The 576716-nt window shown below is 45.5% G+C and overlaps 4 protein-coding genes across 8 annotated transcripts; 3 read left to right on the plus strand and 1 right to left on the minus strand.

The window, feature by feature from the left end:
* The first annotated feature begins 5875 nt into the window (after nucleotides 1-5875).
* Nucleotides 5876-80663, plus strand: MAX (MYC associated factor X). The gene is made up of 4 exons (XM_077256980.1): nucleotides 5876-6461; nucleotides 39812-39919; nucleotides 58887-59010; nucleotides 79098-80663. Exons 1-4 carry the CDS (start codon nucleotides 6426-6428, stop codon nucleotides 79283-79285), a joined length of 456 nt encoding a protein of 151 aa, XP_077113095.1. The 5' UTR covers nucleotides 5876-6425; the 3' UTR covers nucleotides 79286-80663.
* ZFYVE26 (zinc finger FYVE-type containing 26) lies at nucleotides 72215-445256 on the plus strand. Of its 2 annotated transcripts, XM_077256962.1 has the most exons (42): nucleotides 72215-75119; nucleotides 242451-242626; nucleotides 247356-247431; nucleotides 248166-248255; nucleotides 255219-255723; nucleotides 257102-257229; nucleotides 277177-277338; nucleotides 283670-283758; nucleotides 289842-289993; nucleotides 293402-293593; nucleotides 299940-300524; nucleotides 302007-302087; nucleotides 302242-302292; nucleotides 302365-302516; nucleotides 302742-302934; nucleotides 328098-328361; nucleotides 343264-343383; nucleotides 363254-363409; nucleotides 363491-363718; nucleotides 364029-364134; nucleotides 384868-385610; nucleotides 385707-385903; nucleotides 386428-386532; nucleotides 387689-387811; nucleotides 387921-388097; nucleotides 398282-398528; nucleotides 406818-406916; nucleotides 407881-408047; nucleotides 411117-411253; nucleotides 417812-417849; nucleotides 418902-419029; nucleotides 419608-419828; nucleotides 419977-420124; nucleotides 420516-420725; nucleotides 433802-434020; nucleotides 434986-435183; nucleotides 437786-437985; nucleotides 438287-438428; nucleotides 438584-438643; nucleotides 441564-441746; nucleotides 442452-442496; nucleotides 442624-445256. In XM_077256962.1, exons 1-42 carry the CDS (start codon nucleotides 74889-74891, stop codon nucleotides 442831-442833), a joined length of 7734 nt encoding a protein of 2577 aa, XP_077113077.1. In that variant the 5' UTR covers nucleotides 72215-74888; the 3' UTR covers nucleotides 442834-445256. The 2 variants fall into 2 exon arrangements, with proteins under 2 accessions (XP_077113077.1, XP_077113084.1); XM_077256969.1 differs by lacking the exon at nucleotides 72215-75119 and having other exon boundaries at nucleotides 242270-242626.
* Nucleotides 138023-157265, minus strand: LOC143804746 (galectin-related protein-like). 4 transcript variants are annotated; one of them, XM_077283178.1, is made up of 5 exons: nucleotides 157076-157265; nucleotides 156429-156536; nucleotides 139528-139616; nucleotides 138886-139060; nucleotides 138023-138503 (listed from the first exon to the last, which is right to left on the minus strand). In XM_077283178.1, exons 2-5 carry the CDS (start codon nucleotides 156513-156515, stop codon nucleotides 138360-138362), a joined length of 495 nt encoding a protein of 164 aa, XP_077139293.1. In that variant the 5' UTR covers nucleotides 156516-156536; nucleotides 157076-157265; the 3' UTR covers nucleotides 138023-138359. The 4 variants fall into 4 exon arrangements, with proteins under 4 accessions (XP_077139293.1, XP_077139466.1, XP_077139557.1 ...); XM_077283351.1 differs by lacking the exon at nucleotides 156429-156536; XM_077283442.1 differs by lacking the exons at nucleotides 156429-156536; nucleotides 157076-157265 and adding an exon at nucleotides 144160-144235.
* A 23216-nt stretch (nucleotides 445257-468472) lies between the features above and the next one.
* LOC143768294 (stromelysin-2-like) lies at nucleotides 468473-482311 on the plus strand. The gene is made up of 8 exons (XM_077256990.1): nucleotides 468473-468773; nucleotides 470950-471100; nucleotides 471392-471573; nucleotides 472153-472387; nucleotides 477657-478022; nucleotides 478178-478344; nucleotides 480236-480407; nucleotides 481445-482311. The coding sequence occupies exons 1-8, from the start codon at nucleotides 468489-468491 to the stop codon at nucleotides 481690-481692; spliced, it is 1806 nt and encodes a 601-aa protein (XP_077113105.1). The 5' UTR covers nucleotides 468473-468488; the 3' UTR covers nucleotides 481693-482311.
* Nucleotides 482312-576716: the final 94405 nt, after the last annotated feature.

Here is a 576716-nt window from a genome sequence, read left to right on the forward strand (position 1 = left end):
TCCAACGAGCCTTACGAGGAGAAAGACATCTAGTGGATCTAAGGAACTCTAGATTGCGATGGTCAGTTAGCACTATGATCTGTTGTGCAGCTCCTTGCAGATGATGCCTCCATTCTTTGAAAGCCGCAATAATAGCCAGCAATTCCTTGTCTCCCACGTCGTAATTCTTCTCTGCTGAGGTTAGTCTACGGGAAAAAAAAGCACAAGGATGTAGCAGACCCTTCTTTCCAGTTCTTTGGGAGAGAATAGCCCCCAAAGCATTATCAGAATCGTCCACCTCCACAATGAAAGAAAGTGTTGGATCTGGGTGTATCAACAGATCTGAGGTGAAACAGATCTTAAGCCGTTCAAAAGCTTCTTGAGCCTGTGATGACCACTTAAAGGGCTTTTCCTTCTTTGTCAATGAAGTAATGGGACGGACAATACCAGAAAAATTTCGAATGAAGCGTCTGTAGAAATTTGCAAAACCAATAAAACGTTGGACCTCCTTAACGTTCTTGGGTACCGGCCAGTCAAGGATAGCCTGAATCTTACCAGATTCCATGTTCAGCCCCTGGGGAGAGATGATATAACCTAAGAACTGTATCTCAGAATGATGGAACTCGCATTTCTCCGGCTTAATATACAGATGGTTCTCTTTCAGACGTCTTAAAACAGTTTTGACATTTTCTTCATGTTCCTGTAGAGAGTCAGAAAAGATTAGTATATCGTCCAAATAGATCACCACAAATTGGTCCAACAAATCTCTGAAAATGTCATTAGCAAGGTGTTGAAACGTTGCAGTGGCGTTACAAAGCCCGAAGGGCATCACGAGATATTCAAAATGTCCATACCGGCATCTGAATGCCGTCTTCCACTCATCCCCTGGACGAATATGCACCAAATTATAAGCCCCACGAAGATCCAGTTTAGAGAACACCTTAGCATGGCGGACTCTTTCCAGTAATTTGGGAATCAGAGGCAAAGGGTAACGGTTTCGTATGGTTACCTTATTAAGTTCCCGATAGTCAACACAGGGTCTCAGGGTCCCATCCTTCTTTTTTACAAAAAATATAGGTGCCCCTGCTGGTGAGGAAGGACGTATGAAGCCTTTGGCCAGATTTTCATCAATATACTCCTTTAAGGCTTGAAGCTCAGGTGCCACCAAAGGGTATACGTTACCAAAAGGAATAGCTGCCCCAGGAAGCAGCTCAATGGGACAGTCATAATGCCTGTGTGGAGGAAGCTGATCTGCATTCTTCTCGTCACAGATGTCAGAGAACTCTTTATATGCTGAAGGTAAATACCTGTACATGTGGTTCCGTAGCCGTGGACTCAGGGACAGCTTCTGTGAACGCTGAGTTGCTCCTTGTTGGAAAGATAATCTCCCTGGTCTCCCAGTTGATAATTGGGTTCTGAAAACACAACCAAGGAATGCCTAAAATCACAAGAAAATGAGGAGAAGAAATTAGCAAGAAAGAAAGTTGCTCCTGATGATTAGGCTCCAACAAAATTTCAAGGGGTACGGTCTCCTGATCCAGAGGCCCAGAGATTAAAGGTGACCCATCCACTGTTTTTATGGTAATTGGAGAGGCTCTTTGCTGAATTTCAATACCATGTTCCATGGCAAATGCGATATCCATGAAATTGCCACCTGCAGCAGAGTCAATCATAGCTGCACTGGAAATCCACTGTCCTGAACAGAGGATCTTAATAGGGAGAGAACAGTGAGAGTTCGTCTCCTTCAGCTCCTTGGGGGGTGAAGTCATAGAAAGTGAATGGAATACAGCGTTTAAAGGCAGGCTACATTCAGAGATGTCAGATTCATCATCACAGTTGTCATATTCTCCTACCGCTGCTAGCACCTTGTTAGGCCGCTTGGGACACTTGGGATAGTTGATTAAAAAGTGGTCAGACTGACCGCAGTAGAAACAGACTTTCACGAAGGCGATGCTCCCGGCGCTCATTAATCTCGCGCCTCTGAACGGAATCAATTTGCATGGGCACCTCCTCCACCTCCCGAGAGGTTTTACCTGCAGGCTCTTTGGAAGGAAGGAAAAAGTTAGAAATACGGTTATATGCAGCAAACTTCTCCTGCCTACGCTCAGTAAGGCGAATGTCTATGCGCACACAATGCTGTATAAATGTCTCTAGCTCTTGTGGTGACTCAGAGCGAGCTAGTTCATCTTTTACAATACTAGACAGACCCCTTTTAAAAATAGGCAATTGTGCATAACTGTCCCAATTGGTATCTACCGCTAATCTCCTGAATTCAGTGGCATACTCAATAACAGAACGTTTAGCCTGGAGTAAAGACAATAAAGCAGATTCAGCGGTTGCACGGCGATTAGGATCATCAAACATTAATGCCATAGCGGCCAAGAAATCATCCAAGTTATTTAACCGTGGGTCACGAAACTCAATTATCGGATTCGCCCAGGCGAGCGCTCGTGAGGTCAGCAGCATTATTACACACAATACTTTAGATCTATCAGTAGTAAAACGGTCAGCATGCATATCAAAATATAGCATACATTGATTCACAAAGCCACTAAATTTGTCGCGATCACCATTAAATCTGAATGGGGGCAACTTAGGTGGGATAGCTGGTGGCGGTTGCCCAGAGGTTAAAGTCGCTTGTGCAGCTATTTGCGTGCTTATGTCCTGAAAAGCCCGTCCATACTGGGACTCTATGCCAGCAAGTTTGTTTTCCTGGGCTGCCACGTGGGTGCTTAATTCCTGCAAAGTTTGTCCAAACACTTGTTGATTGTGTTCAATGCTTCCAAACTTCTTTTGCAGACCTTCCACATCTTTCTGCAGTGATCTAATTATGGAAAACACCTGCTCTAATATGCTTTCTGCAGTCATTGTTCCAGCAGTCTCCTCTTTTCTGGCTAGAGTATCCTGTAATAATTATAGAGGATAACTCAGGAGACTCTTTGCGTGGAACAAGACAACTACAGGACACAGTTTTATAAGTTGTAAAGTCTATATTATCACACGGTGATTCAAACAGGTGCAGAGAGAAACTCAAGTCCACAACACTTGGTGTAAATATTAAACACAGCTTAGCAGTCTATAGGGAACTTGAGAGGAAAATGCAATCACGCAGAAAGTCTATGAAGCACAGTTATTCTTGAGGATACTTGACAACGAATAAGTCCTTGTTTTAGTCCAAACACAGATAGATATGCTTATAAGGCAGTTCAAGCAATGTCTTATCTCAACCAGGAAGGCCTGGGTGATAATCTCAGGTTTAAGCAGAGCAGCAACAGCTTACATGTCCAGCAAATGCAGATGGAAGTAAACACGAGCAGCAGATGAAGGAGGATTACTGGAAACTGGTGTATGCAGCAGGAACTCAGAGCAGAGTAGCAGGATCACCACACAGGTTCACAGGAGCAGGTATATAGCTAGGGAGTCACCAAAGTCAGGACCTGGATGCAAGGCAGAATACTCTAGCACAGACTGAAGGCTCGGGTGGAGTTTTATAGCAGGAAGACACAGTGCACATGAGACCAAAGACGCCATCTTGGAAAAGGGTAGTAATGCACAAAAGGTAATACAAATGTTCAGAGTCCTGACAGTTCCATTAGGAATTTGGTACTCCCATACTGCTTGCCTATACAATGAATGCAAGGCCTGCCCCAAATTTAGATGCATCCAAATACCTCTTTGAAGAGACGAACAGGAGTGCCTCCTGAAAGCAATGTTCCGATTATTACAAAGTTGGTCCTCCCATACTGTTTGCCTATGCATTGAATGCAAGATCTGCCCCAAATTTGGATGCACCCCAATACCCCTTTGAAGAGACGTACAGGAGGGCCACCTGAAAGCAATGTTCCCATTATTAGGAAGTTGGTACTCCAATACTGTTTGCCTATGCAGTGAATACAAGACCTGCCCCAATTTTGGACGCACCTCAATACCCCTTTAACGAGACATACAGGCGGGCCTCCGGAAAGCAATGTTCCCATTATTAGGAAGTGGTTCTCCCATACTTTTTGCCTTTGCAATGAGTGCATACACTTGTAATGCCCATGCACTAAGTGTATGGGCTGACAATTTACCCCTGGGGGGTATATATGAACATACTGTATAAAAGTTTTTGTTACAGGCATCATAAACACCTTTTAAAAAAATTATGCGGGTGTTACATCATGGACCACGTTCACCCTGGTGATATAGTAGTGGTGGATGATGAGGGATGAGGATAACAGCAAATAGCTAAAATCAGGAAGCGTATACCCATGTGTGGGTGTGAAGAGGTGCATGAGAATAGACCTCCCAAAAAAAACCACTGGATTTGAGTTTAGGTTACACTGCTATCATTCGTTGGTGTTGAGAAGTCTTGCCCAATCCAGCCCTTGTTCATTTTTATAAGAGTCAGCCTGTCAGCATTTTCAGTTGACAGGTGGATGCGCTTATCTGTTATAATTCCACCAGCGGCACTAAAAACCCGCACTGATAGAACACTAGCAGCAGGGAAGGCCAGGACATCCAAGGCGTACAGAGCCAGTTCATGCCACGTGTCCAGCTTGGATACCCAATTATTAAAAGGCACAGAGGAATCATGGAAGACGTTGGTACGGTCAGCAAGGTACTCCCTCAGCATCTTCCCAAACATTGCACTCCTTGTGAGAGTACCCCGCGTCTCAGGACCTGTGCGATGGGAGGGTCTGAGAAAACTGTCCTAGAATTTTGCCAGTGTTCCCCTGCGTCTCCTGGATTGGAGTTGTGTCCAATAGATGGAGCCTGTAGTGAGACATGTAGGTTTTCAGACTTCCCTCATCACTGGCGGGCACTAACAGAAAAGAGCACCAGTGCAAGAACAAGATCTGGGCCCCCTTACCTCTTGGGCCCCAATGTGGCCGTTCAGGTTGCAGGAATAGTATGTCCCCCCTTGGCCCTCATACTCTCACAGGTAGTGCAGTCCTATGGTGAATCCGTGCTGTTATTGATTAGTGGGCTCAGAAGAATGATTGAGCAGCAGTACACATGCTGGACCGTTGGGCCCTTCCTTCCCTATGGGGCCGCCGAGAGCTGCGTTTGGCCCCATAGAGAACGATTAGAGGCGTTCAGGCATCCGACCTGCTGGTAATAAGAGCCTAAGGCTGCTGTCACACACCAATTTTTTGCCATCAGTCACAATTTGTCGAATGTTTAAAAAAACGGAACCGTCGCAGATTGTGAAAACCTGATGCGATGGATCAAAAAAAATCGGAGCATGCTCAGTTAAAAAAAACCAGAATCCATCGCCGGATTCCGTCATTTGACGGATCCGGCACCATAGGCTTCCATTCTAGCAAACGACAGACAGCAACGGATCCGTCGCTGTCCGTTTTTTCAACGGACACAAAAAACGTTACTTCGTCCGTTGTCTCCGGCTGCCGGTAAAAATTTTCAGCGGATCTGGCGAAAAACAGATGAAACGTGAGGCCATCCGTCCTTAATACAAGTCTATGAGAAAAAAACGGATCTGGAAGCAACTTTTGCCGGATCAGTTTTTTCAAAATTCGCCAGATTGTGACAGATGGCGAAAAACTGATGTGTGAAAGTGGCCTTATTCTGATCAGTGACGATCCCAGTGGTCACCAACCAATCACTAGCCTGCGGATAACTTGTGCTGATCAGCCACCCCGTTACCACTAACGATCGCAGACCATGCCGGTAATCTGGCAGCAGAGCAGCGCTTACACACTCCATGGCAAACAGCTTGTAAGCCCTGCACTGCAGAAGGCCACTGCTGATAGGCGCCTGAGGAGCTGCTCTCACTCTTTTCATGGCATTTCTCCTCTGGGGCAGACTGCACAGGAAGCTGTCGCCATAAAACCACTTTAGGAAGTTGTTATGTAAGTGATTTCCTAATAAGAGTCATGTTGGCTAAGGAGAGGACACGAAGTGTTGGCGCATGCGTCACTTCTAGACTGAGCAGAGCACAGGAAGGCGGCAGCCCTTTATTGCAAGCAACCACCTCACGGGCCTGAGCACTGCCCAAAAACACTGCACCCAGCAGCCTCCACGTGTCTCCAGCTGTCTTCCGGGAAATCTTAGCAGTATCGACTACAACTCCCGGCGGCCAGTGCGGCGCATGCGTCATCACCTCTTTCCAATCCCCTGCGCGCTGTGGGATTTATAGTTGTGAGCTGCCACCTTCTGCATAGTACAGGGTGCTGACTGGACTACATTTCCCGTCATGCCCTGCGGGCGCCGTGTCGGAGGCGACAGTTCTGGCTAATGATCCCTAGCAGTGTCTGAGTCACGTGTGGCTTCCGCTGATCTGTTTTCCTGGGCACAGTGAGGGGCTCCCTCTGCCTCCGGTTTCCCTGTTTTGTGCCCCGGTCTTGTTTTTTTTTTTTTTTTTAGTTTTTTTCCTTTGCTTTTTCACCACGGATTTACCCTTTTACCACATCTGATCTCTCCGGGTCAAAGCTTCCTATGAAAGCATGAGCGATAACGATGACATCGAGGTGGAAAGCGACGTGAGTGCACATCCTACTTCCCGTCCATAGATGGTTCTCTGCTGGGGGCTGTGCTCTGCTCCTCACCGCCGCAGTTTAGTGTGTGTTCCCCTTTAAGGCCACAATCGTGGACGGATTGGGCCCCCGCGTTATATATAGGGCACCTTTACATCCTGATATTACAACCCGACACCCCAGGGGTCCTGGTGGAAAGCTGTCCTATCCCTTATTTATAAAAGGTTTTCTGTATAAGACCATCCTATGAGAAAATCCTCGAAATATCTGGTCGGACCAGTTGGGTCTTTTGGTATAATGAGGTCACGGCGGAGAGGTGAGCGGTGAGGTCACGGCGGAGAGGAGAGCGGTGAGGTCACGGCGGAGAGGTGAGCGGTGAGGTCACGGCGGAGAGGTGAGCGGTGAGGTCACGGCGGAGAGGTGAGCGGTGAGGTCACGGCGGAGAGGTGAGCGGTGAGGTCACTGCAGAGTGGAGAGCGGTGAGGTCACTGCGGAGAGGTGGGAGCGATGAGGTCACGGCGGAGAGGTGAGCGGTGAGGTCACGGCGGAGAGGTGAGCGGTGAGGTCACGGCGGAGAGGAGAGCGGTGAGGTCACTGCGGAGAGGTGGGAGCGATGAGGTCACTGCAGAGAGGAGAGCGGTGAGGTCACTGCGGAGAGGTGGGAGCGATGAGGTCACTGCGGAGAGGTGGGAGCGATGAGGTCACTGCAGAGAGGAGAGCGGTGAGGTCACTGCGGAGAGGTGAGCGGTGAGGTCACTGCGGAGTGGAGAGCGGTGAGGTCACTGCGGAGAGGTGGGAGCGATGAGGTCACTGCAGAGAGGAGAGCGGTGAGGTCACTGCGGAGAGGTGGGAGCGATGAGGTCACTGCAGAGAGGAGAGCGGTGAGGTCACGGCGGAGAGGAGAGGGACATGGCACCCGCTAATTATTCCAGCACATTTTACGTTCAAAAAGTCAAATGACGCTCCTTCCCTTTCAAGCCCTGCCATTCGTCCAAACAATAGTATTCCTCCACATATAGGGTATGGTCCTACTCAGGAGAAATTGCACAACAAATTGTATGGAGCAATTTCTCCTGTTACCCTTATGAAAATGCAAAATATGGAGCTAAAAAACATTCATCTGGGGAAAAATTAGATTTTTATTTTTATTTTCAAGGCTTAACGTTATAAACTTATGTAAAGCACCTGGGGATTCAAGGTGCTCAATACACGTCTAGATACATTCCGTGAAGGTTCTAGTTTCCAAAATGGGGTCACTTGTGGGCAGTTTTTACTGCTCAGGCACATCAGGAGCTCTCCAAACACGACATGGCATCCGCTAATTATTCCAGCAAATTTTACATTCAAAAAGTGAAATGGCGCTCCTTCCCTTCCGAGCCCTGCCATGTGCCCAAACTGTGGCTTTCCCCACTTGTGGGGTATCGGCATGCTCAGGAGACATTGCAGAACAAATTTTATGGTCCATTTTCTCCTGTTAACCTTGCGAAAGTAAAAAAAAAAGATCTAAAGGAAAATGTTTGTGAAACAAATGTATGTATGTTTTTTCCTTCCACATTCCAAAAATTCCTGTGAAGCACCTGAAGGGTTAATAATCTTCTTGAATGTGGTTTTGAGCACCCTGAGGGGTGAAGTTTTTAGAAAATACCCAAAAGTGACACCATTCTATCATATAGAAGTGACTTCAAGTGTGATGTGGTCCCTAAAAAAAAAAGGTGTTGTAAAAAAAAGAAATTGCTGGTCAACTTTTAACCCTTATAACTTCCTATCAAAAAAATTGATTCAAAAATTGTGCTGATGTAAAGTAGACATGTGGGAAATGTTGTTTATTAACTATTTTGTGCGATATGACTGTTTGATGTAAGGGCATAAAAAAATAAAAGTTAGAAAATTGTGAAATTTTCAAAATTTTTGCCAAATATCCGTTATTTTTACAAATAAACACAAGTCATATCAAATAAATGTTACCACTATCATGAAGTACAATATGTCACGAGAAAATAATGTCAGAATCACCAAGATCCGTTGAAGCGTTCCAGAGTTATAACCTCATAAAGGGACAGTGGTCAGAATTGTAAAATTTGGCCTGGTCAGGAAGGTGAAAACAGGCTCCGGGGCAAAAGGGGTTAATTTTTTCCTTCCACATTGCTTCAGTTCCTATGAAGCACCTGAAGGGTTAATAAACTTCTTGAATGTGGTTTTGAGCACCTTGAGGGGTGCAGTTTTTAGAATGGTGTCACTTTGGGCATTTTCGGTCATATAGACCCCTCAAATGTGATATGGTCCCTAAAAAATGGTTTTGTAAATTTTGATAGAAAAATTAGAAATCGTCAACTTTAATCTTTCTAACTACTTAACAAAAAAAAAAGCGTTTGAAAAATTGTGCTGATCTGAAATTGTTATTTATTAACTATTTTGTGTAACCTAACTCTGGTTTAAGGGCATAAAAATGAAAAGTTTGAAAATTGTCAAATTTTTGCCAAATTTTCAATATTTTCACAAATAAACGCAAGTCATTTTGAACAAATTTTGCCACTGTAATGAAGTACAATGCCATGAAAAAACAGTCTTAGAATTGAAAAAAATAGCCTGGCCAGGAGGGTAAAAATAGGTTGCACCCCTCAAACTGCTGAAAACCACATCCAAGAAGTTTATTCACCCTTCAGGTTCTTCACGGGAATTAAGGGAATGTGGAACATTTTTACTTTTTGAAACAAATGTTACTTTAGCCCCAAATATTTCATTTTCACAAGGGTAACAGGTGAACATGTTTGATACAATTAGTTGTGCAATTTCTCCTGAGCACGCAGATACCCAATATGTGGGGAAAACTACTGATGGGGTGCACGGCAGGGCTTGGAAAGGAATGAGCACCTTTTGAAATGCAGTGGTATCTGGAATCAATAGTGGATGCCATGTTGCATTTGGAGAGCCCCTGATGTGCCTAAACAGTGGAAACCCCCCACAAGTGACCCCATTTTGGAAACTAGACCCCACAAGGAACTTATCTAGATGTGTGGTGAGCACCTTGAAGCCCCAGGGGTTTCACAGAATTTTGAGCAGTAAAAATAAAAAAAATCACATTTTTTTTTCCAACAAAAATTCTGTTTTAGCCCCAATTTTTTTACTGTCACAAGGGTAACAGGAGAAAATGGATTATACAATTTGTTGTGCAATTTCTCCTGAGTACGCCGATATCCCGTATGTGGTGGAAAACTACTGTTTGGACGCACAGCAGAGCTCAGAAGGGAAGGAGCAGCAATTTGACTTTAGAAATGCAGAACTGGCTGGAATAGAGATCGGACACCATGTCGTGTTTGCAGAGCCCCTAATTTGCCTAAACAGTGGAAACCCCCCACATGTGACCCCATTATGTAAACTAAACCCCTTGAAGAATCCATCTGCTGGTGTGATGACCATCTTAGTACCGCAAATGCCTCGCTAAATTTTAAAGTATTGGGACGTGAGAATGCAGTTTTCCATTGTTTTCATGAAAGTTAATTATCCTCAAATTTTTCATTTTCACGAGGGTAAAAGGAGAATGCCGCAGTGGCAGAGCCCCTGATGTGCAAGAACAGCAGAACCCCCTATAAGAGACCCTATTTTACAACCTATTTCCGTGAATGAATTCATCCAGGGTTGTAGTGAACATTTTGACACCAAAGAGGTCATTGAATTTTATATTGTAGAGTGGTGATGACAAAATAATTACATTTTTCCCACTAAGGCTAAGTTCACACGTTGCAGAATTGCCGCGGAAATTTCCGCGGCAATTCTGCGCCTCCTGCCGTGGGTATATCGCATGCAGAATTAGCATGCATATACCCGCAGAAAACTAGCGTTTTGCAAGCATAATTAGCTTGCAGAATGCTAGAGTTTTCCAAGCGATCTGTAGCATCGCTTGGAAAACTGACTGACAGGTTGGTCACACTTGTCAAACATACTGTTTGACAAGTGTGACCAACTTTTTACTATAGATGCAGCTTATGCCACATCTATAGTAAAAGATAGAATGTTTAAAAATAATAAAAAAAATAAAAAACATGGTTATACTCACCTGCAGACCTCAGCGGCGTCCGTTCCTATAGCTGGAGTGCAGTGAAGGGCCTGCGATGACGTCACTGTCTTGTGATTGGTCGCGTGAGTCACATGAGCGGTCACGCGACCAATCACAAGACAGTGACGTCATCACAGGTCCTGAACCACATCATCTATAGGAACGGAAGAAAGATCATGCACCGGAGAGGCTGGAACACTTCGGGGGCCATCAGAGGGTGAGTATATCGCTATTTTTTATTTTAATTCTTTTTTTTTTTTTACCAAATACATGGTGCCCAGTCCGTGGAGGAGAGTCTCCTCTCCTCCACCCTGGGTACCAACCGCACATGATCTGCTTACTTCCCGCATGGTGTGCACAGCCCCGTGCGGGACGTAAGCAGATCAATGCACTCCTATAAGTGCAGAATCGCCGCAATTCCGCAATTTTAATGAACCATGCTGCGTTTTTTTCTGGAATGCGATTCCGCTCAGGAAAAAGATGCAGCATGTGCACAAAAAATGCGGAATGCATTCTATTACATAGGATGCTTAATGTAAGCGTTTTTTTCGCGGTTTTATAGCGTTTTTATAGCGAAAAAGCGCGAAAAAAACGCAAAAAATATGCTACGTGTGCACACAGCCTAAAACTTTGTTTTAACCCCATATTTTCCATTTTCTCTTGGGCAAATAGATAAAAGTGGCCTCTTAGTTTGGCTCGCAATTTTTGTAATATCCCATAGGTGGCTGTGCAGTACTGTTTGGCAACACAGCAGGGAAGGAGCGCTGTTTGACTATTCAACCACAGATTAGTTTGCTGATACCATTTGAAGAGTCTCTAAGGGTACCGTTACACAAAACGATTTACCAACGATCACGACCAGCGATACGACCTGGCCGTGATCGTTGGTAAGTCGTTGTGTGGTTGCTGGGGAGCTGTCACACAGACCGTTCTCCAGCGACCAACGATGCCAAAGTCCCCGGGTAACCAGGGCAAACATCGGGTTACTAAGCGCAGGGCCGCGCTTAGTAACCCGATGTTTACCCTGGTTACCATCGTAAATGTAAAAAAAAACAAACCGTAAAATTTCTTTGATATGACTTGTGTTTATTTGTGAAAAAAAAATGGAAATTTGAGGAAAACTTTGAAATATTCAAACTTTGAATTTTTATGCCCTTAAATTAGAGAGTCATATTGCACAAAATAGTTAATAAATAACATTTCCCACATGTCTACTTTCCAGCATCACAATTTTTGTAACATAATTTTTTTGTTAGGGCATTAAAGTTGGCCAGCAATTTCTAATTTTTACAACAACATTTACAAAACCATTTTTTTAGGGACCAAATCACCTTTGAAGTGAGTTTGAGGGGTGTATGTGACAGAAAATACCCAAAAGTGACACCATTCTAAAAACTGCATCAGTGGAGGTTCTCAAAACCACATTCAAGAACTTTATTCTTGCTTCACGTGGATAAATAATGTTGAAGGATAAAGTGAACATTTTCCTTTTTTGCACAAACATTTTCCTTTAAACCCAACTTTTTTTTTTACTTTCACAAGAGTAACAGAGAAAAATGTACCATATAATTAGTTGTGCACTTTCTCCTGAACATGAAGACACCCTATATGTGGTGGGAAAACCACTGTTTTGGAGCACGGCAGGGCTCGGAAGTGAAGGAACATCATTTGACTTTATTAATGCAAAGCTTGCTAGAATAATTAATGGACACCATGAGGTGCCTAAACGGTGGAAACCCCCCACAAGTGACAACATTTTGAAAACTAGACCCCTCAGGGAACATATCTAGATGTGTGGTGGGCACCTTGATCCCACAGGTGCTTCACGGAATTTTAGAATGTTGAGCCGTGAAAATAAAAAAATAAAGTTTTCCCTACAAAAATATTTCTTAGCCCCACATTTTGTGTTTTCCTAAGGATAACAGGATAAATTACACCATACAATTTATTGTGCAATTTCTCATGAGTACGCCAATACCGAATATGTGTAGGAAAACTGCTGTTTGGGTACAGGGCTCGGAAGGTAATGAACACCATTTCACTTAATGCAAAGTTTGCTGGAAAAATTAAACAGATGCCATGTCGCGTTTGGAGAGCCCCTGATGTGCCTTAACAGGGGAAACCGTCCACAAGTGACACCATTTTGAAAACTAGACCCTTCAGGGGACATACAAGTGCTTCTCACAAAATTAGAATATCATCAGTTAATTTATTTCAGTTCTTCAATACAAAAAGTGAAACTCATATATTGTATAGAGTCATTACAAACCGAGTGATCTATTTCACGTGTTTATTTCTGTTAATGTTGATGATTATGGCTTACAGCCAATGAAAACCCAAAAGTCATTATCTCAGTAAATTAGCACACTTTAGAACATCAGCTTGAAAAATTATTTTAAAATCCGAAATGTTGGCCTACTGAAATCTATGTTCAGTAAATGCACTCAATACTTGGTCGGGGCTCCTTGTCCATCAATTACTGCATCAATCCATAGTGGCATGGAGGCGATCAGTCTGTGGCACTACTGAGGCGTTATGGAAGCCCAGGTTGCTTTGATAGCGGCCTTCAGCTTGTTTGCATTGTTGGGTCTGGTGTTGTGAATTCTGCTTTTGGGCTCCCTCCGGTGGTTGTAGGTGGTAATGCAGTTGCCCCTGAGTTGCAGCCCTGGTCAGGTGTATCTGCTGATTGCAGATCTGACTGGGGTATTTAGGCGTGCAGGATTCATTAGTCCTTGCCAGTTGTCAATTGTTGTTGGGAGGTGTAGGACCTCTGCCTGGTTCCTCCTGCCTTTCTGCCAAATCAGCAAAGATAAGTGTCTGGTTCTTTTTCCCTGTGGCACACATGTTGTGTGCTTCACAATTCAGTGCTATTCTTTGTGTTTTCTTGTCCAGCTTAGATTGTGTCAGTATTTTCTCAGTCTTGCTGGATTCTCTGGAGTGGCAGATATACATTCCATGTCTTTAGTTAGATTGTGGAACTTTTTGTATTATCTGCTGTGGATATTTTTGGAAGGGTTTTAATACTGACCGCCTAGTTATGTCCTATCCTTTCCTATTTAGCTAGAGTGGCCTCTTCTGCTAAATCCTGTTTTCTACCTGCGTGTGTCTATTCTTCTCCTACTCACAGTCATTATTTGTGGGGGGCTGCCTATCCTTTGGGGGTCTGCTCTGAGGCAAGATAGCATTCCCATTTCCATCTATAGGGGTATTTAGTCCTCCGGCTGTGTCGAGGTGTCTAGGGAGTGTTAGGCACACCCCACGGCTACTTCTAGTTGCGGTGTTAGTTCAGGATTGCGGTCAATACAGGTTCCACCGTCTCCAGGGAAAGTTTCATGCGACTCCAAGGTCACCAGATCATAACAGTACAACTGGCCCATAATGAGTTAAATGCATCTCAGAAGAAGGGAAGAAAGGTGTTGAGCCATTTTTTTTTCTGCAGTCTGTTTTGTCTTTTTTTCCCTCTTTATTTATGGGTGGCTGAGGAGTCTTGTGCCAGCATGGATGTTCAGGAATTAGCTTCTCGTGTAGACCAGCTTGCTGCTAGGGTACAGGGTATTTCTGATTATATTGTTCAGACTCAAGCTTTAGAACCGAAGATTCCTACTCCTGATTTGTTTTTTGGTGATAGGTCCAAATTTTGGGGGTTTAAAAATAATTGTAAACTGTTTTTTGCTCTGAGACAGCGATCCTCCTGTGATTCCATTCAGCAGGTTAAAATTGTCATCTCCCTGCTGCGTGGTGATCCACAGGATTGGGCATTTTCCCTGGAATCTGGGAATCCGGCCTTGCTTAATGTAGATTCCTTTTTTCAGGCTTTAGGTTTATTATATGATGAACCTAATTCTGTGGATCAAGCGGAGAAAACCTTGTTGGCACTGTTTCAGGGTCAAGAGGCGGCAGAATTGTTTTGTCAGAAATTTAGAAAATGGTCTGTGTTGACTAAATGGAATGATGATGCTTTGGCGGCAATTTTCAGAAAGGATCTTTCTGAATCCGTTAAAGATGTTATGGTGGGGTTTCCCACGCCTTCCGGTCTGAGTGATTCTATGTCTCTGGCCATTTAGATTGATCGGCGCTTGCGGGAGCGTAGAACTGTGCGCGCTGTGGCGTCTTCCTCAGAGCCAATTCCTGAGCCAATGCAGTGTGATAGGATTTTGTCTAAAACGGAACGACAAGGATTCAGACGTCAGAATGGGTTGTGTTATTATTGTGGCGATGCTTCTCATGTCATTTCAGTCTGCCCTAAGCGGACAAAGAGGATCGCTACCATCAGTACTGTACAACCTAAATTTCTGTTATCGGTGTCCTTGATTTGCTCATTGTCATCATTCTCTGTCATGGCGTTTGTGGATTCAGGCGCCGCCTTGAACTTAATGGATTTTGAGTTTGCCAGGCGTAGTGGTTTTCCCTTGCAGCCTTTGCAGAACCCTATTCCTTTAAGGGGGATTGATGCTACACCTTTGGCTAAAAATAAGCCTCAGTTTTGGACACAGGTGACCATGCACATGACGCCAGCCCATCAGGAAGATTGTCGATTTCTGGTGTTGCATAATTTGCATGATGTTATCGTGCTGGGTTTCTCGTGGTTGCAGGTACATAATCCTGTATTGGATTGGAAATCTATGTCTGTGACTAGTTGGGGTTGTCAGGGGGTTCATAATGATGTTCCTTTGATGTCAATCTCCTCTCCTTCCTCTTCTGAAATTCCAGAGTTTTTGTCTGATTTTCAGGATGCATTCGATGAGCCCAAGTCCAGTTCCCTTCCACCGCACAGGGACTGTGATTGTGCTATTGACTTGATTCCAGGCAGTAAGTTTCCTAAGGGTCGACTTTTCAACCTGTCTGTGCCTGAACATACCGCCATGCGGAGTTATGTTAAGGAGTCTTTGGAGAAAGGGCATATTCGGCCATCTTCTTCACCGTTAGGAGCAGGTTTTTTTATTGTTGCTAAGGATGGCTCCTTGAGACCTTGTATTGATTATCGCCTCTTGAATAAGATCACGGTCAAGTTTCAATACCCTTTACCTTTGTTTTCTGATTTGTTTGCTAGGATTAAGGGGGCTAGTTGGTTTACGAAGATTGGCCTTCGGGGGGCATATAATCTTGTTCGTATTAAGCAGGGTGATGAATGGAAAACTGCGTTTAATACGCCCGAAGGCCATTTTGAATACCTTGTGATGCCATTCGGGCTCACTAACGCTCCATCTGTTTTTCAATCCTTCATGCATGATATCTTCCGGACTTATATTGATAAATTCTTGATTGTATATTTGGACGATATTTTTATTTTTTCCGATGATTGGAAGACTCATGTGGAACAGGTCAGGATGGTATTTCAGATCCTTCGTGACAATGCTTTGTTTGTGAAGGGGTCTAAGTGTCTCTTTGGGGTGCAGAAGGTTTCTTTTTTGGGCTTTATTTTTTCTCCTTCATCTATGGAGATGGATCCGGTTAAGGTTCAGGCCATTCATGATTGGATTCAACCCACATCTGTGAAGAGCCTTCAGAAATTTTTGGGTTTTGCAAATTTTTATCGCCGTTTCATTGCTAACTTCTCCAGCGTGGTTAAACCCTTGACTGATTTGACGAAAAAAGGCGCTGATGTGGCGAATTGGTCCTCTGCGGCTTTCTGCCTTTCAGGAGCTTAAACGCCGATTTACTTCTGCTCCGGTGTTGCACCAACCAGATGTTTCTCTTCCGTTTCAGGTTGAGATTGATGCTTCTGAGATTGGGGCAGGGGCCTTTTTGTCTCAGAGGGATTCTGTTGGTTCTTTGATGAAACCGTGTGCCTTCTTCTCCCGCAAGTTTTCGCCTGCTGAACGCAATTATGATGTCGGCAATCGGGAGTTGTTGGCTATGAAGTGGGCGTTTGAGGAGTGGCGACATTGGCTTGAGGGAGCTAAGCACCATATTGTGGTCCTGACCGATCATAAGAATTTGATTTACCTCGAGTCTGCCACACGGCTGAGTCCTAGACAGGCTCGATGGTCCTTGTTTTTTTCCCGTTTTGATTTCGTGGTTTCGTATCTTCCGGGTTCTAAGAATATTAAGGCTGATGCCCTTTCTAGGAGTTTTTTGCCTGATTCTCCTGAGGCCCTTGAACCGGTCGGCATTCTGAAAGAAGGAGTGGTCCTTTCTGCCATTTCCCCTGATTTACGGTGGGTTCTTCAGGAATTTCAGGCTGATAGACCTGACCGCTGTCCTGTGGGGAAATTGTTTGTTCCTGACAGATGGACTAGTAGAGTGATTTCTGAGGTTCACTGTTCTGAGGTGGCTGGTCATCCTGGTATTTTTGGTACCAGAGATTTGGTTGGTAGGTCCTTTTGGTGGCCTTCGTTGTCTCGTGATGTGCGTTCTTTTGTGCAGTCCTGTGGGACTTGTGCGCGGGCCAAGCCTTGTTGTTCCCGTGCTAGTGGGTTACTTTTGCCATTGCCGGTCCCTGAGAGGCCCTGGACGCATATTTCTATGGATTTTATTTCTGATCTTCCGGTTTCCCAGAGGATGTCGGTTATCTGGGTTGTTTGTGACCGGTTTTCTAAGATGGTTCATTTGGTGCCTTTGCCTAAATTGCCTTCCTCTTCAGAGTTGGTTCCGTTGTTTTTTCAGCATGTGGTTCGTTTGCATTGTATTCCTGAGAATATTATGTCCGACAGAGGTTGCCAGTTTGTTTCTAGGTTTTGGCGGGCCTTTTGTGCTAGGCTGGGCATTGATTTGTCTTTTTCTTCTGCATTCCATCCTCAGACAAATGGCCAGACCGAGCGAACTAATCAGACTTTGGAGACTTATTTGAGATTCTTTGTGTCTGCCGATCAGGATGATTGGGTGGCCTTTTTGCCATTGTCCGAGTTTGCCCTTAATAATCGGGCTAGTTCGGCTACTTTGGTTTCGCCTTTTTTTTTATGTCATTTTGGTTTTCATCCTCGTTTTTCTTCTGGGCAGGTTGAGCCTTCTGACTGTCCTGGTGTGGATTCTGTGGTTGACAGGTTGCAGCAGATTTAGGCTCATGTGGTGGACAATTTGGTGTTGTCTCAGGAGGAGGCTCAACGTTTTGCTAACCGTCGTCGGTGTGTTGGTTCCCGGCTTCGGGTTGGGGATTTGGTTTGGTTGTCTTCCCGTCATGTTCCTATGAAGGTCTCTTTCCCTAAGTTTAAGCCTCGGTTTATTGGTCCTTATAGGATTTCTGAGATTATTAATCCGGTGTCTTTTCGATTGGCGCTTCCGGCCTCTTTTGCTATCCATAATGTCTTCCATAGATCTTTATTGCGGAAATATGTGGTGCCCGTTGTTCCCTCTGTTGATCCTCCAGCCCCCATGTTGGTTGATGGGGAGTTGGAGTATGTGGTTGAGAAGATTTTGGATTCTCGTTTTTCGAGGCGGAGGCTTCAGTACCTTGTCAAATGGAAGGGTTTTGGCCAGGAGGATAATTCTTGGGTTTTTGCTTCTGATGTCCATGCTGCAAATTTGGTTCATGCTTTTCATCTGGCTGGTCCTGATCGGCCTGGGGGCTCTGGTGAGGGTTCGGTGACCCCTCCTCAGGGGGGGGGGGGGGGGTACTGTTGTGAATTCTGCTTTTGGGCTCCCTCCGGTGGTTGTAGGTGGTAATGCAGTTGCCCCTGAGTTGCAGTCCTGGTCAGGTGTATCTGCTGATTGCAGATCTGACTGGGGTATTTAGGCATGCAGGATTCATTAGTTCTTGCCAGTTGTCAATTGTTGTTGGGAGGTGTAGGACCTCTGCCTGGTTCCTCCTGCCTTTCTGCCAAATCAGCAAAGATAAGTGTCTGGTTATTTTTCCCTGTGGCACACATGTTGTGTGCTTCACAATTCAGTGCTATTCTTTGTGTTTTCTTGTCCAGCTTAGATTGTGTCAGTATTTTCTCAGTCTTGTTGGATTCTCTGGAGTGGCAGATATACATTCCATGTCTTTAGTTAGATTGTGGAACTTTTTGTATTATCTGTTGTGGATATTTTTGCAAGGGTTTTAATACTGACCGCCTAGTAATCTGTCCTATCCTTTTCCCTTCCCCATGACAGCACCGGTACATGAGAGATGGTCCCGCCCCCAAGAACAGGAAACCTGCATAGGAGATAAAAGATGGGGGCGGCACCTCTCTCCTCAGTTTGGTTTCCTGTTCTTGCGGGGAACCTGCGGTGCTGCATGGGGAGAGGTCTCCCTTGCTTTGCCGGTCTCTGACCGAGGTCCACGGTGGGAGCAGCGGTGGCGGCGTGTGCGCGTCGCCTCCATACCTGGAAAAAGCTGCAGATGCGTCTTTCCCACTGGGGACTCCCCGGCGTCCGCTCCTGGCCGGAGGCTGGGCCGAGGGAGAAAAAGTGAGCGTACCCATCACGACGCTGGCGCCGACTGAATGGGGGAACTTCCGGGATTGAACCGGAAGTGACGCTACACGCTGAGGAAGCGGTGTGCTGACACTCCCCGGGGGGGAGAAAGTTCAGAGACGCACACACTGCTTCCGGGCCGCCATATTTAAAACGGCAAGGCGGCAAGCTGGCGCTGGGAACAGTCTCCTGCAGGATGGCAGATCTGAAGGAATCGACGATCCCAGCTGAAATCCCACAGCCTGTCGTGGTACTAAGGGTCCGGTGGGTGAGTGCCTTTGTAAGGCAAAAAACATATCAGTGACACTGTGTTTTTGTGTATATGCAGGGAAGAAAAGTCACCTCTAAACAAAAGCATAAAGTATGTGCACTCTGTGATAGAAGCCTCCCCAAAACGTATGAAAAGCGTATGTGCCGCTCATGCATAGAAAAAACTGTGTCTGAAGAGTCATCATCTTTGCTTCAGAATATAAAAGATATTGTTAGAAGCGAAGTACAAAGCACTGTAAAGGAGCAGTTAAAACAACATGGGTTGCAGAGCTCCGTAAACCCGCCCTCTATGTCTGCCCAGGCATCTGATGTAGAATCCGAGGGTGAACTGGGTGAGCTTCCGCCCGACGAGGGTTCGGACCTGGACTCTTCAGATGAAGAGTGTGGCCGGCCTTATGTGTTATCAGAAGATGTGGGGAAGTTGCTAAAACTGGTCAGGTCCACCCTGGGGGTTGAGACGCCAAAAGAGAAGCAAACGGTTCAGGACTCTATGTTCAGTAATTTGGAGGATAAGAAACGAAAAGTTTTCCCGTTTCATGATAACATTCTAAATCTCATCAAAAAAGAATGGAAAAAACCGAATAAAAAGATTTCAGTTCCCCAGGCCTTAAAACGTAAATATCCCTTTAGTGAGGAAGTTTGCGAGAAATGGGAAAAGGCGCCTAGGTTGGACGCGGCGATCGCAAGTACCTCCAGGGGCATAGCACTTCCCTTCGAGGACATGGGGGCCCTAAAAGACCCCCTAGATAAAAAGGCAGATGCCTTTCTAAAATCAACCTGGGAGGCCTCAACTTGGGCGTTTAAACCTGGAGTAGCGGCTACTTGTACTGCCCGTGCCATGGTTAAATGGCTGGAGGAACTTAGCGACCAAATAAAAAACAAATGTCCAAGAGACAGACTTCTAGAAGTCATCCCTCCACTTCAAAATGCAGCGGGATTCCTGGCGGACGCGGCCATTGATTCTGTGCGGTTTGCTGCCCGGGCTAGTGCCCTTTCAAATTCAGGAAGAAGGGCGCTATGGTTAAAGAACTGGAATGCTGATTTCCAATCCAAAGTAAAGCTCTGTGCAGTCCCCTGTGAGGGCCAATATTTATTCGGCAGCGCTTTAGATGAGATTTTAGAAAAAGCGGCGGACAAGAAAAAACACTTCCCTCCACCTCCCTTCTTTAGACGACGTTGGTACGACAATCGTCGGTCCTTTCGAGGATCAGGTAGGGGCCGAGGCCGCCCAACGGATAAAACCACACGGGGGAAACCCTGGGGTGAGAAAAGAGAAAGAGGGTTTCTTTTCAATAAACCCCCAAAACCAGATCCTAAACAATGACGCCATATTCCAGGTGGGAGGAAGGTTACGGTTTTTTGTCCATCAGTGGGTAACCTTACAGCCGTCCCAATGGATAATCAACTTGTTATCAGACGGTCTGCGGTTAAATTTCATCTCCCTTCCTCCCCACCGAATAAAAGTTACTCGTGTGGCCAAAAAGAACCAGTTGGTTCTCGAAAAAGAAGTTCGTCTTCTTTTAGACAAAAAAGTCCTGGTAAGAGTACCTTCACAGGAAATTGGAAGGGGATTTTACAGCACCCTTTTCCTCACTCCAAAACCGGATGGATCTTTAAGAACTATTTTCAATCTAAAAGAATTAAACAAATTCATCCGAGTAGAAAAATTCAAAATGGAAACTCTGAGAACGGCGGTAAAACTGCTGTATCCAGGATGTTATATGGCAGTGATAGACCTTACCGATGCCTATTATCATGTGCCAATCAGCAGAGAGCATCAACAATTCCTGAGGTTGGTTGTGCAGCTGGGACAGGTCTACACCCATCTACAATACCAATGTCTCCCCTTTGGGGTATCGGTAGCTCCTCGTATTTTTACAAAAATAATTTCGGAAGTAGCATCCTTCGTAAGGAGAGAAAACATTCTGCTAGTGCCCTATTTAGACGATTTCCTCCTGATAGCAGACAATCAAGAAGATTGCATAAAAGCAGTTATAACAGTACGAGAGCTACTAACCAAACTAGGGTGGATAATAAACTTAAAAAAATCAAGATTGATTCCGGCCCAGATACAGGAGTTCCTGGGGATCCAATTAAATTCAATCAAACAGATCTGTATCCTTCCAGACAGGAAAATCGAGGTCATAAAACAAAGAATAACACAAATACAGGTAGCCCAATACGTCTCGGTGAGGGAAGCCATGTCCCTCCTAGGCATGCTTACTGCAACAATTCCGGCGGTCCAATGGGCACAACTTCATTCAAGGGACCTACAGTGGGAGATCCTGTCAGAACAAACAAGAATACCCTACAATCTAAACCGAAAAATCGTATTGTCACAACATGTCCGGGACTCTCTAAGCTGGTGGCTAGATTCCGGGAATCTAAAAAAAGGGGTCCCATGGTCAATCCAGAATCCGGTGATACTGACCACAGATGCGAGCCCATTAGGTTGGGGAGCACACCTGTCAGATCGGATCCTACAGGGTCTATGGAATCCACAGATGCAATCAGCCTCCTCAAACCTGAGGGAATTGACAGCAGTAAGGCAAGCAATTCTTCAATCAGAAGAAGATCTCAAAGGAAAACATTTAGTAGTATTGTCCGACAACAGCACAACGGTGTCGTATATAAATCGACAGGGAGGAACCAGATCAAGTTCCCTAATGGAAGAAGCAGGAAGACTATTTCTTTGGGCCGAAAACCACCTTTTATCCCTCACAAGTACACACTTAAAGGGGTCGGAAAACTTTGTCGCAGATTTTCTGAGTCGTCACGTCCTGCACCAGGGCGAGTGGTCGCTAAATCAAAGAATATTTGGAGAAATCTGTGCAGTCTGGGGGCTTCCTCAAGTGGATCTTTTTTCCACAAGGCAAAATCGGAAAGTAAAAAGGTTCTACTCTCTAAACCCCAAAGAGAACCCGGAAGGTGTAGATGCGTTACTACACCAATGGAAATTCCAACTAGCCTATGCGTTTCCCCCGATCCCATTGATCCCTACAGTCCTGAAGAAGATCCGAGAAGAGAAATCACGCATAATCTTAATCGCACCCTTCTGGCCAAAGAGAGCTTGGTTCACTTGGCTCAGACGTATGTCCATCTCGGACCCGTGGATACTTCCAGAGGTCCCAGACCTTCTGCACCAGGGTCCGGTGACACATCCTCAGGTTCACAGCCTACACCTCACTGCTTGGAACTTGAGAGGGGACTTCTGCTAGCAAAGGGATTCTCGGATCCGTTAATTACTACTCTACTGTCCAGTAGAAAAAAAGTCACAACTGATAAATACCAAAAGGTATGGGGAAAATTTTTAGAATTCTCAGGCCGAGGGATAACTGATACCGTTCAGAAGGTCCCTATATCTGAAATCCTAGAGTTTCTCCAAAAGGGTCTGGAGAGGGGATTATCTACCAGCACTCTAAAAGTGCAAGTCTCGGCGCTTGGCGCCTTGTTTGACCAAAAATTGGCTGATCACCCCTGGGTGTGTAGGTTCATTCGGGCCTCCTTTACAGCCAGGCCATTCAAACCTCGTCCAAAGGTCGCTCCCTGGGATTTAAATTTAGTTTTAAACGCCTTGACCTCCTCTCCCTTTGAGCCTCTTTCCTCCATATCGGAAAAAGCGCTAACTCTAAAAACAGTTCTCCTGATTGCCCTTACCTCAGCCAGACGCATTAGTGAGCTTCAGGCTATATCTATTGACCCTCCGTATACGGAAATTCTGGAGGATAGGGTAATTATAAAATCTGATCCGGCCTTCTTACCTAAGGTCAACTCGAAATTTCACAGGGACCAGGAGATAATCTTGCCTTCATTCTGTGCCAATCCAAAATCCCAGGGAGAAGAAACCTTCCATTGCTTGGACGTCAGACGTTGCCTTCTTCAATATATAGAAGTGACAAAACCATGGCGACAGTCTTCAGCCCTTTTTGTCTCCTTTCAGGGGGCAAACAGGGGAAAAAAGGCCACAAAATCGACTATTGCACGTTGGCTCCGTATGGCTATATCACTTTCCTATTCCTCTTCGGGACAGGTCCCTCCACCTGGTGTTACGGCCCACTCTACCAGGGCTATTTCCACATCTTGGGCAGAGAGGGCAAATGCATCGATAGAGCAAATCTGTAATGCAGCAGTATGGTCTTCACCCTCTACTTTCTTCCGCCATTATAGGTTGAATCTGGGGCTATCAGATCTTGCCTTTGGTAGGAAAGTACTATCTGCTGTTGTCCCACCCTAGAGGTTCCTTCTATTTCTTCCTCTCATGTACCGGTGCTGTCATGGGGAAGGGAAAAAATGATAATTACTTACGGGTAATTTGATTTTCCAGATCCATGACAGCACCGCTCTAGTTCCCGCCCTATCTTGGTGATGGTGTGTGATTCACAAAAAAAAAAAAAATTTTCATAAAAAAAAAAAAAAATCTCAAAAAAAAAAAAAAAAAAGACACAAATGAAAGATGGGGTAATAACCACTTAACATAACAATAGATAAATAGTCTTAGAGTTAAATATAAATTTTTATATGCCTAAAACTAACATAGCGGTTACCTTACATTCTCTGTAAACAAACTGAGGAGAGAGGTGCCGCCCCCATCTTTTATCTCCTATGCAGGTTTCCTGTTCTTGGGGGCGGGACCATCTCTCATGTACCGGTGCTGTCATGGATCTGGAAAATCAAATTACCCGTAAGTAATTATCATTTTTCCTATTTAGCTAGAGTGGCCTCTTCTGCTAAATCCTGTTTTCTACCTGCGTGTGTCTATTCTTCTCCTACTCACAGTCATTATTTGTGGGGGGCTGCCTATCCTTTGGGGGTCTGCTCTGAGGCAAGATAGCATTCCCATCTCCATCTATAGGGGTATTTAGTCCTCCGGCTGTGTCGAGGTGTCTAGGGAGTGTTAGGCACACCCCACGGCTACTTCTAGTTGCGGTGTTAGTTCAGGATTGCGGTCAGTACAGGTTCCACCGTCTCCAGAGAAAGTTTCATGCGGCTCCAAGGTCACCAGATCATAACAGTCTGGTGTCTCATCTTCCTATTGACAATATCCCATAGATTATCTATGGGGTTAAGGTCAGGTGAGTTTGCTGGCCAATCAAACACAGTGGTACTGTTGTTTGTAAACCAGGTATTGGTACTTTTGGCAGTATAGACAGGTGCCAAGTGCTGCTGGAGAATGAAGTTTCCGTCTCCAAAAAGCTTTTTGTTAGAGGGAAGGATAAAGTGCTCTAAAATATCCTGGTAGACGGATGCGCTGACTTTGGTCTTGATAAAACACAGTGGACATGTACCAGCAGATGACATGGTTCCCCAAACGATCACTGAATGTGGAACCTTCACACTAGACCTCAAGCAGCTTGGATTGAGTGCACCTCCACTCTTCCTCCATACTCTGGACCTTGATTTCCAAATGAATTGCAAAATTTACTTTCATCTGAAAACAACACCTTGGGCCACTGAGCAACAGTCCAGTTCTTGTTCTCCTTGGCCCAGGTAAGAGGCTTCTGGCGTTGTCTATTGGTCATAAGTGGCTTGACACAAGGAATGCGACACTTGTAACCCATGTCCTGGAGACATCTGTGTGTGGTGGCTCTTGAAGCAATGACTCCAGCAGCAGTCCTCTCCTTGTGAATCTCTCCCAAATTTTTGAATGACCTTTTCTTAACAATCCTTTCAAGGCTGTAGTTATCCCGGTTGCTTGTGCACCTTTTCTATCACACTTTTTTCTTTCCACTCAACTTTCTATTAATATGCTTGGATATAGCACTCTGTGAACAGCCATCTTTAGCAATGACCTTTTGTGGCTTACCCTCCTTGTGGAGTGTGTCAATGACTGCCTTCTGGACATCTGCTAAGTCAGCAGTCTTCCCCATGATTGTGGAGCTACTGAAACAGACTGAGACCTTTTTAAACGGTTAGGAAGTTAGGAAGCTTTGCAGGTGTTTTTTTGTTAATTATTCTAATTTACTGAGATAATGAATTTGGGGTTTTCATTGGCTAAAAGCCATAATCATTAACATTAACAGATATAAACACGTGAAATAGATCACTCTGTTTGCAATGACTCTATATAATATGAGTTTCACTTTTTGTATTGAAGAACTGAAATAAATTAACTTTTTGATGATCTTCTAATTTTGAGAGAAGTAACTGTATCTAGATGTGTGTTGAGCACCTTGAACCCCCAGGTGCTTCACAGAAGTTTATAACATTGAGCCATGAAACTAAAATAAAAAATCATTGGATTTGGGTGCACAGAATGTGTTGAATCTTTTTTGGGGGGAGAGGAGCCAATTTGCTTTTACGTAGCCTTTGTTCTACCGGTAACCTAAGTGGGAGCTTTCTTTTTTTTTTTTTTTTTTTTTTTTTTTTTTTGTGGATTGAGTTGAAGATTTTACTGGGAACATTTTACATAACATTTAGGATCACAGGTCCTATGTCCTCCAGTGTCTCCATCTGCCTCATTATAGGCAATCTTTTGCCGGGAGTTCCAGCTGAATGATGTATTTCAGAGATTTACACAGAAACCCCAGTGTAAGCGCTTAGTGTAGAGCGCAGGATAAATGTGCTCTGAGCCTTACTGCTATATTTGGGAGGCAGAATAAACAAATCAACAAAAGGTGAAGAATTGGTCTTATTTATTTATTTATTTTTTTTACGCCATTCCTCGTGCAGTATAAGTGATTAGACGACATTATTCTTCGAATCAGTGCGATTACCCCGATACCAGTGTTATATCGGGGTATCTATATATGTGGGGCTGCTGTCACACACTAAAATACGTTTTTCATTGCAAAAACTAGTTTTGCATCCCCATATTTAGACAGCTATCATTTTTCCATATTTCACCTTTTTTTGCATGACTTCTTTTCAGCGTGAGCCCGCGTGATCGAGAAGTATATGTACGGCTGTTTGCAGGAACGCAGCTCCTGCAGCTCTGTACATATATGGCTTATGTCAGGAAGGGGTTAAAGCGGTCAGTGAGGCATAAGACTGTTAATGATGGGCATTGTGGGCAATAATACCTGATGTCACTCCTAATTTCTCTCATGGTCCATACACAACACCTTCTCTGGGATTCGTTCTTGGTTCTACTGCTGAAATGAATGCAATAAAATGAGTGGGGCCAACATTTGCAAAACAATGTTGTATAAGGACCGCGTCACACTACTGAGTTTTACGGACGTATGAGTGCAGAAAATACGTCCGTAAAATACGCGTTACACACGGCCCAATGATTCTCTATGGGGCAGCTCTTATCAGCCGTATATTACGCATCGTTAATATACGGTATTGTACGGCCGTAGAAAATCGCAGCATGCTGCTTTTGGCAGCGTATTGCGCAAAAAATATGCCAATAAAAGTCTATGGGGGCGAGAAAAATACGGATTACACACAGACCAGCAGTGTGACTTGCGAGAAATACGCAGTGGTGTTCTATAGAAAAGTCGGTAATTCAATTGCCGGCTTTTCCTCTCTCCTTCACAAACCCGACAGGATATGAGACATGGTTTACATACAGTAAACCATCTCATATCCCTTTTTTTTTTTTTTTTGCATATTCCACACTGCTAATGTTAGTAGTGTGTATGTGCAAAATTTGAGCGCTGTAGCTTGAAAAATAAAGGGTTAAATCGTGGAAAAAATTGGCGTGGGCTCCAGATGTGCCTTTTCTGGGGTGGCTGGGGGCAGGTGTTTTTAGCCAGGGGGCCAATAACCATGGACCCTCTCCAGGCTATTAATATCTGCCCTCAGTCACTGGCTTTACCACTCTGGCAGAGAAAATTGCGCGGGAGCCCACGCCAATTTTTTCAGCGATTTAACCCTTTATTTTACAAGCTATAGCGCCCAAATTTTGCACATACACACTACTAACATTAGTAGTGCGGAATATGCAAAAAAAAGGGATTTGAGATGGATTACTGTATGTAAACCATGTCTCATATCCTGTCGGGTTTGTGAAGGAGATAAGAAAAGCCGGCAATTGAATTACCGGCTTTTGTGCTATCTCGCGCTAAAATATATATATATATATATATATATATATATATATATATATATATGTGTATATATATATATATATATATATATATATATATATATATATATATATCTATATATATCTATATATATATATATATATATATATATCTATATATATATATATATATCTATATATATATATCTATATATATATCTCTATATATATCTATCTCTGTATATATGTTTTAACGAACATTTGAGCCCATAAATCCATTAGATGTCGGTTTTGCAAGCCTGCGAGGAAATATCGCAATACGGATTACATACGGAGGATGCCATGCGCAAAATACGCTGACACACCCTGCCTAAGGATGACATATGGATCAGTATTTTGGGAACATCTCTGCGTATTACGGCCGTAAAAAACGGACCGTATTTTCATACGCTGAGTGTGACGCCAGCCTCACAGTGAGAAAAAGCCACACGGTGCAGAGTCAAGTTCACTGGGAGAATTTCACTGCTGTGAATTTGAACAGAGGTGAACCGCGGCTATCTTACCAGCATGGATGATTTCACCGCTGATTAAAAGTGGTGTTGCCGTGCTGTCATGCACATGACAGTGTGTCAAACACTGGATGGACACATCCAGGTGTCCGTCCATCTCTAGTAACTAATTGATCAATTTAACAAATTTGATCAAAAACTTGGAACTACTAATAAATTATCAGTAAAACAATTGCGATTAAGCCTAACCCTAAGGCTATGTGCACACGTTGCGGATTTGCTGCGGATCCGCAACGTTTTTTCCACGCGGAATTGCACCAAATCGGCAAAGGAGCGATCAAGCAATATTAATCAATGGGAAACCGGAATTGTTGTGCACATGCTGCTGAAAATTCTGCACTGATTTGCAGCGTTTTATTTTCCATAAAAGTATAAAGTATAGAACTCTAATGGCTATGTGCCAAAGTTTGAAAAATCCTCTTAGCTGAAGCCGCAGGCTTGGTGGAACCTCCAGTGAAAGGTCAACAGTGCCCAATGTATTTGAGATCTGGCCCTAAAAATTTACAGAACCTCTTTTCAAACATACATGTACATCCTTATAAATTTTTAGCAAAATCGGAGAAGGTCGAGTGGGGACCACTGGTCCACTTGACATGGAATGACCCAATAATAAACCAACATATACTCCCTGTCTGCTATAGTCCATTTAATAACTAGTGTCTCACGACAATCTCACGTGTAGAACAGTCACATCGGGAGCTTAATGCTAGGTTAATTATGTTAATGCTCCTACGTAGGCTTACAAATCTGCGCGGAATTTCAACTGTGTTTTCTGGCAGGAGAGACAGAATCTGCGCAGAATTATTACACAAGCAAATCTGCAATATGCACACATAGCCTAACAATTTATTTTAATTTTCCGAATATAAATATGTTATCAATAATCTAATTTATCTAATCAACTCATACTATAGTAAACACCTACCCTATCTAAGGCTACGTTCACATTTGCGTTGTGCGCCGCAGCGTCGGCGGCGCAACGCACAACGCAAACAAAAACGCAGCAAAACGCATGCACAACGCTGCGTTTTGCGACGCATGCGTCCTTTTTTTGGTTGATTTTGGACGCAGCAAAAATGCAACTTGCTGCGTCCTCTGCGCCCGGACGCGTGCGCCGCAGTGACGCATGCGTCGCAAAACGCAAGTGCAACGCATGTCCATGCGCCCCCATGTTAAATATAGGGGCGCATGACGCATGCGGCGCCCGACGCTGCGGCGCAGACCGCAAATGTGAACGTAGACTAACCCTGTATCTGAACTAATTGATGGGACTATCTGGGAAAGGGTGGAATTTATTGATTTGTGTGTGTTTTTAGAGTATGACAAGATCGCTGACTGACAGTTCTTGTCAAAAGCACTGGTCACACTGTTTCTCCTCTGATCCCTGACTGACAGCTCTTGTCAGAAGCACTGGTCACACTGTTTCTCCTCTGATCGCTGACTGCTGAGGGGAGAAAAAAATAAAAAAAGTCCTTAAATCTTCAGCTTAGCGAGTGTGAACGAGCTGAGTGTGATCTGAGCGTAAGTGTGACTTGTGATTCAGTGACTTTGGAATCAGGGAGTTTCCAAGGGAGGAATTGCGGTCTGTATTTTATTAATACTTTTGTATTTATTTTTATTTAACGCTTCTGTCTGGTGCAATCCCCATTAGGAAATGTGCTCCACTATTGTTAATGCCATCCAGTGCACATCTTGCCACATGTATGCAGTCCTTGATCAGCCGGTCGAGGGTGCATACTGCTGTGCGAGATATGAGCACGTTGTGCATATGGAAACCCAGATTCTGAATCTAAATGTGCAGCTGGCAACACTGAGATCCATAGACAATATGGAGAGGAGTCTTCTGCTCACTGAGCAGACGCTCAATGGGATAGATGAGGGGGGGATGATAGGATGGAGCTGCAGGACAGTGAGGTAGTTAGCTGGGTAACAGTTAGAAGGCGGGGTAGAGGGAAGAGTGCCAGGGAGGGTAGTCCTGATCTGGCACACCCCAATAAGTTTGCTAAGTTGGCAGATGAGGGGGGTGCCAGTACAGGGGTAGCACTGCTGCAGCCAGGCATGTCCTCTGAAAGCCGGAGGAGTGACTGCTCCAGTAAGGAGGGAAATAGGAGAGCAGGGCAGGCCAGACAGGTGCTGGTAGTGGGGGACTCAATTATTAGGGGAACAGATAGGGCAATCTGTCACAAATACAGGGATCGTCGGACGGTGTGCTGCCTACCTGGCGCTCGAGTCCGACACATCACTGATCGGGTGGACAGATTACTGGGAGGGGCTGGTGAGGACCCAGCGGTCATGGTGCACATTGGCACAAATGACAAAGTTAGAGGTAGGTGGAAGGTCCTTAAAGATGATTTCAGGGAATTGGGATGCAAGCTGAAAGCAAGGACCTCCAACGTGGTATTTTCTGAAATACTGCCTGTACCACGTGCCACGCCAGAGAGGCAACGGGAGATTAGGGAGGTTAATAAGTGGCTCAAGAATTGGTGTAGGTAGGAAGGGTTTGGGTTCCTGCAGAACTGGGCCGACTTCTCAGTGGGCTACAGGCTCTACGCTAGGGACGGGCTGCACCTCAATGGGGAAGGTGCAGCTGTGCTGGGGGAGAAAATGGTTAGAAGGTTGGAGGAGTGTTTAAACTAGGGATTGGGGGGGAGGGTATTCATTTTATAGGAGGGGAAGATAGTGCAGATAGAGAGCTGGGCACAAATAAGGAAGTTGGGGGTGGCGGTGGCATGGGGGGTGGGGTTAGAACAGTTAGTAATTTAAGAAAGAGGTACAGAGAGATACATAAAGTGCATGTATACTAATGCCAGAAGCCTCGCCAACAAAATGGACGAATTAGAATTAATAATAATAATAATAATAATCTTTATTTTTATATAGCGCTAACATATTCCGCAGCGCTTTACAGTTTAATGTTGTTGGAGCATAATTATGACATGGTGGGGATATCTGAGACGTGGCTGGATGAAAGCCATGACTGGGCTGTTAACTTACAGGGCTATAGTCTGTTCAGAAATGACCGAATGGATAGGCGAGAGGGAGGGGGTGTGTCTATATGTAAAATCATCCTTAAAACCCATCCGGCGTGATAATATAGGTGAATTTAATCAAAATGTAGAGTCCCTGTGGGTGGAGATAAGGGGAGGGGGAAAAAATAATAAATTACTGATAGGGGTTTGTTATAAATCTCCAAAAATAATGGAAGCAATGGAGAATATCCTCGTAAAGCAAATAGATGAAGCTGCGACTCAAGGAGAAGTCATTATTATGGGGGACTTCAACTACCCTGAAATAGATTGGGGAAAGGAAACCTGCAGTTCCAGCAAAGGTAATCGGTTTTTGACAACTATGAGAGACAATTACCTTTCACAACTGGTTCAGGACCCAACAAGAAGGGGGGCACTGCTAGACCTAATATTAACCAACAGGCCAGACCACATATCAAATATAAGGGTTGGGGGTCACTTGGGGAATAGTGATCACAAAATAATAAGTTTTCATGTATCCTTTAATAAGATGTGTAATAGAGGGGTGACAAGGACACTAAACTTCAGGAGGGCAAATTTCCAATGGATGAGAGAGGATCTTGGTGCAATTAACTGGGACGATATCCTGAGACCTAAAAATACACAAAATGGGAGACGTTTATTAGCATCCTGGATAGGACCTGTGCACAGTATATACCGTATGGGAATAAACATACTAGAAATAGGAGGAAACCAATATGGCTAAATAGAGCTGTAAGGGGTGCAATAAGTGACAAAAAGCATTTAGAGAATTAAAGGAAGTGGGTAGTGATGAGGCATTAAATAAATACAGAAAATTAAATAAATTCTGTAAAAAGCAAATCAAGGCAGCAAAAATTGAGACAGAGAGACTGATTACCAAAGAGAGTAAAAATAATCCCAAAATATTCTTTAACATAAATAGAAGGAAACTAAAAAATGATAGTGTTGGCCCCCTTAACCTTTTTCTGACATTAGACGTACTATCCCGTTGAGTTGGGGTGGGCCCGTATGACCACCGACAGGATAGTACGTCATATGCGATCAGCCGCGCTTACGGGGGATCGCGGCCGGGTGTCAGCTGACTATCGCAGCTGACATCCGGCACTATGTGCCAGGAGCAGTCACGGACCGCCCCCGGCACACTAACCCCCGACACACTGCGATCAAACACGATCGCAGTGTTCCGGCGGTATAGGGAAGCATCGCGCAGGGAGGGGGCTCCCTGCGTGCTTCCCTGAGACACCCGGAGCAACGCGATGAGATCGCGTTGCTCCGAGGGTCTCTTACCTCCTCCTCACTGCAGCAGGCCCGGATCCAAAATGGCCGCTGCTTCCGTGTCCTGCTGGGAGGTGGCTTCACAGCGCCTGCTCAGAGCAGGCGCCGGGAAGCCTCCAGGAGCTGTGCACGTCAGATCGCCGATCTGACACAGTGCACAGCAAAGTGTCAGATCGGTGATATTACACTATAACATGATGCCCCCCCCCCCGGGGCAATGTTATAGTGTAAAAAAAATATAAAAAAATTCACGTGTAAAAAAATAAATAAATTAAAAAATCCCCCAAAAAATTAAAAAAAAAAAAAAATTGTTCCTACAAATACATTTCTTTATCTAAATAAAAAAAAAAAATAAAAAAAAAAATAAAAGTACACATATTTAGTATCGCCGCGTCCGTAACGGCCTGACCTATAAAACTGTCCCACTAGTTAACCCCTTCATTGAACACCGTAAAAAAAATGAAAAAAAAAAAACGAGGCAAAAAAACGCTTTATTATCATACCGCCAAGCAAAAAGTGGAATAACACGCGATCAAAAGACAGATATAAATAACCATGGTACCGCTGAAAACGTCATCTTGTCCCGCAAAAAACGAGCCGCCATACAGCGTTATCAAAGAAAAAATAAAAAAGTTATAGTCCTCAGAATAAAGCGATGCAGAAATAATAATTTTTTTTCTATAAAATAGTTTTTATCGTATAAAAGCACAAAACATAAAAAAATGATATAAATGAGGTATCGCTGTAATCGTACTGACCCGAAGAATAAAACTGCTTTATCCATATTGCCAAACGTGGAACGGTATAAACGCCTCCCCCAAAAGAAATTCATGAATAGCTGGTTTTTGGTCATTCTGCTTCACAAAATTCAGAATAAAAAGCGATCAAAAAATGTCACGTTCCTTAAAATGTCACCAATAAAAACGTCAACTCGTCCCGCAAAAAACAAGACCTCACATGACTCTGTGGACCAAAAGATGGAAAAATTATAGCTGTCAAAATGTGGTAACGCAAAAAATATTTTTTGCAATAAAAAGCATCTTTCAGTGTGTGACGGCTGCCAATCATAAAAATCCGCTAAAAAACCCGCTATAAAAGTAAATCAAACCCACCTTCATCACCCCCTTAGTTAGCAAAAAATTAAAAAAATGTATTTATTTCCATTTTCCCATTAGGGCAAGGGTTAGGGCTAGGGTTAAGGCTACAGTTAGGGTTGGGGCTAAAGTTAGGGTTAGGGTTTGGATTACATTTACGGTTGGGATTAGGGTTAGGGGTGTGTCAGGGTTAGGGGTGTGGTTAGGGTTACCGTTGGGATTAGGGTTAGGGATGTGTTTGGATTAGAGTTTCAGTTATAATTGGGGGGTTTCCACTGTTTAGGCACGTCAGGGGCTCTCCAAACGCGACATGGTGTCCGATCTCAATTCCAGCCAATTCTGCGTTGAAAAAGTAAAACAGTGCTCCTTCCCTTCCGAGCTCTCCCGTGCGCCCAAATGGGTTTACCCCAACATATGGGGTATCAGCGTACTTAGGTACTCAGGACACATTGGACAACAACTTTTGGGGTCCAATTTCTCCTGTTACCCTTGGGAAAATACAAAACTGGGGGCTAAAAAATAATTTTTGTGGAAAAAAAAATAAAAAAATTTCACAGCTCTGCGTTATAAACTGTAGTGAAACACTTGGGGGTTCAGAGTTCTCACAACACATCTAGATAAGTTCCTTGGGGGGTCTAGTTTCCAATATGGGGTAACTTGTGGGGGATTTCTACTGTTTAGGTACATTAGGGGCTCTGCAAACGCAATGTGATGCCTGCAGACCAATCCATCTAAGTCTGCATTCCAAATGACGCTCCTTCCCTTCCGAGCTCTGCCATGCGCTCAAACGGTGGTTCCCCCCAACATATGGGGTATCAGCGTACTCAGGACAAATTGGACAACAACTTTTGGGGTCCAATTTCAACTGTTACCCTTGGAAAAATACAAAACTGGGGGCTAAAAAATAATTTTTGTGGAAAAAAATAATTTTTATTTTCACGGCTCTGCGTTATAAACTGTAGTGAAACACTTGGGGGTTCTAAGCTCTCACAACAAATCTAGATGCGTTCCTTAGGGGGGGTCTACTTTCCAAAATGGTGTCACTTGTGGGGGGTTTCAATGTTTAGGCACATCAGTGGCTCTCCAAACGCAACATAGCGTCCCATCTCAATTCCTGTCAATTTTGCATTGAAAAGTCAAATGGCGCTCCTTCGCTTCCGAGCTCTGCCATGCGCCCAAACAGTGGTTTACCCCCACATATGGGGTATCAGCGTACTCGGGACAAATTGTACAACAACTTTTGTGGTCCATTTTCTCCTATTACCCTTGGTAAAATAAAACAAATTGGAGCTGAAATAAATTTTTTGTGAAAAAAGTTAAATGTTTTTATTTAAACATTCCAAAAATTCCTGTGAAACACCTGAAGGGTTAATAAACTTCTTGAATGTGGTTTTGAGCACCTTGAGGGGTGCAGTTTTTAGAAAGGTGTCACACTTGGTTATTTTCAATCATATAGACCCCTCAAAATGACTTCAAATGAGATGTGGTCCCTAAAAAAAAAAATGGTGTTGTAAAAATGAGAAATTGCTGGTCAACTTTTAACCCTTATAACTCCCTACCAAAAATAATTTTGGTTCCAAAATTGTGCTGATGTAAAGTATACATGTGGGAAATGTTTCTTATTAAGTATTTTGTGTGACATATCTCTGTGATTTAATTGCATAAAAATTCAAAGTTGGAAAATTGCGAAATGTTTGCCAAATTTCCGTTTTTTTCACAAATAAACGCAGGTAATATCAAAGAAATTTTACCACTATCATGAAGTACAATATGTCATGAGAAAAGAGTGTCAGAATCACCAGGATCCGTTGAAGCGTTCCAGAGTTATAACCTCATAAAGGGACAGTGGTCAGAATTGTAAAAATTGGCCTGGTCATTAACGTGCAAACCACCCTTGGGGGTAAAGGGGTTAAAAATAGTCTGGGTCAAATGGTGGATGAGGAAAAAAGCCAATATGCTAAATGACTTTTTTTCATCAGTATTTACACAAGAAAATCCCATGGCAGACAATATGATCAGTGATAACAAAAATTCCCCATTAAGTGTCACCTGCTTAACCCAGCAGGAAGTACGGCGGCGTCTAAAAATAACTAAAATTGACAAATCTCCGGGCCCAGATGGGATACATCCCCGAGTACTGCAGGAATTAAGTACAGTCATTGATAGACCATTATTTTTAATCTTTAAAGACTCCATAATAACAGGGTCTGTACCACAGGACTGGCGTATAGCAAATGTGGTGCCAATATTCAAAAAGGCGACAAAAACTGAACTCGGTAATTATAGGCCAGTAAGCTTAACCTCTACTGTGGGTAAAATCCTGGAGGGCATTCTAAGGGATGCTATACTGGAGTATCTGAAGAGAAATAACCTCATGACCCAGTATCAGCACGGGTTTACTAGGGACCGATCATGTCAGACTAATTTGATCAGCTTCTATGAAGAGGTAAGTTCCTTACTGGACCAAGGGAATCCAGTGGACGTAGTGTATATGGACTTTTCAAAAGCTTTTGATACGGTGCCACACAAAAGGTTGATACATAAAATGAGAATAATGGGGATAGGGGAAAATATGTGTAAGTGGGTTGAGAGCTGGCTCAGGGATAGGAAACAAAGGGTGGTTATTAATGGAGCACACTCGGACTGGGTCACAGTTAGCAGTGGGATACCACAGGGGTCAGTATTGGACCCTCTTCTTTTTAACATATTTATTAATGACCTTGTAGGGGGCATTCAGCGTAGAATTTCAATATTTGCAGATGACACTAAACTCTGCAGGGTTATCAATACAGGGAGGACAATTTTATATTACAGGATGATTTATGTAAACTAGAAGCTTGGGCTGATAAATGGCAAATGAGCTTTAATGGGGATAAATGTAAGGTCATGCACTTGGGTAGAAGTAATAAGATGTATAACTATGTGCTTAATTCTAAAACTCTGGGCAAAACCGTCAATGAAAAAGACCTGGGTGGATGACAAACTCATATTCCGTGGCCAGTGTCAGGCAGCTGCTACAAAGGCAAATAAAATAATGGGATGCATTAAAAGAGGCATAGATGCTCATGAGGAGAACATAATTTTACCTCTATACAAGTCACTAGTTCGACCACACTTAGAATACTGTGCACAGTTCTGGTCTCCGGTGTATAAGAAAGACATAGCTGAACTGGAGCGGGTGCAGAGAAGAGCGACCAAGGTTATTAGAGGACTGGGGGGTCTGCAATACCAAGATAGGTTATTACACTTGGAGCTATTTAGTTTGGAAAAACGAAGGCTAAGGGGTGATCTTATTTTAATGTATAAATATATGAGGGGACAGTACAAAGACCTTTCGGATGATCTTTTTAATCATAGACCTGAGACAGGGACAAGGGGGCATCCTCTACGTCTGGAGGAAAGAAGGTTTACGCATAATAACAGACGCGGATTCTTTACTGTAGGAGCAGTGAGACTATGGAACTCTCTGCCGTATGATGTTGTAATGAGTGATTCATTAATTAAATTTAAGAGGGGACTGGATACCTTTCTGGAAAAGTATAATATTACAGGGTATACACTCACCGGCCACTTTATTAGGTACACCTGTCCAACTTCTTGTTAACACTTAATTTCTAATCAGCCAATCACATGGCGGCAACTCAGTGCATTTAGGCATGTAGACATGGTCAAGACAATCTCCTGCAGTTCAAACCGAGCATCAGTATGGGGAAGAAAGGTGATTTGAGTGCCTTTGAACGTGGCATGGTTGTTGGTGCCAGAAGGGCTGGTCTGAGTATTTCAGAAACTGCTGATCTACTGGGATTTTCACGCACAACCATCTCTAGGGTTTACAGAGAATGGTCCGAAAAAGAAAAAAAAATCCAGTGAGCGGCAGTTCTGTGGGCGGAAATGCCTTGTTGATGCCAGAGGTCAGAGGAGAATGGGCAGACTGGTTCGAGCTGATAGAAAGGCAACAGTGACTCAAATCGCCACCCGTTACAACCAAGGTAGGCCTAAGAGCATCTCTGAACGCACAGTGCGTCGAACTTTGAGGCAGATGGGCTACAGCAGCAGAAGACCACACCGGGTACCACTCCTTTCAGCTAAGAACAGGAAACTGAGGCTACAATTTGTACAAGCTCATCGAAATTGGACAGTAGAAGATTGGAAAAACGTTGCTTGGTCTGATGAGTCTCGATTTCTGCTGCGACATTCGGATGGTAGGGTCAGAATTTGGCGTAAACAACATGAAAGCATGGATCCATCCTGCCTTGTATGGAGCATCTTTGGGATGTGCAGCCGACAAATCTGCGGCAACTGTGTGATGCCATCATGTCAATATGGACCAAAATCTCTGAGGAATGCTTCCAGCACCTTGTTGAATCTATGCCACGAAGAATTGAGGCAGTTCTGAAGGCAAAAGGGGGTCCAACCCGTTACTAGCATGGTGTACCTAATAAAGTGGCCGGTGAGTGTATACACTAGATTCCTTGATAGGGCGTTGATCCAGGGAACTAGTCTGATTGCCGTATGTGGAGTCGGGAAGGAATTTTTTTCTCCAAGGTGGAGCTTACTCTTTGCCACATGGTTTTTTTTTTGCCTTCCTCTGGATCAACATGTTAGGGCATGTTAGGCTATGGGTTGAACTAGGTGAACTTAAAGTCTTCCTTCAACCTTATCAACTATGTAATAACTATGTAACTATGACTGACAGCTCTTGTCAGGAGCACTGGTCACACTGTTTCTCTGATCGCTGACTGACAGCTCTATTCAGAATCACTGGTTACACTGTTTCTCTGATCGCTGACTGACAGAAGATCAGAAGAGAAACAGTGTTTTACATGAGGCAAATTAAGTGGGAAAGTTTCTTACTACAACAAAATTTCCCAGGGATTGCTCTGACGGCAATGTCATTAGGACCTGAACCAACTGGGTCTTAATGAGGTCAGGGGTCACAGCCAGCGTTCTGCACCAGAATCCTGGTGTTTACTGGTACATGGGGATCCCGATCTATGCAAAAACACTGACTCTAGAGAAATGTCGGCATTGCACAAAGCACAGCAGGATCATTCCATCTAAGCTGCCTATATGGGTATGGAGGTCAAGAAGTTGAATAATTTGGTGTCTGTGGTCCGATGTTTTATTATAGAGAAATTATTTTTTTAATATATAAATGAGCTGTTAAGATCTATGGGTGTGACATACATTTGATCAGCTATTTTATATATTACAAAAAGCATTGATTTCTCTGGAATAAGATATCAGATCGCAGATATCAAGGTATCCCTTTTATTCAGCTTTCTCTGACCTACATGCCCATACAGATGGTTTAGGATGGCTGATCCTGCTGAGAGATTCCCTTTAAAGAAGCTGTACACATCACGATCCATTTTTTAATTTGTGGCAGCTCTGGTTCCACTCAGTTTAAAACTTTTTCTTTTGGACCATCGGGGGTTAATGTCAATTTCTTGCCCCCGCTGGCAATCTGATGTTACTGCAGTGCTGCTGGGTCAGCTGATGCAGGTGGTGACCACTCCCACCATCCTTTAAAAGGTCACCTGATGCATCAGCTGACTGGTCATAGTGATGGGTAGTCCGGCTCTTTTTGGTGATCCAGCTCTCATGGCTCCGCTCACCAAAAAGAGCCGACTCTTTCTGCTCACAAAACGCCTCTTTTTGGATCCTAAATGGATCCCCATTGAATGTGTGTTCAGGCCCCCGAAACCACGCCCTCCTACCGCAGAAACTCCGCCCACTTGCTAGGAACCGATTAAATTGATGAGTGGGTGGAGTTTTGCTCAGGTGGGTGGGGTTATGCCTGCAGAAGTCCGGGATTTTACACCCAGTGAGAGCCAATCAGGGATTTAGTGGCTCTCACTGGCGTGGCGGCTTCCATCGTTCCCAGCAGGGAGCCGGCTCTTTGTGTCGGATCGTTCACGAACGACACCTCACTAATAGAGTAATCTTCAGTGACCAAGCCTGAGTGAGGAGCTCTCTGGGTGCAGTGGTGCTTCTGCTGGGTTCATTATCCTGGTGCCTTTATTCTGATTCGCGGTGCTTTGCAGCAGAGAAAGCTAAGTGTTTATTTCCTCATCCCTTTCGTGTTTGTCTCTATCCCCGTATGGTAATATCTGCAGTGGTGCGGCTAGTGAACTAACCAGGGCAGAGTTAGGTGACAGCGATGAGGTATCCTGGCAGGGGGAAGGACCTGCATAGGGCATTAGGGGAGTGCAGGGGCAGGCTCAGGTGGTGACTATTCCCCATTGCCTGCAGGGTAGGGCCTTACTCTCACCTTTTCCATCTCGTTGTTTGTGAGTTGTGCCGTCCGTTGACGACCACCCGTTGGGTCGGTTCACACCGTGACCGTGCATTTATTTTTTAAAAAGTATATTTTTTAAAAAATATTGATCAGCCTTTGCAAATCTATAAATGATTCTGTATACTCCATGAGCTTATTTTTCTTCCTTATCTCTCAAACACCATGCTGAAAGTGCTGTTTTAACTGCCTAGATCATACTGCTTTGAATTGAGTATGGCTACAATGCTAGAGCCGCAAACATTCTCACTGCTTGTGAGCCTCTGCACACGGGGAGGTGGACTAAGGCACAGTTTAGAGGGAGAGGGGCTTTCTGAAAATGGAAAGACTCTTAAATTTTGTGTCTATTTTGTCTTTAAAACATTTTTTTTTTGTATGGTTTTGTTTCTTTTTCATGGATGACCAGTACCATTAGATCACCTTTTCGTATTGCTGGTAAAGCACAGAACATCTGAATTATGCTCAATATTTTATGTTCACAGGCAGACAAAAGAGCTCATCACAATGCACTGGAGCGCAAGCGCAGGGACCATATCAAGGACAGCTTTCACAGCCTAAGAGACTCCGTACCTTCACTCCAAGGCGAAAAGGTGAGATGAACATAATAAGGGTAACCGTTGTGCAAATCTCTGATTTCTGCAGCAAAAGTAGATTTCTGCCAATGATCCTCTTATAAAATGCAACTCTGACTTTTCATAGGCGATTTCTTGCTGTGTGAATATACTCTTACAGCTGCTAGTGACTCACTACTGGGGGTTGCACCACGTTGTTAAATTATCTTTTATCAGTAAGGTAGGAGATAATTTGCCAATCACTATGGATCCTTGATTAGAAGGAAAGAAAAGAACATTTGAATAAGAGACAAGGAGAAAACCGAATTTAAGAGCCCAAAATAGATGAGAAAATTATAACTTTATTAGTATTACAAAAACCGTTTAAAATGAGTTAAAGGTGGAAAAAACAACCAGTGAAAAAGCGCACGCAATACACAAGGGACAGAGGCAAATATTAATGAATATGTATTAATGTTAACAGAAAAATGGTTAGAAACATCATAGATTATCCTTTTGTAGAAACAAATTAGAAAGTGCATATTGCATAGTTATGAAATACAGGTGGTAAATTGCTGAGAAAGCAATTAATGTAGGGCAAGCATGTACAGCTACGTATTGTACAGGGAATCGAAAGAGAGGGCAATTAAAGTGCATGTACAATAGTGTCTAGAAAAAATCCAACAGCAGAAAATGTCAACTAAATCAGGAGAAAAAATAATATATAACTCACAGTGGTAGTAAGAAAGGGTAGATTCTTATTAGGGTGACATACTGCGATTGTGAGCAATGATGTAGGTATTACCTGATACAAATGAGGACTGTCCCTTGGATGCGTCCACCCCGACGCGCGTTCCGGTGTCTGCCTTCGTCAGGGGGTGGATTGTTCATGGTGACCCGATGTCATGGTGACATTCAGGTCACCTGAGCTAAAAAAAACTTGTTAAACCATGCTCAGAGCATCGTGTGCAGCACTGACAGTTTGTAAAGTATAGCAATGTTCGTCCATTGCTATGCTTTATAAGCTAGCAGACTGCAAAAAGTGAAAGTCCTATAGAGGGACTAAGTAAAAATAAAAAGTGAAAAAAATTGTAAAAATATTTTTAAAACCTCGCAAAATAATATATAATATTAGTACGCCTATATACTGGTAAATATTTTTATAAAAAACAAACAAAAATAGTGCACATTTTGCATTGCCGTGTCCGGAACGACCCTACCTCTAAAACTGTCCCACTAGTTAACCCCTTTAGTAAACGACGTAACAAAAAAAGGCAAAAATTGTGCTTTTTTAGAATACCTATGAACAAAAAGTGGAGTAAAACGCAATCAAAAAGATGAATGTAAATAAATATGGTATTCTAGGAAAATCTGCTCTTCAGTAGGTAAATACTGCTTAGTCCCTCCCAAGTCTTGCTGTATGGCTAAGCAGTAGTGCATAGGCACATTTGGGATATTTCTACATTCAGCAGAAATTGTTAGACACATTTTGGTGCCATTTTTACCCATTTCCCAGTGTGAAAATGTAAAATCTGGGGCTAAAACAAAATCTTGGTGGTAAAAATGTAATTATTTTTTCTTCACTGCCCAATGGTATAAAATTCTATGACTCACCTGTGGTGTCAATATGATCACTGTACACCTAGATGAACTCCGTGAGAGGTGTAGGTTGTAAAATGAGGTCTCCTATGGGGGGGGGGGGCTCTGCTGTTCTGGCACCTCAGGGGCTCTGCCAGTGCAAACTTTGGGGATAAAAATCATTTTTGTGGGGAAAATGTGTTGTTTTTTTTCCCTTCATGGCTCAACAGTACAAACAGTTAATAAACTTCTTGGATGTGGTTTTGAGCACCTTGAGGGGTGCAGTTTTTAGAATGGTGTCACCCCACCTTAAGTGACCCATTTTACAAACTACACTCTTTAATTAATTAATTAATCTAGGGTGCAATGATCATTTTGACATTACAGGTGTGTCACAGAATTTTATTCCATTGGGCAGTGAAGAAAAATTACCGTATTTTCCGGCGTACAAGACGACTTTTTAACCCCTGAAAATCTTCTTAAAAGTCGGGGGTCGTCTTGTACGCCGGGAATCGCCTTGTACGCCGGGTGTATATGGTGGGTGGGGGGGGGAGTGATCCTGATGACGACGAGGGGGCGTCTCACAGGAAAGTGAGTATCCCCCATTACCTTATCATAGCGCTGCAGCGTGGGGTCTCTGTGCTGGGAGCGGCGGCTGCTGTGCTGTGCTGTGCTGTGGCGGCTCCTCTTCTGCAGTGTGGGGCCTCTGGTGCTGTGGGGCGGTGGCAGCGGTGGCGTATCTTCATGCAGTCGGGGCTCCTCCGGCATCTCAAAGCCTAGAAGCCCCGCCGGCAACTCCATCGGTGTAATGCGCTGGCCTCCGGGAAAATGGCCGCTGCTTAGATTCAGATCTCGTGTCCCGAGATTTCGGGACGAGATCTGAATCTGAGCATGCACAGCCCCCAGCGGCCGGGCCACCGCATCGCACCTATTGAGCTGCCTCCGGGAAAATGGCCGCTGCTCAGATTCAGATCTCGTCTCCCGAGATCTCGGGACGAGATCTGAATCTGAGCAGCGGCCATTTTCCCGGAGGCCACCTGACCGCATTGTACCGATGGAGTTGCCGGCGGGGCTTCCAGGCTGAGATGCCGGAGGAGCCCCGACTGCATGAAGATACGCCGCCGCCACTGCCCCACAGCACCAGAGGCCCCACACTGCAGAAGAGGAGCCGCCACAGCACAGCAGCCGCCGCTCCCAGCACAGAGACCCCACGCTGCAGCGCTATGATAAGGTAATGGGGGATACTCACTTTCCTGTGAGACGCCCCCTCGTCCTCATCAGGATCACTCCCCCCCCCCCCCCCCAAAAGGCACATATTCACCGGCCCTATAAGACGACATACGGTGTATAAGAAGACCCCCAACTTTTAAGAAGATTTTATTTTTTAACTGGTAAAGTTGGGGGGTCGTCTTATACGCCCAGTCGTCTTATACGCCGGAAAATACGGTAATTTCATTTTTACCAAAATAAATATGTTTTAGCCCCAGATTTTTTATAAGGGGAAGTGCATCTGTTCCACCTTTTTGGAAGTGCATCTGAACAGCAAGGTGGATTGCTGTTGAGGGGAGATAGAGAGAGAAAAAAAAAATCTATAAATCTTCAGCACAGCGAGTGTGAGCGAGCTGAGTGTGACCTGAGCGTAAGTGTGAACGGCGGTAAGTGTGTGACTTGTGATTCAGTGAGGAGGTATTTGGAAGGCCTTTAACAAATACCTGTGTGAATTGGAGTGAGTTGCTGAATTGGGAGTAGCTGTATTCATAAGGAGTTAACTTAGGGTGGGGGCTCATAATTAAGGGGATATAAGGGGCAGCTGTTTGGGGCTCAAGTCCTTTTTGGAAGTGCATCTGAACAGCAAGGTGGATTGCTGTTGAGGGGAGATAGAGAGAAAAAAATAAATAAAAAAAATCTATAAATCTTCAGCACAGCGAGTGTGAGCGAGCTGAGTGTGACCTGAGCGTAAGTGTGAACGGCGGTAAGTGTGTGACTTGTGATTCAGTGAGGAGGTATTTGGAAGGCCTTTAACAAATACCTGTGTGAATTGGAGTGAGTTGCTGAATTGGGAGTAGCTGTATTCACAAGGAGTTAACTTAGGGTGGGGGCTCATAATTAAGGGGATATAAGGGGCAGCTGTTTGGGGCTCAAGTCCTTTTTGGAAGTGCATCTGAACAGCAAGGTGGATTGCTGTTGAGGGGAGATAGAGAGAAAAAAATAAATAAAAAAAATCTATAAATCTTCAGCACAGCGAGTGTGAGCGAGCTGAGTGTGACCTGAGCGTAAGTGTGAACGGCGGTAAGTGTGTGACTTGTGATTCAGTGAGGAGGTATTTGGAAGGCCTTTAACAAATACCTGTGTGAATTGGAGTGAGTTGCTGAATTGGGAGTAGCTATATTCATAAGGAGTTAACTTAGGGTGGGGGCTCATAATTAAGGGGATATAAGGGGCAGCTGTTTGGGGCTCAAGTCCTTTTTGGAAGTGCATCTGAACAGCAAGGTGGATTGCTGTTGAGGGGAGATAGAGAGAAAAAAATAAATAAAAAAAATCTATAAATCTTCAGCACAGCGAGTGTGAGCGAGCTGAGTGTGACCTGAGCGTAAGTGTGAACGGCGGTAAGTGTGTGACTTGTGATTCAGTGACTTTGGAATCAGGGAGTTTCCAAGGGAGGAATTGCTTCTGTTTTTTTTTTGTTTTTTTGGGTTTAATTAATACTTTGTATTTATTTTTAATTAACGTTTCTGTGTGGTGCAATCCCCATTAGGAAATGTGCTCCACAATTGTTAATGCCATCCAGTGTACATCTTGCCACATGTATGCAGTCCTTGACCAGCTGGTCGAGGGTGCATACTGCTGTGCGAGATGTGAGCACATTGTGCATTTGGAAACCCAGATACTGGATCTAAATGTGCAGCTGGCAACACTGAGATCCATAGACAATATGGAGAGGAGTCTTCTGCTCACAGAGCAGACGCTCAATGGGATAGATGAGGAGGGGGATGGTAGGATGGAGCTGCAGGACAGTGTGGCAGTTAGCTGGGTGACAGATAGAAGGCGGGGTAGAGGGAAGAGTGCCAGGGAGGCTAGTCCTGATCTGGCACACCCCAATAAGTTTGCTAAGTTGGCAGATGAGGGGGGTGCCAGTACAGGGGTAGCACTGCTGCAGCCAGGCATGTCCTCTGAAAGCCGGAGGAGTGCCTGCTCCAGTAAGGAGGGAAATAGGAGAGCAGGGCAGGCCAGACAGGTGCTGGTAGTGGGGGACTCAATTATTAGGGGAACAGATAGGGCAATCTGTCACAAAGACAGGGATCGTCGGACGGTGTGCTGCCTACCTGGCGCTCGAGTCCGACACATCGCTGATCGGGTGGACAGATTACTGGGAGGGGCTGGTGAGGACCCAGCAGTCATGGTGCACATTGGCACAAATGACAAAGTTAGAGGTAGGTGGAAGGTCCTTAAAGATGATTTCAGGGAATTAGGCTGCAAGCTGAAAGCAAGGACCTCCAACGTGGTATTTTCCGAAATACTGCCTGTACCACGTGCCACGCCAGAGAGGCAACGGGAGATTAGGGAGGTTAATAAGTGGCTCAAGAATTGGTGTAGGAAGGAGGGGTTTGGGTTCCTGCAGAACTGGGCCGACTTCTCAGTTGGCTACAGGCTCTACGCTAGGGACGGGCTGCACCTCAATGGGGAAGGTGCAGCTGTGCTGGGGGAGAAAATGGTTAGAAGGTTGGAGGAGTGTTTAAACTAGGGATTGGGGGGGAGGGTATTCATTTTATAGGAGGGGAAGATAGTGCAGATAGAGACCTGGGCACAAATAAGGAAGTTGGGGGTGGCGGTGGCATGGGGGGTGGGGTTAGAACAGTTAGTAATTTAAGAAAGAATAGAGGTACAGAGAGTAACATCAAGTGCATGTATACTAATGCCAGAAGCCTCGCCAACAAAATGGATGAATTAGAACTAATGTTGTTGGAGCATAATTATGACATGGTGGGGATATCTGAAACATGGCTGGATGAGAGCCATGACTGGGCTGTTAACTTGGAGGGCTATAGCCTTTTCAGAAATGACCGTACAGATAAGCGAGGGGGTGGGGTGTGTCTGTATGTAAAATCGACCTTAAAACCCATCCTGCGTGATAATATAGGTGAATCTAATGAAAATGTAGAGTCTCTGTGGGTGGAGATAAGGGGAGGGGGAAAAAATAATAAATTACTGATAGGGGTTTGTTATAAATCTCCAAAACTAATGGAAGCAATGGAGAATATCCTCGTAAAGCAAATAGATGAAGCTGCGACTCAAGGAGAAGTCATTATTATGGGGGACTTCAACTATCCTGAAATAGATTGGGGAACAGAAACCTGCAGTTCCAGCAAAGGTAATCGGTTTTTGACAACTATGAGAGACAATTACCTTTCACAACTGGTTCAGGACCCAACAAGGAGGGGGGCACTGCTAGACCTAATATTAACCAACAGGCCAGACCGCATATCAAATATAAGGGTTGGGGGTCACTTGGGGAATAGTGATCACAAAATAATAAGTTTTCATGTAACCTTTAATAAGATGGGTAGAAGGGGGGTGACAATGACACTAAACTTCAGGAGGGCAAATTTCCAACGGATGAGAGAGGATCTTGGTGCAATTAACTGGGACGATATCCTGAGACACAAAAATACACAAAGAAAATGGGAGACATTTATTAGCATCCTGGATAGGACCTGTGCACAGTATATACCGTATGGGAATAAACATACTAGAAATAGGAGGAAACCAATATGGCTAAATAGAGCTGTAAGGGGCGCAATAAGGGACAAAAAGAAAGCATTTAGAGAATTAAAGGAAGTAGGTAGTGAGGAGGCATTAAATAAATACAGAAAATTAAATACATTCTGTAAAAAGCAAATCAAGGCAGCAAAGATTGAGACAGAGAGACTCATTGCCAGAGAGAGTAAAAATAATCCCAAAATATTCTTTAACTATATAAATAGTAAGAAACTAAAAAATGACAGTGTTGGCCCCCTTAAAAATAGTCTGGGTGAAATGGTGGATGAGGATGAGGAAAAAGCCAATATGCTAAATGACTTTTTTTCATCAGTATTTACAAAAGAAAATCCCATGGCAGCCAATATGACTAGTGATAATAATTCCCCATTAAATGTCACCTGCTTAACCCAGCAGGAAGTACAGCGGCGTCTAAAAATCACTAAAATTGACAAATCTCCGGGCCCGGATGGGATACACCCCCGAGTACTGCAGGAACTAAGTACAGTCATTGATAGACCATTATTTTTAATCTTTAAAGACTCCATAATAACAGGGTCTGTACCACAGGACTGGCGTATAGCAAATGTGGTGCCAATATTCAAAAAAGGGGCAAAAACTGAACTCGGTAATTATAGGTCAGTAAGTTTAACCTCTACTGTGGGTAAAATCCTGGAGGGCATTCTAAGGGATGCTATGCTGGAGTATCTGAAGAGGAATAACCTCATGACCCAGTATCAGCACGGGTTTACTAGGGACCGTTCATGTCAGACTAATTTGATCAGCTTCTATGAAGAGGTAAGTTCCGGACTGGACCAAGGGAACCCAGTGGACGTAGTATATATGGACTTTTCCAAAGCTTTTGATACGGTGCCACACAAAAGGTTGTTACATAAAATGAGAGTAATGGGGATAGGGGAAAATATGTGTAAGTGGGTTGAGAGCTGGCTCAGGGATAGGAAACAAAGGGTGGTTATTAATGGAGCACACTCGGACTGGGTCACGGTTAGCAGTGGGGTACCACAGGGGTCAGTATTGGGCCCTCTTCTTTTTAACATATTTATTAATGACCTTGTAGGGGGCATTCAGAGTAGAATTTCAATATTTGCAGATGACGCTAAACTCTGCAGGGTAATCAATACAGGGGAGGACAATTTTATATTACAGGATGATTTATGTAAACTAGAAGCTTGGGCTGATAAATGGCAAATGAGCTTTAATGGGGATAAATGTAAGGTCATGCACTTGGGTAGAAGTAATAAGATGTATAACTATGTGCTTAATTCTAAAACTCTGGGCAAAACCGTCAATGAAAAAGACCTGGGTGTATGGGTGGATGACAAACTCATATTCAGTGGCCAGTGTCAGGCAGCTGCTACAAAGGCAAATAAAATAATGGGATGTATTAAAAGAGGCATAGATGCTCATGAGGAGAACATAATTTTACCTCTATACAAGTCACTAGTTCGACCACACTTAGAATACTGTGCACAGTTCTGGTCTCCGGTGTATAAGAAAGACATAGCTGAACTGGAGCGGGTGCAGAGAAGAGCGACCAAGGTTATTAGAGGACTGAGGGGTCTGCAATACCAAGATAGGTTATTACACTTGGGGCTATTTAGTTTGGAAAAACGAAGACTAAGGGGTGATCTTATGTTAATGTATAAATATATGAGGGGACAGTACAAAGACCTTTCTGATGATCTTTTTAATCATAGACCTGAGACAGGGACAAGGGGGCATCCTCTACGTCTGGAGGAAAGAAGGTTTAAGCATAATAACAGACGCGGATTCTTTACTGTAAGAGCAGTGAGACTATGGAACTCTCTGCCGTATGATGTTGTAATGAGTGATTCATTAATTAAATTTAAGAGGGGACTGGATACCTTTCTGGAAAAGTATAATGTTACAGGGTATATACACTAGATTCCTTGATAAGGCGTTGATCCAGGGAACTAGTCTGATTGCCGTATGTGGAGTCGGGAAGGAATTTTTTTCCCCATGGTGGAGTTACTCTTTGCCACATGGGGTTTTTTTGCCTTCCCCTGGATCAACATGTTAGGGCATGTTAGGTTAGGCTATGGGTTGAACTAGATGGACTTACAGTCTTCCTTCAACCTTAATAACTATGTAACTATGTAAGTGGGTAAAAATGGCAGCATATTTTGTCCCAATATTTCTACTAAATATAGAAATACCCTATATGTGGCTGTACAGTATTGCTTAGCTATACAGAGACTCGGGAGGGATGGAACTTGATTTGCCTGCTGCAGTGCACATTTTCCAAGAACAGTTTGCGGACTGCAAATTTATACACGCCTTTGGGAATTTATCTAGAGATGTAGTGACGATTTTGACTCCATGGGTGTTTTCCGGAAACATGCAGCAATGAATGTTGCGGAATGAAAATTGCAAACTGCTGTTGTAGTGACCAGTACGTTATAGTGACCAGTACATTATGCCCAATCCGTGCTTCTGGAGACAAGCGCCCGTAAATTAGGCAGGCTCTCATCACTACAGAAATGCCAAACATATGGGTGCTAAATATTGTTTAGGCACACTGGGGCTCAGAAGGGAGGGGGCATTTGGATTTGGGAGCGCAGAATTTGCTGAAAAAAATCAACAGCAGGTGAAGAATTGGTTTTATTTATTTTTTACACCGTTCCTCGTGCGGTGTGTATAGGTGACTTTATTCTCCGGGTCAGTGTGTTTTAACCCCTTCATGACCTTGGGATTTTCCGTTTTTCTGTGTTCTTTTTTCACTCCCCTCCTTCCCAGAGCCATAACTTTTTTATTTTTCCATCAATATGGCCATATGGCCATGTGAGGGCTTATTTTTTGCGGGACGAGTTGTACTTTTGAACGACATCATTAGTTTTACCATGTCGTGTACTAGAAAACGGGGAAAAAATTCCAAGTGCGGTGAAATTGCAAAAAAAGTGCAATCTCACACTTGTTTTTTGATTGGCTTTTACTAGGTTCACTAAATGCTAAAACTGACCTGCCATTATGATTCTCCGGGTCAGTACGAGTCCATAGACACCTAACATGACTAGGTTATTTTTTATCTAAGTGGTAAAAAAAAATTCCAAACTTTTGCTTTTAAAAAAAAAAAAAAAAAAAAAAATTGCGCCATTTTCCGATACCTGTAGTGTCTCCATTTTTCATGATCTGGGGACGGTTGAGGGCTTATTTTTTGCGTGCCGAGCTGGCGTTTTTAATGATAGCATTTTGGTGCAGATACGTTCCTTTGATCGCCCGTTATTGCATTTTAATGCAATGGCGCGGCGACCAAAAAAGCGTAATTCTCGCGTTTCAAATTTTTTTCTCGCTACGCCGTTTAGCGATCAGGTTAATCCTGTTTATTGATAGATCAGGCGATTCTGAATGCGGCGATACCAAATGTGTAGGTTTGATTTTTTTTTTTTTTTTAGTTGATTTATTTTGAATGGGGCGAAAGGGGGGTGATTTAAACATTTATATTTTTTCACATTTTTTTTTTTACTTTTTTTTTTTTTTTTTACTTTTGCCATGCTTCAATAACCTCCATGGGAGTCTAGAAGCTGGCACAACGCGATCGGCTCTGCTACGTAGCAGCGATCATCAGATCGCTGCTATGCAGCAGAAATGCAGGTGTGCTATGAGCGCCGACCACAGGGTGGCGCTCACAGCTGCCAGCGATCAGTAACCATAGAGGTCTCAAGGACCTCTATGGTTACTCTGCAGAAGCATCGCTGACCCCCGATCATGTGACGGGGGTCGGCGATGCGCTCATTTCCGGCCGGAAGCGCCGGTTAAATGCCGCTGACTGCGTTTGACAGCGGCATTTAACTAGTTAATAGCGACGGGTAAATCGCGATTTCACCCGCCGCTATTGCGGGCACATGTCAGCTGTTCAAAACAGCTGACATGTCCCTGCTTTGATGCGGGCTCACCGCCGGAGCCCTGCATCAAAGCGCGGTATCTGACCTCGGACGTACTATCCCGTCCGAGGTCAGAAAGAGGTTAAGCGACACCGGATTTATATCGGGTTTTTATGTTTGGCTGCTGTCACGCCCTAAAATACATTTTTTTTTCAATAACTAGTTTTTGCATCACCATATTTTGAGAGCTATCATTTTTTCATATTTCAGCCAACAGAGTCATGTGAGGTCTTGTTTTTTGCAGGACGAGCTATCGTTTTTATTGGTACCATTTTTAGGCACATGACATTTTTTGATCGCTTTCTATTCAGATTTTTGGGAGGCAGAATGAACAAAAACCAGCAATTCGGGATTTTTTTTTTTTATATATGCAGTTCCCCATGTGGTAAAATTGATAATGCAGCTTTACTCTACAGGTCAGTACGATTACAACGATAGCACATTTATATCAGTTTTGCGCTTTTGTATAATAAAACTATTTTATAGAAAAAATAATTATTTTTGCATCGCTTCATTCTGAGAGCTATCATTTTTTTATTTTTCTGCTGATGGAGCTGTATGGTGGAATAATTTTTTCGAGTCAAGATGACATTTTCAGCGGCACCATGTTAATTTATAATCGTCTTTTTTATCACGTTTTTATTCCACTTTTTGTTCTGTTAAAGAATTGTTTTTGCCTGTGTTTTTTTTTTTTTTTTTTTTTTTTATACGGTGTTCACTGTCGTGATTGGGTAGTAGGACAGTTTTAGAAGTTGTTAATTTAAAAACAAATGTGTGGGCTCCCATGTAATCTTAATAACCAGCAGAGGGAAAGCTGAGGGCTGATAATATTCCGGGAAGGAGCCAATAGCCATGAAGGTTCCCAGCTACTGGCTAGTTTACAGGGGGACCCCAGAAAAAAGTTGACATAGGGTCCCGCTATAAAATCTAATTTGTAAAGGCTAGGCAGATATCTGCGGGCTGATATTATTAGCCTAGGAAGGGGCCATGGATATTGGCCACCTCCCAGACTAAAAACATCAGCTCTCAGATGCCCTAGAAAAGGCACATCAATAAGATGCACCAAATCTGGCACTTAGCCTCGCTCTGCCCTGTAGAGGAGGCAAGTCAGGTAATGGTTGGGGGGGGTTGATGTCACCTTTGTATTGTCAGATGACATCAAGCCCACAGGTTAGTAGTGGAGAGGCGTCTATAAGATGCCTCAATTACTAACCCCATAGTCAGATTGTAAATAAAACACACACACCCAGAATAAAGTCCTTTATTTAAAATAATGACACAGAATCTTTTATTGAATCTAACTTAAACCATACTTACCGAACGCCTAATCCACTGAAGCCAACGTCTCCTGCAATAAAAATAAAATAAAACAGCACAATATTCATCAGTTGTCTGCAGTGATCTCCCTTACGGTACCACCACTGCATGAGAAAGTTCTCACGCAGCGGTGGTGCTCTAAGGGAGAGCACCGGAGCTCATCAGCTGATGAACTCCAGTGAACTCTCTCACGGCAGCTCAGTGCTATACCCTGCGGGAGCAATTACCTCCTGTCAGTGTATCGCCGGTTAGAGCAGTCACATCTCGCGATGTGACTGTTTGACACGTGAGATTGCCGTTGGACGCACTGGATTATGTGGACTATGGCAGACAGGTGAGTGTATGATGGTTTATTATTTTTTATAGGAGACATGGGCATCGGGGATTTGGTGTTAGATGAATATAATGTGTTTCTTATTTTTATTTAAAGGGAAGGTGCCATCAAAAAAATTTTTTCCCAGCGATTGAAAAAATGTCAAGAAATAATGTTTAAATTTCCTTAAAAAATATTATCATTTGTTTATAATTTAGTAAAATATGAAAAATAATTTTAAAAGGTTTGGCATTTCCACTTTTAAACACTAGGGGGAGCAGCTAATGAAATTTGACAAAAACCTAGTGTACAACTAGCTCACATTACTGCACTGCAGTAATTATGGGCGGAGTTTGCTGACATGGTGTGATGTCACTCCTCTCCTCCCCTTCTGGTGTTTGCTAGGGGATGAGAGAGGATAACATTCAGGAACCCAGTGAGCAGCCATTTTATTGGCGACTGCAGAGTTATACTGACAAGTAGACAGTCACCGAGGATGGCAGGCAGCAAGGATTTTGGGAGATATGTGGTGGAGGGAGCAGGGTGACAGCAGCACAGAGTATTTCAGGAGAGCAGTGTGCTGGTCTATGGGTGGGCCCCCTGTTTGGTGCGCGGAGCAGCCAGGGATGTCTTTTATACACATGGATGGACTGTCTGCTCCACAGAAATCCAGGAAACATTTCTGTGGATTGATGGCCTGTTCTGATCCAGACTTTGCATGCAAAGACCCCATTCCCCTCCTCAGATCCTGTCTTCTCCATCCTGTCCTGGCGATGTGTGAAAGTGAGACGACAGGCGCAGTCTGGGGTGACACTGAGAAGGAAATGTAGCTATATAGTAACGATAAAAATGAGACCCCTCTCTTCAGCTGCCTCACCAGCCCTCTCCTGACTGCACCTAACTGGAGGTCACGCTGCCCCTTCTATTACCCCAGACTCGCGTGCAGCTGCTCAACCAGAACCACCCTAGAATGGGTCCCCTTTATGAAGATAATACTGCCATAGTGTTCTCACATAATACCGCCATATATATCAAACATAATACTGTCCTATAGTTCTCACATAATACCATCATATAGATTGCAAATAACGATGCCATAGTGTTCTCACATAATACCAACATATAGATCACACATAATACCGCCATATAGATCACACATAATACCGCCATATAGATCACTCATAATACCGCCATATAGATCACTCATAATACCGCCATATACACTCACCGGCCACTTTATTAGGTACACCTGTCCAACTTCTTGTTAACACTTAATTTCTAATCAGCCAATCACATGGCGGCAACTCAGTGCATTTAGGCATGTAGACATGGTCAAGACAATCTCCTGCAGTTCAAACCGAGCATCAGTATGGGGAAGAAAGGTGATTTGAGTGCCTTTGAACGTGGCATGGTTGTTGGTGCCAGAAGGGCTGGTCTGAGTATTTCAGAAACTGCTGATCTACTGGGATTTTCACGCACAACCATCTCTAGGGTTTACAGAGAATGGTCCGAAAAAGAAAAAAAAATCCAGTGAGCGGCAGTTCTGTGGGCGGAAATGCCTTGTTGATGCCAGAGGTCAGAGGAGAATGGGCAGACTGGTTCGAGCTGATAGAAAGGCAACAGTGACTCAAATCGCCACCCGTTACAACCAAGGTAGGCCTAAGAGCATCTCTGAACGCACAGTGCGTCGAACTTTGAGGCAGATGGGCTACAGCAGCAGAAGACCACACCGGGTACCACTCCTTTCAGCTAAGAACAGGAAACTGAGGCTACAATTTGTACAAGCTCATCGAAATTGGACAGTAGAAGATTGGAAAAACGTTGCTTGGTCTGATGAGTCTCGATTTCTGCTGCGACATTCGGATGGTAGGGTCAGAATTTGGCGTAAACAACATGAAAGCATGGATCCATCCTGCCTTGTATGGAGCATCTTTGGGATGTGCAGCCGACAAATCTGCGGCAACTGTGTGATGCCATCATGTCAATATGGACCAAAATCTCTGAGGAATGCTTCCAGCACCTTGTTGAATCTATGCCACGAAGAATTGAGGCAGTTCTGAAGGCAAAAGGGGGTCCAACCCGTTACTAGCATGGTGTACCTAATAAAGTGGCCGGTGAGTGTAGATCACTCATAATACCGCCATATAGAGCACGCATAATACTGTCCTATAGTTCTCACATAATACCATCATATAGATCACACATAACGGGGGAGAGGAGTGCATAGGAGAGGATTAGATACACAGCTCAGCAGTCAGTATCACACCGGACAGTATTAGATACACAGCTCAGTGAGTATCATACAGGATAGCATTAGATACACAGCTCAGCAGTCAATAGCACACAGGGGAGGATTAGATACACATTTCAGCACAGTAACACACAGAATAGGATTAGATACATGGCTCAGCACACAGTATCACACAGGAGAGGATTAGATACAAGTCTCAGCACAGTATCACACAGGGTAGGATTAGATACACGGCTCAGCAGACAGTATCACACAGGATGGGATTAGATACACGGCTCAGCAAAGTATCACACAGGAGAGGATTAGATACACAGTCAGCACAGTATCACACAGGAGAGGATTAGATACAAGTCTCAGCAGACAGTATCACACAGGAGAGGATTAGATACACAGCTCAGCAGACAGTATCACACAGGAGAGGAGTAGATACACAGCTCAGTTAGTATCACACAGGATAGGATTAGATGCATGGCTCAGCAGACAGTATCACACAGGAGAGGATTACATACACAGTCAGCACAGTAACACACATGGGAGGAGATAACTGCTCAGTCAGCACCACAAAGGATAGGATTAGATTGCCTCTCCCCCACTGATACTTCATGGCTCCCTGCTGAGTCCTTTCTCCCTCCCGTCCTTGGTCTCCTCCTCCTCCTATAACTGCAGTGCTCCTGCGATTATCCTGGGAAGCTGGAGCTCACAGATGCACTGTGAGCTCTAGGAAGATGGCGCTGATCTCCTGCCTCTGCTGTGCTGTGGATGGCTCAGGGGGTGTGGCCAGATCACAGCAGGGAGCAGCTCAATGTAAACTATACGGTCAGACGCCGACCGCAGATCTCTATGCCCAGGGCTGCCGTATTTGCAGAGTGTAAGTGTCGTGCAACTACTAGTGTTGAGCATTCCGATACCGCAAGTATCGGGTATCGGCTGATACTTGCGGGTATCGGAATTCCGATACCGAGATCCGATACTTTTGTGGTATCGGGTATCGGTATCGAAACAACATTAATGTGTAAAAGAAAGAATTAAAATAAAAAATATTGCTATACTCACCTCTCCGACGCAGCCTGCACCTTACCGAGGGAACCGGCAGCGTTCTTTGCTTAAAATGCGCGCTTTTCCTTCCTTCCGTGACGTCACGGCTTCTGATTGGTCGCGCGCCGCCCATGTGGCTGCGACGCGACCAATGACAGCAAGCCGTGACGTAATTTTAGGTCCTTCAGTATTTTAAAATTACGTTCCGGCGTTGTGATTGGTCGCGTCGCGGTCACATGGGCGACGCGACCAATCACAACGCCGGAACGTAATTTTAAAATCCTGAAGGACCTGAAATTACGTCACGGCTTGCTGTGATTGGTTGCGTCGCGGTCACATGGGCGACGCGACCAATCACAACGCCGGAACGTAATTTTAAAATCCTGAAGGACCTAAAATTACGTCACGGCTTGCTGTGATTGGTCGCGTCGCGGCCACATGGGCGGCGCGCGACCAATCACAAGCCGGGACTTCACGTAAGGAAGTTAAAGCGCGAATTTTAAGCAAACAACGCTGCCGGTTCCCTCGGTAAGGTGCAGGCTGCGTCGGAGAGGTGAGTATAGGAATATTTTTTATTTTAATTCTTTATTTTACACATTAATATGGTTCCCAGGGCCTGAAGGAGAGTTTCCTCTCCTTCAGACCCTGGGAACCATCAGGAATACCGTCCGATACATGAGTCCCATTGACTTGTATTGGTATCGGGTATCGGTATCGGATTAGATCCGATACTTTGCCGGTATCGGCCGATACTTTCCGATACCGATACTTTCAAGTATCGGACGGTATCGCTCAACACTAGCAACTACACTTACACTCCTGCAAAGCAAAATGGCGGCGCCCAGTAGCTGAAAAAAAAAATTAATAATAAAAAAAAAAATGTTAAAGTTAGAAAATGTAAATTTGTATTAAAAATAATTGTTTATATAAACAATCATTTTTAATACAAAAAATAAAATGCGGCACCTTCCCTTCAAATATGTATTTAATTATTTTACATGTTTGTGTTTTTTTTTTTTTTTTTTTTTAAGTTTGAGTACAAGCGCCAGCTGACAAGACTACTTCTCCCATCGGAGGCTCCTGCTGTAACTATTATCAGTGACAGTGGCCTTAGCCTGATGGGAGTAGTAGTCTCATCAGCCCATGCCTGCTGACCTGTGGTAAGCGTTTTACCGCAGGTCACAGCTGCGTGTCAGAGTATGTCTGTGCGGTCAAGCAGACATCTGACAGAATGACCCCTCTGGTGCTCTGACCGACGTTATCACTGAACAGTACCACCAGTATCAGTATTCTTAGTGAATTAGCTGGCATAAGGATTCCATAGCGTCTTTGGCCTATTTCCTCGCTGCAAAAACACTGTGAAAATGCACCAAAAAGACACTGTGATAAGAGCTGTAAGGCTGTGTGCACACAGTTACAAATCATAGCCCTGATCATGATCTAACTAACTTTCTAGAGCCTGGTGACCTGGCTGTCATCATGATGACATGGGGTCTCCATTGCAACGATTGGCCCCTCGCGATGACATTGCGGGGGTGCCGATCATAGAACAGAGGGAGCCCCCTCCCTCTGCCTCCCTTCTAAATGCTGCGATTGATATAAACTGCCTGGAGTGGTGCGGGCATTGCTCCTGGCAGTGAGTGCTAGGTGTCAGCTGAACACCCAGCGGCATCGCAGTGACTTATCTATATGTCTAAGGTCGTTAAGTACTTATCAAACTGGATGTATAGATGCAGGGGTTAAGCTCTTCCCTTATTTTGTTGAAATCGCTTTCCTAAAGTTCCAGATTTTTACATTTCCCCTTTTAAATGTTTTATTGAATATTACATTGAAACGTATCATATCATGGTCACTGCTTCCCAAACGCTCCCTGACCTGTAGATCTGAGATTTTATCTGGTCTATGTGACAGGACCAGATCCAGCAGATTACCTCCCCTGGTCGGTTCATCTACCAGCTGAGAGGGAATTGTCCAGAATTGTGGATAAGAACTTGCAGCCTTTAGCACAACCAGAACCTTCTATGTCCTATTGAATGTCTGACTAGTTAAAATCCCCCATAATAAGGACCCTATTATGGTTTGCTGCCTTTTTAATTTGTTGCAGCATTTCGTCTTCTACCTGTATATTAGGAGACTTGTAGCAAACTCCAATTAGCAGCTTTCCATTATTGCCATCCCCATGTCCATTTACCCATAGCGACCCTACATTGTCACAGCGCCCCCAATGTCGTCACTGAGCACAGGGTTTAGGTTAGATTTTACGAATATACACACGCCTCCAGCTTTTCTGTCTTTCCTGTCCTTCCTAAATGTAGTATAGCCCACTGTTTGTTATCCAGTCATGGCTTTCATCCAGCCAGGTTTCTGTAATGCCCACCACATCGTATTCTGTGACGGTCATAAGAGTCTCCAGTTCATCCATTTTTGTTTTGTCTTGCATTTGCCAGCAGACATTCAATACTATTAACACATTAATTGCTTCTACTCTGCTCTCTGCTTTCCTTACATGTTCCAGACCCCTAAATCCTCATTAACCACTATTCTCGCTCTGTCTCCTCTATCTATCCCCTTGTTTGCACAACTACCCTCTCCTCCTCCAGTATTAAAGCTCCTCCATCCGTCTGACCATTTTTCCCCAGCACAGCTGCACCCTCCCTATTGAGGTAGAGCCTGTAGCTGACAGAGAAGTCGGCCCAGTTCTCCATGAACCCAAACCCTTCCTTCCTGCCCCAATTTCTGCGCCACTTATTTATCTCCCTAAGCGCCCACTGTCTTTCTAGTGACACTCGTGGCTCCGGCAGTATTCCTGAAAACCCCACCTTGGAGGTCCTGGACTTCAGCTTCTCTCCTAGTTCCATGTAATCATTTTTAAGGACCTTCCACCTCCCTGTAACTTTGTCATTGGTACGGATGTGCACCATGACCGCTGGGTTTTTCCCAGCCCCACCCAGCAATCTGTCTATCTGAGCACCCAGCAGACAACATACTGTTCGCCATTCACGGTATGGGGGCTCCACCGACATTTTGTGAAAGCCTGGAGCCCCTGTACTTTCATGGTTTGCTTTGCAGTGGACTGTGAGAGAATGTCGGCCGGGGCACATGCTCAGATGGAGAGCTCATCTCCCGAGATCTTGGTGCCGAGACCTCCATTTGTGCATGCGTTGCACCCAGACTCCACCGCAATGTAAACCATGGAAATGGGGGGTCTCGGACTTTCATAAAATGTCGGCGGAGCACCCGCACCACCAAACACCTGCAGTGTCGCACCTCCAAACACCCCCTTATCCCAGCCTGCAGCAACATGCCAGTCTTGCCTCCCCCAGCAGCGACCCTGGGACCCCGCTCCACTGCGGGCCAGTAAGGTATATTCGAATTTTAAGACGCACCCCCAAATTTTGGGGGAAAAAAGGGCATCTTATAATCCGTAAAATACGGTAATGCTTGGTTTATTGAACCTAACAAGGTTAGTTCAGTGTCACACTTTCTATTAAATTAAGATGTCTGATAATAAAATTGTGATCAAGTGTAATATACCCATAATCTTACCCTCAACCCACACAAGTTAAAACTGGTGTTGTCGTGCACATCAGCCTAATATGTCCAGGAACTGTTCTAGCTTTTATGTTCTGTAACTTGCCAGCCACTGGCTTTTAGATGGTGTTTCCTGTTTTATCAGCAATCTGCCAGCACTACAAGTGCTGGGGCTTCCGTTCTGTAAACATAGCAATAATTGACATAAAAGTGTTAGCTTGGTGTCAGTTTTCAATACCTTTTAATGACTGGTAATAAAATTGGTGATCAGGTGTAAACCATTTTACTTTCTCTCTCTTTTAGGCTTCACGGGCTCAAATACTGGACAAAGCTACAGAATATATACAGTATATGAGAAGGAAAAATCACACACATCAGCAAGACATCGATGACCTAAAGAGACAAAATGCTCTATTAGAACAACAAGGTATGACTGCATCTGAGTGTCCGCCTCTAGTAGACACACATGTCAGAAATGCTGCACATCAGAGCGCATGTTCACTCTGTGGGCACCATTAGAGTCTATGTTCTTTGGCGTACACGCCTGAATCCCATTTTGGGGGGTGGGGGTTCGGACGCAAACCCTGACAGGACCAACAAATGGGTGGTAAAAATTAAAGTTTCAAAAAATTATAAAAATATATATTTTTAAAATAATAAGCCAAAAAAGAATACAATGTTACACCAATAAATATGTATATTTATGTAAAAATAAACAAAGTACACACATTTGGTATTGTCGCATCCAGGACAACCCAAACTATAAAGCTCATGGTAGTTAACCCCTTTAATAAAAAAAAGTGACAAAGAACTATGGTTTTTCATCATACTGCCAAAGAATTGGAATAAAAAGAGAACAAAACGATGAAAGGAAATAAAAATTGTAAGGCCGGGATCACACACAGCGAGATACGGCCGAGTCTCGCAGGTTAAAACCCTGCTCTGGCACCGGCACTCCAGAGCGGAGCGTGCAGCTGCACAGCAATACATGGAGCTGCACGCTCCGCTCCGTAGTGCCATCGCCAGAGCTTGGTTTTAACCTGGGAGACTCGGCCGTATCTCGCTGTGTGTGATCCCGGCCTTACACTGAAAATGTTATCTTGTTGCAAAAAAAAAAAAAAAAAGCCCCATACAGCTCCATCAGCGGAGAAATAAAAGTTATAGCTCTCAGAATAAAGCGATGCAAAAATATGTTTCTATAACATTGTATTTATTGTGTAAAAGCGCCAAAACATAAAGTGTACATCTGGTATTTCTGTAATCATATTGACGCGAAGAATAAAGCCGTCTAATCAATTTTACCATATGGTGAACGGTATTAAACAAATAAGTCCTGAATTACCAGGTTTTGTTAATTCTGCCTCCCAAAAAATCAGAAAAGAAAGCAATCACAATATGTAATGTGCCCAAAAATGGTACCAATAAAAACGACAACTCGTCACGCCAAAAAAAGCCCTTATGTGACTCTGTGGTCCAAAATATGGAAAAATTATAGCTCTCGAAGTATGGAAATGCAAAACAACGTGTTTTTTATGTTGAGAGAGCATTTTTTTTAGTGTTAACAGCAGCCAAACATACAAAACCAATATAAATTGTATCGTTTTAATCGCACCGACAACGAAGAGTAAAGTCGTCTAATCACTTATACCACACCGCACTAGGAACTGCAGAAAAAATAAATAAAACCAATTCTTCACATGCTGTTGATTTTTTTTTCATTCTCCCTCCCAATGATCACAGTAAGGCTCGGCTCACATTTATCCTGCGCATTGCGCTGAGCGCTTACACCGTGGTTTTCCATTTAATTCTCTGACATACATGATTCATACGGAACCTCCTGCTGAAGATTCCCTATAATGAGGCAGATGGACACAATGTGGACGCTGTCTGACCTGTGATTTGGCGGTGTGTACAAAAGCGCGGTCCGCCACAGCTTTGAGGCCAAACGGAGTCCGGATTGCCTCTGCTGCATCGTTAGTGAATAGATTTATTGTGGGTCTGAACCCAGTGTTACAGAGATTTAGATAGAAGCCTCAGTATAAGTGCTCAACGTAGTGCTTGGGATAACTGTGAACTGATCCAAAATGTTCTTTAACCCAAATCGCCAGAAAAAAAAAATTCAACTCAACCCACAAAAATCGAGTCCCCAATCTTGTCCGTTACCTGTTAACATTAATGTAGGGGGTGTCCAAGTTACTGGTAGCACAAAGGCTCTGGAAAAGCAGTAAGGCTACCACTAAAGGAAATCCAGCGAAATCTGTTCTCCCAAATCCCAATGTCTTCCTCAGTTCTGAGTTTCACAATGGGCTTGAACCGTAGTTAGCATCCATATGTATGACATTAACGTAGTGAGGAGAGCCCAAGCTGGTCGCAATGTATGGGCACTACAGTTGCAGATTTGGAATTTTGACTCTGCAGCTTTCGCTAGGTGCTTATTTCTGTTAGATGCCCATAGAGTCAAAATCGTCACTGCACCCATAGGTGAATTCCCTGAGGGGTGTAAATTCAAATAAGGGCTTAGTTAAGGGGGGGTCATTGTTTAGGCTCATCGGTGGCTCTGTCATATAGCGCTTCCTTCCCTCCTGAGCCCTTCCATGTGGCTGAAACAGTACTGTACAGCCAGGTATGGGGTGTTGCCATGTTCAGGAGAAATTGTAACTAATTATTGGACTTTTTTTTACCTATTTTTCCCTCATGAAAATGAAAAAATTGGGAGTAAACAGTATTTCTTTCTCGCTTCATTGGGGGACACAGGTAACCATGGGTGTATGCTGTTGTCACTAGGAGGCTGACACTATGCAAATAAAGAAGTAACTCCTTCCCGGCTGTATACACCCTCCGACAGGCACCAGGCAACTCAGTTTTTGCTTAGTGTCTGTAGAAGGCGGACCTGGATCTAACCCCAGATCCGCATTTCTTTTACAGGGATTTGTTTTGTTTATTAACTTCTTTCCTTTCTTTTTCAGATTTTTCCTTCAGGTAACAGGGTGCAGTTTTCTCACCCTGATTTCCCCACTTTGAGCGACCGAGAGAGCAGTGTGGTATCACCGACATCGCACCCTCTCGGACCCGCTGGGCAGGACTTTGTCCCCTTTCGGGTGTTCAGGTTGACCCTTTTTCGGTGGCTAGTCCTGCCCGTTACCCCTCCTCATCCCTCTCCTCTGAGAGGAAGACGGCGGTCACTTCCAGTGACCCTCTCCCCCTGGTTAGGGGCCGACGCCGTCTTCTGCGCCGGAGAGTTCGTGGCGCGGGAAGGAGGACTTCTTCCAGGACCCTCTAGTCTACAAGGGATCCTGATGGTTCCTCATCTCCAGGTAAGGGATCTTCAATCAACAAAGCCCCCCCCGCTCCCCTTCCTTCCCTCACCCTGCCCGGCAGCTTTCTCCATATAGCTTACCAGGCTTCCCCTGTGATAGGAGAGAGGGTCGCTTTTTCTGGCGCTGGGACGCGCTAAACCGCGGGGAAAGGCTTCACATAAACGCCGGCATTCTTTCCCTCCTTTTTATTTAAACTTGCAGGCGCGCGCCCGCCATTTTTTTTCTGTCTCTCCCGGCTTTTCTCCTCCTTTGGCGCTTGATCGCCCTCTGGTGGCGGCCGGCATTTTTTTTACCGCTTCCTGCTCCCTGTCAGCGTCTGTTCACCGCGTGGGACGGAAGTTTTTCGGGGGAACACAGGCACCTGCGGCTGCCGCTGTCACTGTTTTTTTCGGCAGGCTCAGCGCTACTGCTCTCTCGGGGTCTACGCCTCCCGGCAGTACTTCTCCGCTCCAGGACAAGGTAATATCCACCTATGTCCGACCCCACCCCGGCCTTTGCCACTACGGCCATCCATTACGCCTGCGCTCACTGTAAGAAAAAGTGGGCCTCAGGTCAGCCGTCACCCTTCTGCCTATCCTGCGTTCCTCCCATCATGTCAGCCCCTCAAGAAGCTCCTAGGTCCCGGGATGAGTGCACCCCCCCTCCCCCGGAGTGGGCTGTTGCAATGTCTCAATCAGTGTCCGACCTGACTAAGGTTTCTCAGTCCCTGGTCCAGGCACTTGAACGTATCCCGCTTCTCTAATGCCACCAGTGCCACGAACGCCTCACACGGCGATTCGCTCGCACCTGTCCTAGACCCTCACAGAGGCAGACCGGACAAAAGAGACAGAAAACGGACCTTATCTAGATCCTCGTCCAGTTCCCTGGACGGGATTCCCCTATCTGCCCGTTCCCCCTCCTCGCAGGCGGACGTCAGGTCTGATCTATCCTCTCAGTCGCGGAATCTGACTCTGATGCATATCAGAATTCCGAAACACAGGAGATGGTTGATAGCCTTATTTCGGCTATCATTCAGACGCTTGATCTTAAGGAGGATAAAGCGAGCTCTCAGGATGTCTCCGTTGCATTTTAATGGATTAAACGTCCTTCTAGGTTTTTTCCTAATCACAGGGAGTTCAACAACACTACCTCTACACACTGGGAAAACCCTGGCAGGCGTTTCCCTGGCAGGAAACGGCTTGACGTGTTATACCCTTTTCACTCTGACCTTGTCTCCAAATGGTCCGAGTCTCCTAAGGTTGACCCGCCCGTCTCCAGGCTATCCTCGCAGACGGTTCTGTCTATCCCGGACACGGCTTCCCTTAAGGACCCCACGAACAGGCAAATCGAGGCATTAGCAAAATCGGCATTTGAGGCTTCCGGAGCCTCCCTTTGCCCTAGTTTCGCCTCGTCCTGGGTAGCCAATGCTGTGTCAGCCTGGGCCAAAACCCTGTGCAGGGGCATTTTGGCCTCTGCTCCTGCTGAGGAACTGTCTGATTTGGCGGATCAGATATCTCACGCAGGAAAATGCCTCCCTTGATGCAGCGGCCTGCTCCACCAGGGCTAACAGCAACATTGTGGCCATTCGCCGGATTCTCTGGCTAAAAGCGTAGAACGCAGATCCCGCTTCTAAAAAATCCCTCACTGGTCTGCTCTTCCAGGGTTCTAGACTCTTCGGCACACAGCTGGATCAAATGATCTCGGACGCTACGGGTGGTAAGAGTACCTCCTTACCCCAGTCCAAGCCTAAACGTCCCTTCAACAGGAGGGGCCCCCAGTCCTTTCGTCCCTTTCGGTCCTTCGCCTCCTCAGGAAACCCCAACCAGGACCGTTCTTCCTTACAAGGGGACCGAAGGAAACCTTCTTTCAGGCCTCCACCGCGCTGGAGAGCTAAGAGCCACCCCCGCAAGACCCATCTGGATCTCGGGGCCACAGGTTCTCTAATAAATGACGGGTCGCCCCCACCTGGAAATCCCTACAGGGTGGGAGGCCGACTTCTCCTGTTCTCAGAGGTGTGGCTATCGGTAGTCGACGACGCCTGGGTCAGGGAGATCGTCACTTCGGGCTGCAAGTTAAAATTTTCTTCGCCCCCAGGAAGACGTTTCCTGCTCTCTCGTCCTCCCAAACAGCCCTCCCACCTTTCAGGACTTCTCTAGGCCGTCGTGTCGCTCCTCGCCTCAGGAGTCGTAGTTCCGGTGCCTCATCGCGAGAGGTTTTTGGGTTTTTACTCAAACCTGTTCGTGGTTCCAAAAAAGGACGGTTCTCTCCGTCCAATTTTGGATCTCAAGCGGCTGAACCGCCATCTCCGGATTCGGCGTTTCAGGATGGAATCTCTACGCTCGGTGATCGCGTTCATGGAACCAGGAGAGTTTCTGTGTTCCGTGGATATCCGAGATGCGTACCTTCACGTCCCTATTTGCGTACGACATCAGAGATTCCTCCGGTTCGCGATCCAGGGTCATCACTATCAGTTCACGGCCCTCCCTTTTGGTCTGGCGTCTGCGCCCAGGGTCTTTACGAAGGTCATGGCAGCTGTCATGGCCATCCTACGTTCAAAGGGGATTCTGGTAATCCCATACCTCGACGACCTCTTGATCAAGGGTTCGTCCCGTCGGGATTGCAGCCAGAGCCTCCAGCTTACTCTGGACACACTTCTTCGCCTCGGCTGGATAATCAATTACCAGAAGTCTTCCCTGATTCCATCTAAGCGGCTGGAGTTCCTGGGCATGGAATTCGACACCTCTCCGGCTCAGGTCTTTCTTCCCAAAGAGAAGTTCCTTTCTCTTCGTCGGGCGGTCATGGCACTAAAGAGCCCGAATCCTCCGTCTCTCCGCCTTGCCATGAGGGTTCTGGGAAAAATGGTCGCCTCCTTGGAAGCGGTCCCCTATGCCCAGTTCCACTCTCGTCCCCTCCAGCTGGCCCTTCTGTCGGCCTGGGACAGGAATCCACTTTCCCTGGATCGCCTGTTTCGCCTCTCCCCCAGAGTGAAACAGTCTCTCTCTTGGTGGACACTGTCCACCTCCATTCTGCGTGGGAGGTCATTTCTCCCTCCCCGCTGGCAGGTGATCACCACGGACGCCAGTCTCCAAGGTTGGGGAGCAGTTTTTCTCCACCTCACGGCCCAGGGCCGCTGGACTGCTCAGGAGGCGCGCCTCCCTATCAACCTCTTGGAAATCAGAGCCATCTTCCTAGCCCTCATCCGCTGGGAGTCTCTCCTTTCAGGGCAACCGGTCCGCATTCAGTCGGACAACGCCACGGCCATGGCTTACATAAACCATCAGGGAGGGACTCACAGCACACAAGTCATGGCGGAAGTGGCAAAAATTCTGCGTTGGGCGGAGGATCACGTTCCCTCTCTGTCAGCCCTCCACATCCCAGGGGTGGACAATTGGGAAGCCGACTTTCTCAGTCGCCAGGGCATCGTGGCGGACGAGTGGTCTCTTCTTCCCGCAATCTTCAGCCAGATTTGCCAGCGGTGGGGCGTCCCAGACGTCGACTTGATGGCCTCCCGGGCAAACCACAAGGTTCCACAGTACGTCTCCAGATCTCGGGATCCGATGGCCGTCGGATGCGACGCACTCATGATCCCGTGGACTCAGTTCCAGATGCCCTATCTGTTCCCACCCCTCCCCTTGATCCCAAGGGTCGTAAAAAAGATCAAGACAGAAGGGGACCCCGCACTCTTAGTAGCTCCAGATTGGCCTCGCAGGGCCTGGTTTGCGGAACTGGTGAACATGCTATCGGACGTTCCGTGGAGGCTTTCGGATCGTCCAGACCTTCTTTCGCAGGGGCCCGTCTTCCACCCGAATTCTCGGTCTCTGAATTTAACGGTATGGCCGTTGAGGCCGCGGTCCTGAAAGACGCGGGTTTTTCTCATAGCGTCATCCAGACTATGATAAGGGTGAGAAAACCGGCTTCCTCGCATATTTATCACAGGTGTTGGAAGGCCTTTTTCCGGTGGTGTCAGGACAACAATCTGTTTCCTATGACCTTTTCCCTTCCATCTCTTCTCAGTTTCCTTCAAGTGGGTCTAGATTCGGGTCTTTCCCTTAGCACCTTGAAGGGTCAGATTTCCGCTCTGTCCATTCTATTTCAAAGAGACCTGGCCTCCCTGCCTCAGGTGCTAACCTTCATCCAGGGGGTCGCTCATATAGCTCCCCCTTATCGTCGTCCTGTCGAGCCTTGGGACCTCAACCTCGTTTTGGACGCCTCCAGCGTGCGCCCTTTGAACTGATTCAGGACATTTCCTTCTCGTTTCTATCCTGGAAGGTGGCCTTTTTGGTCACCATCATCTCCATTAGAAGAGTGTCGGAGCTGGCGGCCTTATCCTGTCTTTCTCATTTCTAGTCCTGCATCAGGACAAAGTGGTTCTTCATCCGGTTCCTTCCTTTCTACCAAAGGTGGTTTTGGCTTTTCACATCAATGAGGACATTGTCCTCCCTTCCTTGTGCCCTTCCCCAGTTCATCCCTTGGAGAAATCTCTTCACAAGTTGGATGTGGTCAGGGCTATCCAAATTTATCTCGCCAGAACTGCCTCTTTTCGTCGGGCCGATTCTCTATTCATCGTCTCGGAAGGGCGGCGAAAGGGGCTCCCCGCCTCCAAGTCCACAATTGCTTGTTGGATCTGTTCGGCGGTTCTGGAGGCATACCGTGTTTAAGACAAACGGCCTCCGTCGGGAGTGAGGGCTCACTCTACCCGGGCTGTGGGAGCTTCCTGGGCAGTTCGTCACCAAGCTTCAGCCTCGCAGGTTTGCAAGGCCGCAACGTGGTCATCCATTCACACCTTTGTCAAATTCTACAAGGTGCATACTCAGGCTTCTGCGGATGCGAGCCTGGGTAGGAGGATACTGCAGGCGGCGGTTTCTAACCGGCCGACCTAACTCCTCTTTTTTCTGCAAAATATCCCACCCTAGGGACTGCTTTTGGACGTCCCATGGTTACCTGTGTCCCCCAATGAAGCGAGAAAGAAAGAGGGATTTTTGGTTCTTACCGTAAAATCTCTTTCTTGGAGCCTTCATTGGGGGACACAGCACCCTCCCTTGAAGTTGTACCGTGTTGGCCAATTGGCCGTTGTTGTGGGTTGGTACATAGGTTGAGTTTTATATTACCTTTTCCTACTACTGCTTTTGCACCAACTGAGTTGCCTGGTGCCTGTCGGAGGGTGTATACTGCCGGGGAGGAGTTACTTTTTCTTTATTTGCATAGTGTCAGCCTCCTAGTGACAACAGCATACACCCATGGTTACCTGTGTCCCCCAATGAAGGCTCCAAGAAAGAGATTTTACGGTAAGAACCAAAAATCCCTCTTTTAGTGATAAAAATGTAATTATTTTTTCTTCACCACCCAATAGTATAGAATTTTGTGACATACCTGTGGTGTCAATATGATTGCAGTCCCAGATGAAGTAATTGAAGAGTTGTAGTTTGTAAAATGTTTATTTATGGGGGCTTATGCTGTTCTGGCATCTCCGAGGCTCTGCCAATGTGACATGGCATCCACAAATCATTATAGCAATGTTTGCACTCCATTATGGCACTTTTCCCTTTCCCCTATGACCGCACCATACGAGAGAGAGAGGATCCACCCATCAAGGATAGGAACCTACTGAATAGAATAGATTGAACCTCTCCCTTGCATCAGTTGGTTTCCTGTCCTTGAGGAAACCTGTATCTGAAGGCCAGGCGCGGAAAAGGAACAGAAGGAGGTTACCCAGAGCCGGCTTGGTTGCCTGGAAGAACGGCTCCTTTCCTGTAGCGCCAGTGTCTGGTCTTGGATGTGCTGTTGCTGGTCAAGTGGGGACTCATGCGGACACAAGTGACAAAGACTTTCCACGTGTCTGTCCGCCACTGTCGTCTCGGGTCTGCACATGCACGTGGTGCTCTGCAAGTGGCACACCATGATGATGAGCGAGCTGGTGACTTTTGACCCGAAGTGGTAGTTTCAGTTTTGGAGGTCTAGAGGAGGCAGGAGGAGATGCTGTGGCCGGTCCCTCATTTAAAAATGGGGTCTGACCGCTAAAGAGTGAGTTTGCTCCAGCTCTTTTCTCCTCTATAGTCATGGATGAACAGAAGCAGTTACAACTGCGTCAGAGTAGGCCCATCAGTAGCAGTCACCTGAGTGACAGAAGAAGTGACAATAAGGCCAGCCAGAGAAGCAGAGTGGATCATGGATCTTCTGCCTCATGGGGAAAACAATTGTATGATTTGATCCCAGCCTCTGAATCCCGTACCTTTACTAAGCAACTAAGTGGTGAGTGATCTTCGTGAATGTCCACCATGTTAATTGGGCCCTTTTTTCTAGTTATTTAATTACTAGGAAAGGCTGAAGAAATGCAGCGCAAAAGGTGAATGTGGATCTGATACTTCTTCCTCAACCTTTGATGGCAGTGCAGGGGGTAGGCTGTGCTTCCATGTAGAAGACACGGATGGATTGGTTAAGACTGTAAGGGCTGCTATGGGCATTATAGATGCTAAAAACCCCAAATCAATGCAAGATATTATGTTTGGAGGATTAGAGCAGAAGAAGAGGTGTACATTGTACATGATGATCTGTATGGAGAAACTGGGTGTCCAACTCAAGGATAATGTCTGAGGGAAAAGATCCTGTCCAATCTGCCATTGTTGCAGGGAGCCACAGCCTTTTTTGCAGATGCATCGGCAGACTCGGAAAGACTGGCAGCCAAGTCAGCGGGCTTCTCGAACGCGCTATGGCTCAAATGTTGTCAGAGGGATGTTCTGTCTAAGACCAAGCTATGTTTCATTCCTTGTGATGGAGAGTATCTTGTAGTATTTGGTCAGGTCCTGGACGACATCCTGGACAAGGCTTGTGATAAGAAGGGGTTCCCAAGTTTGTCCTTCCCTCAGTATAATAAGTCCTTTCGGAAAAATAGGCATGCCCGGAGAAATACTCCCAGGGGACCAATAGACATGGGAGGATAATAGAGGATGTATGTTGGCGGTTCCTCTTCTGGTGGAGAGGATGGGGAGGAAGTTTTCACAGTAACGCCATATTCCAGGTAGGAGCAAGGCCTTTCATCTTTCTCCCGGCCTGGACAAGAATTTTTATCCAATGGCTGGATTCTAGGTATAGTTTCAGCTCCTAGGTTCGAACCCTTGAGCCTATGTTTGGTTGTTGGCTCTATCCACTGAGCGACTGCAGACAAACCTTTTTATCTGTGTGTTTAAGCTGTTATTCTGGCTGTAGTCTGTTTAGCATAACACAGGTGTTTTCGTTTGTTTGCCCTATTACCTTCCTGATGCGGCTTTATATTCTTTTCCCCTGCTGACATCTCCTGCTGGTGATAGTCTCATTTGGATGTTCCTAAATCACTTGTAGTCTAAAGTAAGTCAGTGAAATTCCAGTTAGGGTTTATCGCTTTCCTGTTACTGTTCTTTTCTCTGCAACTATCTACTTTATCTTTTTTAGGGAGTAAGCGGCAGATTATCTAACAGTACGTACTTTATGTATTACGTGCTTTATTCTACTCACTCTGGGATCTTTCCTTTTTAGCACACTTTCCCGTTTTGTAGGTAATTTGCACTCTGCACTGCCCTTCGGTTCTTTAGGAGGAATGTGAAACACTTGACGGCCTTTCAGGCAGCGTAGGTCCGAGTAGACATCTTCTAGTCTGTGGTTAGGGGTATCTCTGTTCCTGCATTAACATCTAGGGGCGGAGGGGTCAGGATTTTTAGTCTGTACAGGAACCGGAGGGATCAGCTGCAGTATTTAGCTTTACCTATTATCCCAAGTGAGTTGCTATTCTAGCATAACACTAGTATTATCAGGCTTAAATTTTGAATTTCGAACTGTCTGTCCACAAACATTCACAATATCATCCCCTGAAAGTCTTGGGAGGAGCAATAAGCCCTCGAAGCAGTGCTATCGAATGTAGTTCAAAAACAAGTCCTCATAGAAGTACCAGTGCAAGAAGAAAAAGAGGATTCTATCCCCCCTTTTTTTGATAAAGAAGTCAGATGGCTCCTTCAGAACCATTGTCAATGTAAAGGATATCACGCAGTGATGGTCTTCGGTACGGTCTTGACAACCAGACAAGCTAAAGCGACAGCTGGTATTCTCAGGCGGGTAAGAGGCCTAATGGGGTAATATTTGTTAGGTTGATCTCACCTTTGTATTGTCAGGTGACATCAAGCCCTTGGGTTAGTATTGGAGAGGCATCTATAAGACCCCTATCCATTACTAATGCAATGGTAATATTGTAAACACACAGCCAAAATAAAGTCTTTTAATTGAAAGAATGACACAGGCTCTTTTAATGATTCTGAATTAAACCATACTCGCGTCAACGCCCATTCAACTGAATCACTCGTCTCCTGTAATAAAACAAAAATCAAAAACAACTTCCTGATTATAGGCATACATTTTTTTTTTTTAGATTCTCTCTCTCTCACAGGTGAAATGTACGTATGATAAAAATTACAGACATCTCCATTCTTTGTAGGTGGGAAAACTTGCAAAATCGTCAGTGTATCAAATACTTATTTTCCCCACTGTATCTTTGATTCAGTGAGTCAGATTTGTTTCCTACCAGAAGACATAATGCACAAAGTGGCAGCCTTGGTATTGGCAACAGTAAACAATACTACAATGACACTCTGGGAGGCAGTGTCATTGTTAAGGGACCCTAACCTTATGTATTACATCTGTACTATGGACCCAGTAGCATACCAGATATTTGCAGCAGGTGGAGGCAACAAGCAGTTCAGAGGGTGGAAGGAAAATTTGTTTTTATGCAATGACAAGCAATAATCACTGCACACATCAAACCTTTGAGCTGTGCATCGGGAAATGTGTTGGAGCAGCCATCATGGGAAACAGGCAGCTTGTAGGCAAATTCTGATGTTTACCTGCTGTACTCCTGACAATGACCGTACGGCGCCCACTTAAACCCATGCGCTCTTTCTGTGTGAGGGGCCTGGGTCTGGAACACCTGCAGTAGTTTGTGATCAGTGTCCACTTGGGCCGGTGCTGTGATAGTCTCCTCTGTCAAAAGGGGGGCTTCCCACACTTTCGGTCTACCTCTGACTGGTATATTGGCCATAGCAGTCTTACTTATTCCTTAGCCACCTGGTCAGCCAAGGCATTCCCTACTACAAAGGGAGTTTGTTCCCATGTGTGCGCCGATAGCTGCCCTTCAGGGAAGGGTGAGTGCTCTGAGTAGCTGCTCTATTGCCTCATAGGTTTGCCAGCAGAGTCCAGAAAATTACGGTTCTGCCAAATGGTGCCATAGTCATGTACAACCCTTTTCAAACATATCTCTAGTCCAAAAATACATTAATTTGTGTACCAATTCCCAGATAGCACGCTGCAGCGAGAGCCTTCAGCTCATCCTCTGGCGCAGAGCAGCCGGAGGTGATGGATGGTTCATATATTACTGGCTTACCATTGAGGACTACCGGTGATGAATCATTCTTGATCATTGTACCAAGATCTGGTACCACCTACAAAATAATCAGCAGAGGGGTTAGTGACATCAGTGACATCTAACAAGCCTTGTGTTTCTGCCTCCATCAATGCCGGACTGTCATGTTGATGTGTCAAAGTCAAACTCAGGTTCCTCATCTGCTAGTTTGAAGAACAGGGGAAGATCTTGACTCCCTCTCCCCATCCTGATATTCTTCTCCCTTTTCAAAATCCACTAATAGTCGTGTAGCTGGATTTAGAACATTACAGCGTTTGATAGTTATATGGGGGATTTTAAAAGGGGAGGTTATAGGAACAATAAGACCTCCGGTCTGGAGGCCTCTGACATTATCATGTATTGCTATATTCTGGACAGCACTTATAGGGTCGCGCTTTATACAGGGGTTTGGACAACTGGTTTAAGTTGTTTACTGTTATCGTGGGAATGGGTAGTTTTTCCAGATCAAGTTTGTGACGTGCCCACAGCTGGGTGGATATATTCTCGAGCCAGGTAGGTAGGGAATGGGGATCGGATCATGTACTGTCCAAGTCTGTGGGATTTATCAGTGACAAGAGACTACACGAGGTGTGTTCGTCTATGGGGGTAGTTATCTGAGGGCCATTTGGAGTGATTTTTATGCTCTCCAATTTTCTGCAACATGTCTGTCCCTAACAAATTACCGTAAAAGGTACATCAGGAGAAACTAAAACTTGAGTTACAATTGTCATTGAAACATGCAAATTCAGTCAGAGGGGCTGAGTCACTTGTAATTTAGTAGGTCACCCTCTACCTCTTCACAAGTTACATATTCAGGGGGGTTGTATGTCCTCCGAGATGTGTTCCTGCATTAATACTGTACGGCTGCTTCAATGTCTATCATGAATAAAACAGTTTGTCCCTCCCCAGAAAAATGGGGACAGTAAGTCTGGGTCCCTCGGGGGTGACAATTTGGCTCAGGGAGTCACCCTAGTAACAGTTAAGCATGGTGGAGGATCCATAATGCTGTGGGGTTGCTTTGCTGCGCCTGTTACTGGAGGCCTTGGCCATATCACAGGAATCATGAAATCGGAGAATTATCAAGAGATTTTAGAGAGAAATGTCCTACCAAGAATAAGAGAACCTGATTTGAGTCGAAGATCATGAGTCCTCGAGCAAGACACTGACTCCAAACACACATCCAAAAGTACACAGGAATGGTTGAAACAAAAAATCACTGTTTTAAAATGGCCTGCAATGAGTCCTGACCTCAGTCCCATTGGAAATCTTTGGGGTGAACTGAAATCTGCTATTGGGAAATAGAACACTGCAACATTGAAGAGCTTGAACACACTGCAAAGGAAGATGAAGAAGCTTATTGATGGCTACCAGAAACATTTAGAGACTGTCTTAAGTGTCAAAGGGTGTGCAAGCAAGTATTCATTAGGGGTGCCTTTATTGCTGCACATGCTGTTTATTCTGTTTCTTTGAAATTGTAACTTTTAAGTTAAAAAAACAATGTTCTATTTGTTGTATTTGGACCACTAAAGAAGAAATCCTAAGGATATAACTTTTACATTTTATTTCTGAAGATGTTGTGTAGTCTATGAAAAAAGTGAATGGGTGCCAATAATGGTGAGCAGCACTGTATTGGGGGGGTTCAATATAGTAGGTATTGATTTTGTAGGACATTTGGCCGAAAAATGTCCTTTTTGCCCTCAAGACCAACATTTACTTTGCTGCAGTCTCTATTTCTTCCTTGATGGTTACTTCCCTCTTTCCTTTCTGTGCTGCACGGTCCTAATTAACTCTTTCTTTGACATGCTTTCTAGTTCAGCACCCTGGGTTATTTGCTTCAGCTCAACCCATTGTATATTGCGCCACTTCGGGCCATTATTACATACTGCAGTCTGGACTATTGGTCTAAGGCCGTTCACAACCACTGCAGCAATAGTAAATAGGGGGTCACTGTAAAATGCTTGAGACTAGATCATCCCATGTGGCCTAATTATGTCTCCTCAGCATCTTGGAGACTCATTCTAAATATTAGTGGGTCCGGGAGCTGGATAACGAGAGCAATGAACTCTCTGGGGGGCCAGGGCCATTGCTATGCTATTGGCTAGACATGTGGCGGATCATGTACCAGGCAGCATGACTTTCTATCCTAGGAGGTAGACAGTGTATATGACTCATGGTCCTCCTGGGGAAAAAGAGGCACCTTGGGCATTCATGGACATGGGGACCCACAATACACAGTCATAATCCCCAGGGGATTCTGTTGGCCACAATATCTACAGTTCCTCCTTATCATTCCCGCATAATGCAGGGGTGTCAAAAAGGATGCAAGTTTTACATCAAGTACAGAGACTGCAGAGGTCTCTGCGTTTTTATACTGTCCTAGATTGCATACACAGTTCTATGTCTATTACCTCTCATTTATTTTCACTCATTGAGCAACTCTTTGACTGCTTCTAACTGCACCCTCAAGTCTGCTCTTGTCTATCGTTCAGCCATCCTTTACTATTGCAGATAACTTCTCCCATTCCTTCTCCGTCTTTCTACTACATCACATGCCGGCACAAGAGTGGTACCTCTGAGGTTTCTTGCTCTGTCCAGTTGCCAGTCCTCATGTCTGCAACTTTAATGCCCGCAGTTTTCCAAAGAACTAAAATGGTTCATAGAGTCCTTACCGCAGAAGGCTCTACTCTTCCCCCAGCACCAACTGCATGAAAGGGAAGGATATCAAATCCCAGAACCAAAATTTCTAGGAAATCTCAACATCAGGTAACCAGCCCTTTGTACCCATGCAACTTTGTCACACAACCAAATAACAACCCAAAAACTATGCTACCAATAGTTATTGAAATTTTCCTACACAACCTTTATCCACCTCCTCTGATTCAGAGTACATCTAGCACAAAAAAGGTGGGATTACCTAGATCCGAGCATAATGGCAGGTTTAGTTTAAAATTACTCAAGCAATGAGTTCTCTTCAAGATCTTGCAGGGGGCACAGCTTGGCAACTACATCTGTGTTATGTCTCCTCTCTGGCCATTGTTTCTCGGTGTGGATATACTGGCTAGATAAAGACTCTTATCATGACCTTTCCTCTCTTGAGTTCACACAGCCATCTTGCTAGAGAATCCACTGCATGAGCCCACTCCATACACGGATGTGAAGGGGTTAAAGTGCAGATTTCCGCCCTGGGAACATTGTATAACTGTGACTTAGCAGGAGATAGATGGATAACTAGATTTATTATGTTTTGTGATAGGTCTGGGCCAATCCTTGGTCCAAAAATTCCTCCTTGGGATCTGAACCTGTTTCTGGAGGCACTAACTAAACCCCCTTTAAAACTACCTTTTTTAACAGATGAGACCTATAATGGTTCAAAGACTGTAATTCTGGTGCCATTGACTTCTTCCCATAGAGTCAGTGATATCCAGGCATGGTCAGTTAATCCTCCATTTACACAGATTCTTGAAGATAGGGTTATTTTAATACAATATCCGGCCTGGCTTCCGAAAGTAGTCATGAAATTTCATAGGTGTCAGGAGATTGTTCTCCCTCCTTTTATGCTGATCCTAGTAATCCAAAGGAAGAAAGTTCTGCATGCTGGATGTTGGATCCTTATTAAGTTACATGTTCGTAACGAAACAATGGAGGTTGTTTGTTTCCTTCCAGGACTCTAGAGAAGGCCTTAAAGTCTCGAGGGGTACCTTAGCTAGATGGATTAGGGAAGCCATTAGGTTAGCCTATTCCTCTTGTATTGTATCAGTCCTAGAGAATATAAGAACTCATTCTACTCGGGCTGTTGGAAACTCTTGCACAGAGAAGGCGGAGGTGTCTATCAAACGAATATGTAAGTCTGCAACATGGCCCTCTCCTTCATCATTGTATAAGCAATATAGGCTTGATCTGTCCTCCTCTCCTGATCTAGCCTTTGGGAGAAGGTTTCTACAAGCGGTGGTCCCTCCATAAAGTGGATGTGGTTACTCTGTAAATCTCTCGTGTGGTGCTTTCATAGGGGGAAAGGAAAAAACTAAATTATCTACCTATAATGTTATTTTCCAGAGCCCATAATGGCAGCCTTATAATTTTCCTCCCTATCACTGGGTTTGGTCTGCACTATTTAAGTCTAGGTGTATAGTTTAAAAGGTATTTAATTTGTCTGGTGACAATATATTCATGTAACTGTCTAAGGCTACGTTCACATTTGCGTTGCTGGGCGCAGCGTCGGCGACTAACAACGCATGTACACAATGCAGCATTTTGCGACACATGCGTTGTCATAAGATCCTACAGATCGGGACTTTCGGCGCAGGGAAAACGCTACAAGTAGCGTCCCCTGCGCCCTGTCTTGTGCGTCTATATGACGCATGCTAAATATAGAAAAACTGACTGAACAGCCATCTAGTCTGAACTGGTGCATATATATGACGCATGCGTCGTAAAACGCAGTACAACGCATACCGGCGCATGTCCATGCGCGCCCCCCATGTTAAAGATAGGGGCGCATGACGTATGCGTCGACGAAGCTGCGCCCAACAACGCAAATGTGAACGTAGCCTTAGAGGTCATCTCATGCTGTGTAACCCACCTGATGTGGGAGGGGAGGTTCCACCTTTTTATTCAGTAGGTTACTGTCCTTGAAGGATGGATCCCATCTCTTTCGCTTGGTGCTGTAATGGGCTCTGAAAAATCCCATTACTGGTAAGTAATTTAGTTTTTTCCCTTCTGAGCTTCTCATTGTACCTAAAAACATGAAAGAAAAAAGCACATAAGGAACCAAAATGAAATAAAAATTGTATTTATCAAACCATTTAAAACACTATTTTAATAACAATAAAATTGCAGAGCAAGTTGGAGGGTAAACAGGCAGTGAAAGTCACCTTTAAAGTGGAACCACACGCCCGAGGCAAATGTATAAATCCAGTACCTCCAGTAAATCATAAATAGTTCCCCAGTGACTAGTAAGTAGTAAAAGTAAAGAAATGACACTGAGGGGAAAACAATATAAAGAAAGAAGACTTGGGAGTAGAGAATAATAACAATTGCCTCAGACCTGGGTGCCACAACCCCTACCCGCGTTTCGGCTTTGGGCCTTCTTCCAGTGTCTTTTGTTTACTTTTACTAGTCACTGGATATACATGGTAACTATTTATGATTTACTGGAGGTACTGGATTTATACATTTGCCTCGGACCTGTGGTTTCACTTTAATGGTGACTTTCATAGTCTGTTTTTCTCTTCATCTTGCTCTGCAATTTTATTATTTAAATAATGTTTTTTAAATGGTTTGATAAATACTATTTTTATTTCATTTTGGCTCCTTATGTGTTTTTTTCTTGTATGCTCTTACGCAGTATTGCACTGGACCTTCTAATGGTTTATTTCCCTTTAATGGACACATTTGGTTAGAACGTTCTGATACAGTGTCTTTGTTATCTTCCTTTATGTTCTCATTGTACCTAAAAAGTCGTTTCCAACCACACACAGGATTTGCAAACTCAGGAGTAATCACAGAACAAATTATGTAGTCCATTTTAACCTGTTTACTCTTTTGAAAATTGAAAACTATGGGGTAGAACAACATTTTGAGTGGAAAAAAATAAATTTTTTATTTCCACAGCCCAATGTTAAGCAATTATGTGAACTTTCTGTGGATTTAAAATGCCCACTACACCCCTAGATGATATCCTCAACAGGTGTGCTTTCTAAAATGGGGTCACATGTGGGGAGTTTCTGCAGTTTTGGCATCCTATCAGCTCTGCGAACACAACATGGCAACCACTATCTATTCCATCCAATTTGGCACACCAAAAGTCAAATTGTGCTTGTTCCCTTCCGAGCCCTGCCGTTCCCCTAAACAGTAGTTTTCCACCCCATATGAGGTATCTGTACTCAGGAGTAGTGATTAGCGAGCGTGCTCGAGTGCTAATAGAGCATTTTCAGCATGCTCTAATAGAGCATTTTTAGCATGCTCTAATACTGTTTGCGTTGCCGTGGCTGCATGTCTCGCGACTGTTAAGGTTAGTCACTCATCACTACGCAGGAGAAATTGCCCATCAAATTGTTTTTTGTTTTTTTTTGTTGGACAAGTTGTACTGCGGAATGACACCATTGATTTTACCATATAATATACTGTAAACAGGAAACCAAATTCTGCGTGCGGTGAAATAGCAAAAAAAAGTGCAATTTCACTTTTTTTTAACCATGTTCACTAATGGTGTCTTTCTAAAGTACAACTCGTCCCGCAAAAAATAAACCCTCACTAGTATCCACTAGTGATGAGCATGTTCGGGGCTCCTCCGAGTATTTTTTAGTGCTCCGAGATTTCGTTTTCCTCACCTCAGCTGAATGATTTACAGCTATTAGCCAGGTTGAGTACATGTGGGGGTCGCCTGGTTGCTAGGGAATCCCCACATGTAATCAAGCTGGCTAATAGCTGTAAATCATTCAGCTGCGGCAAGAAAAGCGAAATCACCGAGCACTAAAAAATACTCTGAGGAGCCCCGAGCGTGCTCGAGAAATCTTGCGTAACGAGTATATTTGCTCATCACTAGTATCCACCCACAGCTGTTAGAGGCACATGTCACCTGATCAGATCAGCTGTTATGTGCAGGGAAAGATGCAGACTTAGTGCTGAAGCCACATCAAATGCAGGGAGACTATTTTGGACGTACCTATACATCCAAGGTCGTAAAGGAGTTAAAGGGAATCTGTTACCTAATTTTTTTGCCCTATAAACTGCAGCCACCGGCATCAGGGGCTTATCTACAGCACTCTGACCTTTCCGTCACCTGCGCACTGCAGTACTTTGCTCTGCCCTCAACAGGGAAGACAAAGTACGCCTGCGCCGGAGCCGCGGCAGGAAGAAAAGAAATTGACGTCATCGTAAGAAGATGGGAGGCCCTGGACCCGGACCGCGACGCCCAACTGACCGGATTGCAGCGGGACCACCCCTGGGTGAGTATAATCTAACCTCTCTTTCTTACCTTTCAGGATACATGGGGGCTTATCTACAGCATTACAGAATGCTGAAGATAAGCCCCTGATGGCGGTGGCCGCAGTTTATAGGCCCAAAATTAGGTGACAGATTCCCTTTAATTGCTATGCAGCACCTAAAGGGTTAGTAAACTCCTTAAATGTTGTTTTGAGCACTTTCAGGGGTGCAGTTTTTAGAATGGTGTCACTTTCTGTCCCCCAAAGTCACTTCAAATGTGAGGTGGTCTCTAAAAATTGATTTTTGTAAATTTTGTCAGAAAAATTAGAAATCGCTGATAAACTTTTAACCTTCTAACTAAATAAGAGAAAAAAATGTTTCAATGTTGATGCAGATGTAGACACAGTGAATGTTATTTATTTAATTGTGTGGTATAATGTACAATGTGTCATAAAAAATAATCTATTACTGGGATATGTTGAATTGTTCCAGAGTTATGACCTCATATAGTGACACTGGTCCGAATTGTAGGTTTAAGATGGCAGGTGGATGGGCTTCCTGCAGGCACCATGCTGCCTACCAGTGCTTGCACACACCAGCAATTCCATGATCTGAGCTCGCTCCTGCCGCTGCTGCTACGGTAGGTTGGTGCCTGTGTAACACAGCTGGCATCTGCCGGGTGTGTTGCAGGCTCAGCTGTTGAGCTTGCTTCATACCTGTGGACCTGATGGGTTACTACTACAGGGGTCAAACCGAATTTAACTAAAATTAATTATTCTTAGAAATTTCCTTTTGTCCCATCTGGTATCCACTTGACGCTATCATTGATGCTCTGTAGCAAAATTTCCTAACCTGGCATCTGGTCTGTTTCCACAGTCCGTGCGCTGGAGAAAACAAGATCTAATTCTCGGCTTCAGTCAAACTACTCTTCCTCCGACAGCAGCCTTTACACCAATCCCAATGGCAGCACCATATCCGCCTTCGATGGAGGATCTGACTCTAGCTCCGAGTCCGAACCCGAGGAACCCCAAAGCAGAAAGAAGATCCGGATGGAAGCGAGTTAAGCAAACGCAAGCAATAAAACCAGCAACCTGTACCAAGCTTATCAACTTCAGACCCTCCATAGCCCTGTTCAGTTCCTGTAAGGACTTCTGCCTAATCTTATTGTTTGTCCACTCCCCCAATACTTTTTTTTGTTTTCTTTCCTATTCCCATAGAACAACTGGACTGCATCTTTTTCACTTATACATCTCCCCCTTCCTATATGTTATTTAAACCTCGTTAACCCATCCATGCTTGCGATAAAACAATTCTGCACTCAGCAAAAGTTCACTGTTGAGCTGTTACCCCATAGTCCCTGTCTACAGTTTGACATCTCTACGACAGGTATCACAAGGTGAACATGGCAGATTAGAACAACACACACAGACATTTTTCTTTTTACAGTTTTGGGGCAGTTAATGTGCCACATAAAAAATAACAGTCCAAGCACTTGACATTCTGAGGAGAAATAATTTGGCATAAATTCTGTAATTGCTAATTGTTTAATTTTACGTTATATAAATTGCAAAGTTAAAAAAAAATATATGTATATTTTTGCACTTGTTTTCACACCCATCAAACGTCTTCACCTATGGCTTTGTAATCAAATTGAGAAGGCATTCATGGTGTCTTCTCATAGTCTCTGGTTGGGATTCCTATTACTGATTATTTCCTCTGCCAGCTCTCGGATGTTAAATATGTGAATCTTCATCAGCCAAGAAGATCAAGATTGTTTTCCTCTCATATTCTCTGGTTTGGCATTTTCAATTTCGGTAACAGAATAGAGAGGGCAGAGGATATGGTAGAAAGTAAGAATTTCAACCAGAGACTCAGCAGTCTTTGTGTTCTTGGTAGATGAGGAGTCAGGTTACAGATCAGATGGAGTAATTAATCAAGACGAAGAATCCCAACCAGAGGTACTGAGATGACAAAAAATCTTGGCAGATGAAGATTCACCTTACAAATCGGTGTGGGCAGGGGAATTAATGTGAATCCTCATCTACCAAGAAGACCAAGATTGTTGTCGTCTTATAGTCTTTGGTTGGGATTCTCAATTTCAGGGTTGACAGGAAATAATTAAGACGAACAATCCCAACCAGAGACTACAGGAAAACAACAATCTGGGTCTTCTTGATCACTTTACTACTTCTGCTTACTATGATCTGTAATGTGAATCCTAATCCAACAAGACCAAGATTGCTGCCGTTTTGCATCAATAGGAACGCATCTCCTTGCTGAGCTTGCGCTATGGTGATGCTCAGGAAGATGCCCTCATATTTACAGATTGTTTTCCCAAGAACATCCTAACGGTATCTTACTACTACTTGCATTGAAAAAAAACAAATTGTGCGTGCGTGTTTCTGTATGTATTTTCCAAAATTAAATGTGTTTTATTTGACAGGTAGTCGTCTTGTGTAATGTTTCCATGTTGATTATGCCTGGTGCCTCCTCAATGAAAAGTCCTAGTTGCCTACCTGTTGTAGAAGAGCGGCTCTCCTTTGAGAATAGAACTTTGATCATTGTATCAAGGATCACTTAAGCTCTTGTCATGATTGGAGCAGCTCGATCACAGGGATCAAGTCACCATTGGTCTTTATTCTATAGTGTGAGATCGGAGGTGCTGTGTAGCCATTGAATTGATAGGTTAGGAGTATAATCTTCCTGCTCCTGTTTTCCAATCTTTAGAATTCATTAAGGGAGTGTTCTGTTAGTAATTGGCCAAGTCTACTTTTTTCCAGCTTTTCCCTTTTTTTTGTTGAGAATTTTTTTATTTTGATTTTAGCATTTTTCTATTTTTTTTTTTTTTTTTAAATTGTATTGTTTTTTGTATTTTAATACCGCCATTTAATGGAGTCAGTGAACCCTTCCTTTCTGGCAAAAAAAAAATTGCCATAATGTAGTCTGTAGTCCTGGATCACCTAAAACATAGAATAATAGCTCCAGGTACCATAGCGAATGTAAATCCTTGCATCGTCCAAATTATTCGGCAGGGGTGAGGGGTATGCTTCGTTATTCAGCACCCTATAGCCAAGCTAAATTTGCCACTTAGCAAGGTGACATTCCCTATGGATTTGTAGCGGTAGCACCAGATATGACTTTAATTTGCCTGCACATTTCTGTAGTAGTACCGTCTAGTAATCTCAATTAAAAATATATATATTTAATATGATTGTTTTATGTATAGGTGAATCTAATATCTTGTGGTATCAGGTGCACTGCGATTTTCGCACAATCAACTTCTACTGACTTTCAAATAATTTTCACTATTTAAAGGGGTTGTCCATGATCGAGAAAAAATGAGCCCTAAGAGGGTGGTGGGGGGGTATAAAATAGAAGAAAATTACCATTACTAACCAATGAAATCCAGCATTGCCGTGTTGGTGCTCTCCACCAGTCTTTATTTACCAGCAATTGAGTAGGAAAGTAATGCTTCTTTTAATATTTTACCCCTTCATCCATTGAGTTTTATTCCCTTGCAGATCAACAACCCCTTTAATTCCGCTATTATATAGCACATTCTATGAAATTGGTGGCAGCTATTTTCCATTGAGCGTCTGAGAAGGACGTCTTGGTTCGTGTGTCCTTACGTGTGCATGCAGGAGATAAATTAGATAGCCTTCAATATAAGGCATCATTAGGTTATGTATATGTCTAGTTGTCAATCATTCGCTTGTTGCAGGTTATACAATTTTTTATTTTTTTTTATAAATATTTTCTGCGACTGACACCACATCTGCCAGAGAGGTTCAGGATGGCCAAGCCTGTCACATAGCTTATATTATTATGGTTCAATGTTGGTGAATAGTAAATTATCATTTTCCTATTTTTATTATTTTTTTTTTATTTCTTTACATTTTTAAAAATTTGTGTGCTCAGTAAAATGAGATACTTTTTATGTTTTCTTCCCGCCTCCTCCCCATCCTCTTTGAAATACTAGGTATATTGTATATAAGTCTAATTGGCCATCTCAAAGTTATGTTCACCTTTACAATAAAACTATAAATAAAATCTTATTTTATCCTTAAAAGCCTTTGCTTGTTTTTTCTGAAAATTGTCATGGTCGGTTCAACCAACTTTTTACGTAAATTAATAGTACATGAAATTATAAGAAACTGGCGGCTCTTAATACGGCTTCCAATTACATACTTAACACTAGCCATTCCGTCTACCAGATCCAAGGAGTTACCCTGGCCTACAGGTATCTGTCTCACACAGGAACTCGTGGGTTGGGTCCAAGGTATTCCCGGTGGGACCGTCTGGCAATAAAGGCAAATCAATACCAGGAGGTCAGGGACAGAATTGTCAGGCTGAAAGGTAGTCAACAACGGGAATCAACTTGTCAGAACCAGAGGAGAAAAACTGAGCTGAACCAATAAAAACTATAACTGGCAACTACTGGGAGTTAAAGTAGAGTTTGGTGCTGTGCCACTGGCCACAGTAAGGAGCAGATTACTCCTGTTGGACAGCACACTCACACATGGGGTGTCATACAGATGTACAGTTGTGTGAAAAGGTGTTCACCCCTTCCTGATCTCCTATTCTTTTCCATGTTTTTCAACTTAAATGGGGGGTGGGGAACCCCAGGGCCATTTGCGGCCCTCGATGACCTTATATCAGGCCCCCGCGCAGACTCTCAGGGACCGCATTCTTGGGCAGGGAGTAGTATTTTGATTACAACTAGCTCATTAATATCTTCTTGCTCTGTTAGCACACACACGCAGTGTTCACTACAGAACACTGAAGGGCATGCAATGAAAGATTACGTCCTGAAACCAGTGCCAGAGTCAGGATGTACTTTGTGGGCAGAGTTTGTACGGCCCCCGAAGGATGGTATAAATATCCACATGGACCTAGGCAGAAAAAAGAGATTCCCCACTCCTGACTTAAATGTTCCAGATCACCAAACAAATGTAAATATTAGACAAAGATAACGCAAGTAATCACAAAATGCCGTTTTTAAATGAAGGTCTTTATTTTTAAGGAGAAAATAAATGGATGCGAATTACTGATCTCAATAGCCAATACAAGTCAATGTCCGATTTTAACTCACCCATCTCCTAGAAAACCCAACCTTTTATCAGCCGAGTACAGTAAAATCACAGCGTGACAAGTCAGAATAGAATAGATATAAATACATACAATACAAAGCTACAACTATATGCGTGACATACATAATTAGTACAGAGCTTGTGTAACTTACTGTACATTTATTTAACAAATCAATAAATTTCTGAAAAAAAATGTGGGGGTTCCCCAAAATATTGTTAACCAGCAGAGGGAAAGTGGCCAGCTGGGGGCTGATGTTTTATAGTCTGGGAAAGGGGTAATACCCATGGAGCTTCCCAGACTATTAATATCAGCTCACAGCTGTATACTTAACTTTTACTATTAAAATGGAGGACGCTCAAAAAATGATGTAGGGTCCCACTATAATTAAAAACCAGCAAAAAAAAACCCTGAATAAAGTATTTTTATTTAAATTTAGACAATGACACCTTTTTTTTTAATTAGAAATCTAAAAGCAGTTAATCACCTTCACGCCTTAAGGGTGTTTTTTTTTTTTTTAACAATATGACTATGGGGTTTGTAATGGGGCGTCATATAGACACATCTCCATTACTATCCCTTGAGCTTAATTTCAGCTGCCGTTACAAAGCTGACATTAACTCCAATTATATCACCCCCACTTGCCACCACACCAGGGCAAGTGGGAAGAGCGAGGCTGAGTGCCAGAATTGGTACTTCTTATGGATGCACCATTTCTGGGGTGGTTAAGAGCTGATGTTTTTAATCTTCTTATGCTATTAGTATCAGCCCGTAGCTGTCTGCCTAGCCTTTGTTGGTTATTATGTGGGACCCTACGTCATATTTTTTTTGGGGGGGTCCCTCATTTTAACCTCTTTCTGACCTCGGGCGGGATAGTACGTCCGAGGTCAGATACCGCGCTTTGATGCAGGGCTCCGGCGGTGAGCCCGCATCAAAGGCGGGACATGTCAGCTGTTTTGAACAGCTGACATGTGCCCGCAATAGCGGCGGGTGAAATCGCGATTCACCCGCCGCTATTAACTAGTTAAATGCCGCTGTCAAACGCAGTCAGCGGCATTTAACCGGCGCTTCCGGCCGGGTGGCTGGAAATGAGTGCATCGCCGACCCCCGTCACATGATCGGGGGTCAGCGATGCTTCCGCAGTGTAACCATAGAGGTCCTTGAGACCTCTATGGTTACTGATCCCCGGCAGCTGTGAGCGCCACCCTGTGGTCAGCGCTCACAGCACACCTGCATTTCTGCTGCATAGCAGCGATCTAATGATCGCTGCTATGTAGTAGAGCCGATCATGATGTGCCAGCTTCTAGCGTCCCATGGAGGCTATTGAAGCATGGCAAAAGTAAAAAAAAAAAAGTAAAAAAAAATGTGAAAAAAATAAAAAAATATAAAAGTTTAAATCACCCCCTTTCGCCCCATTCAAAATAAATCAATTAAAAAAAAAAAAAATCCAACCTACACATATTTGGTATCGCCACGTTCAGAATCGCCCGATCTATCAATAAAAAAAAGATTAACCTGATCGCTAAACGGCGTAGTGAGAAAAAAATTTGAAACGCCAGAATTAAGTTTTTTTGGGTCGCCGCGACATTGCATTAAAATGCAATAACGGGCGATCAAAAGAACGTATCTGCACCAAAATGCTATCATGAAAAACGCCAGCTCAGCACGCAAAAAATAAGCCCTCACCCAACACCAGATCATGAAAAATGGAGACGCTACAGGTATCGGAAAATGGCGCAATTATTATTTATTTTTTTTAGCCAAGTTTACCACTTAAATAAAAAATAACCTAGACATGTTAGGTGTCTATGAACTCGTAATGACCTGAAGAATCATAGTAGCAGGTCAGTTTTCGCATTTAGTGAACCTAGTAAAAAAGCCAATCAAAAAACAAGTGTGGGATTGCACTTTTTTTGCAATTTCACCGCACTTGGAATTTTTTTCCCATTTTCTAGTACATGACATGCTAAAACCAATGATGTCGTTCAAAAGTACAACTCATCCCGCAAAAAATAAGCCCTCACATGGCCATATTGATGGAAAAATAAAAAAGTTATGGCTCTGGGAAGAAGGAGCAAAAAACGAACACGGAAAATCCCAAGGTCATGAAGGGGTTAATAACCAGTAAAGGCTAAGTATACAGCTGTGATCTGACATTAATTGCCTGGGAAGCTCCATGTGTATTACGCCATTCCCAGGCTATAAACATCTGCCCTCAGCTGTCCGCTTTCCCTCTGCTGGTTAATGTTTTGACTCCACATAAGGCGAATGGAGGTGTAGTGGACTGATATGGGGCTGTGAGAATTCTTACCTCCATTTTCCTAGATGGAGAGCAGATGGACCATTTGCATACTCAGCATCCACAGACTTGAATGCAGCGTTGGTACAATTCAAACGTTGGTTTTATTAGAACCTGGATACAGCACAATACTTGTGGGTACAATGCAGTAACTTTCTCTGAAGTCATTGGCACAGGTTGCATTTTTTTGCTGATGTTTGGTGGTGGTCAGAGATTGCTTCTTTCACAAGCCTATTAAATGTGTGTCTTGTCTCACATCATGAAGAAAAGAAAATGGCTGCTGAGAGCAAGTGACCCATGAACTGCAGTGAAGACACACGCATATGAATGCTAAATTAGAATTGCAGATATAATGAGTAACACATATTGGCTAGCAGATGACACATATCGATGTGTCTATCAATAGTAATGCACCTAACTGGATGAAGCAATGCAAAACTTATACTGTAAAATATACATCAGCACATTTATAATATAAAGACATCTTCGGTCATGCTACATACATACTTCCCCTGACGAAGGACTGCGTGTCTGAAACGCGCGTCGGGGTGCACACTAATTAGCCGCTGGCAGCCTGGGGTCATTCCCTTACTCCACCATTGTAAGTAACTGGCATTTTTCCATAAGCACATAGCACTTTTTGGCCCTTTGGTCATTGTCTGGCACCTTATGTACTCCTAATGGTGGTTCAACTCTTGCACATAGCACTTATATATAAATTTTTGGTTCACTTTGATATTTGAGAGTGGATTGTTTGGGGTTTTTTTGTGATATCCTTATATCACTGGCACAAATTGATTTTTTTTACACATAACTTTTTTATATATATATTTTTAGTGTGTATATTGGGTTAATGTGCCATACATGATGAGGATTTGGCTTGCCCTATAAGTGTTGCGGCTTTTAGTGTGCACAATATTTATTTTTACTAATATATGTACTTTTATATTTAATCTTATGTTTATATATTTTTAATTAATGTTTGTCACTATTGTCACATAATAAAATAAATTAATTAATATTATCAATATTTCCTGTCCTGTTCTTATTGGTTCAGGTCCTTACGTCAGGAACTTTTGGTTTCCATTTTCTAGTGGTTTTCACTATAAATATCGCACACGTGGTGGTTCATCAATATATATATATATATATATATTTACATATTTATATAAATTTCTTATTATTATATTTTTATATTTTTATTTTTATATTCTGGTGTCATTAACTGTGCGGTTTTACTAATATATATACTGTGTTTTGCACAGGCCTTTCTGTCTTGGATATGGACTTTAGGACCAGGGAACAATCTTGGCAGGGACAAATTAATGCAGTGTTTGGCAATAGTGGTAATCTTATAACCTCTAATGGAGGTATACAATATGATGATTTCTTCTATACTATAAAGAACCTGACATATAAACGTACACGTTGCTGGTGGAACAGGGCGTTTTTGGAAAATTATGTCCAAAGGCAACTCATTCCTAGAGGCCTAAGGATTCAGGTTACACCATCATTTCCCGTTAATGACGAAGAATTCATCAGCCAATGGGAAACTACATGTAATGATACATCTAAAAAATTAATGGAGCTTCTTATACAGTTTAATCTAAAAAATTTGGCTGAGATTGATAAATCTCTGGAAGAAAACCTTATAAAGGCCAAGGGTAATCTTACCCCCGAACAGTTTGGCATGATTAATCCACAATTAGAAAAATTGGTGGATCAGTGGGCAAAGGATATACAGGTCAAACAGGCCAAAAAACTGATGAGAGATCAAAATGACCTGGCAAATGGAAGAATTTACAGATGGCGAAAAAATATGACCCGTGAACGCACGATATCTACAACATCAAATACTACTGGCGCTGATGTCTCCTGTGCCTCCTCTTCCGCCTCTACCTCAGTATCTATTATCTCTACTCCAAAACGCAAAAGAGAACCTCGTTACATATCAACCAAACGGAATTTTAGATATTCCCCTGAAAGGAATGAAAATAGTAACAAGGTAATTAACCTAAGTTCCCATACTTTTTCTCAAACAGAACTTGATGTGCTGAGTAAGGGACTAATGTTTTGTCCGACGGCCAATTTTGATAAATTTACTGCCATCAAAGATTTGCACTTGTTCGCAAGAAAGTTACTATTTAAACGACATTTCCATAATGAGGATATAAACTTGTTATTCCCCACAGAGGCGGAACAGGAGGCACTAGAGGCATTAGAAGAACTGGCACAAGAACACAACGGAACTGAGGGAGGTAAGATTCCGGATTCTATTAAACCACGTTCACATAGATTCCCACCCCTTTCCTCATGTCCAACCTTGGATATCTTTGTACAAACTGTTAGTAAGGAATTTGATAAAATCCCTCGATACCCTCACACTGTCAATCTTAGTAGGGAAGAGCGAAATAGTCTGACTAAAATACAGGGGATGCAGGACATCCTTGTTAAACCCGCAGACAAAGGGGGAAATATAGTGATCTGGCCTAAATCACTATATGAGGCAGAGTCATTTAGACAACTCAGGGTTGAGAATTGCTATAAAAAACTCACCTTTAACCCCTTAGATAAATTCTCAAAAGAACTACGAGCTATTCTTACGGTGGCGAGGGACAGTGGGGTAATAACCAAAGATTTATTTTTGGCTTTACAAGTAGTAGAACCAATGATACCCACTTTTTATTTATTACCCAAAATTCATAAAAATAAAACTGTACCACCGGGTAGGCCAATTATTTCGGGGTGTGGAAATTTCATGGAAAACATCAATAAATATGTAGACTCCAGATTACAACCTTTGGTTGAGATATTGCCATCATTTATTAAGGACACTAGTGACTTTTTAAAGAAAATAGATGGCCTACATATTAGTGGTGATACCCTATTGGTATCATGTGATGTGGAATCTTTATACACGAGTATACGCCATAATGATGGGTTACGGGCAGTGCGGTACTTTTTGGACTCTTCCTCAACACCTAGAGATTTAAATAATTTGACTTTGGAACTTTTGGAATTTTCCTTGTCACATAACTTTTTTCTATTCAGGGGGTCCTTCTACCTACAGCTCCAGGGCACCGCAATGGGTGCGTCATTTGCGCCTGCTTATGCAAACCTATTCCTGGGGCTGTGGGAGAGGGACCTCTTGATGTCAGACAGTGTGCCATCGATGGACCGTGTCCTCTTATGGATACGGTTTATCGATGACATATTCATTCTCTGGCAAGGTTCAGTAACATCTCTAGAGTCTTTCATGTCTCAGTTGAATCAGAATTCACTGAACATTCACTTAACATATAAATGGGACATGAACCAAATTGAATTTCTAGATGTAATAGTTAAAAGAGGTACGGATAATGTCCTTCAGACCGATTTATATCGGAAACCGACAGCGGTTAACTCATTTTTACACGCATCATCATCACATCCGAAGGCCATGATTAACTCCATACCGATAGGACAGTTCCTACGACTCCGGAGAGTATGCTCAAGTGAGGAGGACTTTGATAAACAGGCGAATATTCTGAAGGGTAGATTCTATGAACGTGGATATAGTAATAGGTCAGTTAAAAAAGCATATAACAGGGCCAAGTATACAACCAGACATGAGGCTCTATATACGGTCAAACCTCCGACCAGAAAACAACCCATCAGGTATATTACTCAGTTCCATGGTCAGACTGATTTAATGCGCTTTTATTTGACAAAATCATGGCCGATACTTCGGAGTGACCCAATATTATCTAAATACATTGGTGAACAACCAGCCATTACATTTAGACGTTCACCAAATCTTGGTAATTCTCTCGTTAAAAGCCACTATGTGAATGATCCATCAGTATGCTCTACATTTTTGAACAGGACTAAGCCACAACCCGGGTGTAAACCCTGTGGGAAGTGTGTGGCTTGCCCAAATATTTTGAGGTCACAATCATTCAAAGATAGTAAAGGTAGAAGAACATACCAGATTAAACATCTAATCACATGTACATCTTGTGCTGTAATATATTACGCCACATGTCCCTGTCCGCTCATCTATATAGGGATGACGACCCGTCAGTTGAAAGTACGCACAAGAGAACACGTACTGGGGATACAAGCAGCCAAGGAAATTGAGGACATCACAATGTTAAAAACTATCCCTAAACACTTCAAAATACACCATAACAGTGATGCCTCTCTTCTTAAAGTGGTAGGAATAGATATGATAAAGCATAATGAGAGGAATGGGAAGGTAAGTATACCCCTAGCACAACTTGAGACGAAATGGACATGGTTATTGGATACAGTGTCACCAAACGGCCTTAATGAAAATTTAAGCTTTGCTCCATTTTTATGATAAAAATTACTGTATAAATCTCCTATTGTTGTATACCTTTTTAGTGTATATTATATCTTTTAAATCATTTTTTAGATTTGTTCATTGTTTTTATCATTGGTTTGGTTAGTATTGTATATATATAAATAATTTATTTATGAATTTTTACATATATTTTTATAACGTGTTTGTATCATGACCAATATTGAAAAATGATGCATTTTATTTTGTACTAATTGCTGTGTTATACTATTTTAGGTAATTTGTAATAAAACGTACCTTTTTGTGGACATATATTATGTGTTGGATCCTCATGTGGAATCAGGAACCAGGGACCAGCCGTCTTCATCTGAGGTTTCCTCGTTGTTTCGGTCCTAATGAAACAAATCTTTGCCCACACTGGATCCATATGGACTAGATAAACAATAAATAATGTTATATATAGTATCTTTCCTGTTTAATGCTGATTATTATTAATTACTCTTTATTTAATTTTTTCCGTATCTTTATTTATATTTATTTTTATCTTCACTACTATTACTATTATTATTATTTTCTATTTATAATGTGTCCCTTGGGAACTCGGTGTAATTTATGAGATAATATATTGTACATGTCACACATTATGTTTTATTTTTATTTTTATATTTATATTTATTTTTATTATCATTCACTGATGTCACTCACATTTTTATTTATACACCTTATATGCATACTTGGCTTACATATATTTTCACTTTTTTCTTCTATTGTGGCTATCATCAGATAGCACTATGAATTATTGCCATCATTATATGGTAATAATTATCTATTTGCACATGCCATAGCAATTCATTACATCACATTATATCCTTAGATTGACGCTGAAGCGTCCTTTTTTATGTGCTATTACGGTACTTCACTTCATGTACATCGCTGTTAGTTCCCCTCTATGTGTCCATGTTGTTCCCGCTGTTGTGCGCATGGGCGCTCGGCGGTCTGGTGTCCGGGTCGCGGCGTCTCTGTGTCCTTGGTAACGCCATGATCTCACCATGTGCGTCCGGTCACGTGACGCGGCGTCCCGGACTTCCGGTCTGTTCGGGCGGCTCATGCGCCGCACAGGCGGCGGGGATTTACATCAGCACATTTATAATATAAAGACATCTTCGGTCATGCTACATACATACTTCCCCTGACGAAGGACTGCGTGTCTGAAACGCGCGTCGGGGTGCACACTAATTAGCCGCTGGCAGCCTGGGGTCATTCCCTTACTCCACCATTGTAAGTAACTGGCATTTTTCCATAAGCACATAGCACTTTTTGGCCCTTTGGTCATTGTCTGGCACCTTATGTACTCCTAATGGTGGTTCAACTCTTGCACATAGCACTTATATATAAATTTTTGGTTCACTTTGATATTTGAGAGTGGATTGTTTGGGGTTTTTTTGTGATATCCTTATATCACTGGCACAAATTGATTTTTTTTACACATAACTTTTTTATATATATATTTTTAGTGTGTATATTGGGTTAATGTGCCATACATGATGAGGATTTGGCTTGCCCTATAAGTGTTGCGGCTTTTAGTGTGCACAATATTTATTTTTACTAATATATGTACTTTTATATTTAATCTTATGTTTATATATTTTTAATTAATGTTTGTCACTATTGTCACATAATAAAATAAATTAATTAATATTATCAATATTTCCTGTCCTGTTCTTATTGGTTCAGGTCCTTACGTCAGGAACTTTTGGTTTCCATTTTCTAGTGGTTTTCACTATAAATATCGCACACGTGGTGGTTCATCAATATATATATATATATATATATTTACATATTTATATAAATTTCTTATTATTATATTTTTATATTTTTATTTTTATATTCTGGTGTCATTAACTGTGCGGTTTTACTAATATATATACTGTGTTTTGCACAGGCCTTTCTGTCTTGGATATGGACTTTAGGACCAGGGAACAATCTTGGCAGGGACAAATTAATGCAGTGTTTGGCAATAGTGGTAATCTTATAACCTCTAATGGAGGTATACAATATGATGATTTCTTCTATACTATAAAGAACCTGACATATAAACGTACACGTTGCTGGTGGAACAGGGCGTTTTTGGAAAATTATGTCCAAAGGCAACTCATTCCTAGAGGCCTAAGGATTCAGGTTACACCATCATTTCCCGTTAATGACGAAGAATTCATCAGCCAATGGGAAACTACATGTAATGATACATCTAAAAAATTAATGGAGCTTCTTATACAGTTTAATCTAAAAAATTTGGCTGAGATTGATAAATCTCTGGAAGAAAACCTTATAAAGGCCAAGGGTAATCTTACCCCCGAACAGTTTGGCATGATTAATCCACAATTAGAAAAATTGGTGGATCAGTGGGCAAAGGATATACAGGTCAAACAGGCCAAAAAACTGATGAGAGATCAAAATGACCTGGCAAATGGAAGAATTTACAGATGGCGAAAAAATATGACCCGTGAACGCACGATATCTACAACATCAAATACTACTGGCGCTGATGTCTCCTGTGCCTCCTCTTCCGCCTCTACCTCAGTATCTATTATCTCTACTCCAAAACGCAAAAGAGAACCTCGTTACATATCAACCAAACGGAATTTTAGATATTCCCCTGAAAGGAATGAAAATAGTAACAAGGTAATTAACCTAAGTTCCCATACTTTTTCTCAAACAGAACTTGATGTGCTGAGTAAGGGACTAATGTTTTGTCCGACGGCCAATTTTGATAAATTTACTGCCATCAAAGATTTGCACTTGTTCGCAAGAAAGTTACTATTTAAACGACATTTCCATAATGAGGATATAAACTTGTTATTCCCCACAGAGGCGGAACAGGAGGCACTAGAGGCATTAGAAGAACTGGCACAAGAACACAACGGAACTGAGGGAGGTAAGATTCCGGATTCTATTAAACCACGTTCACATAGATTCCCACCCCTTTCCTCATGTCCAACCTTGGATATCTTTGTACAAACTGTTAGTAAGGAATTTGATAAAATCCCTCGATACCCTCACACTGTCAATCTTAGTAGGGAAGAGCGAAATAGTCTGACTAAAATACAGGGGATGCAGGACATCCTTGTTAAACCCGCAGACAAAGGGGGAAATATAGTGATCTGGCCTAAATCACTATATGAGGCAGAGTCATTTAGACAACTCAGGGTTGAGAATTGCTATAAAAAACTCACCTTTAACCCCTTAGATAAATTCTCAAAAGAACTACGAGCTATTCTTACGGTGGCGAGGGACAGTGGGGTAATAACCAAAGATTTATTTTTGGCTTTACAAGTAGTAGAACCAATGATACCCACTTTTTATTTATTACCCAAAATTCATAAAAATAAAACTGTACCACCGGGTAGGCCAATTATTTCGGGGTGTGGAAATTTCATGGAAAACATCAATAAATATGTAGACTCCAGATTACAACCTTTGGTTGAGATATTGCCATCATTTATTAAGGACACTAGTGACTTTTTAAAGAAAATAGATGGCCTACATATTAGTGGTGATACCCTATTGGTATCATGTGATGTGGAATCTTTATACACGAGTATACGCCATAATGATGGGTTACGGGCAGTGCGGTACTTTTTGGACTCTTCCTCAACACCTAGAGATTTAAATAATTTGACTTTGGAACTTTTGGAATTTTCCTTGTCACATAACTTTTTTCTATTCAGGGGGTCCTTCTACCTACAGCTCCAGGGCACCGCAATGGGTGCGTCATTTGCGCCTGCTTATGCAAACCTATTCCTGGGGCTGTGGGAGAGGGACCTCTTGATGTCAGACAGTGTGCCATCGATGGACCGTGTCCTCTTATGGATACGGTTTATCGATGACATATTCATTCTCTGGCAAGGTTCAGTAACATCTCTAGAGTCTTTCATGTCTCAGTTGAATCAGAATTCACTGAACATTCACTTAACATATAAATGGGACATGAACCAAATTGAATTTCTAGATGTAATAGTTAAAAGAGGTACGGATAATGTCCTTCAGACCGATTTATATCGGAAACCGACAGCGGTTAACTCATTTTTACACGCATCATCATCACATCCGAAGGCCATGATTAACTCCATACCGATAGGACAGTTCCTACGACTCCGGAGAGTATGCTCAAGTGAGGAGGACTTTGATAAACAGGCGAATATTCTGAAGGGTAGATTCTATGAACGTGGATATAGTAATAGGTCAGTTAAAAAAGCATATAACAGGGCCAAGTATACAACCAGACATGAGGCTCTATATACGGTCAAACCTCCGACCAGAAAACAACCCATCAGGTATATTACTCAGTTCCATGGTCAGACTGATTTAATGCGCTTTTATTTGACAAAATCATGGCCGATACTTCGGAGTGACCCAATATTATCTAAATACATTGGTGAACAACCAGCCATTACATTTAGACGTTCACCAAATCTTGGTAATTCTCTCGTTAAAAGCCACTATGTGAATGATCCATCAGTATGCTCTACATTTTTGAACAGGACTAAGCCACAACCCGGGTGTAAACCCTGTGGGAAGTGTGTGGCTTGCCCAAATATTTTGAGGTCACAATCATTCAAAGATAGTAAAGGTAGAAGAACATACCAGATTAAACATCTAATCACATGTACATCTTGTGCTGTAATATATTACGCCACATGTCCCTGTCCGCTCATCTATATAGGGATGACGACCCGTCAGTTGAAAGTACGCACAAGAGAACACGTACTGGGGATACAAGCAGCCAAGGAAATTGAGGACATCACAATGTTAAAAACTATCCCTAAACACTTCAAAATACACCATAACAGTGATGCCTCTCTTCTTAAAGTGGTAGGAATAGATATGATAAAGCATAATGAGAGGAATGGGAAGGTAAGTATACCCCTAGCACAACTTGAGACGAAATGGACATGGTTATTGGATACAGTGTCACCAAACGGCCTTAATGAAAATTTAAGCTTTGCTCCATTTTTATGATAAAAATTACTGTATAAATCTCCTATTGTTGTATACCTTTTTAGTGTATATTATATCTTTTAAATCATTTTTTAGATTTGTTCATTGTTTTTATCATTGGTTTGGTTAGTATTGTATATATATAAATAATTTATTTATGAATTTTTACATATATTTTTATAACGTGTTTGTATCATGACCAATATTGAAAAATGATGCATTTTATTTTGTACTAATTGCTGTGTTATACTATTTTAGGTAATTTGTAATAAAACGTACCTTTTTGTGGACATATATTATGTGTTGGATCCTCATGTGGAATCAGGAACCAGGGACCAGCCGTCTTCATCTGAGGTTTCCTCGTTGTTTCGGTCCTAATGAAACAAATCTTTGCCCACACTGGATCCATATGGACTAGATAAACAATAAATAATGTTATATATAGTATCTTTCCTGTTTAATGCTGATTATTATTAATTACTCTTTATTTAATTTTTTCCGTATCTTTATTTATATTTATTTTTATCTTCACTACTATTACTATTATTATTATTTTCTATTTATAATGTGTCCCTTGGGAACTCGGTGTAATTTATGAGATAATATATTGTACATGTCACACATTATGTTTTATTTTTATTTTTATATTTATATTTATTTTTATTATCATTCACTGATGTCACTCACATTTTTATTTATACACCTTATATGCATACTTGGCTTACATATATTTTCACTTTTTTCTTCTATTGTGGCTATCATCAGATAGCACTATGAATTATTGCCATCATTATATGGTAATAATTATCTATTTGCACATGCCATAGCAATTCATTACATCACATTATATCCTTAGATTGACGCTGAAGCGTCCTTTTTTATGTGCTATTACGGTACTTCACTTCATGTACATCGCTGTTAGTTCCCCTCTATGTGTCCATGTTGTTCCCGCTGTTGTGCGCATGGGCGCTCGGCGGTCTGGTGTCCGGGTCGCGGCGTCTCTGTGTCCTTGGTAACGCCATGATCTCACCATGTGCGTCCGGTCACGTGACGCGGCGTCCCGGACTTCCGGTCTGTTCGGGCGGCTCATGCGCCGCACAGGCGGCGGGGATTTACATCAGCACATTTATAATATAAAGACATCTTCGGTCATGCTACATACATACTTCCCCTGACGAAGGACTGCGTGTCTGAAACGCGCGTCGGGGTGCACACTAATTAGCCGCTGGCAGCCTGGGGTCATTCCCTTACTCCACCATTGTAAGTAACTGGCATTTTTCCATAAGCACATAGCACTTTTTGGCCCTTTGGTCATTGTCTGGCACCTTATGTACTCCTAATGGTGGTTCAACTCTTGCACATAGCACTTATATATAAATTTTTGGTTCACTTTGATATTTGAGAGTGGATTGTTTGGGGTTTTTTTGTGATATCCTTATATCACTGGCACAAATTGATTTTTTTTACACATAACTTTTTTATATATATATTTTTAGTGTGTATATTGGGTTAATGTGCCATACATGATGAGGATTTGGCTTGCCCTATAAGTGTTGCGGCTTTTAGTGTGCACAATATTTATTTTTACTAATATATGTACTTTTATATTTAATCTTATGTTTATATATTTTTAATTAATGTTTGTCACTATTGTCACATAATAAAATAAATTAATTAATATTATCAATATTTCCTGTCCTGTTCTTATTGGTTCAGGTCCTTACGTCAGGAACTTTTGGTTTCCATTTTCTAGTGGTTTTCACTATAAATATCGCACACGTGGTGGTTCATCAATATATATATATATATATATATTTACATATTTATATAAATTTCTTATTATTATATTTTTATATTTTTATTTTTATATTCTGGTGTCATTAACTGTGCGGTTTTACTAAAATATACAAACTGAACGGCTGAATAGTAATTACAGTTGTGCCCCAGCAGAATTTTTGCTTTCTTGGCCTTTTTTCAGAGAATATGAATGGTAACATCAGAACGTTTTCTTCACTCATGGTTAGTGGTTGGGTAATGCCATTTATTGTCAAACTACTGTGTTTTCTCTTTTTAAATCATAATGACAACCCAAAACATCCAAATGACCCTGATCAAAAGTTCACATACCCTGGCCTGATAACATGCACAGAAGTTGACACAAATGGGTTTGAATGGCTAGCAAAGGTAGCATCCTCACCTGTGACCTTTTTGCTTGTAATCAGAGTGTGCACAAAAGCGGAATGAATTTCTGGGATCCAGACAGACTCTTGCATCTTTCATCCGGCCACTGATGTTTCTGGATTCTGAGTTATGAGGAAAGCAAAAGAACTGTCAATGGATCCACGAGAAACAGGAAAGGGATACAAAAAGATATCCAAGGAATTGATAATGCCAGTCAGCAGCGTTCAAACTGTGATTAACAAATGGAAAATCAGGGTCTCTGTAAAAACAGAGCCACGGTAAGGTAGACCAACAAAAATATTGTCTACAACTGCCAGGAACATTGTTCGGGATGCAAAGAAAAACCCTCAAATAACATCATCTGAAATATCACTCTCTGAAAACTAACAGTGTGGCTGTTTCAAGATGCACAATAAGGAGGCACTTCAAGAAAAATTAGCTGCATGGTTGAGTCGCCAGAAGAAAGCCATTACTGCACAAATGCCACAAAGTATCAAGCCTACAATACTCAAAACAGCACAGGGACAAGCCTCAAAATTTCTGGAACAAGGTAATTTGGAGTGATGAGACCAAAATTGAACTTTTTGGCCACAACCATAAACATTACATTGGAAAGAGGTCAACAAGGTCTATGATGAAAAGAACACCATTTCTACTGTAAAGCACGGAGATGGATCACTGATGTTTTGGGGATTTTGTGAGCTAGAAAGGCACAGGAAACTTGTCACAGTTGAAGGAAAGATGAATGAAGCACGGTATCAGCAAATACTGGAGGCAAATTTGCAATAATCAGCCCAGAAGCTGCACATGGGATGTACTTGGAGGTTCGAACATGACAATGATCCAAAACACAAGGCTAAGTCGACCTCATTGGTTACAGCAGAACAAAGTGAAGGTTCTGGAGTGGCCATTTCAGTCTCCAGACCTCAATATCATTGAGCCACTCTGGGGAGATCTCAAGCGTGCAGTTCATGCTAGACAGCCCAGGAACTGGAGGCTTTTTGCCAAGAAGAGTGGGCAGCTTTAACATCTGAGAAAATAACCTCTACCACAAAAGACTTCAAGCTGTCATTGGTGTTAAAGGGGGCAATACATGGTATTAAGAAATGGGGTATGTGAAGTTTTGATCAGGGTCATTTAGATGTTTGGGATGTCAGTATCATTTAAAACGAGAAAACATAGTAGTTTGACAATAAATGACTTCACCCAACCACTAACCATGAATGGAGAAAAAGTTTTTGGTGTTATCATTCATATTCTACGAAAAAAGGCCAAAGAAGCAAAAATTCTGCCATGGTATGTAAACTTTTGAGCACAACTGTATATCTGGGGAACAGCACACGCCCCATCTGAATTTCCATAAGGGATTTCACTATAGAACTAATGTACTTTGAAAATAATGTCCAACAACCTGTAATAACAAAAAAGGCATGTTAGCATGTGACAATAAAAATGTAAACGTATTGTCTTATTCTTTCCATTTGTGTAATAGGGAAGATCTTCAAATCAGCATCTGGTCTTATTCATCCTACCAGAACATCCTCGATTGGCAGTATCTGAGTTGTTAATGAGCCTCACAAGTGTTTATGCTCACCTTTTCTAAGGATTTTCAGCTCCACCTTCTGGACCTTACTGACTTTTACTAAGAAGAGACTTTGTAACTATTCCCATCGGCCAGTCAATCCTTTTGAATTTGTTTTTCCTTCAGCAACACGTCTCCTTCTCTTAAGCTTGGTTTTTCTTCTTCCTTGGAGAACCGCGAGATATTCCTTTCTCCGCCAGTTCCAGAAGTAATCTGCAAGGTATTGTACGCATTTCCACTGTTTCTAGTAGATGTTTACGTTCTATCACCTACTTGTGAACGGCACGGACACGCATGCAGGTGAATAGTATGGCCCGACATTTGCTGTTTGCATGGTCGACGCAAGTCCTGCATGCAGACACTATCCATGGCCCAAAGATGTCTAGGCCAGCGTAGGTAAAAGGTGGCTCGGTACTCAGTCTGTCTGCAGGCAGGTCAGCCATCTGCTGGTGTACCGGTTTTCCTCTGGTACTTGGAGGCTGCACGCAGCGGTGCAGTAACCTTGCTACATGTTTTTTTTTCATGCCTAGAATCCAAAATCCTGCAGACTGTAGCTTGCCCTCAGTGATTTGCCTGCCTTGGTGTTCAGTCTTTTCATGAAAATGTCGGATCAGGAAGTCAGTGATTTACTGGGAATGATGAGGGGATTTCTCTCTGAAAGCCCTAACTCGGCTTGGTTTAATTGACCACCGACCCTCAGCAAACCAAAGCTGTCCATAACTGGATTTAAATTGTCAATAGGGCTTTTCATTGGGATCTGCTGTTTGCGGTACAAGCAGTCCCATTCAGTATTAAATTCTACTGGACTTGACATATGAGATTCGCAGTGAGAAATGTCTTCAGCAGATAGCGGTTTGTGGCAGACACGACAATCTTTGTCCCTAAGTGAATTGTGATAGCATCTCACAATGTGCACTAACCTTGCGATAGTTCTAACGAGTTTCATCCAACTGGAGAAGCGTTGGAAGCGCTGGCAACTAAGGCTGGAGTTTCGTTTACTGTTCGTGACCAATACACTGACCTCGGAGTGGATTTCTGGATCATTATCCGGATCCTAGATGCTGAAAGCTTCCTGAATACGTTCACTGTTTCAGCAGAAACTTCGGACCATGGGTCCTCTTAAGTAAGACGATCGCCGCTTCTTCAGTAGGTAGAGATTTGAGTCCATCATCTACATAGAATTCTTTCTCTACAAAGTGGTGTCTGTTCCATATTCAGACTCTCCTTCTAGCTTCTAGGCCATAGCTCCCCACAGCAGGTGAAGGGCTGTTCCCGAAGACGTGCACCCCCATGTGATGCTCTACCATCTTCTTGTTGGTGTCATTTTCCTTGTGCCACAGAAACCAGAAGAAATTTCTGTGATCCTCTCTATGAAAAACAATGAAACATCTGTTTGATGTCGACAGTGATGGCCATGGGCTCTTTCCTAAATCTCATCAATACTCCTACTAGGTTGTTTGTCAGATAGGGACCTGTGAGGACATCATTGAGAGATACGTCTTGATGTTTAGCGCTTGAATTAAAAACTACTGTAATTGGCTTAGGTTTTCGAGGGTGATATACTCCAAATTAAGGTAGGTACCAGCACTCCTCGGTTTCCTTCAAGGGAGGATCTGGTTCTGCGTGGTTGTTACAGAATGTTTTTCCCATAAAGGTGATGATGGGTTCTTTCATGTCTGGTTTCTTGCTTAGGCTACTTTCACACTAGCGTCGTGCACTACACGTTGCAATGCGTCGTTGTGGATAAAAAACGCATCCTGCAAAGTTGTCTGCAGGATGCGTTTTTTCTCCGTAGACTTTTACTAGCGACGCATTGCGACGCAGTGCCACACGTCACAACCGTCGTGCAACGGTTGCATTGTGTTTTGGCGCACCGCCGCCACAAAAAGTTACATGTAATGTTTTTTTGTGCGTCGGGACCAACATTTTCGACCGCGCATGGGTGACCGAAACTCCGCCCCCTCCTCCCCGGACCTTACAATGAAGCAGCGGAAGCGTCTTAAGACTGCTTCCGCTGCCAACGTCGGGCATTTTCTTCACAGTATGCGTCAGTACGTCGGGCCGACGCAGCGAGACAGCCCCGTACCGACGCTAGTGTGAAAGTAGCCTTAGTGTGCGCTGGAGAGAGTTGAATCTGGACAATGCTTGATCTTGATTGGGAGCCTTACCCTGGTAGTTTGGAAGGGTCAGGGATTAGTTTCATCTTTATGGAACTCATTGTCCATTATCCTAAGGAATTCTCGATCTTCCACTGACAAGGCTACATTATTGCCATCCTTAGTTGTATGAAACACTGATCTTCCTAAGTTGTCTGCAAAGAGGAAAGGATGGCATCGAGCAGGTGTGTGGGATCTGGAGACTTCTCTTTCACCTCCTTATGATGAGGGGATCGCTTGCAGAAAGTTGAGTGTCCATCCTTGCGCACATAAGTCTTAAAGGAATCAACTCCTGGTCGATAGGGTTGAGAGAAACGGGTCGTTCATTTTCATAAGTCGCCGACTTTTAGCAAAGTCGGCGTCTCATGAAACCCGACCCGATCCCTGTGCGGGGTCGGCCATGCGGTACGCGATCTTGGCGCCAAAGTCGCGTTTCGTATGACGCGTTTAGCGCCATTTTTTCAGCCAATGAATGAGCGTGGGCAGAGTGATGACATAGGTCTTAGAGGAGTGAACGCCTTTCGTCATGTTATCGCTTGTGCGCAGTAGGGATTTGGAATGTGCAATACGAAATTTTCTGTGCTGGGACGGAGGGGGAGAGAGAGAGAGAGAATAAAAAAAAATAATAAATTTTCCTTCATTGGGTTTCGTGTTTCGGCCGAAACCCGACTTTTCACAGTGGTCGGCCGATTTCACTCGACTCGACTTTTAAGACAGTCGGGTTTCACAAATCCCGACTCGACCCTAAAAAACTAAAGGTCGCTCAACCCTACTGGTCGATCCAAGCATACATTTTTTATGACTACCCAACCCTAGTCCAGTCTTTGGGCATATGGGGCGTAGTCAGGACCGTTACACTGACGCACCTTGTGTATCCTTAAGTTGTCTCTGCCAAGTAGGAGTAAGATCTCGGCGTCCATATCCATTGGTGGGATAACGCTGGCTAGGTGCCTTAAGTGTGGTTGGTGATATGCAGCTTCTGGGGTAGGGATCTCATCCCTTTGGTCGGGTATTTACCAGCGTTATTAAGGGTCTTTCTTTGTCTCCATTGATAGAAGAAGCAATGAATCCTTCTGCCGCTAGTCTCTATGCAGCCCGAGCAAGTGTTCAGAGTGTAGGGCGTTTCTGGTCCCTTGATTTGAAAGGTTTCAAAGATCTTGGGTCCGGCTAAGGATCGATTGCTGATCGTCGATGATGGCATACATTTTTACTGCTTTTTCTTTTTGTCCTCCTGGATAGACTCTGATTAGGCATATCCTTGCACAGCATTTAACACTCTCGTTCTCCCCACATACTTCTAAGCATGAATAGGAAACAGCCGTGGTAGAATTTGTGTGATTCTGTGGCTCCTCACCATACCTTGTAGCGGGACTAGAGGTAACTTTGGCCGGTGAATTTCTAATGGCTGAGGGTGGATGCATGGCTGAAGTGTGTTTGTCACTACTGTACGACACTCTTCACAATTAAAGGCAGATTTGCTGTCTTTGGCCATGTGTTCTTATGAGGCGCCGCACTTGAAACATACCCCAAGTTCACTGAGGATTTTCTTGCGCTTCTGCATGGTTTTGGAACAGAAACCTCTGCACTTGTTCAGTGAGTGGGGTTTTTTTTATGAATGGGACATTCACAATTGAAAGACTTGTCACCCGACGACGTAGTATTCTGTTTATCGGTAGGTACTGCAGATGGTGGCAGGTTAGTCTTTTGTAATGCTTACACTGTTCCTATATGTGGCACTTTCATACCTTGATGACGATGTTGCTGGAGCTGCAGTGTTAGACTCCAGGAAGTTAAGGCTAGGGTCATTACTCATCTTGGCCTGTTCGTCAATGAACTTGCAGAACTGAATAAATGGGGGAAAGGTTACATCATGTGTTTTTTTGCATCTCAAGGCGCATGCTGCCTATTTCTCTTGCAAACTGTGTGGCAGTTTTGTGACTATTGGGTTCACTCCATGGGCAGTGTCCAGATAGCACAGTCTAGATAGACGAGGGTCTCTTTTTGCAAGTTCCAGTTCCATGAGCAGATCACCTAAGTCCAGAAGCTTGTGGACTTCCTTAAGGTTGATCCTTGGAACTGCAGTCTCTTGAACAGGGACTTTTCTATGGCTTCGTCACTGCCGTAGGTTCTTTCGAGTCTCTGCCAGTCAGCAGCAAGACCTGCTTCTGCTTGTCCTACATAGACAGTCCTAAGGGTACCGTCACACATTGAAATTTCCATCGCTGCGACGGCACGATTCGTGACGTCGCAGCGTCGTATAATCATCGCTCCAGCGTCGTAGACTGCGGTCACACGTTGCAATCACGGCGCTGGAGCGATGCCGAAGTCCCCGGGTAACCAGGGTAAACATCGGGTAACTAAGCGCAGGGCCGCGCTTAGTAACCCGATGTTTACCCTGGTTACCAGCGTAAACGTAAAAAAACAAACAGTACATGCTCACCCGTCGGTGTCCTTCAGGTCCCTTGCCGTCTGCTTCCTGCTCTGAGTGCAGCCGTACAGTGAGAGCAGAGCGCAGCACCGCTGTGATCTGCTCTCACTTTCCGGCCGGCACTCAGAGCAGGAAGCAGACGGCAAGGGACCTGAAGGACACCGACGGGTGAGTATGTACGGTTTGTTTTTTTACGTTTACGCTTGTAACCAGGGTAAACATCGGGTTACTAAGCGTGGCCCTGCGCTTAGTTACCCGATGTTTACCCTGGTTACAAGCGAAGACATCGCTGGATCGCTGTCACACACAACGATCCAGCGATGTCAGCGGGTGATCAAGCGACGAAAGAAAGTTCCAAACGATCTGCTACGACGTACGATTCTCAGCAGGGTGTCTGATCGCAGTAGCGTGTCAGACACAGCGATATCGTAACGATATCGCTAGAACGTCACAAATCGTAACGTCGTAGCGATGGAAATTTCAATGTGTGACGGTACCCTAAGACTCTTGATACAATTTGTGGATTCTGGGCCCAACCATTTGACCAAGAGATCGAGCTCCTGCTCTGCAGATAGATTGAGGTCAACAATGGCAGCGTTGAAGGTTGCTATCCAGGCTCTGTAGTTCTCTACACGGTTGTCAAATTTCGAGAGACTGGTGTTGATTAGCTCCCTGCTCACCATGAACCTGGCAAGCATCGATGTGTCTGATTTTCCACTCGTTACCCTTTCATCTTGTGGTGCCCCTTGGACGTATAAGCTGTCTGGCGTGAAGGGGTGAGCTGTTCCCAGGTAGAATGATGTTGCTGCAGGGTTGAGCTGTGGTTTAACTTCTCGAGATTTTGATGACTCCTGCTTGAGCTTTGAAAGCGGCCTGGAGAGCATCTTGTGGTCATTTTGCGGTAATAATTGCCCTTGAGAGGGCATATCTGGGTGTTGGTCTTGGGTTTTTGCAGGTACTGTGGACACGCATGCCCCCTCTGTAGACACACCCCCTGAAGAAGCAGTGCGAAAAGCACGCGTTGGGGCCAGGAGGCAGATGCTTTAAACATTCTTCCTACTGCTGCTGTTTATAAGTATTGTAAATATTTTTTTTCATGACCTATTGACATTTCTTCCCTGAACTTTTTTGCCATGACATTGGTTGCCATAGACATATGAAATTCGACTATTGATATAATAATATCTGTATAATAGTGGCTTTTGCAGGGAATAGTTCTGGAAAATTTTCTAAAATCTTGTCAATTAACACACACCTCAGGGCTCTTTTTCCTATGCACGTGCAGTTTAGTATTATGGTATGCTGGAGACATATAGTGGAAAATCGCCACAATAGCGCATAGTGACACTATAGGACTCAAAACATTTTCTTGTTATATGGTTATTTTTGTGAGTAATTTATGAATAACATTTTATTTTGCGTTTAGTATGCACCAGTACTTTTAAGTCAATTTTCAAATTACTCCATCAAATTACTCCATCCATCCATTGCTACTGAAATCCTGCATTTTGTTGTTAAAAAATCTTTATTTGATACCTTGCTGCCACGTTTTACTTTTGTTAGGCAAAAGTGCTTTCTTGAAATTTTAAAATGGTTTTATTTACAGTGGGGGAAATAAGTATTTGATCCCTTGCTGATTTTGCAAGTTTGCCCACTGACAAAGACATGAACAGTTGATAATTTTAGGGGAAGATTAATTTTAACATTGAGAGAGAGAATATCAAAAATAAAATCCAGAAAATCACATTGTATAAATTTATATAAATTTATTTGCATTTTGCAGTGAGAAATAAGTATTTGATCTCCTACCAACCATAAAGCGTTCTGGCTCCTACAGACCAGTTAGACGCTCCTAATCAACTCGTTACCTGCATTAAAGACAGCTGTCTTACATTTATAAAAAGACTCCTGTCCACAGACTCAATTAATCAGTCAGACTCTAACCTCTACAACATGGGCAAAACCAAAGAATTTTATAAGGCTGTCGGGGACAAGATCATAGACCTGCACAAAGCTGGAATGGGCTACAAAACCATAAGTAAGACACTGGGTGAGAAGGAGACAACTTTTGGTGCAATAGAAAGAAAATGGAAGAAATGCAAAATGACTGTCAATCGACATCAATATGGGGCACCATGCAAAATCACACCTCGTGAAGTATCCTTGATCATGAGGAAGGTGAGAGATCAGCCTAAAACTACACGGGGGAACTTGTTAATGATCTCAAGGCAGCTGGGACCACAGTCACCAAGAAAACCATTGGTAAGACATGCCGTAAAGGTTTAAAATCCTACAGTGCCCACAAGGTCCCCCTGCTCAAGAAGACACATGTGCAGGCCCATCTGAAGCTTGCCAATGAACACCTGGGATGACTCTGTGGGTGATTGGGAGAAGGTGCTGTGGTCAGGTGAGACAAAAATTGAGCTCTTTGGCATTAACTCAACTTGCTGTGTTTGGAGGAAGAGAAATGCTGCCTATGACCCAAAGAACACGGTCCCAACTGTCAAGCATGGAGGTGGAAACATTATGTTTTAGGGGTGTTTCTCTGCTAAGGGGGCAGGACTACTTCTGGGAGAATGGATGGAGCCATGTACTGTAAACTCCTGAGTGACAACCTCCTTCCCTCCACCAGGACACTTAAAATGCTTTGTTGCTGAGTCTTCCAGCCAAGGCAACAAAGGAGTGGCTCAAAAAGAAGCACATTAAGGTCATGGAGTGGCCTAACCAGTCTCCAGACCTTAATCCCATAGAAAACTTATGGAAGGAGTTGAAGCTCTGAGTTGCCATGAGACAGCCTCAAAATCTTAATGATTTAGAGATGATCTGCGAAGAGGAGTGGACCAAAATTCTTCCTGACATGTGCGCAAACCTCATCAACTACAAAAAATGTCTGACTGCTGTTCTTGCCAAGAAGGGTTTTGTCACCAAGTATTAAGTCTTGTTTGCCAGAGGAATAAAATACTTATTTCTCACTGCAAAATGCAAATAGATTTATATAATTCATACAATGTGATTTTCTGTATTTTATTTTTGATATTCTCTCAATGTTAAAATTAATCTTCCCTTAAAATTATCAACTGTTCATGTCTTTGTCAGTGGGCAAACTTACAAAATCAATGAGGAATCAAATACTTATTTCTCCCACTGTATAAACAAACGTTATGTTTTAAATTAACCCTTTGGTCACTTTGAATGTATGTTCCTAATAAGTCCTATGCTTTATTAAATTGTAAAGGAAGTACAGCTCACTAATTATGGGCAACTTGTGAATAATGATCTGTTTCAGCATGTAGTCACTGGTATGATCAGCTGGGTCGTCTTCTTCCTGTGGTGGTAGGCAAATTGGGTCAAGACTTTGCTTCAATGCTTGTTCAAGTACTTTTACCTCGACTAATGCGATTTCTTCTTCTGCTTCTGCTCTCTCTTTTTGCCCTAGCCTCTGCGTCTCCTTTCTCAACTTCTGCTTTCTTTTTAGTAAAGGAATTTCTTACTTTGGATCACTCCACATTTATGTGGCCTCTGTGCCTGCTTCTGCTTTCTTTTCTTCTGCCTCTTCTTATGCTTTCTTTTTTGTGAAGGAACATCTTACTTTTGATTGCTCTGCATTTATGTGGGCCTCTGGAATTATGTCACTCAGTGCTGAACTTCTTGAGCAAGATGCTCTGTATGAATGAGCAGAATGTTTAGATAAATCTAACCTATGCGGTCTGGTTTCTTGCAAATGAGTGATACGGAGTTCTGCTTTATCTTTGACGCCCTGCACCGTTGCGTCTCTTTTCCTTTCTGTTGAGTCTGCCTTGCTTAGCTCTGACAAGGCTTCATCGATATTGGAGTCTTTTAGAAAGGTAGCATAACAGCCTCTTGTATATTTCGTGAGCTGCGTCCAGACATTTCATAGTGTTCCATAAATTCACTGCATCATTTATGTAGCGTTGGACGCTTGACATGAGGGAGGCGTCTCGTTCCCATAGCTCTTCCAGGTTATCATGGAGCTCATCTTTTGTGGTATGGTAGTTTTCAATGGCCTTTGGTGTTGGTTTGAGAGAGTGTATTGGCTGTTAAATTTGGTCTGTTGCGGGTGTGGGCTCTGCTTCCTGCTCTTGATAATGTTCAGAGTTAGGATGCGCTTGCTGTATTTCAGCATCGGGGAATTGCTTGGGATGTTTCCCATTTTGATTTTTCAGTACAACTCTTGCAGACCTCCCAACCATCCGGGATCCAGCGGAGCAGTCCCGATTTTGAAAGTCTGGCCCGCTGTCACGGGCGGGATCATATTTTTCCCCGTACTGCAGAGCCACATACCTCCACCCGCAGAGCCGCACACCACATATAGCTGCTCTGTGCGCACAGGACCTGTGATGAGGTCACAGGAGGGGAGGAGTCAGGGGTCACATGATCAGGGGCCTCTGTGTATGCAGGACAGGACCTGTGATGAGGTCACAGGAGGGGAGGAGTCGGGGTCACATGATCAGGGGCCTCCATGTATGTAGGATAGGACTCTGCTGTGCTGTCATAGGGCTGGATGAGGGTAAGTTTATGTGTGGGGTCAGGAGGGGTTTACAGTGTGGACGTAGCAGAGCCGTGTGTGTACAAGGTGTACCGAGTGGAGCTGCATGTGTACGAGGTGTACGGAGTGGAGCTGGGTGTGTATGAGCTGTATGGAGCTGAGTCGGATGTGTATGAGGTGCATGGAACTGAGCTGCGTGTGTATGAGGTGTATGGAGCTGAGCTGCATGTGTGCGAGGTGTATGGAGCGGAGCCGCGTGTGTGCGAGGTGTATGGGAGGAGCCGCGTGTGTGCGAGGTGTATGGAGCGGAGCCGCGTGTGTGCGAGGTGTATGGAGCGGAGCCGTGTGTGTGCGAGGTGTATGGAGCGGAGCCGCGTGTGTGCGAGGTGTATGGAGCGGAGCTGCGTGTGTGCGAGGTGTATGGAGCGGAGCCGCGTGTGTGCGAGGTGTATGGAGCGGAGCCGCGTGTGTGCGAGGTGTATGGAGCAGAGCCGCGTGTGTGCGAGGTGTATGGAGCAGAGCCACGTGTGTGCGAGGTGTATGGAGCAGAGCCACGTGTGTGCGAGGTGTATGGAGCAGAGCCACGTGTGTGCGAGGTGTACGGAGCGGAGTCGCATGTGCATAACTCTCAACCGTCCCGGATCCAGCAGGACAGTCCCAATTTTGAGACTCTGTCCCGGCCGGGATCCTCCTCCCGCATGGCCTCAGGCCAAATGTACTGCCGCTTTAAACTGCTAGCGCGATCACTGCACAGGAGACACGGAGAGATCTTTATCAGTGGCATACCGGAGCTGCAGCGACGTGTGCAGTCAGCGGTGTGGCTGGATGACATCATTCAGCGCCGCGGGAGAGGAAGCTGCCAGCTGCTGCAAGGGAGCGCAGTGAGAGGTGTGTCTGTGTGTGTGTGTGTAGGTGTGTGTGTGTGGTGATGGAGAAGGCAATGATGTGGGTGGGGTAACTGTGTGGCCATTATACTGTACGCAGCATCATGTGGGGCCATTATACTGTACCCAGCATCATGTGGGGCCATTATACTGTACCCAGCATCATGTGGGGCCATTATACTGTACCCAGCATCTTGTGGAGTCATACAGTATGCAGCATCATGTGGGGCCATTATACAGTATGGAGCATCATGTGGGGCCATAATACTGTACAAAGCCTCATGTGGGGCCATTATACAGTATGGAGCATCGTGTGTGGCCATTATACAGTATGGAGCATCATGTGTGGCCATTATTCAGTATGGAGCACTGTATGGCAATAATACAGTGCTGAGCATCATGTGTGGCCATTATACAGTATTGAGCATCATGTGTGGCCATTATACAGTACTAAGCATCATGTGTGGCCATTATACAGTATGGAGCATCATGTGTGGCCATTATACAGTATGGAGCATCATGTGGAGCCATTATACAGTATGGAGCATCATGTGGGGCCATTATACAGTTTGGAGCACTGTGTGACCATTATACAGTATGGAGCATCATGTGGGGCCATTATACAGTATTGAGCATCATGTGGGGCCATTATACAGTATGGAGCACTGTGTGGCCATATTTTTTTGTTTATAATTATTGTTTATGAAACCGTGTGATCAGCAGAGCTAAATGGGTGTGGTTGGGGCGTGGATATGGGTGTGAATAGTTGTGAAATGGGTGTGGTCAGAGGCGTGGCCTAAAATTTGCCGCGACACTCTGTGCGTGCCGCAAAGTTTGTCCCTCTTTGCCTTCTTCAAAAGGTGGAAGGTATTCTCTTGTGACTCCAATAATATCTTGGGTGATTTCAGGGTTTCCAGTCTGGGTGACCGTTGCTATGTGGGAAGCGTTATAGCAGTCTAGTAAAATATGCAGAAAGTCTGTTTAAATGGTGTAATCTGAGGTGAAGCTGCACACATAAACTGTCCTTTGTGCAAGAAAAGAATTAATTCGGACCTGAAAACGGCTTGGTGAAGTTTGCAGAAGACTTATAGGAACGTGAAGATTATTGCAGACAGGCTTTGCTTCTCCTCAGGCTTGCCTATTGCTATGGAGATTCCTGTGTGAGGAGCCGCTGCAGTCTGGTGTGCAGGCATAGGGGAGACACCACAACTGTACTCTAAAGCAATTTCTGACTGTTCTGTCTCCACATAAGGCGAATGGAGGTGTAGTGGACTGATATGGGGCTGTGAGAATTCTTACCTCCGTTTTCCTAGATGGGGAGCAAACTGTACCATTTCCATACTCCGCTTCCGCAGACTTGAATGTAGAGCCACAGCATTGGTGCAATTTAGGCTACTTTCACACTGGCGTTAACTGCAATACGTCGCAATGCGTCGTTTTGCCGAAAAAACACATCCTGCAAAAGTGCTTGCAGGATGCGTTTTTTCTGCATTGACTAACATTAGCGACGCATTTGCAACGCATTGACACACGTCGCAACCGTCGTGCGACGGTTGCGCCGTGTTGTGGCGGACTGTCGGGAGCAAATAACGTTACATGTAACTTTTTTGCTCCCGACGGTCCGCTTTTTCCGACCGCGCATGCGCGGCCGGAACTCCGCCCCCACCTCCCCGCACTTCCCCGCACCTCACAATGGGGCAGCGGATGCGCTGGAAAAATGCATCCGCTGCCCCCGTTGTGCGGCGGAGACAACGCTAGCGTCGATGACCTCGGCCCGACGTACTGCGACGGGCCGCGCCCGACGCTAGTGTGACAATAGCCTTAAATCTTGGTTTTATTAGAACCTGGATACAGCACAATACTTGTGGGTACAATGCAGTAACTTTCTTTGAAGTCATTGGCACAGGTTGCATTTTTTTGCTGATGTTTGGTGGTGGTCAGAGATTGCTTCTTTCACAAGCCTATTAAATGTGTGTCTTGTCTCACAGCATGATGAAAAGAAAATGGCTGCTGAGAGCAAGTGACTAGTGATGAGCGAATATACTCGTTACTCGAGATTTCCCACGCACGCTCGGGGGTCCTCCGAGTATTTTTTAGTGCTCGGAGATTTAGTTTTTTTTGCTGCAGCTGTTAGGCTAGGTTCACATTGCGTCAAGTACATGGCGTTAAACGGATCCGTTAAACGCATGTACAGAAAAGGTTAAATTTTGTTGAAAAACCGGCATCACGTTAACACTTGCGTTAACGATTGTGACCGCGTTTTCCTCATTTGGATGTCCGTTCGCGATGTATCCGTTTGTCTGCGTTTGTCACAGTCAATAAAGTTTTTTGGTTTTTTTTCTCCTTCTGTCATCATCGGGGTGTGGGTGCAGACTCATTCTCCATTTTGAAAGCATTGATTGAACTTCTGCTAGCAAGATGTTTGTGTCTGAGCTCGTTAGATTTCGCTTGATGCGGTTGCGACTTCGCCAGAGAAAGCGTAGTTCGCAAAGGAGATATTGGATCCACGAAGTTAATTTCTTGCGGAGTACATATGGTGCCTTTCACACCCTGTATCTTCAGCTTCGGGATCACCCCTCCAAATTCCAACGCTATCTACGGATGTCCATTGAGACCTTTGATGTTCTGCTCTCACACGTGAAGGATGAGATACATCATCATCGCAGCACTTTCCGTGAAAGCATCTGTGCGGAGGAACGATTAGTAGTGACTGTGAGGTAATTATAAATTTTTTTTCTCATTCTAATGACAAAGACTAGCTGTAGGTATAGTGGGGCATAATGTTCATTTGAATATTCTATTGTATGTAGCCTTTTAGTTGTCCTTTAAAATCCTAAACAATTTCCTTTTTTTTTTTTCTTTTTTAATGCCGACAGATATCTGGCTACCGGAGAATCTTTTGCGTCACTGCATTATCAATTTAGACTGGGGAAGTCAACAATTTGCCAACTGGTTCGGGAAACTTGTGATGCCATTTGGAACAACTTGCAACCACTTGTGCTACCAACCCTGACATCAGAAATGTGGCTAGCGATTTCCCAACAGTTTGAGGATGTGGCTAATTTCCCCAATTGTATTGGTGCCGTGGACGGCAAGCACATTCGGATTCAGAAACCAGCGCATAGTGGATCCCTCTATAATAATTATAAGAAATACTTTTCTATTATATTGATGGCTATTGCGGATGCAAGATACCGTTATGTAGCTGTGGATATTGGTGCGTATGGCCGGACAAACGATTTCAGAGTCTTCAGAGACTCCAACATGGGGAGATGTTTGTACAGCAACAATTTTAACATACCCTCATCACGACCTCTACCGGGGACCGAAGAACCAAGTTTGCCCTTAGTTTTAGTTGGTGATGAGGCGTTCCAACTTGGACAAAATCTCCTCAAGCCGTACTCAAGCCGCAGTCTGAACTCCACCAAGCGCATTTTTAATTATCGCTTGAGCCGGGCAAGACGTTATGTGGAGTGCGCCTTTGGGATTTTGACATTAAAATGGCGAATTCTACTAACTTGCATGCAACTGCAACCAGAAAATGTGGACCGTGTAGTGAAGGCATGCATCTGTCTGCATAATTTTGTTGCCAGACATGAACCCCAGGTGGTTGACCCCGATGAATGTGAGTCGAACCTCATTAGCATTGAATCTACTGCAGTTCGGTCTACAGCTCAAATAATGAGGATTCGTGACCAATTTGCACACTACTTCACACATGAAGGGCATGGTCCATGGCAAGACAGACACGTGTGAAATTTATTTAAAGTCTGAAGCTGTGTCCTGATGTTTTGTGTTTGGGGTTTTTTTTGGTTTGTTTTATTTCCCACAACCTTATGTCTTGTAAAAAGTTATTCATGTTATTATGTTGTGCTCAAAGTTAAAGTCATACAAGAATCATGTATTTTAAACATTTTACTCAAGTTTCAGAATGTGTATGAAGGAACTGTTGCTACACATTTTAATATGATATCCCATAGGGATGTAAAAAAACACACATAACATTGTGTGCCAAAAAATTATTCACCAACAAAACGTGAAACGCAGTAGGATGCACCTGGCTGTGGACAGTGAGCAGTACTATAGACTCTGGTATTGTGCAGGCGTATTGTCTGCCCAACTGTATGATGGACTGCTACTTTGTCTCTGATGTTCCATGCTCGTTTCACCCCGGCCTCTATATTGAGGGTTGTAGGCCGGCATGTCTAGGCTTCTTGTTCTCGATGGAGCGGGTTCCTGGGGGCCCACAAATTCCTCAAGAAGGTCATTCAGTCTTTGCCTAAACAAAAGGTTTCTGTGTGCCGGGATATTTTGTGCAACAGGCACATAGGACAAAAAAAGTAGCTTCCACTCATTTGCAGAATAAACAGACTCGCGTGATTGCAAGTCAGTAATTTCCCGCCTCAGGTCTTTGAGTTCACTACGACACATGTCCTCAACCCATTGGAGTCCATCGACAATAATGGCATCAGCTTCATCTTTTTGTGATGCTCGTTTGCGTCCACGCTGCGATTGCAACCGGGCACTCACACCTGAAGCTACAGTGATTCTCTCCACAGATTGTGGCTCGCTGATGCCAGACACATCTTCAGCGCCCGTCTGCTGGCTTGGTTCCAGTGGAGATGGCTCCAGTTCCTCTGCCTGTCTAGGCGCGGCAGTACTGCATATCGTGCTGTAACCCCCAAACAAAATAAAATTATTTTGCTTGAATTAAACATTTTTGTCTCGCACACAGACTTATTTGTATTTACGAGCGCTGAGACACTGTTTTTTGCAGAAAGAGCAATTGCTCGTAATGCACATACGGGGTCACCCGTTTGGCACCTGATCCGCTTGGTGGATTTTGACTGTTCCGGTAGTCACGGACAAAGCGGTCCCTTATTGATTTCCAACGGGTATGGACCGCATCCGCTTTAAATTTTAAAAAAGAATAATTTTTTTTTTATAAATAGTAGATAGATACTTCTTATATTGATAGTTTTAAAATTGTGTATAGTTAGTTAAGATAGTTAATATATAGATAGTAGATAGATATAGATAGTAGATAGATAGTTGATAGATAGTAGTTATTAGATAGATGATAGAGAAATGGTTTAAGAAATAGTGTATAGATAGTTAGTTGAGAGTTGACACATAGATAGTAGACAATTTAACATCACCAATATTTACCAATGTAAGCCATAGTATATATCTTTTGGATGGAACTCTAATGCATCAGCAAAGTTATTTGTTACGTGGAGGAACCGTATCTACAGCAAGATTACCTTGCCCAGAGATTCACAATGATTTACTGATGATACGGGACGACTGTTTTTTCTTTGTTTTTTCTCTGTTTTCTCTGTTGTATATTATGTATGTGTTCCTCCCTGCAAGTTACCTGGCTGTGCGCATGCGTGCTGCTCCCGCTGTCTCCTTCTTCGGCCGCGGTGTCTTCAGGGCCTTTTGCCCGTGCGCGGTGACGTACGTCCCTGCGCGTGCGCATCTGTGCTTGACGCCGTTGGCCAGGATGGGACCTGCGGTTTGCGGTGCGCATGCGCCGCGAACGCCAATCCTATTGGTCACTTTACAGCATGTGACCGGCTCCATGTGACTCTGACTGGGGCATAAAAGGTCCTTGCCCAGACATAGAACTATCCCCTTGAAAAAGCTGGCACACTAAAGAGGCGAAACGTGCGTTGGGGCGTTCTTTGATCCAATTTGGTACCACCACCCGTCCATTTTAATATTCTGTTGACCCTTTCGGTAAGCTTTGCTCTAATATACTTATTTTGTTTATACAAACCACTTGGTCCGTATATAGGTGCATTATATGGTGAGCATGCTTGCCGCTATCTAGAGACTTGCTGTACGTATGGGGGGGTTGATGGTACCTGTGATCATACACATCATCCTTTTCTAATTTTATCTTTTGTATTGTATTTATGTCATTTGACAGATCTATTAATAAAGTATCTTTTTCTTAACCCTTTATACTCAACTCTCCTCCTGTTTTTCATAGATAGATACATAGAAAGATAGATAGATAAATACATAGATAGATAGATAGATAGATACATAGATAGATACATAGAAACATAGATAGATAGATACATAGATAGATACATAGAGAGATAGATAGAAAAAGCGAGAGAGCAAGATAGATAGTGGATAGATAGTTTATAGATATACAGATAGAAAGTGAATAGATATATTGTAGATAAATATTGGTTGGATATTTTCTTGTTTTATATTTACCACTGGCACTTGTGGCGACGACAGACGGCGAGGAACCTTCTTCCTCTTGTGTCCTCCGTGTGCCACAACCTATTGTGTATGTACATGAAAAAAAAAAATAAATTACATTTCTTGGATCAATAAATTTATGCTTGCTAAACTAAAAATGTTTGCCATGTACCTTTGTGGGTTTTGCCTGTTTTTTTGGGGGGGGGCCTAGCAGCCTCGGGCTCCGAAGACTCCTATTTGCAATAAAAACATGATTATAGACGTGCTCCAAACACTGGATTTTCTCGCAAATTTTAGTGGTTTTTTAAAGTGCAAGCCTACCGACTGAGAAGAAAAAACTGCAGACACGCTGCTGCTGCTGCTGCTTCCCTCACTATCCGACATCTGCAACAAAGCAATACATTTGTAGTACACACACATACGTTGGACAATACAGACTCCCATGATGTATACAGAGATATATATCTATATGTATATATATATATATATATATATATATATATATATATATATATATATATATATATATATATATATATATATATATAGATAGATACAAATGTACTTACATTTCCTGTGATCTCTTGCAAGACACTTTCTCACATGCAGCAGGCCTCAGGATGTGGGCTTGGGACATTAAAATGGTCGAAATCCTGCTTCCTGTCACATGACCACATGGACCTCCCTCAAACGCTATTAACCCCTTCCCGACCTTTGACGCCACGTAGGCGTCATGAAAACCCGTGCCAATCCGACCCATGACGCCTATGTGGCGCCATGGAAAGATCGCATCCCTGCAGATCAGGTGAAAGGGTTAACTCCATTTTCACCCGATCTGCAGAGACAGGGGGAGTGGTACTTCAGCCCAGGGGGGGTGGCTTCACCCCCCCGTGGCTACGATCGCTCTGATTGGCTGTTGAAAGTGAAACAGCCAATCAGAGCGATTTGTAATATTTCACCTATGAAAATGGTGAAATATTACAATCCAGCCATGGCCGATGCTGCAATAGCATCTGCCATGGCTGGAGACCCCGATCTGCCCCCCCCACCCCACCGATCGCCCCCCCAGTCGTCCTTTCTGCCCCGATCTCCTGTCCGCTCCCCTCCTCCCTCCTGTCCGCTCCCCGGTCCTCTTGTCCGCTCCCCCGGTCCTCCGATCCCCCCCCCGTGTTCCGATCCCACCCCCCCATACTTACCTAGCTTCGATGTCCCTCCCGGTGTCCGGCCGTCTTCTCCATGGGCGCCGCCATCTTGGAAAATGGCGGGCGCATGCGCAGTGCGCCCGCCGAATCTGCCAGCCGGCAGATTCATTACAAGTACATTTTGATCGCTGTGGTAGGTTCTATCGCAGCGATCAAAATAAAAAAATAATAAATAAACCCCCCCCCTTTATCACCCCCATAGGTAGGGACAATAATAAAATAAAGAAAATATATTTTTTTCTTTTTCCACTAGGGTTAGGGTTAGAACTAGGGTTAGAACTAGGGGTAGGGTTAGGTATAGGGGTAGGGTTAGGGTTACGGGTAGGGTTAGGGTTAGGGTTATGGCATGTGCACACAGTGCGGATTTGGCTGCGGATCCGCAGAGGTTGCGCAGCGGATCGGCCGCGGATCCGCAGCGGATCGGCTGCGGATCGGCAGCGGATCCGCAGCGGATCGGCAGCGGATCCGCAGCGGATCGGTCACGGATCCGCAGCGGATCGGCCGCGTATCCGCAGCGGGTTGGCCGCGGATCCGCAGCGGATTGGCAGCGGATCCGCAGCGGATTGGCCGCGGATCCGCAGCGGATTGGCCGCTGCGAATTCGAAGCAGTTTTCCATCAGGTTTACAGTACCATGTACACCTATGGAAAACCAAATCCGCTGTGCCCATGGTGCGGAAAATTCCATGCAGAAACGCTGCGTTGTATTTTCCGCAGCATGTCAATTCTTTGTGCGGATTCCGCAGCGTTTTACACCTGTTCCTCAATAGGAATCCGCAGGTGAAATCCGCACAAAAAAACACTAAAAATCTGCTGTAAATCCGCAGGTAAAACGCAGTGCCTTTTACCTGCAGATTTTTCAAAAATCGTGCGGAAAAATCTCACACGAATCCGCAACGTGGGCACATAGCCTTAGGGTTAGGGTTGGAATTAGAGTTAGGGTTGGAATTAGGGCTAGGGTTTGAAATAGGGTTAAGATTAGGCTTGTGGTTAGGGTTACGTATAGGGTTAGGGGTGTGTTGGGGTTACAGTTGTGGTTAGGGTTGGGATTAGGGTTACGGTTGGGATTAGGGTTAGGATTAGGGTTAGGGTTGGAATTAGGGTTACGGGTGTGTTGCGGTTAGGGTTGTGGTTAGGGGTGTGTTGGGGTTAGGGTTGTGATTAGGGTTATGGCTACAGTTGGGATTAGGATTAGGGGTGTGTTGGGGTTAGTGTTGAAGTTAGAATTGAGGGGTTTCCACTGTTTAGGCACATCAGGGGTCTCCAAACGCAACATGGCGCCACCATTGATTCCAGCCAATCTTGCGTTCAAAAACTCAAATGGTGCTCCCGCCCTTCCAAGCCCCGACGTGCGCCCAAACAGTGGTTTACCCCCACATTTGGGGTATCAGCGTACTCAGGAGAAACTGGACAACAACTTTTGGGGTCCAATTTCTCCTGTTACTCTTGCAAAAATAAAAAATTCTGGGCTAAAAAAATATTTTTGAGGAAAGGAAACACATTTTTTATTTTCACGGCTCTGCGTTATAAACTTCTGTGAAGCACTTGGGGGTTCAAAGTGTTCACTACATGTCTAGATAAGTTCCCTTGGGGGTCTAGTTTCCAAAATGGAGTCACTTGTAGGGAGTTCCTACTGTTTAGGCACATCAGGGGCTCTGCAAACGCAACCTGACGCCCGCAGAGCATTCCATCAAAGTCTGCATTTCAAAACGTCACTACTTCCCTTCCGAACCCCGACGTGTGCCAAAACAGTGGTTTACCCCCACATATGGGGTATCAGCGTACTCAGGAGAAACTGGACAACAACTTTTGGGGTCCAATTTCTCCTTGGGAATTACTCTTGGGAAAATAAAAATTTGTGGGCTAAAAAATCATTTTTGAGAAAAGAAAAATTATTTTTTATTTTCATGGCTCTGCGTTATAAACTTCTGTGAAGCACTTGGGGGTTCAAAGTGCTCACCACACATCTAGATTAGTTCCTTGGGAGGTCTAGTTTCCAAAATGGGGTCACTTATGCGGGAGCTCCAATGTTTAGGCACACAGGGGCTCTCCAAACGCGACATGGTGTCCGCTAATGATTGGAGCTAATTTTCCATTCAAAAAGCCAAATGGCGTGCCTTCCCTTCCGAGCCCTGCCGTGCGCCCAAACAGTGGTTTACCCCAACATATGGGGTATCATTGTACTCAGGACAAACTGGACAACAACATTTGGGGTCCAATTTCTCCTATTATCCTTGGGAAAATAAAAAATTCTGGGCTAAAAATCATTTTTGAGGAAAGAAAAATTATTTTTTTATTTTCACAGCTCTGCGTTATAAACTTCTGTGAAGCACCTGGGGGTTATAAGTGCTCACTATGCATCTAGATAAGTTCCTTGGGGGGTCTAGTTTCCAAAATGGGGTCACTTGTAGGGGAGCTCCAATGTTTAGGCACACAGGGGCTCTCCAAACGCGACATGGTGTCCGCTAACAATTGGAGCTAATTTTCCATTCAAAAAGTCAAATGGCACGCCTCCCCTTCCGAGCCTTGCCGTGCACCCAAACAGTGGTTTACCCCCACGTATGAGGTATTGGTGTACTCAGGAGAAATTGCCCAACAAATTTTAGGATCCATTTTATCCTGTTGCCCATGTGAAAATGAAAGAATTGAGGCTAAAAGAAATTTTGTGTGAAAAAAAAGTACTTTTTCATTTTTGCGGATCAATTTGTGAAGCACCTGGGGGTTTAAAGTGCTCACTATGCCTCTAGATGAGTTCCTTGGGGGGTCTAGTTTCCAAAATGGGGTCACTTGTGGGGGAGCTCCAATGTTTAGGCACACGGGGGCTCTCCAAACGCGACATGGTGTCCGCTAAAGATTGGAGCCAATTTTTCATTCAAAAAGTCAAATGGCGCTCCTTCCCTTCCGAGCCCTGCCGTGCGCCCAAACAGTGGTTTACCCCCACATATGAGGTATCAGCGTACTCAGGACAAATTGGACAACAACGTCCGTGGTCCAGTTTCTCCTTTTACCCTTGGAAAAATAAAATAATTGTTGCTAAAACATCATTTTTGTGACTAAAAAGTTAAATGTTCATTTTTTACTTCCATGTTGCTTCTGCTGCTGTGAAACACCTGAAGGGTTAATAAACTTCTTGAATGTGGTTTTGAGCACCTTGAGGGGTGCAGTTTTTAGAATGGTGTCACTTTTGGGTATTTTCAGCCATATAGAACCCTCAAAATGACTTCAAATGTGAGGTGGTCCCTAAAAAAAAATGGTTTTGTAAATTTTGTTGTAAAAATGAGAAATCACTGGTCAAATTTTAACCCTTATAACTTCCTAGCAAAAAAAAAAATTGTTTCCAAAATTGTGCTGATGTAAAGTAGACATGTGGGAAACGTTATTTATTAACTATTTTGTGTCACATAACTCTCTGGTTTAACAGAATAAAAATTCAAAATGTGAAAATTGCGAAATTTTCAAAATTTTTGCCAAATTTCCGTTTTTTTCACAAATAAACTCAGAAATTATCGACCTAAATTTACCACTAACATGAAGCCCAATATGTCACGAAAAAACAATCTCAGAATCGCTAGGATCCGTTGAAGCGTTCCTGAGTTATTACCCCATAAAGGGACACTGGTCAGAATTGCAAAAAACGGCAAGGTCATTAAGGCCAAAATAGGCTGGGTCATGAAGGGGTTAAAACGTATGGTTCTATTTGAAAATTTTACAAGATTTGCGTCTGGCTGCGTTTGCCATAGCCATCAATGGCAGAATTAACGCTTCCGTTAGTATTGCGTTAGCTTGGCCGCACCCGAAAACGCTGCAAACCGCGTTCCAAGGTCCATCAGAAAAAAACGTTATGTGACTAACGCATGCCAATTTTAGCATGCGTCACGATGCGTCAGACAATGCAAGTCTATGGGCGCGTTAGTATGTGCGTTATATTGCGTTTTGAGTACTTAAAAACGTGTCCGTTAGACGGACTCACCTAGCGCAATGTGAACCTAGCCTTAGGGTACCGTCACACATTGAAATTTCCATCGCTACGACGTTACGATTCGTGACGTTCTAGCGATATCGTTACGATATCGCTGTGTCTGACACGCTACTGCGATCAGACACCCTGCTGAGAATCGTACGTCGTAGCAGATCGTTTGGAACTTTCTTTCGTCGCTTGATCACCCGCTGACATCGCTGGATCGTTGTGTGTGACAGCGATCCAGCGATGTCTTCGCTTGTAACCAGGGTAAACATCGGGTAACTAAGCGCAGGGCCGCGCTTAGTAACCCGATGTTTACCCTGGTTACAAGCGTAAACGTAAAAAAACAAACCGTACATACTCACCCGTCGGTGTCCTTCAGGTCCCTTGCTGTCTGCTTCCTGCTCTGAGTGCCGGCCGGAAAGTGAGAGCAGAGCGCAGCGGTGCTGCGCTCTGCTCTCACTGTACGGCTGCACTCAGAGCAGGAAGCAGACGGCAAGGGACCTGAAGGACACCGACGGGTGAGTATGTACTGTTTGTTTTTTTACGTTTACGCTGGTAACCAGGGTAAACATCGGGTTACTAAGCGCGGCCCTGCGCTTAGTTACCCGATGTTTACCCTGGTTACCTGGGGACTTCGGCATCGCTCCAGCGCCGTGATTGCAACGTGTGACCGCAGTCTACGACGCTGGAGCGATGATCATACGACGCTGCGACGTCACGAATCGTGCCGTCGCAGCGATGAAAATTTCAATGTGTGACGGTACCCTTAGCCAGCTTGATTACATGTGGGGATTCCCTAGCAACCAGGCAACCCTCACATGTACTTATGCTGGCTAACAGTTGTAAATCATTCAGCTGCGGCAAGAAAAACTAAATCTCCGAGCACTAACAAATACTCGGAGGCAGGGGCGGACACTGACAGCTTAGGGCCCCTGTGCAAGAAATGTGTCTGGGCCCCCCTCCTTTATATAATATATATATATATTAGCTGAAGAGCCCAGCGTTGCCCGGGCATAGTAACTAATTGTGGTTAGTTATAAAACCTCACTTCTCTCATTTTCCCACTTACATTTCTCATTTTCCCCTCATATCTCTTTTTCCCATCACCCCTTTCATTTCCCCCCTCATATCTCTCATATTCCCATCATGCCTCTCATTTTCCTCCTCACATCTTTTTTCCCCTCACATCTCTCATTTTCCCCTCACTCCTCTCATTTTCCTCCTCACATCTCTCATTTCCCCTCACACCTCTCATTTCCCCTCACACCTCTCATTTCCCCCTCACTTCTCTCATTTTCCCCCTCACACCTCTCATTTTCCCCCTCAAGCCTCTTATTTTCCCTCCTAACCCCTGTCATTTTCCGATCACTCTAGTATTTCCCCTCACTCCTCTCATTTTCACCTTACACATCTCATTTTCCCCTCAGTATATACCTGTATGTCTTCTCCCCTGTATATAGTATATACCTAGGTGTCATCTCCTCCTAAATATAGTATATACCTGTATGTCATCTCCTCTGTATATAGTATATACCTGTATGTCATCTCCCCAGTATATACCTGTATGTCATCTCCCCTGTATATACCGGCATGTGATCTCCTCCTGTATATATCTGTATGTCATCTCGCCTGTATATAGTATGTACTTGTGTCATCTCCTCCTTTATATAGTAGATACCTGTGTCATCTCTTCCTGTATATAGTATGTACCTGTATGTCATCTCCCCTGTATATAGTATATAACTGTATGTCATCTCCCCTGTATATAGTATATAACTGTATGTAATCTGCTCCTGTATATAGTATGTACCTGTGTGTCATCCGCTCCTGTATATAGTATGTACCTGTGTCATCTCCCCTGTATATAGTATATAACTGTATGTAATCTGCTCCTGTATATAGTATGTACCTGTGTCATCTGCTGCTGTATATAGTATGTACCTGTGTGTCATCTGCTCCTGTATATAGTATGTACCTGTGTGTCATCTGCTCCTGTATATAGTATGTACCTGTGTGTCATCTCCTCCTGTATATAGTATGTACCTGTATGTCATCTCCTCCTGTATATAGTATATACCTGTATGTCATCTCCCCTGTATATAGTATATAACTATGTTATCTGCTCCTGTATATAGTATGTACCTGTATGTCATCTCCTTTATATAGTACATACCTGTATGTCATCTCCCCTGTATATAGTATATAACTGTATGTAATCTGTTTCTGTATATAGTATCGTGGCGAGGTTTGAGTGGTGACTTTTGTGTTTCGACTTTTATGTGGCGAGGTTGGTGTATGTGTGGTGAAATGTGTGCTGAGGGTGGTATATGTGTTCAAGCACGTGGTAGTGTGTGGCGCATTTTGTGTGTGTGTTCATATTCCCGTGTGTGGTGAGTATCCCATGTCGGGGACCCACCTTAGCTTGAGAAAGGCTCAGTGTGAGCCGAAACGTCGTATAGAGATGTGGGTCTGAAATAAACTTCACAGCTTTTTCACTTTTCCAAGAATTGGAGTGCTGCCTTCCTTTTTTCGCTTGGTATGGTATTTGGGTGGATGAGTGGACCGTCCTGCCCAGGAGGCTTGGCACCCATTGGTGAGCTTGTGCTGTTTTCATTTTTTCTACACTGTGTTCCAAATTATTATGCAAATTGGATTTAAGTGTCATAAAGATTTAATTGTTTTGTTTTTCAAATAAACTCGTGGATGGTATTGTGTCTCAGGGCTCAATGGATCATTGAAATCAATCTTAAACACATGTGATAATTGGTTTTCCAGGTGATTCTAATTAAAGGAAAACTACTTAAAAATGATGTTCCACATTATTAAGCAGGTCACAGTTTTCAAGTAACATGGGAAAGAAAAAGGATCTCTCTGCTGCTGAAAAGCATCAAATAGTGCAATGCCTTGGTGAAGGGATGAAAACATTAGAAATTTTCCAAAAACATAAGCGTGATCATCGTACTGTTAAGAGATTTGTGGCTGTATCTGAGCACAAATGTGTTTGTGCTGATAAAGGCATAATGAGGAAGATTTCTGCCAGGCAAGTTCATCGGATTAAGACAGCAGCTGCTAAAAAGCCATTACAAAGCAGCAAACAGATATTTGAAGCTGCTGGTGCCTCTGGAGTCCCTCGAACCTCAAGGTGTAGGCTCCTTCAAAGGCTTGCTGTGGTGCATAAACCTACTATTTGGCCACCCTTAAACAGTGTTCACAAGCAGAAATGGTTGTATTGGGCCCAGACATACATGAAGACTAATTTCCAAACAGTCTTGTTTACTGATAAGTGTTGAGCAACCCTGGATGGTCCAGATGGATGGAGTAGTGGATGGTTGGTGGATGGCCACCATGTCCCAACAAGGCTGCAACGTCAGCGAGGAGGTGGAGGAGTCATGTTTGGGCTGGAATCATGGGGAAACAGCTGGTAGGGCCCTTTAAGGTTCCTGAAGGTGTGAAAATGACCTCTGCAAAGTATATAGAGTTTCTGACTGACAACTTTCTTCTATGGTCTAAAAAGCAGAAACGTGCCTTCAGGAGCAAAATCATCTTCATGCTGACAATGCCCCATCTCATGCTGCAAAGAATACCTCTGAGTCATTGGCTGCTATGGGCATAAAAGGAGATAAACTCATGGTGTGGCCACCATCTTCCCCTGACCTCAACCCTATAGAGAACCTTTAGAGGATCATCAAGCAAAAGATCTATGAGGGTGGGAGGCAGTTCACATCAAAACAGCAGCTCTGGGAGGCTATTCCAACTTCATGCAAAGAAATACAAGCAGAAACTCTCCAAAAACTCACAAGTTCAATGGATGCAAGAATTGTGAAGGTGATATCAAAGAAGGGTTCCTATGTTAACATGTAACTTGGCCTGTTGGGATGTTTTGGCGTTAAATAGCTTTTTTGTTCAGTGAATGTGACCTCCTAATGCTGCAAATTTCACAAATGAGCATTTTCAGTTCTTTAAAACATATCAAATGTTTAGAAATTCTACTGTGCATAATGATTTGGAACAGTGCATTTTGAGTTTTTATTCATTTTGGAGATTATACTGTTATCATTGGGAGGTTTCTTCAATAAAATTTGATGTATAATCTAACGGGTGATGACTTTTATTAGACTGACTGTCATTTGCACCGACCATTTAGGAAAATCTGATAAAAATGTAATTTGCATAATAATTTGGAACATAGTGTATACCTATATATATATTACATATTATGTATGTTGCCATCCCTTATTATACAGTGCCCTCTCTTGTTATGTACAGTACCGTTCCTTACATGTTGAATTATATAGAGCCCTGTTTTTTTTATTCCAAACCGTCCTGTCTTGTTATATGTATAATGCAATGATGGCTGATGGAGCAGGGGAAAGCTTCTTTTCTAATGGAGGAGCTGATGAACTGGTCGCTGGTCACCGGCTCCTCTATCAGCAGTCATTTTATATCTAAAAGAGAGGGGACTATGTAATAAAAGAGGGCGCTGTGAAAATCAAAATTAACAAGAATACACTATGTAAGAGACAGCACTGTACATAACAGCAGAGGAAGCTATATAATAATGGATGGCACCATATATAACTAGAGAGGATGGTACGTAATAAGGGATGGTGTTATACATAATACAAGAGGAAACTATGTAACTAAGGATGGTGTTATACAGAATAAGTGAGCACACTATATACTAAGGAACTGTGTTAGACATAATAAGCAATAATAATGTCTTCCTCCACCTCCCCCTGTTCCTAAGTCCATTATAAGTCCCCCTTCCTCCCATCCCAATGCCCCGCCCGCATCCCATTATTGTCCTCTCCTCCAGCCCATCATCGCCCAATCCACCACCTCCATCATTTCTTCCTCCCCATTATTGTCCTTTCCACCACCACCATCATTGCCTTCTTCTCCACCACTTCCATCATTGTCTTTTCCACTACCACCATCTGTGCCTTCTCCCCCACTCCCATCATTGCCCTTTTCACCACCTCCATCATTTCCTCCTCCCCCTCCATCCCCATCATTGCCCTTTCCACCACCACCATCCTTGCCCGTTCAACCACCTCCATCATTTCCTCCATCTCCACCTCCATTATTGCCCTTTCTACCACTTTCATCATTTCCTCATCCACATCATTGCCCTCTGCTCCACCTACACAGCACCATTCACCACTCTGCACATTCCCCCTCAGCACTACGCGTGCACGCAAACACACATACATACAACAAAGCACACACACAGCACCTCTCACCTGTCCGCACGCTTTCCCGCAGCTGAAGCATCGTCGGCAGCTTCCTCTCTGGCACAGCCGGCCGCTGAATGAATATGTCATCCGGCAGTGCTGCTGTGTGCATGAGAGGAAGCGCAGGATGCAGGGCAGATCCCTGCAGCTCCGCTCCGCTGCCATTTTCTCTTGTAGACGGCGGAGCTGCAGGGATCTCTCCCTGCCCGCCGCACATGAGGGCAATCTGGCCAGGGGCCCCCCGAATCCTCAGGGCTGGCTAAACAGGCCAGATTGTCCTCATTAGCCACCCTGCAGGGGCCCCCCGGAGCCCGACGTGGGCAGCGGAAGCAGTCTTACGACGCTTCCGCTGCCCCATTGTAAGGTCCGGGGAGGAGGGGGCGGAGTTTCGGCCGCACATGCATGGTTGAAAATGGTGGACACGACGCGCAAAAAAAGTTACATGTAACTTTTTTTGTGCCGACGGTCCGCCAAAACACGACACAACCGTCACACGACGGTTGCGACGTGTGGAGATGCGTCACAATGCGTCGGTAATGTTAGTTCTCCTGAACGATGCATTGCGACGTATTGCAAACAACGCTAGTGTGAAAGTAGCCTTAGGGTACCGTCACACAGTGCAATTTTGATCGCTACGACGGTACGATTCGTGACGTTCTAGCGATATCGTTACGATATCGCAGTGTCTGACACGCAGCAGCGATCAGGGATCCTGCTGAGAATCGTACGTCGTAGCAGATCGTTTGGAACTTTCTTTCGTCGCTTGATCACCCGCTGACATCGCTGGATCGTTGTGTGTGACAGCGATCCAGCGATGCGTTCGCTGGTAACCAGGGTAAACATCGGGTAACTAAGCGCAGGGCCGCGCTTAGTAACCCGATGTTTACCGTGGTTACCAGCGTAAAAGTAAAAAAAAACAAACCGTACATGCTCACCATCTGATGTCCGTCCGGTCCCTTGCCGTCCGCTTCCCGCTCTGACTGTCTGCCGGCCGGAAAGTGAGAGCAGATCACAGCGGTGACGTCACCGCTGCACTCTGCTCTCACTGTATGGCCGGATCTGTCAGAGCAGGAAGCGGACGGCAAGGGACCGGACGGACATCAGATGGTGAGCATGTACGGTTTGTTTTTTTTTTACTTTTACGCTGGTAACCACGGTAAACATCGGGTTACTAAGCGCGGCCCTGCGCTTAGTTACCCGATGTTTACCCTGGTTACCCGGGGACTTCGGCATCGCTCCAGCGCCGTGATTGCAACGTGTGACCGCAGTCTACGACGCTGGAGCGATAATCATACGATCGCTGCGACGTCACGGATCGTGCCGTCGTAGCGATCAAAATTGCACTGTGTGACGGTACCCTTAATCTCATCTGCATCTCAAGCTCTCAGTCCATTGTACTCCCAGCCCTAGGCACATTTTGTGGTTGGGGATAGTAGACTTAGGGGAGCCGTCACCACAGGGGGCCTCACATGTCATCCTACTATCCTAGGTGATGGAATATGCTTCATTCTGTGAGCTAAAGGAAAATGTTTATGGGGTAGGGAGAAAAAGACACATGGGTTTAGTAAGGCAGATGTTGGAGTGACAGTGAAGAGAGTGGTTCGAGGATGACGTCCTGGAGGACATGGATGGATGATGATGTTTGGAGACCAGTTGCTGCTGGTCTGAACACACGTGCTACTATTGAGGGATTTGTCGTCTGGATTTCAGGAACTGTCCTACCTGGAACTGTTGCTGCTGGATACATGGACGTCGGTTGTGTTACCTGTTGTGAAATTGGATTCTGGGCTCCCCCGGTGGCCACTTGTGGAATTGTACTTGTGTGCATCATCCCCTCTGTTCACCTGCTCCTATCAGGATGTGGGAGTCGCTATATAACCTTGCTCCTCTGTCAGTTTCATGCCAGTCAACAATGTAATCAGAAGCCTTTCTGTGCATGTTCCTGCTACTAGACAACTCCCAGCTAAGTTGGACTTTTGTCCTTGTGTGTTTTTGCATTTTGTTCCTGTTCACAGCTGCTGTTTCGTTACTGTGTCTGGAAAGCTCTTGTGAGCGGAAATTGCCACTCTGGTGTTATGAGTTAATGCTAGAGTCTTAAAGTAATTTCTGGATGGTGTTTTGATAGGGTTTTCTGCTGACCATGAAAGTGCCCTTTCTGTCTTCTTGCTATCTAGTAAGCGGACCTCGATTTTTGCTAAACCTATTTTCATACTACGTTTGTCATTTCATCTAAAATCACCGCCAATATATGTGGGGGCCTCTGTCTGCCTTTTGGGAAAATTTCTCTAGAGGTGAGCCAGGACTGTCTTTTCCTCTGCTAGGATTAGGTAGTTCTCCGGCTGGCGCTGGGCATCTAGGGATAAAAAAACGTAGGCATGCTACCCGGCCACTTCTAGTTGTGCGGCAGGTTTAGTTCATGGTCAGTATAGTTTCCATCTTCCAAGAGCTAGTTCTCATATATGCTGGGCTATGTTCTCTCGCCATTGAGAATCATGACAGTTTGACCGGACCAAAAAAAGGGTTAATTTACTGGCTGAGAAAGGAGAGAAAAAAGAAGTCTGCTACAATTTTTTTTTTTTTTTTTTTCCTCTAGTTCTGAGTGTGCTCTTAATTGAATCACTTGCTAGTCTGCCTATACTGCAGCCTTCCTCTCTTTCTCTCCTTCTTATCCTTGAATGGCTCTGTGTTCACCTGTTTCAAATGGATCTTCAGAGTGTAGCTACAGGTTTGAATAATCTCCCCACAAAGGTACAAAATTTGCAAGATTTTGTTGTTCATGCACCTATGTCTGAGCCTAGAATTCCTTTGCCTGAATTCTTCTCGGGGAATAGATCTCACTTTCAAAATTTTAAAAATAATTGCAAATTGTTTTTGTCCCTGAAGTCTCGCTCTGCCGGAGACCCTGCACAGCAGGTCAGGATTGTAATTTCCTTGCTCCGGGGCGACCCTCAAGACTGGGCTTTTGCATTGGCACCAGGGGATCCTGCGTTGCTCAATGTGGATGCGTTTTTTCTGGCCTTGGGGTTGCTTTATGAGGAACCTCATTTAGAGCTTCAGGCGGAAAAGGCCTTGATGTCCTTGTCTCAGGGGCAAGATGAAGCTGAAATATACTGCCAAAAATTCCGCAAATGGTCTGTGCTTACTCAGTGGAATGAGTGCGCCCTGGCGGCGATTTTCAGAGAAGGTCTCTCTGATGCCATTAAGGATGTTATGGTGGGGTTCCCTGTGCCTGCGAGTCTGAATGAGTCCATGACGATGGCTATTCAGATCGATAGGCGTCTGCGGGAGCGCAAACCTGTGCACCATTTGGCGGTGTCTACTGAGAAAACGCCAGAAAATATGCAATGTGATAGAATTCTGTCCAGAAGCGAGCGGCAGAATTTTAGACGAAAAAATGGGTTGTGCTTCTATTGTGGTGATTCAACTCATGTTATATCAGCATGCTTTAAGCGTACTAAGAAGCCTGACAAGTCTGTTTCAATTAGCACTTTACAGTCTAAGTTTATTCTATCTGTGACCCTGATTTGTTCTTTGTCATCTATTACCGCGGACGCCTATGTCGACTCTGGCGCTGCTTTGAGTCTTATGGATTGGTCCTTTGCCAAACGCTGTGGGTATGATTTGGAGCCATTGGAGGCTCCGATACCTCTGAAAGGGATTGACTCCACCCCATTGGCTAGTAATAAACCACAATACTGGACACAAGTGACTATGCGTGTTAATCCGGATCACCAGGAGGTTATTCGCTTTCTGGTGCTGTATAATCTACATGATGTTTTGGTGCTGGGATTGCCATGGCTGCAATCTCATAACCCAGTCCTCGACTGGAGAGCTATGTCTGTGTTAAGCTGGGGATGTAAAGGAACTCATGGGGACGTACCTTTGGTTTCCATTTCATCATCTATTCCCTCTGAGATTCCTGAATTCTTGTCTGACTTTCGTGACGTTTTTGAAGAACCCAAGGTTGGTTCACTACCTCCGCACCGGGAGTGCGATTGTGCCATAGACTTGATCCCGGGTAGTAAATACCCTAAGGGTCATTTATTTAATCTGTCTGTGCCTGAACACGCGGCTATGCGAGAATATATAAAGGAGTCCTTGGAAAAGGGACATATTCGTCCTTCGTCATCTCCCTTAGGAGCCGGTTTTTTCTTTGTGTCTAAGAAAGACAGCTCTTTGAGGCCGTGTATTGATTATCGACTTTTGAATAAAATCACGGTTAAATATCAATATCCGTTACCACTGCTTACTGATTTGTTTGCTCGTATAAAAGGGGCCAAGTGGTTCTCTAAGATTGATCTCCGTGGGGCGTATAATTTGGTGCGAATCAAGCAGGGGGATGAGTGGAAAACCGCATTTAATACGCCCGAGGGCCATTTTGAGTATTTGGTGATGCCTTTTGGTCTTTCAAATGCCCCTTCAGTCTTCCAGTCCTTTATGCATGACATTTTCCGCGATTATTTGGACAAATTTATGATTGTGTATCTGGATGATATTCTGATTTTTTCGGATGACTGGGACTCTCATGTCCAGCAGGTCAGGAGGGTTTTTCAGGTTTTGCGGTCTAATTCCTTGTGTGTGAAGGGTTCTAAGTGTGTTTTTGGGGTTCAAAAGATTTCCTTCTTGGGATACATTTTTTCCCCCTCTTCCATCGAGATGGATCCTGTCAAGGTTCAGGCTATTGGTGATTGGACGCAACCCTCTTCTCTTAAGAGTCTTCAGAAATTTTTGGGCTTTGCTAACTTTTATCGTCGATTTATTGCTGGTTTTTCTGATGTTGTAAAACCATTGACTGATTTGACTAAGAAGGGTGCTGATGTTGCTGATTGGTCCCCTGATGCTGTGGAGGCCTTTCGGGAGCTCAAGCGCCGCTTTTCTTCCGCCCCAGTGTTGCGTCAGCCTGATGTTGCTCTTCCTTTTCAGGTTGAGGTCGACGCTTCTGAAATCGGAGCTGGGGCGGTGTTGTCGCAGAGAAGTTCCGACTGCTCCGTGATGAGACCTTGTGCTTTTTTTTCCCGTAAATTTTCGCCCGCCGAGCGGAATTATGATATTGGGAATCGGGAGCTTTTGGCCATGAAGTGGGCTTTTGAGGAGTGGCGTCACTGGCTTGAGGGGGCCAGACATCAGGTGGTGGTATTGACTGACCACAAAAATTTAATTTACCTTGAGTCTGCCAGGCGCCTGAATCCTAGACAGGCGCGCTGGTCGTTGTTTTTCTCTCGGTTTAATTTTGTGGTGTCTTACCTACCGGGTTCTAAGAATGTTAAGGCGGATGCCCTTTCTAGGAGTTTTGAGCCTGACTCCCCTGGTAATTCTGAGCCCACAGGTATCCTTAAAGATGGAGTGATATTGTCTGCCGTTTCTCCAGACCTGCGGCGGGCCTTGCAGGAGTTTCAGGCGGATAGACCTGATCGTTGCCCACCTGGTAGACTGTTTGTTCCTGATGATTGGACCAGTAGAGTCATCTCTGAGGTTCATTCTTCTGCGTTGGCAGGTCATCCTGGAATCTTTGGTACCAGGGATTTGGTGGCAAGGTCCTTCTGGTGGCCTTCCCTGTCACGAGATGTGCGAGGCTTTGTGCAGTCTTGTGACGTTTGTGCTCGGGCCAAGCCTTGTTGTTCTCGGGCTAGTGGATTGTTGTTACCCTTGCCTATCCCGAAGAGGCCTTGGACGCACATCTCGATGGATTTTATTTCGGATCTGCCTGTTTCTCATAAGATGTCTGTCATCTGGGTGGTGTGTGACCGTTTTTCTAAGATGGTCCATCTGGTTCCCTTGCCTAAGTTGCCTTCTTCTTCCAAGTTGGTTCCTCTGTTTTTTCAAAATGTTGTTCGTTTGCATGGTATTCCGGAGAATATCGTTTCTGACAGAGGGACCCAATTCGTGTCTAGATTTTGGCGGGCATTCTGTGCTAGGATGGGCATAGATTTGTCTTTTTCGTCTGCTTTCCATCCTCAGACTAATGGCCAGACCGAGCGGACTAATCAGACCTTGGAGACATATTTGAGGTGTTTTGTGTCTGCGGATCAGGATGATTGGGTTGCTTCTTTGCCTTTGGCGGAGTTCGCCCTCAATAATCGGGCCAGCTCTGCCACCTTGGTGTCCCCGTTTTTCTGTAATTCGGGGTTTCATCCTCGATTTTCCTCCGGTCAAGTGGAATCTTCGGATTGTCCTGGAGTGGATGCTGTGGTGGAGAGGTTGCATCAGATTTGGGGGCAGGTGGTGGACAATTTGAAGTTGTCCCAGGAGAAGACTCAGCTTTTTGCCAACCGCCGTCGTCGTGTTGGTCCTCGGCTTTGTGTTGGGGACTTGGTGTGGTTGTCTTCTCGTTTTGTCCCTATGAGGGTTTCTTCTCCTAAGTTTAAGCCTCGGTTCATCGGCCCGTACAAGATATTGGAGATTCTTAACCCTGTGTCCTTCCGTTTGGACCTCCCTGCATCCTTTTCGATTCATAATGTTTTTCATCGGTCATTGTTGCGCAGGTATGAGGTACCGGCTGTGCCTTCCGTTGAGCCTCCTGCTCCGGTGTTGGTTGAGGGTGAGTTGGAGTACGTTGTGGAAAAGATCTTGGACTCTCGTGTTTCCAGACGGAAACTCCAGTATCTGGTCAAATGGAAGGGATACGGTCAGGAGGATAATTCTTGGGTCACTGCCTCTGATGTTCATGCCTCCGATCTTGTCCGTGCCTTTCATAGGGCTCATCCTGATCGCCCTGGTGGTTCTGGTGAGGGTTCGGTGCCCCCTCCTTGAGGGGGGGGTACTGTTGTGAAATTGGATTCTGGGCTCCCCCGGTGGCCACTTGTGGAATTGTACTTGTGTGCATCATCCCCTCTGTTCACCTGCTCCTATCAGGATGTGGGAGTCGCTATATAACCTTGCTCCTCTGTCAGTTTCATGCCGGTCAACAATGTAATCAGAAGCCTTTCTGTGCATGTTCCTGCTACTAGACAACTCCCAGCTAAGTTGGACTTTTGTCCTTGTGTGTTTTTGCATTTTGTTCCTGTTCACAGCTGCTGTTTCGTTACTGTGTCTGGAAAGCTCTTGTGAGCGGAAATTGCCACTCTGGTGTTATGAGTTAATGCTAGAGTCTTAAAGTAATTTCTGGATGGTGTTTTGATAGGGTTTTCTGCTGACCATGAAAGTGCCCTTTCTGTCTTCTTGCTATCTAGTAAGCGGACCTCGATTTTTGCTAAACCTATTTTCATACTACGTTTGTCATTTCATCTAAAATCACCGCCAATATATGTGGGGGCCTCTGTCTGCCTTTTGGGAAAATTTCTCTAGAGGTGAGCCAGGACTGTCTTTTCCTCTGCTAGGATTAGGTAGTTCTCCGGCTGGCGCTGGGCATCTAGGGATAAAAAAACGTAGGCATGCTACCCGGCCACTTCTAGTTGTGCGGCAGGTTTAGTTCATGGTCAGTATAGTTTCCATCTTCCAAGAGCTAGTTCTCATATATGCTGGGCTATGTTCTCTCGCCATTGAGAATCATGACAGTTACCTGTCATTTGGAGGAGACTGCACTGTGACTACGGATTATCGAAATCTGTGGACCAACCAAGAGTTGGGAGACAGTGGGTATCGCCTGGTACGGGGGCAGTGGGACTACTGGCCCCAGGTAGGGGATCTTTTGGACTGAGGACATTGTATTTTGGCCATTTACCTGTTGTAAAACCATGGACGTATGGAATAAAAAATAGTTGCATCGGTAACCTGCCTAGGTGATTATTACAACCCACAACCTCAGATCTTCACACTGTCTATCTAATCTATATATCAGTATATACGTATTCAAGAATATTTCCTTTAAAAACTATCTTTAATGACAGTCATTCTCTCTGTAAAAGCTGATGTTAAAATCGCATTGCATACGGATTGCATTCGCATGTCACTCTTATGCTAGGTGATAAAATCATATTGATATTGTACTCGCATGAAAATTGCCACTTGCCTGACACTCGTCCTACTTTCCTGGTTCATCATCGGACCAAATTTTTAAATTCTAGTGTGACTCCAGCCTAATAGTGTAATTTTGCTACAGTGCTATCTAATTTTTCTTTTTGAGGCAGTGGCGCCTCTTTGTCAGCATTCTGCCAGTACTACATGTTTTGGAACTTTCTTTCCTTCACGTATGTTAATCCATTACACATGGCATCAGCTCCAAATGTGAGATGTTACTATTGAAGCATTTTATAATCCCTCTCAGTTTTAACTCAAGAGGCAGAGATACATTTTTTTAAAAAGTAATTTTACATGATAATAAAAGCTTACACAATATTGTGAGATTATAGAGATAGCACTCTAACAGAATAAGATGATCTCATATCTACAACAAGGGCAGAAATTCATCAAATCTGTTAATTGCATTCAAGTCCACTATTTGGATTTAAAATCATAAGGATGAATGACCTCGGGGAGATCAAAATATCCAACACCGTGGAGACACCATCACGTATTTCTCAACGCAAGCAATGAATAGCCAGGTCTTTCACCGGGAAGGAACAACCATGGGAAGGGCAGCATCCAATAAAGGAAAACCACCTATGCCAAAACATGGTATCCATCCACAGACAGCTGTTTCGGGGTATTTGCCCCTCATCAGTGTGGAGTAGGAAACTGGCTATAAGGAGCAGCGCCTAGTGCAAAGACTATAAACATAAGGATGAATTACCTCAGGGAGATCAAAACATCCAACACCGCGGAGACACCATCACGTGTTTCTCAACGCAGTGATCCAGAACACTGCCCCCATCCCTAAAGGGAAATATGCAAATGCATGTAGAAAAGCTGCGGAGACACCATCACGTGTTTCTCAATGCAAGCAATGAATAGCCAGGTCTTTCACCGGGAAGGAACAACCACGGGAAGGGCAGCATCCAATAAAGGAAAACCACCTATGCCAAAACATGGTATCCATCCACAGACAGCTGTTGCGGGGTATTTGCCCCTCATCAGTGTGGAGTAGGAAACTGGCTATTAGGAGCAGTGCCTAGTGAAAAGATTATAAACATAAGGATGAATGACCTCGGGGAGATCAAAACATCCAAAACCGTGGAGACACCATCACGTGTTTCTCAACATGGATATTATGTTTTGGCATAGGTGGTTTTCCTTTATTGGATGCTGCCCTTCCCGTGGTTGTTCCTTCCCGGTGAAAGACCTGGCTATTCATTGCTTGCGTTGAGAAACACGTGATGGTGTCTCCGCAGCTATCCTACATGCATTTGCATATTTCCCATAAGGGATGGGGGCAGTGTTCTGGATCACTGCGTTGAGAAACACGTGATGGTGTCTACGCGGTGTTGGATGTTTTGATCTCCCCGAGTTCATTCATCCTTATGTTTATAGTCCCTTGCTCTGCAGTTTTTCCTGCCTCTTTGTGGTTTTTCCTAAAGGGGTACATGCAATCGATGCAGTCAAGGAGTTATTCCTACTTGCTTCCAAATGGTCTTCTGTAGCACTGGAATCAGAGTCAGTAGTCCACCCTTCAAATTTCTGCCTTCTTTTTGGATTAAATGTAGATTTACGATTCAAGGATAAACGCCTCTTGTTCCATGAAAAGACATGATTTGTCTCATAATCATTTTTGTCCCGTAACATTTTTTCTTTTCTTTCAATCTGTATCAAAACAAGGTTTTTTTTATCCAATTTAAAAAAAAAAAAACTGCTATATTGGCTATCTGTTAAACGGGATCGAAGTTCCATTTTTGCCTTATCCAATTGTTCACTCAATAAGCTGTAGTCTTGTTCATTTTTATCAGCTACAAGACGTAATAGATTCTGAGAACATTGCAGGTGGATCTCATCCCACTTCTTTTGAAATATGGAATCATCTTGAAATTGCAAAATTTCTTTAGAAACTCATAAACCTCTCAGTGCTCTATCATATTCCATGTAGAATTTTAATGATTTAAGAGTCCAAAAAAGACGGATTTCTCTTTCAGCCAAAGAGTAGATCTTAGTTTCAAGAGTCTTTGTGCTCATTATTTGCAATTCATCTTTCTGATCCCAATCTGCAAATAAACACCCCCGCATCCTCACGTCCTGTTAAAAGTCCTAAACTAACTGTTTCTGGTTCTGGCAGATGCATATTATCGTCTGTATCCATAATAGGAAACTAGTAAGTGAAATTACCCTGTGCTCAGTTCCTGGACCCGTTGAAGTGAACTCTCAGAAATGGCCGTCGTCCACTTTCTCCCCCGCATGCCTCTGTTATCCTGCACATCCGTCTTTTTGTCTTAGCACTTCTCGTGAATTAAAAAGACTACTGGATGTATTCTAGCTGGCGAGTGCCGCATTTGTTCTTTTCATGTTGCAATTTCATACTTTTTTCATGCTGAGCACCGTTAACCAGCAGTGAGCTACCGTCACGTTCATGGTTAAAAGATTCAAGGTCTGAATAAGTGGTGATTTTTTTTTTAACCCTAGTTGCCATTCATTTTCCTCTTAACTGTGGACTTTTTATCAATGTGCTGGAACAGTGTTTCATCTGGGCATTAGCTTTTCCCATTAGAGTTTCATCAGTTTTTCTCATTTGCAAAAAAAAACTGATGAAGGTTTCTTAGGGTACGTGCGCACGATCAGGAACTGCTGAGGGTTTCACGCTGCGTATTTATGCAGTCTCAAATCGGCAGTGGCCAGCTGTGACAGAAAAGTGGATTGGATTTCTAGAAATCCCATGTGCGCTATGCAGCATGTGCACCTGCGGATCACCCTCGGACATTGACATGCTGCTAGTCTCCGCAACAGTAATTACATCAATAGCATCAATAGAATGTATTGACGTCAGTAAATCTTCACGGTTCAGTGACCACATGCGGATTCACCTGCGTTCAATAGACGGCAGCGCTTTGGACGCAGCGAACATACACTGTGTCCAAAGTGCTGCTATATTCCAGATCGTTGGCACCCGGCCTTACGATTCAAAAACAGTGCATGGTTCTAGGCGTATAAAGGACTCATACCAAGCAAGGAGTAGAATGGTGCCAGGCAGATAGAGGACTGGTGCAAGCAAGGAGTAGAATGGTGCCAGGCAGATAGAGGACTGGTGCAAGCAAGGAGTAGAATGGTGCCAGGCAGATACTGTAGAGGACTGATACCAAGCAAGGAGTAGAATGGTGCCAGGCAGATAGAGGACTTGTACTAAGCAAGGAGTATAATGGTGCCAGGCAGATAGAGGACTTGTACTAAGCAAGGATTAGAATGGTGCCAGGCAGATAGAGGACTGGTGCAAGCAAGGAGTAGAATGGTGCCAGGCAGAAAGAGAACTGGTACCAAGCAAGTGATATAATAGTCACAGGCAGATAGAGGACTCGTACTAAGCAAGGAGTAGAATGGTGTCAGGCAGATAGAGGACTTGTACTAAGCAAGTGGTAGAATAGTGACAGGCATATAAAGGACTGGTACCAAGCAAGTGGTGGAATGCAGTCAGGAAAATAAGGGATTGGTACCAATCAAGTGGTAGAATGGAACCAGGCAGATAGAGGACTGGTACCAAGCAAAGAGTAGAATCATGCAGGTAAGATTATAGACTGGTACCAAACAAGTAACAGAATTGTACCAGTAAGGTAATGGACTAGTTACAAGCAAGGTGTAGAATGGTGGCAAGCACATAGAGGACTGATACTAAGCAAGGAGTAGAATGGTGCCAGGCAGATAGAGGACTGGTAGTAAGCAAGGAGTAGAATGGTGCCAGGCAGATAGGGGACTGGTAGTAAGCAAGGAGTAGAATGGTGCCAGGCAGATAGGAGACTGGTGCTGAGCAAGGAGTAGAATGGTGCCAGGCAGATAGATGACTTGTACTAAGCAAAGAGTAGAATGGTGCCAGGCAGATAGGAGACTGGTACTAAGCAAGTGGTAGAATGGTGCCAGACAGATGGAAGCCTGGTACTAAGCATGGAGTGGAATGGTGCCAGGCAGATAGGAGACTGGTACTAAGCAAGTGGTAGAATGGTGCCAGGCATATAAAGGACTGGTACTAAGCAAGGAGTAGAATGGTGCCAGGCAGATAGAGGACTGGCAGTAAGCAAGGAGTAGAATGGTGCCAGGCAGATAGAGGACTGGTAGTAAGCAAGGAGTAGAATGGTGCCAGGCAAATAGGAGACTGGTACTAAACAAGTAGTAGAATGGTGCCAGGCAAATAGGAGACTGGTACTAAACAAGTAGTAGAATGGTGCCAGGCATATAAAGGACTGGTACTAATCAAGTGGTAGATTGGTGCCAGGCATATAAAGGACTGGTACTAAGCCAGGAGTAAAATGGTGCCAGGCAGATAGAGGACTGGTATTAAGCAAGGAGTAGAATGGTGCCAGGCAGATGGAGGACCAGTACTAAGCATGGAGTAGAATGGTGCCAGGCAGATAGGAGACTAGTACTAAACAAGTGGTAGAATGGTGCCAGGCATATAAAGGACTGGTACTAAGCAAGGAGTAAAATGGTGCCAGGCAGATAGAGGACTGGTAGTAAGCAAGGAGTAGAATGGTGTCAGGCAAATAGGGCACTGGTACTAAGCAAGTGGTAGAATGGTGCCAGGCATATAAAGGACTGGTACTATGCAAGGAGTAGAATGGTGCCAGGCAGATGGAGGACTGGTACTAGGCAAGGAGTAGAATTGTACTAGTCTAGTAGAGGACAACCTATACACACAAGGCCTATATCCACAAAAAATCAAAATAGATATGTGGAAAAGAAGGAATGGATTCAGTGCCAAATAAGTATGAAACTCATATAGAGAACAAGCACCACCACGAATAAGTAGATAAAAGAATATATCAAAGCTTTATTATAAACAGTAATGTAAAATGCAAGGATGTGAAAGAGGTAAGCCAAAAAATAAGTGGGACCACAATAAGCACCAGACACCAACAGATGTATGACAATTAGAGGTTGAATGCACTGCTCAATAGTTTGTATATACCCAAAAGTAATAATAGTATAAGATCTAGAGTAGAAAAGTATATACCAGAGCAGATGAACTCCAGAGGGGCTGTATACCACATCCCCATAGTCTAGTAGTAGACAGGAAGCAAGCAAGTAGAACTATGGTTCCAAACAAATGATGGACTGAAACCAAATAATTTTTTAATGTCCTCAATTTTATGCCACCTTGGTAAGTTTAATGTCTCCGGTCACTCTAAGGCCAGTCACCGCTTTGAGCTGTGGCACACGATGTGTGAAGTCGCAGAGACGTTGTCCATCTAAGAAGACCTGCATCTGTCGGTGCTGACAGACGATCTCCATCTGTAATGAGAAAGAACAAGCTTTGTCCAGCCACCCGAGTATAGTCAAAGTCGTGTAATAAATGTACGCACGTCTTTTTGTGGAGTTTTTGGAGCAGAAACTGAGCGGAATCTCTCCAAGTCCTCCTCAACACTGAGTTTCCACTCAGTTTTCGTTAAAATTCAGCAGAAATACTCAGCTTGAACACACCCTTACGCTCCCTTGTAAATCCAGTAGCTCAATGTATATCATTTTTCAAGCTAATCTCTATGGATTGGGCATTTAAAATCAGAACAGTAGGATTTTTTACTGTAAGATTAAAATCTTCCTAATCCTCCAGAACAGCGTTACTGATTATTGTGGTGGCTCATGTTCGATCTAATATTAATATTTGGACCCTTACCTTAAAGTTTTCTCCAGCAGTGAATGGGAAATACGGAATTTTTCTCTCTTCTGCACCCCAAATTCCGGCAAATTTAGCATTCCGGATTATAGATCTGTCTTGGAAGTTTACGGTTAGTAGAAGAGCGACATCCTCCTCCAAATCATTAGGCCTGCACAGCAAACTGACTGTAAAGCTAAGCACAAGGCTGCGTTAATCAGTGGCCCCAAAATTAGTGCCCAAGCGCTTTGAAATATTTTGTTGAACAGTAGAACATTTTTATAGTCGCCAGTTTGTTGTCCAGTTTGATTTTTATTTTGCCATGGTTCCCCCATCTCTTTTACAGAGCATATTTTAGGCATGGCAACTATGGAAAATTCTGTTAAGCCCCAGTAGGTGAAAACATGTTTAGCACTGGATAGTGGTATGATTTAGAGAATTAATTTCACTATTAGCGAAGCCTTTAGTATATTAGGCACTATTCAGTGGTAACATATGGACTGTCTATGGCGGTACTGTCAGTATAGGCTGAAAGGTATAAAACTGCGTAAAAATTGGAAATGAGCAGGGTCCTACTTTGCTTAATTGCTTCTATAAAAATAAAATATGCTACTGTTCCAAAACAGGATTTAGAGTACAACAAGAAAATACTTTTCATTTTACCTCTTAGGTCTGATATCTACCGTTCCCATAATGGTGATCTTCATGGCCGGCTTCATCCCACCTTTGATATCACCAACATATTTTTCTCCCTTAAAATGTATTACAGTAGGGAATTAGCTTCATCAGTATGAAGTGGTTGTAATTGTAACAAATTATATGTAATATATGCTATGTGGACAAAAGTGGTAGGTGCCACGTCTTAATCATTGTGACACAACAAGCGGTGGATGCCGCGTTGGAGAGATCGTCACGCCGCCCACTGAATCACCACTGGGCGAACCTGTTACATGGAGAAACCTTGGGGCCTTATAGCGTACATCTATACTCCCTAACAGACGGCTGGTGGGAGTGTACCCACTATTACACACAGACGGAGCGCCTTCACCCAGGCACCAGATCTCTACCAGTTCCTCGGGACACATTGTAAAGTAATACGGTGACATTTTGCCTTACCTGGGAGTTTTCGGCTCTATACGCGGTCACGGACCCGCTATAGTACTCGCAAGTACACAGTGGTTATTCCCACCATAGCAACGTTCCTGATGAAGGTCCGGTGAGGACCGAAACGTTGTTTATTTTTGCTGAACTGCATTAAAAATCTTCAAATTAAACAAAAGTTGAGTGCCAAGTTATCTATATATATAAGGCATCGTGATTACTCGCTAATCCCGCCCCCTGCACAGTAGCTCTGCCCTCCACACATCACCACACACAATCCCGCCCCCCCCACCACATTACCACACACAATCCCGCCCCCACCACATTACCACACACAATCTTGCCCCCCACCACATTACCACACACAATCCCGCCCCCCACCACATTACCACACACAATCCTGCCCCCCCACCATATTACCACACATAATCCCGCCCCCCACCACATTACTACACACAATCCCACCCCCCACGACATTACCACACACAATCCCGCCCCCCACCACATTACCACATACAATCTTGCCGCCCCACATTACCACATAATCCCGCCCCCCACCACATTACCACACACAATCCTGCCCCCCACCACATTACCACACATAATCCCACCCCCCCACCATATTACCACACATAATCCTGCCCCCCCACATTACCACACGAGGCTCCGTCCCCACACATTACCACACGAGGATCCATCACCCCACATTACCACACGAGGCTCCGTACCCACACATTACCACACGAGGCTCCGTCCTCACACATTACCACACGAGGCTCTGTCCCCACACATTACCATACGATGCTCTGTCCCTGCACATTACCACATGAGGCTCCGTCCCCACACATTACCACACGAGGCTCCGTCCCCACACATTACCACATGAGGCTGCGTCCACACACATTACCACACGAGGCTCTGTCCCCACACATTACCACATGAGGCTCTGTCCCCACACATTACCACACGAGGCTCTGTCCCCACACATTACCACACGAGGCTCCGTCCTCACGCATTACCACATGAGGCTCTGTCCCCCCACATTACCACACGAATCCAGTTTGCTTTTGATTTTACACTGTGAATAAAATGTATTAGTATTATTCTGATTTTTAATTATTATTATTGTTATTAACCCCTTACTGACATCGGACGGTATAGTACGTCCGATTTCAGCTCCCCTGCTTTGATGCAGGGCTCCGCGGTGAGCCCGCATCAAAGCCGGGACATGTCAGCTGTTTTGAACAGCTGACATGTGCCCGCAATAGCGGCGGGTGAAATCGCGATTCACCCGCTGCTATTAACTAGTTAAATGCCACTGTCAAACGCAGACAGCGGCATTTAACTACCGCATCCGGCCGGGCGGCCGGAAATGACATCATCACCGACCCCCGTCACATGATCGGGGGTCGGCGATGTATCAGGACAGTAACCATAGAGGTCCTTGAGACCTCTATGGTTACTGATCGCCGGTAGCTGTGAGCGCCACCCTGTGGACGGCGCTCACAGCACACCTGCAATTCTACTACATAGCAGCGAACAGCAGATCGCTGCTATGTAGCAGAGGCGATCGTGCTGTGCCTGCTTCTAGCCTCCCAAGGAGGCTATTGAAGCATGGCAAAAGTTAAAAAAATGTGAAAAAAAAAATATATATAAAAGTTTAAATCACCCCCCTTTCGCCCCAATCAAAACAAATAAATAAAAAAAAATCACACCTACACATATTTCGTATCGCCACGTTCAGAATCGCCCGATCTATCAATAAAAAAAGCATTAACCTGATCGCTAAACGGCGTAATGAGAAAAAAAATTGAAACGCCAGAATTACGTTTTTTTGGTCGCCGCGACATTGCATTAAAATGCAATAACGGGCGATCAAAAGAACATATCTGCACCGAATTGGAATCATTAAAAACGCCAGCTCAGCACGCAAAAAATAAGCCCTCAACCGACCCCAGATCATGAAAAATGGAAACGCTACGAGTATCGGAAAATGGCGCAATTTTTTTTTTTTTATTTTATTTTTTTTTTATAGCAAAGTTTGGAATTTTTTTTCACCACTTAGGTAAAAAATAACCTAGTCATGTTAGGTGTCTATGAACTCGTAATGACCTGGAGAATCATAACGGCAGGTCAGTTTTAGCATTTAGTGAACCTAGCAAAAAAGCCAAGCAAAAAACAAGTGTGGGATTGCACTTTTTTTGCAATTTCACCGCACTTGGAATTTTTTTCCCGTTTTCTAGTACACAACATGGTAAAACCAATGATGTCGTTCAAAAGTACAACTTGTCCCGCAAAAAAATAAGCCCTCACATGGCCAAATTGACGGAAAAATAAAAAAGTTATGGCTCTGGGAAGGAGGGGAGTGAAAAACAAACACGGAAAAACAAAAAATCCCACGGTCATGAAGGGGTTAACTTCATTTTAAGTTAATTTACCACCTGCGTAAGCGCTATTGAATGTTGTCATTATTTACTTTAGTTTAATCACTAGCAGCGTTAATTAGATAGCAATGAGCATGCCGAGCGTTAGCTGGCTGAAAACAGCTAGTATATTCATATGCTTCGAAATCCTTACTTACATACTTTAAGGTTATGTTCACACTGGGGGTGTTAGCTATTTCTGCAGTAGTTTTACCATGACTCAACTTTGTAATTTCTAGCCTAAATCTAGAGGAGTGCAGCTTGTAAAAAATAGCTTAAAAAGTAGCCGCCCCGTGCCATCATAGATAAGGATTTCTAGAATTCAAACCTCCCGCCTGCCCTGCCTTTCCCTCCAAGAACTGAACAATTACATCTGGAGAACATACAGTTTAACTTTTCCAGTCTGGTAAAAAAAAAAAATGGGATTCTCCGTTTTTTTTCTTCAAGAATTCCTATTCAATGTAAAACATCCTTTGTGAACCCAGCTGATCAGAAGAGAGGATGCCGATCCCCAGAGCTGCTGTCACCAGGTTCCAATCTACAACCTGCATGCGTTATTGCCTAGATCTCCTTGACTTGATGAGGCTGGTGTGCTTTCTTTGAAAATCCATGTCAGAATGACTGGATATGCTTTTTAAAAGGTTTTCCTGGTCTTCATGAACTCATAAAATGCTCATCTTCATATTAGGATTTTACAGCTATTCTGACGAGGACTTTCAAAATAAATACACCAATCCCATCGTGTTTCCATACATTTCCAATCTGATATCAATTAACCTATCCATAGTGGAGCGGCCCCCAGACACAGGACGACGGGGTACTCGGTACCGGGTCTCTCGGATCTGAGGATGTCACGGTGGCCCGACCCGGTCCGTGGTCCTGCTAAGGGGCGCCCAATAAAAGGTGTAGGTGGTGGTGTAGGTCGCAGCAAATAACGAGGACACAGGGTTGCAGTCTCTTTACCTCTTTACTGAAGGCTTCAGCATCCGCAATCCAGAGCACTGCTAACAGGGCTGGCTGAGACCGGCCAGTCCGAAGGCACATCCAGAGTTCCCTTTACAGGTGGAAATCAGTGTCCTTCCTACCAGCGCCTGTGTGTTGTAGTACCTCCCTGCTGAGCACCACGGGATAGTCCTCACAACTGTCGTGTAAGTTTCTGTTCTTTCTCTCTGACCCCCAGATGATATGGATAGGACGCACCCGTATGACGGGGGTAGGTCTGGAGTTATTTTATAGGGACCCTAGAGACGCCCCTCTCCCACAATTGCCTCCGTTGTCTTCGTTAGGTGTAAAGGTGAGACAGCCAACCTAAAGTTAACTGCCCGGCCGTAGTTCAAAGTAATGCGTAGAGTCTCTTACTTCCTCGGCGTTTCGGCCGCCGGCTACGCGCCTCAGAAGGATGTTGCTGATCTTGGGGCACGACTCCTTCTGGTTCTATCTCCTATGTGCTGTGATCCCGTTTCTCACTTCTCCACAATATGCTTCGCTTCGTGTCCTTTCTTAGGAGTCTGCCGCTATAAGGCACAGGCACGGCTCCGTAACGATCTGTCCTTTTCTAGGGCTCTGTCAGGATCCCACCCCTGACAGGGCCTCTCTCGAGCTCTCCCCAGCTACTTTCTCCCTGACTTCCTATCCAACCCCCAGTTTTACCCAAGTGTGAGGAGTGGCCTAGTAGATAGGACCTTTTGCTCCCCCTGGCGGCCGGAGTGTGAAGTGTAATGTGTGTCTGTGATACCTGCAAGGTGAACTCTTTTAGTGCAATCAGACGTACCATCACTCCCGTTAGTGGCGGAGCGGCAGTACTGCAACGACCAGGACTCTGGGGCGCTGCACTCCCCCCCGGGTAAATCCAGTACTCCCGGACTGGGAAAAGAACAACAACAACACATGTTAGCAACAGACATACAAAATTTTGAAATGCTATGAACAAGTAAATATAACAGGCCTTCCCTTTATGGGAGGTGAGGACACTTGAACGTTGCGAAAGTTTGGTCATGCACAGTTCATGACTCCCAGTTCAGTGGGTGCAACCGGGAAACAGCAGGAACCCCGGGTAAACAAAGGGGTCCCTGTGAAAGTTTTGGAGCAATTCACTGTCCATTACTCCATTGTCCATTTTTAAACCTGTAACAAAGATATTTACACAAACATTTTCAACTAAATAGCAACTATCGTTAATATCTCCAAGTTTTGTAGCGAAGTGGAGTTTGATTCTTAGTGCTACGTGTAGACCTCCGCAGTGCAGGGGTTGCTATTGGCCTAACAGGGCCCGCTACGCTTGCTATCGCTGGTGTAGTGCACTGTCTTCTAGCTACACTTCTAGTGAGTCTGGGTAGCACTGGCATGCTGGAGCTCTCAGGGCTGCTGCTACTAATGGTGGGTATGGCAGATTCACCGATAGCAGAGGGAGGACTTGCCGGTTCAACGGTTGGCAAGGCATCCTCTGGTGGGGTCTGCTGTGATTGCGGGTCCGGATGATCTGGCACCACATTTAGTTCTGGCGGTTTCAGTTGACGAAACGTTAAGACAGGTACCATGATGGTCTGATTTATTTGAGTCCAAGACTGGGGAAAATCGCCAAGAACAGTGTGTATCATCTTCTCATCTTCTACAGGTGGAGAGGTTCCTGGATCTGTTTCCCTCTCTCTCAACTTATCAGGGTATATTTTAAGGTGGTCTCTGGATATCGCCGTTGAGGTTTCCCCTCCATCTTTGCTGATGAGACAAACCTTCGTGTTGTCGAAATCGGATGGCAGGATGGTATACAGTTCCGCTTCCCAATGGTCGGTAAGCTTGTGTAGTCTCATCTTCCGTTTGAGTACTTGCTCAACTCATATGTAGGCTGTGCTGAACAGAGGTTTTCACATTCACCCAGGCATACAGACATTGGCCTTTGGTAAGTGTTCACATTTGGACAGGGAGGTCAGGGACCCATCAGTTTGAGACCACCTTGACGTCGGTTGATGGGCACACACTATTTGATTATATCAAATTCTGTGCTAAGCGTCTCTTAAATAATTTTCTAATGTTCAAAAGCCATTTTGCTATTCAAATTTCAAGTATTACTTATTAGACATGCTTTGGCACGATAGAGTGCAACCTTTTTTGTATATTTATGTATGGAGGTAGCTGCTCCTGGTATGCACCTATTCACACTAGTTAGGATGTGCGAGTTTTTTTTCTGTCATTTCAATGCTAGCTTATTGACTGAGCACTCCTCCCATCACCATGTGGTTTTTAATTGCATCTCATTACACTTGGTCCCGGCCAACTCATATGTAGGCTGTGCTGAACAGAGGTTTTCACATTCACCCAGGCATACAGACATTGGCCTTTGGTAAGTGTTCACATTTGGACAGGGAGGTCAGGGACCCATCAGTTTGAGACCACCTTGACGTCGGTTGATGGGCACACACTATTTGATTATATCAAATTCTGTGCTAAGCGTCTCTTAAATAATTTTCTAATGTTCAAAAGCCATTTTGCTATTCAAATTTCAAGTACAGGTCCTTCTCAAAAAATTAGCATATAGTGTTAAATTTCATTATTTACCATAATGTAATGATTACAATTAAACTTTCATATACTATAGATTCATTATCCACCAACTGAAATTTGTCAGGTCTTTTATTGTTTTAATACTGATGATTTTGGCATACAACTCCTGATAACACAAAAAACCTGTCTCAATAAATTAGCATATCAAGAAAAGGTTCTCTAAAGGCCCCGTCTCACTTAGCGATTTACCAACGATCACGACCAGCGATATGACCTGGCCGTGATCGTTGGTAAGTCGCTGTGTGGTCGCTGGGGAGCTGTCACACAGACAGCTCTCCCCAGCGACCAACGATCAGGGGAACGAGTTCGGCATCGTTGAAACTGTCTTCAACGATGCCGAAGTCCCCCTGCAGCACCCGGGTAACCAGGGTAAACATCGGGTTACTAAGCGCAGGGCCGCGCTTAGTAACCCGATGTTTACCCTGGTTACCAAAAAAACAAACAGTACATACTCGCCTTTCGGTGTCCAGGTCCCTTGCCATCTGCTTCCTGCTCTGACTGAGCCGCCGTACACTGAGAGCAGAGCGCAGCGGTGACGTCACTGCTGTGCTCTCACTTCTCACTGTACGGCCGGCAGTCAGTGAGAGCAGGAAGCAGACGGCAAGGGACCTGACGGACATCAGAAGGCGAGTATGTATTGTTTGTTTTTTTTTACATTTACGCTGGTAACCAGGGTAAACATCGGGTTACTAAGCGCGGCCCTGCGCTTAGTAACCCGATGTTTACCCTGGTTACCAGTGAAGACATCGCTGGATCGGTGTCACACACACCGATTCAGCAATGTCAGCGGGGCCTCAACGACCAAAAAAAGGTCCAGGCCATTCCGACACGACCAGCGATCTCGCAGCAGGGGCCTGATCGCTGGTACGTGTCACACATAGCGAGATCGCTATGGAGGTCGCTGTTGCGTCACAAAACTTGTGACTCAGCAGCGATCTCGCTAGCGATCTCGCTATGTGAGACGGGGCCTTAAATGACCTATTACCCTAATCTTCTGAATCAACTAATTAACTCTAAACACATGCAAAAGATACCTGAGGCTTTTAAAAACTCCCTGCCTGGTTCATTACTCAAAACCCCCATCATGGGTAAGACTAGCGACCTGACAGATGTCAAGAAGGCCATCATTGACACCCTCAAGCAAGAGGGTAAGACCCAGAAAGAAATTTCTCAACAAATAGGCTGTTCCTAGAGTGCTGTATCAAGGCACCTCAATGGTAAGTCTGTTGGAAGGAAACAATGTGGCAGAAAACGCTGTACAACGAGAAGAGGTGACCGGACCCTGAGGAAGATTGTGGAGAAGGACCGATTCCAGACCTTGGGGAACCTGAGGAAGCAGTGGACTGAGTCTGGTGTGGAAACATCCAGAGCCACCGTGCACAGGCGTGTGCAGGAAATGGGCTACAGGTGCCGCATTCCCCAGGTAAAGCCACTTTTGAACCATAAACAGCGGCAGAAGCGCCTGACCTGGGCTACAGAGAAGCAGCACTGGACTGTTGCTAAGTGGTCCCAAGTACTTTTTTCTGATGAAAGCAAATTTTGCATGTCATTCGGAAATCAAGGTGCCAGAGTCTGGAGGAAGACTGGGGAGAAGGAAATGCCAAAATGCCTGAAGTCCAGTGTCAAGTACCCACAGTCAGTGATGGTGTGGGGTGCCATGTCAGCTGCTGGTGTTGGTCCACTGTGTTTCATCAAGGGCAGGGTCAATGCAGCTAGCTATCAGGAGATTTTGGAGCACTTCATGCTTCCATCGGCTGAAATGCTTTATGGAGATGAAGATTTCATTTTTCAGCACGACCTGGCACCTGCTCACAGTGCCAAAACCACTGGTAAATGGTTTACTGACCATGGTATTACTGTGCTCAATTGGCCTGCCAACTCTCCTGACCTGAACCCCATAGAGAATCTGTGGGATATTGTGAAGAGAAAGTTGAGAGACGCAAGACCCAACACTCTGGATGAGCTTAAGGCCGCTATTGAAGCATCCTGGGCCTCCATAACATCTCAGCAGTGTCACAGGCTGATTGCCTCCATGCCACGCCGCATTGAAGCAGTCATTTCTGCCAAAGGATTCCCGACCAAGTATTGAGTGCATAACTGAACATTATTATTTGATGGTTTTTTGTTTGGTATTAAAAAACACTTTTATTTGATTGGTCGGGTGAAATATGCTAATTTATTGAGACAGGTTTTTTGTGTTATCAGGAGTTGTATGCCAAAATCATCAGTATTAAAACAATAAAAGACCTGACAAATTTCAGTTGGTGGATAATGAATCTATAGTATATGAAAGTTTAATTGTAATCATTACATTATGGTAAATAATGAAATTTAACACTATATGCTAATTTTTTGAGAAGGACCTGTATTACTTATTAGACATGCTTTGGCACGATAGAGTGCAACCTTTTTTGTATATTTATGTATGGAGGTAGCTGCTCCTGGTATGCACCTATTCACACTAGTTAGGATGTGCGAGTTTTTTTTCTGGCAATTTCACCACCAGTCAGCTCCAACTGCTGTCTCTGCATCAGAGCCCTGATTTCTTTTTGCAGGGCGCGTTGTTCACTGTAGCCAGCTGTTTCGGCTACCTGCTGTAACAAGACAATAACTTCTGCAAGAAGTTTTCTATGACATTAGTACCAATGGTCATCATGGGATTACATTCGCGGCGGTCAATATCAACAATTACAATCCCTTGGGCCTCCAATTCTACCCGCCCCACTTTGATGGTGACCTCTTTATACCCCATTTGTGGCAATGGCTGACCATTACTGGCTATTATGGTGAAATCATCATCGGGGCCACGGGTAATCTCGGTGTTCTCCCAATAACGTTTATAAAGGATGTAAGGCATAGTCGTCACCTGGGAACCAGTGTCCAGCAAAGCGTTCATGGGGATACCGTCGATCACAATGGGGAGAACTGGTCGCCGCCAATGTATTTGGCTCTCCAGTTTTGCGGGCCTGATCGTCCTACTCCTGGGGGTTGGCCCTCTGCCCCAGGGGTTGCTCGTTTAAATGACAGTACCTTGCAAGATGGCCCACCTGGTGGCAGCGGCGGCAGATAGGTCGTCCGTCCCGATGAAAGCGATCGTCGTCCCTGCCTCTGGTCGGTGGAGTCCTCCTCTGTCGCTGCCAGGGGACATCTTAAGGTCTGGAAGCCATCTGGATCTTCTCCTTGGGGGCCTCCTCTAGAGATTGTACGGTCCGAGCTAGGGCAGCAACGCTCTTGGTCAGCTCCTGCATCTGGAGGCGTAGTCCTGCAGGGGAGTCGTCTTCCAGGATCTAAGCATCGACCTCGGCAGAAATTGGCGTATCCGGCGCCACTTCCTGGTGGTACGTGAGGGCTTGACGCCTGGGAAGTACAGCACGGCTGGATGGCTTTATCTTTGAATTGCGCAAAAGTCAGGTCTGGATTCTGCATGGCCAGGAAGTGTAATTGAGCCCTTTGGTGACTGCACAGGAGCCCCTCGATGAACCGCTCTTTCAGGAGTTTATCTTCATCTTGCATGCTGTTTGGGTCACTCTGCTTGATGGCCCGCAGTGCCTCCTGGAGATTAAGGGCATAGTCCCGTAAGCTATCCTGCGGCCTCTGCTTGCATCCATAGAACGTCAATTTAATTTCTGTAGCGGTGCGGGTGTCAAAGGTGGCTTTAAACTTTGCAAAGACCTGCTGCGCAGTTCTCTTATCCGCGGCGGGCCTGGACTTCACTTCTCTCAGAGCCGCTCCAAAGAGTTGGCCTGTTATCATATGAACTTTCTGGGGCTCTGTCGAGGGATAGAACTCAAGCAGGCTGCAGATCCCTTCTTTAAAGTCAGTTAGTGTATGTGATTCTCCAGAGTATCGCGGGAGCCAGGCTGCTCCAGGTAGGTACGGCATGGAGAAGGGCATTATGGCTGCTGTAGCCGCGGCAGTATCCGGCTGGCTGATGGGGGTGGTAAGCTCTGCGGCAACCGGCGGTGGTACAAGGCCCGCGGCTGCATCCACTGCGGCGCCCGGAGGCGCCCCTGGGTCTGCAGCTGCGACCGCCGCCTCCGCTCCTCCCGAATCAGACATGGCCGTTCCTCCCCCCTGCTAACCTGCTGGAAGTCGGGGTTCCTCTTCCGGAATCGGCACCTCACCGTGTCTTCTTGTTCCACGCTCTTTTTGGCCGGCTCTGCCCACGAAGCTATGGCTCCTCCCTTCGTGCGCGGCGATGGCGGATTTTGGCGGCAAATAGCAATACACAGTTTTTGCAATAAATCACGGTTCAAGCACAAATCAGTCACAGTTCCAAGGCACACATGACCTGATTCTTCAGGCTTAAGTAGATCCTGTTCGTGATGCCAAGTTGGAGCGGCCCCCAGACATAGGACGACGGGGTACTCGGTACCGGGTCTCTCGGTTCTGAGGATGTCACGGTGGCCTGACCCGGTCCATGGTCCTGCTAAGGGGCGCCCAATAAAAGGTGTAGGTGGTGGTGTAGGTCGCAGCAAATAACGAGGACACGGGGTTGCAGTCTCTTTACCTCTTTACTGAAGGCTTCGACATCTGCAATCCAGAGCACTGTTAACAGGGCTGGCTGAGACCGGCCGGTCTGAAGGCACATCCAGAGTTCCCTTTACAGGTGGAAATCAGTGTCCTTCCTACCAGCGCCTGTGTGCTGTAGTACCTCCCTGCTGAGCACCACGGGATAGTCCTCATAACTGTCGTGTATGTTTCTGTTCTTTCTCTCCGTCCCCCAGATGATATGGATAGGATGCACCCGTATGACGGGGGTAGGCCTGGAGTTATTTTATAGGGACCCTAGAGACGCCCCTCTCCCACAATTGCCTCCATTGTCTTCGTTAGGTGTAAAGGTGAGACAGCCAACCTAAAGTTAACTGCCCGGCCGTAGTCCAAAGTAATGCGTAGAGTCTCTTACTTCCTCGGCATTCCGGCCGCCGGCTACGCGCCTCAGAAGGATGTTGCTGATCTTGGGGCACGACTCCTTCTGGTTCTATCTCCTTTGTGCTGTGATCCCGTTTCTCACTTCTCCACAATATGCTTCGCTTCGTGTCCTTTCTTAGGAGTCTGCCGCTATAAGGTACAGGCACGGCTCCGTAACGATCTGTCCTTTTCTAGGGCTCTGTCAGGATCCCACCCCTGACAGGTCCTCTCTCGAGCTCTCCCCAGCTACTTTCTCCCTGACTTCCTATCCAACCCCCAGTTTTACCCAAGAGTGAGGAGTGGCCTAGTAGATAGGACCTTTTGCTCCCCCTGGCGGCCGGAGTGTGAAGTGTAATGTGTGTCTGTGATACCTGCAAGGTGAACTCTTTTAGTGCAATCAGACGTACCATCACTCCCCTTAGTGGCGGAGCGGCAGTACTGCAACGACCAGGACTCTGGGGCGCTGCACTAGGATAGGCCATCAATATGAAAGGAGTGGAGCAACCTCTTTGAGGAGGACCTGTCATCAGGATCAAACATGTTAAACTGAAGGTATGGGCAGATTGGCACTGTCATACTGATTTAATATGTACCTTTAGTATAAAAATCCGCAGCCTGGTTTTAGTTAAATCATCATGATACATTTCAGTTTCCTCGGTGCTTCGTGGTGTGACTTGTGGGAGGAACTGTGGGAAGGGTCAGAGGGCTCAGACATGGCCCCTCCACTGCTTCTGTTGCATTGCTTTAAATTTTGGGCTGGAACTGTCTTAGCTGCAGGCGGCGCTCTTGTTGGTGGCAGTTTTTATGAAAATTGCATCGGCGCGTGCGCAGATCGATCTCCAGCGATCTTCATGAAAATGGTGCCGAAGGTGGCGCATGCACAGAATGAGAAACCTAAGCTACTGAAATGCCCTGCACATGGGGTAAGAGACATAGTGAATCAGATGAACTATACTAAACTTCTAATTAGAGGTACAGTTCTGCCTATCATTACTGGCACCCATGAAGTTTAAGTATATAATATGGAAAATCTCCTGAAAAAAATCAATAAAGTGAAACAGATTTTTGGCTATAGCACTCGTATTAAATGCAAAAGAGCAAATGATAATTAATAATTTTAAACAAAAAAACAATGAGAGGGAAACATAGAAAAACCTAAATCTGCTGTGACACTGCTATTGGCCCTTTTACATTAAATTAGTATGGAAACACATTTTGACTCATCTGTGGTAAATCACAAATTAGAATCAACTGTAATTAATTGTCGGTGCCCATGTGACCTGAATTAGCCAATGAATGATGACTTCAGTGTTTTAAAAAGCCACATGGTAGGCCCTGTCCCTTTGTTACAATAGTGAAGACATCAGAACTGCTACTATTAGCAAACACAAGACTCCCAAAGGGTATGAGGCCATGTCCAAAGATCTTGGAATCCCAGTTTCAACAGTGTGCAATGTTATTAAGAAGTTTGCTAAACAGGGAACCGTCAAGAACCTCCCTACGCCGCACACTAAACCAAGCAGAGCTTTATGAGCAAAGGCCATAGAAGAAACCATTTCTGAAGAATAGACATAAAAAGGAACCACTGATCTTTGCCAAAGAGTACCTTGGCAAACCATAATCCTTCTGGGAAAATGTTCTGTTGCACAGATGAAACAAAAATAGAACTTTTTGGCAATGCAAAGCAACGGTTTGTTTACAGATGGCACAATGAAGCTTATAAGGAAAAGAACACCCTAGCAACAGGTTAAGCATGGTGGAGGATCCATAATGCTGTGGGGTTGCTTTGCTGCGCTTGGTACTGGAGGCCTTGGCTGTATCACAGAAATCATGAAATCAGAGAATTATCAAGAGATTTTAGAGCAAAATGTCCTACCCACTGTAAGACAACTTGGTTTGAGTCGAAGATCAGGGGTCCCCCAGCAAGACAATGACCCAAAAAGCACATCCAACAGTACACAAGAATGGTTGAAATTTTTTTTAAAATATCCAGCAATAAGTCCTGATCTCAATCCCAGTGAAAATTTTTGGGGAGAGCTGAAATCTGCCATTGGGAAAAAGAACCCTGCAGACATTCAAGAGCTTGAACAAACTGCAAAGGAAGAGTAGGAGAAAATACCATCTGAGAACTGCAAGAAGCTTGAAGATGGCTACAAGAAACATTTGAAGGCTGTCATCAATGCCAAAGGGGGGCAACCAAGTATTCATTAGTGGTGCCTTTATTGCTGCACATGCTGTTTATTCTGTTTCTCTATGAAATCGTAACATGTAAGTTGAAAAACGATGTTTTATTGTTGTATTACTTTGGACCACTAATTAAAAAATCCCAAGGCTATAACTATGGTACATTTCCATTTATTTCTGAAGAAATTGTACAGACTGTGAAAAACATGATGGGTGCCAATAATGGCGAGAAGCACTGTATTTGTGAATAATATTATCATTACACCTACTATATATTGGAATAGCATCTTGAAGATGGGAATACCCCTTCAAGGTTAGAGTGCATGTCACTAAGTCTGGACAGACTGCGGGTCTCCTGACTCGAACTCAACAACCTAAGTTAAGGTCACGAGTTCCGCGGCCAGTCCGGACATCATGGCATGTACTCAGTCAATGAATGTCAGACATGTTCAACCGCTGTCAATCACTGACAGTGGCATTTTAAGCACCGCGATCTGGTCCATGTGTCCATCGGATCAAGTAAAATTGGAGTCCTGATAGGTTGCCATCACTGCCATGTTCATTCTCCTGGGAAATCCATTAACAGGCTGGGAATCCTAGGAAACACTGGGTTTTACTATATACTGCAATACAATGGTACAAGTGATCAAAGGATTGCAGGTTTAAGTCCCTTCTGGGAGCTGAAAAAATAAGTAAAAAGTAAATATATATATATATATATATATATATATATATATATATAATCTATATGAGCAAAAAAAGAAAAGCAGCACACAAAAAATAATAAAAAAGTGGACTTTATTGCCTGAACGGCGTGGCAATGTTTCGGATATACAATCCTTTTTCAAGCTATATATATCTATCTATATATATAATTGTCTGAGGGGTACTTCCGTCTTTCTGTCTGCAACTTCCGTCACGGAAATCCCGCGTCGCTGATTGGTCTCGCCAGCTGCCTGTCATGGCTGCCGCAACCAATCAGCGACGGGCACAGTCCGATTAGTCCCTCCCTACTCCCCTGCAGTCAGTGCCCGGCGCCCGCTCCATACTCCCCGCAGTCAGTGCCCGGCACCCGCTCCATACTCCCCTCACCGCTCACACAGGGTTAATCTCAGTGGTAATGTACCGCGCTATGCCGCGGGTAACGTTACCGCTGCTATTAACACTGTGTGTCCCCAACTTTGTACTATTGATGCTGCCTGTGCAGCATCAATAGTAAAAAAAAATCTAATGTTAAAAATAATACTAAAAAAAAAAAACCTGCTATACTCACCCTCCGTAGTCCGACGATGCGCTCGCGCCTTCCGCCAGCTTCCGGTCCCAGAGATGCATTGCGAAATTACCCAGAAGACTTAGCGGTCTCGCAAGACCGCAAAGTCTTCTGGGTAATTTCGCAATGCATCCTGGGAACAGAAGATGGCGGCAGCCGCGCGCACATCGCCAGAGCGCCGTTGGATCCCAGGGGGTGAGTATGTAACTATTTTTTATTTTAATTCTTTTTTTAACAGGGATATGGTGCCCACACTGCTAAATACTGCGTGGGCTGCGTTATATACTACATGGCTGCTATATACTATGTGGGCAGTACTATATACTACATGGCTGCTTATACTACGTGGGCAGTACTATATACTACATGGCTGCTATATACTACGTGGACAGTACTATATACAGTACTACATGGCTGCTATATACTACGTGGGCAGTACTATATACTACCTGGCTGCTAGATACTATGTGGGCAGTACTATATACTACATGGCTGCTATATACTACGTGGGCAGTACTATATACTACATGGCTGCTATATACTACGTGGGCAGTACTATATACTACATGGCTGCTATATACTACGTCGGCAGTACCATATACTACATGGCTGCTATATACTACGTGGGCAGTACTATATACTACATGGCTGCTATATACTACGTGGGCAGTACTATATACTACATGGCTGCTATATACTATGTGGACAGTACTATAGACTACATGGCTGCTATATACTACGTGGGCAGTACTATATACTACATGGCTGCTATATACTACGTGGACAGTATTATATACAGTACTACATGGCTGCTATATACTACTTGGGCAGTACTATATACTACATGGCTGCTATATACTACGAGGGCAGTACTATATACTACATGGCTGCTATATACTATGTGGGCAGTACTATATACTACATGGCTGCTATATACTACGAGGGCAGTACTATATACTACATGGCTGCTATATACTACGAGGGCAGTACTATATACTACATGGCTGCTATATACTACGTGGGCAGTACTATATACTAGATGGCTGCTATATACTACGTGGGCAGTGTTAGATACTGCGTGGGCTGTGTTATATACTACATGGCTGCTGTATACTACGTGGCCAGTGTTACATACTATGTGGCCTGTTTTGTACTGCGTGGGCTGTGCTATATATTGCGTGGCTTGTGTTATATACTACGTCGCCTGTGTTATATACTACGTGGCTGCTATATACTGCGTGGCCAGTGTTATATAGTACATGGGCTGTGTTATATACTGCTTGGCCTGTGTTATATATTGCGTGGCCTGTATTAACGCATCGGGTATTCTACAATATGTATGTATGTATAGAGCAGCCACATACTATATAGCACAGGCCACGTACTATTTGTCTGCTATATACTACATGGCTCCTATATACTACGTGACCAGTGTTACATACTATGTGGCCTGTTTTGTACTGCGTGGGCTGTGCTATATATTGCGTGGCCTGTGTTACAGTATATATATATATATATATATATATATATATACGGTATATATATATCTGAATACCTCCACCTTTCCCCATTTAATATTAAAATGACCAAAAAACAGTATATACCCCCAACCTACTGTCCCCATCCCCACCATCCTGCAGTATGTAAGTCCGCAAGGGCAGGGTCCTCGCCCCTCTGTATCAGTCTGTCATTGTAAGTTTGTCTACTGTAAGTGATATCTGTAACCTGTATGTAACCCCTTCTCATGTACAGCACCATGGAATCAATGGTGCTATATAAATAAATAATTATATATATATATATATATATATATATATATATATATATATTTATTAGATGGCATTGCCGCTTCAGTAAAAATCAGTATCAGTAACTCAGTAAACGTTTTAATGAAAAAAAAATCGAAACACACCAAAAAGTGAAATAAAAAGCGTTCACAAAATAGTATATGTGCCATATAATATCAATAACATTGTCATCTCATCACTCAAAACAGAAACCTCACATAGTTTTATCAATGAAAAAATAAAAATTAATTATTTTTTTTTTTCGTTATAACGTTCTGAGTTTGTTGTTTTTTTTTTTAAAAGAAAGAACATCACCATAATCATACTGACCCTGGGGGAATCATGTTCCCAAGTAATTTTTACTGCATTGCTGTTTTTTTCCCACGACTTCACCCCACTTGTCATTATTTTTCCCATTTTGCCAGACTACAACTCATCCTGCAAAAAAACGAGCTCTCAAATGGCTATTCTGATGGAAAATTAAAAAAGTTAACAGATTGGCTGCATCCTTAATGGGTTAATATATTCTGCAGATCAATTTCTCACACTTTCCAACACCTCTGCTTGCTGTCAGTAAATTGTAAGATTTACTTCTAGTGTCCGAAGGCAGAAACTCTGTTGGGTCGAGTTCAGACTGGTGTATTTCCGTATACAGATGGCAATGCCCCTTCTGAGCTTGGATCTCCCAACTTGAAATTACAGCCTTATACACATCTATGAGGCTGTAAGGTCCGGTCTGGAGACCTGCGGTCAGACCCGGGTGTTGCAGTGTGAAATACACCAGTCTGAATGGGTTAGATGCTATTGTAGCAGATGATCAGCTGTGAGAAGAACGGGGTTTTTTTTTCGGCCACTGATTGCAAATAAGAATCTTATTACTCACTGACAGCAAGCAGAGATCTTGAAAATGGGCTCAAACAACAGCTATAAGGCCACTGAATGTGGTATTACACGTAGTAGTGCGGTGATATACTCACGTTGGTGCAGGTTGCTGTCTCGGCCATGGTGCGACTGGCGATGGCGGACTTCAGATGTGTCAGGAGTCAGATGTGAAGTTTTGGCTCGCCTTTTAAAAATAAACACTACAATGGGAAAGAGGCGTGCGGGCGGCTTATCTGTCCCAGACAGGCCTCGGACAGCTGAGCCACCAAACTGACAAACTGCAGCCATGCCGCAAGGCCGAGGTGGTGGTAACCATGCAGATACTAAACCAAGGACACTGACAATTTTCCATTTTGCTCTTTTGTTTTTTTCCTCCATAACTTTTTATTTTTCTACCGACTCACCCATATAAGGGCTTTTTTTTCTTGCAGGACGAGTTCTAGCATTAATTGACACCATACATTGTACTAGAAAAAGTGAAATGGTGAGAAAAAAAATGGCTGCAATTCCACCATTGTTTTTTTGGGTTTTACTTTTACAGCGTTAACTATACAGTAAAAATAACCTGGTTATGTGATTCTCCATGTCAGTACGATTTCTGCAATACCAAATTTTCATTGTTAATTGTTTGATTTAAGTGGTGAATAAAAAATTCCATAATGTATAAAAATCATGAATAAGGGTACTGTCACACAATGCAATTTTGATCGCTACGACGGCACGATCCGTGACGTCGCAGCGTCGTATGATTATCGCTCCAGCGTCGTAGACTGCGGTCACACGTTGCAATCACGGCGCTGGAGCGATGCCGAGGTCCCCGGGTAACCAGGGTAAACATCGGGTAACTAAGCGCAGGGCCGCGCTTAGTAACCCGATGTTTACCCTGGTTACCAGCGTAAACGTAAAAAAAAAAAACATTACATACTCACATTCCGGTGTCTGTCCCCCGGCGTTCTGCTTCTCTGCACTGTGTAAGCACCATAGCCGGAAAGCACAGCGGTGACGTCACCGCGTCACCGCTGTGCTCGCTTTCCGGCTGGCAGGCGCTCACAGTGCAGAGAAGCTGAGACGCCGGAGGACAGACACCGGAATGTAAGTATGTACTGTTTGTTTTTTTTACGTTTACGCTGGTAACCAGGGTAAACATCGGGTTACTAAGCGCGGCCCTGCGCTTAGTTACCCGATGTTTACCCTGGTTACAAGCGAACACATCGCTGGATCGCTGTCACACACAACGATCCAGCGATGTCAGCGGGTGATCAAGCGACGAAAGAAAGTTCCAAACGATCTGCTACGACGTACGATTCTCAGCAGGGTCCCTGATCGCTGCTGCGTGTCAGACACTGCGAGAACGTAACGATATCGCTAGAACGTCACGAATCGTACCGTTGCACCCTTAGTCGTACCGGTAATTGTATTTCCAGGAGTCTATCATGGCAGCACCACAGGAGGTCGTCCTCTTATGCTCTATGCGACAAGTACACCAGGATGGATGCAACTCAATTTTATTGACTTTCCTTCAAGCCCAGAGTTCACAGGAGGGAATGTAAGGCCATGTTCACACATTCAGAATTTGGTCAGTGTTTTACATCAGTATTTCTAAACCAAATCCAGAAGTGGGTTAAATATGCAGAAGTGGTGACGTGTTTCTGTTATACTTTTCCTCTGATTGTTCCACTCCTGGTTTTGGCTACCAAATACTCATATAAAAACTAACTAAATACTGAACGTGTGAACGTGGCCTAAGGGTGCTGTCATGATGGACTCCTGGAAATATAATTATCTGTACGACTAATTCCTACTTTCCAGGACATCCCTCCTTACAGCACACCAGAATACCAAATAAAAGGCCTATGGTGGGACTAGTACCTGGAGGACCTTTCTTCGAAAAGGCAGTCTGCTGACTAGACAAAACATCCTGCTTGTAATGCCTGCAGAAAGTCTTTAGGCTGGACCAACGTTGCTTCCCTGCAGATCTGATCCACTGAGGCCCCTTCCCGTTCACCCCAGGAAATTCATACATTGATATTGCTGGCAGGTATGGCTGGTATACAGGCAGGCATGGCAGGTACGGTTGGTATACAGGCAGGTACACAGGCAGGCACAGCAGATGCAAGCAGGTACAGGCGTTTACAGACAGGTATACTGGAACAGGGGACCTGAAAGTGAACACAGGTGGAGGTGCCTTAAATAATTGTCTCCTAGCCAGTGGCAGGGGACACTTTAGGATGGTGCGCGCTGTCTCTTTTTGAGACTGGGAGCTCATGCACGCCCTAATGCAGTACCTGGAGATCTGCCAGATGCATGCATGAGAGGGGGATGGGAATCACGCAGGTACACCGACGCTAAATTACTCCCCGTTACACTCCCTCTTCTTCTGGCCCACAAGAAGTCTCTCCATAAGGAGAGGGGTATGGATGCTCTACTTGGGCTCCCACGACCTCTCCTTAGGACCGAACCCCTTCCAATCCACAAGAAAAAAGGTTTTTACTCTTACCCTTTTTGTGGCTAGAATATTGTCTATCTTGAAAATATCTTCATAGCTGCCTGGAGCAGAAGTGATACCTGGTCATGGAATGAATTGGGGATTCGTAAAGAGACCAGGAGGATAAGGCACTTGTTTGTTTGAGAACCTGAAAAGGACCGATAAAGCGAGGACCCAACTTATATGAAGGAAGCTTGAGTCAGACAAACTTCGAAAAAAGCAAAAACCTTGCATTAACCCCTTAATCCCATATGACGTACTATCCCGTCGAGGTGACCTGGCACTTAATTCCCAGTGACGGGATAGTACGTCATATGCGATCGGCCGCACTTACGGGGGGAGCGCGGCCGGGTGTCAGCTGACTATCGCAGCTGACATCCGAACCTATGTGCCAAGAGCGGTGACAGACTGCTCCTGGCACATTAACCCCCGGCACACCGCGATCAAAGATGATCGCAGCGTTCCGGGGGCATAGGAAAGCATCGCGCAGGGAGGAGGCTCCCTGCGGGCTTCCCTGAGACTCTCGGTACAATGCAATGTGCTCGCGTTTTACAGAGCGTCTCCTCCCTGCAGGCCACGGATCCAAAATGGCCACGGGGCTACCTCCGGGTCCTGCAGGGAGGTGGCTTACAAGCGCCTGCTCAGAGCAGGCGCCTGTAAGCCTGAACCAGTGCACGTCAGATCAGCAATCTGTCACTATATAGTGATGTTCTCCCACCTAGAACAATGTAATAATGTAAAAAAAATATCTAGATGTATAAAAAAAAATAATAATAATTCCTAAAAAAAGAAAAAAAAATATTGTTCCCGTAAATACATTTCTTTATCTGAATAAAAAAAAACAATAAAAGTACACATATTTTGTATCGCCACGTTCGTAACAACCCGACCTATAAAATTGTCCCACTAATTAACCCCTTCAAAGAACACCATAAAAAAATGTAAAAAAAAAACGAGGCAAAAAACAACGCTTTATTATCATGCTGCCAAACAAAAAGTGAAATAACACGCGATCAAAAATACGGATATAAATAACCATGGTACCGCTGAAAACGTCATCTTGTCCCGCAAAAAACGAGCTGCCATACAGCATCATTAGCAAAAAAATAAAAAAGTTATAGTCCTCAGAATAAAGCGATGCAAAAATAATTATTTTTTCTATAAAATAGTTTTTATCGTGTAAAAGCGCCAAAACATAAAAAAATGAAATAAATGAGGTATCGCTGTAATCGTACTGACCCAAAGAATAAAATTGCTTTATTAATTTTACCAAACATGGAACGGTATAAATGCCCCCCACAAAAGAAATTCATGAATAGCTTGTTTTTGGTCATTCTGCCTCACAAAAATCGTAATAAAAAGCGATCAAAAAATGTCACGTGCCCGAAAATGGTACCAATAAAAACGTCAACTTGTCCCGAAAAACAAGACCTCACATGACTCTGTGGACCAAAATATGGAAAAATTATAGCTCTCAAAATGTGGACACGCAAAAACTATTTTTTGCAATAAAAAGCATCTTTTAGTGTGTGATGGCTGCCAATCACAAAAATCAGATAAAAAACCCGCTATAAATAGTAAATCAAACCCCCCGTCATGACCCCCTTAGTTAAGGAAAAATAATAAAATAAAAAAAATGTATTTATTTCCATTTTCCCATTAGGGTTGGGGCTAGGGTGAGGGCTAGGATTAAGGCTAGGGTTAGGGCTAGGGTTAGTGCTAGGGTTAGGGTTAGGGCTAGGGTTAGGGTTGGGGCTAGAGTTAGGGTTGGGGCTAGGGTTAGGGCTACAGTTGGGGTTGGGGCTAAAGTTAGGGTTAGGGCTAAAGTTAGGGTTAGGGGCTAAAGTTAGGGTTAGGGTTTGGATTACATTTACGGTTGGGATTAGGGTTAGGGGTGTGTCGGGGTTAGGGGTGTGGCTAGGGTTATGGTTGGGATTAGGGTTAGGGGTGTGTTGGAGTTAGGGGTGTGGTTAGGGTTGGAATTAGAGTTAGGGGTGTGTTGGGGTTAGGGGTGTGGTTGTGATTAGGGTTAGGGGTGTGTTTTGGTTAGGGTTTCAGTTACAATTGGGGGTTTCCACTGTTTGTTTATCTCAATTCCAGCCAATTCTGTGTTGAAAAAGTAAAACAGTGCTCCTTCCCTTCCGAGCTCTCCTGTGTGTCCAAACAGGGGTTTACCCCAACATATGGGGTATCAGCATACTCAGGACAAATTGGACAACAACTTTTGGGGTCCAATTTCTTTCACGGCTCTGCGTTATAAACTGTAGTGAAACACTTCGGGGTTCAAAGTTTTCACAACAAATCTAGATAAGTTCCTTGGGGGGGTCTAGTTTCCAATATGGGGTCACTTGTGGGGGGTTCTACTGTTTAGGTACATCAGGGGCTCTGCAAATGCAACGTGACACCTGCAGACCAATCCATCTGTCTGCATTCCAAATGGCGCTCTTTCCCTTCTGAGCTCTGCCATGCGCCCAAACGGTGGTTCCCCCCACATATAGGGTATCAGCGTACTCAGGACAAATTGGACAACAACTTTTGGGGTCCAATTTCTCCTGTTACCCTTGGGAAAATACAAAACTGGGGGCTAAAAAATAATTTTTGTGGAAAAAAAATAATTTTTATTTTCATGGCTTTGCGTTATATACTGTAGTGAAACACTTGGGGGTTCAAAGCTCTCACAACACATCTAGATAAGTTCATTAGGGGGTCTACTTTCCAAAATGGTGTCACTTGTGGGGGGTTTCACTGTTTTGGCACATCAGGGGCTCGCCAAACGCAACATGGTGTCCCATCTCAATTCCAGTCAATTTTTGCATTGAAAAGTCAAACGGCGCTCCTTCCCTTCCGAGCTCTGCCATGCGCCCAAACAGTAGTTTATCCCCACATATGGGGTATCAGCATACTCAGGACAAATTGCACAACAACTTTTGCGGTCCAATTTCTTTTCTTACTCTTGGGAACATAAAAAATTGGGGGCGAAAAAATAATTTTTGTGAAAAAATATGATTTTTTATTTTTACGGCTCTACATTATAAACGTCTGTGAAGCACTTGGTGGGTCAAAGTGCTCACCACACATCTAGATAAGTTCCTTAGGGGGTATACTTTCCAAAATGGTGTCACTTGTGGGGAGTTTCAATATTTAGGCACATCAGGGGCTCTCCAAACGCAACATGGCGTCCCATCTCAATTCCAGTCAATTTTGCATTGAAAAGTCAAATGGCGCGCCTTCCATTCCGAGCTCTGCCATGCGCCCAAACAGTGATTTACCCCCACATATGGGGTATCAGCGTACTCAGGACAAATTGTACAACAACTTTTGTGGTCCATTTTCTCCTCTTACCCTTGGTAAAATAAAACAAATTGGAGCTGAAGTAAATTTTTTGTGAAAAAAAGTGAAATGTTCATTTTTTTTTAAACATTCCAAAAATTCCTGTGAAACACCTGAAGGGTTAATAAACTTCTTGAATGTGGTTTTGAGCACCTTGAGGGGTGCAGTTTTTAGAATGGTGTCACACTTGGTTATTTTCAATCATATAGACCCCTCAAAATGACTTCAAATGTGATGTGGTCCCTAAAAAAAAATGGTGTTGTAAAAATGAGTAATTGCTGGTCAACTTTTAACCCTTATAACTCCCTAACAAAAAAAAAAAATTTGTTCCAAAATTCTGCTGATGTAAAGTAGACATGTGGAAAATGTTACTTATTAAGTATATTTTGTGACATATCTCTGTGATTTCAGGGCATCAAAATTCAAAGTTGGAAAATTGCGAAATTTTAAACATTTTCGCCAAATTTCTGTTTTTTTTTTCACAAATAAATGCAGGTAATATCAAAGAAATTTTACAACTATCATGAAGTACAGTACAATATGTTACGAGAAAACATTGTCAGAATCACCGGGATCCGTCGAAGCTTTCCAGAGTTAAAACCTCATAAAGGGACAGTGGTCAGAATTGTAAAAATTGGGGTTTAAGGCCTCTTTCACATTTCCGTCTTTCTGCTACGATCGCAATACGTCGATTTTTGAAAGTGCAGGATCCTGCAAAAATATTTGCATTTTCCCATAGTCTTGTGTTGCCGACGGATCGCGACGTATGGCCACACGTTGCATCCGTCTTGCACTGGTTGCGTTGGGTTTTGGCAGACCGTCATCACAGAAAAACGTTTTTTTTCTGTACGTTGCATCCAGTATTTCAAACTGTGCAAGCCCAGCAGGAAATATCGCTCTCACGATCTTTCCTCACCCTGCAGTCTGACGGAAATGTGAAAGCACACACTTCCGTCGGTAAATCGCGCCAACGCTTCATGACGGCCCCGTACCAACGGAAATGTGAAAGAAGCCTAAGGGGTTAAACAGAGGCAACTCTAAACACCTATTGTCCGCGTATCTCTTCATCTGTTCCAAAGACTTCACTAATGTGACCTTAGTGTCCTCAAAATTCTAGAGAAGAAATTTGCAATATTTTTGCACAGGGATGACCACCAATAATGCAGCAAAATGAGAAGAGCCGTTTTCTTCTTCTCGGCATGACCAGCCAATTTGAAAAAAAGTCAAAACGCCAGAATTACGTTTTTTTGGTCGCTACGACATTGCATTAAAATGCAATAATGGGTGATCAAAAGATCATATCTGCACCAAAATGGTATCATTAAAAACCTCAGCTCGGCACGCAAAAAAATAAGCCCTCACCCAACCCAAGATCACGAAAAATGGAGATGCTACAGGTATCGGAAAATGGTGGGTTTTTTTAAACAAAGTTTGGAATTTTTTTTCACCAATTAGATTAAAAAGAACCTAGACATGTTTGAGGTTTATGAACTCGTAATTAACAAAAAAATTACTGGCACATCCAAGATAATCTGGATAGGTGCATGCCATGAGCCACTGCCTCCATATACAATATATATATATATATATATATGCAGCGCCCCAGAGTCCTGGTCGTTGCAGTGCTGTGGCTTCGCCGCTAAGGGGAGCCATAGTACGTTCGATGGCACCGAAGGAGTTCCTCCAATCAGGTATCACAGACACCAATATGTTTCACAGCTGGGCCTCCGGGGGGAGCTAAGGGTGCTATTCATTAGGCCACTCCCCACCATAGTGGGTAAACTGGGGGTCAGGCAGGAAGTTAGAGAGAACGCTGACGGGATTGAACGGAGCAACACCCTGTGGCAGGGGGTGTTGTGAAGGGAGAGACTGTAGGGTCTCTGCCAGGGGTGGGATCCTGGCAGAGGCTTGGCATTGAAAGAACGTAACGGGTCCGCGCAGGCTCCTGGAAGCGGCGGGACTCAGGAAAGGACTAGAAGCGAGACAGATTGTGCTGAGTGAGAAACGAGATCAAGCAGAAGGAGAATACCAGCAGGGGTTGTGCTGAAAGAGGCAGCACCTTGCTGAGGCGCAATACCGGTGGCCGGAACGCCGAGGGAGTGGATTAGAATACAGCTTCAAGCCATACTCCAAACAGCGGCAGGGCAGTCGGTCTCAGGCTGGCTGTCTACCACATATCGCCTATGAAGTCTTGGGGGGCAATTGCGGGAGAGGGGCGACTCTAGGGTCCCGGAAGAACTCCAGGCCTACCTGACAAACGGGTGCCATTCCAACCTGAATACAGGGAAGGGGTGGATTACAGAGGAACATCAAATCGAGTTGTGAGGGAACTTAAGAAACAGACACAACCGTTGTGGGGTCACTTTCCGTGAGCACAGCAGGGAAGGACTACAACACATAGCGCTAGAAGGAAGGCACAGATTTCCACCTGAGAGGAGGGCTCTGGAGGTGCCATTGGACCGGCCGGACTTGCGCAGCCTGGTGAACCGTGTTCTGGACTGAGGACTCAGAGATCTCCAGTAAAGAGGTAAAGAGACTGCAACCTGGTGTCCTCGTTATTTACCGCGACTTACACCCCACAACCGCACCGCTACATCGCTACCATTACTACCACCTATTTCACCGGACGTCCCCCACTGACGGACAGGGCCACGGACCGGGTCTAGCCACCGTGACAACCCCGAGACTGAGAACTAGAGGCCCGGCTCCGGGTCCCCCTCGGCCCTGCGGCGGTGTGGGGGCGCGCCGCAGACTTGGCGTCACGAACAGGATCTACTTAAGCCTGAAGAATCAGGTCATGTGTGCCTAGAGACTGTGATTTGTTGTGCTTGGACTGTACTTTATTACAAAGACTGTGCTGCGCCAGTTGCCGCCAAAATCCGCCGCCATTGCAGCGCTGAGGAGAGCGCAGGAAGAGAAGAGGGGCGTGGAGTGGGCGTAGACGAGCTGGAGAGCGCGAAGAATAATGGCCGCCCAGTCTAAGTATTTTTGTGTCCTGAGGACGTGCCCGTCAACAGCTGAGGTACGCCTCCTGATCTTGGTCGGAGGGTGGAGACCATGGGGACGGGGCCGCCCACGGAAGAGACCGCGGGAAGAAGACGCGGGAAAAGAGCAAGAAATGGCGGCACCAGAAGCACCATGCGGAGCTGAATCGGCCCAGTCTGAGGCCGTAGCATCTGAGATAGGCCCCGAAACGCCGTTGCTGCGAGGTCTGACCCTTACCGAGCCCCCGATGGGCCGACCTCCGACGCCGTTATCGGAGGGACGTGTGGCTGCGGCTGAGGCCCGCCAGCTGGCTCGCCGACTGAGGGCCGATGCCCGCGCGCTCACCCGGGTAGGCCAACCCACCGAGATCAAGCTGTCTCCCATTGCCCCTTACCCGGGCCCGGCTGAAAGCACCCCACCTGCACCGGGTCTGAAGATTATGCCGGATGCGGAGCACTTACGGCGCCTTATGGCAGAGTGGCGGAGCCGGCCCCAGCCTGCAGAACAAGTGGACTTGGTTGGTGTCCCCGAGATCCCGTCCTCGCACTGGGGTGTTGTGGTGGCCTTCCATCCCCAGCAAGGGAGAGGGGTCATACAGGAGATTGGGGAGCCGATCCAGGTCCGGGTGGACCGAGAAGAGGTGGAACCTTCTGGCAGGCGGTTCGATTGTAACCTGGAGCCGGGGGACGCCGTCACCTATACGAGGTGGAGAAGGAACACCAGTGAGACGGGCTGGTTTGCCCGGGGGGTCCAACGATGTGTCGCCCTCCAGGCTGTTGCTGGGACACCAGAAGAGGATAGTCCCGGAGGAAAGGCAGCGGGACCCGGCCCCGCGGAACCGCAAGAAGTCCAGCCTCGCCGCGCACCAGAGGGACGGGTGCATCTGCCGGCAAGGAGGACCTCTCGGCGGGGAATTCTATCCTTACTGGGACCAGAACGGCGTCCTGGCTCACCGGGCCGATCTGTTGGTCTGGTGAGGCCAGAAAAGAGATCACCTTCCGCTGAACCTCAGTAAGATATTGCTTTCAATGTTGATGAAAATGTAAATAGTTGCTACTTTATTGTTTTAACTGTTCCTGTTGCTGCTAAAACCCGTCCAGGGTAAACTTTAAAAGGTGACCCCTTTGTTGACCCGGGGTCACTATTGTTTTCCTTTTTCCTTGAAGTTTTTGCACAAAGTTATACAAACTGCAGAAATCATGGACTGTGCATGATTCGAACTTCCTTTGTAAATAGTTTGCACCTTCTTAAAGGTGCTCCCTACTGGTTCTAGCCAAAGACACTTTGCGAAGATATTTGCCCTATTGGTTTGAGCCAAAGACACTTTGTGAAGATACCTTTCCTACCGGTTCTAGTTAAAGACACTTTGCGAAGATACCGTACCGGAACCTTTGCATGGACTGGTAGGCTGAGAGAACGAGCTACCTCAGAGAGACTTGGTTCCCTCTTAAAGGGGATGTGAAGAATTGAACTTGAGAGAGATACTGTTGCAGAACAGTAAAGCTATAATGATGCTTGAAAAGAATGTAACTGTTTTACATGAAAAGTTAAATGTGTTCAATTTGTTTGAAATGTGAAACCTGAATAATGTTTTGAAAGGTGCAGAGAGCCCGTAGGGGTAGATGTAGAGGTCTGCATAGTTGAAAGTAAAAGGAAGTAATGATGAAGGTGAGGATAGAAGGTAAACCCCGCGTCCCCATTGAAAGTTACTTTGTTACTAAGGACAGAAAGTGAACCCGTAGGGGTTAGAGAGTGAGTCCTTAAAGGAGCCGAGTAGAGCGGGCTCAGAGTTCTTTAAACGAAAGGAATGTTATGTCTATACTATGTATAGTAGCGAAAGGCAGTAGGCCCTGGCTGAACGGGGCGGTCCTGTAAAAGAAAGGAGAGGCAGTAGGTCTGGTGCCATAGGGACAGGCGGTCCTGCAGATTCAAAGTAGGAGAATGTGAAGTTACCTTACCCTGTAATGTGATTATAGGAAGGCCTTTGGTAAACTAAGAGTGTATGTTTCTTAAAGGCAATGTTAATTTATTGTTCCAGAATTTGCACTAAGTAGAATACCCGGTTGGGTAACAGGAGTTATGCATAGCCTGTAATTTATACTGTTGACTATGTTTGTAACGTTAAAAGTGTCCTCACCTCCCATAAAGGGAAGCCTGTTCAAGTATGCTTATTGTTTTGCACTCAACAAAATTGTATGTCTTTTTGCTAATCTGTATTGTTGTTTTTCTTCCCAGTCCCGGAGTACTGTGTTTAACCAGGGGGGAGTGCAGCGCCCCAGTCCTGGTCGTTGCAGTGCTGTGGCTTCGCCGCTAAGGGGAGCCATAGTACGTTCGATGGCACCGAAGGAGTTCCTCCAATCAGGTATCACAGACACCAATATGTTTCACAGCTGGGCCTCCGGGGGGAGCTAAGGGTGCTATTCATTAGGCCACTCCCCACCATAGTGGGTAAACTGGGGGTCAGGCAGGAAGTTAGAGAGAACGCTGACGGGATTGAACGGAGCAACACCCTGTGGCAGGGGGTGTTGTGAAGGGAGAGACTGTAGGGTCTCTGCCAGGGGTGGGATCCTGGCAGAGGCTTGGCATTGAAAGAACGTAACGGGTCCGCGCAGGCTCCTGGAAGCGGCGGGACTCAGGAAAGGACTAGAAGCGAGACAGATTGTGCTGAGTGAGAAACGAGATCAAGCAGAAGGAGAATACCAGCAGGGGTTGTGCTGAAAGAGGCAGCACCTTGCTGAGGCGCAATACCGGTGGCCGGAACGCCGAGGGAGTGGATTAGAATACAGCTTCAAGCCATACTCCAAACAGCGGCAGGGCAGTCGGTCTCAGGCTGGCTGTCTACCACATATCGCCTATGAAGTCTTGGGGGGCAATTGCGGGAGAGGGGCGACTCTAGGGTCCCGGAAGAACTCCAGGCCTACCTGACAAACGGGTGCCATTCCAACCTGAATACAGGGAAGGGGTGGATTACAGAGGAACATCAAATCGAGTTGTGAGGGAACTTAAGAAACAGACACAACCGTTGTGGGGTCACTTTCCGTGAGCACAGCAGGGAAGGACTACAACACATAGCGCTAGAAGGAAGGCACAGATTTCCACCTGAGAGGAGGGCTCTGGAGGTGCCATTGGACCGGCCGGACTTGCGCAGCCTGGTGAACCGTGTTCTGGACTGAGGACTCAGAGATCTCCAGTAAAGAGGTAAAGAGACTACAACCTGGTGTCCTCGTTATTTACCGCGACTTACACCCCACAACCGCACCGCTACATCGCTACCATTACTACCACCTATTTCACCGGACGTCCCCCACTGACGGACAGGGCCACGGACCGGGTCTAGCCACCGTGACAACCCCGAGACTGAGAACTAGAGGCCCGGCTCCGGGTCCCCCTCGGCCCTGCGGCGGTGTGGGGGCGCGCCGCATATATATAAAGGGTTGCACTCTATCGTGCTAAATAGCATGTCAATGTGAAATATACAGTGCCTACAAGTAGTATTCAACCCCCTGCAGATTTAGCAGGTTTACACATTTGGAGTTAACTTGGCATTGTGACATTTGGACTGTAGATCAGCCTGGAAGTGTGAAATGCACTGCAGCAAAAAAGAATGTTATTTCTTTGTTTATTTTTTTTTTTAATTGTGAAAAGTCTTTTCAGAGGGTCATTTATTATTCAACCCCTCAACCCACCAGAATTCTGTTTGGTTCCCCTAAAGTATTAAGAAGTAGTTCAGGCACAAAGAACAATGAGCTTCACATGTTTGGATTAATTATCTCTTTTTCCAGCCTTTTCTGACTATTTATGACCCTCCCCAAACTTGTGAACAGCACTCATACATGGTCAACATGGGAAAGACAAAGGAGCATTCCAAGGCCATCAGAGACAAGATCGTGGAGGGTCACAAGGCTGGCAAGGGGTACAAAACCCTTTCCAAGGAGTTGGGCCTACCTGTCTCCACTGTTGGGAGCATCATCCGGAAGTGGAAGGCTTATGGAACTACTGTTAGCCTTCCATGGCCTGGACAGCCTTTGAAAGTTTCCTCCCGTGCTGAGGCCAGGCTTGTCCGAAGAGTCAAGGCTAACCCAAGGACGACAAGGAAGGAGCTCCGGGAAGATCTCATGGCAGTGGGGACATTGGTTTCAGTCAATACCATAAGTAACGTACTCCACCGCAATGGTCTCCGTTCCAGACGAGCCCGTAAGGGCTCATGATCACTTGGAGGACTCTGAGACTGACTGGTTCAAGGTTCTCTGGTCTGATGAGACCAAGATCGAGATCTTTGGTGCCAACCACACACGTGACGTTTGGAGACTGGATGGCACTGCATACGACCCCAAGAATACCATCCCTACAGTCAAGCATGGTGGTGGCAGCTTCATGCTGTGGGGCTGTTTCTCAGCCAAGGGGCCTGGCCATCTGGCCCGCATCCATGGGAAGATGGATAGCACGGCCTACCTGGAGATTTTGGCCAAGAACCTCCGCTCCTCCATCAAGGATCTTAAGATGGGTCGTCATTTCATCTTCCAACAAGATAACGACCCAAAGCACACAGCCAAGAAAACCAAGGCCTGGTTCAAGAGGCAAAAAATCAAGGTGTTGCAGTGGCCTAGTCAGTCTCCTGACCTTAACCCAAATGAAAACTTGTGGAAGGAGCTCAAGATTAAAGTCCACATGAGACACCCAAAGAACCTAGATAACTTGGAGAAGATCTGCATGGAGGAGTGGGCCAAGATAACTCCAGAGACCTGTGCCGGCCTGATCAGGTCTTATAAAAGACGATTATTAGCTGTAATTGCAAACAAAGGTTATTCCACAAAATATTAAACCTAGGGGTTGAATAATAATTGACCCACACTTTTATGTTAAAAATTTATAAAAATTTAACTGAGCAACAAAACTTTTTGGTTTGTAAGATTTATGCATCTGTTCATAATTCCTGCTCTTGTTTGAAGTTTGAAGGCTCTAACTTATTTGCATCTTATTAAACCTGCTAAATCTGCAGGGGGTTGAATACTACTTGTAGGCATTGTAAATAGCAATACTGCAGCTTATGAATGTTAGAAAAATTATGAGACGCTGTGCACACAATTTGGTCAAATCATGCCTGCCAATCAACCAACGTCAAGGTAGTCACAAAACTGATGGGTCCCTACGTTGAACAAAGCGAGACTCCACCAAATTGACTCCAGCTCCACTATCCACAAGAACCGGTATGGTCTCAGCTTCCCAACCAACCACCACTTCAGACATAATGGTAAACTGAGAAGTAAAAGTGGAGGAAATGTACACACCCTCGTCGCTTCCCTCCACACAACCAAGGGAACGCGGATTTGTGATGAAGAGCATGCTTTGGTGCGAGCTGGGCAGACATTGATGAAATAATCCATAAGACCACAGCAGAAACATGCCCCCGTCCCATGGTGAACAGCAGACAACCTAGTTTGAGAGGAAGTTCCTTCCACCTGCATAGGTTCATCTGTCTGCACCAGCGTGTCCTCCTCCCTAGAAAGAACAACAGGGGGTAGATTTGGTGTATATGTCTCCATGTGGTGTCTATGAACCTCGATAGCAAGGGCCATGGCGGCCTCCAACGACCCAGGAGTAGCATACTGCACCCAGAGTATCCTGAAGCCTAGCTGGCAGACAATGACAAAAATGGCTCCTAAGAGCAGGGTCATTCCACTGCGTGTCAGTGGCCCATCTCCGAAACTCTGTGCAGTACTCCTCAGCCAGCCGGCCCCCTGCTTGATCTTACAGAGTTGAGACTCAACCAGGATGACGCATCTATCCTTTTCCTGAGCGTTTCATCCTCAAACTAACAGTAAGACTGAACGCTTAAATCAAAATTTAGAGACGTAGTTATTTTGTGTCTAACAATCAGGAAGATTGGTTATCTTTAGTGTTGAGCATTCCGATACCGCAAGTATCGGGTATCGGCCGATACTTGCGGGTATCGGAATTCCGATACCGAGATCCGATACTTTTGTGGTATCGGGTATCGGTATCGAAACAACATTAATGTGTAAAATAAAGAATTAAAATAAAAAATATTGCTATACTCACCTCTCCGACGCAGCCTGGACCTCACCGAGGGAACCGGCAGCGTTCTTTGCTTAAAATGCGCGCGTTTACTTCCTTCCGTGACGTCACGGCTTGTGATTGGTTGCGTGCCGCCCATGTGGCCGCGACACGACCAATCACAGCAAGCCGTGACGTAATTTTCAGGTCCTCAATGCCTAATTCTAGGCATTCAGGATTTTAAAATTACGTTCCGGCTTGTGATTGGTCGCGTCGCGGTCACATGGGCGACGCGACCAATCACAAGCCGTGACGTCACGGGAGGCAGGAAACGCGCGCATTTTAAAATTACGTCACGGCTTGTGATTGGTTGCGTGCCGCCCATGTGACCGCGACGCGACCAATCACAGCAAGCCGTGACGTAATTTCAGGTCCTGAATGCAGAATTAGGTCAGGTTTTTATCCTAGTTCTGTGTTGCAGTTCCGTAACAAAGTCACTATTTTTGGTGCATACGGCTTCCACCTCAGTTCAGTGCTTTCAGTAGAGATAGGTTTTCAGGAGTTCCTGGGGAGGAATGTTTTTTCTTCTTTGCTCTCTTCATATGGAAAGGAGTACAGAACAACCTGAAGGTTATGTAGTACAGATATAAACACATGGTTAATAAAAAGCGTTTGTCAGGTCCAGACCAGTGTGTGAATGATTATGTATTTTGCGCCTTTGGAGCCGTCACCCCTACCGCCTCCTCCTGTTATTATTGATGGGAATTTAGAATTTCAGGTGGCAAAAATTGTTGGCTCTCGTTTTGTTTTCCACTCTCTCCAATACTTGTTGCACTTGAGGGGCTGCGGTCCAGAGGAAAGGATGTGGGTACCTGCATCGAAAGTTAATGCTTATAGGTTAGTACGTTCCTTCCATGCCACTCATCTGGATAAATCCCCTCCTTCAGGGTCCAGAGGCCCCTCATAGAAGGGGTAAGTACTGTCACGAGTGTGTCATGTCCTGGCAGGGCTGCCACCAGGAATTTCAGGGCCCCATACGGGCAAAATTTTCGGGCCCCCTTGAGACTCCGCCCAGGCTCCATCCCAGCTCAGCCTCCAACCTTCCACAGTCCCGCCGCCCACTAATAGAAAAACTCCACATCTGCACCACGTCCTCGCCAATCACACATTATCAGTTCCCATCTAAAACCAGATCACATACATAGCCAGCAGCTTTTGTTTTGGCTAAAAGTTTTTTTAAAGCTGCCACCACAACAAAGTAGACTCTTTTGGCCTGGTCCTACTCTAATCTAATCTATTAAATATTTGTGAAAATATCCTGTACTCTTTTTAGGTATATTTTTATTTATGTTTTTTTAAGGGAATGTGTCACATACATTTTTTAAAATGAAAAATAATAAGGCACAAATACCATCAAGCCATGACCAGACCACATATTATCACCACATAGTGACCGGATAATACAACATACAAGGGACAAATATGGCCACACGAGGACCAGACCACATATTACAACCACATAGTGACCGAATACTACAATACTGATCAGTAATAAAAAAAAACCAAAATACAAATTTTACCATAAGTGCCATTATACACAGGAGCTTTGTATATAGCACACAGTGTATAGTGTCAGTGTACGGATAATACAGTGATCACCACTGACATTAGACACAGGAGCTCTGTATATAGTGTAAGCGTACAAATAATACAGTGATCATCAGTGATATTATACACAGGAGCTCTGTATATAGTGTCAGTGTACAGGTTATACAGTGATCACCAGTGACATTATACACAGGAGCTCTGTATATAGTGTCACTTCACAAATAATACAGTGATCACAGGTAACATTATAAAAAGGATCTTTGTTATATAGTATATAGTGTCAGTGTACAGGTAGCACACTGATTCACTGGTGACGTCTCTAGTTGAAGTCCTTCATCTTCACACCGCCATCACTTCTTCCAACCTGGACTTGTCTCTGCAGAAAATAACACAGTTATCTAGACCACATTCCCCAGTTTTTCCCCAACCTCTACACTACGACAGATGAAGGAAAAAAGCGAACGTGTCACCGTGTACAGTAACAGGACTTCTCCCCCACACTGAGAATAGTATCCTCAAAAATAATATCCTTTAATTAGCCCCTAAAGTAATAATATCCCACATTCTGGACTCCACGTGTCCTCCCATTCTCGATCCCATGTATCCTCCCATTCTGGACCCCATGTCTCTGGAGCGCCCCGTCAGGGCAGTGGGGTACTCGGTACCGGGTCCGGTGTTCACAGGGGGATATCATGGTGGCTGACTCGGTCCATGGCCCTGGGACGTCTGTATAAAAGGGAAAGGTCTTTAAAGGGATAAAGTTTATGTTCGTGACGCCACCTGTGGTATTCGGTCAGGGTGACCGACGCTGCTTTAAGGTGTCCGCTGGGGTCATGTTATGGCAGCTAGATGGTATACTACCTTCCCACAGGTGAAGTGTATCCCCAGGGCTTCCCGGTGTATAGATGGTGAATGGTGAGTGGCGCAGAGAAGAACGAGGACACAGGGTTGCAGTGTCTTTACCTTTACTGAAGACTTCAGCATCCACAGTCCAGAGCACCGGACCACAGGGCAGGCAGAGTCTGGCCGGTTTGGAGGCAAGTCCAGACTCCCCTTGTCCAGGTGGAGAATAAAAGCCTTTCCTCTAGTGCCGTGGTGGTGTAGTCCCTTACTGCTAAGCTTCTCATAAGGTCCTCACAGATGTTATCTCTCTCTGTCTCCCAGATTGGATAGGACATACCCGTATGACTGGTGACTTGAGGTGCTTTATAGGGACTCTAGCACGCCCCAGCCTCTAAAGTGGTCACCCTGCCTCCTGGGTGTTAGGTCTGACAGGTAACGTAGAGTTCAGCTGTCCTGCCGGTCTCTTATGTAAGTCATAGAGGTTCTTACAACCTCGGTGTTCTGGTTACCGGTCTCTGTGCCTCAGAAGGAGGCAGCCTGCTCAGGGCTGGTCCACTTCTGATATCCTTACCTGTGCTCCTTCTCCTGCACGCTCGCTGCAAACAATTCAGCCTTCAAAATGTCTCTTTCTGGGAGCTGCAGCTCTTAGGGCATGCACAGCTCCGTGGACCCTCTGTCCTCCTCAGACTACTGTCTGGAACAAATGCTGCTGATGTTCTTTCCTTCTCAGTTTCTTCTTTCTGCCAGGAGCTGCAGACCCCCACATCTGCTCAGCATTCTCCTATCGTACCAGCTCCGCCTAGCTGATGTTCATTGACAAGCTCCCTTCTGGCAATCTCTCTATCTAGCACATCTTTCTGCTTCTTTCCCCTCTGTCTCTCTGACAGGAACTGACTGACTCACCCTACAGACTACCAGTTATATATATATATGGGGAGTCACCTAGTAAATAGGATCAGAAGCTCCACCTGGTGGCCTGGAGTGTGAAGTGTTGCATGTTTGTGGTACCTGGATGCAGTTATCCTTCCTTGCCTCCAAATGTAGCATCACTCTCCCCAGGAAGAAAGCAATACCACTGTGACGACCAGGACCCTGGGGCGCCACATCTCTCCATACTGCCTGTGGAGACACAGGGTCAGTGGGTGCACTCGTCCACTGGCCTGGCTGTCTATAGAAAGATCGCATGGACCAGGGCTCATATCACTGAACGCCCAATCTCTCTCCCCATGGGCAGAACACTACTCAGACAACACAGGGTGAGGATAGAATAGTGTGGCAATAATTTATTGAACCACCAACACACAGTAGCATACAGAATAGTCCCAGCAAATACCCAAGATGGTGCAAATTACAGAGTCTCACCCTTCCGCTGACTTGCCGGGATTATACCTTCTTCAGGTGCCGAATGCCCCCACCAGTAGCTCCCCACTTTTCACAGGCCCCACAAAGAGGAGGTAATGACAAGCTTAGGAAGCTTACCATGAGCAGTGAGGTATGTGACCAGGTGACCCGATTGTCCCACCTGGATTCTTTAAGACGTCTCTGGGGATTCAGTGATGGTCAATGAAGCAGTCCTGTGTTCTTCCTCTTGGGGCTGTAGTCCCCTAAGCTGATCTGTAGAGTCACACGGACCAGAAGAAAAAGTCTCTTTATATAGTTCACAACTGGCCTTCAACCAGCATCCAGAGGTCAGAGAAAGATGTGAATGAGGCCAATCTGCATTGTTTGATTATGTAATTTATTGGCATAGTTTTTCCTTCACTGTTTGGGAATGCCACGAAACTGGCTGTCATGGACAATGTATGTAATCAACATATCAGCAAAGGAAGCGCTGTCTACCTTAGCAGTAGACACTGCAGACTCCCACACAGTGTGCTGCCACACAGATCTCCTCTATCCAGATGAGTGATGAAAGTCAGGTATTGACCAAAACGTCACATTCATTTCAGGAATTTCTTCACTCAATAAATAAGTTCTTGAACACACCTATACAAGTGCCAAGTATTTCTACATCACATAATGCACACCATAGACATCTGTAGTAGTATAATGCACCCTCATAGTCATACATAAAGTATAATGCACCCCCATAGTTATACATATTAGTATAATACACCCCATAGTCATATATAGCAGCATAATGCACCCCATAGTAGTACAGTGCACCCCATAGTCATATATAGCTGTATGATGCACCCTTATAATAGTATAATGCACCCCATAGCAGAATAACGCACCCCCATAGTATTATAATGCACCCCATAGCAGTATAATTCACCCCATAGTAGTATAATGCACCCCCATATCAGTATAATGCACCCTAATGGTAGTATAATTAACCCCAATAGTAGTATAATGCAGCCACATAGTAGTATAATGCACCCAATAGCAGTATAATGCACCTCCATAGTAGTATAAGGCACCCCAACAGTAGTATAATGCACCCCCATAGCAGTATAATGCAGCCCCATTGCAGTATAATGCAGCCCCATAGCAGTATAATGCACCCAAATAGTAGTATAATGCACCCCCATAGCAGTATAATGTACCCCCATAGCAGTATAATACAGCCCCATAGCAGTACAATGCAGCTCCATAGCAGTATAATGCACCCCCATAGTAGTATAATGCAGCCCCATAGCAGTAGAATGCAGCCCCATCATAGTATAATGTACCCCAATAGTAGTACAATGTACCCCCATAGCAGTATAATGCTCCCCATAGTAGTATAATGCACACCTATAGCAGTATAATGCTCCCCCATAGCAGTATAATGCTCCCCCCTAGTAGTATAATGCACCCCCATAGCATTATAATGCATTCCCATAGTGCAGCTTTACAAAAAAAAGTTTTTCCTTACCTGGCTGAAGTCATACGCTGGCGACTTGCGTGCTGACATCAGCTGCCGGTCTGTGATTGGCTGGTGGCTGTTAACTGTTGGCATGTGGGAGGAACCCCCGGCACGGCAATAGATTTTAACTGAACCTACGTCTGAGGACGCACGATGAGTTACTGAAATGGAAGAATCCTGCAGCTGGGGCCTGCGCACTAGACAGGGTAAGTTCAGGGTCAGCAAGGGCTTAGACACGTGATCACGCAGGGGAGAAAGGACCCCTCTAGGGACGATAAGGAGTGCATGGATCAGACTCAGGTGTATGTTAGGAGGTTGAAACCTAAGTAAGAAGGAAATACTGTAAGTCCCAAAATATCATATGCAAATATGTCTTGTACTAAGCACTGGTCAAGCAGACAGCACAAAACCCAAAAAGGAAAATTACTAGAACAATAATATAAGCAATAAAAATAAATCCATATAATTAAATTTATTAGAGACACTAGAATTGACAAGACGGATTAAAAGACACAAACATTACAAGACATGATAAAATAAACAACAATTGTTCCATATAATATAACTGATGTAATTAATCCGTTGTTTTTTTGTCTTGAGTTGCCACTGGCACTTAAAATCCACAATGTTTTATATAGGTCAATAATAAAAAATATTTGGCGGCATCTGAACCAGTACCTTTACCTCCACCTCTCGTCATGGTGAATGGCAATTTAAAGGGAATCTGTCACCTACTTTTTCATATATAAGCTTCGGCCACCGCCATCAGGGGCTTATCTACAGCATTCTGTAATGCGGCCCGGGTCCAGCGCCTCCCATCTTCATGCGCCAAAGCCTGCAAACATGAAAACTGAATTGCATTACTGCACTAGAAATATGAAAAATTGAGAAAGTTTAGCGCATAAATTGGCCAATTTATATGTACTTTGTAGCCAAGATAAGGTATTTCTCGTATACAAGGGCCTAATAATACCTTTCCTCTCTGAGAATACAGTCTTCATCTAAATGGGAACCTAATGTGAGTCCTCTCTTTGACTAAAATCTATCTCTCTGTGGAGGGGTAGTGGTCCTGCTGTAATTAAAAACACCTATGGCTAAAAGGAGGAGTGCTCAGTCAGAAGGCTAATGAATACAAATTTCAAAAAACTGACCGTCATATCCAAACATAGACTAAGTGTGAACAGGTGCTGAACCTAGAGTTACTAACTCCTATTAAGTCAAATAAATAAGGCAGCACACTGTAGCGCCAAAACCTGCAAACATGAAACATGAAAATTCAATTGCATTACTGCACTAGAAATATGAAAAATTGAGAAAGTTTAGCGCATACGTAAATTGGCCCTGTGCTCTGTTTTTGGAGTGCAAACAGAGCACAGGATAGCATACGGGACTATGCCCTTAATCTCCAGGAGGCACTGTGGGCCATTAAGCAGTTTGATCCGAACAGCTTGCAGGATGGGGACAAATGATTAAAACAGCAGTTTATTGAGGGACTCCTGTCCAGCACCCACAGGACACAGCTGGGCATCCTGGCCTTGCAAAACCCTAACCTGGACTTTGCACACTTTAAAGACAGGGCCATCCGGGTGCTGCGTGGGCTAATTTCCAGCCATACAGCACCCCTCAGGTGCCCAGCAATTACTTACCACCAGGAAGTGGCATCCTTTCATCAGGTCCCCGTTGAGGCCGACACGCAGACCCTGCAGGATTGCGCCTCCAGGTCCAGGAGTGTAGCTGCACTAGCCAAAACCATGCAGGTCCTGCAGGAGTCTCCAAAGGAAAAGATCCAGCTCTCTTCTAGTCTAGATGAAGTCCCTTGGTGATGACAGAAGAGGATCCCACCGATCAGAGGAAGAGAAAACGACCGCTATCATCAGGACGGATGACCCATTTGTCGCCGCTGTAACCAGGCAGGACATATTGCAAGGTACTGTCATTAAAATGAGTGACCCGTGGGGCAGAGGGTCATCCCCTAGGAGTAGGATGAAAAGGCCCACAAAGCTGGTGAGCCAAGTACGTCGGAGGACGACCAGTCCTCCCCATTGTGATCGACGGCATCCCGATGAACACTTTACTGGACACCGGTTCTCAGGTGACGACTATGTAGAGACCGCAGATAAAGAAGGATGCAGGGACAAATGGGAGCCAGAAAGCAAACAGCGTTTTTAACTTTTCTTTTAACTTCCAACCAAAAAGATAACAACAGTTTTCCACGCAGGGAACTTAAGTACAAGTCTACAATATCACAGTAAATCCTATCTACTATATAGGAGGCCTGAACTATACCCGAAGAACGCGGCAGCGCCTTACTAGTACCTCCCCTACTAAGGTAAAGTCAACAACGTTCACTTATCAGTGCTGTTTCAGCGATGTAGTCCCGGTGGTGAGGCTCCGTCAGCGACGTAGTCCTAGTGGTGAGGGAAGGCGGTGTCCTCCGACGTCGAACCCAGGTGTAGATTCGAGTCCAGAATGTCTTTTGCGGTGCTGCGTTACCTCCCGCAGGCGGACGTTGATCCGGGGTAACAGTTTCCACGTCCAGAGAGGAGTCTTTTTGAGGAGAATTAGCAGAATTATCAGTATCAGTCACAGCTAAGAAAAACCCAGGAGGGCCCGGAGCACTCGGTGGCAAGATGCTCCCGGGGAGCGCGGTAATACTGTCCCTGAGCTGATCAGCACTACCCTTCTGCCTGGGGGGTCGCTGACGACGAATGCGCCTCTTTTTGGGGGCTCTGGTAATTGCCCGCAGTGTCTGTTGCACGTTTTCCCCCTGCTTCCAGCGAGTCTCACTGCGGCCTGCACACACACAACAACTGCGCTGCAGTTTCCTTTCCTCAGAGATTTCCCGCGCTTCTCTGCCCCTGCTTTCGCGCGTTTTGCTTTTTATCCTCTCCTCTCCCTGCGTCACTCTGCCTCCTGTCACATGAGCCTGGCTTCCCATGCGCCCCTCAAATCCGTCCCCCGGAACCCCGACTCCCGGCAACAATGGTTCCACCCGTCTGCCCAGCTCACCAGGTCCCTGTCCCCTACAACTATGCCATATATTTTTTACAAACGGTACTGGGCTGACTCTGTTATTACCCATGGCCCAGATAATGACCTGACAATAGTAGCCAGCAATGGTCAGCCTTTGCCACAAGTGGGGTATAAGGAGGTGACCATTAAGGTGGGGCAGGTAGAATTGAAGGCCCAAGGACTGGTGATTGTAGATATTGACCGGCGAAAATGTAACCCAATGATCACCTTAAGTACTAATGTCACAGAAAACTGTCTTGCCGAGGTTATTGTCTTGTTACAACAGGTGGCCGAAACTGCTGGTTTCAGTGAGCAGTGTGTCCTGCAAAAAGAAATCAGAGCCCTGATGTAGAGACAACAGGTAGAATTGTCTGGTGGAGAAGTTGGCCGTGTCACAGTGACTAATCTGATCCCCATTGCAATACCCCCCAGGAATGAAATGTTAATCCGGTGTCTGGCAGCAATAGGCCTCAGAGGTAAAGACTACCAGGCCCTGGTAGAACTTGTGTATTCAGACAGTAGGCCCACAATCCTGACAGCCAGAGAGGTGGTTGATGTCCGCAAGGGCAGGGTACCAGTATGCGTACTTATTTGTGGAGAGAAAGAGGTTAATTTACCCAGATATGCCACACTTGCTAAACTGCTCACTGTTAGTGATAATGCAATACAAGCAACACAACCCTTGGTCCCGTCCGACCAGGCGGAGGACAATGGCTCTGCAGGACAGTTGGAGGATTGGTGCCAGAAGTTACATGTGGGCACTGACTCTACCCCTTCACACCAAAAAACTGGGGCCTACTGGGTGGTCCATGAGTATGAGCAGGTATTCAGCAAACACCCACTGGATTTTGGGCAGGTAAAAGGGGTTCAACATCATATCCCCATTGGAGGTCATCCGCCTATTAAAGAGAGGTACCGGCCTGTACCCCCAGCTCACTACCAATGTGCCAAGAGTATGTTACGAGAGATAAAGGAGGTTGGGGTAATCAGAGACAGTTGTAGCCCCTGGCTAGCTCCATTAGTCCTCGTTAGAAAGAAAGATGGTACAATGAGGATGTGTGTTGACTACAGGCAGATTAACCACATTACACACAAGGATGCCTACCCGCTACCCAGAATTGAAGAGTCATCAGCTGTGTTAAAATCTACTAACTATTTCTCCACCTTAGATCTCACTAGTGGGTATTGGCAGGTTCCCGTGGCAGGTTCCCGTGGCAGAAGCGGACAAAGAGAAGACCGCCTTCATGACACCAATGGGCCTCTCCGAATTCAACTACATGCCATTCAGACTGTGCAATGCACCAGTGCACCAGTAATATGCCAGAGGATGATGGAGTGCTGTCTTGGGCACAAGAACTTTGAAACCGTTCTGTTGTACCTGGATGATGTACTCTTCTCCAAGACCTATGAAGACCACTTGAAGCACCTGGCCGAGGTGTTTGAAGCTCTGTCTAACTTTTGCCTGAAGGTAAAGCCGTCCAAGTGCCACCTGTTGAAGCCCAATGTGCAGTACCTGGGCCATGTGGTAAGCGCCGAAGGTGTGGCACCAGACCCTGACAAAGTCACCGTGATCAGGGACTGGCCGAAACCCAGCAACATTCATGAAGTACGGCAGTTCCTTGGGTTGGTAGGCTACTACCGAAAATTCATCAAGGATTTCACTAACATAGCCACACCCTTGCAAGACCTGTTAGTGGACCAATCCAAGAAGACCAAGAACAAGGGTCCTCCGTTTGAATGGAATGACAGGCTGGAAGGATCCTTCACTCGGGTGAAAATAGCTCTTACAGGAGATGAGGTTCTGGCCTACCCTGACTATGACCAACCGTTTGTACTCTACACAGAGGCCAGCAACATTGGATTGGGAGCAGTATTGTCCCAGGTGCAGAAAGGCAGAGAAATGGTGATTGCCTACGCCAGCAGGAAGCTTCGTCTCACAGAAAGGAACCCCGACAACTACAGTTCATTTAAGCTGGAGTTCCTTGCCATAGTCTGGGCGGTAAGAGAGCATTTCAAGCACTACCTGGCTTCAGCAAAGTTCACTGTTTTCACAGACAACAATCCGCTGATTCTCTTGGAGACAGCAAAACTGGGTGCATTGGAACAGCGATGGATGGCGCGATTGTCCAACTACGAGTTTACCATCAAGTACAGTGCAGGGCACAAGAACGCAAATGCCGATGTGCTGTCCAGGATGCCCCATTTACCAGAAATGGGAGAAGATCCATAAGCACTCAAAGAGATTGAGTTACCAGCCTTCCACCGCCCCGAGGTGACCCACTTTCCCATTATATGAAGAACAAGCGCAATAACAGGCGAGAAGCTACGGTAAACCCATTGCCCCACCATGGATGGGCAGAAACACAGGATAACGACCCAGTAGTCCATCTGGTGAAAGAACTGTTGACACAAGTGCAGCGCCCCAGAGTCCTGGTCGTTGCAGTAACGTCGCTCTGCCGCTAAGGGGGGCGATGTTGCATCTGATTGCACTAGAGGAGTTCGCCTGATCAGGTAACACTCACACTACACTTCACACTCCGGCCACCAGGGGGAGTGGTTCTATCTAGTAGGCCACTCCTCACACTCTGGTAAAACTGGGGGTTGGACAGGAAGACAGTGAGAAGTAACTGGGAAGAGCTAGAGAGAGGACCTGTCAGGGATGGGATCCTGACAGATTCCTAAGAAAGGACAAAGAGTGAGAAAATGGGAATACAGCAAAGAGGCGATAGGACCAGAAGGAGTCGTGCTGTAAGATCGAGGCAACATCCTTCTGAGGCGCAAACAGTCGGTGGCCAGAACGCCGAGAAAGTAAGAGACTTTAAGCATTACTTCAAACCACAGCAGGACAGCCAATTATAGGTTGGCTGTCTCACTTAAACACCTAAGCAGACAACGGAGGCAGCTGTGGGAGAGGGGCGACTCTAGAGTCCCGGAAGAACTCCAGGCCTACCCCATCATATGGGTGCGTCCTAGCCATATCATCTGGGGGACGGAGAGAGAACGAACATCAGAGGCAGACAAAATCAGTTGTGAGGACTATCCCGGGGTGCTCAGCAGGGAAGGACTACAACACACAGGCGCTAGCAGGTAGACGTTGACTCTCACCTGTAAAGGGGAACTCCTAATGTGCCTTTGGACCGGCCAGTCTCAGACAGCCCGGTTAACAGTGCTCTGGATTGGCTAACTCGAAGCCTTCAGTAAAGAGGTAAAGAGTAGGGTTGAGCGACTTTCATTTTTTTACGGTCCAGTCGGGTTTTGTGAAACCCGACTTTGTCCAGAGTCGAGTCGAGTGCAGTCGGCCGATTATCGCTAAAAGTCGGGGATCGACCGAAACACGAAACCCAATGCAAGTCAATGGGGAAGCATAGTCGGCAGTGAGTGGAGGCCAGGAAAACACCTACAGTGCCCATTTTAATGCCAAAAACATCCATTCTTGTTTCTGAAGCTTGTCAATCTTAATTAACTTTATAATAATAGTTGGGCATTGGAAATTGGGGTCATTTGGCAAAAGTTGTGGGGGGTAGGGCTGGTTCAAGGTTTTAGTGGGCACAGGAAACGTGGACTACGTCACGGCGGTGGAGCAGTGAGAGGTAAGTATGTCAAGTTTGCAAGTGCTGTGATCCTAAGCAAGCAGGGGGGCCCACTCGTTGGCATTGGCACTGGCACAGGGCCCCTCAAAGTACAGCGGTGTGTTTGCACGGCGGGGGCGCCTCCCACCGGCAGCGACACTTTTGCGTACTCTGAGGGGCCCTGTGCCAGTGACGTCGCCAACGAGTATGCCCCCCCCCAACTGATGAAGGAACCTGCACTTTCATCTGCACCTTCCTCTTTGTCCCTGTGTAAGGTGGTATAACATGCGGGAAGGGGAACCTTACTTTCAGCAGGGTCAGATTCTGGCTGTGTAAAGTGCAAGGGGAATGTAGTGGTCTAGGTCAATGTACCAGCAGACTCATCTAGCAGTGGCTGGGGAATGGGCAGGATGAGGAGGAAACAGATATAGGGCCAAAAAATAAAGTAGGCTAAATGCAGTTCAAAATTGGTAACAGGACTAAACAGGCGGCATTGCTTTGTTGAGTGGAGTAGCAAACCCAGGAGCAGCAGACACTGTTTTAAGGGCCCAAACACACTAATAGGCCAAATGCAGTTTAATATTTGCTACTGTAGGCCAAAAGCCAGAAGGTAGAAGCTCAGCTTTATTCAGTTGAGGACAACACCAGGCAGGGGCAGACACCGTTAGTAGGCGGGAACCACCAATTTTTTTAAAAACAGCAGTTAATCAGAGCCAGAAGGTAGAAGCTCAGCTTTATTCAGTTGAGGACAAACACCAGGGAGCAGCAAACAGAGGTATTAGGCCCCATCCAGCAATTAAAAAAAAAAAAAAGCTTAATCAGAGCCAGAAGGTAGAAGCTCAGCTTTATTCAGTTGAGGACAACACCAGGCAGGGGCAGACACCGTTAGTAGGCCGGAAACCACCAATTTTTTTAAAAACAGCAGTTAATCAGAGCCAGAAGGTAGAAGCTGTAACGATTCCTGATACTTATCTGTCCGGCCGGCGCGCTCCCAGCGTTCCTTCTTCTTCTTCTGCCTCCAGTTTCTCGGCCTCTCTGCGCGTCGCCGGTCCACGCATGCGCCGTAGGGTCTCCTCCGCCGCTCTGCCTTCTGGGAGGTCGTGACCTGGTGGTCCCGCCTCCAATATGGCGGCGCCCTTCAGGTATTTCAGCTCGGCGCTTCCCCAGGTAAAGCGCCTGCGTATCTTCGTTGTTTCTGCTCCGTAGTTCAGCGTTGTGCTCTGGCCCATTCTAAGCTTAAGCCTCGTTGTTCCCTTTCCTGCCTTGTGCTCTGTTTCTTCGGCTTCTTCCCTCGCCCTCCGTCCCCTTTATCCTTCAGCTCCAACTGCCTGGTTAACTTGTATTTTTTACCTTCCAGTGCTCCGCTTCAGTCATCCTCTGCATTCCAGTTCTCCTGCTCCACCCAGTCATCCCTTTGGCTCCGGCAGTTGCGGTTCCATCCTCCCTGGGCCTGCTCCTAACACTCCCTGTATAGGGGGTGCTCCCATCAGGTTCGCTCGCCCTAGGGGGCTCTGGGATCGTGACCCAGAGGGTCCACTTTGGAGTTCACCTCTCCCTCCCTGGCTCACCCCCGTGTAGCGTGATAGTATACGCAGGCCATGGATCCCGCTGGAGCCGCTGCCGCTCAAAAAGAGTTGCTCTTTCTCCGCGAGAATCAGTCCCGTATGATGGCCTTTATGAAGTCGATGGACTCTCGTTTGTCCTCACTTCAATCTTCCGATCCTGGGAATGCTTCTTTGTTGCTAAATCTGCAACAGGAGCTGGCGCAGCAGCGCGACACCCAAACGCAGATTTTGACTTATCTGGCCGCTATTGATTCTCGTCTTCTCTCTCTACAGACCCCTTCCCCTACAGTCGCGTCTGTTCACGCTCCTTACGCACCTCCCCGTTTGGCCAAACCCCCACGCTACAATGGAGACCCCAAAGTGTGTCGGGGTTTCCTTAATCAGTGTCGCCTCCATTTTGAGCTCTTGCCCTTGCAATACCCCACCGATCGAGCTAAAATTGCCTTTATAATTTCCCATCTCGAGGGGAATGCATTAGCGTGGGTAAATCCTCTCTGGGAACGAGATGACCCACTAATGTCTCGCCTAGACAATTTCCTCGAGACGTTCCGTCGAGTGTTCGACGAACCTGGTCGCCTGGCCTCAACTACTGAGTCCCTGTTCAGTTTACAACAAGGGACCCTATCCGTTGGTCAGTACGCCATTCAATTCCGCACTTTATCCTCTGATCTTGGGTGGAACAATGAGGCCCTGGTAGGGGCATTCTGGCGTGGTCTATCCGGGCGCATAAAAGACGAATTGGCGGGACGTGATACTCCCACCAATTTGGAAGATTTAATATCCTTGGCTACTCGTATTGATCTCCGATTCCAGGAACGAGCACGAGAGAGAAGGACTCCACGTCTTTCCCTGCCTCTTCGAACGTCACCCAGTCCTAGACCCAGAGTGTCTACCTCTGAACCGGTGACGGAACCTATGCAGGTAGACCGGCTCAAGATGTCTGAGCAACGGCGCCAGGAGAGACGCACTCAGGGTCTGTGCTTCTACTGTGGCAGTTCTTCCCATCTCCTGCGTGCTTGTCCTGATCGTCCGGAAAACTCCTCCGCCTAGGTCAGGTAAGAGAGGCCTCCCTAGGTGCATGTGATACCTCTCTACCCCTTACGCTCTCTGTTCTACTTCTTGTCTCTGGTAAACGCTATTCCCTGCAAGCTTACATTGACTCGGGTGCAGCAGGGAATTTTATCAGGTTAGAGGAGGTAGTAAGATTTTCTGTTCCCGTTAAGACTCTTGAAAGCCCTCTCTTTCTTGCGTCTGTTGATGGTAAACCTTTGCAAGAGACTATAACCCAGGTCACCCAAGTAGTAGAACTTCAGGTAGGGGTTTTACACAAGGAAAAGATTGCCTTTTACGTTTTAGCCAATATTTCCCATCCAGTACTTTTAGGCTTACCGTGGTTACGTACCCATGAACCTATGTTAGATTGGCATAATGGCAATATTCTTTCGTGGGGGGATTCCTGTCGGGCTCGGTGTCTCTTGTCGGTACGTCCTGTGGGTGACTCTTGCTCTTCCCTTGCCCTTCCTGGTCTGCCTTCTGCTTATTCTTCCTTTTCTGATGTTTTCAATAAAAAAGAAGCAGAGAACCTTCCTCCACATCGGTCCTACGACTGTCCTATAGATCTGGTTCCTGGTGCCATGCCTCCGCGAGGAAGAATTTACTCTCTCTCTCCTACGGAGACTCAAGCCATGTCGGAGTACGTTCGGGAGAACCTTGCTAGGGGATTCATTCGGAAGTCCACCTCCCCTGCTGGGGCCGGTTTCTTTTTTGTCAAGAAAAAAGACGGCTCACTTCGTCCCTGCATAGACTATAGGGGATTGAACAACATAACGGTGAAGAATAAATATCCGTTACCTTTAATCTCTGAACTCTTTGACCGCTTAAGAGGAGCACGAGTTTTCACTAAGTTAGATCTTCGAGGTGCTTACAACCTTGTTCGAATCCGTGCCGGGGATGAGTGGAAGACTGCATTCAATACTCGTGACGGCCACTATGAGTACTTGGTGATGCCTTTTGGTCTCTGCAACGCTCCCGCTGTTTTCCAAGAATTCGTAAATGACATCTTCAGAGATTGCCTTTATGTATGTGTCGTAGTTTATCTGGACGACATACTAATCTTCTCTCCGAATCTCTCTGCCCATCGACGAGATGTCCGTCTTGTTCTTCAACGCCTCCGAGAGAACCATCTTTTTGCCAAGATCGAGAAATGTGTATTCGAACAATCCAGTTTACCCTTCTTGGGATATATTGTTTCAGATGCCGGTCTAAAGATGGATCCAGCCAAGGTCTCCGCAGTTCTGGATTGGCCACAGCCTGTTGGTATTAAAGCCATTCAACGTTTCCTCGGCTTCGTCAATTACTATAGGCAATTCATTCCACATTTCTCTTCTTTGACCAAGCCCATCTCGGCTCTTACTCGCAAAGGAATTGCTTCCAACAACTGGTCTTCGGAGGCCCAAAATGCATTTCTTACTTTAAAACAAAAAATTTGCTGTAGCCCCGGTACTTCATCGTCCTGACGCTAACAGACCCTTCGTCCTTGAAGTGGATGCATCTTCCGTGGGAGTCGGAGCAGTCCTCTTACAGAAGTCAGCTTCTGGACGTGTCGTCACTTGTGGTTTCTTCTCCAAATCATTTTCTTCTTCAGAACGCAATTATTCTATCGGAGATAAGGAATTGTTGGCCATTAAGTTGGCCTTAGAAGAGTGGCGATATCTTCTCGAAGGGTCCGTTCATTCCTTCACCATATTTACAGATCATAAGAATCTAGCCTATGTACAGACTGCTCAAAGACTTAACCCTCGTCAGGCCAGATGGTCCCTGTTTTTTTTTTTGACGTTTCGATTTTGAACTCCATTTCCGTCCTGGAGACAAAAATGTCAGAGCTGATGCTCTCTCACGGTCCTCTCAACCTTTGGATGTGGTGGAGAATCCTGCACATATTATTGATCCGGCTAAGATTATTTCCGTTGCTCCTCTGAAAGTAGTCTCCTCTCCTCCTGGGAAGACCTTCGTGGCAAGCAAAGACAGGAGACAAGTTTTGCTCTGGGGTCATTCCTCTAAATTTGCCGGGCACGCAGGAGTCAAGAAGACACTTTCTCTTATAACTCGTCACTACTGGTGGCCATCCGTTCGTCAGGACATCCTAGATTTCCTTGCTTCGTGTCCTTCTTGTGCAAAAAATAAGGTTCCTCGGCAGCTACCTTCCGGACTCTTACATCCGCTTCCTGTACCTTCTTGTCCTTGGAGTGATATTGCCATGGACTTTATTACGGATCTTCCTCGCTCCTCTAATTGCTCTGTTATCCTAGTGGTTGTGGACCGATTTTCGAAAATGGCCCACTTCATACCCTTGTCTGGATTGCCATCTGCTCCCAAATTGGCAAAGATCTTCATCCTTCATGTCTTCCGACTTCACGGCTTTCCTCGTCATATTGTTTCTGATCGTGGAGTTCAGTTCACCGCCCGCTTCTGGAGAGCCCTGTGTAGCTTAATGAAGGTGACCTTGGATTTCTCCTCCGCCTACCATCCTCAGTCCAATGGCCAAGTGGAGCGTGTCAATCAAGTTCTCACATCCTATTTACGACATTTCTCCAATGCCCATCAGAACGATTGGGTCTCTTTGCTTCCGTGGGCTGAATTTGCCTATAACAATCACCCCTGTGAATCTTCTTCTAAATCTCCATTCTTGGTGGTTTTCGGGCAACACCCTGGCATTCCTTTTCCCATTTCCTGCACTTCAGGCGTACCGGCAGCTGATTCTTTGTCCCAGGAGTTCTCCAAAATTTGGCAAGAGACTAAGGAGTCACTTCTTAAGGCCAGTGATCGTATGAAAAGGTTTGCGGATAAGAGACGGCTTGATGCCCCACCTTATCAACTGGGGGATAAGGTGTGGCTCTCATCTCGGTATATTAGGTTGAAAATTCCGTCTCATAAACTTGGTCCTCGTTACATTGGTCCCTTTGAAATTTCCCACCGAATTAATGATGTAGCTTACAAGTTAAAATTACCCGCATCTTTGCGTGTTCCTAATGCCTTTCATGTCTCACTTCTTAAGCCTGCTGTATTTAATCGTTTTCACTCTTCTTCTCCTGTAGACCCATCCTTCTCTTCCTCCGACGGACAATTCGAGGTGAAGGACATTCTAGCCCAGAAAACGGTTAAGGGTCGGACATGGTTTCTGATTGATTGGAAGGGTTTTGGTCCTGAGGAGAGATCTTGGGAACCTCGAGAAAACATCAATGCACCCCTTATTTTGAAGAGGTTTCTTTCCAGTTCCAGGAGGGGGGGGAGTAAGAAAGGGGGTACTGTAACGATTCCTGATACTTATCTGTCCGGCCGGCGCGCTCCCAGCGTTCCTTCTTCTTCTTCTGCCTCCATTTTCTCGGCCTCTCTGCGCGTCGCCGGTCCACGCATGCGTCGTAGGGTCTCCTCCGCCGCTCTGCCTTCTGGGAGGTCGTGACCCGGTGGTCCCGCCTCCAATATGGCGGCGCCCTTCAGGTATTTCAGCTTGGCGCTTCCCCAGGTAAAGCGCCTGCGTATCTTCGTTGTTTCTGCTCCGTAGTTCAGCGTTGTGCTCTGGCCCATTCTAAGCTTAAGCCTCGTTGTTCCCTTTCCTGCCTTGTGCTCTGTTTCTTCGGCTTCTTCCCTTGCCCTCCGTCCCCTTTATCCTTCAGCTCCAACTGCCTGGTTAACTTGTATTTTTTCCCTTCCAGTGCTCCGCTTCAGTCATCCTCTGCATTCCAGTTCTCCTGCTCCACCCAGTCGTCCCTTTGGCTCCGGCAGTTGCGGTTCCATCCTCCCTGGGCCTGCTCCTAACACTCCCTGTATAGGGGGTGCTCCCATCAGGTTCGCTCGCCCTAGGGGGCTCTGGGATCGTGACCCAGAGGGTCCACTTTGGGGTTCACCTCTCCCTCCCTGGCTCACCCCCGTGTAGCGTGATAGAAGCTCAGCTTTATTCAGTTGAGGACTACACCAGGCAGGGGCAGACACCCTTAGTAGGCGGGAACCACCAATTTTTTTTAAAACAGCAGTTAATCAGAGCCAGAAGGTAGAAGCTCAGCTTTATTCAGTTGAGGACAACACCAGGCAGGGGCAGACACCGTTAGTAGGCCGGAACCACCATTTTTTTTTTAAACAGCAGTTAATCAGAGCCAGAAGGTAGAAGCTCAGCTTTATTCAGTTGAGGACAAACACCAGGGAGCAGCAAACAGAGGTATTAGGCCCCATCCAGCAATTAAAAAAAAAAAAAAAATCAGAGCCAGAAGGTAGAAGCTCAGCTTTATTCAGTTGAGGACAACACCAGGCAGGGGCAGACACGGTTAGTAGGCCGGAAACCACCAATTTTTTTAAAAACAGCAGTTAATCAGAGCCAGAAGGTAGAAGCTCAGCTTTATTCAGTTGAGGACAACACCAGGCAGGGGCAGACACCGTTAGTAGGCGGGAACCACCAATTTTTTTAAAAACAGCAGTTAATCAGAGCCAGAAGGTAGAAGCTCAGCTTTATTCAGTTGAGGACAACACCAGGCAGGGGCAGACACCGTTAGTAGGCCGGAAACCACCAATTTTTTTTAAAAACAGCAGTTAATCAGAGCCAGAAGGTAGAAGCTCAGCTTTATTCAGTTGAGGACAACACCAGGCAGGGGCAGACACCGTTAGTAGGCGGGAACCACCAATTTTTTTAAAAACAGCAGTTAATCAGAGCCAGAAGGTAGAAGCTCATCTTTATTCAGTTGAGGACAAACACCAGGGAGCAGCAAACAGAGGTATTAGGCCCCATCCAGCAATTACAAAAAAAAAAAAAAAAAAAAAGCTTAATCAGAGCCAGAAGGTAGAAGCTCAGCTTTATTCAGTTGAGGACAACACCAGGCAGGGGCAGACACCGTTAGTAGGCGGGAACCACCAATTTTTTTAAAAACAGCAGTTAATCAGAGCCAGAAGGTAGAAGCTCAGCTTTATTCAGTTGAGGACAACACCAGGCAGGGGCAGACACCGTTAGTAGGCGGGAACCACCAATTTTTTTAAAAACAGCAGTTAATCAGAGCCAGAAGGTAGAAGCTCAGCTTTATTCAGTTGAGGACAACTTGAATTAGGGACTGCAGACAGACTTACCAGGCTGTCCCCTGTGTGGACCATGCATGCAATACATTAACCCATTGCGCCACAAAGGACACGTAACCTTCCGTGGCCATGCCTTCCGCTCCATGTGTCTGTTGTCAGGTGTACCTTTGGACTCACAGATTGACAGAATGAAAGGACAATGTGGTCTTTAACATGCTGGTGGAGGGGTGGGATGGCTTTTCTCGCAAAAGAATTGTCAACTGGGTAGCTCATAGCGTGGTACAGCGTAGTCCATCATGGCTTTATTAATATTAAATAAAATAAAACAATAGGCTCTATGCACTGTAAAATAGGTTCCAGGGGTACACGGGCAGCAGTGGTCTGGTGAGTGGAGGCCTAGTGGAAGGAGGGACCGCAGACAGGCTTCGAAGGCCTAACACAATAAAATGGGCTGGCTGTAGGCACTTTATAATTGGTTCCAGGGGTACACGGACAGCAGTGGTCTGGTGAGTGGAGGCCTAGTGGAAGGAGGGACCGCAGACAGGCTTCGAAGGCCTAACACAATAAAATGGGCTGGCTGTAGGCACTTTATAATTGGTTCCAGGGGTACACGGGCAGCAGTGGTCTGGTGAGTGGAGGCCTAGTGGAAGGAGGGACCGCAGACAGGCTTCGAAGGCCTAACACAATAAAATGGGCTGGCTGTAGGCACTTTATAATTGGTTACAGGGTTACGCGGGCAGCAGTGGTCTGGTCAGTGGAGGCCTAGTGGAAGGAGGGACAGCAGACAGGCTTCGAAGGCCTAACACAATAAAATGGGCTGGCTGTAGGCACTGTAAAATAGGTTCCAGGGGTACACGGGCAGCAGTGGTCTGGTCAGTGGAGGCCTAGTGGAAGGAGGGACCGCAGACAGGCTTCGAAGGCCTAACACAATAAAATGGGCTGGCTGTAGGCACTGTAAAATAGGTTCCAGGGGTACACGGGCAGCAGTGGTCAGGTCAGTGGAGGCCTAGTGGAAGGAGGGACCGCAGACAGGCTTCGAAGGCCTAACACAATAAAATGGGCTGGCTGTAGGCACTGTAAAATAGGTTCCAGGGGTACACGGGCAGCAGTGGTCAGGTCAGTGGAGGCCTAGTGGAAGGAGGGACCGCAGACAGGCTTCGAAGGCCTAACACAATAAAATGGGCTGGCTGTAGGCACTTTATAATTGGTTCCAGGGGTACACGGGCAGCAGTGGTCTGGTCAGTGGAGGCCTAGTGGAAGGAGGGACCGCAGACAGGCTTCGAAGGCCTAACATAATAAAATGGGCTGGCTGTAGGCACTTTATAATTGGTTCGAGGGGTACACGGGCAGCAGTGGTCTGGTCAGTGGAGGCCGATTGTAATGAGTGTCTGCCAGTTAGTAGTCAAAAACAAAAAATAAATGTGAATGTCTCGCATTAAAACAAAACAAAAACACTAAAGGGTGCAATCATTAGGTTCAGGGGTGGGATCCTCTGCGTTGTTTCAGACCTACTAATTTAGCGCAAAGTATTTACTGTGGTAAATAGAGGACACTGCCCCTGACTATGTTAAGTACCATCATACATGTCAACACAATGGTATTGTCAGTGGCAGGTATGGAAGGATGTCAGCGCATAGACTAAACATTGGTGGAAGTGTGAGAGATAACTGTGGAAGTGGTAGAGCAATGTTTGACCTGGGGGTGGGTGAACTCTCTTGTGGCCGGCGGTACAGGCCCAGGGCCCCTCATGTTACAACAGTGTGTCTGACGTTGGGTGCGCACCACCACCGCCAGAGACACTTTATTGTACTATGAGGGACCCAGTAGCAATGCCGTCGACCAAAAGCGAGCACACCCACCTCTTCAGACAAACAGCAGTCTCATGGGTGCTTGCGCCAAGTCGCGATACCACGGCCCCGTGTGGGGAGTTTGGCCATTTAGGGAGGTGTAAACATGTCGTATGCTGGGCAATCAGCTGCAGCAAATTAGACATTAGAAAAGTAATTCACAGTAGTCCACAGGCAAGAGCTTTTCATAGGAAAGCTAGGTGTCGGCCGGGCAAGGTGGGGCAAAAGATTTCGAAATCCAGTTGTGGTTCATTTTAATGAATGTTAGATCATCAACATTTTGGGTAGCCAGACGAGTCCTTTTTTCGGTTAATATTGAACCTGCAGCACTGAATACTCTTTCTGATAGGACACTTGCTGCCGGGCAAGCAAGCTCCTGCAATGCATATTCTGCCAATTCTGGCCAGGTGTCTAATTTTGATGCCCAGTAATCAAATGGGAATGACGGTTGAGGGAGAACATCGATAAGGGATGAAAAATAGTTAGTAACCATACTGGACAAATGTTGTCTCCTGTCACTTTCAATTGATGCAGCAGTACCTGTCCTGTCTGCGGTCATAGCAAAATCACTCCACAACCTGGTCAGAAAACCCCTCTGTCCAACGCCACTTCTGATGTGTGCACCCCTAACACTCCTAGTCTGCTGCCCCCTGGAGCTCGTGTGAGAACGATCACGTGCGCTGTGTGCTGGGAATGCCTGAAGCAAACGGTCAACAAGAGTTGATTGTTTGGTTGCTAATATTAGTTCCAAGTTCTCATGTGGCATAATATTTTGCAATTTGCCTTTATAGCGTGGATCAAGGAGGCAGGCCAACCAGTAATCGTCATCGTTCATCATTTTCGTAATGCGTGTGTCCCTTTTTAGGATACGTAAGGCATAATCCGCCATGTGGGCCAAAGTTCCAGTTGTCAAATCTCCGGTTGTGATTGGTTGAGGGGCAGTTTCAGGCAAATCTACGTCACTTGTGTCCCTCAAAAAAACAGAACCCGGCCTTGCCACGCAACCAATTTCCAGTGCCCCCGGGAAAGCTTCCGCATTAAAAATATACTCATCCCCATCATCCTCCTCATCCTCCACCTCCTCTTCGCCCGCTACCTCGTCCTGTACACTGCCCTGACCAGACAATGGCTGACTGTCATCAAGGCTTTCCTCTTCCTCTGGTGCAGACGCCTGATCCTTTATGTGCGTCAAACTTTGCATCAGCAGACGCATTAGGGGGATGCTCATGCTTATTATGGCGTTGTCTGCACTAACCAGCCGTGTGCATTCCTCAAAACACTGAAGGACTTGACACATGTCTTGTATCTTCGACCACTGCACACCTGACAACTCCATGTCTGCCATCCTACTGCCTGCCCGTGTATGTGTATCCTCCCACAAAAAACATAACAGCCCGCCTGTGTTGGCACAGTCTCTGAAGCATGTGCAGTGTTGAGTTCCACCTTGTTGCAACGTCTATGATTAGGCGATGCTGGGGAAGGTTCAAAGACCGCTGATAGGTCTGCATACGGCTGGAGTGTACAGGCGAACGTCGGATATGTGAGCAAAGTCCACGCACTTTGAGGAGCAGGTCGGAGAACCCAGGATAAGTTTTCAATAAGCACTGCACCACCAGGTTTAAGGTGTGAGCCAGGCAAGGAATGTGTTTCAGTTGGGAAAGGGAGATGGCAGTCATGAAATTCCTTCCGTTATCACTCACTACCTTGCCTGCCTCAAGATCTACTGTGCCCAGCCACGACTGCGTTTCTTGTTGCAAGAACTCGGACAGAACTTCCGCGGTGTGTCTGTTGTCGCCCAAACACTTCATAGCCAATACAGCCTGCTGACGCTTGCCAGTAGCTGGCCCATAATGGGACAACTGGTGTGCAACAGTGTCATCTGCCGATGGAGTGGTTGGCCGACTGCGGTCTGTGGAAGAGCTGTAGCTTCTGCAGGAGGACGAGGAGGAGGAGGAGGAGGGGGTGCGAACGCCTACAGCCAACTGTTTCCTAGACCGTGGGCTAGGCACAACTGTCCCGAAATTTATGTCCCCTGTGGACCCTGCATCCACCACATTCACCCAGTGTGCCGTGATGGACACATAATGTCCCTGGCCATGCCTACTGGTCCATGCATCTGTAGTCAGGTGCACCTTTGTACTCACAGATTGCCTGAGTGCATGGACAATGCGCTGTTTAACGTGCTGGTGCAGGGCTGGGATGGCTTTTCTGGAAAAAAAAGTGTCGACTGGGTAGCTGGTATCGTGGTTCAGCGTACTCCATCAGGGCTTTGAAAGCTTCGCTTTCAACTAACCGGTAGGGCATCATCTCTAACGAGATTAGTCTAGCTATGTGGGCGTTAAAACCCTGTGTACGCGGATGCGAGGATAAGTACTTCCTTTTTCTAACCAGAGTCTCATGTAGGGTGAGCTGGACTGGAGAGCTGGAGATCAAGGAACTTTCGGGTGTGCCGGTGTACATGGCAGACTGAGAGACGGTTGGAGACGGTATTGTTTCCGCCAGTGACCTAGATGCAATATTTCCTCCTACAAAACTGGTGATTCCCTGACCCTGACTGCTTTTGGCTGGCAAAGAAACCTGCACAGATACTGCCGGTGGTGCGGAAAATGGTGGCCTTACAGTGACGGAAGGGATGTTGCGTTGCTGACAAGCTTCATTGGCCGAGGGTGCTACAACCTTAAGGGACGTTTGGTAGTTAGTCCAGGCTTGAAAATGCATGGTGGTTAAGTGTCTATGCATGCAACTAGTATTTAGACTTTTCAGATTCTGACCTCTGCTTAAGCTAGTTGAACATTTTTGACAGATGACTTTGCGCTGATCAATTGGATGTTGTTTAAAAAAATGCCAGACTGCACTCTTCCTAGTATCGGATCCCTTTTCAGGGATTGCAGACTGAGCTTTAACCGGATGGCCACGCTGTCCTCCAACAGGTTTTGGCTTTGACACGCGTTTTGGGCCAGATACGGGCCCAGCAGATGGAACCTGTTGCGATGTTGATGCCTGCTGCGGCCCCTCCTCCACCTCCGCTTCTGAACTACTGCCGCCTGCACCCTGTTCCCCCAATGGCTGCCAATCGGGGTCAACAACTGGGTCATCTATTACCTCCTCTTCGAGCTCGTGTGCAACTTCATCTGTGTCACTGTGTCGGTCGGTGGTATAGCGTTCGTGGCGGGGCAACATAGTCTCATCAGGGTCTGATTGTGGATCAGTACCCTGAGAGGGCAATGTGGTGGTCTGAGTCAAAGGAGCAGCATAGTACTCTGGCTGTGGCTGTGCATCAGTGCACTCCATGTCAGAATCTACTTGTAATGGGCATGGCCTGTTAAGTGTTTCACTTTCTAAGCCAGGGACGGTATGTGTAAAGAGCTCCATGGAGTTACCCGTTGTGTCGCCTGCTGCATCCTTCTCTCTTGTTGTAGTTTTTGCTGAAGAGGACAAGGAAGCGACTTGTCCCTGACCGTGAACATCCACAAGCGACGCGCTGCTTTTACATGTACCAGTTTCAGAAGAGGAGGCAAAAGAGCTAGAGGCTGAGTCTGCAATGTAAGCCAAAACTTGCTGTTGCTGCTCCGCCTTTAAAAGCGGTTTTCCTACTCCCAGAAAAGAGAGCGTTCGAGGCCTTGTGTAGCCAGACGACGAAACTGGCTCCACAGCTCCAGACTTAGGTGGAATATTTTTATCCCCACGACCACCTGATGCTCCACTACCACTACCATCATTACCAGCTGACAATGAACGCCCACGGCCACGACGACCTCTTGCACCAGACTTCCTCATTGTTTTAAAAACTTAACCAAAGTAACTTTATTTGTTGCTGTCAAACAACTTACACGGTGAGCTATAACTTCAGTATGATTTCAATATCCCTTAACAGGTTGGTGAGACCACAAGGAAAATCAGGCACAATGTTACACACTCTGTTTTCTGTGGCACCAAATCACAGAGATGCCACACACGCAGGACTGTCACTCAAGCACAAATGTCAATATTAATCTCCCACTGTTTTTTTTTTTTTTTCTTTTTCAGAGAGACTTTAGAAACCAAATAATAAAAAATAAATAGGCTTTCTATGGCCCACTGAGTGAGAGATGGCACACACAGGAGTCAGGAGTGGCACACAAGCAGAAAGGGCAATATTAATCTCCCACTGCTTGAATTTTTTTTTTTTTTTCAGGGAGACTTTAGAAACCAAATAATAAAAATAAATAGGCTTTCTATGGCCCACTGAGTGAGAGATGGCACACACAGGAGTCAGGAGTGGCACACAAGCCCTGAGGCCAATATTTTTCTCCCACTGATTGATGTAGTGATTTTTTTTCAGGTAGATTTTAGAACCCAAATCAAGCAAAAAAATAAATAGGCTTTCTATGGCCCATTGAGTGAGAGATGGCACACACAGGAGTCAGGAGTGGCACACAAGCCCTGAGGCCAATATTTTTCTCCCACTGATTGATGTAGTGATTCTTTTTCAGGTAGATTTTAGAACCCAAATCAAGCAAAAAAATAAATAGGCTTTCTATGGCCCACTGAGTGAGAGATGGCACACACAGGAGTCAGGAGTGGCACACAAGCAGAAAGGGCAATATTAATCTCCCACTGTTTGAATTTTTTTATTTTTTTTCAGGGAGACTTTAGAAACCAAATAATAAAAATAAATAGGCTTTCTATGGCCCACTGAGTGAGAGATGGCACACACAGGAGTCAGGAGTGGCACACAAGCCCTGAGGCCAATATTTTTCTCCCACTGATTGATGTAGTGATTTTTTTTCAGGTAGATTTTAGAACCCAAATCAAGCAAAAAAATAAATAGGCTTTCTATGGCCCACTGAGTGAGAGATGGCACACACAGGAGTCAGGAGTGGCACACAAGCCCTGAGGCCAATATTTTTCTCCCACTGATTGATGTAGTGATTTTTTTTCAAGTAGATTTTAGAACCCAAATCAAGCAAAAAAAATAAATAGGCTTTCTATGGCCCACTGAGTGAGAGATGGCACACACAGGAGTCAGGAGTGGCACACAAGCCCTGAGGCCAATATTTTTCTCCCACTGATTCATGTAGTGATTTTTTTTCAGGTAGATTTTAGAACCCAAATCAAGCAAAAAAAATAAATAGGCTTTCTATGGCCCACTGAGTGAGAGATGGCACACACAGGAGTCAGGAGTGGCACACAAGCCCTGAGGCCAATATTTTTCTCCCACTGATTGATGTAGTGATTTTTTTTCAGGTAGATTTTAGAACCCAAATCAAGCAAAAAAAAAATAAATAGGCTTTCTATGGCCCACTGAGTGAGAGATGGCACACACAGGAGTCAGGAGTGGCACACAAGCCCTGAGGCCAATATTTTTCTCCCACTGATTGATGTAGTGATTTTTTTTCAGGTAGATTTTAGAACCCAAATCAAGCAAAAAAATAAATAGGCTTTCTATGGCCCACTGAGTGAGAGATGGCACACACAGGAGTCAGGAGTGGCACACAAGCAGAAAGGGCAATATTAATCTCCCACTGTTTGAATTTTTATTTTTTTTTCAGGGAGACTTTAGAAACCAAATAATAAAAATAAATAGGCTTTCTATGGCCCACTGAGTGAGAGATGGCACACACAGGAGTCAGGAGTGGCACACAAGCAGAAAGGGCAATATTAATCTCCCACTGTTTGAATTTTTTTTTTTTTTTTCAGGGAGACTTTAGAAACCAAGTAATAAAAATAAATAGGCTTTCTATGGCCCACTGAGTGAGAGATGGCACACACAGGAGTCAGGAGTGGCACACAAGCCCTGAGGCCAATATTTTTCTCCCACTGATTGATGTAGTGATTTTTTTTCAGGTAGATTTTAGAACCCAAATCAAGCAAAAAAATAAATAGGCTTTCTATGGCCCACTGAGTGAGAGATGGCACACACAGGAGTCAGGAGTGGCACACAAGCCCTGAGGCCAATATTTTTCTCCCACTGATTGATGTAGTGATTTTTTTTCAGGTAGATTTTAGAACCCAAATCAAGCAAAAAAATAAATAGGCTTTCTATGGCCCACTGAGTGAGAGATGGCACACACAGGATTCAGGAGTGGCACACAAGCCCTGAGGCCAATATTTTTCTCCCACTGATTGATGTAGTGATTTTTTTTCAGGTAGATTTTAGAACCCAAATCAAGCAAAAAAAATAAATAGGCTTTCTATGGCCCACTGAGTGAGAGATGGCACACACAGGAGTCAGGAGTGGCACACAAGCCCTGAGGCCAATATTTTTCTCCCACTGATTGATGTAGTGATTTTTTTTCAGGTAGATTTTAGAACCCAAATCAAGCAAAAAAATAAATAGGCTTTCTATGGCCCACTGAGTGAGAGATGGCACACACAGGAGTCAGGAGTGGCACACAAGCCCTGAGGCCAATATTTTTCTCCCACTGATTGATGTAGTGATTTTTTTTTCAGGTAGATTTTAGAACCCAAATCAAGCAAAAAAATAAATAGGCTTTCTATGGCCCACTGAGTGAGAGATGGCACACACAGGAGTCAGGAGTGGCACACAAGCCCTGAGGCCAATATTTTTCTCCCACTGATTGATGTAGTGATTTTTTTTCAGATAGATTTTAGAACCCAGATCAAGCAAAAAAAATAAATAGGCTTTCTATGGCCCACTGAGTGAGAGATGGCACACACAGGAGTCAGGAGTGGCACACAAGCCCTGAGGCCAATATTTTTCTCCCACTGATTGATGTAGTGATTTTTTTTCAGGTAGATTTTAGAACCCAAATCAAGCAAAAAAAATAAATAGGCTTTCTATGGCCCACTGAGTGAGAGATGGCACACACAGGAGTCAGGAGTGGCACACAAGCCCTGAGGCCAATATTTTTCTCCCACTGATTGATGTAGTGATTTTTTTTCAGGTAGATTTTAGAACCCAAATCAAGCAAAAAAAAAAATAGGCTTTCTATGGCCCACTGAGTGAGAGATGGCACACACAGGAGTCAGGAGTGGCACACAAGCCCTGAGGCCAATATTTTTCTCCCACTGATTGATGTAGTGATTTTTTTTCAGGTAGATTTTAGAACCCAAATCAAGCAAAAAAAATAAATAGGCTTTCTATGGCCCACTGAGTGAGAGATGGCACACACAGGAGTCAGGAGTGGCACACAAGCCCTGAGGCCAATATTTTTCTCCCACTGATTGATGTAGTGATTTTTTTTCAGGTAGATTTTAGAACCCAAATCAAGCAAAAAAATAAATAGGCTTTCTATGGCCCACTGAGTGAGAGATGGCACACACAGGAGTCAGGAGTGGCACACAAGCCCTGAGGCCAATATTTTTCTCCCACTGATTGATGTAGTGATTTTTTTCAGGTAGATTTTAGAACCCAAATCAAGCAAAAAAATAAATAGGCATTCTATGGCCCACTGAGTGAGAGATGGCACACACAGGAGTCAGGAGTGGCAAACAAGCCCTGAGGCCAATATTTTTCTCCCACTGATTGATGTAGTGATTTTTTTTCAGGTAGATTTTAGAACCCAAATCAAGCAAAAAAAATAAATAGGCTTTCTATGGCCCACTGAGTGAGAGATGGCACACACAGGAGTCAGGAGTGGCACACAAGCCCTGAGGCCAATATTTTTCTCCCACTGATTGATGTAGTGATTTTTTTTCAGGTAGATTTTAGAACCCAAATCAAGCAAAAAAATAAATAGGCTTTCTATGGCCCACTGAGTGAGAGATGGCACACACAGGAGTCAGGAGTGGCACACAAGCAGAAAGGGCAATATTAATCTCCCACTGTTTGAATTTTTTTTTTTTTCAGGGAGACTTTAGAAACCAAATAATAAAAATAAATAGGCTTTCTATGGCCCACTGAGTGAGAGATGGCACACACAGGAGTCAGGAGTGGCACACAAGCAGAAAGGGCAATATTAATCTCCCACTGTTTGAATTTTTTTTTTTTTTCAGGGAGACTTTAGAAACCAAATAATAAAAATAAATAGGCTTTCTATGGCCCACTGAGTGAGAGATGGCACACACAGGAGTCAGGAGTGGCACACAAGCCCTGAGGCCAATATTTTTCTCCCACTGATTGATGTAGTGATTTTTTTTCAGTTAGATTTTAGAACCCAAATCAAGCAAAAAAATAAATAGGCTTTCTATGGCCCACTGAGTGAGAGATGGCACACACAGGAGTCAGGAGTGGCACACAAGCCCTGAGGCCAATATTTTTCTCCCACTGATTGATGTAGTGATTTTTTTTTCAGGAAGATTTTAGAACCCAAATCAAGCAAAAAAATAAATAGGCTTTCTATGGCCCACTGAGTGAGAGATGGCACACACAGGAGTCAGAAGTGGCACACAAGCCCTGAGGCCAATATTTTTCTCCCACTGATTGATGTAGTGATTTTTTTTCAAGTAGATTTTAGAACCCAAATCAAGCAAAAAAATAAATAGGCTTTCTATGGCCCACTGAGTGAGAGATGGCACACACAGGAGTCAGGAGTGGCACACAAGCCCTGAGGCCAATATTTTTCTCCCACTGATTGATGTAGTGATTTTTTTTCAGGTAGATTTTAGAACCCAAATCAAGCAAAAAAATTAATAGGCTTTCTATGGCCCACTGAGTGAGAGATGGCACACACAGGAGTCAGGAGTGGCACACAAGCCCTGAGGCCAATATTTTTCTCCCACTGATTGATGTAGTGATTTTTTTTCAGGTAGATTTTAGAACCCAAATCAAGCAAAAAAAATAAATAGGCTTTCTATGGCCCACTGAGTGAGAGATGGCACACACATGAGTCAGGAGTGGCACACAAGCCCTGAGGCCAATATTTTTCTCCCACTGATTGATGTAGTGATTTTTTTTCAGGTAGATTTTAGAACCCAAATCAAGCAAAAAAATAAATAGGCTTTCTATGGCCCACTGAGTGAGAGATGGCACACACAGGAGTCAGGAGTGGCACACAAGCAGAAAGGGCAATATTAATCTCCCACTGTTTGAATTTTTTTTTTTTTTCAGGGAGACTTTAGAAACCAAATAATAAAAATAAATAGGCTTTCTATGGCCCACTGAGTGAGAGATGGCACACACAGGAGTCAGGAGTGGCACACAAGCAGAAAGGGCAATATTAATCTCCCACTGTTTGAATTTTTTTTTTTTTTTCAGGGAGACTTTAGAAACCAAATAATAAAAATAAATAGGCTTTCTATGGCCCACTGAGTGAGAGATGGCACACACAGGAGTCAGGAGTGGCACACAAGCCCTGAGGCCAATATTTTTCTCCCACTGATTGATGTAGTGATTTTTTTTCAGGTAGATTTTAGAACCCAAATCAAGCAAAAAAATAAATAGGCTTTCTATGGCCCACTGAGTGAGAGATGGCACACACAGGAGTCAGGAGTGACACACAAGCCCTGAGGCCAATATTTTTCTCCCACTGATTGATGTAGTGATTTTTTTTCAGGTAGATTTTAGAACCCAAATCAAGCAAAAAAAATAAATAGGCTTTCTATGGCCCACTGAGTGAGAGATGGCACACACAGGAGTCAGGAGTGGCACACAAGCCCTGAGGCCAATATTTTTCTCCCACTGATTGATGTAGTGATTTTTTTTCAGGTAGATTTTAGAACCCAAATCAAGCAAAAAAAATAAATAGGCTTTCTATGGCCCACTGAGTGAGAGATGGCACACACAGGAGTCAGGAGTGGCACACAAGCCCTGAGGCCAATATTTTTCTCCCACTGATTGATGTAGTGATTTTTTTTCAGGTAGATTTTAGAACCCAAATCAAGCAAAAAAATAAATAGGCTTTCTATGGCCCACTGAGTGAGAGATGGCACACACAGGAGTCAGGAGTGGCACACAAGCCCTGAGGCCAATATTTTTCTCCCACTGATTGATGTAGTGATTTTTTTCAGGTAGATTTTAGAACCCAAATCAAGCAAAAAAATAAATAGGCATTCTATGGCCCACTGAGTGAGAGATGGCACACACAGGAGTCAGGAGTGGCAAACAAGCCCTGAGGCCAATATTTTTCTCCCACTGATTGATGTAGTGATTTTTTTTCAGGTAGATTTTAGAACCCAAATCAAGCAAAAAAAATAAATAGGCTTTCTATGGCCCACTGAGTGAGAGATGGCACACACAGGAGTCAGGAGTGGCACACAAGCCCTGAGGCCAATATTTTTCTCCCACTGATTGATGTAGTGATTTTTTTTCAGGTAGATTTTAGAACCCAAATCAAGCAAAAAAATAAATAGGCTTTCTATGGCCCACTGAGTGAGAGATGGCACACACAGGAGTCAGGAGTGGCACACAAGCAGAAAGGGCAATATTAATCTCCCACTGTTTGAATTTTTTTTTTTTTTCAGGGAGACTTTAGAAACCAAATAATAAAAATAAATAGGCTTTCTATGGCCCACTGAGTGAGAGATGGCACACACAGGAGTCAGGAGTGGCACACAAGCAGAAAGGGCAATATTAATCTCCCACTGTTTGAATTTTTTTTTTTTTTTCAGGGAGACTTTAGAAACCAAATAATAAAAATAAATAGGCTTTCTATGGCCCACTGAGTGAGAGATGGCACACACAGGAGTCAGGAGTGGCACACAAGCCCTGAGGCCAATATTTTTCTCCCACTGATTGATGTAGTGATTTTTTTTCAGTTAGATTTTAGAACCCAAATCAAGCAAAAAAATAAATAGGCTTTCTATGGCCCACTGAGTGAGAGATGGCACACACAGGAGTCAGGAGTGGCACACAAGCCCTGAGGCCAATATTTTTCTCCCACTGATTGATGTAGTGATTTTTTTTTCAGGAAGATTTTAGAACCCAAATCAAGCAAAAAAATAAATAGGCTTTCTATGGCCCACTGAGTGAGAGATGGCACACACAGGAGTCAGAAGTGGCACACAAGCCCTGAGGCCAATATTTTTCTCCCACTGATTGATGTAGTGATTTTTTTTCAAGTAGATTTTAGAACCCAAATCAAGCAAAAAAATAAATAGGCTTTCTATGGCCCACTGAGTGAGAGATGGCACACACAGGAGTCAGGAGTGGCACACAAGCCCTGAGGCCAATATTTTTCTCCCACTGATTGATGTAGTGATTTTTTTTCAGGTAGATTTTAGAACCCAAATCAAGCAAAAAAATTAATAGGCTTTCTATGGCCCACTGAGTGAGAGATGGCACACACAGGAGTCAGGAGTGGCACACAAGCCCTGAGGCCAATATTTTTCTCCCACTGATTGATGTAGTGATTTTTTTTCAGGTAGATTTTAGAACCCAAATCAAGCAAAAAAAATAAATAGGCTTTCTATGGCCCACTGAGTGAGAGATGGCACACACATGAGTCAGGAGTGGCACACAAGCCCTGAGGCCAATATTTTTCTCCCACTGATTGATGTAGCGATTTTTTTTCAGGTAGATTTTAGAACCCAAATCAAGCAAAAAAATAAATAGGCTTTCTATGGCCCACTGAGTGAGAGATGGCACACACAGGAGTCAGGAGTGGCACACAAGCAGAAAGGGCAATATTAATCTCCCACTGTTTGAATTTTTTTTTTTTTCAGGGAGACTTTAGAAACCAAATAATAAAAATAAATAGGCTTTCTATGGCCCACTGAGTGAGAGATGGCACACACAGGAGTCAGGAGTGGCACACAAGCAGAAAGGGCAATATTAATCTCCCACTGTTTGAATTTTTTTTTTTTTTTCAGGGAGACTTTAGAAACCAAATAATAAAAATAAATAGGCTTTCTATGGCCCACTGAGTGAGAGATGGCACACACAGGAGTCAGGAGTGGCACACAAGCCCTGAGGCCAATATTTTTCTCCCACTGATTGATGTAGTGATTTTTTTTCAGGTAGATTTTAGAACCCAAATCAAGCAAAAAAATAAATAGGCTTTCTATGGCCCACTGAGTGAGAGATGGCACACACAGGAGTCAGGAGTGACACACAAGCCCTGAGGCCAATATTTTTCTCCCACTGATTGATGTAGTGATTTTTTTTCAGGTAGATTTTAGAACCCAAATCAAGCAAAAAAAATAAATAGGCTTTCTATGGCCCACTGAGTGAGAGATGGCACACACAGGAGTCAGGAGTGGCACACAAGCCCTGAGGCCAATATTTTTCTCCCACTGATTGATGTAGTGATTTTTTTTCAGGTAGATTTTAGAACCCAAATCAAGCAAAAAAAATAAATAGGCTTTCTATGGCCCACTGAGTGAGAGATGGCACACACAGGAGTCAGAAGTGGCACACAAGCCCTGAGGCCAATATTTTTCTCCCACTGATTGATGTAGTGATTTTTTTTCAGGTAGATTTTAGAACCCAAATCAAGCAAAAAAAATAAATAGGCTTTCTATGGCCCACTGAGTGAGAGATGGCACACACAGGAGTCAGGAGTGGCACACAAGCCCTGAGGCCAATATTTTTCTCCCACTGATGTAGTGATTTTTTTTCAGGTGGATTTTAGAACCCAAATCAAGCAAAAAAATAAATAGGCTTTCTATGGCCCACTGAATGAGAGATGGCACACACAGGAGTCAGGAGTGGCACACAAGCCCTGAGGCCAATATTTTTCTCCCACTGATTGATGTAGTGATTTTTTTTCAGGTAGATTTTAGAACCCAAATCAAGCAAAAAAATAAATAGGCTTTCTATGGCCCACTGAGTGAGAGATGGCACACACAGGAGTCAGGAATGGCACACAAGCCCTGAGGCCAATATTTTTCTCCCACTGATTGATGTAGTGATTTTTTTTCAGGTAGATTTTAGAACCCAAATCAAGCAAAAAAAATAAATAGGCTTTCTTTGGCCCACTGAGTGAGAGATGGCACACACAGGAGTCAGGAGTGGCACACAAGCCCTGAGGCCAATATTTTTCTCCCACTGATTGATGTAGTGATTCTTTTTCAGGTAGATTTTAGAACCCAAATCAAGCAAAAAAATAAATAGGCTTTCTATGGCCCACTGAGTGAGAGATGGCACACACAGGAGTCAGGAGTGGCACACAAGCAGAAAGGGCAATATTAATCTCCCACTGTTTGAATTTTTTTATTTTTTTTCAGGGAGACTTTAGAAACCAAATAATAAAAATAAATAGGCTTTCTATGGCCCACTGAGTGAGAGATGGCACACACAGGAGTCAGGAGTGGCACACAAGCCCTGAGGCCAATATTTTTCTCCCACTGATTGATGTAGTGATTTTTTTTCAGGTAGATTTTAGAACCCAAATCAAGCAAAAAAATTAATAGGCTTTCTATGGCCCACTGAGTGAGAGATGGCACACACAGGAGTCAGGAGTGGCACACAAGCCCTGAGGCCAATATTTTTCTCCCACTGATTGATGTAGTGATTTTTTTTCAAGTAGATTTTAGAACCCAAATCAAGCAAAAAAAATAAATAGGCTTTCTATGGCCCACTGAGTGAGAGATGGCACACACATGAGTCAGGAGTGGCACACAAGCCCTGAGGCCAATATTTTTCTCCCACTGATTGATGTAGCGATTTTTTTTCAGGTAGATTTTAGAACCCAAATCAAGCAAAAAAATAAATAGGCTTTCTATGGCCCACTGAGTGAGAGATGGCACACACAGGAGTCAGGAGTGGCACACAAGCAGAAAGGGCAATATTAATCTCCCACTGTTTGAATTTTTTTTTTTTTCAGGGAGACTTTAGAAACCAAATAATAAAAATAAATAGGCTTTCTATGGCCCACTGAGTGAGAGATGGCACACACAGGAGTCAGGAGTGGCACACAAGCAGAAAGGGCAATATTAATCTCCCACTGTTTGAATTTTTTTTTTTTTTTCAGGGAGACTTTAGAAACCAAATAATAAAAATAAATAGGCTTTCTATGGCCCACTGAGTGAGAGATGGCACACACAGGAGTCAGGAGTGGCACACAAGCCCTGAGGCCAATATTTTTCTCCCACTGATTGATGTAGTGATTTTTTTTCAGGTAGATTTTAGAACCCAAATCAAGCAAAAAAATAAATAGGCTTTCTATGGCCCACTGAGTGAGAGATGGCACACACAGGAGTCAGGAGTGACACACAAGCCCTGAGGCCAATATTTTTCTCCCACTGATTGATGTAGTGATTTTTTTTCAGGTAGATTTTAGAACCCAAATCAAGCAAAAAAAATAAATAGGCTTTCTATGGCCCACTGAGTGAGAGATGGCACACACAGGAGTCAGGAGTGGCACACAAGCCCTGAGGCCAATATTTTTCTCCCACTGATTGATGTAGTGATTTTTTTTCAGGTAGATTTTAGAACCCAAATCAAGCAAAAAAAATAAATAGGCTTTCTATGGCCCACTGAGTGAGAGATGGCACACACAGGAGTCAGAAGTGGCACACAAGCCCTGAGGCCAATATTTTTCTCCCACTGATTGATGTAGTGATTTTTTTTCAGGTAGATTTTAGAACCCAAATCAAGCAAAAAAAATAAATAGGCTTTCTATGGCCCACTGAGTGAGAGATGGCACACACAGGAGTCAGGAGTGGCACACAAGCCCTGAGGCCAATATTTTTCTCCCACTGATGTAGTGATTTTTTTTCAGGTGGATTTTAGAACCCAAATCAAGCAAAAAAATAAATAGGCTTTCTATGGCCCACTGAATGAGAGATGGCACACACAGGAGTCAGGAGTGGCACACAAGCCCTGAGGCCAATATTTTTCTCCCACTGATTGATGTAGTGATTTTTTTTCAGGTAGATTTTAGAACCCAAATCAAGCAAAAAAATAAATAGGCTTTCTATGGCCCACTGAGTGAGAGATGGCACACACAGGAGTCAGGAATGGCACACAAGCCCTGAGGCCAATATTTTTCTCCCACTGATTGATGTAGTGATTTTTTTTCAGGTAGATTTTAGAACCCAAATCAAGCAAAAAAAATAAATAGGCTTTCTTTGGCCCACTGAGTGAGAGATGGCACACACAGGAGTCAGGAGTGGCACACAAGCCCTGAGGCCAATATTTTTCTCCCACTGATTGATGTAGTGATTCTTTTTCAGGTAGATTTTAGAACCCAAATCAAGCAAAAAAATAAATAGGCTTTCTATGGCCCACTGAGTGAGAGATGGCACACACAGGAGTCAGGAGTGGCACACAAGCAGAAAGGGCAATATTAATCTCCCACTGTTTGAATTTTTTTATTTTTTTTCAGGGAGACTTTAGAAACCAAATAATAAAAATAAATAGGCTTTCTATGGCCCACTGAGTGAGAGATGGCACACACAGGAGTCAGGAGTGGCACACAAGCCCTGAGGCCAATATTTTTCTCCCACTGATTGATGTAGTGATTTTTTTTCAGGTAGATTTTAGAACCCAAATCAAGCAAAAAAATTAATAGGCTTTCTATGGCCCACTGAGTGAGAGATGGCACACACAGGAGTCAGGAGTGGCACACAAGCCCTGAGGCCAATATTTTTCTCCCACTGATTGATGTAGTGATTTTTTTTCAAGTAGATTTTAGAACCCAAATCAAGCAAAAAAAATAAATAGGCTTTCTATGGCCCACTGAGTGAGAGATGGCACACACAGGAGTCAGGAGTGGCACACAAGCCCTGAGGCCAATATTTTTCTCCCACTGATTCATGTAGTGATTTTTTTTCAGGTAGATTTTAGAACCCAAATCAAGCAAAAAAAAATAAATAGGCTTTCTATGGCCCACTGAGTGAGAGATGGCACACACAGGAGTCAGGAGTGGCACACAAGCCCTGAGGCCAATATTTTTCTCCCACTGATTGATGTAGTGATTTTTTTTCAGGTAGATTTTAGAACCCAAATCAAGCAAAAAAAAAATAAATAGGCTTTCTATGGCCCACTGAGTGAGAGATGGCACACACAGGAGTCAGGAGTGGCACACAAGCCCTGAGGCCAATATTTTTCTCCCACTGATTGATGTAGTGATTTTTTTTCAGGTAGATTTTAGAACCCAAATCAAGCAAAAAAATAAATAGGCTTTCTATGGCCCACTGAGTGAGAGATGGCACACACAGGAGTCAGGAGTGGCACACAAGCAGAAAGGGCAATATTAATCTCCCACTGTTTGAATTTTTATTTTTTTTTCAGGGAGACTTTAGAAACCAAATAATAAAAATAAATAGGCTTTCTATGGCCCACTGAGTGAGAGATGGCACACACAGGAGTCAGGAGTGGCACACAAGCAGAAAGGGCAATATTAATCTCCCACTGTTTGAATTTTTTTTTTTTTTAAGGGAGACTTTAGAAACCAAGTAATAAAAATAAATAGGCTTTCTATGGCCCACTGAGTGAGAGATGGCACACACAGGAGTCAGGAGTGGCACACAAGCCCTGAGGCCAATATTTTTCTCCCACTGATTGATGTAGTGATTTTTTTTCAGGTAGATTTTAGAACCCAAATCAAGCAAAAAAATAAATAGGCTTTCTATGGCCCACTGAGTGAGAGATGGCACACACAGGAGTCAGGAGTGGCACACAAGCAGAAAGGGCAATATTAATCTCCCACTGTTTGAATTTTTATTTTTTTTTCAGGGAGACTTTAGAAACCAAATAATAAAAATAAATAGGCTTTCTATGGCCCACTGAGTGAGAGATGGCACACACAGGAGTCAGGAGTGGCACACAAGCAGAAAGGGCAATATTAATCTCCCACTGTTTGAATTTTTTTTTTTTTTCAGGGAGACTTTAGAAACCAAGTAATAAAAATAAATAGGCTTTCTATGGCCCACTGAGTGAGAGATGGCACACACAGGAGTCAGGAGTGGCACACAAGCCCTGAGGCCAATATTTTTCTCCCACTGATTGATGTAGTGATTTTTTTTCAGGTAGATTTTAGAACCCAAATCAAGCAAAAAAATAAATAGGCTTTCTATGGCCCACTGAGTGAGAGATGGCACACACAGGAGTCAGGAGTGGCACACAAGCCCTGAGGCCAATATTTTTCTCCCACTGATTCATGTAGTGATTTTTTTTCAGGTAGATTTTAGAACCCAAATCAAGCAAAAAAAAATAAATAGGCTTTCTATGGCCCACTGAGTGAGAGATGGCACACACAGGAGTCAGGAGTGGCACACAAGCCCTGAGGCCAATATTTTTCTCCCACTGATTGATGTAGTGATTTTTTTTCAGGTAGATTTTAGAACCCAAATCAAGCAAAAAAAAAATAAATAGGCTTTCTATGGCCCACTGAGTGAGAGATGGCACACACAGGAGTCAGGAGTGGCACACAAGCCCTGAGGCCAATATTTTTCTCCCACTGATTGATGTAGTGATTTTTTTTCAGGTAGATTTTAGAACCCAAATCAAGCAAAAAAATAAATAGGCTTTCTATGGCCCACTGAGTGAGAGATGGCACACACAGGAGTCAGGAGTGGCACACAAGCAGAAAGGGCAATATTAATCTCCCACTGTTTGAATTTTTATTTTTTTTTCAGGGAGACTTTAGAAACCAAATAATAAAAATAAATAGGCTTTCTATGGCCCACTGAGTGAGAGATGGCACACACAGGAGTCAGGAGTGGCACACAAGCAGAAAGGGCAATATTAATCTCCCACTGTTTGAATTTTTTTTTTTTTTCAGGGAGACTTTAGAAACCAAGTAATAAAAATAAATAGGCTTTCTATGGCCCACTGAGTGAGAGATGGCACACACAGGAGTCAGGAGTGGCACACAAGCCCTGAGGCCAATATTTTTCTCCCACTGATTGATGTAGTGATTTTTTTTCAGGTAGATTTTAGAACCCAAATCAAGCAAAAAAATAAATAGGCTTTCTATGGCCCACTGAGTGAGAGATGGCACACACAGGAGTCAGGAGTGGCACACAAGCCCTGAGGCCAATATTTTTCTCCCACTGATTGATGTAGTGATTTTTTTTCAGGTAGATTTTAGAACCCAAATCAAGCAAAAAAATAAATAGGCTTTCTATGGCCCACTGAGTGAGAGATGGCACACACAGGATTCAGGAGTGGCACACAAGCCCTGAGGCCAATATTTTTCTCCCACTGATTGATGTAGTGATTTTTTTTCAGGTAGATTTTAGAACCCAAATCAAGCAAAAAAAATAAATAGGCTTTCTATGGCCCACTGAGTGAGAGATGGCACACACAGGAGTCAGGAGTGGCACACAAGCCCTGAGGCCAATATTTTTCTCCCACTGATTGATGTAGTGATTTTTTTTCAGGTAGATTTTAGAACCCAAATCAAGCAAAAAAATAAATAGGCTTTCTATGGCCCACTGAGTGAGAGATGGCACACACAGGAGTCAGGAGTGGCACACAAGCCCTGAGGCCAATATTTTTCTCCCACTGATTGATGTAGTGATTTTTTTTTCAGGTAGATTTTAGAACCCAAATCAAGCAAAAAAATAAATAGGCTTTCTATGGCCCACTGAGTGAGAGATGGCACACACAGGAGTCAGGAGTGGCACACAAGCCCTGAGGCCAATATTTTTCTCCCACTGATTGATGTAGTGATTTTTTTTCAGATAGATTTTAGAACCCAGATCAAGCAAAAAAAATAAATAGGCTTTCTATGGCCCACTGAGTGAGAGATGGCACACACAGGAGTCAGGAGTGGCACACAAGCCCTGAGGCCAATATTTTTCTCCCACTGATTGATGTAGTGATTTTTTTTCAGGTAGATTTTAGAACCCAAATCAAGCAAAAAAAATAAATAGGCTTTCTATGGCCCACTGAGTGAGAGATGGCACACACAGGAGTCAGGAGTGGCACACAAGCCCTGAGGCCAATATTTTTCTCCCACTGATTGATGTAGTGATTTTTTTTCAGGTAGATTTTAGAACCCAAATCAAGCAAAAAAAATAAATAGGCTTTCTATGGCCCACTGAGTGAGAGATGGCACACACAGGAGTCAGAAGTGGCACACAAGCCCTGAGGCCAATATTTTTCTCCCACTGATTGATGTAGTGATTTTTTTTCAGGTAGATTTTAGAACCCAAATCAAGCAAAAAAATTAATAGGCTTTCTATGGCCCACTGAGTGAGAGATGGCACACACAGGAGTCAGGAGTGGCACACAAGCCCTGAGGCCAATATTTTTCTCCCACTGATTGATGTAGTGATTTTTTTCAGGTAGATTTTAGAACCCAAATCAAGCAAAAAAAATAAATAGGCTTTCTATGGCCCACTGAGTGAGAGATGGCACACACATGAGTCAGGAGTGGCACACAAGCCCTGAGGCCAATATTTTTCTCCCACTGATTGATGTAGTGATTTTTTTTCAGGTAGATTTTAGAACCCAAATCAAGCAAAAAAATAAATAGGCTTTCTATGGCCCACTGAGTGAGAGATGGCACACACAGGAGTCAGGAGTGGCACACAAGCAGAAAGGGCAATATTAATCTCCCACTGTTTGAATTTTTTTTTTTTTTCAGGGAGACTTTAGAAACCAAATAATAAAAATAAATAGGCTTTCTATGGCCCACTGGGTGAGAGATGGCACACACAGGAGTCAGGAGTGGCACACAAGCAGAAAGGGCAATATTAATCTCCCACTGTTTGAATTTTTTTTTTTTTCAGGGAGACTTTAGAAACCAAATAATAAAAATAAATAGGCTTTCTATGGCCCACTGAGTGAGAGATGGCACACACAGGAGTCAGGAGTGGCACACAAGCCCTGAGGCCAATATTTTTCTCCCACTGATTGATGTAGTGATTTTTTTTCAGGTAGATTTTAGAACCCAAATCAAGCAAAAAAATAAATAGGCTTTCTATGGCCCACTGAGTGAGAGATGGCACACACAGGAGTCAGGAGTGGCACACAAGCCCTGAGGCCAATATTTTTCTCCCACTGATTGATGTAGTGATTTTTTTTCAGGTAGATTTTAGAACCCAAATCAAGCAAAAAAAATAAATAGGCTTTCTATGGCCCACTGAGTGAGAGATGGCACACACAGGAGTCAGGAGTGGCACACAAGCCCTGAGGCCAATATTTTTCTCCCACTGATTGATGTAGTGATTTTTTTTCAGGTAGATTTTAGAACCCAAATCAAGCAAAAAAAATAAATAGGCTTTCTATGGCCCACTGAGTGAGAGATGGCACACACAGGAGTCAGAAGTGGCACACAAGCCCTGAGGCCAATATTTTTCTCCCACTGATTGATGTAGTGATTTTTTTTCAGGTAGATTTTAGAACCCAAATCAAGCAAAAAAAATAAATAGGCTTTCTATGGCCCACTGAGTGAGAGATGGCACACACAGGAGTCAGGAGTGGCACACAAGCCCTGAGGCCAATATTTTTCTCCCACTGATTGATGTAGTGATTTTTTTTCAGGTGGATTTTAGAACCCAAATCAAGCAAAAAAATAAATAGGCTTTCTATGGCCCACTGAATGAGAGATGGCACACACAGGAGTCAGGAGTGGCACACAAGCCCTGAGGCCAATATTTTTCTCCCACTGATTGATGTAGTGATTTTTTTTCAGGTAGATTTTAGAACCCAAATCAAGCAAAAAAATAAATAGGCTTTCTATGGCCCACTGAGTGAGAGATGGCACACACAGGAGTCAGGAGTGGCACACAAGCCCTGAGGCCAATATTTTTCTCCCACTGATTGATGTAGTGATTTTTTTTCAGGTAGATTTTAGAACCCAAATCAAGCAAAAAAAATAAATAGGCTTTCTTTGGCCCACTGAGTGAGAGATGGCACACACAGGAGTCAGGAGTGGCACACAAGCCCTGAGGCCAATATTTTTCTCCCACTGATTGATGTAGTGATTTTTTTTCAGGTAGATTTTAGAACCCAAATCAAGCAAAAAAATAAATAGGCTTTCTATGGCCCACTGAGTGAGAGATGGCACACACAGGAGTCAGGAGTGGCACACAAGCAGAAAGGGCAATATTAATCTCCCACTGTTTGAATTTTTATTTTTTTTTCAGGGAGACTTTAGAAACCAAATAATAAAAATAAATAGGCTTTCTATGGCCCACTGAGTGAGAGATGGCACACACAGGAGTCAGGAGTGGCACACAAGCAGAAAGGGCAATATTAATCTCCCACTGTTTGAATTTTTTTTTTTTTTTCAGGGAGACTTTAGAAACCAAGTAATAAAAATAAATAGGCTTTCTATGGCCCACTGAGTGAGAGATGGCACACATAGGAGTCAGGAGTGGCACACAAGCCCTGAGGCCAATATTTTTCTCCCACTGATTGATGTAGTGATTTTTTTTCAGGTAGATTTTAGAACCCAAATCAAGCAAAAAAATAAATAGGCTTTCTATGGCCCACTGAGTGAGAGATGGCACACACAGGAGTCAGGAGTGGCACACAAGCCCTGAGGCCAATATTTTTCTCCCACTGATTGATGTAGTGATTTTTTTTCAGGTAGATTTTAGAACCCAAATCAAGCAAAAAAATTAATAGGCTTTCTATGGCCCACTGAGTGAGAGATGGCACACACAGGATTCAGGAGTGGCACACAAGCCCTGAGGCCAATATTTTTCTCCCACTGATTGATGTAGTGATTTTTTTTCAGGTAGATTTTAGAACCCAAATCAAGCAAAAAAAATAAATAGGCTTTCTATGGCCCACTGAGTGAGAGATGGCACACACAGGAGTCAGGAGTGGCACACAAGCCCTGAGGCCAATATTTTTCTCCCACTGATTGATGTAGTGATTTTTTTTCAGGTAGATTTTAGAACCCAAATCAAGCAAAAAAATAAATAGGCTTTCTATGGCCCACTGAGTGAGAGATGGCACACACAGGAGTCAGGAGTGGCACACAAGCCCTGAGGCCAATATTTTTCTCCCACTGATTGATGTAGTGATTTTTTTTTCAGGTAGATTTTAGAACCCAAATCAAGCAAAAAAATAAATAGGCTTTCTATGGCCCACTGAGTGAGAGATGGCACACACAGGAGTCAGGAGTGGCACACAAGCCCTGAGGCCAATATTTTTCTCCCACTGATTGATGTAGTGATTTTTTTTCAGATAGATTTTAGAACCCAGATCAAGCAAAAAAAATAAATAGGCTTTCTATGGCCCACTGAGTGAGAGATGGCACACACAGGAGTCAGGAGTGGCACACAAGCCCTGAGGCCAATATTTTTCTCCCACTGATTGATGTAGTGATTTTTTTTCAGGTAGATTTTAGAACCCAAATCAAGCAAAAAAAATAAATAGGCTTTCTATGGCCCACTGAGTGAGAGATGGCACACACAGGAGTCAGGAGTGGCACACAAGCCCTGAGGCCAATATTTTTCTCCCACTGATTGATGTAGTGATTTTTTTTCAGGTAGATTTTAGAACCCAAATCAAGCAAAAAAAATAAATAGGCTTTCTATGGCCCACTGAGTGAGAGATGGCACACACATGAGTCAGGAGTGGCACACAAGCCCTGAGGCCAATATTTTTCTCCCACTGATTGATGTAGTGATTTTTTTTCAGGTAGATTTTAGAACCCAAATCAAGCAAAAAAATAAATAGGCTTTCTGTGGCCCACTGAGTGAGAGATGGCACACACAGGAGTCAGGAGTGGCACACAAGCAGAAAGGGCAATATTAATCTCCCACTGTTTGAATTTTTTTTTTTTTCAGGGAGACTTTAGAAACCAAATAATAAAAATAAATAGGCTTTCTATGGCCCACTGAGTGAGAGATGGCACACACAGGAGTCAGGAGTGGCACACAAGCAGAAAGGGCAATATTAATCTCCCACTGTTTGAATTTTTTTTTTTTTTCAGGGAGACTTTAGAAACCAAATAATAAAAATAAATAGGCTTTCTATGGCCCACTGAGTGAGAGATGGCACACACAGGAGTCAGGAGTGGCACACAAGCCCTGAGGCCAATATTTTTCTCCCACTGATTGATGTAGTGATTTTTTTTCAGGTAGATTTTAGAACCCAAATCAAGCAAAAAAATAAATAGGCTTTCTATGGCCCACTGAGTGAGAGATGGCACACACAGGAGTCAGGAGTGGCACACAAGCCCTGAGGCCAATATTTTTCTCCCACTGATTGATGTAGTGATTTTTTTTCAGGTAGATTTTAGAACCCAAATCAAGCAAAAAAAATAAATAGGCTTTCTATGGCCCACTGAGTGAGAGATGGCACACACAGGAGTCAGGAGTGGCACACAAGCCCTGAGGCCAATATTTTTCTCCCACTGATTGATGTAGTGATTTTTTTTCAGGTAGATTTTAGAACCCAAATCAAGCAAAAAAAATAAATAGGCTTTCTATGGCCCACTGAGTGAGAGATGGCACACACAGGAGTCAGAAGTGGCACACAAGCCCTGAGGCCAATATTTTTCTCCCACTGATTGATGTAGTGATTTTTTTTCAGGTAGATTTTAGAACCCAAATCAAGCAAAAAAAATAAATAGGCTTTCTATGGCCCACTGAGTGAGAGATGGCACACACAGGAGTCAGGAGTGGCACACAAGCCCTGAGGCCAATATTTTTCTCCCACTGATTGATGTAGTGATTTTTTTTCAGGTGGATTTTAGAACCCAAATCAAGCAAAAAAATAAATAGGCTTTCTATGGCCCACTGAATGAGAGATGGCACACACAGGAGTCAGGAGTGGCACACAAGCCCTGAGGCCAATATTTTTCTCCCACTGATTGATGTAGTGATTTTTTTTCAGGTAGATTTTAGAACCCAAATCAAGCAAAAAAATAAATAGGCTTTCTATGGCCCACTGAGTGAGAGATGGCACACACAGGAGTCAGGAGTGGCACACAAGCCCTGAGGCCAATATTTTTCTCCCACTGATTGATGTAGTGATTTTTTTTCAGGTAGATTTTAGAACCCAAATCAAGCAAAAAAAATAAATAGGCTTTCTTTGGCCCACTGAGTGAGAGATGGCACACACAGGAGTCAGGAGTGGCACACAAGCCCTGAGGCCAATATTTTTCTCCCACTGATTGATGTAGTGATTCTTTTTCAGGTAGATTTTAGAACCCAAATCAAGCAAAAAAATAAATAGGCTTTCTATGGCCCACTGAGTGAGAGATGGCACACACAGGAGTCAGGAGTGGCACACAAGCAGAAAGGGCAATATTAATCTCCCACTGTTTGAATTTTTTTATTTTTTTTCAGGGAGACTTTAGAAACCAAATAATAAAAATAAATAGGCTTTCTATGGCCCACTGAGTGAGAGATGGCACACACAGGAGTCAGGAGTGGCACACAAGCCCTGAGGCCAATATTTTTCTCCCACTGATTGATGTAGTGATTTTTTTTCAGGTAGATTTTAGAACCCAAATCAAGCAAAAAAAATAAATAGGCTTTCTATGGCCCACTGAGTGAGAGATGGCACACACAGGAGTCAGGAGTGGCACACAAGCCCTGAGGCCAATATTTTTCTCCCACTGATTGATGTAGTGATTTTTTTTCAGGTAGATTTTAGAACCCAAATCAAGCAAAAAAAATAAATAGGCTTTCTATGGCCCACTGAGTGAGAGATGGCACACACAGGAGTCAGAAGTGGCACACAAGCCCTGAGGCCAATATTTTTCTCCCACTGATTGATGTAGTGATTTTTTTTCAGGTAGATTTTAGAACCCAAATCAAGCAAAAAAAATAAATAGGCTTTCTATGGCCCACTGAGTGAGAGATGGCACACACAGGAGTCAGGAGTGGCACACAAGCCCTGAGGCCAATATTTTTCTCCCACTGATTGATGTAGTGATTTTTTTTCAGGTGGATTTTAGAACCCAAATCAAGCAAAAAAATAAATAGGCTTTCTATGGCCCACTGAATGAGAGATGGCACACACAGGAGTCAGGAGTGGCACACAAGCCCTGAGGCCAATATTTTTCTCCCACTGATTGATGTAGTGATTTTTTTTCAGGTAGATTTTAGAACCCAAATCAAGCAAAAAAATAAATAGGCTTTCTATGGCCCACTGAGTGAGAGATGGCACACACAGGAGTCAGGAGTGGCACACAAGCCCTGAGGCCAATATTTTTCTCCCACTGATTGATGTAGTGATTTTTTTTCAGGTAGATTTTAGAACCCAAATCAAGCAAAAAAAATAAATAGGCTTTCTTTGGCCCACTGAGTGAGAGATGGCACACACAGGAGTCAGGAGTGGCACACAAGCCCTGAGGCCAATATTTTTCTCCCACTGATTGATGTAGTGATTCTTTTTCAGGTAGATTTTAGAACCCAAATCAAGCAAAAAAATAAATAGGCTTTCTATGGCCCACTGAGTGAGAGATGGCACACACAGGAGTCAGGAGTGGCACACAAGCAGAAAGGGCAATATTAATCTCCCACTGTTTGAATTTTTTTATTTTTTTTCAGGGAGACTTTAGAAACCAAATAATAAAAATAAATAGGCTTTCTATGGCCCACTGAGTGAGAGATGGCACACACAGGAGTCAGGAGTGGCACACAAGCCCTGAGGCCAATATTTTTCTCCCACTGATTGATGTAGTGATTTTTTTTCAGGTAGATTTTAGAACCCAAATCAAGCAAAAAAAATAAATAGGCTTTCTATGGCCCACTGAGTGAGAGATGGCACACACAGGAGTCAGGAGTGGCACACAAGCCCTGAGGCCAATATTTTTCTCCCACTGATTGATGTAGTGATTTTTTTTCAGGTAGATTTTAGAACCCAAATCAAGCAAAAAAAATAAATAGGCTTTCTATGGCCCACTGAGTGAGAGATGGCACACACAGGAGTCAGGAGTGGCACACAAGCCCTGAGGCCAATATTTTTCTCCCACTGATTGATGTAGTGATTTTTTTTCAGGTAGATTTTAGAACCCAAATCAAGCAAAAAAATAAATAGGCTTTCTATGGCCCACTGAGTGAGAGATGGCACACACAGGAGTCAGGAGTGGCACACAAGCCCTGAGGACAATATTTTTCTCCCACTGATTGATGTAGTGATTTTTTTTCAGGTAGATTTTAGAACCCAAATCAAGCAAAAAAATAAATAGGCTTTCTATGGCCCACTGAGTGAGAGATGGCACACACAGGAGTCAGGAGTGGCACACAAGCCCTGAGGCCAATATTTTTCTCCCACTGATTGATGTAGTGATTTTTTTTCAGGTAGATTTTAGAACCCAAATCAAGCAAAAACATAAATAGGCTTTCTATGGCCCACTGAGTGAGAGATGGCACACACAGGAGTCAGGAGTGGCACACAAGCCCTGAGGCCAATATTTTTCTCCCACTGATTGATGTAGTGATTTTTTTTCAGGTAGATTTTAGAACCCAAATCAAGCAAAAAAATTAATAGGCTTTCTATGGCCCACTGAGTGAGAGATGGCACACACAGGATTCAGGAGTGGCACACAAGCCCTGAGGCCAATATTTTTCTCCCACTGATTGATGTAGTGATTTTTTTTCAGGTAGATTTTAGAACCCAAATCAAGCAAAAAAAATAAATAGGCTTTCTATGGCCCACTGAGTGAGAGATGGCACACACAGGAGTCAGGAGTGGCACACAAGCCCTGAGGCCAATATTTTTCTCCCACTGATTGATGTAGTGATTTTTTTTCAGGTAGATTTTAGAACCCAAATCAAGCAAAAAAATAAATAGGCTTTCTATGGCCCACTGAGTGAGAGATGGCACACACAGGAGTCAGGAGTGGCACACAAGCCCTGAGGCCAATATTTTTCTCCCACTGATTGATGTAGTGATTTTTTTTTCAGGTAGATTTTAGAACCCAAATCAAGCAAAAAAATAAATAGGCTTTCTATGGCCCACTGAGTGAGAGATGGCACACACAGGAGTCAGGAGTGGCACACAAGCCCTGAGGCCAATATTTTTCTCCCACTGATTGATGTAGTGATTTTTTTTCAGATAGATTTTAGAACCCAGATCAAGCAAAAAAAATAAATAGGCTTTCTATGGCCCACTGAGTGAGAGATGGCACACACAGGAGTCAGGAGTGGCACACAAGCCCTGAGGCCAATATTTTTCTCCCACTGATTGATGTAGTGATTTTTTTTCAGGTAGATTTTAGAACCCAAATCAAGCAAAAAAAATAAATAGGCTTTCTATGGCCCACTGAGTGAGAGATGGCACACACAGGAGTCAGGAGTGGCACACAAGCCCTGAGGCCAATATTTTTCTCCCACTGATTGATGTAGTGATTTTTTTTCAGGTAGATTTTAGAACCCAAATCAAGCAAAAAAAATAAATAGGCTTTCTATGGCCCACTGAGTGAGAGATGGCACACACATGAGTCAGGAGTGGCACACAAGCCCTGAGGCCAATATTTTTCTCCCACTGATTGATGTAGTGATTTTTTTTCAGGTAGATTTTAGAACCCAAATCAAGCAAAAAAATAAATAGGCTTTCTGTGGCCCACTGAGTGAGAGATGGCACACACAGGAGTCAGGAGTGGCACACAAGCAGAAAGGGCAATATTAATCTCCCACTGTTTGAATTTTTTTTTTTTTCAGGGAGACTTTAGAAACCAAATAATAAAAATAAATAGGCTTTCTATGGCCCACTGAGTGAGAGATGGCACACACAGGAGTCAGGAGTGGCACACAAGCAGAAAGGGCAATATTAATCTCCCACTGTTTGAATTTTTTTTTTTTTTTCAGGGAGACTTTAGAAACCAAATAATAAAAATAAATAGGCTTTCTATGGCCCACTGAGTGAGAGATGGCACACACAGGAGTCAGGAGTGGCACACAAGCCCTGAGGCCAATATTTTTCTCCCACTGATTGATGTAGTGATTTTTTTTCAGGTAGATTTTAGAACCCAAATCAAGCAAAAAAATAAATAGGCTTTCTATGGCCCACTGAGTGAGAGATGGCACACACAGGAGTCAGGAGTGGCACACAAGCCCTGAGGCCAATATTTTTCTCCCACTGATTGATGTAGTGATTTTTTTTCAGGTAGATTTTAGAACCCAAATCAAGCAAAAAAAATAAATAGGCTTTCTATGGCCCACTGAGTGAGAGATGGCACACACAGGAGTCAGGAGTGGCACACAAGCCCTGAGGCCAATATTTTTCTCCCACTGATTGATGTAGTGATTTTTTTTCAGGTAGATTTTAGAACCCAAATCAAGCAAAAAAAATAAATAGGCTTTCTATGGCCCACTGAGTGAGAGATGGCACACACAGGAGTCAGAAGTGGCACACAAGCCCTGAGGCCAATATTTTTCTCCCACTGATTGATGTAGTGATTTTTTTTCAGGTAGATTTTAGAACCCAAATCAAGCAAAAAAAATAAATAGGCTTTCTATGGCCCACTGAGTGAGAGATGGCACACACAGGAGTCAGGAGTGGCACACAAGCCCTGAGGCCAATATTTTTCTCCCACTGATTGATGTAGTGATTTTTTTTCAGGTGGATTTTAGAACCCAAATCAAGCAAAAAAATAAATAGGCTTTCTATGGCCCACTGAATGAGAGATGGCACACACAGGAGTCAGGAGTGGCACACAAGCCCTGAGGCCAATATTTTTCTCCCACTGATTGATGTAGTGATTTTTTTTCAGGTAGATTTTAGAACCCAAATCAAGCAAAAAAATAAATAGGCTTTCTATGGCCCACTGAGTGAGAGATGGCACACACAGGAGTCAGGAGTGGCACACAAGCCCTGAGGCCAATATTTTTCTCCCACTGATTGATGTAGTGATTTTTTTTCAGGTAGATTTTAGAACCCAAATCAAGCAAAAAAAATAAATAGGCTTTCTTTGGCCCACTGAGTGAGAGATGGCACACACAGGAGTCAGGAGTGGCACACAAGCCCTGAGGCCAATATTTTTCTCCCACTGATTGATGTAGTGATTCTTTTTCAGGTAGATTTTAGAACCCAAATCAAGCAAAAAAATAAATAGGCTTTCTATGGCCCACTGAGTGAGAGATGGCACACACAGGAGTCAGGAGTGGCACACAAGCAGAAAGGGCAATATTAATCTCCCACTGTTTGAATTTTTTTATTTTTTTTCAGGGAGACTTTAGAAACCAAATAATAAAAATAAATAGGCTTTCTATGGCCCACTGAGTGAGAGATGGCACACACAGGAGTCAGGAGTGGCACACAAGCCCTGAGGCCAATATTTTTCTCCCACTGATTGATGTAGTGATTTTTTTTCAGGTAGATTTTAGAACCCAAATCAAGCAAAAAAAATAAATAGGCTTTCTATGGCCCACTGAGTGAGAGATGGCACACACAGGAGTCAGGAGTGGCACACAAGCCCTGAGGCCAATATTTTTCTCCCACTGATTGATGTAGTGATTTTTTTTCAGGTAGATTTTAGAACCCAAATCAAGCAAAAAAATAAATAGGCTTTCTATGGCCCACTGAGTGAGAGATGGCACACACAGGAGTCAGGAGTGGCACACAAGCCCTGAGGCCAATATTTTTCTCCCACTGATTGATGTAGTGATTTTTTTTCAGGTAGATTTTAGAACCCAAATCAAGCAAAAACATAAATAGGCTTTCTATGGCCCACTGAGTGAGAGATGGCACACACAGGAGTCAGGAGTGGCACACAAGCAGAAAGGGCAATATTAATCTCCCAGTGTTTGAATTTTTTTTTTTTCAGGGAGACTTTAGAAACCAAATAATAAAAATAAATAGGCTTTCTATGGCCCACTGAGTGAGAGATGGCACACACAGGAGTCAGGAGTGGCACACAAGCAGAAAGGGCAATATTAATCTCCCACTGTTTGAATTTTTTTTTTTTTTTCAGGGAGACTTTAGAAACCAAATAATAAAAATAAATAGGCTTTCTATGGCCCACTGAGTGAGAGATGGCACACACAGGATTCAGGAGTGGCACACAAGCCCTGAGGCCAATATTTTTCTCCCACTGATTGATGTAGTGATTTTTTTTCAGGTAGATTTTAGAACCCAAATCAAGCAAAAAAATAAATAGGCTTTCTATGGCCCACTGAGTGAGAGATGGCACACACAAGGATGGCACTCTAGCAGAAATGCCAATCTTAATCTCCCACAGAAAAAAAAAAAAAAAAAAAAAACAGGGACTGTCCTACAATTACTATCTCCCTGCAGTAATCTCAGCCAGGTATGGCAGGCAGCAATAAGGAGTGGACTGATGCACAAATTAAATAAAAAGTGTGGACAAACAAAAAAGATAGCTGTGCAGAAAGGAAGGAACAAGAGGATTTGTGCTTTGAAAAAAGCAGTTGGTTTGCACAGCGTCGTACACACACAGGCACAGCAACGCAGCTATCAGGGTCAGGGAGCCTTCTAGGGCAGCCCAATGAGCGACAGCGCTGAGGAAAAAAAAATTTAGCTTCCACTGTCCCTGCAAACAAAAGGTGGTGTTGGACAGTGGAAATCGCTACAGCACAAGCGGTTTGCAGCTTTATGTACCCTGCCTATCACTATCCCTGCTTCTGAAGAAGCGGCAGCAACCTCTCCCTACGCTCAGATCAGCAGCAGTAAGATGGCGGTCGGCGGGAACGCCCCTTTATAGCCCCTGTGACGCCGCAGAAAGCAAGCCAATCACTGCAATGCCCTTCTCTAAGATGGTGGGGACTGAGATCTATGTCATCACGCTGCCCACACTCTGCGTTCACCTTCATTGGCTGAGAAATGGCGCTTTTCGCGTCATTGAAACGCGACTTTGGCGCGAAAGTCGCGTACCGCATGGCCGATGCAACGCTGGGATCGGCTCGGTTTCATGAGACGCCGACTTTGCCAAAAGTCGGCGACTTTTGAAAATGAACGACCCGTTTCGCTCAACCCTAGTAAAGAGACTGCAACCTGGTGTCCTCGTTATTTACTGCGACCTGCACCGCACCACCACAACATCATCACCATTCCCTCCACCTTTATTGTACGCCCCTCAGCAGGGTCACGGACCGGGTCTAGCCACCGTGACAACCCCAGAACAGAGACTCAGAGGCCCGGTACCGAGTACCCCTCGGCCCTGCGACATTGGGGGCGCTACAATTTGGCGTCACGAACAGGATCTACTTAAGCCTGAAGAATCAGGTCATGTGTGCCTTGGAACTGTGATTTATTGTACTTGGACTGTGACTTATTGCAAAGACTGTGAATTGCTGATTGCCGCCAAGAGCTCCCGCCACAATTCGTCATTGCCGTGCACGGAGGGAGGAGCCTCAGCTTCGTGGGCGGAATCGGACGAGAAAGCGCGGTAAAGTGCCAACTCCGGAAGAGGAAGTCCAACCTCCAGCAGATTAGTGGGAGGAAGGGACAGCCATGTCCGAGTCGGGAGGAGCGGAGGCGGCGGTCGCAGCCGTGGACGCAGGGGCAGCTCCGGTCCCCGCAGCGGACGAAGCCGCGGCCCTAATATCACCACCGGTTGCCGCAGAACCCGCTGCCCCCCCTCGGCCAGTCGGACGCTGCCGCTACCACAAAGGCCATAATGCCCTTCTCTATGCCGTACCTGCCCGGAGCGGCCTGGCTCCCACGATACTCCGGGGAGTCGCATACATTCACTGACTTTAAAGAAGGGATCTGCAGCCTGCTCGAGTTCTATCCCCTGAGAGAGCCTCAGAAGGTTCATATGATAATCGGCCAACTCTTTGGGGCGGCTCTGAGAGAAGTGAAGTCCTGGCCCGCCACGGATAAGGGAACTGCACAGCAGGTTTTTGCAAAGCTTAAAGCCACCTTCGATACCCGTACTGCTACAGAAATTAAATTGACTTTCTATGGATGCAAACAGAGACCGCAGGATAGTTTACGGGACTATGCCCTTAATCTCCAGGAAGCGCTGCGGGCCATTAAGCAGAGTGACCCCGGCAGCATGCAAGATGAGGATAAACTCCTGAAAGAGCGGTTCATTGAGGGGCTCCTGTGCAGTCACCAAAGGGGCCAATTACACTTCCTGGCCATGCAGAATCCAGACTTGACTTTTGCGCAATTCAAGGATAAAGCTATCCAGGCGCTGCAGGAGCGACAACCCAGCCGCACAATACCACCCAGGCGTCCCCGTCTCACATACCACCAGGAGGTGGCGTCGGATGCCCCAGTTGCTGCCGAGGCCGACGCCCAGAGCCTAGAGGACGACTCCCCTGCAGGACTCCGCCTCCAGATGCAGGAGCTGACCAAGAGCGTTGCTGCCCTGGCCCGGACGGTGCAGTCCCTACAGGAGGCCCCCAAAGTGAAGATCCAGCTGGCCTCCAGACCAGAAGATGTCCCCTGGATGCGACAGAAGAGGACTCCACCGACCAGAGGCCGGGACAGCGATCGCTTCCATCCGGACGGACGACCCATCTGCCGCCGCTGTCACCAGGTGGGCCACCTTGCAAGGTATTGTCCTTTAAACGAGCAACCCCTGGGGCGAAGGGCCAACCCCCAGGAGTAGGACGATCAGGCCCGCAGCATTGGAGAGCCAAATACATTGGAGGGCGACCAGTTCTTCCTGTTGTGGTCGACGGTATCCCCATGAACGCTCTGCTGGACACCGGTTCCCAGGTGACGACTATGCCTTACGTGCTTTATAAACGGTATTGGGAGGACACCGATATTACTCGTGGCCCCGATGACGATTTCACCATCATAGCCAGTAATGGTCAGCCGTTGCCACAAGTGGGATATAAAGAGGTCACCATCAAGGTGGGGCGGGTGGAACTGAAGGCCCAAGGGATTGTAATTGTTGATATTCACCGCCGTGAATGTAATCCCATGATGACCATCGGTACTAATGTTATAGAAAATTGTCTTGCAGAAGTTATTGTTTTGTTGCAACAGGTAGCAGAAACCGCTGGCCATAGTGAACAACGCGCCCTGCAAAAAGAAATCAGAGCTCTGATGCAGAGACAGCAGGTAGAGCTGACTGGTGGTGAGATTGGTCGTGTCACTGTGAGTGATTCAAACCCCATCGCGATACCCCCCAGGAGTGAGATGTTAATATGGTGTCGGGCAGCCATAGGCCTCAGGGGTAAGGACTACCAGGCCTTGGTAGAACCCGTATACTCAGACAATAGGCCTACTATCCTGACAGCCCGAGGGGTGGTCGACGTCCGCCAAGGGAGGGTGCCCGTACGTGTCCTCAATTGTGGGGAGGAAGAGGTTCACCTCACCAAGTATGCCACGCTCGCCAAACTGTTCGTTGTCAATAATAGTGTAATACAGACACCTGAACCCTTGGTCCCGTCAAACGTGGCGGAGGACAACGGTTCTGCAGGGCACTCGAAAGATTGGTGTCAGGAATTGCATGTGGGCACTGACTCTACCCCAGCCCATCAGAAACAGGGGGCCTACAGGGTGGTTCACGAGTACGAGCAGGTATTCAGCAAACACCCCTTAGATTTTGCACAGGTGAAAGGGATCCAACATCACATCCCCACGGGAGATCACCGACCCATAAAAGAGAGATATCGCCCTGTACCCCCAGCTCATTACCAGTGTGCCAAGGACATGTTGCGAGAAATGAAGGAGGCTGGGGTGGTGAGAGACAGTTGTAGCCCCTGGGCAGCTCCATTAGTCCTTGTTAAAAAGAAGGATGGTACAATGAGGATGTGTGTTGATTACAGGCAGTTGAATCGCATTACACATAAGGACGCATACCCACTGCCCAGGATAGAGGAGTCTCTGGCTGCCTTAAAATCTGCTAACTACTTCTCTACCTTAGATCTCACCAGTGGGTACTGGCAGGTTCCCGTGGCGGAGGCGGACAAAGAGAAGACAGCCTTCACGACACCGATGGGTCTCTGCGAATTCAACTACATGCCCTTCGGATTGTGCAATGCCCCGGGGACGTTCCAGAGGATGATGGAGTGCTGTCTGGGGCACAAGAACTTTGAAACCGTACTGCTGTATTTGGATGATGTCATTGTCTTCTCTAAGACCTACGAAGACCATCTGAAACACCTGGCTGAGGTGTTTGAAGCCCTGTCCAACTTTGGCTTAAAGGTGAAACCGTCCAAATGTCATCTGCTGAAACCCAAGGTGCAGTACCTGGGCCAAGTGGTGAGCGCTGAAGGAGTGGCCCCAGACCCCGACAAGGTCACGGTGATCCAGGACTGGCCAAAGCCCAGCAACCTCCACGAAGTCCGGCAGTTCCTCGGGCTGGTAGGCTATTACCGGAGGTTCATTAAGGACTTCACCAAGAAGGCCGCGCCCTTGCAAGACCTGTTGGTGGGCCAATCAAAGAAGACCAAGGGGAAAAACACCCCATTTGATTGGAACGAGGGGCTGGAAGGATCCTTCACTTGCTTGAAGTCGGCACTGACGGGAGAAGAGGTATTGGCCTACCCTGAGTACGACCAACCGTTTGTGCTGTATACGGATGCCAGCAATGTAGGATTGGGGGCCGTGCTGTCCCAGGTCCAGAAAGGCCAGGAGAGGGTAATCGCTTACGCCAGCAGGAAGCTTCGTCCCACGGAAAGGAACCCTGAGAACTACAGTTCCTTTAAGTTGGAATTCCTTGCCATCGTCTGGGCAGTGACAGAGAGGTTCAAACACTACCTGGCCTCAGCGAAATTCACCGTCTTCACGGATAACAATCCGCTAACGCATCTGGACACCGCCAAACTCTGGGCCTTGGAACAGCGGTGGATGGCCCGGCTGTCCAACTACGACTTCACCATCAAGTACCGGGCAGGACGCAAGAATGCAAATGCCGATGCCCTGTCCCGAATGCACAATTTGCCAGAAACGGGAGAAGACCCGGAGGCACTTGAAGAGGTGGAGCTGCCTGCATTCCATCGCCCCAAAGCTACTCAGAACTCCCATCATGTGAAGAACAGGCACAAGAACCAACCGGATGCCATGCCGAATCCCCTGCCCAACCACGGATGGGCGGAGACCCACGATGGTGACCCCGCGGTCCGTCGGGTGAAAGAGCTCTTGACGCAGGCAGGGTTGCATCCCGGCCCAGATGATCCACAAGAGACCCAGCAGCTGTGGAAGAGGAGAAGCAAACTATTTATCCATGATGGCAAGCTGTGCCGGAGAAGCATCGACCCACGTACTCACGAATTGGTATGGCAGATAGTGGTGCCAAGGCGAGATGCGCCCATGGTTCTGGGAGCCTACCACGATGGAGCCGGACACTTCGGATGGAAGAAGCTGGAGAGGCTACTCCGAGGGAGGTTCTATTGGATTGGCATGAAGAGAGCCATTGAGAAGTGGTGTCGGGAGTGCGGTCCATGTAGCCTACGCAGGAGGGACCGTGGCAGCCAACGGGCTCCCTTGCAGCCTATCATCACCCAGCGGCCGCTCGAACTGGTCGCGCTGGATCATGTGAAGCTGACACCCAGTCGGTCAGGCTATGTCTACGCTCTTACCATCGTGGATCACTACTCCAGATTTTTGGTGGTTGTGCCTGTCAAGGATCTAACGGCCAGGACGGCCGCCAAGGCTTTCCAGCAGTACTTTTGTAGGCCCCGTGGCTACCCGGAGAAGGTACTGACCGATCAGGGACCAGCATTCGAAGCGGAAGTGTTCCAAGAGTTCTGCCAATTGTACGGGTGTAAGAAGATCAGAACCACACCGTACCATCCCCAAACCAATGGGATGTGCGAAAAGATGAACCAGGTGGTGATCGACTTACTAAAGACCTTGCCCGTAGAGGAACGGAGCCTGTGGCCAACGAAGTTGCCTGACTTGGTGGACATATATAATCACATCCCAGTAAATTCCACCAACTGCACTCCAGCGTACCTGATGCGAGGAAGGTCTAGCAAGTTACCTGTTGGATCTGGACATGGGGGTCCTAACCCCCGAAGATACCTCGCCGGATGCCGATTGGGATACCGAGAGGAGGCAAAGGTACCGCAAGGTACAGGAGTGCGTGGAAAGAAGCCTTGCTCAGGCCAGGCAAAAACAGGAAAGGGACTACAACCAGCATGCCCCTGCAATTCCCTTGCCACCTGGTGAGCACGTACTCAAACGAAAGAGGAGGCTACACAAACTCGACGACCAATGGGAAGCGGAACCGTATACTGTCCTGCCATCCGATTTCGACAACACAAAGGTTTGCCTCATCAGCAAGGATGGAGGGGAGACCTCGACGGTGATATCCAGGGACCACCTTAAAGCCTGCCCTGATAAACTGAGAGCGAGGGAAATGGATCCAGGAACCTCCCCACCTGTAGAAAAGGAGAAGATGATCCACACTGTCCTTGGTGACTTTCCCCAGTCCTGGACTCAGATAAATCAGGCCATCGTGGTACCTGTTCTAACGTTCCAACAGCCGAACCCACCAGAACCAATGGTGGTACCAGATCATCCGGCCCCGCAACCTCAACAAGCCCTACCTGAAGATGCCGTGCCAACCGTTGAACTGGCAAATCCTCCCTCTGCTATCGGCGAGCCTGCCGTACCCACTGTTGCCAGCAGCAGCCCTGAGAACCCCGGCCTGCCAGTGCTACCCAGACTCACTAGAAGTGTAGCTAGAAGGCAGTGCACTACACCAGCAGTAGCAAGCATAGTGGGCCCTGTTAGGCCAGTAGCAACCCCTGCGCTGCGAAGGTCGACACGCAGCACCAAGAATCAAACTCCCCTCCGCTACAAAACTTGGAGGTATTAGTGAGGGCTGCTATTTAGTTAACAATTGTTTGTGTGCATATCTTTTGTTGCAGGTTTTAAAATGGACAATAGAGTAATGGACAGTGAATTACTCCAAAAACTTCTAAAAGGGGACCCCTTTGTTTACCCGGGGTCCCCGCTGTTTCAACCACTGAACTGAGAGTCATAAACTGTGCATGACCTAACCTTTGCAACGTTCAAGAATCCTCACCTCCCATAAAGGGAAGCACTGTTATGTTTAATTGTTTATGATATTTCAGAATTTTGTGTGTTTTCGGTTAACATGTATTGTTGTTCTTATTTCCCCAGTCCGGGAGTACTGGATTTAACCGTGGGGGAGTGCAGCGCCCCAGAGTCCTGGTCGTTGCAGTAACGTCGCTCTGCCGCTAAGGGGGGCGATGTTGCGTCTGATTGCACTAGAGGAGTTCACCTGATCAGGTAACACTCACACTACACTTCACACTCCGGCCACCAGGGGGAGTGGTTCTATCTAGTAGGCCACTCCTCACACTCTGGTCTGGTAAAACTGGGGGTTGGACAGGAAGACAGTGAGAAGTAACTGGGAAGAGCTAGAGAGAGGACCTGTCAGGGATGGGATCCTGACAGATTCCTAAGAAAGGACAAAGAGTGAGAAAACGGGAATACAGCAAAGAGGCGATAGGACCAGAAGGAGTCGTGCTGTAAGATCGAGTCAACATCCTTCTGAGGCGCAAACAGTCGGTGGCCAGAACGCCGAGAAAGTAAGAGACTTTAAGCATTACTTCAAACCACGGCAGGACAGCCAATTATAGGTTGGCTGTCTCACTTAAACACCTAAGCAGACAACGGAGGCAGCTGTGGGAGAGGGGCGACTCTAGAGTCCCGGAAGAACTCCAGGCCTACCCCGTCATACGGGTGCGTCCTAGCCATATCATCTGGGGGACGGAGAGAGAACGAACATCAGAGGCAGACAGAATCAGTTGTGAGGACTATCCCGGGGTGCTCAGCAGGGAAGGACTACAACACACGGACTACAACACACAGGCGCTAGCAGGTAGACACTGACTCTCACCTGTAAAGGGGAACTCCTAATGTGCCTTTGGACTCAGACAGCCCGGTTAACAGTGCTCTGGATTGGCTAACTCGAAGCCTTCAGTAAAGAGGTAAAGAGACTGCAACCTGGTGTCCTCGTTATTTACTGCGACCTGCACCGCACCACCGCAACATCATCACCATTCCCTCCACCTTTATTGTACGCCCCTCAGAAGGGTCACGGACCGGGTCTAGCCACCGTGACAACCCCAGAACAGAGACTCAGAGGCCCGGTACCGGGTACCCCTCAGCCCTGCGACAGTGGGGGCACTACACAAGCTGATTCACACCCTGGTCCAGATGCTCCACAAGAGACTCAACAGTTGTGGAAGGAGAAGGGCAAATTGATTATCTACGACGGTAAGCTGTGTTGGAGGAATATCGACCCATGCACTCATGAGCTGGTCTGGCAGGTGGTAGTCCCGAGACAAGATGCGCCAATGGTCTTGGAAGCGTATCACGATGGAGCGGGACACTTCAGATGGAAGAAGTTGGACGTCCTACTTCGCGGGAGGTTCTACTGGATTGGCATGAGAAGAGCCATGCAAAAGTGATGACGAGAGTGTGGCCCGTGCAACTTGCACAGAAAGGACCGTGACAGCCAGAGGGCACCCCTACAGCCCATAGTCACCAAACAGCCACTTGAATTGGTAGCCTTAGACCATGTGCAGCTAACCCCAAGCTGGTCAGGCTATGTCTATGCTTTGACCACAGTGGACCATTACTCAAGATTCCTGGTTGTCGTGCCTGTTAAGGACCAAACAGCAAAGACGGCAGCCAAGGCATTCCAACAACACTTTTGTCGACCACATGGTTACTCTGAAAAGGTACTCACCGACCAAGGCCCAGCCTTCGAAGCAAAAGTATTCCAGGAGTTCTGTAATCTGTGCGGATGCATGAAGATCAGAACAATGCCGTACCACCCACAGACAAATGGCATGTGTGAGAAGATGAACCAGGTGGTAATTGACTTAGGCTACTTTCACATTTGCATTTTAATCTGCAGCGTTTAATCCGGAAACGCAAGTACCAGAAAAACGCAGAAAAGCGCGTATAAACGCAGCGGTTTTTCTCCTGTAAAATTTTTCACCATGCGCACCAAAAACGCAAACGCATGAAAAACGCATAAAAAAGCATGTAAACGCAGCGTTTTTCATGCGTTTGCGTTTTTGGTGCGCATGGTGAAAAATTTTACAGGAGAAAAATCTAGATTACCAGAAACAGCCAATGGGACTACAGAGGGCGTGTATTATGGGATATCTATATATAGACTCTAGGACTGCTGAAATCTTCAGATTTTGCTCCTGTATCCTGTGTCATGATGGATCTTCACATGGATAGCTTTTACTTCAACCTGGATCTCAGCATCAAGCTTTTTCTTGCGTGTGCGTTTGCTTGGGAGCAACACCGAAACCGTGAAAGGCGGAGAAGGACCCTGTGTAGGCGTTTTTGGCAACACCCCATTATAGAACTGCGGGAGAGCCGTGGTGCATATCACACACTGTATGTCGAGCTCAATGACAACCCAGACAAATTCCCGGAATTTACCAGGATGTCGCAAGACTCTTTCCGGGATTTGCTTGCTCGTGTCCAAGGAGCCATCCGGAGACAGGACACCCAGCTCCGTAGAGCGATTCCACCAGAGGAACGTCTCCTGGTTACCTTAAGGTATGTAATAATTCTAAACAAATGCCAGTCATAATTATTGTTAGTCTGACATGTATTCTTTGCATTTTTGTAAATTATTTTTTCTTTATTACAGATTTCTTGCAACTGGAGAGAGCTTGTCATCCCTACACTTCCAGTACCGCCTTGGAATTTCCACCCTGTTCGGAATAGTTTTTGACACCTGCCGGGCTTTGTGGAATGTTCTCCGTGAAGAATTTATACCCATACCCAACGAGGACATGTGGATGGCAATAGCTGATAAATTCTGGACTGTGTGTGATTTCCCCAACTGTTTGGGTGCGGTGGATGGGAAGCACATCCGGATTATCAAACCTGCCAGAACGGGATCACAGTTATTCAACTACAAAAAATATTTTTCAGTAGTTCTCATGGCAATAGCCGATGCGGACTGTCGCTTCATTGCTGTGGACATTGGTGCTTCTGGCCGTGGCAACGATTCACAGACTTTCAAAAACTCTGATATGGGCCGACGTGTTTATGGCAAAAATTTTGATTTTACACAGCCACGGCCTCTCCCCAACACTCAAGGCCCACCGATGCCATTTGTAATGGTTGGGGATGAGGCATTTCAGATGAGTGAAAATCTACTGAAGCCCTATTCAAGTCGGGACTTGAACCGCACAAAACAAATCTATAACTACAGACTAACCAGGGCCCGCAGAACAGTAGAGTGTGCCTTTGGGATTATGGTGTCAAAATGGCGCATTCTTGCAACAGCCATAAATCTAAAAATGGAGTCAGTGGATGAGGTGGTAAAAGCATGTGTGGTTCTCCACAATTACATTCTGGCTAAGGAGCAACCCACCATTGAACTTGATGAACAGGTTGCAAACCCTTTGCCTGATTACCGGCATCACCCGCTGCGGTCAACTGTTGAAGTTGGCCACATGCGGGACAAATTTCCTGCCGTTTTTGATTCAGACCTTGGACGTGTGGAATGGCAGGACAAAATGGTGTAAAATGTCCTGTTGGCTTTGGGTCTGTAACAGTTATTTACAAAATGTTGATAATGTTTGTTGTAATAAAATAATTGTGTTTTATTATCTCCACCATGTCTCCCATGTATTTGCTTTACACACCACTTAGGGTTTTTGGGCTTAGGCTGTTGACGTCATTGCGTCCTGACTCGGTTCACCAGTAGCTATTTGACGCAGACTGTAGAGACGATGGCTGTTTGATGCCGTCACATTCTCAGTATTTGTTCATTACTTAACATCAGTATTTGTAAGCCAAAACCAGGAGTGGTTGTTAAATGCAGAGGTGGTGTTTATATTTTTATTTGACTTTTCCTCACATTGATCCACTCCAGGTTTTGGCTTACCAATAGTGATGTAAAATACTGAGCAAATACTGTCAGTGTGACGGAAGCCTACACAACAGATCAATAGTCATCAAGTCAGGTGTCAGAAATAATGAATTCATGATGCACAAATAAATAGCTCATGAATTTATTATTTCTGACACATGTCCTGTTGGGTATAGATATGCCTTGCATCACCTCCATCGTACCTTCACTTTGTGTTAAATAGATTTAATGTACAAAGAAGATAAAATGGACGTGGAGCGGCCCCCAGATGCAGGACGGCGGGGTACTCGGTACCGGGTCTATCGGTTCTGTCACGGATGTCACGGTGGCCTGACCCGGTCCGTGGTCCTGCTAAGGGGCGCCCAATAAAAGGTGAAGGTGGTGGTGTAGGTCGCAGTAAATAACGAGGACACAGGATTGCAGTCTCTTTACCTCTTTACTGAAGGCTTCGGCATCCGCAATCCACTGTTAACTGGGCTGGCTGAGACCGGCCGGTCTGAAGGCACATCCAGAGTTCCCTTTGCAGGTGGAAATCAGTGCCTACCTACTAGCGCCTGGGTGTTGTAGTACTTCCCTGCTGAGCTCCACGGGATAGTCCTCACAACTCTCGTGTATGTTTCTGTTCTTTCTCTCCGTCCCCCAGATGATATGGATAGGACGCACCCGTATGACGGGGTAGGCCTGGAGTTATTTTATAGGGACCCTAGAGACGCCCCTCTCCCACAATTGCCTCCGTTGTCTTCATTAGGTGATTTAGGTGAGGCAGCCAACCTATAATTAACTGCCCTGCCGTTGGTTTGAAGTAAAGCGTGGAGCCCAATACTTCCTCGGCGTTCCGGCCACTGGCTATGCGCCTCAGTAGGATGTTGCCGATCTCGGGGCACGACTCCTACTGGTTCTATCGCCTTTGTGCTGTGATCTCGTTTCTCACTTCTCCACAATATACCTCGCTTCGTGTCCTTTCTTAAGATGCCGCCGCAATGAAGTGCAGGCGCGGCTCCGTAACGATCTGTCCATTCGCTAGGCCTCTGTCAGGATCCCACCCCTGACAGGGACCCCCCTGAATCTTCCCAAGCAACCTCTTCTCTCACTAGGTGTTGCCTGGGCAAAGCCCAGTCAGCTTCTCTCTAACTTCCTATCCAACCTCCAGTTTTACCAAAGTGTGAGGAGTGGCCTAATACATAGAACCCTTTGCTCCCCCTGGTGGCCGGAGTGTGAAGTGTAATGTGTGACTGTGATACCTGGTCAGGTGAACTCCTTAAGTGCCATCAGATGTACCATCACTCCCCTTAGTGGCGGAGCGACAGTACTGCAATGACCAGGACTCTGGGGCGCTGCACTGGTTATACAAGGCATTTATCTACTCTGCAGGTCAGGTGTCATAACTAACGATTTTGTGAAGACACGACCAGTTGAGTATAGTTAAGCTGTGTATTCAGCTGTGTATTGCCACCATTTTTTCTTCAGTCTGCGACAAAAACTCACAAAGTGAAAATACAATTGTTATTTTTTTGGGCAACCTCTTATCTCTATACCAAACACACACAAACTTTCTGTGTTGTACTAACTAACTACTAAAGCTAGGAGGTGGCCCAAAAAAATGTGTTCGCCGCATTTTTGGATTTGGCGCACGGTGTGTGTTGCTGGCGGCGAAATACACAATTAACCAAACCTTATTGTGGGCAAAAAACATGAATATTTATTTTAACAAAATAAACTAAAATAAAAAATTAACTGCGCCTGCTTGGGGTTGATTGACGAAATTGGGGGGTGTGGAGCAGTGAGGGCTGGCTAACTATCGACAACGCAGGGGTGGCTGGAGAAGGTGCAATAAAAATACTGGGGTCTGGAAATTCGGGGATTGGGCTAGACACATGAGAGGGCAGAGACACACTAGAAGGATGAGACAAACCAGACATTACAGACACATTGGGAGGTGAGGGGGGAGGGATAGCTATTGTCTTTTGTTTTTTATTGCCTTTCCCTTTTTTGGATCGGCGCTGCCGTCCCGGGGGCCTCGTTGGGCTACTTGGTATTGGCCTGGCCGTGGTGGCCGACCTGTCACGGTCCGTCTGCCGTTGTTGTGGCATTCTTGTGGTGGCGGGGAATGCCAGAGCAGGGTCCGGCAGCGGCATTCTTGTAGTGGTGGTGGCGGGGAACACCAGGGCAGGGTCCGGCAGCGGCATTCCTGTGGTGGTGGCGGGGAACGCCAGGGCAGGGTCCGGCAGCGGCATTCCTATTGTGGTGGCGGGGAACGCCAGGGCAGGGTCCGGCAGCGGCATTCCTGTGGTGGTGGCGGGTAACAGGCCTGGGTCCGGCAGCGGCATTCTTGTGGTGGCGGGGAACGACAGGCCAGGGTCTTGCGGCTGCCGCATGGTGGTGGCAGTGGAAGAGGTCCAAGCAGGAGCAGCAGTTGTCATGGTGGTGGCGGTGGGCTGTCCTACTGCACTCTGCATGGTGGTGGTGCTATAATAAGGTCCGGCAGTGTTTGGAATGGAGGTGGCCGTGCAGTGGTATGCAGCAGATGTCGGCATAGAGGTAAAGCGTGACAGTGTGGGCACTGGTGGAAATGCCCCCACTGTCTGCTGGAAATACCGACTCTGCTGCATAGCCTGCATGTAAGCAGCATTGCAGGCCTGCATAACACTAATCTGGAGATAGGGAGTAAATGCCCTGTTCTATTTGATTAAAAAAATGATGTGCCGGCCTCTGGAGGTCGGCTTTCACTTGGGCAAGGGCTGTGGTAACCTCCTGGATATGTGTACTCATATGATTAATGGCAGTATCCAGTCGGTCACCCATCGCCTTGAGTCCCTCGTGGAAGACCGAGCTCAAGTGCAAAAACTCGGGCATGAGTGACCTCTCCGCGGCCCTCTGCCGCTGCCGGGAGGAGCCAAAAAAAAATTGGGCAGAGGCAGAGGACTGGCGAAGGGGAACACCTGTTGGACCAGCTTCCTGGTATCCAGTTTGTGTGGCAGGCCCACTTGCTGCAGCGCTGGAGGATGGCTGGGACGGGTCCGTGGCTGACTGATGAAGGACCGCTCCAGAACCTGGGTCAACAGTGGTGCTCCATGTGCTGTGAAAAAAGAATGAAAAAAATGTAAGACCAAACATTTACAAAACGCAAATTCCTGTGGAATAAAAACATAGATTAAGGCTGAGGTCACACTAGCAGTATTTGGATAGAGTTTTACCTCAGACTTTGCAAGCCAAAATCAGGAGTACTACAGTACGAGCAAAAGTATAATAAAAACATATGCTCCACTTCTGCATTTATCAACCACTCCTGGGTTTGGTTCCAAATACTGATGTAGAATATGAAGGGACGATGGAGGCGATACAAGCCATATCTATACTCACCAGGACAAGTGTCAGGAAAAATGAATTCAGGAGCCATTTGTTTGTGCATCATGAATTCATTACTTCTGACACCTGACTTGATGACTATAGATCTGTTTTGTAGCCTGCCGTAACACTGTCAGTATTTGCTCAGTATTTTACATCACTATTGGTAAGCCAAGACCAGGAGTGGAAGTATATCAGGACAAGTATAATAAAAACATATGCTCCACTTCAGCATTTATCTACCACTCCTGGTTTTCATTTACAAAAACTGATGCAAATTATGGACCCAAAAATGGTAGTGTGACGGCAGCCAAATGCATTAAAAAACATATTTTTTTTCGCCAAAAATATACTTACGTCCTCTGGGCAAGGACCGGTCTCAAAAATGCAAGGATGCGGTGGTACTTGTATTTACGGATCCTTGCTCCTGAACCACTAGGAAGCCGGCTCTCTTGACGCAGGTCCTTGTTGAAGCGGTCCTTCATCGATCGCCAATGTGTTTTGACTTTAGACACTGTTGACAAAACAAAACATAATAGTAAGGACAATGGTCTTTTGACCGTGGTCACACAACTGTGTGTGCTGAGAAAAATTAATGACTTTCTCTCATCATACACAGTTGTGTGAGCATGGCCAAGGTCTTGGCTGCATCACACTGCATTGCAATACTTACCAAATGCATTTCGGACCCGAGTTGGGGCGTTGTCCCAGCCATCCCACAACGCTGTGGCCACCTCATTCCAAAGCCGCCGGATCGACACGTTGTTGGAGTGCAGTGGATCCCGGGTGTCCCACAACGGGACTCCCTCATGGACCAGGGAGATTAGGTGCTCATTCTCTATGAGGTCCTCATCCCGTTCTGGAACCTAAAAAAAACCCAGAACATTAATTTTGGAGACATTAACATAAGGAAGAAAGAAAACAGAAGCAGAGAAATGGCCTGAATATTAAAAGTTAAAAAAAAAATTAGTACAGAAGCAACAGGGAAAGAAAGAGAAAAGTACAGAAATGAAGATTCAAGAATAGTAAAGTGAGGATACAATAAACAGTCAGCCAGGTATACTTACACGCTGCCGCCGTGCCACCCGACCGTGACTCCGCTGCTCCTGCCCAGTCTCTGCCGCAGTAGAAGAAGAGCTCTGAAAAAAGGAAAAATAATTTTTCATATGTGTAGATGTGACAGTGAATACTTACCAATCTGAGGAGGTGACTACTCACTTCGCTGACATTTTCCGCTTGTGCAGGCCCAGGCGTTTGATCTTCATCAGAAGAAGAAGACATTCTGATGCATGCAGAAAAAAAGAAATGGAAGAAATTAGGACATGTAGAGGCAGAAAATAGAAAATAGAGGCATTGGCTAACATATACTCACATTGTTCTGACTGTAGATTCCTTCCTGTGTCTGCTCTGCTGCATCTGGAAAGCTTCTCTGTCTGCTGCGTAGTTACCTGCAAATGTCCACTCCCTCCCTTTTTCACCTTGTATGTGGGGGGTGGCTAATTAGTGTCTAGACATGTTTTTCTCTGGTGCAATGCATGCGTTTACAAACGCAAGCAAATGCATGTGCTTGTAAACGCATGCGTTTACATAGACAGCAATGCGTTTTTTTGTTGCAATTTTTACGCAATCGACCGCATACGTTTCCAGGCGGCAAATTGACGCCTCTAAAAATTACTACATGCTGCATTTCCGCGCCAAACCTCAGACGACGAAACGACGCATGCGTCGTCAAACGCGGCAAAACGCGAACAAAAAAAGCCGCATGCGTCCCTAATGTTAAATATAGGAATACACAACGCATGCGGATATTTGCGGAAGAAATGCTGCGGACACAACAGCAAATGTGAAACCAGCCTTACTGAAGACCTTGGCTTTGGAAGAGAGAAGCCTGTGGCCAGAGAAGTTGCCTGACTTGGTAGATCTGTACAATCATAACCCAGTGAATTCCACCAGCTGCACTCCAGCCTACCTAATGAGAGGAAGACCTAGCAAATTACCTGTTGACCTTGATATGGGAGTCCTAACACCAGAAACAACATCACCAGATGCAGACTGGGATACGAAGCAGCAGCAGAAATATCGCCCAGTACAAGAATGCATGAATAGAAGTTTGTCCAAGGCAAGACAGAGGCAGGAGAGAAACTATAACCAGCGTGCCCCTGTAATTCCCTTGTCACCAGGTGAACAAGTTCTAAAGAGGAAAAGGAGAATTCACAAACTCGATGATCAGTGGGAAGCAGAACCATACACCATCTTACAGTCAAACTTTGATAAGACCAAGGTGTGTTTCATAAGCAAAGATGGAGGAGAAACCTCAAAAGCGGTATCAAGAGATCATCTTAAGGTATGCCCTGACCAACTGAAAGACAAGGAGAAAGACCAAGGTAGCCCTCAACCCACAGAAGAGGAGGAAAAGAGAATTCATACCATTTTTGGAGATTTTCCCCAGTCATTGACTCAGGTAAATCAAGAGATAGTGGTGCCTGTTTTGACCTTTCCCCAGTTGGAAATACCAGAAGTAGATGTGACTCGAAATCAATCTGAACCAGAAGAGACTCTACATCAGCGGGCTCAAGCAGCAGACGTCACACCAGCAGTGGAGCAAGAGAATCCAGCCCCTGCTATCGGTGAATCTTCATGCCCACAGTGTGCAGAAGTACTCTTAGGAGATCAGGTACACCTGTGCTACCTAGAATCCCCATTAGGGTAGCCATAAGACAGCGCATAACACCAGTGATAGCAAACCTAGTGAATCTGGTAAGATCACCCTCAGTGCCTGTGCTGTGTAGAACTACCCATAGTACCAGAGGTCAGATCCCAGCCCATTACAGGGACTAAGATATAAGATGCCAATAATTGTTGTTACCTGGTTAAAAATGTTTGATTTTGCTTATTAAAATTTTAAATGGACATTAGGGTAATGGATGGTGAATTACCTAAAAACTTCCCTTGTAAATAGTTGGCACCTCCTAAGGTATACCTTATTGGTTTTACCACACCCTGGCAGCATGAGTAGAACCCTGTTTGTTTCAAAGACCAAAGAATAAACGCTTGGCATGGCTGAAGACAAGGTCTGGATGCTTATGCTTTGCAGCCCGCCCAAAACCTACGTTGGGGGTTTAGAACGGGTCCCCCGCATCAGTACTGTTGTTGATGAACAAGGACACCCTGGTATAAGACCAGTTGTACTCTTGTAAATAATGTTTTGCAACGTTTAAAGAAAAGAGCCTCCCGTAAAGGGAAAACAAATTTTTGTACCTGTTTAACCTGTTGAAATGACTTTTCAAAATATTGCACATTTCTAACCTGCACTGTTTTTGTCTCTTTTCCCAGTCTGGGAGTACTGGATTTGGCGGCGAGGGGGGGAATGTGGCACCCCAGAAGTTTGGGTACTACAGTGGTACTGCCTTCTTCTAGGGCAGGGTGATGCCATGCCTGGAAACAAGGAGGATCCCTTTGGCAGGTAACCTGTACATTCAACACTTTCTGACTCTAGGCCAAAAGGGGGAGCTCTAGACCTGGTTTCATGGGTGTTTCCCTAGATAATTATATATTCTTTCTTGGAGGAGGAGTTAGTTCAATCTGGAGTTTGTGTGAGACAGAAAAGGAGGAAGGAGCACAGGAGAAGTGAGGAGCTGGAGGGGAGCTGCGACTAGGCTCCTTCCATGCTGAAGCGCAGGGACCAGACACCAGGAGTCCGAGGCTGTGTGGGACTTTATGCCCCACAGCAGAAACCGGAGGGCAGGAGATTGAAAGTAACTTGCCCACATCTACACCCTGAGGTACAGCAACATACAGAGCCCGGAGTCACTGTGAATAGAGACACCTATAAAACGGCTCGCATTGCCTACCATGCAGGAATGGTCTCAGGACAGAGAGTGAGAGAGGACCTTGAAAGAAGCCATAGGCAGCAAGGGACTACTATACAGTGCATAGTGGAAGGCTCCCAATCTGACCTGGCAAGGAGAATTCAACTCGTTTTCAGGCTGCCTGGACTCCACCGTCACCTGTTGCTGGTACCCTGGACTGTGGACATAAACCACCAGTAAAACAGGTAAAGAGACTGCAACCTTGTGTCCTCTGATTCTTGCTGGCACCACACTATCATTGTTAAATACAGCGGGAGCCATGGGGACCCAGCTTCACCTGTGGGAAGCCATACCATCCTTGCTGCAGTGCCATCACTCCCCAGAGGACCCCTTAAAGCAGCATCAGTCACCCCTGACCGAATACCACAGGTGGCGTCACGAACATTCTTATTTCTAATAACCCCTTTAAAGACATTCCCTTTAATTTGGACACCCAGGGCCATGGACTGGGTGGCTGCCACTGTGACCACCCCTTTAATGACAACCGGACCCGGTACCGAGTACCCCTAGGCCCTGGCGGGCGCTCCACATGCGTCACTGGAAGCGGAGTACTGTGTGCTCCGGGAGTGAAATGCAGAGAGCCAAGAGCCCCCCAAGGAGAGAGGTGGGCGAAACCAGGAGCCTCGTCCACTGCTCAGGCTGAGGGACCTTTGCCCAGACAGGTGTTGGCCATGGACCTCTTAACAGGAGGAAAGAGAGGAGGAACCCCGATCATCCTGAGCTCATCTGCCGGCTTTCACGCACCTTTCATGCTACTCTCCTGCTAGGGACAGGATGAACACTGGTGGGTGAGGGTGGTGGGCTCTTTACCCCCTCGTATGTCTCCTGTCCCTATAGAGGATAAGAGGGCGGCCTCCTGGTGTGCTGTCAGGAAGGACGGCCTGGAAAAACAGTTTTTGCTTCCGTCGCCATTTTCTGACCCCCCAAGTTTTCATGTTTTCAGCCGATGGGGCTGTGTGAGAGCTTGTTGCAGGCGCCTAGAGCCGACGTTTTTATGGAAACCACTTTGGCGCAGATATGATGCCCTCATAGATTCTGATTGCATTCTATGCGTTGTTGCCTTTGGCAAAAAACGCAATTCTGGCATGTAATATTTTTTTCCTTTTTGCTGGTTAGCGATAGGGTTATTTCATATCTTGATAGATCGTACAGTGTTACTAAAGATGTATATTTTTAAAATTTCTTATTCCTTTGTGCTTAATAGGAAAAAATAGGGGATTCAAATTTTTATATGTATTTAAAACCTTTTTTTTTTTTACTGTCTTTTTAGTCCCCATAAGGGACTTGAATCTAGTAGCTAGAAATGACAATTAGACCTGTCATTAGGGGTTAAAACTGTTCACCTTTACATCGAATAGGAATAATGATTGATGTCAGTGATCAGCCTTTATTTCATGGATTCTCGATAATCAGCGCCACCTCGTGGTAGATAAGACTAACGACACTACAACCTCTACCCTGCTTGACTGCACCTTGGCGTCACGTGACAACAGAATCAGTAGATCACATGATCTCAGGTTCCTGCCGGTCACATGACCCGAAGCGTGTGTTTGTGTGAGAGCTGTGGGGTCGCGCACAGTTTGCAGTGAGGGCTGCAGCGCCCGGGAGATGTCTTGGCCGCCGCAGTCGCCGTTCCGGGAAGAGGAGAAGGAGGAGGAGGCGGAGGCGCTGGACCGTCTCGGGGAATTCTTCTGCCATTGTTTACGTACGGGCCGCTGGGAGCTGGCACGGGCCTGTCTGCCGCAACTTTCCCGGAGCCCCGATGCTGGCGAAGTGGAGGACATACTGAGAGGTCTGGTGAGAGCCCCGCACCTACTCAGGTGGGTCCGCTGCCAGTGTGGGTGGTGCGTGTACATGGAGTGTGCAGGTAGCGAGCCTCTGCCCGAAGCCGTGCCCCCCCAGCGTAGCGCTATGTACGGTGCCCCCCCAGCGTAGCACTATGCACAGTGCCCCCAGTACGGTGCCGCCCCAGTAATAATAATAATAATCTTTATTCTTATATAGCGCTAACATATTCCGCAGCGCTTTACAGTTTGCACATATTATCATCGCTGTCCCTGATGGGGCCTCACAATCTAAATTCCCTATCAGTATGTCTTTTTTGGAATGTGGGAGGAAACCGGAGTGCCCGGAGGAAACCCACGCAAACACGGAGAGAACATACAAACTCTTTGCAGATGTTGTCCTGGGTGGGATTACAACCCAGGACTCCAGCACTACAAGGCTGCTGTGCTAAGCACTGCGCCACCGTGCTGCCAGTGCCCCCAGTACGGTGCCCCCCCAGTGTAGCGCTATGCACAGTGCCCCCAGTACGGTGCCCCCCAGCGTAGCGCTATGCACAGTGCCCCCAGTACGGTGCCCCCCCAGCGTAGCGCTATGCACAGTGCCCCCAGTACGGTGCCCCCCCAGCGTAGCGCTATGCACAGTGCCCCCAGTACGGTGCCCCACACTCCATTGTAGCGCTATTCACAGTGTCCCCAGTACGGTGCCCCACCCCCGGTGTAGCGCTATGCACAGTGCCCCCCCAGTGTAGCGCTATGCACAGTGCCCCCCCAGTGTAGCGCTATGCACAGTGCCCCCAGTACGGTGCCCCCCCAGCGTAGCGCTATGCACAGTGCCCCCAGTACGGTGCCCCCCCAGCGTAGCGCTATGCACAGTGCCCCCAGTACGGTGCCCCACACTCCATTGTAGCGCTATTCACGGTGCCCCACCCCCGGTGTAGCGCTATGCACAGTGCCCCCCCAGTGTAGCGCTATGCACAGTGCCCCCAATATCTTTCCCCCAATGTGGTGCCGTGTACGGTGCCCCACACCCTAGTGTAGCGCCGTGGCCAGTGCATGACCCCCATTTCTTGTGACCTTTCTGCATGGAATCTAAAAGCCCCTGGCTCTGCCTGTCCTGCACCTTGCGGGGGTGGGTTGGTCATCATTGTTCTGTGGAGAAGACCAGACCTCAGACCTTGATTGTCCATAAGGTGGATTAGCAGGTTATTTGTGCTCCCCTCCCCCACTCCCACTAATCCCCAGGGGAGTGTGAGACACACAGGACTCCTGTTACAGTAGTGATTGTTGTGGTAGATGGTGGACAAACTCCGGGTCCGGGCGATATGTGGAGGCGTCTATAGAGCTCTATTTGTTATTAATAGAAATAGCTGAGCTCCTGCATCATCGTCTGCTGCATGAAGTGTGCTCAAATAGTCTCCCACACAGCATCTCCCAAACTGCTTACATGCGTAGCGCCCCCCCACAAAAAAAAAAAAAAAACTGGCTTGCATGGTACACCCATAACACTACCTTGCCCAGTACCTGGTGCAGTGCTGACCTCCCCCACCCAAGAGAGCACCAAGCGCAACCCCCCCACCCCAAGAGGCACGCCATGCACAGCACCCACCTCCCCCTTTAAAAGAGGTGCAGTGCCTCCCCCCCCGAAATCAAGGATGCCACACGCAGCACCCCCCCTCCGAAATCAAGGGTGCCACACGCAGTAACTTCCCCCACCGAAACCGAGGGTGCCATGCACAGTACATCCCCCCTCCCCCAAAAAAAAACAAAACAAGGGAGCCACATGCAGTACCTAACACTTCCCCCGAAACCAGGGGTGCCATGTGCAGTAACAAAACCCCACTGAAACAAAGGGTGCCACGCACATTACCCCACCCCAAAACCAAGGGTACCACAGTACCTCCCCCCCAAAAAAACAAAAAAAAACAAACCTAAACCCCCCGCCCCCCGAAACCAAGGGTGCCATGCGCAGTATCTAAACCCTCAAAACCAAGGGTGCCGCACGCAGTACCTAAACCCCCCAAAACCAAGGGTGGCACGTGCAGTAGCTAGCCCCCCCCGAAACCAAGGGTACCATGTGCAGTACCCCCTCAAAAATAGTGCTATGCACAGTTCCCCCAGTGCTACACACAGTGAATTCATAACACAGATATGCACAGTATTTCCCAAATAGTGACATGATGCGTATGTCCATAAGTACTGTGGAAACCAGTAGGGTGAGGTCCGTAGTTCGCGTGACACCATTCGTGTGGCATACATATTCACGTGTCCGTGTGTATCATCTGTGTGCCATCAGTGTGACAAGTACCGGAAGAGAATGAAGAATACAAGTGACAGATGTATAGGTGTTATATGTGCAATATGTCAGTGAGATACATATAATCAGTGCGTGTGTAGCTTTCTGTACTTGTATTTAGCACAAAAAATAAATAAGTAAATTAAAAGAATTGTGTGTCCCCCCCCCTCCCCCCCCCTCCCCCTTATTTTTAGTGACCAGTTTAGGGAAAGCAGACAGCTGTGATCTAGTCTTATGAGTCTGGGAAGGAGCAAATATCCATTGAGCTTATTAATATCATCTCACAGGTGTCTGCTTAGCCTTTACTGGTTATTAAAAAGGGGGACCCTAAAAAAATGATGTGTGGGTCCCCCCTGTTGTTAATAAACAGAAAAGGCTAAGAATACAGGTGCAGGCTGATATTAATAGGCTGGTAAGGGGCCATAGATATTACCAGCCCGCTGCTGCTCCAGAAATGGCGCATCCATTAGATGCCCCAATTCTGACGCTTAGCTTCAGCTCTTCCCGCTTGCCCTGGTGTGGGAGCAATCAGTGTAATGGTTTGGAGGTTGATGTCACCTGTGTAATGTAAGCTGACATCAAACACGGGTTCGTAATGGAGAGGCGTCTTTCAGACACCCCAATTACTAACCCCATAGTGAAAAGAAAGAAATAGGCAAAGTCCTTTATTTGTAAAAATCACTCCCTGACACTCCTTCTTTTACCCATTCACTACCTTTAAGGTACCTTCACACTAAACGATATCGCTAGCGATCCGTGACGTTGCAGCGTCCTGGCTAGCAATATCGTTTAGTTTGACACGCAGCAGCGATCAGGATCCTGCTGTGATATCGCTGGTCGTTGAACAAAGTTCAGAACTTTATTTGGTCGTCAGATCGCCGTGTATCGTCGTGTTTGACACCAAAAGCAACGATGCCAGCGATGTTTTACACTGGTAACCAGGGTAAACATCGGGTTACTAAGCGCAGGGCCACGCTTAGTAACCCGATGTTTACCCTGGTTACCAGTGTAAAATGTAAAAAAAACAAACAGTACATACTCACCTTCGCGTACCCCGGCGTCCGCTTCCCACACTGACTGAGCGCCGTAAAGTGAAAGTGAAAGTACAGCACAGCGGTGACGTCACCGCTCTGCTGTTAGGGCCGGCGCTCAGTCAGTGCAGGAAGCGGACGCCGGGGGACGCGAATGTAAGTATGTACTGTTTGTTTTTTTACATTTTACACTGGTAACCAGGGTAAACATCGGGTTACTAAGCGCGGCCCTGCGCTTAGCAACCCGATGTTTACCCTGGTTACCCGGGGACCTCGGCATCGTTGGTCGCTGGAGAGCGGTCTGTGTGACAGCTCTCCAGCGACCAAACAGCGACGCTGCAGCGATCGGCATCGTTGTCGCTATCGCTGCAGCGTCGCTTAATGTGAAGGTACCTTTAGACTTTTCTTTGTAAGTGTTTGATTACTTACAGGGCTAGTAATGGGGTGTCTGACTGACTGCTCTCCATTACTAATCCCAGGGCTTGATGGCTGGGTTTGGTAATGACAGGTGTCCCCAGCCGGTGATGTAATCTCAGTCTAGGTCAGTGCTGGGTGTTGTATACAAGTCTGTGGCCTAGCTGTGGCTGCAGCTTATGATCGGCACTCATTCTGCTCATCATGGAGGTCTGACCTGTTACATGTATCGTACGCCATCCATGACATTCCACCTGTCCTAATATTCCGCTGCCTATTCTGGTCCGCCCGCCAGGTGTCATGAATGTGACACATTCTGCTGGGACCAGGGGTACGACTGAGATTAGAGGATTGTAGTGTTTAAATCTTTAGTCATTGAGGCATGGAAAGGTTTCAGAGTTCCTCATGGTCTAATGGCTGTGCTGCTCATTGGAACCACACTCTTCCATTGTAGAAACCTCTGCCTGGTTCCCTCCATGCCAGCTATAGAATATTCATTCTTTTTCAGTCTTCAGTGGAGAAAGTGTTCCGGAGAGTCGCCCTTCTCATCTTGAGATTGTTCCTATGCAGTTTGTTGTGAACACCCCTTTTGTTTTTTTTCCCCCTGTTTGGTGTACCTTTGTGCTGCTTTTCTGCCTCGTTGATGTGCTCCCATCTTCCGTTTGGTTTTTTCCCAGTCTGTCCAGCTGGTCTTGCATTTCTTATTCCTGCCCTTTTTCTTCCCTGGGGGTGGGTGGGAGTTGTGTAGGCTTTCATAGCAGCACAGATGGGTTGGAGACTTGGGCATCTCCACCTTCAGGAGTATCCCTGGGGTTAGGGATAGACTAGGGCTTCCCTAGATAAAGGGACAGTATAGGGTCCCTCTTACCCAGCTTACCTACAGTCTCAATGTGACACCAGGTGACGCTTTTCTAGGAGCACCGATTAATGGTTGCCCGTCCTTCCCTGGATATCGCGCTCTTATAGTAAATGCAAAACAATTTTCTGATAGAATCTGAATACGGTATTTTTTTTATTGTCTTTGCAGATATGATGAAGCGCACACCCCACAGAAGCTCGCCTGGTTTTGGTTTCATGCCTTGGAAGCGTGGCACGGACAGGCTGTAAGTGATTCAACCAGTGTACGTAAAGTGTATGGGACGGTGCGTAAAACACACACCAGGAAATCTGCAATAAGTCACCATGCAAGTGAGCAGAGCTTTACAAGGCACCGTTCACACAGAAAAAACGAAGTACAATCTGCAGTGTTACATGTGACGCCTATTTAACCCTTTGCAGTGCAAGTTTGAAGTAAAATCTACCTACATTGGAATTAGAGACTTAACTATGGTGGACATTTTTGGAAGTGGTTGTGCAACTTTGGCAACAATTTATTTATTTATTTTTTTCATTCAGTGCATGGAATTGAGGTTAAAAATCCCTTTTTGGCAATTGGGTTTCCTAAAAAAAAAAAAAGGCTTTTGTTTCGGTTATCCCTTCAGCGGCGAGTGTAACCTCAGCGCAGCCTTCTGATACACTCGCACTCACTTTACATTCTGGCCACCATCCAGAGAAGCATGTAATGCAGCCACGGGCAAGAGTTTCTGTTCTTCTTTCTGGTTAGAAAAAGAGTTGTTATGATGATGATTCTATAACTTGGTTTTCCCTTACACAAGTGTTGCCAGAATAAATCTAATAGATGGGCTCGTCTGCTGAGGTGTCCCTATGTCAACACTTCCTGTACTGTAGGAGCACAGCATTGTTGTCATTGACCACATCTGCACGCACATCATTGCTGTCTCTGGCAGTTAGGTTAATCCTAGGTGTCCTTTTTCAGTATCATCATCTTGTATTGTAGAAGCAGCCGCTGGAAGTGCTGAGAGATGAAGCAGAGTTTCTTCTTCTTCTGGAGGAGTTTCAGAAAGAAGCATCAGAGGAAAGTGTGAAGGTGAAAACTGAAGAATCCATTTCAGTACCAATTATTCTATATCTAATCACTTCACACATATTTCACACACACTATGTACATGTCCCCGTCCCTGCCGGGTGTGTGGACGTGTCACCGTCTCTTCTGGGTGTATACGGTGTATGGACGTGTCAGTCTTTGCCGGGTGTATGGACGGGTCACCGTCCCTGCCGGGTGTATGTGGTGTATGGACATGTCACCAACCTTGCTGGGTGTATGTGGTGTATGGATGTGTCAGTCTCTGCCGGGTGTATATGGTGTATGGACGTGCCAGTCTTTTCCGGGCGCATATGGGGTATGGATGGGTCACCGGCCCTGCCTGGTGTATATGGTGTATGGACGGGTCAGTCTTTGCCGGGTGTATATGGTGTATGGACGTGTCACCAACCTTGCTGGGTGTATGGACGTGCCAGTCTTTTCCGGGCGCATATGGGGTATGGACGGGTCACCCGCCCTGCCAGGCGCATATGGGGTATGGACGGGTCGCCGGCTGTTATGATCCCAATGGCAAGGATCTCAGAGATTACAGCAAAGTCTGCAAACATAAATACCAGCTCATAGGGACGTGGTAACTAGGCTGACCATATACCTGATCCTAGCACAAACACTAACAGTAGCCGGGGAACGTGCCTACGTTGATCCTAGACGTCTCGCGCCAGCCGGAGAACTAACTAACCCTATCAGGGAAAATAAGACCTCTCTTGCCTCCAGAGAAAAGACCCCAAAGTAATACAAGCCCCCAACAAATAATAACGGTGAGGTAAGAAGAAAAGACAAACGTAAGAATGAACTAGATTTTAGCAAAGAGAGGCCCACTGACTAATAGCAGAAAATAGTAAGATGACTTATATGGTCAGCAAAAAACCCTGCAAAATATCCACGCTGAATATCCAAGAACCCCCAAACCGACTAACTGTGAGGGGGGAGAATATCAGCCCCCTAGAGCTTCCAGCAATATCAGGAATCACATTTTGTACAAGCTGGACAAAAATATGAACAAGCAAAATAACAAAAAATAAGAAAGCAGGACTTAGCTTATCTTGCAAAGAACCAGGACCTGAAGACAGGAGCAAACAGAAATGAACTGATTACAACGATGCCAGGCACTGGACTGAGAATCCAGGAAGTTTAAATAGCAACACCCCAGGCCTAACGAAGCAGGTGAGTACCAACCTGGTAAAAGACAATCCAAGTGCCAAATCACTAGTGACCACAAGAGGGAGCCAAGAAGTATAGTTCACAACAGTACCCCCCCTTTAAGGAGGGGTCACCGAACCCTCACCAAGACCACCAGGGCGACCAGGATGAGCAGCGTGGAAGGCACGAACCAAATCGGCCGCATGAACATCAGAGGCGGCCACCCAGGAATTATCCTCCTGACCATAGCCCTTCCATTTGACCAAATACTGAAGCCTCCGTCTAGAGAGACGAGAATCCAAGATCTTCTCTACCACGTACTCCAACTCGCCCTCAACCAACACCGGAGCAGGAGGCTCAACAGCAGGAACCACAGGCACAACGTACCGCCGCAACAAAGACCTATGGAACACGTTGTGAATGGCAAACGACACCGGAAGATCCAAACGAAAAGAAACCAGGTTAAGAACTTCCAAAATTTTATAAGGACCAATAAAGCGAGGCTTAAACTTAGGAGAGGGAACCTTCAGAGGGACATACCGAGAAGACAACCAAACCAAATCCCCAACACGAAGTCGGGGGCCCACACCGCGGCGGCGGTTGGCAAAACGCTGAGCCTTCTCCTGTGACAACTTCAAGTTGTCCACCACATGATTCCAAATCCGCTGCAACCTATCCACCACGGAATCCACCCCAGGACAGTCAGAAGACTCAACATGACCCGAGGAGAAACGAGGATGAAAACCAGAGTTGCAGAAGAATGGCGAAACCAAAGTAGCGGAACTAGCCCGATTATTAAGGGCAAACTCCGCCAATGGCAAGAAGGTCACCCAATCATCCTGGTCCGCAGAAACAAAACATCTCAAATAAGCCTCCGGTGTCTGATTAGTTCGCTCCGTTTGACCATTAGTCTGAGGATGGAAGGCAGATGAAAACGACAAATCAATGCCCATTTTAGCACAAAAAGATCGCCAGAATCTGGACACAAACTGGGATCCTCTGTCGGACACGATATTCTCCAGAATGCCGTGTAAACGAACCACATTCTGAAAAAACAAAGGAACCAGATCGGAAGAGGAAGGCAACTTAGGCAAGGGTACCAAATGGACCATCTTGGAAAAACGATCACACACCACCCAGATGACAGACATTCCTTGAGACACCGGAAGATCAGAAATGAAATCCATGGAAATGTGTGTCCAAGGCCTCTTCGGGACGGGCAAGGGCAGAAGCAACCCGCTAGCACGAGAACAACAAGGCTTAGCCCGAGCACAAGTCCCACAGGACTGCACAAATGACCGCACATCCCGTGACAAGGAAGGCCACCAAAAGGACCTAGCCACCAAATCTCGGGTACCAAAAATTCCCGGATGCCCCGCCAACACCGAGGAATGAACCTCGGAAATGACTCTGCTGGTCCATTTATCAGGAACAAACAGTCTGTCGGGTGGACAAGAGTCAGGTCTACCAGCCTGAAATCTCTGCAACACACGTCGCAAATCAGGAGATATGGCCGACACGATTACTCCCTCTTTAAGAATACCAGCTGGCTCCGAGACTCCAGGAGAGTCAGGCACAAAGCTCCTAGAAAGAGCATCAGCCTTAACATTCTTCGAACCAGGCAGGTACGAGACCACAAAGTCAAAACGAGAGAAAAACAATGACCAACGAGCCTGTCTAGGATTCAGGCGCTTAGCAGACTCGAGATACATCAGATTTTTGTGATCAGTCAAGACCACCACACGATGCTTAGCACCCTCGAGCCAATGACGCCACTCCTCAAATGCCCACTTCATGGCCGGCAACTCCCGATTGCCAACATCATAGTTCCGCTCAGCAGGCGAAAACTTCCTAGAGAAAAAGGCACATGGTCTCATCACAGAGCAACCAGAGCCTCTCTGCGACAAAACAGCCCCAGCACCGATCTCAGAAGCATCCACTTCAACCTGAAAGGGAAGTGAGACATCAGGCTGGCACAAAACAGGCGCCGAAGTAAACCGGCGCTTCAGCTCCTGGAAGGCCTCCACGGCTGCAGGGGCCCAATTAGCCACATCAGAACCTTTCTTGGTCATATCCGTCAAAGGTTTAACAACGCTAGAAAAATTAGCGATAAAGCGACGGTAGAAATTAGCAAACCCCAAGAACTTCTGAAGACTCTTAACAGACGTGGGCTGAGTCCAATCATGAATAGCTCGGACCTTGACTGGGTCCATCTCCACAGCAGAAGGGGAGAAAATAAAACCCAAAAAGGAAACCTTCTGCACTCCAAAGAGACACTTTGAGCCCTTCACAAACAAAGCATTATCACGCAAAACCTGAAACACCATCCTGACCTGCTTTACATGAGAATCCCAATCATCCGAGAAAACCAGAATATCATCCAGATAAACAATCATAAATTTATCCAGATACTTCCGGAAGATATCATGCATAAAGGACTGAAACACTGAAGGAGCATTAGAGAGCCCAAAGGGCATCACCAAGTATTCAAAATGACCTTCGGGCGTATTGAATGCAGTTTTCCATTCATCTCCCTGCCTAATGCGCACAAGGTTGTACGCACCACGAAGATCTATCTTGGTGAACCACTTGGCACCCTTAATCCGAGCAAACAAGTCTGACAATAGTGGCAAAGGATACTGAAACTTAACAGTGATTTTATTCAGAAGCCGATAGTCTATACAAGGTCTCAAAGACCCGTCCTTCTTGGCCACAAAAAAGAATCCCGCACCAAGAGGGGAAGAGGATGGACGAATATGCCCCTTCTCCAAAGACTCCTTGACATAAGAACGCATCGCGGCATGCTCGGGTACAGACAAATTAAATAATCGTCCCTTAGGAAATTTACTGCCAGGAATCAAATCTATAGCGCAGTCACAGTCCCTATGAGGAGGAAGATCACTGGACCTGGACTCACTGAATACATCCTGATAGTCACACAAATACTCAGGAACCTCTGAAGGAGTAGAAGTAGTAATAGACACCGGCGGAGAATCGCAATGAATTCCCTGACAACCCCAACTCGACACAGACATAGCCTTCCAATCCAAAACAGGATTATGGGTCTGTAACCATGGCAGACCTAACACGACCAAATCATTCATTTTATGCAGAACAAGAAAACGAATCACCTCCCGATGTTCAGGAGTCATGCACATGGTCACTTGTGTCCAAAACTGCGGTTTATTTTCCGCCAGTGGCGTAGCATCAATTCCTCTGAGAGGAATAGGAATTTTTAAAGGCTCCAAGACAAAACCGCAGCGCTTGGCAAATGACAGATCCATAAGACTCAGGGCAGCACCTGAATCCACAAACGCCATAACAGGGTAGGAAGACAATGAACAAATTAAAGTCACAGACAAAATAAATTTAGGCTGCAAATTACCAATGGAGACAGGACTGACAACCTTGGTTAGGCGTTTAGAGCATGCTGATATAACATGTGTAGAATCACCACAGTAAAAACACAGCCCATTCTGTCGTCTATGATTTTGTCGTTTGGTTCTAGTCAGGATTCTATCACATTGCATTGCTGGATCGGGGTTTCTATCACATTGCATTGAAACAGGTGTCTGTTCAGACAACACCGCCAGAGGATTAGCGGATTTGCGCTCCCGCAAACGCCGATCAATCTGAATAGCCAGCGCCATAGAATCATTCAGACTTGTAGGAATTGTGAAACCCACCATCACATTCTTAATGGCTTCAGAAAGGCCATTTCTGAAATTTGCGGCCAGAGCACATTCATTCCATTGAGTAAGCACGGACCATTTCCGAAATTTTTGGCAATACACTTCGGCTTTATCCTGGCCCTGAGAGATAGCCAGTAGAGCTTTTTCTGCCTGAATTTTAAGATTAGGCTCCTCATAAAGCAATCCGAGCGCCAGAAAAAACGCATCAACATCCGCCAATGCCGGATCTCCTGGCGCTAATGAGAAAGCCCAATCCTGAGGGTCGCCACGCAAAAAGGAGATAACAATTTTAACTTGCTGAGCTGAATCTCCAGACGAACGAGGTTTCAAAGATAGAAACAATTTACAATTATTCCTAAAATTCCTAAATTTAAATCTATCTCCAGAGAACAGCTCAGGAATAGGTATCTTAGGCTCAGACATAGGACTGCTAACAACAAAATCCTGAATGCTCTGCACTCGTGCAGCAAGCTGATCCACACTAGTAATCAAGGTCTGAACATTCATGTCTGCAGCAAAGCTTACAGCCACTCTGAGAAAAAGGGGAAGGAAGAAAGAGGAGAAAAAAAAACTCAGAACTCCTTTTCTTTTAATCCCACTTCTGCAATGCATTAACTATTCAGGGCCTGCATACTGTTATGATCCCAATGGCAAGGATCTCAGAGATTACAGCAAAGTCTGCAAACATAAATACCAGCTCATAGGGACGTGGTAACTAGGCTGACCATATACCTGATCCTAGCACAAACACAGTAGCCGGGGAACGTGCCTACGTTGATCCTAGACGTCTCGCGCCAGCCGGAGAACTAACTAACCCTATCAGGGAAAATAAGACCTCTCTTGCCTCCAGAGAAAAGACCCCAAAGTAATACAAGCCCCCAACAAATAATAACGGTGAGGTAAGAAGAAAAGACAAACGTAAGAATGAACTAGATTTTAGCAAAGAGAGGCCCACTGACTAATAGCAGAAAATAGTAAGATGACTTATATGGTCAGCAAAAAACCCTGCAAAATATCCACGCTGAATATCCAAGAACCCCCAAACCGACTAACGGTGAGTGGGGAGAATATCAGCCCCCTAGAGGTTCCAGCAATATCAGGAATCACATTTTGTACAAGCTGGACAAAAATATGAACAAGCAAAATAACAAAAAATAAGAAAGCAGGACTTAGCTTATCTTGCAAAGAACCAGGACCTGAAGACAGGAGCAAACAGAAATGAACTGATTACAACGATGCCAGGCACTGGACTGAGAATCCAGGAAGTTTAAATAGCAACACCCCAGGCCTAACGAAGCAGGTGAGTACCAACCTGGTAAAAGACAATCCAAGTGCCAAATCACTAGTGACCACAAGAGGGAGCCAAGAAGTATAGTTCACAACAGCCGGCCCTACCGGGCACACATGGAGTATAGACAGGTCGCCGGCCCTGCCTGGTGTGTATGGACGAGTCAGTCTTTGCCGGGTGTATATGGTGTATGGACATGTCACCAACCTTGCTGGGTGTATGGACGGGTCAGTCTTTGCTGGGTGTATATGGTGTATGGATGGTTCACCATCACTGCCGGCTGTATATGGTGCATGGAAGTGTCAGTCTTTGCTGGTTGTATATGGTGTATGGATTGGTCACCATTCCTGCCGGGTGTATGGATGTGTCAGTCTTTGCCGGTTGTATATGGTGTATGGATTGGTCACCATTCCTGCCGGGTGTATGGATGTGTCAGTCTTTGCCGGGTGTATATAGTGTAAGGATGGGTCAGTCTTTACCGGGTGTATGTGGTGTATGGACGTGTCACCGTCCCTGCTGGGTGTATATGGTGCATGGACGTGTCAGTCTTTGCTGGGTGTATGGATATGTCAATCTTTGCCGGGTGTGTATAGTGTATGAACGGGTCAGTCTTTGCCAGCTGTATATGGTATATGGACATGTCACCATCCTTGCTGGGTGTATATGGTGTATGGACGGCTCAGTCTTTGCCAGGTGTATTGCATATGGGGTATGGATGGGCTGCCGGCCCTACCGGGCGCATGTGGGGCATGGACAGGTTTCCGGCCCTGCCGGCTGTTCTACGGTGTATCTGAACCTTTATCATTAATACATTGTTTTCCTCCACAGGAGCTGTATGAAGCTTTTCTGTACAGTTGCTCCGTAGTAAAAGAAAACAGAAGGGAATTTCCGAGTCCTCGGTTTAGCGAGGCCACAATCTCGTGTCTATGGGGGGCTTTGTCCCAGCATCCTCGGCTTGTTCAGTCGCTGATTGGTTTTCTGTTGGTGGCTGATAGTCACCCGGTCTCGGCTGAATACAATCTCTATCTTCTGAACATCACTGTGACCTTCCTCTTACGCTCGTTATCATCCCTCCAGGAGGAGGTGGCCGCCACGTCACAGACAGTCAATCACATATATAGTGTCTTAAGCACCATGCACTTCAGTCTGGAGCTGCAGGCTCCTGAGCTTCGGCGTTTGTGTGAAGAGCTCTTTAATGTCTGCTCGGACAAGGGAATGGTCTGCGAGGATCGTGTTCAGGCGTGCTTACTGAGGAAGCGGAACTATGGACTAGCCGCCTTGTATGGCACCTTGGCTACTGAGCAAATAAGAACGCGTATCGTCAGTGCAAAAGGTTTGTAAGTGAACAGTTAGGAATTACCTACTATTACTATTAAACCCCTTAACGAGCTTTGACATAAAAGTACGTCATAGGTCGTGTCTCTCTTTGATGCACGCTCAGTCACTGAGCCTGCATCTTTCCCCGATTTTAATACAGCAAAAAAGGGGCAGCAGTGTTCAACTGCCTTATATACTAGGGTGTCTGTTCTCATGGGATGCACTTAGGCTGGTTTCACATTTGCGTTTTTTACCGCTGCGTTTTAGCGCAAAAAAAGCATGCGTTTTTTTTCCTATATTTAACATTAAAAACGCATGCTTTTTTTTGTATGCGTTTTGCCGCGTTTGACGACGCATGCGTTTTTTCTATGCTTGCGTTTTGTTGCAGAAATGCAACATGTAGTAATTTCTAGAGGCGTTTTTTTGCGGCAAAAAAAGCATGCGTTTTTTTGCGGCAAAAAAACGTATTGCTGTCTATGTAAACGCATGCGTTTTTAAGCACATGCGTTTGGTTGCGTTTTAAACGCATGCGTTTCAATAGAAAAAAACAAGAATACACACTGATAAGCCACCCCCCACCATCAAGGTGATAAAGGGATCCAAACCCTATATAGTATAGTATAACAATACTGGGAGAGTCCTTCTAATTATTGGATAGTCATCCATGGATGAGGGGGCATGTCATCGGAGTCCTGTCTGATTATAGCTTATTACCGCTTGTCCCCGTCCTCTCGCCCTCCAATAACGCCGACTTCCACTATTACGGGATTAGCCGCTACCCTCGTTTTGGCATCGGAAGTGACGTCTATTTGGTTGGAGCACATTTGCGTTCCACGCGGTGGTCGTTCCGGTTTACATGCATTTACTATTGAAATGTGTGTCTAGTTCAGAAGGCTGCGTGCATACGAGGGATTTCTTGTTGTTTGTTATTACGGTACTTATGGTGTCGCCAAAATATGTACTGCATGGTCTTAGAACTCAGACCTCCAGTGATCATCAGGAGATGGCTTTTCCTAGTGATATGAGATGGAAATCCCCTTTAATGTCTATGCATGAAAGATCTGATCTACCAACGTGTTTCCTGACAAATGGTCAGGAAGATACATTCATCAGAACGTTTGTGCGACCTGATCCATCCATGTGAGTAATCTGTGGGCATCGGACAGAAGCTCTGAGTATCGCCTCCTATGTCTGAGCATCCACATCTCTTCTGCGTTGCGTGTCATTTGCATCGAGCTACAGTGAGGCTGGATAATAGAGGAGCCGGGGATGCTGTCAGGTAGGAAGCAGTTCTCTGGGATTCTCTCCAGTGGCCACAGATTGCTAGACTTGGTAATTGCATCGCATCATTTCTACATTATAACATGTTCTTCTCCAATTTGTTTTGTAATTAGGAGAAGCTCAGGACCTCTGTGATGCAGAAAGGGCAGTCCTCAGCCTATCCAAGGAGCGGCCGCGACCATGGAAGAACATCTATTTCTACAGTCTCTGTACAGGCAAACACTTCTTGGAGCAAATTCTGGTCAGTGATGTTTTGTGTCATTGTTACTTGGTCTATTAGCAAAATATTAACACTGAATATACCCACTCCTTTGGTGTGTGACATGACAGAAGGTGTCTTTTCTGTGCTGCTGGACCACTCATGACCAAACTTTTGCTATTTGGTAGATCTCCAAAATGTTGGATGTGAAGTTAAAAAGAACCTGTTAACAATTCATGCTGCTTTAATTGTTAGTGCAGATTGGTTGCCTCGTTGTGGGCATCGAGGTTTTAGAGATCACAGGTTTTAGTGAGGAGCATGGAAGGGGGAGACTAATTGTCGGGGCCGATCCTCCTACCTCTAGTCCAGCTTAGCTTGTAAAAGCCTTGTCTTGCACAGTCCATTGGGGAACCCAGGACCTTGGGTTATATCTTTTCCAACCCGCAACCGAACACGAAGTAGTTACATGTTTGCCCCTGCAGTCATGGAGCTGATCAGTGTGCAGCTCGCAATACACCGAGCAATCACACATCAATATATTTATAGCGTGTGTTTTAACAGTGACTGTAAAAGAACCGAAGGACCCTCTAGAAGAGGACAGTCACTAGGGCGTTGGAGTCGGTAGAAATGTACCGACTCCGACTCCAGCTTTTAAAAAAAAATGAATTAATATTTCATAATTGAACTTTCATATGAATTTTATAAATGTTACTCAAATATATATGTTCTATCAAACTATGAACAACAGTGATAAGCAGTTCTGCTGGAGATAGAGACATTTCTAAAGGTACCGTCACACTAAACGATATCGCTAGCGATCCATGACGTTGCAGTGTCCTGGCTAGCGATATCGTTGTGTTTGACACGCAGCAGCGATCAGGATCCTGCTGTGATATCGCTGGTCATTGATTAAAGTTCAGAACTTTATTTGGTCGTCAGATCGCCATGTATCGATGTGTTTGACAGCAAAAGCAACGATACCAGCGATGTTTTACAATGGTAACCAGGGTAAATATCGGGTTACTAAGCGCAGGGCCGCGCTTAGTAACCCGATGTTTACCCTGGTTACCAGTGTAAAATGTAAAAAAACAAACAGTACATACTCACCTTCGCGTCCCCCGGCGTCCGCTTCCTGCACTGACTGAGCACCGGCCATAAAGTGAAAGCACAGCACAGCGGTGACGTCACCGCTCTGCTGTTAGAGCCGGCGCTCAGTCAGTGCAGGGAAGCGGACGCCGGGGGACGCGAAGGTGAGTATGTACTGTTTGTTTTTTTACATTTTACACTGGTAACCAGGGTAAACATCGGGTTACTAAGCGCGGCCCTGCGCTTAGCAACCCGATGTTTACCCTGGTTACCCGGGGACCTCGGCATCGTTGGTCGCTGGAGAGCTGTCTGTGTGACAGCTCTCCAGCGACCAAACAGCGACGCTGCAGCGATCGGCATCGTTGTCTGTATCGCTGCAGCGTCGCTTAGTGTGACGGTACCTTTACTTCTTGTGTGTCACTGTTCTCCACTGCCCTTATATATATAATCTTATACTTGGTTAACCTCATGCTGCCCCAACCCCCCTACTTACAATGTATGAAACTGAAAGTGAAAATGTGTTGCAAATTCTTAGTAGTAAAGCTCCTCCTCTAGACTAGATGTTTACTAGGTGTGCGTCTTCCAAGCATCTCACAGCTGCTACTCAGAAGAGGAAGACTGTAAGAAGTATTATCCTTTCAACAAACTTTGTATCAGTTAACTGTGAGTACATGAGGAATAACAGTATTACTGACCACTATATCCGTTGTACGACCTGGCAATAATTTTGTACAATTGTTTTTAGGAAAAACAATTGTCATTTGGATTGTGAATGCAGAATTAAAAACCTGAGAATGTCAAAGAAGCGTCACATTAAATCAGCTGTATTTGAACATTTCACCATCACTCAAGATAGAAAACATTATGTCTGTCAGTGTATGACAAATGATCCAGACGAAAACAAATGCTGTGAAGCCAAGATCAGTGCATATTCAGGCAAAGATAAAAATGCTCCTACCAGAGCTTCTAATCTAAAGAGACATTTACAGCGCTTTCATCCAGATGTACTGAAAGCAGTGGATGAGAAAGACTGCATCCAAACCAATGAACCAGTGCCCAGCTCTTCCAGCCAAACAAAGGAGCAGAGAACTTTGCAGCCATCAGTTGCAAGATATTTTTTCCATCATACATGACGGCACCACGAGAGAGGGGATACGCCCATCAAGGACAGGAAACCTTCAAGATAAAAGGGGCGGCTCCTCTCTCCACATCAGTTGGTTTCCTGTCCTTGACGGGGAACCCTCAAGATGGAAGACTTCTGATGAAGACAGAAGAGGATGCCTGGGTCGGGTGGATTTGGGCAGGCGCTGGTCTGCTGCACCCATCACCAGGTACCGGTAGTCGCCTTGGGGGCCATGTATACCATGCCCCCCCTGAGCGAAGCATGGCCACAGCCCATGAGGCGAACGCCTGGGTGTAAATTATCCACGGGGGCTGCAGGTGGCGCTCCCCCCCCCCTGTCGTTTTAAAAATCCTGCTGTCCACGGGGGTCACTTTAATGGTGCCCCCCCCCGTTGACCAAAGGTGGCCATGCAGCCCGTAAGACACATCGGTGCCCGGGCTTAGTAAGTCTCCTCGGAGGTTGGGGCCCTCCCTGTTGAGTTTCAAAAGCAGGTCCCCCCCCCCTTTCCCCCTCCCTGACGATACCTGAGGCTACACAGAGTTGAGCGGTGAGTGAAGGAGCATCTGGACGCTGAGAGCTGTGGCGTGGACACTCCCGGAAGCCTCCCTCCAGCCGGCACCAGGTATCCGGGAATGGAGGTACGTGCGTGCGCAATATCGGCGGCAGCACGCGGAACGTTTAATGCAGGCAGAGGGGCGGGGGGGCCAGAATCTTCGGCACGCACCGGAAGTAAAGGCTGGGTGCGCGCCCGGAAGTAAAGGAGCGTGCACCGGAAATAATAGCCATGTACACGCGCAGGACCCGGCGGTTAGATCTGGGGTTAGCTGTTAGTACCCTCAAAGTACACATTTCAGCCTTAGCAGCCCTATTCAACTGTGACCTGGCAAGCAATAGGTGGGTGGTGAGGTTTATCCGGGCCTGTAGTAGAGCTGACTCTGTTCCATCCCTTACTCCTCCACCATGGGATCTAAATTTAGTGTTGACAGCTTTGACAGAAAGCCCCTTTGAGCCGTTAAATACTACTTCAGATAAAGTACTAACATTAAAAACAGCTTTGTTAGTGGCACTTACATCGGCCCGTAGGGTGGGGGATTTACACGCGTTGTCAGCTGACCCCCCCCTTACACACAAATTATGGACGATGGGGTCGTATTAAAATTAGATCCGGCATATCTCCCCAAAGTGGTATCGAGATTTCATAGGGCTCAGGGCATAACCCTACCCTCTTTCTGTCCTAATCCTAGTAACAAGAAAGAGGAGAGACTCCATTGCCTAGATGTCAGGAGATGTATCCTACAGTATCTAGAGATGACAAAATCCTGGAGGAAACAGAGGGCTTTATTTGTTTCATTCCAGGGGTCAAGGAAGGGCCTTAAAGCCTCAAAACAGACTATAGCTAGATGGGTGAGAGAGGCCATTATTCTAGCGTATAGTAGTGCAGGCAGGGTTGTTCCACAGGGTCTGAAAGCCCACTCCACGAGGGCCATGGCGACGTCGTGGGTCGGAGAGAGCAGATGCTACCATCGATCAAATCTGTAAGGCGGCCACTTGGTCCTCTCCGTCTACATTTTTCAAACATTATAGGCTAGACCTATCTGCTACCTCTGATCTCACATTTGGGAGAAGAGTGTTACAAGCAGTGATCTCTCCCTAAAAGAGAATACAAATCTCTGTAACTCTCTCGTGGTGCCATCATGTATGATTGAAAAACACGGGTATTACATACTTGGTAATGTGTGGTTTTTCATGAGACATGACGGCACCCTTATATTCCCACCCTTTTGATCACGTCATTAGTTGGGTGCATTATTAGCATTATTTGTATTATACACTCCCTGGGGTATCGGTGAATAGAACCGTATAGGATGTATTATTTATGTGTACACTAACCAGCGGAGTTCCTCTCGTACTCTGTAAAACAACTGATGTGGAGAAAGGAGCCGCCCCTTTTATCTTGAAGGTTTCCTGTCCTTGATGGGCGGATCCCCTCTCTCGTGGTGCCGTCATGTCTCATGAAAAAACACATTACCAGGTATGTAATACCCGTGTTTGTCAGTGACAAAGTTACTGTGACAATGACAGTTGATACATTTAAAAAACAGATCATAGAGCTTGTTGTAAAGGATAGTGTGCCTATTTCATTATTTTCACGACCAGCTTTTATGTGTCTGAATGGGGAAATGGCCCGCAAGCTTAGTGTTTCTCTGGAGAGAGAGAGTATTAGAAAATTAGTAATCGAAGACGCTTTTAAACAAAAGGAAGAACTTAAAAAAACTCTCAAGGGACGCTTTCTGTTTCTTAAAATAAATGCCTGCACACGTCAGAGTGAACTATTTTGCCATCAATGTCCGATTTGTTTGTGACAAAAATGAAATAGTTACCAAGACATTGGCAGTAAAAGACACCAAAGCTCATCACACCAGTGAGTTTCTCCAGGTCTTGGTGGAAAAGGTTCTGCAAGACTTTGAACTTAAAAAAGAGCAAGTTCTTTCTGTCGTAACTGACAATGCTTCAAATATGATAAGTACTATTAAGCTAATGAATGAGAGTAATGATGGTGACCAGCAGCTAGAAGAACATTCTGGGTCCACAGACACAGAAATGTTTGAAATAGAGGAACACAGTATTGTACCTGTGGAGCAAACTGAAGTTGCTTCACATGAAAAGCAACATGATAGTTTAGATCTTGTTGAAACTGTCAATACGTTCTTTCATTCATCACATGCGCTGTGTTGTGCATACGCTACAGCTGGCTATAAGAGACAGTCTGCAAGAAGGACATGCTGCTGCACTGATTGGCAAGGTGAGAAAATTGGCTACTGTTGCCAGAACCCCTAAAGTTGACTCAATTTTGAAGAGACGTCCTGGAAAAGGGGAAATTATTGATCAAGCCACACGATGGGGCAGTACTTACTTAATGATTCAGTGCTTGGATGAACTGAAAACTTTTCTTGTAGACATGGCTAACCCTCAACTGACGCTAAATGAAAGTCAGTGGAGTCAGGTGACTGAGCTGGAAAAATTGCTAGAGCACCCATTTACAGTGACTAAAAAATTACAAGCAGAGGACTTAACTCCAGGTATTTTCTTAACGGAGTGGAAGAACCAGATGTTTCGCCTGTCCCAAAGAGGAGGGTTAATTGCAAGTGGCATTGCTACATCAATGAAACGGAGAGAGGAGCTACTATTACAAAATAACATTCTTTTGGCAGCTGTTTATGTAGACCCAATGCATTGGATTCTTCTAGATGATCAACAGCTAACTAAAGCCAATATGCTAAATGACTTTTTTTCATCAGTATTTACAAAAGAAAATCCCATGGCAGCCAATATGACTAGTGATAATAATTCCCCATTAAATGTCACCTGCTTAACCCAGCAGGAAGTACAGCGGCGTCTAAAAATAACTAAAATTGACAAATCTCCGGGCCCGGATGGGATACACCCCCGAGTACTGCAGGAACTAAGTACAGTCATTGATAGACCATTATTTTTAATCTTTAAAGACTCCATAATAACAGGGTCTGTACCACAGGACTGGCGTATAGCAAATGTGGTGCCAATATTCAAAAAAGGGGCAAAAACTGAACTCGGTAATTATAGGCCAGTAAGTTTAACCTCTACTGTGGGTAAAATCCTGGAGGGCATTCTAAGGGATGCTATGCTGGAGTATCTGAAGAGGAATAACCTCATGACCCAGTATCAGCACGGGTTTACTAGGGACCGTTCATGTCAGACTAATTTGATCAGCTTCTATGAAGAGGTAAGTTCCGGACTGGACCAAGGGAACCCAGTGGACGTAGTATATATGGACTTTTCCAAAGCTTTTGATACGGTGCCACACAAAAGGTTGTTACATAAAATGAGAGTAATGGGGATAGGGGAAAATATGTGTAAGTGGGTTGAGAGCTGGCTCAGGGATAGGAAACAAAGGGTGGTTATTAATGGAGCACACTCGGACTGGGTCACGGTTAGCAGTGGGGTACCACAGGGGTCAGTATTGGGCCCTCTTCTTTTTAACATATTTATTAATGACCTTGTAGGGGGCATTCAGAGTAGAATTTCAATATTTGCAGATGACACTAAACTCTGCAGGGTAATCAATACAGGGGAGGACAATTTTATATTACAGGATGATTTATGTAAACTAGAAGCTTGGGCTGATAAATGGCAAATGAGCTTTAATGGGGATAAATGTAAGGTCATGCACTTGGGTAGAAGTAATAAGATGTATAACTATGTGCTTAATTCTAAAACTCTGGGCAAAACCGTCAATGAAAAAGACCTGGGTGTATGGGTGGATGACAAACTCATATTCAGTGGCCAGTGTCAGGCAGCTGCTACAAAGGCAAATAAAATAATGGGATGTATTAAAAGAGGCATAGATGCTCATGAGGAGAACATAATTTTACCTCTATACAAGTCACTAGTTCGACCACACTTAGAATACTGTGCACAGTTCTGGTCTCCGGTGTATAAGAAAGACACAGCTGAACTGGAGCGGGTGCAGAGAAGAGCGACCAAGGTTATTAGAGGACTGAGGGGTCTGCAATACCAAGATAGGTTATTACACTTGGGGCTATTTAGTTTGGAAAAACGAAGACTAAGGGGTGATCTTATGTTAATGTATAAATATATGAGGGGACAGTACAAAGACCTTTCTGATGATCTTTTTAATCATAGACCTGAGACAGGGACAAGGGGGCATCCTCTACGTCTGGAGGAAAGAAGGTTTAAGCATAATAACAGACGCGGATTCTTTACTGTAAGAGCAGTGAGACTATGGAACTCTCTGCCGTATGATGTTGTAATGAGTGATTCATTAATTAAATTTAAGAGGGGACTGGATGCCTTTCTGGAAAAGTATAATGTTACAGGGTATATACACTAGATTCCTTGATAAGGCGTTGATCCAGGGATAACTAGTCTGATTGCCGTATGTGGAGTCGGGAAGGAATTTTTTTCCCCATGGTGGAGCTTACTCTTACCACATGGGGTTTTTTTGCCTTCCCCTGGATCAACATGTTAGGGCATGTTAGGTTAGGCTATGGGTTGAACTAGATGGACTTACAGTCTTCCTTCAACCTTAATAACTATGTAACTATGTAACAGCTAACTAAAGGAAAAGAAGCTCTGTCTGAAATAGCAGTAAGGATGAAAGGGTTGCAGAACAGTCAGGAGGAACAAGAAGAATTTGGTCGTCCTGCCACATCTTCACCCTCATCAACTGATGAAGAATTTAATTTAGAAAAATATTTGGATCACAAGGACCATGCAAACCGTTCCCGCATAGAAGAAGAGTCATCAAAAATAACAGTGCAACAAGCGATTCCTCTGTATCCTGACATTGTCAGAGATGTTGCCCGAGTGGTTACTGCTTTGCCACCAACCCAAGTTAGTGTAGAGAGGTTGTTCTCTGCTCTCAAAATAATTAGATCAGATTTGAGGGCATCCATGAAGGAGGATCTGACAGAGGCAATACTTTTTCTGAGGACAAACTTACAGATTTCTTCTTATTAATTGCATAACAGTGTTTATTGCATATTTACTTAAAGAGTTTAGAAAAATTTATAAAAGTTATTTGCTATATTCTAATTGTATTCTAATAAATATAGTTTTTGCTCTAAGTGGTCTGATTACTTATATGACGGTGAGAAACTGAATAAGCACGATGATAATAATAATCTTTATTTTTATATAGCGCTAACATATTCCGCAGCGCTTACAGGGTACACACATTATCATCGCTGTCCCCATTGGGGCTCACAATCTAAATTCCCTATCAGTATGTCTTTTGGAGTGTGGGAGGAAACCGGAGTGCCCGGAGGAAACCCACGCAAACATGGAGAGAACATACAAACTCTTTGCAGATGTTGTCCTTAGTGGGGTTTGAACCCAGGACTCCAGTGCTGCAAGGCTGCTGTGCTATCCACTGCGCCACCGTGCTGTGATGTTAATATTTTACAACAAAAGCTGGAGTCGGAACCTGGTAAAATCCAGGAGTCGGAGTCGCAACTGTGGCTTAAAGGGAACCTGTCACCCCGTTTTTTCGGTATGAGATAAAAATCCTGTTAAATAGGGCCTGAGCTGTGCATTACAACAGTGTAGTTTGTGTACCCCGATTCCCCACCTATGCTGCCGAAATACGTTACCAAAGTAGTCGTTTTCGCCTGTCAATCAGGCTGGTCTGGTCAAAAGGGCGTGTTGTCTTCCCCCAGATTTTGCGTAGTTTTCCGTTGGTGGCGTAGTGGTGTGCGCATGCCCAAGATCCTGAATCCTCTGCCAGGGGATTTAAAAGAGCGCGCTGTTCGTTATTTCATTGGTGATCGGTGGGCGCGGCCATCTTCCTTTGGCCGCGCGTGCGCAGAAGCGGCGCTCTGCTGGCCGCGGCTTCAGGAAAATGGCCGCCGCGATATCCATCTGCGCACGCGCGGCATCCCGCGGCCATTTTCCTGAAGCCGCGGCCAGCAGAGCGCCGCTTCTGCGCACGCGCGGCCAAAGGAAGATGGCCGCGCCCACCGATCACCAATGAAATAACGAACAGCGCGCTCTTTTAAATCCCCTGGCAGAGGATTCGGGACCTTGGGCATGCGCACACCACTACGCCACCAACGGAAAACTACGCAAAATCTGGGGGAAGACAACACGCCCTTTTGACCAGACCAGCCTGATTGACAGGCGAAAACGGAGACTTTGCAAAGGTATTTCGGCAACTTAGGTGGGTAATAAACGCATAACAAACACACTAATGTAACGCCCACCTCTGCCCCTATTTAACGCTATTTTTATCCCATCTTCCAAAAACGTGGTGACAGGTTCCCTTTAAAGACTCCACAGCCCTGACAGTCACAGCTGAAGATAGACTATGTGAATGCTGTGCCTCCCAGACTTTTCTCGTTCATAGTATTGGGGGTTACAGAACTGAACATAAACACCCTGCAACTGAGATGCTCAGCACTGGGTTAAAAAAAGTGTTGGCTCCGCTTGGTGTGCTATACCATTTCCTATGACAGTAAGCATAAGTTTCTTAGCATTGTGTCCATAGGCATTAACCCCTTAATGACCTCGGACGGGATAGTACGTCCGAGGTCAGCTCCCCTGCTTTGATGCAGGGCTCCGCGGTGAGCCCGCATCAAAGCCGGGACGTGTCAGCTGTTTTGAACAGCTGACATGTGCCCGCAATAGGCGTGGGCAGAATCGCTATCTGCCCGCGCCTATTAAGCAGTTAAATGCCGCTGTCAAACGCAGACAGCGGCATTTAACTACCGCATCCAGCCGGGCGGCCGGAAATGATCGCATCGCCAACCCCCGTCACATGATCGGGGGTCAGCGATGCTTCAGAATAGTAACCATAGAGGTCCTTGAGACCTCTATGGTTACTGATCCCCGGCAGCTGTGAGCGCCACCCTGTGGTCGGCGCTCACAGCACACCTGATTTTCTACTACATAGCAGCGAACAGCAGATCGCTGCTATGTAGCAGAGGCGATCGCGCTGAGCCTGCTTCTAGCCTCCTATGGAGGCTATTGAAGCATGGCAAAAGTGAAAAAAAAAAAGTTAAACAAAATGTGAAAAAAATAAGTTTAAATCACCCCCCTTTCGCCCCAATCAAAATAAATCGATAAAAAAAAAAATCAAACCTACACATATTTGGTATCGCCGAGTTCAGAATCGCCCAATCTATCAATATAAAAAAAAAAGCATTAACCTGATCGCTAAACGGCGTAACGAGAAAAAAAATCGAAACGCCAGAATTACGTTTTTTTTGGTCGCCGCGACATTGCATTAAAATGCAATAACGGGCGATCAAAAGAACGTATCTGCACCGAATTGGAATCATTAAAAACGCCAGCTCGGCACACAAAAAATAATGGAGTGCCTTTTACCTGCGGATTTTTCAAAAATGGTGCGGAAAAATCTCACACGAATCCGCAACGTGGGCACATAGCCTTAGGGTTAGGGTTGGAATTAGAGTTAAAGTTGGAATTAGGGCTAGGGTTTAAAATAGGGTTAAGATTAGGCTTGTGGTTAGGGTTATGGTTAGAGTTAGGGGTGTGTTGGGGTTAGGGTTGGGATTAGGGTTAGGGATAGGGTTAGGGTTAGGGGTGTGTTGGGGTTATTGTTGTGGTTAGGGGTGTGTTGGGGTTATGGTTGTGATTAGGGTTATGGCTAGAGTTGGGATTAGGGTTAGGGGTGTGTTGTGGTTAGAATTGAGGTGTTTCCACTGTTTAGGCACATCAGGGGTCTCCAAACGCAACATGGCGCCACCATTGATTCCAGCCAATCTTGCGTTCAAAAAGTCAAATGGTGCTCCCTCCCGAGCCCTGACGTGCCCCCAAACAGTGGTTTACCCCCACATATGGGGTACCAGCATACTCAGGACAAACTGGGCAACAACTATTGGGGTCCAATTTCTCCTGTTACCATTGTGAAAATAAAAAAATTGCTTGCTAAACATCATTTCTCCTACGTATCATTGGGGGACACAGGACGAATGGGTGTTATGCTGCTGCCACCAGGAGGACACTAAGTTAAACACACACAAAAGATTAACTCCTCCCCTGCAGTATACACCCACGGCTGGACAATCCGGAGCCAGTTCTTACTTAGTGTCTCAGGAGGCACTTGGGTCCTCAGGACCCCACCAATTTTTCTTTTTGATTTAACGGAGAGAAGGGAGCGACAGGCAAATTTTCAGCCCTGATCTCTCCCGCACCAACAACGGGCAAGTACACGGAGCGTTCCTCCTGTATCCTTTCCCGCGACGATGGATGCCAGCCCTGGCTCACCTTTCAGTGTGGCGACGGTTCCCTAGCGTTCCGATCTCCCTCCCTCCTTTTCAGGCGACCATGGGGACTAATCATCCACCTAAGTCTCCTGGAGCCAGGGCACAGCCGGACAGATTGACAGGGCGTCCGTGCAGCCGTCCACTGCATCACCACTGTATATAGCGGTTGACACATGGCGGCAGTAGCTCTCCACCCTCTCCCTATCAAGGTGAAGGTGGATGGAGCATCGGTCCCATCGCACAAGGTAAGTGCGGGGACCGACGAGCTGGCAGCAGGGGGGGCCCCCTTACTCTCTTCCAATGCGGCTCTGCAGCCGCGGGGCAGCGTGCGGCTCTGCAGCCGCGGGGCAGCGTGCGGCTCTGCAGCCGCGGGGCAGCGTGCGGCTCTGCAGCCGCGGGACAGCGTGAGGCTCTGCAACCGCGGGGCAGCGTGCGGCTCTGCAGCCGCGGGGCAGCGTTATTCCTCTGTGGGGGCTCGGCGGCGCCCAGGCCCGGGCCGGACTAGCGCCCGCCTACAAGCACGCCGCCGCCCGCCCACGACACGCCCCCTCCCTGGGCGCTTCTCGCTCCCGAGAAGCGCCCTTCTCACATCTCGGCGGCCATCTTGGATCAGGAAGTGCGCTGACGGCTCTGCAGCACCGCAGCGCACAGGAGGATCTCCCTGCCAGCCACCGCAGAACTTAGGTGAGACGCACCCAATAGGATTGTCTCCCCCCCTGCCAGTACGCTCATTTAATCAGAAACATGTCACAGTCTAGGCATAAACAGACTGGAAAGACCCACTCTGTTATTTTTGCTGTGTGCACCTCCTGCAAGATATCTCTGCCCCGAGGTCACACTACCCCGCTGTGCTCCGCCTGCGAAACGCCTGCGGCACAGGATACTCCGGCCTCTGACCCGGAATGTTCCGAGCCTAGTACCCCCGCATGGGCGTCCTCCCTCGCTCGCTCTGTGGCATCTTTGGAAAGGACGATACAGTCCCTCCGTGACCCGTCCCTTACTCAGGGAACTTCCACGGAGGTTGTAACGCGGTCTAAGAACCCTTCCCGGTCTAGAGGTCGTACTGTTTCTAGAAGCCCTCACTCATCCAAGAAAAGGTCCAGAGTAATGTCTCCGGTCCGTGATCAGCCCTCAAACTCAGAGAGCGATGTCTCTCGTCACTCTTCCCCGACTCATAGCAGGGAATCCCTCCTGGATGACGCATCCGACGCGTCCTGTTCTCCAGAGTATCGTCACGATCAAGAGACTCTAGATTCTCTTATAGATTCTGTTAGTCAGACGCTTCAGTTAGAGGATGAAATCCCGTCCAAGGCGGCTCATCCCGTGTCATTTGGGCGAGCCACAAAGGCTCATAAATTTTTTCCTACGCACCCTCAGTTCAAGGATATTGTAGATCAACATAGAGTCCGTCCGGATAAACGTTTCTCAGGTCAGAAGGCTATGCAATCAAAGTATCCGTTCGCTCAGGACCTAACTAAGGAGTGGTCTCAGTCACCCTCCGTGGACCCGCCAGTGTCGCGGCTAGCCACCAAGGCGGTTCTATCCTCCTCCGAGGGTGCGTCCATCAAGCATCCCACTGATAGACAAATTGACCAGATGGCTCGCTCGGCTTTTGAAGCCTCCTCGGCTTCTCTCTTTCCCTCTTTTGCCATCACGTGGGTCGCAAAAGCCATGTCCCATTGGGCAGAGTCTTTATCCTCTACGGCACTACGGGCCGACTTACCCCCAGAAATTTCACACCTGGCCACTCAGATCGCCAGAGCGGGGGACTTTGTAGTTTCCGCGTCCTTAGACGCGGCCAACTGTGCCTCACAGGCAGCGGCCAATGCTGTCACGATCCGCAGATCCCTTTGGCTCAGGGACTGGAAAGCGGACTCGGGATCCAAGAAATCCCTCACGTCTCTTCCATACCAGGGCGAACGTCTATTTGGGGATAAACTAGACAAAATAATCGCAGACTCCACAGGAGGAAAGAGCAAATTTCTTCCCCAGCAACGTACTTTTCGCCCCTTTCGCAATCAACAGGGCCGAGGCCGATATTTCCGTTTCGGCTCCAATTGGTCCAATCCCTCCTCCGCGCCACCTGGCGTCGGGAGAGGTCAGCGCAAGGACAGAGCCTCCCAGCCGTCTTACAAGCCTTCTCCCACTTGGAGAGGCAGACCCAGACAACAGGGATCCCGAGGGCCCAGACCTGGCAGGTCCCCACCTCAATGACTTTTGGCAAACACCGAAGGACACCGACAAAGTAGGCGGCCGCCTACTTTTCTTTCGGGACGCGTGGCTCTCGGTAGTTTCCGACCGATGGGTCCGCGACCTAGTGTCCTACGGTTACAGGATAGAGTTTGTCTCTCTTCCCCCGCCTCGTTTCTTCCAGTCCCCCCCTCCCAGGGCAAGGGTCGGTCAGTATTTCCAGGCTATAAGGTCGCTATGGGAAGATGGGGTCATCATCCCGGTACCTCAGAACGAGTGGTACCAAGGTTTTTATTCCAACCTTTTCATCGTACCAAAAAAGGACGGCTCAGTACGTCCAATACTAGACCTCAAACTTCTCAACAGGTACGTACGCGTACATCATTTCCGTATGGAGTCCCTCCGCTCGGTGATTGCCTCTCTGGAAGAGGGCGAGTTTCTTGCATCTCTAGATGTGCAGGACGCTTATCTGCACATCCCCATCCTACCGTCTCATCAGCGGTTCCTCCGCTTCGCGGTCCAGGGACACCATTTTCAGTTTGTCGCCCTACCCTTCGGGCTTGCCACTGCCCCTCGGGTATTCACCAAGGTCATGGCAGCTGCCGTGGCCATTCTCCATGCTCGAGGTATAGTGGTGTTGCCCTACTTGGACGACATTCTCATAAAGGGTCCCTCTTTTCGGTCCTGCTCAGAAGCAGTAGACGTCACGATAAATACCTTTTTGCGCCTGGGTTGGAAGATCAATTTCAAAAAATCTTCTCCAGTCCCGGCTCAAACCATATCCTACCTGGGGATGATCCTAGATTCCTCTCGGGGTCTAGTACTTCTACCTCCGGAAAAGGTATCCACTCTGCAGAGAGAAGTCCGAAAGCTTACCCAACCTCTCCCTCACTCCCTACGTTTCTCCATGAGGGTTCTCGGCAGGATGGTGGCGGCAATGGAGGCAGTGCCCTTTGCGGTATTTCACCTCCGTCCCCTACAGCACGCCCTTCTAGCAGTATGGGACAGGAATCCTGCCTCGCTAGACCGCCGTCTCCTGCTCTCTCGCTCAATCAGGCAGTCCCTCAGGTGGTGGACCAAGAGGTCCTCCCTGACTCGGGGGAAGTCCTTTCTTCCGGTGCACTGGTTGGTCGTCACAACGGACGCCAGTCTCTTCGGCTGGGGCGCTGTGTTCCGATGCCACTCGACTCAGGGTCGCTGGTCCCCGCAGGAATCCCAGCTGCCCATCAACATCCTAGAGATTCGGGCAATCCGACTGGCACTCCGCCAGTTTCAGCCGTTTCTTTCCGGCCGCGCGGTCAGAGTCCAGTCCGACAACGCCACTGCGGTAGCCTACATCAACCGGCAAGGGGGCACTCGCAGCAAGGCGGCCATGGTCGAGGTATCGCTCATTCTCCGCTGGGCCGAGACCAACCACTCCATACTATCAGCAGTTTACATCCCGGGCGTGGAAAACTGGGAAGCGGACTTTCTAAGTCGCCACAGCCTCGATCCCGGAGAGTGGTCTCTCCATCCCGCAGTCTTTCACCAGATATGCTCTCGTTGGGGGACTCCGGACGTGGACCTGATGGCATCTCGCCTCAATTGCCAGGTTCCCGTCTTCATGGCCAGGTCTCACGACCCCTCAGCCTTCGGAGCCGACGCTCTAGTCCTCTCATGGCAGGGTTTCAGACTCCCATACATTTTTCCCCCAATTCCTCTTCTGGCAAAGGTAATCAGGAAGATCAGGGCAGAACGGATTCCAGTAATTCTCATCGCCCCGGACTGGCCGCGCAGGACGTGGTACGCCGAGATGGTGCAACTGGTCTCAGACGTACCCTGGAGGCTGCCAAGTCGCGCAGACCTTCTGTCTCAAGGGCCCATTTACCACCCGAACTCAGAGGCCCTATCTTTAACGGCGTGGCCGTTGAGTCCTGGGTACTGAGGCAGAAGGGTTTGCCCCAGACGGTTATATCTACCATGCTCCGCGCACGCAAGCCTTCCTCCATGCGCATCTACCACCGCGCCTGGAAGGCTTACTTCGCCTGGTGCAGAGATCGGGGTCGGTCTCCCCTCCAATTTTCTATTCCTCACATTTTGGAATTCCTCCAATCAGGCGTAGACTTGGGCCTTGCTCTCAGCTCTCTTAAGGGCCAAATTTCTGCTCTCTCGGTTCTTTTCCAGAGAAGGATTGCAAACAAATTGCAAGTCAAGACTTTCATCCAGGGAGTTTCTCATATGGTTCCACCTTACAAGATGCCCTTGGAACCATGGGATCTGAATCTGGTCCTCTGTGCTCTTCAAGAGCCACCCTTTGAACCCTTGCAAGAAGTGTCCTTGCGGTTCTTATCGTGGAAGATTGCCTTTCTCGTGGCTGTCACGTCTATTAGACGTGTCTCTGAGCTAGCAGCCCTGTCTTGCCAACCTCCTTTCCTCGTGTTCCACCAGGACAAGGTAGTTCTACGGACATGTCCGACTTTTCTTCCGAAGGTCGTCTCCTCATTCCATCTTAATGAGGAGATTGTTCTTCCCTCACTGTGCCCTGCTCCTTCTCACCGCACGGAAAGGGCGCTCCACACTCTGGACCTAGTGAGGGGTCTCAGACGTTATGTCTCCAGAACTGCGTCTCTCCGTAGGTCAGACGCCTTGTTCGTTCTTCCGGAAGGGCCACGGAAGGGTCTACCCGCTTCCAAGGCCTCCATTGCCAAGTGGATTCGTTCCGCCATCCAAGAGTCCTACCGTGTCAAGGGTCACGCCGCACCTCCGGGGATCAAGGCTCATTCTACCCGGTCAGTCGGCGCGTCCTGGGCCATCCGGCATCAGGCATCGGCAGCACAGGTCTGTAAGGCTGCCACATGGTCCAGCCTACATACGTTCACGAAGCACTACCATGTGCACTCTCAGGCCTCGGCAGACGCGTCCGTCGGTAGGCGAATCCTACAGGCGGCAGTGTCTCATCTGTAGCTCGTAGGCACGCACAGCATTTATAACTTCTTGTTGCCCACCCAGGGACTGCTTTGGGACGTCCCATTCGTCCTGTGTCCCCCAATGATACGTAGGAGAAAAGGAGATTTTTGTGTACTCACCGTAAAATCTCTTTCTCCGAGTCAATCATTGGGGGACACAGCACCCTCCCTGTTAGCCTAGTTTGGCTTGGTTATTCTTTTCAGTCTGTGTTTTTGACTATAACATGTTTTCTGTTTTTAACTGGTTTACTCCTACTGCTTTGTTACCGAACTGGCTCCGGATTGTCCAGCCGTGGGTGTATACTGCAGGGGAGGAGTTAATCTTTTGTGTGTGTTTAACTTAGTGTCCTCCTGGTGGCAGCAGCATAACACCCATTCGTCCTGTGTCCCCCAATGATTGACTCGGAGAAAGAGATTTTACGGTGAGTACACAAAAATCTCCTTTTTTGAGGAAAGAAAAATGATTTTTTATTTTCACGGCTCTGCGTTGTAAACTTCTGTGAAGCACTTGGGAGTTCAAAGTGCTCACCACACATCTAGATAAGTTCCTTGGGGGGGTCTAGTTTCCAAAATGGGGTCACTTATGGGGGGTTTCTACTGTTTAGGCACATCAGGGGCTCCGCAAACGCAACGTGACGCCCGCAGACAATTCCATCAAAGTCTGCATTCCAAAACGTTACTACTTCCCTTCCGAGCCCCGACATGTGCCCAAACAGTGGTTCCCCCCCCACATATGGGGTATCAGTGTACTCAGGACAAACTGGACAACAACTTTTGGGGTCCAATTTCTCCTGTTACTCTTGTGAAAATAAAAAATTGTGGGCTAAAAAATAATTTTTGAGGAAAGAAAAAAGATTTTTTATTTTCACGGCTCTGCGTTATAAACTTCTGTGAAGCACTTGGGGGTTTAAAGTGGTCACCGCACATCTAGATTAGTTCCATGGGAGGTCTAGTTTCCAAAATGGGGTCACATGTTGGGGAGCTCAAATGTTTAGGCACACAGGGGCTCTCCAAACGCGACATGGTGTCCGCTAATGATTGGAGCTAATTTTTCATTCAAAAAGTCAAATGGCGCTCCTTCCCTTCCGAGCCCTGCCGTGTGCCCAAACAGTGGTTTACCCCCACATGTGAGGTATTAGTGTACTCAGGAGAAATTGCCCAATAAAATTTAGGATCTATTTTATCCTGTTGCCCATGTGGAAATGAACAAATTGAGGCTAAAAGAAATTTTTTGTGAAAAAAATAAATAAAAAAAAATTACTTTTTCATTTTTACGGATCAATTTGTGAAGCACCTGGGGGTTCAAAGTGCTCACTATGCATCTAGATAAGTTCCTTGGGGAGTCTAGTTTCCAAAATGGGGTCACATGTGGGGGAGCTCCAATGTTTAGGCACACAGGGGCTCTCCAAACGCGACATGGTGTCCGCTAAAGATTGGAACCAATTTTTCATTGAAAAAGTCAAATGGCGCTCCTTCCCTTCCAAGCCCTGTTGTGCGCCCAAACAGTGGTTCCCCCCCACATATGGGGTATCGGCGTACTCAGGGCAAATTGTACAATAACTTTTGGGTTCCAGTTTCTCTTTTTACCTTTGGGAAAATAAAAAAAAATTGTTGGTAAAAGATCATTTTTGTGACTAAAAAGTTAAATCATTTTTTCCTTCCAGGTTGCTTCTGCTGCTGTGAAGCACCTGAAGGGTTAATCCATTTCTTGAATGTGGTTTTGAGCACGTTGAGGGGTGCAGTTTTTAGAATGGTGTCACTTTTTTGGGTATTTTCAGCCATATAGACCCCTCAAATTGAAATCAAATGTGAGGTGGTCCCTAAAAATAATGGTTTTGTAAATTTCGTTGTAAAAATGAGAAATCGCTGGTCAAATTTTAACCCTTATAATTTCCTAGCAAAAAAAAAATGTTTCCAAAATTGTGCTGATGTAAAGTAGACATGTGGGTAATGTTATTTATTAACTATTTTGTGTCACATAACTCTTTCGTTTATCAGAATAAAAATTCAAAATTTGAAAATTGCGAATTTTTTTTCACAAGTAAACGCAAAAATTATCGACCTAAATTTACCACTAACATGAAGCCCAATATGTAATAAAGGGACACTGGTCAGAATTGCAAAAAACGGCCAGGTCATTAAGGTCAAAATAGGCTGGGTCATGAAGGGGTTAAATATAATTTCAACTTATATCACAAGGCTCAATACGTATGATCATATATTCCATAAAGTCAAAGTGCATGAAGATGGCTAAGTAGCTTAGATGCCTGAATAGAGAATTGCTGGATAGGATGTTGAGTGTCCTAGATGTAATTCCTTAATTTTCTCCTGACATCACGCCTGCCTTTCTAGAAAACACCAGTGATTGTCTTACTGCTGTCTCCAACATCATGTCCTCCCTCTATCTGAAACTGAACCTGTCAAAAACTGAACTCCTTGTGTTTCCTCCCTCTGATAACCTACCTCATTGCCATTTCCGTGTGTTCAACCATTACTCCCCAGCAACATGCCCGCTGCCTTGGGGTCATACTTGATTCAGAGTTTCATTCACCCCCACATCCGATCACTGGCTTGTTTTTGTTATCTGCATTTTAAAAACATTTTTAGAATTCGACCCTTTCTTAATTTTGACTCTGCAAAAACTCTTACTGCTTCACTTATTCATTCTCGTCTGGACTATTGTAACTCTCTACTAATCGGCCTCACTCTTATCAAACTCTCCCCTCTCTAATCTGTACTGAATGCTGCTGCCAGGATCATATTCCTCCCCAACCGTTACACTGATGCCTCTACCTTGTGCCAGTCATTACACTGGTTACCCATCCACTCCAGAATCCAGTACAAAATTATTACCCTCATCCACAAAGTGCTCCATGTCTCCTCTCTGGTCTCGGTCTACCACCCCACCCATGCGCTCCGTTCTGCTAATGACCTGAGGTTAACATTCTCAATAATCAGAACCTCCCACTCCCGTCTCCAAGACTTTTCACGTACTGCGTCAATTCTTTGGAATGCACTACCCAGGTTAATACGATTTCATCCCCAACCCCACAGTTTTAAGCATGCCCTAAAAATGCATTTGTGCAGACTGGCCTGCCACCTCAATGCATTAACCTAATTATCCCTGTGTGGCCCACTCAAAAAAACTTAAACCATAATCAGGTTCCTCGCATCATGTTCTCATACACTTTATGCAGTTAATAGCCCTCTGTGTCTGATAACCGGTTCATGCAGCATTACATGAACGTCCGAACAACGAAAGCAATTGTTACCATCCACCTCTCGTGTCTCCCCTTTTCCTTATAGATTGTAAGTTTGCGAGCATGGCCCTCATTCCTCTTTGTATCTGTTTTGATCTATGTGTTTGTTGTTATGCTGTAATGTCTATTGTCTGTACAAGTCCCCTCTATAATGTAAAGTGCTGCAGAATATGTTGGCGCTATAGAAATAAAAAATTATTATGTGCATATAAGTCGATGAGCTAGTTAGTATACAGGTTGACCGAGTGGTATGTATAAGCCTAATATATGGATGCAAACAAGCTAAGGACAGAGATGCATGAAACTACATTACCTGTTTGAAAAAATGACACAAGCTGTCCCTGGATGCGTCCACTCCAACGTGCGTTTCAATGTCATATTTTTTGAGCATGCTGAAGACACTGAACACGCGCGTGATCTGATAACACCCTGTCCAAGCACGTTTGCTCAACACTAGTCCCAACCCATAAGCGCTGTGGTTAGTGATTGGCTGCAGCAGTCACAAATCTATATGACAGTAGGGTGTACGGACATGTGACAAAACATCTCAGAAACGCAGCAGTTTGTGCGTGTTACAACTTTTTTTTTTTTCCTTTCAGCTTACTGCCATGGCTTTCTTAAAAAAAGACTTCTCCAGTCTGGACTCGCTGCTGTCTAATGAGTTAAAGCCTTTGAGACGTCTTCTAGTCCTGTTGGGTTGGACCCACCTTCAGAGTACAGAGTCTGCCAAATCACTGCTGCATGTCATGCACAAAAAGACGGTACGTCTATTTTACACACCAATAACAAAGGAAATGGTTCCTTCCATTTGTACAGTCTCAGTTATTAACTTCATGTCTTAGCATTATTTATTTTCCTTCTCTGCAGTGTACACCCCACCGACTGGCATTATGAGCTTCAGTTTAGCTTAGTGTCAGTAGGAGGTGGACACGGGTCTTTTATTAGACCCTTATGTACCTCAACGTGCGTCGTTTTCTTTCAGGTTTCCGGAGGGATGCAGTGTGAACAGTCACAACTGTAATCCCACATTACGGACTATGAGTACGGCGTGTACTGCCACCCTGTATCCTCATAGATCCAACAGCAGGACCAAAGACCCCTAGCACACAAGCGTGCTCAGAAGACCGGTCCTAGCTCCGTCCCCCAGCCACTCGCCCACCAGAGCCTGTCGGTTGGAGGAGACGAGGACGTCCATCGCCAGCTCCCTGGAAGTCTGATGCCTTCCCCGGTTTGAGGTTAGTAACGGCACGGCGTGGGATATTTAGATGAGTATTCCCCTTCCCTCAGGTACCTGAATCCCTCCGGAGGTCGGGATGTCATGGGGGGTTCCCGGGGGATTCCTCCTCCTTTGATGTCCCTTTTCTGCGGGCGGGGAAATATGGGACAGGAGTGTTTTGGCTCCGTTCGCTGGGCGGCCGCGCTGTTTTTCCTCTGGCCGCCGTTCTGTTCCGGGCGGCCGCACTGTCCCTCTTTTTCTTGCGGACGCTCCTGCTCTGGGCGGCGCGGCGGCCCTGTGGGCGAACGTGCTGCTGTTGCGGCGTCCGCACCTTCCTCCGTCCTGACGCGGCAGCCTTGCAGGCGGTCGCACCGCTTTTCCCGGCGGCCGCACCCTTTCCGGTGCCGCGGCCTAATCCGCCGTCGGGGCCTAATAATCTTCTAATTTAGGCCCCGACTTCTCCCAGGGCCTGCTTCCGGCCGCGACTCCGCCCACTTCCTGTTCTCTTCGGGTGGGTTTTTCTCCCGCCCGTTTTTTTTTCGGCAAGCTACGCCCACCTGTGCCATCTTGGCGCTACTGACCTGGCGGTTAGCCCCACCCACTTCTCCCCTGCGCCGCTGTAGTGTTTTTTCGGCGCCAGGAATGCTGGCTGGGAATCCTGGCGTCCGTTTCTTGGCGGTCTTCTGTCAGCCCTGCAGCACCGGATAGGAGGGTGTCTCACAAGCCTTCCCTGACAGCCCGTAGTGAAGGACCATCATTTCTGGATAGCTGCCTTCCATCCAGAAAACGCTTCGCCTGCCGTGAGTAGCTCTGCTCAGCAGACTGACACTCTCCTCTGCCCTCCTGTCCCCTAACCATCTGGCATTCGTCAGGGACCCGTTCGTCATGTCTAATTCTAAGGGTGGTCGCTCTCATCCTCCTACTTCTTCCTCTACCTTAGTCAAACACTTTGCATGTTCGTCTTGTAACTGTAAGCTTCCCTTCTGTCAGGCCTGCAGCAACCCCATTATGCCCACGGCCCAGGTCCCCCCTGCTGTTCCGCCTGAGAGCAAAGTCCCCACCCCAGGCTGGGCCTCCTCTCTGTTGCAATCGGTAGCGGATTTCACACGGGTGTCCCAGACCCTTGTGTCCGTACTAGATCGGCTGTCCCTGCAGACTTCCACTGTAGCCAGCGGGTCGCAGGAAGCTCCATCCGAGACTTCCAATATAGGCCGCAAAAGATCCAGACAGGAACGCCGGTCTGAGTCCTCTTCTCGTTCCATCTTGCCCCACGGCCCTTCTCTGCGGTCGGCCTCCCCCCGGTCCTCCTCCCCTGAGTCAGGCGAGGTGTTCTCTGATGCGCCTTCAGAGGATATTTCGGAGCTGGACTCAAACAAAATCTCTAGCATGAGGGATATGGTTCAGAACCTCATTGGAGCGATAAATCAGACCGGTGGCATCAAAGACTCCTCTACGGAACCCGCAGATCAGGCGGTTTCGTTTAGACGGTCAAAACCACCTTCCAAGTTTTTCGCTCCTCACCTTGAATTTGAGGAGATCCTGACCAGAGAAAGAGAGAATCCGACCAAACGCTTTCGCAGAGGAAAGCGCCTTGGCGTTTTGTATCCTTTTTTTCTCCGGAGCTCACCGCTAATTGGACTGCTTCTCCTTCGGTGGATCCTCCAGTTTCCAGGCTGTCCACCAACACTGTCCTTCCGCTATCCAGCGGAGCATCTCTGCAAAGGATTCAATGACTATCGTTAGAGTCTTTCAAAGTCCGTCTTCGAAGCGGCTGCGTCCACTCTTTGCCTGGCCTTTACTTCCACTCTGGGTTTCAAAATCCATTTCCGAATGGGCCAAACAACTCTGTCGGGCATCCTGGACGGGGCCCCATCTGGACAGCTGGCAGAGCTTGCCAACCAGATTTCCCATGCGGGCGAATACCTGGTCTCCGCTTCCCTGGATGCCGCATCTCGTGCGGCTCAGGCATCCAGCAAAGCTGTGGCCATCCGTTGGACCGTTAGGCTCAAGGCCTGGCAGGCGGATTTGTCTTCAAAAAAGTCCCTTACCAGCCTGCCTTTTCAGGGTTCACGTCTCTTTGGTTCTAAGCTGGACCAAATCATTAAGGACGCCATCGGGGGCACAAGTTCCCTTCCTTTCGTTGTTTCGCGGCATCAGATTCCTTTTCCCAACAGCAGAGGCCACAGGCACATCAAGAAAAGAAGGTATCCTTTAGACCCACTCCTTCCTGGCGTCCTCGCTACGCCCAAGGTAAATCCTCCAGGTCTAGGTCTGGCAGGTCCACCTCAGCATGACTCACGGCAAGACCCCAGCCCACTTCCCAGGCTGGGCGGTCGTCTCCTCTTCTTCAGAGACGTCAGGGTCGCCTCAGTATAGGACGCATCGGTCAGGGAAGTTGTATCCTTGGGATACAAAATAGAGTTCGTTTCACAGCCCCGGGATTGTTTCTTCGATTCCCCACCTCCAAGAGATCCCACTCTAGTTCCGGGTTTCTTTGCAGCCATCGCTTCTCTCCTCAAATCCGGGGTAATCGTTCCCGTCCCAGAAAAGGAACGGTTCACAGGGTTCTATTCAAATCTTTTTGTGGTACCGAAAAAAGACTGCAAAGTTCGTCCCATTCTGGATCTAAAATTGCTGAACAAGAGGGTTCGTCTCAGACACTTCAGGATGGAATTCCTTTGCTCAGGTATTGCTTCCATGGAGGCTCAGGAGTTTCTGTGCTCCATAGACATCCAGGACGCCTACCTCCATGTCCTGATATTCCCCGGACATCACCAATTCCTGCGTTTTGCAGTTCTTCAGGAGCATTTTCAGTTCGTCGCCCTGCCGTTCGGTCTCGCGACCGCTCCCAGGGTTTTCTCGAAGATCATGGCAGCGCTGATGGCCATCTTGAGGGTCAGGGGCTTGGTACTTTTTCTGTCCTTTTCTCAGGCTCAAGAAAGTCTGTCCATCGTCCTTGACACTTTAACCCGTTTCAGGTGGCTTGTCAACAGGAAGAAATCCTGTCTTGTTCCCTCTCAGCACCTCGTTTTTCTGGGCATGCTCTTTGACACTCATCAGACCAGAGTCTTCCTTCCCGAAGACAAGAGAATCCATCCTTCGCCGGGAGGTTCGCCTGCTCCAGGGTCCTCTGCTTCCCTCCTTCCGATCGGCCATGAAGGTTCTGGGGAGGATGGTTGCAACATTAGAAGTTATTCCCTTCGCCCAATTTCACTCAAGACCTCTTCAGCAGGCTATTCTTTCACAGTGGGACAGGTCTGTCTTCTCCCTGGATTGTCTTATTTCGGCTTTCTCCGCGGGTCAAACGGTCCCTCAACTGGTGGCTGACGTCACCTCTCATCTCCCAGGGCAGGTCCTTCCTTCCAGTTCACTGGCAGGTGGTGACGACGGACGCCAGCCTGCTCGGCTGGGGTGCGGTGTTTCTTCACTTGACTGTTCAGGGCCGTTGGTTGATGCAGGAGTCATCCCTGCCGATCAATGTCCTCGAGATTTGGGCCATCTTTCTGTGTCTCCTTCAGTGGGAAAAGATTCTCAGGGGTCTGCCAATTCGGATCCAGACGGACAATGCCACAGCAGTGGCATATGTCAACCACCTGGGGGGGACTCTGAGTTCTCATGCCTCGGCAGAGGTTTCCAAGATCCTCCTTTGGGCAGAGGCAATGGTATCGGTGATATCCACGGTGCATATCCCCGGCATGGACAATTGGGCCTCCGACTTTCTCAGCCACGAGGGCCTTGCGGCAGGGGAATGGTCCTTTGTATGCGGAGGTCTTCCATCAGATTTGTGTTCGATGGGGGACTCCGGATGTGGACATCACGGCATCCCGAATCAACAAGTAGGTCCCTCGGTTCGTCTCCAGGTCCCGCGATCCTCATGCAATGGATGTCGATGCTCTGGCCATTCCTTGGTCGCAGTTCGTGCTCCCCTAGCTGTTTCCACCCCTGCCATTGCTTCCCAAGCTGTTGAAAAAGGTCAAGGAGTGCCGGTCATTCTGATCGCCCCGGATTGGCCCAGGAGATCTTGGTTCGCAGAGATCGTCAATCTTCTCGCGGACGCCCCCTGGTGGCTTCCAGACAGACCCGATCTGCTGTCTCAGGGTCCGATCTGCCACCCGAATTCTCGGTCGCTCAGTTTAACGGCGTGGCTGTTCAGACCGCAGTTCTAAGAGTGTCAGGCCTTTCGGATCAGGCGACTCATACTATGATCCAGGCTAGGAAGCCTTCGTCTTCCAGGATCTACTATCGTACCTGGAAGGCTTACTTCCGTTGGAGCGAGTACAACCACGTTTCACCTATGTCTTTTTCCCTTCCTTCCATTTTGGCCTTCCTTTATGCAGGACTGGATGCGGGCCTTGCCGTTAGTTCCCTAAAGGGCCAGGTTTCTGTGCTCCCCATCCTCTTCCAGAAGACATTATCTTCTCGGCCACAAGTCAAGTCAAGACTTTCCTTCAGGGAGTAGCCCATGCTGTCCCCTCTGTACAGTGTGTCTGTTGATTCATGGTATCTCAATCTTGTGCTGGAGGTGCTGAGGGGTCCCCCCCTTTGAGCCTCTCAGGGAGGTTTCCCTGTCAGTCTTGTCAAGTGGCCTTTCTTGTGGCCATCACTTCTATCCGGCGCATTTCCGAGTTGGCGGCCCTTTCTTTCAGGACAAGGTGGTCCTGAGGCCTCCCGCTTTCTTTCCTTCCTAAGGTGGTTTCCACCTTCCACCTCAGCGAGGTCATCGTCCTACCCTCCTTTTGTCCAGCTCTGACTCATCCTCTGGAGCGAACGTTGAACAAGCTGGACCTCATCAGGGTGGTGAGGATCTACATGGCTAGAATGGCCTCTTTCTGGAAGACTGATTCCCTTTTTGTCCTTCCTGATGGCACGCGTAAAGGCCTGCCGGCTTCCGAAGCGACTATTGCTTGCTGGATCAGAACGGCAATTTTGGAGGCTTACCGGGTCAAGAATAGTGTCCCCTCCCGGTATTAAGGCTCACTCTACCCGGGCAGTCGGCGCCTCCTGGGTGGTGCACCACAGGGCTTCCGCCCTACAGCTTTGCAAAGCGGCAACCTGGTCTTCCATCCACACGTTCGCCAAATTTTACAAGGTCCATACCTATGCTTTGGCGGACGGCAGCCTAGGCAGAAGGATTTTGCAGGCGGCAGTGGTGAGTCCTCTGACCTGATGGAAGTCTGTTTTTCCCACCCTAGGGACTGCTTTGGGATGTCCCATGGTTCCTGTGTCCCCCAATGAGGCGATAGAGAAAACAGGATTTTTGGGTTGCTTACTGTAAAATCCGTTTCTTGGAGCCTTCATTGGGGGACGCAGCACCGTCCCATATTACTCAGTTTCTGTTGTTCTGTGTTCTTTGACTGTTCCCATATTTACAGTTCTCATGTTTGTGGTTATGTTATTGCAACCTTATTGTTCTTTCTTCTCCTACTGCTTTCTCACTAACTGAAGCTCATAATGCCAGTCGGTGGGGTGTACACTGCAGAGGAGGAGCTATCTTTTTTTTTTTTTATGCATAGTAGCAGCCTCCTAGTGGCAGCAGCATACACCCATGGTTCCTGTGTCCCCCAATGAAGGCTCCAAGAAACGGATTTTACCATAAGCAACCATAAAATCCTGTTTTTCCCAACTGTATATTATATATAGTGTAAGATTTTGGATACACATAACGTTTTGATCTCTAATTTGTTTTTAGAGTTGGTGCGGTGACTTAACCAACACAAGAAAGTTCCTGTTTTACTAAATTATTATTTTCGTGTGTTTCCCATTTTACGTTTTTATGTACGCTGTTTGTTATTATTTTTTATTTTCCTAGTAGGAGTGGGGGGTGATTCAGACTTTTTAAAAAAAAATTTAAATTGCTTTTTTATTTGTTTTTGCAGGATCTCTGTAATGACTCATTATTAAAAGATTTCTGTGATGGCCTTTTGTATCAAGTGGAAGCTTTAGAGTGGTGCATAGAGCACAGCCGGTGGGTTTCTGCGCCATTTTTGCTTGTTTGTTTGCAAACGTCACAGTTATTATCACTTTTATAATTATCTGGTAAGTAACGAGATTCTGTAATTCCCACAGTGCTCCAGCCCCTTAATATTATTCAATTGGTGGGGAGCCCAAGATTACAAGAATTAGAGCTCCACGATCTGATGCTGCAGGCCATTAATTATTAATTTTGTCTTGAAGACCCTCACCCCCTTCTTTGTTCAGGGCGTAAGTAGAGTTGGGGTAGATCGATTTTTCGGACCTGATCCTTTGGCAACATCAATAATCTATGGCCACTATATGTGACCCCTGAGAACCACCTCCTACCCTTGCAGTTATTCCTTTGATTAGCTGACCTGGCTAGTCATCCCGCAATGATGTTGCTCCAGGCACGCTAATCAATAAAAGAGCTCCTAGTCTGGGAGGTTAGGAAGCGGTTCTCAAACTCCTATCCAGATAAGACATGGCCAATGAACCTGGCCCAGCAAATCGATTTGCACAAGCTTCAGACTAAATAGTACATCACAGAGAGGGTAAAGTTCTTCTTAGTGCTCCTGTGTATTCCAGCCACAGGCTCAAAACCATTATTCGTATAAAATTCTGCAATACTGAAGCAGTATAAGCAATCCAACAATCCCTGGTTCAAGTTAAAAAAAAAAAAACAAACAAAAAACCTGGCATGGATGGTAAAACAGTGTCCAGCAAAAATTATAAGCCCTCGGCGTATGGCGGTGTAGAAGAAAATTATAAAAAGTTGTGGCTCTTGTAAGAAAAAAAATTTAAGCGCAAAAACAAACATTGACCCCACCAGGATGGTTTTAAATATATTCTCAGTATTAGACTTAGATCTTCCAGATTTTCTTAGCTCTATCATATATGGAAAGGTTAAACAATTATTGACTGAACCGGAAACAGTTGTGTAGGAGGTTTAAAGCCGGGTGAGGAATAGACAAACTCTGCTACAAAGGTGAGGTTATGGAAGACCGTTTCACATCACAGGTCAAGCACTATGACAAGAATGAGCATGCAACAAGGTGGTTATACTGCCTCAGAAAGATCTCTCCCAGGCAGAGATTTCACAGCAGACTTGGGTTACAAGATGTGCTGTCTTGAGGATGCATTTTTATTACAGCTGTCTAAAACATTTGCACTGTGTTGTACATGAAAGTAAAGTATATACAACCCCTGGCAAAAATTATGGAATCACCGGCCTTGGAGGATGTTCATTCAGTTGTTTAATTTTGTAGAAAAAAAGCCGATCACAGACATGGCACAAAACTAAAGTCATTTCAAATGGCAACTTTCTGGCTTTAAGAAACACTAAAAGAAATCAAGAACAAAAAATGAGGTAGTCAGTAATGGTTACTTTTTTATCTAAGCATAGGGGAAAAATTATGGAATCACTCAATTATGAGGAAAAAATTATGGAATCATGAAAAACCAACAAAAAAAACACTCTAACACATCACTAGTATTTTGTTGCACCACCTGTGCTTTTATAACAGCTTGTTGTCTCTGAGGCATGGACTTAATGATTGTCAACCAGTACTCTTCATCAATCTGGCTCCAACTTTCTCTGACTGCTGTTGTCAGATCAGCTTTGCAGGTTGGAGCCTTGTCATTGACCATTTTCTTCAACTTCCACCAAAGATTTTCAATTGGAATGAGGTCCGGACTATTTGCAGGCCATGACATTGACCTTGTGTGTCTTTTTTCAAGGAATCTTTTCACAGTTTTTGCTCTATGGCAGGATGCATTATCAACTTGAAAAATAATTTCATCATCCCCAAACATCCTTTCAATTGATGGGAAAAGAAAAGTGTCCAAAATATCAACATAAACTTGTGCATTTATTGAAGATGTAATGACAGCCATCTCCCCAGTGCCTTTACCTGACATGCAGCCCCATATCATCAATGACTGTGGAAATTTGCATGTTCTCTTCAGGCAGTCATCTTTATTAATCTCATTGGAACGGCACCAAACAAAAGTTCCAGCTTCATCACCTTGCCCAATACAGATTTGTAATTCATCACTGAAAAATACTTTCATCCAGTCATCTACAGTCCACGATTGCTTTTCCTTAGCCCATTGTAACCTTGTTCTTTTCTGTTTAGGTGTTAATGATGGCTTTCGTTTAGCTTTTCTGTATGTAAATCCCATTTCCTTTAGGCGGTTTCTCACAGTTTGGTCACAGATTTTGACTTTAGTTTCCACCCATTCGTTCCTCATTTGTTTTTGTTGTGCATTTCCTGTTTTGGAGACCTATTGCTTTAAGTTTCCGGTGTAACAGGCCAGATTAACCCCCCGCCCAGAATATACCCCCGCCCAGAATATACCCAGGGTTAAAGTGGCCTAGGCCAGATTATACCCCGGGTATATTCTGGCCTAGCCCAAACTATACCCCGGGGTACAAATTGGACTAGTCCAGATTATACCCCTCCAGATCAGAATATACCCCAGCTGCTGTAGATCAGATTTTTCAGCCTTTTGAGAACCATTGAGGGATATAATCAATAACGGAGCCCCAGGCAGCAAACGGGGCCCCAGGCAGCACACAGAGCCCCAGGCAGCGCACAAGGGCCTCAGGCAGCACCAGGGGCCCCAGGCAGCACACAGGGGCCCCAGGCAGCACACGGGGCCAGGGCAGCGCACGGGGCCCCAGGCAGCGCACAGGGGCCCAAGGCAGCACACGGGGCCCCAGGCAGCACAGAGGGGCCCTAGCAAGAGCACAGGGGCCCCAGGCAGCGCACAGGGCAACAGGCAGCGCACAGGGGCCCAAGGCAGCACACAGGGCCCCAGGCAGCATAGAGGGGCCCCAGCAAGAGCACAGGGGCCCCAGGCAGCGCACAGGGCAACAGGCAGCACAGAGGTGCCCCAGGCAGCACAGAGGTGCCCCAGGCAGCACAGTGGGGCCCCAGGAAGAGCACAGGGGTCCCAGGCAGCACAGCGGGGCCCCAGGAAGAGCACAGGGGCCCCAGGCAGCGCACAGGGCAACAGGCAGCACAGAGGGGCCCCAGGAAGATCACAGGGGCCACAGGAAGTGCACGGGGCCACAGGAAGTGCACGGGGCCCCAGGCAGCGCACATGGGCTCAAGGCAGCACACAGGGCCCCAGACAGCATAGAGGGGCCCCAGGAAGAGCACAGGGGCCTCAGGCAGCGCACAGGGGCCTCGGGCAGCGCACGGGGCCCCAGGCAGCGCACAGGGGCCCAAGGCAGCACACGGGGCCCCAGGCAGCACAGAGGGGCCCTAGCAAGAGCACAGGGGCCCCAGGCAGCGCACAGGGCAACAGGCAGCGCACAGGGGCCCAAGGCAGCACACAGGGCCCCAGGCAGCATAGAGGGGCCCCAGCAAGAGCACAGGGGCCCCAGGCAGCGCACAGGGCAACAGGCAGCACAGAGGTGCCCCAGGCAGCACAGAGGTGCCCCAGGCAACACAGAGGGGCCCCAGGAAGAGCACAGGGGCCCCAGGCAGCACACAGGGCCCCAGGCAGCACAGCGGGGCCCCAGGAAGAGCACAGGGGCCCCAGGCAGCGCACAGGGCAACAGGCAGCACAGAGGGGCCCCAGGCAGCACAGAGGGGCCCCAGGAAGATCACAGGGGCCACAGGAAGTGCACGGGGCCACAGGAAGTGCACGGGGCCCCAGGCAGCGCACATGGGCTCAAGGCAGCACACAGGGCCCCAGACAGCATAGAGGGGCCTCAGGCAGCGCACAGGGGCCTCAGGCAGCGCACAGGGGCCCCAGGCAGCCCACAGGAGCCCCAGGCAGCCCACAGGGGGTCCCAGATAACGCACAGGGGGCAGAGACAGTGAGCAAGGGGGTAAGAGCGCGCAAGGGGGGAAATAGAGCGCATGTCCTCTGTGTGCTGTCTGGGACACCCTGTGTGCTATCTGGGACCCACTGTACGCTATCTGGGAGCCCTTTGCGATGTCTGGGGCCCTGCTCTTGAGTATATCACTCAATCCTGTAAGGCTAGTTTCACATTTGCGTACAGTCGTGCGCATGCGTACGCTCTCAGTGAAGCCTTGACCACTGCTGTGCCCCGCCGGTTAAGCTCCGCCCACGTTCTTTTGACGGTGCTGCAACCCGCGGCGAAGGCAACAAGTTGGATTTTCTTGCGTTCACCGAATCGTCAAAACAACGCATGCAAACGCAAACATCCGCAGGGCCTGCGTACCCAATGATAAAGATAGGGTACGCAGGCCGCATGTGTACCTGGGCGGAGCTTAACTGGCGGGCGCAGCAGTGGGCGGGGCTTCACTAAGAATGTACACAGCCGTGCGCAGATGTGAAACTAGCATAAGATGTCTATGGCCGATGTGCGATGTCTGGGGCCCCTGTGCGATGTCTGGGGCGCCGTTCTTGAGTACATCACTCAATGGTTCTCATAAGCATGAAAAATGTGATCTTTAATATACTCAAGAACGGGGCCACAGACATCACACAGGGGGTCCCAAACAGCTCACATGGGATCCCAGACAGCGCACAGGGGGCAGAGACAGGTCACAGGGGCCCTGCGCGCTGTCTCTTCCCCCCTTGCACGCTGTCTCTTCCCCCTCCCTTGTGCACTCTCTGCCACTCCGTGTGCTGCCTGGGGCCCCGTGTGCTGCCTGGAGCCCTGCGTGCTGCCTGGGGCCCTGTGCGCTGCCTGGCGTCCCTGTTTGCTGCCTGGGGCCCCTGTTTGCTGCCTGGGGCCCCTGTTTGCTGCCTGGGGCCCCTGTTTGCTGCCTGGAGCCCCGTGCGCTGCCTGGGGCCCCTGTTTGCTGCCTGGGGCCCCTGTTTGCTGCCTGGGGCCCCGTGCGCTGCCTGGAGCCCCGTGCTCTGTCTGGGGCCCCGTGTTCTGTCTGGGGCCCTGTACATTGCCTGGGGCCCTTGTGCGCTACCTTGGGCCCTTTGCACTGCCTGGGGCCCTGTGCGCTGCCTGGGGCCCCTGTTTGCTGCCTGGGGCCCCTGTTTGCTGCCTGGAGCCCTGTGGGCTGCCTGGAGCCCTGTGGGCTGCCTGGGGTCCTGTGCGCTGCCTGGGGCTCCTGTGCGCTGCCTGGGGCTCCTGTCCGCTGCCTGGGGCCCCTGTGCTCTGCCTGGGGCCCCTGTGCTCTGCCTGGGGCCCCTGTGCTCTGCCTGGGGCCCCTGTGCTCTGCCTGGGGCCCCTGTGCTCTGCCTGCGGCCCCTGTGCTCTGCCTGGGGCCCCTGTGTGCTGCCTGGGGCCCTGGGTGCTGCCTGGGGCCCCGTTATTAAGAATGTCACTCAATGGTTCTCAAAAGCCTGAACAATCTGATCTACAGTAGCTGGGGTATATTCTGATCTGGAGGGGTATAAACTGGATTAGTCCAATTTATACCCCGGGGTATAGTTTGGGCTAGGCCAGAATATACCCGGGGTATAATCTGGCCTAGGCTACTTTAACCCCGGGTATATTCTTGGCAGGGGGTTAATTTGGCCTGTTACACCGGTCTTGATGCTTTGATGTCTTCCTTGGTCTACCAGTATGTTTGCCTTTAACAACCTTCCCATGTTGTTGTTTGTATTTGGTCCAGATTTTAGACACAGCTGACTGTGAACAACCAACATCTTTTGCAACATTGCGTGATTTACCCTCTTTTAAGAGTTTGATAATCCTCTCCTTTGTTTCAATTGATATTTCTCGTGTTGGAGCCATGATTCATGTAAGCCCACTTGGTGCAACAGCTCTTCAAGGTGTGATCACTCCTTTTTAGATGCAGACTAACGATCAGATCTAATTTGATGCAGGTGTTATTTTTGAGTATGAAAATTTACAGGGTGGTTCCATAATTTTTTCCTCAGAATTAAGTGACTCCATAATTTTTTCCCTATGCTTGGTTAAAAAAAGTAACCATTACTGACTACCACATTTTTTGTTCTTGATTTCTTTTAGTGTTTCTTACAGCCAGAAAGTTGCCATTTGAAATGACTTTAGTTTTGTGCCATGTCTGTGATCTGCTTTTTTTTTTTTCTACAAAATTAAACTGAATGAACATTCTCCGAGGTCGGTGATTCCATAATTTTTGTCAGGGGTTGTATTAGAGCTTTAACTTGTTTTCTTTTGTGATGCAGACAAGAGATTCCCAGAAAAGATGTGTTGCATCACTTGTGTACCCTGGACAGCCGTTCTGCCCTGTATATTCTTCATCATCTCACCAACCTGCCACTGCTTAATGAAGACGAAGTTCTGAAACTTCTGCGCAGAGGACACCCGGACGAGGAAGGTGCAGCACAGTACTTGGCAGTAGAAGTGTATTGTAGTATGTGTAAAGGGTTTAAAAAGAAAAGAAAAAAAAAGTTCTTTACTCTCCCTCCCAAGGTACAACACTAGGTCTCGGTCTGTTATTGTCTGCAGCATTAGGTCATGTCGACAGCGCTGCAGCCAATTGGTGGGCTCAGCAGCTAGTGCTGTTAACTTGGGCAGAACCTCTGAGCTCTCAGATTGACTGTCAGCATTGGACCCGGGGAGGGCGAATAAAGACAATATATATTTCTTTATCGCTTCGGGACACAGGTAACCATGACTATATGCTGCTGTCTCTAGGAGGCTGACAAAAATAATTGGCTCCTTAGCAGTCTATACCTGCTGACTGGCACAAAGCTTGTAGGTTTTAGCTTCTTGTTAGTAGGAGACAGACCTGGATCTGATTCCATACTCGTCTTTTCCTTTTCAGGTCACCCTGTTGTATTTTAGTAGATTAGGGAGACAAAAAGCTCATATAGGGTCTGATCCTCAGATTAAGTGCGGTTTTTAAAACCGTGAGATGCTCACCTGATGGTGTAAAGCAAAAGCATGTGCGTATCGGCTGCTGCAGATCCACGGGCCGCCCACGCGACCTTCTCAGAGACGTTGTACAGGCTAGTGTGGATTAAGTCCGCGCTGCCTCAATAATACAGATTTGAATGTAATGGAAAGACTCTGGTGGTTTATTCAATGCGCTTCAAGGTTTATCTGACCCCTTCATCAGGAAATTACCACAAAGACATCTGTTGTTTTTGTGGTATTTTCCTGATGAAGGGGACAGATAGACCTTGAAACGCGTTGAATAAACCACCAGAGTTTTTCATTACATTCAAATCTGTATTATTGTGGCAGCGCAGACTTAATCCACAAACTATCCTGTTGTGTTTTATTAATCTTTACCCCTTTTCCCCCTTTTTATTTCAGGTTCGCTTCTACAGGGTAACAGGGTGTAATTTCTCACCCCGTTTCCCACACACGGAGAGAACAGTGCGGCATCATCCACATCATCTACTCTCGGATCTGCATGGCAGGGCCTTATCCCTTGGCACCTCAGGGTGTTTCAGGGCGATTCCAGGTGGTTGGTCCAAAGCTTTTCCCCACCCCAGCCCTCTCCTCGGAGCGGGCCAAGAGGAAGATTGTGGTTACTTGCTATTGCACCCCCCCCCCAGCCAATCACTGTGCAGCTTCCTGCTCGCGCATTTTTTCCCCAATGAGAGAGTTCGTCTTTCCTTCCCTTGTTGGCTGGTCCACGCCCCCTCCAGTATCCTCATGCTCTTCTTGGCCTATCACAGGGCCCTTTACTTACTGGGCATTCCACGCCATCGGCAGGCCTGCCAATCAGTGGGCGAGGCCTTGCATGCGCGCCTTTTTTTGCATATAGGATCTCTCTGCTCATTTCTATGGGATCCTGCAGTGTGTATTGCTCGGGATCGGCTCTTGCTTCTTTCGCACTCCGGCTCTGTCTAAGCAGCTTCCAGCCACAGCTCTGGGGGACACAGCAGCTTCATTCTCTGCCCGCAACTCCAGCAGATCAGTGCGGATAGGCTCTGTCCAGGCTTCATCTTGGCCCTCTGCAGCGGTAGCTTCAGGCCCTCACATATGCCCAGGCCTAGGGAGCCTCACTCCCATCCCTCCCCCACTTTCACTCATTATGCCTGTGCATTCTGAAAAAAGAAGTGGCCTTCTGCCAGCCCTGCAGCTTTTCCATCATACTTGCATAACAGGAACCACCCTGAACAAGGTCACAGTCCCTCCTCCTGAGTGGGCTGTTGCTATTACTCAATCAGTTTCTGACCTAACCAGGGTGTCACAGTTCCTGGAGCAGGCCCTAGAACGTACACCAAATCTGTCAGATGAGGCATCTCTGATGTCGACCTAATGACGTCTCAAATGACATACAGGTTGCCTCCCTTTGTTGTTTGTTGTTCTCGTGACCCCCTGGCGGTCTGCTAGGTCATTCCATGGTCTCAATTCTAGCTCCCTTGCCTCTGTCCTCCTCTCCCGTTGATCCTGAGAGTCGTCAAGAAAATGAAGGTGGAGGGAGTTCAAGTAATCCTGTTGGCCCCAAACTGGCCCAAAAGTGCCTGGTACACAGAGTTAGTCAATCTGCTCACAGACGTTCCCTAGAAACTTCCAGACCTACCCTCACAAGGTCCCCTCTTCCACCAGTTTTTCGGCCTCTGAATTTAATGGCATGGCTGTTGAATCAACTGTTCTGAGGGAAACGGGTTTCTCATCCCAGGTCGTACAGGCAATAAGCGCAAGAAAACCCGTGTCCTCGCGCAATTATTACCGTTATTGGAAGGCCTTTTTTCATTAGGAGCTGAGTGATAATGTGAAGACAATGTCTTTTTCCCTTCCATCCATCCTCTATTTTTTCCAGTCAGACCTCGACTCTGGGCTTTCTCTCAGTACTCTTAAGGGTCAGGTCTCTGCGCTTTCAATGCTCTTTCAACAAAATTTGGCTTCTCGTCCCAGGTCAAGATCTTCCTTCCTCTAGGAAGTTGTTCGCCTGGCACCTCCATATCGTACTCCGGTAGACCCGTGGGATCTTAATCTAGTCCTATGCGTTCTTCAGCAACCACATTTCGAACCCATTCAGGACATTCCGTCTTCTCTTCTTTCATGGAAGGTTGCCTTTTTGATAGCCATCACATCCATCAAAAGAGATTCTAAGCTGACAGCTCTCTTGCCGCTCTGTTTGTCATTCTCCATCAGGACAAGGTGGTTCTCAGACCTGTCCCTTCCTATGGTGGTTTTCTCCTTCCACATTAATGAGAAAATTATTCTGCCTTCTTTATGCGAATCACCAGTTCATCTTCTTTTAAAAACTTTTCACAAGCTGGACCTGGTCAGAGCCCTAAATTTCTACCTTTCAAGAACTGCTTCATTCTGACGCCTTGTTCGTCATGCCTGAGGGTTATCGTAATGGTCTTCTTGCTTCCAAATCTACCATCGCCCGCTCAGCTATACTGTAGGCATATCGTGTTAAATACTGACAACACCCTCCGGTTGTAAGGTCTCTCTCCAACCGGGATGTGGGGAATCCTGGACTTTTAGCCACCTGGCTTCTGCCTCTCATTTGCAAGACCGTGACTTGGTCCTATCTGCACATGTTCGAGTTTCTACAGGGTTCATACATGTGCTTGGGCTGATGCTAGCCTGGGAAGAAACGTCCTACAGCTTTTTTCACTAACTGACTAGCTTTGTGCCTGTCGGTGGATGTATACGTCTGAGGAGGGGCTGATTAATTTTTTTTTTTTGCTTGGTGTCAGCCTCCTAGGTTGCCTGTGTTTTCTATGAAGAAAAATTTTACGATATGATCCAGAAATCGATTTTTGTTTTTTTTTCTTTTACAAATGACAGACTTTTATATTTTCATTCTCAGGATACCAAGAACATGAAGATGTACGCGAGCAGATGCTGCACTGGAACATAATTACGTTTCAAGCATTCTGTGCCATGAAGTACGCCATCTATGCACTGTGCGTCACTGCCCCTAGTCATGCCCAGTGCAAAGATTACTCTGCAAGGCAGGATAACAGCACACTGGATGACAGCGAGCATGGAAAGAGCTCAGGTGAGGGACACTCGGGTGCGTGCGTATGAATTGGGCTTAGGACATACAGTGCATCTGCTGGCGGTGTTATACATCTGGTACCTGATTAACCTCTTAAATGCTGCTGAGTCTTACTGTGGTATTTAAGTGACATGGCACCCATCAGCCTCCACTTGGATCATGGTGTGCTGATGGTTTGCTTGGGCCCCCATCTTTGTACTCCCATGAAGCCCAGCCAATGGCTTGGCTTAATAGGAGATCATAAGTTCTTCTACTGTAATAACTTACAATGCTAAGGCCATGTTCGTTCCCACATAGTGTGAATGAAGATTGCGTTGTTGTTTTTTTTTTTTTTTGTTTTTTTTTAAGCATTTCACCTGTTGATGCAGTAAACTCTGCTTGACATGTGCACCAAAATCACATCAAATAAAGGGGAAATGCAGCAAAAAAAAATCACAAAAATGAAATAATTAGAAGTATTTTTGTACAGACCACTTACAGAAACCATGCATTTAAAAAGCTTCAGAAAAATGTCAGCACTTATACTATGTATGAAAAGTCTAATGCTGCTTTATAATACAGAAGAACTAGCGTTGCAGGATATAGCACAAGCAATTCCAGGTTCATGTCTTCTAGGGGACTAAACATAAATTAAACATGAATAAAAAAAATATTACAAAAGGGAATCTCTCAGCAGATTTAATATGAGAAAAGCATAATGTAGGGATAGTCTGACTCCAGCTATGTGTCACTCACTGGACTGCTTGGTGTAGCTTCATTATAATCTGTGTTTTATGAGCAGGAAATTATCACTGCAGGACAAGGTGTGCTGTGCCAGGCAGTCCAGCTAATCTGAGTAACCCCGCCCCCACCACTGATTGGCAGCTGTACCCTGTGTACAGGAAGTAGCCAATCAGCATTGTGGGCGGTGTTCTACACAGCTTGGCCTTCTGAGCACTGCTCTATCTACAGCAGAAAAAACAGGGATTCTATCAAAACTGCACCAAGCAGCCCAGTAAGTGACACATCGCTGGAATATGGGTCTCTTCTCCCATATTATGCTGCTCTCAGATTCATTTGCAAAAGCCTGCTGGCTATCTTTAAAAAAAAAAAAACAACAAAAACTTGTATATAAGCAGCAGGTAAAATTAACCCCTTCGTGCCGCAGCCCATTTTCTTTTTTGCGTTTGTTTTTCGCTCCTTCTTCTCAGAGCCATAACTTTTAAATTTTTTCCGTCAATATGGCCATGTGAGGGCTTGTTTTTTGCGGTACAAAAACACACCAGTGGTTTTACCATATCGTGTACTCAAAAAACGAGAAAAACATTCCAAGTGCGGTGAAAAATTGCAATTCCACAACGTTTTTAATTATTTTTTCACCAAATTTTAAAATTGACCTGCTATTATGATTCTCCAGGTCATTATGAGATCATAGAGACAAAACATGTCTAGGTTCTTTTTTTATTTAAGTGGTGAAAAAAAAAAAATTCCAAAGTTTGTGTATTAACCCCTTCCCGACCTTTGACGCATACGCTGCGTCATGAAAGTCGGTGCCAATCCGACCTGTGACGCAGCATATGCGTCATGGAGGGATCGCGTCCCTGCAGATCGGGTGAAAGGGTTAACTCCAATTTCACCCGATCTGCAGGGACAGGGGGAGTGGTGCTTCAGCCCAGGGGGGGTGGCTTCACCCCCTCGTGGCTACGATCGCTCTGATTGGCTGTTGAAAGTGAAACTGCCAATCAGAGCGATTTGTAATATTTCACCCAAAAAACGGTGAAATATTACAATCCAGCCATGGCCGATGCTGCAATATCATCGGCCATGGCTGGAAAGCCTAATCTGTACCCCCCCACACGCACCGATCTCCTCCCCAGTCCTCCGTTATGTGGTCCGCCCCCCTAAGTCGTCCTGTCCGCTCCCCCCCGTCGTCCTGTCTGCTCCCCCTGTGCTCCGGTTCCCCCCCCCCCCCCCCCCCGTGATCCGATCACCCCCCCCCCCCCCCCCCTCATACCTACCGGGCCTCCCGGTGTCGGTCCGTCTTCTCCATGGGCGCCGCCATCTTCCAAAATGGCGGGCGCATGCGCAGATATATCGTTTCAGATATATTTTGATCACTGCGATATAGCCTATCACAGTGATGAAAATAAAAAAAATAGTAAATGACCCCCCCTTTATCACCCCCATAGGTAGGGACAATAATACAAATAAATAAAATGTATTTTTTTCTTTTTCTACTAGGGTTAGGGTTAGAACTAGGGTTAGGGGTAGGGTTAGGGTTATGGCATGTGCACACAGTGCGGATTTGGCTGCGGATCCGCAGTGGATTGGCCGCGGATCCGCAACGGATTGGCTGCTGCGAATTCGTAGCAGTTTTCCATCAGGTTTACAGTACCATGTACACCTATGGAAAACCAAATCCGCTATGCCCATGGTGCGGAAAATACCGTGCGGAAACGCTGTGTTGTATTTTCAGCAGCATGTTAATTTTGTGCGGATTCCGCAGTGTTTTACACCTGTTCCTCAATAGGAATCCGCAGGTGAAATCCGCACAAAAAAACACTGGAAATCCGCTGTAAATCCGCAGGTAAAACGCAGTGCCTTTTACCTGCGGATTTTTCAAAAATGGTGCGGAAAATCTCACACGAATCCGCAAAGTGGGCACATAGCCTTAGGGTTAGGGTTGGAATTAGGGCTAGGGTTGGAAATAGGGTTAAGATTAGGCTTGTGGTTAGGGTTAAGGATAGGGTTAGGGGTGTTTTGGGGTTACAGTTTGTGGTTAGGGTTGGGATTAGGGTTAGGGTTGGGATTAGGTTTAGGATTAGGGTTAAAGTTGGGATTAGGGTTACGGGTGTGTTGGGGTTAGGGTTGTGGTTAGGGGTGTGTTGGGGTTAGGGTTGTGATTAGGGTTGTGGCTACAGTTGGGATTAGGGTTAGGGGTGTGTTGGGGTTAGTGTTGAAGTTAGAATTGAGGGGTTTCCACTGTTTAGGCACATCAGGGGTCTCCAAACGCAACATGGCGCCACCATTGATACCAGCCAATCTTGCGTTCGAAAAGTCAAATGGTGCTCCCTCCCTTCCAATCCCCGACGTGCGCCCAAACAGTGGTTTACCCCCACATATGGGGTACCAGCGTACTCAGGACAAACTGGGCAACAACCATTGGGGTCCAATTTCTCCTGTTACCCTTGCGAAAATAAAAAATTACTTGCTAAAACATAATTTTTGAGGAAAGAACAATTATTTTTTATTTTCGCGGCTCTGCGTTATAAACTTCTGTGAAGCACTTGGGGGTTGAAAGTGCTCACCACACATCTAGATAAGTTCCTTGGGGGGGTCTAGTTTCCAAAATGGGGTCACTTATGGGGTGTTTCTACTGTTTAGGCACATCAAGGGCTCTGCAAATGCAACGTGACGCCCGCAGACCATTCCATCAAAGTCTGCATTCCAAAACGTCACTACTTCCCTTCCGAGCCCTGACGTGCACCCAAACAGTGGTATACCCCCACATATGGGGTATCAGTGTACTCACAACAAACTGGACAACAACTTTTGGGGTCCAATTTCTCCTGTTACCGTTGGGAAAATAAAAAATTGTGGGCTAAAAAATCTTTTTTGAGGACAGAAAATGATTTTTTATTTTCATGGCTCTGCGTTATAAACTTCTGTGAAGCACTTGGAGGTTCAAAGTGCTCGCCACACATCTAGATTAGTTCCTTGGGAGGTCTAGTTTCCAAAATGGGGTCACTTGTGCGGGAGCTCCAATGTTTAGGCACACAGGGGCTCTCCAAACGCGACATGGTGTCCACTAATGATTGAAGCTAATTTTCCATTCAAAAAGCCAAATGGCGTGCCTTCCCTTCCAAGCCCTGCCGTGCGCCCAAACAGTGGTTTACCCCCACATATGGGGTATCATCGTACTCAGGACAAACTGGACAACAACATTTGGGGTCCAATTTCTCCTATTACCCTTGGGAAAATAAAAAATTCCGGGCTAAAAATCATTTTTGAGGAAAGAAAAATAATTTTTTATTTTCATGGCTCTGCGTTATAAACTTCTGTGAAGCACCTGAGGGTTTAAAGTGCTCACTATGCATCTAGATAAGTTCCTTGGGAGGTCTAGTTTCCAAAATGGGGTCACTTGTAGGGGAGCGCCAATGTTTAGGCACACAGGGGCTCTCCAAATGCGACATGGTTTCCGCTAACGATTGGAGCTAATTTTCCATTCAAAAAGTCAAATGGCGCGCCTTCCCTTCCGAGCCTTGCCGTGCACCCAAACAGTGGTTTACCCCCACATATGAGGTATCGGTGTACTCAGGAGAAATTGCCCAACAAATTTTAGGATCCATTTTATCCTATTGCCCATGTGAAAATGAAAAAATTGAGGCTAAAAGAAATTTTGTGTGAAAAAAAAAAGTACTTTTTCATTTTTACGGATCAATTTGTGAAGCACCTGAGGGTTTAAAGTGCTCACTATGCTTCTAGATAAGTTCCCTGGGGGGGTCTAGTTTTCAAAATGGGGTCACTTGTGGGGGAGCTCCAATTTTTAGGCACACAGGGGCTCTCCAAACGCGACATGGTGTCCGCTAAAGATTGGTGCCAATTTTTCATTCAAAAAGTCAAATGGCGCTCCTTCCCTTCCGAGCCCTGCCATGCGCCCAAACAGTGGTTTACCCCCACATATGAGGCATGAGCGTACTCAGGACAAATTGGACAACAACGTTCGTGGTCCAGTTTCTCCTTTTACCCTTGGGAAAATAAAAGAATTGTTGCGAAAAGATCATTTTTGTGACTAAAAAGTTAAATGTTAATTTTTTCCTTCCATGTTGCTTCTGCTGCTGTGAAACACCTGAAGGGTTAATAAACTTCTTGAATGTGGTTTTGAGCACCTTGAGGGGTGCAGTTTTTAGAATGGTGTCACTTTTGGGTATTTTCAGCCATATAGAACCCTCAAACTGACTTCAAATGTGAGGTGGTCCCTAAAAAAAATGGTTTTGTAAATTTTGTTGTAAAAATGAAAAATCACTGGTCAAATTTTAACCCTTATAACTTCCTAGCAAAAAAAAAATTTGTTTCCAAAATTGTGCTGATGTAAAGTAGACATGTGGGAAATGTTATTTATTAACTATTTTGTGTCACATAACTCTCTGGTTTAACAGAATAAAAATTCAAAATGTGAAAATTGTGAAATTTTCAACATTTTCGCCAAATTTCCGTTTTTTTCACAAATAAACTCAGAAATTATCGACCTAAATTTACCACTAACATGAAGCCCAATATGTCACGAAAAAACAATCTCAGAATCGCTTGTCACGAAAAAACAATCTCAGAATCGCTAGGATCCGTTGAAGCGTTCCTGAGTTATTACCTCATAAAAGGGACACTGGTCAGAATTGCAAAAAATGGCAAGGTCATTAAGGCCAAAATAGGCTGGGTCATGAAGGGGTTAAAACAAAAAAAAGAATTGTGCCATTTTCCGATACCCGTAGCGTCTCCATTTTTTATGATCTGGGGTCAGGTGACGGCTTATTTTTTGCGAGCCAAGCTGACGTTTTTAAAGATACCATTTCAGTGCAGATACGTTCTTTAGATCACCCGTTATTCTTTTTCGGCAAGCACTAGAGACAGCAAATACGAAGCAAAAAAATGCAGCAAAACCTGCTTTTGTTAACCGCTTCTTTACTGCCAAGAGAGCAGGTTTTGCCTGCAGAAGAAAAAATGCCACAATAACGCAATGTGTGAACATAGCCTTAGAATGATACAGCAGAGAGAGTAAATAAGATGGCTGAACCATATAAATATACACAGGCTGGACAGACAACTGTCAGTGATGGTTTAGCGACTCCTGTATTGAGCAGGGGGTTGGACACGACGACCCTGGAGGTCCCTTTCATAACATTCTAGGATTCTATAACCACACAATGCAAAAATAAGAATGTTTAAAAAATAAATAAATTAAAAAAATGGCGTCATTACACAGTTAGTGCAGGTGATGCAAGAGGTGTCCATCAATGGATGAGAAATTATAGCAGGGATGGAGTCTATGCACCTTCATAATGCATGATCTGGTCCAACCCTCCTGATCCCAATTGCCAGCCCCACTGGTCTATACAGTGTTCGGCTTTGTTTTTTTCAGTAATTCACCAGAAATGCCTTTTTTTCCAAGTTTTTGAGTACAGTAATATGAATGGGGTCATTCAAAGCTACAAAAAAGTGACTATGGATAAATGTGAAATTGTACAAGGGGATGGTGAAAAGAAAAATTGCCCTGTAGGCAAGGACGTAATTGTAAAAATACACATGCAGCCTGTTGTGTGTTTTTTTTTTTTGTTTTTTTTTAATTCATCCGGTTTCCTTTTATTCGCAGAGCATCCAGATCTTTTTTCCCAGTATTTTACCAAGTGCCAGTATTACTTGTACCCGCTGCCTTTGCCGCAGAAGCTGGAACTTCTGGAAAACTTTTTCTCCTTAATGTTTACATCTGCAGCCGATCTGTACTCCGAGCCGTCCCTTCCTGACAGCTGCGCTGTGGAGGAGGGCGAAGAAGACCTGGAGATGAAGGTAGGATGTATCGGTAGCCTGGACAGTGGCTCGGAGAAAGGGGAACCTGCACTGATCGTGTCTCCTATAGAAAGCCCCCCACATAAAGGCAGAGTCATCCTCGCTGACCAGAGCGCTTCTCTAGAAAGCTCTCAGAACAATTTTTGGAACTTGGTGAAATGTAACTATATCGATCTGAAGCAATTCACCAGAAGGTTGAGTGGCTTTCTGGCGGACGAGGTCGTGTTGGACACTTTTTTAAAAATGTTGAAAGAACAGGTAGAACTAATTAAAGACTCAGGCGATTTCACGTCGGCATCAGAAGACTTCAAGAACAGAGCGGTCCGATTGTCCAAATATATTTCCGAAGCCCAATGGAGGTACAAAGTGGTGATGAGCAACAGGAATGCAGGTATGGCCCCCGTGGGCTTAATTTAGGCTATTAACCCCTTCACGCCGCAGCCCTTTTTTTTTTTTTTTTTTCCGCTCCCCTTCCCAGAGCCAAAACTTTTTTATTTTTCCGTCAATATGGCCATGTTAGGGCTTGATTTTTGTGGGACAAGCTGTACTTTTGAACGACATCATTGGTTTTGCCATGTCATGTACTAGAAAACGGGAAAAAAAAATTCCAAGTGCGGTGAAATCGCAAAAAAGTGCAATTCCACAATGGTTTTCTGGATTTTTGTTTTTACCATGTTCACCAAATACTAAAACTGACCTGCCATTATGATTCTCCAGGTCATTTCGAGTTCATAGACACCAAACATGTCTAGGTTTTTTTATTTAAGTGGTGAATAAAAAATCCAAAGTTTGTTTAAAAAGAAATTGCGCCATTTTCCAATACCCGTAGCGTCTCCATTTTTCATGATCTTGGGTTGGGTGATGGCTTATTTTTTGCATGCCGAGCTGACACTTTTATTGATACCATTTTCGTGCAAATACGATCTTTTGATCGCCCGTTATTGCATTATATGCAATATTGCGGCGACCAAAAAACTTAATTCTGGCTTTTTGACTTATTTTTTTTCACTATGCCATTTCCCGATCAGATTAATTATTTTTATATCTTGACAGATCAGGTGATTCTGAATGCGGCAATAACAAATATGTTTATTTATTTTTTTTATTTTAAATGGGGGGTGATTTAAACTTTTTTATATATTTTTTTTGTTTGTTTGGGCATTTAGGTAATAGAAAATTGATTTGAAATGTTACCTTGATATCTGCGATCCGATGTTTTGTTCCAGAGAAATCTTAAGTAAATGAGCTGTTGGGGTATATGGGCCGGGTCTACTGCGATTTTGCATCTTCCAGATTGCTTTGACTGACCGGTTTCTTGCTATGTACATGCAAGGAGAGAGGCCAGAGACCTGTCAAGTCATAGAGACCGAGGCAGGGAGAATCCTAGGACTATGTGACTTGGATGACTAGTCTGAGGCCGAGCCCTAACCATTTTCTCCCCCGCCCTGATCCCTTTTACTGACAGCTTTCATCCGAAGTATGACTAGTCTGAGGTAGGTCCTCTGCGGTTTCTACTGTCCCGAACACTTTGACTTGGCTTGTACATAGGGAAAGGTCTTTCAGTCAACAGGTTTGGGACTAGGAGCAACTGCAAGGCACATGCCTCAGACTAGTCCCTGGCCAACTTGTCTGAGTATGATTTCTCTGTACATGCGTTAGGAGAGACCTGTCAATCAAAGGGTTCGGGACTGGGAGCAGCCGCAGGGGACCTGCTTAGGACTTGTCACCTGATGGGTTTTCAAAGTATGTTTTTGGTAAAATAATGCAGCATTTCAGGATACAAGCTGCCTGACTGCAATTGCACATCCAGTGCCTAATTCATGCAGTATGTGACTTTTGGTTTATCTAACATTTACTCTCCATTTTTCTCTAGAGTACGAGCTTGTTGCAGACCGATTGCAAATGCGAACATACAAAATTTCCAGTTTTAAAAGACGTAGGAGAACCAGGGGATGTAAGTAGATGGTGCATATTGTAGTGACTGGTAAAGCAGAACCTTTGCGGGTGCGATTCTTACCAGAAGCAGTACCCTGGATGGATCTGCCTGCACCTCCGGTCCCAAACACCTTACACGTCTTATGTGTCTAACGCTTTGTATTTTAACACAGCGGGATCCAGGAAAGCAAATGAAAGCACGAGTAGTGAGCTAAGCACGTCAGGTAACGATCACACCCAGCTACAGAGAGTCCACACCGTTGGGTGCATACACTCACCCGGATCTTGTGTTGCAGAGAGCACCGCGAGTAATCTGTCTGCCAGGGCTGACGTGGGCAACAGGAGACACCGGCAGCAGCAACACAACCTGATCCCTATGATGCTGTCGCCTCCGGAATCACTGCTCATTTCTTGTATATTGAGAGGAAACTACTCCGATGCTCATGAGGTGGGTGTCGTTTTATAACATGGCCACCTTATTTGTCTCCCTACCAGCGGGACGCTTATATTGCTCCCTAGGCCACAGCGATGTCTGTGACCGTAAGCCAATGACTCAGTGAGACAGCCAGGAAGTGGGAGAGCGCAGACTGTTAGATATACTTATGAACTTGCAGATATATATATATATATATATATATTTTTTTTTTTTCTAATTTCATTTAACGTTGCCTAGGTCTCCAGAATGTTCAATCTGCAGTCTTTGCCGAGCCATGGGGAGCTCGTTTTCATGGAACGATATCAAGAAGTCATCCGTGAACTCTATAAAGTGGAGAAAAAAATTGAAAGCCAGACCCCAGAAGTTGGCATCAAAAAGCTGGGCGGTGGCCGTTCCACCCTACAAGCCATAGGAAGCGCAGCTGCAGCAGGTGACCCTTGTCTTCATTGGCATAGATCATATACTTGTGTGCAACATGGTGCAAACTCCTCTTCTCATTTGTAAACGATCAGTTCGGTCGTGAAGCATGCCGGGGATCTAGTGCTGAGGGCATATATTATGGAGGGTATTACCTGGGTACAGCCTGCTGCAAATGGCCGTGTAAAGGGCCACATACACAGCAGATGCGGGGAGGCTGGACCTTCTGAATTCACCAGGACTAACCCAAGTGTCTGAGCCCCCCAACCATTCAATGACCGGTTTCGGTGGACAGACCTGTCAGCTAGCTGGAATTCGATGCTCTATCCTTTTTGTTTTCAGAAAAGATAAGCCGCTGCCAGTAGTGGTGCCAACAAGAACTCTTCTAGTAACAGTAGGAGAGCACCAATAGATAATATCAATATATAGAAAGAATAACCTGGTGCAAAACCAAAATCAACAAACCAATTCCATAAAAACTTAACATACACACATATATATATATATATATATATATATATATATATATATATATATATATATATATATATATATATATATATATATATAGTATCAAAGTGCCCTGTAATGCCAGTGCAAAAAAGTAAAGGTTAGAGCCCTCCCGTTTGTTGTAATAGATTGGAGAACCAGGGGTCAGGAGTTAAAGGCTAGGGGTACATGCTGATGGCCTCATATCCCCTGTCGTTCCCTGTGTGTCTCCTCTGACATGGGCAATAACCAAGTAAGGCTACTTTCACACTAGCATTTTTTTGCATACGTTGCAATGCGTCGTTTTGGCGAAAAAAATGCATCCTGCAAAGTCGTCTGCAGGATGCGTTTTTTCCCCATAGACTAACATTAGCGACACATTGCAACGTATTGACACACGTCGCAACCGTTGTGCGACGGTTGCGTCGTGTTGTGGCGGACCGCCGGCAGCAAAAAACGTTACATGTAACGTTTTTTTGTGCCGACGGTCCGCCATTTCCGACCGCGCATGCGCGGCCGGAACTCCGCCCCCACCTCCCCGCACCTCACAATGGGGCAGCGGATGCGTGGAAAAAGAGCATCCGCTGCCCCCGTTGTGCGGCGCTTGCACAGTATGCATCAATACGTCGGGCCGACGCAGCGCGACGGCCCCGTACCGACGCTAGTGTGAAAGTGGAGGTGGGGTGAGATCAAATAGATCTTGGTGTGAAGGGTATGAGTTAGGGTTCTGCGGTGGCAGATCACAACGAATAGAGGCATGCGGAGTGCTGCGCACCCTCATAAAATATATCACTGAATGTGCCAAATATATGTACCTTTATTTGAATGTGCGACAAGACATTTAAATCTTCGCCCTGGTTATCTAGAGCCGCCTTATATATACAAAAAAATGTATCTATTTTTTAAATATGGAATGCACAGGCGCAAATTGTTTGTTTGACGTATCTAAGCGAAATGGGTCTTGTCCGAATATAGCACCCTGGTTTTTCAAACAGTAAGGGTGTTCCTCCATGATGGATATGCTCGCAAAATAGCCTATGGGAACACATCAATGTAAGACTGGCAGTATAGAGCTAATTAGCTCTGGGGTATTTATACGAAATCTGAGAGTTCCAACAATCACCACCATTTAATATGTCAAACATATGTACCTCTATTTGAATATGTGCCAATACATTTAAATCACTGCCCGGGCTACCTAGCGCTGCCTCATACTTACAAAATGGATATTTGTCTTTGAAACATAATGCGCAAGCGCAATCTGCTTTTATGACGTATCGCTAACAACTTTATACAACGCGCAAGCGCATGTAAGCAAAAGTCCAAGGATGTGCTGCGCAAGCGCATATGAGTTTGAAGGGATGAGAGACGCGAAATACGCGCAGGTGAAGTGTACTATATGACCCTAGGATTTCAATTCCGGGTCATCTTCAGACATGCTAGCGACGCCGGCCAAGACCGCTTTCCACAGCTAAAATTGGTAATATAATGAAGATACTCTTAAATAGTCAGGAGTACCCACATCAGGCACACTCACCTTGAAAAAGACACCTTGCGTGTCGGAACGCGTGGGTCCCCCAATCTTTGTTTCCTGGCTGCACCGCTGCTTTTAGGACCATGGAGCGACAGTAGTGGACGGACTGGTTAGGGTGAAGTATTGAGGGCATTTAATGCTGGTCATCTATTTGTGCACTATCTTAAGCTATACTTGTCGATGATATGGAGTGACGATTTTTGGCACATGCATTCTTGTAGATCAAGTCTAAACCTTTTATGGTCCACGTATAGAGTGTACACATATTGACGTTGTGTACACCAGAGGTGTCAAACTGCATTCCTCGAGGGCCGCCAACAGGTCATGTTTTCAGGATTTCCTTAGCATTCCACAAGGTGCTGGAATCATTCTGTGCAGGTGATTAAATTATCACCTGTGCAATACAAGGAAATCCTGAAAACATGACCTGTTGGCGGCCCTTGAGGAATGCAGTTTGACACCTCTGGTCTACACTGTTGTTATCATAGGAGTTCTATAGACCGTATGTAAAAATCAGCTGTTTGTACGCTGAGTGCATGTCCATCACATATATTGCATATACTGCCCACACCGCTGTACAGCAGGTATATGCTCAGTGTACCAACAATGAATGGTTCATATACAATAAAGTGTGTGTGTATATATATATATATATATATATATATATATATATATATATATATATATATATATATATATATATATATATATATATATATATATATATATATATATATATATATATACATATACACATACATACATACATACATACATACATACATACATACATACATACATACATACATACACACTCACCGGCCACTTTATTAGGTACACCATGCTAGTAACGGGTTGGACCCCCTTTTGCCTTCAGAACTGCCTCAATTCTTCGTGGCATAGATTCAACAAGGTGCTGGAAGCATTCCTCAGAGATTTTGGTCCATATTGACATGATGGCATCACACAGTTGCCGCAGATTTGTCGGCTGCACATCCCAAAGATGCTCCATACAAGGCAGGATGGATCCATGCTTTCATGTTGTTTACGCCAAATTCTGACCCTACCATCCGAATGTCGCAGCAGAAATCGAGACTCATCAGACCAAGCAACGTTTTTCCAATCTTCTACTGTCCAATTTCGATGAGCTTGTACAAATTGTAGCCTCAGTTTCCTGTTCTTAGCTGAAAGGAGTGGTACCCGGTGTGGTCTTCTGCTGCTGTAGCCCATCTGCCTCAAAGTTCGACGCACTGTGCATTCAGAGATGCTCTTAGGCCTACCTTGGTTGTAACGGGTGGCGATTTGAGTCACTGTTGCCTTTCTATCAGCTCGAACCAGTCTGCCCATTCTCCTCTGACCTCTGGCATCAACAAGGCATTTCCGCCCACAGAACTGCCGCTCACTGGATTTTTTTTCTTTTTCGGACCATTCTCTGTAAACCCTAGAGATGGTTGTGCGTGAAAATCCCAGTAGATCAGCAGTTTCTGAAATACTCAGACCAGCCCTTCTGGCACCAACAACCATGCCACGTTCAAAGGCACTCAAATCACCTTTCTTCCCCATACTGATGCTCGGTTTGAACTGCAGGAGATTGTCTTGACCATGTCTACATGCCTAAATGCACTGAGTTGCCGCCATGTGATTGGCTGATTAGAAATTAAGTGTTAACAAGAAGTTGGACAGGTGTACCTAATAAAGTGGCCAGTGAGTGTATATATATATATATATATATATATATATATATATATATATATATATATATATATATATATATGCCCTCATAAAATATATGCCAATTGTGTGATTGTCCCATTCTTCCACACAAACACTTTTCACATGCTGAAGGTCCTGTGGGCTCCTTCTATGAGCTCTGAGCTTTAGTTTCTTCCATACATTTGCTATAGGATTCAGGCCCAGTGATTGGCTGGCCCATTCTAGCAGCTTTATTTTCTATCTCTGAAACCAATTGAGCATTTCCTTGGCTGTGTGTTTGGGATCATTGTTTTGCTGAATTGTCTACCCTTGTTTCATCTTAATCATCCTGGTAGATGACAGTAGATTATCATCAATAATTTCTTGGTACATTTGTCCATTCATCATTCCTCCAATTATATGAATTTTGCCAGTGGCATATGCTAAAAACCAGTTCCACACCATGATGTTCCCACCTCCACACTTCACTGTTGGTATGTTGTTTTTGGAATGATATGCAGTGCCTTTTGACCTCCAAACATGGTGTGTATAATTACATCATCAAGAGTTCATTTTTTGTCTAACCAGACTATATTCTCCCAGTATTTCTCAGTCGCCCATGACCGCACACCAGAGAGAGGGGATCCGCCCTTCAGGGACAGGAAACCTACAGGATAAAAGGGCGGTACCTCTCCCCTGCATCAGTTTGGTTTCCTGTCCCTGACGGGGAACCTTCTGGACGGTACCTGAGAAGAACCGTGAGAGCCTGGAAATCCGGAGCCGGCCAGTCCGAGTTCTGGCAGCGGGGAGGCCACGGCTGGTGCGGTGTCCGAAGCCGCCACGGCTACGACCGACGGGTCCTCAGCGTGAGCGGGGGGAAGCGCAGCCGCCACTCCGGATAGGTGTTGGGGCTCCCGGCATTCGGCCGCACTCAGGACGCTAGCGTTTCCAAGATGGCGCCGCATCGGAGGTGATAGGACGACTTCCGGTTCAGGGGCAGCGCTGTAACCAAGGTGTACCAAGATGGCGCTGCCCCGGAACCGGATTACTTCATGTGTATACCGGTGGGGGCAGCTCTACCCCGCTGATAATACCGGGTCCTGTCCTTCCAGCTGTCTGCCCCCAAACACGGCCTCCCGTGACGTCCCGGCTTGTGATTGGTTGCGTCGCGGTCAACCAATCACAAGCCGGGAGGCTGGACACGCGCGCATGTTAAAATTTTTAAAATGCGCGCGTGTCCAGCCTCCCGGCTTGTGATTGGTTGACCGCGAGGCAACCAATCACAAGCCGGGACGTCACGGGAGGCTGGACACGCGCTCATTTTAAAATGCGCGCGTGTCCAGCCTCCCGGCTTGTGATTGGTTGATCGCGACGCAACCAATCACAAGCCGGGACGTCACGGGAGGCTGGACACGCGCCCATTTTAAAATGCGCGCGTGTCCAGCCTCCCGTGACGTCACGGCTTGTGATTGGTTGCGTCTCCCATGTGACTGCGACGCAACCAATCACAAGCCAGAACGTAATTTTAAAATCCTTAAGGACCTGAAATTACGTCACGGCTTGCTGTGATTGGTTGTGTTGCCCATGTGACTGCGACGCAACCAATCACAACGCCGGAACGTAATTTTAAAATCCTGAAGGACCTGAAATTACGTCACGGCTTGCTGTGATTGGTTGCGTCCCGGCCACATGGTCGGCACGCGACCAATCACAAGCCGGGACTTCAGTAAAGGAAAGAAAAGCGCGAATTTTAAACAAAGAACGCTGCCGCTTCCCTCGGTAAGGTGCAGGCTGCGTCGGAGAGGTGAGTATAGCAATATTTTTTATTTTAATTCTTTCTTTTACACATTTTTACATTAATGTTTCGATACCGATACCCGATACCACAAAAATATCGGATCTCTGTATCGGAATTCCGATACAGCAAGTATCGGCCGATACCCGATACTTGCAGTATCGGAATGCTCAACACTAGTTCCCTCTATTAAAAGAAAATATCCCTTTGAAGAGGAATCTTCCACTTCATGGGATAAGGCTCCCAAACTCGACGTGGCGGTAGCTAAAGCCTCAAAAAGATACGCGTTACCATTTGAAGATATGGGAACCCTAAAAGACCCTCTTGACAAGAGAGCCGACACCTTTCTTAAAGGTGACTGGGAGTCGGCCGGAGGATGCTTGAGGCCGGCCATAGCAGCGGCTTGCACGTCACGCTCCCTTATGATCTGGATTGACAACTTAGAGAAACAGCTGAGGGATGGGGTACCCAGAAATAAGGTGTTAGACTCTATTCCTATGATTAGAGGTGCCGCGGCATTTCTAGCTGATTCGTCTGCCGACTCAATCAAGTTAACGTCTAAATCTGCAGCCCTCTCGAATGCAGCACGCAGAACCCTGTGGCTAAAAAGCTGGCCAGGAGATTTACAAACTAAACACAAACTGTGTTCTATCCCGTGTGAGGGCAAGTTTCTCTTTGGAGAGACTCTAGACGATATCCTGCAAAAAGCAGGTGATAAAAAGAAGGGGTTCCCCAACCTGACTCCAACGTTCAATAAGTGGCCCTTTCGGAGTAGAAAATTTTTTAGGAGAAGACCGCCAAGAGAACAAAACCGCTGGGACGATGGGAAAAGAAGAGAAAGAGGGTTCCTCTTCGGTAGTTCCCTACGCGATAAGAAACCCCCCCCCTAAGTGACGTCTCCCCCAGGGTGGGAGGGAGGTTGTCTCAATTCCTCCCGGCCTGGGAAAAAATTACTACCAGCCCCTGGATACTAAATCTGATAAACGCAGGGCTTCAAATAGAATTTTTTTCCCTACCCCCCCGACACTATGTAGTAACTCCACTGAGGTCTTCTACCCAACAACAAGAAGCTCTAGAACTCGAAATCCTAAAATTATTGGACAAAAATGTCATCCTGGAAGTTCCCCCTCTGGAGAGAAAGAAGGGTTTCTACTCCCCATTATTCCTGGTTCCCAAACCAGACGGGTCTTTCCGGACCATAATAAACTTACGGAAATTAAACACTTACGTAAAGAACAAACGATTCAAAATGGAATCAATAAAGTCGACAATAAAAAACCTGTTTCCGAACTGTTTTATGGTAGTTCTAGATCTCAGCGACGCGTATTATCACGTCCCCATCCACAAGGATTCTCAAAAATTCCTCAGACTGGCAGTGGTCATAAAGGGGCAGATAAGGGAATACCAATACAGAGCCCTTCCCTTTGGCATATCAATTGCGCCTCGCATCTTCACCAAATTGGTAGCAGAGATGATGGCACATCTAAGAGAAGAGGACATCTTAATCGTTCCATATTTGGACGACTTTTTGATTGTAAGCAGCTCGGCCCAACTCTGCAGTCAGCAATGCCAAAGAGTGATAGACATTTTGAAAAAACTAGGCTGGCTGGTGAACCTTCAAAAGTCAAAACTGGAACCAACCAGGGTCCAGGAATTTTTGGGTCTCACTCTAGACTCAAGTTCCCAAGAATGTCGCCTCCCAATTCAGAAAAGACAAAAGATATTACATCTAGTGTCAGAAGCTTGTTCAAAACCATCCATGTCTCTGAGGAAGTCGATGTCGTTACTGGGGTCCCTCTCTGCTTGCCTTCCAGCAGTTCAGTGGGCGCAGCTCCACACGAGACCCCTCCAGTGGGACATTTTAAAAAACCAGAGTTTACTAAGGGGTCGGTTAGAGGGTCGCATGACTCTAAGTTCACCCGTTATTCATTCCCTAACCTGGTGGTTAAATCCCACCAACCTATCAAAAGGGATTCCATGGGTGATAGAGGGCCCTCAGATAGTAACAACAGATGCAAGTCCCACAGGGTGGGGGGCTCATCTGAACAACAAAGTCGCTCAGGGGGTATGGACGAGTCGGGAACTTGGGACTTCCTCAAACCAAAAAGAGCTGAGAGCGGTGAATCATTTACTACTTTTTTTTCCTAAGAGAATTACAAGGGCATCATGTCCGAATTTTTTCGGACAACAAAGTAGTTGTAGCTTACTTGAACCACCAGGGGGGGACCGGGTCTCAAACATTAATGGAAACTACCTCCGAAATTTTCCGCCTAGTACAGAACAATTTTCTATCCCTATCAGCCCTACATATAAAAGGAGTAGAGAACCAGGAAGCCGACTTCCTAAGTTGTACCCAACTAAAACAAGGAGAATGGTCCTTGAATCAGGGGATATTAAACAAAATCACAGACTTATGGGGCATCCCTGTAATAGACCTCTTTGCAAACATGCACAACAGGAAGGTGAAAACCTTTTGCTCCTTAGATCCCAGAAGGAATCCTCAGGCAGTAGATGCATTTACGATTCCCTGGACACAAACTCTTGCGTACGCATTTCCTCCCATCATCCTCATTCCAGCAGTTCTGCGGAAAATCAGGCAGGACAAATCCAGACTTATCCTAATAGCCCCCTTCTGGCCCAAAAGGGCCTGGTTCTCCTGGCTGAGGATGCTATCGATCACCGATGCCTGGGTCCTTCCGGATCTTCCGGACCTTCTGTCTCAGGGACCGCTTTTCCACCCCCAGTCAGAGAATCTCCACTTAACAGCGTGGAATTTGAGAGGTCACTATTGAAGGATAGAGCGTTTTCTAACAAACTAGTCTCTACACTAATGAAAAGTAGAAAACCTGTGACCACAAAAATATATGGTAAAACTTGGCAAAAATTTTTTATCCTCCTCCGGGGTCAGGTTGCAAGACGGGGTTCCAGTGACTGAAATATTAGAATTTCTACAAAAGGGGTTAGACTTGGGCCTTTCAATAAGTACCTTAAAAGTACAGATATCAGCCCTAGGAGCACTGTACTGTGAAAACATAGCAGCAAACCCTTGGGTGATACGATTTATCAGAGCAGCCGCAAGGTCTAAACCTGTAACAGTACAAAAATTACCAACTTGGGACTTGAACTTAGTCTTGTCAGCCCTGACAGAACCCCCGTTTGAGCCTGTAGAGTCAATACCTCTTAGGATTCTATCACTTAAAACTGCCCCCCTAATAGCCCTGACATTGGCCCGTAGAATAAGTGATCTCCAAGCCCTGTCCGCAAACCCTCCCTTTACACAAATCCTGGATGATAAGGTTGTACTAAAGACAGACCCTGCCTATCTACCCAAAGTAGCATCCATATTTCACAGGTCCCAGGAAATAATCCTTCCTTCCTTCTGTTCAGACCCTAAAAATAGGAAAGAAGAAAAATTTCACACACTAGATGTGAGAAGGTGTCTAATTCAATATATTAAATCCACCCAACAGTGTAGGAAGGAAGGGTCTCTTTTTATCTGCTTCCAGGGGCCTAGGAAAGGACTCAAAGCTTCTAAGAGCACTATAGCACGATGGGTAACAGACGCGATAGTCTTGGCCTATTCATCCATCGGGAACGCCATTCCACAGGGACTGAAGGCCCACTCTACAAGGGCTATGGCGACCTCCTGGGCCGAAAGGTCAGAGGTACCATTAGATCAAAACTGTAAGGCGGCCACCTGGTCATCACCCTCAACCTTTTTCAGACACTATCGCTTAGACCTAGCCTCTTCATCTGACCTAACCTTCGGAAGAAGGGTTCTGCAGGCTGTGGTCCCTCCCTAACCAATATATCTCTGCAATTCTCTCTGGTGTGCTGTCATGGGCGACTGAGAAAGTCATAGTTACTCACCGATAACGGTGTTTCTCCGAGCCCATGACAGCACCTACTTATTCCCCCCCTCATCACGTGTGCGGTGAGCACATTATTTTGTGTGAAGTGCCTTTTCATATAGACACGGTGTTTACTTGTTAAGCAATATGATAAAATTGTATATGTTTTGTTGTTGTGACTAACCTGGAGGACCTCCGATGCTCTGTAAACAAAACTGATGCAGGGGAGAGGTACCGCCCTTTTATCCTGTAGGTTTCCTGTCCCTGAAGGGCGGATCCCCTCTCTCTGGTGTGCTGTCATGGGCTCTGAGAAACACCGTTATCGGTGAGTAACTATGACTTTCACAGGCTTGTATAAATATTGTTGAACGGTCTTTAAATGCACTTAAACATGCTGTTTGCTCAGCAATGGAGTCTTGCAAGGTGAGCGTGCATACAGCTCATGGAGGTTGTGTGGTGAAATTATGTTCTTTCCACTTCCGGATGATGGCCCCAACAGTGCTCACTGGAACCATCAGTAGTGTAGAAATTCTTCTGTAACTAATGCCATCCATATGTTTTGCAACTATAAGGTTGCAAATGTCTTTAGACAGCTCACTGGTTTTACCCATGATGAGATGTTTCCGGTTTGGCACTTTGGTAGTGAGACCCCTTTTTTTAGCAAGAAAAAAAAATTGTGAAAGAATGTGGGCGTCTTATACTCTGAAGGCAGTTTCCAATGATGGAGGAAAATACTGACACGGCGTCCTATTTGGTCACTGGGAAAACTATACAGCGGCACAGTCCTCTTGTCCTGCTCCACAGTGATATATATGATTGGTGCAAGCAGGAGAGGAGGTTACCCAAGATTTGCACATCACTAAAGCTGCACAGAGGCTTGCATGCCTGGAAGGACCTTCAGAATGTTAGTGCATACACAGTGTGTGTTTTGTGTATGTAGCAGGGCTGTGTGTATTTACAGATCTGGCAAAAATTTAAGAGACCACTGCACAGTTTTATACAAATCCGCTTCTCTACATGTCTGACAGTCATTCCATTCCAGTGTCAGTTTAATTCCAACCAGAGTACACCTCATTCTACTTAATGTGCTTCTGATTAGGTGATCACCTGAACCAAATCTTATTTAATGAAGGAAAGTATAAAAAAAACCCACTGCTGTGGTGTTCACAATACTCTTCCAATAAGTTGGATGGCAAAACAAGTGCTAGTAATATCCCAAAAGTAATAGGAATGAAAAAAATAACTTTTAACAATGCCAAAGGAGTTGAAATAAAAAGTCTTGAGTGAGGAAAAGGGCTCAATTCTGGTTTTACTAGCATAGGGACACTGAGCATCATGTTGCCTCCATCCTTATAATTTCTAAGACTACAGTCCATTACAACAAGGTCAAGCAGCAGACATTGGGGACAAAAAAGTTAAAGACTGGCGTAGGGCGAAAAGACTCTCCACTGACCTGGATGACCGTCCTCTTATTCAAATGTCACTCATCAATCTCAGGATGACATCAAGTGACCTACAAAAGGAATGGCAAATGGCAGCTGGGGTGAAGTGCATGGCAAGAACAGTTCGTAACAGGCTCCTAGAGGCAGGACCAATGAAAAGCAAAGGAGAGCCAGGCTGAAGTTTGCAAAGACCATAAGGATTGGACAATAGAGGACTGGAGTAAGGTAATCTTCTCTGATGAGTCTAATTTTGAACGTAGCCCAACACGTGGTCCGCTCCAGATCAAACCTTGTCCTTTAAGAGAACTAAACGCTCTCATAAGGTATTTGCTATTCATCTGAAATTTAGTACCATAGTTAATAGTTAAACTCCTTGAGCAGGATGTCCATGCTCCACTTTCCTCCCGACTCTCTCCTTGACAACCTCCTATCTGGCTTCCGCCCCCACCACTCCACCGAAACTGCTCTGACCAAAATTACTAATGACTTACTCACAGCCAAAGTTAACAGACTCTCCATCCTCCTCCTTCTCGATCTGTCCTCTGCTTTCGACACAGTTGACCACTGCCTACTGCTACAGATTCTTTCTTCCCTTGGCATCAAAGGCCTTGCCCTGTCCTGGATTGCCTCATGCCTTTCCGACTGCACATTTAGCGTTTCCCACTCCCAAACTACCTCCTTATTCCGCCCTCTCTCTATTGGAGTCCCTCAAGGCTCTGTCCTAGGGCCCCTACTTTTTTCCATCTATACCCTTGGCCTAGGACAACTCATAAAGTCCCATGGCTTCCAGTACCACCTGTATGTGGACAACACTCAGATCTACCTCTCTGGCCCAGATGTCACACCTCTGCTGACCAGAATCCCAGAGTGTCTATCAGCCATATCCTCCTTCTTCAACTCTCGCTTCCTAAAACTCAATGTAGACAAAATCGAGCTCATCATCTTTCCCCCATCTTGGGTATCCCCCCTACCTGATCTATCTATTACGGTAAACAGCATCATGCTGTCTCCCGCACCTGAAATCCACTGCTTCGGGGTAACTCTCGACTCTGCCCTGTCCTTCAAACTGCACGTCCAAACTCTTGCCACCTCCTGTCGCCTCCAAATCAAAAATATTGCCAGAATCGGTCCCTTCCTCAGCCCACAATCTACTAAAACTCTTGTGCATGCCCTCATGATCTCCTGCCTCGGTTACTGCAACACCCTCCTCTGTGGCCTCCCCGCTAACTCTCTTGCACCGCTCCAATCTGTCTTCAACTCTGCTGCCTGGCTATTCCACCTCTCTCCTCGCTACTCCCCTGTTTCTCCCTTCTGAAAATCCCTACACTGGCTCCCAACAAATCCAGTTCAAACTACTAACACTGATCTACAAAGCCATCCACAACCTGTCCCCTCTGTATATCTGTGAACTAATCTCCCACTATCTTCCCTCACATAATCTTCGATCATCCCAAGATCTTCTACTCTCCTCCACACTTATTCGTTCCTCATACAACCGCCTCCAAGATTTCTCCCGAATATCCCCCACCCTCTGGAATTCCACGCTTCAACTCGTCCGATTATCCACCACCCTCGGATCCTTCAGATGCAACCTGAAAACCCATCTCTTAAGGAAAGCCTACAGCCTGCCATAACCATTCTGCCGCATCACCAACCACCCGATTTGCCGCGCCACCAACCACCCGAGTTGCCGCATCGCCACCAGAGCTGCCGCCTCACCACCACCAGAGCTGCCTGCCGTCTCACCACCACCAGAGCTGCCGCACCCCCGACCTTCTGTCTATTCCCCATTATCCCGTAGAATGTAAGTCCGCAAGAACAGGGTCCTCTTCCCTCTGTACCGGTCTGTCATTGTAAATTTGTTTACTGTAAACGATATCTATAACCCTGTACGTAACCCCTTTTCTCATGTACAGCACCATGGAATTAATGGTGCTACATAAATAAAATAATAATAATAAAGAATGCTAGGTTAAACTCTTCACAGGACAAAGGCATCTTGAAGCCAAATATCCTTTTTCAGTGAATCTGTAAAAAGATTGGGCTTAATCTCCAGAGGTAGACCCCCCCCCAAGTATCCCGCCTAGCATCCAAAACTCTCCTGTCCATGCCGGATGGCTCATCCATCAGAAAAGCCCACAGACCGTCAGATAGAAGGCTTGGCCCACTCTGCTTTTGAGGCTTCAGGCTCGGCCCTCTATCCGTCCTTTGTCGCAGCATGGGTAGCTAAGGCTATCGTTTTCTTTTTTTTAAATTCGTTTATTAAAACACTAAATTCACATGAACATACACAATTTACATATTTCCATGTCAGTGCAGGTACATCATAAAGATAGATTCATCAACATAATACTTTATACACCGATCGAGTCATGCAAATTTGAAATATAATAGTATGTCACATATACTGAAAATCCTAAAACTCAAACTATCTTACTGCCTAAACAAAACAAAACGGTCTCCATCACCTTAGCATAGCAGTTTTAACGTTCAGCGTGAAACACTCTGTTTCTCAAGTCTTTACTATACAGAATCTAGGCTCTCAACTACGTGATGACACAGTGAGGTATGACGAGTTCCACAAGTCCCAGATTTTATTAAATTTATCCAAACAGCCTCTATTTTGGTATCAAGTGCGTTCATATGGCACGATTAGATTTACCAATCCAGGCCCTAAGAGACGGATGTGAAGTGCCCATCCAATGCAAGGCAATCAATTTTCTTGCCAGAAAAGCGTCTCTCTCAAAAAAATTTGAACATGGTGGCCCCACATCTCCTCCTCCAGTATCCCAAACAAACACACTGATGGGGTCAGGGGAACAGGAATTTGTACAAGGGAAGTCAACAACGAGGTCACCTCTTTCCAATAAGTCATAATAACTGGACATTCCCATATCATGTGTATGAAATCCGCCTCCTCCATATGACATCTAATACATTCTGAAGACCGGGACCACCCAATTTTAAATAGTCGCAGAGGGGTTAGATATGATTGATGCAAAATATATAACTGTATCATTTTATTGTTAGCCGAGGGTGACACCCTGGTTGGGGACTCAAGGGCTATCTCCCAGTCCTCACCCTGCAGATCGGGTATCAGGACCCTCCACTTTTCCCTTATCGGCAGTAAGGCAGCATCAGCACCCACGGACAACATATAAGTATACAATACGGAGATAAGACCCCGGGGTCCCTGTGACTTGAAGATCCCTATCAGTGGGAAAGAGGACATTACTTGTGCCATTTCCACGCTACGAAACTGTGACTGAATCGCTGATCTGAGTTGAAGATATCGGAAAAACTGAGGTCTCGGTATATCATATTTATGCTGCATTTGTTCAAAGGACATTAGGGTTCCCTGTTCATAAAGATCATTAAGCGACGAAACACCATGCAGTGTCCAGAATTGAGCGGAGGGGTGATTCAGCAAGCTCGGGAAATATTCATTATCCCATAATGGCAGTTCAGCTACAATACCATCAAAATGAATTACCCTTTTCACTTGTCGCCAAATCAATCTTGCCAGCCGAAGCAATGGCAGTAATCTAGAGACAGAGGGTTTGTTCACCTCCAAGAAACCCAACGGGCAGTTGATCTTGGCAGCCTGAGCCAGATGGTGTTCTGAGTTCGGTAAATCTCCCCCCGGCATCCATTTTCCCAGAGCTCTAAGTTGTCCAGCTAAGTAGTATAAGAAGAAATCTGGCAACGCCGCCCCTCCCATCTGTTTAGATCTATGCAAGGTGGATAATTTAAGTTTGGGTCTAGCTCTTCCCCAAATAAAAGATGTAGTTAATGAGTTCAAGTTGGCAAAAAAGGATTTGGGGACCGGTACTGCACTATGTTGGAGGGAATAATTAAGCTTCGGGAGAAGTATCATTTTTATCAAATTTAAGCGGCCCGAGACAGATAAAGGCTGTTTACTCCATATTGCAAATTTATGTTTAACAAGCTCCAGCAACGGGAAGACATTAAACTGTAGGTCAAGTCTACTACATCTTGGTATAATTATTCCTAGGTATTTAAAGCTAGTAACAACCGGTAATGGGGATAAAGTATTGAGGTGTGTTACCGAGCCTTGAAAAAGAGGCATCAAGGCGGATTTGTCCCAATTAATATATAATCCTGAACGCCTACCGAATCCCTCTATAGTGTTAATCACATGTGGCAAGGTCTCCTCCACCTCATCAAGAAACACCACCATATCATCCGCATATAGACCAATAGTATCCGTGCGGTCTGCTATCGTAATACCCCTAATAAGTGGGGAGGACCTCATACGAATCACCAACGTCTCTATCGCTAGGGCAAACAAGGCCGGAGATAGAGGACATCCCTGGCGAGTCCCTCTCCCCAAGGGGAATGATTCAGAAATAGAATTATTAATAATTATCCGAGCTCTTGGTTTCAAATATAATGCTGCAATCCATTTTTGGAATTTAGGACCAAATTGAAATCGTTGTAAACATGCAGATAGGAAGGGCCATTCAAGAGAATCAAATGCCTTAGCCGCGTCCAGCGAGGCCATGGCCCATTTATTCTCAGGTACCAACGTACTATATTGAGCTATTGACTGAACCCTCCTGATGTTAATAGAGGTACTCTTGCCCGGCATAAAACCAGTCTGGTCCGGATGTATTATATCTAATATTACCGTATTTAACCTAGTAGCTAGAATTTTAGTGAAAATCTTATAGTCCACATTAACTAGTGAAATAGGGCGATAAGATCCACAGTCTAGGGGGTCCTTCCCTTCCTTTTTTAAGACTATATTTGCTTCATAATAAGAATCCGGCAAGGAACCACCCTCCCAAATCCCCTGAAACACTTTCAAAAGAATTGGAACCAGAGCATCTCTATATTTTCTATATACTTCTATAGGGAAGCCATCCGGGCCCGGCGCCTTGCCAGAAGCCATATCTGTTATGGCGCTGTGTACCTCGTCAAGAGTAAAGTCTGCGTCTAAAAAGGCTTGCTGTGCAGCATTCAACGTAGGGAATACTAAGTCTGATAGATAACCTAGGCATTCCAAAGTATCAGAATCTCCTTTGGAACTATATAATTTTTTATAATAATCACAAAAGCATTGGAGTATGTCATCTGTCGAGGTCACTACAGAGTCGTCTGACTTCCGGATTTTAAGTATGGTGTTGGATGTATTGTGCTGACGTACCATATATGCTAGGAGTTTACTGGACTGGTTTCCCAGTTCAAAGTAAGTCTGCTTAGTAAAAAATAATTTACGCTTGGATTTAGTGTCCGTATATTGACCATGAAGTCTATGTAAGTGTAACCACTCCGTCCTGTTCTCACTTGTCTGATTAGCTATATAGGCCGCCTCCGAGTCTCTCAAACGCCTATCCATGTCATCATCTTCCTTTGAGGTCAAGCGCTTAATATATGAGATGGTAGAGGACAAACAACCCCTCAGATATGCTTTGAGGGCATCCCAAAGAATAGTAATATTTTGCGGCATAGGGTGGGATGTAATGAAACAGTCCAGTTGGTCAACAGTCCGGTCTTCCGGGCCTATTAACTTCAGCCAGAATGGATTCACTTTCCAATTTATAATGTTCCTCACCCGACTCAGCTTAAGTTTAAGAATCACTGGACTATGGTCTGAGACACCTCTATTCCCATGACACACCTCTCCCACCCGTACCGCCAGGCTACTAGAGCCAAATATATACGAGATAAAGTGCGTCTGACAGATGAGTGACAAGTAAACTCCCTTACGTCGGCGTGGCATGTTCTCCAGAGATCTAACCAACCAGTACCTTCCATGAATATTGACAATCGAGATGGTGAAGGATTTACATCTGTGATCTTCCCATCAAGCCGAAGTCTATCCATACATTCATCCATTAGCATATTGAAATCTCCCATACACAGAACATGCGCATCTGGATAATTTAAGGCAAAGTCAACCGCCTTCTTGACAACCGACATCTTAGCAGGGGGAGGGTTATATATACATATTATAACATAGTCCTCTGAATTCACAGTCGCGTACACAAACACAAAACGACCTTCCGGATCTCTCCGAACCTCTCTGACCTCCCATCTGATATCCTTATGAATTAACAGAGATACTCCTCTAGAGTAACTAGTGTGGAATGCATGCACAGACCATTGTACCCAAGGCTTTTGCACATAACGGGCTGAGTCCCTAGTCAGATGTGTTTCGACCAAAGCTACTATATGAGGGTGATAACGTCGTATCTGAGAAAATACTTTGACTCTCTTACGAGGCGACCCAAGGCCCCTTACATTCCACGTCATGCATGTTATATCAGACGCCATATCTCATCAGTCTAGAATGTATAGTGTCACGTCGAACTTCTGCTACACCTGTAGTGGAGAAAAACATGGCAGTAATTTCTAAGTAGCTAACAATAAACAAAATCAAAACATTGATAAGCAAGAAGTGCTTCATAAGGGAGCAAAAAATCATGCTCCACATAACCCAGTTCAAAAAAGGGGATACCATCTCTGAACGCAGAGTTCGGTTAAGTTGTTTCCCAGGACGCTGGCAAAGGAGCTCCCCTCACCGTCAAGGAAAATCAGGCGAGAAAGTTCCAAATTCTAGATAGATGAAGACAGCGGTCCTCTCAGGATTTCTCTCCTCCCCCGCCCGTCCCCACACACGACCGCATCCACTCCTCAGCCTCAGCTGGAGTTGCAAAAAAGGAAGAAGAGCCTTGGTATACCACTCTGAGCCTGGCAGGGTAGAGCATTGAATATAAGATGTTTTTCTCTCTGAGCCGTTTTTTAATCTCCATAAATTGAGATCGTTGTTTTTGCAATTCCATGGAGAAATCTGGAAACACAGAGATAGTGGCATTGTTATACTTGATAGGACTTTTTTGTCTAGCCAAGCGAAGGACAGTGTCTCTGTCCTTGCAATTAAGAAGACGTGCCAGAAAGGATCTCGGTGGAGCGCCGGGAATGGGAGGCTTTGTCGGCACTCTATGGGCTCTTTCCACAGAAAAGGTGGCGGAGAATCCATCTCTCAAAGTATCCTTAAGCCAATCCTCCAGGAATGTTTCGGGGTGTTGACCCTCCGACCGCTCCGGCAGACCAATGATGCGAATATTATTCCGTCGTAGTCTGTTTTCAAGATCGTCCGCCTTCTGTTTCCATGCATTTATAGAGCCAGCTACCTTTGTCAATTTAGTCTCCATAGGCCCATAATTATCTTCCAAGCGAGACACACGTGATTCAACCTCTGTAATACGTCCTCCCATGGTCTGCATGTCCTGTCTGAGGCGCCCCACTTCAGAGTGCACCTCCTCTATCTTCCCCGATAGTGATGTCCTGGTCAGTGATATAGCTTGCATCAATTGCTCGGATGCCTGTTTCAGTGTCAAGTCCTCCTGATCTCCATCCTCCTCACCATCAGAGGCATAGTTTTTTGATTGGTTTTCAAGTTTGCTCACAGGCGAAGGAGAAGTTTTTTTTGAACGTATACTATCAGGTGGATCCAGTCGTGCAAACTTTTTAAGTTTATCAGCTGTGCCCGAGTTTTTAGAGCGGCTCATAATGAGTGTTAAGGATTAAAATATCACTGCAGCAGAATATGACTTAGTTAACAAGCCACCAAGTCACAATGCACAGCCGGCAGGGTCCTCCCTGTGCAACCTCGCCGAAGCAGCAGTATAGTGCAGAGCTCACCACTATGGATACGAAGGAGGGGAGAGTCCCAGGAGCAGCCCCCACCACAAATAAGGCTCAGTTTCTTATATTAGTTGTAGGGTCTGTCTCCCAGAGCGCAAGTTATAGGGTCGGCTGTCCGGAGATCACGGCGGAGTTATAACTCCTGTCTGGGTAGCCGTGCAGGGGAGAGGTTTTAATGTTGTGGGCGGCACCGGAGCCAGTCGGCTCTATATAATATAGTGCGGCAGCAACGAGGGGGAGTACGGGGTCCGTCTTCCAGGACTCACACCGCACAATTCCCCCCAGTACCTCCGTTAGTTGTGGCAAGTTTCAGCCAGCTCCCTCCTGAGCCCCAGGGCACACTTCGCGCCTTCCGACTCCACCGCGCGCTGCAGGGAAAATGGCCGCCGCCTCCTGTCTTCTCTGTCCTCCGTCCGCGTGTCTCGGGGATCTCGCCCGACCGAAGCCGCACCTCGCGCCTTCTCAGAAGCCGGGGACCCCCAGGCACCCAGAGGATTCCAGCGGTGCTCACCGAATCCCTCTGGGGTAAGTATATAACGCAGGATTCTGCAGGATTATGGGAGCTCCAGCCTGGCGCGTCTGTTCAGCTCCGTTACATCGCCACGCCCCCCCAAGGCTATCGTTTTCTGGTCAGAGACGTTAGCTAATTCTCTTCGGAACAGTAACCTTCCTCCAGAGGCGGCACACCTTGCCAACCAAATTTCCTGGGCAGGTGATTGCCTGGTACACGCATCCTTGGAAGCGGCCGGTTGTGCGGCTCCGTCAGCAGCCAATGCCATCGCAATCAGAAGGTCATTATGGCTGAGTGGAAGGCAGACTCTGCATCAAAAAAGTCTCTAACCTCCCTTCCTTATCAAACCGATCGCTTATTCGGAGAAAAGCTGGATCAGATCATTTCTGATACTACTGGAGGAAAGAGTAAATTCCTTCCCCAACAGAGACTTAGGAGTCCCTTTCGGAGACAGCAACAAATACGTTTCCATTCCTTTCACTCCACTTCAAGCTGGGCCACTACCACTACTTTGTCCGGTTCAGGATGTTCTCCACGAAGAGATGGAGTATCCCAGGTCTTGTACAGGCCTGAGCAGCATTGGAAGTCCGACCCAAACAGTTGAGGCCTAAAGGACCTAGGTCTCAGAGATTTCCCTCATGCTATCAGCGCTATCCGGTTGACATTGGCAGGGTAGGCGGCCGCCTACTTCTCTTTCATCAGGTCTGGCTTTCCATCGTCTCCGAGTGGGTCAGAGATCTGGTGTTGTCCGGATACAAAATTGACTTTGCTACGCACCCCCCTTCACATTTCTTTCCCTCTCGTCCTCCCTCTTCAGAGGCAAGGGCAAACACGTTCTCCCAGGCCATAGATGCATTGCGTCATGATGGCGTCATTGTCCCCATCCCACAAAGCGAAAGGTTTCAGGGTTTCTATTCAAACCTTTTCGTCGTCCCAAAGAAGGACGGAAAGGTGAGACCCATACTAGACATCAAACTTCTAAACAAGTTTGTCAAGGTCTGTCATTTCCGCATGGAATCTCTGCGTTCAGTTATCACTTCCCTGGAAGAAGAGGAATTCTTGGCCTCAATCGACATCCGAGATGTTTACTTGCACATTCCAATTTTTCCCCCTCACCAGAGATTCCTGAACTTCACCATTCGCGAACAGCACTTCCAATACACGGCCCTGCCCTTCGGCCTTGCTACTGCCCCCAGAGTGTTCACAAAGGTCATGGCGGCCATCATGTCCATCCTGCACTCTCGGGGCGTGATCGTTCTGCCCTATCTGGATGACCTGTTGATCAAAGGTCCGTCCTTCCACGACTGCGTGGAGTCCGTTCACATTACTTGCGATACCTTTTCTCTCCTTGGCTGGCTGATAAACTTAAGCAAATCCTCTCTGGTCCCAGCCAAGCAGATCTCCTTTCTAGGACTGTCCCTGGACTAGTCTCGGGGGTTGGTAATTCTCCCTCCAGACAGTGTCTTATCCCTTCAACAAGGAGCCCGAGCGCTTCATCAGTCTACCTCCTCACTCCATCCGGTTTGCAATGAGGGTACTAGGAAAGATGGTGGCCGCAATGGAAGTGGTCCCCTTTTCGCAACTGCACCTTCGTCCCCTTCAACATGACCTTCTGGCAGCTTGGGACAGAAACCATTTCTCCCTCGACCGAAGGTGCCGCTTAGCCCTGCAAGTCAAACAGACACTCAGGTGGTGGACATTGAACTCTTCCCTCAACCGGGTGAAGTCCTTTCTACCCGTTCAATGGCTAGTGGTGACTACCGATGCCAGTCTTTTGGGCTGGTGAGCAGTCTTCCGCCATCACACTGCTCAGGGCCGCTGGTCAATTTAGGAATTCAAGCTACCGAACAACATTCTGGAGATCCGTGCTATTCAACTGACACTGCAGCACTTCCATCATCTTCTAGCGGGTCACCCCATCCTTATCCAATCAGACAATGCCACAGCTGTGGCATACATCAATCATCAGGGGGGTACCTGCAGCAGGATGGCCATGTCCGAGGTAACTCACATCCTTCAATGGGCAGAGAACAACCACTCGGTGATCTCTGCGGTACACACTCCAGGAGTGGAAAACTGCACAGCGGACTTCTCAGCCGTCAGGGTCTCACTTCGGGGGAGTGGGAGCTCCATCTGGAAGTGTTCTCCCAGATCTGTCTTCGCTGGGGGTTCCCAGATGTGGACCTCATGGTGTCCACAATGAATGCCAAGGTTCCCCAGTTTATAGCGAGATCCAAGAGCCATCGGTGTTCACGCTCTGGTTCTTTCATGGCGCCAATTCTGCCTTCCGTACATTTTCCCTCCTCTACCGTTACTCCCCAGAGTAAAAAAATCCTGGCGGAAGGAGTACCAGTGATCCTGGTTGCTCCCCATTTGGCTTCGCCATGCGTGGTTCGCAGAGTTGGTACGCCTCGTCGCCGACATACCCTGGAGACTGCCGGATCGGCCAGATCTGCTCTCCCAGGGCCCTATCTACCACCAGAACTCAGGGGCCCTGTGTTTAACAGCATGGCCGTTGAATCCTGGCTCTTAACCCAGGCAGATTTTTCTCAACCGGTCGTTTCCACCATGGTTAGTGCCTGTAAACCCTCATCTGTACGCATTTACCATCGTACTTGGAAGACATTTTTTGCTTGGTGCAAGGATCGTGGTCTTCTCTCGTCTTCTCAGTTCCCACCATTTTAGAGTTTCTACAGGTCGGTTTGGACTCTGCGTTGGCACTCGGCTCTCTCAAGGGCCAAATCTCCGCTCTATCGGTCTTATTTCAGAGACGCATCACATCAAGACTCCAGGTTAAGACTTTTCTTCAGGGAGTGTCACGTCGCGCCTCCCTATCTCATGCCTTTAGAGCTTTGGGACCTCAACTTGGTGCTAAGTGCCCTTCAGGAACCGCCCTTTGAATCGCTTCAGGACATTTCATTGGTCTTTCTGTCCTAGAAGGTTGCCTTCCTTGTGGCGATCACATCGATCAGACTGGGCTCGGAATTGGCCTCCTTATCCTGCCGGATGCCTTTCCTTAACTTCCATCAGGACAAGGTTGTCCTCATGCCGTCGCCGTCCTTTATGCCAAAGGTCGTTTCCTCCTTCCATCTTAACGATGACATTGTAATTCCTTCCTTTTGTCTGGCTCCTATTCACAGAATTGAAAGCTCTCCACACTCTGGTCCTAGTCAGAGCTCTGCGAAGGTACATCTCAAGGACGGCATCCTTCAGAAGAACAGATGCCCTGTTTGTTCTCCCGGAAGCTCACAGGAAGGGTCTTGCCGCTTCTAAGGCCATGATAGCCAGGTGGATTCGTTCAACCATTCAGGAGTCATACCGAGTCAGAAGTCAGCCCATCTTATCGGGGATCAGAGCACACTCCACTCGAGTGGTGGGGGCTTCTTGGGCCATTCGGCATCAGGCGACGGCAGAGCAGGTCTGTAAAGCTGCGATTTGATCCAGTTTACATACCTTCGCAAAGCACTATAATATTCATTCTCATACTTCAGTGGATGTGAGTCTGGGTAGAAGAATTCTGCAGGCAGCGGTGGCGCACATCTAGGCAGTTGTTGCATGAAGCCTAATTCTTTGTGTTGTGTTCCCACCCAGGGACTGCTTTGGGACTTCCCATGGTCTATGTCCCCCAATGAGGCGAAGGAGAAACAGGGATTTTTGTGTACTCACCGTAAAATCCTTTTCTCTGAGCCACTCACTGGGGGACACCGCACCCACCCTGTTACCCTAATGGCTTATGTGGCTTTTGCCTGTTCTTTTAAGTTGACATGTTGTACTCTTCTATGTCGTTACTATTTGTTCCTACTGCTTTTGCACCAGACTGGTTCTCTGGGAGCCAGCATGAGGGTGTATACTGCAGAGGAGGAGCTAACTTTTTTTGTGTTAACTTAGTGTCAGCCTCCTAGTGGAAAGCAGCATACAACCCATGGTCTGTGTCCCCCAATGAGTGGCTCGGAGAAAAGGATTTTACGGTGAGTACCCAAAAATCCCTGTTTCTGAACTGGTCCGGAGTTAAAACATTAGTATTTTTGAGGTCTGCAACCAATGCATTTTTTTGTTATTTTGACCATTTCTCATTTTCAGAAAATAAATGCAAAATTTAGTGCTTGGAACTTCGGAGACATCATGTCAGTAGTTTATAGAATATAAGAACAATTTACATTTTACTCAAAAATATACCTATAAAGAGAAAAATTACACAAACTGAAAATGTTGCAGTGGTCTCTTCATTTTCGCTAGAGCTGTATGTAGCAGGGCAGTGTGTGTATTGTGATGCAGCGGTAGCACCGTACGCAGTGAAATGGTAGTGACCCAAGCTAGTTCAAACAAAACTTTCCTTTAATGTGTTACTTCATACAGTCTATTAGAAATACACCATACACGGCTTCTTCATCCAGACCAATCGAAATACATAGTACACGGCTTCTTCATACAGTCCATTAGAAATACACAATACACGGCTTTAGTTTGCAGTCAATAAACAGGCTGGACTTCCCTCTGTCCAGTTTCCCTGGGCGACCGCACGCCAGTACCAAGTCTCTTTACTCACACCGTGCACCACACGCTATCCCCCAGGTTGCAGCCTTTTAAACAGAAGATAGCCCGAGATGCAGGGTGTCAGTTTCTTTGGTTCCTTTTGCCCCTGTGTTGCTCCACACAAAGAGCTCTGCAGGCAACTGCTCTGTCTGCTTCCAAGACCGACACTGACACACCTCCCCCTCTACTACAGGGCTCTTAATCATTCACTGCTTCACTATTCTAATTACAGCTACACCTGTGTCTGCAGTACGCCCTCATGGCCTCACTATGCCTCCGTGCGCATTCTGGAGAGTGCAAACAGCGCCCCCTAGCTGTAACAGGGGTCACTGCCTCACAGTATGTATGTAGCAGGGCTGTGTGTGTATGTGCGTGTAGCAGGGCTGTGTGTGTATGTGCGTGTAGCGGGGCTGTGTGTGTATGTGCGTGTAGCGGGGCTGTGTGTGTATGTGCGTGTAGCGGGGCTGTGTGTGTATGTGCGTGTAGCGGGGCTGTGTGTGTATGTGCGTGTAGCGGGGCTGTGTGTATGTGCGTGTAGCGGGGCTGTGTGTGTGTGTGTGTGTGTGTAGCGGGGCTGTGTGTGTATGTGTGTGTAGCGGGGCTGTGTGTGTATGTGCGTGTAGCGGGGCTGTGTGTGTATGTGCGTGTAGCGGGGCTGTAAGTGTAGGTGTGTGCGTGTAGCAGGGATGTTTTTGTAGGTGAGTGTGTATGTAGTGGGGCTGTGTGCGTGTAGCGGGGCTGTGTGTATGTAGCAAGGCTTTGGGTATGTAGCAGGGATGTGTGTATGTAGCAGAGCTGTGTGTGTGTGTATGTCGCAGGGCTGTGTGTGTGTAGCAAGAGTGTAGCGGTGCTGTGTGTGTGTATGTAGAGGGGCTGTGTGTGTATGTAGAGGGGCTGTGTGTGTATGTAACAGGGCTGTGTGTGTATGTAGCGGGGCAGTGTGTATGTAGCGGGGCAGTGTGTATGTAGCGGGGCAGTGTGTATGTAGCGAGGCAGTGTGTGTATGTAGCGAGGCTGTATGTATGTAGCAGTGCTGTGTGTGTATGTAGCGGGGCTGTGCCTGTGTATGTAGCGGGGCTGTGTATGTAGCAGAGCTGTGTATGTAGCAGGGCTGTGTGTATGTAGCAGGGCTGTGTGTGTGTGTGTGTGTGTGTATGTAGCAGGGGTGTGTGTTTATGTAGCAGGGCTGTGTGCGCGCTGCAGAGAGTTTACATGACAGTTCCTTACACTGACAGTGAAGTTTTAGCTAGAAGGAAATGTTTTTCCTATTCTCAGATTTCTAAGCTTGAGGTGCATCCTACGGTCCAAAAAATGTGATTTTATTTTTTTAATCTGGATTTGGTATATTTCTATGTTGTCTCCTGAAACCTAGCTCCTACTCTATGATTCTGCATGTCTGCAAGCAGTAAAGCAGAGACTTATACCTGTGCCATTAGCGGACACGAGTCACATTCCCAACCTCTCTAGCTGCTGATAAAAAAGCTTGGGCCTGTGTTATCAGATGATCACTGCAGCTTTTCTTTTAAGCATTGTAGTGTTTTTTGTGCTATGACAACCTCTTCCACACACTAAAATCAGTTCTTATTGGGTTTTTTTTTTTCATCTTTTGATCATGCTGTTTTTTTTTGTTTTGTTTTTTTTTTTAACCCTCCCAGGTATGGTAGTGTATTCTATTTCTGATGTGATGGATAAGCTGGTCACTCCTACGGATTGCCTGACCCCAGCCTTACAAGATGATTTCTGGTTGAGAAGTGCACGCTTGGAGAAGACTGATCGGTGGAGACATGTGGTGGAAGAGATGAATCCAGCAGCAATGGCTGCTTTTGATTTGGCATGCACACAAGCACATCTCTGGAAAACGTGCAAGCAGCTGCTGGAGACTGCAGAGAGACATCTACAGAAATGTCTGGAAAGCAAAGGTATTCATGCAGTGTAGATTATGATAGGAGGCTGAGATTATAAAAGTGCAAATGGTAGATGTTAATGTGTTTTCCATAAAATATACTTGTTGCAAGTAGAGATGGGGGACCCAAACCGTAACCGTGTTTCGGTCACTGCCCCCTCAACCACTGACTTCACTACAAAGTCCGTGCTAATGTTGGGTTCGGCACTCTGAACACCGGGTGTTTCTCGCATTGTTTTGTGCATGACAGCGCAGCATGTATTACCTCTGATCAGCGGTAAAATCATTACTGCCAGTCAGACAGCCGCATTTCCCACGCTCTCAAATGACAACAGTGTGAGCACGCGGAGGTAAAAAGTTTACCTTGCCTCCAGTTGCTGACGGATGATGGGACTGCTACTCCCATTGGCCTACGCTTGCTGCCGATGATGATGATGATAATAATAATAATAATAATAATAATAATACTAATAATAATAAAAAAGTTGGGCCCCCCCCCATTTTTGACAACCAGTTAAGCTAAAACAGACAGCTGGAGGCTGTATACTCAGGCTGGTAAGGGGCAGCAGCATCTCATTCCCCGGTGGTTCTCATCCTGAACGGTCGCATCTTGGCACGATTTTACCCTCAATCAGAGGCAGTGCTTGTGGCAAACACTGGATGTTCGGGCCCCCATTCAAGTAAATGGGGTTCGGGTCTAGGTACTGTTCTGGTACCTGAACTTTTTTTTTTCTCTAATCCCTCTCCATGACAGCACACAGGAAGTTGCCGCCCCATCCTAATTAGGGACAGGAAACGAGAGGTTTAAATAGCCCTCCCCTTCCCTCAATCCCCAGTGCTTTCCTGTCCCTAAGGGATGAAGAGGGTTTTTTTGTGCATTCCTGAGGGTGGGCCGACGACACTCTCTTGTATGTACCTTTTAAGCAGGGCAGCCTGGGTCGATTGTCCCGGACCTTCCTCCCGCAGCTGCTTTTTGCCTCGGGCGGACCGCATCATCCTCCGGCACCTGCTGGCAATTCTGGATGGTGAAGAAGTGGCTGGGGGGCCTCCCGTAGCACCCCAGCCTCGTAGCTTTTCTTCCCCTCGCGCCTGCATGCCGGTGGTGGCTTTCGTGTTCTTTGGAAGTCCTGGGCGTGCACAGGAAGTGATGTACACCACCGAGAGAGAAGACGCGACGGCACTTCCGCCCTGCGTTCCACGGTGGAACGCACTGCCATTTTGGTGGGAAATTTGAAAATTTCAAACCGGGAAAGGCGCCAGAAGAGAGGACCTATCACGGAGGGGGAGAGATTTCATCCTATTGGATGAGAAGAAGTGCTGGGACTGAAGACTCCATAAGGTAGGACTGTGGTTCTAAATGATGGATGTTCCGTCTCTTAGATCTGCGTCTGCAGAGCCCAGTGCTAACCCTGGCCCAGTGAGTATGTCTGGTAATGGTAAGCCCCTTTGGTACAGGATCCATCCTTATGGATATTTCCCTTCTCTTCTCTTTTAGGGAGACCAGGATCCTGCACCAAAATCAAGGGCAAAAAAACACTGCAAATCGCAAATGCGCCATCTGCAGAAAAAAAAACCTACCATCCGGCTATAAAAAAGCTTTGTCAGCTAGCTATGTATGGAGAATGCAGCCATCCCTGATGGATGAAGTGAGAGGGATGGTGCGACAAGACAGTTGTCCCTAGCTACCTTCTCCAAGTCCTTTGCAGGGGGCCCCTCTGTCCCCAAAAAGAGGAAATGCTCCCTGAGGATAGCTCTGGCTCAGAAGCTGAAATATCAGCTCCTGAAGAATGGGCGGAAGAAGGTTAACTTGCTCTGAGTCATACGGAGGATAATAAAAAAGAAAAATATTTTCATCTGAGGATATGGAGGAACTACTGCTGGCAGTCAGGAATACGATGGGAGTTGAAGAGACGAAACCATCCCGCACAGTCCAAGATGTGATGTTCACTGGTGTGAAATCAAGAAGGAAGATGGTTTTTCCCATCCATGACAACGTCCAAAATTTAATCCTGGATGAATGGGAATTCCCAGAAAGGAAGCTGAACGTCCCAAGTGATATGAAGTATCACTTTCCTCTAGATGAAGATGTCTCAAAGTGCTGGACTGAAATCCCTAAAGTGGATATCCAGGTGGCTATGGTAGCCAAGAAAACTGTTACCATTTGTGAACTCCGCTCAACTTAAAGATCCACTTGACCGCAAGATGGACAGCTTATTGAGGAAGTCTTGGGAAGCATCAGCAACCTCCTTTAAAGACAAATGTCGCATCCTCCTGCGTCACGAGAACCCTATTTCTTTGGTTGCAACAACTGGAAGACCATATTAGGGTTGGTACCCCCAGAGAAGACCATCTGGCTTCTTTACCTCTTATAGAAAGCTGCTGGTTTCCTTGCAGACGCCTCTGCTGAGTCTGTTTGCATTGCTGTGAGGACGTCCTTTCCAACACCTCCCGAAGGGCACTATGGTTAAAGATGTGGAGCCGAGACATCTTATCCAAGTCTAAGCTGTGCTCTATTCCCTTCAAAGAAGAACACATGTTTGGTCCTGCCCTTGACTAATTACTGGAGAAGGTGACCGACAAAAAGAAAAATCTTCCTGTGCCAAAACCCCTCAAGAAGGACCATTACATCCACCTCAAACTGGGATCCCTCAATACCAAGGGAAAGGTAAAACCGGCCGATGGAGCTACACGAAAGGGGGTAAAGGAAAAATATTTTTCAGAACCCCCGTTCAGATAGAAAATAACGCCAAACGAGTAGAGGGCAGGATTTCGAACTACTTCTCAAGATGGCTGGAGGTAACATCAGACCACAAAATCCTGGATGCAATCAGAAGAGGAGTAAAAATAGAATTTTCCTCCTTTCTCCCACAAAGACTAGAGGTGACATCTGTTCCATCTTGAAGGCTACACAAAATTCTGTGCACAGAACTTCAGCAAATGCAATCCTCTTTGGTAATATCACTGGTTCCAGAAGCAGAACAAAGCCAATGTCATTATTCCCGGGTGTTCCTTATAAAGAGACCGAGTGGAGAGTCCCTGGTTATCATCAACCGGAAACGGCTGAATCAATATATCGTGTATCGATGATTCAAAATGGAGTCAGTAAAAACTACAATCCCGTTGATTGGGAAAGACTTAGCCATGGTCACCATAGACCTCCAGGAGGCATACTACCATGTACCTATTCATCCAAGCTACCATCAGTATCTGAGGTTTGCGGTCACTCTAGGCCAGGAAGTGTCACTTCCAGTTCAAGGTCTTTCCCTTCTTAATATCATCTGCACCTCATACATTCACAAAGATAATGGCGGAAGTAGTAGCCTTCTTCAGGAAGCAAGACATCTGCATCGTTCCCTATCTGGATTACCTTCTCATCATGGCTCCTTCCAGTGCTACTTTAAGAGGGCATCTCCATTCAGTTCTACATACCCTAACATCTTTAGGCTGGATCATAAATCTGGGGAAATCAGACCTTAACCCATCAACCGAGAAAGTCGTTTTAGGAATCTCCCTAGACTTCGAAAACCAAAAATCCTTTCTTCCGGTCACCAAACATTTATGCATAAGATCAAAAGTTCAGACCCTAAAAACCCAGAATAGGGTGACCTTAACATTTGCAATGTCAGTCCTGGGATCAATGGCATCATGTATTTAGGGAATTCCCTGGGCCCATGGTCACTCAAGGATCCTCCAAAAATGTATCCTTTCTCGCTGGGACAAAACTCCAGAGACACTTGGTACAAGTATCTCTCTTCCTCAACATGTAAAACTATCCCTCAACTGGTGGCTCAGCCGAGAAAATCTGGCAAAGGGATACCTTGGATCCTATATCCAATGTTTTCAGTAACAGACGCCAGCAAATGCGGTAGGGGGATCTGTGACATCTCATTCTTTCAGGGATTCTGGCATAAAATGATGGACAACTGTTTCTCCAATTTCTGAGAATTGAGAGCGGTAGAGGAGGCCCTGAGAGCAGCAAAACTGATACTCCAGGGAACCCATGTCAGAGTTTACTCTGACAACAGACCACTGTGGCCCATGTACGTCATCAGGGCAGCACAAAATTAGTCTGCAGCAGGTCTCAGCAAGAATTTTCACTTGGTCAGAACATCACCTCCTCAGTAAGAGAGTATTCCAGTTAATAACCCAAAAATGGGGTCTCCAGAGGTGGACCTGTTAACAAACCGAGAAAACGCAAATGTAGAGCATTATTTCTCCATAGATCCAAACGAATCCCAATCAAAGGTGGATGCCTTCTCTCATCCGTGGAGTTTCAGGTTGGCCTACACGTTTCCTCCAATTCCGTTGTTGCCAAAGACTCTGCAAAAGGTCAGATTGGACAGGGTCCAAACCATCCTGATCACCCCTCTCTGGCCAAAGAGTAGCTGGTTTGGGGCTGTGAAACTTCTGAGCTCAGAAGAACCTCTGACCCTACCATGACCTTCTACGTCATGGTCCCATTTTTCACTCGCCTTCCCACAGCGTATGCTTGGCAGCCTGTTTTCTGAAACCACAATTCTCAGAGCCAGAGGCCTCTCAGATGCCATCGTATCCACTTCACAAAAAAGTAGGAAACAGGTCACAAATGCCATATACTTCAAAGTATGGAAGACCTCGGTGTGGTATAGATCCACTCCCGCTGATCCTTTTCACCCTGACATGGCAAAAATTCTAGACTTCCTACAGGACGGCTTATTTAAAGGACTAAAACCAAGTACCTTTGGTGACGGCCCTGAGCTCCTACTTCGATCAGATCCTGACAGACCACCGGTGGATAAGGAGGCTCATGTCAGCTGCCTTCAGAATCAGTCCAAGGAAATCAAACTAAAGTCCGTCTTGGGATTTGAATATAGTGTTGTAAGATCTAACTATTCCACCATTTGAGCCTATGGACCAGGTCCAGATAGACAAACTATCCTAGAAAGCAACACTTCTTGTAGCCATTACAATAGCAAGAAGGGTGGGCGAGATTCAGGCCCTGTCCATTAGGGAACCTTATTTAAGGATTCTGGACGACGGAACACTCTTCCTAGAACCGTCATTTTTTGCCTAAAGTGTCATCTGACTTTCCAAAGGTCCCAATAAATAATTCTACCTTCTTTCTGTGACAATCCAAAGGGCGAGAGAAAAGCAGGATTCCATTCTCTGGATGTTCGACGGACTATTCTCTTCTACTTGAGTCAAACAGAACCTTGGAGGAAGGATCAGAACCTTTTTGTCCAGAATCGCTAAAGGCCCTTGCCACTAGAGCCGTCTCCTGGGCGGAAAGGGTCAATGTGTCCATCGAGCAGATCTGCAGAGCTGCTACCTGGTCCTCGGTCCATACCTTCTCTAACACTACAGATTAGATCTAATTTCTATAAGAGATCTAGCCTTTGGCAGGAAAGTGGTCCAGGCTGTTTTCCCTCCCTAACCATTATTCTGGTATTTCTCCTGTGAGCTGTCTTGGAGGGGATTAGAGAAAATAGAATTACACTTACTGGTAATTTGGTTTCTAAGACCCTCCACGACAGTACGGGTAATTCTACCTCCCCCCCTAATAAGGTTATATTCATTTGATTCCTTAGTGTAAATTAAAAACTCAATCATTCATTTTGTCTGGTCCTTGGGAAAACACTGGGGATTATTGGAGGGCTATTTAAACCTCTTGTTTCCTGTCCCTAATTAGGATGGGGAGTCAACCTCCTGTGTGCTGTCGTGGAGGGTCTTAGAAACCAAATTAAGTGTAATTCTATTTTTTTTTTTAACTGTTCAGCCAGACCCAAACATCAAGTTGTCCGCCCATCTCTAGTTACTAGCTTCAAAGGATAAACCTCGCTTTGGAGTATTGCTTGCTACACAATGAGTTAACTGAGAATCTCTGTGAGCTCATTCTAAGAATCTGACAGAGTTTGTAACTAATTTTCTCAGCTAATTTTTGAACGTCAACCATATCAAAGTTGAATGTGTGGAAAACAGAGAGCCTGTAAAAGCCAAACGGTGCAATTCAATTGCAAAAGTTGGTTTTAGCCTGAAATACATGGACTTGAAGTAAAAAAAAAAAATAAAAAAAATAAAATCTGTTTCACTTGTAACTGTCCCTTCATACTAAGTTTGTGGAAAAGCATAGTCTTGCTGCCCTTGTCCACCATAGCAGGTTAAACTGTTTTGAGGGCACATCCCAGTGCAGGAACTGTTCCGTTCTCATTTATAGAGGACCTGTCATTTTCTAAGAATCTGTCATTTTTTTTTTTTAACATGGTGTGTTGAGTCCTCTCCGTCCCTGGCTTCCTGGATGGGATCCGAATAAATGACACGCAGCACAAAGGTTGTGTGTTCATACATAGGGATGGCCTCAGAGCACGCCTCTCCTCACTGGGCACGATCCCTTCTTTATATAGATAAAAAGTTTAGACATTTTTCAGACATGCGCATAAGCGCTCATATTTCATAATCACTTACAAAGCAAGTCTATTCTAGTGTAGAGTTACAATTATTTGGTATGTGGATAAAAAAGTTACAATTTCAAGGAGGAATGCGCGCGTGATTACTAACAAAACAAAGAAGATGTCAAGTTTGCAGAAATATACTTCTTGCTGTATCTATCAGATTTCTCAGGAGGAAGACAAAATGGATTCTTTGGTTCAGTCTGATCTCTACAATTCCCCCCTTTGACATATTCTTTTTATATATTACCACAGGGCCAAAGACAAAGCCTTTATTTTTGGTATTACACATATATACGCTTATATTTTAATAAGAGAATCAAATCTAGTAGTAATTCTTCTATCGCAAATTATTTTCTTCTTTAGCAGTATACTAAAATATAAAAACAAAAATTAGTACGGTAATATTGATTAGAATCACTAGAGGATAACATAAGAATAAAGAAGAAAATTTATACTCTTGCATCTATTACACAAAATTTATCTGTGCATACTGAGATACCCTTGAGCACAATCTTGAATAATACATATATAATTACAATAATTATAGCTATATGTATTATGCTCTGCATAATCCCAGCAATCCACCCACTGATCCCTCTGAACCAGTTGGCTGGGTTAAGAAATGAGAAGGTATCAGACCACCAGCTATCCTTGTTCTGGTCATTGTCTTTGTCATACTGATCTCTGAGCCGTTGTACGTCTTTTAATTTAAATGTCATACTCATAATACTATTCGGGTCTATATAATGACAGCAGGTGGGTCCAATGATTTGACACATACCCCCTTGTGAGGCAGTTAGGTAATCCAATACCAGAGTATGTTGGTTGATGACTATTATAAGCTGATTCTGTACAGCTATACTAGTGTTTAGTATATCCAATATATCCCAAATTTGATCATCTAGATAATCCGTGGCTCTAACTAATTTATCCCACATTTGTGTTAACATAGGATAAATAAAAATGGTACTAGCAATTTTGTTAGAAATTCCCATCTGTACTATATGTGGCCTTCCCGAAGGACGTGGTGAATTGTCTGCAGCTCTTTTATACAGTGTGTGCTTGGGCACGGCTTGCATATTCACTTGTTTATTTGAAATTATGAAAGTAGCCGGGGTTAGGCGTCCTAATGTACAAGTACCCTTTATACCTACGAGAAGCCATTTATATGCTCCTTCTCCGCATATCCAAAATGTACCTTCAGGCAGATCCCATAAAGCTGAGTGCTGTAATACCAATCTATGAGCCAAATCCACAAAACTAGATACATTCTGAAGCATACACCAAGAGGGTTTTTGTCCCAAAGGACTACAGTACCCGGCTGCGGGATTCCCACATACAGGCATTCCTTTGACATACTCATCGGATTCATTACAAATCAGGTTCCCTGGCTTACTTGTACAACTGTTTGCATCACCTTGGGGGAACAACTCAGAATGTTCCCATTTTCTATTATGTATGTATCTTTCCAATACTACAGGTTTAAAAGCATCAGAGGAAGGGACGGTTGTACTGAAACTGAGCTGTAGATTTTCTGTGGGGACCTGTCCTAAATCAGTTAATCTAGTCTTATCTCTAGGTACCCATTTTCCTCCCCTGAATGCTAAATATTGTAGATGTGTATTACTCCCTGAGAGATTACCCTGCCACCAAGGAAATTCTACCCATCCCACAATTGGTATGGCGATTGTAGTATTCCACAGCCTAGTATTACCAGTTTGGTTGTTGGCCAGTTTGTCTGAACAATCAGGCCAAGCGAATATTTCTTCTGCTGACACGGGAACTGCTAGAAAAGGTATACTTGTAGCTGATACTGGTGAATGGGTACAGATCCAACAATCTGCCAAAGGTTGCATATTATTTAACAAATCATGCACTAATTTTCTATGATGTTGTACGAATCTATTGTTCAAAGGGGTTAGAGAATTTAGTCTTTCCCATGCCTTCGTTGTGGTTAATACTATTAACATCAATATCATGAGTTTTATACTGCTCTTTTGCAATGGCTTGCATGTATCCATGATGCCTTTCCTTCAAGCTTGACTGATGTAGGTGTTGTCAACAGGACTTGGAAGGGTCCGTCAAATCTTGGTTCAAGAGCCTTTCTGGTGTGTCTTTTTACATAGACTTGATCACCTGGTTCCAACTTGTGACTTCCTTCAGTGTTGTCAGGATCTGGAAGGGAAGCAAAAACTTGTGCATGCACCTTAGTTAATTGTTTCTGAAGATTTTGTACATAAGAAGTCAATGACTCAATATTTAATACAAGTTGTTGTGGAAAATAACATCCTAAATTGGCAGTCCTGCCAAATAAAATTTCATATGGAGACAGTTTAGTCTTACCCCTTGGGGTATTGCGTATTGAGTACAGGGCCAGTGGAAGGCATTCTGTCCAAGGCTTTCCTGTTTCAGCCATGGCTTTCTGTATTTTTAATTTTAAAGTTCCATTCATGCGTTCCACCTTACCAGAACTTTGAGGATGATACGGAGTGTGTAACTGACTTTCAACACCCAACATTTTCAGTACATTTTGAAATATTTCTCCAGTAAAATGAGTACCCCTATCTGACTCGATCACTTCAGGGAGACCGTAACGGGGTATCAGTTCGGCAACTAGCTTTACAGCAGTGTTTTTAGCTGAAGCCTTCCGAACTGGATAGGCCTCTGGCCACCCTGAGAACATGTCCACACACACCAGCACATACTCATACCCATTACTTTTTGGCAGCTGGATAAAGTCTATCTGTAATCGCTGGAACGGGTAGAGAGGTCGGACGTGGTGCTTCATAGGGGTCTTTGTTGTCTGTCCGGGATTATGTGCCAGGCATATAGCGCATGCAGCACAATAGTCTCTTGCATAGCTGCCAAAACCTGGAGCCAACCAGACTTGCTTTGCCAGCAGTGTCATTGCATTTGCAGACACATGAGTAGGGTGGTGTAGTCCACCAACTACAATCGGGTACCAGGCTCTAGGTAGACATATTAGTCCATCTTTCTTCCAAATTCCTGCTTGTTCTTCTGCCCCTTCCTTTTTCCATCTATCCCTCTCCTCTTCTCCTGCATCTTCCTGTGCTTGTCTTAGTCTATCTTCAGTATTTTCTGTGGGGTTTACAGTATGGACCTGTTGTAAGGGTTTAACTGCCGCTGCTTTGGCTGCTTTGTCAGCCCTATCATTTCCCCTAGATTCCCTAGTGTCGAGTCTCACATGTGCAGCTACCTTAATTACTGCTACTTCTTTTGTTTCTTGTGCAGCCTCTAAGATCTGTTTGATCAGAGAAGCATGTTTTACAGGTTGTCCTGACGCTGTCATGTAACCTCTAGCTCTCCAGATTACTCCAAAATCAAACACAATACCATGTGCATACCTAGAATCAGTGTATATATTAGCTGTCTGATTCTCAGCTATTTTTAGTGCTTCAATCAATGCTGTTAGTTCTGCTTCTTGTGCAGACTGTTTCGGTGGAAGCGGTTCTGCTTTGAGAGTTTCAGATTCTGACACAACTGCATACCCTGTATGGAAGTTACCTGTGTCATCTGCAAACCTACTACCATCTATAAACAGCTCTAAATCTGGATTTTGAAGTGGTGTTTCGGATACATTGGGTAAGCCTACCGTTTCTTGTAAAATGAGCTCTGTACAATCATGTGTGTCTGTAGGGAAAAAATTTGCGTGTGGATCAGTGTCCTTATTCCCCCCTTCAGACTCGAGAGGTAGCAGTGTTGCTAAATTAAGAGTCTGAAGCCTTGCAAATGTGATAGTAGAGGGGAGCAGCAAAGAACACTGTAGCCGCAAATGTCTGGCCATGGAAATGTGTTTTGGTTGGACCTGGTTTAATATCCCATAAACATCATGTGTAGTTTGAACTGTGAGTGGATACTCTAGGACAATTTCTGATGCTTTGTCCAACAATAGTGAGACAGCAACAACTACACGTACACAGGTTGGCGCTGCCCTAGCTACTGGATCTAACCTTGCTGAAAGATATGCAATTGGTCTTTGTTTCCCTGCATGCTTCTGAGTAAGAACTCCTGTAGCATGAGAATCAATTTCTGCAGCCATAAGCTGAAATGGTTTGGTGTAGTCTGGTAGCCCTAACGCTGGAGCTGAAACAAGGGCATCTTTTAATTGTTGGAACGAAATCTGACCTTCTTTTGTCAACAAATACGGTTCACTTTTTACACAGTCATACAGTGGTTGCATTAGTTGACTGGCATGTATAATCCATTGTCTACAATGAGACACTATTCCTAGAAATGCTCGTAGCTGTTTATGATTTCTAGGCTCATTCATCTGTCTTATTGCTTCAGTTCTTTGAGGTGTAAGATGCTTTTTACCTTGAGAAATGCAATGACCTAGAAAGACCACTTTGATCCGACAAACTTGTAGCTTTTGTCTATTCACTTTACACCCTTCTTTTTCTAGAAAACATAGTAAACTTACAGTGGACCTTTCTGCGGTTTCTAGATCTGGGCAGCAAAGTAGTATGTCATCCACATACTGCAAAATTACTACCTGTGGTTCAGGTTCAAACCTCTGAAGGACTGTTTGTAGGGCATTTGAATAAAGAGTAGGGGAGTGTATCATTCCCTGTGGAAGGCGTGTCCACGCCAACTGTTTGCCCTTAAATGTAAATGCAAACAAATGCCAACTATCTTGGTGTAAAGGAACCGAGAAAAATGCATTTGAAAGATCTATTACAGTAAACACTTGAGAACTGACTGGTATCTGTGATAATAACGTATGAGGATTGGGTACAACTGGGGTGATTGGATCTAGAACCTTGTTTATTTCTCTTAGATCATGTACCATACGATATTTGGGTGTAGAACTCTTATCAAGAGTTCTCTTCTTGACTGGATACAGAGGAGTGTTAGCAGGTGATTGTATCTCTACCAAAACTCCTTTCTCTCTGTATTCCTCTATCTGTTTTGTAATCGCTAGTTCCTGTTGGGCACTCACAGGGTATTGTCTGAGCTGTGGGAGAACAGTTCCTGGTTGCACAGATAATTTTACAGGAGAGATATGCAATAATCCCACATCAGTGTCACCCTGTGCCCACAGTGTTTCTGGGATCATTGAGAGGTCTAGATCTGTGGTGTATTCTTTCTCTTCCGTAAAATCCTCAAAAGCCTGAATTCTGACATATTGTTCTAATGATTCTGCATCATCAGGGATAGTCAACATAACTGTGCCATCTTTCCTAAAATTGATATTAGCTTCTAATTTCTTTAGGACATCAGTTCCCAACAAACATGTTGGGGCACCTCTGGCATACAAAAATCTGGATGCAAAACATTTAGGTCCTAATGAGACCTCTAGGGGCACAGTATATGGCAGTGTTCGAATTACCCCATCATAACCCTCAGCAAAAGTTGTTTGTTGTGAAATGTCTTCCGGGTTTGGAAGAAAATCTTGATTCAAAATTGAGGAAGTTGCACCTGTATCTATCAAAAATGGAATCTCTCTTCCCCCCACATTCACCTGAATCATAGGCCTTCTAGCTGGTAGGGAAGTTTGTAACACATCGAGTCAATCTGAATCTGGTATGGGACCATCTACGATGGTAGATTTCTGCTGGTTGTCCATTTGGGGAGGGTTATTTCTGGGAACAAATTTGCCTGACTTTATATCTGCCAACTTTTTCCTGCACTCTTTTTGGAAATGACCTGGCTTTTTGCAGTAATGACAAGGAAAATTGTGTCTTGCTCTCCCTCCTGTTGTGTTTGCTTGCGCTATTCTGACAGGCTTATGATTTTCTCTTAAATCCAACTCTATCCCTACGGCTTTTTGCCTAGCCAAGTGTGGGTCTTCCAAGGTTCTCCAATCAGGAGTTGCGGCCTTAAGTTTCTCCTTTACTTTTGGAGACAATCCATCTATGAAGGTTTTTGTAATTAACCTCATCATTCCTGGAGTGGTCAGATCTATTCCTTCATCTCTAAAGCTATTTTCTACCCCTAGATAATACTCATCTACTGATTGACCAGGTTTCTGAGCCACCACTCCCGTTGTTCCTCTCTGCCTCTGTTTCTGCCTCATGAAAATTATTAAGTGGTCTACAAACTGATTGCCTGATTCTACCGTTTGTAGGGCACCTTCTCCTGCTTGTCCTACTTGTCCTGCCTGTCCCACTTGTCCTGCCTGTGGCCTATGTCCCTGTAGATATGCCAGTAACTCCTGGAAGAGACCAGGAGTCATTTTCATTCTACATAATTCCTCTCCATCCGCCCAGACTCCTGCGTGAGTCTGCACAATTTGCTGTATATATTGTGCAAATCTGACTGGAAACTGAGTGGGGTCTGGCGCGTTATGCAAGAGAGACATACCTTCAGCAGGGGACCAAGGGAAATATTGCCGTGTGTTATGGTAGTGGGTTGCCATTACTCCATTGGCGCCAGCTTCTCTAAAAGGTCTAGGTACAGTCCTTATAGGTGCAAGTACCGTATTGTGTCTAGGTGCGCCACAAGCTAAACAGTCATTTCTCCAATCTGGATTTTGTTGTCCACAGTGTGAACATTCCCATCCTCCTACCCCACTAAGATTGGGATACAAGGCTGGAAATTGTTTTCCTCCTTCTGCTCCTCCAGATGGTACAAATGATTGGGCATTTGGATCTAAATAAGAAGGTGGAATACATCCTTTCCTTCCTATAGACCATTTGAAAGTGTCTGGATCATATCTCCAATTTTCCTCTCTTGCTGTTTTTGAGACTTTTATCATGCAGTGCACAATATCTTCCCACCCATTATCTTTAACTATTCCTCCTCTTTCTTTATTTACTCTTTCCCATTCTGTACTGAACATAAGTGCTTCTGAAATTCCCAATTTTTCTCTTACCCTTCTAATCTGTCTTCTGACTGTCTTCCCACATCTTTCCTGTATGATATCTGCTGCTTCCACTTGTCCTAAGACAGTTTTTGTCTGTTTATTTCCCATTTTTCTTTTCAATATTAGCTATGACTACCTTAGGTGACGTTTGGACAATCACTTACTCTGTGGTGATGTCTCGTTGCCTTCTCTCCTAGGGAGCTAAAATATTGAAAGGCTCGTCTGCTCCGTTTCTTCTAATATGCAGGACGTACTTGAGTGCTATTGCACATGCAAACAGACTCAGCAACACCATACAGATCACAAAACTTTCTGTCTCAGTTAGCATACTTGTCCCAGGCTCATGAAACCGCGTCCTGGGCTCATTCTATCAAACCTTATCCAGAAATGAAGGAGGTTAAGCACTTAATGAATAGTCAAGCATGGGCGGAGGTCTCCTCGAAAGGACGCAAGCACATGACCCAGTTAGGCTGACTTCCGTGTATAAGGCTTATACCCCAACTATTTCGGCTTATTTTCTACGTACTTTTGCTCTTCTTTCACAACATGCCACAACCTTCACACTGTTCACACACTGCCAGGGACAGGACTTATAAATCTATACAATATGGTAACCCGAGTTTTATAGGTATCTACTCACTACTAGACTAACCCAGCGTGACACGGCTCATAGAGATCTTTCGGATAATACAGGGCAGATAAAAGAGAACTAATAATGTCTCTTACCTGGCCAGGTTTTTCAGTTCATTTGCCGTCCATTATCCCAGATCTCCGTTGTCCGTATCCACAGGTGAATCTTGAGTAGATACTCTCGCCTCGGGTCCCTGTTCGGGCGCCAAAGAATGTTGAGTCCTCTCCGTCCCTGGCTTCCTGGATGGGATCCGAATAAATGACACGCAGCACAAAGGTTGTGTGTTCATACATAGGGATGGCCTCAGAGCACGCCTCTCCTCACTGGGCACGATCCCTTCTTTATATAGATAAAAAGTTTAGACATTTTTCAGACATGCGCATAAGCGCTCATATTTCATAATCACTTACAAAGCAAGTCTATTCTAGTGTAGAGTTACAATTATTTGGTATGTGGATAAAAAAGTTACAATTTCAAGGAGGAATGCGCGCGTGATTACTAACAAAACAAAGAAGATGTCAAGTTTGCAGAAATATACTTCTTGCTGTATCTATCAGATTTCTCAGGAGGAAGACAAAATGGATTCTTTGGTTCAGTCTGATCTCTACATGGTGTAAATGCCACCTTTCTGAATCTAGCGGGTTTTCTTTTGTTCCTGCACCTCTTCGATACTGAGACATAACCCCCTCTTCCCTGTATATAAACCTAACTGGCGAGTTCTTTAACGCTTTCTGGGCATCTCCTTGAGGAACACGCCCCCTTAGCTATTGAGAATAGATCTATAAATTGTGGAGAAAGGGCCTTATCTGAAGAATGCAGAGTAGCAGGAACAAAAGAAAGACACCAGAATCAGGGAAACTAAAAGCATATTTATGGCAAGTGACTGGTGATTCCTCTTCATCATTCTACCAGGACTGTAGGTGCTGTAACTTTCTTTCACTTCCCAGCATGCACTGCCTATTTACTGCACTATTAAATGAGATCTAGTTGATTAGGCTGGTAAAAGTAATAAGAAAATGTTTTATTTCTTCAGGCCGGACCTATGATGTGATTATGGAGCATCCTGAAGGGGTCAGAGGTGTCCACAGTGTTATTCAGCAAATAAGTAAAATTATTAACTACCTCAGCATACCACAAGGGCAGACGGAGTTAGGTAAAACATCTAATCGGGACAGAGTTTCCCCTTTCTTTCTGGCACCAATATTATATTTGTAGTAGCCAAATGTCTTGATTTGTATTTTCCTCCTGACTAGCTTTTTTTTTTTTTTTTTACTTTCTTTTTTTTCTATCCCCTCTTACAAGAGCTGTAACTTTTGTTACTTTTCTTTCCAGATAGCAGTATGAGGGCTTGCATTTCTACAGAGCAAGCTGTAGTCGTTAATGTCACCATTCATTTTACCTTCTATCACACCAATTCTGGCTTCGTGTTTGTTATTGTTTTTTATCCTCTTAAAGACTTTTACTGATCTAGTTTAATTAATTTTCTATTTTGAAAACTATGGACACAGTGATACTTAATGTTTATTGTTTACATGTTTGTTATTTTTTTAACCCCTTAACGACCGCCGATACACCTTTTAATGGCGGCAGTTAAGGGTACTTATTCCTCAGCGCTGCTTTTTAACGGCGCTGAGAAATAAGGTTATAGCGCCCCCCCGCGGCGGAAAGTCTCTGGGGTTTCGGCTACGAAGGGTAGCAGACCCCAGAGAACATGATTCAGGTTAGTTTTTGCCATCCCCGATGTTGCAATCGCAGTTATTAACCGCGCAAGAGCGACCATAGAAAAAAAAAAAAAAAGAATACAGTTTCCCATTTATTTCTCTCTCCTCTGATATGATCTAGCACATCAGAGGAGAGAGAAATGGGTTCCCCCGAGCCCCCCTCGGTACCTCTGGTGTCCCCTGAGATCTGCCTGTCGGCACCTGGCAAATTGGGAGATTTTTTCCTATTGGTTTATTTTGATCACTGTGATAGGGTCTATCCTAGTGATCAAAATTAAAAAAATTAGTAAGTGAAACTCCCTTTATCACCCCATTAGGTAAAACTAATTATAATTTTTTTTTTCCATTTTTTCTGTTAGGGTTGTGGCTAGGGTTAGTGTTGTGGCTAGGGTTGTGGCTGGAGTTAGGGTTGTGGCTAGGGTACAAGTTGTGGCTAGGGTACGGGTTGTGGCTGGGGTACGGGTTGTGTCTGGGGTACGGGTTGTGGCTAGGGTACGGGTTGCGGCTAGGGTACGGGTTGCGGCTAGGGCAGGGCCGGCTCCAGGTTTTTAAGGGCCCCGGGCGAAAGAGTCTCAGTGGGCCCCGCCTTTAACACATACCACGATTCATGATCCCATATAACACAGTCATGTAGTATATAACACAGCCCACATAGTATATAACACAGCCACGTAGCATATAACACAGCCATGTAGTATATAACAGCCCACATAGCGTATAACACAGCCAAGTAGTATATAGCACAGCCCACATAGCATATAACAGCCCATATAGTATATAGCACAGCCACATATTATATAACACAGCCCACGTAGTATATAGAACATCACACGTAGCATAGAACAGCCCACGTAGTATATAACATGGCCCACGTAGTATATAGAACAGCCACGTAGTATACAGCACAGCCCACGTAGCATATAACAGCCCATATAGTATATAGCACAGCCCACGTAGTATATAACACACCCATGTAGTATATAGCACAGACATGAAGTATATAGCACAGACATGTAGTACACAGCACAGACCCCCTCCCCCCAAGAATGGCCCCATAGTCCAGTACTCACTGTTATAGTTACAAAAAAAATAAAACACTCCTCACCTCTCAATGTGCCCGCACTGCTCCCTGCTGTGGTCTCGGCGGCTGCCGCTGCACTGCCTGACACACAGCGAGTGCGCAATGACGTCATCACGCACCCACAGCGGCAGTGTCAGAGGCAGAGTGGGGAATGATGGGAGAGGGAGCGTCAGGTGACGCTCTCTCCTCCATCATTTGCTTTGAACTTTACCGGCAGATGCCGGTATAGTTCAATGCGGCGGCGGGGGGGGGTTGGCGCTGGCGACAGGCGGGCCCCCTGCCTCACAGAGGCCCCATAGCGGCTGCGTGATGTGCCGCTAGCTGAGGGCCCCTGGGGGAGCGGCCTGCCTGCCCCTAATGCCGGCCCTGAATGGGCCCCCCTGTCTCGCCAGGGCCCCGGCATTTGCCCGGGTACGCCGGGTGCTGACGCCGGCCCTGGGCTAGGGTAAGGGTTGTGGCTAGGGTAAGGGTTGTGGCTAGGGTAAGGGTTGTGGCTAGGGTAAGGGTTGTGGCTAGGGTAAGGGTTGTGGCTAGGGTAAGGGTTGTGGCTAGGGTAAGGGTTGTGGCTAGGGTAAGGGTTGTGGCTAGGGTAAGGGTTGTGGCTAGGGTAAGGGTTGTGGCTAGGGTAAGGGTTGTGGCTAGGGTAAGGGTTGTGGCTAGGGTAAGGGTTGTGGCTAGGGTAAGGGTTGTGGCTAGGGTAAGGGTTGTGGCTAGGGTAAGGGTTGTGGCTAGGGTAAGGGTTGTGGCTAGGGTAAGGGTTGTGGCTAGGGTAAGGGTTGTGGCTAGGGTAAGGGTTGTGGCTAGGGTAAGGGTTGTGGCTAGGGTAAGGGTTGTGGCTAGGGTAAGGGTTGTGGCTAGGGTAAGGGTTGTGGCTAGGGTAAGGGTTGTGGCTAGGGTAAGGGTTGTGGCTAGGGTAAGGGTTGTGGCTAGGGTACGGGTTGTGGCTAGGGTACGGGTTGTGGCTAGGGTAAGGGTTGTGGCTAGGGTACGGGTTGTGGCTAGGGTAAGGGTTGTGGCTAGGGTACGGGTTGTGGCTAGGGTACGGGTTGTGGCTAGGGTACGGGTTGTGGCTAGGGTTAAGGTTAAAGTTGGGCTAGTGTTAGGGTTGGGGTTAGAGCTAGGATTGGCTAGTGTTGGGGTTAAGGTTGTGGTGCTGGGGTTAGGGTTGGGCTTAGGGTTAGGGGTGTGTTGGGGTTAAGGTTTGAGTTAGAATTGTGGGTTTCCACTGTTTAGGTATATCAGGGGGTCTCCAAACCCAACATGGCGCCCGACATTGATTCTAGCCAATTTTGTGTTCAAAAAGTCAAACAATGCCCCCTCCCTTCTGAGCCCTGCCATGCGCCGAAGCAGTAGCTTTCCCCACATACGGGGTATCGGCATACTAGAGAGAAATTGCACAACAAATTTTGTGGTCCATTTTCTCTTGATACGCCTGTGAAAATAAAAATGTTTGATTCCGGAGTAAATTTTTTGTGAAAAAATTAAATACTCATTTTTTTCTTCCACATTGGGGTTAATACACTTCTTGAATGTGGTTTTGAGTACCTTGAGGGGTGCAGTTTCTAGAATGGTGTCACTTTTGGGTATTTTCTGTTATATTGACCCCCCAAACTTACTTCAAATATGAGGTGGTCCCTAAAAAAATGGTTTTGTAAATTTTTGTTGGAAAAATGAGAGCTCGCTGGTCAAATTTTAACCCTTATAAATGACCTAACAAAAAAAATTGTTTCAAAAATTTTGCTGATGTAAAGTAGACATGTGGGAAATGTTATTTATTAACTATTTTGTGTGACACGACTCTCTGATTTAAAGGTACACAAATTAAGTTTGAAAATTGCAAAATTTTTGCCAAATTTCGTTTTTTTTCCCCCCATAAATAAATGCAAGTTATAGCGAAGAAATTTTACCACTAAAATGAAGTACAATGTATGACGAAAAAACATTCTCAGAATCCATGGGATCTGTTAAAGCATTCCAGAGTTACAACTTCATAAAGTGATTGGGCCAATTTTTCAATTCTCACCACTATCATTAAGTACCAAATTGGCTCTTTCACTAAGGGGTTAATAAGGCTATTTTCTCGGTCCCCCATGACAGCACTACGGAGAGAGGGGATCCGCCCTTCAGGGACAGGAAACCTACAGATACATAAGGGCGGTACCTCTCCCTCGCATCAGTTGGTTTCCTGTCCCTGACGGGGAACCTCTCTTCGGCAGTACCTGCAAAGAAGACGTCGTATCCAAGGACCGGGACCGGGCAGCCGAGTTCCGGCAGCGAGGAGGCTCCTGCCGCGGCGTGTCCGGCACCCGAAGCCGCCACCGCTGGGACCGAGGGGTTCTCCAGGGTGTGCGGGGGAGAGGCCGCCGCCGGACTCCGATGGACAAAGGGGCGCTGGTCACCCGGAGCTTCGGTGCAGGCTGCTGCACGCTCTGGGTGAAGAAAGATGGCCGCCGCTCCGGAAATGCGGCATCAACTTCCGGGTCGTCCCCGCGCGCATGCGCGGTAATATCTCCTCTCCCGGGGATGTGCGCAGGACCGGAAATGAGGAAGAACGCCGGGGGAGCGCCGGATTCAAAAAGGGAGATGGTGCACACTTAGTTGTCGCACTATCTCCCTTTCATTATGGAGGACAGCGATTCCCAGCAGCTGCCAGCCAGGCAGCAGCAGCATAAGAAAAATGACCCAAAGAGCTCCAGAAGAAGTGGATCAAGCAGTCGATCCACACAGCGCAGCAGATCTGCTGCAAGGACTAACTCCCCTCCTCAGGAGACTCCACTACCAGATCCCGGCCCTCCTCCAGAACCGGTACCTGCCTTCACATCTGAATGGTGAGTGATCTTCGTGAAAGTATACACTCCTATAATAGGGCTCCCTCTTCTCCCTTACTAGGGTAAGAAGAGCCTGGAGAAAAAGAAAAATAGAGTCTGCCCCACATGTAACAAAGCTTTGCCGGTAACTTGGGGAAAAAAGCTTTGTAAATCCTGTATCCAGCATCTATTGTGTGAAGAAACCCCTGACTTTGCCTCTGAACTTAAAAATATAATTAGATCAGAAGTTCAGAATGCCCTGTTATCCTCCAAAAAAGGGAAGGAAAAGGCGAAGGAGACGGTATATGCTCACTCTGTCCGATCCTCATCTGAGGACGCGGACTCTGATGATTCCAAATCCTCCCTATCTTCCTCTGATGAAGATTCGGGCCGTCACTGTTTCCCATTAGAGGAAGTGGACGCTTTAGTTAAAGTCGTCAGGGCCACCATGGGGGTTGAGGATCCCAGGCCTGATAAAACGGCTCAAGACATCATGTTTGGAGGTCTGACACAAAAAAAGCGGAGAGCTTTTCCGTTAAACTCCAATGTCCAGACTCTAATCAAAAAAGAATGGGAGAAACCAGACAGAAAAAATTCTTCAGTACCCTCGCTGAAAAGAAAATATCCCTTCGATGATGAAGCGTCCACTTCTTGGGACAAGGCACCCAAATTGGACGTGGCAGTAGCCAAAGCTTCAAAAAAATTCGCGCTCCCATTTGAGGATATGGGTACCCTCAAAGACCCCTTAGACAAAAAAGCAGATACCTTTCTCAAAGGGGCTTGGGAATCGGCTGGGGGTAGCCTGAGACCTGCAGTCGCGGCAACCTGCACCTCCAGGTCTTTAATGGTATGGGTTGACCAGTTGGAAAGCCAGATCAAGGACGGATCACCCAGGAATAAATTATTAGACTCAATCCCTGCAATTAGAGCTGCAGCAGCTTTCCTAGCAGACTCCTCAGCGGACTCAGTGCGTCTAACATCCAAAGCCGCTGCCCTCTCCAATGCGGCCAGAAGGACCCTTTGGCTTAAAAGCTGGCCAGGGGATCTCCAAACAAAGTTGAAGCTGTGTTCTATACCTTGCGAGGGAAACTTCTTATTTGGGGAAACCCTGGATGACATCCTCCAGAAAGCGGGTGACAAAAAGAAGGGGTTTCCAAATCTGGGACCAACCCCATTTAAACAGTCCTTTCGGAGTAGAAAATTTTTTCGTCGAAGACCACCTAGAGACCAAAATAAGTGGGAAGAAGGTAGAAGACGAGATAGAGGCTACCTCTTTGGCAACACCTCCCGTGATAAAAAACCCGCCAAATGACATTCTCCCTGCGGTGGGGGGAAGGCTCACCACATTTCTTCCTGCTTGGAAGAAAATTTCCAACAACACCTGGATTCTAAGACTCATACAATCTGGTCTAAAAATAGATTTCCTTTCCCTCCCTCCTCGAAATTACGTTGTGACAAAAATGAGGTCTTCGACGATAGAGCAAGCGGCACTAGAAAAAGAGATTATCTCCCTTCTACAAAAAGCTGTAATTCGGGAGATTTCTCCTCAGGAAATGGGGGACGGGTTTTTCTCCCCTCTCTTTCTGGTACCGAAACCCGACGGGTCCTTTCGGACAATTATAAATTTAAGGAACTTAAACAACTACGTAAGAAATCACAAATTCAAAATGGAGACAATAAAATCCACAATAAAGATTCTCTTTCCAAATTGCTACATGGTTGTGATAGATCTAACCGACGCATATTATCATGTGCCCATCCACGAGCTTTCTCAAAAGTTTCTCAGGATGGCGGTGTCCATAAAAGGGAAAATAAGAAACTTCCAGTACAGGGCCCTTCCGTTTGGGATTTCTATAGCTCCGCGGATATTCACAAAAATAGTAGCGGAGATGATGGCCCACATAAGGGAACAAAACATTATCATAGTTCCCTACCTGGACGATTTTCTTATTGCCAGCGACTCGGCTCAAAGTTGCAGAGAACAGAGAGACCGAGTAATGACTATTCTAACGAACTTGGGTTGGCTCATAAATATAAAAAAGTCGAAGTTGGAACCCTCTCAGGTACAGGAGTTCCTAGGGCTGACGTTAGATTCCCGGGTTCAAGAGTGCCGGCTCCCGGGCCCCAAAAAGGACAAAATACTAGCCATGATAGCACAAACACTGCAAAACCCCTCCATGACTCTAAGGAGGGCAATGTCCCTATTGGGGTCCCTTTCCTCATGCCTGCCGGCGATACCCTTCGCACAATTCCACACAAGAGAGCTTCAGTGGCACATACTAGAATGGCAGGTAATATTAAAAAACAATCTGGAAAGCAGGGTCACTCTAAATTCCTCTGTTATTCATTCCCTTCTCTGGTGGGGAAAGAGCCAGAATATTTCAAGAGGGATTCCCTGGGTACCCGAAATATCCCGGGTAATAACAACCGATGCAAGTCCCAGGGGGTGGGGAGCCCACATGGGAAACAGAGTGACTCAGGGCAACTGGTCAATTCAGGAACTATCAGCATCCTCGAATCAAAAAGAACTCTGGGCAGTGTATCAGGCTCTCCTATCATTTCTTCCCTACATTCGAGGACATCATGTCCGAATTTTCTCGGACAATATAGTGACAGTAGCCTATATCAATCACCAGGGGGGAACAAGGTCTCAGTTACTGATGAATTCCTCCGCCAAAATTCTCCGCCTGGCGGAAACGAATCTACTCTCCCTTTCCGCACTACATATTCAAGGGTCAAAAAACGAGAAAGCAGACTACCTGAGTCGAACTCAGTTGAGACAAGGCGAATGGTCCCTAAATCAGTCCGTTTACAACCAGATCACGAGAATGTGGGGAACCCCAACAATAGATCTGTTCGCCAATCACAAAAACAAAAAAGTAAACAAATTTTGTTCTCTAAACCCAGAAGGGAATCCCCAGGCTCTGGATGCTTTTCTCATTCCTTGGACACACAAACTAACTTACGCCTTTCCACCAACCATCCTAATTCCGGCGGTCATCCGCAAGGTCAGAGAGGACAAAACAAAGATGATCCTTATTGCCCCATTCTGGCCAAAAAGGACATGGTTTTCCTGGCTAAGGATGCTATCAGTCTCAGACCCATGGGTTCTTCCGAATTTGCCAGACCTGTTACAGCAAGGACCGATCCTCCACCCACAGGAGACGAACTTGCATTTGACAGCCTGGCTTTTGAGCGGGAACTATTAATAAAAAGAGGTTTTTCAGACAACTTGGTTACAACATTATTAAAATGTAGAAAACCTATTACTACCAAAATTTATGGCAAAACATGGAAAAAATTCTTGTCTGTATCTAAAGTCAAAATCCAGGAGGGACCTTCAATTAATAAGATACTTGAGTTCCTACAAAAAGGGCTGGAACAAGGATTAGCGGTTAGTACCCTTAAGGTGCAGATAGCAGCCCTGGGTGCTCTCTATAACCAGAATATAGCAGCCAACCCGTGGATAATAAGATTCGTTAAAGCGGTAACAAGATCAAAACCTGTAGTTACCCAAAAGATGCCCTCATGGGACCTAAACTTAGTCCTTTCAGCATTATCTGGTCCACCATTCGAACCCATAGATGTGATTCCCATAAAAATACTGTCACTAAAAAACATTCTTCTAGTAGCCTTAACATCGGCACACAGGATAAGCGACATTCAAGCCCTGTCCTCTAACCCCCCTTTCACAAAAATCATGGATGATAGAGTCACTCTAAAACCTGACCCGGCCTATTTGCCAAAAGTGGCAACAAAATTCCATAGGTCACAGGAAATATCCCTGCCGTCCTTCTGCCCGAACCCTAGAAATGAGAAAGAGCAGAACTTCCATAACCTAGACGTCAGAAGATGTCTAGTCCAATACCTAGATTCCACTAGGGAGTATAGGAAGGAAGGCTCTCTCTTTGTCTGTTTTCAGGGTCCCAGAAAAGGATTCCGGGCATCCAAGGGTACCTTGGCAAGGTGGATAAAAGAGGCAATAGCGTTGGCATATTCATCCACGGGGAATGCGATCCCGGACGGTATAAGAGCGCATTCCACAAGAGCAGTAGCTACCTCATGGGCTGAGAGGTCAGAGGTATCAATAGAACAGATCTGTAAGGCGGCCACCTGGTCATCACCGTCGACCTTTTTTAGGCACTATAGATTAAATCTAGCCTCTGTGTCTGACCTGACCTTCGGTCGAAGGGTTCTTGAGGCGGTGGTCCCTCCCTAAGCTTAATCTCTGCAATTCTCTCCGTAGTGCTGTCATGGGGGACCGAGAAAGTCATAGTTACTCACCGATAACGGTGTTTCTCGGAGCCCATGACAGCACTCGCTTATTTCCCTCCCATCACGAGTGCGGTGAGCACCTTTAATCACATATGATTTATATAGTTCATATATTACAATTTAGGCACGGGGTTCCTTTTCTGTTAAGAAATGTTATAATGTGGTATTTTCTCTGTTGTAAACTAACCTGGAGGTCCTCCGATGCTCTGTAAACCAACTGATGCGAGGGAGAGGTACCGCCCTTATGTATCTGTAGGTTTCCTGTCCCTGAAGGGCGGATCCCCTCTCTCCGTAGTGCTGTCATGGGCTCCGAGAAACACCGTTATCGGTGAGTAACTATGACTTTCACTCTTTGCATTTTTTTTCTACAGGCAAAACCTGTTCTCTTGGCAGTTAAGAAGCTGCTTCTAAAAAGTAGCTGTATTTCTTTTGGCGGTATTTTTATTGTCTCTTGTGCAAGGTGATACGTTTTTCCTTAGGGTTTTGCACCGAATACAGAACAAAATCTGATGCCTGCATTTTGCTGCTTTTTTGCTCAGTTTTTGCACTTACTGATTGCATTTTATGGGTGTAAAAACGCTGAAAGAAGCAGCATGCTACAGTTTGCAAAAGTGCAGCAGTTTTCCAATTAAGTCCGGAAAAATGGAATGCTTTATCATTTTTGTTTTTTTAATCATATAAAATCTGTTTTCTCTAATGACCCTCCACGACAGCACACAGGAGGATGACATCTCACCCCAATAGGGACAGGAAACACGAAGGAGGTCAAATAACCCCTCACACCTCCTCTCACCAGTGTTTTTTTCCTGTCGCTATAAGGCTACGTGCACACGTTGCGGATTTGTTTGCGTTTTTTTCGCGTTTTTTTCAGTTTTCTGCTGCAAAAACGCTTAAATTTTTAATGCATTCTGCAAATTTTGTGCACATGTTGCATTTTTTTCTGCGATAAAAACGCATCGTAGAAAAAAAGCCGCATGTTCATTAATTTTGCAGACCTTTTGCGGATTTCCCACTATATTATTGCATTGGGAAGCTTTGGAAAAAATGCACAAAAAGCACGAAAAATACGCGTGCGAATTTCCTGTGAAAGTAGTCGGGATTTTCTCAGGAAAATTATGCAGACTTTCCCGAACGTGGGCACATACCCTAAGGAGGAACAGGTCATCCTAAAGTGCTCTTTGCCAGTGGTAGACACTCGGGAAGATACCAGCCGGACAGCGGGAGATCGATTGGGCTTACCTCTGCCCTCCTTGTGCTGTTCCTGACTCCCACGGATTCGGGACTCTCCCCTCCAGTCCGTGCCTTTGGGCAAGGTCTGGGGGGTCTTCAGGCTGGAGGCCTCTCTGAGCGTTTCAGCCCATCTCACATAGCACCCCCCCTTTCAGCGCTGGGCATGGCGTGTTGCTTGTTTCCAGCTTCCCTCGCTGGAGCGCATGTGACATGCTCTGGTCGCCGGAAGTGACATCAGACGCTGGGCGTCTTCTGATGAAACCTCTTTCAGTTTCTGCGTTCCACGGTGGAATGTAGCGGCGCAAATCGGAGGAGGCCTGTGGTATACACCTATGATCGTATGCCCTCACACTGGGAACATAGGGGGAGGAGTCCCTCTATTGCAGAGGAGGCGCTGGTCTGGTCACCTCGATAAGAGCCCTGGACAGAGGACGGACTAAGGTAGGATCAATCCTATGGTGGTAGTATGGAGAGTTTAGGTCCTTCCCGCTCTGCATCTGCGGGGCCCAGCACTGTTCTAGTCCCTGTAAGTATGCAGACATTGGGATTCCTCTTCATAGTGCAGGGCATGAGAGCTTTTTTTTCTTTCTGCCCTTCCTTTCAGGGGGACAAGGAACCTGCACCAAGGCGCAAATCCAAGACCACGAGCCGCAAGTGTGCAATCTGTGCAAAGAAACTTGTATCTTCACGTAGAAAGCCCCTATGTCAAGAGTGCACGGATAAAATTGTCAGAGAGGAACAACTCTCCTTAAGGGAGGCAATTAAAAGGATAGTCCATCATGAGATACATTCTTCGTTGGCCTTCTTCCTCCAGTCAGTACCTGCTCCCGGTGTCCCTCCAGTAGCTAAAAAGAGGAAGGTGTGCCAGGTAGAGGATTCAGACTCTCAGGAGGAGATGTCCATGTCGGGAGAACTTCTGGAGGAAGGAGAGCGAAGCTCTGCCCTGAAGCTATTTTTCCTCTGAGAACATGGAAGAACTCCTTATGGCTGTAGGGAGAGCCATGGAGGTGGAAGAGGCGAAGAGATGAGCGAGTGTACTCGTTGCTCGGGTTTTCCCGAGCATGCTCGCGTGACCTCCGAGTATTTGACTGCTCGGAGATTTAGTTTTCATCGTGGCAGCTGAATGATTTACAGCTACTATCCAGCCTAAGTACATGTGGGGGTTGCCTGGTTGCTAGGGAATCCCCACATGTAATCAAGCAGGTTAGTAGCTGTAAATCATTCAGCTGCTGGCATGAAAACTAAATCTCTGAGCAGTCATAAATACTCGGAGGTCACCCGAGCATGCTCGGGAAAACCCGAGCAAGGAGTACACTCACTTATCACTAGCGAAGACTACACGTACGGTGCAAGAGGAGATTTTCGGTGGTCTCCGGTCAAGGAGGAAGCAAGTATTCCCCATACATAGGAACATCCAGGAGTTAGTCTTTGAGGAATGGGATTGTACGGAGAAGAGGTTAAGCACTCCCGCAGAACTAAAAGACAGATTTCCAGTTCATGAGAAAGCTGCAGAATGCTGGTCTGATGTGCCGAAGGTAGATATTCAGGTTGCACGGGGAAGCAAACACGACGGCCTTACCATTTGAGGATTCCTCCCAGCTAAAGGATCCCCTAGAGTGCAAAATGGGGGGCCTTCTGAGGAAATCTTTAAAAACTTCAGCAGCGCTTCTGAACACTAATGCGGTCTCTACGTGCTTAGCTAGATCAGTGTCTCATTGGCTTGTTCAGAGGAACATCTTTCTGCTAGTACTACCATGAAAAGACATTATAGCATCATTACCTCTCCTCCAGAGGGCTACGGGATTTCTAGCAGACACTTCTACTGAATCACTAAGAGTGGGGGCAAGATCATCAGCCTTATCAAATTTGGTGAAACGTGCACTCTGGCTAAAGTCATGTGGTGGTGACAAAACCTCAAAAGTGAAGCTGTGTTCTATCCCCTTTAAAGGGAACCTGTCACCCCCCCCCACCTTGTGCAGCAGTAATGCTGCATTCTGACAAGGTGGCTCTTTTAGTTCTGGTTGCTGTAACTTGAGAAATAATCCGTTTTATAATTTGTCTGAAATACCTGCTCCTCAGTCAAGTGGGCCGGCGTTTCCCCCCTGCTTCAGACAGCACACAGCTGTCACTCACATCTTCTTGGCGCCGGGCGCCGCCTCCTCCTCACCGCTGTTTTCAAAAGAAAGCGGCACCTGCGCTCTTAAATTATAAAACGGATTGTTTCTCAAGTTACAGCAACCAGAACTAAAAGAGCCACCTTGTCATAATGCAGAATTACTGCTGCACAAGGTAGCTCTTTTAGTTTGAAACGACTGGGGGGGGTGGGGGGGGGGGGGGTGACAGGTTCCCTTTAAAGGAAAGTACATGTTTGGACCTGCCCTACACTACTTACTGGAAAAGGCTTTGGACAAGAAAAATCCGTGCCGTGGACCAGAAAAGCGCAAGGAAGAGATTCTTTCGGCCCCCTCAGGAGCAACCTCCTCAGTACAGAGGTAAAGGGAAGACGGGGAGGTGGTGCTACCCCAAAGGTGGCTGGGGCAGAAATGTATTAATTTCCCAGGACCAGCGTCAGAATAAACCATGAGGACAAAAGGAAAGTGGGGGGTCATATTGCAGGAATCCTTCCATAGTGGCACAAGGTGTGCACAAATCTTGGGTACTAAAATCCATCCAGGGAGGGGTAAAAATAAAGTTTGCCTCCTATCCCCCACAGAGAATGAGAATACCCCGAATCTCTTCACAAAAACTTCTTAACACCTTAAATTCTGGTCTAAAAAAACCTGCTTTTCTCGAGGGTGGTTTCACTAGTCCCAGAGATGGAGGAAAAACAGGGGGCACTACTCCCTTCTTTTTCTGATTTAAAAAAAAATGTGGACCCTACAGAAATATAATCAGCCTGAAACCCCTGAACCAATACGTTATATACAGGAGGTTCAAAATAGAATCCATCAGATCAACAGTTCCCCCCAATAGCACAGAATTTTACCGTGGCTACAATCGATCTGCAAGATGCATACTATCACGTCTCGATTCGTTGACCTATTGTTGGAAGCTTGTAAGGTTCGCGGTTGTCCAGGGGAAGCAGATAATTCACTGTCAATTCAATGTGCTCCCATTCGGGATAACTTTGACACCACAGATCTTCACAAAGATTTTGGCTGAAGTCATGGCTCACAGGATATCTGTATAATACCATTTCCCGAAGACTTCTTGCTTGTGGCCCCCTCTATACCATTACTCGAGGAGCATCTATAAACGACAACCCAGATTGTGACATCTCTTGGATGGCTAGGGAACCAACAGGATATGGTTCCATCTACAAAGACATCCCTAGGAGTTCTACTGGACTCTCACAGGCAGACATCCTTTTTACCCAAGCAGAGACGAATCCAGTTAAAATTAAGGATCAGCGTCCTATGGATCAAAAGATCAATATCGATGAGGTACGCTTCATCAGTCCTCGGCTCCATGAAGTCCTGCATCCCGACAGTGGCCTGGGCCCAAGCACACACCAGAACTCTTTAGCACTATGTTCTGACAAATTGGGATGGATCCCCAAAGTCTCTGAACAAGACTATTCCAATACCTACCTGGATAAAAGCCACTCTATCTTGGTGACTCAAGCCAAGAAACCTTAACAGAGGAGTCCCTTGGATCAGGACCCGCTGGCAACCATAAAGATAGATTCCAGCAAAAGAGGATAGGGAGCTGTGGTCTCCTAGACCTCCTTCCAGGGGCTCTAGTCAGCAGGAAGTTTAGCAATTTCAGGAAATTAAAGGGGGTAGAAGAATTACTCGGGTCAGCAACATCTTTGATTTGAGACACCCATGTGAAATGTATTCGGGCAATATTACTAGTGTCGCGCACCTCTGTCACCAAGAAAGCACAAGACACAATTACCTGAAGGCGATTTCTGCAAGAATATTCTCCTGAGCCAAGGAAAATCTTCTCTCCTCATCAGCCCTCCATATTCAGTGGGAAAAAAAAGTATTTAGTCAGCCACCAATTGTGCAAGTTATCCTACTTAAAAGATGAGAGGCCTGTAATTGACATCATAGGTAGACCACAACTGAGTCAAAATTGAGAAAACAAATCCAGAAAATCACCTTGTCTGATTTGGCAAGATTTATTTTGCAAATTATAGTGGAAAATAAGTATTTGGTCATTAACAAAAGTTCATCTCAATATTTTGTGATATATTCCTTGTTGGCAATGACAGATCAAACGTTTTCTGTAAGTCTTCACAAGGTTTGCACACACTGTTGGTGGTATGTTGGCCCATTCCTCCATGCAGATCTCCTCTAGAGCAGTGATGTTTTGGGCCTGTCCCTGGGCAACACTGACTTTCAACTCCCTCCAAAGGTTTTCTATGGGGTTGAGATCTGGAGACCGGCTAGGCCACTCCAGGACCTTCATATGCTTCTTACGAAGCCACTCCTTCTTTGCCATGGCAGTGTGCTTGGGATCATTATCATGCTGAAAGACCCATCCGCATTTCATCTTCAATGCCCTTGCTGATGGAAGGAGGTTTGCACTCAAAATCTCACGATACATGGCCCCATTCATTCTTTCATGTACACGGATCAGTCGTCCTGGTCCTTTTGCAGAGAAAAAACTCCAAAACATGATGTTGCCACCCCCATGCTTCACAGTAGGTATGGTGTTCTTTGGATGCAACTCAGCACTCTGTCTCCTCCAAACACGACGAGTTTTGTTTCTACCAAACAGTTCTACTTTGGTTTCATCAGACCATATGACGTTCTCCCAATACTCTTCTGGATAATCCAAATGCTCTCTAGCAACCTTCAGACGGGCCCGTACATGTACATGCTTAAGCAGGGGGACACGTCGGCACTGCAGGATCTGAGTCCCTGGCGGCGTAGTGTGTTACTGATGGTAGCCTTTGTTACGGTGGTCCCAGCTCTATGCAGGTCATTCACTAGGTCCCCCTGTGTTGCTATGGGATTTTTTTCTCACCTTTCTTGTGATCATATTGACCCAACTGGGTGAGATCTTGCATGGAGCCCCAGATCGAGGGAGATTATCAGTGGTCTTGTATGTCTTCCATTTCTTATTGCTCCCACAGTTGATTTCAACACACCAAGCTGCTTGCCTATTGCAGATTCAGTCTTTCCAGCCTGGTGCAGGGCTACAATTTTGTTTCTGGTGTCTCTCGACAACTCTTTGGTCTTCACCATAGTGGAGTTTGTTGTGTGTCTGTTTGTGGTTGTGTACAGGTGTCTTTTATACCAACAAGTATAACAAATTCAAACAGGTGCCATTGCTGCAGGTAATGAGTGGAGGACAGAGGAGCCTCTTAAAGAATAAGTTACAGGTCTGTGAGAGCCAGAAATCTTGCATGTTTTTAGGTGACCGAATACTTATTTTCCACCATAATATGCTAAATAAATATTGCCAAATCAGACAAGGTGATTTTCTGGATTTGTTTTCTCAATTTGGACTCTCATAGTGGTGGTCTGCCTATGATGTCAATTAGAGGCCTCTCCTATCTTTTTAAGTGGGAGAACTTGCTCAATTGGTGGCTGACTAAATAAATACTTTTTTCCCCACTGTGCGAGGAGTAGTCAACGTACAGGCCGACTTCCTGAGCATGAGAGATATTCACCCAGGAGAGTGGAGTCTGAATTCAGAGGTCTTCCACATGTTGATCAGGAAGTGGGGTTACCCAGAAGTGGATCTGTTTGCAGGACGCCAGAATGCAAAGGTAACCCAGTACTTCCATTGAACCCAGACAATGCCTGTCTTGGCGTGGACGCCTTTGCCCACCATTGGAAGTTTGCAAGTTGGCATTTTCCATCGCTCTGGTCCCCATTCTGCCAAAACCTTGTGGAAGATAAGAACCAAACGGCCCAAAGTAATTCTAATGGCACCACTCTGGCATAAAAGAAACTGGTTTGGCACCTTAAGCAGCCTGTGTGTGGATGGTCCTCTAACCCTTTCACCAGCCAGAGATCTCCTTCACCAGGTGCCATCCAGACATTGAGAATTTACACATTGCAGCCTAGCTTCTGAATTCTCGATATTTATTTATTTTTTTAAAAAAAGCCAGGGACCTCTCGGAGAGAATCATTAAGACACTTCAAAAAATTAGAACGCCAGTAACGAATGCCATATATCACAAAATATGGAAGACATTCGTATCATGGTGTGTGCCTGAACATCCCGATCCTCGGCAACCAAGCATCCCCCAGATCTTTGACTTCCTGCCAGAAGGCCTTGAGAATGGTCTCAGAGTCTGTACCCTAAAACGTGGCAGCACAGAGTTCCTATTTCGATCAGAGCCTGGCCGAGCAATGTTGGATGAAAAGATTTGACAGCAGCCTTCTGCCTGCGTCCCAGACTGATTACTCTAGTTCCCTTCTGGAACCTTAAGTGTCCTTAAAGTGCTGATTCTTCCACCATTTGAGCCTATATCATCAATAAAATTAGGCACTGTCCTGGGAAACAGCATTCCTAGTAGCAATCACGACAGCCAGACAGGTGGATGAACTACAGGCTCTCTCAATAAAACAAGCCTTGCTTGAGAATACTGGAAGACCAACTAATGCTCTGTCTCGACCCATCATTTATACATAAAGTAGTCTCAAACCTTCACAGATCTCGGGAGATACACTGTGTTCCAAATTATTATGCAAATCATATTTCCTCCTATTTTCTCTAAATTACCTATCTGAATTGCAGTCGTTATTTTCCAGTCATCTACTATTCTAGTATAATTGCAATGTTTTGGAACAAACTGCCTATGAAAACAGTATATTTTTTAAAAAAATAAACACTCAAAATGCATGTTGCAAATTATTATGCACAGCAGTGTTTTCAACCTTTTTTTATTTTATTTCGAACAAAAAAATGGTCAATTGTGAAGTTATAAGCATTATCAGCTTATTAAAAATGAAATCAAACAGTTTTCAAGTGAAAACTTTATTCTAGGTGATGTTACATTTGCACATAGGACCCCTTGTTCGAAAGAAGCTTCTGAACTCTCTCGTCCATTGAATGTCAGTTTTTGGATGGTTTCTGCTTCAATTGTTTTGCATGTGGACAGAATACCCTCCCAGAGCTGTTGCTTAGATGTGAACTGCCTCTCGCCATCATAGACACTCCTTTTGATGATGCTCCAGAGGATCTCAATGGGGTTGAGGTCAGGGGAAGATGGTGGCCACACCATAAGTTTGTCCTCTTTTGTGCCCATAGCGGCCAGAGATGCAGATGTGTTTTTGCAGCATGAGACGGTGCATTATCATGCATGAAAATGATCTTGCTGCGGAAAGCACGGTTCTTCCTCTTGAACCATGGCAGGAAGTGTTTTTAGACACTCCACATAGATTATGGAGTTCATCTTTACCCCTTCAGGGATCATAAAGGGGCCGACAATCTCTCTCCCCATGATTCCAGCCCAAAACATTACTCTACCTCCTCCTTGTTGCCGCCTTAGCCGTGTTTTCATGAGGTGTCCATCAACCAGCCATCCTCCACTCCATCCATCTGGACCATCGAGCGTTGCACGGCACTCATCGGTGAACAAAACAGTTTGGAAGTCAGTCTTCATGTATCGTTTGGCCCACTGGAGCTGTTTCTGCTTGTGTGCAGTGGATAGAGGTGGTCGACAGGATGGCTTATGCACCTCTGAAGGACCCTGCATCTTGTTGTTCTGGGGACGTTGGAGGCACCAGCAGCTTCAAAAACTTGTCTGCTGCTATGACAAGGCATTTTTGCAGCTGCTCTTTTAACCTTACGCAATTGCCTGTTGGAAAGGGTCCTCAATTTTTCCTTATCAGCACGCACACGTGTGTGCAGGGAATCAGCTACATACTTCTTGCTTGTGCGATGATCACGATGAAGTGTCTTGGCAATGTTGATTGTAGTCATGCCTTGACCTAAATACTCCACAATTTGTTGCTTCTCAGCAGCCGACACATCTTTTTTTTTTTCCCATTTTGGCCAAAAATGTAGGCTGCTTAATAATGTGGAACGGCCTTCTTAAGTAGTCTTGCCTTTATTTGGACACACCTGCCAAACTAATTTGCACAGGTATCTGCAATTGCTTTCAGTGATATAAAGAGCCCTGACACACATCACCATCAATGAGTTTAAATGACAAACAAAAAAATTCTAACCTTATCACTCCTAAACTCTTTGTGCATAATAATTTGGAACACAGTGTAATTATATCCTCCTTCTCCCAGAACCTAAGGAATAAGAAGGAGGAAGAATTCCACACTCTAGTCATAAGGAAAGTGGTCCTTTGTTATTGCCAGGAGACAAAGAAGTGGAGGAAAGACCAAAATTTATTTGTTCAGCTTTATGGCCAGAATAAGGGTATGTGCACACGCTGCGGATCCGCAGCAGTTTCCCATGCGTTTACAGTATAATGTAAACCTATGGGAAACGAAATCCGCAGTGCACATGCTGCGGAAAAAACCACGCGGAAACGCAGCGGTTTACATTCCGCAGCATGTCAATTCTTTGTGCGGATTCCGCTGTGGGTTTACACCTGCTCCAATAGAAAACAGCAGGTGTAAACCTGCAGCGGAATCCACAATAGAAACCGCGATAAATCCACAAGAAAAAACGCAGCGGTTTTGCCCTGCGGTTTTCCCAAATCTGCTGCGGAAAAATCCGCAGTCCTCCACAATATGTGTGCACATACCCTAAGGGGAAGAGACCACGGTGGCCAAATGGATAAAAAGAGCGGTTACCGAAACCTATCCAGTCCAGAATCTCTTGCCTCCACAGAAGCTTACAGCCTATTCCACTAGGGCGGTATCAGTCTCCTGGGCTGAGAAAGCCAGCGCTTCCATTGAGCAGAGCAGCTACGTGGTCATCGGTCCACACTTTTTCCAAACATTACAGACTTGACTTGGCATCAATTAGAGAGATGTCTTTTGGGAAAAGAGTTCTCCAGGCTGTTGTTCCTCCCTAGATATTAGTCTTTAGTACTCCTCCTGTGTGCTGTCGTCTGGGGTTATTAGAGAAAGTAGAATTAGACTTACTGATAATTCTGTTTCTAATAGCCTGCCACGACAGCACAGGTAATTCCCTCCCCTTGCTCAATTATTTCCTTTGGATCCAGTAATAATAAATATAATTTTAAGCATTCATACGCTTGTGGTCCTTTATAATAGCACTGGGGAGAGGAGGTGGGAGGGGCTATTAGACCTCTTTCGTGTTTCCTGTCCCTATTAGGGTGAGATGACATCCTTCTGTGTGCTGTTTTGGTGGGTTATTAGAAACCGAATTGCCAGCAAGTGTAATTAATTAATTATTTTTTCATTTGATTGTATTTTATTCATTTATACCTTATTGTTCCCTGACTGCGGATTGGACCTTATGTGGCTTGATTGCAGGAGATTTAAGCCCACGCCATAAACTTACAATAGCTATGGGTTAAAGCCCAGGATCAGCACTGTGTTTTTATAGAACCAGGTCGTTAACAGGTTAAATAGTCCTAATAATCTGATTATCATAGCTGCATTAACCCCTGAAGACAACTGCTTCACTAGAAATGCCACCAGAGAGAATAGCTTAGCCATCTTGTGTCAGGGATGGAAATATCATTCCTTCTCGTTGGGCCGAAAATCCCAGCGATAATCGTTAGTAAATGATGCGTGCGGGGGGGGGGGGGGGGGGGGGAGAGTTAGATCACAAAAATTAGGCTTTATCGGGCTCTACATTGAATGACACTGATTCAACCCAAGCAGAGGATTGAAGGAATAGGGAATGGTGTCTTACATCCATCTTCTACAAGTCAGTTTAGATTGTGAACTTTTTTACTCAAGAGCAGCACCAGTTGTATGTAAATCTTCTACCCTCTTGCATCCTAAAAACCCTCTTTCTTATCTTCTGGGTTAGTGAGTTTTGTTTTTTTTCCTAACCATGACATTACAGAAGAGAAGATAAGCGGCCAACTGAAGTGTAGCATCCCAGAGCTTTTACATAGCTGCTACTCTGTGCTGCGAGATGACCAGATGGTTCGCCACATCATCCTGAGCCACGAGCTGGAGAAGAGCATGGCACAGTTTGCAGCTGCAATCACTTCTCCCGGTGAGTCCAGTCCCACCGATCCCTATGACGTGAGTCTTTTGTTATCCTCTTCCAATCATTTTTATTTTTTGTCTTTATCAGAACCAAGGGGACATGTGATTCAGTCCCTAATAGAGCAGCTGTCTATGAAACCTCAGGATATTCATCTCCATACTGTTCGCAAGCAAATGGCTCTCCTCGCCAATAACCTGGATGAACTTGCACCGCTGTTAGACCGGCACGGTTTAACTTCTAGCCCCCTTCATTGCCTTTTTTCCTACATAGACACCTTGGCAAAAGTTATTATCCAAAGCATAAATCCAGATTTGGGTGAGTTAAAGCAGACTTAGACTGAGCTTCACCATCTCGGATGGTAAAGTTGTATAATAATTTGTACCATTCACGGTCTATAGAAATAGTGGTGTTGCACGTGCTCATTCACACAGGGGAACATTGATGAACACTTCTTGATGAGGGTCTCCAAACCAAGACCCCCACGAATCCTGCTTATATCATCAATCCTGTGAATAGTGTGATTGATGTTTTTCTTGTTTGCTTCTGTCACTGACTTTGTAAATTAGCAGGTCCATATATAGACATGGCACCACATTTGTTATTATCACCAAATTTTGTTTTGTAGAAGCCTCGTCGGAAATAAAAGTAGTGAATCCCTTCATTCTTCTGCAACAGAAACCATTGCAGCTGGTGTCCCATTTGTTGTTTGAGCGACAGGTTCCAGCAGAAAGGTAACATTGAATTGTGGAGCATGTACTACGTAGATTGAAACCATGCCAACATGGCATGTAAAAATTTGGGCACCCTTGGTCAAAATTTACTGTTATCGTGAGCAGTTAAGCAAGTTGAAGATGAGATGATTTCTAAAAAGGCTAAAGTTAAAAGATGAAACCTTTCCCTTGTACTTTAGGCTAAAAATATATATATTTTCATCGTTTAAATCTTAAAATTTACAAAAAGTAAAATGGGCTGATGGAAAAGCTTGGCACCCTTGGAGATTTTGTGCGCTCAAGTAACTTTGACCAAGGTTTCAGACCTTAATTGGCCTGCTAGGGTTATGGCGTGTTCACTATCATCGTTGGGAAAGGCCAGGCGATGCAAATTTCCAGCTTTATTGAAACCCTGCCTTCTCTAACCTTGTGGTAAGAAAGAGTAGCCATAGGTTCTTCTGAGCAGCTGCCTAGAACTCTGAAAATGGTGGAGGTCCACATAGCAAGAGAAGGCTATAAAAAGATAGCAAAGTGTTTTCATGTTCGTTCTTCAGTTCGAATTGTAATTAAAATTGACAGTTACCAGTAACAGTGGAAGTCAAGATAAGGTCTGGATTGACCAAGCAATATTTCAGTGAGAGGTGCTAAAGAGGCAAATCAGAACCCCCGCTTAACTGCAAAAGACCTTCAGAAAGATTTAGCAGACTATGGAGTTGTGGTACATTGTTCTACTTTTCAGAGACACCTGCACAAATATGGCCTTCCTTCATGGAAGAGTCATCAGACGAAAACTCCTGCGTTTTCATCATAACATTTTTCATCAGAAGTATGCAAAAGAACATCTAAACAAGACTGATACATTTTGTAAACAAGTCCTGTGGACCCACGAGGTTAAAATAGAACTTATTGGCCACAATGATGAAAGGTATGTGTGGAGAAAAAAGGGCACAGAATTTGGGGAAAAGAACTTCTCGCCTACCATTAAGCATGGGGGTGAATGAATTGTGCTTTGAGGCTGTGTGGCAGACAATGGAGAATGGAATCAACAAAATTTCAACAAATTCTTGATGCAAACATAGCACCATCTGTAAAAAAGCTAAAGGTGAAAATATGATGGCTTCTACAAATGGTTAATGATCCTAAGCACAAGTCAAAATCCACAGTAGATGACCTCAAAAAGCGCAAGCTTAAGCTTTTACAATGGATGCAAGACAGCCCAGGAATCTCACAGAACTGGAAGAATTCTCGAAAAAAAAAAAAAAAGTATGGATGAAAATCCCTCAAACAAGAATTGGAAGACTCCTGTCTGGCTACAAAAAGCACATACAAGCTGTGATAATAGCAAAAAAAGGGTGCTACTAGGTTCTGCCCATGTTTGGTGCCCAAACCTTTAGATTGGACCATTTTTCCTTTTTGTAATTTTTAAAATGTAATTAAAAGATGAATATATAGCTGTCTCAAGGGGGGACTGGGGGGATGGGGCGGGTTTGTTAATGGGGTTGACTTATTTGAAATTTAATGTATCCTGAAAGGATTGTATCCTGCCATGTTTATCTAATATATAATTGCCTAGAATACTACTTTCTGCAATTTGTGCCAACTTCCGTGGCTTTGTCCGGAGCTAATGTCCGGAGCTAATGTCCGGAGCTAATGTCCGGAGCTAATGTCCGGAGATAAGTGACGTCACCAGTGTCCTACACCCAGGCAGAGCACAGGGGCCCCAGGCAGCATATGGGGCCCCAGGCAGCATATGGGGCCCCAGGCAGAGCACAGTGGCCCCAGGCAGAGCACAGGGGCCCCAGGCAGAACATGGGGCCCCAGGCAGAGCACAGGGGCCCCAGGCAGCATATGGGGCCCCAGGCAGAGCACAGTGGCCCCAGGCAGAGCACAGGGGCCCCAGGCAGAGCACAGGGGCCCCAGGCAGAACATGGGGCCCCAGGCAGAACATGGGGCCCCAGGCAGAGCACAGGGGCCCCAGGCAGAGCACAGGGGCCCCAGGCAGAGCACAGGGGCCCCAGGCAGCATATGGGGCCCCAGGCAGAGCACAGGGGCCCCCCAGGCAGCATATGGGGCCCCAGGCAGAGCACAGGGGCCCCAGGCAGCATATGGGGCCCCAGGCAGAGCACAGTGGCCCCAGGCAGCATATGGGGCCCCAGGCAGAGCACAGTGGCCCCAGGCAGAGCACAGGGGCCCCAGACAGCATATGGGGCCCCAGGCAGAGCACAGTGGTCCCAGGCAGAGCACAGTGGTCCCAGGCAGAGCACAGGGGCCCCAGGCAGAACATGGGGCCCCAAGCAGAGCACAGGGGCCCCAGGCAGAACATGGGGCCCCAGGCAGAGCACAGGGGCCCCAGGCAGAGCATAGGGGCCCCAGGCAGCATATGGGGCCCCAGGCAGAGCACAGGGGCCCCAGGCAGCATATGGGGCCCCAGGCAGAGCACACACCAAATCGGAGGCCGAGGGGCCCCGCCAACCAAATCGGAGGCCGAGGGGCCCCGCCAACCAAATCGGAGGCCGAGGGGCCCCGCCAACCAAATCGGAGGCCGAGGGGCCCCGCCCACCAAATCGGAGGCCGAGGGGCCCCGCCCACCAAATCGAAGGCCGAGCGGCCCCGCCCACCACATCGGAGGCCGGGGGGCCCCGCCCACCACATCGGAGGCCGGGGGGCCCCGCCCACCACATCGGAGGCCGGGGGCCCCGCCCACCACATCGGAGGCCGGGGGCCCCGCCCACCACATCGGAGGCCGGGGGGCCCCGCCCACCACATCGGAGGCCGGGGGCCCCGCCCACCACATCGGAGGCCGGGGGGCCCCACCTGTGAAAATTTTACTGTGAAAATACCTGATGGGCACACAAGTATGCGCCAGTATGGGTACTAAGAGCTTTTCCACATAATAATGAAATATTTTAAAATGTCATAGAACATACCAATATACATAGTTATTGATACATATTATTTATTATTTACATTATTGTTCTTAAGCAAAGAACCGTTGTTGTGGCATTTGCCACAACACGCAAAGTTGTTGTCTGATGTCTTTCATCACTCCCCTCATAAGCATGTTCATGGATCCTGTGTAACTGTACCTTAAATAACAAGAATTGTCAAGAGCTGGTGAGTGCAGCCATTTTTTGTTCTTTCTTACTATTATTTATTAATTGTATTATTCTTACATTTGAATAAATAAAGTATATATGGATTCTAGACTCCCGATTCTTTAGAATCGGGCTGCCATCTAGTCTAATATATAATTGTCTAGAATACTACTTCCTGCAATTTGTGCCAACTTCCGTGGCTTTGTCCGGAGCTAATGTCCAGAGCTAATGTCCGGAGCTAATGTCCGGAGATAAGTGACGTCACCAGTGTCCTACACCCAGGCAGAGCACAGGGGCCCCAGGCAGCATATGGGGCCCCAGGCAGAGCACAGGGGCCCCAGGCAGAGCACAGGGGCCCCAGGCAGAGCACAGGGGCCCCAGGCAGAGCACAGTGGTCCCAGGCAGAGCACAGGGGCCCCAGGCAGCTTATGGGGCCCCAGGCAGAGCACAGTGGCCCCAGGCAGAACATGGGGCCCCAGGCAGAGCACAGTGGCCCCAGGCAGAGCACAGTGGCCCCAGGCAGAGCACAGTGGCCCCAGGCAGAGCACAGTGGCCCCAGGCAGAGCACAGGGGCCCCAGGCAGAGCACAGGGGCCCCAGGCAGCATATGGGGCCCCAGGCAGAGCACAGTGGCCCCAGGCAGAGCACACACCAAATCGGAGGCCGAGGGTCCCCGCCCACCAAATCGGAGGCCGAGGGTCCCCGCCCACCAAATCGGAGGCCGAGGGTCCACACCATCCAAATCGGAGGCCGAGGGTCCCCGCCCACCACATCGGAGGCCGGGGGGCCCCGCCCACCACATCGGAGGCCGGGGGGCCCCGCCCACCACATCGGAGGCCGGGGGGCCCCGCCCACCACATCGGAGGCCGGGGGGCCCCGCCCACCACATCGGAGGCCGGGGGGCCCCGCCCACCACATCGGAGGCCGGGGGACCCCGCCCACCACATCGGAGGCCGGGGGACCCCGCCCACCACATCGGAGGCCGGGGGACCCCGCCCACCACATCGGAGGCCGGGGGACCCCGCCCACCACATCGGAGGCCGGGGGACCCCGCCCACCACATCGGAGGCCGGGGGACCCCGCCCACCACATCGGAGGCCGGGGGACCCCGCCCACCACATCGGAGGCCGGGGGACCCCGCCCACCACATCGGAGGCCGGGGGACCCCGCCCACCACATCGGAGGCCGGGGGACCCCGCCCACCACATCGGAGGCCGGGGGACCCCGCCCACCACATCGGAGGCCGGGGGACCCCGCCCACCACATCGGAGGCCGGGGGACCCCGCCCACCACATCGGAGGCCGGGGGACCCCGCCCACCACATCGGAGGCCGGGGGACCCCACCTGTGAAAATTTTACTGTGAAAATACCTGATGGGCACACAAGTATGCGCCAGTATGGGTACTAAGAGCTTTTCCACATAATAATGAAATATTTTAAAATGTCATAGAACATACCAATATACATAGTTATTGATACATATTATTTATTATTTACATTATTGTTCTTAAGCAAAGAACCGTTGTTGTGGCATTTGCCACAACACGCAAAGTTGTTTTCTGATGTCTTTCATCACTCTCCTCATAAGCATGTTCATGGATCCTGTGTAACTGTACCTTAAATAACAAGAATTGTCAAGAGCTGGTGAGTGCAGCCATTTTTTGTTCTTTCTTACTATTATTTATTAATTGTATTATTCTTACATTTGAATAAATAAAGTATATATGGATTCTAGACTCCCGATTCTTTAGAATCGGGCTGCCATCTAGTTTTTAATAAAAATCTATTTGAATAAAAAATAATATATTTAAATTTATATTATCCCCTTAATGACCGCCAATACGTCTTTTAACTCGAATAAATTTTTATTAAGAATAACATTACAATTGACATGTTACATTCTTGTTTTCAGTACAAAGTTTTCTCCCCAAACGAACCCCGCAATCCCAACTTATCCCGCCCCCCCAATAAGACAGCCCACCTTGTTTAATAGCTCCACACTCAAATCTATAGGATGACTATCCCCTCAGTTAGGACCATAGGCCACGTGTTATGTTTTCACCAATTCAGGGTCTTGATTCACCCGGTCTCTATAACAAACCTATCCCATGACAAGCCACGGACACCACAGCTTATCGAACATTTCAATTTTCCCTCTTTTCTGATAAAACCCCTTTTCCAGTCTCAGGCCCTGCTTCACATATTGGAGGAATTCTCTTCTTGAAGGCGGCTCGTCCGTAATCAAATTTCGCGCAATTACCTTCCGGGCCATATACAGCAATCTGGCAATAGCTATCTTCAGGTTGTTATCCACTCCAATCTCATCTACGCACCCCAACAAGCACACCATCGGGTCCCTTGGCACCGTGCATCTGTATGCTTCTTCCACACGACTCAAAACTACCAACCAAAAAGCAGCCAGTCTCGGACACGTCCACATCATATGAAATATATCAGCATCTGTAGATTTACACCTCGGGCACTCAGAATCATCACGCAAGCCTGCCTTATATAACACCTTCGGAGATTTGTAAACTCTATGTATCACATAAAGCTGTGACAGCCTATACGGTTCTCTCAGAGACAGCCGTGGAACCCACTCCAGCACCGACTCCCAAGTTTCATTCTCCATTGGGCCAAGATCCCTCTCCCACTTAACTCTCGCCAGTATTGGAAACCTTAACAGGAAAGTGTGCAGCAAGTCTTTATAAAGAGTGGAAATAACCCCCCCAGTACTCCCTTCACCACACACATACTCTAACACTATATCCCTTTGTATTCTGATGCCTCCGTCCCTATTCTGAGCTCCAAATGCATGTCTCATCCGCAAATATTGATATCCCCCCCCAGGCCCGAGATCAAATTCCACCTGCAATTGGGAAAAGGATTTCAACTCTCCCTGCTCAATTATCTGATAGACATATTGAATCCCCTTGGCCTGCCATTCTGGTAGTACCCCCATTGCCACAAACTCCTTTAAATTATTATTATGCCATAGCGGGGAGAATCTGGTCAGACCCGTAATCCCACGTATATGTTTTAGTCTACCCCACAGCTTGTATATCAATAACATAGTCCGATACAATTTCCCCAAAGCCCCCAGGGAGCCATCCTCCAGACATTGTACTGCTGGCCTTCTTTTTGTCACCTTTTCCATTAATTGCTGTACCGCCCCGGACGACCATTCATGCGCCCAGCCCTTTAAGTGCTGACTCTGGACTGCAAGAAAATATACTTCAGGGATGGGCAATGCCAAGCCCCCATGTTCCTTGGGTCGCTGAAGTGTCTCCAGTCTGATACGTGGATGTTGTCTCCCCGATACCAAATTCCTGAACAGGGAGTTAATCTGCCGAAATTTCCCGCGCGGTATCCAAACTGGCGCATTATGAAGAACATACAGAATCTTCGGCATCTAAATCATTTTGATAAGATTCACCCTGCCAACCACAGATAAATGCAGCTTAACCCAAGCATCCACTTTTGCCTTAAGAACACCTAAGATCGGAGTCAGATTCCTATGTATGTAATCCGTAACCGGCATAGATACCCATATCCCAAGATATTTACATTGACTTACCACCTTCAGTCGCCCATCCTCCAGCAGCTCACTCCCCTCCTCCCCTACGTTGTCCACTTTAAACAAAATAGACTTACTCCAGTTTATCGTCAGTCCTGACAGTGAGCCAAATCTTTCAATAATCCCAATAGCCCCCCCCAAGGAAGCAACCGGGTTAGCTAGAAACAGTAGAATATCGTCTGCATACAACGCCACCCTCTCTTCAATCATCCCATATTTAAACCCAGACGCCTCATCAGACTGTCGAAGTTTAGCAGCCAATGGCTCCACGGCCAGAGCAAACAAAAGAGGAGAGCGCGGACACCCCTGCCTCGTCCCTCTAGCTAATTGTATAGTCTGTGATAACTCCCCATTCACCCGGACTCTGGCCATCGGCTGCGAATACAGCAGCCGAATCCAGGACACAAACCGCGAGCCAAACCCCATATATTGCAACACCTGCCAGAGATATCCCCATTCCACACTGTCGAACGCCTTATGGGCGTCTAAAGATGCAATAACTCTCTGGCCACAGTTATCAGACCTAAGCTGCAGATTCATAAATAGCCTCCGTAGGTTGACTGCCGTGGATCTATCCGGCATAAAGCCAGATTGGTCTGGGTGCACCAGGCCGGAGATTACACTCGTCAACCTCATCGCCAACACCTTGGCCAGAATCTTGACATCCATAGTGAGCAAGGAGATTGGCCGATATGACTCAGGTGGCCCCAAGTCTTTCCCCTCCTTAGGAATCACCGCTATTATGGCCTCTCTCATGGATGTAGGTAGACACTCCCTAGTCTTAGCGTCCTCTAGGACCTCCTTTAATCTGGAAATTAGCACCTCCCCCATATGTTTATAGATCTCAGCAGGAAACCCATCTACTCCAGGCACCTTCCCATTAGCCATAGACTGTAATGCCCGACCCAGTTCCTCCTCAGTGATAGGAGCCTTCAAGCCCTCTCTATCTGCATCACTCAACCTCGGGAGCTCCAGTCCCTCAAGGAACGCCACTGTGTCTCCCACAGTCCCATCCACCCGAGAGGAATATAGGTCCTCGTAAAAATCCGCAAAAACTTCCAAAATCTCTGGAGTCTCAGAGAAATTCGTACCACTTCCGGAAACCAGAGAATGGACAAACGAAGTACTTCTCTGTGCAGAAGCCACCAGCGACAGCATGTGACCAACAGTTTCCCCCTCCTGATAATAAGCCAGCTTCATGAATTCCCGCTTCCTTTCAGCTTTACCCAGCAAAATTTCTTCCAGATGACTTTGAGCTGCCTTTAATCTCTTCCCAGCTTCCGGAGTACCCAGTGTCACCATCTCATCCTCCGCTGCCCTCAACCCATCAATCGCTGCCTTCTCTGCCTCTCTCGACTTCCGCTTATATCTACTAATGTCTCTAAACAGCAGCCCTCTTAAGTACGCCTTCATTGCTTCCCATACAGTAAGAGCATCTACACTCCCATCATTCAGCTCAAAAAATTCCACCAACTCCCATTTTATCTTATCTAGATCTATACTGTGCAGCCAGTTAGGGTGAATCTTCCACTCTCTCCTGTTCACGGCCCCTGTCCCCATCAGCCGAAACTCCACCTCAATTGGACTATGGTCCGAGAGGGCCCTAGGCAAATATCTCACATCCCCTACCATCGTGTCCAACAGACGGTTGCCCAGTGCCAAATCAATTCTGGATAGAGTACCATGAGCCGGTGAATAACATGAATACCCACTTTCCCCAACATGCCTAACTCTCCATAGATCAGTCATACCCACTTCACGAATATAAGTCCCAAACGTAGTAATGTGTCCCACTGTCCTATTCTGGGAGTTTTTATTTTTATCCCAAAAGTCATCACATATATTATTAAGATCCCCAATAATTAGAAATGGTATCGGGCCCCAGCTTTCCACCCTCTCCAGCACCTCTCTAATTTTCTTACTTGAGTATGGAGGCGGAATATACATCGCCGCTATACACATCAACACTCCATTTATTTTGCATTGCACCACCACATACTGACCATCCACCTCCTCCTGTACCATCACCTCTTCATATTGCACTTCCACAGGTACCAACACTGACACCCCCCTAGAGTACTTAGAGAAGGTAGAATAGTATGCCCCCTGTATCCAGCGCCTGTTCAATACATCCACCCTTTCCCGCACTAAATGTGTCTCCAGCTGGCATATCATTGAGACCCTCTGTTCTCGAACATACTGCAGACTTGCCGCCCGCCGAGTTTTATCCGCTAGGCCTCTTACATTCCAACTCAATATTTTAATGCGGTCCTCCATCATACGGCTCATCATCCTTCATAGTATCCACTTTTCCAAGTATGAGCTGTCTAATCCCTCCCACCCCCCTACCAACTCCCAACCTCCCAACTTGCCCCCCCTAACCCACCCAATACAACACATTCTTCCTCTCATCAAGAGTGGGGCTCCACCGCCCATTGCGAACACTCCCCCTTACTTAACCCTCTCCATGCGCCTCCCGCTGCAGTAACAATCCGAATTTCCCACAGTTTTTGTTTTTTCCAACATTCCAACTTAAACTAGATGGGCATTTCCTGAAGGAAATACATGGTGCTTGAACAGCGCTGCCAGCTTTACAGCAGAACTTTTCACACACGGGACCAGGGGGGCCACTTACTTTTCCACACCCGGGACCAGGGGAGCACTTACTTTTCCACACCCGGGGCCGGGGCGCACTTACTTTTCCACACCCGGGACCGGGGCGCACTTACTTTTGCACACGGGGCCGGGGGCGCACTTACTTTTGCACACGGGGCCGGGTGCGCACTTACTTTTGCACACGGGGCCGGGGGCGCACTTACTTTTGCACACGGGGCCGGGGGCGCACTTACTTTTGCACACGGGGCCGGGGGCGCACTTACTTTTGCACACGGGGCCGGGGGCGCACTTACTTTTGCACACGGGGCCGGGGGCGCACTTACTTTTGCACACGGGGCCGGGGGCGCACTTACTTTTGCACACGGGGCCGGGGGCGCACTTACTTTTGCACACGGGGCCGGGGGCGCACTTACTTTTGCACACGGGGCCGGGGGCGCACTTACTTTTGCACACGGGGCCGGGGGCGCACTTACTTTTCATACACGGGGCCGGGGGGGGGGGGGGGGGCACTTACTTTTCACACACGGGGCCGGGGGGGGGCACTTACTTTTCACACACGGGGCCGGGGGGGCACTTACTTTTCACACACGGGGCCGGGGGGGGGGTCACTTACTTTTCCCACACGGGGCCGGGGGCGCACTTACTTTTGCACACGGGGCCGGGGGCGCACTTACTTTTGCACACGGGGCCGGGGGCGCACTTACTTTTGCACACGGGGCCGGGGGCGCACTTACTTTTGCACACGGGGCCGGGGGCGCACTTACTTTTGCACACGGGGCCGGGGGCGCACTTACTTTTGCACACGGGGCCGGGGGCGCACTTACTTTTGCACACGGGGCCGGGGGCGCACTTACTTTTGCACACGGGGCCGGGGGCGCACTTACTTTTGCACACAGGACGAGAGGGTGTCATAGTCACTTTATTCTGATGTTTGACTTTGATAAATGATCATGTCCTAAAATGGACACCGTACATTTGCATAGCTGCCATCTTTGGAAGGTCAAGTTGGGGGTAATGGAAAGTTCGCCATTATTTCCTATGGGAAATTTTTTTTTTTAAATGCGATTTTTAAAAAAACTACATATCGGATCGACTATAAAAGTCATAGCACACCTGTCCCCACCGAGGCCTTGGAAACGCCGCCTGAACGGGGTCTCTGCTCCGAGCGGTTCGGGCCGCATTAATTGCGGAAAACGCGGAGAAGAATAATAAGAAAATATAAGAAATCGGATTACAATATGTTGCTTGAACCTAGGAGGTTCAAGCACCATAATAAACATGTAGAGAAATTACCAAACCAATTTGCAGTACCCGGCATAACCCACCTCTCCCATACTTATTAATCGTTACTATCCCCTCCGGTCAATCACTCAATATGGCACAGCCGAGCCCTCAACCGCTGCTCAACCCTTTAACCAATGTGCCATTAAACGCAAATCCCTCCTCCAGCAACAGAGAAACAACTCCCGTCCGGATCTCGCCGAGATGTCAATCGCCCTTTCCTTTTAAGTTTTTTCGCATTAGTATCAATCCACTGGGTAGCGTCCTCTGGTGTCAGGAAAAAGTGGGTCTTATCAAAAGCCACCAGTCTCAACTTTGCGGGGAACAGCATAGAGTATTGCACTCCCAGCTCCCTCAGTCGTCTCTTAACCCCAGTGAGTTTCATCCGTTGTTTCTGAACTGCAGCAGAATAATCCAGGTAGATGGCAATCTTTTGACCTCCAGCCGTCAGATCCTCCATTTCTCTAGCCTTTTTGAGGATAATGTCTCTGTCCCTGTAGTTCAGTATTTTGGCAAGCATGGTACGGGGATTCGCTCCTGGGGCAGGGGGCTGCAGCGGGACCCTATGAGCTCTTTCAACAGCAAATACTTTTGTCAGCACTGTGCCCCCAATTTTCTCCAGCAGCCAGCTTTCAACAAACTCTGTGGGGTTTCTCCCCTCAGTCTTTTCAGGCAGCCCCACTATACATATATTATTCCTTCTGGATCTATTTTCCAGATCCTCATTCTTGGCAGCGAGCTCTGATATTGCTTGGGCGAACTTTTTTTCAGCTTTTTGCAGTTTAACTATGTGGTCTTCTGCCGTGCTCACCCTCTCCTCCACCGCTCCCATACGTTTGTCCATCTTTTGCAGGGCTGCATTAATCTGTGCTGTGTCCCCTTTTACCTCCTGCATCTGCAGGGCTAGGGAATTCAAGGATTGCTGGCACGAGGATATCAGCACAACAACGTCTCTGAGGGTCGGCTCCTCTTTCTGCATTAAGACTTCAGGTCCCCCTCCTGCTTCCGCCATGCTGCCTCTCTCCATCCCCCTCTGTACCTCATGCTTTGCAGCCAGGACTGTATCCTCCTCCTTATCAGCTCCAGCTCCGGTTCCTTGCTCTGCCTCCTTCGCAGCTTCCACTCTGGCATACTGCTGAAGCTTCGCCACCACCTCCATACGCCGTTGACATGCGGCTTTCTCCCTGTCAGCTTCTTCTCTGACCTCGGCGCCATCTTGGCTGGCTCCTGCATCACCAGCACCTGCATCCTTCTGCCTCCGTCTGGTCATTGCCTCTGATGCCGGATCCACCACTCAGCACCGCTTTGCTCCCCAGACCTTCAGCTTACCGGTTTGTGGCAAAAAAGTCCGGTAATCAACGTTTGCACAGGATATTTGTCCCTTTAGCAGCGGGAGCACTCTTCCCTGTGTCCACTCACATGGCCAGCTAGGACACGCCCCCCACCAATACGTCTTTTAACTGACCTGAGATATAAGAGAATAGCCTCCCCATACAGGTGACAATCCAGCAGCTGTCGGCTGTACACTATAGCTGACAACTTGCTGCATCAGCCACGATCAGTGTTTGCACCGTCCATATCTGTTTAACCCCTTAGATGCTGCTGTCAATAGTGACTACATCATATAAATGGTAACAGAGTGTGGGGGCTTCCTCTTTATCCCAATCTGTGCCCTCAGATCATGATTGTGTTGTCCTGATGTTTGCCATAGCAATTCATGACCAAATAGCGGCCTTAGAGTCTGACGACTGTTGTAACCTGTTCAGAATTTAGCGGCATTTAGGAGGTAAAAATACACATTGTCATTTCTGTCATGCCACTTTGCATTAATTCCTGAACATCACTTGTAGGGTTAATAAACTACCTGACTCCAGTTTTCAATATATCAGGGGGTACTGTTTTTAAAATGGTATAACTTTTGGGGGGTTTCCAATATATGGGACCCCTAAAGTCACTTCAGACATGGATAGGTCCCTAAAAAAATAAATTTTGTAAATTTCCTTGAAAAAATGAAAAATTACTGCTACACTTGTAATAAATGTTATTTATTAATGGTTTGCTGTGGTATGACTTTCTTGATTAAAGGGATAATTATTCAAAGTCTCAAAATTGCTAATTTTTTAACATTTTTCTCAAATTCTCAAATTTCTGATATTTTTTATAAATAAACACAAAACATATCTACCTTAATTAACCATTATCATAAAGTATAATGTGTCACGAAAAAACAATCTCAAAATCACTGGAATTTGTAGAAGCGTTCTAGAGTTATTACCACATAAAGTGACACTGGTCAGATTTCAAAAATTGGCTCCGTCACTAAGGGATTAAAACAAAAAACTTCCTTCTTACCCAGAATGGGGGTGGTTTTTGTTGTCCTTACACACACACACACCCACACACACACCCACACACACACCCACACACACACCCACACACACACACACACACACACACACACCCACACCCACCCACCCAAAAAAATAAAGGGAACACAAATCCCGCATCCTAGATTTCACTGAATGAAATATATCAGTTGCAAATCTTTATTCATTACATAGTGGAATGTGTTGAGAACAATAAAACCTAAAAATGTAATTCACAACTAATATCCCATGGAGGTCTGGATTTGGAATGATACTCAAAATCTAAGTGGAAAATCAAATTACAGGCTGATCCAACGTCAGTGGAAATGCCTCACGACAAGGGAATGATGTTCAGTTGTGTGTGTGTGTGTGTGTTGCCTCCATGTGCCTGTATGAACTTCCTACAACGCCTGGGCATGCTCCTAATGCGGCGGATGGTCTCCTGAGGGATCTCCTCCCAGACCTGGACTAAAGCATCTGCCAACTCCTGGACAGTCTGTGGTGCAACGTTGGTGGATGGTGCGAAACATGATGTCCCAGATGTCTTTAATCATATTCAGGTCTGGGAAATGGGCAGGCCAGTCCATAGCTTCAATGCCTTCATCTTGCAGGAATGTTGACACACTCCAGGCACATGAGGTCTGGCATTGTTCTGCATTAGGAGTAACCCAGGGCCAACCGCACCAGCATATGCTCTCACAAGGGGTCTGAGGATCTCATCTCGGTACCTAATAGCAGTCAGGCTACCTCTGGCGAGCACATGGAGGGCTGTGCGGCCTTCCAAAGAAATGCCACCCCACACCATTACTGACCCACTGCCAAACCGGTCATGCTTGAAGTATGTTGCAGGCAGCAGATCGCTCTCCACGGCGTCTCCAGACTCTGTCACATCTGTCACATGTGCTCAGTGTGAACCTGCTTTCATCTGTGAAGAGCAAAGGGCGCCAGTGGTGAATTTGCCAATCCTGATGTTTTGTGGCAAATGCCAAGCATCCTGCACGTTGTTGGGCTGTGAGCACAACCCCATCTGTGGACGTGGGACACTCAGACCATCCTCATGGAGTCGGTTTCTAACCGTTTGTGCAGACACATGCTCATTTGTGGCCTGCTGGAGGTCATTTTGCAGGGCTCTGGCAGTACTCCTCTTGTTCCTCCTTGCACATAAACTGAGGTAGCGGTCCTGCTGGTGGGTTGTTGCCCTCCTACGGCCCCCTCCACGTCTCCTGGTGTACTGGCCTGTCTCCTGGTAGCGCCTCCAGCCTCTGGACACTACGCTGACAGACACAGCAAACCTTCTTGCCACAGCTCGCCTTGATGTGCCATCATGGAGGAGTTGCACTACCTGAGCACTTGTGTGGGTTGTAGAGTCCATCTCATGCTACCACAAGTGTGAAAGCACAACCAACATTCAAAAGTGACCAAAACATCAGCCAGAAAGCAATGGTACTGAGATGTGGTCTGTTGTCCCCACCTGCAGAACCACGCCTTTATTGTGTGTCTTGATAATTGCCAATAATTTCCATCTGTTGTCTATTCCATTTGCACAACAGCATGTGAAATTGATTGTCAAAAAGTGTTGCTTCCTATGTGGACAGTTAGATTTCACAGAAGATTTATTTACTTGGGAGTTATATTCTGTTGTTTAAATGTTCCCTTTATTTTTTTGAGCAGTTTGTTTTGTGTGTGTATATATGTGTGTGTGTATATATATATATATGTGTGTGTGTGTGTGTGTGTATATATATATATAATATATAATATAACGCTGGGAGCGTCACTCTGTCCGAAGCCTTTATAGACTGCGCAAGCGCCGGCGCTGTCTGGACCCCACAGAGTGACGCTCCCAGGAGATCGGGGTATGCGTAAGCACTGAACGCACACCGCGATCTCCAACGGAGAAGCAGGGACGAGCCAGGAGGGTGAGTATGCTATATTCACCTGTCCCGTTCCACCGATGCGCGCTGCTCCGTCCTCCACATCCTCTGCCTGTGACGCTTAGTTCAGAGGGCGCGATGACGCGCTTAATGCGCGCCGCCCTCTGACTGAACAGTCACAGCCAGAGGACCCGGAAGACAGAGTGGCGCGCATCGGTGGAACGGGGGACAGGTGACTATAGCAAGTGCCGGGGGCCTGAGCTAGCGGCGACTCCGGCACCTGACCCCCACAGCGCGCCAGTGTCCCCGCCTGCTCAGGCCCCAGCACTCGGCGCCCAGCACAGCCACGCACAGCCGCCCGCACTCACCACAGCCACGCACAGCCGCCCGCACTCACCACAGCCACGCACAGCCGCCCGCACTCACCACAGCCACGCACAGCCGCCCGCACTCACCACAGCCACGCACAGCCGCCCGCACTCACCACAGCCACGCACAGCCGCCCGCACTCACCACAGCCACGCACAGCCGCCCGCACTCACCACAGCCACGCACAGCCGCCCGCACTCACCACAGCCACGCACAGCCGCCTGCACTCACCACAGCCACGCACAGCCGCCCGCACTCACCACAGCCACGCACAGCCGCCCGCACTCACCACAGCCACGCACAGCCGCCCGCACTCACCACAGCCGCCCGCACTCAGCACAGCCACGCACAGCCGCCCGCACTCAGCACAGCCGCCCGCACTCAGCACCCCCACAGCGCGCCGGTGTCCCCGCCTGCTCAGGCCCCCAGCACTCGGCGCCCAGCACAGCCGCCCGCACTCACCACAGCCGCGCACAGCCGCCCGCACTCACCACAGCCACGCACAGCCGCCCGCACTCAGCAAAGCCGCCCGCACTCAGCACAGCCGCACTCGGGCAGTAGAGACGGAGAGAGAAAGATGGGAGCAACATATGGCAGAATGGAAACAGGAACAGGCAGAATGGGTGCAGCACATTACAACAGAATGGGGGCACAGGATGGGAGCAGCACATGACAGAATGGGGGCGCAGGATGGGAGCAGCACATGACAGAATGATTGCGCACGATGGGAGCAGCACATGACAGAATGGGGGCGCACACATGACAGAATGGGGGTGCAGGATGGGAGCACATGACAGGATGGGGCGCAGGATGGGAGCACATGACAGGATGGGGCACAGGATGGGAGCAGCACATGACAGAATGGGGGCATACACATGACAGGATGGGGGTGTAGGATGGAGCAGCATATGACAGGATGGGGGCGCAGGATGGGAGCACATGACAGGATGGGGGCGCAGGATGGAGCAGCACATGATAGGATGGGGGCGCAGGATGGAACAGCACATGACAGGATGGGGATGCAGGATGGAGCAGCTCATGACAGGATGGGGGCGCAGGATGGGAGCACATGACAGGATGGGGGCACAGGATGGGAGCAGCACATGACAGAATGGGGGCACACATGACAGGATGGGGGCGCAGGATGGAGCAGCACATGATAGGATGGGGGCGCAGGATGGAACAGCACATGACAGGATGGGGATGCAGGATGGAGCAGCTCATGACAGGATGGGGGCGCAGGATGGAGCAGCACATGACAGGATGGGAGAGCAAGATGGGAGCAGCACATACCAGGATGGAGACCATATACCAATATAAATGCTCGCCACCCGGGCGAACGGGTTCGATAGCTAGTGTGTGTGTATGTGTGTGTATATATGTGTATATATATATATATATATATATATCTACAATAGTGTTCAAAAGTCCTGCATAGCCGTGAAGAAAGCTGTTTCATACTTCTGCATCTCTACAGTGATAATACTCATTTTTGAATGTCCCAAGTGTATAAATTATTATGGTATGCACATTTTTGATGATTTTTTTTACAGCATAATCATACCTACACCAGTACAGTGTGTAGAATGGTGAACAGGTTTCTAAGTTCATTAACTTCCAATGCAAGTTCACGCAGACTTAAAAAATAATATCTTAAAAAGTAAAATTTATTTAATTCAGAGTCCTGATAAGGGCCTTTTGAGTGCATCTTTAGCTTCTAATACTTTATTGGCCAGCCTTTCCTCTTGAGCACCAGCTTGCATCTCTGTGGCATTGAGTGAACAAGCTTCTGCAGATGTTCACGAGTGATGATGTGGTTCCAGGCCTGTATCAGAGCCTCAATCAACTCACTCTTGGTCCTTGGCTGTTTTCTAGATATCTCTAATGATACCTTGTGCCACAAATTTTCAATTGGATTGAGGTCCAGGGACTGAGCTGGCCAGTCAATAGTAGCCACCTTGTTCTTCCAACACCATTGGCTGCCATACAGCCCCAGACCATTACTTTCATCGGATGTTTCACAGAGAAGTTCAAACACTCTGGCTTGTACTCTTCATGTGGGAACCTTCTCACATAAGACTTGCCATCATTTCCTAAAATGCAAAAAGTGCTTTCATCACTAAATAGCACTTTTTCCCACTCCTCCTTCCTCCATTTTAAATATTTCAATGCCCACAGTTTTCTCCTTTGTCTTTGTATGGCTGTCATCAATGGCTTCTTTCTTTCGGGCCTTGCACCCTCTCAATCCTGCTTCCAAACATCTCTTCCTAACAGTTGATGTTGCTACCTCAATATTGCACTTTTCTTGCCATTCTCACAGAAGCTGAGGAGAGGTGAGCTTTCGATTGGCCAGGGATGTTCTTATCAGTACTCTATCCTCCCTTTTAGTTGACTTTCTTGGCCGACCAGATCCCAGGCAATATAATAATAATCTCTTTATTTATATAGCGCTAACATATTCCGCAGCTCTTTACAGTTTTCAAACATTATCATCGCTGTCCCTGATGGGGCTCACAATCTAAATTCCCTATCAGTATGTGTTTAGAATGTGGGAGAAAACCGGAGTACCCGGAGGAAACCCACACAAACACGGGGAGAACATACAAACTCCTTGCAGATGTTGTCCTTGGTGGGATTTGAATCCAGGACTCCAGTGCTGCAAGGCTGCAGTGCTAACCACTGAGCCACCGTGCTCTGGCAAGGACTTCAAAGCAGACTGGGATTTCAAAACGGGCTTTTTATGCTCTTTTGAAGAATCATTAACAAATGAACATTGAGGAAAGTAGCCACAGTTGTCAGCCAAGGAAACTTATTGAAGCAGATAATAGTCACATTCTTACTACTTTTTCAAATAGGCAGATATCCAGCAGTGCCATCAGCTCAGAACAGGAAGCAGCTAGTGGGACCCAGCTACACCATCTACTGTTCGGAGAAGTCTGGCCAGAAGTGGTCTTTATGGAAGATTTGTAGTCGAAAACACCATACCTACTACATGGAAACAAGGCCAAGTAGCTGAACTGTGCACAAAAACATAGAAACTGAGGTGCATAAAATTGGTGCAGGTGCTCTGGACTGATGTGAAATATTTGACTATAACAGAAGGGAGGGCTGGAGAGCGGATCAATAATGAGTCTCTGCAGGCAACAATGAAGCATGGTGGGGGCTCTGGCTGCACTTCAGTACATGGAGCTTGAGATTTGGTCAGGAGTAATGGTGTGCTGAATGCTGAGAAATACAGGCAGATACTTATCCATCATGTAATACTTTAATGGAGGCGTCTGGCTACAATCTTATTCTACAGCAGGACAATGAACCCACACATGCAAATAATGCCATAAAGTACAAATAGTCTTGGAAGTGATGGTATGTCCTCTGCAGAGCCCTGATTATGATCAAGTCTATCTTGGGTTACATGAAGAGGGAGAATGATTTGCACAAGAGACAGAAGATCTGGGGTCATTTCTCTAAGATGTTTGGAACCTCCGTGCAGTGCTCCGTCACTAATTGTGCACAAGAAGACAAAAGGCTGTCAAACCAAATATCGGTGGGATGTAAATTTCTTATTCATTCACTTAATTTTTTTTAATTGATAAAAATCGACTATTAAAGCTGCTATTTTTTTTATTTTTTTTAAATGCATCCTTACTTTGCCCTGGAAAAATTAAAAATGTTACAAGTCTCAGAAAATGGTTATTCAAATATACAGTGTGTATGGAAAATATTCAGACCCCTTTACATTTTTCATTCTTTGTTTCATTGCAGCCATTTGGTAAATTCAAAAAAGTTCATTTTTTTTTCTCATTAATGTACACTCTGCACCCCATCTTGACTGAAAAAAACAGAAATGTAGTAATTTTTGCAAATTTATTAAAAAAAGAAAAAGTGAAATCACATGGTCTTAAATATTCAGACCCTTTGCTCAGTATTGAGTAGAAGCACCCTATTGAGCTAGTACAGCCATGAGTCTTTTGTCCCAGGGGGGTCGGCGGGGGAAGGGGAGCGGCGGCTGTGACATACTCACCTGCTCTTGGTGAGGTCCCTGCTTCTCCAGTCTCTGGGCGCTGACAGCTTCTTCCAGCGTTCAGTGGTCACATGGTACCGCTCATTACAGTAATGAATATGGACCCGACTCCACTCCCATAGGGGTGGAGCCTCATATTCATTACTGTAATGAGCGGTAAAGGTGGTCGCTCAACGCTGGAAGAAGCTGCCAGCGCCCGGAGAACCAGGGATGTGCAGGGACCTCACCAGGAGCAGATGAGTATAATGGGGAGGGGGAGCACTGCGCGATATTCACCTGTCCTTGTTCTGGGCGCCGCTCCGTCTTCCGCGTCCTCTGCAGTGAAGTTCAGGTCAGATGACACGATTAATGTGCGTGTCGCCCTCTGCCTGAACGTTGGTGCAGAGGACACGGAAGACACAGCGGCACCGGAAGGAGGACAGGTGAATATTGCAAGTGCCGGGGGCCTGAGCGACGAGAGGTATGTCATTTATTTTTATTTATATTTTTTTAAATCACAGCAACAGCATATGGGGCAAATATCTCTATGGAGCATCTTATGGGGTCATATTCAACGTTTGTGCAGCACTATATGGGGCAAATGTCTCTATGGAGCATCTTATGGGGCCATAATCAACATTTGTGCGGCATTATATGGGGCAAATATTTCTATGGAGCATCTTATGGGGCCCTTATTAACCTTTATGCAGTACTGTATGGGGCAAATATGTCTATGGAGCATCTTATGGGGCCATTATTAACCTTTGTGCAGCATTATATGGGGCGTATTTTAATATGGAGCTTCTTATGGGGCCACTCATGAACTGTGTGGAGCATTATATGGGGCTCCTGATTCAATATGGATATTCAAAAACACTTAACCTACTGATGTCTCAATTAATTTTACTTTTATTGGTATCTATTTTTATTTTTTAAATTTACTGGTAGCTGCTGCATTTTCCACCCTAGGCTTATACTCGAGTCATTAAGTTTTCCCAGTTTGCAAATGTAAATTGTTCTTTTATTCTATAAACTTCTGACAACAGTTCTTGCAGACCTCAAATAATGCAAAGAAAACAAGTTCATAATCATTTAGAAATAACAATACTAATCTTTTAACTCGGGAAGAGTTCAGAAATCAATTTTTTGTGGAATAACCATGGTATTTATTCACATCTTTCATGCGTCTTGGCATGCTTTCCACCAGGCTTTCACACTGCTTTTGGGTGACCTGATGCCGCTCCTGGCACAAAAATGTAAGCAGTTCTTTGTTTGATGGCTTGTGACTATCCATCTTACTCTTGATTACATTCCAGAGGTTTTCAATGGGGTTCAGGTTTGGAGAATGGGCTGGCAGTCACAGGGATTTGATGTGGTGGTCTCTTAATTTTTGCCAGAGCTGTATAATGTATGTATGTATGTTGAATTTTCCAAAACAGCTAAAATATTGTCACAGTAATTTTACAGAATCAGTTGACCAGATCTTGTTTTTTGTGTGTGAATAATGTAAAAATTAACCCCATAAACAGTGGCAGAAATGCATTTTTTTCACTATTTCACCACACTTTATTTTTAAGGTTGTCATGCTTATTGAAGAAGGAGAATTTTGCCCTGAATTTGGAACAGGTGATCACCGATTATTGCTGCGAGAGTCTATCCTTATGCAACATGAGGAAGGCTGACCAAGCACGATGTCTGTTACTCAGTTTTGCCCAGGCAGCACAGCAGTGCGTGGATTCTTCCCTTGTTAACATGGACTTGGCAGTATCCATATGTTCCCAGGATAGCGAGGACATTGCTGTGAGTAAACCTACGTTTCCACCTTCTGATTCCAAACAATACGCTCTTACAGCATCTGCCCTGAACTTTGTGAAGGCTAAATCTACATTAATGGCAGCCATAGTTTGCTTAAGTGTCACCCGAAGTCAAAAGCCGGCCAAGTCTGGACTGTCGTGGATGGAATTGAGAGGCAGCAAGAAGGAAAGTCCACTAGAGATAGATAATATCGCTAAGGAGTGTGACTTAATACTGTCAGAGTTTCCGGTTTTACTACGGTTCCTTACTTTAATGTCTGTGCCTTTTCGTGAGGGTTCCCCGGACGTTTGTGGTTTGAGTGGTTTTCTCTGCGGGAAGCCTTGCATTGCCTCAGTTCTTTTAGGACTCCATGCCTCATCAGCCTCTGTCGTATTATCGGAAGCTTTCCAGGATGTACTGACGAAGAAAAACTGGAAGAGTGCGCTGCAGCTCTTAAGTCTGTACGTCGGTGACGTAGATCTACAGCAAGTCAGAGATGCTCTTTTGTGTTGTGCTGCTGCTGAAGGTAAAGTTGGTGAACGCCATACTAAAATTATTGAAAAGTTGTGTTTTTTGTTTTTTTTTTTTTTAAATTAATAATTCTCAATTGTGTTATGTTTAGAAAAAGAAGGCTGGAGATACCTCTTTGCTGTTCGTGATGCTACTTTAAGAAGCAGACTGGCTCTTAATTTTCTGGACAGATGGCCTTTGGATGCCTGTGAAGAGATCCTGTCTTACTGCGTTTGCGAACCGGATCTTGAAGATGGTCTTAAACTGGAATTACGAGCCAAAAGGAAGGAACTGGACATGTATCGGAAGGTACTGAGGAGAATTGTGTATTGCCCCCAAAAATCAAGACTTTTGAGTCCGTCTGCAAATAATCTGCCAGGTTGCAAGTATCAGACATTGGACAGTTGCCAAATGACGATTTGTTAGAGGGCCATAAGGGAATTACACTAGTTCTGCCCCATGATGATGATTCCTTAGAGAATGGTGATCGAAGTAGGGTGAGTGACACCAGCGTCTCATGATGATTTGTTAGAGGATTTTGATAGGAGAAAAGTGAGTGACAGCAGCACCTCCTCACAGCTTCTATCACAGCCCTCAAAAATAATGGTCTTTAGAGGACAGCACTGGCGCCACTCACTCTGCTTCTATCACCATACCCTGATAATATAAAGACATCTCAAAGATACAATATGTCTAACAGTAATTGGGGATCAGGGTGAACATTTTTGTTTTCAGTCTGAAGGTACATCTAAACTTGTGAAAAATATTTGCAGGGCGACCTGCAAAGAAAAGAATGACTCTAGAATTTCTCATTACTTTTTTTTTTCTTGCAGATACTAAGCCTACCAAAAGAAGTCGCCTGGGGAAGTTGGCAAGATTTAAAGGAAGACTGTAGTAAGGATCCTCAGGCTATTATCACAATTATCTTAGAAGCGAAGGTATAGCACCAAACGATGTTTTTTGCTTATCTTATTGAAACAGCCAAAGTTTGTACTAAGGTCAAAGTCTGTAGAACAAAAAAAAATGCTTCTTGTCATTCATTTGTTATCCCAATTGTTCTGCCTCTTGAGGGTTAGTGATCCAATACTAACACAGGTCAGTGTAACTTTCCATGACCTGTTGATGGACTTGCATAGCGGCTCTGAGATTAGTAGCACACATAAGATATCTGTTGGACGGCTTGTCATTTTGCACACTGCCATCTCTCCCCATCAGGTTAGGTCCCCATCTTTAATGTTGGCTCAGGAGCTGAGCCTGCATCTTTCCTGGTAGAAAGCAGCGAGTGGAGTTGAGCTCTGCCTGCTGCTTTTAGCACCTTAAATACTGCTAGCATAAATAGAAAAATAAAAGAAACCCGTTGTGTGTCCACTGGAAATATGGAACTTAGAATATGATGCACAACCAAAGGATATAAAGGAGAAATTTCCACAAATGGAATAAAAATGGCAGGTAGTTGTGTTGGGAAAGGCAAATACATATACCAATTGGATGCACATGATATAAATAAAAAAACAAATACAAAAGAATACCTCCCTGCCATTTTTATTCCACTTGTGGACATTTCCCTTTTAATGTTATGCATTATTGAAAATGTAAACTATTTGGCTATATCCTTTGGTCGGGTATCATATTCTAGGTTCCGTAAATGCTGCTGTCAAACTTTATTATTTTTTTACATCAACACCACTAAAAATACAATAAGCTATCAAAATGGTATCAATCAAAAGTCATTCCTTAGCTGAGGAAAAAAAAGTTCCTACACAGGCTCCTCGACAGGAAAGAAAAAAAACAAACTAGGATTTGAAAAATGCAGACAGAAGTGTTTTTCATTTTATATATTTCCAAATACGGCATATTCAATGTTGTGTTTTTTTTTTTTTTTAAGTTTAATTTTATTGAAAATGTAACTTAAAAACTAAAGCTATACCACTTTGTTATTGCAATAATTGTACTGGCCTGGACGGTCATCCTTCCCGTGAATATGTCGACAGAAAAAAAAAAGTTATGTCTCTTGGATGCCAAAAAAAAATTGCAGTGTCAGGATGGGGTTAGCGGAGATGTCGTTATTTGCATTCACTATGTAATCTGTTGTAGGATTATCTGCTGTGTGAGGACTGGGGAGTTTTTTATCCGATACCTATGGATCTTCTCATAAACCTGTACCATGAGCATCTGTTACATCTACTGGGAAACAAGGACACGGAGAGATCTGTGCAGGTAACGGATCTTCCCGTTGTTACGTCTCCTGCTAATGGTTTTCTTTTAGCAGCTTGTAGGCAGTTTGAGAGCGCCGGTCACTTTTCCCTCTTGTGATTTGTCTTTACAGCTGCTGAAGAGAGTTGAGGACCACAATCTCCGTTTATCCATCACAGAGCAAGCACTGCAGCAGAATCCAGGCATATTTGCCAGTCATTTCTTATCGGAGTACTTGCTGGCACATTTTTCAGATAATCTCCAGGAGATGCCTTGTAATGAGATTAGGAATATATTCTTGGGATCTCAGGTAAAGTATGATAAGTGTTAATACGCGTGGAATATTTGTCCAGGACTGCACTCTTTTCCCAGGACATGGTCCTTTGGCCGCTGGATGGGAGCTTGGAGAACCTTAGCTGATGCTTCCCGGCTTCTCTTCTCTCATCATTGCCACGTGATGCATATGTGATGTTACGCCAGGTCAGCTAATCCGCAGGATATGCGGGTGCCGCCAAGAATGAGGACGGTTTTTAGGGCTCCCATTCAGCAGCCAATAGATCGGGTCCAGTGAATTGATTAGTATAAACTCTACTGACTATTTATTCATGGGATAGGAGGCACAATCCTGGAAAAATGTTAGGTTTCAATCTGGACCATCGTTAGTCCAAACAGATTGCATGGCACCAGACACATGGTGCTACATGTTGCGTTTCTGACATTTCTTTATTATTACGCCTCCTGTTTTATTGGCACTCCATTTGAAGGAGCTCCGCATTGTGGACCAAATTGTCATATATTATTTTTCCTGGATTTTTTTTTTGTGTAACCTTGAACAAGTTGACCATAAGAAATGTGGAGTTCCTGTACTTGATTTGCATACACAGAGAAACTGTGCTCGAGCACCCGAATACTGGGGGTGCCATGTACCTCACTATGTATCCACAGGATAGATAATGTAGGATAATTGGGGTTCCAACACCCGTTGTCCCAAGCGATCAGCTGAAATCTGCTCTGGCAGTGGCCACATAGCGATGTACACAATAGTAGACAGCCGCTCCTTACGTTACTTAGTCTGCTGCCGAGTACTGCACTTTTTATCCAGAGAAGATTTCCGCTGATTAAAGGAGGGTATTTGCTGGAGACACACCACTCTTCTATTAAAGAGAATCTGTCAGCAAGTTTTACTGTTTAACCTGAGAGTAGCATAGTTTAGGGGCAGAGAGACTGATTGTATTGAAACTCCAACAAGCTGCTCATCAAGTGACACGTTTAGATTCAGTGTTTTATCAGCAGGAGATTATCACTGCAGAACAAAGTGTTCCGTGCCAGGCAGTACAGCTAATATAATAAGAGTAACCCTGACCCCATCACTGATTGGCAGCTTGCTGACAATGTCCACAGGAAGCTACCAATCGGGTGTCGGCATGCTATATACACAGGTCATGTACCCCCTTTGACGCGGGCTCCTGCTTTCAGCCCGCACTTTTTCCGGCACATGACAGCTGATCTGATCGGTCGTTTTATGATCCTGAGAGCCACGAGTGCAATGTCTGACAGCGGCATGTAACATAAGTTCTTCGGAAGCGTGTCACAAACCATACCCATTGCCGCTACTGTTACATGATCGCAGGGTGCCAATTGGCTTGCATGACAACCAGGGGTCGGCAGAAGTCCCACATGCTTGTCGTTGCTGATCTGCTATGAGCGCCGCCCTGTAGTGGCTGCCACTCATAGCAGATAATGATGATTTATTTTACACAGAGCAGGGATGAATCCGTATGTGTAGTACAAGCGATCAGACTATCACAGTTTCAAGTCTCCAAGGTAGATTATTTAAGCAAGTAAAAAGTAGAAAAAGTTTTTTTTTTAAAAAATATATAAAAGTTCAAATCACCTCCCTTTTACTATATTCAGAACTTTATACAGTACAGACCAAAAGTTTGGACACACCTTCTCATTTAAAGATTTTTCTGTATTTTCAGGACTATGAAAATTGTACATTCACACTGAAGGCATCAAAACTATTAATTAACACATGTGGAATTATATACTTAACAAAAAAGTGTGAAACAACTGAAATTGTCTTATATTCTAGGTTCTTCAAAGTAGCCACCTTTTGCTTTGATGACTGCTTTGCACACTCTTGGCATTCTCTTGATGAGCTTCAAGAGGTAGTCACCGGAAATGGTTTTCACTTCACAGGTGTGCCCTGTCAGGTTTAATAAGTGTGATTTCTTGCCTTATAAATGGGGTTGGGACCATCAGTTTTGTTGAGCAGAAGTCTGGTGGATACACGGCTAATAGTCCTACTGAATAGACTGTTAGAATTTGTATTATGGCAAGAAAAAGCAGCTAAGTAAAGAAAAACGAGTGGCCATCATTACGTTAAGAAATGAAGGTCAGTCAGTCCGAAAAATTGAAACTTTGAAAGTGTCCCCAAGTGCAGTGGCAAAAACCACAGATTTTGGTCTGTACTGTATGTTTGGTATCTGCGAACTTATACTGACATGAAGAATCGTAATGGCAGGTCAGTTTTAGCTTCTAGTGAACATACGGGGGAAGAAAAGCAAAAAATAATTGTGGAATTGCACTTTTATTCAGACTCCCGTGACATCACCACAACAGAGGGGATCCGCCCTTCAGGAACAGGAAACTTACAGATACAAAAGGCCAGCACCTCTCCCACGCATCAGTTGGTTTCCTGTTCCTGATGGGACTTGGTTCCTACAGTTACTTGCAGGGAAGACATCGGATCCCAGGCCTGGCCGGTCGGCTCAGGTAGCGGGGGCATCCCCTACCTCTGCTGGTACGGGGTTCTTGGAAGCGCCACGGTGGTCTCCGTTGGATGGAACATCAGTGAGCGAGCAGCAGGGAGCGGAGTCCAGAGGACTGCCGTCTCCAGTAAGAGCCTGTGCCTAGGTAAGTATACTCCCTTGGTCTCGGCGGCTCCGGTGGTGCGACAGGTGCGGTGCTCCGGTTCGGCTGTGTCTGGGCGTGTCGGGAGGCGTGGCCGGGACCTTGGGCGTGCGGAGCCCCGTCCTCAGGCATTCCTGGGCGAACCTCTGATGCATTCTGCGTCTTGGGGTCGCCGTCCTGACGTCGGGGGGCAGGGCCAGACATGCGTCCGGGTCACCGACGTCTTGGGCGCTTGTCTGCGCACGCGTGGGTCCTTTTGGCAGTGGCCGGGGTCAGGAGACTCTGGAGCCCTGCGCAGGTGGGTCCCACCATTCTGGGACCTGAGCACTGGCTGGGGGTGGGGGATTCTGGGGAGGGGCGAGGCATGACCTGCTGACCCTGATCCAGGGAGAAATCGCATATATGGTGAACTCCATAGGGAGACCATGCTTCTGACCCATTACTCATAATGGGTGCAAGCGAGCAACAGCAGCAGCCACTGTAGCAGGGAGGAAGCTGCAAGCCAGCACGCTACACAGAAGCCTCAGGCCTGACAAAAAACCCGGGATGGTACAGGTTGGGGCTAACTGAGTGATCGATTCAGCAGCAGGAGCTCTTCCAGATGGGAGTCAGTGACGTCAGCTGAGAAATCCCTCCCTCGTGATCCAGTACCTATGTTCTGCAGGCACTGGTAAGTGATCTCCTTGAATGTTCACTCAGTGAATCAGCCTTCTCCTTATGTTTTCATTCTCTAGGGGAAGAAGTGCACAGTTAAGGCACAGCATAGGGAATGCGCCGTCTGTGGATGCCCTCTACTGGACTCTTGTCCAAAAAAGTTATGTACCCCCTGTTTCCAGCAGACGGTGAGGTCTTGGGAGGGGAGGAGGAGTGGAGTGGCAGTAGTTCCAGGTTAGACTATATTGCCTCTTGCCATCCCCCCTCAGGTTGCAGAAGAAACTCCTAACTTCACTGCAAGTTCAAGAGACCTCATTAGAACAGAAGTGAGGGGGTCCATAAGTTCCCTGTCTCAAGGAGAATGTTCTAGATGAAAGTAGCATAAGATAGACTTTCCGGAATCAGATTCATCTGCTGTTTGGAGGAGGAATGAGGATTCCTGTGATTCATCTCCTTCATCTGAGGAAGACTCGGGTCACTTCTGCCTCCCCCTAGATTGCGTTGACAAATTAGTGAAGGCGGTTAGGAGAACAATGGGGATCGTAGAGCCCAGGCCAGAACTTTCCATGCAAGACGTCATGTTTAAAGGATTGGATCAGAGGAAATGTAGATCCTTTCCCTTGAATGGAAAAATTCAGGATCTAATTCTCCGAGAGTGGAAGAGGCCGGAAAAAAGGGGCTCCTTGCCTCCTGCTCTCAAACGTAGATACCCCTTTGACAACCCGGCCGTTAATACTTGGGTAAAGCCCCTAAATTAGATGCAGCTGTAGCTAAGGCATCAAAGAAATACTTCCGACCCTTTGAGGATATTGGGACCCTAAAGGGTCCTTTAGATAGGCGGACACCTTCTTTAAGGGGACTTGGGAGATGGCTGCTGGATCCCTGAGGCCACTGGTGGCTTCCATTTGTGCAGCCAGATCATTGATGGTCTGGCTTGACAACTTGAGTTTCAGTTCAAGGAGGGAGCTCCTCGAGAGATTATTTTGGGATCCCTTCCAGTAATTCAGAGGGCCGCAGCTTTCCTGTCCGATTCTTCAGTAGATTCGGTCAGGATGGCGTCAAGAGAAGCAGGTCTTTCCAACATGGCCCGCCGGGCCTTGTGGTTAAATTCTGGCCATGGGACATCCAGGCGAGGTCTAAACTTTGTGCTATCCTATGTGAATTGAAATACCTCTTTGACCCGGTCTTGGACGAGCTACTGGATAAGGCGGGAGACGAGAAAAAAAATTCCCCAACCAATCGTCCTCTTCCTATTGGCGTCCCTTCAGCAGGAGAAAGTTCGGTTAGGGAAGGCCTACCAGGGACCGTTCTAAGTGGGATGACAGAAAGAAGAGGTACAGGCTTCATGATAAGACATCCTTCACTAGAACGCAAGAAGCCATCTCAATGACTAGCGGTTCACGTAGGGGGGTGATTGTCGGCCTTCTATCCAGCCTGGTCTGAAATTACCAACAGTGACTGGGTGCAGGGTGTGATCTCATCGGGACTATAACTAAATTTTTTTTTCAGTTCCAGAGGATAAATTCAGGATAACTCCCTTCCGGTCATCTCACCTAGAGCAGTCTGCCCTAGAGGCGGAAATTATAAGACTGTGTCATAAAGAGGTCCTGGTGGAGGTACTGGAATCCGAGAAGGGTAAAGGTTTTTACTCTCCCCTGTTTTTGGTTCGGAAACTGGATAACTCTTACAGAACCATCATCAATCTTTGGTCCCTCAATAAGTTTCTGCTAATGCGCCCCTTTAAAATGGAGTCAGTTGGCTCGGCAATAAAGATGATGTTTCAAAACTGCTTCATGGCGGTATTAGATTTAAAAGACACTTATCATGTGCCTATTCACACAGATTTTCAGCGTTTACTGAGGGTGGCAGTATCTATAGAGGGCATAGTCCGTCATTTCCAGTTCAGGGCCCTCCCCTTTGGTCTTTCTTTCAGTCGCTCCATGAGTTTTCACGAAGTTAGTTGCCGAAGTCATGGCCCACCTTCGGGAGTCGGACATCCTGATTGTACCCTACTTGGATGACTTTTTGATTATAGGCAGTTCTGCTGATCATTGCCTTTCACAGGTAGCAAGGTCTATGTCCACTTTAAAACGTTTAGGATGGCTGAGAAACTCTGAAAAATCCCGTTTACAACCCTTGAAGGTTCAGCAGTTCTTAAGTCTTGTTTTATATTCGAAAAATCAGAAATGCCGTCTGCCACCTGACCAAATAATTTGCCTTTGTCACCAGGTTTTGCAGGCAGTAAATAGGCCCTACATGACCCTTAGGAAAGCCATGTCCCTATTGGATTCCCTAACATCTTGCATCCCGGCCGTCAAGTGGGCTCAGTTTCACACAAGGTCCCTTCAGAGGGATGTCTTACTTAATGATAGGGCCCTGGGGGGGTGTCCCTGCAGGGAAAAATGACATTAAGTCCGTCAGCTGTAAGTTCCCTAAGGTAGTGATGGAACAAGGATAACCTGGCCTCGGGGGTTCCCTGGGAAAATTGCATATGCCGAATAATAACCACAGACGCCAGTCTTTCCGGTTGGGAGGCCCACATGGGGGATATCGTAGTCTAGGGTCAATGGGATCCTCAGGCTCATCTAACCTGAAGAAACTATCGGCAGCAGAATTATCAGTTAAACTCCTTGTGTACCCACAGGGTCACCATGTAAGAATGCTCTTGGACAACCAGGTAGCGGTGGCCTACATCAACCACCAAGGTGGGACCCGATCCAGGGCTCTGATGGAAGTAGCGGATCACCTTTTCCAGATAGCGGAAAGGCATTTTCTATCTTTGACAGCGCTACACATAAAATTAAAAGACCATGCCAAAGCAGACTTTCTAAGTCGCAACACAGTGAGACAGGGAGAATGCTGTCTAAATGGGGCCATCTTAAGCCGGATTGTCCGCATGTGGGGTCTACCGAGAGGCGTAGCTAGGGTTTTGGTTCAGTGGGGAGGAAGCTTCTGAGTGGGCCCCTAACCAGGTAACCTTGATTACAATTCTGTGATGCGCCCTAATAGTGGAGGAGAACCTCAGCAGATGACCACGCTATTACTGAAGATAATCTCTATGTAAAGACCAACATGGATATTACCGCCATATGGTCAGTTGTAAATACCAGCCCTACAGAACATATAAGAGATTACAGCACAGTTACAGATAATGACTTACCGCTGATGTTCTCTGATGGAGTCGTTCACTTTTCCCGTCTTTTCCATCTGGCCCAGACAGACATGACAACTTCTTCCAGCCACGACTCATCTGCAGAGAATACAACAAAGACACGTTTCACTTCTCACATTCCAGCCCCATCACCATCTATTCCTAACCTGCACAAACTCCTCATCCTACTGATACCCCAAATACTGAGCCGCTGCTGCCGTATGTGTCCCTATTAGGCCAGTTTCACACTAGCATTTTTAGGAGCTGCGGGCTTTCTCTGTGAAGCCCTGCCCTCGGCCGCACCTCCGCTGCTAGATCGTTTTGACGATGCGGAGAAAAAAATATATTGCTACTAGCTGCGTCCTACGCTGGTCGCCGCATCGTCAAAACGACGCATGCGGAAGCATCCGCATACAGCCGCACGACCTGTGTACCTAATATTAAAGATAGGTACGCAGGTCGCATGCCGAAGTAGGTGGAGCTAGCGGCGGAGGTGCGGCCGAGGGCGGGGCTTCACGGAGGAAGTCCGCAGCCCTCCGCAGCTCCTCAAAACGCTAATGTGAAACCGGCCTTACTGCACCTGATAGCCTGATACTGAGCCTCTGCTGCCGTATGTGACCCTATTTCTGCACCTGCTGTGTAAATTCTAAAGCAACCCTCTATCTACTTTATAATTGTCTAAGGGTCACTTCCGTCTTTCTGTCTGTCACGAAAATTCCGCGTCGCTGACGACAATCAGCGACGGGCACAGTCCGGCCTCCCCTGCTGTCAGTGCCCCCTCCATACTACTACCCCCCCCCCCCCCCCCCAGTCAGCGCCCACATAGCGTTAAGAGGACTGCCTTACACCGCGGCATAACTCCTCTGTCCCCCCCAGTAGCTACGTTACTGGGTCTACCGGACATAGATCTCTTTGCCACCAGGAAGAACAGAAAAGTAGTGCAGTTCTGTTCCCTGAACTCCAGGGAAAATCCTCTAATGGTGGGCGCCTTCCTGAGGAAGTGGGACTTCAACCTGGACTACGCATTCCCTCCATTATCCCTGTTACCACTGGTAGTGAGGAAAATCAGAGAAGACAGGGCAAGGATTATACCAATTGCCCCTTTTTGGCCCTGAAGGGCTTGGTTCTCGTGGCTAAGGACTATGCCAGTCTGCGATCCCTGGGTGCTTCCAGATCTTCCGGATCCTCTCTGCCAGGGCCCGGTCAACCATCCACAAGTAGCGGGGCACAACTTGACGGCGTGGAGTTTGAAAGGGCGTTGTTGAGGGATAGAGGTTTCTCCCCGAATTTAATAATTACCCTGCTAAAGAGTAGGAAGTTAATTACAACTAAGATCTATGCTAGAACCTGGAGACCATCCTTAGCTACTTCTCGGAGTTTAAAGCTGAAGAGGGGGTACCCATAGGGCAGATTCTAGAATTTCTTCAGAGGGGTCTTGAATTAGGACTGTCCACTAGTACCCGTAAAGTACAAGTTTCGGGCCCTTGGGGCTTTATTTAGCTGTGATATCGCTAATAATTATTGGGTTTCCAGATTTATTAAAGCAGCTGGCAGATCTAGGCCTGTACACAAAGTAAGGTGCGTACCATGGGACTTGAACTTGGTCCTTACGGCTATGAGGCTCTGTTTAAGCTCACGGTATCTGCCTCAATTAAGGTTCTATCTCTCAAGGTAGCCTTTTTGGTAGTGATAACATCAGCACGTAGAATAAGTAATCTTCAGGCACTCTCTAGACTTAAGGTACCGTCACACTAAGCGACGCTGCAGCGATACAGACAACGATGCCGATCGCTGCAGCGTCGCGGTTTGGTCGCTGGAGAGCTGTCACACAGACCGCTCTCCAGCGACCAACGATGCCGAGGTCCCTGGGTAACCAGGGTAAACATCGGGTTGCTAAGCGCAGGGCCGCGCTTAGTAACCCGATGTTTACCCTGGTTACCAGTGTAAAATGTAAAAAAACAAACACTAAATACTCACCTTCGCGTCCCCCGGCGTCCGCTTCCTGCACTGACTGAGTGCCGGCCCTAACAGCAGAGCGGTGACGTCACCGCTGTGCTGTGCTTTCACTTACGGCCGGCAGTCAGTCAGTGCAGGAAGCGGACGGCGGGGGACGCGAAGGTGAGTATGTACTGTTTGTTTTTTTACATTTTACACTGGTAATCAGGGTAAACATCGGGTTACTAAGCGCGGCCCTGCGCTTAGTAACCCAATATTTACCCTGGTTACCATTGTAAAACATCGCTGGTATCGTTGCTTTTGCTGTCAAACACAACGATACACGGCGATCTGACGACCAAATAAAGTTCTGAACTTTAATCAACGACCAGCGATATCACAGCAGGATCCTGATCGCTGCTGCGTGTCAAACACAACGATATCGCTAGCCAGGACGCTGCAACGTCACGGATCGCTAGCGATATCGTTTAGTGTGACGGTACCTTTACTCCTTATACACAGTTTCTGGACGACAGGGTAGTGCTTAGGCCAGATCCTGCTTACTTGCCCAATGTTGCCTCAGACTTCCACGGGTCACAGGAGATAGGAAAGAAGGACTTTCTCCCTAACCCTGCTAGCCAGAAGGAAGAAAGACTAACAGACGTCTAACGTGTGAAGCTTATCTCTCTGTCACTAATCCTTGGAAAAAGGACGATGACTTATTTATATCCTTCCATGGCTCTAGGAAGGGTCATAGAGCTTCAAAGTGTACGTTAGCAAGATGGATTAGGGAGGCATACACAGCAGGCGGCGGTCCGGCTCCGCAGAATTTAAGGGAGCATTCCACTCGAGTCATAGCATCCTCTTGGGCAGAAAGATCGGGAGTTTCCATTGACCAAATATGTAAGGTGGCTATGTGGTCATCTCCTTACATCTTTTTAATCATTATAGGCTGGACATGGGTGCTTCTTCAGATCTCACCTTCGGGTTAAGGGTGCTGCAGGCTGTAGTCCCTCCCTAGGATAGTTTTTACATCTCTGTAATTCTCTCATGGTGCTGTCACGGGAGTCCGAATAAAGTATTAAGTTACTTACCGGTAACGGTATTTTTCGGAAGCCCATGACAGCACCCTTAGTTCCGTCCCTTCACGTGTGGGTGTGCACTTCTCCCTCTTATTAGTTTTCACGAGTGTGGAATTGTTCAGATTTAAATTTTATACATATTGTTTGCCATTAACCATGGTGGCCCTCTCAAGCTCTGTAATCTAACGGATGTGTGGGAGAGGTGCCGCCCTTTTGTATCTGTAGGTTTCCTGTTCCTGAAGGATGGATCCCCTCTCTCGTGGTGCTGTCACAGGCTTCCGAAAAATACCATTACCGGTAAGTAACTTCATACTTTTTTTGCAGTTTCACTGTGCTTGAATTTTTATTCCCCTTTTTCCAGTACACGATATTGTAAAATCAATGGTGCCTTTCAAAAGTACAACTTGACCTGCAAAAAGCCGTCTCATGACATTATTGACGGAAAAACAAAAAGGCTGTGGGGAAAAAGGGAGGAAAATCCTAAGGTCGTGAAGGGGGGTTCACCTTAGGGCAACCAATAATTGGCAGTACAAAGTGAACGATCCCCTCCCTTTATTCTGCTGGCTGATGGGGATTCTAGCTTGATTTGTGTTTTTTTTTTTTTTTCTTTTCCTGGGAAAAAACAATTAGACAGAATATTCAGCTTCTAACACAATGGCATTTGTAGGTCCAGCACAGTTGTAAATGATAGTTGTAGCAGCTCCTAAGTCTCTGTTGCCTATTATCACTTCATAAAGGCTAACCACTTTCTTTCAGGTATTACTGGCGCTTCCGGAGTTGGCTCATTCGGACTATGAACATCTGATGTCCAGCCCGTTACTGATGGTCGAGCAGCTCCTAATGAACATGAAGATAGAGTGGGTCTCGGTTGCCATAAAGACCTTGCAGCAGCTTCTTATTGAGCCGGATTTCACCTTTTCGGTTGAAGATGTGGACACATTGCTGTCCACTTATGCTGGCAAAGCCTTAGACATTCCGTTCTCCTTCAGAGAAAAACGCACTGGTTAGTTTCTACTTTCGGGAATCATTTGGGAACCTCTTTACTTCTGGGATAAATTATCCTGATGATATACAGTGGCTTGTGAAAGTATTAACCCCCCCTTTGCATATGGTGTTTTCCTACTGTACCACATGGAATTTTACAGTCTTTTTGAGGGTTTGCATCAGTTCATGTAAAGGGTATATACACTAGATTCCTTGATAGGGCGTTGATCCAGGGAACTAGTCTGATTGCCGTATGTGGAGTCGGGAAGGAATTTTTTTCCCCAATGTGGAGCTTACTCTTTGCCACATGGGTTTTTTTGCCTTCCTCTGGATCAACATGTTAGGGCATGTTAGGTTAGGCTTTGGGATGAACTAGATGGACTTAAAGTCTTCCTTCAACCTAATAACTATGTAACATGTCTACAACTGTGAACATTTAGTTTTCTTTTTATTGTGAAGCAAACAACAAATAGGACAAAATAACTGAAAACATCAGTGTGCATACGTATTCACCCCCTAAAGTCAGTACTTTGTATAGCCTCTTTTTGCGACAATTACAGCTGCAAGTCACTTTAAGTAAGTCTCTATGAACTTTCCACATCTTGCCACTGGGATTTTGCCCATTCCTCAAGGCAAAACTGCTCCAGCTCATTCAAGTTAGATGGTTTCCTCTGTTGCACAGCAGTCTTCAAGTCTGACCACAGATTCTCCATTAGATCAAGGCTTTGACTAGACCACTCCAAAACATTTACAGGTTTTCCCTTTCCCCTTAAATTACTCCAGTGTTGCTTTAGCAGTATGCTTTGAGTCATTGTCTTGTTGGAAGGTGAACCTCTGTCGCAGACTCAAATTACTGACATACTGAAACAGGTTTTGCTCAAATATATCCCTGTATTTTGCACCATCCATTTTCCCTGTCCCTGCTGCTGAAAAACATTTCCATAGCATGATGCTGCCACCACCATGTTTCACTGTAGGGATGGTATTCTTGGGGTGATAAGCTGTGTTGGTTTGGCACCAGACATAGCGTTTACCTTGTTGGCGAAAAAGTTAAATGTTGGTCTCATTTAACCCCTCTGCACCTTCCTCCCTATATTTGGGGAATCTCCGACATGTCTTTTGGCAAACTCAAGATGAGCCTTACAATTTTATGTGTAAGTAAACATTTTTTCTAGCCACGCTTCCATAAAGACCACCTCTATGGAGTGCACATCTTGTGGTTGGATGGACAAATACTCCAGTCTCTGCTTGGGAACTCTGCGGCTCCTTCAAGGTTACCTTTGATCTCTATGTTGCCTCTCTGATTAATGTCCTTCTTGCCCAGGCTGAGAGATTTGGGCGGGTGCCCTCTCTAGGCAGGTTTGTTGTGGTACCATGTTCTTTCCATTTGATGATAATGGATTTGATGGTGCTCTGGGGGATCATCAGAAATTAGGATTTTTTTTTTTTATAACCCATTTCTGACTTGTGCTTCTCAACAACTTTGTCTCTGACTTGTTTGGAGCTCTCCTTGGTCTTCATGGTGGTGTTTGGAGCTCTCCTTGGTCTTCATGGTGGTGTTTGGAGATCTCCGTGGTCTTCATGGTGGTTTTGGTTGGTGGAGCCTCTTGTTCAGAAAAGGTAAAATCTATATACTGACAGACATGTGACACTTAGGACGTCCCCCTGTGTGCAATCTGTCACTAAAATATGTTACTTATGAAGGTAATTGCTTGCACCAGTAAATACATATGCACATGCCAATTTTTAGTTATTTGATCCCATAAATGTAATTTATTCCTATATTTTTCTCACTTCACCAACTTAGACTAGTTAGTGCTGATAAATCACACACACATCGCATTACAGCAATATTTACATACAGGTTGTAATTTTACAAAATGGCTAAAAAGCCAAGGGAGAGTGAATACTTTTGCATGCCACTGTAAGTATGGTGGCATACCAGACACGGGCATGTCTATTGCTAGTAGTATAACTGTGTACTTTATATCAGGAGTCTTCTAGATTTACTTTCCCTGTTGCAAATTTTGTTGTTTCATTTTTTTTCAGTCTCGCACTTTTATTTTTTTTATATTTTAAGCTAAAATATGGCTTACTAGGTCACAACGTTTTTTGTTTTTAGGCTTCTCTTCCCTCAGTTAAATTGGTTGCGTTATGTAGGAAATCTATTACCCAAAATCCCATAATTGAATTACGACAAGTCTTTTCTTCTAAATTCTCATTTATAGGGCAGCTCATTTTACTAGACAGGTAAATTCACACTTGGAAAAATTTTGATGCGGGAGATACTGCGACGGTCCCATTAATCTGGAAGGAGTTTGAAGGAATGATTCCTTTAGATGAATGAAACTGATTTTCTTGCTGCCATCTTGATGATGGCTTGGAGATCCCATAAACAAACTGACGCCGATTGCAGACAGCCAACCTAAAGGAAAACTGCCATCCGACAGACTCCTTTAGTAAAGGGCCTCCATAAGGTGCACTCTGTTAAGTGATTCTTATTGTGACGTCTGCCAGACTAAATTGCCCAAGAGCTTCCCAAGCTTGCCAAAGTATGCACCAATCTGCCGTGGTCTCATTTTGCCAGCAAAAGGAACTGTATATTCAGACTTTTGGATCTCTGCTTGCCCAAACTGATTTCCTTCCTTGAGCAAGGTTACTCTTAAAATTTCTGTTCTCTGCTGAAGCCTGGCCAGCTGCGATAATTGAGCTGCATTGTCATGATCTTTGGCACAGAACATGTTAAATATGTCGGTGGATTTGCACATGTGAGCAGATTTGTAGAACTTTGTGTAGGAAATGCTCCATGTAACCCTAACCAAGGATCTGTGTCTACACCATTCAGAACTTGTCATGTTCAGCCTCACAGAAAATTGGATTTTTATTCTTGGCGTAAAATCCCTTTTTTCAATGAATACACCTGAGGAAACTTCACCATGGTATAGGCCCCCCACAATGAGGCTTATACTAGGTATAAAAATATTGTTTTCTCTGCACGATGTGCTATACCATCTCTTTTGAATGATCATCTCTTTGCTTCTCAGTTTTAGGCCAAAAGCAGTAGGAGTGAGAAAACAAAATCTGTAGCAAGTAACAACCAGGAACCAACATGACCTAAACCCAGGGAAGACAACTCTGCTGAAAAGCAATCTGAAGTGACCTCAGGAAGAAACATAGAAAACATAGTGGGTTTTGTGTCCCCCCAATGTATTCAATGGGAGAGGGATTTCACTCAAAGTACAAAAATCCTTTTTTCTAGTTAATAGCATTTGGTTATGCAGCACCATGGGATGTCCTACAGCTGTCCCAGAGGGTAGGCAGTACCAAAGACCCACCTAGAATATGGCAGTTCACAGCACCTTATAACCCGCACTGCCTTAGAGAGAGGCAGTGTTTATGACTTTGCGGATTAACTGCTTAGAACTTAACATCTGAAAGGACACAACCGTCCTTGTGATATAAGTGTAAAAGCGAATAGAAGCAGCTCCACCCATGGAGCTGTAAGTTTTCTTGCAGACCAAAATCTCTAGAAAAACGTAAAAATACACTGCGCCCTGTCAGGGGTCACAAAAGGAGAGCCTAAAAGTTGAATGGCTTCTTTAACTGGTAAAATATCTGACAAGCCATGCTCAAACCAGGCGGTGGTGATAGCTCTCCGAAAGTGGAAAGGAAAACAGAAGAGAAGCACCATGTGGTCATAAACGGAATATGAAAAGAACTACCCTTTGGGAAAGAAGGCTTCTCATAACAGGAGACCAACCTGCATCGATTGAGAATAAGGAACGGAAATCTTCAGGAGAGTGCATGTAACTTGGAGGTCCTGGTTAATAGCAGTGGTCATCACTAGATGACGACCCACCAGGAATGAAATCTGTTAAAGACCTTGCAAAGGAACTCAAAGGCAGAATACCAAGAACAAACAAAAAGACACTGGTTAGAAGGTAGACAGGGGCCAACCCCTGATGAAATACACAACCTTGAAATTCAGAATCTTGGCTTTCACAGTCACTAAGTAAGGATGGGTGGAATCATGGACCCTGAAAATTAGGTAGAAAAACAGAGGTGGAGGCCGCGGAGCACCAGCAATCAAATGAACCAGGTTGGAATACAATGCATAGCAATGCCATTCTGGAGCCATCAGGATCTGTGGAATGCCCTCCACAGAACATGAGATAGAAAGGAAAAAGGAAGGAATAGGCCTAAGTTGGAGAATTCTCCCAATGGAGTGACCAGTGTGCACAACAAATGATTGCAGGCCCATTGTACTTCCCGCTGTATTTGACAGCCTAGAGGATTTGGGGTGGGGGGCAAGAAGGGTAGGGCTAGAAAAAAAGCGCCCCCCCCGTTCAAGGTAATTGAAATGAAACTTGACTTGACTCAGTCGACACCTGCCTATTGAAGGGAAGGGTTGGGTAAGTTGTGTTGTAGCAGTTAACCTCTGACGCCCAAAGTCAGATTTCTGGATCACTAGTGAGGCCGCATTAAAAGACTAGGCCCACCAAATAACAAGTGCTCTGAGAAAAGAATGCACACTTGTGAGCAAAACAATACTGTTAATTATTCTGTGAACACATTGTAAATGGTATAAGAAGTAATTCTCATTTGGATATTTCCACCTGCTGTGCCCCCTCTGTAAACAGTTCGTAATAAACAAAGTTTATCATGTACCCATAACACCGTTTTTGCCGAACCTCCTAACATTGCATAAGCGATAACAAGGTATTGGATCAAGTATGACACCTTGAATACCAGACTATAAGGCTAGTTAATACTAAACAAAATGTTGAACAGAGAGATAAAATATTAACCCCTCTATATTAATTGCAGGGAGCTAGCTTTGACAGGTTTGGCGGTAGAAACCACCTTAGGAGAACCGTACAGGTTTAGAACAACATTGCAGATAACTGATCTTGAAGAGTCAGTCAATCCATGTCATAAAGACAGAATTGATTGTAAGATAGAACAAGCATAAATTGGGAATATTTGCTGATCTCAAAAGCTAAGACCTGGATTAACATGAGATGGCAGATTTATCCTCCACTCCTCTTGGACACTTCAGAGTGAAGGGAAAAGCGCTAGCTTGTGGATCTAAAAACATGCAGCTCATGACTCTGCTAAGGTCAATCCTAGTAAATTCTTGCTTCAGAATGGAGTTTTGGAAAGGTCTCTTGATGTGCCCACTACCAGTAGATTGTTGGGCTAGAGCGTGTTCAGCATATGTGGTATGTTTAGTGGAGAATTCTCTTGTAATAGAACTCTAGGAGTTGTGGCAAGATTGAGGAGGTCAACAAATCTGACATTAAGCACTGTCCACAATTAAAAGAACTGGTATAACCTAGCAGTGGAGTGTGAGTATTTGTCATGAGGGTCACAAGTCACTGTTCCTAAAGCTCGGTTACCAATACAGTTCTATATGAAAACTTCTAAACTGTAGCGATCTGTCGAGCCAGCATGGCCACCCTTGAGAACATGGATAGATTGCAAGAAATGTGGATGGTCCAGTTGAGTCCTCAGAGTAAAAGAGGTAAATAATCTTCAGAGGGTAACCCACATATACTACTTCCCAGACACAGGCTCTGTACGGACCACAGGCTCTCTCCAGGATGAAAAACTTCCTTTCTTGCATCCTTTGAGAGTAAGGCTCTAGTGGGGGAAAAAAAAATCTGTTGCTGAGGATGTCCTCCCGGTGAAGGTCAAAGCTGTTTCTGCATAAGAATTCCGAAAGAATGGTCGATGGTTTTCTTATGGCATTCTAACTAATCTGAAACTTCTTTGAATGTATGATCCAAGATCTTCGACAAATGGAGCAGCAACTAACAGTCGATTTCCTTAGCAGCTACCCATGTAGACTCCTGGAAAGTCTCGTAGAGAAGCAACAAGGCAGGTGATCATTGAGAGTAGAAGAAGAAAGTCTTGATGAGAGGCTGAAGAAATTGGGCCATGGTATAGCTGACTCGCCTGGTGAATAGAAAACCCAGCTGTCTCAAGCAGCAGCAAAAATGGGAGTAATTTGTCATCCGCCACTATGAAATCCACTTTCAGTAGTATCCATCTACTTATCCAGTTCGTCGCCAAGGGACGCTGCATCAGATGGAGGCAAGGTAGTAGCTCTAGAGGACTACTGAGGAATTGGTTCGTCCACAGAGGAAGAAAAGGATCTCTGATCTTTTAGAGGAGCTGCATGCTCCTGCTGTTAGTTCATAGAAGCCCCTATGAGTAGGTAAGTACATTTGCGGCAATCTACTTTGCTACAGTTGTGCTTACTGCTGGCCAACTACTTACTCACTTCAGGATGCAATGTTGGATAAAGGCAAGGTTGTGACTCTACTGGACCCCTGAGGAGCCATTGGAGAAGGACATGTTCCTCAGAGGTCTCCCATTTCTTTGGCAAGCAGGACAAAATTAGGAAAAAACGCCAAGTGCCATTATTGCCGACCACTCTAGAAGGTGAGAATGACTCAACATTAACAAGGAAAGTATACTTCACTGTCCCGCATTACGATTTAGCATGCTGGAGGACGGCTTGGCATACAGCTCGGATTCAGACAGTGGTAACCCACAAGAATTCAGACTGTGCAGGAGGTATCTGCTTGAGGAGACTATGGCTCTCTTACAATAATTTCTACAAGATGCTGATTTGTGCTTGTATATGGGCTTTTATGAGCTTCAGCCTGAAACTGCAATAACTCAAGAGTCCTGAGTCTGAGTTAACTATGGTCAAGATCTTGGGATTGGCCCATTCATAGGGTCTCGCTATTGAGAAGAGCCAGAGCATTCTGAGCCGCGAACAGCAGCCCTGAAAACTAAGAGATTCTGGCTAAGCACATAGGATTGTGAACTACAGTGAGTGAAAGCAAGATTGTGTTGCGACAAATGTTATTTTTTCTGGGTTTGAGGGCCTGAAGAAGCAAAGGATCTCACTGACCAGAAGGGCCCCTGCCTGAGCCCAGGGGTAGCTAGGTAGAAAGTTCCTGAAGTCCAAGTCTGTGTACCTTGATATCCACCAGCACAGTCTAGGCAGGATGTGAACATTGAAAGGTCCTGTTTCATTTTGGAACAAAGTGGAAAAATCCAGCTTCCAAAAATATCAAAATTTATTGAAGATAAAATCCAAAGTCCACAAACATGGTTCACAGGGAAGAGAATAGCAGCATGCTACGCGTTTCGAACAATAAGTTCTTTTTCAAAGCTTTGAAAAAGAACTTATTGTTCGAAACGCGTAGCATGCTGCTATTCTCTTCCCTGTGAACCATGTTTGTGGACTTTGGATTTTATCTTCAATAAATTTTGATATTTTTGGAAGCTGGATTTTTCCACTTTGTTCCATTGCCTCACGTGAAGACTGCACGTTATCCGGGCTTCCCCACTACAAATGCCTAATAGGTGAGCTGGTTTTCCACTTTTTTTTTTCTCCTGTTTCATTTTACCTTTTGGCTAGGGATAAATCCTTCTTCCTCCTGAAAATCAACGTTCAGGACATTATAATTACACTTCTGCTCTCTGAAGTGACGCGATGATGGTGGGGCCAGCATACAGCTGCGGTCAGAGGTTAACAGAGGTTGTGGCCAAGTCCCCACAGAAGCTTGAAGCTTCAGTAGACCCTGTTCACATCAGAAACTGCTGCAGGGTATCTAAAAATGTATACAATTTGTGAATGGCAATAGAGGCAAGGGAACACATACAAAAGAAGAAAGTTCCTTGGAATTAATCGTTAGCAGCTTCAGAGAACTGGTGTACTGGAGCCCAGGAGCAGTGGATTCCCAAGGATTCATATAAATTATGAAGAAGAAAACCTAAAAATTAAATGCTACCCACATAGCCACTACACCCAAAATTACCATTGTGGAAATTAGAGGAGAGGATGTTTGAATGCGCACCTGTCGGTTACTGGAGGGCACTTCCAGTGTCACCCCCTTTGTGGCCTCACACAGTAGTGGAGATACTGGGAGGTTTTATAATGTGGTGCTCCCCTGTGGCCTTTCTGGACTATAAAAGAAGAGAAGTAGGGGAAATTGGCACCACCTCACAAAATGAGTATAATGAAAAAAATGCAGCAGATCTGATGCAGGCCTCTTACGGAAACTAGGCAAAAACTGAGGTGTCTAGTGTCTGAGAGGATATAGCCCGCCATGCGGAGCCAACACTTAATTTTTTTCTGCCTAGTGGCTGGGCCTATACCATGCTTCTGCGTCTCCAATGCTATGAACGAGAAAGGAACATTTAGCTGGCTGATTTCCTGTATTACTCCATTCACATACCTGTAGCAGGTGGTAGCATTTGCATTGATGCATTGAATTCATTTCTCCAGATTCTGTGAGTCGAGTTCCAGAAAGCAGCAGTCAGCCTGCAGATCCAGAACAAGTATTGCTACCCTCCCCTGCGGAGCTGACTAATTCACCTTATGTGGGTAAGAATTTTGGCATTTAATTGATGGTACTTTAAAGGAAATATTTCACCTTGTAAAATGCTTTTTAACTGCTGCGAGGTTAATTTGCAGGTAAATAAGGTTACAATGCTGCCTGGCCACCCTTCTGAAAGAGCAGCTACTGGGAGAAATGAACTCCCTCCCGAGACTCGCCAGCTCTGTCGTGGGGGAGGTGCCTGGAGCTGTTATTGTCATCTCTCACAGCACTGTCCACTACACTGTGATCGGTGGCTGTAAGCATGTCACAACGTTTTTATTTGTCAGCTTGTGGTGCAGGGTACGTGTGCTGATCAAACTGGCAAAGTGTTGTGCATTCACCCCCTGGTCAAAGTATAATAAGCAGTGCTGTGAGTGACAATAAGCGCTCCCTCCCTGCATCGCCCCATGACTGAAAGCCAGCAGCTCCCGGAAGGGAATAAGTTAGTTTTCAGAAGTGTAATGCTTTTTAACATTATATCTGCAGGTAAATAGTGTTTTCCAAGGTGACAGGTTCCCTTTAAGACCCCCTTACACATTAGGCTAACGTCGAACAAAACCACTGTTTTCGATAGGTTTGGCAGACGTTGGTCTAATGTCCATATAGGGCCCCAACAGATCATTGTCAGGGGAGATAAAGATTCGGCATCTCTATTTTTGGACTGCCTAATCTTTTGTTCTCTGAGGATGTCTGACGGCTATGCTCTCGTAAAGAACACGAGCAGTTGGCAGAATGAGTGTTCCTGGGGAGAGCAAGGTAAGACAGCTGCCAGTCGAATGATCAGCCAAACCATCGTTCGCAGGGCAGCTATCTTAAGTGTATGGAGGAGGCTTTAGTTTGCAGTCATTGCATAGGTTTCTGCATTTTTATGTGAAGATGCTTTTTAGGCTCAGGGCCCGCTATCAATTCTGACTCTCCGTATTTCACGGCCCAAGTATCTGACATTTTTCATTGTCCTTTCTGGTCCAGAACGATTTCGGTTGCAGTCTCCAGCAGGTCATCCAGATAAAGTACACAGGAGGAACAGGTCTTCTCCAGAGTTCATACCTCCGGACAAAGCTCCAGCAAAAACGCAATGGATACCAGATGAAACCGAAGTCACCTGCATGGTCTGTAAGAATGAGAGGTTCACCATGGTAAGAAGGGCCACACTACTCATTTGTTCACAGATCGGCATTATTATTCCATCTTGTTTTATCTCTTACTTATGTTTACTGCTTCCGTTCAAATATTCTCCCGTTACCCGCTGGTCCCTGTGCTTCTGAAGCTGCAATGATGGCAAACATGTGGCCAAATAGTTTTTGTCTGCATGGGTAACTTGTCCATGTTGGGAAGTCATTGAAGCAGTGAGAAGTGAAGAGATTGGCACCAGTCGGGATGTGCTGGAACAGGAGTGACTGAGGATTAGTAACGGAAGTAGATAACTTGTTTTAAGTCACAAAAAAATACTTAGACGTCCATGAATTTACCTGAAACTTCACTGAAAGATAAATTCAGACACGAGGAGACAAGGATAGTAGTAAACGTTTGACCAAGGCCATCTTTATTAGAGCTTGACTATTAACAATAACGAAAAACATTATATACCGTATTTTTTGAACTATAAGATGCACCTAAGTTTCAGAAGAGGCAAATAGAAAAAAAAAATTAAGCAAAAAATGTGGTCATGATGCACTGTTATGCACCCTCGTGCCCATCCTGGTATACATGGCCCCCTAATCCTTATTCTGGTATACATGGCCCCCTCATCACCATCCTTGTATACATGGCCCCCTCATCCCCATCCTGGTGTTCATGGCCCCCTCATCCCCATCCTGGTGTTCATGGCTCCCTCATCCCCATCCTGGTGTTCATGGCCCCCTCATCCCCATTTTGGTGTTCATGACCCCCTCATCCCCATTTTGGTGTTCATGACCCCCTCATCCCCATTTTGGTGTTCATGACCCCCTCATCCCCATTTTGGTGTTCATGACCCCCTCATCCCCATCCTGGTGTTCATGGCCCCCTCATCCCCATCCTGGTGTTCATGGCCCCCTCATCCCCATCCTGGTGTTCATGGCTCCCTCATCCCCATCCTGGTGTTCATGGCCCCCTCATCCCTATCCTGTTGTTCATGGCCCTATCAGAAAAATTAGCCAATAGCCACAGCCGCTGGCTTCCTGCAGCTGATGGGCGATCATGTGTCCCTGCTACTAAAGAGAATGAATATTCACTGCTCTCCACTCACATGGGCATGGGGAGCAGTGAATATTCATTCACTTTTGTAGCGGGCACACATGATCGCCCAGCTGCTGCAGGAGCCGGCGGCTGTATCTAACACTGTGCCCGCTATAAAAGAGAAATGAATATTCACTGCTCCACACATCCATAGTACCTCTTGGCGCCGGCTTCAGTGTATAGAGGTGGAAAGGATTATGGGCGTGGGGAGCAGTGAATTTTCATTTCTCTTTAATATGAGGCACAGACGTTAGCTGCAGCAGCCAGCTCCTGCCTCCTGTGACCCGCTCCTCCGCAGCTGCCACTCCCCCACCCCCACTACATCCCCATCCACAGCAGGAACATCCAGACTATAAGAAGCACCCCCTATTTTTCACCAAATTTTTGGAGGTAAAATGTGAGTCTTAGAAAAGAAAAATGCAGTAAATAATAGTAGCTGGTAGCCAAAACCAATTCAATAATGAATTCACATAAACCTTTTATTCCCAACCTCTTAGTACTCCATGATAAATAGGTGTGCATGGAGCATGTCAGGGTTTTTTAAGCATATAAACTATAAACATAAGGATGAATGACCTCGGGGAGGAGGGTTTTTGAGCAGGCTCAGGAGCTGAGCCTGCTCTGTAGAAGACTTTTGCCAACTATATTAAGTAGCCGATATCTGTGCTTAAAAAGCTACCACCAATCGCTACTGTTAACAGCTTAAGTGCCGCTGTCCATCACGGAAAGTGGCATTTAAACAACACGATCGTGGAGAGCCGATGGGTTACCATGACCGTTATGGATTCGCTGGAGACTACTGTAACCTGCCCTGATAATTCTTCTGTGATGTCCAACCATCATAGGAGACCATTATTTTTAATAGTCACATCAATATTGCAGAATAAACGATGAGGCAATCACAGGATCGAGTCCTCTACACAACTGAAAATAAAAGAGAAATGTTATATATACATACATACATATATATATATATATATATATATATATATATATATATATATATATATATATATTTTTTTTTTTTTTTTCTAATCTCTCCCCTTTAATCCGGTTCAAAATAAAGAAATATTAAATAAATTAAATATAAATATTTGGTATCAGTCCAAACTGCAAACTTTTTTTATTTGTTTGGTAAATGTCGTAAGTAAAAATAAAAAAACGTGTACTGCTTTTTTTTTTTTCTTTCTTTTTTTCTGTACCGACCACAAAAAATGCAATAAAGTGATCAGCGCGTATTAGGTACCCAAAAATGGTGTAAAAAATGGCAGCTCGCCATGCAAAAAAGCAAGCACCAAACTGCTCCATTGATGTAAAAAAAATGTTTTCATTTTTTTATTTTTTAAACCACCAAAGTTAAAAAAAATAAACTATACGTGTTTTGAGATTGCCGTAATCATACTGACCTGAAGAATCATTTTCTACTTTTTTTTTTTTTTTTTTCTTACCGCAAAATTAGCACTAAAATGTAACCCAATAAACAAAAGTGGAATTGCAGAGTATTGTATACCATTCCCATTTGGAATTTTACTATAGACACTATGGTAAAATGAATGGTGTCTCTCATAGCTGCAACTCGTCCCAGAAAGAGCCATTTCTATTTCAACAGAAAAATAAAAAAGATGGGTAGACAAAATACAAATTGACTACGTCCTTAAGGATACAAAGTAAATCATCAGTCCATAGATTTACAATTTAATTTCTCCACTCACCTACAAAAGAGCTATTTGCCATTCCTTGTAATGAAGATGGCATGACAAAATATGAGAGACCTGAGGCGAGAGGGCAGGTAATGACACCTGTGGTTACCTCACGTGGATAAACCTCCAGGGACCTACAGCAACCCTTAAAGATCTGAGCAAATATCCTGAGAAAATTTGTTCCATCATGGTCACTATTAACCCATTTTTCCCTTTCCAAGAAGGGAATTTTTGTAACTGCAAAGGAAAAGTCATCTCATTGATACCCGTGTGTTGTCTCCCCGGTAGTTCAACCGCAGACATCATTGCAGGCGATGTGGAAGACTCGTCTGCAGCTCCTGTTCCATGAAGAAGATGGTGGTTGAAGGCTGCCGGGAAAACCCTGCCCGTGTGTGTGATCAATGTCATAACTATTTTTTTGCAGAGTAAGTATTTCATTTACTAAGGACGAGCATGAAAATGTCATCGTATTGTCAGTCAATTTATTGAAACATTTCCAGGAGCAATAACCGATAAATGGCACTAAGAGATACTTAAAATTGTCAATTTGCAAGGAATAAAACTAATTAGTGAAGATGGTTCTGAATCAGTTCATGGGAATTGGTCGGCATTAGTGGGTTGTTGAACGGGAACCCAATGAACTGCCTCTTACCTGCCAGCATCTTCTTCTCGTCTTTCAATTAGCTGGCCTGGCTCAACTTCACATGTGAATAATTCCAACCCGGCTAATCAAAAGAAGAGTCTAGGATGCTGGGAGTTCTTGGAGCTCCAGTCTGTCTACCGCAGAGCGCCACAGGACCGGTTTCTGAAAACTGATCTGTACTAATTGGTATAATGGACGTCCATCGAGGCAACAGATGCTCTTTAAATATAATGGATAAACGTATCTGTCCTAAAAAATCATCCCTTAGATAGGGGGTGAATACTGCAACACAGCCCCAATGCATGATTGATCCACCCCCATGCTTAATGGTTGGTGAGATGTTCATTTCCTGAAATTCTGTGCCCTTTTTTCTCCACACATACCTTTCGATCATTGCGGCCAAAGAGGTTTTTTTTTTAACCTCATCGATCCACAGGACTTGTTTTCAAATTGCATCAGGCTTGTTTAGATGTTATGTTGCACACTTCTGATACTGAATTTTATTGTGAGGATGCAGGAGAGGTTTTCTTCTAGTAACTGTTCCATGAAGGCCATATTTGTGAAGGTATCTCTGAACAGTAGAATTATGTTCCACAACTTCAGAGTCTGCACAATTTTTCTGAAGGTCTATTGCAGTCAAACGGGGGTTCTGATTTTCCTCTCTAGCAATCCTATGAGCAGTGCTCACTAAAATTTTTGCTTCCAGACCTCATCTTGACCTTCAATGTTCCTGTTAACTGCCATTTCTTAATTACATTTCGAACTGAGGAAAGGGTAACTTGTAAATCCTTTGATATCTTCTTATAGCCTTCTCCTGCTTTGTGGGCTTCCACCATTTTCAGATTGTTAGGCAGCTGCTTGGAAGAACCCATGGCTGCTGTTTTGTTTTATTTTTTTTTGTTTTTCTTGGCACAAGGTTATAGAAGGCTGAGGTTTTTTTTTACAAAGCTGGCAAATATGCTTCTCCTGGCCTCTCCTAATAATGATAGTGAAAAAGCCAAATCTCTAGCAGGCTAATTAAGGTCTGAAACTGAGGTGAAAGTTATCTGAGCACACAAATCTCCAAGGGTGCCCAAACTTTTTTATCAGTCAATTTTACTTTTTGTAATTTTTAAAATGTAAAAAAAAAATTTTGTGAGATGAATTGACGTTGGTACCATTTTCAGGCGAATTACATTTTTTGATCGCTTTCTATTCTGATTTTTGGGAGGCAGAATGAGCAAAAACCAGCAATTCTGGAATTGTGTTTTTTATGCTGTTGTGCGTGTGGTAAAATTGATAAGGCAACTTTATTCTTCGGATCAGTGCGATTACAGCAATACCACATTTATATACTTTTTTTGTTTTGGTGCTTCTACGCAAAAAAAACTATTTTATAGTAAAAATAACACAGGTCAACAAAAAAAAATTTTTTTTCTGGTGTCCAAAATATTTTAATGAATTTGGGGTATTTTTGGGGTGCTGATTCTGAATATGTCATCAGTTTTGCCAGATTGGCTCAAGTTTTTGAGATTTTTGGTATCTTATTTATAGCACTTGTTGGTAAATGCGACGCATCATCTCATTAATTTCTTTGGATTAGTACTTGAACTGAGCAGTTCTCAATATAGTTTTGTGTTAATTAGTGTTCTAAAAGTTTGTTCATAGCTTGATTTTTGCACTAACTTTATGTTGTTGTCTGTTTTCCAGTGAAAAGCATGAACTCATCAAGAAGAAGTTGTCTTAACGATCCAGACTCATTCTGTTACATTTGTGGTGAATACACACTGCCAAAACATAGAAGAAACATAACAGACTTCGTAAAAAAAGTGTATTTTGCCTATTTTGGGGTTATGCTTGGGGACCAAGACAAGTTTTGGGCACCACACATAGTGTGCAAAGTATGTATCGAATTATTACGAAAATGGAGCAAAGGACAAAGAAAAAGCTTCAAATTTGGTGTTCCAATGGTGTGGAGAGAGCCAAAAAATCATCATGATGACTTATTTTTGTGCAGTGCAAGTGCAAGGATTCAATAAGCATAAGAAACGAAAATGGGAGTAACATGGAATCTGCAAGAAGGCCTGTCCCTCATTGTGAAGATGTGCCTGTACCTGTGTTTACCATAAATAACAGTCATCATGATGATTTTTTGGCTCTCTCCACACCATTGGAACACCAAATTTGAAGCTTTTTCTTTGTCCTTTGCTCCATTTTCGTAATAATTCGATACATGCTTTGCACACTATGTGTGGTGCCCAAAACTTGTCTTGGTCCCCAAGCATAACCCCAAAATAGGCAAAATACACTTTTTTTACGAAGTCTGTTATGTTTCTTCTATGTTTTGGCAGTGTGTATTCACCACAAATGTAACAGAATGAGTCTGGATCGTTAAGACAACTTCTTCTTGATGAGTTCATGCTTTTCACTGGAAAACAGACAACAACATAAAGTTAGTGCAAAAATCAAGCTATGAACAAACTTTTAGAACACTAATTAACACAAAACTATATTGAGAACTGCTCAGTTCAAGTACTAATCCAAAGAAATTAATGAGATGATGCGTCGCATTTACCAACAAGTGCTATAAATAAGATACCAAAAATCTCAAAAACTTGAGCCAATCTGGCAAAACTGATGACATATTCAGAATCAGCACCCCAAAAATACCCTAAATTCGATGAAATATCTTTGGCACCAAAAATGCTGTTGACCAGTGTAATTATTTTTGCTTCTTTATTCTGAGCGCTACAACTTTTTTTATTTTTCTCCTTATGGAGCTGTACAGCGATTTATTTTTTGCAGGACAAGATGTCGTTTTCAGCCGTACCATTTTTATTTATATCCGTCTTATTGATCTCGTTTTATTGCACTTTTTGTTCGGCGGTATGATAATAAAGCATTGTTTTTTTGCCTCTTTCTAATTTTTATTTTTTTTTTTTAATTACGGTATTCATGTTAGGGGTTAATTAGTCGGAGAGTTTTATAGATTGGGTCATTACGGATACCAAATATGTGTACTTTTTTATTTTGGGTTTTATATAAATGTATTTAATGGATTTTTTTTTTACTTTTATTCATTTTTCTTTTAACAATTTATCAAGTTTTCCTGTCCTAATCACTGAACTGATACTCTGCAATGCTTTTGCATTGTAGGGCATCAGATTAGTGTCTCGCAGGCAAGGGATGACCTCTCCTGCTCTGAGCAGGAGCCTACAGGCCACCGTCCATTGGTGACCCCATGGCAATCTTTCTGCTTGGGGTCACCATGGAGACCATCAGAGCTTTGGGAGCAGATAGGGCGTTTCCTCCCTCTGCAATGCCCTTCAATGTTGCGGTCACTATTGACAGCGGCATCAGCTGGGTTAAATGCCATCAATTTGTGCTAGCACCGATCATGGGCGTTGCTGCAGGGTGTCAGCGTTTGATTGCGGCAGTGTTCGGTGTGAGCCTGCACGACCATCACTCAATGTCTGTACAGCAGTTTGCGGGAACGCAGCTCTCGAAGCACCGTACATATATGGTGGGAAGGGGTTAAGCATAGTCATCTCATCAGCGTATTTTATGTTAAAGAGACCAAGATGTTTTAGATTGCTTTTAAGTGTACCCATGCCACCGTAGTTCCGTAGTATGAATTTTACTGTTCTTTATGATCTTGGAGCTGGGTTTCCTCTTGGCTTCAGACACCTTTATAGAACATTTTATTGTTATGTATTGCATTATGCTAATAATTGGTCACACGCGCAGGTGGTTTGTGTGCCCACTGTGCCACAAGGACTGGCCTGCCTGAGAAGGGGCATGGCTAAGCGGCTACCTGGTGTTCGCTGGAGTTCCTTATGGTGGCGTCAAGCTCGTCTGCAGGTAGCCGCCAGGTACCACTTCTAGGCAAAACCCGTTACTGCAGCTGCTGACATTGGCTACATTCAGACTGGACTGCTTTGGACACTGGTTTAAGAAGTTCAGATACACTGAATATTCCTAGGGATACGTACAAACACAAGGGCCTCGGATACAGGTACTAAAGTTAAGAGTATATCGTGGCACAGCTGTGAAGTAGCAGATAATCAAACTTGGCACTCAACTCTGGGGCCTCCATTGAATGAAAATTTTAATGCAGTCACAAATCAGATAGACGTTTCGGTCATAAATGGATCTTCATCAGTAAACGGCAAAGTACACAAAGTAAATAATACAGCCTCTTGTTACATCATGATTATATATAAAAAAAATTAAAGAAACAGAATGACTAACAAAGTTGAAGGAAACATTATATATTCTAATGTCTCTCTACAAGAGCAGACTGAACTAATAAATCGCCAAAATTGTGAGGGGGGAGGGAAATTGAGGAAAAAAAAAGGGTAAAGGGTTACCTACCCAACTGCTTAGATTCGGTATGTGGAAAACATTATATGGATATAAACCTGCAAGGGTAGAAGTGGTCCTGTAAGTGCTGGGTCCAATGTTTCAGAAGTGACTAGAACGTATATATGTGAGTAACATCTAACTTTAAAAGGTTAATACCTGTTTATAATAAGTCAAGCCAGTATAAGTGAAATGTCTGTGTATGAGAACACTGGTATAAAGGATACAGGTAATGGCACAGGCCGCACACGGACAGAGGAATTAGGATCAGGCAGTCACCACGCTAGAACCAGGGACATCGGGTACAGGACTGGCCGCACCAGGAGTTCGGATTCATGGATGGCCACACAAGGACCAGGAGTTTGGGTTTATAGGTGGCCACACAAGGACCAGGAGTTCGGGTTCAGGGATGGCCACACGAGGACCAGGAGTTTGGGTTCAGGGATGGCCACACAAGGACCAGGAGTTTGGGTTCAGGGATGGCCACACAAGGACCAGGAGTTCGGGTTCAGGGATGGCCACACAAGGACCAGGAGTTCGGGTTCAGGGATGGCCACACAAGGACCAGGAGTTCGGGTTCATGGATGGCCACACAAGGACCAGGAGTTCGGGTTCAGGGATGGCCTAACCACTCACTATTAGGAGAAACTACACACTAACGAATACTGTTGCTTTGGCGACTCCCTATGGGGGAGGGAGCATCTTAATATATACTTATCTTGTAATGTCTTCACATCCTGTTCCATCCAGATGTGTGCAGATCCCAGAATTCCATGCGGCGGAAGTTCACCGACCGCCATATTGGGACACCCAAGTGAGGGGTCTCTCAATATGGAAACTGCTGGTGGTACCAGCCTCTTGTGCGGTCGCAACACACACACACACACACACACACACACACACACACACACACACACACACACACACACACACACACACACACACTGTATGCGCTGTACACACACTGTATACGCCATACGCACCACACACGGGCACACATTGTATACACCGTACACACCACACACACACTGTATATGCCTTGCGCAACACACACTGTATACGCCGTACGCAGCCTCTTGCGTGGTACAACCAGCGGAACACCATCGTGAACACGCCGCCGCCAGGCTCAGCCGAATGATTCACTGACTGCTGCCATCTTTGTACAGGATGAGCGCATGCGCAGTTTTAATGTGAACGCCACTATCTGTCTGCACAAAGATGGCGGCGGTCTGATTTACTACGCCTGCACGAATTTCGGGCAGGTGCAGTGAATCATTCGGCTGACCCCGGCGGCTGATGCGCAATGTGTCTACAGGCAGAGGAAGCCGGTCATGTTAAGTGTTTTCTCACAAGCGAAAACTCATTTTAAAAATAGTCTGTCTGACCGTGTACGAGAGCACATGGGGTACGCAGGTCAAAGAAGAGATGACATGAGAGAAGACAGCAGATGGGGGAGAGAGAAAGCGCACAGGGGTGAGAGAGACAGAGCACAGGGGGAAGACAGCTCAAATGGGTCAGCACGAGGGGAGAACACAGCACAGAACGGAGAGAGACAGGGGATCGCACATGGGGTAGGCAGGTCAAAGAACACAGACAAAAAGCACAGACGGGAGAAGTCAGCACATGGGGAAAGAGAGAGTGGATAGGTGGGTGAGGACATGGGGGGAGAGATTCTCAACGCTGCAAAGCCTGTCCCCACCATGACATTACCGCCCTCCCGATGTGATAGCATCGGGCCTCCATCTAGTTACATATAAATGCCTCCCAGCAATTGGTTGGGGGGCATTATGCTATGTGTGTGTGCTGCCCATTTAAGAATGGAGGAGCGCGTGCGACACAGTTGGCGCGCTGCCAGGAAGTTCCTTGTGCATAAGCAGGAGGCACACCAGCAGGGGACTGCATAGAGGTCATTATATTTCAGTCTTGAAATACAATGTAATTTTTTGTCACCAAACTGGAAAATATTAATTACGACTTTTCTTTTTTCATTTTCTTTAAGAATTAACAAAACAGAAGATGAATTTGTGCATACTGAAGGTAATTTTTTTTTTTTTTTTTTTTTGCTGAGGACTAGCCGGGAGGGTAGTACTATGTAGACAAGGAGCAGATTGCAAATTATAGTCTGTTTCCAAGTGAAAAATATTTGTAAGCTTTATTTCAAGGAAAAAAAACACAAAGATTGAGCTTGGTTTAAGTAGGTATACATGCAACACATAAACGCATGTTCACATTGGCCATAAAGCATACAAAGCCTACTAGAAACAAAATGAGCAAAAACCTGTAACAAAATAAGTAAAAAGCTAAAGTGCATTTAAATAACAGCATTATTAGTAATACTGTTTTTGATCAAATATAGCATAAAAGCCATCCCACCTCAACAAGGTGACTCTGATCAGGATGGCCCTACGCTGTCTAATATTAAAAACCCTACCATATGTCAGTGTGTGAATAAGGGCAGACAAATGGACCAGGTCCCAACCAGTGGACACCAGTCTGGAGAAGCTTTTAATGGTAATTTCCAGCTCAGGAAAGGGAAAAAAAATGGTAAAAATGACAATCCCAGAAAATCCCCAAAATAGTGAGATTTTCCTACAGGTTTCAGACTAAAACAAAGAACTGAATAATGTCTTGGTTTTAGTCTGAAATGTGTAAGAAAATCTATATTTTTTGGGGTGTTCTGGGATTGTCATTTTTACTATTTTTTTGGAATAAAGCTTACAAATCTCTTTGGAAACTGTCTAGAAAACGCTATCTTGAATCGATGCTTCACCACATTGGGCCGGAGTGGTGTTTCTGTGCCTAGGACTGTTGGAGGCCTCATCTTGGGTGCGTTGGGTCACACATGCTTTGTAGATTGGCATGTGGTTTATCCATATCATTACTCAGTAGAGTTGATGTGAATAGATTTGCAGGACCTGGTCAGAGGCCATGTCTGTAATCACACGGGAGGCCTGCAAACCGCCTCCTACGTCCCAGAATCCCTGACCCCTCTTTTGATCAGTCCTCCTGGCTCAACAGTCATTTTGGTGTGAAATTTTGTTTTTTGTTCTATTTTATATCTCTTTGCTAAGTCTTGTTGTTTGCTTCAGCAAAAACAGCTGGTACTCTGAATCTGTCTGAAGTCCTCAGGCTTTCTAAAGCTGCTGAGGTGCAGTGGTGGCTCACACTTACCGAAGCTGAAAATAAAGTTGAGAGGAATGAGTTTTATTATGAGCAGGTATGTGCGCTTTCATTTTTTGTGTATTAAAAAAGAAAAAAAAAAAAAGAAAAAAGTTCCAGCTTATGTTGAACTGAATGCGTAAACAGGTCATGTCACCAGGACAGAAGTGCACTTTTTTTTAATGTAATTTTATTTAGTGCTAATTTTTATGGTCTTTAACAAGGGAATGTGGCTTACGAGATCCTCGGGGGCGTGTCCATTGGCTGCCCTGTATTAATTAAGTGAGCAGCACCTCCTTGTAAAGACCATAAAAATTAGGATATTAAGCACACTAAATAAAAAGCCTCATACCTCTGGAACCGTATGTCGGTTTAAAAAAAAAAAAATCAATCTCTAGGCAGCAGCGGGAATAAAATAAGATAAAATAATAACTTTTGACAGGTCTTCTTTAAATGCGTATGAAATATCTAATTTTGGTGGATTGGATGACGTGCGCAGGTTCTTGACATCAACCATGATAGGAGAGAACTGTTGCTCAATGCTCAGTTACTTCTCTCCGTGCCCAATATCCAATCAGATAAGAGGTAAACTAAAAAATGTTGCCTAAATTAACCTCACTTCTCCATATTTTGCAGGCCCCGAGTGCATCACTATGCTCTGCTATTCTGAGTCTGCATTCAAAAAGCGACGAGTGCGGCTATCAGCTGATAGAGCGCTGCTGCCTCCTGTCCAAGGGGCTGACAAACCCCGAGATGGACAGCCGCCTTTTGCTGGATATTATGAAGAATTTGCTGTTCAGCGCCAAAATGATTTTTGTCAAAGCAGCTAGGAGTCACGACCTTGCACTGTGTGACAGGTAAGTAGTGCACGCCTGAAGAGCCGGATTGTCACCATCTGATCAATCCGTTTCTGATGGAATATTCCTTCCAGTTATGGCGGTGAGGAATATTCCTTTCGGTTACAGGAGCATGGTGGATCAGATTTTAATAAAATATTCCTTCCAGTTACAGCAGTAAGGTGGATCTGCTGAAGATTTTAGTTGCAGCCTCCTACCAGGACATCCCTTCTCTGGATGAGATTGTTAGACCAGCCGCTGTCGTACGGTTAAGAAATCAACTTTTGGAAGCAGAATACTACAACTTGGCAATTGAGGTACAGTATGCTTCACTTTTAACCTTCCCACTGCAGCCAGTTTTCATTTGTGTTCTTTTTGGGGCTTTTTCTACACTTACTCCAAGAGCTATCATTTATTATTGTCATGGACGTAGCTGTGCGAGAGCTTGGTTCTTGAGGAACTATTGTAGTTTTAAATGACACCATTCATTTTACCATAAAGAACACTGATAAGACAGAGAAGAATTCCATGTAAGGGAGACTGTTGATAATAGGCACAATGCCACCATGTTTTTTTTGGGTGGCCGGGTGGGAGGGGGTTCTCCATTATACAGCCAACTCCCAAGTCTTATCTGCAGTGACAGTGCCCCTTTACTTAATTTACAGCATGTTGCAAAGATTTGCTGGTCATACAATGCTTTCAAATTAGGTATCTACGAAAACGGGACTCGACCCTTCTGGGGTATGGCACGCGTGGGGCATGGCCTGCCTCAAATCTGATAATTTATCGGGAGCCAGGGAGAAGTTCAGCAGATGTATAAAAGCACCTTTTGATCTGAACCAAAAGAATATTGGATCGAAGCTTCTGGAAGATATTGTCCAACACTTGGAGTCTGCTGCCAAACCCATCCTGCTGGTGGTAAGTCTGCGTATGGGCCTATTGAGACAACTTAAAAAAGGACCTAAAAAATGTTCCAGACGACACTTTATATTTTAGGTCCAGAATTCTCTACTGATTAATTTAGAATGTTGTTATTATTATTATTAATGTTTTGAGCTCCAAATCCTCTGCTAATTATTTAAAAATGAACATTGACAGCACCATCAGGAGGTTGTCCTTCATATCCTTAATAGGGACAGGTTGTGAACATAAAACCTTTAAAACATACTTTTTTAAGAGATTTAAAACAACACCAAAAAAGAAAAACCCAAGTACACATCACTTACAACAATTCAAATCATAATTCACAAACTCATGTGCGACTGCTCGGATGCATCATAGTCATATATGCAGTTCAACACACATATTCCAACAGAGAGCCACTTTTTGTTGTCTTCCTCCTTATATCGTGGCCCAATATAGCAAGCCCACAAAAGGATAGGAGTAATCCCACAGTTGTTTGGGGATTTGTTTTTTTTATCATGTTCACTAAATGTAAAAGCTGGCCTGCCATTATGATTCTCCAGGTCATTACGAGTTTGTAGGTACCACACATGTACAGTTAGGTCCATATATATTTGGACAGAGACAACATTTTCTAATTTTGGTTATAGACATTACCACAGTGAATTTTAAACAAAATTCAGATGCAGTTGAAGTTCAGACTTTCAGCTTTCATTTGAGGGTATCCACATTAAAATCGGATGAAGGGTTTAGGAGTTTCAGCTCCTTAACATGTGCCACTCTGTTTTTAAAGGGACCAAAAGTAATTGGACAATTGACTCCAGGGCTATTTCATGGACAGGTGTGGGCAATCCCTTCGTTATGAAATTCTCAATTAAGCAGATAAAAGGCCTGGAGTTGATTTGAGGTGTGGTGCTTGCATTTGGAAGGTTTTGCTGTGAAGCAAACATGCGGTCAAAGGAGCTCTCCATGCAGGTGAAACAAGCCATGGGTTAATTCTTTTTTTTTTTTATATATATATATATATATTGATAGATCTGGCGATTCTTAACTCAGGGGAGCCAAATGTGTATGTTTTTATTTTTATTTATTTTTTTTAATTTTGAATGGTGCGAATGGGGGGTGATATGAACTTTTTATTTATTTCTAATATTTTTAAAAAACGTTTTTTATTTTTTACTTTTTGCATGCTTCAATAGTCTCAATGGGACACTAAAAGCTGCCATAACCCAGTCGTCTCTGCTGCATACTGGCGATGATCAGGTCGCCTGTATGTAGCAGAAATGTTCACTTGCTAATAGCGCCAACCATCGAGCAATCTGAAGAGGTCTGCTGAAGACCTCTGGTTGTCATGCCAACCCATCGGTGACCCGCGATCACGTGACAGGGTCACCGATGGACGGGATTTTCAGCACGCTTGCCGGAAGCCCAAGTTAAATGCCGCTGTCAGAGATTGACAGCAGCATGTAATTTGTTAACATCTGCGGGTGGATCGCGATTCTACCCGTGGCTGTTGCGGGCACATGTCAGCTGTATATATCACCTGTCATGTGCCGGAAAGGTGTGGACTCAGCACCAGAGCCCGCACCAAACAGGGGGAGTCCAACATCAGCATACTATTACGCCCGATGTTGGAAAGGGGTTAAAAGTATTTGCAGAGGGAAGCTGAGGTTCCAGTGCATCTAGACTGCCAGCTATGGATGGACACCCTGATACCCCTGCTGAAATCCTGGTACCAAGTGAGTTACCCGGGTTTTTTTTTGGTTTTTTTTACACACTTTCACACTGTCTGCCATCTGAAGTATTATTTCATAGTATGATCCTCTGTTCCTTTATAGGATAAGGAAACCCCTAAAAAGTCCATGAAATTATGCGCACCTAAAAAGAAATGGAAGAGATGTGCCCTGTGTAATGCTAAACTCTCTGACACGTATGGGAAGCAACTATGGCCAGACTGTATTGCCAAGGTGGTTAAAGAAGAACATCCCTCCTTTATGACGGATATAAGGACCATAATAAGAGAGGAGGTCCGGCATTTTGTGACGGTTAGTCACCCCGCAATCTTCCCGGATGGCTCACAGGCAAAAAAGACTTTGATGGGAGATGGAATTCAGGTCGGAGGAGGAAGAAAGGGAATCATTTGTTGCACTTCCCCCCGGAAGAGAAAAAGAAATACCTTTTCTCTTGGTAAGATACTGCCACGCTCCTATCAGCCGTCAGAAATACTATGAAGGTGGCGTATACTCACTAGCCCTCCTCAACACAGGATAAAATGTCCGGAGGTTTAAGGAGCCATATGAACAGAGTATTTCCTGTTAATAGACATATTAAAGGGACACTGTCACCTGAATTTGGAGGGAACAAGTTTCAGCCATAGGGGCGGGGTTTTCGGGTGTTTGATTCACTCTTTCCTTACCCGCTGGCTGCATACTGGCTGCAATATTGGATTGAAGTTCATTCTCTGTCCTCCATAGTACACGCCTGAGTAAGGCAAGATTGCCTTGTGCAGGCATGTACTACGGAGGACAGAGAATGAACTTCAATCCAATATTGCAGCCAGCGGGTAAGGAAAGGGTGAATCAAACACCCGAAAACCCCACCCCTATGGCTGAAAATTGTTCCCTCCAAATTCAGGTGACAGTGTCCCTTTAAAACTATGATCCTGAAAGAGTGGGAAGACGTAGACAAGAGACTGCTAATCCCAAGAAGTTTCAGGTCATGTCTACCCTTTGATTCTGAGGAGATAAAATTATGGGAAGAAATCCCTAAAGTCGACATACCTATAGCTAGGCTAACAAAGAAAACTGCTATCCCCTTTGAGGACTAGTCATGTCTGAAAGAAAGGTCGCACGGACTTGCGGTGGATACCGCGTCCTCCACTGACCAGGACACGCAGGCTCTATACCACAGAAGGCAATACCGCCGGACTTATCCCCCTGAGACACTGGCTGTGTCCACCTATATCTATGACCTTAATGAAAACCCATAATCTTTCGGGTCCACTAGCTTCCGTTCACGATCAAATATTGTGACTGATGAAGGTCCGGCTATAGGACCAAAACGTTTCTTCTGTTATTTACCGTGGACACCATTAAATCACTTTATCTGATTAAGTTAAGTCTGAATGCCGAGTTTTTTGCTATTATTCATGGTATTGGAACCTACTCTGGCACCTCTCTAATGGCTGTGCACACGTTTATTCTTATATATGAAAGAAATGATGGACAGAAAGGCAGATGGTCTTCTCAAGAAAACATGAGGCCTCTGCTGCCATTATTAAGGCTAATATAGCATCTACCTCTATGGCAAGATCCATAAGGATTTGGATAGAAGAGTTAGAGGCTCATCTAAGAAAGAGGATATCCAGAGATAAAATCCTTGAATCTATGCATTTACTCAAAATGACAACAGGATTTATGACCAATGCCTCCATGGAGTCCATTATGTTTGCCATAAGGAATGGGGCTCTGGCCAACACGGCTAGGCGGGCAGTCTGGCTAAAAACACGGTCAGGGGATTGTCACTCTAAAAATAAATTGTGCTCCATCCCCTTTTCTGGCCTACAAATGTTTTGGTCCTGTACTAGATGACATGTTAGAAAGGGCATCAGATGAGACAAAGGGGTTTCCGGAAGAAAAACATTAAAGTTTCGTCCTTTCGGAGGTCTGGTTCCCATCAGAAACCGCAATATAAAGAAAAGACCGATAGATGGAGCTATTCCCAAAGGGAGGTAGAGGAAGGAAAACCTTTTAATAGTTCAGCAAATAGCTTGGGTAGGCAGTGACGTCAAGAAAGTGGGGGGGGGAGACTCAAGAACTTTCTCATAGCCTGGCCAGAAGTATCCAAGAACCCATTGATACTTCAGACAATAGTAGGAGGATACAAGAAACAATTTTTGCAGATCCCCCCGGAAAGATTCCACCTGACAACTGTTCATCCCCCCTTCCCCCCAGGTTGCAAGAAGGCTACTGGTGGACATAAAAAAGTTGGTGGATTCAGGAGCAGTAGTGCCAGTCAGAGTGGTTTCTGGGATACTATTTGAGTCTGTTCTCAATAAAGAAACCCGGGGCTGATTATCACACAATAATCTAAAGTCTCTAAACAGATGGGTATCTTGCAAGAAATTCAAGATGCAGTCTATAGGATCTATGATTCCATTGATCAAGGAAAATATGGTAATGTGCACGTTGGATCTCACGTGCCTATTAATCCTCACAGCCAGCGGTATCTAAGATTTGCGTTCTAAGAGGAAGGGAAGATTCAACATCACCTGTTCAAATGCCTCTCATTTGGTCTTTCTTCAGCATCACACATTTTCATCAAGCTGGTGGCAGAGGTTATTGGTTTACTCGGGGAACAAGGAATATTGATTGTCCAGTATCTGGACGACTTCCAGTTGTTTGAAGAGTCCCCCAGTAACTAAGGACCAGTTTAACATCTTAGTGCTAAACAACTTGAGATGGATCATAAACTGGGAAAAATCAGATCTTGTGCCAAGAAGACAGAAGGTTTTTCTAGGAATTCTCTTGGACTCCGAACAACCAATGTCCTTCCTGCTAAAGAAGAGACAGAACTCAGGAACAAGGTTATAGCCTTCAGAGGGAGATCACAGGTTTCCCTCCGAGAGGCTATGAGGATTCAGGGACTGGTGACTGCTTCTATACCAGGGGTTCGGTGGAGTCCATTCCACTCGAGACAATGACAACATCAGGTCCTGACAACCTGGAACAGGAGGAGAGATGGGCTAGTCAAGAAGATAAGATTGTCAGCAATAACAAAAAAAGTAATGAGCCTGGTGTGGACTTCAATAACCAACCTGAAAAAGGGGAGTATGTGTAAACTGTCCCCTTTTATATTGGTGACCACAGACGCAAGCGGCAGTGGCTGGGGGGCCCAGGTACAAGATCAGTACATATAAGGTATCTGGTAAAAAGCAGATCCGCCCAGGTTGTCCAACCTTGGGAAGCTTCAGGCAGTCTGGGAAATGCTAAAGCAATGTCTTTCGTTTCAAAGGAACCAACACATCAGAGTCCTGTTGGACAATATCACAACAGTGACCTTCCTCAAACCTCAAGGGGGACCAAAACATCACATGCTACAGGTGGTAGCACGGAAGATCTTCCTATGGGCAGAGGAAATGGTGCCATCAGTGACCGCATTACATCTGAAGGGGTCTTAGAATGTGCAGCAGACTTTTCTCATCCGGAAAACAGTTCAGTAGTAAGAATGAGAGCTGAACTGGAAAGGATTCCATTACATAGTACTCTGATGGGGGTGCCCCCAGGTGGAACTGTTTGCTACCAGAAAAATGCAAAAACAGAAAAATTATTTTCCCTTAATCAGGAAGACAGGCCAACAGGGGTCGACGCCCTATCTCAAAAGTGGAATCTGGACCTGTCGTATGCATTTCCCCTATGTCCTCTAATTCCGGCAGTGCTAAAGAAGATAAAGGAGGATTAAGCCAAGGTGATCATATTACCATTTCGTCCCAGAAGTTGGTTCCCCTTACTGAAAAGGATGTTCATTAAAGTTCCCATCATCCTTCCAGAGATGCACGATCTACTGGTTCAGAGGCCAATTCACCATCCCAACGTGAAGCTCTTACAGATGTCTTCCTGGATCCTGAGGTCTAAAAATATGGAAGAAATTCTGTGTGCAATATCCTGAGGCGACGATAGAACTCGCCAAGCCTGATATTCAGAAAATTTTAGAATTCCTCCAAGCAGGATTTGATAAAAGCCTAAAGGTACCGTCACACTGAGCAACTTTCCAACGAGAACGACAGCGATCCGTGACGTTGCAGCGTCCTGGATAGCGATCTCGTTGTGTTTGACACGCAGCAGCGATCAGGATCCTGCTGTGACATCGCTGGTCGGAGCTAGAAGTCCAGAACTTTATTTCGTCGCTGGATCACCCGCTGTCATCGCTGGATCGGTGTGTGTGACACCGATCCAGCGATGTGTTCACTTGTAACCAGGGTAAATATCGGGTTACTAAGCGCAGGGCCGCGCTTAGTAACCCGATGTTTACCCTGGTTACCATTGTAAAAGTAAAAAAAAAAACACTACATACTCACCTTCTGATGTCTGTGACGTCACCGCTGTGCTCTGCTTTACGGCCGGCCGGCGCTGACACATTCAGTGCAGGGAAGCCGCCGGCGGGGGACGTGACAGACATCAGAAGGTGAGTATGTAGTGGTTTTTTTTTTTTTACTTTTACAATGGTAACCAGGGTAAATATCGGGTTACTAAGCGCGGCCCTGCGCTTAGTAACCCGATGTTTACCCTGGTTACCCGGGTGCTGCATGGGGACTTCGGCATCGTTGAAGACAGTTTCAACAATGCCAAAGTCGTTCCCCTAATCGTTGGTCGCTGGAGAGAGCTGTCTGTGTGACAGCTCCCCAGCGACCTAAACAGCGACGCTGCAGCGACCGGATCGTTGTCTATATTGCTGCAGCGTCGCTAAATGTGACGGTACCTTAAGAGCCAGCACCTTGAAAGTGACCCAGCGGATCTCGGCGGGCACATCTTCCAGGTAGCTGATGCCGGGGGTGGGGGTGGGGGGCAGGTGAACAACTGGCTACATCGATAGTGCCGTGAGCAATGTTTTGAGTTTCTTGACCATGCAGTTAATTACTTGTATGGTGGACTCCTTGCTAGACATGGGTTAATTCTTACGAAAACCAGAAAACATACATTTGGTAGATGCCTTGCTACACTCCTCAGGAAAGCTTTAAATGCAGCTAATGAGTTCTTTTATAACCCTGCTATTAAAAGAGGAATTAAAGAACAATGACATATATTCTGAATGAAAATAGTGGAGCAAAAGTAACCGACTACAAACTAAAATGTGTCTATACAAATTCAGAGTATGGGAAACAAACAAGAAGAATTGGAGCTGATAACACAGGAAGAGAGCTTTGATGTCATAGGCATCACTGAAACTTGGTGGGATGATTCACATAATTTGAATACAAACTGTGAAGGCTACAACTTATATATTATAAACAGGATTAGCAAGAGGGGAGGAGTTGTTGCATTGTATGTTAGGAAAATATATATCTCCAATCTTCAGTGACTGGCAGCTCTGTAGAAACTGTTAGTAAGGATACAAGCAGAGAAGAACAGAAAGGACACTATTGTAAATGTATACTATAGGCCACCTGGACAGACTGAAGATATGAATGACCTATTTTTACAGTAGATGTCTGTCCTCAAAAAGTACGACATACTGAACATAGAAGATTTCGACTATCCAGATATTTATTGGGAATCTCACAGGCAAACGTAATGGGTCCACAAAATTCTCATCTTCTTTCTCAGACCACTTTATCTTTAAAGAGGTAGAAGAGAGAACAAGAGGATCTTCCATCTTGAACCTAATTCTTACCAACAGCGAAGGAAATGGTTTAAGTAAAGGTGGCTGGGAATTTAGGAGGCAGCGATCATGCTATCCTCGAAGATTGGATTTCAAGAAGAGGAAGACCAGCGAGGACTTCAAGGTTGGACTTCAGAAAGGCAGATTTTAATGGACTCCGAAAGAGGGTTGGAAAGATCCAATGGCGGGATGTTCTAAGGGATAGAAATGTCCAAGAAGGATGTGAGATTTTGCTAAATGAGGTTCTCAACCCATAATCAGTAACAGTCCTAAAAATAAGGAAGAATTTGAAGCATTTAAAGATACCAGGATGGATGCACACAGGACATAATCAATTTTTAAAAAGAAAAAAAGAAATGTACATTAAATGGGTGGAAGGGGGCATATCTAAAGAAGAGTATAATGCTGTTTGCAGGGAATGCAAGGCAAGAGTTAAAAGAGCTAAAGACAGTAATGAAGTGAGGCTTACAAGGGAGACCAAAAACCGTAAAACGTTGTTGGTATGTCAAAAGAAAAGTCAAAGATGCTGTAGGATTTTTACAGGATGAAATGGTCAAAAATCATGTTGCGAAGGCCAAACTTATAAATTCCTATTTTGCTTCTGTGTTCTCTAAGGAAGCTATTGTAACATCAACTGATCTTCATAGTGCCATCGAAGGAATAAAAGAATCAACACTATCTATAAACAGAGATGGCGAGGAAACACTTGGCTAATTTAAATCTACAGGTCCAGATAAATTACATCCTAGGGTACTGAAAGAGTTAGCAGAGGAAATTGCAGAACCACTAACAAGAATCTTTGAAAAATCCTGAAGAACAGAAGTCCCAGAAGATTGGAGATGGGCAAATGTTGTTTTTTCCAGAACCCATGACAGCACCTGTATATCCCCCCTCCCCTACACACACGCACGCACGCACACACACACACACACACACACACACACTCATTTTTTTTCTTTCTTTCACTGTGTTGGTGTTCATTATAGAGTTGTTGTTTTGTGTATGTAAGTAACCTTGGCATTTTTCTGCTGCAGAGCTCGGAATGCTGAGTTCTGTAGAACCCTGCCCACCCCACTGATTGGCTGCTTTGTGTATATGACCTCCCCCACACAACTGATTGGCTGCTTTGTGTACACTGTACATTGACACATGCTAATCAGTGCTGAGGACATAGTTGGACCAGAAGGCAGGAGACGCCTAGTTCTGTAGTGATAATCTCCTACTGATAAAACACTGATTTTTATTAAACTGAAAAACAGTATTGTGATACATCACTGGAATCAGTCTCTACCCCTTCGTTTTGCTCTCAGATTAGCAAAACCTGCTGATCGATTTCTTTTATTCATTGAATTCAGGTTTCTCATGAAGTCCATTGTCTCGTTGTATAACATCTGGCCCTTCCTCCGCCATTATAGAACACTAGCTGTACTACCCGGCTTCGCCCGGGTTAATGACTGCTGTTAGCAAAATAGAATGTGTTAACAAAAATTTATTCTGCACACAAAAACCACAAAACAAATAGATAGAAATGTAATTATTAAAAGGCAAAAACTAAGCAAATAGAAGCATTTCACAACATATATTAGCTTTGTTATACTGAGAATGTCTTTGTTGCCTATATTAACCAATCAGAGCTCAGGTTAATTAACTGTAGCAAAATAGAAGCTGAGCTGTGATTGGTTGCTATTGGCAGCCTGATAAATCCCCAGCCAACAGGAAGCCCTCCCCCCTGGCAGTATATATTAGCTCACACATACACATAATAGACTGGTCATGTGACTGACAGCTGCCGTATTTCCTATATGGTACATTTGTTGCTCTTGTAGTTTGCTTATTAATCAGATTTTTATTTTTGAAGGACAATACCAGACTTGTGTGTGTTTTAGGGCGAGTTTTATGTGTCAAGTTGTGTGTGTTGAGTTGCGTGTGGCGACATGCATGTAGCGACTTTTGTGAGATGAGTTTTGTGTGGCGACATGCGTGTAGCAACATTTTGTGTGTTGAGTTGCATGTGACAGGTTAGTGTAGCAAGTTGTGTGCAGCAAGATTTGTGCATGGCGAGTTTTGCGCGTGGCGAGTTTTATGTGTGGTGCATTTTGAGTATGTGCAAGTTTTGTGTGAGGCAACTTTTGCATGTGGTGCAACTTTTGTACATGTGGCAATTTTTCTGTGTGTGCAAGTTTTGCATGAGGTGAGTTTTCCATGAGGTGAGTTTTGCACGTGTGGCGAGTTTTGCGTGAGCCTAGTTTTGCATATGGCGAGTTTTGCATGTAGCGAGTTTTGAGTGGTGACTTTTGTGTTTCGACTTTTATGTGGCGAGGTTGGTGTGTGTGTGTGGTGAAATGTGTGCTGAGGGTGGTATATGTGTTCAAGCACGTGGTAGTGTGTGGCGCATTTTGTTTTTGTGTTCATATCCCCGTGTGTGGTGAGTATCCCATGTCGGGGCCCCACCTTAGCAACTGTACGGTATATACTCTTTGTCGCCATCGCTCTCATTCTTTAAGTCCTCATTGTTCACATCTGGCAGCTGTCAATTTTCCTCCAACACTTTTCCCTTCACTTTTTCCCCATTATGTAGATAGGAGCAAAATTGTTTGGTGAATTGGAACGCGCGGGGTTAAAATTTCACCTCACAACATAGCCTATGACGCTCTCGGGGTCCAGACGTGTGACTGTGCAAAATTTTGTGGCTGTAGCTGCGACGGTACAGATGCCAATCCCGGACATACACACATACATACATACACACATTCAGCTTTATATATTAGATATACCTGTATGTAATCTCCTGTATATAGTATATACCTGTGTGTCATCTCACCTATATATAGTATATATCTGTGTGTCATCTCCTGTATATAGTATATACCTGTATGTCATCTCCTCCTATACATAGCATATACCTGTGTCATCTCCTCCTGTATATACTATATACCTGTAGGTAATCTGCTCCTGTATATAGTATATACCTGTGTGTCATCTCCTCCTGTATATAGTATATACCTGTATGTCATCTCCTCCTGTATGTAGTATGTACCTGTATGTCATCTCCTCCTCTATATAGTATATACCTGTGTGTCATCTCTCCTGTATATAGTATATATCTGTGTGTCATCTCCTCCTGTATATAGTATATACCTGTGTGTCATCTCCCCTGTAAATAGTATATACCTGTGTGTCATCTCCTGTATATAGTATATAGCTGTATGCCATCTCCTCCTGTATTAGCCCTCGTTCACACGTTATTTGGTCAGTATTTTTACCTCAGTATTTGTAAGCTAAAATGGCAGCCTGATAAATCCCCAGCCAACAGTAAGCCCACCCCCTGGCAGTATATATTAGCTCACACATACACATAATAGACTGGTCATGTGACTGACAGCTGCCGGATTCCTATATGGTACATTTGTTGCTCTTGTAGTTTGTCTGCTTATTAATCAGATTTTTATTTTTGAAGGATACCAGACTTGTGTGTGTTTTAGGGCGAGTTTCGTGTGTCAAGTTGTGTGTGTTGAGTTGCGTGTGGCGACATGCATGTAGGGACTTTTGTGAGATGAGTTTTGTGTGGCGACATGCGTGTAGCAACTTTTTGTGTGTCGAGTTGCATGTGACAGGTTAGTGTAGCAAGTTGTGTGCAGCAAGTTTTGCGCATGGCGAGTTTTGCGCGTGGCGAGTTTTATGTGTGGTGCCTTTTGAGTATGTGCAAGTTTTGTGTGAGGCAACTTTTGCATGTGTTGCAACTTTTGTGCATGTGGCAATTTTTCTGCGTGTGGCAATTTTTCTGCGTGTGCAAGTTTTGCGTGTGGCGAGTTTTGCACGTGTGGCGAGTTTTGCATGTGGAGAGTTTTGCGCGTGGCGAGTTTTGAGCGGCGACTTTTGTGTTTCTACTTTTATGTGGCGAGGTTGGTGTATGTGTGGTGAAATGTGCACTGAGGGTGGTATATGTGTTCGAGCACGTGGTAGTGTGTGGCGCATTTTGTGTGTGTGTTCATATCCCCGTGGTGGTGTGATTATCCCATGTTGGGGCCCCACCTTAGCAACTGTACAGTATATACTCTTTGGTGCCATCGCTGTCATTCTTTAAGTCCCCCTTGTTCACATCTGGCAGCTGTTAATTTGCCTCCAACACTTTTCCTTTCATTTTTTCCCCATTATGTAGATAGGGGCAAAATTGTTTGGTGACTTGGAAAGCGCGGGGTTAAAATTTCACCTCACAATATAGCTTTGACGCTCTCAGGGTCCAGACGTGTGACTGTGCAAAATTTTGTGCCTGTAGCTGCGACGCCTCCAACACTTTTCCTTTCACTTTTTCCCCATTATGTAGATAGGGGCAAAATTGTTTGGTGAATTGGAAAGCGCGGGGTTAAAATTTCACCTCACAACATAGCCTATGACGCTCTCGGGGTCCAGACGTGTGACTGTGCAAAATTTTGTGGCTGTAGCTGCTACGGTTCAGATGCCAATCCCGGACATACATACATACATACATACATACACACACACACACATTCAGCTTTATATATTAGATTTGATCCCCCACCATGCCATTTGCCTTTATTACCATGTAACAATGGCTGGTGGTGCAGAGCTCACAGATACCAGCACGGTCCTGTAATATAAGCTACCGGTGTAACAAGTCCATTTATGACATTTCCTCTTTCCTAAATCTTCCCCCATCACCTGTGTGTGATATTATTGAGAGGTAGAAGGAACCGCAGCAACTGAGCGGCATAAATTTACAGGGCGGACGTGCTGAAGAGCAGAGCACAAAAAAGTCAACACTAGTGATGAGCGAACGTGCTCTGATAAGGTGTTATCCGAACATGCTTGGGTGCTAAAAGAGTCTTCAGCGTGCTCGAAAAATGTTCCGAGTCCCTGTGCCTGCATGTCTCATGGCTGTTAGACAGCCTCAACACATGCATGGCCTGCCTAACAAACAGGCAATCACTGCATGTGTTGCGGCTGTCAAGCAGCCACAAGGCATGTAGTCGTGGGGACTCTAACATATTGTTCGAACACACTGTTAGCACTTGAGCACGCTCAGATAACAACACTTTATCCGAGCTTGTACTCAAGCTTGTATTAATCACCACCACTCTGCTGATTCCATAACTGTAGAGTCCACACCTCTGTCGGTATTAACATCGGCACAAACACTGCGCTCCTCCGGGAGCTTCATGGCTGAGCAGCTGCATGCATCCGTTCATCACCAAGCATCATGCCAAGCATCGGATGGAGTGGTGTAAAGCGCCACCACTGGACTCAGGAGGAAATTTCTTCTCGATCTGGCATCTGATGGATGAGTCTGGGTTTGGTGAACGTGGCCCCCTGTGTTGTGTCTCTGTACAGTTTGGTGGAGAAGGATAATGTTGTGCGCTTGTTTTTCAGGGGTCGGCCTCGGACCCCTAGTTTGCCAAGAGAAATCGTAATCCTTAAGCAGAAGACATTGTGGATAATTTTAACTTTCAATTTTGTGGGAACAGTTTGGGGAAGTCCTTCTTTGTTCCCCATGACTGTTCCCAGTGCACAAGGGTCATAAATACACCATTGGGGGAGTTTGGTGGATGAAATTGGACAGCCGCACAGCCTGGACATCACTCCCATCCAACACTTTTTGACACAATAGGTTACATTTTGATCTCCTCCTGTGCCCTTCTTGTTGTTTTTGATGTGTTTATATTCTACTAGAGGCCATGTTTGCTTCTTTATTGCAGAAAGATGATGAATATTTTGCCACCTTGAAAGAACTGGAAGTGACATTAAAAGCACGTTGCCTGTGGTACGAGATGATGCCGGAGGGGAAGATCCAAAATAATGCATACTACCAGGAGTGCCTATATTACCTGCACACGTATGGCACACACCTGGGCATCATACAGTTCTACATGAGACATGACCTGATGCGAGACGCTTTGCTGCACTTGCTGAACAAGGTAGCGTTTAATTATGTGCCAGTAGAAGCCCAGTAGATTTTAATTCGGGTCCTCAAAACTGGCACAAACACTAGAGTTGAGCTGAAAGCACTCTGATCTGGTAGCCACATTGGTTGTGTTTTTTATAAGCCTCTCCTGATGTTTGTTGTCATTGGATTAGAATCATGGAATGTTAGAGTTGGAAGGGACCTCCTGGGTCATAGTGTCCAACCCTCTTCTCAATGCAGGATTCACTAACCATCCCAGACAGATGTCTGTCCAGCCTCTGTTTTAGAGACTTCCATTGAAGGAGAACTTGCCACCTCTCATGGCAGCCTGTTCCACTCATTGATCATCCTCACTGTTAAATAGTTTTTTTCTTATGTCTAATCTGTATCTTCTCCCTTTCAGTTTCATTTCATTGCTTCTTGTGGTTTCCATGTGCAAATTAAGATAATGATGATCCCTCTACACTATGACATCCCTTCAGATACTTGTAGACAGCTAATAAATCTCCTCTTAGGCTTCTTTTTTGTAAGCTAAACATTCCCAGATCCTTTAACCGTTAGGACATACTTTTTTACAACATACTGTCTTAGGACAGTTTTTCAATGTCTTTTTTAAAATGTGGTGCCCAGAACTGGACACAGTATTCAAGGTGAGGCCTAAGCAAGGAGGAGTAGAGGGGGATAATTACTTCACTTGACCTAGACTCTGTGCTTCTCTTATTACATCCAAGAACTGTGTTTGGCTTTTTTGCTGCTGCATCACACTGTTGACTCATGGGCAGTCTGTGATCTATTAGTATACCCAAGTCTTTTTCACACGTGCTGTTGCTTAGTTCTATTCCTCCAATTCTGTAGATGTAATTTTCGTTTTTTTGCCCAGATGTAGAATCTTGCATTTCTCCCTTTTAAATACCATTTTATTAGTGACTGCCCATTGTTCAAGCTGATCTACATCCTTTTTTTGCCCGTTTCTCCTAGGAATGTCCCGGAGATATTTTCATAGAAGGCATTTTTGTGTCCAGCTATGAAAGTGGCAAGCTGCAAACTCTGGAAACTATGCTGGAATCGATCGACTCTTCTCTAGAGAGTTGGAGCACCTACCTGATCGAAGCCTGCAAACATCTCCAGCAAAAGAGCTACTATAACATCTTGTATGAGCTACAACTGTTTATGAAGGTGAGGTTATAACCACCATCGATGCAGTCGCCCATTGCAGCCTGTATTCTGTTAAAGGCCTTAAGAAAGGCAATCACTGGGGTCCTTCAGCAAGGCTGCATACATGGTGATAACCAGAAGGGGGTGTATATGTAATCTGAAGGGAGGGGTGTATATATGATCCGACGGGAGGCTTGTATACATATGCACCCCTCTCCACCCCCCACATCTGATTGTGTATGCCAGAGGGGGAGGGGTGTATGCGGAATCCAGGGGGGAGGGGTGTATGCGGAATACGGAGGGGGAGGGCTGAATACAGAATACGGAGGGGGAGGGCTGAATACGTAATCCAAAGGGGGGGAAGGGGTGTATACCTGCATAGTGTGACACTGTCCCATCAAAGCTGAAGGGGAAGAGACTGAATCCTCCAATAAGGGAATTGATAACGTACAGTTTTTAACACACCGGTATTCATACATTTTCTGGAGGAACAGAATTTGACATATGAAAAACAATGCCAAGTGAGATGAAATGGTGAAAGTGCTGTTCCACCAGTATTTTTTGACCTTACGTATTTCATTAAGTTGTATACGTTACGGCAGTATATATAAAAAAAAATAGTTTGTGTCTATGGAGCTGAGTGAGGGCTTTTTGGTTTTTTTTTTTGCGTGCCATGCTGTAGTTTTTATTGGTACAATCATGGGTTAATAAAAGGGTTTTCATTGCTTTTTGTTACATTTTTGTAGGGTTAGAATGTTGTTGTCTTTACAACGTTTACATGTTAAATAATTTTGCTTTACTAGATGACAAATATGCTTATAATTTCTAAACTGGGAAACCGGGGCGGGTGAGGATTTTTTACTATTTGTATGTATGTATATGTATGTATGTATGTATGTATGTATGTATGTATGTATATTTATTTTTAATTTGTTTTGCTTTAGCCTCCTGCAAGAAGGCTACATTTCACAGGAGAATTAAGATGGCAGGCATGGAGGTCTTCAGCAGGCCCTCAGTTGACAGGATTACCCATTGGCACCCCGCAATCACATCATGGGTGATGAAGGGACGCAATGGGCGCTGTGATAGGCACATGACACAATTGCACCACTCTAAATATTAAGTGACACTGTCAGATTTTGACCGGCATTAAAGTAAACCACAGCGGTTGCTGCTCTTGCATACAGGTGCTGGCATCTGCCTGATATGATGCTGGCTCAGCTCTGGAAACCGCTCCATACATGGGAACTCCAACACTATTATGTCCTATATCAGGACAAGCTTAAAACGCTTGTCTGCACTCAGGGGTGTAACAATCTCTGTTGCAGGGTGTGACTGGACCTGTGCCGCCCACATTTTTTGAAAAAAAAAAAAATCGCAGAACAAGGGCATTATTACTGGAAGAAGCCCAGGATGGGGCACATTATACCAGAATTGGGGACATAAATTACTGAAAGGGTCCCAGAATGGAGGCCATTATATCAGGAAATGGAGACCTACCAAGAGGGACCCGCACTTCATGGCATTATACCAGGATTGGGGACATTATACCAGGAAACTGAGACCTACCGAGACGGGACCTAGGATATTATACCAGGAAATGGAGACCTGCCAAGGTTGACCCGCGCTGCATGACATTATACCAGGATTGGGGCCATTATACCAGGAAACTGAGACCTACTGAGAGGGGACCTAGGATATTATACCAGGAAACTGAGACCTACTGAGAGGGGACCTAGGATATTATACCAGGAAACTGAGACCTACTGAGAGGGGACCTAGGATATTATATTAAGAAACTGAGACCTACTGAGAGGGGACCTAGGATATTATACCAGGAAACTGAGACCTACTGAGAGGGGACCTAGGATATTATACCAGGAAACTGAGACCTACTGAGAGGGGACCTAGGATATTATACCAGGAAACTGAGACCTACTGAGAGGGGACCTAGGATATTATACCAGGAAACTGAGACCTACTGAGAGGGGACCTAGGATATTATACCAGGAAACTGAGACCTACTGAGAGGGGACCTAGGATATTATATTAAGAAACTGAGACCTACTGAGAGGGGACCTAGGATATTATACCAGGAAACTGAGACCTACTGAGAGGGGACCTAGGATATTATACCAGGAAACTGAGACCTACTGAGAGGGGACCTAGGATATTATATTAAGAAACTGAGACCTACTGAGAGGGGACCTAGGATATTATGCCAGGAAACTGAGACCTACTGAGAGGGGACCCACGCTGCATGACATTATACCAGGATGTGGTCCAGGATGGAGACCTCATACTGAGATGGGGAACGTTATTACTGTAAGGGGCTCAGGATAGTGGACATTATACCAGGAAAAGGCCCAGGATGGAGGTTATCATACCTGGAAGGGGCCAGGATGGATGACATTGGTACAAGAAGGGGGACCTTGTTACATGAGAGGTCACATGCATGTCTTCACGGGATCTGGAATGCTAGAAGGCCCCATGCATCTGCCGAACATGCGGGGGTGCGGGTGGGTGCACATCACTCTAGAATACACTCCTGTATGAGCCAGTCTAACTCTGCCCTGGAATCCTGACTTGTACTTCTTCTGATCTGTGACTTTATTTATCACAGGACCATGTACGCGCTGCCATGACCTGCATTCGATTTTTCACACTGAAAGCTAAAAGCTACCGGGACTTGGGTAACAATCAAACATGGCTGGTGAAATCCAAGGACCACCTAAAAATCTATTTACAAGAAGTGTCCCGAAGCAACAGGAAAAAATCGTTTGACACTTTTCGAAAAAAAATGTCTTCTAGTGACGTGTCCAGGTAATTCCTCCAGAGCGTTAGTATGTTGTGTGTGTGTGTGTGTATATCATCTATCGTGAATAGTGTGATCCTCAGTAACACATCAGCTAATCAGCTTATTGTAACCCTTTCTGTGATAACGAGACCACTGCAGAGTTTTTTACTTTTATAGATAGAAATATAAAACTATTTTTTAAAAAGTCATCTTTAACTATTCTTCTCCACAATGTTTAACATTAAAAGCTGATATAAATAGATGAAAATCCCAGGAAAGAAGTAATGAACTCGCACTGCAGTGAGACCGCTTCTTATTGTCTTCCAGGCACATCAACACTGTTGAGCTTCAGATGGAAATCACCAAGTTCCTGCAGAGATGTGAGAGTTTGCAGAGCGCACACGTGTATGACAAGCAGCCGCCCACGCTGTTTGGACACAGTGCCATGATGTTAGATGTGGCCAGCAGGGTAAGAAACTTTGCCGACAAAACGATCGTAATGTGAACACACGCTTGCAGGCACTTTTCTAGTAGATCTGCCTCGTCTCTATGCTCATGCTTGTTGACCGCCATCCAGGATGTAATTCAGTTTATTATTATTTATTTTTTACTTTGTTTTTCAAGGTTATATTAGGTGGGAAGAATGTAGAAGAAGGGTTTGGAATTGCTTTTCGAGTAATTCAGGTGAGATGACAATCGGTAATATCCTCATTTAATCCGTAATGTCTCATACGTGCTTCCAGGATTCTCTGTATTTTGGCCATATTTTCTGAACTCCTTCACATGAGTGTCTACATATAGTCGTTTTTTTTTTTTTCAATGAAGCCGGGCCTCAAGCCTATAGTAGGCGCCCGGATGCTTGGACAAGCCATCGTCACCCCACAGTTGCATCACAGGGAGGGCTGATGGTTGTTTGACTCAACCCATTTCATTCCTAACTTCTTAAATGCTTCTATCACGATTGGCGGTGGCATCTAAGAGGATAGCACTTACTCTTACAGGGCAGCTTTATAGTCTAGCTGGCAGCATATGCCCAGCTCCTGAGACAGCAGAGATGTCACTAAGGGGATAGCATTTACTCTTACGGGGCGGCTTCATAGTCTAGCTGGCAGCACATGCCCAGCACCTGGGTCAGCAGATGTCACTAAGAGGATAGCATTTACTCATACGGGACACTTCATAACCTAGCTGGCAGCACATGCCCAGCTCCTGAGCCAGGAGATGTCACTAAAAGGATAGCATTTACTCGTACAGGGGGCGGCTTCATAGCTTAGCTGGCAGCCCATGCCCTGAACCTGGGTCAGCAGATGTCACTAAGAGGATAGCATTTACTCTTACGAGGGACTGCTTCATAGCCTAGTTGGCAGCACATGCCCAGCTCCTGAGCCAGGAGATGTCACTAAGAGGATAGCATTTACTATTACGGGGGACGGCTTCATAGCCTAGCTGGCAGCACATGCCCAGCTCCTGAGCCAGATGTCGCTAAGAGGATAGCATTTACTCTTACGGGATGGCTTCATAGCCTAGCTGGCAGCACATGCCCAGCTCCTGAGCCAGGAGATGTCACTAAGAGGATAGCATTTACTATTACGGGGGACGGCTTCATAGCCCAGCTGGCAGCACATGCCCAGCTCCTGAGCCAGATGTCGCTAAGAGGATAGCATTTACTGTTACGGGATGGCTTCATAGCCTAGCTGGCAGCACATGCCCAGCTCCTGAGCCAGGAGATGTCACTAAGAGGATAGCATTTACTATTACGGGGGACGGCTTCATAGCCCAGCTGGCAGCACATGCCCAGCTCCTGAGCCAGATGTCGCTAAGAGGATAGCATTTACTATTACGGGGAACTGCTTCATAGCCTAGCTGGCAGCACATGCCCAGCTCCTGAGCCAGATGTCGCTAAGAGGATAACATTTACTATTACGGGGGACTGCTTCATAGCCTAGCTGGCAGCACATGCCCAGCTCCTGAGCCAGGAGATGTCGCTAAGAGGATAGCATTTACTATTACAGGGGACTGCTTCATAGCCTAGCTGGCAGCACATGCCCAGCTCCTGAGCCAGATGTCGCTAAGAGGATAGCATTTACTCTTACGGGATGGCTTCATAGCCTAGCTGGCAGCACATGCCCAGCTCCTGAGCCAGGAGATGTCGCTAAGAGGATAGCATTTACTATTACGGGGGACGGCTTCATAGCCTAGCTGGCAGCACATGCCCAGCTCCTGAGCCAGGAGATGTCACTAAGAGGATAGCATTTACTATTACAGGGGACTGCTTCATAGCCTAGCTGGCAGCACATGCCCAGCTCCTGAGCCAGATGTCGCTAAGAGGATAGCATTTACTCTTACGGGATGGCTTCATAGCCTAGCTGGCAGCACATGCCCAGCTCCTGAGCCAGGAGATGTCACTGAGAGGATAGCATTTACTATTACGGGGGACGGCTTCATAGCCTAGCTGGCAGCACATGCCCAGCTCCTGAGCCAGGAGATGTCACTGAGAGGATAGCATTTACTATTACGGGGGACGGCTTCATAGCCTAGCTGGCAGCACATGCCCAGCTCCTGAGCCAGATGTCGCTAAGAGGATAGCATTTACTATTACGGGGGACTGCTTCATAGCCTAGCTGGCAGCACATGCCCAGCTCCTGAGCCAGGAGATGTCACTAAAGGTGCCGTTACACTAAGCAACTTACCAGCGATCGCGACCAGCGACGTGATCGCTGGTAAGTTGCTGTGTGGTCGCTGGGGAGCTGTCACACAGACAGCTCTCTCCAGCGACCAAGCGACTTCGGCATCGCTGAAACTGTCTTCAGCGATGCCGAAGTCCCCATGTAAAAAAAAAACACTACATACGCACCTTCTGTCGTCCTTCATGTCCCTCGGTGCTTGCCGCACTGACTGTGTCTCAGCGCCGGCCGGCCGTAACAGCGGTGCCCAGCGGTGAACCGCTGTTACTGCAGGTTCACCGCTGGGCTCTGCTTTACGGCCGGACGGCGCTGAGACAGTCAGTACGGCAAGCTCCAGGGGACATGACGGACAACAGACGGTGAGTATGTAGTGGTTTTTTTTTTTACTTTTACCATGGTATCCATGGTAAATATCGGGTTACTAAGCGCGGCCCTGCGCTTAGTAACCCGATGTTTACCATGGATACCAGTGAAGACATCGCTGGATCGGCGTCACACACGGCGATCCAGCGATGTCAGCGGGAGAGTTGCGACGAAAGAAAGTTCGTCCACTCTCCCTGCAACCAGCGATATCCCAGCAGGATCCAGATCGCTGCTGCGTGCCAAACATAGCGATATCGCTATGCAGGACGCTGCAACGTCACGGATCGCTGGCGATATCGCCTAGTGTGACGGTACCTTAAGAGGATAGCATTTACTATTACAGGGGACTGCTTCATAGCCTAGCTGGCAGCACATGCCCAGCTCCTGAACCAGGAGATGTCACTAAGAGGATAAAAATAGCAGAACCCCCCCCCCCCCAGTAATGGGATAAAAAAAAAGCCTTTTCTTGGCGTTTGAAAAATTAAATGCATGAATGTGACCGCTGTACAGCTGCCATAGATTTGATGCCGTATGTTTCTATTTCAACCAATTTCCAGGATTTCCAGCTTGACGCTTTCAAGGTTTACAGCAAAGTTTGCAAGCAACTGGTGCAACAGGAGAATTACCCAGAAATTCTGCAGCTGGTGAAGTGTGTGAGCGAGTCTGGGATCGCCGCAGAGAAGGACTGCGATAAGATTTTGTTGAGATGCGTCGAAGAAATGGCTGATGTTCCTTCTGATGTAAGATGCGGTTTATGGTTTTGTTTCTGGTGTATCTCAATCCTGAGCAGAGTAAGGGCCTCATAGAATGGAAAGGAATGGCAGGCACTTTGTGTTAAAGGGGGTTGCCTCGTAAGGACATCCTCGTTTTAAACAGCATTCAATGCTGCACACAGACTACTTCACATTTTCTTTTAGCTGCTTAAAGGAAACCAGGTATAAAGTGGCCAGTTTTTGGTATTTTATTCCCATTGCTCTTGAGGCTTCCATTTGTTTTTTTAAATTCTCCATACTTTTCCACAGATATAGGCCTTTTTTGTATTTGCTTCTATTTTTTATAGACTATAACGAGGAGGCTCATGGTTTTATAATGCAGAGCATCCCGAAGACGTGCCTCGGAGGATCTTGTGTGCCACAACCCTCTTGTGTATAAAAAAAGTAACCCTAAATAAAAAAGATCCATATCTGGTAGAATGACCATGGGGAGCGACGGCAGTAAAATAAGAGGAAATACTGGACACACTTGACCTGGAGTCTTTAAAGTCTGAGAATAGGGACTGCAATATATCCAGAAAAATTGTATGTCCCAAACGTTAAGAATAAAGTCATAAATGGCACCATAAATGCAATATCTGATCAATGACTAACTGTAAATCAACTTTTGCGCCATGTGTTCTTCTAGATTACTCATGTTTGTTGTGTTCTTTTTTTACTATTTGATTTCAGGAGCTGGAAAAGCTGATTCAAGGCATGAAAAGTGATGAAACAAAAGTAAGTGTACAGTTAACTGTAAGGAAAAAAATCATGTCCCTTTTAATACCGACTTAGAGCATTACTCGTAGCACTGTGCAGCCAGTCATGATGTGTTTTGTCTGATAATGGCTCTTTTTTTTCACAGATCAAGGCCTTTCTTGCTTGCCGAATGATGCGCTCTGCCTACCTGACCGCCGTTAAGCAGGAGCATGAGAAAGCAATCCAGCTAGTACAGGAAGTCTGGCAAGCTGCACACAACCTGAACGACAGCGTGGTACAAGGCATCTGCTCCAAGTGGCTTGTAGAGCACCCTCCAGTATCCAAGCCAGCACAGCGCCATACCTCCCGCAAGTAAACCTGGTACTGGAACTGATGAACTAGGATTTGCAGGACCCATTGGCCATGTTGGTGATCTGCAGCCTCCAGATGGGGGCCTTGTAGTGTTAACGGCTCTTGTTTTGATTAACCAGCCTGGCGCGGTGTCACATGTTCATCACTCTGCAACAATAACATTATGCCAGGAAAGCTAATCAGAAGAAGAGCAGCAACTGGTTACTGATATGGCTACTGGGCTTGGAAATTGCACCATCTCGAACAGGTACCCAGGATGAAAGGGAGCAGCTTCTGTATATTTCATGGTGAATCAGAAGCACACTTTTCAGGATGGTTTACACCTGAGATCTCCAACCTGCGGCTTTTCAGCTATTATATAGTTATCACGCCCATGTGTCTGGGGCACAATGGGAGCTGATGATTAGCAACTGCTGGAAAAGCCACCAGTTGTAGACCAGTGGTCTATATGGTAAACATTCACTATAGGACAAGGATCTACCTCACTGCTTAACCGTAGATGCCCGACTTTTATACTGGTGTTTTATAATGTGTGATGTATCATTTACACCACGTGATGTGCAATATAGGTAGATCATCCAGGGTTTATTCATTACTGACATAATACTGTTTACAACAAATGATTAAAACTAATGGAGTCTTCCCAGGCTCAGAAATAAAAAAAAGCAGGCTTTGGCCATGAAGTAGGGGGAAATAGTCTTTTATGATGGGGCTGGACAGTGACTTATGCAGTGACACAGGTTACACAAAGATCACTCTGTGCAGCTGTGGCATTGCAGCACAACCCAGGTGAACGCTCCACACAGATCGAGGGAAGCAAGCCTCCAAAAAGTCGGAACAAGTTAAATTGCAATTCAATGCATCTGATTTACTTGCATTACTCTGCAACGTAGCGGCTGCACTGAGCCGTATTTGACCACTATAATGAAGTTACTATCTAGCCTGGCTTTAAGTGACTCATAGGCAAAGTAGCAATGAGTTGTATGAATTTAAGTTTTCCCATGGGCTTCATGGTCACAGCTGCTTAGATATAGTACAGGCTGCATTGTACTGGTGGACTGACAAAGTATTCGTTTATAAAGGGAGTGATTCTGATAATAGGAGTATTTTGGGAATTTACTAATAAACTAGCGTAATAAGATTACGTTTAACAGATCAATATCAAGCAATGAAATGTTTTCTGGATTTTCAATTTCATGAAGTTGGAATGCCTCATATTATCTTTATTAAAGAAGTTGTATAAGAATAATATAAAGGGTCTTTACATTCCAGAATTTGGCTGAGCTGCAATAGAAGACCCAGCTTAAGGTCGTTAGTGATGTTGTCTGCTGAGAAAATGACTCTACAAATCTATAAATAGAAAATATATGGCACCGCGATGGGGTCCAGCGACATCCTCCTAATGCCAAAAACAGAGGTCCTGGCACTGAGTGCTGTGGGGGAGATTTCCATGAACATCAGTACTGGGATCTCTGCTGTTTGCATCCCATCTGCCATACAGTAACTATTGTCACTGGTGTGACTTAACATGCCATTGTGTGAACTTAGATTTCTTGTTTAAAAGGGTGTTTTTAGTTTTTTATTATTAATTTGACCATTACATTTAGCTGGTGTTCTTATGTGTATGAAAAATATATTTAATGTACGTGCTGCACCTTATTTATGGTAATATAATCGTAACCTCAGTTACAATATAATGATTGGTGGATTGCGAAAAATAGAAATCAGCTTAATGAGTTAATTGTACCGAGTACACCTTTCTCCCTCCTGTGCTGGGAATTATCTTGGAAAGCACCTGTATTAATGGTAAAATCAGTTTTAGAAAATACAAACATGTATTTGGACCTTTTGTAGTTTTGGGAATTTATTATGTGCAGCTGCCTAGAAGTATCAGTATTAATGTGGTTATATGTTGTTGTTGCCAATGTTATGGCCGTGACAGTCATACGGCATTGCCGGTTCATCGCAGTCAACTTATCGCTGGATGCACTGGCATAATGCAATCCCAGGAGTCACACGTGGCCATAACATAAGAAATCTGTGGCCATTGACCGAGAGACCTGTGAAACGACACCCACATGCCAGCGTTCGCAGTCCTCCTATTGCATATTAAAAGCAGAGACGTAGGAGGCGGATTGCAGTGCTCATACTGCGAGCGAAAGTTGACGATGTGGCCACTGCACCATGTCCTGCAAATTGATTTGCACCTTCACTAATGAAAAATGAATTAAAGTTCTCCAGTTGTTCTTTGCTTTCAAGTTGTTCAAGGACCACTAAATGATTAAAACCCACAAAAGTGTGAGACTAAGATCACCAATATCCTTTTGATCCTGTGCAGTCATATCTGAGATATATACACAAAGATGTGTGTGTCCCCCTTTTCTTTCTCACAATCGTGAGTCTAGCTGTAAGCAACTGTACCAGGAGCCCCCCCCCCCATGGCCATACCCATATTGGAGAAGACTGAAGTCTGGCCTTCGTTCGTCTTTAGCATTGGTTCATTGCTGGTTTACTATTTCTAGGAAAGTCAATGTAACAACTAGCATGAATAACATTACAGTTCACATGGGGTTTGTCAAATGGCTTCTGGTAATACTGAAATACAGAATTGCTTAGATACACTCCAGCATGATGGCTTCTGAGTAGACTTCTACATTCAGGGATTAAGGAAGCGGGCCATCCCTGTGGAGGTTTGTAATTGTGACAATTAGTGATGAGGGAGTATACTCGTTGCACGGGTTTCTCTGAGCTTGCTCGGGTGGTCTCTGAGTATTTGTGAGTGCTCGGAGATTTAGTTTTTGTTGACGCAGCTGCATGATTTGCGGCTGCTAGACAGCTTGAATACATGTGGGTTTTCCCTAGCAACCAGGCAACCCCCACGTGTATTCAGGCAGTCAGGCAGCCACAAATCATACAGCTGTGTCAACAAAAACTAAATCTCCGAGCACTCTCAAATACTCGGAGACCACCCGAGCGTGCACGGGAAAACCCGAGCAACGAGTACACTCACTCATCACTAGTGACAATGGAAGCTGGCCATCCCAGTGAATGTAATGGCAACAATGGAAGCTGGCCATCCTGGTGGAGGTTTGTAATGGTAACATTGGAAGCTGGCCATCCCAGTGTGGAGGCTAGTAATAGTAACAATGGGAAGCTGGCCATTCCAATGGGCTTTCTAATGGTAGCAATGGGAAGCTGGCCATTCCAGTGGAGGTTTGTAGTGGTAATAATGGAAGCTGGCCATCCTGTTGGAGGTTTCGTAATGGTAACCGTGGGGAATTAGCCATCCCAGTGGGGTTTGTAATGGGAAAATGGCCATCCCAGTGGGGTTTGTAAAGGTAACAATGGAAAAAGGCTATCCCGGTGGAGGTTTGTAATGGTAACAATGGGAAGCTGGTCATCCCAGCGGGCTTTGTAATGGTAACAATGGTAATGTGGCCAGCCCAGTGGAGGATTGTAATGATTAGAATGAAAGCTCCTGGTGGAGGTTTATAATGGTAACAAGAAATCCCAGTGGAAGTTTGTAATGGCAACAGTGGAAGCTGGCCATACCAACAGAGTTTGTAGACACCCAATTATCTCAGAAATCAATTTTGACAGCTTTATGGCTGGTAATGTAGCTAGGACACTCGACACTTTTTTTTTTTATAAAGTCGAAGGGAAACCATTTTACGACTGGATCCTTATTCATTTAAGGAGTTTTCTGCTTTATTATTAAAGTTACAAGTTGGAAGTTATCCTTTTGAATAAGAGGAAGAAAACTCATAATTAAAACCGGGATCCTTTCTATGCTCTTTTGCTGTTGGACTGGAAGTGATGACATTCTGGCCTCAGCTTTACGAACACACCAGTAGTGGTGATGTCATTTTCAGTTCAATAGTTCTGGGGCGGGGGATTCCGGTGGTGAGAATATTTAACTTGTTTTTTTCTTTTTCGAAGTACTATTTCCCACTAGTAACTTTAGTAGCTGAGAGGAAAACTATCCGGTTGTATATGAAGGCTGACTGATTGTTTTCTACGTCTGTAAGTTTGCTGGAACACGTAGGAAACTATGGTGGAATATCCATGTTACTTTAGCGTATGTACCACCTGATGCCCTCTGGAACATGTTCTGATCTATGCAACATTTGTAAATGTAATGAGAAATGTAAGGAGAATCTGATTTGCACTGTGATCCTTGCACTTTATAATTGTAGATTTTGTACAATTGTAATTTTTTTTGTCAAGTCTGTGTCTTTAAGTTGTTTGGAGGCTTTTATCTAACAAAAAAATTACAACGAATCAATAAAATATTTCTCAGAATGATTGTTTACCAGTTTTACTTAATATAGAAGTATGAACACTTCAGAAGATGGGGATCCAGGGGTTATGCTACCTTTGTCTTTCCTGCATTAATCGGTACAAAAACTCAGTAATAAAACAAAATCTGTATTTGTAGTGATTTGTATGTACCGTATACCGTTCTCCAAGGCACCAGAAAAAGACAAATCCACAATCTACAGCCTCATTTATTTGTTTCCCTTGTTTACGGCTGTGTCTCAAGAATTGATGCTTTATATAATCATGGCCAAAAGTTTTTATACTGTCACAAATTTTGGTTATCATAAAGTTTGCTGCTTCACTGTTTTCAGATTTAATTATAAGCATTTGATAAGTTTTTACATTTTTATAAACCAATCCATCAAGTTTATGCAAAGACTCAAAATTTACAGTGTTGACCCTTATTTTTCCAGACTTCTGCCTTTCTTCCTAGCATATCTGCTTCTGGGCCAGAACCTGACTAATGACCCATTCTTGCCTAGTTAGTGCTTGGTGATTATCACAATTTCTGTGTATTTTTTCGTTTGTCCATCCTCTTTTTGAGGATTGACCTCCAATGAGATTTGGGGAGTTTCCTGACCATGGACCCAAAACGTCAATGTTTTGTTAACTGAGCCTAACATTTTTCTTGTGACATGGCCTCCATCATGCTAGATAAAGCATTGTTCATCACCTTGTTGCTCCTGGATGGTTGAAAGAAGTTGCTTTTAAAAAAAAAAATGTATTGAACATTTTCAAAACCAGAATGTGTTTGAGCAAATCATCCGGATTATAGCATATTACCATCATAAACTAATAATTATTAATAAAGAAAACAAAGGTGTGTACAAGTCGTGGATCTTAGTGTAAATTTTTCTGGGTAAATATCAGTCCTGTACAGTATATATTTGTCAAAACTCAGGTCTAGCCTAAACTCTAAGCCTTTAACCCCTTAATCCCATATGACGTACTATCCCGTCAAGGTGACCTGGGACTTAATTCCCAGTGACGGGATAGTACGTCATATGCGATCGGCCGCGCTCACGGGGGGAACGCGGCCGATCGCAGCCGGGTGTCAGCTGACTATCGCAGCTGACATCCTGCACTATGTGCCAGGAGCGGTCACGGACCGCCCCCGGCACATTAACCCCCGGCACACTGCGATCAAACATGATTGCAGTGTACCGGCGGTACAGGGAAGTATCGCGCAGGGAGGGGGCTCCCTGCGTGCTTCCCTGAGACGATCGGTACAAGGCCATGTACTCACCTTGTACCGAGCGTCTCCTCCCTGCAGTCCCCGGATCCAAAATGGCCGCAGGGCTGCATCCGAATCCTGCAGGGAGTACTTCCGGGTCCACAGCAGGCACTGGTAAGCCTGCACGGCTGTATGTCAGATCGCTGATCTGACAGAGTGCTGTGCAAACTGTCAGATCAGCGATCTGTGATGTCCCCCCCTGGGACAATGTAAAAAAGTTAAAAAAAAAATTTCCACATGTGTAAAAAAAAAAAAATCCTAAATAAGGAAAAAAATATATATATTATTCCCATAAATACATTTCTTTATCTAAAAAAACAAAAAAAAACAATAAAAGTACACATATTTAGTATCGCCGCGTCCGTAACGACCCAACCTATAAAACTGTCCCACTAGTTAACCCCTTCAGTGAACACCGTAAGAAAAAAAAAAAAAAAAAACGAGCCAAAAAACATTGCTTTATTATCATACCGCTGAACAAAAAGTGAAATGACACGCGATCAAAAAGACGGATATAAATAACCATGGTACCTCTGAAAACGTCATCTTGTCCCGCAAAAAAACGAGCCGCCATACAGCATCATAGGCAAAAAAATAAAAGTTATAGTCCTCAGAATAAAGCGATGCCAAAATAATTATTTTTCTATAAAATAGCTTTTATCGTATAAAAGCGCCAAAACATAAAAAAATTATATAAATGAGATATCGCTGTAATCGTACTGACCCGAAGAATAAAACTGCTTTATCAATTTTACCAAACGTGGAATGGTATAAACGCCTCCCCCAAAAGAAATTCATGAATAGCTGGTTTTTGGTCATTCTGCCTCACAGAAATCAGAATAAAAAGTGATCAAAAACTGTCACGTGTCCGAAAATGGTACCAATAAAAACGTCAACTCGTCCCGCAAAAAACAAGACCTCACATGACTCTGTGGACAGCTGCCAATCATAAAAATCCGATATAAAAAACGTTATAAAAGTAAATCAAACCCCCCCTTCATCACCCCCTTAGTTAGGGAAAAATAATAAAATTTAAAAAATGTATTTATTTCCATTTTCCCGCTAGGGTTAGGGCTAGGGTTGGGGCTAAAGTTAGGGTTAGGGTTTGGATTACATTTACGGTTGGGATTAGGGTTGGGATTAGAGTTAGGGGTGTGTCAGGGTTAGGGGTGTGGTTAGGGTTACCGTTGGGATTAGGGTTAGGGGTGTGTTTGGATTAGGGTTTCAGTTAGAATTGGGGAGTTTCCACTGTTTAGGCACATCAGGGGCTCTCCAAACGCGACATGGCGTCCGATCTCAATTCCAGCCAATTCTGCGTTGAAAAAGTAAAACAGTGCTCCTTCCCTTCCGAGCTCTCCCGTGCGCCCAAACAGGAGTTTACCCCAACATATGGGGTATCAGCGTACTCGGGACAAATTGGAAAACAACTTTTGGGGTCGAAGTTCTCTTGTTATCCTTGGGAAAATAAAAATTTGGGGGGCTAAAAATCATTTTTGTGGGGAAAAAAAAAGATTTTTTATTTTCACGGCTCTGTGTTGTAAACTGTAGTGAAACACTTGGGGGTTAAAAGTTCTCACAACACATCTAGATAAGTTCCTTGGGAGGTCTAGTTTCCAATATGGGGTCACTTGTGGGGGGTTTGTACTGTTTGGGTACATCAGGGGCTCTGCAAATGCAACGTGACGCCTGCAGACCAATCCATCTAAGTCTGCATTCCAAATGGCGCTCCTTCCCTTCCGAGCTCTGCCATGCGCCCAAACAGTGGTTCCCCCCACATATGGGGTATCAGCGTACTCAGGACAAATTGGACAACAACTTTTAGGGTGAAAATACAAAACTGGGGGCTAAAAAATCATTTTTGTGGAAAAAAAAAAAAAGAATTTTTATTTTCACGGCTCTGCGTTATAATCTGTAGTGAAACACTTGGGGGTTCAAAGCTCTCAAAAGACATCTAGATAAGTTCCTTAGGGGGTCTACTTTCCAAAATGGTGTCACTTGTGGGGGGTTCTCTTACCCTTGGGAAAATAAAAAATTGGGGGCTAAAAGATCATTTTTGTGAAAAAATATGATTTTTTTTATTTTTACGGCTCCGCATTATAAACTTCTGTGAAGCACTTGGTGGGTCAAAGTGCTCACCACACATCTAGATAAGTTCTTTAGGGGGTCTACTTTCCAAAATGGTGTCACTTGTGGGGGGTTTCAATGTTTAGGCACATCAGGGGCTCTCCAAGCGCAACATGGCATGCCATCTCAATTCCAGTCAATTTTGCATTGAAAAGCAAAATGGCGCTCCTTTCCTTCCGAGCTCTGCCATGCGCCCAAACAGTGGTTTACCCCCACATATGGGGTATCAGCGTACTGAGGACAATTTGTACAACAACTTTTGGGGTCCATTTTCTCCTGTTACCCTTGGTAAAATAAAACAAATTGGAGCTGAAATAAATTTTGTGTGAAAAAAAAGTTAAATGTTCATTTTTATTTAAACATTCCAAAAATTCCTGTGAAACACCTGAAGGGTTAATAAACTTCTTGAATGTGAACACGTTACTAAAAAACACCCGGCGCTAGGCACGTGTGCCCGGAAAAGCAGCAGGCAAACCAGTTAGTGGGGTGTGTAGAACTAACAGCAAGTCAATAGATATAATGAAGGTTGCCGCGCTGAACGGCACTTACACAATGAAGTAACGTCCTCTGTGCAAAGTAGTTGCTTGTCTGGCGATGTCCCGTCTGCCAGACCAGGAAGCTTAGAACAATGGGAGCGTCCTCGTTAAGGTTACAGTCCCCCGAACATACAAACTCCGCCGCCGTGTGTCAGCGTGGGGCCACGGCCGATGGCGCCGCCGACAGCGTCGCGAGGTGAGCGCGGGGCGTGGTGGAACTGGTGACGTCACCTGTCCGTACCTGACGGACGTGTGCAGGGGCCAATCCCGACGCGTTTCGAGGGCAGCGTCCCTCTTTCTCAAGGTCCTTGAGAACCTCAAGGTTCCACCACGCCCCCCGCTCACCTCGCGACGCTGTCGCTGTACTTTGCACAGAGGACGTTACTTCATTGTGTAAGTGCCGTTCAGCGCGGCAACCTTCATTATATCTATTAACTTCTTGAATGTGGTTTTGAGCACCTTGAGGGGTGCAGTTTTTAGAATGGTGTCACACTTGGTTATTTCTATCATATAGACCCCTCAAAATGACTTCAAATGAGATGTGGTCCCTAAAAAAAATGGTGTTGTAAAAATGAGAAATTGCTGGTCAACTTTTAACCCTTAACTCCCTAACAAAAATAAATTTTTGTTCCAAAATTGTGCTGATGTGAAGTAGACATGTGAGAAATGTTACTTATTAAGCATTTTGCGTGACATATCTCTGTGATTTAAGGGCATAAAAATTCAAAGTTGGAAAATTGCCAAATTTTCGCCAAATTTCTTTTTTTTCACAAATAAACGCAAGTTATATTGAATAAATTTTACCACTATCATGAAGTACAATATGTCACGAGAAAACATTGTCAGAATCGAAAAGATCCGTTGAAGCGTTCCAGAGTTATAACCTCATAAAGAGACAGTGGTCAGAATTGTAAAAATTGGCCTGGTCATTAACGTGCAAGCCACCCTCGGGGCTTAAGGGGTTAACAATGACAACTTTGCAGCCAGAACTACCTCTAATTAAACTTTAAAGAAAAAGAGTAAAAAAAAAACTTGTTATAGTGAACAGCAGGAAAGGTTGATACACCTGATACACCTGTTGATACTTTTATCTCCCTGGTAATTGAGCAAGCCCCTAACATATCACTCCATCCAATTCAACACTTGTCCAGCATCCTCATCTTTGTTAATGTGAGGAGATTGTAAGATGTGAGGCGTTCCAAAATTTTCATATTTTAAGAAATTTTAAGACATCCTCTATTTTGATATATTGTTTTTCGTATGGAATTATTGAGTTAAATAAAGTAATCCACGAACGTACATTCAGCTGTCGGTTCACCAGTCAATTGAAACCACCGTATTACCAATAATTTCCAAGCCAGAAATAATGTTTTGCGTTAGAAGGTCTTAAAGGGAACCTGTCACCCCCAAAATCGAAGGTGAGCTAAGCCCACCGGCATCAGGGGCTTATCTACAGCATTTTGTAATGCTGTAGATAAGCCCCCGATGTATCCTGAAAGATGAGAAAAAGAGGTTAGATTATACTCACCCAGGGGTGGTCCCGCTGCGGTCCGATCCGATGGGTGTCACGGTCCGGGTCCAGTGCCTCCCATATTCTTATGATGACGTCCTTTTCTTGTCTTCCTGCCACGGCTCCGGCGAAGGCGTACTTTGTCTGCCCTGTTGAGGGCAGAGCAAAGTACTGCAGTGCGCAGGCGAAATTTGAGGAAGATAACACTTCTTGCCAGAAGGGTAGAACCACTGGGCAAGCCCAGATCATGTGTATGAAATTTGCCTCCTGAGAATAACCTCTTAAAGTCTGTAGGAGAAAGTCCCATACAAAATAATGTAAGAGGAGTGACGTATGACTGATGAATGATATGCAGCAGAATCATTTTATTATTGAGAGTGGGGACTCCAAAATATCCTCCCTCTCCTCCTCCTGAATATTTGGATTGAAGAGTTTCCATCTATCTTGTACTGACAAAGAGTTTAAATTGAAACCTGTTAATAGATATTTGTATAGGTTGGAGATGAGGCCTTGTGGACCTTGAGACTCAAGAGTACCTATCAGGGGAAAAGACCTGAATCTGTCCACATCCAGACTGGGCAAGTGAGATCGGAGCACCGACTTGAGTTCAAGTTACTTGAAGAACTGGGATCTCGGGATCTGGAATTGAATTTTTTTTTTGCTCAAATAAACTTTAAAAATATCTTTCAATGAAAGAACATTGCCATCATTTCGAAAAGAAGCATATCGATGTTCCAGTAATGGATGAAAATATGGATTCCCCAACAGCGGCATTTCAGCTATGACGTGTAAAACTGACCATATTCTAAGCTTGCTGACACACCGAACAAGATAGAATTGAACAAATCTAAGAGGTATAACAAACCATTCCAGCTGCATAAGCCAGATGACTGAATTTGGTAATAAAGCATCCTCCGGCATCCATCTTTGAATTGCATTAAGTTGACCCGCCAGATATGTCAAAATCAGGTAGGGCCGCACCTCCCATATTTTTTTTTGCCCTTGAAGAATAGACAATTTAAGTTTTAGCCTGGATCCTCCCCAAACAAATCCAAATATCCACAAGTTAAGAGATTTAAAGAAAGATTTGGGGATTAGGAACCGCACTATATTGCAAGATATAACTTAATTTGGGGAGTAAAATTAGTTTAATTAGATTTATCCGCCCAGACACCGATGGTGGCAGTTTCCCCCACGTGGAAAATGTAAGTTTTGCATAATCTAATAAAGGAGAAACGACCCTGAGGAGGTCCTTTCTTCAGTCATATTGAATAATAATTCATAAATATTTAAAGTGGGACTCCACAGATAGGTGATAATGTGTCAGGCTCCTCAATCTGTGTATGAGACCGAGACCTAAGCGATGATTTATCTCAGTTTATGTGTAGAGTATTCACTAAATGTATCTATGGTGGATATTAAGTCTTTTTTATTTCATCCATAAAAACTATCAAGTCATCTGCATACAAAGCGAGTCTGTTCTATCCTGTGTGATGCCTTTAATATTTGGTGTCGAGCACATCACTACTGCTGGTGCTTCAATTGCAAGAACAATCAGAGCAGGGGATAGAGGACATCCCTGACTGGGTCCCCTGCCCAAAGGGGAAAAGAGCAGATGAGATGTTAAGAATTATAATTTTAGCTTTAGGGGCAGTGTATATTATACGAATCCAATTATGGAATTTGGGGCCAAACCCAAATTTCTCGAGACGGGCCTTGCCCAACTTGCGAAGCCAGTGCCCAACTATTTCCTGGCACCACTGAGTTATACTGCACCACGGATTGTACTCTTCTGATATTAATGGAAGTATTTTTCCCAGGCACAAAGACAGTTTTATCTGGGTGTGTAATAGAGAAAATTACTTTAAGCCTCATAGCCGGAATTTTAGTCAGTATTTTATAGTCAAATAGGGGGGTAAAACCCACATTCCAACAGGTCCTTTCCATCTTTCTTTAGAACAATAATATTGGCGTCATAAAATGAATCAGGGGGAGAACCACCTTGTAAAGCCTCAGAAAAAAAACCTGCTAATTATGTGGTAGTAGGACATCTCGGTACCTATGATGCAGTTGTACTGGTAGACCATCCAGTTCAGGAACATTGTCCAAGGCAAAATCTGCCACGGCTGCATTTATTTCCTCCAGTGTAATAGTTGCATCTAAAGAAAATTATGATGAGGTTAATTGTGGAAATGTCAGACCTGATTGATATGAACGACAGTCTGATTTGTCATTTGTGCTCATGGAACAGTACAATGATTTGTAATAACTATAAATACAGACAAGAATATCCTCCACCACAGTAACTACCTCGCCCTCCAAGGTCTTTATCTTAAGAATAGTATTCGAATCCTTATGCCTGCGAACCATAAAGGCCAGTAACTTACTCAATTGGTTCCCCCAGTTCAAAGTATGATTGGCCAGTGAAAAAAGTTTTAGATTTAGAATCTATATAGTCTGTGTTTGCAACCAGGATGCTCTGTTCCCACTAGAGATTAGATATGTAAACCTATTCAGCTTCTTTAAATTTGTTTTCCACTTCAATATCCTCCAGAAAAGTTATTCTTTTAATATAAGATATGGTCAACGATGGGCAACCTCTAAGGAGCGCCTTTAGCATCTCTAGGGGCTATATGAGCCTCCGCAAAACATTTCAGTTGATCCGGGTCCCGTCATTAGAGCCTTTCAATTTTAACCAGAAATGATTAAGCTTCCAAGCTGGCCTACCCACTGTTTGATCTAATCGGAGAGTCAACACCACTGGGCTATGATCAGAGATTCCTCTACCCCTATGCTCTACAATGTCTACTCATGTTGCCAAATATATCATCTAATCTCGACAGTGCATACCTCATTGATGAGTGACATGTATGTTCTTTAACGTGTGGGTGATGTAGCCTCCACAGATCCTCCCAGCCATTGCTCTCCATTTATATGGAAAAAGCAGTAGAGGGTAAAACAGACCCCTGGGGATTGCCATCCAAACATAATCTATCAGGGTTGTTATCCAATACTAAATTAGACACCCATGCATAGAATATGAGCATCGGGGAAATTTAGTGAAAAACATACTGCATTTTGAAAATTGCCAGGTTAGCCGGGGCGGATTATAGACACACAGCAACACATATAAGACAAACCACCTATCTGGATCCATATGAGCCACTCTAACCTCCTATTTACTGGCCTTCTACCCTTCTCGAGTAACTTTTGTGGAAGGAGTGTATGGACCATTGTACCCAAGGTTTGTTTAACCATTTAGCTGAATCAATAGTGAGATGTGTTTCCACCAATGCCACAATGTGGGGGTGATAACTTTTGATCTGTGAAAATACCTTAACCCGTTTCTTGGGGATTTTAGGCCTCTTACATTCCCAGTCATACACTTCTATTGTGCAGCCAAAAAAGAAGGCAACAGGCCACTGCATAATAGCAGTACACATCCCAATTAAAAAAAGCCAAACCTAATTCTCCCTCCCCTTCTGCCTCATAGAGTACGAAGACCAACAGGGTAGATAAACCCATACTACAAACCCACAAGAAGAAAATTGCCTGTAAAAACAGTCGAGATATAAGGCAATCCTGGCAGCATTAAAGGTAAGAACAAGAACACTCAAAACCATTGAAAAAGGAATGAGACCAAGCATTACTTGTGCTCCTTCATCTTGGGGGATACCACCACTGTACATAGTGTAAGCTATCGTTGTGCCTATATTTGCCAAGAAAAAAAAGAGAACAAAGATATAAAACAATTCCTGAGCCTCTTCCGGGAGAGAGAAAAATATAGTAGAATTGTTGAAGACAAGAGATGGGCAGGGAATGTAATTAAGTATACAGTGCCCTTATCTTTAAGTTTCTTCTTCTTTTGCTTCCAGAATTGAACTCTCTATTTCTGCAATTCAACCGAAAAAATCTGGAAAGATGGAAATCATAGAGTTGTATTTGATGTGTCCCTTTTCCTTACCAGGCATAGAGTAGAAATCCCGGATCTTTGCAATTCACCATTCTAGCAAGAAAGGGTCTAGAAGGGGGTTTTGCTGGGACTCTGAGCCTTTTCCACTGTGTATACCAGGGAGTACTCTTCTCCTAAAATGGATTTTAGCAAGTTTTCCAAGAAACTTTCTGGTTGCTGTCCTTAATCACGTTCTGGTAGACCTATGATCCGTATATTGTTTCCCTGCCTTCTATTTTCAAGGTCTTTAGCTTTTTGTCGCCATGCATTTATAGATCCAGCAACTTTGGTTCATTTTGCCACCATTGGAATTTTGTCCTCCAGGTCTGAGACCCTCAACTCAGCCTCAGCGACACGGCTTCTCATGGCCTGCATGTCCTGCTGAAGCAAACCCATCACAGACTGGAGCTCCTCTATTTTACCAGTCAGGGAGGTTTACCAAGTAGAGATTGCCAGTGGAAGTAGATCAGCCACTTGGTTTAAAGTCATTTCCTCCTGTCCCCCGCCCTCCTCGTCATCAGGTATATGTCCCTTGCAGTGGTCAGCCATCTTGGCTGTTGAAAGTACTGTTCTCGTTCGGGACCGGGCTTTAATTTTTCAGCTATATTGGAGTGCTTCCCTTAACTCATCCCTGCAGCAATGCAGGCAGGATATTAGAAAAGAGAAATTGCAGAAACATTTTGGGAGAGTATACGTGCACTTTTTTTGTGGTATGTTATATGGATTACCAGTTAACAGTCTCTGTTAGTTGGGCAATGCTGCTACCTGGTGTCCTTATCCTGTATGTGCATCTTTACTTTCTAGTATGCCGCCTCCAAATAAAGGAAAATAATAAGTTGATTTATGTGTGGTGGGCCACTAGGGAGGCGCCAGATGTTGCAGAAGGGCCAGCTGGGGCATGTAGTCCACGGGCAGCAGATAATGATGTAACTGTAACTGAAGTGTGTCGCTGGACAGCTCAACACTTCCACAACAATTGTCAAGAGCGGGAGGTGGCACTTGTGAATGGTATAGGAGCCCCGGGGGCAGTCCTGTAGCTGTGGTGTCTGGGTGCAGGTTTTGGCGCGCCCGTGGTGTTTGTGCAATCTCAAGCAGCCACACATGCAGGTGAACTTATAAACATAACAATTTTACTGAAAGAGGTAACGGGGTACAGTCTCTGTCTTAAAGGCAAAGTTCACAGTATATTGTGCATATGGAAGTAACTAGTGTAGCTACCGGGGGCAGTGGCCCCGGGCCCGGTGCTCAGAGAGGACCCACCTGGAGCTATGCTACTGTAAATATATCGGCGCACCAATACAGTGACATTCTGTGGCAGAGCAGGGAGAATCGATCTCCCTGCTCTGCCGCTATGGGGCCCCTGAACAGGCGGGGGGCCCGGTGCCAGCAGTGTGCCCCCCGTCATCGCAAGGTCAGCTGTATCGGCATTTAGCCGATACAGCAGACAGCACTGATGAGGGAAGAGCGCTATGCTACACTCCTCCCATCTTCTCCCCTGTCAGTGTGTAACACCACCAACACTGACAGCGGGTGCAATGACGTCACTACACAGAAACCAGGAAGAAGAGAGGTGAGTATTTACTGTTTTTTTTTATGGGGGCTGCCTTATACTACAGGGTCTGCCTATGGGGTGCTGCCTTATACTGCAGGGTCTGCCTATGGGGGTGCTGCCTTTTACTACAGGGTCTGCCTATGGATGCTGCCTTGTGCTATAGAGCCTGCCTATGGGTGCTGCCTTGTGCTATAGAGCCTGCCTATGGGTGCTGCCTTGTGCTATAGAGCCTGCCTATGGGTGCTGCCTTGTGCTATAGAGTCTGCCTATGGGTGCTGCCTTGTGCTACAGAGTCTGCCTATGGGTGCTGCCTTGTGCTACAGAGTCTGCCTATGGGCGCTGCCTTATGCTATATAGAGTCTGTCTATGGGGAGTGCATTATACTATAGGACTAGCTGTTTCCAGCCTGCTAACGCTCGGCACGCTCATTGCTATCTAATTAACGCTGCTGGTGATTAAACTAAAGTAAGTAATGACAAAATTCAATAGCGCTGTGGTGGGGGGGCGGGATTATGTGTGGTGATGTGGGGGGGGCGGCATGTGTGGTGATGTGTTGGGGGGCGGGATTATGTGTGGTAATGTGGTGGGGGGGCGGGATTATGTGTGGTAATGTGGTGGGGGCGAGATTGTGTGGTAATGTGGTGGGAGGCGGGATTATCTGGTGGGGGCGGGATTGTGTGTGGTAATGGGGGGCGGGATTATGTGGTAATGTGGTGGGGGCAGGATTATGTGGTGATGTGGTGGGGGGGCAGGATTGTGTGTGGTAATGTGGGGGGGCGGGATTGTGTGTGGTAATGTGGGGGGCGGGATTGTGTGTGGTAATGTGGGGGCAGGATTATGTGTGGTAATGTGGGGGCAGGATTATGTGTGGTAATGTGGGGGCAGGATTGTGTGGTGATGTGGTGGGGGTGCGGGATTATGTGTGGTGATGTGGGGGTCGGGATTATGTGTGGTAATGTGGTGGGGGCAGGATTATGTGGTGATGTGGGGGGTGCGGGATTATGTGTGGTGATGTGGGGGGGCGGGATTGTGTGTGGTAATGTGGGGGTCGGGATTATGTGTGGTAATGTGGTGGGGGCAGGATTATGTGGTGATGTGGTGGGGGGTGTGGGATTATGTGTGGTGATGTGGGGGGGCGGGATTGTGTGTGGTAATGTGGTGGGGGGGCGGGATTGTGTGTGGTAATGTGGGGGGGCGGGATTGTGTGTGGTAATGTGGTGGGGGGCGGGATTGTGTGTGGTAATGTGGGGGGCGGGATTATGTGTGGTGATGTGGGGGGCAGGATTATGTGTGGTGATGTGAGGGGCAGGATTATGTGTGGTGATGTGGTGGGGGGGCGAAATTGTGTGGTAATGTGGGGGCGGGATTATGTGTGGTAATGTGGTGGGGCGGCGGGATTATGTGTGGTAATGTGGGGGCGGGATTGTGTGTGGTAATGTGGGGGGGCGGGATTGTGTGTGGTAATGTGGTGGGGGCGGAGCTACTGTGCAGGGGGCGGGATTAGGGAGTAATCACGATGCCTCATATATATAGATGACCTGGTGCAATATGCTATATGGAGGCTATCTAGGGGGCCATCATATAGTGTGGGGATTACAGTGAAGTGGCCATCATACACCGTTCGAGCCATCAGTTTGGGGGCTACTAAGGGGTCAGTATACTGTGTGGGTGGTACTATACGGTGAGGGTATTATACTGTGTATAAAAGAGCATCATACTCTGTATAGGGGAGCTGTTCAGGGGGAGACTCGGGACATTATTAAATGTAAAGTGGGCACTTATTGTTATAGGGGAACTCCGGTTACTGTGACTCTCAAAGGGGCACACAGGCTACTATTACTTTCTAGGGGGCAAAATGTGGGCTCTGTTTTCTAGGGCACTTGCACCCGGCATTACTATATTGTAGGGAGTTGCTTTAGAATTTAGAGGGCACAGTGAACCACACAACAGAGGCAGTAATAGGGACACATAAGGCAGCAGCGGCTCAGTATTGAGGTATCAGGTGCAGTAATAGGGACACATACGGCAGTAGCGGCTCAGTATTGGGGTATCAGGTGCAGTAATAGGGACACATAAGGCAGCAGCGGCTCTGTATTGGGGTATCAGGTGCAGTAATAGGGACACATACGGCAGTAGTGGCTCAGTATTGGGGTATCAGGTGCAGTAATAGGGTCACATACGGCAGCAGCGACTCAGTATTGGGGTATCAGGTGCAGTAATAGGGACACATACGGCAGCAGCGGCTCAGTATTGGGGTATCAGCAGGATGAGGAGTTTGTGCAGGTTCGAGATGGATGGTGATGGGGCTGGAATATGGGAAATTGAAATATGTCTTTGTTGTATTCTCTGCAGCCGAGTCCTGGCTGAAAGAAGTTATGTCAGTCTGGGACAGATGGAAAAGACCGGAAAAGTGAACAATTCCATCAGAGAACATCAGCAGTAAGTCATTATCTGTAACTGTGCTGTGATCTCTTATATGTTCTGTAGGGCTGGTATCTACCACTGACCATATGGCGGTAATATCCATGTTGGTCTTTATATAGAGATTATCTTCAGTAACAGCGCGGTCATCTGCTGAGGTTCTCCTCCAGTATTAGGGCGCGTCACCCAGTTGTAATCAAGGTTACCTGGTTATGGGCCCACTCAGAAGTTTTGCGCCCACTGAACCAAAACCCTAGCTACACCTCTGGGAAGTAATGATTCTCTCCTCATGAGACAAGCGAGGTGATAGCCTCTCAAGGTGACTGGAGCAGAGTTCTCTTGATTTGCCATTAGAGAAAGTGCTATGCGCAGTCCAGGAAATATTACACTGATGGAGGGACTTTCACAGATTGGCTCTCTGTGGAAACACACTAAAGTGTATGAGGCTGAAGTTGGTTTCTTATTCGGAGCTGAAGTTGGTTTCTTATTTTTTCTTTTCTGTTTTTTATAGGTTTAACAATAAAAAAATAAGCATCGCAATAATAACATAGAATGCAGTGAGGTGCCCTGATGTGAATACACTTAAAAACAGCTACAAAAACAATAAAACTGGCACAAAAATGGGCATCAAAGTGGGCACCAAAGAGCGTTGAAGAAAGGGTTAAATGACATTGGGCCACTGATCTCACACTGCAGACATATAGAACAGGGAGCCCTACATGAAAACCAGGTCTCTCCAGCCTGACCCAAATGGGTTCTTGGCATCAGAACTGGCATCAAAATAGGCAGACAGTCAATTTTGGCCATTTGAATAAGTAACTGATGTTTTTAAGGGGCTAAATTACTTTGGTCCACTGATTTCACAGTAAAAATACACAGATAGTAAGCCCTGCATCAAACCCAGGTCCCTCCAGCCTGGCCCAAATGGGTTCTGGGCACCATAATTGGCATCAAAGAGGGAAAACAGCCCATTTTCACAGATTTGAATGAGTGAGTGATGATTTTAAGGGGTTAAATGACCTTGGGCCACTGATCTCACACTAGGAATACATAGATAGTGATGCCCTGCATCAAACCCAGGTCCTGTTAGCCTGGCCCTAATGGGGTTCTGGGCATCAGAACTGGCATCAAAGTGGGCAAATAGCCAATTTTCACAGATTTGAATGCGTAACTGATGTTTTTAAGGGGTTAAATGACCTTAGGCCACTGATCTCACACTGAGAATACATAGATAGTGACGCCCTGTATCATACCCAGGTGCCTTCAGCCTGGCCATACTGATACATACTGATGATGCTCCATACTGTATAATGGCCACACAGCGCTCCACACTGTATAATGGCCCCACATGATGCTCTATAGTGTATAATGGCCACACAGTGCTCCATTCTGTATAATGGCCACACATGATGCTCCATCCTGTATAATGGCCACACAGTGCTCCATACTGTATAATGGCCCCAGATAATGCTTCATACTGTATAATGGCCACACAGTGCTCCATACTGTAATAATGGCCACACATGATGCTAAATACTGTATAATGGTCACACAAGATGCTCCATACTGTATAATGGCCCCACATGATACTCAATACTGTATAATGACCACACAGTGCTCCATACTGTATAATGGCCTCACATGATGCTCAATACTGTATAATGGCCACACAGTGCTCAATACTGTATAATGGCCACACATGATGCTTCATACTGTATAATGGCCGTACATGATGCTCCATACTGTATAATGACCACATCTGATGACACCAGAGTACAGTCAGGCCTGTAGATGTGTCCCAGCAGCTCTGCTTACAATGCAGGCAAAGATTTCATCACCTGTCGCTGTCCACACTGCTGCTTCACAGATCCTGCACATTGCAATGTAGCCCAGCCCTGCGAACTCTGCATGCACTCAGACAACACCACTATATACTGACTCCACTCCATCACTGCTGTAGTATATAAAGGATACATACACTGCTCAAAAAAATAAAGGGAACACTTAAACAACAGAATATAACTCCAAGTAAATTAAACTTCTGTGAAATCAAACTGTCCACTTAGGAAGCAACACTGTTTGACAATCAATTTCACATGCTGTTGTGCAAATGGAATAGACAACAGATGGAAATTATTGGCAATTATCAAGACACAATTAAGGAGTGGTTCTGCAGGTGGGGACCACAGACATCTCAGTACCATTGCTTTCTGGCTGATGTTTTGGTCACTTTTGAATGTTGGTTGTGCTTTCACACTCGTGGTAGCATGAGATGGACTCTACAACCCACACAAGTGGCTCAGGTAGTGCAGCTCATCCAGGATGGCACATGAATGCGAGCTGTGGAAAGAAGGTATGATACTCCATCCATTTCAATATCATCGCTTGCACAGTGCTCCTTGGGATGTTTAAAGTTTTGGAAATCATTTTGTATACAAATCTGGCTTTAAACTTCTCCACAACAGTATCACGGACCTGCCTGTTGTGTTCCTTGGTCTTGATGATGCTCTCTGTGCTTCAAACAGAACCCTGAGACTATCACAAAGCAGGTGCATTTATACGGAGACTTGAATACACACAGGTGGATTATATTTATCATCATTAGGCATTTAGGACAACATTGGATCTTTCAGAGATCCACAATGAACTTCTGGAGTGAGTTTGCTGCACTGAAAGTAAAGGGGCCAAATAATATTGCACGCCCCACTTTTCAGTTTTTGAAATTCCTCAAAAATTTAAAATAACCAATAAATTTTGTTCAACTTCACAATTGTGTTCCACTTGTTGATGATTCTTCACCAAAAATGTACATTTGGTATCTTTATGTTTGAAGCATTATATGTGGGAAAAGGTTGAAAAGTGGGGCCAAATACTTTCGCAAGGCACTGTAAATGCCAAGAGGGCATATCATTCAAGAGGGATATATGGTGAGGTGCCTAGTCCCTGTTCCGAGCTGTAGGATACCTTTTGTACTCCGCTCAGAGCATCTCAAAGGTACTGTCTATTGGCTGGAGATCAGTTTGTGTTCTGTGGTCTCTTCAGGTAGAAGAAAAGTATTCTCTGTTGAGGTAAGAATGAACTGATGATAGCCAGGAAACCCAAATTGTGGAGAAAAGATAAGTTCAGCGAAGCTCGGCAGCCTTTCGATTGAATCTGGAGGATTTTGTGTTCCAATCAAGGTTAACTTGGGTAGTGGTGACTTCCTCAGGAGTTCCTCCTTGAGACACAGTTTTAGGTGATTTCTGTGTACTGTATGGGGTTTCCAACCAATTTTGGATATCTCGTTCACATCAAACAATGGAAAGGGTATAGCAGTTATTGTGTACGGTTCAAGTTCCCAAAGGGGATCCAATTTTCCAGTCCTATGGTTGTTTTGGAGCCAGTCTGTCACCAATTTGTACGGGCTTGGCATGGGCACTTTGATTATAGTCTTCTTGTCTTCTTCATGCTTCCTCCATGCGAGAATCAACAATTTACTTGGCTTCCGCCATGCGCCTGCAGTGTTCAATCAGCTGGTCGTTTGTGGAAAAGGATTATGCTATCAGGTACTTGTACACCTAGAGCCAAGTCTGATGGCAACTGGCCTTGTAGACAGAACATCAGATAAAATGGAGTATGACCAGTTGAGCAATGGGTGGTGTTATTGTAGATATGGACAAGATCTTTCAGAATCACAGGCCACTCAGTTCTCTTAGTGGCAGAAGCGGTGCACAGCATACTGATGATGTCTTGGTTCACTTTTTCACATAGTCCATTATCTTGTGGATGGTAAGCAGTGGTATGCAGTTTCTTGCAATCTCTGTACTTGCACAGCTTGTGGAAAAGTTGAGATTCAAAGGCAAGTCCGCGATCAGTGAGGATATGGTCTGGACATTCATAGTGTTGGACGAACTCAGTATAGACTTCAGCTGCAGTTTTGGCTGTAAGGTCTTTGACAGAAGTAATAGCAGCAAGCTTTGTGTAATGGTCCATCATTGTGAGGGCATATACAGCTCTGGAAAAAATTAAGAGACCACTACATCAAAACCCCTCATGGGCAGCCCAATCTCCAGACCTGAACCCCATTGAAAACCTCTAGAATGTAATCAAGAGGATGAGGGATAGTCACAAGCCATCAAACAAAAAACTGCTTAAATTTTTGCACCAGAAGCCTTGTGAAAGACTGGTGGAAAGCATGCCAAGACGCATGAAAGCTGTGATTTAAAATCATGGTTGTTCCACAAAATATTGATTTCTGAACTCTTCCTGACTTAAAACATTAGTATTGTTGTTTCTAAATGATTATGAAATTGTTTTCTTTGCATTATTTGAGGTCTGAAAGCACTGTTTGTTTTTTTTTATTTTGACCATTTTTTTTTGTCAGAAAAAAATACAAAATTTATTGCTTGGAAAGTCGCAGACATGTTGTCAGATTTTATAGAATATAAGAACAATTCATACTTTACTCAAAAATATACACATAAAGGAAAAATCAGACAAACTGAACATTTTGCAGTGGTCTCTTAATTTTTGCCAGAGCTGTATATAGCCAGAGCGAGTTGGCCCAATTTCACATGATCAAGAGCAACAATTTCTCCTGTTTTTGTGACTTGATATGTTGTAGCGGTGCTTTTTGATCTCTGCATCCATCTTTTGTGATGTTTTATGTAGGACATTCTTGGCACAAACTTTCAATGTCTCCTCTCAAATCCAGTAAAACCTTCAGCGGATGGTAGCTTCAGTTTTCTGGACACCGAAATGGCCAGAGCGATCAATGTAGGCTTCAAGGATTAGAGTTAAAGTAATCACTGCACTTGTATATTGTAAAGTTGCATGTAACAAACGTTTATTCGGTTTAAATCAATGGGGAAAGGTGCTTGGCGAATTCACGTTTCGGCCAACCCGTGGCCTTGATCACAAAATCGCTGTAACAAGCAAAAAGACAAACAAAATATCACAGACAGGTGTATATATACATATTTACATTTTTACATAAAAGAATGCATGTCAGGAGGATTTAACTGCCATGGTAGGACATTCTTCGTCAAAATAAAGATCATATACTGCATTCAGTAGGTGAAGCTCAAGAGGACTCATCGGAGAGAGGTTCAAAGGAAAGGAATATAAGGTATCAGAAATAAATGAGGCAAGAGGACATACCCCGGTAGAAATCCTTTGTTCTAAAGTAAGGACACTATATGACTGGTGAGTCAGATAAAGGAACGCAGTTGTGTAACCTGAAAGGGATAATGTAAAGTAAGATTGCAATAGAGACCTTAAGGCCCCGTCTCACATAGCGATTTACCAACGATCACGACCAGCGATACGACCTGGCCGTGATCGTTGGTAAGTCGTTGTGTGGTCGCTGGGGAGCTGTCACACAGACAGCTCTCTCCAGCGACCAATGATCAGGGGAACGACTTTGGCATCGTTAAAACTGTCTTCAACGATGCCGAAGTCCCCCTGCAGCACCCGGGTAACCAGGGTAAACATCGGGTTACTAAGTGCAGGGCCGCGCTTAGTAACCCGATGTTTACGTGGTTACCAAAAAAAACAAACAGTAAAACAAACAGTACATACTCGCCTTTCGGTGTCCGTCAGGTCCCTTGCCGTCTGCTTCCTGCTCTGACTGAGCCGCCGTACAGTGAGAGCAGAGCACAGCGGTGACGTCACTGCTGTGCTGTGCTCTCACTGTACGGCGGCTCAGTCAGAGCGGGAAGCAGACGGCAAGGGACCTGACGGACATCAGATGGTGAGTATGTACTGTTTTTTTTTTTTTACATTTACGCTGGTAACCAGGGTAAACATCGGGTTACTAAGCGCGGCCCTGCGCTTAGTAACCCGATGTTTACCCTGGTTACCAGTGAAGACATCGCTGGATCGGTGTCACACACACCGATTCAGCGATGTCAGCGGGACCTCAACGACCAAAAAAAGGTCCAGGCCATTCCGACACGACCAGCGATATCACAGCAGGGGCCTGATCGCTGGTACGTGTCACACATAGCGAGATCGCTACTGAGGTCGCTGTTGCGTCACAAAACTAGTGACTCAGCAGCGATCTCGCTAGCGATCTCGCTATGTGAGACGGGGCCTTTACTTTGATTCACAACCGTATATACTACCTTCTTGCCCACAGCACTATTTGACCTTGCTCCCCCTGGGACATTCCAGAGAACACATGAACTACATAACCTGATCTGTACCCCTGATCCTATACGCACGACAGGTATCCTATTGACTTTGTATGGTCCTATTGACTTGGTATGCACCTACAGTCTGGCAAATTCACGTTATCCTCCTCTTATCCTCATGTGGATCCAACCTCTATTACAGCCACAGGTTCTCCTCCGGCCGGAATTACGGTTATAGTGCACTGGCAAGCGTTTTCCATATCAGTTTGGTTAGTATATTTATGGTATGTAATTCACTCCTATGATATATGTAACCAGGCACATATTGACCAAGGGCACTATCTTTGGCCCTCTATTGGTGATAAATGTGGTCTTCGTCTTGGCTCTTACCAAGCTGTAGTACTTCTACACAACATTCCCTGGGGGTGGATCGCTGGCTAATATCCCAATCAGTATGATCCAGGTCTTCAGTCGTGTGTGTATATATACAGTCTCTATTGCAATCTTACTTTACATTATCCCTTTCAGGTTACACAACTGCGTTCCTTTATCTGACTCACCAGTCATATAGTATCCTTACTTTAAAACAACGGATTTCTACCGGGGTATGTCCTCTTGCCTCATTTATTTCTGATACCTTATATACCTTTCCTTTGAACCTCTCTCCGATGAGTCCTCTTGAGCTTCACCTACTGAATGCAGTATATGTTCTTTATTTTGACGAAGTATGTCCTACCATGGCAGTTAAATCCTCCTGACATGCATTCTTTTATGTAAAAATGTAAATATGTATATATACACCTGTCTGTTTGTGATATTTTGTTTGTCTTTTTGCTTGTTACAGGGATTTTGTGATCAAGGCCACGGGTTGGCCGAAACGTCAATTCGCCAAGCGCCTTTCCCCATTGATTTAAACCAAATAAACTTTTGTTACATGCAACTTTACAATATACGAGTGCAGTGATTACTTTAACTCTACGACTTGTGGGACCGAATGTCCCGTTCACTGGCACCGTGAACCATAGTGATTGAGTGCTAGCTTTCAATACTCTTCATAGGCTTCAAGGATGTCCCGTGCATCTCTTCGAGTACTTGGTGAAATCTGTCACCTGAGACGGGGTCTAAAGTGTTTCTGGAGAAATAGGCATTTTCTCTGTCTCCAGAGGCGGATAAGTTCCACATCAGGATGAGCTTGTCGTAGCCGGGTTGGAAGTCTTCCTGTATTAAGAGTCTGAAAAATATAATGGACAGGTGAATAGGGACCATTCACATGGGTCATAGACTATCATGCGTGTGAGTGTTGTCTATTAAAACCATGGATAGCACTCATACGCAAAAATTGGATGTCTGAATGAAGCCATAATGCACAAACACCTGTCTGCTGCCATTTCAGAGCAAGATCTGCACTGGTGTTGAACCGATGCATTAATTCCATCCTCATTAGGGGTTGGTCTTAGCATTTGCTTAATTTTCTTGGTCACTCTGAAACCTCCTTAACAACAATTAAACCTTTCTCTTAGAACTGGGTTTTAGTGATTAAATTACGTTTTAATGCCAAGGAATGACTTTGGTTAAGTTTCGATTGCTATGAAAAGTGATCAGGTTAATCGCAAGAAAATGCAAATTGCTGCTGTGAAAAGGGAAGCGGCAAACTTTGTGGAAGCTAACATTTGTGTCAGTCTCAATTTTGGCCACAATTGTATAAAATGTCAGTAGTCTTTATTCAAAAGAGCCTCCTTTATTAGTTGCAGAACTCCCCTTTAGTTCTTGCGATCTCTATTATGCCCTGGAGTCCTAGGTAGGACAGTATGTTTCTGACATGTTCTTGGTGGGCTTGTTTTTTGTACATTTTTGCACAGAGAATTGTAAGTACACAATACCTGTTTGGACAGGTTTAATGTTCAGCCAGGTTAGAAACGCAAGACCCTGCCTGGGAGTGATCAGTGTGAGAGTCTACAGCGCAGGAATGGCCACAAGATTTTGGCTGGTACATTTAGCCTGTGTTGCATTGCTGATCATTTTACCTTTCGGGTCCTTCAGACCAATTTCTGAAGAAATAGTAGATGATTCCAACGCCTCATCGGTAGAAATTAATGCACCGGCCCCTCCTGTACTGCAGCCTCGTGGAAGGAAACCAGAAGCTCTGGCCCAAATCAGTTCAGAACAATTCAAACTTGCAGCGGTAAGAATTTTTTACATTATGCTTTTCTAGCTGATTTATAAAATGTATATTGTGGAAAGCATGAGACATGGATGTAGGGGGCCACACTGCAAAGCTGAATTTGTCATAATCTTTTGGAATAACTCAATGATCAGTCCAAAATATTTTTTTTCTATTGCATCATATAGACTCTGACATTGGATTTTGTTAGTGAGTACACCATCTTCATCAGGTCTGGTTTAATCCAGTTAACATATGCCTTTATTTATTGTGAAAACTGTTGATAGATCCTCTTATCAACATCTCATGTACAGTTACAGTGGCTAATAAATACAGTGAAAATAATAATAAAAAAGTTTAAATTCCCAACCTTTTCCCTATTAATAAAAAAATAACAACACATATTTGGTGTTGCTACTTCAGTAGAAGGCCGATCTATCAAAATATAAAATTAATCCGATTGGTAAATGGCACAATTAGAAAAACTAAACATCAAAATTGTTTTTTTGGCCACCACAACATTGCAATAAGAGGCTATCAAATATCATATGTACTCCAAAATTATATGTATAAAAATGTCAGCTCAGGTTGCAAAAAATGCTTTCATATAGCAGCCAAAGTCGAACATGACTCGAGTCTTGAAAAATGGTGACAATTGAAATGTTGTTTTTTTTATTTTGTACTAATTTCCAACTTAATTTTCTGGTTAAAAAAAAAAAACCTGTGCATGTTTTGAGAATCATATTGTCAAGTCATTTTACTATATAACGAACTTGGTAAATAAAAAATACTAAAAACTAATGTGGCATTGCACATTTTTTTGCTCTTTTGCCACACAATTTTTTTTCCCAGCTTTCCAGTGTATTACATGATAAAATGAATTGAGCCATTCAAAAGTAAATTTAGTCATACAAAGTGTATTACATGATAAAATGAATGGAGTCATTCAAAAGTAAATTTGGTCATACAAAACCCCTCATACGGCTATGAGGACAGAAAAAAAAAAAGTAGAGGGAGAAGCGGAAATAATGAAAAATAGTCATGTCTGGAAGGAGTTGATGCTGAGTTCACGCATAATTTACCTGCGGTGCAGATTTAAATTCTGAAGCATGTCTAGTGTTTCACACTTTACATTGGACATGCAGTGACTTGACTTGTGTTAGGCTACTTTCACATTAGCGTTGTGCACTGCACGTCGCAATGCGACATTGCGGTGCACCGACGCATACTGTGGAAGCGCCGCACAACGGGGGCAGCGGATGCTGTTTTTCAACGCATCCGCTGCCCCATTGTGAGGTGCGGGGAGGAGAGGGCGGAGTTCCGGCCGCGCATGCGCTGTCGGAAATGGCGGACACGACGCACCAAAAAACGTTACAAGCAACGTTTTTTGGTGGCGACGGTCCGACGCAACACGACGCAACGTCGCACGATGGTTGCGACGTGTGGCAATGCGTCGCTAATGCAAGTCAATGGAGAAAAAACGCATCCTGCAAGCACTTTTGCAGGATGCTTTTTTTCTACAAAACGTCGCATAGCGACGTGCAGTGCATGACACTAGTGTGAAAGAGGCCTTACATGTCAACTGCAGCTGATGAGCGACGAACTGAACATGTGATGCTAATATTCCTTCATTATGGAATGAAGAAACTGGGAAAGAAAAAGTGCAATAAGGTCTTATCCAATGACAATATGGTGTCAGGAAAAGGGGAGATAAACTCACCTTGTTAGGTTGCTCAATGGCAACACATAACGGGCATATAAAACAGCTGTTGCACCGATACCAGTCAAGAGGATGACAATAGATACAGAGAGGAAGACGGAGGCATCACTCATGCGCTGCTGATATCCAAATATCGGTAAAATTAAAACAGGTTTTACAAGTCAATGCGTTACGAGGTCACGCAGGACCTCTTCATCAGGACAAAAGGTTTTGTCCTCATGAAGAGGTCCTGAATGACCTCGAGATGCGTTGACTTTTAAAATTTGTTTTAATATTACTGATATTCTGCTATCAGCAGTGCATGAGTGATGCCTCCGTCTTCCTCTCAATAGTCCTTCATAGCAGACATCCGCTATGATATAATAGTAAAGGCTGCAACTGATGATGCACATAATCTGTGCCGCTCCACTCCGGATAAGGTGCCGGAATATCCCTTTATGCTTGCATTCTATACCATATTTCTTTGTCACCCAACAGGACTACCTGATAGAGTTTGGTTACCTCCCTGATGAGAACTTTACAGATTATCTTGTTCCTGACATGCCATTTATCCCAGAGGACCAGTTGCCAGAAGAGTTCATCAGTGGACTGGAATGGTTCCAGAGGCAGAATGGACTCACAGTCAGCGGTAAGCAGCAAAAGCTACTGTGAAACCTTACTGAGATGAGCAACCAAAATTGCAGTAAAAACTGGACGATTTCTAAGGTTCACTTTTTGGATTTTGCCTTTAACTCTCTACTGAGAACATGTAGAATACAGACAAGTGTCCTACACTAGCTTTGAAGGAGCAGTCAAGCTGACTTTAACAGCAGCAACTTCCATTGCTGCTGTTTAACCGTTAAGATGCATGCATTTAGGCGAAGATTGCAGAAGATTTTTTTTTTAATCTGATACATTCCATTTCCATTGTTTTCTCTAGGTAGAGTGGATGATGAAACTAGTGATGCTATGAAGCTGCCCCGTTGTGGAAAGCATGAGCAGCGCATGTCTTATAATGTGGGCGCCAAGTGGAAAAAAGTTAGCCTAACTTACAAGATCATTAATACTACCGCTCTCTTACCCGACAAACTTGTCCGTGAAGAATTAATTAAAGCCTTGAAGGTATGAATAACTAATCCTTATGGTTTATTTGGAATTACTAAGGTAGAGGTGAACTTCACAAGGATATGTTATAACACCATGTTAATTGGAGGCCAACCCATTTCATTCCAAAGCCAAAGTGGCCTTTTTAGCTATTTCCTATCATAGTTGCACAATCAAGTGAAAGTTATAGATCTCTTGATAATTGTAGGCTTCGTAAAACAAAACTTGGGCTGTAGCCCCTTTAGTTTGATCTTTTGGTTTCCTGCCCGACAGATCCTTACCAATCCTATATCCTAGATCTGATACGATCAGTTTTTCTAGCATTTTTCCATAGGATTCTCTATAGGACTAAAACAAAAAAAATCCAGAAAATGTGTGTACTGTATGTCGCTAATGTAACTATATAAAACGCTATAAAGTATAAAATGCAGTAAAAAGAAACGTTTGTTCATTCACAGCATTAAACCACCGGGAATAACGAAATAAACCCATATTTGGAAAATTAGATCCATCAACAGCAGAATGTTTACAGTTTCATCTACAGAGTAGACATGTCCCCACTTATATTCTTAAATGTTATTACTGTTTTGTTTCCAGGTCTGGGAGAATGTGTCTCCTCTGAAATTTGTGGAAGTAGGTATCAATCAGACTGCTGACATCGATATGTTCTTTGTGTCTGGACAACACAACGATGGAGAACGGAATGCCTTTGATGGCCCCGGTCGTGTTCTTGGCCATGCCTTCATGCCCCCATTCAGCAAAACTAAGAAAGACTTAGATGGAGACTTACATCTAGATAATGATGAGAAGTGGTCAATTAATGAAAAAAAAGGTATCTATCTTTAAAAAGGTGAAATAAGCATTATTGGCAGGACCATATACAGATTAGCATTGCCAAAGCAAGAGTAGGGATAGGAACTGTGAAAGTTATGGATAGAAGCTGTTGAGATAGGGATAAGAACTATGGGGCTGAAGGATAGAGGCTGTCAGGACGGGGATAGGGACAGTGACTTATAGAAAAAAGGTTGTTAAGACACGAACTGTAGATGTAATGATTAGAGACTGTTCAGACTGGGATAGGGACTATGAAGGTGATGGCTAGAGTCTGTTTGGATAGCGACTGTAGTGTGATGTCTAGAAACTGTTAGGATGGGGACAGGGACTGTGGGGATGATGGATAGAGGTTGTTGAGATGTGGATAAGGACAGTGACTGTGATAGAAATAGGCTGTTGAGATACTGACTGTAGGGGTGATGACTATAGGCTATTGGGATAGGGATAGAGACTTTGGGGGTGGAGGCTGTTGGGACCGGGATAGGGACTGTTGGGTGATGGCTAGTGGATCTCGGAATGAAGAAGGAGGCTGTGAGGGTGATGGCTAGAGGTTATCAGGAAGGGGATAGGAATTGTGAGGGTGATGGCTAGATGCTGTCTGAATGGGGATAGGGACAGTAGGGCATGGCAGATGGCTGAAGGCTGACTGGACAGGGATAATGTCCGTGGGGCTGAAGGATCGGAACTGTGGGGATGATGTTTAGAGGTTGTTGGGACAAAAATAGGGCATTGGGTGGTGGCTACAGAAGTCCATGACGTATCATGTTTTCACAGTCTAGATCATGCACTCACATACTAGGATGCTATGTCCATCGTGCTTCCATCTTACCTCAGCAGCACATCTCTTCATGGAGCTAAATTCCGTGAAGAGATCGGAGAGTCTACTGAACTGTGTCCCTCATTTGGTGCAGTGTAGTAGAAAGTTGGTCTCATCTTCCATGGTCTTCAAATAGCAGTGTAGCTACAGTCAATCTTTTCTGGTCTTGTATGTATGTACAGGCTAGATTCAACAGCAACCTGGGGATATTGAGGTTTCTTGGGTTAGGTAGTTTCTCCTGACATGGGGCCAGGTTTAGACTCTTGGTATATGATCATTTTCTGTGATGTGGGTATATCGTTCCTCATGGTGTAGAATATATCCTTTTGGGTTTATCTTATACACATGGTTGTGGAAGTGATGGAGTGCCTGCTGAGACCTCTTTTTATAGTTTAATGTATGACCATTTGTAGGAGGGGTGACAGTTTGAAGTGACCACTCGACAATAGGATTTGTGCTGATTGCATTTTGGTGGATGTCACGTACAGAAGCAGTTGATAGTGATCTGACTGATTACGTATTTCTGGTGACTGATGGCACCTAAATTTGTCAGTAATGGCATAGTCTTCCATGCTCTTGCCTACTAAATTTAGTTAATGGCTTCCAAGAGAGTCTCTTGGTGTGGTTATAAGGTGCAGTGGGTACGGAAAGTATTCAGACTCCTTTAAATTTTTCACTCTTTGTTTCATTGCAGCCATTTGGTAAATTCAAAAAAGTTTATTTTTTTCTCATTAATGTACACTCTGCACCCCATTTTGACTGAAAACCCCCCAGAAATGTAGAAATTATTGCAAATTTATTAAAAAACAAAAGCTGAAATATCACATGACCATAACAGACCTTTTGCTCATTATTGAGTAGAAGCACCCTTTTGAGCTAGTGCAGCCATGAGTCTTCTTGAGAATGATGCAACACGTTTTTCACACCTGGATTTGGGGATCCTCTGCCATTGTTCCTTACAGATCCTATCCAGTTCCATCAGGTTGGATGGTGAACATTGGTGGACAGCCATTTTCAGGTCTCTCCAGAGATGCTCAATTGGGTTTAGGTCAGGGCTCTGGCTGGGCCAGTCAGGAATGGTCCCAGAGTTGTTCTGAAGCCAATCCTTTGTTATTTTAGCTGTGTGCTTAGGGTCATTGTCTTGTTGGAAGTTGAACCTTTGGCCAAGTCTGAGTTCTAGAGCACTCTGGAAGAGATTTTTATACAGGATATCTCTGTACTTTGCTGCATTCATGTTTCCTTCAATGACAACCAGTCGTCCTGTCCCTGCAGCTGAAAAACACCCCCATAGCATGATGCTGCCACCACTATGTTTCACTGTTGGGATTGTATTGGGCAGGTGATGCTGCCACCACTATGTTTCACCGTTGGGATTGTATTGGGCAGGTGATGAGCAGTGCCTGGTTTTATCAATGCATACCGCTTGGAATTATCACCCAAAAGGTCTGTCTTCATCTCATCAGACCAGATAATTTTATTTCTCATAGTCTGGGAGTCCTTCATGTGTTTTTTAGCAAACTCTATGCGGTCTTATATAGACAGATGTGTACCTTTCCAAATAAAGTCCTATCAGTTTAATTAAGCACAGCTGGACTCCAATGAAGGAGTAGAACCATCTCAAAGAGGATCACAAGGAAATGCACGGCATGTGTCTGAGCAAAAGATCTGAATACTTATGACCATGTGATATTTCGTTTTTTCTTTTTTAATAAATTTGCTAAAATTTTTAAATTTCTGTTTTTCTCAGTCAACATGAGGTTCAGAGTGTACATTAATGTGAAAAAATTTAAAGGGGTCTGAATACTTTCCATACCAACTGTATATGATGTCCTAAACTTGTTAAGATTTCCATCACTACAAAACAGATTGAACTTGGATTCATCCGACCACAACACCTTAGACCAATCTGACTCTCTCCATTGGTGGTGTTCTTTCGACAAACTCAAATTGGACCTTCCGGTTCTTTGCAGACATAAATGGTTTCTTGACTAGAACTTGTGCATTCAACCCTACCGCTCTTAGCTGTCGCACCACAGATGGTGACTCACTTTGACCCCATATTCTTCATTCATTTCATGTGAAGTTTGCACAGCACTTTTATGGACTTCAGATACTGACTTTTTCTTAATAATGTAATCAACTTTGGAGGAAGTTTTCCATTGTCGTCCATTTCTAGGTTTGTCAGCTGTTCCATAACCTTCCTTTTCTTTCTTTAGTATACATGACACTTGTCTCTGAAAACAGATGAGTGCCATATTTCCCTCTTTTTTTGGCTTTTGACTGACTTCACTCTCAGAATAATAAGCTTCCAGACATGTGGTGATAAATTTGTCTTTGTCTTTGCCATGTTTTGAACTTAAGAACACACAAACAAAAATATTTGCATACACATGATTACCCAAAAATTTGACTACCCATGACAAAATTTGCAAAACATTTGGCCCAGCAAATGATAAATACTAACACATAAAGGAATAAAACAATGTCAAACACAATTTTCATCTTTATCACAACTCACAACAACCAGACCGAAGTAATCACACTTTAAAAAAAAAAACAAAAAACTTTTGGTTGCTACTGTAGTATAAACAGTCCCTAGTAGGCACTACAGGGCTATTAGCCTTCCTACCCGTGGAGGTTGGTTCCCTAAACATTCAACATTTGGCTGTCCCTGTTAACCCTGGTGTTCCCTAAAGTAAATACTCACAGTTAAAATAACACATACACACAAATAACGTGATTGCTAGATTAGTTCTCCTAGACCTTTTGGCAGAGAGATTTGTAAATATTTGTTGATAATTGATAGTTGGCAAATACATCTATCATTGAACTAGTTATAGCAGCTAGGAATATCACACAAAGTGATTTAAATAGATGAATTGTAAAATTGTCTATCTAGCGATTCAAAGTGCACTCATGCATAACTGTTCATAGCAGATTCCATATATTGAAGAAAAAGATGTTGGGAGATCTTTTAGATGAATCTTGATGTTAATCTGTCAGACCCCTATTGTCCCCTTATTACACTTATACAAGGTGCTACAGTTGTGCTCAAAAGTTTACATACCCCAGTAGAATTTTTGCTTTCTTGGCCTTTTTTTTTTACAGAGAATATAAATGATAACACCAAAACTTTTTCTCCACTCATGGTTAGTGGTTGGGTGAAGCCATTTATTGTCAAACTACTGTGTTTTCTCTTTTTAAATCATAATGACAACCCAAAACATCCAAATGACCCTGATCAAAAGTTCACGTACCTCATTTCTTAATACCATGTATTGCCCGTTCTAACATCAATGACCGCTTGAAATCTTTTGTGGTAGTTGTGGATGAGGTTCTTTATTTTCTCAGATGGTAAAGCTGCCCACTCTTTTTGCAAAAAGTCTCCAGTTCCTGTAAATTCCTGGGCTGCCTAGCATGAACTGCAAGCTTGAGATCTCCCCAGAGTGGCTCAATGATATTGAGGTCAGGAGACTGAAATGGCCACTCCAGAACCTTCACTTTGTTTTGCTGTAGCCAATGACAGGTCGACCTGGCCTTGTGTTTTGGATCGTTGTCATGTTGGAACGTCCAAGTACGTCCCATGCGCAGCTTCCGGGCTGATGAGTGCAAATTTGCCTCCAGTATTTGCTGATAATGTGCTGCATTCATATTTCCTTCAACTTTGACCAAGTTTCCTGTGCTTTTGTAGCTCACACATCCCCAAAACATCAGCGATCCACCTCCGTGCTTTACAGTAGGAATATGGTGTTCCTTTCATCATAGGCCTTTTTGACCTCTCTACAAATGTAATGTTCATGGTTGTGACTAAAAAGTTCAATTTTGGTCTCATCACTCCAAATTACCTTGTTCCAGAAGTTTTGAGGCTTGTCTCTGTGCTGTTTTGCATATTGTAGGAGAGATACTTTTTGGTATTTGCGCAGTAATGGCTTTCTTCTGGCAACTCAACCATGCAGCCCATTTTTCTTCAAGTGCCTCCTTACTGTGCATCTCAAAACAGCCACACCACTAGTTTTCAAAGACTCCAGTGTTTCAGCTGATGTTATTTGTGGGTTTTTCTTTGCATCCTGAAAATTTTTCCTGGCTGTTGTGGACAATATTTTTGTTGGTCTACCTGACCGTGGTTTTGTTTTTACAGAGTCCCTGATTTTCAATTTGTTATTCACATTTTGAACGCTCCTGACTGGCATTATCAATTCCTTGGATATCTTTTTGTATCCCTTTCCTGTTTTTTACATTTAAACTACCTTTTCCTGTAGATCCATTGACAATTCTTTTGCTTTCCCCATGGATTACAATCCAGAAACGTCAGTGGATGGATGAAAGATGCAAGAGTCTGTCTGGATCCCAGAAACTCACTCAGCTTTTAGGCACACACACTAATTACAAACAAACAGGTCACAGGTGAGGATGTTACCATGTTCACATTTTAAGTTCTATGCTGTTTTAGGTGTGAACCTCCTTCAAGCGGCTGCCCATGAACTTGGACATTCGTTGGGGCTGGATCACTCCACAATTTCCGAAGCCCTAATGGCACCAACCTACAAAGGCTACAAGCCATTATTCCAGCTCCACCAGGATGATATAGAAGCGATCCAAGCTCTGTATGGAAAGCCTTCAAAGAAAACCGATGCCAGTTCATCTTCCACGTCATCAGGAGGTTCCTCAAAAGCTGTGACACCCAGTGTCACTTCTAACTCCAAGATTACAGAAGACAAAAAAGACCCCAAAAAACAAACTATTGTCAACTTATGTAGTGAGGAACCGATAGACACTTTTGTGTCTACCATGGATGGATCCATTTACTTATTCAAAGGTAAGTCTGGGTCAAATCTCATGTGTCTCGTAGAGTATTCTCACATCCAGTGAAGCCACCAGATCTATCTATCTATGTGAAATATACCCCACACTGTCGGAACATGGCACAGGGCAGTCATGGACATGCTCAATAGGACTCTTTATAATTTGTAGGGGAATATTTCTGGGATCTAAGCCATGGAAAGCTACCGATGTCCCCAAAGAAGAAATACCCACAACTGATTTCTGCAAAATGGAAAGAGCTTCCATCGTCGATCGATGCAGCAGTTAGGATGCAAAACCCAACGGCAAAGCAAGATGGGAAAATCTTCTTTTTCAAGGTATTTTAATTATTGTTTGGTAATCTTTCAAAACTTTGAAATATTATGGAGGTTTCAAACTCTCAATTTTTTTTTTTAACTGAAAGAAATCCACCTTGGCCTCATCCAAACGCCAGTTTTTTAGTTTTTTTTCATACGAGTGAAACAAAATGAGACCTAAGAGAAGGCATTGGATTTCCTAAGGCCGTGGTTAAAGTCCAGGAAGTGCGGATTGCTGGGGTCTCATCAATCAGACTTCCAGAAATCAGCTAGTTGTCACCTGTCTTATGGTTTTTAGGAAACTCTCTTTTTTTATGGGTTGTCTGATACAAAGCTAAAATAATCCACACTCATTAAAAAAAATATATCAGCCCTGTGATCCGTTTGCAACACATATCATTGCCTAGGTCTGGCTCTAACGAAAAGTCAACAGATGTCAGGTTGAGAGCTTGTCTATGCCTATAAGACCACATACACACATACATTTTGTCACTGACTCCGAACGCAGACCTGTCACAGGTCTCCTGACCCGAACTTGACAACTTCATAGTCATATTGTATGAGACTGTAACATTTGGGTAAGAACACTGCGTGGCCAGCAAAGTATTGCTTGGTAAATATGGGACACATACACCCCAGGACATTATGTCACATCGGACATCAAGACTTTGTATAATGTCCTGTTAAGCAATGTACTCATGCAAAGAGTAGAGTAGATACATTCTTTGAAGCCATTATGCAAGTTACCAGATAACGAGTGCACAACCTTGATCTTGTGATTGACCACATACACCTGACCAGTCCAGCCATGTCCATGTTTGCTCAGGAAAATAATTAACCTTTCAATAAATGTACAGTATCTATATACTTTGAGTTACATGTGACTCAGAGTAATACTGACCAATCAGATTGTTTTTCACTTGGGTAATGTTGGATAGTGATCGTAAATACAACCAATTTTGGAATTTACTGCTCATTAATATCTCAAGAATGTCTGAAAATTTTAACGCTTTTTTTTTTGCTTACACCTCAATGCCTTGGATACTGACCACCTCTGTTAGACAGCAGAATAATGCTTACTTACAAGCTCTTTTACAAGCACTGTTTTGAAGCTGGCCAGCATTACTGGAGCGCACTATTAACTCCTAATCCTGGGCAACTTACAAGCTAGGTGGCAGCGGACATCTGTCTCCTAGGCAACAAGCTGTAAACAAAAGAAAAGTGTGAATATCTCAAGAAATTACTGCAAATTTTAATAAGCGATGAATTGAAAAAGTAGCTTTATTCGACAATACCCATTTATGAAGATGTGAATTTTAGGCATTTAATGCTCTTTGCTCAAATCTAATGATAAGCAAGATAAGACAAGGGAGTGAACCTGTGTAAGACTAATTTATAACTGGCAACTGGAGACAGCGAGCTAGGGGTTTATATAGTGTGAAGGTCAGCCCAAAGCTCAGAATGGAGCTAGTAAAATAACATGTTCAGAAAGTAACCCCCATGCTCACTGCCTGTACAGCACAAGTCCCAGAATATTAAACAGTTAAAAAAGGTAAAAAAATAAAAACCAGTCTAATTCAAAATTCCAGCTACCTCCAATCTATCATTTTCTAATTTTTTCTTAATAAGCTTTGGGTCAGGCCTATATAAAATGAAGACAATCTAGGGCTATCTGCCATAGTGGTAGGATACACGTGTTCACAGGTAAAGGAGAATTATTTTTCTTGACGAGGTTCATAGGAATCCTAAGGTGTCTAATACTATTTGTAGGATCTATGTTGAAAATGTGTGACTTTATGGACTGCAGTACAGACATGGGAACACATACAAAGACATACAGTAGCTAATGTATAGGATTTGCTTTTATTTCAATTCTTTGTTTTGCTTTGGTTTTTTTGTTTTTTTTTAACAGGGAGACCAGTACTGGAAATATGACAATGATAAAATAGAACCTGGCTATCCAAAGCTGATAAAAGAAGGATTTCCTGGGATTCCTAACAGTGTTGATGCTGCATTCACCCAGCCTGCGATCATAGCAAAAGGAAACAAAGTTATTCGGGAGGAGAGAATATTCTTCATTAAAGGTAAGATTAAAGGTATGCTTATGGGGGAACCCCTTTTCAGTAACTGAAAAGGGGTGCACTCTCAGTGGACACCTCTTAACATGGCTTCCATGGACAGGCTTTGCACGAATATCTCCATCTAGCAGGTCCCAGGAGAAACCTGTCCTTCACCCTTTAATACTTGCACAGGGATCGGGACTTATACAGGCAGCCCTGGTTTGAGTTCACAAAATGGCTAATTGGTGGAGTGGGCTGACAGAGGATGGTCAGAAAGCTGCCTCAGGATGAGTTGTAGCTTCAGGCAGTAGACTAGTCAAAACACGAGCCATTCAGAAACTGCACTCGAAGCAGCAAAGGAACAAGAGTGAACCAGGGTAAGATGAACTTATAACTGGAAACACAGAGCTAGGAGTTTATATAGTTTGAAGCCCAACCCAAGGCTTACACAGCACAGTAAATTAGAAACCTGTTCAGGAATTAACCCCCAAGAGCCACCACAAATGTCAGTATGTTAACCAGAACTGCTGCATTTTTACCACAGGCTGCCGGCAACGAAAGTACCTTGCCACCAGTGACAGTAGAAACAGAGGGGCGGGAGGACAGACCTGGATATTACAGTAGCCTAATCTGTTAGCTGTAGAAGGGTGTAGCATCTCTTGTTCTGGAGGACCCTGCAATACCTGGACAGTCCATCATAGTCACTGAGTGGTATCAGTGCCTCATCTCCTCTGTGGTGGTGCTGAAGAAAGTACCAGAAACCTTTATTATGAGGGTTGTCCCATCAACAGCATATATCACTTTTCCACAGGATAAGTGATGAACATAGGATAGCTGGGGAAATCTGGCAAATTCTGAAAATGGATGGCTAGGGTTTTCGTGTGAAAAAATGGTAGTGAGCAAGTCAGACTACCCCAGTGAATGGAACAGTGGTTGTACATGCTTAGTACTATTACACTCACAAGGGACTTTTGGACCCTAGCAATCCTACATTTACCAACTATCGCTTTATGTTCTACTCATAATACCTGATATCACAAAAATATACCTTTAATCTTAAGGGAAGAAATTCTTCCTGTATGACCCGGTGGCCGGCAACAGCTCAAGTCCACAGATGCTACAAGATGACTGGTTTGGGGTGAAGCTTCCCATCACTGCAGCTCTCAGTCTGAAGAATGAGATGTATCTCATCGGGAAAAAAAAGTTCCAGAAGATCCTTCTACTCACTTACTCACAGAACCGGGTCTACGGCAACATTCATCAAGCTAAGAATCTCGATCGGTTGATAGTGTGTGACACTACTAAGTAAAAACAAGTTTCTGGGCTATAATTTTCATTATCTACTATTATTCATGTAATTGTTAATATTTGTTTTAATTTTTTCCTATAAATTATCAAATACAAAGCAAAGTTATATCCTACGAGAAAAAAGTAAAACCGGTTAATAAAATGTTCTTAAAAACCTCTAGTAGAGCATTCCTCAGCTATGTTTGTATCTAAAACATGTATGTCCAATCTTCCATAGGAAATGGCATTTGAATCATTTGTCTCTCCAAGCAGCATACTGTATATTCTAAGGGGATTAAAACTAGGAGAGTCCTTGGTGGAGGAGGATCTGGGTTTACTTGTAGATCAGACTAAATAACAACATGCAGCCGGATATTTTCATGTATGGACCAGTCATGGACTCACGGGACTTGGGCGTAGTACCACCACTTTATCAAGTGTTGGCGTTTGGAGAAGAGACTAAGGTGGGATAAAAGCTGAATATCAGGAACAGAGTGGAATATAAAAAAATGTATTACATATTTTATTATTTTACTATTTGCAGAACTTTTACTGCATTTCTTTTGATTTTGGTGCTTTGAGATTATTCACCAGTTTATACGTTTTTTTTATCCATCTTACAGTGTACTTCCTCTCCTCAGTTAAGACTATGAAGCCCTGATTGTGTTTCATCCCTTGATAAAGTAACTCATGTTGCCTACAGTCTCAAACTTTCTTCTTCAATTGATAAATATTGTGGGCATTAGAGATGAGTGAGTCAGTTTGGTCTGGTGGTTAGATCAGTCCTTCGCGGCCTCTTATCTTGCCGTAATCCCAGCTTCTTTCTTGATTAGTAGTTTTGGCACAACGTCGTTGTTGCAGCATGCTGCGCACATGATCTTGTGCCAGGACTACAAATCCAAACAACAGCTGGGATGGCGGCAGGCAGGCTCGGACTGGCCCATAGGGGAACAGAGGAGTCCCCCCAGTGGGCCCCTGTGAAGATACAAGACCCAATCCCACTACACGGTGTTCCAAATTATTATGCAAATTGGATTTAAGTGTCATAAAGATTTAATTGTTTTGTTTTTCAAATAAACTCGTGGATGGTATTGTGTCTCGGGGCTCAATGGATCACTGAAATCAATCTTAAACACATGTGATAATTGGTTTTCCAGGTGATTCTAATTAAAGGAAAACTACTTAAAAATGATGAAAAATTATGTTCCACATTATTAAGCAGGTCACAGTTTTCAAGTAACATGGGAAAGAAAAAGGATCTCTCTGCTGCTGAAAAGCATCAAATAGTGCAATGCCTTGGTGAAGGGATGAAAACATTAGAAATTTCCTGAAAACTTAAGCGTGATTATCGTACTGTTAAGAGATTTGTGGCTGTTTTTGAGCACAAATGTGTTTGTGCTGATAAAGGCAGAATGAGGAAGATTTCTGCCAGGCAAGTTCATCGGATTAAAAGAGCAGCTGCTAAAAAGCCATTACAAAGCAGCAAACAGATATTTGAAGCTGCTGGTGCCTCTGGAGTCCCTCTAGCCTCAAGGTGTAGGATCCTTCAAAGGCTTGCTGTGGTGCATAAACCTACTATTTGGCCACCCTTAAACAGTGTTCACAAGCAGAAATGGTTGCATTGGGCCCACACATACATGAAGACTAATTTTCAAACAGTCTTGCTTACTGGTAAGTGTTGAGCAACCATGGATGGTCTAGATGGATGGAGTAGTGGATGGTTGGTGGATGGCCACCATGTCCCAACAAGGCTTCAACATCAGCAAGGAGGTGGAGGAGTCATGTTTTGGTCCGGCATCATGGAGAAACAGCTGGTAGGGCCCTTTAAGGTTCCTGAAGGTGTGAAAATGACCTCTGCAAAGTATATAGAGTTTCTGACTGACAACTTTCTTCCATGGTATAAAAAGCAGATAGTGCCTTCAGGAGAAAAATCATCTTCATGCATGACAATGCACCATCTAATGCTGCAAAGAATACCTCTGAGTTTTTGGCTGCTATGGGCATAAAAGGAGATAACTCATGGTGTGGCCTCCATCTTTCCCTGACCACAACCCTATAGAGAACCTTTAGAGGATCATCAAGCAAAAGATCTATGAGGGTGGGAGGCAGTTCACATCCAAACAGCAGCTCTGGGAGGCTATTCTGACTTCAGGCAAAGAAATACAAGCAGAAACTCTCCAAAAACTCACAAGTTCAATGGATGCAAGAATTGTGAAGGTGATATCAAAGAAGGGTTCCTATGTCAACATGTAACTTGGCCTGTTAGGATGTTTTGGAGTTAAATAGATTTTTTGTTCAGTGGTTGTGACCTCCTAATGCTGTAAATTCCACAAATGAGGATTTTCAGTTCTTTAAAACATATCAAATGTTTAGAAATTCTACTTTTGCCTAATAATTTGGAACAGTGCATTTTAAGTTTTTTTTCACTTTGCAGATTATACTGTTATCATTGGGAGGTTTATTCAGTAAAATTCGATGTATAATCTAATGGGTAATGACTTTTATTAGACTGACTGTCATTTGCACCGGCCATTTAGGAAAATCCGATAAAAATGTCATTTGCATAATAATTTGGAACATAGTGTATATGGGTAATACTTGGCATAATTCACATGGTTTACTCTGTACAGAAAAAAACAGCATCTCATCATTCATTAACCAAGCTACCTAGTTTATTATTATAGAGAGATATAGGTAAATTTGTGAATGAGAGTAGTGCAATGTTTGTATGCAGGTGAAAAGTGGGCCCTCAAAGTCATTGTTACTGGTGGGCCCTTGGCACCACAGTCCGACACTGGCTGCAGGTAGAAGGTGTATTGTAGAGCTCTGGTCCAGCAACCTTGGTACAGCAAGTTAATTTACTCATCTCTAGTGCACATCAGATGGCAATTGTGGAGACAAAAACGAAAAACATAAATGTAGGGCAACTTCAGAGTGGTCCGCTCATCAGTTACACTGTGAACGTGAAGCCGCCATTGCCATCGTCAGCTGACCCTCCCATAGAAATCTACTATATAATTGTCTAAGGGGTACTTCCGTCTGTCTGTCCCGGATATTCATTGGTCGCGGCCAGCCAGTGGGCGTAGACAAAAGGGCAGGGGAGGCCAGGAAGTATGCAGAGCGAGTCCCCGCCCACTCCGTACAGGCCCGGTCAGAAGCGCTGTAAAAGTGGCGGAGTCGCCATGAGGACGGGTGAGCCGGCCGAGACCATGGGCACTGTTGGGCCTACCCCGGCAAAAAGCCGGGGACGAAATTAGCGGCCGCGGGTCGCAGCCAGCCAGTACAGGCCCGTCCAGAAGCACTGCAAAGGGGGCGGAGTCACCGTGAGGGAGGTGGAGCCGGCCGGGACCATGGACGCTGTTGGGCCTACCGCCGCCATAAGCCGGGGACTAAATTTGCGGCCGCGGTCAGTGATGACGGCCGCAGTTATTTATAACGGCTGCGACAGAAGGAAACAGCGCAGCACATGCGGCGGTGACAGCGGCGGACGGAAGGTGAGCATATACTACTTGGGATGTGCTATTTACTCTGTGGCTGTGCTATATACTACATTGCTATGCAATATACTACGTGGCTGTGCAACGTGGCTGTGCAATATACTACGTGGCCTGTGGCTGGGCTATATACTATGTGGCTGTGCAATATACTACATGGGCTGTGGCTGGGCTATATACTACGTGTCTGTGCTATATACTACGTGGGCTGGGCAATATACTATGTGGCTGGGCAATATCCTACGTGGCTGTGCAATATACCATGTGGCTGGGCAATATCCCACGTGGCTGGGCAATATCCCACGTGGCTGGGCAATATCCTATGTGGGTGGGCAATATCCTATGTGGGTGGGCAATATCCTACGTGGCTGTGCAATATACCATGTGGCTGGGCAATATCCTACATGGCTGGGCAATATACTACGTGGCTGGGCAATATTCTACGTGGCTGGGCAATATACTATGTGGCTGGGCAATATACTACGTGGACATGCATATTCTAGAATACCCGATGTGTTAGAATCGGGCCACCATCTAGTCTTACATATTGATCTAAGAAACTGTACAAAGAATACTGTATCCAGTATCCTATATACCTGCCATGTATACCTGGAGATATTGGGTTGGCATTGAAGATGAGAGCACGCTGGCTGGTCCTGTTCATGGAGATGCTATCTGGTGGGCACACTTTGCTTTATGCTTTAGGGCACCATCTGGCAGGAACTGAATTATTACTTCTATTAAAGTATAGGTAGCAATACATTTAGCTAAGTTGTCCAATTTATGATGGACAGATAATGCGTAATTCTGCTCATTGGATGAAGGACAATAAGCAAGGTCTCTTCTCAGCTCCACTGATGTGGACGAAGTCCTCCTAGGGTGCCGGTCATACTCTTGTTGAAGATATTCACAAACCAGTAATGCTCCAAATTCCATTTTTGTATCACATGAATGCAGCCATGATAGGACTTGTTTTTGCCTTGGCAGCAAAAATTGTGAGACGATATTGTCTGGTTCGCACATAATGCCATTTTTAAGGAACCATGAAACTGTTTCCTTTTGGTTTCTAAATGCTAATCAGAGAGAAAAGAAAAACAAGTGTACTATATCTTATGTGAAGATGTTTCTACTACTGTATGTCAATGCCAAACTACCTTTGATGGTGATGGAAGAGACAACATGATGTTTGCCTGATCATATAGGATTTTATGGATCCCAGTAGATTCGGCACTTGCATCGTTTTCTTTATAAAGCTCATTATTTACTAAATATACACCATAGAATTAAGGTTGGTCAATGACAGCTATTTTTTGTGCCATATCTTCTTTTAAATGGGAATCTGTCACTAGGTTTTAACTAACTGATCTAAGAGCAGTATGAGATAAGATACCCTGATTCCATTAATATATTACTTACTGGGTTGCTTGTTTCAGAATTGGTTAAAAACGTATCTGCTGCAGGTCTAGCAGTTCTCAGAATGTTGAGCTCTGTATAATCCTGCCCACACCACTGATTGACCGTTTTCTGTTTGGCAGCTTTCTGGCTCTGCACAGTGCAATCATTGGCGGGAGTGTGGTTGGACTACCTGGCAGCAGGCCACGTAGTCCTTTATTAATTTTGTGCTGATAAACCAGTGCTTTTATTAAAAAAAAAAAAACTACAGCATGCAGCCCAGTAAGTGACACATCGCTGGAATAGGGGGCTATGTATTATGCTTCTCTTAGATTAGGCAGCAAAAACCTTGTGACATGTTAAGGAATCTTTGACAGGGCTGTCTATATGATATTGCTTTATGCAGCCATATATCAGACCAGTTTGTGACATTAAGTGGTAGATAGCAGTTGGTGCTTTTAAAAATCTGTGGAGAACGAGGGAGCAGATAGACAGACATTCTGCTGCAAGTTCTCCTGAAACATCAGTTAAAGTTTTCCACAAAAGTTTTTGAACACCCAACTGCTATCTATTTTCATTGGTAAAATCTATATTCAGTGAGGACAGATTTTCCTGTTACTAAGACAGGAAATGACAGTTTGTGCCTTCAAAATTCTATGGAGAAGGGAGAAGATACAGACAAACATTCTGCTGCAAGTTCTCGTGAAATATGTTACAGTTCTCCATAGACCTTTGAGCACAAGTTGTCATCCAGTGTGTCAGTAATGAGAAAATCTGTCTTTACTGAACGTAGATTTTTACCCACAAAATGGGAATTTTAAGAATGATCAGTCTAGGAGGAGAAAGCTACTCTAAGGAAAATGTAGCATCCTATACAATTCCATGCTCAATGGCACTGGGCTCTTCACTAGTCTACAGCTTACATCTGTCTATGGAAATTGCTATATGTTTGGTACTACACAAAGACCCCAATTCATCATTAAGTTTTTTTCAGTTTCCAGAATAATTTGTTCCTTTTTAGTGGCTTTAGTATTTGCACCTTATATAAAGTTATTAGCCAATGTTTTAATCTTTCTTTTCAAGTCTTTTAAAATTAGTTACTCAACAACTTTGCTTGTCTAGATATTTCAAACAGATTCATGAAATCTGGCAGATTTTCAATTTGCCACAGATGGATTTTGCCACTTTAGTGAAGTAAAAAGTTTTAAAAAAAACATCCCACAGAATTCCTCTTATGGTACATGGCCTCCACACTGTTCTCTCCTTTCCATACTAGTCCCCTCTTCACACACACCCTCTGCATACTGTGCCTAGCCACAGTACCCAGTCTCGATATTTTGCCCCTCACCGTTTTCTCCCCCATATCACCCTCTCCCATCCCCCCAACTAACCCCTCACACATCCCCCTGCACATACTCTCTTTGCACATCCCCTCCACCCATACTGCCTCTTCACACATTCCCCTGCCCATACTGTCTCCTCACACATCCTCCCCTGCTCATACTGTCTCCTCACATATCCCCCATCAAGACTCTTTCCTCACACATCCCCTCCCAATACTGTCTCCTCACACATCCCCCTGCACATGCTGTCTCATTGCATATCCTCCTCTGCTCATACGGTCTCCTCGCATATCTCTCCACCACCGCCACCCCGCTCATACTGTCTCTGTAGTCAGAATACCAGGAGGATAGCGGAACAGAGCAGAAGGGATTAAACAGACAGAAGGCCAGAACCGAGGTCCAAGGTCAGACAGCAAAAGATCTACAAACAGAACGCAAGTCAGAGAGAGACAAATCACACAGTAGCTGAATGTACATCTGGCAGAGGTTTGGAAGTAAAAGCCAAATTAAGTAGCCTGGCAATCACCTGAGACAATGAACACCTGCAAACAGCCAGCACCGCCCAATCTGATTGGATGACCGAGCTGTCAGTCAGCACACTGACAGCTCAGCACATCCCTACACCAGATTGCAGTAACTATATCCCAGACACACTGAGGGGTGGAATCGTGACAATACCCCTTTTCTAGGGGTGCCACTGGACTCCCAGGCTTTTCAGGAAATTTTAATGTGAGGCCCTGACTAACCGATCGGTCTCGACTTCTTGAGCTGTAACTGAGGATCTTTCCTCTTGTCAATATGCCCTCCAGTGAATGAGATATTGGAGGGAATTTTGGACCCTATGAGAATCCACAACCAGACGGGGAAGAGGAAGGCAATGCCGAGGGGATGAACTCCTTTAATAGGGATTTATGGAACACATTATGGATGTGTAGGGATGGAGGAAGCCTTAACCCTTTCACGACCTTCGGGTTTTCCATTTTTGCATTTATTTGTTCTCTGTCTTCTCAGAGCCATTACTTTTTAATGTTTTAGTCAATATGGCCATGTGAGGGCTTGATTTTTGCAGTACAAGTTGTACTTTTGAACAGCACCACTGGTTTTACCGTATCTTGTACTGGAAAATTGGGAAAAAATATCAAAGTGCGGTGAAATTGCAAAAAAATGCAATGCCACAATTTTTTTTTACCATGTTAACTAAATGCTAAAACTGACCTGCCATTATGTTTCTGCAGGTCATTATGAGTTCACAGATACTAAACATGTCTAGGTTCTTTTTTAAGTGGTGAAAAAACATTCCAAAGTTCGCCCAAAGAAAAAAATGGCGCCATTATCGGAGACCTGTAGCATCTCCATTTTTCACGATCTCGAGTCATGTGAGGGCTTATTGTTTGCATGCCGAGCTGGTGTTTTTATTGATACCATTTTGAGTCAGATACAATGTCTTGATCACCTGTTATTGCATTTCACTTCAATGTTGTGGTGACCAAAAAAACGTAATTCTGGCTTTTTATTTTTTAACTCGTTACGTCTTTTGGCGATCGGATTAATTCTTTTGATATCTTGATCTGGCGCTAGTGAACACGGCAATACCAAATATGTGTACTTTTGATTTTTTTTGTATTGTTTTATTTTGTATGGGGGTGATTTGAATTTTTATATTTTTAAAAACTTTTTTTTAACTTTTCACTTGCTTCAATAGTCCCCATGGGAGACTAGAATCTGCGATCATGTGATAGCCTGTGCTGCATGTAGCAGGGCTTTAGACCTGCTATGTGTAGCTAAAATGATCATCTGTAGCTGGCGCTCATGGCAGATTGGCAATGACAACCACAGAGGTCTCCTACAGACACCAGGTTGTCATGCCAACCCATCGGTGCACCGTGTTCATGTGACAAGGGTCCAGATGGGCAGGACTAGTGACACACTGTCATGTTAAATGCCGCTGTTGGAAATTTGAAATGTTATCAGCCACGGGTGGATAACCATTCCACCTGCAACTGTTAGGGGCACAGGTCAGCTGATGAAATCAGCTGACATGTGCCAGAAACATGCAGGCTCAGTGCCGGAGGCCGCATGGAGTGCAGGGACACGAACTATGACATATATATACGTCATAGGTTGTGAAGGGGTTCATCTGAATGCCACCAGATTGACCACCTATAGGATCTCATATGGACTAATAAAATTTGGATCCAACTTCACTGACGGCACTTAAGTTTAGTGTTCCTAGATGACAACCAAACCTTATACCCAATCATAAAAAAAGGACCGACCAAACATCTTCTCCAGCCATCTGTTTTTTAGTGAATCTGTGAAGTCCCAATATTATTTTGAACCTTCCTCCAGACATCCCCAAGTGTCTGTACGGCGACCTCCACCCCCAGGACATTTAGAACTAATCCTAGAAAATTAACCAAAATGGGGATGAAAACCATAATTACAGAAAAACTGTGAGATTCCTGTAGACCAGACCTGGCAAAGTGCGGCCCACGGGCAACATCCAGCCCTCTGGCTGTCTCAGTCCACCGAGACATCCGTGGGGCTGGAAACCAGAGGTCCACGGGCCGCACCATGCCTGTCCGCTCGCTGTCTTTGTTGCCTCTGGCCACTTCCTCCACCAATCAGCATGTGAAACAGCTGAAGTGATTACGTAATTTCATTGCATCAGCTGTGTACTGCGGAGAGTCAGCGCACCGGAGGCAGGGAGAGATGCAGAGCGCCAGGGAATGGGACCAAGGTGAGTATGTGGTGTTCTTTTTTTATTTCATGTGTATGGGATGTTTGGGTGGGTATGGGGGGCTATGGAGCTGTCGTGCAGAACATTGGGATGCTATGGGGGTGACATGCTGCACATGGGGAGGCTATGGGGATGCTATGGGGTGACATGCTGCACATGGGGATGCTATAGAGGTGACATGCTGCACATGGGGATGCTATGGAGATAACATGCTGCACATGGGGAGGCTAAAGGGATGTTGTGCTGCACATGAAAAGGCTATGGGGGTGACATGCTGCACATGGGGAGGCTATGGGGGTGACATGCTGCATATGGGGAGGCTATGGGGGTGACATGCTGCACATGGAGAGGCTATGGAGGTAACATGCTGCACATGGGGAGGCTATGGGGGTGTCATTCTGCACATGGCGAGGCTATGGGGGTGACATGCTGCACATTGCGATGCTATGGATGTGACATGTTGCACATGGGGAGGCTATGGGGGTGTCGTGCTGCACATGGGGAGGCTAAAGGGATGTTATGCTGCACAGGAAAAGGCTATGGGCGTGACATGCTGCACATGGGGAGGCTGTAGGGGTGTTATGCTGCACACGGGGATGTTATGGGGTGACAAGCTGCACATGGGGAGGCTATGGGGGTGTCATACTACACATGGGGATGCTATGGGGGATGACATGCTGCACATGGGGATGCTATGGGGTGACATGCTGCATATGGGGAGGCTATGAAAGTGACATACTGCACATGGGGAGGCTATGCAAGTGACATACTGCACATGGGGAGGCTATGGGGGGCCTCATGCAGTATATGGGGAGGCTATGGGGGCCTAATACAGTATATGGAGAGGCTGTGTCGGGCTCATGCAGTATATGGGCAGGCAATGGGGGCCTCATTTAGTATACAGGGATTCTGTGGGCGCCTCATGCAGTATATGGGGAGACTGTGGGGCTCATGCTGTATATGGGGAAGCTGTGTGGGGCTCATGCAGTATATGGGGAGGCTGTGTGGGGTTCATGCTGTATATGGGAAGGCTGTGTTGGGCTTATGCTGTATATGGGGAGGCTGTGTGGGGCTCATGCTGTATATGTGGGGACTGTGTGGGGCTCATGAAGTATATAGGGAGGCTGTGTGGGCCTAATGCAGTATATGGGGAGGTTTTGTGGGTCTAATGCAGTATATGGGGAGACTGTGGGGCTCATACAGTATATAGGGAGACTGTGTGGGGCTCATGCTGTATATGGGGAGGCTGTGTGGGGCTCATGCTGTGTATGGGAAGGCTGTGATGGTCTCATGCTGTATATAGAGAGGCTGTGTGGGGCTCATGCTGTATATAGGGAGCATGTGTGGGGCTCATGCAGTATATATAGGGAGGCTGCGATGGGCTCATACAGTATATAGTAAGGCTGTGTGGGGCTCATGCAGTATATAGGGAGGCTGTGTGGGGCTCATGCTGTATATAGGGAGGCTATGTCGGGCTCATGCTGTATATGGGAAGGCTGTGTTGGGCTCATGCTGTATATAGGGAGGCTATGTCGGGCTCATGCTGTATATGGGAAGGCTGTGTTGGGCTCATGCTGTATATGGGGAGGCTGTGGGGTTCATGCTGTATATGGGAAGGCTGTGATGGGCTCATACAGAATATAGGGAGGCTGTGTGGGGCTCATGAAATATATAGGGAGGCTGTGTCGGGCTCCTGCTGTATATGGGAAGGCTGTGTGGGGCTCATGCTGTATATAGGGAGGTTATGTGGTGCTCTTACAGTATATAAGGGGCTGTGGGGGGTTCATACGATATATAGGGGGCCAGCATACTTAATTCTGCTCAATATTAAATGACATAACTAATATTAATATTAATTATCAATAATATAATAATTATAATATATCAATATCAATATTGAGTAGAAATCATTTCAGCCTATTGGTTCGGCCCTCCACAACAGTCACGGTCTCTCATGTGGCCCCTCGGGAAAATTAATTGCCCACTCCTGCTATAGAATGATTTACTTGACTGTTAAAAGCAAGTCAATCCTGAGTTTACTACAAAAAGCTCTCCAGAATTTAGAGACAAATGCATTCCCCTATCAGACACAATGTTGAGAGGGATCCCATGTAACCTTACAATATGAGAAATAAACAACTTGGAAAGTTTCTCTGCATTAGGTAATCCAGACAAAAGAATAGAATGAGCTTGTTTGCTGAATTTGTCAACTACCATGCAGATAGTAGTTTTCCCACAAGACAGAGGCAAATCTGTAAAGAAATCCATGGACACCATCTATGGTCTTTCTGGAATTGGCAATGGAATCAATTCTTCGGCCAGTTAAGACTGACTTTGGCGCTTGCACAGACTTCACAAGGCGACACAAAATCTTCAATATCATTAAGCATGGACGGCCACCAAAAAAGTCTAGCAATGACTTTCCATGTGGCAGTAACCCCAGGATGACTACTCAAGACAGAATCATGAAATTCACTCTTACGTACACAGGCACAAATAATTTGAACTTTGGAGTAGCGGAAGGAGCTAATGACTGGACTTTATGGATCTCCTCTTCCAATTCCGAGGTTACCATGGAGACCACAATACCCTAAGGAATAATGGAGGATGAAGGTTCTAGAGAAACTGAATTGAGACTACGACTTAATGCTTCTACTTTCACATTCCTAGACCCCCTAGAATAAAATAAATAAAAAAAAACCTAGAAAAAAACAAGGACCATCCAGCCTGTCTAAGAGATAAGCTTTTAGCTGATTCAATGTAAGCTTTATTCTTGTGATTAGTGACCACAGTAAAGGCCCCGTCTCACACAGCGACGCTGCAGCGATACAGACAACGATGCTGATCGCTGCAGCGTCGCTGTGTGGTCGCTGGGGAGCTGTCACACAGACAGCTCTCTCCAGCGACCAACGATCAGGGGAACGACTTCGGCATCGTTGAAACTGTCTTCAACGATGCCGAAGTCCCCCTGCAGCACCCGGGTAACCAGGGTAAACATCGGGTTACTAAGCGCAGGGCCGCGCTTAGTAACCCGATGTTTACCCTGGTTACCAGCGTAAATGTAAAAAAAAACAAACAGTACATACTCACCATCTGTTGCCCGTCAGGTCCCTTGGCGTCTGCTTCCTGCTCTGACTGAGTGCCGCCGTACAGTGAGAGCAGAGCGCAGCGGTGACGTCACTGCTGTGCTCTCACTTTACGGCGGCTCAGTCAGAGCAGGAAGCAGACGCCAAGGGACCTGACGGGCAACAGATGGTGAGTATGTACTGTTTGTTTTTTTTTACATTTACGCTGGTAACCAGGGTAAACATCGGGTTACTAAGCGCGGCCCTGCGCTTAGTAACCCGATGTTTACCCTGGTTACCAGTGAAGACATCGCTGGATCGGTGTCACACAGACCGATTCAGCGATGTCAGCGGGACCTCAACGACCAAAAAAAGGTCCAGGCCATTCTGACACGACCAGCGATCTCGCAGCAGGGGCCTGATCGCTGGTACGTGTCACACATAGCGAGATCGCTACTGAGGTCGCTGTTGCGTCACAAAACTTGTGACTCAGCAGCGATCTCGCTAGCGATCTCGCTATGTGAGACGGGGCCTTAACTGTATGAACAGCTCCCTCCAAAAAAAAATGCCTCTGTTCCTCAGTGGCCAATTTGACAGCAAGTAACTGACTATTCTCAACATCGTAATTTCTTTCCGTCGGAAATTTCGTTTTTTTTTTGAAAACACGGCACATGGACTCATGTGATAAAACTGCCCCTACTCCGAAACATCCATCTCCACGAAGAACGGTTCCTGGAGATAAGGTTGGACCAAAATTGAAGCAGACATGAAACAATTTTAATCAACCTTTATATTTGCACCCTTACGTGTAAGGTCAGTAAGAGGTTTAGCAATCTGTGAAAAACTCTTGTTAAATTTCCTATAATCGTTGGCGAATCCCAGAAAACGCTGCAAAGCCTTAAGATCACGAAATTGAACTCAATCAATTCTGGCCTGCACCTTTCCAGTGTCCATCTTAAACACTTCTGCTGACAAAATAAACCCCAAGAATCAAATTTCCTGAATAGAAAAAAACGTTCTCCCTCAATCTCTGTAACACAACACAGACATGTTCCTGGTGTGAAAATTAAAATATCCAGGTAAATCACAACATATCTTACAATGTAATCAGAGAAAATATCACTCATAAAATTTTGAAACACAGCAGGTGAATTGGATAATCCAAATGGCACGACAAAGTTTTCAAACAGACCCTCCGGTGTTAAAAAGGAGATTTTTGTGTACTCACCGTAAAATCTCTTTCTCTTAGCCTCTAATTGGGGGACACAGGACCATGGGTGTTATGCTGCTGTCCACTAGGAGGCGACACTATGCATAATCTGAAAAAGATTAACTGTGGCTCCTCCTCTGCAGTATACTCCCCTGGATGGCGTCAGCCTTCTCCAGTTTTGTGCAAAAGCAGTAGGAGGAACGTAACATGAATAACATAATTATGCCTGTAAAAAGGCAATTATGTACGAGCTCAAGAAAACAATATGAGAACTCAACAGTTACAACGGCCCGGAAAGGACAGCAGGGTAGGAGCTGTGTCCCCCAATTAGAGGCTAAGAGAAAGAGATTTTACGGTGAGTACACTAAAATCTCCTTTACTCTGTCACCTCATTGGGGAACATAGGACCATGGGACGTCCTAAAGCAGTCCCTGGGTGGGAAGCAATGGACGAATATTGTGCAGACAGGCCCCTATTCTTAGGGCACCGCCGCCTGCAGAACACATCTACCCAGGCTCGCGTCCGCTGAGGACTGGGTATGAACCCTGTAGTGTTTAGTAAACGTGTGTAGGCTAGTCCAAGTGGTCGCCTTACACACTTGTGCCGAAGTCTGGTGCCAAATGGCCCAGGAGGCCCCTACCGCCCGTGTAGAGTGTGCCGTAATACCGGCTGGAAGAGGAGAATTCTTAAGGTGGTAGGCCTCTTGTATGGTGGATTTGATCCACCTGGCAAGGGTAGCTTTGGAAGCTGTCAGACCCTTGTGGCTGCCTTCCGGAAAGAGGAAAAGAGAATCAGACCTCCGGAAGGACGCAGTCCTAGACACGTATATACGCAATGCCCTGATGAGGTCAAGCGTATGCAGAGCCTTCTCCACTCTATGAACCGGAACCGGACAAAGGGATGGTAGTGAAATTTCCTCATTGCCGTGGAAGTTGGACACAACCTTCGGAAGGAAGGATGGGACCGTACGAAGAACTACCTTGTCCTGGTGAAAGGCCAGGAAGGGCCGTCTGCAGGATAGTGCTGTCAGTTCAGACACCCTGTGTAGCGAGGTGATTGCCACCAGGAAAACCACCTTCTGGGAGAGAAAGCAGAGCGGGACCTCCTTAAGGGGTTCGAAGGGTGGTTCCTGCAATGCTGTCAGGACGTTTCTAGTGGTCGTCTGTAGGGGGGAACCAATCGGGAAACCCCCTGAAGAAAAGTCCTTACTTGCGGCTTGGTAGCAATGCGCCTTTGAAAAAGCACTGAGAGGGCTGACACCTGGCTCTTAAGCGATCCCATTGACAGCCTGGCCTCCAGACCCGATTGGAGAAAACCAAGTACTTTGGGTAGGGAATAAGGGAGTGGGGTCTGGCCACGAGATTCACACCAGGTAAAGAAAGCTTTCCAGGTACGGTAATAAATCTTGGCAGAGTCTGGCTTCCGTGCCCTGATCATGGTTCCAATGACGTCCAGCGAGAGCCCTGCCTGGGTAAGAACCCAGGTCTCAAGGGCCACCCCATCAAATTGAGAGCCCCTGAGTTCTGGTGGTAGAACGGGCCTTGTGATAGAAGATCGTGGCGGTCGGGGAGACGTCAGGGGGCGTCTGCTGTAAGATGTACGATGTCGGCGTACCATGTACATCGGGGCCAGTCCGGTGCAATTAGGTTGGTTGCAACACCCTCTTGTTTGATCTTCCTCACCACTCTGGATATCAGGGGGAGAGGTGGAAAAATGTACAGAAGCTGGAACTGGGTCCAGTCCTGAACCAGAGCGTCTGCTCCGAGCGACCGCGGATCGTGTGTTCTGACCATGAAGTTGGAGACCTTGGCATTGAAGTGGGATGCCATTAGGTCCACATCCGGGGTCCCCCAGCGATGGCAGATCTGGCGAAAAATTTCAGGATGGAGAGACCACTCTCCCGAGTCTATTTCTTGTCGGCTGAGGAAGTCCGCTTCCCAGTTTTCCACACCTGGAATGTGGACCGCCGAGAGAATCGACAGTGTGTCCTCCGCCCAGTGGAGGATATGTGACACTTCTCACATTGCCTGGGTACTGCGGGTCCCTCTTGATGATTCACATATGCCACAGCCGTGGCATTGTCCGACTGTATTCTGATGTGAGAGGCTGCCAGTAAGTGATGAAAGGCCCTCAATGCCAGGAGGATGGCACGAATTTCCAGGATGTTAATGGGCATGGTCGCTTCCACTGGGGACCACTTGCCCTGTGCCCTGCGGTGTAGGTGCACTGCACCCCAACCCGTCAGGCTCGCATCGGTGGTCAGAACTTTCCAATGACTTGTGAGAAAGGATTTCCCCTTTGCTAGCGAGGTTGGCTTGAGCCACCAGTGCAAGGACCTCTTGGTTGACGACATTAGCCGGAACTCCCTCTCCCTGTCGAGAGAGAAAGGGTTCTTGTCCCAGGACTTGAGGATGGCTAGTTGGAGAGGCCTGAGGCGAAACTGGGCAAATGGGACGGCTTCTATTGCTGCCCCCATCTTGCCAAGGACTCTTATGGCAAACCGGAGAGATCGAAGGGGTTTGTGGAGGAGGGTTCGAACTCCTAGATGGAGAGCCAGTGCCTTGTCCTTGGGAAGAAGCACTAGACCCCTGGAGGTGTTGAATAGCATCCCCAGGAAGGTCGGAGACTGACTCGGGGTTGGTGATAATTTTTGTAGGTTGGCTAACCAACCCATGCGACTCAGAGTGTCGATTATGATTGAGACGCTGAGCTCGCAGTCCTTGAAGGTGGGAGCCTTGATGAGTAGGGTTGAGCGACTTTCATTTTTTTAAGATCGAGTAGGGTTTTGGGAAACCCGATTTTGTCCAGAGTCGAGTCGAGTGCAGTCGGCCGATTATCGCTAAAAGTCGGGGATCGACCGAAACACGAAACCCAATGCAAGTCAATGGGGAAGCATAGTCGGCAGTGAGTGGAGGCCAGGAAAACACCTACAGTGCCCATTTTAATGCCAAAAACATCCATTCTTGTTTCTGAAGCTTGCCAATCTTAATTAACTGTATAATAATAGTTGGGCATAGGGAATTGGGGGAAAGTTGTGGGGGGAGTAGGGCTGGCTCAAGTTTTTCATGGGCCCAGGAAATGCGGACTACGTCACGGCGGTGTTGCAGGGAAAGGTAAGTATTTAAACGTTGCAAGTGCTGTGATCCTGAGCAAGCAGGGGGGGGCCCACTCGTTCGCATTGGCACTGGCACAGGGCCCCTCAAAGTACGGCGGTGTGTTTGCATGGCGGGGGCGCCTCCCACCAGCAGCGACACTTTTGCGTACTCTGAGGGGCCCTGTGCCAGTGACGTCGCCAACGAGTATGCCCCCCCACCTGATGAAGGAACCTGCACTTTCATCTGCACCTTCCTCTTTGTCCCTGTGTAAGGTGGTATAACATGCGGGAAGGGGAACCTTACTTTCAGCAGGGTCAGATTCTGGCTGTGTAGAGTACAAGGGGAATGTAGTGGTCTAGGTCAATGTACCAGCAGACTCATTTAGCAGTGGCTGGGCAATGGGCAGGATGAGGAGGAAACAGATATAGGGCCAAAGAATAAAGTAGGCTAAATGCAGTTCAAAATTGGTAACAGGACTAAACAGGCGGCATTGCTTTGTTCAGTGGAGTAGCAAACCCAAGAGCAGCAGACACTGTTTCAAGGGCCTAACCACACTAGTAGGCCAAATGCAGTTTAATATCTGATAGTATAGGGCGAAAGCCAGAATGTGGAAGCTCAGCTTTGTTCAGTTGAGGACAACACCAGGGAGGGGCAGACACCTTTAGTAGGCCGGAAAAGCCTATTGCATTTTTTAAAATGGTAATTTGGAGCAGAAGGTTGAAGCTCAGCTTTATTTAGTTGAGGACAACACCAGGCAGGGGCACACAGACAGACACCTTTAGTAGGCCGGAAAAGCCTATTGCATTTTTTAAAATGGTAATTTGGAGCAGAAGGTTGAAGCTCAGCTTTATTTAGTTGAGGACAACACCAGGCAGGGGCACACAGACAGACACCTTTAGTAGGCCGGAAAAGCCTATTGCATTTTTTAAAATGGTAATTTGGAGCAGAAGGTTGAAGCTCAGCTTTATTTAGTTGAGGGCAACACCAGGGAGGGGCAGAAGCCGTTAGTAGGCCCTAACCACCATTTTTTTTTTTAAAAACCACTTAATGAGAGCCGGAAGGTTGAAGCTCAGCTTTATTTAGTTGAGGACAACACCAGGCAGGGGCACACAGACAGACACCTTTAGTAGGCCGGAAAAGCCTATTGCATTTTTTAAAATGGTAATTTGGAGCAGAAGGTTGAAGCTCAGCTTTATTTAGTTGAGGACAACACCAGGCAGGGGCACACAGACAGACACCTTTAGTAGGCCGGAAAAGCCTATTGCATTTTTTAAAATGGTAATTTGGAGCAGAAGGTTGAAGCTCAGCTTTATTTAGTTGAGGGCAACACCAGGGAGGGGCAGAAGCCGTTAGTAGGCCCTAACCACCATTTTTTTTTTTAAAAACCACTTAATGAGAGCCGGAAGGTTGAAGCTCAGCTTTATTTAGTTGAGGACAACACCAGGCAGGGGCACACAGACAGACACCTTTAGTAGGCCGGAAAAGCCTATTGCATTTTTTAAAATGGTAATTTGGAGCAGAAGGTTGAAGCTCAGCTTTATTTAGTTGAGGACAACACCAGGCAGGGGCACACAGACAGACACCTTTAGTAGGCCGGAAAAGCCTATTGCATTTTTTAAAATGGTAATTTGGAGCAGAAGGTTGAAGCTCAGCTTTATTTAGTTGAGGACAACACCAGGCAGGGGCACACAGACAGACACCTTTAGTAGGCCGGAAAAGCCTATTGCATTTTTTAAAATGGTAATTTGGAGCAGAAGGTTGAAGCTCAGCTTTATTTAGTTGAGGGCAACACCAGGGAGGGGCAGAAGCCGTTAGTAGGCCCTAACCACCATTTTTTTTTTTAAAAACCACTTAATGAGACCCGGAAGGTTGAAGCTCAGCTTTATTTAGTTGAGGACAACACCAGGCAGGGGCACACAGACAGACACCTTTAGTAGGCCGGAAAAGCCTATTGCATTTTTTAAAATGGTAATTTGGAGCAGAAGGTTGAAGCTCAGCTTTATTTAGTTGAGGGCAACACCAGGCAGGGGCACACAGACAGACACCTTTAGTAGGCCGGAAAAGCCTATTGCATTTTTTAAAATGGTAATTTGGAGCAGAAGGTTGAAGCTCAGCTTTATTTAGTTGAGGACAACACCAGGCAGGGGCACACAGACAGACACCTTTAGTAGGCCGGAAAAGCCTATTGCATTTTTTAAAATGGTAATTTGGAGCAGAAGGTTGAAGCTCAGCTTTATTTAGTTGAGGACAACACCAGGCAGGGGCACACAGACAGACACCTTTAGTAGGCCGGAAAAGCCTATTGCATTTTTTAAAATGGTAATTTGGAGCAGAAGGTTGAAGCTCAGCTTTATTTAGTTGAGGGCAACACCAGGCAGGGGCACACAGACAGACACCTTTAGTAGGCCGGAAAAGCCTATTGCATTTTTTAAAATGGTAATTTGGAGCAGAAGGTTGAAGCTCAGCTTTATTTAGTTGAGGACAACACCAGGCAGGGGCACACAGACAGACACCTTTAGTAGGCCGGAAAAGCCTATTGCATTTTTTAAAATGGTAATTTGGAGCAGAAGGTTGAAGCTCAGCTTTATTTAGTTGAGGACAACACCAGGCAGGGGCACACAGACAGACACCTTTAGTAGGCCGGAAAAGCCTATTGCATTTTTTAAAATGGTAATTTGGAGCAGAAGGTTGAAGCTCAGCTTTATTTAGTTGAGGGCAACACCAGGCAGGGGCACACAGACAGACACCTTTAGTAGGCCGGAAAAGCCTATTGCATTTTTTAAAATGGTAATTTGGAGCAGAAGGTTGAAGCTCAGCTTTATTTAGTTGAGGACAACACCAGGCAGGGGCACACAGACAGACACCTTTAGTAGGCCGGAAAAGCCTATTGCATTTTTTAAAATGGTAATTTGGAGCAGAAGGTTGAAGCTCAGCTTTATTTAGTTGAGGACAACACCAGGCAGGGGCACACAGACAGACACCTTTAGTAGGCCGGAAAAGCCTATTGCATTTTTTAAAATGGTAATTTGGAGCAGAAGGTTGAAGCTCAGCTTTATTTAGTTGAGGGCAACACCAGGGAGGGGCAGAAGCCGTTAGTAGGCCCTAACCACCATTTTTTTTTTAAAAAACCACTTAATGAGAGCCGGAAGGTTGAAGCTCAGCTTTATTTAGTTGAGGGCAACACCAGGGAGGGGCAGAAGCCGTTAGTAGGCCCTAACCAAAGTTGAAGGCCAAATGCAGTTTAATTTCTGATACTATAGGCCGAAAGCCAGAAGGTGGAAGCTCCAATTTAGACAGTGGAGGACAATTTGAATTAGGGACTGCAGACAGACTTAGTAGGCTGTCCCCTGTGGACCATGCATCCACCACATTAACCCATTGCGCCGTAATGGACACGTAATCTTCCGTGGCCATGCCTACAGGTCCATGCGTCTGTTGTCAGGTGCACCTTTGTACTCACAGATTGCCAGAGTGCATGGACAATGCGGTCTTCTACATGCTGGTGGAGGGTTGGGATGGCTTTTCTCGCAAAAGAAGTGTCGACTGGTTAGCTTGTAGCGTGGTACAGCGTAGTCCATCATGGCCTTATTAATAGTAAATAAAATATATAACTAGGCTCTATGAACTTTTAAATAGGTTCCAGGGGTACACGGGCAGCATTGGTGTGGTCAGTGGAGGAGTATTGCAAGTAGGGGCTGCAGACAGGCTATCAAAGGCCTAAAATACCAAACAGTAGGCACTCATGGCAGTTTTACATCGGTTACATGGATACACAGGCAGGCACTCCAGGCAGCATTGTGGTCAGTGGAGGAGTATTGCAAGTAGGGGCCGCAGACAGGCTATCAAAGGCCTAAAATAACAAACAGTAGGCAGTCATGGCAGTTTTACATCGGTTACATGGATACACAGGCAGGCACTCCAGGCAGCATTGTGGTCAGTGGAGGAGTATGGCAAGTAGGGGCCGCAGACAGGCTATCAAAGGCCTAAAATAACAAACAGTAGGCAGTCATGGCAGTTTTACATCGGTTACATGGATACACAGGCAGCTAGGTGGTGAGTGGAGGAGTATTTAAAGTAAGGACCGCAGACAGGCTATCAAAGGCCTAACATAACAAACAATAGGCTCATGGCAGTTTTACAGCGGTTACATGGATAGACGGGCAGGCAGCTTGGTGGTGAGTGGAGGAGTATTTAAAGTAGGGACCGCAGACAGGCTATCAAAGGCCTAACATAACAAACAATAGGCTCATGGCAGTTTTACAGCGGTTACATGGATACACGGGCAGGCAGCTTGGTGGTGAGTGGAGGAGTATTTAAAGTAGGGACCGCAGACAGGCTTCAAAGGCCTAACATAAGAAAATGGGCTGGCTGTAGGCACTTTATAATTGGTTCCAGGGGTACACGGGCAGCAGTGGTCTGGCCAGTGGAGGACTAGTGGAAGGAGGGACCGCAGACAGGCTTCAAAGGCCTAAAATAAAAAAATGGGCTGGCTGTAGGCACTTTATAATTGGTTCCAGGGGTACACGGGCAGCAGTGGTCTGGCCAGTGGAGGACTAGTGGAAGGAGGGACCGCAGACAGGCTTCAAAGGCCTAACATAAAAAAATGGGCTGGCTGTAGGCACTTTATAATTGGTTCCAGGGGTACACGGGCAGCAGTGGTCTGGCCAGTGGAGGACTAGTGGAAGGAGGGACCGCAGACAGGCTTCAAAGGCCTAACATAAAAAAATGGGCTGGCTGTAGGCACTTTATAATTGGTTCCAGGGGTACACGGGCAGCAGTGGTCTGGTCAGTGGAGGACTAGTGGAAGGAGGGACCGCAGACAGGCTTCAAAGGCCTAACATAAAAAAATGGGCTGGCTGTAGGCACTTTATAATTGGTTCCAGGGGTACACGGGCAGCAGTGGTCTGGCCAGTGGAGGACTAGTGGAAGGAGGGACCGCAGACAGGCTTCAAAGGCCTAACATAAAAAAATGGGCTGGCTGTAGGCACTTTATAATTGGTTCCAGGGGTACACGGGCAGCAGTGGTCTGGCCAGTGGAGGACTAGTGGAAGGAGGGACCGCAGACAGGCTTCAAAGGCCTAACATAAAAAAATGGGCTGGCTGTAGGCACTTTATAATTGGTTCCAGGGGTACACGGGCAGCAGTGGTCTGGTCAGTGGAGGACTAGTGGAAGGAGGGACCGCAGACAGGCTTCAAAGGCCTAACATAAAAAAATGGGCTGGCTGTAGGCACTTTATAATTGGTTCCAGGGGTACACGGGCAGCAGTGGTCTGGCCAGTGGAGGACTAGTGGAAGGAGGGACCGCAGACAGGCTTCAAAGGCCTAACATAAAAAAATGGGCTGGCTGTAGGCACTTTATAATTGGTTCCAGGGGTACACGGGCAGCAGTGGTCTGGTCAGTGGAGGACTAGTGGAAGGAGGGACCGCAGACAGGCTTCAAAGGCCTAAAATAAAAAAATGGGCTGGCTGTAGGCACTTTATAATTGGTTCCAGGGGTACACGGGCAGCAGTGGTCTGGCCAGTGGAGGACTAGTGGAAGGAGGGACCGCAGACAGGCTTCAAAGGCCTAACATAAAAAAATGGGCTGGCTGTAGGCACTTTATAATTGGTTCCAGGGGTACACGGGCAGCAGTGGTCTGGTCAGTGGAGGACTAGTGGAAGGAGGGACCGCAGACAGGCTTCAAAGGCCTAAAATAACAAACAATAGGCTCATGGCAGTTTTACAGCGGTTACATGGATACACGGGCAGCTTGGTGGTGAGTGGAGGAGTAGTGCAAGGAGTGTCTGTCCCAGTACTCCCAAAATATAAATAGATGTTAATGTCTCGCAAAACAACCAAAACAAAAAAAAAGGTGGCATACTTAGGTACAGGGGTGGGCTCATCTGCTGAGTTTCTGACATAGTAATTTGGCAGTAACTATTTAATGGTGCCAATATAGGACACAGACACAGACTACTTTAAGTTGCATCATAGATGTCTACAAATTTGTATTGTCAGTGCCAGACATTGAATGATGTCAGCGAATAGACTAAAGATTGGTGGAGCTGTGCGACATAATTTTGCACGTGGTAGAGCACATTTTGAGCTGGGGTAGGGGGGAACTCTCTTGAGGCCGGCGGGACCGCCCCAGGGCCCCTCATGTTACAACGGTGTGTCTGACGTTGGGTGCGCACCACCACCGCCAGAGACACTACATTGTACTATGAGGGACCCAGTAGCAATGCCGTCAACCAAAAGCGAGCACACCCACCTCTTCAGACAAACAGCAGTCTCACGGGTGCTTGCGCCAAGTCGCGATACCACGGCCCCGTGTGGGGAGTTTTGCCATTTAGGGAGGTGTAAACATGTCGTATGCTGTACAATCAGCTGCAGCAAATTAGACATTAGAAAAGTAATTCACAGGCAAGAGCTTTTCATAGGAAAGCTAGGTGTCGGCCGGGCAAGGTGGGGCAAAAGATTTCGAAATCCAGTTGTGGTTCATTTTAATGAATGTTAGATCGTCAACATTTTGGGTAGCCAGACGAGTCCTTTTTTCGGTTAATATTGAACCTGCAGCACTGAATACTCTTTCTGATAGGACACTTGCTGCCGGGCAAGCAAGCTCCTGCAATGCATATTCTGCCAATTCTGGCCAGGTGTCTAATTTGGAGGCCCAGTAATCAAATGGGAATGACGGTTGAGGGAGAACATCGATAAGGGATGAAAAATAGTTAGTAACCATACTGGACAAATGTTGTCTCCTGTCACTTTCAATTGATGCAGCAGTACCTGTCCTGTCTGCGGTCATAGCAAAATCACTCCACAACCTGGTCAGAAAACCCCTCTGTCCAACGCCACTTCTGATGTGTGCACCCCTAACACTCCTAGTCTGCTGCCCCCTGGAGCTCGTGTGAGAACGATCACGTGCGCTGTGTGCTGGGAATGCCTGAAGCAAACGGTCAACAAGAGTTGATTGTTTGGTTGCTAATATTAGTTCCAAGTTCTCATGTGGCATAATATTTTGCAATTTGCCTTTATAGCGTGGATCAAGGAGGCAGGCCAACCAGTAATCGTCATCGTTCATCATTTTCGTAATGCGTGTGTCCCTTTTTAGGATACGTAAGGCATAATCCGCCATGTGGGCCAAAGTTCCAGTTGTCAAATCTCCGGTTGTGATTGGTTGAGGGGCAGTTGCAGGCAAATCTACGTCACTTGTGTCCCTCAAAAAACCAGAACCCGGCCGTGACACGCAACCAATTTCCTGTGCCCCCGGGAAAGGTTCGGCATTAAAAATATACTCATCCCCATCATCCTCCTCGTCCTCCACCTCCTCTTCGCCCGCTACCTCGTCCTGTACACTGCCCTGACCAGACAATGGCTGACTGTCATCAAGGCTTTCCTCTTCCTCTGGTGCAGACGCCTGCTCCTTTATGTGCGTCAAACTTTGCATCAGCAGACGCATTAGGGGGATGCTCATGCTTATTACGGCGTTGTCTGCACTAACCAGCCGTGTGCATTCCTCAAAACACTGAAGGACTTGACACATGTCTTGTATCTTAGACCACTGCACACCTGACAACTCCATGTCTGCCATCCTACTGCCTGCCCGTGTATCCTCCCACAAATAAATAACAGCACGCCTCTGTTCGCACAGTCTCTGAAGCATGTGCAGTGTTGAGTTCCACCTTGTTGCAACGTCTATGATTAGGCGATGCTGGGGAAGGTTCAAAGACCGCTGATAGGTCTGCATACGGCTGGCGTGTACAGGCGAACGTCGGATATGTGAGCAAAGTGCACGCACTTTGAGTAGCAGGTCGGAGAACCCAGGATAAGTTTTCAATAAGCACTGCACCACCAGGTTTAAGGTGTGAGCCAGGCAAGGAATGTGTTTCAGTTGGGAAAGGGAGATGGCAGCCATGAAATTCCTTCCGTTATCACTCACTACCTTGCCTGCCTCAAGATCTACTGTGCCCAGCCACGACTGCGTTTCTTGTTGCAAGAACTCGGACAGAACTTCCGCGGTGTGTCTGTTGTCGCCCAAGCACTTCATAGCCAATACAGCCTGCTGACGCTTGGCAGTAGCTGGCCCATAATGGGACAACTGGTGTGCAACAGTGTCATCTGCCGATGGAGTGGTTGGCAGACTGCGTTCTGTGGAAGAGCTGTAGCTTCTGCAGGAGGAGGAGGAGGAGGAGGAGGAGGGGGTGCGAACGCCTACAGCCAACTGTTTCCTAGACCGTGGGCTAGGCACAACTGTCCCTAAATTGATGTCGCCTGTGGACCCTGCATCCACCACATTCACCCAGTGTGCCGTGATGGACACATAACGTCCCTGGCCATGCCTACTGGTCCATGCATCTGTAGTCAGGTGCACCTTTGTACTCACAGATTGCCTGAGTGCATGGACGATGCGCTGTTTAACATGCTGGTGCAGGGCTGGGATGGCTTTTCTGGAAAAAAAGTGTCGACTGGGTAGCTCGTATCGTGGTTCAGCGTACTCCATCAGGGCTTTGAAAGCTTCGCTTTCAACTAACCGGTAGGGCATCATCTCTAACGAGATTAGTCTAGCTATGTGGGCGTTAAAACACTGTGTACGCGGATGCGAGGATAAGTACTTCCTTTTTCTAACCAGAGTCTCATGTAGGGTGAGCTGGACTGGAGAGCTGGAGATCGTGGAACTTTCGGGTGTGCCGGTGTACATGGCAGACTGAGAGACGGTTGGAGACGGTATTGTTTCCGCCGGTGCCCTAGATGCAATATTTCCTCCTACAAAACTGGTGATTCCCTGACCCTGACTGCTTTTGGCTGGCAAAGAAACCTGCACAGATACTGCCGGTGGTGCGGAAAATGGTGGCCTTACAGTGACGGAAGGGATGTTGCGTTGCTGACTAGCTTCATTGGCCGAGGGTGCTACAACCTTGAGGGACGTTTGGTAGTTAGTCCAGGCTTGAAAATGCATGGTGGTTAAGTGTCTATGCATGCAACTAGTATTTAGACTTTTCAGATTCTGACCTCTGCTTAAGCTAGTTGAACATTTTTGACAGATGACTTTGCACTGATCAGTTGGATGTTGTTTAAAAAAATGCCAGACTGCACTCTTCCTAGACTCGGATCCCTTTTCAGGGATTGCAGACTGAGCTTTAACCGGATGGCAACGCTGTGCTCCAACAGGTTTTGGCTTTGACACGCGTTTTGGGCCAGATACGGGCCCGGCAGATGGAACCTGTTGCGATGTTGATGCCTGCTGCGGCCCCTCCTCCACCTCCGCTTCTGAACTACTGCCGCCTGCACCCTGTTCCCCCAATGGCTGCCAATCGGGGTCAATAACTGGGTCATCTATTACCTCCTCTTCGAGCTCGTGTGCAACTTCGTCTGTGTCACTGTGACGGTCGGTGGTATAGCGTTCGTGGCGGGGCAACATAGTCTCATCAGGGTCTGATTGTGGATCTGTACCCTGAGAGGGCAATGTGGTGGTCTGAGTCAAAGGAGCAGCATAGTACTCTGGCTGTGGCTGTGCATCAGTGCACTCCATGTCAGAATATACTTGTAATGGGCATGGCCTGTTAAGTGTTTCACTTTGTAAGCCAGGGACGGTATGTGTAAAGAGCTCCATGGAGTAACCCGTTGTGTCGCCTGCTGCATCCTTCTCTCTTGTTGTAGTTTTTGCTGAGGAGGACAAGGAAGCGACTTGTCCCTGACCGTGAACATCCACAAGCGACGCGCTGCTTTTACATTTACCAGTTTCGGAAGAGGAGGCAAAAGAGCTAGAGGCTGAGTCTGCAATGTAAGCCAAAACTTGCTGTTGCTGCTCCGCCTTTAAAAGCGGTTTTCCTACTCCCAGAAAAGAGAGCGTTCGAGGCCTTGTGTAGCCTGACGACGAAACTGGCTCCACAGCTCCAGACTTAGGTGGAATATTTTTATCCCCACGACCACCTGATGCTCCACTACCACTACCATCATTACCAGCTGACAATGAACGCCCACGACGACCTCTTGCACCAGACTTCCTCATTGTTTTAAAATCTTAACCAAAGTAACTTTATTTGTTGCTGTCAAACAACTTACACGGTGAGCTATAACTTCAGTATGATTTCAATATCCCTTAACAGGTTGGTGAGACCACAAGGAAAATCAGGCACAATGGTACACACTCTGTTTTCTGTGGCACAAAATCACAGAGATGACACACACGCAGGACTGTCACTCAAGCACTAATGTCAATATTAATCTCCCACCTAATTTATTTATTTTTTTTTCTCAGGGAGACTTTAGAAACCAAATAATATTAAAAAAAAAAAAAAAAAAAAAGGCTTTCTATGGCCCACAATTAGAGAGAGAGAGGTGGCACACCCAGGAGTCAAGACTGGCGCACAAGCTGAAAGGGCAATATTACTCTCCCACTGTTTTTTTAAGTTTTTTTTTTATTTCAGGGAGACTTTAGAAACCAAATAATATTAAAAAAAACAACAAAAAAAAATAGCCTTTCTATGGCCCACTGAATGAGAGAGAGAGGTGGCACACCCAGGAGTCAAGACTGGCACACAAGCTGAAAGGGCAATATTACTCTCCCACGGTTTTTTTATGTTTTTTTTTTTTTTTTCAGGGAGACTTTAGAAACCAAATAATAAGAAAAAAAATAAATAAATAAATAGGCTTTCTATAGCCCACTGAATGAGAGATAGCACACACAGCAGTGGCACACAAGCCCTGACTGAGGCCAATATTTTTCTCCCACTGATTGATGTAGTGTTTTTGTGTTGAGGTAGATTTTAGAACACAAATCAAGGAAAAAAAAAAAAATGCTTTCTATGGCCCACTGAATGAGAGAGAGGTGGCACACCCAGGAGTCAAGACTGGCACACAAGCTGAAAGGGCAATATTACTCTCCCACTGTTTTTTTATGTATTTTTTGTTTTTTAAGGGAGACTTTAGAAACCCAATAATATTTTAAAAAATAAATAAATAGGCTTTCTATGGCCCACTGAATGAGAGGGAGAGAGGTGGCACACCCAGGAGTCAAGACTGGCACACAAGCTGAAAGGGCAATATTACTCTCCCACTGTTTTTTTATGTTTTTTTTTTTTTTTTCAGGGAGACTTTAGAAACCAAATAATATTAAAAAAACCAAAAAAAAAATAGCCTTTCTATGGCCCACTGAATGAGAGAGAGAGGTGGCACACCCAGGAGTCAAGACTGGCACACAAGCTGAAAGGGCAATATTACTCTCCCACTGTTTTTTTATGTTTTTTTTTTTTTTAAGGGAGACTTTAGAAACCCAATAATATTTTTTAAAAAAAATAAATAGGCTTTCTATGGCCCACTGAATGAGAGGGAGAGAGGTGGCACACTCAGGAGTCAAGACTGGCACACAAGCTGAAAGGGCAATATTACTCTCCCACTGTTTTTTTATGTTTTGTTTTTTTTTTTCAGGGAGACTTTAGAAACCAAATAATATTAAAAAAACCAAAAAAAAAAATAGCCTTTCTATGGCCCACTGAATGAGAGAGAGAGGTGGCACACCCAGGAGTCAAGACTGGCACACAAGCTGAAAGGGCAATATTACTCTCCCACTGTTTTTTTATGTATTTTTTGTTTTTTAAGGGAGACTTTAGAAACCCAATAATATTTAAAAAAATAAATAAATAGGCTTTCTATGGCCCACTGAATGAGAGGGAGAGAGGTGGCACACCCAGGAGTCAAGACTGGCACACAAGCTGAAAGGGCAATATTACTCTCCCACTGTTTTTTTTATGTTTTTTTTTTTTTTTTCAGGGAGACTTTAGAAACCAAATAATAAGAAAAAAAATAAATAAATAAATAGTCTTTCTATAGCCCACTGAATGAGAGATAGCACACACAGCAGTGGCACACAAGCCCTGACTGAGGCCAATATTTTTCTCCCACTGATTGATGTAGTGTTTTTGTGTTGAGGTAGATTTTAGAACACAAATCAAGGAAAAAAAAAAAAAATGCTTTTTTATGGCCCACTGAATGAGAGAGAGGTGGCACACCCAGGAGTCAAGACTGGCACACAAGCTGAAAGGGCAATATTACTCTCCCACTGTTTTTTTATGTATTTTTTGTTTTTTAAGGGAGACTTTAGAAACCCAATAATATTTAAAAAAAAAAATAAATAGGCTTTCTATGGCCCACTGAATGAGAGGGAGAGAGGTGGCACACCCAGGAGTCAAGACTGGCACACAAGCTGAAAGGGCAATATTACTCTCCCACTGTTTTTTTATGTTTTTTTTTTTTTTTTCAGGGAGACTTTAGAAACCAAATAATATTAAAAAAACCAAAAAAAAAAATAGCCTTTCTATGGCCCACTGAATGAGAGAGAGAGGTGGCACACCCAGGAGTCAAGACTGGCACACAAGCTGAAAGGGCAATATTACTCTCCCACTGTTTTTTTATGTATTTTTTTTTTTTAAGGGAGACTTTAGAAACCAAATAATATTAAAAAAACCAAAAAAAAAAATAGCCTTTCTATGGCCCACTGAATGAGAGAGAGAGGTGGCACACCCAGGAGTCAAGACTGGCACACAAGCTGAAAGGGCAATATTACTCTCCCACTGTTTTTTTATGTATTTTTTTTTTTTTAAGGGAGACTTTAGAAACCCAATAATATTTTAAAAAAAAAATAAATAGGCTTTCTATGGCCCACTGAATGAGAGGGAGAGAGGTGGCACACCCAGGAGTCAAGACTGGCACACAAGCTGAAAGGGCAATATTACTCTCCCACTGTTTTTTTATGTTTTTTTTTTTTTTTTCAGGGAGACTTTAGAAACCAAATAATATTAAAAAAACCAAAAAAAAAAATAGCCTTTCTATGGCCCACTGAATGAGAGAGAGAGGTGGCACACCCAGGAGTCAAGACTGGCACACAAGCTGAAAGGGCAATATTACTCTCCCACTGTTTTTTTAGGTATTTTTTTTTTTTTCAGGGAGACTTTAGAAACCAAATAATATTAAAAAAAAAATAAAAATAAATAGGCTTTCTATAGCCCACTGAATGAGAGATAGCACACACAGCAGTGGCACACAAGCCCTGACTGAGGCCAATATTTTTCTCCCACTGATTGATGTAGTGTTTTTGTGTTGAGGTAGAATTTAGAACACAAATCACGGAAAAAATAAATAGGCTTTCTATGGCCCACTCAGTGAGAGATGGCACACACAGGGATGGCACTGTAGCAGAAATGCCAATCTTAATCTCCCACAAAAAAAAAAAAAAAAAAACAGGGACTGTCCTACAATTACTATCTCCCTGCAGTAATCTAAGCCAGGTATGGCAGGCAGCAATAGGAGTGGACTGATGCACAAATTAAATAAAAAGTGTGGACAAACAAAAAAGATAGCTGTGCAGAAAGGAAGGAACAAGAGGATATGTGCTTTGAAAAAAGCAGTTGGTTTCCACAGTGGCGTACACACAGCAATACAGCTATCACGGAGCCTTCTAGGGCAGCCCAATGAGCTACAGCGCTGAGGGGAAAAAAAAAAAAAAAAAGCTTCCACAGTCCCTGCACACCGAAGGTGGTGTTGGACAGTGGAAATCGCTGCAGCACAAGCGGTTTGGTGGTTAGTGGACCCTGCCTAACGCTCTCCCTGCTTCTGACGAAGCGGCAGCAACCTGTCCCTAAGCTCAGATCAGCAGCAGTAAGATGGCGGTCGGCGGGAACGCCCCTTTATAGCCCCTGTGACGCCGCAGACAGCAAGCCAATCACTGCAATGCCCTTCTCTAAGATGGTGGGGACCAGGATCTATGTCATCACGCTGCCCACACTCTGCGTTCACCTTCATTGGCTGAGAAATGGCGCTTTTCGCGTCATTGAAACGCGACTTTGGCGCGAAAGTCGCGTACCGCATGGCCGACAAGCACAGGGGTCGGATCGGGTTTCATGAGACGCCGACTTAGCCAAAAGTCGGCGACTTTTGAAAATGATCGACCCGTTTCGCTCAACCCTATTGATGAGTAGATCGTCCAAGTATGGAACTACTACTATGCCTCTGGAGTGCAGGACGTCCATGGTGGCTGCCATGACTTTGATAAACACTCTGGGAGTCGTGGCGAGTCCAGACGGGAGATCCATGAACTGGTAGTGGTCCTGGTCGATTGCGAACCTGAGAAATCTCTGATGAGCAGGTGCAATCGGTATATGCAGGTATGTGTATTGTATGTCTATGGAGGCGAGATATTCTCCCTTCTCCATGGACGCAATGATGGACCGAAGGGACTCCGTGCAGAAGTGACGGACCCGTACGTATTTGTTGAGTTGTTTTAGGTCCAGTATGGGCCACACACTGCCTCCTTTCTTGGGGACTATGAATAGATTGGAGTAGAACCCTCGGAAGCGCTTGGCCGTGGGGACCGGACCTGCTTGAAAAAGCGAGGAGACCGCTTGCTGGAAGGCACGAGCCTTGGCTGGTGGTTTTGGGGGTACAGAGAGGAAGAATCGGTCCGGTGGGTTGGAAGTGAACTCTATCTTGGATCCGGAAGACACTAGTTCCCTGACCCACCTGTCTTCTGTAATAGGCAGTCAGACTTGATGAAGGAGCAAAAGTCGGCCGCCTATGGGTGTGGTGTCTTCCGGGGTCCGTGAGTCATGATGAGGAGAAAGTCTGAGACTTTCCTCCTCTGGGTTTAGACTGGGCTGCTTTTGACTGCCAGGTCTTGTCCGACCTTTGCGTTGATCGTGAGTTGTCCCTGCGTGGGAAACAGTTACGATTTTGTGCTGGATGCGAGACGGACCAGCCCCAAGAATTCCGAAAGGATCGGAATCGAGTTTGGTTACACTTCTTGTAAGTGCGTTTAGGTTTCAGTTGGGGAAGAGAGGTACTCTTACCCCTGGTGGCGTTGGATATCATCGTGTCCAACTGTTCACCGAAAAGTCGCCCACTGAGGTAGGGGAGGTGCGTGAGGGACTTCTTTGAGGCTGAGTCATCTTTCCATTCTCGCAGCCAGAGGATACGCCGAATTGTGATGGTGTTTGATGCTATCCCCGCTACACCCCTTGCTGAATCCAGAGCTGCATGAAGCATGTAGTCTGCTACAACTGCTATTTGAACCGCTTGGTCCGACAGCTCAGGAGCGGATGCTTGGAGGCCAGCTTGGCAGCCCAAACTGAAGTGAAAGCGGGAGCCAGGGATGCCCCTGCGGCCTCGAAAATTGAACGAGCCATGCGTTCTACCTGCTGGTCTGCTGCATCCCTGAGGGTTGAGCTATCTGGAAGTGAAAGGAGGGTCTGTGCTGCTAGTCTAGAGACTGGGGGGTCCATTTCGGGTGGATCTGTCCACTCCTTGGTATCCTTCTGCGGGAAGGGGTACCTCGCCTCCAGATATTTGCGATTAGAGAATTTTTTCTTAGGCTGTTAGAACTGCTTTTTAAGGATCGCCATAAACTCTGGGTGGTTAGAGAAAACCTTAGGCGGCTTCAGAGGTCCTTCAAATGAAATCTTGTGTTCTGGGACCTCTGGTGGCGGATCAGAAATGTACAGCACCCGATGGATGGAAGAGATTAAGTCCTCAACTAGCGCAGTATTGCTAGGGGGGATTGGGATCAGGGACCCCTCCGTTTTCTTGTCTGAGTCGGAGTCACAGATGCCTTCCGAATCCTGTGCATCACTGAGGCGTCCCCTGCTGGTTGAGCTGGGGAGGAGGCCTTCTCTGGTCGGGGATTGCGAAGATTTGCATTGTCTGTCCCTGGAAGGGTCTGTCCCTGGAAGGTCTAGATGACCTGAAACTACGGTGTCTCTCCCTAGAAGGGGATGACCGAGTGCTATGGGATGACGTAGATGGACTGTGGGTCCGCTTGCATCCTATCATGTCGGACGCTGTTCAGACCAGGTCGTTCGACAGACAGAGGTAATTCCGCTTTTGACCACTATTTGCTCATTGGCGTCGGCTAGATTTTATCTAGCTGTTCCGGGGTTAATTTACCTGATCCTCGGATTGGAAGCTGGGCCATGCCCATTGCCTTTAAATAGTTCTCCTGATCATTGGGCGTCGCCGATTATAGCTTCTGTCTTGTGCTTTGTTATCTCGGTCTGGAGTGGAGAGCTGGTTGTTGGAGATTCGTTGCTGGTGGTGTATTTTCCTTAGTCTTATTTACTCCTTCCTATATTTTTATTTATTTTGCCCTGCACATTTATAGTGTATTCCTGAGTGACTGCGGCGTGGTGTATATTTTCCGTTATCCTTGTCTGTGCTAACTGTGGGTATTGGTGTATTACCTCTTCACTGGGTGGTGGGCGCAGGTTTCAGCCTAGGGTTGAAACAGGAGACAGGGTGAGGTTTGAGGCCTGGACATGCACACCATCAGTGTAAACTCCAGGTAGAGGGTCAGTCAGGATTTCCCTAGTCTGAGGGAAATTGCAGGCGCCCGGGTTATTAGCTCTCGCTCACCTAGTCTCCCCATGACATTATAATCGGCCCAACAACAAAAAAGAAAAAAAAAAAAAAGGGGTTCTTTTTTTGTGTTTTGTCATGGATCCCATGACTTCCATAACCCGCCAGTTGGAGGCGCTGTCCCTACAGGTCACTGAGTTGAGGGGGGCAGTACAGCAACAGGGACTAGCAGTATCTAATGTGCAAGCTGGAGTGACAAGAAGAGTTGCTGAGCCTAAATTCCCTTTGCCTGAAAAATTTGCTGGGGAACGCAGTAAATTTGTTTCTTTTCGTGAAGCTTGCAAACTATATTTCCGTATGCGCCCGATCTCCTCGGGTAATGAGGCTCAGCGTGTGGGCCTGGTGTTGTCATCATTAAGCGGGGATCCCCAAGCATGGGCGTTTTCTTTGCCATCTGATTCTGCTGCATTTGACTCTGTGGAGAGTTTTTTTTCCTCTCTTGGAATAATCTACGATGAACCTGACAGAATGGCTCTAGCAGAATCTAAGATACGCACTATTCACCAGGGGGAGCGAGTTGCAGAGGATTACTGTTCTGAATTTCGTCGCTGGGCAATCGATACACAATGGAATGATCCAGCATTGCGGGGTCAGTTTATTCATGGGGTTTCTGGAAGGGTTAAAAAAGCCCTTCTGATGTACGAGACTCCTGCTTCTCTAGATTCCGCTATGAGTCTGGTTGTCCGCATTGATCGCCGTTTGCGTCAGGGGGAGCATGAGACACCGCCTATGGGAGAGGGTTTAGGTTCATGTGAGGTTGCTGCAGGTGAGCCCACGGAGCCTATGCAAATCGCAGGGGTGTCACATGTGAAGCGTCGAGCCCCTGAGCTCAGGAAGCAGGGAGCCTGTTTTTACTGTGGTAAAACTGGTCATTTTATTAACATCTGTCCTCTGCTGTCTAAGAAAAACGCAACGGCGGAAAACTTCTAAGCTCAGAGGGTGTGGCGGAGACCAATCTGAGCTTATGTATATCCTCCATGGTGGTTTCGCAATGCATGCTCCCTGCTAAGGTTTTTATCGCTGGCAGTGAGCTGCCAATTACTGTTTTTGTGGATAGTGGTTCAGCCACAAATCTCATTGATGAGGAGTTTGCGCGCTCAGCAGGTTTTAAGATTGAAAAACTGTCTCATCCTATCCGCGTGGTCACCATCAATGCTGCTCCTCTCTCTCAGGGGGAGATTACTGAATTTGTGGCTGAGGTGAAACTCCACATTGGGGTTCTACATTCCGAGCGGGTTACATGTAAGGTGCTCAGGAATCTTCCTGCTCAGGTGTTTTTGGGTTTTCCTTGGTTGTCTATGCATAACCCGGTAATTGACTGGAAAACTCAGGACATAATTCAGTGGAGCGAGTTCTGCCAGGAGAATTGCCTGGCCACATGAGTTGCTGCGGTGACTTCAAGCGTTCCGGAGTCACTTCTGGATTTTGTGGATGTGTTCTCTGAGAAGGGTTGTTCAGAGTTGCCGCCACATCATCCCTATGACTGTTCTATCAGGTTTAAACCAAGGGCCAAGTTGCCTAAAGCAAGGACATTTAACATCTCCGGTCCAGAGAGACAAGCGTTAAAAGATTATATTGCTGAAAGCTTGAGCAAAGGGCACATCAGGCCGTCATCCTCGCCGGTGGCAGCAGGGTTTTTCTTCGTGAAGAAGAAAGATGGCGGATTACGCCCGTGTTTGGATTTCAGGGAGTTGAACCCGATTACGGTTCGTGATCCATACCCTATGCCACTGATACCAGATTTGTTCAACCAGGTGGCAGGTGCTAAGTGGTTTGCCAAGCTTAACCTCAGGGGGGCGTACAACCTCATAAGAGTCCGTCAAGGTGATGAGTGGAAGACGGCTTTTAATACCCCTGAGGGTCATTTTGAAAATTTGGTGATGCCGTTTGGGTTGACTAACGCACCTGCAGTGTTCCAACATTTCATCAATGATGTGTTCTGGCATGTTTTGGGGAAATTCGTTATCGTGTACCTAGATGACATCCTCATATATTCTTGCGACCGTGATGCTCATTTAAATCATGTCAGGCAGGTGTTACAGCTTCTCAGAGAGAATAAGATGTATGCTAAACTTGAGAAATGTGTATTTTCTGTTCAAGAGTTGCCTTTCTTGGGTTATATTGTGTCTGCTTCTGGTTTTAAAATGGACGCCGCTAAGGTGCAGGCGGTGCTGCATTGGGAACGTCCTGATAACCTGAAAGCACTTCAGCGGTTCCTTGGGTTTTCTAACTACTATAGGAAATTTATCAAGGATTTTTCCATCATTGCTAAACCGCTAACTGACATGACTAAAAAGGGTACCAATTTCTCCGTTTGGTCTGAGGCTGCTGTGCGCGCATTTGAATTTCTTAAGAACAGTTTTGTTTCAGCCCCCATTCTTGTGCAGCCAGACGTATCAAAACCCTTTGTTGTGGAAGTCGATGCGTCGGAGGTTGGTGTGGGGGCGGTGCTATCTCAAGGCTCATCTTTGAGTGGTTTGCGTCCGTGCGCCTATTTCTCCAAGAAACTGTTGTGCGCCGAACGTAACTACGATATCGGCAACAGGGAGTTGTTGGCAATCAAGTTGGCCTTTGAGGAATGGCGACACTTCTTGGAGGGGTCGGTACATCAGGTTACTGTTATTACCAATCATAAGAATCTGCTGTATTTGGAGTCAGCCAAGCGTCTGTCCCCCAGGCAGGCTCGCTGGGCATTGTTTTTCACGCGGTTCAATTTTGTTGTCACTTACAGACCGGGGTCTAAACACACTAAGGCGGATGCTCTGTCCAGGTGTTTTCCGGGGGGTGAACCGCGGGAAGATCCAGTACCCATCCTCCAAAAGGGTATTGTGGTTTCGGCTCTTACTACCGAGGTTGAGGCTGAGATTGCCGAGGCTCAGGAGGAGGTACCATCTGAGCTTCCCATCAACAAATCTTTTGTACCGCTTCATCTCCGCTTAAAGGTTTTGGCGGAGCATCATGATGCTGTCCTGGCTGGCCACCCAGGGGTTAGAGGTACCTTGGAGTTGGTGTCACGTCGGTTTTGGTGGCCCAAGATCCGACAGGACGTGGTCTCATACGTGTCAGCTTGTACCACGTGCGCTAGGGCTAAGACGCCCCGCTCCCGTCCTGTTGGCACACTACTTCCGCTTGAGGTACCTAGTAAGCCATGGACGGAAATCTCCATGGATTTCATCACTGATTTGCCCTCATCAGCTGGGAACACGGTCATCTTGGTCATTGTTGATCGGTTTTCTAAAATGTCGCACTTTGTGTCTTTGCCTTCATTGCCTAACGCTAAGACTCTGGCTCAGGTATTTGTGCAGGAGGTGGTCAGACTTCATGGGGTTCCATCTGACATCGTGTCTGATAGGGGGTCTCAGTTTGTGGCAAAATTTTGGAAAGCATTTTGCTCACGGCTGGGCATCAAGTTGTCTCATTCTTCGGCGTTCCATCCTCAGTCAAATGGTCAGACTGAGCGTATGAACCAAAATTTGGAACAGTACCTACACTGCTTTGTCTCTGATAACCAGGAGGAGTGGTCTACCTTTCTTCCTTTGGCTGAGTTTGCCATCAATAATCACCGCCAGGAGTCGTCGTTTTTTGTGTTTACGGGCTACATCCTCAATTTTGTACCTTGAGTCAGAGGGGCTCTTCCGGCGTTCCGGAGGAGGATCAGTTAGGAGCACAATTGTCATCAGTCTGGAGGAGAGTTAAACAGCGCCTGTTGAGTGTGGGTGCTAGGTACAAACGTGTGGTTGACTGTAGGCGTGTGCCAGGTCCGGACCTGAGTGTGGATGACTGGGTGTGGTTACATAAGACTCAAAATACCGTCCCTTAAATTGGGTCCACGGTTTATTGGTCCATTTAGGGTCACCGCCGTCATTAACCTAGTAGCGTACCGATTGGAGCTCCCTACGGTGTATAAGATACACAACGTGTTCCACAGGTCTCTTCTAAAGAAGGTGGTGGGTTCTGTGGACGCGGCGCCTATGCCACCTCCAGTCTTGGTGGATGGTAATTTGGAGTTTGAAGTCTCCAAGGTGGTTGACTCTCGTGTAGTGCATCGCACTTTACAGTACTTGGTACACTGGCGTGGTTATGGGCCTAAGGAGAGGTCCTGGGTACCAGCCTCGGATATTCATGCGGATCGGCTGGTCAGGTTTTTTCATCGTCGCCATCCAGACAAGCCAGGTCCTATAAGCCGTGAGGGCCCTGGGGTCCCTCGTAGAAGGCGGGGTACTGTCATGTCGGACGCTGTTCAGACCAGGTCGTTCGACAGACAGCGGTAATTCTGCTTTTGACCACTATTTGCTCATTAGCGTCGGCTAGATTTTATCTAGCTGTTCCGGGGTTAATTTACCTGATCCTCGGATTGGAAGCTGGGCCATGCCCATTGCCTTTAAATAGTTCTCCTGATCATTGGGCGTCGCCGATTATATCTTCTGTCTTGTGCGATGTTATCTCGGTCTGGAGTGGAGAGCTGGTTGTTGGAGATTCGTTGCTGGTGGTGTATTTTCCTTAGTCTTATTTACTCCTTCCTATATTTGTATTTATTTTGCCCTGCACATTTATAGTGTATTCCTGAGTGACTGCGGCATGGTGTATATATTCTGTTATCCTTGTCTGTGCTAACTGTGGGTATTGGTGTATTACCTCTTCACTGGGTGGTGGGCGGATGTTTCAGCCTAGGGTTGAAACAGGAGACAGGGTGAGGTTCGAGGCCTGGACATGCACACCATCAGTGTAAACTCCAGGTAGAGGGTCAGTCAGGATTTCCCTAGTCTGAGGGAAATTGCAGGGGCCCGGGTTATTAGCTCTCGCTCACCTAGTCTCCCCGTGACACATCCTGACTTAGACGTGGATGTGCCAGGGTCGTCCTGTCCCTGAGCCAAGCTCTCCCTTTGCTGGGTAACGGTCATAGCCGAGGCATGACTCTGCAGAGCCTGAAGCAATGTGGAGGTTAGGTTATCTATAGACTGCGTCTTAGATTGCGACATCTGAGTGACCCATTCCGGCGTGGCATTAGACACCAAAGCATCAGTAGGGGCCTCTGTCATGGATCCCAATGGCTGGGGATCGCACTGGACAAGCAAAATAACATAAATAACGGACGAGCTCTAGGGTGATGGAACCTGGGCTGACCGCTGCCCTACTCCTGACAAACACAACTAGAAATAGCCAGGGAGCGTGCCTACGTTGATTCTAGACGCCACGCGCCAGCCTAAGAGCTAACTAGCACTGCAGAGGAAATAAAGACCTAGCTTGCCTCCAGAGGAATGAACCCCAAAAGGTATAGTTGCCCCCCACATGTATTGACGGTGAAATGAGAGGAAGGCACGCACATAGAGATGAAAATAGATTTAGCAAAATGAGGCCCGCTATAACTAGAAAGCAGAATGATACAAAAGGGGTCTGAGCGGTCAGCAAAAAACCCTAATCAAAAAACCATCCTGAGATTACAAGAACCCATGTGCCAACTCATGGCACATGGGGAGAACCTCAGCCCACTAGAGCTACCAGCTAGCATAGAGTCATAATTAGCAAGCTGGACAAAAAAACAAACAACTAAAAAACAGAACTTGGCTTATCCTGAGAGATCTGGGAGCAGGTAGTCAGGAACCAAACTGAGCACATCTGAGTACATTGATAGCCGGCAAGGGAATGACAGAAAAGCCAGGTTAAATAGGAAACACCCAGCCTCTGATGGACAGGTGGAAAGCAGAGACCGCAACCCACCAAAGTCACCCAGTACCAGCCGTAACCACCAGAGGGAGCCCAAAAACAGAATCCACAACAGTACCCCTCCCTTGAGGAGGGGTCACTGAACCCTCACGAGAACCCCCAGGGCGATCAGGATGAGCTCTATGGAAGGCACGGACCAAATCAGTCGCATGAACATCAGAGGCGACCACCCAGGAATTATCCTCCTGACCTTAACCCTTCCACTTAACCAAATACTGGAGTTTACATCTGGAAACACGAGAATCCAAGATCTTCTCAACAACATACTCCAATTCTCCCTCCACCAGCACCGGAGCAGGAGGCTCAACCGAAGGAACAACGGGCACCTCATACCTCCGCAATAACGACCGATGGAACACATTATGAATAGCAAACGATGCTGGGAGATCCAAACGAAAAGATACAGGGTTAAGAATCTCCAAGATCTTATAAGGACCGATGAACCGAGGCTTGAACTTAGGAGAAGAGACCTTCATAGGGACAAAACGAGAAGACAACCACACCAAGTCCCCAACAAGAAGTCGGGGACCCACGCGGCGACGGCGATTAGCAAACTGCTGAGTCTTCTCCTGAGACAACTTCAAATTGTCCACCACCTGATTCCAAATCTGATGTAGCCTGTCCACCACCACGTCCACTCCAGGACAATCCGAAGGCTCCACCTGACCAGAGGAAAAACGAGGATGAAACCCCGAATTACAAAAGAAAGGAGAGACCAAAGTAGCAGAACTAGCCCGATTATTAAGGGCAAATTCGGCCAGTGGCAAAAAGGCAACCCAGTCATCTTGATCAGCAGAAACAAAACACCTTAAATAAGTTTCCAAGGTCTGATTAGTTCGCTCCGTCTGGCCATTCGTCTGAGGATGGAATGCAGACGAGAAAGACAAATCAATGCCCATCTTAGCACAAAACGTCCGCCAAAATCTAGACACAAACTGGGATCCCCTGTCAGAAACGATATTCTCCGGAATCCCATGCAAACGAACCACGTTCTGAAAAAATAAAGGGACCAACTCAGAAGAGGAAGGCAACTTAGGCAATGGTACCAAATGAACCATCTTAGAAAAGCGGTCACACACAACCCAGATAACGGACATTTTCTGTGAGACAGGGAGATCTGAAATAAAATCCATGGAAATGTGTGTCCAAGGCCTCTTCGGGATAGGCAAGGATAACAACAACCCACTGGCCCGAGAACAGCAAGGCTTAGCCCGAGCACACACTTCACAAGACTGCACAAAGGTGCGCACATCCCTTGACAAGGAAGGCCACCAAAAAGACCTGGCCACCAAGTCTCTAGTACCAAATATTCCAGGATGACCAGCCAACACAGAAGAATGGACCTCGGAGATGACTCTACTGGTCCAATCATCCGGAACAAACAGTCTTTCTGGTGGACAACGATCAGGTTTATCCACCTGAAACTCCTGCAATGCACGTCGCAAGTCTGGGGAGACGGCGGACAATATTACCCCATCCCTAAGGATACCAGTAGGCCCAGAGTCTCCAGGAGAGTCAGGCACAAAACTCCTGGAAAGAGCATCTGCCTTCACATTCTTTGAACCTGGCAGATATGAAACCACAAAATTGAAACGAGAAAAAAACAACGACCAACGAGCCTGTCTAGGATTCAGACGCCTGGCAGACTCAAGGTAAATCAGATTTTTGTGATCAGTCAAGACCACCACACGATGTCTAGCACCCTCAAGCCAATGACGCCACTCCTCAAATGCCCACTTCATGGCCAAAAGCTCCCGATTACCCACATCATAATTGCGCTCGGCGGGGGAGAATTTTCTAGAAAAGAACGCACATGGCTTCATCACCGAGCCATTGGAACTTCTCTGTGACAAAACCGCCCCCGCTCCAATCTCGGAAGCATCAACCTCAACCTGAAAAGGAAGTGAAACATCTGGTTGACATAACACAGGAGCAGAAGAAAACCGGCGCTTAAGTTCCTGAAAGGCCTCCACAGCCGTAGGAGACCAATTAGCAACATCAGCACCCTTTTTAGTCAAATCAGTCAAAGGTTTAACAACACTGGAAAAATTAGTAATGAACCGACGATAAAAATTAGCAAAACCCAAGAACTTCTGAAGACTTTTAACAGATGTAGGTTGTGTCCAGTCACAAATCGCCTGAACCTTGACGGGATCCATCTCAATAGTAGAAGGAGAAAAAATGTACCCCAAAAAAGAAATTTTCTGGACTCCGAAGAGACATTTTGAGCCCTTCACAAACAGAGAATTGGCCCGCAGGACTTGAAACACCTTCCTGACCTGTAGAACATGAGACTCCCAGTCATCAGAAAACACCAAAATATCATCCAAATACACAATCATAAACTTATCCAGATATTCACGGAAAATATTGTGCATAAAGGACTGAAAGACTGAAGGAGCATTAGAAAGTCCAAAAGGCATTACCAAATACTCAAAATGGCCCTCAGGCGTATTAAATGCGGTTTTCCACTCATCACCCTGCTTTATCCGCACAAGATTATACGCACCGCGAAGATCTATCTTAGTGAACCACCTAGCCCCCTTAATGCGAGCAAACAAATCAGTCAATAATGGCAATGGATACTGATATTTGACTGTAATCTTATTCAGAAGGCGATAATCTATACAAGGCCTCAGGGAACCATCTTTTTTTGCCACGAAAAAAAACCCTGCTCCCAGAGGGGACGAAGATGGACGAATATGTCCCTTTTCCAAGGACTCCTTAATATAATTCCGCATAGCAGTATGCTCTGGCACTGACAGATTAAATAAACGACCCTTAGGGAACTTACTGCCAGGAATTAATTCTATAGCACAGTCACAATCCCTATGAGGAGGGAGCGAATTGAGCTTAGGCTCCTCAAAAACATCCCGATAGTCAGACAAAAATGCAGGGACCTCAGAAGGAGTAGATGAAGCGATTGAAATCAGAGGTGCATCATCATGAACCCCCTGACATCCCCAGCTTAACACAGACATTGTTTTCCAATCCAGGACAGGATTATGAGTTTGTAACCATGGCAGACCAAGCACTAGTACATCATGTAAATTATACAGTACAAGGAAGCGAATCACCTCCTGATGAACGGGAGTCATGCGCATGGTCACTTGTGTCCAGTACTGCGGTTTATTCATAGCCAATGGTGTAGAGTCAATTCCCTTCAAAGGAATAGGAACTTCCAGAGGCTCCAGACTAAAACCGCAGCGTTTGGCAAATGACCAATCCATAAGACTCAGGGCAGCACCCGAATCCACATAGGCATCGACGGAAATGGATGACAGTGAACAAATCAGAGTTACAGACAAAATGAACTTAGACTGCAGAGTACTAATGGCAAAAGATTTATCAACCTTTTTTGTGCGTTTAGAGCATGCTGATATAACATGAGCTGAATCACCACAATAAAAACACAATCCATTTTTCCGCCTATAATTTTGCCGTTCACTTCTGGACTGAATTCTATCACATTGCATAGTCTCAGGTGCCTGTTCAGAAGACACCGCCAACTGGTGCACAGGTTTGCGCTCCCGTAAACGCCGATCAATCTGAATGGCCATAGTCATAGACTCATTCAGACCTGTAGGCGCAGGGAACCCCACCATAATATCCTTAATGGCCTCAGAAAGACCATCTCTGAAGTTTGCAGCCAGGGCGCACTCATTCCACTGAGTAAGCACCGACCATTTCCGAAATTTTTGACAATATACTTCCGCTTCATAATGCCCCTGAGAGAGGGCTAATAAAGCCTTTTCAGCCTGAATCTCCAGGTTAGGTTCCTCATAGAGCAATCCCAGTGCCAGAAAAAACGCATCCACACTGAGCAATGCAGGATCCCCTGGTGCCAATGCAAATGCCCAATTCTGAGGGTCGCCCCGCAGGAAAGATATTACAATCTTAACCTGCTGAGCAGGGTCTCCAGAGGAGCGAGATTTCAAAGAAAGAAACAATTTGCAATTGTTCCTGAAATTCAGGAAGGTAGATCTATCTCCAGAAAAAAACTCTGGAATAGGAATTCTAGGTTCAGACATGGGAGTGTGAACAACAAAATCCTGTATGTTTTGAACTTTTGCAGCAAGATTACTCAGGCTGGAAGCCAAACTCTGGACATCCATGTTAAACAGCTAAGGTCAGAGCCATTCAAGGGTTAAGAGGAGGTAAGAAGCAGCTAGACAGCAATTAAGGGCTAGGCAGCAAAACTCTGAGGGGAAAAAAAAAAAAAAAATTTCCCTTAAACACTTCTTTTTCTCCTGCTATACTGTCATGGATCCCAATGGCTGGGGATCGCACTGGACAAGCAAAATAACATAAATAACGGACGAGCTCTAGGGTGATGGAACCTGGGCTGACCGCTGCCCTACTCCTGACAAACACAACTAGAAATAGCCAGGGAGCGTGCCTACGTTGATTCTAGACGCCACGCGCCAGCCTAAGAGCTAACTAGCACTGCAGAGGAAATAAAGACCTAGCTTGCCTCCAGAGGAATGAACCCCAAAAGGTATAGTTGCCCCCCACATGTATTGACGGTGAAATGAGAGGAAGGCACGCACATAGAGATGAAAATAGATTTAGCAAAATGAGGCCCGCTATAACTAGAAAGCAGAATGATACAAAAGGGGTCTGAGCGGTCAGCAAAAAACCCTAATCAAAAAACCATCCTGAGATTACAAGAACCCATGTGCCAACTCATGGCACATGGGGAGAACCTCAGCCCACTAGAGCTACCAGCTAGCATAGAGTCATAATTAGCAAGCTGGACAAAAAACCAAACAACTTAAAAACAGAACTTAGCTTATCCTGAGAGATCTGGGAGCAGGTAGTCAGGAACCAAACTGAGCACATCTGAGTACATTGATAGCCGGCAAGGGAATGACAGAAAAGCCAGGTTAAATAGGAAACACCCAGCCTCTGATGGACAGGTGGAAAGCAGAGACCGCAACCCACCAAAGTCACCCAGTACCAGCCGTAACCACCAGAGGGAGCCCAAAAACAGAATCCACAACAGGCCTCTTGGGGCTCTAACACAGTAGTCTGAGTGTAGTCCGGGCAGTGTGGGTACATACTGCCACTGGGGAGAGCGGTCCTGCAGGCTGTGCAGAATGCATAATAGCAGTTCTGCCTGGTTCTCTTGGACCTTGAGCCCGGCATAGTGCACAGAGTGCAGAAGGGCTGCTATGCAGAGGACCTTAAGGGGTAGCTATGCAGAGGACCCTATAGGGGAGCCTTATAGGGAATATGGATTCACAGCCGAGTAAAACAACCCAGCTGTGATCTTACCCCAACAGTTTGCCCCTAGGTCCAGCGCCGAAGATCCACAGTCCTGTGCCCCCCGGAGACTGGCTGGGCCTGGTCCTTGTCCTGCTAACCGGGAGATGCAGGAATAATCCTTGCTGCAGTAGAAATGGACGCCAAGGAGAAGAGGCAGGGGGAGAAGGGGGCGGAGATCTGAGAAAAAGGCGGCAAAGCTGTGTAAAAATGCTTTCTTTCTGTCTCGATCCGCCCCCTCTATGACACTGTAGAGTGTCATATTTGTCATCCGGGGGCGGAGAGGAGGCGGCGGCTTCACCTAGGCTGAAGCCGGGGCCTAAATTAGATGCTTGATGCCCAGAAGGGCTCCAGGCCGGCGCTAAAGTCCAGGAGGTGGTCGGATCTGAACCGGACCCCCCGGATTTAAAGGCTGGATAGCGGTGGGGCTGTAAGCGGAAGGGGGGCCCGGTGAGGGGTCCCCCTGAGACAGTACAGAGCTAGTGCTGCCGCAGAGACAGGGGCGCAGGGAGTAGTAAACCTAAAACAAGCCCTGAGAGCTACCATAGGGCCACCCCCGTCAGCCAATACATATAAACCGAAAAAAAGCCAGACAACCTCTAAGTGCGGCACTGGATACTGTATATTAACTGAGCAATGAGACTTCAATTATAACCATATACATAAGATCCAAGACCAGGGTGAATATAAATATAAGTTTTATTAAATATACTAAATATAATTCAAATATACACACGGCAAAAGTAGTGGAGCAAAAGACAGCTAAAAAACACACAGCGCATCAGATGTAACCACGCTGGGAGGGATGCGCTGGAAGACTGCACAAAAACATGAACAACGCCGCTGCACAGCCAGCTCCTGAAGCATAGATGCCAAATGATAAGCAATAGTGCCCACAGATGGTAAATATAACACCTTAAAAAAGGATAGAAAATTAGAGGGGCGAACTATCAGGTGCCGACACTGCACACCCAACGTATTTGGTTGCAGGACTGCACCATATAATGCAAGGTAAGCCGAATGGGGCATCAAGTGAAGGTAAACTTAGTAAATGCTGAATATTAGTTAGCTTGTGACATCTCAGCGACGGAGTACCGGCGTGCAAGCGGGGAACAGAGCGCCTCGACGCGCGTTTCACCGCCTTGGCTTCGTCAGGAGCCCTGTGTCTGTCTGTGTCATGCCTGCCTGCACTCCACCCAGCCCCAACAGGAGCCCGCAGCTGGCCTGGGGTCCCTGGATGCAGGCGCAGTGTGCTGGCCCATTGCTGGGAGCTGCAGGGTGCTGCCTGTACAGGCCCTACCTGAGGCGTCTCAACCTAATGCCCCCAGAGGGGGATTAGGGAGGGTGCTGTTGTCACCTTCAGGGGCCTTTATCCTCGCCTCGACCTCAACCCAGAAACCAAGAGGAATTGGGGAAGGAGGGGGAGTCTCGACTTCGAACCAGCACCCGAGGGACTGGGGAAGGAGCAACATGGGGAATAGCCATCTCTACTTCAACCGGACACCCCGTAATAGGGGGCCGAGGAAGGAGCCATGCTGGGAGTCTCACAGGAGACCCACTTTTCTTCATCTGTAATCCGTCGGGAAAAAAAACGGAGTAAAAAATCTTAGGTGTGCCTCCTATGCGACACTAAGCAAAAACTAGAGAAGGCTGACGCCGTCCAGGGGTGTATACCGCAGAGGAGGAGCCACAGTTAATCTTTTTCAGATTATGCATAGTGTCGCCTCCTAGTGGACAGCAGCATAACACCCATGGTCCTGTGTCCCCCAATGAGGCGACAGAGTAAACACTGTTTTTCACTCATCACCCTTCCAGATGAGTATCAAATTGTAAACCCTCTAAGATAAAGTTTAGAAAACAGGCTGCCCTACAGAAGCTGATTATATAAGTCAGGAATGTGGAAGTGGGTAAGTATTTTTAACAATGATTATTTTAGTTCTCAGAAATCGAGGCAAGGACCAAGACACCCATATTTCTTTTTAACAAAGAAAAATCTGGCAGCTACAGGGGAGGCGGAAAGATGGATATGACCCTTCCGTAAGCTTTAACATATTCTTTCATGGTGGTCTGTTTAGACTCTAACAAATTGTAAAGATGAGCTTTTGGCGATAGGGATAATATTAATAGCATAATTATAAGGACGATGTATTGGCTCCTTACCTTCACACTGAAGTGATCACTAACAAGGACACAGGGTGTGAGCCACATGCCAGCTGCAGCCTTCTCTATGAACAGTGAATAAGGCTCATTGTAGTCTAACTACCTCTTACAACACCTTATGCGCATATCCATTACTTTTTAAAGATACAAAGGCTAAAGGCTGAGTCACACATAAAGATATTGTTAACGATATCGTTGCAACGTCACGCTTTTGGTGACGTAGCAACGATCCCGCTAACGATCTCGTTATGTGTGACAGCGACCAACGATTAGGCCCCTGCTGGGAGATCGTTGGTCGATGGGAATGATCATGACCTTTTTTTGGTCACTGATCACCCGCTGTCATCGCTGGATCAGCGTGTGTGACGATATGTTCACTTGTAACCAGGGTAAATATCGGGTTACTAAAAGTTGAAAAAAAACAGTACATACTCACATTCTGATGTCTGTCACGTCCCCCGGCGTCCACAGGGTTAAAACTGCTTTCGGCAAGAGCGCTGCTAATATGCACGCGCTGCTGCCGAGAGCTTCCCTGCACTGACTGTGTCAGCGCCGGCCGTAAAGCAGAGCACAGCGGTGACTGCCGGCGCTGACACATTCAGTGCACGCCGGTGGACGCCGGCGGGGGACGTGATAGACATCAGAATGTGAGTATGTATTGTTTTTTTTTTTTACTTTTACAATGGTAACCAGGGTAAATATCGGGTTACTAAGCGCGGCCCTGCACTTAGTAACCCGATGTTTACCCTGGTTACCTGGGTGCTGCAGGGGGACTTCGGCATCGTTGAAGACAGTTTCAACTATGCCGAAGTCGTTCCCCTGATCGTTGGTCGCTGGAGAGAGCTGTCTGTGTGACGGCTCCCCAGCGACCACACAACGACTTACCAACGATCACGGCCAGGTCGTACCGCTGGCCGTGATCGTTGGTAAGTCGTTTAGTGTAACGGTACCTTAAGTCTACCTCAATACATCTGTATTCCTAGCAATTGATAACAAAGGATAGTCTACTATGGATGTGAACAGTTTCATTTAATTCCGTTCTGCTGGCCAATCAAGACCACTTTTGACAGACTTCCATAGGGCAATCTGAGAGCCCGGGACCTACATATGATTTAACTACCATAAGATTGTTTTCCTGACGAAGGCTCGTGCCTGAGCCGAAACATAGGAAACCATTCTCTTTTACACAAGATATATTAAAAATCCTTTGAAAGCAACAGTTCTGTGTTCACATTTTTGGATTGTGCTGGGGTTAGATCTTTTGTATTGTCTTACCGTTTTACCCCTGAGTACCTAACAGTGGTTGAGCCTGATTCTATCTCCTTTTAGGCTCATGATCTTGACCTCCGCGACCCAGAACCCTTCGGGTTCGTCATATATCAGACCTAAACTGTCAAAAAAAAGCATCAACAGAAAACTGTTCTGGGGCTTGTGGAGACAAAGAAAATGCCCAGGTCTGAGGAACCCATCACAGTAGGGACATCATTATTCCCATCCGTTGGAACTCCTCCCCTGATGACCGGGGACGCAGGGTGAAAAATAACCCACAACTATCCCTGAATACCCTAAACTGATCTTTGTCTCCGGAAAATTTATCAAGGAAAGCCATTACAGGTTTGTGAGAGACCAACTGTACATCAGAGTGTACTGATGTCACAACCACTGCCATTAGTGGAGTGCTACAGGAGGTCTTCATTAAATCAATTCACTGGGGAACAATTTGAAAAAAAATTTCTGTTGAGTTAGGTTTTTGAGCTGATTTATACTAAAATTGGCATGCTGATTCCAAAAATGTAGTCAGTTTTTTTCTAGCACGTCAAGTTTTTCCTCCACAACTTACCTGCCAGAGAAGCACAATTGCACTGATATCTGTAATAAGACTTGTTATCTGATTACAATTTGACAATTCGATATTATATATCCTGTGTAAAAAACATGATAGTGTTAAAAAACATATTTGTCATGCCTATTTCTTATATATTTCATTTTTTGTTCATATTTGTACTATTAAAAAAAAAACAAAACACTTTTTAGGTACAGTAGTTTACATATTTTTGAGAAGACAAAAATCCTATAGTTCAAAAACTTGACGTGATAGAGAAAAACAGATCATTTCTGGATTCAGCATCCAAAAATTAATTAAGAACAGTTGTCTGACCTAACTCTTAAAAAATCGTGTTCCCCATTGCTGACTCTGCAACTGGTATTGTGATTACTCTATACTCTGGCATGCCTTAGCCAGATATACAGTCATCTGCGTCACATTCGCCACCTGGTCATAGATCCTGTGAACATGCTCCATACTGGTGAAAAGAGAAACATGTCGACCAGACGTAATGTGATGACGAGTCACTTCTCACGACCAAGTCATGGGATGGCATAGTCTGAGGTCAAAAGCCAGGAGGCTATGTCAAAAACAGAAGGAAGAGACAAAGGCGTAGTCAGGTAACATTCCAAAATCAGAATACCAGGAGGATAGCAGATCAGAGCAGAAGGAGTTAAGCAGACGGATTGTCAGAATGTACCGCCTGTACTGTCTCCTCACCCATTTTACTCACCAGTACTGTCTTCTAACCCATTCCCCCCACCCGTACTGTCTCCTCACCCCATTCCCCTCCACCCGTACTGTCTCCTCACCCATTCCATACTGTCTCCTTATCCATTCCCCCCACCCATGCTGTCTCCTCACCCATTCCACCCCACCCCATACGGTCTCCTCACCTATTCCACCCCACCCATACTGTCTCCTCATCCTTTCCCCAACCATACTGTCTCCTCACAAATTCCTTCCTGCCCATAATGTCTTCTCACAAATTCCCCTGCCCAAACTGTTTCCTCACCCATTGCCCCCCACCCGTACTGTCTCCTCCCCTATTCCACCCAACCCATACTTTCTCCTCACCCATTCCCTCCACCCATAGTGTCTCCTCACCCATTCCCCCAACCATACTGTCTCCTCACAAATTCCTTCCTGCCCATGTCTCCTCACAGCTTGCCTGCCCATACTGTCTCCTCACCCATTCCCCCTTGCCTGTACTGTCTCCTCACCCATTCCCCCTCACCTGTACTGTCTCCTCACCCATTCCCCCGCCCATACTATCTCCTCTCCCATTCCCACACCCATACTGTCTCCTCCACCATTTCCCCCACCCATACTGTCTCCTCACCCATTTCCCCCACCCATACTGTCTCCTCACCCATTTCCCCCACCCATACTGTCTCACCCATTTCCCTCACCCATACTGTCTCCTCACCCATTCCCCCACCCATACTGTCTCCTCACCCATTCCCCCACCCATACTGTCTCCTCATCCATTTCCCTCACCCATACTGTCTCCTCACAATTTCATTCCTGCCCATACTGTCTCCTCACCCATTTCCCCTGCCCATACTGTTTCCTCACCCATTCCCTCCACCTGTACTGTCACCTCACCCATTCTCCCACCCATACTGTCTCCTCACAATTTCATTCCTGCCCATACTGTCTCCTCACCCATTTCCCCTGCCCATACTGTCTCCTCATCCATGCCCCCCACCCATATTGTCTCCTCACAAATTTACCCCTGTCCATCCTATTTCCTCATCCATTCCTACATCTCCCATAATGTCTCATCACCCATTCCCCCTCTCGACTATACTGTTTCCTCACCAGTTCCCCTGTCCAGTACTATCTCCTAACCTGTTCCCTCACTGCCCATACTGTATCCTCACCCATTCCCTTTTCCCACTGTCTTCTCACACATTCCCTCCTTGCCCATACTGTTTCCTCACAAATTCCCCACCAGTTGCCCATACTATCCCCTCACAAATTCCCCCTGCCCATATTGTCTCCTCACTTATTCCCCTCCACCCAATAATTTATCCTCACACATTCCCCCATACTGTCTCCATACAAATTCCACCCACCCATACTGTCTCTTCCCCCATTTTTCCCACCCATACTGTGCCCTCAATCATTCCCCTCCTCTCAATAATTTATCCTCACACACTCCCCCATACTGTCTTCTTACAAATTCCTCTCTCCCATGCTGTCTGCTCACCCATTCCTCTCTGTAATACTTCCTCCTCACCCATTCCCCCTGCCCTTACTGTCTCCTCACCCATTCCCCCATCCGATACTATCTCCTCACTCATTCCCCACATGCTGTCTTCTCTGAAATTTCCCATGCCCATACAGTTTGCTCACAAATTCTCCGCTGACCATACTGTCTTCTCACCCATTCCCCCCTGCCCATGCTGTCTCCTCCCTCACCAATTCCCTGTCCATGCTGTCTCCTCACCCATTCCCCACCCACTAATACGGTCTCCTTACCCCGCCCATACAGTCTCCTTATCCATTCCACCAGCCCATACTGTCTCCTCACCCATTCCCCAAGCCCATATGGTCTCCTTACCCATTCCCACCAACCCATACTGTCTCCTCACCCATTCCCCCCTACCCATACTGTCTCCTCACAAATTCCCTCTCTGCTGATATGGTCTCCTCACAATTTCCCCCCTTGCCCATACTGTCTCCTCACAAATTACCCGCTGCCCATACTGTCTCTTTGCAAATTCCCCCCTGCCGATACAGTTTCCTTGCAAATTCCCCCCCGCCTATACAGTTTCCTCGCAAATTCCCCCCACCCATACAGTTTCCTTGTAAATTCTCCCCTGCCCATTCAGTTTTCTCATAGATTCCCCCCTGCCCATACAGTTTCCTTGTAAATTCCCCCCTGCCAATTCAGTTGTCTCGTAGATTCCCCCCTGCCCATACAGTTTCCTCATAAAGTCCCCCCTGCCCATACAGTTTCTCCGCAAAGTCCCCCCTGCCTATACAGTTTCCTCCCAACGTCCCCCCTGCCCATACCGTTTCCTCGCAAAGTCCACCCTACCCATACAGTTTCCTCGCAAATTCCTCCACAGCCCATACTATCTCCTCACAAATTCATCCACTGCCCATACTGTCTCCTCACCCATTCCCCCCTGCTCATACTGCATCCTCACACATTCCTCCCTTCCTATACTGTCTCTTCACACACTATCAATAAAATATGCATACATCACCAGAACCACCTTTGGTATATGAATACATATTGAGCTTGCTACAGCGATCAACTGTAATGTTAGGTAATCTCCATATACTGTACAGTTGTATCATATAAACCCACAAATCCAAGTGTGTCCGTAATGGTAAGGAGATGCTAGAAGTTAACAGCCATCAGACTGTGGACAATACAAGAACAACAGAACAAATGAAAAGTAGTAATTATCACAAACAAGCGTTTACATCCAGTTACCTTAAAGGCGACATCTTTTCAGATTGGAGTCATTCTCTTTTCTTCCACATCTGGTTCAGATGCCATGATGACTTTTCACATCCACAGCTCATTGCTGCAGACTTACTACTTCTCCTATTTTCTGCAGTTCATCCAGACAGTTTGCCATTAAAAATAAGTGTCAATATAATGCTTCCAAATAAAAATATCTGCCCTAGGCTGTGTTCCTGAAAAAGAAATTACCCCTCACTGTGCTCTGTGCACAAAATATATCCCACACAGTGTCCTTATTGTACATGGCCTCCATACTGGTCCCCTGTTCACACTGTACCCCAAATACTGCTCAGTCTCTATATTATTCTCCCTCTTCATACTACCCCTCCTATGCACACTTTGCCTCCTTAATGTATCCCTCTTCTGTCTCCCATAATGCCCCCTCTCTATATTGTCCACACACTTATCAGTCTCTATATTGTGCCACTGCTCACTACTCCCCATACTGTCCCCTCACATTACCTCCCTATGCCCATGTGGCGCCCTGGGGTCCTGGTCGTCACAGTGGCATTGCTTTCCTCCCGGGGAGAGTGATGCTACGTTCGGAGGCAAGAAAGGATAACTGTAACCAGGTACCACAAACATGCAACACATTTACACTCCAGGCCACCAGGGGGAGTTTTTAATCCTATTTACTAGGTGACTCCCTATATATATATATAACTGGTAGTTTGGAGGGAAAGTTAGTTAGTTCCTGACAGAGCTCCAGCAGTGAGTTCCAGACAGCCATCTGAGGAGGACAGAGGGTCAACGGAGCTGTGCATGCCACAGAGCTGCAGCTCCTGGAAAGATACATTTTAAAAGGCATAATTGATTGCAGTGAGCGTGCAGGAGAGGAAGCACAGGAGAGGATACCAGAAGGGGACCTGCTCCGAGCAGGCTGCCTCCTTCTGAGGCGCAGAAATCCGGTAGCCGGAACACCGAGGTTGTAAGGACCTCCACGCCTTACATCAGAGACCAGCAGGACAGCTGTCCGCACCCACACCCAGGAGGCACGGTGACACCCCGCAGAATCAGGTCATCTAAGAGACCCTATAAACAGGCTCAAGTCACCAGTCACACGGGTTTTGTCCTATCCTATCCGGGGGACAGAGAGAGAGAGATAACATCTGTGAGGACCTTATGAAAAACTTAGCAGTAATGGACTACACCACTACAGTGCAAAGGAAGGCTTCTATTCTCCACCTGGATAAGGGGACTCTGGACTTGCCTTTGAACCGGCCGGACTCTACTTGCCCTGTGATCCAGTGCCCTGGACTGTGGCTGCTGAAACCAACAGTAAACAAGGTAAACAGACTGCAATCCTGTGTCCTCGTTCTTCCCTGCACCTCTCACCATTCCACCATCTACACACCGGGAGCCCTTGGGATATACTTCACCTGTGGGAAGATATACCATCTAGCTGCCATAACATCACCCCAGCGGACCCCTTAAAGCAGCGTCGGTCACCCTGACCGAATACCACAGGTGGCGTCACGAACATAAACTTTATCCCTTTAAAGACCTTTCTCTTTTACATGAGTGCCCGGGGCCACGGACCGGGTCACAGCCACCGTGAAATCCCCCTGTGAACTGCAGGACCCGGTACTGAGTAACCCCTAGCCCGTGAGGCGACTCACCCACTCACTCATTCCCTCCCATCATACTGTACCTTCACATATTTTATCTCCTCATGGCCCTGGGCATACTGTATCTTCACATATTTTATTTCCCTCCCTCCCCATACTGACTCTTCACACATTTCCTCTCTCCCCTGTCCATACTGTCTCTTCACACATTTCCTCCCCCTGCAGAAATGCAGAAACTGATCTTAGGATGGAAAAGGGGAGAAAAAGACCAATTCATAAATATTGAGCACATATGAGTATAGAGAAAATATATCAAATAGTTTTATTGTACGACTAGTGTTGAGTAGTGTTGAGCATTCCGATACCCCAAGTATCGGGTATCGGCCGATACTTGCGGGTATCGGAATTCCGATACTTTTGTGGTATCGGGTATCGGTATCGAAACAACATTAATGTGTAAAATTAAGAATTAAAATAAAAAATATTGCTATACTCCCCTCTCCGACGCAGCCTGGACCTCACCGAGGGAACCGGCAGCGTTCTTTGCTTAAAATGCGCGCTTTTACTTCCTTCCGTGACGTCACGGCTTGTGATTGGTCGCGTGCCGCCCATGTGGCCGCGACGCGACCAATCACAGCAAGCCGTGACGTAATTTTCAGGTCCTCAATGCCTAATTCTAGGCATTCAGGAATTTAAAATTACGTTCCGGCTTGTGATTGGTCGCGTCGCGGTCACATGGGCGACGCGACCAATCACAAGCCGTGACGTCACGGGAGGCAGGAGACGCGCGCATTTTTAAAATTACGTCACGGCTTGTGATTGGTTGCGTGCCGCCCATGTGACCGTGACGCGACCAATCACAGCAAGCCGTGACGTAATTTCAGGTCCTCAATGCAGAAATAGGCATCAGGACCTGAAATTACGTCACGGCTTGCTGTGATTGGTCGCGTCGTGGTCACATGGGCGGCACGCAACCAATCACAAGCCGTGACGTAATTTTAAAAATGCGCGCGTCTCCTGCCTCCCGTGACGTCACGGCTTGTGATTGGTCGCGTCGCCCATGTGACCGCGATGCGACCAATCACAAGCCGGAACGTAATTTTAAATTCCTGAATGCCTAGAATTAGGCATTGAGGACCTGAAAATTACGTCACGGCTTGCTGTGATTGGTCGCGTCGCGGCCACATGTGCGGCACGCGACCAATCACAAGCCGTGACGTCACGGAAGGAAGTAAAAGCGCGCATTTTAAGCAAAGAACGCTGCCGGTTCCCTCGGTGAGCTCCAGGCTGCGTCGGAGAGGTGAGTATAGCAATATTTTTTATTTTAATTCTTTATTTTACACATTAATATGGATCCCAGGGCCTGAAGGAGAGTTTCCTCTCCTTCAGACCCTGGGAACCATCAGGAATACCGTCCGATACTTGAGTCCCATTGACTTGTATTGGTATCGGGTATCAGATTAGATCCGATACTTTGCCGGTATCGGCCGATACTTTCCGATACCGATACTTTCAAGTATCGGATGGTATCGCTCAACACTAGTGTTGAGCATTCCGATACCGCAAGTATCGGGTATCGGCCGATACTTAGCGGTATCGGAATTCCGATACCGAGATCCGATACTTGCCGCGTATCGGATACCGGAATCGGAAGTTCCCAGGATTCAAACTGCACAAATTTGCACGAATTCAGCCAATGAGAATGATTCCAAGTGTGGGCACATCCTGTTCAGCATGGAGGGCATGAAACTACTGGCAAGGCTGTGATTGGCTGCTGAAATGATGTCATGCTGCAGTTTAAAAGTCGCTGGCGCCATTTTGCGCTAACTCTGCTGTGAATTCAGTTAGTGACAGGACGCTGTTTGCTGACTGAGGGCCAGTTTAGAGATAGCGATTTGCTTCATTGTTCCTTTCCAAGGCTAATTTAGCAACCGCTGTGTTCACCTACTAATCACCTTGCTTTTGCCTTGCAGCGCTGTTTTCACAGCGATCTGCAAGGTGTGTGTGTGTGTGTGTGTGTGTGTGTGTGAGTGCGTGTGTGTGTGTGTGAGTGCAGCCCACTCTCTAGTCTGTGTGCAGCCAATAGGCCATAGCTGGTTGTATTCAGTTCTGGGAGGGTGGTTCATTGCCTCATACTGTTCTATTTTTATTTTTTTTCAAGTAGTGTAGTCTGCTGCTCATTTTTTCTAATAATTCCTATTAGTGACTTTCCACCCGTATCCAGCTAACTTGTGGAAAAACACTACATAGGATAACGTAGAGGAGTGTTTTTGGGCCTTGCAGCGCCGTTTACGGCTGTCTGCATGGTCTCCGTGTGACTGCAGCTCGCCCTGTAGTCTGTGAGCAGCCATAGCCTGGTTGTATCCAGCTCAGGGTTCTTCACTGCGTCATACCGTCAAATCAATTTTCCTTTTGTTTTAAGTAGTGCAGGCTGCTGCACATTTTTTCAAAAAATTCCTATTAGTGTCTTTCCACCCGTATCCAGCTAACTTGTGGAAAAACACTACATAGGATAACGTAGAGGAGGGTTTTTGGGCCTTGCAGCGCCGTTTACGGCTGTCTGCACGGTCTCCGTGTGACTGCAGCTCGCCCTGCAGTCTGTGAGCAGCCATAGCCTGGTTGTATCCAGCTCAGGGTTCTTCACTGCGTCATACCGTCAAATCAATTTTCCCTTTGTTTTAAGTAGTGCAGGCTGCTGCACATTTTTTCAAAAAATTCCTATTAGTGTCTTTCCACCCGTATCCAGCTAACTTGTGGAAAAACACTACATAGGATAACGTAGAGGAGGGTTTTTGGGCCTTGCAGCGCCGTTTACGGCTGTCTGCACGGTCTCCGTGTGACTGCAGCTCTCTCTGTTGTCAGTTCAGCCCCCAAAAAAGAAATAAATAATAAAGTTCACCAAACACACCACTTTACATTTGTGTAGGCCACATTAGCTCATATTAAAGTCTAGTCCACACTTTAGAAAATTAGTGTTTCTTATACCTGTTAGGAGCTGGTCAGGAATAAGCACACAAAGCCGTTACCCGTTAGTACTTTTCTGCTTATCTTTATCAGTCAACCAAGATGAAGAAGGCAGGGAGTAAGGCACGTGGGCGTGGGCGCGGAGCAGGGAGAGGATGTGGGGATTCTGTGCCTGCTGCGGGCACCGGTGACTCCTCAGCACCCAATTTCACCAGGGAACAGTCCTTCATGCGCAGCTTTGTCACAGAGCGCCGTACACCGCTGCTGCGTGAAGAACAAATTGAAGCCGTTGTCGGATGGATGGCAGCTAACGCATCGACTTCAATTAGTGCCACATCCTCTCAGACACAGAGCACTGGAGAGCAGCCATCTGTCTCTTCACCACCTGCCAAATTGCCCAGGCAGACAGAGAGCCCAGGACAGGAGCCGTCTCTACTTCTGTTCTCTGAATCTCTTGGCTTGGAAACAGGGGGCCAGCCAAGCAGCAATGGAGAAATGGAAGAAGAGGCAGGGTGCAGTGATGCCCAACCGCTTTTTCTCTCTTCCTCTGAAGAGGCAGGTGGGCCAGTGCCTCCGGTCACCACATCGCAGGACGCATCCGCTGATGACACTCAGGTGCCACTTTCTGGTGCGTGCTCTGCTGCTGAGACTACCCAGGAGGAGCAGTTGGTGGCAGAGGGTAGTGTAGATGATGAGGTCCTTGACCCATCTTGGCATGAGGGACAGGAAGGTGGTGGGAGCAGCTCTGAGGAAGAGATTAACCGAACGGGCCAAAGAGGCAGAGGGAGGGGGAAGACTGCGGATCCTGCAGCCTCCGCTTTGGCACCCGTTCGGAGCATGTCTCTTCCAAAAGCCAAAAAGGGCGCTCCCAAGACTTGCAGTGCCTGGTCCTTTTTTGACACAGTTGCAGATGACATTTGCTATGTCAAATGCAAGGTGTGTCATCATAAAATCAAAAGAGGTCGAAATGTCAGCAACCTCAATACCTCCAACATGTGGAAACATGTGCGGACCAGGCACCTGGCGGAGTTAGAAAAACACACTGAAGAGCTAGGCCAACCAACAGCGGCAGCTACCACCTCTTCAGCTCGTGTTGCCTCTTCCTCCAGCTCACACGCAGCTGGTTCGGCTTCCTCCCAGGATCGCCGTGGAAGAACCTCTGGCCCTGTTGTCCAGAGACCCACTGTAATTCCACCCGCAGCACCACGTTCCCAGTCATCCACACACTCCCAGCCGAGTCTACAGCCATCGGTAGTACAGGCATGGGAGAAAAGGCGGCCTTTCTCGTCAAACCACCCACGAGCACAGGCTCTGACTGCAGGCATTGCCAAACTTCTGTCACTGTAAATGCTGTCATTCAGGCTGGTGGAGACTGACAGCTTCCGTGACTTGATGTCATTGGCAGTCCCACAGTACAATGTGCCCAGCCGCTTTTACTTCAGCAGGCAAGCTGTCCCTGCCCTGCACAAGCATGTGGAGGGACACATAAAACACGCGCTACTGAACGCAGTCAGTAGCAAGGTCCACCTCACCACAGATGCGTGGACCAGTCAACATGGACAGGGGCGATACCTTTCCCTCACTGCCCATTGGGTTAATGTTGTTGAGCCGGGTACAGATCGTGCGAGTGGCGCAGGACGTGTCCTGCCCACTTCAAGGATTGCAGGAACCCATTCTGTACGCATTGACTCCTCCTCTTACACAAGTTCCTCAGAATCATCGCTGCAGGAGCCGTCACAGTCCACCTCCACATGGACCCGTGATGAACGTTTACCTGTTACGACCGACATGAGCACAGCCGTGGCCAAACGTCAACAGGCCGTCTTGAAATTAATTTCTTTGGGGAATCGAAGCCACACAGCGCAGGAGCTCTGGAATGCCATCAAGCAGGAGAGCGATGTGTGGTTTGTGCCAGCGAATCTCCAGCCAGGCATGGTAGTGTGTGATAATGGCCGAAATCTGGTGGCAGCTCTGGGCCTCGGCAACCTCACTCACATCCCATGTCTGGCACATGTGCTCAATTTGGTCGTGCAGAGTTTTTTGAGGGACTATCCGGATCTTGATGCACTGCTGCACAAGGTCCGCCTAAAGTGTGCTCACTTGCGGCGTTCCAGCACGGCAAAATCGCGCATTGCGGCTCTGCAGCGCCGACACCGCCTGCCGGAACATCGCATCATATGTGACCTACCTACCAGGTGGAATTCCACGTTACATATGTTGGAGCGGTTGTGTGAGCAGCAGCAAGCTGTAATGGAGTACCAGCTGCATCAGGCGCAAAGAAGTCACACTCCGCGCCGTTCAGACTTCACAACCACAGAGTGGGCCACTATGAAGGACGTCTGCCAGGTTTTGCGTCCCTTCGATTATTCCACGCGGATGGCGAGTGCAGATGATGCACTAGTCAGCATGACTGTCCCCCTTATCTGCCTGCTTGAAAAATCACTGCAAGCGCTAAGGGATGATGTTGTGGAAGAGGTGGAGGATGAGGATTCACCATTTCCATCATCTTCTGGACAGTCAGCCCCACGTGGTTCCTCACAAACGCGTAGGCAGGGGACACTTTGTGAGGAGGATGAGGAGGAGTCAATGGAGGAGGAAGACATCCGTCCAGAGGAGGGAGTTACACAATTGTCCAGTAGTCAGTGTGTACAGCGAGGGTGGGGTGATGACGAGCGGGCAGAGATCACGCCTCCAGCAGGGGACAGCGTTTCTTGGCCAGTTGGCAGTCTGCAGCACATGGTGGATTACATGCTGCAGTGCCTTTGAAACGACCGCCGCATCGCCCACATTCTCAACATGTCTGATTATTGGGTGTTCACCCTCCTCGATCCTCGCTACCGGGACAACGTAGAAAGCCTCATCACACCGTTGAACCGGGAGCGAAAAATGCGGGAGTACCAAGACACACTGGTGAATTCCATCATCTTCTCCATTCCAACTGAGAGAAGTGCTGCTAGTGCATTACAAAGCAGCTCAGTGCGTCCAGGCAGTGGAGGATGCTCTGCACAAAGAGGGAGCATAAGCAGTGCCTCTGCCCAAGACCAGTATGGCCCAACTGTGGCACAGTTTTGTGTGCCCGCCACAAAAGTCTACACCATCACAGACAGCTCCAGTCAGCAGGAGGCAACGGTTCCGTCAGATGGTGACAGACTACATGTTTTGCCCTCTTGCTGTCCTCCCAGACGGCTCTTCCCCTTTCAAGTTTTGGGTCTCAAAGCTGGATACATGGCCAGAGCTAAGCCAGTATGCATTGGAGGTGCTGTCTTGCCCTGCGGCCAGTGTATTATCGGAACGTGTCTTTAGTGCTGCAGGTGGTGTACTAACTGACCGTCGCATGCGACTATCCTCCGATAACGTTGACCGGCTTACTTTCCTGAAAATGAACAAGGCCTGAATCTCGCAGAAATTTGCCACTCCTCTTCCTGATTAAATAATTAGGTGACTGTCTACAGTATCCAGGTCTCCTGTTGTGTTCATCTTTCTACCACCTGAACTTAAATTCCTGGGCTCCAACACCGCCAGTTGAGGCTCAGAAGTGCCGTCTGCACAGTCAAAACATACGACCCAGTGTTATTGGGTTTCAGTAACGTCAGCTGATCCCCAGCTGTGTAGCCGGCAATGTGACCTGCGACTGCCACGCTGACACAACAACTCAAATGTAAGGGATCCTGTTCCCACCCCCCCCCCCCAAGGCGTTTGTTACTGAAAGAGCCACCTTGTGCAGCAGTAATGCTGCACAAGGAAAAGGTAGCTATTTTTGTTTTGCTCCTTGCACGCGCAGAACTTAACACTTATAAAATGTGTCCACTGATACCGTAAAACAGTCCCGGAGGTGGGACTTTCCTTCGTAATGTGACGCAGCACAGCCGTCATTCTTACCCCCCCGGCGAAGTGCGCCGGCTCCTCTGCGTTGTTTGATTCTGTCTCGAAGCCTGCGCTGTTATGATATCGCTTGGCCAGGCACACTTAGCGCTGCCCGTCTTCTGACATCATTTGGTGTCAGGCTGGCTGCGCCTGTGCGGCCGCGCTGGCCGAGATCCCGCCTCGCAGTGTCTTCTGATTTAATCCCACTGCAGGCCTGAGATCCATGGACATGCGCAGTGCATATCTGAACCTCCGCCTCTCACTCATCTCCCTACGCCTTCTTCAGACTGTGCGCCGTCAGCTGATCCCTAATAGCATGCCACGGCCGTGACGCCGCACAGTCTGAAGAAGCCGTAGGGAGGGGAGTGAGAGGCGAGGATAGGCACTGCGCATGGCCACGGATCCCAGGCCCGCGGTTGGATTACATTAGATGACACTGCGAGGTGGGCACTCGGCCAGCGCGTCCGCACAGGCGCAGCCAGCCTGACACCAAATGATGTCAGAAGACGAGCAGCGCTAAGTGTGCCTGGCCAAGGGATAACATAACAGCGCAGGCTTCGAGACAGAATCAAACAACGCTGAGGAGCCGGTGCCCTTCGCCGGGGGGGTAAGAATGACGGCTGTGCTGCGTCACATTACGAAGGAAAGTCCCACCTCCGGGACGGTTTTACGGTATCAGGGGACACATTTTATAATATGTGTTTAGTTCTGTGTTTGCAAGGAGCATAATGAAAAGAGCCACCTTTTCCTTTTGCATCCTTTGTGCTGCACAAGCTGGCTCTTTCAGCTACAAACGCCTTGGGGGGGGGGTTTAAGGTTCCCTTTCGACTTCCTCCAATCGGGCTTCGACCTACACTGTGTTCCTCTGCTCCTCCTGCTGTCCCTGGGCTCCAACACCGCTAGCTGTCCGCACAGTCAACAGTCGCTCCTCTGTTATTGGGGTTCAGTAACGTCAGCTGTTCCCCAGCTGTGTGTGTGGCAATCCCTCCTATCTCCTCCACCTCCTCCTCCTTATCCTGCTGTGCCTGGGCTCCAACACCGCTAGTTGTTGTCTGGAAGTGCTGTCCGCACAGTCAACAGTCGCTCCTCTGTTATTGGGGTTCAGTAACGTCAGCTGTTCCCCAGCTGTGTGTGTGGCAATCCCTCCTATCTCCTCCACCTCCTCCTCCTGCTGTCCCTGGGCTCCAACACCGCTAGTTGTTGTCCGGAAGTGCTGTCCGCACAGAGCCAAACACCTCGCCAATGTGTTAGTGGGGTTCAGTAATGCCTGCTGCTCCCCTGCTGTGTAGCCGGCAACGTGTCCTGCAACAGCCACGCAGACACAACAACTTAAATTTAAGGGAACCTGGAAGCCACGCCCCCCCCAGGCGTTTGTTACTAAAAGAGCCACCTTGTGCAGCAGTAGTAATGATGCAAAAGGGAAAAGTGGCTCTTTTTGTGGTGCTCCTTGCACACGCTGAACTTGACACTTATGAAATGTGTCCCCTCACACCGTTAAACCATCCGGTCGGAGGGACTTTCCTTTGTCATGTGACACAGCACAGCTGTCATTCTTACCCCCTTGGCGCCGTGCGCCGCCTCCTCAGCGTTGTTTGAATCTGTCCCGGAGCCTGCGCTGTTATGTTAGCCCTTGTCCATGCACACATTTTGCGCTGCCCATCTTCTGACATCATTTGGTGTCAGGCTGGCTGCGCCTGTGCGGCCGCGCTGGACGAGATCCCGCCTCGTAGTGTCTTCTGATTTAATCCCACTGCGGGCCTGTGATCCATGGACATGCGCAGGCACGGGTACCTCCTGCTTAGTAACCGGGTTCCAGTAACGTCAGCTGGTCCTCGGTAGTTCCATTGGCTCTTGGACCTTCGGCTACCCATCCGGGTTCCAGTACCGTCAGCTGGTTCTCGGCAGTGTCTTTTGCTCTTTTACCTTCTGCTCCCCATCCTGGTTCCAGTACCGTCAGCTGGTTCCGGACAGAGCCTTTGGCTTAGGTGCCTCTCTCTGGGTATCCGAGTTCCACCAACGTCAGGTGGTCCTTGGTAGTGCTTTCAGGCACGGGTACCTCCTGCTTAGTAACCGGGTTCCAGTAACGTCAGCTGGTCCTCGGTAGTTCCATTGGCTCTTGGACCTTCGGGTATCCATCCGAGTTCCAGTTCCATCAGCTGTTTCTCGGCATTTTCTCAGCCTTCTTGTACCTTCTGCTACATTTCCAAGTTCAAGACCCTAAAGACGACGACCCGGAAGACCACCCCTAAGATGACGACGACACCAGAGACGACAACCACTGAGATGACGACGACCCTGGAGACGACGACCCTGGAGACGATGACGACATGGGAGACCGAGAAGCAGAAGAACAAGAGGCTGCAGAACAAAGAGCAGAAGAACATTAAGCATAACACTAAATATCAGAGCAAAAGATATTATCTAAATTATAAGCAGAAGAAGACTAAGCAGTGTATGGGGGTGAGTCCGTTCCTCCTCGTGGTGCCCCTGGATAAAGCCTGATGCTGCAGGCCAAACTGAACGCGGACAAATGTAACTCTTTTGTGACAGGCAGAATGGAAGGTGTAATCTTCAAACTTTTATAGATAACAACTACGGGAATGCCTGTCACAAATAAGAATATGATGAAGAAGTTGAATATGAAGAAGATAATAGTTAAATAAAAAGAATATGAACAATGTAAAAAAAAAAAATTATAGGTAGAAGAAGATGAATAAGGTGAAGAAGTTGATGTCAAAGAAGCTGATGATGAGGATAATGAAGAAGAAAGTGTGGGAGAAGTAAAAAAGAAGGTGAAGGGCGTGGAAGTAGTGAAACATCAATATCTGACAAAAAAAAAAAAATAATAACATAGTCAAAATCTTTCTAACGCCGAACGTCATAAAAACCCCCCCAAAATCCTGCTATTCTATTTGATTGGGCTAAACCTCTGTGCCTTTAATGTCTCCGCCACCTCCCCCAATACATCCTACATTATTCTTAGTTGTTTTCCTTCATGTAGAATGAACCTACAAGGAAAGAAAGGGTTTATTTTAATTCCGATATTTTCGTCCCATTGACTTGCATTGTGATCGGGTATCGGTATCGGATTAGATCCGATACTTTGACGGTTTTTCCGATACCGATACTTTCCGATATCGGAAGGTATCGCTCAACACTATGTACGACCAAAAACAGACACGAAATATAATAAAACACCATTAAAAACAGAAGACGATAATACAACACCCAAGGTACCATAGCTGTCCGTATGGCTGGTAGTGCAGAGTCAACCCAAATTAGTTATACAGTTATACATATCAGATATACCCAGCTACTGTATATATAAGGACTAAATCTGACATTGGCAAACATACGGGGAAAAAGAAGGCTCCGCCAAAATTAATAATCAATATAATGGCATATAGACAGCTAAGATTGCGTGTCCCCAAAGTTGGTAAAAAAGGCAAAGGCAAAGTCTAAATATAAAGTGCCGCCCTTTATGACTGACTATGTAAGGATAGCACAGAAGATAGTGGAATTATAACACAGCGATGTAGATACTATGATGAACCACCAAGGGGCGACAGAGAAGAGAGCCCTATCGTGTGGTGTGCTGTGGCAGAAAAATAAATACCCATAAAGAATAAAATAGAGTGCACTGCTGGCTAATAAGTCCAAGTAGCAGGCTAAGGGAGCATAATTCGCCATCGTATGGAGCATTCAAGTTGTAAGGCCAAATTGTCAGGAATCTCCATGGTAGGTATTTTTCTGCTACAGCACACCACACCATAGGGCTCTCTGCTCTGTCGCCCTGGTGGTTCATCATTGCATCTACAGCACTGTGTTATAATACCACTTTCTTCGGTGCTATCCTTACATAGTCAGTCTTATAGGGCGGCACTTTATCTTTAGGCTTTGCCTTTTTTTACCAACTTTGGAGACACCCAATCTTGGTTGTCTATATGCCATTATATTGATTATTAATTTTGGCGGAGCCTCCCTTCCCCCCGTATGTTTGCCAATGATTTAGTCCTTATATAAGGCTTTCTTGGCCTTTTTTTTCAGAGAATATAAATGATAACACCAAAACTTTTTCTCCACTCATCGTTAGTGGTTGGGTGAATCCATTTATTGTCAAACTACTGTGTTTTCTCTTTTTAAATCATAATGACAACCCAAAACATCCAAATGACCCTGATCAAAAGTTTACGTACCCCATTTCTTAATGCCGTGTATTGCCCCCTCTAACATCAATGACAGCTTGAAGTCTTTTGTGGTAGTTGTGGATGACGTTCTTTATTTTCTCAGATGGTAAATCTGCCCACTCTTCTTGGCAAAAAGTCTCCAGTTCCTGTAAATTCCTGGGCTGTGTAGCATGAACTGCACACTTGAGATCTCCCCAGAGTGGCTCAATGATATTAAGGTCAGGAGACTGAGATGGCCTCTCCAATATCTTCACTTTGTTCTGCTGTAGCCAATGACAGGTCGACATGGCCTTGTGATATGGATCGTTGTCATGTTGGAACGTCTAAGTGCGTCCCATGCGCAGCTTCTGGGCTGATGAGTGCAAATTTGCCTTCAGTATTTTCTAATAACGTACTGCATTCATCTTTCCTTCAACTTTGACCAAGTTTCCTGTGCCATTGTAGCTCACACATCCCCAAAACATCAGTGATCCACCTCCATGATTTACAGTAGGAATGGTGTTCCTTTCATCATAGGCCTTGTTGACCTCTCTCCAAATGTAACGTTTATGGTTGTGACCAAAAAGTTCAATTTTGGTCTCATCACTCCAAATTACCTTGTTCCAGAAGTTTTGAGGCTTGTCTCTGTGTTGTTTTGCGTATTGTATGCAAGATACTTTGTGGCATTGCACAGTAATGGCTTTCTTCTAGCGACTCGACCATGCAGCCCATTTTTCTTCAAGTGCCTCCTTATTGTGCATCTTGAAACAGCCACACTTCTAGTTTTCAGAGAGTCCAGTATTTCAGTTGATGTTGTTTGTGGGTTTTTTGTGGGTCTTTGCATCCCGAACAATTTTCCTGGCAGTTGTGGATGACATTTTTGTTGGTCTACCTCACCGTGGTTTTGTTTTTAGAGCCCCTGATTTTTCATTTGTTAATCACAGTTTGAACACTGCTGACTGGCATTATCAATTCCTTGGATATCATTTTGTATCCCTTTCCTGTTTTATACAGTTCAACTACCTTTTCCCATAGATCCGTTAACAATTCCTTTGCTTTCCCCATGACTCACAATCCAGAAACATCAGTGGCTGGATGAAAGATGCAAGAGTCTGTCTGGATCCCAAAAACTCATTCAGCTTTTATGCACACACACTGATTACAAGCAAACAAGTCACTGGTGAGGATGTTACCTTTAGTAGCCATTCAAACCCATTTGTTTCAACCTCTGTGCATGTTATCACACCCAAATCACCAGGGTATGTGAACTTTTGATCAGGGTCATTTGGATGTTTTGGGTTGTCATTATGACTTAAAAAGAGAAAACACAGTAATTTGACAATAAATGGCTTCAGCCAACCACTAACCATGAATGGAGAAAAAGTTTTAGTGTTATCATTCGATGTGAATACTTTTCTGCCCAATGACGATAAAAGTATTCTGGGAGTGATACCTTTATTGTGTAACCAGAATAGCCAACAAAGGTATCACTCCCAGAATACTTTTGTCGTCATTGGGCAGAAAAGTATTCACATAGATTTTTCTGGCTAACACGGTACCACATTATAATTTGCTATTGTACACAGTGTTATCATTCATATTCTCTGAAAAAAGGCCAAGAAAGCAAAAATTCTGCCAGGGTATCTAAAATTTTGAGCACAAATAACTGTATAACCAATTTGGTTTGACTTACACTACCAGCCATACGGACAGCTATGGTACCTTGGGTGTTGTATTATCGTCTTTTGTTTTAAATGGTGTTTTATTATATTTTGTGTGTGTTTTTGGTGGTTCAATAAAATTATTTGATAGATTTTCTCTATACTCAGGTGTGCGCAATATTTATGCATTGATCTTTTTCTCCCCTTTCCATTCATGCACTCTACAATGCATTGTGCAGCACCCTCTTGTATGATACTATTGACTCTGTAGTGCACCCTACCCCTTAGGGTATGTGCACACGTTCAGGTTTTTTCACGTTTTTTTCGCGTTTTTTCGCGATTAAAACGCTCTAAAAACTCATTAAAAACGCATACATTATGCATCCTATCATTTAGAATGCATTCTGCATGTTTTGTGCACATGGTGCGTTTTTTTCCGCGAAAAAAATGCATCGCGGTAAAAAAAGCAGTATGTTCATTAATTTTGCGTTTTTTTCGCGTTTTTCCTGCTATTCTATGCATTGGGGAAAAACGCACAAAAAACGCGGCAAAATCGCGGTAGAAACGCGGTAAAATCGCGGTAAAAACGCATGCGGATTTCTGGCAGAAATGTCCGGTTTTTGTCAGGAAAATTTCTGCCAGAAATCCTGACGTGTGCAGGGTATGTGCACACGTTGCGGATTTCTTGCAGAAATTTCCTGAAGAAAACCGGACATTTTCTGCAAGAAATCCGCATTTTTTTTTTGCGTTTTTTTTCCGTTTTTTTCGCGTTTTTTTAGCATTCTGCAAGCGTAATTAGCTTGCAGAATGCTAAAGTTTTCCAAGCGATCTGTAGCATCGCTTGGAAAACTGACTGACAAGTTGGTCACACTTGTCAAACATACTGTTTGACAAGTGTGACCAACTTTTTACTATAGATGCTGCCTATGCAGCATCAATAGTGAAAGATAGAATGTTTAAAAATAATAAAAAAAATAAAAAAATGCTTATACTCACCCAGACATCTCCTCAGCGGCGTCCGTTCCTCTTCCTATAGCTGGTCTGTGCGCACAGGACCTTCCATGACGTCACGGTCACGTGAGCGGTCACATGACCGCTCACGACCAATCACAGGACAGTGACGTCATCGGCAAGGTCCTTCACCGCACATCAGCTACAGGAACCGAAGCGACAGCGTGCAGTGGAGGCGGGAAGACATCGAGGGTGAGTATATCGCTATTTTTTATTTTAATTCTTATTTTTTGACCACTTATATGGTGCCCAGTGCGTGGAGGAGAGTCTCCTCTCCTCCACCCTGGGTACCAACCGCACATAATCTGCTTACTTCCCGCATGGTGGGCACAGCCCCGTGCGGGAAGTAAGCAGATCAATGGACCCCTAGGTGTGCGGAATCCCCTGCAATTCCGCATTTTAATGAACATGTTGCTTTTTTTTCCGCAATGCGATTTTTTTGCGGAAAAAAAGGCTACATTTGCACAAAAAATGCGGAATACACTTAAAATAATGGGAGGCATATGTAAGCGTTTTTTTCGCGTTTTTATCACGTTTTTATAGCGAAAAAAACGCGAAAAATACTTAACGTGTGCACATGGCCTTATTGTTGAGAAACTGCTCTTAGGTGCAATGTTCAAATGTGAAACGTCAATATTCTTGTCCTAAATATGCTTTTTATTTACGGATTTTATCAATAGAAATAAGAAAAAATCTGCAGTGGAAATGCAACAAGTGCATGTAATCCCCATATGACTATTAATGAAGTTTTATAAAGGTTAAGTTTCAGACAGTTTCCAAAACAATATTTTTATTTAAAGAATGAACTGCCAAAATGAGACAATAAAAGAAAAACACATAAGAAAAAAGCAAGTAAAATGGAGTAAAATGAATAATTACACATCTGTTAAAATACTGGATCCAAGAGAGGTCTGTGAGACTCAGCAGGTCCTAATCTGATCTGATTTGCAGCTCAAACATAGCCATTCAAGTCTCAGATTGTCAGATAAAAAATGCAAATGCGCAATAAGGTCTTATCTAAGGCTAGGATCACATTGCGTTAATGGGTTAATGCTAACGGACTGCGTTGCATGGCGAAAATGTCGCAATTAACGCCGTGCAACGGGTCCGTTAGCGCACCCATTGACAGCAATCTGATTTTTCCCTGTAGCGCATCGCTAGCGCATGCCATTTTCGGCACGCGCTAGCGATGTGCCGTTCTTTTGTGACGGACCTCGCTTGCAGCGTCCGAGGTGCGCCCGAGGTCCGTTCCTCCCCGATCTGCGCTAGCGGGGACGCCGAACGCGGACCCTAGAGAAACATTGCGTTAGCGCAATCCGCTAGTGCTATGCGCTTAACAGATTGCCCTAACGCAATGTGAACCTAGCCTAAGTAATAAAGAGGAGGCGAAGGGTAGGTGTGCTCACCTTATGGAGTTGTACGAGACAACCCCTCAAATAGCATAAAGCACAGCAGCTGCAGCTTCCGAAGGAAACATACAGAAATGTGCCAAGGGCGATGGAAGTATCCTGTGCTGCTGATTAAATGACACGCCACCATGAGATGAAGGAATGCTGGTTTAATGTTACGCATTTACAGTCACTCCGACTCCTTCAGGTGGTTGCCCAGAATAATGAATCAGTGACTCAGCAGCGCAGGCTACTTCCATCACCCTTGGCACAAGTCTCCGATTACTAACACTGATGTGTGACTCTAGCCTTGGACCCTCTGAACCCCTTGATATCTGTGGTTTTGGCTAATGTTAATCTAACGTGCATTAGTGGACCTTTACTATCTGAAATCTACGGGCACTTTAAGTCTGACTTATAAGTAGGGCATGTGACCTCTCAAAGTTCTTAGGGAAGCTTTAAAGGGAATCTGTAAGCACGTTTTTGCTATGATGTATGGACATAGACCCTAATTCCTTGGATGTATTACTTACTGGACTGGGTGCAGTTTTCCTAGAATTCTTTTTTCAGCTGTAGATGTAGCAGTGCTATGAATACTGAGCTGTGTATCATCCCACCCACACTCCTGATTGACAGCTGTCTATGTACACTGTGCATAGGCAGAAAGCTGCCAATCGGTGTTGGGTGCCTGGTTACACAGATTAACTGAACTTCCAGGTACACAACAATTAGTTCTGCAGTGATAATCTGCTGATAAAACAATGATTTATTATTTTAAATATAGCATGAGCCATCCTTGGAATCAAGCTATCTGCCTCTAAATTATGAGGCTTTGATTAAATAACAAAAAGCTGCTGACAAATTCATTTTAAATATTGGCCTGATCATGGCAACACACAATAGAACTAAAGAATCCCATTGTCCCTTTCAATGACATAAAGAGGTCTAGAATTGATAAAGGGCTTGATTTATTATTGCATTTGCTCTTTTTGTGTTTTTGGTACTGTGGCTAAGATTTGGATTTCCCATATGTTTTGTTGAGTTCATTTATCAATTGAATTTTTTTTTTTAAGTTCCAGATCCAGTATAATTTTTTGTGCAAACATACTCCCGTCAGCCCTGGAGTGATTTTGTTCACGTACTAGATTTGGGGGTAGAACATCTACAGGCTCTGTTTCCCTGCACATTTAATTTAGATGTAAACTTAAAGCATATTTGATATGGCTGCATCCAATAAAGCATAAATATAAAAAAAACTCACCAGCACTTTCAAACACAAAAAGACAAGTGTGAACAGGTGCAAGCTAAGAGAGCCACTCTATATAACAAATTAAAGTTGCACTCTAAATGCTCTATGTAAACATTGAATATATGAAATTGGAACTAAATTACTGCTGTAGAAAATAGAAAAAATGATAGCAATAATGAAGGTACTTGGCACACAAATTGGCCAATTCCTGTGTGCCCAACAGCCAGCGACAAGGCGATCCTCTTTGTTTGGACCCTGACCTAACATTAAACTCTCCTGGGCTAAAAGCTTACAAATATACAGTACAGACCAAAAGTTTGGACACACCTTCTCATTTAAAGATTTTTCTGTATTTTCATGACTTTGAAAATTGTACATTCACACTGAAGGCATCAAAACTATGAATTAACACATGTGGAATTATATACTTAACAAAAAAGTGTGAAACAACTGAAATTATGTCTTATATTCTAGGTTCTTCAAAGTAGCCACCTTTTGCTTTGATGACTGCTTTGCACACTCTTGGCATTCTCTTGATGAGATTCAAGAGGTAGTCACCGGGAAGGGTTTTCACTTCATAGGTGTGCCCTGTCAGGTTTAATAAGTGGGATTTCTTGCCTTATAAATGGGGTTGGGACCATCAGTTGTGTTGTGCAGAAGTCTGGTGGATACAAAGCTGATAATCCTACTGAATAGACTGTTAGAATTTGTATTTTGGCAAGAAAAAAGCAGCTAAGTAAAGAAAAACAAGTGGCCATCATTACTTTAAGAAATGAAGGTCGGTCAGTCCCAAAAATTGGGAAAACTTTGAAAGTGTCCAAGTGCAGTTGGAAAAACCATCTAGCACTACAAAGAAACTGGCTGACATGAGGACCGCCCCAGGAAAGGAAGACCAAGAGTCACCTCTGCTTCTGAGGATAAGTTTATCCGAGTCACCAGCCTCAGAAATCGCAGGTTAACGGCAGCTCAGATTAGAGACCAGGTCAATGCCACACAGAGTTCTAGCAGCACACACATCTCTACAACAACTGTTAAGAGGAGACTTTGTGCAGCAGGCCTTCATGGTAAAATAGCTGCTAGGAAACCACTGCTAAGGACAGGCAACAAGCAGAAGAGACTTGTTTGAGCTAAAAAACACAAGGAATGGACATTAGACCAGTGGAAATCTGTGCTTTGGTCTGATGAGTCCAAATTTGAGATCTTTGGTTCCAACCACTGTGTCTTTGTGCGACGCAGAAAAGGTGAACGGAAGGACTCTACATGCCTGGTTCCCACCGTGAAGCATGGAGGAGTTGTGATGGTGTGGGGGTGCTTTTCTGGTGACACTGTTGGGGATTTATTCAAAATTGAAGGCATACTGAACCAGCATGGCTACCACAGCATCCTGCAGCGGCATGCTATTCCATCCGGTTTGCGTTTAGTTGGACCATCATTTATTTTTCAACAAGACAATGACCCCAAGCACACCTCCAGGCTGTGTAAAGGCTATTTGACCAAGGAGAGTGATGGGATGCTACGCCAGATGACCTGGCCTCCACAGTCACTACACTGAACCCAATCGAGATGGTTTGGGGTGAGCTGGACCGCAGAGTGAAGGCAAAAGGGCCAACAAGTGCTAAGCATCTCTGGGAACTCCTTCAAGATTGTTGGAAGACCATTCCCGGTGCCTACCTCTTTGAAGCTCATCAAGAGAATGCCAAGAGTGTGCAAAGCAGTCATCAAAGCAATAGGTGGCTACTTTGAAGAACCTAGAATTTAAGACATATTTTCAGTTGTTTCACACTTTTTTGTTAAGTATATACCCGAGTATAAGCCGAGATTTTCAGCCCAAATTTTTGGGCTGAAAGTGCCCCTCACGGCTTATACTCGAGTCACGGTCGGCGGGTGAGGGGGAGAGGGCGCTGAGGCATACTCATCTAGTCCCGGCGATCCTGACTCTCCCCCTGCCTGTCACACTGTCTTCGGGTGCCGCAGCTCTTCCCCTGTTCAGCGGTCACGTGGGACCGCTCATTAGAGAAATGATTATGGACTCCACTCCCATAGGGGTGGAGCCGCAAATTCATTTCTCTAATCAGCGGTGCCGGTGACCGCTGACAGAGGAAAAGCTGCGGCACCCGAAGACAGTGTGACAGGCAGGGGGAGCGCCAGGAGCGCCGGGACTAGGTGAGTATTTTATATTCACCTGTCCACGTTCCACACGCCAGGCGCCGCTCTGTCTTCGCGTCCTCTTGTTCTGACTGTGCAGGTCAGAGGGCGCGATGACGCATATAGTGTGCGCGCCGCCCTCTGCCTGATCAGTCAGTGCAGAGAGACGCCGGGACGGGACGCTGAGGAGCTGCAAGCAAGAAAGGTGAGTATATGTTTTTTTTTTTTTATTGCAGCAGCAGCGTTATATATGGCACAGATTTATATGGCACATCTATGGGGCAACGGTGCAGAGCATTATATATGGCACAGATTTATATGGCACATCTATGGGGCAACGGTGCAGAGCACTATATATGGCACAGATTTATATGGCACATCTATGGGGCAACGGTGCAGAGCATATATGGCACAGATTTATATTGCACATCTATGGGGCAACAATGAACAGTGCAGAGCATATATGGCACAGCTTAATAAGGAGCATCTATGGGGCAATAATGAACAGTGCAGAGCATATAAGGCACAGCTTTATATGGAGCATCTATGGGGCCATAATGAACGGTGCAGAGCATTATATATGGGGTATCTATGGGGCCATAATGAACGGTGCAGAGCATTGTATATGGGGTATCTATGGGGCCATAATGAATGGGGCAGAGCATTATATATGGCACAGCTTTCTATGGAGCATCTATGGGGCCATAATGAACGGTGCAGAGCATTCTATATGGCACAGCTATATATGGAGCATCTATGGGGCAATAATGAACGGTATGGAGCATTATATATGGCACAGCTTTATATGGAACCTCCTTTGGGGCAATAATGAACGGTATGGAGCATCTATTTTTATTTTTGAAATTCACCGGTAGCTGCTGTATTTTCCACCCTAGGCTTATACTCGAGTCAATAAGTTTTCCCAGTTTTTTGTGGCAAAATTAGGGGGGTCGGCTTATACTCGGGTCGGCTTATACTCGGGTCGGCTTATACTCGAGTATATACGGTAATTCTACATGAGTTAATTCATAGTTTTGATGCCTTCAGTATGAATGTACAATTTTCATAGTCATGAAAATACAGAAAAATCTTTAAATGAGAATGTGTGTCCAAACTTTTGATCTGTACTGTATGGGCATGTAGGATCAAGACCTATGTCAAAATGTAAAATGAACCCTTGCTATATATTCTGTAAAGAGATAGAACAACACCAGAAATGCAAGCTTTTTTTGTCACCACTACTCACTTCAAAAGATGCAATAAAAGCGATCAAAACCTCATATGTTTTACTCAAAATGAATAGATAAAAATGTCAGCATGCCACACAAAAGAAAAAAAAAAAGGCAAACAAAAAAAAAAGCCCTCATCCATTTTTATGGATGCAATAATATATATTTGTATATGTATATATACTGTATATAAATATTTTTTTTTTTTTGCAAATGTCTGAATTTTTTCACCAGTAAAATAAAATAAAAAATCAATGTTTAGTATCCCTGTAACCGCACTGACCTGGAAAATTATGATCACATGTCGTTTTTACCATACAATGAATACAGTGAAAGCAAAATGCAAAATAATAGTGGAATTGCATTTATTCACTACTTGGTAGGGGCACAACTTAAATTTTCAACTTTGGCGGCAGGAAAGCTAGAATTGGCTCTGGACTGCCGCTATTTTTTGTCTAAACGGATGAATCCCAAGTATGATAATATAGTTCTGCATTAATTTTCTATGATGAAATTGCCACAATTTGTCCAGAAGGAGGCACTGCAGGCCTCTATGTCATCTAGATGTTATCTAGTCCATGTAGGCAATTGTACTAAGCGCTGTCCGTTTATACATCTCAGTATCCACTCTGACTTTTTATAGATTAGTTTTACATGTATTCATATCTTGTACTATGTAAATAACTATGTACATAGCTACATAGTTACTTAGGTTGAAAAAAGCCCGGTTCCCTCAAGTTAAGCCTTTCTCCACCAATTGTTCATTTCGTCACTAATTTAACAATAACCCACAATGTTCTGTATATTGAGGAAATGATTCGGTCCTTGCATAAAAGCTGTTATAGTGTCTATCATTACTACCTCTTGTGGTAGACATTCCATGTTCTGACTGCTCTAACTGTAAAGAACCCTTTCCTATTTAGCTGCTGTAATCGCCTTTCTTCCAACCAGTAGCGTAGCTACCGGGGGGGCAGAGGGGGCCATCGCCCCAGGCCCAGTGCTCAGAGGGGGCCCACCCGGAGCTACGCTACTGTAACTGTATCGGCGCGCGCAACTGTATTCTGCGGCAGAGCGGGGAGAATCAATCTCCCTGCTCTGCCTCCGACCGCTATGGGGCCCCTGAGCAGGCGGGGGGGACTGGTGCCAGCAGTGGGCCCCTGCCCGTCACGGCAAGGTCAGCTGTACCAGCATTTAGCTTCTACAGCTGACCGCAATGATGAGGGAAGGAGCGGCTACAGTCCTTCTCCCATCATCCCCCTGTCAGCGTCTAACATCACCGACGCCGACACTGACAGTGGGAGCGATGACGTCACCACCCGGCACCCGCTGTCAGGAGACGAGCAGGAGCTTGGAGCACTGCTGGAACAAGGAGGAAGAGACATGAGTATTTGTTTTTATTGGGACTGCCTTATACTACAGGGTCTGCTTATGGGTTGCTGCCTCATACTACAGGATCTGCTTATGGGGGTTGCTGCCTTATACTGCAAGGTCTGCCTATGGGGGTGCTGCCTTATACTACAGGATCTGCCTATGGGGGTGTTGCCTTATACTATACTACAGGGTCTGTCTATGGGGGTGCTGCCTTATACTACAGGATCTGCCTATGGGGGTGCTGCCTTATACTACAGGATCTGCCTATGACGGTGCCGCCTTATACTACAGGGTCTGTCTATGGGGTGCTGCCTTATACTACAGGGTCTGCCTATGAGGGTGCTGCCTTATACTACAGGGTCTGCCTATGGGATGCTGCCTTATACTACAGAGTCTGCCTATGGGGTACTGCCTTATACTACAAGGTCTGCCTATGGGGTGCTGTCTTGTGCTATAGAGTCTGCCTGCAGACTGGAGTCTGGCGCATTATACTATATGGAGTCTATCTAGGGGCCATCATACAGTGTGGAGATTACAGTGAGGGGGCCATAGTACAGTGTGGGGATTACAGTGAAGGGGCCATCATACAGTGTTGGAGCCATCAAACAGTTTGGGGGCTACTAAGGGGCCAGTATACTGTGTGGTGGGTATTATACAGTGAGGGGGCATTATACTGTGCATAAGAGAGCATCATACTGTGTATAGGGGAGCTGTACAGGGGAAGACTCTGTACATTATTAAATGTAAAGTGGGCACTTATTTTTATAGGGGCACTCAGGTTACTGTGATTATCAAAGGGGCACACAGGCATTATTACATTCTAGGGGGCAAAATATGGGCACTGCTTTCTAGGGCACCTGAACCCGGCATTACTATATTATATAGGGGTGCTTTAGAATTTAGAGGGCACAGAGAACCGCACAGCATGTGCAGTAATAGGGACACATAAGGCAGCAGCTGCTCAGTATTGGGATATCAGTAGGATGAGGAGGATGCAGGTTGGGAATAGATGGTGATGGCTGGAATATGAGAAGTGAAATGTGTCTTTGTTGTATTCTCTGCAGCCGAGTCCTGGGTGGAAAAATTTGTCATGTCAGTCTGGGCCAGATGGAAAAGATGGGAAAAGTGAAAGATTCCATCAGAAAGAACGTCAGCGGTAAGTCATTATCTGTAACTGTGCTGTAATCTCTTATATGTTCTGTAGGGTTGGTTTTTACCACTGACCATATGGCGGTAATATCAGGCTGGTCTTGAAATAGAGATTATCTTCAGTAATAGCGCCGTCATCTGCTGAGGTTCTCCTCCACTATTAGGGTGCGTCACCGAGTTGTAATCAAGGTTACCTGGTTAAAGGCCCACTCCGAAGTTTCGCCCCCCTGAACCAAAACCCTAGCTACGCCTCTGCTTCCAACCATAATGAGTGTCCCCTAGCCCTCAGTACGGTCTTCGGAAGAAATAAGTCCTGTGCCTTCCTCTGAGGCATCTTTTTTCTAAGCAAAACAATCCCACCTTTTACAACCTTTCATCATATGAGAGGCCTCCATCCCGTGTAATACCTGTAATCTAGTTGCCCGTCTTTGAACTGATTCTAATTTCTGAATGTCCTTTTTAAAATGTGGAGCCCAAAACTGTATCCCGTATTCTAGATGTGGCCTCATCAGTGATTTAAAAAGGGGTAATAATACATTGGGATTGCAGGATTTTATCTCTCAGTTTATACACCCTGAAATCTTGTTAGTGAATCGCCCCCCAGGGCAATGGGGGTACTCGGTACCGGGTCCGGTCGCGCTTGAAGGAGATGTCACGGTGGCTGCGACCCGGTCCTTGGCCCTGGGCACTCAATTAAAAGGGAAAGGTTTTTTAAGGGATTGGTAATAAAGTTTGTGATGCCACCTGTGGTTCTCCGTCAGTAGGGACCGATGCTGCTTAACCCCTTCATGACCGTGGGATTTTTCGTTTTTCCGTGTTTGTTTTTCACTCCCCTCCTTCCCAGAGCCGTAACTTTTTTATTTTTCCGTCAATTTGGCCATGTGAGGGCTTATTTTTTGCGGGACAAGTTGTACTTTTGAACGACATCATTGGTTTTACCATGTCGTGTACTAGAAAACGGGAAAAAAATTCCAAGTGCGGTGAAATTGCAAAAAAAGTGCAGTCCCACACTTGTTTTTTGCTTGGCTTTTTTGCTAGGTTCACTAAATGATAAAACTGACCTGCCATTATGATTCTCCAGGTCATTACGAGTTTATAGACACCTAACATGACTAGGTTATTTTTTACGTAAGTGGTGAAAAAAAATTCCAAACTTTGGTAAAAAAAAAAAAAATTGCGCCATTTTCCGATACTCGTAGCGTCTCCATTTTTCATGATCTGGGGTCGGTTGAGGGCTTATTTTTTGTGTGCTGAGCTGGCATTTTTAATGATTCCAATTCGGTGCAGATACGTTCTTTTGATCGCCCGTTATTGCATTTTAATGCAATGTCGGGGCTACCAAAAAAACGTAATTCTGGCGTTTCGATTTTTTTCTCGTTATGCGATCAGGTTAATGCTTTTTTTTATTGATAGATCGGGCAATTCTGAACGTGGTGATACCAAATATGTGTAGATTTGATTTTTTTTTTATTGATTTATTTTGATTGGGGCGAAAGGGGGGTGATTTAAACTTTTATATTTTTTTTATTTTTTTCACATTTTTTAAACCTTTTTTTTTACTTTTGCCATGCTTCAATAGCCTCCATGGGAGGCTAGAAGCAGGCACAGCACGATCGCCTCTGCTACATAGCAGCGATCTGCTGTTCGCTGCTATGTAATAGAATTGCAGGTGAGCTGTGAGTGCCGACCACAGGGTGGCGCTCACAGCTACCGGCGATCAGTAATCATAGAGGTCTCAAGGACCTCTATGGTTACTGTCCTGACACATCGCAGACCCCCGATCATGTGACGGGGGTCGGCGATGACGTCATTTCCGGCCGCCCGGCCGGATGCGGTAGTTAAATGCCGCTGTCTTCGTTTGACAGCGGCATTTAACTAGTTAATAGCGGCGGGTGAATCGTGATTTCACCCGCCGCTATTGCGGGCACATGTCAGCTGTTCAAAACAGCTGACATGTCCCGGCTTTGATGCGGGCTCACCGCAGAGCCCTGCATCAAAGCAGGGGAGCTGACATCGGACGTACTATACCGTCCAATGTCAGTAAGGGGTTAAAGGGGTCCTCTGGGGTGATGTTACTGCAGCACAGATGGTAACGCTTCCCACAGGTGATGCGGGGTCCCCAGGGCTCCCGGTGTGCTGGGCAGAGATGGTGTATGCTGGCAAATAAATGGAGGACACAGAGTTGTAACGTTTTACCTGGTTTACTGATGGTAGCAGTCAACAGTCCATGGTACCAGGAAGAGGTGGTGATGTGGTCTGGCTGGCCTGGAACCACGAAGGTGATCCCTCTCACAGGTCAGGTCCATAAGCCTTCCTACTCGTGCTAGTATGCGAGGTCCTTGCTGCCTTTGGCTTCCAAACAAAGTCCTGTCTCTCCTGTCCTGGGACAGTTAACCATATGGTGGGCAGTGTGAGCCTTTTTACAGGGTCTCTATAACGACCCAGGCTCCTAGTGTACTGCTGCATCTTCAGGTGTGGGTGCGAGTAAATAACATTAAGTCCTATGCCCTCCGGTTCTGCTGTGCGACCTGGAATACAACACAGCCTCGGGCTCCCGGTATCTGGTTCCTGCGCTTCAGCTCTGAGGGTGCCCGATCACAGTTCCCCTCTGAGCCCCTTTCCTTTCTCTGTGCTCCTTTCGTCTGATGCTTCACTACAATCAACCCCTCAGGTTCACTTCTTTTCCCTGGAGCTGCAGCACAGTCCTGGCTGCACGGCTCCATTGTCTGCTCTCAGTCCTCACTCCTCCCCTTTCTCTTCAGACTGAACTAACACCTCCTCCAGACCAGAACACTTAAAGGGAACCTGTCACCCCGTTTTTTGAAGATGAGCTAAAAATAGCGTTAAATAGGGGCAGAGCTAGGCGTTACATTAGTGTCTTTGTGTGCCTTTATTACCCACCTATGCTGCTGAAATACCTTTGTAAAGTTGCCGTTTTCTGCTGTCACTCACGCTGGTCTGGTCCTATGGGCGTGGTGACAGCGCTGTTTCTCCCCCAGATAAGGCTCATCATTATGTTGGTGGCTGTCACCACCCCCATAGGACCAGACCAGCGTGAGTGACAGCAGAAAACGGCGACTTTACAAAGGTATTTCAGCAGCATAGGTGGGTAATAAAGGCACACAAAAGACACTAATGTAACGCCCAGCTCTGCCCCTATTTAACGCTATTTTTAGCTCATCTTCAAAAAACGGGGTGACAGGTTCCCTTTAAAGCTGGGGAAGCTCCCCTGAATCCAGGTTCAGAGCTCCCCCTTCTGGCCTGGATTCAGAATGTGCTGTATGTAGGTGCGTTACCTGGTAAAGGGAATCCTCCTTGCCTCCAAGCATGATATTGCCCTCCCCGAAGGAAGGCAACATCACTAACAACCAGTTACGTGGGGTGTTACACTCCCCCCTGTTAACTCCAGTACTCCCAGACTGGGAAAAGAAAAACAACAGTACAGGTTAAAGATGCATAATTTTTAGACATGCATGTCAACAGGTTTAACTGGTTAAACGTAGGCTTCCCTTTATGGGAGGTACTTTGCTTAAATGTTACATAACATATTTACATAAGTGCACACAGGTGAAAAGTGCAAACATTTTACAAATTAAGTGTAACATTTAAATAATAAGGTGTCCTTGTGCATCAATAATAATGATATGAGGGATCAGTCGTCAAGCCCCCACGTTGTTTTTGGGCGGGCTACAAGGCGCTTTAACCAGTCTTGGTCTTTGCCACGCCATACAGTTTTGCTGCAGGTCTGTAAAAGCAAAACAAGGTAAACAAGGTCCTACACACGCTGCCGGCGCGTGGTAAAACCAATAAGGGGCACCTAAAGAGGTGCCAACTACAGTATATAATATATACAGGTCCTTCTCAAAAAATTAGCATATAGTGTTAAATTTCATTATTTACCATAATGTAATGATTACAATTAAACTTTCATATATTATAGATTCATTATCCACCAACTGAAATTTTTCAGGTCTTTTATTGTTTTAATACTGATGATTTTGGCCTACAACTCCTGATAACCCAAAAAACCTGTCTCAATAAATTAGCATATTTCAACCGTCCAATCAAATAAAAGTGTTTTTTAATAACAAACAAAAAAACCATCAAATAATAATGTTCAGTTATGCACTCAATACTTGGTCGGGAATCCTTTGGCAGAAATGACTGCTTCAATGCGGCGTGGCATGGAGGCAATCAGCCTGTGACACTGCTGAGATGTTATGGAGGCCCAGGATGCTTCAATAGCGGCCTTAAGCTCATCCAGAGTGTTGGGTCTTGCGTCTCTCAACTTTCTCTTCACAATATCCCACAGATTCTCTATGGGGTTCAGGTCAGGAGAGTTGGCAGGCCAATTGAGCACAGTAATACCATGGTCAGTAAACCATTTACCAGTGGTTTTGGCACTGTGAGCAGGTGCCAGGAAGCATGAAGTGCTCCAAAATCTCCTGATAGCTAGCTGCATTGACCCTGCCCTTGATGTAACACAGTGGACCAACACCAGCAGCTGACATGGCACCCCACACCATCACTGACTGGGTACTTGACACTGGACTTCAGGCATTTTGGCATTTCCTTCTCCCCAGTCTTCCTCCAGACTCTGGCACCTTGATTTCCGAATGACATGCAAAATTTGCTTTCATCAGAAAAAAGTACTTGGGACCACTTAGCAACAGTCCAGTGCTGCTTCTCTGTAGCCCAGGTCAGGCGCTTCTGACGCTGTTTATGGTTCAAAAGTGGCTTTACCTGGGGAATGCGGCACCTGTAGCCCATTTCCTGCACACGCCTGTGCACGGTGGCTCTGGATGTTTCCACACCAGACTCAGTCCACTGCTTCCTCAGGTTCCCCAAGGTCTGGAATCGGTCCTTCTCCACAATCTTCCTCAGGGTCCGGTCACCTCTTCTCGTTGTACAGCGTTTTCTGCCACATTGTTTCCTTCCAACAGACTTACCATTGAGGTGCCTTGATACAGCACTCTGGGAACAGCCTATTTGTTGAGAAATTTCTTTCTGGGTCTTACCCTCTTGCTTGAGGGTGTCAATGATGGCCTTCTTGACATCTGTCAGGTCGCTAGTCTTACCCATGATATGGGTTTTGAGTAATGAACCAGGCAGGGAGTTTTTAAAAGCCTCAGGTATCTTTTGCATGTGTTTAGAGTTAATTAGTTGATTCAGAAGATTAGGGTAATAGGTCGTTTAGAGAACCTTTTCTTGATATGCTAATTTATTGAGACAGGTTTTTTGGGTTATCAGGAGTTGTAGGCCAAAATCATCAGTATTAAAACAATAAAAGACCTGACAAATTTCAGTTGGTGGATAATGAATCTATAATATATGAAAGTTTAATTGTAATCATTACATTATGGTAAATAATGAAATTTAACACTATATGCTAATTTTTTGAGAAGGACCTGTATATACCTATACTATGTCTAGACATTTATTCTATCTATTCTAATTTAACCTGTTAGTGTGATTTTACATTACACCGCACTGAATTGCCGGCTTTTCTAAAGGACACTGGTGCGTATTTCTCGCAAGTCACACTGATGGTCTGTGTGGTGTGCGAGTATTTCTCGCACCCATAGACTTTCTATGGCGAGTCTCAGCCAATATACCGTGTAAATCACAGCATGCTGCAATTTTTCTCGCACGTATAATACGGCCGAGAAAAAAAACAATGATGGGAGCTGTCCCATAGATTAACATTGGTACAAGTGCTATGCGATTTTTTTTAGCATAGCACTCGTCCGTATTCCTCTCTATTGTGACTCTGGCCTAAAGAGAAAAATCAGACAACCTGAACATTTTGCAGTGGTCTCTTAATTTTTGCCAGAGCTGTAGGTCACAAGTTATGGTGAGCTGACATTTTTCCCCATTATTTTCCCTCTATTGTTTTCTCTGGATATCAGTCCTAGTCTCTGCTCTCTACAACGTGATTATGCGATAAGAACATGATCCCAAGGGGATTGCGGATTAATAAGAATGTCACCTTTCTCTATACGGAGACTTTACAAAACAATTGGATCCAAATTCTATCATCCTGCTCCATCTCGCTTATGGAACTCATTGTCAAGCATCAGGAAGCTGAATTGAATAGAATCAAGGAAGACATAAATAAGATCCAATCTTCCCTTAAGACCTATTCCCACTTGGAAGAATTTAATAAAACTAACCACAAAATGGTTTAAATTCTACAAGTGTTGGAAGATTCTATATCTAGTCTAAAAAAGACAAAATTTAAGCGAGACACCATACATTATGAAGATAACGAGGTCTACACGTGGAAAAATAATAGACCACAGCTATCTATTTTGAAAAATAGATCTTTTAGTAGACCAAAATTTTACAAAGAGGGATGCAAAGTCAGCTTTACCAATCTCAATCAATATGCCTACAGCCTCCTCCAACTCATGTTTTCCTCAGAAGATCTATCGGCCGACTCTGCTACATCAAGCCATGAACCAACGGTTATCCTAAAAGAACAAACCCAGGCATGGCCGGACTGGCCATAGGGCAGTTCTGGCAAATGCCAGAAGGGCTGGTGCCAGTAGTGGGCCTCTGCACACTGTGCCGTTGTCAGCGGCGCCAGCGCCGACTCGCCCCACCACCACCACATTCAACTATACCAGCGATAGACGCCGGTACAGTTGAATGCAATGATGGAGGAAAGAGCGTCTAACGATGCTCCCTCTCCCATCACGTCATATCAACACGCACCTGCTGTGTGCCGGGCAGGGAAGCGGCAGCCGCCGAGACTGGAGCAGGGAGCAACGTGGGCAAGAGGAGAGGTAAGGAGTGTTTTTTTTTTTAACTGGACTGTGGGGCCATTCTGGGGGGGGCTGTGTTGTATACTACTACGTGGGCTGTGTGCTGTATACTACTGTGTGTGCTGTATACTACTGCGTGGTCTGTGTGGGCTGTATACTACTGTGAGGGCTGTATACTACTACGTGGGCTGTGTGGGCTGTATACTACTATGTGGGCTGTATACTACTGTGTGGGCTGTATACTACTATGTGGGCTGTATACTACTATGTGGCCTGTGTGGACTGTATATTACTGTGTGGGCTGTATACTACTACGTGGGCTGTGTGGGCTCTATACTACTACGTGGGCTGTGTGTGCTGTATCCTACTGTGTGGGCTGTATACTACTACGTGGGCTGTGTGCTGTATACTACTGTGTGTGCTGTATACTACTGCGTGGGCTGTGTGTGCTGTATACTACTGTGTGGGTTGTATACTACTGTGTGGGCTGTGTGTGCTGTATACTACTGTGTGGGCTGTATACTACTGTGTGTGCTATATACTACTGTGTGGGCTGTATACTACTCTGTGGGCTGTGCTGTATACTACTACATGGGCTGTGCTGTATACTACTCTGTGGGCTGTGCTGTATACTACGTGGGCTGTGCTATATTATGCAGGCTGTGCTATATACTATGCAGGCTGTGCTATATACTATGCGGGTTGTGCTATATACTATGCGGGCTTTGCTATATACTATGTGGGTTGTTCTATATACTATGCGGGCTTTGCTACATACTATGGGGGGTATGTTATAGTCTATGGGAAGGCCGTGTTATATACTATGTGGCTGTGTTATATACTATTGTGGGGGTATATTATATTCTATGGGGTAGGCTGTGTTCTATACTATGGGTGGCTGCATTATATTCTATGGGGGGCTACATTATATATTATGGGGAGATAGGCTGTATTATATTCTATGGGGGGCTGTATTAGATATTATGAGGGATGATTGCATTATACTCTTTGATGGGGCTGCATTATATTCTATGGGGAGGTGGGCTGTATTCTATTCTATTCTATTCGGGGCTACATTATATTCTATGGGGGGCTGTATTATATTTAGATTCTATGAGGGGTGATTGCATCATACTCTGAGGGGGCTGCATTAAACTATGAGGGGGGCTTCATTATTTTCTATGGGGGGTTACATTATACTCTGTGGGGTGGCTGCATTATACTCTGTGGGGTGGTGGCTGCATTATACTATATGGAGGATGCATTATACTGTATCGAGGACTATGGGGAATACGTTATACTATATGAAGAACTATGGGGTGCATTATACTAGGGAAAGTGAATTGTACTACATGGATGACTATGGCGGGGCATTGTACTATATGGAGCACTATGAGGAGTGTATTATGCTATATGGAGGACTGAGCAGTGCATTTTAATATATGGAGGACTATAGGGAGTGTATTATACTATATGGAGCACTATGAGGAGTGTATTATGCTATATGGAGGACTGAGCAGTGTATTTTAATATATGGAGGACTATAGGGAGTGTATTATACTATATGGAGGACTGTGGTGCACATTATAATATATGGAGGACTATGGGGTGTGTTTTACTAAACAAGTAAAATGCTGCATATTCAGATAGTTTTTGCTGGAACAAAAATCCTTGTTCTCAGCAGCACATCGCCGGTCCGGTGTAAACTGTAGATGTGCTGCTGATAACATGATACTGTATGGTGATCTGTTAGTGATCTATTAGTGATCATTCTGTCCCATCATTATTCCTCAGCTGGTGGAAAGAGGCCAGGAAACAAGCGTTGAACAACTTCAGTATTGTCGATCAAACTCATTTAGCGGCCTAAGATAAGCGCATGTAAATACAACCCGAAATGCTTTTGTGTGATGTGCAATATGTTAGCATTTGGGGCCCAATTTTAAACTTTGCCTAGGGCCCCACTTTGCCTAAAACCGGCCCTGCCTACAAGTGTACATAGATATTATACAGTCACCATGTGACAAGTGGGCCTGTGTAACTTCAAATGCCAGGGCTGAATTTTAGTCCCAGTCTGGCCCTGAACCCACGTTATGTTACTCCAAAAAACGGAGGAGAATGGAGGGGAGAAAGCATAAACGCAAGAAGGTATCCACAGCGGATCAGGAATCCCTCTTAACATGTCCTGTATAGAACCTTTCCAGCTACAGTATATTCTCTCGTAAGCACAAACCACGCTACTATCAAAAGGTCTTGGCTTTTCCCCTACAAGGAAGTTTGACATTTTTAGGACTCTTATGGATTTAAATGCATTTTCAAGGAATTTGATGTTTAAATGCCATTTTTCCAATGACTCTGCTTCAGGACTGCGTCGACCCCCCCAAAACAAACCCACCCCAACAACCCAGGGAATCCCCTCTCCCTTACCATCCAACACCACCTCATTAAATAACTGGATAAACACAAATAGTTGATGGGTGAAGTTGGTCACAGCTTTAATTTTTTGCATAACATATTTAACATTAATAATAAACAGAAGCACTATAAACTTTATGGAAAGACTAGTAGCAAATGCCCTGCAATTCTGCAGGCAAGTCAACCTACATAGCCTCAGTATTCCAGTGCTTCCTTTATTGCAAAATGCCGCTGTGACTTTCAACATGTAACGACAAAATAATATTAACCATACAAAAGGAAGGGAAGTTGGGATGAGCACCTCCGGGACCCAAAAGAGGAAGAGGAGAATCCAGGCTGTTACCCCCAACCTATATCAGGTGAAGGAGGGGTTTGGGGGTGGGGTACCAGCCCCACAGGCTACTAATTGGCCAAACCGAACAGGACCGTACCAATATCATATAATGAAAAAGGAGGGAGTGGAGGAGAGGGGACCACAACGAAGGCCGGGGGGGAAGAAGGAGTGCACTGCAGTCAGTGGCACGTTTCTTAACCAGTGTCGTGCCAACCAGACTGCGGCGACTGTTATGAATTCTGCTTTTGGGCTCCCTCCGGTGGTTGTAGGTGGTAATGCAGTTGTCCCTGAGTTGCAGTCCTGGTCAGGTGTATCTGCTGATTGCAGTTCTGACTGGGGTATTTAGGCGTGCAGGATTCATTAGTCCTTGCCAGTTGTCAATTGTTGTTGGGAGGTGTTGGACCTCTGCTTAGTTCCTCCTGCCTTTCTGCCAAATCAGCAAAGATAAGTGTCTGTTTTTTTTTCCCTGTGGCACACATGCTATGTGCTTCACAATTCAGTGCTATTCTTTGTGTTTTCTTGTCCAGCTTAGATTGTGTCAGTATTTTCTAAGTCTTGTTGGATTCTCTGGAGTGGCAGATATACATTCCATGTCTTTAGTTAGATTGTGGAACTTTTTGTATTATCTGCTGTGGATATTTTTGGAAGGGTTTTAATACTGACCACCTAGTAATCTGTCCTATCCTTTCCTATTTAGCTAGAGTGGCCTCTTTTGCTAAATCCTGTTTTCTACCTGCGTGTGTCTATTCTTCTCCTACTCACAGTCATTATTCGTGGGGGGCTGCCTATCCTTTGGGGGTCTGTTCTGAGGCAAGGTAGCATTCCTATTTCCATCTATAGGGGTATTTAGTCCTCCGGCTGTGTCAAGGTGTCTAGGGTATGTTAGGCACACCCCACGGCTACTTCTAGTTGCGGTGTTAGTTCAGGATTTGCGGTCAGTACAGGTTCCACCGACTACAGAGAAAGTTTCATGCGGCTCCAAGGTCACCAGATCATAACAGTGGACATACATATTCTAGAATACCCGATGCGTTAGAATTGGGCCACCATCTAGTATAATATATAGTTGATACTGTGACTGCTTTATATACAGTACAGTGTATAGGTGATTATGTGACTGCTGTATATACAGTATATAGGTGATACTGCGACTGCTATATATACATTTTATAGGTGATACTGAGACTGCTGTATATACAATATGTAAAATGTAATGCTGTGATTGCTGTGTATAGTCTATAAATATATATATATATCATCTACTAATGTATAATGTATATACAGCAGTTGCAGTATCACCTATATATTGTATATATAACAGACACACTTTCACCTATATAACGTGTATACAGCAGTTGCAGTACACTCAGCACCCCCACCAATAACCACATATGTAAACATGCTGAATGGAGCGGCTAACTGCTACATAAAAACGTCTATTCATGCTGAGTGTCGGACCCCACAACTCTCATAATGATTACTTATCCTGTGGAGAATAACAAACAAATAAATGCATACAGATGGAGAAATGCCTCATAATATAGATAAGTAACTACCAGTGTAGAAGATATAAAGCATTCGCACCCAAATCATGGGACAAATCCAGGACCCACCAGTAATCACTAATTAAACCACAGGAAAATTGGTGGAAAAAGTCCATACATAACTCAAATTAATGCAAAATAGGAAAATTTTTATTGTTAAAAACATACATATAAAAGACCATAAGACAGGGGCATGACTGGAGTGGGCGATGCACCCAAACACATCATAGGTGAAGAACCACACATACTAAAGGCATATCATAAGCGCAAGTGCGCAGCATAGATTAGATACCGTGACCGCATGTCAGTGCAACATACCAGAAGTCTGTGAACCAAGCCACGTGTGGACCTCACACCCTCCCCGACGCGCGTTTCGGAAGCGCTAAGCTTCCTTCCTCAGGGGGCGTGGAGGGGTCATCAGTATTCCCTGACTGGACAACATCTTTAACTTGGGTTCTGTTTACATGGACTAGATGACTACAGTTAGTAGTCCTTTAGGATAATCCTTTTTCATCTGTGATCAGAAACCTGTTTAAACTGAAATATTATTGTGACACAAGCTTTCTTAAAGGGGTTGTCCACATTTATCATGGTATCATGGTTTGTCACTCTACGTGACTGCAGACTTGGGAATCCTCCCAGCATGTGCAGCTGTGAGCATTTTCCGGTGTCGAGACCAAGCGGCCATATGCGATAATGCTTATATCAGGCCACATTCTGACAGACGCATCTGGCCTAGTTTAATGCAAGTATATTGAGTGAGGTTATGCAGGCTAGTCAGACTAGTCACAATATGGCTGTCAGCATGCGTCCTGCATAGGGTTGAGCGACTTTCACTTTTTTAAGATCGAGTCGGGTTTTGCGAAACCCGACTTTGTCCAAAGTCGAGTCGAGTGCAGTCGGCCGATTATCGCGAAAAGTCGGGGATCGACCGAAACATGAAACCCAACGCAAGTCAATGGGGAAGCATAGTCGGCAGTGAGTGGAGGCCAGGAAAACACCTACAGTGCCCATTTTAATGCCAAAAACATCCATTCTTTTTTCTGAAGCTTGTCAATCTTAATTGACTTTATAATAATAGTTGGGCATTGGAAATTGGGGGTCATTTGGCAAAAGTTGCGGGGGGTAGGGCTGGTTCAAGGTTTTAGTGGGCCCAGGACTACGTCACGGCGGTGGAGCAGGGAGAGGTAAGTATTTCAACGTTGCAAGTGCTGTGATCCTGAGCAAGCAGGGGGGGCCCACTCGTTCGCATTGGCGCTGGCACAGGGCCCCTCAAAGTACAGCGGTGTGTTTGCATGGCGGGGGCGCCTCCCACCGGCAGCGACACTTTTGCATACTCTGAGGGGCCCTGTGCCTGTGACGTCACCAACGAGTATGCCCCCTACCTGTTAAAGAAACCTGCACTTTCATCTGCACCTTCCTCTTTGTCCCTGTGTAAGGTGGTATAGTATGCGGGAAGGGGAACCTGACTTTCAGCAGGGTCAGATTGTGGCTGTGTAGCGTGCAGTGGTCTGCTTCAAAGTACCACAAGATTCATGTAGCACTGGCTGGGCAATGGGCAGGATGAGGAGGAAACACTGATATAGGGCCAAATAATAAAGTGGGCTAAATGCAATTCAAAATTGGTAACAGGACTAACCAGGCAGCATTGCTTAGTTCAGTGGAGGACAACTGTAATGAGAGGCAGACACAGTTAGTAGGCCCAAATAATAAAGTGGGCAAAATAAAGTTCAAAATTGGTAACAGGAGTAAACAGGCAGCACTGCTTTGTTCAGTGGAGGAGAACACCTTTGAGCGGCAGACACCGTTAGTAGGCCCAACCCAACTAGTAGGCCCTATGCAGTTTAATATTACAAATGAAGGCCGAAAGCCTGAAGATTAAAGGTCAGGAAAATAACAGAGGACAACACCAAGGTGCGGCACACACCGTTAGTAAGCCCCAACCACCAAATTTTTAAAAAACAGCACTTAATGAGAGCCAGAAGGTTGAAGCTCAGATTTATACAGTGGAGGACAACACCAGGGAGCGGCAGACACCGTTAGTAGGCCCCAACCACCAATTTTTTTTTTAAAAAAGCACTTAATGAGAGCCAGAAGGTTGAAGCTCAGATTTATACAGTGGAGGACAACACCAGGGAGCGGCAGACACCGTTAGTAGGCCCCAACCACCAAACTTTTTTTTTTTTTAAAAAGCACTTAATGAGAGCCAGAAGGTTGAAGCTCAGATTTATACAGTGGAGAACAACACCAGGGAGCGGCAGACACCGTTAGTATGCCCCAACCACCAAATTTTTTTTAAAAAGCACTTAATGAGAGCCAGAAGGTTGAAGCTCAGATTTATACAGTGGAGGACAACACCAGGGAGCGGCAGACACCGTTAGTAGGCCCTAACCACCAACTTTTTTTTATAAAGCACTTGATGAGAGCCAGAAGGTTGAAGCTCAGATTTATACAGTGGAGGACAACACCAGGGAGCGGCAGACACCGTTAGTAGGCCCCAACCACCAAATTTTTTATAAAAAGCACTTAATGAGAGCCAGAAGGTTGAAGCTCAGATTTATACAGTGGAGGACAACACCAGGGAGCGGCAGACACCGTTAGTATGCCCCGACCACCAAATTTTTTTTAAAAAGCACTTAATGAGAGCCAGAAGGTTGAAGCTCAGATTTATACAGTGGAGGACAACACCAGGGAGCGGCAGACACCGTTAGTAGGCCCTAACCACCAATTTTTTTTTAAAAAGCACTTGATGAGAGCCAGAAGGTTGAAGCTCAGATTTATACAGTGGAGGACAACACCAGGGAGCGGCAGACACTGTTAGTAGGCCCCAACCACCAAATTTTTTTTAAAAAGCACTTAATGAGAGCCAGAAGGCTGAAGCTCAGATTTATACAGTGGAGGACAACACCAGGGAGCGGCAGACACCGTTAGTAGGCCCTAACCACCAATTTTTTTTTCAAAAGCACTTAATGAGCCAGAAGGTTGAAGCTCAGATTTATACAGTGGAGGACAACACCAGGGAGCGGCAGACACCGTTAGTATGCCCCAACCACCAAATTTTTTTTCAAAAGCACTTAATGAGAGCCAGAAGGTTGAAGCTCAGATTTATACAGTGGAGGACAACACCAGGGAGCGGCAGACACCGTTAGTAGGCCCCAACCATCAAACTTTTTTCTTTTTAAAAAGCACTTAATGAGAGCCAGAAGGTTGAAGCTCAGATTTATACAGTGGAGGACAACACCAGGGAGCGGCAGACACCGTTAGTAGGCCCCAACCACCAAATTTTTAAAAAACAGCACTTAATGAGAGCCAGAAGGTTGAAGCTCAGATTTATACAGTGGAGGACAACACCAGGGAGCGGCAGACACCGTTAGTAGGCCCTAACCACCAAATGTTTTTTAAAAAGCACTTAATGAGAGCCAGAAGGTTGAAGCTCAGATTTATACAGTGGAGGACAATTTGAATTAGGGACTGCAGACAGACTTAGTTGGCTGTCCCCTGTGGACCATGCATCCACCACATTAACCCATTGCACCGTAATGGACACGTAACCTTCCGTGGCCATGCCTACAGGTCCATGCTTCTGTTGTCAGGTGCACCTTTGTACTCACAGATTGCCAGAGTGCATGGACAATGCGGTCTTTTACATGCTGGTGGAGGGTTGGGATGGCTTTTCTCGCAAAAGAAGTGTCGACTGGTTAGCTTGTAGCGTGGTACAGCATAGTCCATCATGGCTTTATTAATATTAAATAAAATATATAAATAGACTCTATGAACTTTTAAATAGGTTCCAGGGGTACACAGGCAGCATTGTTGTGGTCAGTGGAGGAGGATTGCAAGGAGGGACCGCAGACAGGCTTACTAGGCCTAAAATAACTAACAATAGGCTCAAGGCACTTAGAGTTATCTCGCAGGGGTACACAGGCAGCATTGGTGTGGTCAGCGGAGGACGATTGCAAGGAGTGTCTGGCACAGTTAGTACTCACAAAAAATAAAAAGATGTTAATGTCTCGCAAAACAAAACAAAACAAAAAAAAAAAAGTGTAGCATACTTGGGTACAGGGGTGGGCTCATCTGCTGAGTTTCTGACATAGTAATTTGGCAGTAAGTATTTACTGGTGTCAATATAGGACACTGACCCAGACTACTTTAACTAGCATCATAGATGTCAACAAATTGGTATTGTCAGTGCCAGGCATTGAATGATGTCAGCGCATAGACTAAACATTGGTGGAGCTGTGAGAGATAATTTTGCACGTGGAAGAGCACAGTTTGAGCTGGGGAGGGTGAACTCTCTTGTGGCCGGCGGTACCGTCCCAGGGCCCCTCAGGTTACAACGGTGCGTCTGATGTTGGGTGCGCGCCACCACCGCCAGAGACACTTTATTCTACTATGAGGGACCCAGTGGCAGTGCCATCGATCAAAAGCGGGCACACCCACCTCTTCAGACAAACGGCACTCTAACGGGTGCTTGCGCCAAGTGGCGAGACCACGGCCCCGTGGGGGGAATTTTCCCATTGAGGGAGGTGTAAACATGTCGTATGCTGGACAAACAGCTGCTGCAAATTAACAGATTGGAACACTCAGTAAGACCAGTCCACAAGCAAGACCTTTTTATAGGAAAGCTAGGTGTCAGCCGGGAAAGGTGGGGCAAAATAATTTGAAATCCAGGAGTGGTTCATTTTAATGAACGTTAGATCATCCACATTTTGGGTAGCCAGACGAGTCCTTTTTTCGGTTAATATTGAACCAGCAGCACTGAATACTCTTTCTGATAGCACACTAGCTGCTGGGCAAGCAAGCTCCTGCAATGCATATTCTGCCAATTCAGGCCAGGTGTCTAATTTGGATGCCCAGTAATCAAATGGGAATGACGGTTGAGGGAGAACATCGAATAGGGATGAAAAATAGTTAGTAACCATACTGGACAAATGTTGTCTCCTGTCACTTTGAATAGATGCTGCAGTACCTGTCCTGTCTGCGGTCATTGCGAAATCACTCCACAACCTGGTCAGAAAACCCCTCTGTCCAACGCCACTTCTGATTTGTGCACCTCTAACACCTCTGCCCTGTAGCCCCCTGCAGCTCGTGTGAGAACCATCACCGGCGCTGTGTGCTGGGAATGCCTGAATCAAACGGTCTACAAGAGTTGCTTGTTTGGTTGCTAATATTTGTTCGAGGTTCTCATGTGGCATAATATTTTGCAATTTGCCTTTATAGCGAGGGTCAAGGATGCAGGCCAACCAGTAATCGTCATCGGTCATCATTTTAATAATGTGGGTCCCTTTTGAGGATACGTAAGGCATAATCCGCCATGTGGGCCAAAGTTCCAGTTGTCAAATCTGCGGTTGTGCTGGTTTGAGGGGCAGTTACAGGCAAATCTACGTCACTTGTCTCCCTTAAAAAAACAGAACCCGGCCTTGCAACGCCACTAATTTCTGTTGGCCCAGGAGAAGCTTCCTCATTAAAAAAGTACTCATCCCCATCATCCTCCTCGTCCTCCTCCTCCTCTTCGCCCGCTACCGCGTCCTCTACACGGCCCTGACCAGACAATGGCTGACTGTCATCAAGGCTTTCCTCTTCCTCGGCTGCAGACGCCTGCTCCTTTATGTGCGTCAAACTTTGCATCAGCAGACGCATTAGGGGGATGCTCATGCTTATTATGGCGTTGTCTGCACTAACCAGCCGTGTGCATTCCTCAAAACACTGAAGGACTTGACACAGGTCTTGTAGCTTCGACCACTGCGCACCTGACAACTCCATGTCTGCCATCCAACTGCCTGCCCGTGTATCCTCCCACAAATACATAACAGCACGCCTCTGTTCGCACAGTCTCTGAAGCATGTGCAGTGTGGAGTTCCACCTTGTTGCAACGTCGATGATTAGGCGATGCTGGGGAAGGTTCAAAGACCGCTGATAGTTCTGCATACGGCTGGAGTGTACGGGCGAACGGCGGATATGCGAGCAAAGTCTGCGCACTTTGAGGAGCAGGTCGGGTAACCCCGGATAACTTTTCAGGAAGCACTGCACCACCAGGTTTAAGGTGTGAGCCAGGCAAGGAATGTGTTTCAGTTGGGAAAGGGCTATGGCAGCCATGAAATTCCTTCCGTTATCACTCACTACCTTGCCTGCCTCAAGATGTACAGTGCCCAGCCATGACTGAGTTTCTTTCTGCAAGAACTCGGACAGAACTTCCGCGGTGTGTCTGTTGTCGCCCAAACACTTCATTGCCAATACAGCCTGCTGACGCTTGCCACTAGCTGTCCCATAATGGCACACCTGGTGTGCAACAGTGGCAGCTGCGGATGGAGTGGATGTGCGACTGCGGTCTGTGGACGAGCTCTCGCTTCTGCAGGAGGACGAGGAAGAGGAGGAGGGGGGGCGAACGCCTACAGCCAACTCTTTCCTTGACCGTGGGCTAGGCAGAACTGTCCCAATATTGCTGTCCCCTGTGGACCCTGCATCCACCACATTCACCCAGTGTGCCGTGATGGACACGTAACGTCCCTGGCCATGCCTACTGGTCCATGCATCTGTTGTCAGGTGCACCTTTGTAGTCACAGACTGCCTGAGTGCATGGACGATGCGGTCTTTAACATGCTGTTGGAGGGCTGGGATGGCTTTTCTAGAAAAGAAGTGTTGACTGGGTAGCTCATAGCGTGGTACAGCGTAGTCCATCAGCGCTTTGAAAGCTTCGCTTTCAACTAACCGGTAGGGCATCATCTCTAATGAGATTAGTCTAGCAATGTGGGCGTTCAAACCCTGTGTACGCGGATGCGAGGATGAGTACTTCCTTTTCCTAACAAGAGTCTCATGTAGGGTGAGCTGGACTGGAGAGCTGGAGATCGTGGAACTAGCGGTGGTGCCGGTGGACATGGCAGACTGAGAGAGGGTTGGAGATGGTATTCTTGCCGGTGCCCTACATGCAGTGTTTCCTACTACGAACCTGGTGATTCCCTGACTGCTTTGGCCTGGAGACAAAAGCTGCACAGATACTACAGGTGTTGCGGGAAATGGTGGGCTTACAGTGAGGGAAGGGATGTAGCGTTGCTGACTAGCTTCATTGGCCGAGGGTGCTGCAACCTTTAGGCACGTTTGGTAGTTAGTCCAGGCTTGCAAATGCATGGTGAATAAATGTCTATGCATGCAACTTGTATTTAGACTTTTAAGATTCTGACCTCTGCTTAAGGTAGTTGAACATTTTTGACAGATGACTTTGCGCTGATCATTTGGATGTTGTTTAAAAAAAAATGCCAGACTGCACTCTTTCTACTATCGGATACCTTTTCAGGCATTGCAGACTGAGCTTCTTTAACCGGATGGCCACGCTGTCCTCCAACTGGTTTTGGTTTTGCCACGCATTTTTGGCCAGATACAGGCCCGGCAGATGGAACCTGTTGTGATGTTGATGCCTGCTGCGGCTCCTCCTCCTCCTCCACTTCAGAACTACTGCCGCCTGCACCCTGTTCCCCCAATGGCTGCCAATTGGGGTCAACAACTGGGTCATCTATGACCTCCACTTCTATCTCGTGTGCAACTTCGTCTGTGTCACCGTGTAAGTCGGTGGTTTAGCATTCGTGACGGGGCACCATAGTCTCAGCTGGGTTTGATTCTGGCTCAGTACACTGCGAGGGCAATGTTCTGGTCTGAGTCAAAGGAACAGCATAGTAATCTGGCTGTGGCTGTGCATCAGTGCACTCCATGTCCGATTCAACTTCTAATGGGCATGGCCTGTTAACTGTTTCACTGTCTAACCCAGGAACGGTATGTGTAAAGAGCTCCATGGAGTAACCCGTTGTGTCTCCTGATGCATCCTTCTCTCTTGTTCTGGGTGAAGAAGACAAGGAAGCGACTTGTCCCTGACCGTGAACATCCACTAACGACGCGCTGCTTTTACATTTTGCACTTTCAGAAGAGGAGGCAAAAGAGCTAGAGGCTGAGTCAGCAAGGAAAGCCAAAAATTGTTCTTGCTGCTCCGGCTTTAAAAGCGGTTTTCCTACTCCCAGAAAAGGGAGCGTTCAAGGCCTTGTGTAGCCAGACGACGAACCTGGCTCAACAACTCGAGACTTAGGTGCTGTACTGCTTTTACCACGACCACCTGATGCTCCACCACCACTACCATCATTACCAGCTGACAATGACCGCCCACGGCCATGACCTCTTCCACCAGACTTCCTCATTGTTTGCAAAACGTAACCAAAGTAACGGTATTTGTTACTGTAAAACAACTTATAAGGTGAACTCTAACTTCTGTAGGATTTATATACACCTTTATAGGTGGCTGACACTGAAAGGAAAACCAGGCCCAATGTTACACACTAGGTTTTCTGTGCCCCAATAATTTGAGACAGATGGCACACACACGACCGGCACTCAAGCAGAAATGCCAATCTTAATCTCCCACTATTTATTTATTTTTTTCAGGGAGAATAAAAAAAAAAAAAAAAAATGGCCCAGTATCACACACTGGTTTTCTGTGGCACACAATGAGAGACAGATGGCACACAATGAGAGACAGATGCCACACACAGCAATGGCAGAGAGGCAGACTTGCCAATCTTTATCTCCCACTATTTATTTATTTTTTTTCAGGGAGAATTTACAAAAAAAAAAAAAAAATGGCCCAGTATTACACACTGGTTTTCTGTGGCACACAATGAGAGACAGATGCCACACACATCAATGGCACAGAGGCAGACTTGCCAATCTTTATCTCCCACTATTTACTTTTTTTTTACAGGGAGAATTAAAAATAAAAATAAAAATAACAATGGCCCAGTATTACACACTGGTTTTCTGTGGCACACAATGAGAGACAGATGCCACACACAGCAATGGCACAGAGGCAGACTTGCCAATCTTTATCTCCCACTATTTATTTATTTTTTCAGGGAGAATTTACAAAAAAAAAATAAAAAATGGCCCAGTATTACACACTGGTTTTCTGTGGCACACAATGAGAGACAGATGCCTCACACAGCAATGGCACAGAGGCAGACTTGCCAATCTTTATTTCCCTGCAGTAATCTCAGAAAAGTAT

Source organism: Ranitomeya variabilis, chromosome 1 (genome assembly GCF_051348905.1).
Source record: "Ranitomeya variabilis isolate aRanVar5 chromosome 1, aRanVar5.hap1, whole genome shotgun sequence".
NCBI lineage: Eukaryota > Metazoa > Chordata > Amphibia > Anura > Dendrobatidae > Ranitomeya > Ranitomeya variabilis.

What these genes read in the sequence shown, in the direction of transcription:
- MAX (XM_077256980.1), top strand. Translation starts at nt 6,426, where the DNA reads ATGAGCGATAACGATGACATCGAGGTGGAAAGCGAC. An exon ending in ACATCGAGGTGGAAAGCGAC is followed by an intron (nt 6,462 to 39,811) that starts GTGAGTGCACAT and finishes TTATGTTCACAG; the next exon opens with GCAGACAAAAGAGCTCATCA. An exon ending in CTTCACTCCAAGGCGAAAAG is followed by an intron (nt 39,920 to 58,886) that starts GTGAGATGAACA and finishes TCTCTCTTTTAG; the next exon opens with GCTTCACGGGCTCAAATACT.
- ZFYVE26 (XM_077256962.1), top strand. Translation starts at nt 74,889, where the DNA reads ATGCTGGATGTTGGATCCTTATTAAGTTACATGTTCGTAACGAAACAA. An exon ending in CAATTATCTTAGAAGCGAAG is followed by an intron (nt 386,533 to 387,688) that starts GTATAGCACCAA and finishes AATCTGTTGTAG; the next exon opens with GATTATCTGCTGTGTGAGGA. An exon ending in ACTACAACTTGGCAATTGAG is followed by an intron (nt 420,125 to 420,515) that starts GTACAGTATGCT and finishes CTTTCAAATTAG; the next exon opens with GTATCTACGAAAACGGGACT.
- LOC143804746 (XM_077283178.1), bottom strand. Translation starts at nt 156,515, where the DNA reads ATGGGAAAAATAATGACAAGTGGGGTGAAGTCGTGGGAAAAAAACAGC. An exon ending in GGGAACATGATTCCCCCAGG is followed by an intron (nt 139,617 to 156,428) that starts GTCAGTATGATT and finishes ATACATTTTAAG; the next exon opens with GGAGAAAAATATGTTGGTGA. An exon ending in CTGCTGGAGAAAACTTTAAG is followed by an intron (nt 138,504 to 138,885) that starts GTAAGGGTCCAA and finishes TTCTCATTACAG; the next exon opens with ATGGAGATCGTCTGTCAGCA.
- LOC143768294 (XM_077256990.1), top strand. Translation starts at nt 468,489, where the DNA reads ATGTTCAGCCAGGTTAGAAACGCAAGACCCTGCCTGGGAGTGATCAGT. An exon ending in AATTAATTAAAGCCTTGAAG is followed by an intron (nt 471,574 to 472,152) that starts GTATGAATAACT and finishes TTTTGTTTCCAG; the next exon opens with GTCTGGGAGAATGTGTCTCC. An exon ending in ATCCATTTACTTATTCAAAG is followed by an intron (nt 478,023 to 478,177) that starts GTAAGTCTGGGT and finishes TATAATTTGTAG; the next exon opens with GGGAATATTTCTGGGATCTA.